This window comes from Trachypithecus francoisi, unplaced genomic scaffold (genome assembly GCF_009764315.1).
Source record: "Trachypithecus francoisi isolate TF-2019V2 unplaced genomic scaffold, Tfra_2.0 Lachesis_group3, whole genome shotgun sequence".
Lineage (NCBI taxonomy): Eukaryota > Metazoa > Chordata > Mammalia > Primates > Cercopithecidae > Trachypithecus > Trachypithecus francoisi.
The window spans coordinates 121,466,024-121,877,550 of record NW_022681468.1 but is presented as its reverse complement, the minus strand read 5'-3'; the positions used below and the strand labels follow the sequence as shown (position 1 = coordinate 121,877,550).

The 411,527-nt window shown below is 41.8% G+C and overlaps 3 protein-coding genes, 2 long non-coding RNA genes, 1 other non-coding gene and 1 pseudogene across 27 annotated transcripts; 4 read left to right on the top strand and 3 right to left on the bottom strand.

Moving 5' to 3' along the window:
• Nucleotides 1-20,586: 20,586 nt before the first annotated feature.
• Nucleotides 20,587-26,071, top strand: CUNH15orf61 (chromosome unknown C15orf61 homolog). Of its 2 annotated transcripts, none has more exons than XM_033189639.1 (2): nt 20,587-21,108; nt 25,898-26,071. In XM_033189639.1, exons 1-2 carry the CDS (start codon nt 20,763-20,765, stop codon nt 26,023-26,025), a joined length of 474 nt encoding a protein of 157 aa, XP_033045530.1. In that variant the 5' UTR covers nt 20,587-20,762; the 3' UTR covers nt 26,026-26,071. The 2 variants fall into 2 exon arrangements, with proteins under 2 accessions (XP_033045530.1, XP_033045531.1); XM_033189640.1 differs by lacking the exon at nt 25,898-26,071 and adding an exon at nt 21,478-22,688.
• A 3,359-nt stretch (nt 26,072-29,430) lies between these two features.
• LOC117070461 lies at nt 29,431-41,859 on the bottom strand. Of its 2 annotated transcripts, none has more exons than XR_004431934.1 (3): nt 41,800-41,859; nt 32,471-32,611; nt 29,431-29,487 (listed from the first exon to the last, which is right to left on the bottom strand). It is a non-coding gene; the product is annotated as an uncharacterized LOC117070461 (long non-coding RNA). The 2 variants fall into 2 exon arrangements; XR_004431933.1 differs by lacking the exon at nt 41,800-41,859 and adding an exon at nt 34,694-35,076.
• A 781-nt stretch (nt 41,860-42,640) lies between these two features.
• On the top strand, nt 42,641-310,982 carry MAP2K5 (mitogen-activated protein kinase kinase 5). 20 transcript variants are annotated; one of them, XM_033189623.1, is made up of 23 exons: nt 42,641-43,499; nt 50,686-50,734; nt 64,295-64,362; nt 82,965-83,034; nt 87,974-88,014; nt 88,934-89,001; nt 95,353-95,401; nt 101,665-101,729; nt 130,438-130,477; nt 145,687-145,755; nt 145,845-145,926; nt 159,074-159,135; nt 165,095-165,143; nt 191,658-191,731; nt 192,698-192,748; nt 201,584-201,655; nt 230,144-230,173; nt 251,554-251,580; nt 251,892-251,924; nt 272,957-273,018; nt 276,009-276,054; nt 280,809-280,831; nt 310,513-310,643. In XM_033189623.1, exons 1-22 carry the CDS (start codon nt 43,365-43,367, stop codon nt 280,827-280,829), a joined length of 1,263 nt encoding a protein of 420 aa, XP_033045514.1. In that variant the 5' UTR covers nt 42,641-43,364; the 3' UTR covers nt 280,830-280,831; nt 310,513-310,643. The 20 variants fall into 20 exon arrangements, with proteins under 20 accessions (XP_033045514.1, XP_033045508.1, XP_033045512.1 ...); XM_033189617.1 differs by lacking the exon at nt 280,809-280,831 and having other exon boundaries at nt 310,513-310,982; XM_033189633.1 differs by lacking the exon at nt 280,809-280,831 and having other exon boundaries at nt 42,706-43,196; nt 310,513-310,982.
• On the top strand, nt 126,035-128,545 carry LOC117070460 (annotated as a pseudogene).
• Nucleotides 310,983-326,222: 15,240 nt separating the features above from the next.
• SKOR1 (SKI family transcriptional corepressor 1) lies at nt 326,223-337,553 on the top strand. Its single transcript, XM_033189616.1, has 9 exons — nt 326,223-326,691; nt 328,931-331,136; nt 332,171-332,261; nt 333,189-333,296; nt 333,808-333,879; nt 335,266-335,340; nt 335,605-335,679; nt 336,190-336,255; nt 336,735-337,553. Exons 2-9 carry the CDS (start codon nt 328,941-328,943, stop codon nt 336,827-336,829), a joined length of 2,778 nt encoding a protein of 925 aa, XP_033045507.1. The 5' UTR covers nt 326,223-326,691; nt 328,931-328,940; the 3' UTR covers nt 336,830-337,553.
• LOC117070457 lies at nt 337,299-342,115 on the bottom strand. The gene is made up of 3 exons (XR_004431932.1): nt 341,944-342,115; nt 340,102-340,440; nt 337,299-338,770 (listed from the first exon to the last, which is right to left on the bottom strand). It is a non-coding gene; the product is annotated as an uncharacterized LOC117070457 (long non-coding RNA).
• Nucleotides 342,116-343,159: 1,044 nt separating this feature from the next.
• On the bottom strand, nt 343,160-343,266 carry LOC117071621. The gene has a single exon (XR_004432389.1). It is a non-coding gene; the product is annotated as a U6 spliceosomal RNA (small nuclear RNA).
• Nucleotides 343,267-411,527: the final 68,261 nt, after the last annotated feature.

The window sequence follows — 411,527 nt, the reverse complement described above, 5'->3', positions numbered from 1 at the left end:
TTTACTGAAGGGGGAAATAAAAGCAAATTACAACACCAAAACTACGTATTGTTTTAAATAATGACCTTTATAAATATTTTAGTGTATTGGGAAAAGGAGGAGGATTTTTGCCTATGGAATTTCAATAATTTGTTAACTGTGCTTCAGCCACAGGCTAAGAGTTTCTGTAATAAAATTAACATTTCTCTGTGTGATCTTTTGTTTTGCTATAGTTGGAAATACATTAATTAGCCAGGTTTCCTGCCTGTGCTAGGTACAACACTGACCTCTTTTTCTTGCCAGATCTCTCTCATCCATTCGAGGGGCCCATTGTCCAGACACTTGACAGATAGGAAGTACTACATGCCCATTAGAGTCGCGCCTCCATTGAAGCCAGAGCAACATAAGGTCCAAGAGACTCATTAGTTCACTGGCACAATCGTGTCCTGAGAGTAAATGAAACCCTCTGTCTCCTTATGGCTCTCATCTGCTCTGGACTTTAAAAGAAAACTGTCTCCGTTTTGTTCGGCACAGTAGTGGATCATTCACATGGCGAGAACCCCTGCTTAACAGTACAAAACTGTTAAATCTATCGGGAAGTTTTGCATGTGAATTTTGATTAGCACTCCCGAGGCTCAAGCTGCTGGCAATAGCGAAACGAGTTCGCCATTCTACACCATTGTTTTAGCCACTTGATTGGTTTCTCAGACAATGCCACTTTCCTCCTTTGCAGCTATCATTTGCATACACCACAGAATTCAGACCTGTGAAAGTGATTGGGAGCAAAGTTCTCTAACTAAACATCTACAGCTTCAAAATTAAAGGAGAAAAATTGGTATAATAAAACAATCACTTCAAGTAATTAAGTGGAAGAAGCCAGAGGATCAGATTAAATTAGTGACATGTTTTAATTACAGAACATTTGAAAAGAAGCAATAGTCCATTATCTTTTAACACATACATGTTACATAGATACTGTGCTCTTGGTAAACTAAGGCATGTTTGAAAAAAGAATCATTTATATGTGTACAATATCTAAAGTATCCTAAATATAATTTAGTCACGATGGGCCAGGCGCGGTGGCTCACACCTGTAATCCCAGCACTTTGAGATGCCGAGGCAGGTGGATCACGAGGTCAAGAGATCGAGACCATCCTGGCCAGCATCGTGAAACCCCGTCTCTACTAAAAATACAAAAATTTAGCCGGGCATGGTTGCGGGCGCCTGTAGTCCCAGCTACTCGGGAGGCGGAGGCAGGAGAATCGCTTGAACCTGGGAGGCGGAGGTTGCAGTGAGCCGTGATTGTACCACTGCACTCCAGCCTGGCGACAGAGTGAGACTCGATCTCAAAAAAAAAAAAAATTAGTCACAATGAATTAATTACTGAGCTTTTGCTCTTCTAAATAGGAAACTGAAATATTTGGTGTTAAGAGGATTTTGGGGAAATGATATACCATTTTCCAGGAAGTTTTTGGGAGAAGCATACATTAAACAATGGAGGTGTCTTTGTATGAGAAATGACCCATTATTTAACGTTGAATGTTCGCAGTGGTTGGAGAGCATTATTGGATATAAGTATATCCCTTAATATATTACCTATTTTATATTGACTTTAAAGAAACCAGAGAGATTATAATATTAAATGTGCTACTGCCTACCTGTGCTGCCTACCTATTTAGTGACCTTTCCATAAGCTACTTACAGTTACTTATAGAACAAACTGGGGGCTAGGGGTGTACTGTGCTAAAAGATTCATATACTTTTTTTTTTTTTTTTTTTGAGACCGAGTCTCGCTCTGTTGCCCGGGCTGGAGTGCAGTGGCTGGATCTCGGCTCACTGCAAGCTCCGCCCCCCGGGTTTACGCCATTCTCCTGCCTCAGCCTCCAGAGTAGCTGGGACCACAGGCGCCCGCCACCTCGCCCGGCTCGTTTTTTGTAATTTTTTTTTTTTAGTAGAGACGGGGTTTCACCGTGTTAGCCAGGATGGTCTCAATCTCCTGACCTCGTGATCCGCCCGTCTCGGCCTCCCAGAGTGCTTGGATTACAGGCTTGAGCCACCGCGCCCAGCCTATATACATTATTTTATTGCATCTTTCCAAAAACTCCATGCGTGTAGGTAGTATGACTGTTCTCATTTTACATATGAGGAAATGAGATTTAGTGAGAGTGTCTCAACCCGTGTCTCAGGCTAAACGAAAAGAAATTTGGGATTTGCTCTCTTTTACCACAAATTCCAGCAGGTTGTACAAAGTAGAGGGTTTAGTCTCACTTGTCCCAGATCATCCAAGGAATTTGCACATTTTTAGAATAACACATTCTAGTGTGTTGTTTAAAATATAGAAAAAAAGCAGGTTAACTTACGCATACTTCCTGCTAATAAAATGAGCTTGTACAACTGACAGCATGGCAAGGCATTGCAATTATGTGATCAAAGTCAGAAGAAAAAAATGGTGTCAGTGGAATTCTCCTATGGTGATGGATCTGTAAGACTGGTGAAGAATGATGTTGGAAAGGCATAGAATGTGAAAGCTGGGAAGTCATGCCCTGAAGTTTTGAGAGATGAGTATAAGGTTAAGAAATCGTAGAAGCATTGGGAAAGGCTTCCAACAAAATGTAGAATAGCCTGGAAGGAGTTTGGGGAGCATTATTTCAGCTGTGTCATCTTAAGAATTGTAAGCATCCTATTTTTTAAGTATAAAAATACATATTTTATCACAAGTAATATATTAGTAACCATCTGATAGCTTTAACAATTAATAATCATTTGTATTCATTTGGCACCTTTCTTCTAAAGAGCTCAAAGCACTTTACATTTGTTATCTCATTAATTCCCAACACTGTCCCTGTGGGGAAGGTAATAAGTATTTTAACATTTAAATGTTTATCTTTCAGAATTTCTCAAGCATACATTAATTATATTTCCAAAAATGTAAATATTCATTAGTTTTATTTTACTGTTCCTCTGGCTTTAATGTGCATAACAAATTTGTGCAACTCTTTAAATGTACTAATCATGGTAAATCGCATCTGGAAAACTGTAAATGAAGTTGCCAAGATAATGTGAGGGTGGCAGCTGGGGGAGTGGGGAGGCATTCGACTTCACTTTTCTCACTGGAAGAAGTTTGGATCAACCCATCGCGATGGGCTCTTCTGTATCTTCTCCACATATCATTCCTTTCAAGAGGTGTGCCACAGGAAGGTCAGGACTGCATCTAAGAGCTCAAAGCCGATAGAGCTACTATTTATACCATTGTTTTATTAATGACCTCATCAATGGGGAAGAGAAACTTGAGGCATGCTGTTAGGAATTACATCCCAAAGAGTCACAGAATAATAAGGGCCAGGAACTGGCTTCCCCAGCCCTCCCTCGCTCGGGCCTGGTCTTACCTTCCTCAATTTTCTAACTAGAAAAATGGCAGAGCATAGCACCTGCTCCTCAGGGAAGCAGTCGAGATGAATTGGCCAATGTTGGGAGAGTGTTTCAAAGATGAAGCGTTCTATATAAATGTTTAAGTATTATTATTACATGGCTACTTCAAATGGAAGTTCTAACTTTGAAATGTGATTATACACTTTCCAAAAACAAACCCCTTCATAACCACATATATAGGTTTATTTTTCACTCTAACAGTCTAACTCATGGTTGTGAAACTTTATTGCACTTGATGGAGGGCCTTGGCTTTTATTAGTTTTAAACTGCTGGTTTCTGGGGTATTTATGTAAATGAGGGAAAGACACCAAAACAGTAAATAATAAGCATGTCCCTGCTGTTTAAAAATCTGTTGGTGAAAACAACTTTTGTTATAAGAAGACCCTAAACATAGCACAGAAAAATATAGCTTTGCCATTAACATTTTGTTTCAGTTTTACAATTGCCACCCTACACATGTGTGTCACCACACACACACACACACACAGAGGCAGAAAGGAGAGAGAGAGAGAGGAGAGAGAAGTGAGCAAAATGCTACATTTTAAGATGTTTTTATTTAACAAACTGTTATAAAGTATGCCAGATGGCTAATTATAGCTCCCAGAAACAAAAGGCCACACCCAAGTTTACTGCAATAGCCTCATAAGGAATGTTATGATGAAATCATCGTCCCATAAACTCGACAGCAAAACAGCAGACCTTCCATTGGTTGCAAAATAAACTCCAAATTAAAATTAAAATTTTGATTCATTTAAAGATTCATGCCAATTTGCTTCCCAGGAAAGGACACAAAATACTTTGCGATCGTTGAAAAACTCAAAATTATTTAGGAACATGCTCTTTGTTTGCAGATTCCCTTTCCATGGCTTTTCATTTTCTCAGGCTTTATTTTTTCAAGTTGAATATGTATAAACACATTGCTAAGCCAAAAATTTAGATCACTTGTAACAACAGTGAAGAATCTAAAGGTCTAAATGTTCAATAATAGGGTATTGTTTTAAAAATATGAAATCTCTACATTAAAGACTTCTATACAGTCATTCAAAAATCATGTTTCTACACCAACCATACAATCCAGCCATTCCACTCCTAGGTATTTGCCCAAGAGAGAAGAAAGCATATGTCCATACAAAGACTTGCACAGGAATGATCAAAGCAGCTTGGTTTACAATACCCCAAGGCTGGAAACAACCCAAATGTCCATCAGCAGATGAATAAATTAAAAATAGTGGGATAATCCATAAAATGGAACACCACTGAGCAATGAAAAGAAACTATTAATAAATCAACAGCATAGAAGAATCTCTATGTTGAATGAAAAAATGAAGACAAAAAACGTACATACCTATTTAACATTCTAGAACATAAAAACTATAGTGAGTAGTAACCTGGGGATGGGAGAAAGGGTGGGAATAGGGTGAGAAGGAGAAGGAGGAAGAAGATGACAAAGAGGCAGAAGGAAAATGCTGGGTGATGGATATTTTCACTATACTGACATACAAATGATTTATTGGGTATATACAGATGTCAAAACTTATCTAATTGTACATGTTAAATATTGTCAAAGATAAATAAGGCCGGACACTAGTAAAAGTGGTAAGGAGAGATTTTAATCAGTAATACACTATTGCAATAGGGAAAAGGGTTCAGTGTAAACTGAATTCAACTTCGATTTGCACAGAGCTGACTGGGCATTGTAAGGGGAGAATGAGGAAACAGAAGAGGGGACAGTGGCTGCTCAGTAGAGTCAGGGAAGTGAAAAATAACAGAAACCAGGAAGCGGGGTTGGTTCATGTGAAACCCACTTGGTTTTGCTAACTGACACAGAAGTTAGGCTCCTACTCTCCCACAGAAACTGGGAGACAGGGGCCCTAATTTAGGATTGGCTACAAGAAAGTTTATTCTTTTGGCACCCTGGAGTTTTCTCAAGCAGGTATTTTAAGAGGGGGCTAGGGTCATCTTAGGGTTGCAGCCTTGAGCTATTAGAAACTATGTTAATGTTTGTTCAAGTCTTCATAGGCCAAGGTTAAGCCCTGGTCAAGAAGAGGGCCAGGAGGAGCCTGGCCGGAGTTTAGTCAAGGAGAGAATCTTTGTCAATATGTGCAGTTTATGAATGTCAATAATACCTCAAAAAGCTGTTTTTTAAAAATCATGTATTAGGAGAATATAAGTGAAATTATATTCATTAAAATGAAATGTTATTACTAAATATTTTTAAATGTTTTCAATAGCATGAAAACTATTGTTTTTATTCTAAGCTTAATGCCGTCTAAACACTCTAGAATTCACATCCAGACCATGTCTTTGTTGCCATACCTATTCAACTTTGTGCCACACCACAGAGAATGCATAAAAGGGCAAATGCCTCCACTCACCTGCAAATATTTGGAAGGGCAGAGTAGTGATTATGTGGCATCTATAGGTATTCTAAATGGGTATGGAATATGTATGACATCTACTTTAGATTTAAATGTCTTAACAGGTTTTAGTTTCAGCTCTTTCCTTAATAAACAAATAATTTCTCCTCTTTAGTTCTCAGGTTTCTGATACATAAAATAAGAAAGAGGAACTGATATTTAAGCTTCCTTCCAGCTCTGATGTTCTACAATTCTATGCCACCATCATCAATGTATATAAAAGGGACAAAATTGTTGTTGTTGTTGTTGTTGTTTAATTTCTTGTTTTTCTAAGATGGAGCCTCACTCTATCACCCAGGCTGGAGTGCAGTGGCGTGATCTCAGCTCACTGCAATCTCCGCCTCCTGGGTTCATGTGATTCTCCTGCCTCAGCTTCCTGAGTAGCTGGGATTACAGGCGCCCACCACCACACCCAGCTAATTTTTCTATTTTTAGTAGAGACAGGGTTTCACCATGTTGGCCAGGCTGGTCTCAAACTCCTGACCTCAGGTGATCCACCCGCCTCGGCCTCCCAAAGTGCTGGGATCACAGGCAGGAGTCACCTTGCCCAGCCAAAATTTTATATATCATGCAAGGAGATGGTCTCTTCTTCCAGCTTTCTTCCATGTATTGGAAACAATGGATGAAAATATTTTGAAAATACTTTGCCCCTTAAACACCCCCATCTACTATCCGAAAGGCCTACGATTTTAAATGGTTGCAAAATATTGCATCATTTTAAAGTAGTTATTTGCAACACATTTTTCTTATGGAAAGGAGCCATATGAAGCTAAATACAACACCTCCTTTAGACTGGGATCATGTCCTTCATTTTTTGGGTTTCAGTTTCGGCACTGAGCTCTCAGTTATTGTTAATCAACAAAACTAATGGAAACATCTTATTTTGAAAGCATTTTTATTTGAACCGATGTCATGTATACCTTCTGTACTAGAAGATCTTGATGGAAAAAGATGAAATAGAAATGAGAATAAGAGGCCGGGCACAGTGGCTTATGCCCGTAATCCCAGCACCTTGGGAGGCCAAGGCGGGTGGATCACGAAGTCAAGAGTTCGAGACCAGCCTAGCCAACATGGTGAAACCTAGTCTCTACTAAAAATTCAAAAATTAGCCAGGCATGGTGGCGGTCACCTGTAGCCCCAGCTACTCGGGAGGCTGTGGCAGGAGAATCGCTTGAACCCAGGAGGCGGAGGTTGCAGTGAGCCAAGATCGTGCCACTACACTCCAGCCTGGGTAACAGAGCAAGACTTCATCTCAAAAAATAAAAATAAATAAAAAAAGAAATGAGAATAAGAAACTTTACCTGGGCATTTCTGTCTTCGTACAAACCAGAGCATCTCTGGGTAGCTGCAGCGCTGTCTCTGAGCTTTAATATTTGCCTGTACTCAAAAAGAGATGGAAGATTCATTTCCTAATATTCTATCTTGCAATATAGTCCCTGGTGAACTACATACATGAGATATAATAAAATGGTGAATCTATTTCTACCTGACACCTTTAATCCCATCTTCTAAAGACATCCGAAAATGCCACTGTGTTTCCTGGGCACCATCAACCAGCGGGCAGGCACAGCCTTTTTAGTAAGTATTCTGACATTCATGCAGCAAGGCCTGGACAAGGAGCTGGAAGCAAGATGATTCTATATCCCTCTACAAAGATCACATTTGTTACTATGACCAAAACTTATGGGTAAAACACTTCTTTGAACTTCATCGCCAAGGCAGAAACCTCTCTGCTCCTTTTATTCCCACTACAGCTCATAGGCTCTTGGCACTAACACCATGAAAACAAAAACTTACCGATGACATGAGCTTTCAAAACTACTCATAAACATTCTTCTTAAGATGACTTTGTCTTTCAGGATGCCTGTAGAGTTTTTGATTTTTCTAATTATGGAAACGTACCCTCATTCCAGAAAACAAATAGTGTAACATAGCTTCTTCAGAAACACATTAAAAAAAAAAAAATAAAACTTGGTAAAACAGGAAAGCATAAGAAAAAAATTAAATCAATTTTTATTCTACCACCTGGAGATAACCACTGTCAAGGTTTTGGAGTGTATCTGCTATGATTCCTGCCTAGGTCCTCTGCATTTGCCATTCCCTCTCCCTGGGACACTCTTACCTCCACAGCTTGCCTGGCTCACTCACTTGCTGCATTCAGGTCTCTGCCCAACTCTCACCAGACCAGGGGGCCTCCCTGACCACTCTCCTAAAGTAGTACCACCATTACTCTCTATTCTCTTACTCTGCTTTATTTTTCTTCAAAGCCAATTAACAATGTGTGGTATTATGTAATATCACATAACAGATACATTACATAATTATCTGTCTCACTCAACAGATTGTAAATTTAATGATATATGTATGTTGGCCAGGTGCAGTGGCTCACGCCTGTAATCCCAGCACTTTGGGAGGCCGAGGTGGGCGGATCACCTGAGGACAGAAGTTCAAGACCAGCCTGGCCAACATGGTGAAACTCCATCTCTACTAAAAATACAAAATTAGCTGGCTGTGGTGGTGCATGCCTGTAATCCCAGCTACTAGGGAGGCTGAGGAAGGAGGATCACTTGAACCTGGGAGTTGCAGTGAGCCAAGATTCCACCACTGCACTCCAGCCTGGGAGACAGTGAGACTCCGTCTCAAAAGAAAAAAAAAAGTATGTATGTAAACAAATGTACATAAACACACATATATACATGTAAATATCTCCTAGAACATTCTCTCAGTAGTAACAGTTGCTTGCTTAATATACATTGCTTTTATTTTATCATTTTGAGTTTCTATTATGCAGATTCTTTTTTCTTTGCACATATAAATTTAGAAATAGGATCATCCCAGACATACTGTACAGACTGTGTTTTTTACTTAGCAGTAAAAAAATGTATCAAGATACATTGGAAACTCTTACCCAGTGAGATTTTAATAATGGCATAAAGGATGCTAAAAATTCCCTATTGTTAAACTGTTACATGGGCATTTTGATGCATCCATCAAATACATATCATGTTAGCATCAACCAGTTAAGAAAGTTATTAATATTAATAACATATTCATATGGTACTTTATAGTTTATAAAATATTTTCATATTTTGTTTGATCCTACAATAAACTCAAGTAAACAGAGCAGAAACTCAGGTTAAATAATTTCCCTAAAATAATGTAACTGGTGTTAGGGAGTCCAGACTCAAAGGTAGGTCTATCTGTGTCTTCACCGTACCTCTTTGTCCCTGGTTGAAGCCTTCATTTTATAGATGAGTGATCCATGCTTAGAAAACGGGCAAGGGATGTGCCCATAGTCACATGGGCTTCTTCAAGAAAGAACAGAGACAAGAACCCAAGACTCCTGACTCCCTGTCCATAGCTCTCGCAACTACTCTGTCTCTCCACTGCATGCTGGCTCAATAAATTAGAACAAAATTCGTAACTTGCTACACAGTTAAAATGGCGACCAACGCATGCTGTTGTCCTTCTCTGAAGATTACTCAGTATATTTGCTTGGTGCTGCAAAGTGCCAACCTGATGACACTTGCAATCCTGAGCTTATTTGATGTGGCTGGGAAGCAAATGAGATTCTAGTGCCCCTGTTGCGCATAGGTGCTCAATGAGCATTTCCTGCATGGTGGGGAAGTGCCCTATATTTACAGTATTTGATCCAGTTTAACAGCAAGATCCTGTGTTAAAATTAGCCTTGAAAAGTTTTCACCCTAGTTCACACAAAAACAAGATTCTGTGATTATGACTAGCAATTTTTCATGAGTTGATTTATCTGAAGAAAACCTAAAAGGTTTTGAACCATTAAGCATTCGATTTAAGAAAAAAAAAGTGTACAGAAGAATAAACTGAGAAATGAAACAGACTTGTTTCTTGTAATAATTATGAGCAATATCTCAAACTCAGCATCCTTAGACCATTGAGCTGTGTAGGATGAATGTGCTAATTAATCAATTACTACCCAACAATGTACCCTGTTTATTTACTGAAATGCACCAGAAACGTGCGCAGAACTGGTAATTATTAATCATCTTCAGTAACAAATATGACTCAAGTTCACCTTCATATAATTAATAGAGCATGTAGTTAGCTTTAACATCTTGCTTTATTAGGAATAGCAATGAGAAATAAATAAAAGAAGCTGAACCCCAAGTTGTGGTTCATGGAGATGCTGGCTTGGACTAATGTGCATATTATTCATAGCAGCAGCATTACTCATACCCACCCCAATTGCAGCCAGATGTTCTCTAAATTAAAACCTAACTTTAAAATACTAAACATTTTCGTTAGAATAAAATTTTAGGCTTATAGTAAAGTTGTAAAAATAGTCCAAAGAATCCGCATATACACTTTCCTCAGGTTCCCCAACTCAAACCTGAGTTTTAGAACTTGATAATTTGCTTACATTGGGGACCTTTGTTGGGGGTGTCCAAACTTATTAGCACATGGTTTTTCATTTTAAAGATATTCTAAAAGTACTTTTCAATATACATAGAAATAGTTGTTTTACATCAATTTTTAAAAGTAATCTAGTTTTGAAAGTCACTCTTTTGACCAGGTACAGTGGCTCACGCCTGTAATCCCAGTACTTTGGGAGCCCCAGGCAGGTGGATCACCTGAGGTCAGGAGTTTGAGACCACCCTGACCAACATGGTGAAACCCTATCTCTACTAAAAATACATCAATTAGCTGAGTGTGGTGGCACATGCCTGTAATCAGCTACTCCAGAGGCTGACACAGGAGAATTGCTTGAACCCAGGAGGTGGAGGTTACAGTGAGCCGAGATTGTGCCATTGCACTCCAGCCTGGACAAGAGCGAAACTCCATGTAAAAACAAAAGAAAAAGAAAGTCTTTTTTTTTTTTTTGGTGAGACGGAGGTTTACTCTCGTTGCCCAGGCTGGAGTGCAATGGCGCCATCTCGGTTCACCGCATCCTCCGCCTCCCAGGTTCAAGCAATTATCCTGCCTCAGCCTCCCGAGTAGCTGGGATTACAGGCATGTGTCACCACGCCCGGTTAATTTTGTATTTTCAGTAGAGACGGGGTTTCACCGTGTTGCTCAGGCTGATCTCAAACTCCTGACCTCAGGTAATCCGCCCCCTCAGCCTCCCAAAGTGCTGGGATTACAGGCGTGAGCCACTGCGCCAGGCCAAAGTCATTCTTTTTGAGTCATCATGCATGCCCCAAAATTTACTTTCAGCCAGATAGATTGCTGGTTAAGTGGATGGTATTTTGGGTCTAGAATGCTATTTCCTGAGTCTTTGTGTTCAAAGCATGCGTTTTTGAGTCCAGCTCTTACAGGTTCAAATCCCAGCTCCACCACCTGCCTGCGCTGTGACTGTGAATAACCACATTACCCTCTCTGACCTCTGACATTTCATTCCCTCAGCCTGAAAATGAAGAAAATGAAACCTTGCTCTGGAGTGTTGTTTAAATGAGACAGTAGGTGTAAAGCACCTAGAATAACATAAACACCCAGAAACTGGTAGATATCATTACATGGAGATTAATACCCTCTGAAGCCACTTTTTGCTTAAGAAACTGACATGTGCACACACAAAGTGGTATTTCACACAATGGAAGCTGCAAAGGCAGGTTAACATTTTTGAAAGTTTTCTCCTGAAAAAGATAGAGAAAGTCTAGTGCTATTGTGCAATAAATTAAAAACCTCCACCATCTGAAAATACCAGTGGAACTTCACTTCAAAAACCTAAACTGACAAATCGTAAATCAGCCGGTGGACAACTGTATTTCCATTATCACAGGATTCAAGGACTCCTTAAATGGAGGGTCCCCTTAGGGCATTTCAGTATTTGTTTATAGATCATTAACTACTTGTCAGTGAGATGGGGTGTGGGAGGGGGCAGAGACAGTTAAAGCTAAAGGGCTAAGAGCCACTGTCATTGAAGATCAGCAATGAAGCAAAAACGTCTTCAGGATTAGTTGTAAAAATATTATTCATGTTACCAAAATGTAACATGCTTTTCATGAATGTATCTGCTGATAAAACGAGGCTCACTTTATGAAGATGGAATCATAATTATGACCCATGTGACAAGGTGAATTTATCTGGCTATGTTTTCAAATACTTCCCCAAACATATGAGGATTTGTGATACTGGAAACATGCCTATAAAATGGACTGTTATCTATCAGCATATATCATTATCAGATTTTAAAAGTCACAAATATAGGCTGGGCAGCGTGGTCCATGCCTAAAATCTCAGCATCTTGGGAGTCAGGAGGATCACTTGAGCCCAGGAGTTCAAGGCCAGCATGGGCAACATAGGGAGATTCTATCTCTACAAAAAATAAAAAACTTAGCTAGGTGTGGTGGCATGTGCCTATAGTCCCAGCTACTCAGGAGGCTACGGAGGGAGGATCATCTGATTCTAGGAGGTTGAGGCTGCAGTGAGCTGAGATCACACCATTGAACTCCAGCCTGGGTGACAGAACAAGACCCTAACTCAAAAAAAAAAAAAAAAAAAAAGTCACGAATATGTCTCCTTCCCTCCGGATTCCAGAGTATCAGCATTCACAGCAGGAGTTGGGAGTGTAACCATAATTGTTCTATTGCCTGATGTGCACAGCAAGGTAACACACCAAGACACTGGGACTGGTGTATAGCAGGGAAAGAATGAGATGGGAGGAAATCTCAAATTTGTCTCACCTAGGAGTTTGGGGCTGGGCTGGGTTTTTAAGGATTTTAGGGCAGACCAAAGTGTGGAGAACGTTGATTGGTCAAAGAGTGCAAGGCGAAGCCATGAGACAGAGAGATGAAGAAAGTGGATTCTCATAGTGATTCCGTTCCTCTGTGGAGGTCTTCAAACTAGTTGGTGTCAGCTGTTTCACTGGAATTTGAGATCTGAAAAACATCTTAAGCAATTCTTAAAGAAAAGCCTTATGATTCTACAGTCAGAAATCCCATCTGTGGGAACAGTGGGGATGCAAGTGGTCAGTACGTAGTGCTGTGTGACTTTCAGTCACAAGGAAGTCGGCCAAAGTGCAGTCTGATTAATGCTTAATTGTAACCCTATTTCTGTCCAGAACTCTTGCTAAACCTAAGAGGACAGCTTCAGGAATAGAACTGTTTCCTAACGAAAAGCACACTGAAAGCCAGGAGGACGGGATTTTTAGTCTTGATTCTGATATATGACCTTGGATACCTTTCTTACCTATTCTGCAGTTTAATTTCTCCAACGATCAAAATTAAAATTTTAGTTAAAACCACTGACCCTACATATTGTAATTTCCTTTCTCCAACATCTTTCAAACATACTGATTGTATTCACTTCACCCACTTTCCCCCATAACCCTCATTTATTCAACAAGTAGAGTGCCTTCCATATGCCAAGTACTGTTTTAGGTGCTGGGATCACAAAAGTTAATAAAACAGACATAAATCCCTGGCCTTAGGAAGTCTACGTTCCAGTGAAGAGAAACACTGACAGTAGTTGAGACACAAGATGCTTTTGGATGAAATCTATACCCACTATGTTAACAGTAAAGTGCTTTACTACAGTAATTCTTCTTGCCACTCTGCAACAGCAGCCCGAGCTGCCAGCCTACTCCTTGGGGGCCTTCAGAACCTCAATCAGTTCAACAGAAGGACTCAAGAAGATCTAGATAAGAATATAGCAGTTCCTTCCTTTCCTAACGACTTCTGCCATAACTCAGTATTTCCGTGAGAATAATTTGCATAAAGCCAATGTATATTGTCCTTGCCAGGGCAACACAAGGATACAGGAACGGAGCAGGGAGCGGCATTTGCCACTGGCGGAAGGGGGGAGAATTAATGAACATTCATCCAGCTGCAGGGGTCTCTCAAGCCATCTCTCCTGGTGCTGAGCATGGCTTAGAGGGCACTGAGCCACCAAGCAGATTTGGGTTTCTAGAAAACCAATGTCTGTGGCTCCTGTGAGTATCTATTTTTAAGTTCTAAAGCATGCTGGAATATGAATGGGACAGCATCCTCTCCATGGTCCTTCTTTCCTGGAACCAAAGGCCCTTAGGCCTCAAAGTATAAATTTAAAATAAAATCCTAAATGTAAACATTTCTTTTTTTTTTTTTTTTTTTTTTTTTTTTTGAGACGGAGTCTTGCTCTGTCACCGGGCTGGAGTGCAGTGGCCGGATCTCAGCTCACTGCAAGCTCCGCCTCCCGAGCTTCTCTGCCATTCTCCTGCCTCAGCCTCCCGAGTAGCTGGGACTACAGGTGCCCGCCACCTCGCCCGGCTAGTTTTTTGTATTTTTTAGTAGAGACGGGGTTTCACCGTGTTAGCCAGGATGGTCTCGATCTCCTGACCTCGTGATCCGCCCATCTCGGCCTCCCACAGTGCTGGGATTACAAAATGTAAACATTTCTATCTCTTGTTCATAGTTCCTTTATCTTTTACCAACATGCTGACATAGGCACCCAGTAACTTTCCTACACTTCTCCCTCTGGGAATAGCAGTGAGTTGAATACTACATCCCTAATCTATTCTGTTTTAAATCACACTTAGAAATATATGAATAAATCAGGATCTCACAGTAAGATCAGAAAAGCAACATGAGAATAACTATTCTATACATGTACAGGATCAGATCTGGGTCAAGTCCACAGTGACATGTTCTCTGCAGATACTTAATGAATGATAACAACAGGATGTGTTAATACATAGTACTACCTGTAGAACTCATTTTCTGTTTCAAACTTTTTATTGAAGTGTAATATACATATAGAAAAGTATACATATCAGCTGGGCACTGCAACTCACACCTGTAATCCCAACACATTGGGAGGCCGAGGTAGGAGGATCGCTTGAGCCCAGGAGTTCAAGATCGGCCTGCAAAACAAAGTGAGATCATGTCTCTACAAAAAATACAAAATACAAAAAATTAGCTGGGCATAGTGGTTCAGGTCTGTAGTCCCAGCTACTTGGGAGGCTGAGCTGGGAGGATCTCTTGAGCCTGGGAGGTAGAGGCTGCAGTGAGCCATGATCATGCCATGGCACTTCAGCCTGGGCGACACAGCAAAATACCGCCTCGAAAGAGAAAAAGAGAAAAGAAAAAGAAAGGAGGAAAGAAAGAGAAAGATACACATATCAAATGTGTACAGTTAAAATAATTTTCACAAAGTGAATACACTCATTCAACCAGAATCCAGATCAAGAAAGAGAATAATTCTCAGAAGTCCACATGTTCCTTCTAGTCACAGGCTTCCCACTAGACCCACTCCGCTAAGGGTAACTAATCACTGTCTTGCCTTCTAACACTAACAGCATAGATGAGTTTTTGCCTGCTTTTACACCATATATAAATGAAACATAGTGAGACCCCATCTCTACAAAAAAAAAAAAAATAGCTGAGCATGGTGGTATGTGCCTGTAGTCCCAGCTTCTCAGGAGTCTGAGGTAGGAGAATTGCTTGTGCTCTGAAGTTCCAGGCTGCAGTGAGCTATGATGGTGCCACTGCACGCCAGGGCGAACAGAGTGAGACTCTGTCTCAAAACCATAAAACAAACAAACAAACAGGAAGAGACAGCAGAGCTTTCTCTCCACCATGCAAAGACACAGTGAGAATGCAGCCATGTATAAGCCAGGAAGAGAACCCTCATTAGGAACCCAATTGGCCAGCACCTTGATCTTGGACTTCCTAGCCTCTAGAACTATGAGAAATAAATTTCTGTGAAGCTACCCAATCTGTGGTATTTTGTTATGGCAGCCCAATACCAATACAGACCTAGGTGTGTTACACCTGGGTCATAAGGTATGCCTATATTCAGCTATTATATATATAGCACTATACTGTCAAAAATTTTTCCAAAATGGGGGCCAGCAATGTATAAGAGTTCCAATTACTCCAAATCCTAACCAACACTTAGTATTTTCTGTCTCTTCTACTTTAACCATTCTAGTAGGTGCGTAATGGTATTGCATTGAGGTTTTTAATTTCTATTTCTCAGATAATTATTGGAATCAAGCACTTTTCACCTGTTTATTGGACTACTGGTTATTCTTCTTTATAAAATGTCCATTAAAATATTTGTTCATTTTTCCACTGAATTGTCTTTTTCTTAATGATTTGTATGAGTGTGTTCTAGATACTCAAATGCTTTATCAGATATATGTATTGCAAATACTTCTTCCACTCTATGAATTACCTTTTTATTCTCTTAATATGCCTTTTCATGAACAGAAAATTTTAATTTTGCCGGGCGCGGTAGCTCAAGCCTGTAATCCCAGCACTTTGGGAGGCCGAGATGGGCGGATCACGAGGTCAGGAGATCGAGACCATCCTGGCAAACACGGTGAAACCCCGTCTCCACTAAAAAATACAAAAAACTAGCTGGGCGAGGTGGCGGGCGCCTGTAGTCCCAGCCACTCGGGAGGCTGAGGCAGGAGAATGGCGTGAACTCGGGAGGCGGAACTTGCAGTGAGCTGAGATCCGGCCACTGCACTCCAGCCTGGGCGACAGAGCGAGACTCCGTCTCAAAAAAAAGAAAAAAAGAAAGAAAATTTTAATTTTAAACTATCCCAATTTATCAATTTTATTAAATTCTTTTTTTTTTTTTTTTGAGATGGAGTTTCGCTCTTGTTGCCCAGGCTGGAGTGCAATGGTGCAATCTTGGCTCACCGCAACCTCCGTCTCCTGGGTTCAAGCAATTCTCCTGCCTCAGCCTCCCAAGTAGCTGGGATTACGGGCATGCGCCACCACACCTGGCTAATTTTGTATTTTTAGTAGAGATGGGGTTTTTCCATGTTTGTCAGGCTGGTCTCGAATTCCCAACCTCAGGTGATCCATCTGCCTCGGCCTCCCAAAGTACTGGGATTACAGGGAAGAGCCACCATACCCGGCCTAAAATTCATTTTTAATATGTTCTAGGCACCTACAATGTTCTACATGCCTTTAAAACAAAAACAGGAATGCAAAGTCCCTTCTAGGAGCAGCATGAAGTATGTGTGCACATGCTAAACGCTGTACACAGTATCGGTCTTTATAATCATTTTAAGGGGTTCCTTCTAAGAGATACGCCGTTTCTCTATGCTATGTGGAAAAATGTATTTATTTAATGCATTCTTAATTATAGGATACAATTTTTAAAAAAAACATCAACTTAGGCTTTTGAGTGCAACATCCCTAGGCCCCTGTTTCACAGCCATGAAGAATTGGAACTGAAAAGAAAATCAAGTATGTGATCTGAGTTGTGGGTTGGTTGCTGTTGTTTTGAGAAATTATCTTATTTCAATTATGGAAGTGGCACCAAATAATCTTAAAGTCAGAAGAGATGTTATATTTCCATTTCTGTATCTTTAGGTAAGGGAATGTTTCATTCAAACACTCTTAAATATGGGGTATGGACCACCATTTTTGTCTCTCTTTGAGGGAACTTTCTACCTTAGAATAGAAAAGAAAGGGAGATAGTGAAAGAGGCTCGGGTTAAGAGAAACCCTCACTGCTGACGAGGTTTAGCCAAGAAAGCTGTTACCAACAGAAGTCTTTCAGCTTGGTAGCCCTTTTTCCAAGCCTTCTTGATGCAAAAATGCAGTGAACATATGTAATATCTGATCCTCTTTGTCAGTGGTTTTCATCTCATAGGCCACAGAACGTAGGGTTTCTCAGACATACTTCAGGGATTCTGCACATGTTCAATTCAAATTTCATGTTTTTTTAAAAAAGATTTTTATATTGCCAAAAGATAGATAATGCCAAAATTTAACATATTGCAAACTGCCCACACATTAATTTGAGGTTAAGTCATTTCAGTGTAGATCTCATAATTAATCTCCTGCTGCCATTTTTGTAATTGAAGCACATGGCCGGATTTCAAGATGAATAATTTAAAAACCACTCTTACTTGTATCTACTTCTCTGAAGAAATCGGAATTTTCATGATAGTGTATAACCAAAACAGAAGATGCAGAAATAAACTGGATACTGAGTCTGCTGTAACTGCCACTATGTTGAAGTTAAAATATAGAGATTAATCTCTAAATTTAACACTTTTTTGGGGGAAAAAATTGCAATTTGGTATATACACACAGACCAGGTGGTCTTCAATATGTCCGAAGAGCGAAGAGAAGGTTGGAGCTTTTATAAAACAGAAAAATGTTACATGGTGCTCTTTGAGAAAGTTCATTGGCATTAGTCAGGTTCTGAGGAGCTGGCAAGCTTCAATAGGTAAGGCAGTGGGGAGAATTAATTCTAGAGTTGCAGCAAGTTATCTCAGCAGTTACAGATAAAACTGGTCTCAGGTCACAACAGGCAGTTTCAGCAGTGGGACTTGCAGAGAATTACATTTCTAAAGTAATGTCATGTGTCCTGAGTGCTTTCTCCCCCCTGGCTTTTCCATTGTTTTAGCTGGGGATAGGAACAACTCAATTCAAAGGATCCACTTCCACAACCACAACCCCCAGCTTCAACATTTTGCAAGCAATAGGATCAAGAGTCCAGTGGCAGTGCGGCCAGCAATGGCATGCTCGCCAGACTAGTTCCTGTTGGTCTTATCTATATCTTTGCTGTTCAGACTCTCCTGGTTCCTTCCCATTTTCTGAGACTAGTTCTCTAGACTTCTTGTTTACTATTTGGGTCACCTACTTTTCTTCCAATGAATCCCCTTTCTGCTCAAAACAAAAGAAAATCCAAGACAACAACACACTGAAGTTTCATTGTTTTGTTTTTTTACTTACCTAAAAAGTTAATATGAAAAATTTGAACTTATAGCTGGACATGGTGGTTCCTGTAATCCCAGTGACTCAAGAGGCTGAAGTGACAGATTGGCTTGAGTTCTAGACCAGCTTAAGCAACATAGTGAGAACTCACGCCTAAAAAATAAATAAGTAAAATAAAAAGTTAAAACAATTTTTGAACTTATGTTTAGTAATAAAGCATACTTTTTTTTTTTTTTTTAGACAGAGTCTCGCTCTGTCAGCCAGGCTGGAGTGCAATGGCACGATCTTGGCTCACTGCAAGCTCTGCCTCCTGAGTTCAAGCGATTCTCCTTCCTCAGCCTCCTGAGTAGCTGGGACTACAGGCATGTGCCACCACGCCCGGCTAATTTTTGTATTTTTAGTAGAGACAGGGTTTCGCCATGTTGGCCAGGCTGGTCTCGAACTCCTGACCTCAGATGATCCACCGGCCTTGGCCTCCCAGAGTGCTGGGATTACAGGCGTGAACCACCACGCCCATCCTAAAGCATAAGTTTTAACCAATTTTATATGTTGGGGATCTTCAACAGATTTTGTTTGAAAAAGGACTCCACTGTTTTTTAAAATTTAATTTGATCAGGTGCAGAGGCTCACATCTGTAATTCCACCACTTTGGGAGGCCGAGGCGGAGGGATCACTTGTGCCCAAGTGTTCACGACCAGCCTGGGCAACATCGCAAAATTCCACCTCTACAAAAAATACCAAAAAAGTGGCCGAGTGTAGGTGGCATACACCTGTAGTCCCAGCTACTTGGGAGGCTGAGAGTAGGAGGATCGCTTGAGCCCAAGAGGAGGAATTTGCAGTGAGCCGAAATCGAGCCACTGCACTTCAGCCTGGGTAACAGTGAGACCCTTTCAAAAAAAAAAAAAATTCTATAAAGTTCAAGTTCTATAAGGTAAAGTTCAAGATTTGGCATATGTTGGTGGGTGCTCAATCAATGTTCAATAAAAACTGGGGAATGGGCCAGGCGCAGTGGTTCACGCCTGTAATCCCAGCACTTTGGGAGGCTGAGGCGGGTGGCTCACGAGGTCAGGAGTTCGAGACCAGCCTGGCCAACATGGTGAAACTGCGTCTCTATTAAAAATACAAAAATTAGCAAGGCAGGGTGGTGAACGCCTGTAATCCCAGCTACTCAAGAGGCTGAGGCAGGAGAATCACTTGAACCTGGGAAGCAGAGGTTGTAGTGAGCCAAGATAGCGCCACTGCACTCCAGCCTGGGCAATAGAGTGAGACTCCGTCTCAAAAAAACAAAACAAAACAAAAAACTGGGAAATATAAAATTTCGCCATACTATCCTACATCCCCCTTGAGTTTTTAGCAACGATAGTAATTGTTATATGATGCTTCACGCGTAATTACTGTACCTCATTTACATAAGGTGGTTTCAGACACATCATCTTGTCTATGTGTGGCCTTTCCAAACAAAATGAGTTCAGGACAAAAGAGGAAATGCTTTTTTAAAAGTAGGTGTGTCTGTAAGTTATTGCCTCAAGAGGCCGCAAAGTTTGAGCAAAGGCTTTCCCAAAGTAATGGATTGATAATGGGTGACTGAGGACCACAAAGGTCGGTAAGACGCTACCGGTCCGTCTACCAGGTTCTTAGAGGGAGGTGGCCTTGTGTGTTCGGACGCTGCACCGAGACATGTGAGGTTTTTAAATAAACTTTTGATTTTGAAATCTCTGGGACTAATTTTAAACAATGAACCGGACATCGAGGACCTACACACAAAAGTGCTCCCGGCCTTACCAAACAACGCAGACCTGGGATCTCGGCTGTCTACTCACTTCCCTGAGGACGTCTCGTCGTGTTTCAACAACGACACCCAAGAGTTTCCCTGAAGCCCAGGGCGTGGGAGGGAGACCTGGGTTTGAGTTCTGCCCCTTGCGGAGGTGGTTAAGTTATTGAATTATTTTACTCCTAAATTTTCCTCAGACCCAAATTGATGGGACCTCCCCGAATCCCTCCTCCGCCCCAGAGTTACTAATGACGGCGCGAGGTCATACCAGGCCACTCAAAACCAGCGCCTTGACGCAGGTGTCCCTCCGCCTCCCGCAGGTCCCGCCTCGCGCAGGTCACGCCTCCCGTCCCCCGGACTCCACCCCCAGCGGGAGGCCTCGGGACCGCTGTGCGCACGCGCCGCCGCACCCCGGGGGCTTTCGGGCACCCGCGCGGCGCCCGTTGGCCTTGCAGCCGCTCGCTCGGGGGCGTGCTTGTGCGCCGGCGGCTGCGGACACCCGCCTGCGTCCCTGGCGCGGCGGGCCATGGAGGCCCTGCGGATGGCCCACGAGGTCGCGCTCCGCCTGCTGCTGTGCAGGCCGTGGGCCTCGCGCGCCGCCGCCCGCCCCAAGCCCAGCGCCTCTGAGGTGCTGACGCGGCACCTGCTGCAACGGCGCCTGCCGCACTGGACCTCCTTCTGCGTGCCCTACAGCGCCGTCCGCAACGACCAGTTCGGCCTCTCTCACTTCAACTGGCCGGTGCAGGGCGCCAACTACCACGTCCTGCGCACGGGCTGCTTCCCCTTCATCAAGTACCACTGCTCCAAGGCGCCCTGGCAGGACCTGGCCCGGCAGAACCGCTTCTTCACGGCGCTCAAGGTCGTCAACCTCGGTGAGTGGCGACTACCGCGCCCACGCGGTGAAGCCCGCTCCGCCGGGACGGCCCCGCAGCGGCCGAGCACTTGACGAACGCTCGCGGGCTGGTGGAGTCCCGCCGGGGTCGGCTCTGCCTCCCGGCGCTGGCTTCGTCCTTGGGTCCTTTATAGTCCTCGCCCAGGGTCCTCAGCTTGCCGAGCTCCTGGCTCCCGAAGCCGTTCACCTGCTGCGGGCGCTTCCTCGGGCCTAGGGAGGAGCGGGCCGCCCTCCTGTCCTGCCCAAGTTAACCAGGGACGACCCCTGTCTGGGCACTAAGCCAGGGGGCGTCAGGAAACGCCCCCTGGAAAGTGGCTCCGAAATTGACACCCGTCCTACTGCACGGCAGGACTCATTCCCGTGAACATCACTTTGCGGCTGCATTATGTTGCAAGAACTGGAAGTACTCTTTAAGTTTGTTTTCTTTATATGAATTCAAAGTTTGTTTTACTAAAAGCACCAAAGGTTTTCAGCAAACATAACGCTTCCTGAGGTACTAGGCCTAAAATATTTTTAAAGATCTTTAATATTTGTATGTTTTCATGGAGATGCCCTGAGGGTGTTTACTGTCACTAGGTGTATATTTTATTTTGCTTTAATGACAGAAGAGGTACGAACATGGAAATAGGTCAGGGGAAAACAGAAGGCCTCAGGATGTTTTGAACTTACTAATAGCTGTATAAAATCAGTCTAGATTTCAGTGATTCAAAATCTAGTCATGGAGCTGAATGAAACATGTTACCCAGCCAGGTTTTAAAAGCCAGAATTAAAGTATACTCTGCGCAGCCGTGCTAGTAATACTATTACATAATCTGATCGTCCATTAAGGTTAAAAATGGTCTGTGTATTTTTACTTATAATAACATATATGTCAGTCATGGACTTTTTGAGCCGTTACTCCACTGGACTGTCCTGTAAGGAGAAAATTATTTAGCAAAGTGTTATCCTTTAAAAATGCCTCTTATTATTTGACTGATGAGCATGCCCACTACTTTGGAGGCTGGTTGAAGTTGAAGGGTGAGGTGACTTAGGAAATTCAATTCGAAATTATTTGGAAAGATTGGAATGTTAACTAGATTCGAGAAGTATAAGTTTATTTTAGCTTTTCATAAGCAAGAAATCATTCTTCCCTAAAGAATAATAGGAAAAGCATAACGGGAGGGTTATAGGTAAACCATGAGCCAAATGCCTTTTTTTCCTTTAAAGTCACATTTTTAGTTTTAACATTTTGTTTAAGAGCGCCTTAATGATTAGGGGCCTCTCTTTTAGATATAGATATTAAGACATCCCAAAAAAGTGGATACTCAGAACTTTCGACACATAGAAAAGTAAAACCTTTTAAAGTTGAAAGAAACAACAGTTGTAGTGTGTTTTGTTTTGTTTTTTAATGTGAGAGTGATTTAATGGTATGTATGGTCTTTTGGACATTCTAAAAATCCTGGTAAAATGAGAGTAAGAGTTCTAAGTTAAGCAAAAAGGACAACTTTTTGCTCATGCATGCTTTAATACAAATTGGGATATACTGATAAAGGAAATTTAAAAATATTTTAAAGTGGTGAACATATCTGGTAACATTTATTTTTAATTTTTGTCTGAAGGTAGAGGGGATGTGAATTAGATAATAGAGTCCTCTCCTATTCTGTGATGTACAGTCGTCTCTCTGGATGATCAAGTACATATCCTATTAATATTATACTTAGGATTTTGTTCCTCTTCTTCCCTTCCAAATTAGTAATTACTAGAATAATTCATTTTTCCACTTTGTAAATAATAAAGATTTCTGTTTACCCATTTGCTCCTTTTCTCCTCCGTCTTCCCTTCATTGGAAGCTGACATTTTACTGATGGTTTACCAGTCTAGGTATCCTGCTGAGAGGTAGATTGAGATTTAAGAAAAGCAACTTACCATTGGAATGAATGGGATTTACTGAGGAATTCTAATTTTTTAAAGTACTTAATTTGACAGTGGTTTACCTACTGTTCAACTGACTCAAAGTGAATTATTATGCAAAGAACTGATTTTCAGGTTCTTTTGATGTTACATGTTTCAGATATAAATTTAATTTTTCAGAAAAAATTGAATTTTCCATAGAATCTTACAGACTTTAAACCATACAAAGAAGATTGTGCTACAAAGAAGATTTTGTAATATGTAAGTTATATAGGTGGCAAACCTTCCCATTTTGAGTATTAGTCTGACTGCATTAAATAGACAGCAAAGGGAAAAAATGCAGAATTTCTGACTCAGATCATAACTCCATCTCCTGTCAAACAGCATTACTGCTAATGGTTCCTGGTTATTTTTTTAATAAGATATAATATAGTTATTAAGCTAGTAATCTTAATAAAAATCAGCCCTTGATTTTAGCTGAAAAGATATTGACTGTTTTTTTCTCTATTTATGATTTTTCAAAAGTACGAATTTTTAAAATCAATGTTAACTGATAACTGTGATAAATACTGTAAAACAAAATTGTCAGTGTCACCAGGTATTCCTTAAATTTATATACTTAGCCTTGGTTTAAGAGGCCTATTTTATATATTTAGTCTCAGTAAGCTTAGAAAATTAGTAATTGCTTCTAGAGCCTATTTTTTTCTTCCTCATTCCATTGATTTTCAGCTTTTGAAGTTGTGATATTGCATTTTAAATTCATTTTTTATTTCAACTACCCCCTCTACTTCTCTCTCATTTCTGCCTAGCTTGTTCGTATTCTTTTTCCACCTCCCACCCCTGTGCCACTTGCCTTTTTTTTTTCTTTGTGGTTAAATGATTTGTAAGTAGCTTTATTATTCTAGTTTTTTGTGGATTTTTTGATGACATTCCCTTGAGGTATTTAGAGATTCTTTTGGACATTATCAGGGCAAAGAAGGTGATACACTATAAAAGGTTTCATAGGAGTTCCAGGGAACCCTGTGATGGTGACAAACTGTGACCCAGTATATTCCTAAAAATAGAGAGATGCTAGTCTGAATGGGCATTGTTTTCCTCTTCTCCTCCTTACCAGCTAGTGGTGTGATGCTTCTCCTGATTAATCTCTGGTATCACAGTGACTGGAATGCAGCTTCAGGGAGAAGCACAAAGTAGTTCAACAAACACACTCAAAAACAGCTTAACACAGCAAATATATTCTTGCAGAAAAATAAGACAAAAATTTAGCAATAAGATTAGTCCAAGGCATGTGTTGCTTTTTTTCTTTTTCTTTTTTTTTTTTGAGTCGAGTCTCTCTTTGTCGCCAGGCTGGAATGCAGTGGTGTGATCTCTGCTCACTGCAACCTCTGCCTCCCTGGTTCAAGCAATTCTCCTGCCTCAGCCTCCCGAGTAGCTGGGATTACAGGCATGCACCACTACGCCTGGCTAATTTTGTATTTTTAGTATAGACGAGGTTTCTCCATGTTGGTCAGGCTGGTCTCGAACTCCCAACCTCAGGTGATCTGCCTGCTTTGGCCTCCCAAAGTGCTAGGATTACAGGCATGAGCCACAGTGCCCGGCTGCTTTCTTTATTACTAGAAAGTGATTTTCCAAATGTACAGCTATCCTTTTAACGTATCACTTTCTGCCCATTTCCCTCATAAGAGCATAAAATTAATGCTTGTCCAGAGCATACTATTTGTTATTGATTCATGTGCCTATGGTTTTATTACATCTTTAATATGTTAGTAGTCATTGATTTTAAATAAGTACCTTTAAAAAGATAGGAATTGTGAAAGTTTGTTTTGTGTCCAACAGTCTCATATGCAAGTGAGTGCTTAATGCATATCTCTGGATAGTGTGTTTAGTTTTGTATATCACAAATGGCAACTAATCTCAAAGCAGCAAAATCTTATCAATTCCAAAGAAGAAACACATGTTGGAGTCTACTGTATATCGATTTCAAATTGGCTGAAACAAGGTTGTTTTCAGATCAACTGAAAAAATGCTAATAATAATTTTTTTCTCATGCCTGTTGTACTGAAATCTTACTTGGAGTTAGGTTTTGCCTTAGATTTTAAAGACAGCTCTTTGACCCAGCTTCTTTTAAGTTGCACAAAAATTACTTCAGCCATTAGTGTTACTACTAACTTAAAGAACAGTAATGTTGGCTGTGCACGGTGGCTTACACCTGTAATCCCAGCATTTTCAGAGGCCTAGGCAGGGGGATCACAAGGTCAAGATATCGAGACCATCCTGGCCAACATGGTGAAACCACATCTCTACTAAAAAAGTACAAAAATTATCTGAGCATGGTGGCGCATGCCTGTAGTCCCAGCTACTCCAGAGGCTGAGGCAGGAGAATCGCTTGAACCCAGGAGGTGGAGGTGGCAGTGAGCCGAGATAACACCACTGCACTCTAGCCTGGCAACAGAGTGAGACTCCATCTCAAAAAAAAAAAAAAAAAAACTCGGTAGTGTTAACCTAGTAATTTTAGCTCAAGGCTAATAATCAGGAGTATCTACAACTAAATTAATGAGTATTCTTCTCCATTTTCTTATTTATGAAAAGAATACAGAATTACTTCATGATTATTCAAGGGTAATGAATTTAGGAAGTACTTGAATTAACATTTATATCCGCCTTGTCTATAGTGTGAAAACCTCTGGACTCACGTAATTGCCATCGTGTTCCACGTTGATGAAATTGAGCCCTTAGATAATCATAGAGTCAATGTTGAGTAATATTTTTATATTTTACCACATTGTAATTTGTTAACATTGCTGAAGAGTGTTATATGTGATTAGTAACTTGCATGATTAATAAGCATTGATGTTTATACATATTCATTTATTTTCTAGGTATTCCAACTTTATTATACGGACTTGGCTCCTGGTTATTTGCCAGAGTCACAGAGACTGTACATACCAGTTATGGACCCATAACAGTTTATTTTCTCAATAAAGAAGATGAAGGTGCCATGTATTAAAAGTGTGCATCGAAGAACATAAATATCAGTGGATTTTCTCTGTGTATATGTGCAGTATTTATTGTTGATCCTTTAAAATAAAACTTTTGCAAATACTTTTTTCTTTCTACAGTATCTGCTTCTTTAAGATGAATCATTGCCCTCAAGAGGTGAAGCTTTTTGTACACTGTTATATATTACGTACTCTATTTAGCTGATGGGAACTACAAACACATGAAGCTTCACACCATTTTTTCCCTAGAACTAGGTTAACTTACAGATAAAAAATGATTACAATGTAATAGATTCTATAATTAGGTATTAACAATTTAAATCAACTCTGAAGAAAAAATAGAGATGCCCACACAAAAGAGGAGGGGGGAGAAATATTTTATGTAACAATGGAAAAAGAAGTAGAAGACATTAGGATGTATGATGGAAATATTATATCATTGGCAAATCCAAAATTGATGAGAATCTAATTGTAATCTCAAGACTAAGCCATTCAGCTGCCAGGATTGTAAATAGAAATGTTTTAAAGGCCTTGTGCCATTTACCTGGAGGGTTGGAGTGTAATGTTGAAACTTCTTGTTGCTTAAAGAGTCCAAAACCATATCGTTTTTAAAATGTAATAATAAGTGGTTAATATAAGTGTAGCAAGGTGAATTAAATTCAGACTTATTAAAAGTTAAAATAGCTTTCCTATAAAGCTGCCAGAACAATTAAGGTCTTCTAGAAAGATGCAGAAAAATAAATTTAGTAACTGTTTATAAAAGCAATTAACTGATATGGTATATATCCATAGACTTATTGGCAATAGGGAGTGGGCTGAAATTTTAAAGACCTAATGGCACTTTTGCATTTGAATTTTATTAACTTAATTGCATTTTTGAAAGCCAAGTCATTTAAAAAATTTATCCTTGGGGTAGTCACAAAATACCCAGATGAATGGTAAATTTCAGAAATTTGGAGTAATTTAGGGAGAACTAAGTAGAACTATTTAATTTCTAAACCAATGGGTGTTTAAGATTTATGATCTCTCCCATAATTACAAACATACATTATATATCATTTTATGTTAATGTGTTGCTGATACTCTGCAACACTTAACACATTTTTGTAGCAAAACATTTAATAAAATTCAACATTTGGATGCTTACTCCTGTCAAGTCAGTAGAGAAAGTGAGTGGAAGTGACTGAGGTGAAGGCACCAGAATAATGAAGTAATACAAACCAGCTCCGTTAAAGGTAGTCATTTTAAATGATCTATAGAGAGTGAACTGTTCTGCAAATATGTGTAGTGTTCACTTGTCTAAAAGCAATTCTGAGTAACAGTTTAATCAAAGAAGTACTTATGCCAATATATTTAGTCCAGAAGAATATACTTGACACTAGTTAAATGAATGGCTTACACAAAGGAGATAGTGTTACATTAAGCTTCATTAATAATAAAACAACTGACTATTAGCATTTTGCAGGGAAGGCTAGAACTGATTTCCTCTGTAATGGGCAAAGTTAAATAACTATAGCTCATAAGTTTTAAGTCAAATACTGCTCATTCATTGCTGCTGGTCTTGTCAATACTGGCTGTAAAGGTTTGGTCCCAACACAAGGCTGATAAAATGGTTTTTAATTACCAGACTATGAATACAGCTTTTCAGTAGAGTTGCACCTCTTTTCACACTGGCCTGTTTGATTTCTGATAATTTGTACTGCTGACTCTGCTTACCTGTTTTTCAATAGCTATAGTCAGTGTGACTTCTTGTCCATATGTGATAGGTAAGTCTCCTTGGAGAACATCTTTGACAAACTACCCTATTGATCTCTGTAATTCTCTGCTGCTTGCAGCATTAAATAGGGCCTTGATTTCTTGTCTAATGTGCTCACTATAACAATTAAGCAAATGTAATATTTTCTTGTATTACATGAAAATCAGTAGACCTCTTGCTCTTATGGAGTTGATCATGGTGAAGGATGAACTCAACAATGGGTAAAGGCGTGGTTTAAAAATTTAAATATCATTCATTGGACTTATTAAGTCTTGTAAACTTTTAGTCTGAAAACAGTACTTCCCACTGAACAGCAATGGTTTAAGTTTTTTCTTTAAAGCTGCATATTATACCAAAGTATTATGGCCTAAAAGGGAGAAAGTATAAACGTGTAAGTCAGGAGACTAAGTCTATTTTTAGTATCAGTGCTGTCTTTTTGACCTCAGGCTAATAGCTCTCCTCCTTTGTGTCTTCGTTTTTCCACTTGCAATCTGAGAAGAATGAAACAAGAGACTTTTCTACCCGAAAATGTGCATCAGTTTTACTTTTGTCTCTGCAAAAGCTCTGTTTTTATAATCCACATTCTTCTGCTCCGTATATTTACATTTATACTTAAAGGACTTCATTAATTAAAACATTTCAAAAACAAGGTGATGGAGAGAGAAGGAGAGGTGCGCTGAAGGCACATGCTCACTAACCCTGAAGTGGCATGTGGGGAGGTGAACAGGCCCTGCTCTTCTGCATATGAGTAGTTTCCTTAATTGGTGAAACCATTGATTTAGCTTTTCTGTCATATTTCTTTGATAGGATTTTTGTCTTTAATCCAACCAAAACTGTTTTAATAAAGGTGTACTTTTAGTACAAAACCTTGCATCTCTTCTATTGTTATTGAATGATCACGTATTGGAATAAATTTCTAGGCAAAATTCTCAGTTCCTGTGTAAGGTTTGAGCCACTACAAAGATTCAGTAACCTATTTGGGAGCATGAGAGAGGCTGCTAATACAAAAATCTCTATTTTCTTAGTGCTGATGTCCTAAAATGCCAAATTGTACAATCAGTTATAGTTTACCACACATTTTGGGGCATTAATATTTTTCTAACGTTGACTTCTGTAAAAATTGAAACTTTTTCTTTTTTTTTTTTTTTGAGACGGAGTCTCGCTGTGTCGCCCAGGCTGGAGTGCAGTGGCGCGATCTCCGCTCACTGCAAGCTCCGCCTCCCGGGTTCACGCCATTCTCCCGCCTCAGCCTCCGAGTAGCTGGGACTACAGGCGCCCGCCACCACGCCCGGCTAGTTTTTTGTATTTTTAGTAGAGACGGGGTTTCACCATGTTAGCCAGGAGGGTCTTGATCTCCTGACCTCGTGATCCACCCGCCTCGGCCTCCCAAAGTGCTGGGATTACAGGCTTGAGCCACCGCGCCTGGCAACTTTTCTTTTTGAGAGGAGTTTCAGTCTTGTCCAGGCTGGAGTGCAGTGGTGCGATCTTGGCTCATTGCAGCCTCCGCCTCCCAAGTCCAAGCAATTCTCCTGTTTCAGCCTCCTGAATAGCTGGGATTACAGGCATGCACCACCCCGCCTGTCTAATTTTGTATTTTCAGTACAGACCATTTCACCATGTTGGTCAGGCTGGTCTTGAACTCCTGATCTCAGGTGATCCGCCCGCCTCGGCCTCCCAAAGTGCTGGGATTACAGGCATGAACCACTGCGCCTGGCTGAAACATTTTTAAGTATTAAAAACCATATGTATTTTTTAAAGTACATTTTACTTCACGTCATTTATATTTATATATTCACCCAAAACTATAAGCACAGAACATCTATAGTTCTTCATGAAATATCTTTTAACTCTGTTAATGATGTTTGAATAAGTGGGATGACATAAAAGGCAAAGATCTTGGTTTCACTTCTCTGAAAAGCTGATGCAGACAACAGAAACCTTATCCTAAAGCTAGTGGATTAAGTATCTACCGTTTTTCAGCACTTACTATTCAGACAATAATGACATTTGGGGGCATCTTAACCTAACAAGTACTTAGCATTACATCTCACCTGGGTCAACAGTCTAGGGTATCAGAGTTAAACTCTGTTACTGTAAATTAATGGAAAATGTAACTGCACTTTGCTGAAAGATCAATGTCCAATAAAGGCTGCACAATCAAATCTTGTTGCAATGATTGAGGTCTTTAATTGCCTTTCAAAGATAAGGTGGTAATCAACACAGCTTTAACTGATCTTTTTTACTAGTTCAATTACATGCTAATGACTAGTGCCAAGTCAGAATCTTTAACTACTTATACTTATTAAATCTGTTAGTAATGAAAAATTACTTAAGCTACACAATCGATAGAACACAAATCTTAATTACTAGATTTCACTTTCATATCATTTTATGTGCTTGACAAATGTTTCACCAGGACTTTCCTAACAATAAGTGTTATTAGTATGACCACAGTCCACAGAGTAGTTTTTAAATATAAATTGGAGATCAGATGTGGAATTTTTTTTCTTTTAATGAAAATGTGGCTAAAACAGTTTCCACCAACACAAACTTGGCAATTAAAAAAAAAAAAGGTGGCCAGGTGCAGTGGCTCACGCCTGTAATCCCAGCACTTTGGGAGGCCGAGGTGGGTGGATCACAAGGTCAAGAGATAGAGCCATCCTGTCTAACATGGTGAAACCCTGTCTCTACCAAAAATACAAAAATTAGCCGGGTGTGGTGGCAGGCGCCTGTAGTCCCAGCTACTCAGGAGGCTGAGGCAGGAGAATGGCGTGAACCCAGAAGGCGTAGCTTGCAGTGAGCCGAGATCGCGCCATTGCACTCCAGCCTGGGCGACACAGCAAGACTCCGTCTCACCAAAAAAAAAAAAAAAAGGCAAACCCAAAACCACAATTACTTTTGCACCAACCTATAACATTTCGGAAAAGGATAAAGGCAGATGACAAAAGAAAAAATAGACAAATACAACCACGACTTCATCAAAATGTAAAATGTTTGTGCTTCAAAGGTCTCTATCAAGAAAATGAAAGACAACCCACAGAATGGGAGAAAATATGTACAAATCATATATCTGATAAGGGACTTATATCCAGAATACATAAATAACTTTTAAAGCTCACCAACCCAATTGAAAATTTGAACACACATTTATCCAAGAAGATACATAAATGGCTAACAAGCACATGAAAAGATGTTCAACTAATCATTAGGAAAATGCAAAACAGACCCACAACGAGATACCACTTCGTATCCACTAGGATGACTGTGATCAAAAAGACAAAAATAAGTGTGGATGAGAATGTGGAGAAATGAAAAACTCATGCATTGCTGGAGGAAATGTAAATTGGTGCAGCTGCTTTGGAAAAGTTTGGCAGTTGCTCAAAATACTAAACACGGAATTACTATATGACCCAGCAATTCTGCTCCTAGGTATATACCCTAGAGAACTGAAAACATATATCCACACAAAAACTTGTACACAATTGTTCATACCAGCATTATTCATACTAGCAAAAAAGTGGAAACAAAAATATTCATTAGTTGATGAACAGGTAACATGTAGCATAGTGACACAATGGAATATTACTCATTCAAAAAAGGGATGAAATACTGATACAAGCTATAGCAATGATGAAGCTTAAAAATATTACACTAAGTGAGGCCAAGCGCGGTGGCTCACGCCTGTAATCCCAGCACTTTGGGAGGCCGAGGTGGGCGGATCACAAGGTCAGGAGATCGAGACCATCCTGGCGAACACGGTGAAACCCCGTTTCTACTAAAAATACAAAAAATTAGCCGGGCGTGGTGGCAGACTACAGAGTCGCAGCTATTCGAGAGGCTGAAGCAGAAGAATGGTGTGAACCTGGAAGGCGGAGGTTGCAGTGAGCTGAGATCGCGCCACTACACTCCAGCCTAGGCGACAGAGCCAGACTTTGTCTCAAAAAAGAAAAAAAAAAAATTACACTAAGTGAAATCAGCCAGTTGTAAAAGATCTCATATAATTCCATTTATATGAAATGTTCCGAATAGGCAAATCTATAGAGAGGAAGGTAGATTAGTGGTTGCCTAGGGCTGAAGAGGTTGGGGAGAAATGGGGCACCACCAAGGGGCATGGGGTTTCTTTTGCTGCTGCTGAAACTGTTCTAAAATTGATTGGGTTTGGTTGCCCAATTCTGTGACTATATGCAAACCACTGAATTGTACACTTTAAATGAAAGAAGTGTATGGCATGGGAATTATATCTTAATAAGGCTCTTAAAATTATTAAAGAGAAGAGGACAGGCTGGATGCAGTTGCTCATGCCTGTAATCCCAACACTTTGTGAGGCCGAGGCAGGAGGATCACCCGAGGTCAGGAGTTCAAGACCAGTCTGGCTAACATGGTGAAGCCCCATTTTTACTAAAAATACAAAAAATTAGCCAAGCGTGGTGGCGCGTGCCTATAATCTCAGCTACTTGGGAGGCTGAGGCAGGAGAATGGCTTGAACCTGGGAAATGGAGGTTGCAGTGAGCCGAGATCATGCCATTGCACTCCAGCTTGGGTAACAAGAGTGAAACTCCATCTCAAAAAAAAAAAAAAAAAGAAGAGGACAATGCACAATTAGTGTTTAATGGGTACAGAGTTTGGGTTCTGCAATATGATAAACGTTCTGTAGATGGATGGTATTGATGGTTGTAGAATAACATCAATGTACTTACAACCATTGAATGGTACAGTTAATGGGAGGTTGAGGCAGGAGGATTACTTGTGCCCAACAGTTCGAAAGCTGCAGTGTGGCATGATTGTGCCTGTTAACATCCAATGCACTCCAGCCTGGGCAACACAGCAAGACCTTGTCTCTAAAAAGAAAAAAAAAAAAGGTTAAGATGGTAAATATTATATTATGTGTACTTTATTACAACTAAAAACAATTTTTAAAAATTAGTATTCAATGTTAGTATGATAAAATATGACTGCATGAGGTTAAAAAATGTTAGAGATTAAAATAGTTAAAGCATGTTGACATCATTTTGTATGTAGCAGTCTTAGAATTTAAAAATTTTTAATTATGAAACCTAGTTTTGATTAAGTAGATGAAATTTCATTTTGGATCATTTTTAGTAACATTATGAAAAGGATACATTTGTTTGGAGATTATTTAAGATAAGACCAACGTAAGGCATGTAAAGTGTTAGTAAATGAAAATATCCTTTCTTAGATCCTAGTTGCTGGATAAAGAATATCAGTTACTACTAGTAAGCGGTTTTATGTAGTATTGCTTATGGCTATTTTAGTTGCACTTATATCATTTTAAATACAGTTTATGAACATTGTACTATCCCATTATATTATTAATTTATCTTCGGTGATATTTATAGTATCAATTTAAAAGCTGTAAAACTTCATGAAAAGTAGCTTAAACAAGGATTTTGATAAACAAAAGCTTTCTATTTTAAAAGCAAATCATGGAAACTGAACTTCTTAAAGAAGATTTGAAGTTTTTTGTTGTTGTTGTTGATAGAATTATGAATCTTATAAACTCAGTATTTTTTAGTTAACCTAAATACATAAATCTATTTGAATTCATCTTATGAAAAGAGATATGTCATTAGATATATGATCATTATATGCTTTAGTGATTCATGGACCTTGTTACATACATGCTTTGTAATGTATGAATTATTTAGTAAGAAAAATCACAATAATTTTGTTGTTACTCAAAAATTTATGGGTTAGCAGAAACAATTATGCAGCCCCTGAAGCTGGTATGTTAAGGTAACATCATTAACACTACATAGTATAATTTTTTTAGTACTTATTTGACATAACCTTTACTGCTTCTGCGAGAATATATCAGTAATTTTATAACAATCTGTCTGTAAACAGAACATTGAATTTATTAACCACAAAGTGATTCATTTTACTCCATTTTCATATTAGTTCATAATTTAAAATCAGACTTAAAAAGTTGTCTACTCAAACCCTAAAGGAAGAATAAAAATATACAAAATAAAAAATTAATACTCTAGCAAATAGATATAAATGTAAAACTCCACTTAAAGTGGATATTTTTATTTCAGAAGACATAGATGTTCAAGAACTAGATGAAAATAGACACCTTTGTTACCTTTTTACACACTGTAACAACTCTTCCCATGAGATGACAACCAAAATTTTAGTTTCTTATTTTCAAATCTCTAAATTTATAAAATGAAGGAAGCAAGAATTTGAAAGTTTGAATAAAAATCTAAATAGTGTCACTTAATTTTAGATCACATTTCAAAATCAACATTTATTCATCCAAGAAATACTTTTGCCTTGATGGTGTTGAAGGCACTTGTCAATGTTGCCTTGACAGTGTTGAAATCCCAGTAACTTTCCCTGCCAACAAAATCTAGCAGTTCTAAATCTATTTATATAGTCCATTCAAGCCATACTGAAAACACTGCTGTCCACAACTGGGTGAGAACCATGTGTTATGAAATTTTCTTTCCAGCACTTATCATATAATAAAGGTTCAATGTTTAATAAATATGTGATGGTTCAAAATTAAAAAGAAAACTTGCCTTTGTTTTTAATAGCTTTTTAAAAAACAGTATACTTTAATTGGAGATCATATGGATTCTTTACAAGAACAGCAATAAGTTTTGAAATATTATCTCAGATGTAATGAATTAACTATGAATGCTAAAGATAGGAGATTGTAATCTTGTTGAATTTCCTTTTGAGGTATTTCAAATGGTGCCACTTGTTTTCTCATACAATAATTTTGCTATTTTAAAATCAAATTTAGAATGATGTGTAGAAGTGAATGAAGTGAAACATGAAACAGAAAGTCCTAGAATCAGTGAGACTTACTCTTTTAAAACAGAACTAGAAGTAATGTGTTAGTAACTAGGAGACACGAAGTGTTTTAATCCTCAGAAAATGGAATGGGTTACCTCCTGAGTCAGTCTTCTGTTGTTGGAGCTGTTCAGAGACTACACGTCAATTCCTTCCGGAGATGGGTAGGGGGCAGATAGAATCTTGAATGGGAAGGGGATTAGACTGGTGATTTTTTAAGTCCCCTTTAACTCTGAAATTTTATTGTCATTCCTGCATGTCTATGTCTGGTTCCCAACCATGCTATTTAGTTTGGTATTTACCACTTTTCCACTGTATGTGGAATACAAAGAACCCTGCTTTGAAGAGAAAAGATATGGTTTCAGTTCTTGCTCTACCACTGCTGGTTGGTAGAGTAACTTTGAGAAAAATTAGAGCTTTCTAAGTCTTTTTTTTTTTTTTTTTTGAGACGGAGTCTTGCTCTGTCACCCAGGCTGGAGTACAGTGGTACGATCTCGGCTCACTGCAAGCTCCATTCACGCCATTCTCCTGCCTCAGCCTCCTGAGTAGCTGGGACTACAGGCGCCCGCCACCACGCTTGACTGATTTTTTGTATTTTTAGTAGAGATGGGGTTTCACCGTGTTAGCCAGGATGGTCTCCATCTCCTGACCTCGTGATCCTCCCACCTCGGCCTCCCAAAGTGCTGGGATTACCGGCGTGAGCCACCGCGCCCGGCGAGCTTTCTAAGTCTTAATGTCTTCACGTATACAATAAGAAATGTATCTAACACTTACATAGCATTTACTTGTGCCAGGTCCTCATCTAAGGAGTTGGCACATATGAACTCACTTAATCCTCTCATAACAACCCCATGAATTAGTTACTGTTTTTATGTTTATTTTTCAGTTGTGGAAACCAAAGGGTCTTGCCCAAGGCCACACATGGTAAGTGTTCTTCCCATGTGTCTGGTACAGAGTCCACATTCTCAGCCTCTACTCTACACTTGTCGTAAGATGCACAAGATAATTTTGTCAGACAATGGATGTGGAAATGCTGTTATTATGATTACAACTACATATAAAGAAAGTAATATAGATAAGTTTAAACAATGAGAAGAGAGAAAAAATAAAGTTTAAATGATTTGTAGGAACACCAGTCTACTCTACTGAAAAATGTGTTATGTAGAAATTATGTCTAATAACATTTTAAATTAATAAGTTAGTTCATTTTAGATGTTTAAAATCCACAGTGCTTGGCATATAGTGGTGGTCCATGAATGACCTGTGGAACTGTAATTTCTGCCTCTGTGTGAGTGTATTGTTCGTTTCCATTCCTGCCGAAACAGAAGACCGCAACTCTCCTGTTACACTTTTGGGAGTTTGTGTTCATTTTTTGTCTGTCTCTTCATAGTCTTTAAAAAAAATTAAAAGAGCTGGGGGCAGTGGCTTACCTCTGTAATCCCAGCACTTTGAGAGGCCCAGGCAGGCGAATCACTTCAAGTCAGGAGTTCGAGACCAGCCTGGCCAATATGGTAAAAACCCATCTCTGCTAAAAATACAAAAATTAGCCGGACATGGTGGTGCATGCCTGTAATCCCAGCCACTCAGGAGGCTGAGGCACGAGAATCACTTGAATGTGGGAGCCGGAGATTGCAGTGAGCGGAGAGTGTGCCACTGCATTCCAGCTTGGGTGACAGAGTGAGACTCTGTCTCAAAATAATAGATATGAAGCAACATGAGAATAATTATGTTTATTGTTTTATTGTTGCTATTATACATTATTTTTTCAATCAAAATTTCAAAGACATTGCTGGTGTGCAGAAAGGCAATTTTTTTTTTTTTTTTTGAGACAGGGTGTCACTCTGTCACCCAGGCTGGAGTGCAATGGTGCAGTCACAGCTCACTATAACCTCAACCTCCCAGGCTCAGGCAGTCCTCCCACCTCAGCCTCCTGAGTAGCTGGGACTACAGGCGTGTGCCACCATGCCTTGCTAATTTTTGTATTTTTTGTAGAGACAGGGTTTCACCATGTTGCCCAGGCTGGTCTCGAACTTCTAGGCTTAAGCAATCAGTGCCTTGGCCTCCCAAAGTGCTGGGATTACAGGTGTGAGTCACTGCATCTGGACTGTATTCTTTTAAATCAAAATTAATCGACATATATTGGAGTGTTATCTGCAAGGGCCCATACTGGGTGCTGAAGGAGACAGGTGAATTTCTTTCTTTCTTTCTTTTTTTTTTTTTTTGAGATGGAGGCTCGCTCTGTTGCCCAGGCTGGAGTGCAGTGGCATGATCTTGGCTTACTGCAATGTCCGCCTCCCGGGTTCAAGTGATTCTCATGCTTCAGTCTCCTGAGTAGCTGGGACTATAGGCACATGCCACCACACCTGGCTAATTTTTTGTATTTTTAATAGAGACAGGGTTTTACCATGTTAGCCAGGATGGTTTCGATCTCCTGACCTTGTGATCCACCTGCCTTGCGTTCCCAAAGTGCTGGGATTACAGGTGTGAGCCACCATGACCGGCCAGGTGAATTTCTTAGTAGAGATGGGGTTTTACCATGTTAGCCAGGATGGTTTTGATCTCCTGACCTTGTGATCCACCTGCCTCGCCCTCCCAAAGCGCTGGGATTACAGGTGTGAGCCACCATGCCCGGCCAGGTGAATTTCTTAAACATAGGAGGCAATCATTATTTTAAATAAAATTTACTGTTTAATGGGAGTCTATAATTGTTATTGCCACAATCTTGGTGGTGGTGGTGGTGGTGGAAAGGCAAGGGGGAAAGTGATTGATGTTCAAGGCAGGCAGGGGATGCAAGGTGCAATGGAAGTTGCATTCCTATTATTCAACCTACTCTCCTTTCAAAACTCCCTGTTCAGTCAGCAAATATTATTAAAGTGCCCACTATGTTCCAGATACTCTTTAGGTACTAGGGATATGGAAGTGAATAAAATACACAATTTCATCCCTTCACGAAGTTACAGTCTAGGTGAGAAACAAATGAGTAAAACATGTGGTATGTTAAATAGTGATAAATGGGCAGGGTGTGGTGGTTCATGCCTGTAATCCCAGCACTTTGGGAGACATGCAGATCACTTGAGCCCAGGAATTCAAGACCAACTTGGCCAACATGGTGAAACCCTGTCTCTACTAAAAATACAAAAAAATAGCTGGGCATGGTGGTGCACGCCTGTGGTCACAGCTACTCAGGGGGCTGAGGTGGGAGGATCGCTTGAGCCCAGGTGGTGGAGGTTACATTGAGCTGAGATCACACCACTGCACTCCAGCCTGGGCGACAGAGCCAGACCCTGTCTCAAAAACAGAAAGAAAAAAAAAACGGTGATAAGTGCCAGGAGAAAAATAAACTAGGGAAGAGGATTAGGAATCATGCATGCCTTCATACTTGTATCTATGGGTTTGAGGATGGCCTGCAATCTCGATAATGTGCCAAGGGAGAGCCTCACTCAGCAAGAAGGTGACCTTTGAGTCAAGACCTACAGAATGTGAGGGAAGAGCCATGCAGATATCTAGGTTAAGAGCAATCCAAGCAGAGGAAATGGCAAATGCAAAAGCCCTGAGGTGGGATGCGGGACACTTCCAAGGCACAGTGAGGAGGAGGCTGGTACGAGTGAGGAAGAGTAGCAGGAAATGACATTTGAGAGTTTAGATGGGATGAGGGGCAGAATGTGTAGAGTTCTGTAGGCCAAGAAAAGGATTTTGGCTTTTTTTCCTGCACAAGATAGGAAGCTATCTGTAGAGTTTTAGTCAAACAAGTGACCTGATCTAACTGTGGCAACTGGGTAGATAATACTGCTGGTAGTAGGGGCAAGGGTGAAAACAGAAGATGAAAGAATAGTTTGGACTGGGGTAGTAGCAGTGAAGGTGGTGAGAAAGGCTCAGATTATGGGTTAAGGATTCGATATTGGGATCAAGGTAATAAGAGATGAAAGAAAACTTTTTTGAATTTATAACAGCAAAATGTAATTTTCCTCCTTAAAAAAATAAATCACAACAACAAAATAACCCTATTAAAATGGGCAAAAAAAAAGGCCAGGTGCGGTGGTTCACTCCTGTAATCCCAGCACTTTGGCAGGCTGAGGTGGGCGGATCGCCTGAGGTTCGGAGTTCGAGACCAGCCTGGCCAACATGATGAAACCTTGTCTTTACTAAAAATACAAAAATTAGCTGGGTGTGGTAGCGCACACCTGTAGTCCCAGCTACTTGAGAGGCTGAGCCAGGAGAATCCCTTGAACCTGGGAGGTGGATGCTGCAGTGAGCCGAGATCCCGCCACTGTACTCAAGCTTGGGAGACAGAGCAAGACTCTGTCTCAAAAATAAATAAATAAATAAATACATAAAACGGGCAAAAAACTTCAATAGGTGTTTCTCCAAAGAAGATATACAAATGAGCAACAAGACTAGGTAAAGATGTTCATCACTAATCATTAGAGAAATACAAATTAAAACCACAGTGAGATATCACATTATACCCAACAGGATAGCTACTATAAACAACTACAGAAAATAACAGAAATACAGAAATACAGAAAATAAGTGGTGGTGAAAACGTGGAGAAATTGGAACTCTTAATGCACTTTTGGTGAGAATGTAAAATGATACAGCCACTATGGAAAACCGCATGGTGATTCCTCAAAAAATTAAACATAGAAAATATGATCCAGCTATTCCACTTTTGAGTATACATCCCAAAAAGTCAAAAGCAGAGACAGGAATAGATATTTGTACCCCCATGTTCATATCAGCTTTATTCACAATAGCCAAAAGGTGGAAACAACTTAAATGTTCATTGATAGATGAATGAACACAATGTGTTATATACACACAACAGAATTTTGTTCAGCTTTAAAAAGGAATGAAATGGCCAGGGGTGGTGGCTCACGCCTGTAATCCCAGCACTTTGGGAGGCCAAGGCGGGTGGGTCACTTGAGGTCAGGAGTTCGAGACCAGTCTGGCCAACATGGCGAAATCCTGTCTCTACTAAAAATACGAAAAGAAAAAGGAAATGCTGACACATGTTACAACATGGATGGACCTTGAAGGCATTATACTAAGCGAAATAAGCCAGTCACAAGAAGGCAGATACTGTATGATTCTATTGATATGAGGTATCCAGAGTAGTCAAATTCATAGAAATAGAAAGTTGATTGGTAGTTGCCAGGGGCTGGAGGGAAGGGGAAGTGGGCAGTTGTTTAATGAATATAGAGCTTCAGTTTTGCAAGATGAAAATCTGGAGATTGGCCGCATAACAGGGTAAATGTATGTAACATTACTGATCTGTACACTTCAAAATGAGTATAACGGTAAATTTTATGTGTATCTTATCACAATTGAAAAAAATCACTAGACATCTACCTTTTCAGTAATGTGTCTATTTTCAGTTAAATTTGTCAGCTAACAGAAGCCAATATAGGCCAGTTTTCATATTCTTAAGTGTTATCACACTGGTGCACTCACTGTTTTACCATTTTCCCTTCTGATTTCATTTTTCTCTTAGCATTTACTACTATCTAACATATATTTTACTCATTTGACTGTGTTCCCCATCAGAATATAACTTCATGAGGGGAGGGATTTTCTATTACATTTAGTGAAAAGTAAATCCCTCAAGTAGGAACACTACAAGTAAGCACAGGTTTTTTTTTTTTACAGTAAGTTTGCTTAATGGCTAGTAAACTATCTCAGCCAGTACCTGAGTGACTATCTTGATTTGTATCATTTAAAAAGAAAAAAGGCTGGGTGCAGTGGCTCATGCCGGTAATCCTAGCACTTTAAGGGGCCGAGGGGGTGGATCACTTGAGGTTCAGGAGTTTGAGACCAGCCTGGCCAACGTGGTGAAACCTCGTCTCTACTAAAAGTACAACAATTAGCTGGGCATGGTGGCACGTGCCTATAGTCCCAGCTACTTGGGAGGCTGAGGCAGGAGAATTGCTTGAACCTGGGAGATGGAGGTTGCAGTGAGCCGAGATTGCGCAAGTGCACTCCAGTCTGGGTGACACAGTGAGACTCTGCCTCAAAAAAAAAAAAAATGTAAAAAGAGAAAAAGAAAAAAAGTACTAAATGCAAACGTCTTAAGATCACATACAACTTCCATGTCAAATACTAAATATTCCTTACATTTAGACAGTAGTTTATTCGATTTGGTAAAGATCAAAAAGTTATATTTTGTCATTTATGATACCAAATGGAATGGTCTTGTATTATCAGTGATTATGATGCTTCTCACAATGAGTTAGAACTTTCTGGAAAATCCTTGTTCAAATCAACAAAGTTAAGATTTCTTACTATATAAAGGCTATGAAGAGCTGACGTGTAATTATATTGGCTCTGCAAATATTGGGAAAGAAATATGAGTTTGCCATTATCGTAGGAAAAGCTTCAGAATATGTATGCAAATTTGGCAAATTGAGTTGGTTTTCCCCACGGTACTTCGAATAAAAGAGACATTTTAACAAATCACAGATTTATAGAAAATCTCTAGTTTCGTGGTCTATTTTCTAAAATAATAGGAAATGAACTTTTAATAAAAGTATATGAAGGCTTTTGATGAACAGTTTATTTTTCACAGAAGTGCAGGTGAAAAGGGGCAATTCCTAGAATATCTGAAGGATCTGACTAAATGAATTTCTACCTAAGATATTAATTTACAGTAACTTAAAAGGTGATAATTTATCTCCTACAATGGACTTTCCAATTAAATATAAAAGTAACTCAGAGTAAAGTATGCAGAAAAATTTTGGTATTGTAACTGAAAATGACCAACATTAATTTTTTTCTCACATTAATCAAGCACCTTACTGTTAGAAGGGAAACTGACACACCTCCTCAACCGAGTTTATACAAAATTCAACACCAAAAAGTAGAGCCAATTCGTGCACCTTCATAAGAAAGAGATAAAGGACGAACCTACACGTTACAATTTGTAAACAAACCTCTGTAGAGGCATCATCATTCTACAAGACTATGCACTTTAAAATCTGAGATAAGAAGGCATTTGAAGATAACCAAGGTTGGCCAGGCGCGGTGGCTCACACCTGTAATGTGGCTCACACCTGTAATCCCCCAGCACTTTGGGAGGCTGAGGTGGGCGGATCACGAGGTCAGGAGTTTGAGACCAGCCTGGCCAACAAAGTGAAACCCAGTCTCTACTGAAAATACAAAAATACAAAAATTAGCGGGCACGATGGCGCCCGCCTGTAGTCCCAGTTACCGGGGCGCGGGGGAGGGCAGGAGAATCGCTTGAATCAGGGAGGCGGAGGTTGTGGTGAGCCATTGCACTCCAGCCTGGGCGACGGAGCGAGACTCTCAAAAAAAAAAAAAAAAAAAAAAAAGATAACCAAGGTTTATTGCTACTTCCGTGATATCACCGACTGCGTAAGCAGTGCTATTTAGTTGCAAATACATGGGCTAGACCGAATATTTCTGCAACAGTTTAATAAGAGACGATGATGCGACTACTGCAGCTGTCCCCAGGCAATTAAACTCTTCAGTGAATTTCTTTACTCTTGCTTTTGAACAGGGAACTGTTTGCTATTTTAGGGCACTGGTGGGGTAAAGAACCTCACTGAAAAATGCAAATACGTTTTGCTAATGTGGGAGAAAGATGATGATCCTCTGAACCTGTGACTTGTAAGGGGGTATTAAAAAAAGACAATTATTTGAGTTCTTGCCTTGCTCTTGCTGATTCCATGCACACAACCCCACGAACATTCAGATGCATGGCTTGACAAAGTGGGGATAACCGGGAGCTGCAGCCCAGTCTTTGAAGCTTTTGTAAAGACAAACGGTCTGCAATGTTAAGCCTTAAATTGCCTTTTGGCGGACTCCAGCCCTAGATCACTTTCACCCTTCGTTTGGTAGATGTTTTCACTTCGCTGTCATTAAGCAGGGTCGGGAAACGAAAGGGCCGTAACCCGGTCGCCGCGGGCGCGGGTGAGGGGGGTCTCCTGAGCGAGCAGGACCAGTCTCTCCCCGACTCGCCGCGCGCCGCGCGCCGGTTCCTCAGCTCCCAGCGCCGAGGGTGAGTCCTCCCTGGAGCCGCTGCCCTTTTCCAACATGGCGCCGCGGGAGGCGGGTCCCGCTCGTTGGCTCCCGGGGTTCCGGCGCCGTGCGTTTTGGTTCCGGAGTAACAGTGTCGCCGCCGCCTTCCTCCTCCTCCTCTTGCCGCTACCGCTGTCGCCGCCGCCGCTGCCGCTGCCGCTGCCGCCGCCGGTCCGCGCGGCCTCGGGTGGCCAGAGCTCAGCCTGCGCGCGCCGCGCCCTGTGTCTCCGGGTGGGGCAGAAGACTCGCCCCTTGACCCTCCCGTGGGGACTCTACGTGGTGTGGCGGCCCTGGGGCTCTTTCTTAATAGCCCCGGACTGAGTCCCCTCCACTCCTAGTCCACTGACGAGCGGTGGACACCTGCCGCTGTATCTCCTCCAAACCGAGTCCTTGCCCTGTGGCCTCCTCACACCAACACGGCGGCAGAGAGCTTCACCATAGCGTTCGCTCAACTCCAGAACCTTCCGACCTCAGCTAGTTCCTGCGGGCCTCTGCCCGCTTCCCGGTGCACCCTCCCCGGGAGACACCTCAGACCCCCGACAGCCTGGGCAGGCTTGGTGCCTGTAGGTGCGGGCCTGATCACCCCTCCCCTCTTCCCACCCCTTCATCCGCCAGTCCCTTGTTTTCACCCTCTGTCCTCTGCCCCTCACTCCCCTTGTCACCTCTTGGAGCCCCTTCCCAACCAGCGGCCAGTGGGTATCCCCTACCCAAGGATGTGAGCCTCTTTAACCTGTAATGCTGTGGCTAGCCCTTGGCCCTTTTCCTGCCATGGAGAACCAGGTGCTGGTAATTCGCATCAAGATCCCAAATAGTGGCGCGGTGGACTGGACAGTGCACTCTGGGCCGCAGTTACTCTTCAGGGATGTACTGGTGAGTGGTAATCTCAGTGTCCAGATCCCAGCAAGGGGGACTCAGGGACTTGAGTAGTCAGCACCTTGACCACTGGTGACCTGAGCTAGTGGCAATGGCTACTGCTGGCTTCCTGTGGAGGCAGTTTTATTGCTTCAGGCACAGCATTGATAAATTGCAACCACTGAAACCTGGCAAATGTCTAGGACCCTGGGGAGATAGATCAAGCTGACTGAACCCCTGCCCTCAGAGAGCTCATGGCCCGGGCTGGGACACACATATGGATACAACCACGCAAATGGAAACAGCTGAATCTAGAAGAGAGGTTTTTTTTCCCCAAGTGTTTCAGGGAATGTCCCTGGACAGATTCCAGCCCTGTTTTTTTACTGAGTTCTCTGAACTTGGTGACCAGCTGAGAAAGGGAAAAAGGACAACTTTAACTTACTGTGTTTGAGCACACTGTTTAATTTATTTATTTTGAGACAGGGCCTCAGTCTGTTGCTCAGGCTGCAGTGCTGTGGCACGATCTCGGCTCACTGCAGCCTCTGCCTCCTGGGCTCAAGTGATTCTCCTACTTCAGCCTCCCAAGTAGCTGGCACATGCCACCACACCTGGATAATTTTTGTATCTTGTAGAGATGAGGTATTGCCATGTTGCCCAGGCTGGTCTCGAACTCCTGCGATTTGCTTGCCTCGGCCTTGCCAAAGTACTGAGATTACAGGTGTGAGTTACTGTGTCCAGCCTGAGCAAACTTAAAGCATTATTGGATGTAAGACATTTTATTTAGAAAAACATGCTGCCCATGACAGTATGACACATCATCTGTTATTAAAATCATCTCTTATTAAAATCAGTCCAGTTTCAGAGATAGTAAAATTGAGGGAAAATGTGCATCTTAGAATTGGTGATATTTTACTTTCAGATTATTCAGAATATATTTCAAATAAAATGATGGAATTTTAGAGCAGGGTGTAACACTGTAGGTGGCCTGTTCAGCTCATGTTTCTTTTTTGCAGATAGTTACTGAGGAGCTGTGAGGTGAAATGGCTTTTCCAAAGAACTACAATTGTGTTTCTCTGACTTAGCAGGTTTCTTTCCCTACATGTTGCAGCCACTTCTGATCTTTCTGGTATTCATTTGAGATAGACAGAGTGCCTTGTGGCCCATTCTACATGCTGAATAACTGAAGCATGGAAGACAGAAGCGGACATTCCGAAAAGCACATTGCTAGCAGCAGATCTGTAGTGGAACTTACCTGCAAGTTAAGAGTGGGCAAAGTGGCAGGATCTTGGGAAGAGGAAGATTTGTGATGTGATTTTTCATTGTCTTGGGTAACTCAGTCAAAATTTGATTTCTATAACTTCATTTTGAGTTCTGGATGTTACTGACTGCCCAGGCCATGCACATTTTTGGGTGCCTTGGCCGGGAGCTTTCCATATTGTGCATCAAATGCCATCCTTCTCTTTGTATCCAGAGTTCTCCACACAGTCACGCACACACAGATTTCCCCTCATGATAAGGCCCAGGCTCCTTCACATGGTCCTCTAAGCACATCTGGATTGGCCCCTGTCTGCCTGGCACCTGTGTCATCTCTCATCACAGGCCCATAAACTTCTGTGCCTCACTTCTATAGGCTGATTCTCAGTTCTCCCAAGTGTCCAGACTGTCTACAGTCTGCCCTTCACCGGCCAATTCCCACCTGTCCTTCCAAGCCAAGTTGTGCTTTTTCTCTGTCATTCTTGGTTATGTGCCCCACCTCTCTGTTGCCACAGCTTTGTGTGGGTCCCCCAGCAAAGCACATGTTTGATCATGATACTTTGTCTCCTCCACTAGATGGTAAACTTCTGGAGGAGATAAGTATGTTGGTTTTTGTTTCTTCATAGGACTCCAGAATACTTGTTTAAGACGGGAACTTAAAAGAGGATGCTGGCCGGGCGCGGTGGCTCAAGCCTGTAATCCCAGCACTTTGGGAGGCCGAGACGGGCGGATCACGAGGTCAGGAGATCGAGACCATCCTGGCTAACACGGTGAAACCCCGTCTCTACTAAAAAATACAAAAAATTAGCCGGGCGAGGTGGCAGGCGCCTGTAGTCCCAGCTACTCGGGAGGCTGAGGCAGGAGAACGGCGTAAACCCGGGAGGCGGAGCTTGCAGTGAGCTGAGATCCGGCCACTGCACTCCAGCCTGGGCGGCAGAGCGAGACTCCGTCTCAAAAAAAAAAAAAAAAAAAAAGAGGATGCGTGCAATTATGGTTCTGTGGACAGAACACAAGGTTTAGAGTCAAGGAATTTGGGTTTCATTGCAAGCTGTCCTGCTAACTAGGCAAGTCAGTCTACCTGTCTGAGCCTGTAGTTTCCTTATTTGTAAAACAGGGAAACTTGTACCTTCCTCAAAGACTTGGCAAGATTATGTGAGATTGTGACTGTGATGAGAAAGACGGGCTTTCTCTTACTCATTTAAAACAATGGGAAGGTTGATTATTATGTGATTATATTATTTGATTATGTGATTATTTCAAGAACAGCCCAGTGTTTAAGACCACAAACTCTGGAGCCAGATTGTTTAAATTGCAAGTTGTACTACTGGGGCAAGTATCTTCTGTATCTCAGTTTCTTTATTTGTGGAAAAAAAAGTTGGGGAGGGGTGAAAGTAATACCTACCTCCTAGAGTTCTGAGGACTCCTTGAGTTGATACATGTAAAGCTCTCAGAAAAACTTAGCACATAGTAAGTGCTCCATTAATGTTGTTATTATTGATGGGATTGTTATTGTAAGGGATTGGACTTGGGTCTTCTGTTTCTTGAGCATCTCTAAGTTGTACCTGCGTTGAGGCTGACTGGCCTAACAGGAAACACTACATAAGTGGCTCCACCACTAGAGCTCAGCATGCCAGGTGTCTGCACACTTTTGGCCAGGTAAGCCCAAGTGGAGCATGTTTTGTCAGGAAGGCCTGATGAAGGACCTGTGGCAGTGGGTGTTCAGTGCTATCTCCTAATGCTCCATTTTAGCAAATGTTCAAGCCCAGATCCTGGCAGACTCCTGTGATCTGTTCTCCAGGTTCATTTCATCTCTTCATCAAGAAAAGGCAAGAACCAACAGACACATCAGCATCTCTGGCTTAGAACCTTAAACTTTAAAGCCACGTGGAACCTGGAAGAATCGCCTCATCTAATTCAGACTCATTTCAAATGAAGAGGCATGAACCCCACAGGGGGAAAATACCTTGCTAAAGCCACACAGCTAATTTTTGGCAGAACCTGACACGGATGCCAGAAGCAGGTTGTAGTCACCTAGTCAGCCATAACTGAGTGTCTCGGACCTGAAGTCAGCAGTTGAGGGCTCCAGTCACTGTGCATCAAATAGCTGGGAGACCCTGGGCAAGTCACTCCATCTCTCTGGGCCTTGTCTTTTGTCTGAATCACCAGGGACTGGCTTAAGTATGGAGGCCGACCTGACCCTCAAAGGTAGAGACATTTGGGTCTTCGGTTTTGCAGCTTTCTGTGTTTCTCTTTTTCCCTGGAGACTGAGTTCCTAGTTTTGGGAAAACTGTACAAGAGGTTCGGTTAGTGTGTGATGAGAGAGAATGCTCAACCCTCTCCCCTCTTCTTTTTGTATCCTGTGGTCTTCAAGCTCAGATTTCCCCTCATCTATAAGACTTCTGGGCCAGGAGTGGTGGCTTAGGCCTGTAATGCTAACACTTTGGGAGGCTGAGGTGGGTGGATTGCTTGAACCCAGGAGTTCGGGACAGCCTGGGCAACATGGCGAAACCCCATCTCTACAAAAAATGCAAAAATTAGTAGGGCATGGTGGCATACACCTGTAGTACCAGCTGTTAGGGAGGCTGAGATGGGAAAATCTCTTGAACCCAGAGGTTGAGGCTATAGTGAGCCGTGATTGCACCACTATATTCCAGCTTGGGTCACACAGTGAGACCCTATCTCAAAAAAGAAGAAAACACATACACACACACACACACACACAAAGATTTCTGTCTAAATTGAGTATGATTTTTCCATTCTCCTGAGTTACCAAATACTATTTGCTATTTATGTCTTTTGTTTGGTGCTTATACTCTAAGTGTTTTATATTACTAGTCTTTCAGGTTTGTCTTTATCTCCGTAACCAGTTTATAATCTTCCTAAAGTCAAGGATCAAGTTTTATTCTCCTGTAGCCTACAGCTTTGTGATCTTTATGCCCCTGGCATGTTGTAGATACTCAATTATGTTTTGGATCTGTCAGATATTTGTCTGATTTTTTGAAAGGAAGAAGAAAAGCATCAAAAAATGGTCATCATCAAGATATGTAAACTTCAGTTTTCTTTTTCTTTCTTTCTTTTTTTTTTTTTTGAGACGGAGTCTCATGCTGTTGCCCAGGCTGGAATGCAGTGGTGTGATCTCGGCTCACTGCAACCTCTGCCTCCCAGGTTCAGGTGATTCTCCTGCTTTAGCCTCCTGAGCAGCTGGGATTACAGGTACACACCACATGTCCAGCTGATTTTTTTGTATTTTTAGTAGAGACAGGGTTTCACCATGTTGGCCAGGCTGGTCTCGAACTCCTGACCTCAAGTGATCCACCCACTTTGGCCCCCCGAAGTGCTGGGATTATAGGCGTGAGCCACTGTGCCCATCCTGGTTTTCCTTTGAAACCTTCTTTAGGTTAGGTACATGTTATATTGTTGAGAGTAGAAGTCACTTTAGCTGGAAAATGTATATAAAATCATCAAATGTACCCTGCTTTAAAATGACTAGTAGATATTACTGATGTTTAAACTTCTTACCTCTTTGTCATTATGATAGCCCCACTTTATTTGCTTTAAAGAACAAAATGGGCCAGGCGCGGTGGCTCAAGCCTGTAATCCCAGCACTTTGGGAGGCCGAGACGGGCGGATCACGAGGTCAGGAGTTTGAGACCATCCTGGCTAACATGGTGAAACCCCGTCTCTACTGAAAAATACAAAAAAAAGCTAGCCGGGCGAGGTGGCGGGCGCCTGTAGTCCCAGCTACTCGGGAGGCTGAGGCAGGAGAATGGCGTAAACCCGGGAGGTGGAGCTTGCAGTGAGCTGAGATCCGGCCACTGCACTCCAGCCCCGGCGACAGAGCAAGACTCCGTCTCAAAAAAAAAAAAAAAAAAAAAACAAAGTGGTTGTGTTCACATGATTCTCTCACTCAAGTTTGGTTTGTTCTTTCTCCCTTTTCCTCTATCAGATGAGAAGCATGTGTAGCGCCTCGTTTATGTCGATGGGCTAAGGCATGCTATTGCCACTGAGCAGGTTTTCAGGTGGTTGTTAGAACTCTGCAGTTTGATAGGGTCGCTATTCCGAAGTGGGAAGGAGCTTAAATTACTTTGCTAACACTATAGAGGCAGAGTTCACATCTCAAGATCAGAGTTTCCTGGAAATAACCAGTGATAACTTAGAGAGTTGGGGATGGAGCAGTTGTTTTCCCCTCATTTTTTAAAACCTACACTGGCTAGAATGGGTGTTCAATAAATACTGCTGAAGGATGAAGTCAGTGAGTGAATCACCATCCTCCACTGATTGTTGGGTGATGGAATTTCAAAGTTTTATTATGAGGTAAGCTCTGTAATATTCCAGTCATAAGTCTTTTATTTATTTACCAGACACTAGTAGGGCGCTTGCCATGTGCTAGACACTCTTCTGAGCACTTTACAAATACTAACTCATTTGGTAGGTACAGCTAAGATCTGATATTACACATGAGGAAACTGAGGCACAGATTTCGTGGACTCAGTTGTGCGAGAGAGCTAGCGTCCAGCCGTAGCTGTTTGGCTGCAATTTCGTGTTTTCAGGCTTTCCACTGGATTGCCTGTGTGCTTTATTCTGTACTCCCTTTACCGTTTCCTGTCAATAAATACTTTCTAACTATGAGAGTGTAGAAAGAATTTTTTAACACTAAAATCTTTTATAGATACTTCCTCAAAAAGTTGATGTTTCATTTGTGAAGACTAGAGTCAGAAAAAAAATAATCTCCTTTGGCTGTAATGAGCAAGGGCTGCCTAAGATAGTTCTCTTTGATCAGTTTTATATTCACAGATTTATTTTTGAAAAAAAAAACACTATAGAGACAAGACATTATGCAAATTGCCACTGCAGCAAAAGCTTCTAAAGAATTGCCTTTAGAAGGAAGTTGCAGCCGCCACTCTGCTAAGTGCCCTGCTTGGAAAGGCTGTGAGCTCCCTGCTGAGAAATACTGCAAGCGGCTTTGTCAGCGGCTGCCTGGTGCCAGTTCTGGTACAGCCTGGGAGGGACATTGTGGCAGAGCTCCCGGAGAGAAATGAGGTTTGCAGGCCATTGGAGTTGGACTGGACGTGATGGAGGGTCACTTTCCCCAGAGTTTAGGTGTTCTGTGCTTATTCAATTAAGCTGTCTCAGTATACTAATTTTCATGTGTTTTCAACTTTAGAGATTTATTTAAACATTGATGTCAGATTATATACACTTTTTAGATTTTTGTAGGCTAGATTAACCTTATTTCGGTGTCATTAAGTATGTTTTCTGTTGCTTAAGAGTAAAGGTTGATAAGAACCGTTTGTGTTAAATGTAGCATAATGGGTTTATATCATCACGGAAACTTGTGTGTTGAACTACCATTATGAGTGCGAGGCACAGCGTTGCTTGTTGTATATCAGGAACTACATTTGTTGAATGTCTTCAATGCGCTAGGTCTAAGCTTATGTTTATTAGATTAATTTTTACACTATCTCTGTAAGTATTACTAGACCCATTTTGGAGGGTAATCAAATTGAGACTCAGAGAGGTTAGGTGATTTTTTTTTCCAAGTCATTCGTTTAATGATAAGTGCAGAGCAGAGATTCAGACCTACGTCAGTCTGACTCTCAAAACCCCTTTCTCTTTCAACTGTACTGTATTCCACAGCCTCCCATAGAAGAAACCAAGTTTTTGTAAATACACAACAGTGTATTTGTATTTACACTGTTGAATTGAGAATAAAATATTGTGTTATTAATAAAATGTGGAAAAGGTTTCTTAAAGATTTTTCTTCCTGGAATAGAGATTTAAACTCTGGGTTTATGTTGCTGGGCTAAGTGTGATTATGAGCTAATGTTTTTATTGTTTATGCTAACGTTTCAAAAATCTTTCCCAGGTTCTCATATTTCCTCTAGGATTTGCCACATGTTAGCAATAAAGAAGATGGCTAATTGTGTTTCTTTATTCTTTCTTTGTTTAGGATGTGATAGGTCAGGTTCTGCCTGAAGCAACAACTACAGCATTTGAATGTAAGTCTGGCTTATATACTTTCTTGACTATTCCTTTCTGCAGTCATTTTTTAAAGGGTTTATGGGTTGTATTACTTTAGAAACTGACAAAAACAGATTATTTATGACCATCATATGGTACATTTAAATATTTATAAATTAATACAAGTTTAATGATGATACTGAACTGAGTAATATTTTCTTATTTAATCATATCTTGGGTGAGCATATTTCTACAATATAGCTTTAATTACCAGCATGACCTTTATCTGCTCTTGCTCCTGATTGTAATAATATTGTGGGACAAAATGAAACGTGTAAACTACCTGTAGGCCAGTGATTATTGATTAAGAGATTTTAATCCATTGCTGCTTTAAAACATGGAAACAAAGTAGAGCTTTTACCATGAGCATTACATGGAATAATTCTGTTTTAGTGGGGCTTGGCAGGGATGCTAGATGGTGACAGGAACACTTCAGGTCTTTAGTGCTTCCTTTCTCCCCACAGTTGGCCTGGGGACAGGGCCAGGGTGACTTGGGGACTAGAAAACTGTTTTGACATGAACCAGGTCATTGCAGAGGACATCATGGAATGAGTCATGCTAAGATGAGATAGTCAGTAGCATAGGGGCTCAGATGCTGAGAGGGATGAAGTAAGGATTTAGAACTGTAGTTTTTTTTTTTTGTTTTTTTTTTAAGATGAGGGCTACTTTTTTTTTTGCCACAAAGTCTCGCTATGTTGCCCAGGCTGGAGGGCAGTGGTGCAATCTCAGCTCACTGCAACCTCTGCCACCTGAGTTCAAGCAGTTCTCATACCTCAGCCTCCTGAGTAGCTGAGATTACACGTATGTGCCACCATGCCCGATTAATTTTTGTATTTTTAGTAGAGACAGGGTTTTGCCATGTTGGCCAGGCTGGTCTTGAACACCTGACCTCAAGTGATCCACTCACTTCAGCCTCCCAAAGTGCTGGGATTACAAGTATGAGCCACCGCACCTGGCCAGAGGGCCACTTCTTAATGTCGAAAAATTTCAGTTTCTCTGCATGATAGGATACTTTTTTGTTTCTGTTTTTTATGAAGATGGTTACTTACAGAGAATACAATGGGTACTTCCTCTAAAAAGGATAATTTGGCATTTCTTATCAACATATAAAATGTGCAAAACCTTTGACTTAGCAGATCCACTTTTAGGAAGCTGTTCAACAGAAATAGCTACACATGTGTTGAATGCCCTTCAAACAAGGTGTTCATTGTGAGATGATGATGATTATTATTACTGTTTTTAGAGACAGGATCTTGCCTTGGTGCCACACCTGGAATGCTGTGGCACGATGGCTCACTGTAACCTCGAACTCCTGGCTTAAACAATCCTCCCACCTCAGCCTCCCAAGTAGCTGGGACTACAGGCATACACCACTATGCTTGGCCAATTTTTAAATTTTATGTGGAGATGGGGTCTTGCTATGTTGTCCGGGCTAGTCTTGAACTCCTTGCCTCAAGCGAGCCTCCTGCCTTGACCTCCCTAAGTGTTGGGATTATAGATGTAAGCCACTGTGCCTGGACCATTGTGGGATTATTTATTTTGGAGATAGGATCTTACTCTTTTGCCCAAGCTGGAGTGCAGTAGTGAGATCACAGCTTGCTGTAGCCTTGACCTCCTGGCTCAGGCTTGTGGGATTATTTTCAATAGCAAAAAATTAGAGGTAAACTAAAAGCCTAGTATAATGGATTAATAAATTACAATTTATCTATAATTCAACTAAACAGTAACTAAAAAGTAACTAAACATTAAACAGTAACTAAAAAGAATGAGTTAGGATTTTTTACATTGATATGGAAAGGTATCTGTGAAATATTGTTGAATAAACCAATAATGCATATAGTATTATCCCATTTTGTAAAAAATCCAACCCCGCTTCCCCAACTTTATGTGTGTATTGAAAGATAGGATCTGAAGAGTGCCTACTACAGTACTTTCCAGTGACTTACCCTGGAAAATGGACTTGGGGCCTGAGGCTTGGATTAGCAGGGTGGATGAATGAGCACACTTTTTACTTTATATATTTCTCTATTGTTTGAACATTTTTCAAAAATCATTACCTGTTTTTAAAAGCTATAATGAGTAGAACTCTTTTTTTTTTTTTTTTTTTTGAGACAGAGTCTTGCTCTGTCGCCCAGGCTGGAATGCAATGGCCGGATCTCAGCTCACTGCAAGCTCCGCCTCCCGGGTTTACGCCATTCTCCTGCCTCAGCCTCCGGGTAGCTGGGACTACAGGCGCCCGCCACCGCGCCCGGCTAGTTTTTTGTATTTTTTTAGTAGAGACGGGGTTTCACCGTGTTAGCCAGGATGGTCTCGATCTCCTGACCTCGTGATCCGCCCGTCTCGGCCTCCCAAAGTGCTGGGATTACAGGCTTGAGCCACCGCGCCCGGCCATGAGTAGAACTCTTAATGTAATTAGCATTTTGTTAGTCACATTGAACTCTGTGCTATTGAAAAATAGTACATCTGTCTGAAATACATACACTAGTGTTGCAAGCTTTATTCAGACTCTTTGCAGTAACTCCTTGTGGGTGCCACGGGTTTCATGGACAGTCTGATAGTTACCATTCGGAGTACTTAGTACTGATAGATGCTTTGCTAAGAGCATTCCACGGGTTATCTTACTTCTTTTAACCATCACAAGATCCCCACAAAGTACTTGTTATTTTTTTGAGACAGAGTATTGCTCTGTTGCCCAGGCTGGAGTGCAGTGACATGATCATAGCTCACTGCAGCCTGAAACTCCTGGGCTCAAGTGATCTTCCTGCCTCAGCCTCTCGAGTAGCTGGGACTACAGGCACCCACCTCCACGCCTGGCTAATTAAATTTTTTTTATGTAGAAATGGGGTCTTGCTGTGTTGCTTAGGCTGGTCTTGAACTCATGACCTCAGGTGATCCTCCCATCTTGGCCTTTCAAAGTACTGGGATTATAGGTGTGAGCCACTGTACCCACTAAGTACTTAAGAGGACTGTTATTAGCTCTGTTTTGGTTGAGGAAAGGAAATCTTCTTTAAGCAACTTGCTCAAAGTCTTGCAGCTGTTAAGTCGTAAAGTGGAATTTCTGGAGTAGTTTCCAAAGTGTATATTCTCAACCACTGTACTGGACTTGTTTTGAGAGTTGTCATAATTATTGAAGTCACATATTCTGGTTGTTCTTATGCATGGTAAAAAGAAGTTTACTTTGTACTTTGTACTTTGTGCTTTTCGGGTCCCCAAAGTGGCTTGATGTGCCTGTGCCTGCCTCATTGGCTTCCAGGTAGGGTTCATAATAATAATAATACTGATTATTTTAACTATCATTCATTGATAGCTTGCTCTGTGCCAGGCAGTGTACTAGATGATTTGCCTAAGTTGTCAGTAATCTTTATACTGACTCTGTGAAATAGGGAAATTATACCTCTGAGGAAACAAGCTCAAGAGGCCTGAAATGATTGCTGAATGTGATTGCTTGGAAGAGTGAAGCCCAGGTTCAAACACACATTTTTTTGACTATGAAACTTGCACTCTTTATCCCCAAGTGTGTCAAAAACCTGTTAAGTGTAAATATAGATAAACCTCTACTACTACAGGTTTAGGTTCTGTGATATCGTGCTGTATCTTTTGCTCCATCAGTGGCAGCAACTCTGTGCCCATCTGCATGTGGGCCAGTTTTAGATGAAAAACAGTAAATACAAAACACACCCACAGACAAAATAATGACAGTTCTTAGTTTTTTTGTGTGTGTTTGGATTATCATTACTTTCAACTATAGACTTGAAATCCTAGGCAGGCTTTTTTCATGATTATTTTGTGGTGACTTTTTTTCTTAACCAAAAATCCGAACCAATAAGTGGAATCTATGTTTAAGAAATAATTGAGAAGATATAGCTTATAAGCTAATTTACTGGAATTTTGGAAATATTTCAGTGGCTTATGGGTATAATGGAACAACCCTTAAATAAATACAACTTTAATAAAAGAAATACTTATAGTAATACATTTTTGGTTTTTTTGAAATGGTCTGGCTCTGTCACCCAGGCTGGAGAGTGCAGTGGTGCGATCTCAGCTCACTGTAACCTCTGCCTCCCAGACTCAAGCAATCTTCCCACCTCAGCCTCCTGAGTAACTGGGACTATAGGTGCATGCCACCACACTGGCTAACTTTTGTATATTTTGTAGAGACAGGCTTTGACCATGTTGCCCAACCTGGTCTGGAACTCTTGGGCTCAAGCAATCCACCCTCCTCAGCCTCTCAAAGTGTTGGGATTACAGGTGTGAGCCACTGCACCAGGCCTTATAGTAATACATTTAATACTGAAAATATACCTAACACTAATTGATATCTTATACAAAAGAAATGGTGTTATAGTTAGTGATATGAATTAAGCAACAAGAGAGAGGGTAGCTGTCAAATGTACCTGTTTTGTATAAATGTAGAGAAAAAGAGTTGAGTGAGTGGAAAAGAGGGGAAAGGTCAGATAATGTTACAGATTCTCCAGTTCTGAGAAATGGCGTCTCTTCGGTGAAACCTCTGGTGATTCCAGATGGCATTAATCTCTCTGCACCTTTACTAGAGCAGGGAACCCCTTCAGCCTGCCTTCTGGTCGGTATGTGCATGTTACCTTCCCTCACTCCATTTTGAGTCACTTGGTGTTATGTACCATGTTTTATTCCACTCTTTCTCTCTTCTTAGTAATGAGCTTGCTACCTAAGAGGAACACACTTGTTGAATGAGTGGAATGTTATGTGAGTCCACATTCAAATGAAAATTATAAAATGCACATGTCTAAATCTAAATGAGTAATTTGCTTTTTTGGATTATTTGTGTTATAGCCTGAGCATGGGATATAATTGGTTGGTGGTGGACAATTCAGGCCTCCAAATTCAAATTCCCACATTTGACTGACCCAAGGGGGTCAAACCCAAGGGACTATATTCTTTCTGATTTCTTTTTCTGGGCATGGTGTTTCCAAGGGGAGTTAGGGCTGGATGAGGAGAGGGACATCTGTCTGCTGAACTCACCTTTTGGCTGATAGTCCTAAACCTTGTTTTCTTATTAAAAGGACCTCTTTTAGGTCATTATTCTCCCTTACATCTAGAGCTCACAGTTCTACAGGCTGTACAAGCATGGCACTAGCATCTGCTTGCCTTCTGCTGAGGAAGCTTTTACTTATGGTGGAAGGGGAATGGGCAGCAGGCGTGTCACGTGGCAAGAGAGAGCAGAGGAGGTGCCAGGCTCCTTCAACCAACCAGTTTCTCACATGAACCGACAGCGTGAGAACTCACTGCCATGGAAGGGGCACTGAGTCATTCATGGGGTATCCACCCCCAAGACCAAAACACCTCCTGCCAGGCCCCACCTGCAACACTGGGGATCACTTTTCAATATGAGATTTGGAGGGGACAAATGTTCAAACCATATCATTGTGGAAATAAATTTGTAAGATAAATTCTTAGAGTTGGAACTGCTGAGGCAGAGAGTACCCATATTTAAATTTCAATATCTGTTACTGCGTTTGCTCACCAAAAGGCAGAACCAATCTACACTCTCATCAACAGTGTATGAGAAGGCCCATTTCCCTGTCCAATCCCATCACCTCTGGACATTAGCAAACCTTTTAGTCAATGTCAGTTTGATAGGTGAAAAAGATTACTATATTACTGTTTTATTTTATATTTTTTAAATTGTAAATGAGCTTGAATATCTTCTCATTTGTATTTGGCTATTTGTATTTTTTGTATTTACTTTCTTTTTTTTTTTTTTTTGAGACAGAGTCTCACTCTGTTGCCTAGGCTGGAGTGCAGTGGCCTGATCTCAGCTCACTGCAACCTCCGCCTCAGGGGTTCAAGTGATTCTCCTGCCTCAGCCTCCCAAGTAGCTGGTACTACAGGCATGCACTACCACACCTGGCTAATTGTTTTGTAGCTTTAGTAGATACGGGGGTTTCACCATGTTGACCAGACTGGTCTCGAACTCCTGACCTCAGGTGATCTGCCCATCTCAGCCCCCCAAAATGCTGGGATTACAGGTGTGAGCCACCGCCCCTGGCCAGCTATTTGTATTTAATTTCTATAAACTATTTGTCACCTTTGCCTGTTTTTCTATTTGGTTATTTATCTTTTTCTAATTGATTTAAGGGTTTTCCAATATTAAGGCTGGCCCTTTGTCTTGTGTGTTACAAATGTTTTTGCTCTTTTCAGTTTGTTCTGGTCTTTTTATTCTCTCTTCTTTTTTCCATAGAGAAGTTTAAAGTTTTTACATGGTCAAACTTACTTATTTTCCTTTGTAACTTCTGGGTTTATGTCCTGCTTAGGAAGGTCTTCTACAGTCCAGGATATTGAAGAAGCATTCATTCATATTCTTTTTTCCTTCTACTTTAATGAGGTTAGATACACACACAGTTATGTATATAAATTTGTATGTTTGTATGTGTCATATTGTGGGTTTTTATAAAATGCATGTATTTTTAATACAAAGTTCAGAATTTCTTTCTTTTTCTTTTCTTTTCTTTTTTGAGATGGAGTCTTGCTCTGTTGCCCAGGCTGGAGTGCAATGGCAAGATCTCAGCTCACTGCAACCTCCGCCTCCCGGATTCAAGCGATTCTCCTGCCTCAGCTTCCCTAGTAGCTGAGATTACAGGTGCCCACCACCATGCCTGGCTAATTTTTGTATTTTTTAGTAGAGACGGAGTTTCACCATGTTGGTCAGGCTGGTCTCGAACTCCTGACCTCAGGTGATCCACCCGCGTCAGCCTCCCAAAGTGCTGGCATTACAGGTGTGAGGCACTGCTCCCAGCCCTTATTTTTCTTAATTCTTGCACCATCTTCAGTTTATTTTGGTGAAATAAATCAGGTGGGCATCCAACTTTATTTTTCAAGCAGATAACTGATTCCACACCAGTTGTTGAATAGTTTTTCTTTTCCCAGATGTGAGAACGTTTTTGAGATGAAGCTAAATTCCATAACCATAAAAAATCGTGTGTGTTTGCATTTCTGGGTTCTACATATGCTGTAAGAGCTTGACATTCATATAGGCCCAGAGACCCCTGCTGATTTTCACAGTTTCATTAGCAGATTAATGAGTACACCAACACATGAGGTGATAAAAATCAACCGTGCCCACTAGTGCATTTCCTGTGCATATCTGTTACTTGCGTTCCTCTGCCAGCATTTTCTCTAGAGAAATAACTGCTGTAAAATGACTGTTGGATTGGTGTTCCTGGACAGTAAAATCTCACTGGTGACTTGAAACATGCGTTTTAAGTCCATGTAGACAAATGCTGTCTTAAACCTATAAAAACCATGTGGTTTCACTTTTCCATGACACTCACGTATTCTGATCTGTAGCTCTCACAAGTGTCTTCACATTTGTCAAACCGTGCATCTGAGTTTGGTTCAGAAAACATGGTTATAGGATAAATATTTATTGAATTTGTGCCTTCCTTCAACCTTGACTATTTTATAGTCTCTTCTCATTGCACAGAGTCATTTTTAGCTGTTTTATGAACTGCTGTAAGATTATTTTGTACTTAGAGTGGAAATCTTTAAACCAACACGTCACATCTCATTTTAAATTTGGCATAGTATGACCATTTAAGGCAAAATTGCAATTCTGGAAGTTGTAAATTCTTAGAGTGTAGGAAACAACTATAGCTGATAACTGGAGTGACACCTGTAGGAGATACTCTTACGTTCACATAGCCATGACAATCTTGTTAAGAATAGTTGGGTGGGAGCCTCTTTTTGCTTCAGAGAAGAGTCTGAATCATAAAATATTTGGAAGAAATGAAGTTTCATTTCCTTAAACTATTGTATGTGTAAAAAGATAAAGGGTCGTTTTTAAGTAAAACTAGGTAAGTTAGTGAAAAATTGTCACAATAAAACTACACTGAGCCTGAAAATTATTTAACATTTAAGAGTTAATTATGCATCCTAGAGTTTGAGGCAAATAAGAGAGCTTTAATTTGTTGAAATTTTGGCTTTAAATATTACTGATGCAAAAAGTCCAAATCCCTTTTAGTCTTATGAGAGTAGTCATTTATTGTTAATAGTCTTGCTGATTTGTATGAAAATTAAGAAGTCTGAGTCCTTTACTCAAGCACCAGACTAGTTGTTCCTTAAGGTCAGTAGACAGTGCAGCTTATTTTTGAATCTCTACCATAGTACCTGGCACATAAGAGACACTCTGTATGTGTTTCTGGAATGCATGGATGGTTGAATAGTGAAGTAATAAGGATAAACTTTCTATATCCCATTCATCAGCAAGTCCTGTTGGCTCTATCTTCAAATTTATCCAGCATGTGATGACTTCTCAAAACCTCAGCTTGGTTGAGGCCACCATCATTTCTCACCAGGATTAGAACAGTGGCCTCCTAACTGGTCTCCCCGTTCTACTTTTGCCTCTATACAGCCTCTTTTCCACATGGCAGCCAGAGTGATTCTTTTAGAAGTCAGGTGACACCACCACGCTTACAACCCTCCAGTGATTTCCGTCTCATTCCAAAGTAAAAGACCAAGTCCTTAAAATGCCCTGCAAGGCTCTGCATTTTCACATGTGGCCTCAACCTGTCCCACCACTGTTTCTCTGAACCCGTGAATTTCTCCCCCCACCTCTCATTCTGTTGTAGCCATTCTGGCTTTCTTTTTGTCTGTCAAACATGCTAGGCATTCCTCTGACCCAGGGCCTTTGTATTAGCTGCTCCCTCTGCCTGGAACAGTCTTTCCCCAGATATCAGCATGGCCCACTCCCTCACCTCCTTCAGTCTCTTTCTACTAGAGTGTAAGTTCCATGAGAGCAGGATTTTGTTTGTTTTTTCCTTTTTCACTGTTACTGTCCCAGTGCCCAGAACAGTGCCTGCCACCTAGTGGGTACTTTTATTTGCTGGAAGGAGGAAGAAAGCAAAGAAGTAAGGAAGGAATCAGGAAGAGGGAAGCAGGAAGATAAATTAAAACTCATGGATATGAAGATGTGGCCATGGAAAGTACGGCCTCTAGTCCTGCCCAAGTCATTAACTCCATGCCTGAGAAGGGCTTTAAACTTGACATCTTTTCTGTTAGTTTCCTGTTGATGTCTTTCTAACTTCTACAATTATGTTTTCATTTCTTTTCTCTTACCTGGGAAAACTGCCTTTGCAGTAGTTCCAATTGCCACCTGGCACAGAAGGAGTGTGACAAATGACATATAATATATTGCCTTAACTTTCTGTAGCTCTTTGTAGAAGCTAGATTGTTTCTCTTGAAAGCTTTCTTGAGCCCCTGTCACCGCAGTGGGTGCTGTTTGTCTGAGAGCTCCCTGAGTCTGCTGTTTGTCTGCTGTTTACTCAGTAGGCCATTCTGACCGCCCCTTACCTGAGGCTGCCTCCTCTCTGTTGGGCCTTTATGTTTCTCTTCTTGGTTTTTCTTTTGGATTGCATGTTGCTTCAAATAAAATTGCTAACAACATATGGCCTGTTATGATTCTCTTTTCCCAAACTCTGCCATTTTGTATATTTGTGACACACTGCAGATTTTGTGAAGATTGCTTCATAATATTTGTTTACCATCTGCTGCACTCTATTTGGCATCTTGCTAGGATTTTTTCCTCCATTTTAAGTGACATTAACAAAATCTAGCCAGTACATAGGCTTTCTAGTTCTACTTTTGCTTCCCTAATGTGCTGGAAAATCATATTACTATGCTCCAGGCAACTAGAGAATCCTGGAATTCTCATTGTGAACCAGTGTATCAGATCTGTCTGCTCCCCCACCCCCACCCCCTTTTCTTGGTCATATCCGGTAATGCGTTTTTGGTCAGATGGCAAAGAACCTCCATGTATAAGATAGAAAAAGCTCAAATTATTTTTTTACTTCTTACTACTTAGTACCACTACTTTCTAGTGTTGTTCTCTAACATATTTATACCTCTGAAACTTCGTGCCAGTTTAGTAAGTTTTTATGATTTATGGTTCCAGCTAGTGTAATTTTTATAGCTTATCCAGTTTGATAGACAGCTAGCCTGAGTCTTGGCTAGATGGGCTGTATATATCCAAGTTTTTGTTCAGAAAAGTATTTTAGGCTACTGTCATAGTAATTTGCTTAGTATGTGTTTCTGCTTTCTTTCCCTTCACTAACTTTTTGTAGTTGTCAATTCACCGTCTTTAGAAGGAAGTGCGTTTTTGCTTTACAGGTTAAGGTGAATGGTTTGCTCTTGGGCTGCCATCAAGGGGTCGGAGATAGCTTAGCTTTTGCCTTTTGACTGGAGCCACCAGTCTTCTCATGGGTGTGGTTATTTTCCAACTCAATTTCCTCTTGGACAAAAACAAGGAGTCTTTAATAAAACAACTAAGCATAGATACTAAAGAGCAAATCAGACAGTCTCCCAAAGAGCAGTTTGTAAAGAAAACCAATACCTACATAAAACTAGGTATCCTATTAACCCATAACAATGATTAATCAGTACGTCATATAAGCCTGATTTTATCTCCAGCCTTTCTTAGAATGCCTTTTTCAACTTATCTGAGATCTGCTTTTGGAGTCAGAACCCCTAAGTGGATAGTTCCAACATTTTATCACTGGGTTGATGTCAAAAGCTATTCTAGCCTTTTGGCTTCAGTTTTCTGTCCACTTAAACAAATGCTCTTGTAATGTTTCTTAGCTCTTTTTTTTTTTTTTTTTTTTTGAGAGGGAGTCTCGCTCTGTTGCCCAGGCTGGAGTGCAGTGGCGCGATCTCGGCTCACTGCAAGCTCCACTTCTTGGATTCACGCCATTTTCCTGCCTCAGCCTCCCGAGTAGCGGGGACTATAGGTGCCCGCCACCATGCCCAGTGGTGGCGTGTATTTTTTGTATTTTTAGTAGAGACAGAGTTTCACCATTCACAGGATGGTCTCAATTTCCTGATCTCGTGATCTGCCCGCCTCAGCCTCCCAAAGTGCTGGGATTACAGGCGTGAGCCACCGCACCTGGCCTCATAGCTACTTTTTATGCAACTTCTCTACAGTAAATTATTCTGGTAGCTGACTTCTTTCACAGATCTCTTTCTTCTGAAATAATCCCTCAAGAGATTTCTTAGAAATGTAGAATTCCAGAATATTTTGGCTTAAGTAGCCTTAAAGGTTCAGGCTCTAGCTTTGAGAAGTTGAAGAACTCTCCTTTTGTTCTTGTAATTTAAATGATCTTTCTGTAATCGGTGCCCCCTCCTTTTTAAAATAAATTATAAGAAGGGTTTTCACTCGTTTTACCAAAATATAAGCACCTGCCCATCCTATGTGAGCAATACCTTATTCAGGTCTTGTGCATATTGAAATTCGGTATAAGCAGTCTCTTTTTAACCACCATCTCTATAGCTAGCTTAGTTGCAGAAATGAGATTTATTTAAAAAAACTACTGTATTCAGGCTGGAAATTGTTTTTATGCCAAGTTCAGGACTTCGTAAAGAACAAATCAGTTTAGTGTACATTTAAAGAGAATTTGACCTGGTTTTAAAGCAAAAATGTAAAGTGCTTTCATGTGTGGTGATATCATTTGTACTCTGTTTTTTCCTGTCTCCTGCATTTTTAAGAAAACTTTCACCTTAACCTTGAAAATATTAGTTTCTAGAACCTATATATAGAGAGACTCCTTTCTTCTCTTTCTACAGCTAGAATGGCATTTCTCCCCCAATTTGGCCCTAGAGATTCTGTATCTAAAGTGAACAAATGAAAGAAAAGGTGCTAGATTCTTATAAAGTTCTTTATATGTGTAACATCTCTCAGGACTGTGCCTTCTTCATTACTGAAAGTGACCAGTGTATGCCTTTTACTCTGAAAAGAGGCAACTCTTAATAGCAGAATACTGGTAATGACTCTCCTAGATTTAGACACTGTGATCTTGATGATGCCAACTCACATTGAGTTGGGGAACTCTGCAGCAGTGAACCAGGATCCAGAAACAAATGTTTGGAAAGAAAACCTGAATGAGAGCTGTGAGTCACTGAACAGGACTGGTCCAAGTGCTGGTTTCTATCATGCTATCAGATTGCTGTTGGCCACTGAAGAGATAAAGAGAGAAAGTATTTTGCTTGAAAATAGGTTAATTGTGAAAGAACACAAGCTTCCTCCTAGGGTCCCCATAACCTTGTCACCAAGCAGGGGGATATCCTTGGAACTACAGCCAGACAGGAGAGAAGACCCACTGACCTGTGGTAGGGGAAGATCCCTGTGTTGAACTTAACTCCCTCTGTACTTTCAGTAAGTGTCCCCTGAGCATGTTGTGCAAGCTTATTCTCTTCATGATGAGAGATTTGTCTGAGGTTCTTCAGGCTTGGGATCAGAACAGTCTGTCTGTGTGATCAAATCAGCAATTATATGCCCAAGAGTGAACAAAAATAATAATAATTGAGTGTTAACAAGCACACCAGAACTGAGGCATCCTACTGAGAGCCTGCCCCTTCCAAGTTGTCCCCTTGGGAGGCTGTGTACATTGCTTAGGATGTTTTTGGCATTTCTTTCAACTGTGCATTTACAGTCTACTACATAGGCTGTCCTCACTGTTCACAAATCTTTATAGAAGGATGAATAGTTAACTATATATTTAGAAATAGCCATAAGTCATTCTTAGACATTCTTGGCAGGTTCTTAGACATGCTTGGCAGATCAGGCCAACAATTCCATTTTGGGTTAAAAATGAGATTTAATATTCTCACATAGTCTATCTTCAGGTTTTTAAAGCAGTTTTGAAAAGATATTTCAAAAACTACTTTGAATAAGAGAAGTATCATGAAATAAGTACATTATTTCTAGATGTGACCTCTGATGATACTTATTCAAATGTACACATTCTGGTTATATAGTTTGTGAAGTCTTATCCTCCAGCCTTAAGACTTAAATTATTTCAAAATAGCATGAATAGCATTTGAAGCTTACTATGGCTGGAGAGTATGAAAAACAAGTGAAACTGTTCAGAAAAAGAGCTGCTAAATAGAATGGGACAGAGAGACCTGTATTAGAGCTGCTTGACAAGTTAACCTTGCACTAGGCCTAGGTTTTTCTGTGGAAAGAGAATAATAATAATGATGTTCATGTCGTAGGTTTGTTATGAGGTTTTCAAGGAGGTATTGCATATGAAGCATAGATCACAGTGCCTCATATATAGTAGTGTTCAATAAGTGTTAGCCATTTTTATCATGCTGCTGTGACATGATAGATTGCCTGGGAGAGAGGAAGAATGGAGAAATCGGAGTATGGTGCCGTTTGGGAGATTTAAAAAGTACGGATAGTAGAACAAGACTGGCCTCTCTTTGGTTTTTAGTTCCCCTAACCAAACCTGTTTTGTCATACTCCAGTTATATTTACTTTAACCTAGATATATGTTGTGAATGACATGAGCAATATGTTAATTTTCTGCTATCCCTAAAAGAAAGTTTTATATTGAGATTCTGATCGTACTCCAAATGGAAAACAAAACAACAAACTAATAATGTCAACATCCCCCCAAAATGTGGTGTTGAGGGTTAGCATATCACGTTGTAATAAACTGTTTGTATTATGTTCCCTTTGTGCATTAAACAAATGCACACCTTATCATTTGCATTATGTTGCTTTTAAACAGATGAAGATGAAGATGGTGATCGAATTACAGTGAGAAGTGATGAGGAAATGAAGGCAATGCTGTCTTATGTAAGTGTACTACAAATGAGGACTATTTTTTAAAATGTTAATGTGATTGAGGATGCTGTTTCTTGGGTATAGTGAAGACGTAAATAAATCACAGTTGTCATACATTTTTCTGTATAATAGGTAAAGGTTTCAAGGATTTCCGTATGTGAAAGTTAAGGGCATTATTTTCAAAAGACACTTACTGATCATATCATAAACATTAAGAATAATGCATCTTAATGACTTTTGCATTAGGTATCGTGCAGACTAAATGGACTATCAATTTCCTGTATTTTTTATGCAGTACTTAAAGTAACGGCTCATTAAAAATGAACCCCTGGGCTCTAAAAAATTTTTCAAAATCTACTTTCAACTGGAGATCTCTCTCACCCTTCCAGACTATAGTTACAGTGTAGCTGCAGGCTTAATATGGATACACGATTTAAAGATGTACTCTTGGTTATTTATGCGCTACCCATAGTACTCCCACTGAAAATGAACTACAGGGTTACTTACTGAATCAAAGTGATCTGAATATATTCTGAAATGACTTTTCTTTTTTTTTTTTGAGACGGAGTCTCGCTCTGTCGCTCAGGCTGGAGTGCAGTGGCCAGATCTCAGCTCACTGCAAGCTCCACCCCCCGGGTTTATGCCATTCTCCTGCCTCAGCCTCCCGAGTAGCTGGGACTACAGGCGCCTGCCACCTCGCCTGGCTAGTTTTTGTATTTTTAGTAGAGACGGGGTTTCACCGTGTTAGCCAGGATGGTCTCGATCTCCTGACCTCGTGATCCGCCCGTCTCGGCCTCCCAAAGTGCTGGGATTACAGGCTTGAGCCACTGTGCCCGGCCGAAATGACTTTTCTTTTGTGTTTAAAATTTTACTGAAAATCTGTGTTAACAGTTGTCTGATACTGAAGTAAACAAGAGAAAAGGGCATATTTCTAAAGCTTCAATACTAAGCTTGAAAAATTCAGCTATCATGAGGAGACATAGGTTACCTGAGTCTTGATTTGAGCCTTCCTCTCAAGTGTTGTTTTATTATATCTGAGTCTGTAATCTGTTTACAAAACCTTTTCCAGTGGTCTGGTAGAAAGAGCATTGTACTGGAAGCCAGGAGACTTTAGCTCTTCTGTGGTTTCTTGGCCCTAGGCAAATCACTTAACCTTTCAGTGCTGTAGTTGCCTCATCTGTCAATTGTGGATAATAATACTTGTCCTTTATACTACACAGGGCCATTGTAATGATCAAATGGGAGCATAGATGTGAAAGCCCTTTGAAAAGTTAAAAGTTCTATACAAATGCAAATGATGGAATCATTTGGAATCATGTGGAAATGATGGAATCAGGGCTCTTGCTTTTCATTGAGACCCTAATCTTAGTCAACAGTTAGGTTGTAGGTTTTTGATAGACTTCAACTTCAGCCACGATATTGTTTCATTGTAATGAAAACTGTGAACTATCTGCATGGGTTTCCGCCAATAGTTTTAATTTAGGGTAGGAGGATAGAGAACAAGAAGGATAGGTTGATTAACAGAGCATTGCATTCGAACCAGCACAAAATAGGAAAAGTCAATTTCCCATTGACTTCCCATTAACTTATGTGAGAGTCTTTGTGTACTGAGAATTTAGAGCTGGGCTCATCAGTACCTTGAAAGGCAGAGTAGGATTGTCTGCTGAAAAGGTCTAGCACTAGTATTGATAGATTGGCTAACTCTCCTGAGAATGTGACATGCTTATATTTAGAAGACACACACACACACAGATGGGTTCTAATTTTCTCACATATGTGCATTGCAGAGAACTGACATCAGTATACTTTCATTATGTATTCAACTTAACCACATGCAAAAGATATGTACTTTTGGGTATGATCTTACAAACTGTGCTTTTTGAAAATGTTAGTGTGTGTGATCATAGTGATAATAATAATGATTATTTCCATTTCTGAGTTACTGCTGTATACAAAATGCTTGGGGTATTTAATTTTTTTAGTTTTAATAATCACTCTGAAAGACATATATTATCATTCTTATTTTTAGATGAGGAAGCTGTGGTTAAGAGATAAGCCCAAGGTCTTAGAGTTAGTATGAATGTGAATATGGAATTTAAGTTCAGTTTCTTTTAATGCCCAAGCTGTTGCTCATTTATTGTTTTACACTGTCTCTTCCCCCACCTTCCTCTTTGCACATTTGTAGCAGGATCTTTTTATCATTGTTTTTTTTTTTTTCTCCGAGATGGAGTCTTGCTCTGTCACCCAGGCTGGAGTGCAGTGGTGCCACCTTGGTTCACTGCAACCTCTGTCTCCTGGGTTAGAGCAATTCTGCCTCAGCCTCCTGAGTAGCTGGGATTACAGGCACCTGCCACCGTGCCTGGCTAATTTTTATATTTTTAGTGGAGACGGGGTTTCATCATGTTGGCCAGGCTGATCTCGAACTCCTGACCCCGTGATCCACCTGCCTCGGCCCCCCAAAGTGCTGGGATTATAGGTGTGAGCCACTGTGCCCTATCATCATCATTATTACATTCTGAATAATTTGGGTTTATATAAAACCTTAGTTGTGATTTCTGTACCATATATTCCTTACAGCATATGCTTATTTTCTCAAATGCAGTGTTTAATTATTTTTGTGTTGTAGGAAAATATGATTACATAATCTTACATTACATATCCTTAGTTTAAAAATTTCTGAGATCTCTTGGGAGCCACTTTTTTTGTCTGAATAGAAGTCATCTATCTCATTGATGAGCTAATTTTTAAAAAATTTTTGGGCTGGGCGCGGTGGCTCAAGCCTGTAACCCCAGCACTTTGGGAGGCCAAGACGGGCGGATCACGAGGTCAGGAGATCGAGACCATCCTGGCTAACACGGTGAAACCCCGTCTCTACTAAAAATACAAAAACTAGCTGGGCGAGGTGGCGGGCGCCTGTAGTCCCAGCTACTCGGGAGGCTGAGGCAGGAGAATGGCGTAAACCCGGGAGGCAGAGCTTGCAGTGAGCTGAGATCTGGCCACTGCACTCCAGTCCGGGCGACAGAGCGAGACTCCGCCTCAAAAAAAAAAAAAAAAAAAAATTTTGTAGGGATGGGGTCTTGCTTTGTTGCCCAGGTTGGCCTCAAACTCCTGGTCTCAAGTGGTCCTCCTGCCTCAGCCTCCCGAAGTGCTGGAATTACAAGTGTGAGCCAAGGTGCCTGGCCAGGTTGGCTGTCATTTTGATCTGTCTTGGTTCTCATGATTGAAATTTAAGGAGAACCATTTGGACCTAACCTCACAGTAGGTTTTGGTTGGTAGTCCTCATAATTACCAGCATGTTCCTACAGATTTGCATTGGTCTTTATTTTGTAGACATTGTAAAATGTTGCCTTTTTAATTGAAAACTTATCAGTTATTTAAATTTGGCTCTGAAGTTTGAGTCAGGATTTTGTGTAAAGACACAGGGAAGATACTGACAGATTACCACATTTTTATTGTTTTTTACAAAAAGCTTTTTTTTTTTTGGTTTTGTTTTGTTTATGAGATGAAGTCTTACTCTGTCGCCTAGGCTGCAATGCAGTAGCCTGATCTCGGCTGGGTTCAAGTGATTCTCATGCCTCAGCCTCCCGGGTGGCTGGGATTACAGTCACCCGCCGCCACGCCCGGCTAATTTTTGTATTTTTTGGTAGAGATGGGATTTCGCCGTGTTGGCCAGGCTGGTCCCGAATTCCTGATCTCAAGTGATCTGCTCACCTTAGCCTTTCAAAGTGCTGGGATTATAGGCATGAGCCACCGCACCCAGCCAAAAGAGCTTAGTTTTTCATATAGAATTCAGTAAATCTGTGGTCACCTTAGTATTTCTTTAAAAGCCATATGTGGGAAAGCAAAAATAGAGGCACTTTTACCTTTAGTCCTTTAATCATTCTTTTTCGCTGATTACAAAGGTTAAGTAAATAAACGGCCTATATCTCTGCATAAGAATAAAAACAAATTTGCCATCTCTGAGTTGAAACTTGAAGAATTATTTTTTTCCCCCTTGGATGCAAGCATTTTCTGGCTTTGGGCCAGTACAAGTGTACATTTTTATCAGTAATTTAAATAGATTTTTGTATTAGACCTGAAAATGTTGCCTTTTTAATTGAAAACTTATCAATTATTTAAATTGCTAGCAGCCTGAGGCTGTTAATTTTATGAGTGCCATAATAATGGCATACAGTGGTTTTTGATACATGTGACACATGGAATATTGTATTATGGTAAGGATTTGTCATGACAATAGGTTGTTGTGTGCTGTTAAATAATAACCAACATATTAAACCAAAGTCTGTTGTCACACATTAGTACCATTTTATATAAGTTATTTAGAAGTTGTATTCTTTTCTTCATTAGATATATTTTTAAGAGATAATGAGAAGAAAACAAAGCTATAATAAATTGTCTTTTAAGAAAATGTAAAGTAATTTGGTCTCCAAGGAGATATTTAATGTATTGAAAGATTTCAGCAGCCAAGTGTTATTACAGCACCATTGTGATAGCTGCTCTGCGTTTTGTTATGAGTTTGTGTTAATCAACAATCTGTTTTTATAGCATAGTTTCTTGTAAGTTATGTTGTTAGAATATTCCACTTCTGGGATCATGGCTTTTCCTCTGACACTATTGTATCTTTTTAATTCCTCCATAAAGTATTTTTTTAATTAGAATTTGAAATGCTTTATTAGAAAAAAAATACAACCTACATATTCTGAAAACTAAATACCTGATCATTGCTAATTAAATATTCCCTTAATGTAGTTTAAATTATTTTGTTGTTGTTCTCGTTTCCTCCTCTCGTTTTCTAGAAATACTGAAAATAGCGTGCTGCTTTTTTCCTTCCATTTTTTTGTGTTTGTTGTCTGGTGGTTCTATGGAGCCCCAGTTCTAGGAGGGGATTGTTTTACTGTTAACCTCTTCTTTTGGGTGACCTTTCATGGAGAAATTCAGCCAATACATCTTGCTTTTGTAAATAGATTTATATTTGTTTCTGCTAAATCCTATGTCTAGGAATTTATTACACCTGATTCTCTTAATATTGAGAGACTTGTGTGAGTGGAACACAGTATTAACAAAAATAATTTTCATCGTTTTGTCTATTCTCACTCTTTATATCATTTTTTCCCACATTGCCAGAAGAGTATGGCATACATTTTACTGTAATGCCTCCCATTATGAGACCTTGTATTATATTCAGTACAGGAATCCTTGTATTTAAGGGAAGTGTAAGTATTCCCTTTGGTGTATTTGACCGCAGTGTACCTTGTTAGACATTGAGTACTATGAGGGAAAAATATTTTTTCACCCGTGGAGCACCTTGTAAATTGGGACATGATTGGCTTTATTCTAATATACATAACTTGGACATTGCCTCTAAAATCATGCAGTTACTTAAGTAGAGTCGGAAGGTAACCACAGAGGTTTTGTTTAACTCTTTCATTTTATAAATAAGGACATTGAGGCCCACAGAGAATAGAAGATTCAGAAATCAGTTGGAAGTCACATGGCTAATTAAAAGGAAGGCCTGGATACAGACTCTCAATCTCTTTGCTCCTGGTTGTTTTAAATAAGGTTTTTGTTTTGGTATCTATTATAGTCCCACTCAGCTTTGCAAATACTACTTTTTCCTGAGTGTGAAAAATAATGCTTATTACCAGAATGTCACTGTACTTGAGTTTGTAGAGAAATGTAAAAAATACTCTGTTGGCTGGGCGTGGTGGCTCACTCCTGTAATCCCAGCACTTTGGGAGGCTAAGGTGGGCGGATCACAAGGTCAGGAGATCGTGACCACCCTGACTAACACTGTGAAACCCCATCTTTACTAAAAATACAAAAAATTAGCCAGGCGTGGTGGCATCTTTACTAAAAATACAACAAATTGGGAGGCTGAGGCGGGAGAATTGCTTGAACCTGGGAGGCGGAGGTTGCAGTGAGCCGAGATTGCACCACTGCACTCCAGCCTGGGCGACAGAGTGAGACTCCATCTCAAAAAACAACAACAACAAAAAAATCTGTGGGCATCTGAAGGTTTAAAGGTTTTGTCCTTACCTACAAGGCTGTGTTTTACCTTGTTTACCAAATTTGTTGTCCATTTAGAAGTTGAATATTTAATAACATCAGGGCCTTATTAGGAAGTTTTCTTTAAAGAGCAAAGAGGTTAGGAAGCTCATTTTCCATATGGTGCTTTCAAACATGCCACATATTAAATAGGTTCAACTTTGAACTTAACTTTGCAGGTGCAAAATCAGTTCAGCTTTCAATGAGTGGTTAGTCTCCTAATTCAATGCAATTTATCCAAACAACTGATCACATAGTATATTCTTCAGGCAAGGTGGAGAAATGGTGAAAAAAATGAGAAAGAGAAACTGAAGGAAATAAATTGTTTTGGAAATTTATTTTCTCGAATAATGACATGCTCCAAGCTGTAAGTAAAGTTTTTGTTTTGTTTTTCTTATCCTAGTCATAAAAGAAAACTTTTTTTCAGAGGCAGATTATTTTAATTCACTTCTCTGTGTTGTTTGGAACATTTGGATGCCCTTGAAATAGTGATAAAAGTGTAGTGACCCCTTCTAGCCCCTGTTGTGATCTATCTTGGAGTCTGTTTGGAAGCAAGGAGCAGAAGCATATTCAAGTTTGCATCAGAACGAGGTATTTATTATGTGGCTCTTGGAAGCAAAGGAGAAGATAAGCGTGAGCAGGCCTCGGTCTTGGTGGCACGGGGCACTCTGGGGACCGCTGAAATAGGAGGTTTGGACCACCAACGTTTTGTCATTTATATGGCTCTACTCCCAGTTCAGTTCCATCTCTGTGGAGGGTTCCGCTTACCCTATTTATAACAAAATGTCTCATTTGGCTTGCTGTCTGCATAGTCCTGTTTTATTTAAGTGTCAGGTTCCCTGAAGCTACTGTTAAAACTTCTGCTTTAAGAGGAATAGCAGAATTGCTACAGTCTAAAAATCAGGTGAAAGGTCAGTGTGGACACTACCCCAAGCTAACCAACGCAATAACTCTGAAAGTTTCAGCTGAGAGGATCCCATAAATTTTGGGCCTGTTGGTGAATACAAATTTAAACTCCTTCTGCCAACACATATTACCTTAAACTTAGCCAATTTGAATTTCATCTGCTATTGGCTGCCCAAACTTCTATTAAGACTATCTGGAACTCCTTAAAGTCCTCTATGGTTTTATCCAAATGGTGTTATCATTAAACTTGGCCAACTTGCTGTCATTTTCACTTTCAAGTCATTAATAAATACCTCCATCCAATAACATGAGCCTATAAATAGGGCCCAGAGTTGGTCCCTGTGACCTTCACATTGTGATTTTCTTTCTTATCATCTAATCAATCTGTGACCATGTGTGGACCCTCGGTCGAGTCTTCTGAGGAAGAGCTTGTATACATTGTAGTCTCCTCATGACAGGAACAAAGAGTTATTAGGGAGTCAGAGCCTGAAGCCAGGTAAGTAAATGTAGCTATTAATTTGATATTCAGAATAGATTGGCTTCATATGTTATTTTTGACCACTGGGGCAGTTGTGTGCTTTGTGAGAGGTCAGCATCATAAAGGAAACGCCTCTTAATGTAAAGTATGAGAAATAATTGAAAGAAGGTGTAACTACTGACACATCTGAGTAGGGTTATAATTGAATTTGTAGCCATTTGATAGAGTTAAGATTGTTGGGTTCTTCACTGGGAAAACTAATAAATTAACTATGGACTGCAAATAGTTGGTTAGTTTATTGATTATTGCTGTAATTACTGACTGAGCTACATATAATAGGATATGCTTGCAGTATTGACAACAGGAATCTGAAAATGTTATCATTAGTGTGAAAAAGACAGCATGAGTCTTCCTTATAAGTGAAATACTGTACCAATTATGTTGTCTGTTAGGCATGCTAAGGAGAGATTTGAGAAACCGTCCTGTTATAAATGTATGGAAGAATAATAAATAGGCCTGGTATTTCCTCTGTACGTGAGACTTGCTGCTGAATAAATTAGAAGGTATGACCAATGAGAGTCATTACTATGTCTATATCAGTTCCTCTCTGGATTCTTCCTGTAAACATTTGTGCAGTGTCTATAATGTGCTAGGCATTATATGGCAGTGATTTCTCAAGTTTTTGAAGGCATAGTCCTTTTTGAAGATCTGTGGGAAGCTGTTTATTTTTTTACCCCAGAAAATTCACATAATGCAGTGTTTCACCAGCTTCAAGGATCTCCTAAAGCCCATATAGATCCCAGGTTAATACCTCTGGCATAAGAGGAAATAAAATATACAAGGTATGGTCCCTGCCCTTGTTGCATTTCCAAAAGAGAAACAGTGTTCCCCACAATACCCATTTACTTTATTATTTATACTACTGCACTAATTGAGGGGAAGGGAGGGGATACTGACTCAATCTCCATAAACCAGTTAGTTAAATTCTACCACTGTACTTTGTCCAGATATCTCAGTGGCCTTGTTTTGTGGTTTCTGTGTCACCCTATTGTTATGAACGTTTTTATTCTATGTACTCTTACTTGGAAATGAGAGATTCAAGGCACCATTTCCTATTTCAAGATTTTTTTTCAAGTACTTTTTAAGAAGGTTTCCCATATACCAGCTCCTTTAATTTTGATCTTCTTAACATCTTTATAAGGCGAGCAAGGCAGGTTTTTTCCCCCATTTTTACAGCAGAGGATACAGAGGCGTAAACAATTGTGTGCCTTTCTTGAGGTCACACAGCCAGTCCATAGAGAGCTGGGGCCTGAGGTCACTCACTTGCTGGTTTGTTTCCTCATTCATCCAATCAGTTTTTTCATTCAGCAAATGTTTATTGGATAGCAGTTCTCTGGCCAAGCGCTGTGCAAGGTGGTAGGGGTGCAGTGAGCATTCAGTTCATGCCCTCTAGGAGCTCGTGGTCCAGTCAGGGAGATTAATAAAAAAGGAAACAGAATTCAGTGGGGGAAGACAAGGAAGCTCATAATTACCAAGCAGAGTGATAAATGATATAATACACCTAAGCATTAGGTGCTCCATGAGCACAAGAAGTGTCTAATCTAGCTTTGGGGACCAAGAAGGCTTTGTGAAGAGGGCGGTGTCCGGGTGGAGTAAGTTAGGACAAGGGGACTAGGAAGGGTGTTTGGGGCAGAAAGAACAGTGTATTTAAAGAATGCCTGGTGAATCAGGAGGAGCTGCCTGTGATTCAGTCTGTACGGACAGTGACGGGGGAGAGGGTGGGAGATGAGGCTGGGAGGAAGGTGGGTTAGACCATGGAGGGCCTTAGCTTGAGGGAACAGGGAAGTGACATGATCATATCTCGTATTGTCAGAGGCATTTGAGCCATAGCAACTCTGTATTAGTCTGTTTTCATACTGTTACCAGAAAGGGGTTCCAATCCAGACCCAAAAAGAGGGTTCTTGGATCTTGTGTGTGAAAGAATTCAGGGTGAGTCCACAGTGCAAAGTGAAAGCAAGTTTATTAAGAAAGGAAAGTGGTGAAAGAATAGCTACTCACTCCATAGACAGAGTGGGACATTCCTGAAAGTAGGAGGATGAATGTGCCCACCCTAGGTATGATGTTTGTTTATGTATAGGATAAAAAAGGATCATGGGGAGATGTGCTCTGCTACAAAGGTTTGTGATAAAGGATTCATTTTCTTAATTACTATATTTTGCAAAAATTGATATTATCTTTTTGTTTGTTTGTTTGTTTTTTGAGACAGAGTCTTGCTCTGTTGCCTAGGCTGGAGTGTAGTGGTGCGATCTCGGCTCACTGCAAACTCACCTTCCAAGTTCAAGCGATTCTCTTGCCTCAACCTCCTGAGTACCTGAGACTACAGGCACCTGCCATCATGCCCAACTAAATTTTGTTTTTTTAGTAGAGACAGGGTTTCACCATATTGGCCAGGCTGGTCTTGATCTCCTGACCTTGTAATCCGCCTGCCTCGGCCTGCCAAAGTGCTGGGATTACAGGTGTGAGCCACTGCGCCTGGTCTGATATTATTATGTTTAAAGCAAAATTAGGAATGCTTCTGTTCTCAAGATATTAAGATATCAGGACATTCCTGAATCTGGGCGTGTTTAGTAAACGTTATCAATCTGTTCCCTTCATCATAAACATCTAGAGCCTCGGAATACCTAATTTCCTGGGAATGTAGCCCAGCAAGTCCCAGCCTTATTTTTCCTAGCCCTCACTCAAGATGTAGTTGCTCTGATTCGAATGCCTCTGACAACATTACTATAAAGAGCTATTTGAGACTGGGTAATTTATAAAGAAAAGAGATTTAATTGACACAGTTCTGCATGGCTGGGGAGGCCTCAGGAAACTTACAATCATGGCAGAAGACAAAGGGGAAGCAAGTACCTTCTTCACAGGGTGGCAGGAGAGACAGTTGGGTAGCGGGTGGGTGAGTTGCCACACACTTTTAAACCATCAGATCTCGTGAGAATTCACTCACTATCATGAGAACAACAAGGGAGAAATCCACCTCCATAATCCAGTAATCTCTCACTGGACCCCTGCTCCAATTCAACATGAGATTTGTGGGCAGGGACATAAATCCAAACCATATCAGACTCCATTTTGAATGGAAGCTGGGTAAAATGAGGCTGAGACCTGCTGGAAGTTAGGCATTCTTAGTTACAGGATGTTTAGAGTTAAGGGAACAGGTTAATAGCATTTGCCAAGCAGACTCAGGACTTAACAGACCCAGGAAATGTCCTGATGTCCTGACATCTTAAGAACAAAAGCATTCTAAGTTTTGCTTTAAAGATTATGTCTTTAAAAAATAATATCTTCTTGTGGAAGACAGTAGTTACACAAAGATGAACAATCCTATGTCACCAGCCCTTGTAGTGCAGCGCATCTTCTCCATATGGTTTTTTGCTTTGTTATCTTACATATAAACAAGCATTGTCCCTAAGTTGGATGTGTTCCTCCTCTTACTTTTGAGAACACCCAGCTCTGATTGGATTTATTGGTGGAGCCATTCTTTTATTCCTTTACTTTCTTAATAAACTTGCTTTCACTTTACTTTGTAGAATCACCCCAAATTCTTTCTTGCATGACATCCAAGAACCATCTCTTGGGATATGGATAAGGATCCCTTTCTGATAACAGTATTTCTCAAGAGTGGCTTGGGGTAGAGAAATTATGAAGCATGGAAGCCACTTAGGGGGCTGTTCCCTGTGAAAGACAATGGTGGTCACAGGACTGATGAGAAGTTAACAGATTTGAGAAGTAGGGAGGATGTCAAGTTAATAAAATTTAGTAGGCCCAGCATGGTGGTACACGCCTGTAATCCCAGCACTTTGGGAGGCCAAGGTGGGTGGATCACGTGAGGTCAGGAGTTTGAGACCAGCTTGGCCAACATGGTGCAACCCCATCTCTACTAAAAATACAAAAATTAGCTGGGCATGGTGGGGGCACCTGTAGTATCAGCTACTCGGGAGGCTGAGGCAGGAAAATCACTTGAACCCAGGAGGCGGAAGTTGTATTGAGCCAGGATTGCACCATTGCACTCCAGCCTGGGTGATAGAGCAAGACTCTGTCTCAAAAAAACAAAATAAGGCCCGGTGCGGTGGCTCACATCTGTAATCCCAGCACTTTGGGAGGCCAAGGCAAGTGAATCACGAGGTCAAGAGATCGAGACCATCCTGGCCAACATGGGGAAATCCCATCTCTACTAAAAATACAAAAATTAGCTGGGCGTGGTGGTGGGCACCTGTAGTCCCAGCTACTCAGGGAGCTGAGGCAGGAGAATCATTTGAACCTGGGAGGTGGAGGTTGCAGTGAGCTGAGATCGCGCCACTGGACTCCAGCCTAGGTGACAGAGTGAGACTCCATCTCAAAAAAATAAATAAATAAATAAAATAAAATTTAGTGATTGAATATGGGGGAGAAGAGAAGAGAGATGCTTTGGGAAACAGGGTCATAGTGATGGTATTTCCTGAGACCATAAACCCAGGCAGCAGAAGACAGGTCTAGGGTCTGAGAGGGGATAGGAGAAGAAATCAATTTGGGACCTGTTGAATTGGAGGAGACTCTGCACAACCAACTGGGTATGTTTCAGAACTTGGGAGAGAAATCTGGGCTGGAAATAAAGATTTGTGATTCATCAGCTCATAGTTAGTCTCAGTGACTCCTCTGGTAGTTGAAACCTTTGAAGTGGCTGAAGTAACTCAAGGAGAGTATAAAATGAGAAGGTTAATGAAAAACAGGAAGGGAAATCCTGCATTTAAAGGAGAAACGGGGTAATAACCACTTACAGGAAACCGAGTGGAGTAGTAGGAGAGGTAGGAAAACCTGTGGAGGGGGTGGCGGGAGGGGAGTTGCCAAAGAAAGAGCCAGAGGTCACCCATCAGCACAGATGTCCTCACACTGCTTCGCCAGACTCTGAAAGATCGGGGGACATAACATAACCTGCACAGGGTGTGAGCGAAGCCACAGCTCTTCACCAGCTCAGCAGTCTACCAGGTAACCCTGCCTATTTAGGTAAATGTTTTGAGGTATGAGAAATATGAGATAACCTGCCTCTTAACTTGTAAGCAATAAATATACATTTTATGCCTCGAGTGCATGGCATGGCCTAGAATGAAAGGAGTACTTTTTTTGTTTGTTTTTTTGTTTACTGATAAACCATTTGCTTCATCTGTTAAATAAAGGTGATGATACTTACAGAATGGGATAGGATTGTAAGAAACTAAGTGAATAAACATAGATATGTAGTACTGAGCCTAACACACATAGGTATCCAATGAGTGAGGGTTAGTTCTCTCCCTGTGTCTCTATCTCTGTCTCTGTTTTCTCTTCTTTTTTTCTTTCTTTCTCTCTCTCTTTTTTTTTTTTTTTAGATGGAGTCTTGCCTTGTCGCCCAGGCTGGAGTGCAGTGGCACGATCTTGGCTCACTGCAACCTCCGCCTCCTGGGTTCAAACAATTCTCCTGTCTCAGCCTCCTGAGTAGCTAGGATTACAGGTGTACACCACCACGCCCAGGTAATTTTTGTATTTTTAGTAGAGACAAGGTTTCACCATGTTGGTCAGTCTGGTCTCGAACTCCTGACCTCAGGTGATCTGCCTGCCTTGGCCTTCCAAAGTGCTGGGATTACAGGCATGAGCCACTGAGCCCACCCTTCTTTCTTAATAGAAAATATGTGCCTCATAAACTTAAACTGTGCTATTTTAGAACTCAAGTTTTTAAAAAAATGTGGCAGATTTCCATGAAGAAAAAAATGTAATTATTGATTGAATTGTGCCATTAGCATTAGAATTAGGTTTATAACAAATATGAACACTGTAGTAAACTTGCAAACAAAACAAAGCAAAAAATTGTACTTGTTATCCCCTTGTTGAATCTGGCCCTCTGTTTCAAATTAATTAGATTTTTGGTAACTACACTAAACTTTGTCACATCCTTATTAAAATGGCTTAAGAATTTTGAAGAACAGCTCAGAAGGACTCTGAAACTAATCTGAGTCTAGTACTGGAGATTCCATTAGCAATTGCAAAACTGATTAATCTTTTACCCAGTTAACTTATTGATTATCGCTACAGTTACTGCATGTAACAGATTATGCAAGGGATAACAGGAGAAAACACTTTTTTTTTTTTATTATACTTTAAGTTCTAGGGTACATGTGCATAACGTGCAGGTTTGTTACATATGTATACTTGTGCCATGTTGGTGTGCTGCACCCATCAACTCATCAGCACCCATCAATTCGTCATTTATATCAGGTATAACTCCCAATGCAATCCCTCCCTCCTCCCCCCTCCCCATGATAGGCCCCGATGTGTGATGTTCCCCTTCCCGAGTCCAAGTGATCTCATTGTTCAGTTCCCACCTATGAGTGAGAACATGCGGTGTTTGGTTTTCTGTTCGTGTGATAGTTTGCTAAGAATGATGGTTTCCAGCTGCATCCATGTCCCTACAAAGGACGCAAACTCGTCCTTTTTATGGCTGCATATATTCCATGGTGTATATGTGCCACATTTTCTTAATCCAGTCTGTCACAGATGGACATTTGGGTTGATTCCAAGTCTTTGCTATTGTGAATAGTGCCGCAATAAACATACGTGTGCATGTGTCTTTATAGCAGCATGATTTCTAATCCTTTGGGTATATACCCAGTAGTGGGATGGCTGGGTCATATGGTACATCTAGTTCTAGATCCTTGAGGAATTGCCATACTGTTTTCCATAATGGTTGAACTAGTTTACAATCCCACCAACAGTGTAAAAGTGCTCCTATTTCTCCACATCCTCTCCAGCACCTGTTGTTTCCTGACTTTTTAATGATTGCCATTCTAACTGGTGTGAGATGGTATCTCATTGTGGTTTTGATTTGCATCTCTCTGATGGCCAGTGATGATAAGCATTTTTTCATGTGTCTGTTGGCTGTATGAATGTCTTCTTTTGAGAAATGTCTGTTCATATCCTTTGCCCACTTTTTGATGGAGTTGTTTGTTTTTTTCTTGTAAATTTGTTTGAGTTCTTTGTAGATTCTGGATATCAGCCCTTTGTCAGATGAGTAGATTGCAAAAATTTTCTCCCATTCTGTAGGTTGCCTGTTCACTCTGATGGTAGTTTCTTTTGCTGTGCAGAAGCTCTTTAGTTTAATTAGATCCCATTTGTCAATTTTGGCTTTTGCTGCCATTGCTTTTGGTGTTTTAGACATGAAGTCCTTGCCCATGCCTATGTCCTGAATGGTACTACCTAGGTTTTCTTCTAGGGTTTTTATGGTATTAGGTCTAACATTTAAGTCTCTAATCCATCTTGAATTAATTTTCGTATAAGGAGTAAGGAAAGGATCCAGTTTCAGCTTTCTACTTATGGCTAGCCAATTTTCCCAGCACCATTTATTAAATAGGGAATCCTTTCCCCGAAAACACTTTTTATAACTGCTGCTGATGTATTCAGTTTGAAAACAATATTTCTTACTCTATATAATTATTTCTGCACTTTTAAGTGCTGGAACACTTCTAAGATAGAAAGTGTGCTTAATATTGTTTCAATATGAGGAGGTGTACTTTTAAATTTCTTAACTAGTAATGCATTATGGTTTACCAAGTGCCTTCACTAATTTTATTGCTGCAGTTTAATTTTTGAGCCTCACCGTAACCCTATATATTAGGGTAAATATTAGGAAACTAATGTTTAATAAAGTTCAATGTCTTCCTGAAGGCTACACAAGTTAATGAGTGGCAGACTCAGAATTCAACCCCATTTCAATCAGTAAATATTTATTAAACACCTACTATGTGCAGAGTTTTGTGTTAGGGCTAATAAATGCCAGGATAAGATTATAGACGTGAAGATGAAGTTATTTGGATAACTTCAAGTAATATTATGAAGGTTACTTTGTTACATTTCTATCCAAGCTATTATGTTCAGTATCTTGGTGTACAAGGTTTAGGAGTGTTTTTTTGGTCGTTGCTGTTTGTTTCTTTGTTTTTTTCTTTTCTTTTGGTTTTGGTCGTTACTGCTTATTTTATCACTATTTAGAACAAAATTGGAGACAATCCCTTTAAAGGAAGAGTATATAGAAATGACACTAATAGATCCAGATCTAAAAACAATTTGCTGTCCGTGTGTGGTGGCTCACGCGTGTAATCCCAGCACTTTGGGAGGCCAAGGCAGGTGGATCACCTGAGGTCAGGAGTTTGAGACCAACCTGGCAAACAGTAAAACTCCATCCCTACTAAAAATACAAAAATTAGCTGGGCATGGTGGCGGGCACCTGTAATCCCAACTACTTGGGAGGCTGAGGCAGGAGAATAGCTTGAACCTGGGAGGTGTAGGTTGCAGTGAGCCAAGACTGTGCCACTGTACTCCAGCCTGGGTGACAGAGCAAGACTCTGTCTCAAAAAAAAAAAAAAAAAGAAAGAACACCCCAATTTCTTTTGCAGTTTATTAGTTGCTGTCTTTGTTTTTCCACGTGAGCCTCACAGCTATCCTCTGGGTAGATCTGTCTTGATTTTATAAATGAGTAACATGAGGCACAGTGAGCATTTCGTCATGGAGGTCACATGCTTGGAGACGACAGTTAGTGATGAAGCTCCTGAGTTTGAGCCCTCTGATTCCTTCATGTGCCTTGCTCATCTCACTGAGTAGCATGGACCTAGTGGCCGGTCAGGACTGCTCTGTGCCAAGAGGTACCATGCATGGCCCTGCATTTTATCCTTACCTCATGGAGAATGCTCTATAGGCGGTAGGCTGAGTTTCTAGGCCTAGTGCCTTGTTGGTGGCTGTTCCTCAAGGATCAGTTGTGTAGGGCCCGCACTATGGGTTTGATTACCTCCCTTTACAGCATGTCCTTGATGGTGAATTACTTTGCTATGTAGAACATAAGCTTCTCTATTAATACAGATACAGATTAAATGGAGTAGTACAGCAGGAGAAAATACACTTGGATTTAGAGGAAATATAAAAAACAAAAAATACAACCTAACTACTCGCTATAGAGAAACTGTTAAGTGGCATACTCAACATCATTGCTGTGACTATGTTAATCGTGGTACAGAGAGATGTTTATAGATGAGTTAAAAATTCTCACAATGATTATAAAAGTGTATATAGTTTGCCAGTTGATTTGGAACAGACTTAAAATGAAAGGAAAACCATTTTTATTTATTTATTTATTCTGTGAGGTAAATAAATAAAGCTGGAAAGCAGGTCAATTTCATGCATGCAAGGTTTTATAGTAGGAAAAAAATGCATTGCACCTGTTCTGACCCTTTACATTTGAGGTTATTTGTTTTCAAACTTGACCCCAAGCACCAGTTTTAGACATCTCTATAATTAACTTGTTAGATAAAGCATAAGGATATTTTATTTGTCTTGATTTCTAGGACAATGGCAAAGTAGTAACTGAAATTACTAGCCTATTGTACATAGCAGTTAATTAAAGAAAAGCATTAACTATAGGAGAACACAACCACTGCTGTTGTCTTGTATCAGTACAAAAAGGCAGTAATTTTTTTGACAGCCACTGATTGGAAAGTTGCTTGCAGCCTTCCAGAAGCAAGGGGGTACATGCTGTGGATCAATAACCGGCAAATTTCCCATTAAAAAGAATACCTGAGCAATGTTCCAAATAGCCACTGGCATCTTAATTTTCCATGGAAACCTCAAATACTTGTGTGCCGAGGACAAGTCATTTTCGGACAATTTTTCCAGACTACTTGTTAACAGTTATTGCTGTCCCAAAAGGTTGACAGCCTACATGATTGATATTTCATTTACTTGTCATCACTGAGTAATGGCGAGTGCTGTATTTCTGTGGTTTTAAGGAACAGAATCTCCTGAAAGACGTTTGCCTTAGTGTATATTCCAGAGCATATGTTTCATATGTTTATGCTGTATGTATATAAGTTTTTATGTCCGTAGAAGGAGAGAATCACTTCCTTTACAGTTTGAAACCCTTTGGAGAGCTGGGTACACAGTCCATAGCTATCCAACATCCACCTTCACTTTATTTGTTATTAGTGCAAACAGCCTTAGATGTATTAACTTGTGATTCCCAAAATGATGTGGAATTTTATAGCTCCCCTTTATTTTCAAGAGGAAAAAAAAAAAAAACCTTGCTCTTGTAATAATTTTAATGTACATAAAAGCAATAGGAAGAAACGTGATGTCTGCTAAAAAAAGAAAGTTTTAAAGAATGTCAGGAAACAATGATAATCAAGGAAAGATTTCCTAAACATATAGTATTTAAATAATATGGACATGTTTTTAATATAGAAACAGCGAGGATGAAAAGGGTGTTCTGCTCTTTGACAGCTCCTCAAAACATAAAATCAGCAGTTTTCATTGTGGATATTTTTCCACCAAGAGCGTCACTTGTTATTTGTCAAGCATTATAAGATGTGAGAGCACAGAAGCCATCTCCAAGTTAGGTGGACATATGCTCACAAATTAGCGAATTGAAAGAAGTGGTAATCAAACCACAGTACAACCTACTGAATAATTTGTGTTTACTAAGGAATGTGAAAGCTTTTTCACTTAGAACTTTATTTTTTGTGTGCAGAATTTTACAGTGCAATTTGGTCTGTACTAAAGTGTTTATAAGGCTAAAGCATAAGGGTATGTTTGCTTGAAACTAGGCTACCTTTTTATCCTGTTAATCCTGTCATCTTTGGATGGGTCATATTTTGTTTGCTGTTTCCACAGTCTCTGTAATTTAGATTTCCATTATCTGTGCATTTCATACACAAATGTGAATAATGTTTGATTAACTGGCGTGTAGGTCCAAGCCCAATGTGAAGTTTCTTCATTTTGCTTTGCAAAATCCAGGGAAAAAGAGCAAGAGGCAATTTGGGAAATTCCACTAAAATGCTTTATGTGTTGTTTAAATATATATAATTTTCAAATATTTTATATTATTTAATTTACATTAAATACTAATATAAAGTCTTAATCAACACTTTTAAAGATAAATGCCAGGGTGAAGGCTAACATACTGGACTTTCAATCCTAAATATTCACTATAGTCATTTTGATGTGCCGGTAGGGGAAAAGTATTCTCAAGGCTGATATGTTTATACCAGCAATTTACAAAAGTACTGTGAATTAAACAACCACTAAGTGTCTGTTCCAGTATTCATACATTACTGAGTAATCTCTTTCTATAATCTCTTTGCAGTATTATTCCACAGTAATGGAACAGCAAGTAAATGGACAGTTAATAGAGCCTCTGCAGATATTTCCAAGAGGTAATGTTGAGCAAATTCTAATCAACAATGATTATTTCAGTAAACTGTTTCATCAACAGTTATGTTTTCCAAAGGTTTAAATGCACATAACATGATGTTTAGCTCTTAATTTGAAAAACAAAAGAAGTATTCATTATCATGGGGATTGCAGGCCATATTATAGTTATGGCAGATAAAATATCTAATTTACTAGAGTAAATTAAACTAACTAGATTGTTTTTTGTTTTTGAAGTACATGCTTACATTAGCTTAAAGAACTCTTTGGGGGTCCGCATGGTTTCTAAACCAAGGCAAATGAATGACTTTAATCCTGGATATTTACAAACTGTGGCTCATGATGGTGGCCAGAGCTGCGATTGAGGAGAAAGCTTTTAGCTAGCGCAGAAGCTAAGATTTACTGAGGTGTTAGGAGAGAAATTTTGGCGGAATGTTTGGTGTCTGTTTTTTTGAGGAGGTATTTTCTAAATAGTTGAAATTCTTCATAAATGGAAATTTGATTATCTCCAAAAATAAGAGCTGATGAGAGTAAGTTTCAGTGAATCACTTGGTCAGATAATTTTCTTTTTCCCTTTTAGGTTTGGCAGTACTATCCTTGTATCAGATATGATTGTTCAACCGCGTATAAATGTTCCCTCAAAATTTGAATAATGGTGAAAAAGAACAGTTTAATTATATAAACCATTAAGTCTTTCACCCATTATACATTGCCCCACTTGGAATCCATGTTTTCTAACTAATGGAACAGATAAGGAAATTCTCTAAGTAACCCTTCTAGAAATAACTTAATTGAAATAATTAAAAGTTAAACTTACCTTCGTTAACTGATACTGTACAAATAATCATGGTATGAGTTTTCCAATTAAACATTCTAGACTTTCATTACCTGTAACTCTCTGAAGTTTGAATGGCTCAATTAACCAGTAGGCTCCTATTTGCACTGATAAAGTCTCCAAAGGCAGCTGGCTTGGCCAACCCTCAAGAAGATCTGGGTTCAAGAATAATATTGCTCTTTTAGCATATGTGTGGGCAGCAGAATCGGGAGTGCTTAGTATATTACTAATAACTTATTAAATGCTAAGTAAGTACAGTTGGGCTATTTAAGGCCAGTAATAGTTCAAAATAAGGATTGTGATTAATCCACTTCTGTTGTACTTGAAGAATAACCACCAAAACAGAAAAAAAGAAAGAAATGTTGCTATTTCCGTTTATTAGGCCAATGATTAGGATGTAAATTATTTCTTTTTTTTGTTTGTTTGAGACAGAGTCTTGCTCTGCCACCAGGCTGGAGTGCAGTGGTGCAATCTCGGCTCACTGCAACCTCTGACTCCCTGGTTCAAGCGATTCTCCTGCCTCAGCCTCCTGAGTAGCTGGGATTACAGGCTCATGCCACCACACCCAGCTAATTTTTGTATTTTTAGTAGAGACACGGTTTCACCATGTTGGCCAGGATGGTCTTGATATTCTGACCTCGTGATCCGCTCCCTTGGCCTCCCAAAGTGCTGGGATTACAGGTATGAGCCATCGCGCCTGGCCAGGAGATAGATTATATCTTAATGTTTGTAGTGACTGGAGAATTTGGGCAAGTTTCAAAATTCTTTCTTCACGAGGAATACTATTTTACAAACTGAAAATTTCTATTAATTTCTCTACTGACATTATAGCTCTGCCATAGAAAACCCTAGTTGCAGTATCCTGGAGAGATATACTTCCAGGCAGGGCACAGTGGTTCATGCCTGTAATCTCAGCATTTTGGGAAGCTAAGGCAGGCGGATTGCTTGAGCTCAAGAGTTTGAGACCAGCCCGGGCAACATGTCAAAACCCTGTCTGTGCCAAAAAAAATACAAAAATTAGCCAGGTGTAGTGGCATACTCCTGTTGTCCCAGCTACTTGGTGGGCTGAGGTGAGAGGATGGCTTGAGCCCAAGAGGTTGAGGCTACAGTGAGCCATGTTTGTGCCGCTGTACTCCAGCCTGAGTGACACAGCAATGCCCTGTCTCAAAAAAAAAAAAAGAAAGAAAGAAACATACTTCCAATGTTGTGGGTTGTTTGTTTTCTTTCATTTTGTGAGCAGTCCTGTCATTCTCACTGTTCATCCCATTATGCTTCTTCCCATGATAATCACAACCATTTTTAGATGTCTGCTCTGTTAAGGCATTGATATTGCTTTACGCGTCATCATCTGTAATCTTCCTGATAGTTCTGCCTATTAGGTATTATTGTTTCCAATTTATGGATGAGAATATTGAGGTTCAGAGAGGTTAAGTAACTTCAGAGTCACACAGCTTATAAGTGCTTACTATGCCCTTTGAGTAAGAATTTCATTTAAATTATAATGTGATTAAAATGGAAAGGCATATATATTAAAATATAATTAGAGTGTGCATGGGAGTAGTTTGGAGGGCTTGTTTTGGAGTGGAGACAAGAGTATAGTATGGGGAGAGGATTCTTAAAGAAGGAAAATATATGAGATGTCATTGTCACATGTAGTCTTATCATAAAACCCACTAGGTTGCAATAAATTGTTAAACATAGTCTTTCTAAGCCAAATTTAAATATTTCAGAATATGAGACTGTCTTTTTATTTCTGTAGTTTTTAAATATGCTATGGTATAATTGTTTCTAGTTTTTGGTAGTCTTTTGCTTTTTGCTACCTATCTACATCGAATGTACATTTTATCATATGTAGATAAGTGAAATTATGCAAATTTACATAATCAACATGTAGACATACTGGGTATATTTCCTATGTCTACCTAGTTGGTTAGAGGCCCTCAGACCTTAAAAAGAATCTTTAGACTGAACAAGTAGGAAGGATAGGAGAAAATAATTGTTTCCGTTTTGGTTTTTTTTTTTGGAGACAGAGTCTCACTCTATCACCCAGGCTGGCGTGCAGTGCATGCTCACTGCAACCTTTATCTTCCCAGGCTAAGCATTTCTCCTGCCTCAGCTCCTGAGTAGCTGGGACTATAGGCATGTGCTACCATGCTGGGCAAAGTTTTTTTATTTTTCAATAGAGACAGAGTATTACAATGTTGCCCAGGCTGGTGTCAAACTCCTGAGGTCAAGCAGTCCTCCCACTGCCACCTCTCCAAGTGCTGGGATTAAAGGCATGAACCACCATGCCTGGCCATAATTCTGATCTAATAACATGTTCTCCTCATTCCAAGTAGCACAGTTGGCTTGGATAGTAACTCCCAGGTCATGGCTGAGTCCTCTCTATTGTTAAAAGATATGTTAAATATTAATAAGTGCGAACATTGACTAGCTTTACAGTAATTCCTGACCCGATAACTTTAGGAAATAGGAGGTTACTGGGTTTTTTGACTGCTGTTTACATCTACAGTTATAAAAGTTTGAGAAGTCAATTGAGGAGTGAGGCAGATATTAAGGTTAGAGATAAGAGTTGACGTTTGTCTCTGATTCCTTGGCTAGCGACTTTGTTTAAAGGAAATTTATGAATGCACTGCTTACTTCAGTGGAAATATTTTGAAGTGTTGTCTTAGGAAGTATTGATGGTCCCTCAAGGACCAGGCATCAAATGCATGTGACTGTAGTTCAAAAGGTTAATTTCCATTTTAAGGAAAGAAGATTTTGTGTCTTAATTTTAGTGCATTTTAGAAAGGCAAGTAAAAACATTTTGTTATGGTTTAGATATATTTTCTAGGAAAAATAACATAATAAATTTGCATATATTTGAAATATACAAAATGAAAGCAACTGAAGTGTTTTGTAATTATTACCCATATCTTCTCCTTTTTTTTTTTTTTTTTTTTTTTGAGACAGAATCTCACTCTGTCACCAGGCTGGAGTGCAGTGGTGCGATCTCAGCTCACTGCAACCTCCGCCTTCCGGGTTCAAACGATTCTCTTGCCTCAGCCTCCCAAGTAGCTGGGATTACAGGCACCCGCCACCACGCCCAGCTAATTTTTGTATTTTAGGTAGAGACGGGGTTTAACCATATTGACCAGGATGGTCTTGATCTCTTGACCTCATGATCGGCCCACCTCAGCCTCCCAAAGTGCTGGGATTACAGGCATGAGCCATTGCGCCCAGTCATTACCCACATCTTCTTGTTATTAAACGGCTCTATTTCTTGTAGTCAGAAACAGGAAAAAGACATGTACATCTGAGAGAGGGACAAAAGAAAAAAACATCAAATTAATCCATCCCCAAACAATCAATCAAAATTGACGGCCCCTTAAAATACAATTTGTAGGGAACTATAGTTTTCATATCTATAACATGGGCAGGAGGCTTTTGTATTTTTAACACATTTGTTGAAGCAGCATTTGCTGAATTAGAAAAGTACTAACCTGTAACTCAAGATGGTGTCAGGAAATTAATATTCTTTTTTCCTGGTACTACCTTATCTCTAGGACTAAATCTTAGCACATGTCAAGATTTGTAAGAAATGTAATAAAATTAGTTATATGTCTGTATTTTAATACATTTGACTGCTTATGGCTGTGCAAAGTAGTATTCAAACTAGAATGTTCCATCATAGAATCTCTAGCAATCTTTTTGGCATTAAAAGATCCTTTTCTCACCCCCTCCCCTGCAAAAGAATCCCTTAGCTCTTTTCAAAGTAGTTTTAAGTGCTAGCAGATATACAATGTAATAGAATGAGGACAGATTGCAGAAATTTGAATTATGAAAGGAATCTAATCATTTTAGCTCAGTTAACTTGGTTTTTATATGTTTTAAGCAGAAATTGGAATTTATATGAGGTGGTGTCAGAAAGCTCTTTGCATTTATAAATGCTCACTCCTGCAAGTTAAAACCCTGGTTCATAATTCCCACTTTGGGTCTTGGGAGCCACTTTTCAATCATTTCTCTCTGCTAATTTTGGTGTCACCCTCATTTCTTTTTAAACGATTCATTTTGAGCAAATTTGTAAATGGCCCTGATGTGTTCTACAATTTAGTCAATTACTGTTTCAGCCTGCAAGCCTCCTGGGGAACGGAACATACATGGCCTGAAGGTACGAATTTCAATAATTGTTTCAGTAAAGTTAGATGGATTTGTAATGCTGTGTTCCACTTATTGAAATGTCAAATAAAACTGCACTTTCTCAAGCTCTGACAAGCGATCTTTTTATTTTTTTTTTTAAATGGGAGGTGGAGGGGGATTCATCTGTAGTATTTGCTCAGTATGTGTATATATTTGCATACTGGGGGTTTAGTACTGTATTTTCAATTATTTGGAATTGTTTTGTTGGTCAGTGTCTTCAGGATAATCCTAGATGCTGGTATCTACAAAGATTTTAGTAAGAATATAGACTTCATTTCAGTGATTAATTAAGCACATAAGCATATTGCACATGGAATACCCTCCTTTTGACATATTTATGCTAGAAACATATATCTAGCACATATCTTTTCATTCTGTCTATTTTGAATTCTGGATTTCTGTTTAGGGCTTCACATCTGAAAGAAAAGCTGGCTTTTGTATTAGGCTCAAATATTTAATAATTAATTATTTGGACCTAATTTTTTAGTGAATAAGAAACATTCTACATACAGTGTTCTGCTTGGTTGCAGAGCTAGAAGGATGTAACTTGAGGTTCACTACTAACCCCTGAGTATATTCTTAATGTACTTTTTGAACATACTGTTTTTATATGTATTCTAGACAGTGAGTTGGATTTTCACACTGTTTATCTCTCCTTTTTCATCACTGTTTAAATATTTAATGGAATAATGACAGGAATAGAATATTATGTAATGTATGGGTTATACGGTTTTGTAACCTATATACTGAATAGACTCCAACCGTGGGTCTGTCTAGCAACAAGCTAATTAACCTTCATAGTGAAATGAGAAATTTGTGGCAAATTATAGGTTAATTAGAACTGTGTCCTCAGAACACAAGACTGATCAAGATTCTTTCTTTACTTTTAGGTGAATACTCGGGCTGGACCCTCTCAACACAGCAGCCCAGCAGTCTCAGATTCACTTCCAAGCAATAGGTGAGAGCAATCTAGTGAAGTGTGCCCTTGATGTGATTTATCTACAGAGTTGGGGTGAGGTGGGAAAGAAGCTAGAAAGAAATTTGACCAGTGAGATAACCTAGCTACATATTGACCAAAGAGAAAGGACCTCATATGGAAAGGTGAATGTTTAGATTTAGACTGGGTGCTCAGAGAAGGCTGCCTGGGGAGAGTGATGTTTCTGTTTTGACCTGAAGGATGAGAAGTACGTCAAGAAGCAGAGAAGGGTGTTTCACACAGAGGGAAGAGGGTAGGTGAAGGCCCTGAGGTGGAGAAGAAGCTCAGCATGTTTGTGAATAGGCCAGTTTGGCTGGAGCACAGGGAGAGGTGCTGGGTTGGGGAAGGGATTTGGAGAGAGGAGATGAGAGAGCAATAGGAGTGATAGGAGCTAAGGAGGTAGACAGGACTCATCACACGGGGCCTCGTAGGCCCTGTCATGTTTGAATTTTCCTCTCAGTTGCACTGGCGAGCAGTTAGAGGGCTTTTAGTAGGACAGGGATGTGGCCAGCCCTATGTTTTTAAAAGATTTTCTGCCTGTGGTGTGGCGAATGAGCAGAAGCTCCCATCTAATCCTGCCCTCTTTTGATGTTTGACTCCCTACTCCTTGCCAAATGGTCTTCAAACCTCTTCCTGAACATCCCTGTTGGAGGAATGCACTTTATCAGCCAAGGCAGCTCCTTCCCTTTTTTATTCGGCTGTATCTCAGAAGGCTCTTTTTGTGAGCTGGGATTTGTCTTTCTATAGCACCCACTCATAACATTTTAGTTAAGCCCTCAGAACGTGGTTGTTCCCTCTTCCAGGGGAACAGCTCTTCCAATGGTCTTCCCTCCAAACACAGTTCTAGATTTTCTGTCTGAGTACATTCTCCCATATCCAGTCTATTGCTAACTCCAGATAACCTGTCAGTCCTCCTTCACTGCTTCCTAGGCCTCCCTCAGTGCCACACCCTGTCAGTCCCCACACTTGTGGGTTCTACCTTCTGAGTAGCTCTGAGTCTTTCTACTCACCAGCATCCCTGCTGCTGTGTGGGTGGTTCTGGCTCTCCACATCGCTGCCACAGCCTCCTGAGAGTCTGCTCCCTCCGTTCTTGCCCCATTGAGCCCCTCCTCCACCCTGCAGCTGGAGCCACCTTGCCAGTGCACAGTCCTGAGCTGCAGTCATTCCCTACTTTAAAACTTCACTGTTCTTCATGCTTTCAAGATGAAGTGTAACCTCCACAGCAGATGAGCAGTGGCCCTTCACATATGGGTGTTCTGTGTACTCCAGCTTGTTGACCTGCCTCTCCGCGGCATCCCACCTGACATTCCAGCTTTGCTGTGAACACGTAGTGCCCTGAATGGACCACTTTCTTCTCTCTACTGGGCCTGCACATTTTCCTGTTTCTTTTCATCCTCACCTTGACCTTCAGTCTGGCTAACCTTGGTTATCTTTGAAGGCTAAATTATCTTCTTCTGAAAACTGTCCCTGATTACTACCCATCTCCCAGTGCACCCCAGGGACCTCTGTAGGAATTCCTATGATATCCCCACGCTTCCTTGTATTGTGGCAGTGAGCACATTGTATTATAATCACCTCTGTCTTCCAGTAGATTCTGTACTCCTTGAGGGCAGTGACTGTAGCATATTCATTGACAAAGTTCCAGTTCCCAGCATGATGCTTGCCATATAGGTTATAGTCAATCATGTTTGAATGAATGAATGTATGTGTGAATATACTTGCATTTCTTTTACATCTTGCCTCTGGACTAAATTCTCCCAGCTCTTTCATCTTTTCTGATATGACATTACTTCTAGTCCCCTCATCCTTTTACTCTTCTTTGAATATCTCAGTGTCTCTCTTCAGGTGTCATACTCAAGTTACAGTCGTAACACATTTAAATTTTAAAATGTTTTTATTTTATTTTACTACTTTTTTAGAGATGGGGTCTTGCTCTCTTGTCCAGTTAGAGTGCAGTGGTGCAATCACAGCTTGCTGCAACCTTGACCTCCTGGGCTCAAGTGGTCCTTCCACCTCAGCCTCCCAAGTAGCTGGGACTATGGGCCTGCACCACAATGCCTGGCTAGGCATTTTTTAAAAATTTTTTTATTTCTTTTGTAGAGATGGGTTCTCACTGTGTTGCCTAGGCTAGTCTCAAACTCCTGGCTCAAGCAGTTTTCTCACTTTGACCTTCCAAAGTGTTGTAATTACAGTCATGAGCCACCACAGCTGGCCTTAAAATGTTTTTAAGAGTGATTTTTGGATAGCTTAGGTCACCATGAACATGCGGATGAATGAAATATTGAGTAAAATGACTCACAAAGAAATTGCCAGGATACAATTTTTTCTTTTTTGTTTTTCTTTTTTTTTTTTTAACCAAAGTTGATAGCCAGATACTAGCGTAATGAATGAAACAGTATTTTCCTCTATTGCTCTCAAAGCATGGGTTGTTTTTTCTTTTGCCTTAGGTGATTGACTGTTTATTAAACTGAGTTTACTAATCCACTTGGTGTTCCTAGGCCATAATTACTGAATTCAAGTCCCGCTGCCAAGGCAAGGCCTTTCCTAAACTACTTAGCTTTATCCTTCTGTAAATTAGGATGATTAAACTTTCCATCTATCTACCACTGGTGTTAGAAAGATTGATGAAGCTGTATTAGGAATCACGTTTTATTTCTTGGATGAAAGGCATTTTATAAATACAATGAATCAAAATGTTATTAATTCAAGTTTATAACATAATGCAATATCTATGTAGAAACCTTGCCTGGACTTTGTTTGGTTATTTGTGTCTTTACAATAATTGGAACTATCAAATTGGGAGTCATTTGTGGGAAAACTAGAATCTGAATGTTTCCCAGAAAAAAATATGTGTGTGTTTGTGTGTGTATAGGAGATACACAGACTTTGAGCAAGGTATGTACCTTAGAGGTCTGTATTTTAGTATCCTTTATAAATTAGGGATAATAACTATACCTAGAGTATAGTTATTATAAGGATTAAATTAGGATAATAAGCATTTAGCACAGTGCCTAGCAATGATCGTCACTTGATAAATAGCAGCTATTATTATGTTAACTGGACTGATTTTAGGCAGCTGTGCATTTTTTTCCATATATGTTTCAGCTTTCATCCTATTCTACAAAATTGTTAATTGCCATTTTAGTGCATGGATTCTTAGACGTCGTAGGACATTAAAGTCAAGATCCCTTGGATGAGGACATACTTTATAAAATCTGGGAAAATAGGGACTTAGGCTCCATAGTTTACATTTGACCATAGCAAAAGTTTAAGATATATGTAGAAAGAAGAGTAATTATAACTTGAAGTGGTAAAGTGTGATCAAACTTGAAGTCTGAGATTCTCTCAAACGTAACCTGTTAAAGGTACCAAATGGAATATGTGTATTTCATGTTAGGTCTTGAGTCCTTTCTCTTTTTTTCTTTTTCTTTTCTTCCTTCCTTTCTCCTTCCTTCCTCTCTCCCTCTCTCTCTCTTTCTTTTTCTCTCTCTCTCTTTTTCTCACTCTCCTTCCTTCCTTCCTTCCTTCCTTCCTTCCTTCCTTCCTTTCTTCTTTCTGAGACAGGGTCTCATTGCTGTCACCCCCCATTCTGGAGTGCAGTGGCACAATTACGGGTCACCACAGCCTCGACCTCCTGGCCTCAGGTGACCTGAGTAGCTAGGATTACAGACAGGTGCCACCATGCCTGGCTAAGTTTTTAATTTTTTTTTTTTGTTGTTGTTTTTTTTTGAGGCGGAGTCTCGCTCTGTCGCCCGGACTGGAGTGCAGTGGTCGGATCTCAGCTCACTGCAAGCTTCGCCTCCCGGGTTTACACCATTCTCCTGCCTCAGCCTCCCGAGTAGCTGGGACTACAGGCGCCCGCCACCTCGCCCGGCTAGTTTTTTTTGTATTTTTAGTAGAGACGGGGTTTCACTGTGTTAGCCAGGATGGTCTCGATCTCCTGACCTCGTGATCCGCCCGTCTCGGCCTCCCAAAGTGCTGGGATTACAGGCTTGAGCCACCGCGCCCGGCCTAATTTTTTTTTTAGAGATGGGACCTTACTATGTTGCCCAGGCTTGTTCTTGAACTCCTGGGCTCAAGCGATCCTCTTTCCTGGGCATCCCAAAGTGCTGGGATTACAGGCTTGAGACACTGTGCTTGGCCCCTTTTGCTTTCTGACGTATTTATGATCTTAATGTCTTACTGCATTACTACTGCTGCTACCACTGTATAATAATAACCAGAGCAGTGACCACCATTTATGGAACCCTTAGCATATGCCAAGTCATTGGGCTATATTTAAGGGTGAGAAGGGAGTGGAGTATATAGAATACGTAAGATGTGTCTGTGTTCTCAGGGAGCTCCCAGACTCTCCCCTATTGGGCGAGGGTATGGTAGGAAGAAAGACATCTATACTAACACCTAGCATGGGTAGGTAGGTAAAGGGCTAAAATGGGCAGGTTAAGAATAGAGTTGGCCAGGCGCGGTGGCTCACACCTGTAATCCCAGTACTTTGGGAGGCCGAGGTGGGTGGATCACGAGGTCAGGAGTTTGAGACCAGCCTGGCCAACATGGTGAAACCCTGTCTCTACTGAAAATACAAAAATTAGCTGGACGTGGTGGGATGCGCCTGTAGTCCCAGCTACTCGGGAGGCTGAGGCCGAAGAATCGCTTGAACCCAGGAGTTGGAGGTTGCAGTGAGCTGAGCTCACGCCATTGCACTCCAGCCTTGGCAACAAAGTGAGACTCCGTCTCAAAAAAAAAAGAAAAAGAATAGAGTTAACAGGTTTTATTTTTATTATTATTACTGTTTTTGAGACAGAGTCTCGCTGTGTTGCCCAGGCTAGAGTGCAGTGGCACGATCTTGGCTCACTGCAAGCTCTGCCTCCTGGGTTCATGCCATTCTTCTGCATCAGCCTCCCGAGTAGCTGAGACTGTAGGCACCAGCCACCACGCCTGGCTAATTTTTTGTATTTTTAGTAGTGACGGGGTTTCACTGTGTTAGCCAGGATAGTGTCGATCTCTTGACCTCGTGATCCACCTGCCCCGGCCTCCCAAAGTGCTGGGTTTACAGGCATGAGCCACTGTGCCCGGCCTCTTAACAGGCTTTAAATCTCAAATAGAATATTGTTGGGAGAAGGTGCTATTTTATATGCTACCCTACTAGCCAGGTAGATATTCACAGGTATAACTCATTGTAAAGCTAGAAGACTTCAGAGCTCCCCTTGACTACCATTCTTTATTCAAGAAGGACTTTCACGCCGGGGTAGTGGCTCCTGCCTGTAATCCCAGCACTTTGGGAGGCCGAGGCAGGTAGACCACCTGAGGTTGGAGTTCGAGACCAGCCTGACCAACATGGAGAAACCCCCGTCTCTACTAAAAATACAGGCGTGGTGGCGCATGCCTGTAATCCCAGCTACTCGGGAGGCTGAGGCAGGAGAATCACTTGAACCAGGGAGGTGGAGGTTGTGGTGAGCCGAGATCGTGCCGTTGTACTTTGCACTCCAGTCTGGGCAACAAGAGCGAAACTCTGTATCAAAAAAAAAAAGAAAGAAAGAAAAAAAAGGACTTTCACTAAGTTCATCCATATGAGTGTTAACATAGTCATATATGTTCAGAAAACGCTTTAATATTTCCTAAATAACTCTGGGAGCTGAGTCTCATACCCATAGGAAAGGAAAAAAAAGCCAGCTAAAATTTATTAATTTTGTTTGTAAAAACACACCTACTATGGACAAGACACAGCACTAGATTTTTTGTAGTATTTAATTTTCCTGGTTACCCTGTGAAATTGGTATTTTCCCCATTTTACAGAAAGAGGAAATTGAGGTTCAGCGAGGTAACTTGTCCCAGATCACACAGCTAGTGAGTACCAGGATTTATTTGTACTACATATTTGCTTCCCAGGAAACTCAATTATAACTTTTAACTGTGTGAGAGACCAGGACTTAAATTATCTGTTTTTTCTTTTGAAGTTCTATAATCTTTATTTGCTGTGAATATTAGTGCTTAGCAGCTGACATTGTCCACATGAAATTGCCTCTGAAAGGCTATCTAAAGGCAGTAGAACTAATGACCATAAAAAAGTCACTGAAGTAGTTCGTAAAATATTGCAGCTCATTTTGACTGTAGGCTTCTTTATTGCTTTAGATTACTAATAGAGTTTTAGTGTCTTTATTTGATACCTTTTGCATTTGGCCAGTTACTTTTGAAAAAAAATTATATTGGGAGAAGGATATGAAGAGTGTGCTCAATCCCTATACCTAAAAGCAAAGGTGTATTTCAGTCTGGAATTTTCAGTGGTGTTCAGAGGTGTTGATGATCTTGCCACTAAAAAGTATCTTTCCTTTTTAGCTTAAAGAAGTCTTCTGCTGAACTGAAAAAAATATTAGCCAATGGCCAGGTAGGTATTATTATATATTAAGATTTGCACATAGTAATAACATATTACTGTCCATTTTTTGTATCCATAAGCTTATTAAACAGATAAAGAGTCTGTGAGTTTCCTGTCATAAATGAATAACATGGCTTAATTTGATTGGCAGAACAATTTGCAGCCCGTTTTTCAAACTGTGCTAATGGGTTTCACTCCCAGCAGATTGAAGTACCATGCACACACCCTGCTGCCATCTCAGTTTTTAAAAAGTTAATCAGTTCTGAACAAGTGTGTCAACTCGTGGGCTGTTGAAATGGCCCTGCATTCTGAGGTGACTGTTTCTTTCATTATCTTTGGGGAGAAAAGGAAAAACCATTACTTTTTCACCTTTGCTCCTTCTTTTGTCTTGAAACTAACACTGGCTTTTTAGGGAAGCAGAGTGACAGCAGACCTTTGGCGTATAAAATTCCTGGCCTTCAGGAGACCTTGGTTTGCCTTGTAGACTGGCCATCTTATGCTGAATGACCTAACCCAGCCAGTGAGGGGCAAACGAGCCTTCAGGCCAGTTATTTCTTACTAATTTTGATTCAAGTAAATGGACACATCTGAAATAGTATAGTGCTTTTAAACATACACTGGTAAATTAAGCTACCTACAGGGTCCTCGATTCTTCAATAGCAACATAAATGCGCTTTAATGTTTGTTATAGTGGAAGCCCTTTGATAGCCTTGGAGGCAGGCGCCTGTCCATTGCGATCAAGCCTGCCTATTAGGCTCTATTGACTGAGACATCTGTGTCACTGCAAATAAAAGACTCTTATTGATTTTCTTAACTGCTGTTCACTTCCCGTCCATGTTTCGAAGGCTGAAATCTTAATTATCTCAGATGCTTATTCAGTGCCTTCACACGCTGACCTCTCCAAGCCTCATTGGCATTTCATGAATCAAGTACTTGTAGTGGAGCATGTCAAAGACAAAGCCAGGTCCTCATGCCTGTCCTTTAATATCACCTGTAACATTGTGGCCTAATACATGTGCATGCCTTAAAACAGTGCTGTATGGTAGTGCTTCTGGAGGCCTTGCTTATTTAGCACACAATTCCTTGAATACAGTTAGAACAAATTAAGTTGATCTGCTTCTGACATCTGATTGCCATCCAGAGTATGTGAATTCCAGTCCTCAAATATCCTATATACAGCCAAGGAGAATCTAGTGGTGTATGTATAATCTTTGTACTCTCAACATTTTAGATAATGTTTATTGAATACCTTTAACTTTCAGCAGCCAAAGGTTTGTTTAGATTGAGATCCACATCTGTATCACCTCAGTGCCTTATATTTTGTTAGAACCAGTATATATAAACAAAATCTGACTAAAAGCAAAGATATTGAGCCTAGGATATTTGTGTATCTTCAACATGCTTGCATTCTAGTTACTAATTGTAATTTATGTATCAGTCACTGTGTTCCTCAGCTGGAAAATATATTTCAAAATTGACATAAATTAAGAAGCTTTAACTACATTTATTCAGCCCAGGCAATGGAAAATAACCTATCATAGACTCTTCTTCCAAAAATGAAAAACAGTTTTTTCCACTGCAAAAAATAGGCATTCTGAAATGCTCATAATGTTTTGACAGTAAACCTAGTACCATAGATATCTTAATGGCTTCAGTTATGAGGTTCTCTATGGTGGGAGGTTGTCATGGCAAGGATTTTTGACACTTAAAGATTGCTTATTGCTTTCCCTTGGCAATATGATAACCTCATATTAAACAATACAGCTTTTTTTTTTTCTTTATAAGGATTAGCCTTTCTTACATTTACTTGCACTCAAAAAATTCCCTCAAAAACCAAAAAAACCCACCTTTGGAAGCTTTCAAAATGTCTCCTTCTACTAATTCCTTAATTCTTTGGTGGTATAGGGTAACTAAACAGTGAATGAAATTGCACTGCAGTGAGGTACTGTGCACAGTTGTAGGCATCAATACATTTCTGGGCTGAACACTGACACCACTTGATATGGAAGATGTAAGTCACATTTAATGATACTTTAACACTTGAGCATAGTTTTTTATTTTAGTGGTTTATGCTCTCAAGCATTAATAATGATTTGCCTTTCCACTAGCCTCCACTTAGATTTAATAAGGAATTCATATTAATCATTAAAAGAAAGGGACATGATTCTTCAAGATAATCAAATATTGACAAGTTAGAAATAGCTTTCTGCCTGGGTTCATTGATATAGGTTATGTGATATAAATATTTATTTCTTTTCTGTCACTCAGAGTAAATGCCACCAATTGATTCAGCATTGATATAGTGTCAACAGTTCATAAGAAACATTTGACTGGCCTGTGTTTTCCGATTAGTCTCTGCTCTATAAAGTGGGATTTACTAAATCTCTCCAATTGTCTGCTCATAGAGTGTGACTGCTTTCTGAAACCATTATTGCTTCGATTTGTGAAGCAAAGGTCTAGTGATGGGACTAGTTTCTGTCAGACCTTTACATATAAAATAAGGATTAATTGAGCATTTTTATTTTAATGATTTATAAGCGATAGGTACTGATTCTTCTTAACACAGACAGACAATAAACAAAGAATATTTTCTGCCCTGATCCATAATTGAATTCCATTTCATTTTTTCCATTAATTTCATTAATATATTAAATCAAGCACTTTAAAAAAAGTTTAATATTTAGTCTTTGAAACGGAGACATTGTTTTCCTGTTATTACTTTATGTTGGAGTAATTCTATTTTTCCAGCTTAAAAAAATAAATCAGAAGGTATTTTTGGCATGTTTTATTGAGAGCTATAAAGCAGTCTCACTGATGTGTTTTCTGGATGTGTTTTTCCTGCTTCAGTTCTAGTGTGGCATCATCTGTTTAACATTGGCCCTTGATTTGAAACTGATTAGAAATAGCCCAAAGGGTCAATTTGAAGAATTTAAAAAGTGCACAGTTACTCCAAAGATATGTGACTTTGGCCTTTGCATCTCTAAAGTTATTTTTTCTTTTTCTGTTTTTTAAAAAGATTTTATAGGAGAGGGTGGCAGTATTTTCCTATTCCTGATAAATCAAGTATAAATCTACTCAAATCAGATCTAGAACTAATTCTGGTCCAGCTGCATCTTTTGGCTGTTATTTCGATAACTTCAAAAAGCCTTTAGAAAAACTTTTTGTACTTGGCTGGGCGCGGTGGCTCATGCCTATAATCCCAGCACTTTAGAAGGCCCACTTGAGGCCAGGAGTTTGAGACCAGCCTGGCCAACACGGTGAAACCCCTTCTCTACTAAAAATACAAAAAACTAACTGGGTATGGCGGCCCATGCCCAGGAGGTGGAGGTTGCAGTGAGCCAAGACTGTGCCACTGCACTCCAGCCTGGGCGACAGAGCAAGACTCTGTCTCAAAAAAAACCCAACAACAACAGGAAAACCTTTTTGTATTTAGGAAAAAAAAGAGGGGGGGAATAGGTATCTACTGTAAAATTAGGTTTAAAAACTGTATCATTACTAGTATATATAACTCTTAGATTCTTACAGTTCATCTTGGATTGTAGAGGAAGACTGAAACATAAATGAGACTGTGTATGTAAGCCCAAACTACACAACAACCCTCTTTTACCCACACAAACCCAACCTGACTCTGCCCATGGGTTGTTGCTGTCTCTGTTTCTTTTATGGCTCCTGCCTCTCTTTCAGCAGGAACAGAGCTCAGTGCCAGTCATTTCTCTAAGGTCATTTGCTATACTCCAGCCTGGGTGACAGAGTGAGACTTCGTCTCCAGAAAAAAAAAAAAAAAAAAAAAAACAAACTAAAAAACTATCAATCAGTTCACAGGCCAAAGGTTTGCATAACTTTAAAACATTGTAGAAACACATTATAGGAACACGTTGCTCACTTTTTATGGATACTAAGTGACATGGTTCTAGAAATTGCTCTTCAAAACCATTTTTATCTTTATGAGACTCTTGAAATCCTCCTGGTTATCTGAAGGATTCCATATTTGTCTTGATATTTTCCATTCTTGAATTTGCTTAGACAGTGATTAATGCACATGCACAAACACTTGCAATAAACATTCTCCCTCTCCCCTTCTCCTTCCTGCACTTCTTTCCCACCTGTGCCCGGACAGTGTTGGATGCTTACCACTCCTTGTTAGGTTGGAGTGCTGGGAATGTGGATTGGGTAGCTTCTTCCCTTCTCTTTTCCCTGTAGTGGATATTAGTGGTAAAAAGACTAAGAAGTCAGAATTACACCATTTGAACATGCTCAGAGACATGCCATATCTACCCCTTTGCCTATGAAGTGGTGGAGGGGATATGATTGCAGACTGTGGCCCCTCCAGAGCATAGACCCTATCTACTACATAGCAACTTCCTGCTTACCCTTAAACCTTAGTGCCACAAATTCAGAATTTGTGTACTTGAGTGAGTGAAATATCTCTCCTAGAAATTTATGTCAAGCCTTGATGAGAGTGTAGCTTATTAGTTAATAGTACAAATCAGGTTGTTACAGATGTGTTTAGATTACCTAGAGAAATGTTCTAAGGGAATTAGCCCAGTGGCCTATTTGTGCCCACCAATGGATACTGCTATTTACATATCCTTCATTTATCAAAGTAAACCAAACAGCAGTTCTGCTAGTTTAGCATCTCGTCACTTTATGTGTTACTTTTCTTCATGCTGCTTTAAAATTTATCATTCCGTCCAGAATAATGAGATTTTATTTTGTTTATGCCACACCTTTTATACAGCTTAAAATGTTTTTTTTTTCTGTATTAGTAATATAAAGGTAGTAATGAACAGAATTTCCCTCAAATAGGAAAATAGTTGCCAATTGTTCTGGCATGTTTTTCATTACTTCACAGACCCTGAATATAATAATTAGCTGATTGTAAAGGGCATCAATCTGGTTGTACTACAATTAAATTGGGTGCTGAATTGGCCTTTGCACATTAATCTGTCAGTATTCTTTCAGGGATTGGTAAAATGGCTTGGAAAGGAAGCTGTTTCTGTTACCTGCATTGTACTCCTAATTATCACAGCTCTCTGAAGCTTCAACTTCAGAAATGTGTAGAAGGAAAATATTTCCCTTGGTGAATGAACCCTTGCTTTATTCAACTGGTAGAAGTTTAGAGTAGAGCAAAATATTTAAAGCTTTACTATACTGGTCTGAGAGCAAACTATTTTTTTTCCAAGTGATATTGAATTAAAAACTCCATCCATTTTCTGCCCATGCAAGGCAGTGCAATTCCCTGGAAATTGATTTTTTTTTTTTCAGGGCTTACAGTGGCTTTCCCCAAGCTTTAGCTATATGGAAAAGAACACCTTTATTAAATCCACTTAGTGAATAAAGTTGGCAGTTAATTTTTAAGCATCTGGACCAGTGTGTAGAAAATTACTGAATGCATCAAAGTCTGACTAGTCTTCAAGTCATTTGATAAATAATTATATAGGGAGCTCGCTAAACTCTAAAACATTATTTTATGGGCACTAACACAATTCACCTACTATTCATGATACAAATGAGAGTAGTTATTTGTGGTATAATAGGTTTTATAGAACCTTGAAAAACATGCAAACTTTTATATATTAAGTTACGAAAATGACTTTAATAAAAATTACATGCCTATGTATTTTTCCTTTATAATATCCGACTATATGTGCATCTTAAGTGCATTGATTTGGTACTTTTCCATCTTCATAATACGATTTCTGCCTAATTATTGCTGTATACTAGTTTGTTACTTGCAAAGAAAAGCTATATGTACTCTAGGAAAATCATAAACATTATTTAGTTTGTTAAATGTTAATTATGGGGAACATCTGAGGAGTTTTCTAGGGCTGATTTATTTACAGATCATGCGTTAGATTACTGAGTGTGTGTGTGTGTGTGTGTGTGTGTGTGTGTGTTGTCTTCCTAAGTTTGACTTTGGTTATGTGCAGTGCTCTTTGGCATTGGTTATATGCAGTACTGGAGACTGTTTTCTTATCAGTATCTCTGACCTGACCCTTTTGAGCTATGTTATATCATTCCATTTTGACACCTTTTATCAAACTTTAATGAAATGACCCAGGCAAACAAATTGTCATTAAACTTTCCATCACTTTGTCCCTTGGTATTGTCTTTTATAAATTGGACAGCAAATGTTGTATTGATCTTCTCGTTCTTGCAGCTGAACTTGAAATGACCCAGACTGCTTGTTGTTTATGGCCCAGAGTTGCTTTTCCTTGACATTTCCATCCACAGCATGACACCCTTTTTGTTTTTCTTTCTTTCTTGTGGAGATGAATGAACAAGACATACGGTATCGGGACACTCTTGGTCATGGCAACGGAGGCACAGTCTACAAGTGAGTAGTCAATTTTGTTTAAACTTTCTATCCGCTTTTCCAAATACTGAGTATCCAAGTTCTCTGTGGCAAAGATTTTTAAATGACTACTAACACTTAGATTTTATTTCCATATTTGACTCCAAAATTCTGCAAGACATCTATTTTCTCAAGAATTGCCTGGAAAGTGCATTTATATTGCCTTTTTAATATTTCCGAGTCTGCAACTCTCCTGGGTGTGTAGTTAATAGTCCACCATTAGTAAGTGTACCTTTAACTGGCCTGAAGTTTAATGCATTTTTTTCCTTTGCTTTTTAACACTATTATTATTATTTTTTAACTTGCTAGCATCCTACACTAGTCCCCTGCCTGTTTACAGTTATGCCCAGTGGAAGCCAGACCTTATAAATACCATTGCTTTGCCCTGTGTCAACACTGTAAGTTATTAAAAAGCCTTCTTCCTGTTGTATTTTCTTTTCTCCTCACCCTATTCCCCTGAGAGAATTTCTACACATTGATGAATATGTTAAGTTATAAAGTTCTCCCAAATTCCAGTTGCAGTGATCTTACCCCAAAGGAATGTTCATTTTCATATTAAAAAATGCTAGCCATAAAAAATAGTTCTCCAACAGGGAAGTCTTCTCATGCAGGTAGTGCAAAGTTTAAACTATATAATGTAATATCTGGTACTTAATAGTCTGCAATGGTGTATGAAAAATATTCCACTAGGAATTAAAAAATCCATACTCCGTAAGAAAGCCCTGAGGGAATAATAAAACTTTCCTCCAGAGAGCTGTTTTCCACGTATACACTAATCCTGCATCACATTATGGTTGTGATATTAGGTCACAACCACAGATACTTTAACATTGGTATTAATATGTATTTCCAGAGTTGTAAAATAATAACTTATTTTCTAATTGATTACCCATATTCTTAGAATTTTAAGTTCTGACTAACCACATGAATACAGATAAAAATTGCCCTATTCTATGACCATGAAGGTTCACATCCTAAAATTCCAGAACATCCCCTACTCATTGATGCAGCCTTGGTGTGGAATTTGATTTCTCAGGCTTAGAAGCTCTTTTGAAGTCATCTGATTCAGCCACCCATTCAGGGCTTCAGTGCCCTTTGCAGATACAGCCAAGATGTAAGTCCTTTCTCCTGAATATAGTCCTTTAAGAACTTATGTTCACGTTTGGATTGTTTTTTCCTGCAGATGACTGAGTATTGTGAACAGTTGGTCTGAAAGTGAAGTCCTTCCACTATGATAATTCAGAGAAATAAATAATAACATGTTTCTTACATGTTCCTTTGGCCTTGGGCCTGGCCCTTAAAATTGGGGTCCAATGTGTCTAATGATTTTTGCAGCTGCTATTCTGCTTCCCTGGATCGTACTAGTGGTCTTCCCACGCAACCTCCAGTATAAATGGCATCTTTTCATCTTAGTCTTCTCTTCCTTACTATCTGATTTAGATTTTTACTGTGTTCTGAAGGTTCTTGAGTTCAGGTGCCCATAGAAAGGAAAGAGGAAGAAGGAACATGTACAATCTGATTTGCTTCTATTGAGTTCACTTTTCAAAGCTTGAACCTTTCTTCTTAATGCCTTTATGCTGATAGCCAAATATAATAAAACAAGAAAGATTCTGGCAACTCTTTGTATTCATTTTATTGGCTTCAAATTGAATTCAAAAATGTTTCCTTAGACTCCTAACCTACCTATCTGTGTTATTTCACCAAACCTTTAGTTTTATATTAATTGAAGGTCTATTGTGAATTTATTGTCCTATCTTATTTCTAGAAGGGAAGAAGCATAAGACCATGAAACCCCAGCAGAATTTTTACGAGACATAATATTCTAGATGTTGACATTTTAATCCTTTATTTTAAAACATAGGTTTGTTTGTTTATTTGTTTGTTTGTTTGTTTTGAGATAGAGTCTCGCTCTGTTGCCCAGGCTGGAGTGCAGTGGCACAATCTCAGCTCACTGCAACCTCTGCCTCCCGGGATTCTCCTGCCTCAGCCTCCCAAGCAGCTGGGACTACAGGCACCCACCACCATGCCCAGCTAATTTTCGTATTTTTAGTAGAGATGGGGTTTCACCATATTGGCCAGACTGGTCTCGAGCTCTCAACCTCGTGATTCACCCACCTTGGCCTTCTAAAGTACTGGGATTACAGGCATGAGCCACTGGACCTGGCCAGGTTTATTTTTTAAAAGGGGGAGTATACAGAGAAGTGGAAAAAACATGCCCATCCACCAAGGGAAAATCACAGCATGAAATTATGTTAATGTTGTTTTTAAAATTGTTATTTTAAATTGTGGTGAAATACACATAACACAAGTTACCATTTTAACCTTTTTAAGTGTATAGTTCAGTGGCATTAAGTACATTCACACTGTTGTGTAACTGTCAACACCGTTCATCCACAGAACTCTTCATCTTACATAATTGAAACTCTGCACCCATTAAACAGTAACTCCCCCTTCACTCTGTTAACATTGTTTTTAGCTAAGAAGCATGGCTGGAACTTCTTTCATTAGGGCTACTATGTCAAAGGGACCATTCTTCTATATGTCCTTGTCACAAGTTTTTTAATTTGCTAAAATGCTGTGTGTGATGTTAGGAACTTATCCTAAGAGCTCATTTAGCTACCATTGCTAATACTCACTGTAAGTGTTGTAAGATGTAATGTTTTTGACATGATTGCATATGGGTGGTGAATGACAATATCCTGATAATTTTAGTGTGTATATAGTAGATTTATTATAAAGAGAAACTTCATTTACCTTATTGCCTGTGTGATTCTTAAGAGGGGAGGTGAAGATACCAAATTGCATAACCACTTGTCATTGATCGTTCGGTATCATTTTTGCTCGGGCTTCAGCTTGTATTATTGTTCTTATATCCCTGGCTTTTAGTACAGCACAAAAAAATGATATAATCATTGAAAAATGAGGATCCACTTTACTAAAGTCTCTATAAAACTAAGTGTTTGATGTGTTATGATTGACTTTCTTCTACACTAAGTTCACCTTAATGGTGTCGGTGATAAAAAAATGTGGTTTTTCAAACAGCGTGATTACATTATAGGCTATGCTACATAAACTAGATGAAGAAAATATTGGAAAATACACTCACTGGTAACAGAACTGCCTAATGGGCTTGTTCCACTTTTTTCTTTAAAGTGTAATAAAGCTAATAAGTGCAAAGCAAAAGTTTAATAATGCAGTCTTATTCACTTCACTTGATGGAATGTTGGGAATTTTAAGGGATATTGTAATCGTGTAATTACAATGTATATGACTTAACAGTTGATACATTTTCCTCCTTTAAGTGTAGATGGCCTTCACAGTTGTACAATATGAAATTCTGGCCCCAGACATTTAAACCAAATGGTAATGTGAATTCTGTGTGCTGTGTCCTGATGAGCTGTGCTCTATATTATGAGAGTGACTTAGGCAGTTAATTTTAAGTTGGTATTTCTTGGATTACTAATTTGGGCTACAGAACATAAAGGAAATACCTTAAAGTATGGCCCAAGCCTAGGAAGAAGAAAAGTTTAGGAAAAGGTAATGAATGTATTTTCCTTGTTGCCCCATTTCCTAAAGTGCTACAGGTTGCTCCAAAAAAATAAATTCAGGAAAGGCATGTGTTCTATTTCCCTCTGAGAGATTCACAATGAATTTCAAAAACGTTGAGAAAGTAGAGAATGGTATGTGTTGTGATTAAGTGTGAGGGCTCTTAGTCTGAATCCTGCCTCTGTCACTAATTAGCTACGTAACCTTTGGCAAGTTATATAATGTCTTATGCCTCAGTTTTCCCATCTGTAAGATGGGGATAATAATAGTATCTAGGTTGGGCGGGGCACGGTGGCTCACACCTGTAATCCCAGCACTTTGGGAGGCCGAGGTAGGCAGATCACGAGGTCAAGAGATTGAGACCATCCTGGCCAACATAGTGAAACCCCGACTCTACTAAAAATATAAAAATTAGCTGGGCGTGGTGGTAGGTGCCTGTAGTCCCAGCTACTCAGGAGGTTTGGGCAGGAGAATTGCTTGAACCCAGCAGGTGGAGGTTGCAGTGAGCCGAGATTGTGCCACTGCACTCCAGCCTGGTGACAGAGTGAGACTCCGTCTCAAAAAAAAAAAAAAGAAAAAAGAAAAAGAAAATAATAGTATCTAGGTTGTTGTGAGGTTAAATGAGATGATCTGTAAAAGGCTTAGCACTGTAACTGACACTTATTAAATGTTAACTACTGGTAATGGTAGTGCTAATAATAGACAAAATGTTTACATTCTGTACTTCCTACCCTGACTTGGCCATGGGACTCTTTATTTTTTTTATTTTTATTTTTATTTTTTTTGAGACAGAGTCTCGCTCTGTTGCCAGGCTAGAGTGCAGTGGCAAGATCTCGGCTCACTGCAACCTCCGCCTCCCAGGTTCAAGTGATTCTCCTGCCTCAGCCTCCTGAGTGGCTGGGACTACAGGCATGTACCGCCATGCCTGGCTAATTTTTTGTATTTTAGTAAGGATGGGGTTTAATTTCTGACGTCATGATCCACCTGCCTTGGCCTCCCAAAGTGCTGGAATTATAGGCATGAATCACCGCCCCCAGCCAGCCATGGGACTCTTTTTGAGGAACATCTATAAACATCTCACAGAATTATAGTTGTGTTGAACTAACTGAGAAATTCTGCCTTTACGTTATACACATTATACTTCTATATTTTCTTCTATTCTGTAGTTGCTTGATGAATAATGATATCTTACATATTATCTTAAATACAATGATTTTTTAAGTTTCAAAGTATTTTTTAATCCTAATTTATTTTCGGATTGCTATAGGACAGCTGGTATATGTTAAGCCCATGTTACCATTGAAAAAACTAGGGCTTATCATGTGGCCATTCAGCAGCAAAGCCAGATCTCTATACAGCATTTCTTTTCTTTTTGCTTGGTGTTCTTCCCCCAGGCGATGTTGTCTCAAGGTCAAGCCAAGTCCATTTTGTTTTCTTGTGTTTTCTCATGTACCAGCACAGTTTTAAGGATAAAATAGATCCTTTGTACGTCTTGGCTGAAATGAGAATGAGGCAAGTGGAGGTTTTAGTGGGGCTCTTTAATTGGATCTTCCTCATATCTAGCTACTTTGAGAGGCTATACAATTGCCATAGAACATTCACCTAGAAGAGTAAGAATACCCAAACTAAGGAGATTGATATTCGAATGACTTAACTTTCTTTAAAATGTTAAAACTTTCAGTACTTAGTATCTGTTGACTCACTAGTCACTGTCTCTTTTTCTTGGATAATATGTCATATGGAAATGAAAGAAATTAACAGGCATAGTTACTTTGGAAACATTGATTCTAAAGTCAGTCTCTCAGACTCTGCTTCCTTGGTATATCATTTGATGGAGTCACTCAAACTTTGGGTCAGAAATGAAGTAATATTTAACTTTGAGGATGAAATCATGGTAAGTCAGTTAGCCAGCAATCACTGAAGGATTTATTTTATTTTTTCCTTAATGCCAGTTAGTCAAGCCAAGACTCATATTTTCAGCGTCGGGGCCAGATAATCTAGTCTCAAGATGTTTGAAAACTAATTTTTCTACCTCCAACTCCTTCCCACAGGATAGAGTAAGAGTCTGATCTGGAATTTTCTCAGTGATATAATGGGTAGTATATATACTGCCTTCATGGTGTTTTGAAGGTTGAATGTATACCATTACATAGGAATTACTTTGAACCTATCTAGAGACAATAAGAGGAGGGAAGGAATTATAATTCTCAAAGATGTTGATCTGTCCTCCTTTCTGTTGCCTTATCTAAAGAGAGATATTTGCTGGGCAGTGGGCTGGGGATGGTCCTTGGAGGTGGTAACCACGATACTGTGGTCTATTAGGTTGTGTTTTTTGCACTTGTGATTTGACTGTAGAGGCCAACTAAAACGTTAAATTAGTGTTTGGGAGCTGGAATCATATTAACTCATTATAGTAATATGATTTATTTAATGAAAATTAGAAGGACTGATGGTCATTTATATAAAATGAGAAAATACATAATTGTCTAGTTAAATGCTGTTTAGTAAACAGAATATTTCAAAACATGGAATTCCTTATAGGAAACAGAATGAAAAGAGTCCTTGATGGTGAAAATATTGGGAACCACATAGTACCCAGAAAACCTTGACTTTCCTCTTTGACCAGCCAACCTGAAGGTGTGAAACTTAAAAAGAGAGCAAGAGGTCTGGACCCCAGCTTCGCTTGTGGCTGTGCCAGTGGCCCTAGTCTTTTATATATTTTTCCATGATGTGTATCTTGTAAATTAAGAGTAGTTTTTAAAGGGTTTTAAAATTGACCTGAGAGCTAGAATGATGGTTTGATTTATTTGGACTTTAAATTTTTAATCACATAAGGAATCTTCCTTGCAGCCAAGATCATATTTTAGACAAGCAAACAAGACATCATCCTAATGTAAAATTAAATATTTGTATATGGCTGGATTGCATTATAGTATCATGTGACAAGCAAGGATATTAATGTTTTCAGAAAATCAATGAATATTTGTCAAATAAAATTAATTATGTATGTTTCCTTCTCTCCTTCTCTCAGCATTCACTGTTATAGGTTTGTTTCATACAATAATATGTATTGTATCGATTTGAATCTAAGGAATGAACCTGAGCTCATGGTTCTCTGTACCTTTCCCACCTTTGCTTTTCCCCACCTCTCCATGTTCCTATAACTTCATACATGCTCATATCCATTATGGCTATGATGTATTATTGGCATCCATCCAACATGACAGGATGTCACAGGTCGCTGAGAAGAGATTTTCAGACTCTGTTTCCACCCGAATTAACTATTATTTAAATAGTTTATTGAGATTGAAGTATTGATCATTTTCTGCTAACCTTGGCTTAAGGGAAGGAAGAAGAGGCAGTAGTGTTTTTGAAAGACACTAAATTTCATTTTTTAAAATCTCATTTATTTAGCCTTTTTTTCTTTCTGTTTTATAGTCTTTGTTGTTTTATTGCTTGGAAAAGGGTATCTTGGTTTTATTTTTTATGACAGTATAATTATACTTTAGAAATGCACTTGATTACTATGGGTAACAAAATTGTTCTAGTATATTGGTTTGGCCAATATTGCTATACAAACAACTTTTCAGTCAATTGAGTCTGGTAAAAATCAATACATTATGGTAATATTTCAAGTAAGAATTTGCTGAATCTAAGTGTTTCAACTTCATCTCCTTTCAGGGAAAAAAATAATTTTGAAGTGGCAAGACTTCTTTCTAATATTTTAATAACAAATTTTTATTTATAAAGACGTTTAAAGTCCCCAGTAAAAGTGGTTGTGATCGGGTAAACATTACATTAGCACACTTCTGTATTATAGGGTGCAAGATATCTAGTTTCCATTTGAAATCTATTCCCTGCCACACCAAGAAGACATAACATCAGGAACTGACATAGTGTCTGTCACTTTTGGATTCTGGATTCCTGTATGTAGTTCTGGGTGCTGAGTTTACAGACATGTGGACAGTTCAGAGAGCACCCAGAGGAGCAATGGAGAGAATAATGAGGGATTGGGGAATTGTGCCTGTTCAGTCTTCCTTCATTCGTCTGTCAGGCAGCCAAGTTCTGAGCACGTGCTATGTGGAGAGCTCTGTGTCAGATGTTGGGGACAGCCTAGCCTCAAAACTTGTGTCCGGATAGATGCATAAGTTCTGTCCTCAGGTACGCATGGGACCTCACAGTCTGGGCCACCTGTCTGTGTGTATGGTGCACAGATCTGGGGGCTGAAGAAGGAGTGATGGCTTTTAGCTTATTCCTCAGGAAGGATCAGGAAAGGCCTCATGGAGGAACTGACATTTGAGAAGTGTTTGAAAGGAATTGGCTAACTTTTCTCTGAGGAAGAGAAGATTAAAGGACTCCATGACAGCTGACTTAAAGTCTGAAGGGCACTTCTGTAGATGAGGAGCAGGTTTGCTTTGTGTTCTTCTGAAGACTAGACACAAATGGCCTGTCTTGAATGTCTCTGTGACAGTCGGCCTTTGGTTAGAGTGATTAATGTACTCTTTCTACTCTTCTTCCCACTGGGTTGTGTTCCCTGGAGGAGAGTTATGTCTAGGTTATCTTGGTGGGAGTCCTTACAGGGCCCAGCACGGTGCCTTACCTACTGTAGGCACTTAGTGAGTGTTTCAGGAATTTACCTGCAGAGGCAAATTCTTCATAGCCTAAGGATGGACACAATGTGTTGTTCATTGCTGGGTAACTCTGGGAAGTGGTGAACTCCTCTACCTTAAGCAGAATGATGTGGCTGTTGTTCCCAACGGCTGAGAAAAGAATTCACACTTTGACCTAGACATGAGATGACTGCACAGATTTCTCCCAAGCCTACAGTCCCAGAACTAAATTCAGCATTCAGTTACCATAAAAATCTTATGTCAGGTGTTGCTTGGTTTTGTTTAGTCTATATTAATTTTTCGCTGAACATCCTGTCACTGTGCCAAGGACTATTCCAAGCATGTGCAGTCCAGTTGTGAACAAGATAGGCAAGGTCAGATAGGCAACGTCCAGAGCTCACACTAGTGGGGCAAACAATAATCAAGACAATAAACACTGAAGTAAGATTATATAGACTTTGCGTGTTCTATTAAAAAATGTAGAAGAGGTGCTCAGGAAGACCTATCTGAGGAGGTGCTGTTTGAGCTGAGACCTAAAGACAGGATGGAATCAGTTTGGGAAAATCTGGGAGAAGAACCTTACAGGCAGAAGTAACCACTCAGACAGAAACCCTAAGATTAAGGTAGGCATGAACTTGTGTAATTGGAGTAGAATAAGCTCTGGGGAAGGTGGAGAGATGGACAGGGCTTGATCACCCTGGGTCTTTTAGTCCTTGCTAAATCCTTGCTAAGAAGGTATGTTACCCTCTTTTTACTTGTGAGAAAGATAAAGCTTGGAAGGGCTAAGTGGCATGCCCAAGATCAAGTCAAGAATAAAACTTAGGTCTTCTGACCCCTGCTTCCCAAGCCAAGGTTTTTCTGTTTGCCATTCACTCTCTGAGTTTCCTAACTTTTAACCCAAATTAGTTTTGGATGTAAGATATAAAATCAGTGTATAGATTTGAAAATCAATGATGTATCATCTCTAGGTGTTAATTTTAGAGGCTTTTTAGTAAATGTTAAAACATCCATTTCTTGGCTGACAGTCATGACAACGTAACTTGTTATTTCGTCTACCCTTTGGGTCTCCTTATTTACCAAAAACTTATAATTTAATAATTGAATCCCTGGATTAATTATATGGCTGTGCTAGTGGAGTCTTGATTTATAAGACACGTTATGTTTTTTATAGCTATTTTACAGTATTTGATGTGTTAGAAAATCGTAGCCTCTCGGTTGGCATATTGCACAAGCAAATATTTGTGTACCACAGCATCTAGGGTATTTACTTAAATTGCTTTTTTGGAAAATAATTCACTGGAAAGTCCAAAAGACATTTACTGTGTATAACTTTCTGCCACAGTTTTTTTTTTTTTTTCTTTGCTCTGTCATTGGTTACTTTGATGTAGGAGACCATGCTTCTGTTAAATTGGTGCCTTACTAGAGCGAAATACGTTTAGGTTCTGATTTGTACCCTAGCGTTGAATTGGAGGAGCAGTTTGTAAAATTTGAGAAGGAAATAGCAATAGAAATTTAGGTTGTGGGTATTAAGCATTAATTTAAAAAAAACCCATTAATTTGCTTTTTAAATGTGACTTTATATCATGTTGTCTTCTTGACCCTAAAATTTCCTTATTTTTCCTTGTCAGTATGGCAGAAAGAAAGAAAAAGAGAGTACAGTGCTATTGCTGAAAGCAGTTAATGGTTTTGTCTTGTGAATTAAAATAATAAAATGAAAAATGTTCACACAAAATTAGAACTTGCTTTAGGACACAATCAATATAGCATTTTAACAAGCTTAATGTATTCAGAAGATATGTATTGTGTGAGGTTCTCAAACATACTGATTCTATTACGACGGTTAACTGTAGCAGCAAAATATAACAATATACTTAGCCAATAAACATAAAACTTATTAAATCATAATTAAATTTTCAGAAAAGGTATCTAAAAATTATGAATAAAATATATTTTACATGGCCTCAGCAACAAAATGTATAGCCAATGAAACTTTATAAGTGGTGAAGAAAACCATATATGGGATAAAATTATAGAATGCATTTTTACCACAGACACATGTACCAAGTTAACTTTGTGTACATCATTTATTTCTTCTCTCTTTTAACTTCTTTTGGAGGTAATTCTTAGTGAGTATTTGCAGAGCACAACAGCTGGGGTAACTGACTGAAGGGGCAAATGAGAAGTTTCCCTGCTCCTTTGGAGTCTCAAGTGAAATGTTTCAAGGCCCTACCTGCCCCCATACATGGAAGATGCAAGAGGTACTAGGATTCACCGTGGTTGCGTTTACATTTCCACAGTGGGCCCCAATCACAAGCTTCATGTTATGGTCCCAGCTGTGTGGGAATGTAGCTGAGTACAGTAGGTGTCGTCATCTTCATTTGATTTATGAAGAAACGGAAACCCAGATAAATGAATGGATTTCCCTGAGGATTCGGACCAAGTCAAGGGTAGGACCACCACTGAAACCCAGGCTTTCTTAATTCTTAGTCCTTTCCCAATGCCATTCCTGGTAAATAATTACATTTTGACTCCATGAGGGACTAGAATAAGCAGAATATATGCAAACCTAAGAATTTCTGCCAGCAATCTTTAGCAGATATACTTCAGCTGTACTTTGAATTTTTATTTTGTACACGAGGCACAGGCACATGTATGTTATAGATGACCAATATGAACAAACAGCTGTCTCCCTTCCTGCTTCCTTCCTTGGAACTTGTAATCTTTGAATAACTGATTAGCCCAGTGTCAGAAATGTTTATGCTGATCTCTGAACCTCAGTCAGTTCAACAGATGACTCCCTGGAAATTTTATCTTTGGTTTTCTTTTTTTTTTTCATTGCCATGATTTTGTGAGTTAGTTTATGAGTGTATTTAAATCATTTCTGGAATCTAAATATTTTGGGCTTGCTGGTCTTTATAAGGAAGTTAGTTTCCCTTCTCTCATATAGACCTCTTTCTGCTTTCTCCTGCTGTCTGTCATATTTTAAAAGTATATGGGACACTGTTAAGTTTTAATCTTCTAAATGGATTGGAGAATAGCACTTTCCCTTGACTAACCTCAAAGGATTTTTAAAAACAGAATGTTGCCCAATTTTTGAGGGAGAGTGTTCTAACATAGTTTATATATTTTTGTAACTCCACAAAGGTATCTCATAAAGAACATTGGTGGAATTGGTTTTAAAGTCCAAATACTTTCCTTCTGTTGTGCAGAACATAGCTCCTCAACCTAGAGGCACAGTGTCATATGCAGGGAAGTCACTCAGATTCCTTCTTATTATTGGTTTAAAGATCACTGTCCCTGGATGGTATAAGATATGATGGTAGTTTGTACTGTTCAGTTTTTACGTTAAAGGAAAAGTCTCTCCTGGTTTCTTTTGACCCTAGTCATGATATGCCCATTTCATGAAGTCTATTTTATGCACAAAAGTGCACAAAATGAAGATAAAGTGCCTCTCTCCAGCCTGACAAAAGCCATTTCTTTGCAGAATGGTAGCTGCAGCGAAAGTGAATAAATGAATGGACAGCAATCACAGCCTAGTTGATGAAACTGTTCAATTAAAGCACAGGCATTTACATGGTGTAATTTCCCTAAATTGCCAATGAGCCCCTTTAGACACAACCAGTGTTCAAATTGATTTCAGCATTGATTTTGGCTGAAGCTGATAAATTTCTGCTTGTTAGTTAAAGTAATTTTGCAGAAGACTTTGTACTGCAGTATTGAAGTGTTCATTTAGCTGATGGTTAAAAGAGGAGTTATTTACAGAGGCCTCTACTGTTGTTCTGAGATGGGACAATTCCCTAATCATCTTTTACTTTTAATTTTTTAGGCTTCAGTATACCAATCAATAGGTGATTGAAACTGATTAAAACTTATCCAACCAGCTGCCTATGGCAGTTTAATTAGAAGCTGGATGATTCTTAAATTAAAGTTGTCTTATTTTCATTGCAAAGCCATCTTCCAGAAGAGTAAGGCACAAACAGTGCAGAAAACTTAAAAGACTGGATTTGCTAAGGTATCTTGCAAATGTTAAATCACTCAATAGCTATTCCTAAGACAATTCAAAAATGTATCAGAGAGTTTGCTTTTATGGAGATTAGAAGTAATAACATGCTTACTTGCCAGCCAAGGAATGTTTGTTTCATTCAGAGAGATTACCTACTGTATAATGATATATGTGAAAGACCAGCTGTTTGGGATATATCTATTATTTCATAAGCAAGATGAATGCTTGAGCTTATTTTTAAACACTGTAATGTAGGATGAAACTAGCCATCATGATATCCTCTGCATCTGCCCCCTGGAAACCATCAGCTTTGAATTTATATTTTTATTCTGTTTTGAGGTCTTGATTAAAATAAATCTCCATTGAATGAAAAACAGATATTTTTTATGTAAGTTCATGTTGACTTGTCAACAGTATTGTGGGCAGGATTATAGAAGAGAGATTTTTGCTCCTCCTCTGCTCCCTAGGGAAGCTTCTCCATACTCATTTTATCTAGTGTGGGACAATTTCTTGAGTTTTTAATGGAAACGGGTTAATATTTTTGTCATAGGGGACATATTACATCTGATATTACGGGGAAGAAGGGAAGAAATGGCTCACTTTTCAGAGGTGCATTTACTCTTTGACCCACTAGGGTACTATTTAGTGTTCTAGAAGAGGTAATTTAGTAAATTGTACCCCAGTGGCCTGAAAAAGTTAATGCAACTCTGAAAAGTGAGCCATTCAATCGATTTTCCCTATTGCTTTTAAAAAATCAACACTGACCATATCCAGAGAATGTTGAAGACAACTGAAATTAGAGGATCTAGAAGCAACCAGTTTATTTTTACGCAAAGCTTGTTGGGACATGCACTGGATTTGGCTTCAGAGGACCCAAATCTACTTCCCACTCCGGTACTTACAGATAGGAATCGTGAAGCAGTCAGTAACATCACCAAGCCTTGGTTTCCTTATCTTAAAGTGGTGATAATAATAATATTTACCTCACAAATTTTTGTGGAAATCAAATAGCTTTACTGTATGTAAAATGTTTTATAAACTATGAAGCACAATAGAATATTAATTATTAGAATAAGGAGGTTTTCTGAAGTAGCCGTTTATGTATCTGATTTTGGAAAGTAATTTATTATTAGTTTTCCCAGAAACTGTGAGCAAAGATTAGATGGCTATCAAGTTGTTTCAGGAGAGAGTTTCCCAGCTAGTTAATCCTCAGGGCTAGTTAATCCTCAGGGCATTTCTATTTCCCCCCACATATATTTTCTAACAATTCCAGTTATTTCATTCCTTCTCATCATTAGGCTTTATATCTCTTGCTTCTCTGTTTGCCCACTACATTCTTTCAGAATCCTTGATCAAGAGATCAGTATGACTGTAGCTTCCTTAATCTCAAAGGTATTTAGACCATATATTAAAAGACATTACTCTAGTTGATGTGGAGAGTGTTAAAGGCTTCAACCAGGCCACATCAACTTGGGGAAGAAATACTGAGGTAGTGATGACTACATTAACTCTGAGGCAGATATGGGAGTAAAAAGGGGTATATAGCCAGAGTAAACAAAAAGAAGAAATGGCAAATGTAGAGTTACAGTAGCTTTCTCTTATCGAAAATCTTTCTAATCTAGCCAAGTTCCCTATATCATCCATTTGGTTGATTTATGAGCCCTATGTACAATCAGTTATCTTGAAATTAATATCTGTGACCTAACAACATATTTGACTTGAGACCTAAACAGTATGAGGGGCTCTGTTTTTTTGTTTCTTGGTTTTCCTTTCTTTCTGAGACAGAGTTTTGCTCTTGTTGCCCAGGCTGGAGCGCAATGGTGCGATCTTGGGTCACTGTAACCTCCGCCTGCCGGATTCAAGTGATTCTCCTGCCTCCGCCTCCCAAGTAGCTGGGATTACAGGCATGTGCCACCACGCCCTGCTAATTATTGTATTTTTAGTAGAGACGGGGTTTCGCCATGTTGGCCAGGCTAGTCTCGAACTCCTGACCTCAGGTGATCTGCCCGCATGGGCCTCCCAAAGTGCTGGAATTACAGGCATGAGCCACTGTGCCTGGCCTGTTTCTTAACCACAAATTATTTTGCAATCAGTAGTCAAGCATCTGTAATGGGTTTTTAGGCAGAAGGAAGGTTGGCAAAGACCGCTATTTGAACTAGTACAGTTTACATAAAAGCTTCTTTTTACAACTGCTGTTTACTTTGGATTTCCTATTTTAACAGCTAGAGCCTGGCTAATGTGTTTATCTATTATGGAAGGCAACAACCGTCAGCGTTGATTTCCCTGAAACTATTTGAAGTATTTCTGTGGATGGCTACTTTAGTATGTGACAGAAGGTTGAAATTTTGAAGCTTGGCCATTAGTCTTAAACGTGTTAATAAAATCTACCTTCAAATAAACCTACCAAGTGAACAATTTCTAAAAAGGCCAAGCAATTAGAGGATTAAATTTTAATTTAAAAATTTAAATTTATTAAATTTAAAGTTTAAAAATTATATTTTTTATTAGCTGAACCACAGCTAGTTTACATTTAGTTACTGAAACCATATCATTGCATTAAAAGGTGACATCTAGAGGGTTTTAAAATTAATCTCGCAAGATACTAAAAGATTTTTGTTTTGTTTGTGTCAGTATTTGTGTACTCATGTGCTTTATACAGCAGAGAAACGTTCTGCTTGTTTTTTATTAGCTTCAGAGTTGTTCAGCCTTTTAATCTTTTGGGAAAATATAATACAATCAACTCTCAGATTCCTTGTTTTAAGTAGGAGATTCATAGTCTCATGGGGGTATCTCCTAATAGTTTAACCCCCTCGATTTCTACCATCTTCCTTCTTTTTGTTTTAGTTTTCCTTTATGCCAACGCTATGAAGTCTTTGAAATGGAAACTTCTAAGTTGAAGAAAGACTTGTATCTTGTTATTCTGAATTTACATAAAAGCAGAGGCTTTTTTGGTTAATAAATAAAATGTCACACAAAGAGCAAAGAAGCATCATCTCTGTAAGTATAGAAACTGATGATCCTATAGTATATTAGCTTTAACCAATGCCATGTTTTAATAAGGAAGTAGATTTAATAACTGAACCTGAGTGTGACCAACTCTTAACTTTCTGTGCCAATGAGGAGAATTAAGAATTGCATTTTAGATAATGATTTATTTGTCTTGTCTTCATCAAACTTTTTCATAATGAATCAGATCTCAGAGAGCTTTCTTTTCCTTTGTCTTTTTACCTCTGCCATGTCTCTGATGGACATCCTATAAATCCCTAGGGCATTCAGAGAATAGAGAATCAGGGAATATAGGATATCTTGCAAGCTGTGAAATCTCTGCATGAAAAGCAAAGAACTGATGTTATTATTTGAGAGAGTGAGCTAGCTCTGCAATGAGCTAATAACAACAAATACATTTGTAACTTTTATTTATTTTAAAATAGCCTTTGCTCACCGTTTTTCTTGTCTTCTGCCTGTTCTCTAAGAGACACAGGGAACAAAATAACCATCACTTTCTTTCTTGCTTACCTAGAATGAGACCATCTCTTTTTAATTACTGGTTATTTCTTGAGCCAAATCCTAACCATTGCTTTCACTGTTTTAGTGGCTGGATTATTTTCTTAGGTTTCCTATCCATTTGGAGAACCTTTCAACAATTGATAACACTCTATAAATAATTCACAAAGTAATTGTGTCCCTCTTTTCACTAACCTTCTTTGAAGTATGTTATGTGAGAAGTAGAATTTAAGTCAGTGGCATTTAGTTCATGTGGTTAATGAAGGAAGTGCCCTGTGACCTTCATAGAACAGTGGCAATACTGTCATTTCAGTGTTCCTGTTTTGCCATTGTGATTAAAAGTCATTATACATGCAATTACGCTCCAGGTCTTTTCTCCAAGAGGCAAAAAACGGGTATTTCTGTATTTATTTTGATAACTATTTTGCTAATAAATTGACATTTATGACATAGGATATTGTCAGTTATGCTGAAATCTGAAATATTTATAGTCAGATTATAGGCCAGCCTCCCCCATTCTTTCTTTAATTATATCCTACCTCACAATCACTAGGAAAGCACATATGCTCCCTATTATAAATTCTTTCTGCTCATAATTTAAAATAATTTGATTGGAATATGTTTAGAAATTAATATGCAGAATAGTACCATAGAAAATAGATGCCTACTTTAATTGTATGAGATTGTACCAGCTTTATCAGAAAATATATGATCAGCTCTAGGTTATTTATTTTGTGAACAAGAGTCAGCTGGGACGATTCATATTTTTTGGTTCTCCTAGAATTTGAAATTCTAGGCATAAAGAATTTTAGTAAACATGGTAAAATCCAGATGCAGTTGATCTTATGCATGGCATAAATTTGTGTGGGAGTCCAGATGTTGGAATTTGAACACAGGTTGTTTCCCCCTTCTGTCCTGTGTGGACTTTTTAACATGTTATTTTCACATACTTATTTTCCTTACTTTTATTTATTTTTTGATATAGGGCCTCACTCCGTCACCTAGGCTGGAGTGCAGTGGTACGATCATGGCTTGCCGTAGCCTCAACCTCCCAGGCTCAGGTGATCCTCTCACCTCACTTCCCAAGTAGCTGGGACCACAGGCATGTGCCCCCATGCCAAGCTAATTTTTTAAAATTTTTTGTTAAGATGAGGTATAATTTATGTTGCCCAGGCTGGTCTTGAACTCTTGGACTCAAGCAATCCTCCCACCTCAGCCTCCCAAAGTGTTGGAATTACAGATGTGAGCCACTGTGCCCTGCCTATTTTCCTTACCTTTAAAGATTATTCTAAAAATTCAGTTTACTCTTTGTAACGATGTATCTTTTAATAAATTCTCATTAACAGTTTAGATGAAGGTGAGCACACCTCTAACCTTTTATGTATTATACTAGACTCATCTTTCACATTTCAAAGAGTAGATAATATAGTCAGTTGGATTTGTCCCTAAGTATTGCTTTTGAAATCAGTCACATGTTTTTTGAACACTTTGTGCAAAGTACTTCACTTGGCAGTGGGGGAGATAGAACATCAACTTTCATGACCTCAGGGACCCCGTTCTTTGGGGTCTGTTGTTAGCTTACTGTTTGTACCTTCTCATCTCCTTTACTGTTTTCTTCTCATCTTTCTGACCTTTGAATTTAGAGAGCCTCAGTTCCAGTCCTTACACCTCTTCTGTGTTTAATTCACTTCCTAAGTGAGTGTGTGTAATTCCATGGCTTTACATATATCATTTGCATGCTGAGGAAGTCCAAATGTATGTCTGTAGCCCTGGCCTATGTCCTCAACTTCAGACTCATATCTGATTACCAGTTGGATGTCCTCTAGGCATTTCAAAATTATCTAAAACTGAATTCTTGATTTCTTTGGAAACCTGCTTCGTTTACTGCTTTTCGCATCTCAGTAACTGGAAACTCTATTCTACAAGTTGCTAAGGACAAAAACTTTGCAGTCTTTCTTCATCCTTCTTTTTATCTCAGATTATATATACCTTTACCCACAAATCTTGTGGGTTCTTCCTCAAAAATATTTCAAGAAGCTGACCACCTTTCATCACTCTTTTCTTGCTACCCTATTCAAAACCACTATTACTGCTTGCTAGGATTTTATTGCAAAAGCCTCCCAGTTTCTATCCTTGCTTTCCTGCAATGTGTTTTCTCCACTCAGCAGCCAAAGTGATCTTTCTAAAATATTAGGTCTCCCCCTCTGCTCATGACCTCTTATATCACTTGGAATAAAAGTCAGAGTCCTCACCATGGCCTAAATGGTGCTACACAGTCTGTTTTCCTTACCTCTCTGACCTTATCTCCTCCAGCTAGCCCTCTTGCTTATTCTGCTTCTGCATACATGTCAAGCACATATTTCCACCTTGGGCTTTTGAACTTGCACTTTCCTCTACCTGGACTCCCCTTCCCCTAGATGTCCGAATGGTGTGCTCTTATACTGTTCACATGTAACCTGAAGAGAGAGGCATTTCCTGACTTCCTCTCCAACCCTAATATCAAATAGCATGTCGTTAATGTTGATCAGTCTCTGTATCCTTACCTTTATTTTTTTCAATGCACTTACCCCCACCTCACATATTGTATATTTATTTGATTATTGTCAGTCATCCCCTATCAGAAGGTAAACATCACCAGAGCAGGGACTTGGTCTCATTTGTTCTCTGCTGTATCCACACTGCCTCGCTTATTCCTGGCAATCAGAGACATGCATTAAGTATTAAATATAAAAAAAGGATCTAGGAAGAGAATGTATCATATACTGTGGAAGAGGTTGAGCATATAGTAATGAACAAAATGGACCTTGACCTTCCCCTTGAAACTTACAACAGAGACCCTATATTAAGAATTTACAGCATAGTTAGGTAATTAGAGTTTACAATATAGTTAAATAAAGTGAACACCGTACCTGTAATCCCAGCACTTTGGGAGGCCAAGGCTGGAGGATTGCTTGAGGCCAGGAGTTCCAAGACCAGCCTGGGCAACATTTTTGTAGAACCCTTGTTCTACAAAAAGTAAAAATAAAAATTAGTCAGCCATGGTGGTACTCTCCTGTAGTCTCAACGACTCAGGAGGCTGAGGCAGGAGGGTCGCTTGATGCCAGGAATTCAAGACCAGCCTGGGCAACATAGTGAGACCCCCTCATTCTGCAAAAAATAAAAATAAAATTTAGCCAGGCATGGTGGTTCACTCTGTAGACTCAACTACTCAGGAGGCTGAAGCAGGAGGATCACTTGAGCCCAAAAGTTCAAGGCGGCAGTGAGCTATGATTGTGACACTGTACTCCAGCCTGGGTGATGGAGTAAGACCCTGTTGCTTAAAAAAAAAATACTAGGCCGGGCGCAGTGGCTAATGCCTGTAATCCCAACACTTTGGGAGGCCGAGGCAGGCAGATCACGAGGTCAGGAGATCGAGACCATCCTGGCTAACATGGTGAAACCCTGTCTCTACTAAAAATACAAAAAATTAGCCTGACGTGGTGGCGGGCGCCTGTAGTTCCAGCTACTTGGGAGGCTGAGGCAGGAGAATGGCGTGAACCCGGAAGGTGGAGCTTACAGTGAGCGGAGATTGTGCCACTGCACTCCAGCCTGGACGATAGAGCAAAACTCCATCTCAAAAAAAAAAAAAAAAAAAAAAAAAAATTAGCCAGGTGTGATGGTGGGCACCTGTAGTCCCAGCTATTTGGGAGGCTGAGGCAGGAGAATTGCTTGAACCTGGGAGGCTGAGGTTTTGGTGAGCCGAGATTGCACCACTGCACTCCAGCCTGGGTGACAGAGCAAGACTCTGTCTCAAAACAAAAACAGAAACAACGACTACTGATAAGTTAAAGTACATACCTGTGCATTTAAATAACTGTTGAAGAGAAATAATAATTTATAACCAGAACATATAAGGCAATAGAGTAGTTGATACCAATAGATAAATGAAACCACAGGGTAGGAAATCTAGTAGGTAGGGAAGTAAGTAGAAATAAAAGAATGGCATCCAGTTGAATTCAGAAAGGAATAAAATGAAAGAAGGAATGGTGACCATTTAAGTAAATCTGACTGTATAAGATAACGATAGTAATAATTCAAAATGAAGTCAAACAAAAAAACTGGACAAAATAATATGTTAAGATGAGAAGTGCTTGATTGAAGTTAAAATGTTCTAGGATTTTTATATTGTTTGGGAGAAGGATATAGGTGGCAATTTTATTTTGTTAAGTCAGGTATGATTGTTAAAAGTTATATGGGTAACTAAAACACAGTGAATAGAATGCATAACTTCAAAACAGATGGAATAAAGGGAGTATAATTCTGTATAATAGAGGAAGAGAGAAGGTGATAGGTGTAAATTAAATGAATTAGGTGGTAGAAATAAATCCAAATATATCAGTAATTACAAAAAAAATATGTAGAGTAATATTAGCAGCTAATAGATTAGGTTGCATTTTTAAAAATACAGCTATGTGCTATTTTAGACTGTATTGGGAGAAATTTCTAAAATACCAAGACACAGCAAAATTGAAAGGAAAAGAGTAGGGGAAAATACCTGGCAAAAACTAATCAAAAGAATACTCCTGTTGTGGTTATATTAACATAAGACAAAATAGACTTTAAGGCAAAAGGTATTACTAGAGAAATGTTATGAAAATACAAATATTTACAACTGAACCACAAATACCATGTATTAATATGAAAACTCCTGACATGCATCAAAGTAACTCTTAAAGGATAGGTTTATATACATATCTTCATAAAGAATAACTGGGTATTATATGCTTAGCATCTAACTCAAGAAAATCAAGAAGGTGGGACAGGGAGTAAACCCAAAGAAAATGGAAGGAAATAAATACTACAGAACAAAAGTTAAAAAAAAAAAAAAGAAGAACAAAAGTTAATTAAGTGAAAATTCAAGAAACAATTCAACAAAACCAAAAGCTGGTTCCTTGGAAAAGCTTATCAAATATAACAGCGAGAAGCAGAAATAACAAAATTAGGAATGAAAAGGGAACGTAATTCAAGACATAACAATGATTTTAAAAATAATAGGATCCAATGAATAACTTTATGACAATAAATTTGAAAACACAAAATGGGCAGTTTCTTAGGAAAACTTAATGAAATTGCCTTAAAAATAAAAACCAAAATAGACCTAGAGCACTTTTAAAAAATTTATTCATTCAGATATTTAATGATTATTTGTAAAATGTGCCTGATGTAGTTTTAGGCACTGGAAATAATAGCAGTGAACAAAAAAAAAAAAAAAATGAAAGTCTATGTTTTCATGGAGCTTCATTTGTTGTGGAGGGAAACATAATAAATAAATAAATTTTATCAGGTGTTGCTAACTCTGTGAAGAATAAAGAAAGTGGCCAGGTGCAGTGACTTACGCCTGTAATCCCAACATTTTGGGAGGCCAAGGTGGGTGGATCACCTGAGATCAGGAGTTCGAGACCAGCCTGGACAACATGGTGAAACGTCGTCTCTACTAAAAATACAAAAATTAGCCGGGCGTGGTGGCACACGCCTATAATCCCAGCTACTCAGGAGGCTGAGACAGGATAATCGCTTGAACCCAGGAGGTGGAGGTTGTAGTGAGCCGAGATCATGCCACTGCACTTCAGCCTGGGCAACAGAGTGGGGCTCCATCTCAAAAAAAAAAGAAAAAAAAGAAGATGAAGGCAGAGTGTGCTGTTTTATGTAGGAAAGACAAAGGAACAATATAGGACTGAAGGAAGCAATGGAGCAAGCCAGGTATGTATTAGAGAAAGCGGCCCAGCCCTCAGGAGTAGGTGTAGAGGCCCTGAGGGAGGAGCACGTCTGGTGGAACAGTTGAGTATTGTACATAAGGGAGACTGGTGGAAGCAGAGATCAGTGAGGTAACCAGAGGCCAGATGATGAAATCCTTGTTTAAGAAGTGGCAGAGCTGGGATTCGAGCTGTCAGTGACTTCAGAGCCCACCCCCTTTGCTCCTGTGCCTCCCAGGATAGATTGGCAGTGATTGTAGAATGCTTCCTTACCTGGAGCAATTTGGATATAATGGTCCTTTGCCTGATTGAAATAGGTCAGTACCTTTGTAAATTTTGGATTATGTGTTTCCCTGCCCTAGAATACAGGTAAAAAAATTAAACATCACCATCTGTTGTGTATGTGTGTGTGTGTGTGTGTGTGTGTGTGTGTGTGTGTCAGAATTTCGCTCTTATTGCCCAGGCTGGAGTACAGTGGTGCAATCTCGGCTCGCTGCACCCTCTGCTTCCTGGGTTCAAGCGATTCTCCTGCCTCAGCCTCTCGAGTAGCTGGGATTACAGGTATCCGCCACCAGGCCCAGCTAATTTTTTGTATTTTTAGTAGAGACGGGGTTTCACTATGTTGGCCAGGCTGGTCTCAAACTCCTGACCTCAGGTGATCCACCTGCCTCAGCCTCCCAAAGTGCTGGGATTACAGGCATGAGCCACTGTGCCCAGCCAAACATCACTGTCTGTTTCCTTTAGGCCCTAAAATATGCATATTCTGTTGTGTCTCCAGTCTTGGCTTTGCCACTGGCTGTGTGAGCTTGGATAAGTTATATAACCTGGCTTTTGGGTGGGGTACTTCTGCTATGAAAGAAGGGGATTAGGTTACATAATTTTCTGTATTTTCTACTAGCTCAATAAATTATCTAATTCTATACCAAGTTTAAAAGTTAAGACCAACTTCTTTGTCTGGCAGCATCTAGAACCTATTGTTACAAATGAAATAAGAGAGTATGGGGCCGGGCGCGGTGGCTCACGTCTGTAATCCCAGCACTTTGGGAGGCCGAGGAGGGTGGATCATGAGGTCAGGAGTTCAAGACCACTCTGGCCAGGACGGTGAAATCCCCTCTCTACTAAAAATACAAAACTTAGCTGGGCGTGGTGGCGGCTCCCAACTACTTGGTAGGCGGAGGCAGAGAATTGCTTGAACCCGGGAGGCGGAGGTTGCAGTGAGCTGAGATCGCTCCATGGTACTCCAGCCTGGGCGACAGAGTAAGACTCTGTCTCAAAAAATAAAATAAAATAAAAATAAAAATAAAAATAAAATAAAATAAAATAGTATGGATAGTAAGTATTCTCTTGTACTGGGCTCTTTGTTATTTTAAATATATGAAAAACTTACACCAGGCTACTAACTTTTGCCATGGCAAAGTGTATGTGTGTGTGCTCAATTTTAAGAGCTGGGACTGTTCCAAGAAGGCCTGTGCTGGTCGCAAACAAAATGGAACACTGAAGGACCAAGCACTAAAAATATCTCATAAAAATGCTTCCTCCATGCAGTCATTGGAACAGGTAATTACTGTGGCAACAACAAACTAATTTGAAGTGTTAGCTGTTAATTAAAACATTGCAGAGGTGTATAGTTGTCTTTTGGTGTAACCAGAGCCTCCGTTCAAACTTCATTAATCACTTTACAATTAATTTGTTGAGGAAGGTCAAGACAATTGAGATGCAGTATCTGTTGAAAGTAAACAAATTCCTTTTCTCTAAGTAAATACCATTTGCAAAGTTAAGGGACACACTCGACTCATGCCTGGCATTGCCTTTTGTCATCCACTTCTCCTTGATGATTAAATGTTAAATTGGTACTGTCACTGTACTGTAAACCAAACCACATAGCATCTTTATTGCTCGAAATCGAACCCAAACTTCCACGGATGAATTAGCGTGCATCATAATTAAATTATCAAGCCTCTCCTTTTAATTCACTTGGAAATAGGAGACCTTTCTTTTAGAAAAGAGATCGGCTTTCTTGACAAGCTAATTAAGTTGCCAAACTGTCCAGTATGGTATGTATATCAGACTATCTGCTAATCATTTTTTTATTGCTGTTGCTGGTCTCAAACATCCAGGTGTTGCTTATTCAAAGTAACAACACTGATCTTTTTACAACTTTTGAATCCTTGTGTATATATTTAATTCTTTGTCTTTATATTTCAATTCTTGGTTAGTGATTCTAATATACAATATTTTTAAAAGTTGGAATTGGAAGAATCTGTGATGTAGAAGGGGAAAAATAATATATCACAAATTCTTACATATTATATTACTTGTATTTACATGGAATAAACTTACTAATTTCCTTTAAATCACATTTCAGGCCAGGTGTGGTTGCTCACCCCTGTTAGTAATCTCAGCACTTTGGGAGGCTGGTAGATCACCTGAGGTCAGAAGTTTGAGACCAGCCTGGCCAACGTGGTGAAACCCTGTCTCTATTAAAAATACAAAAAAATTACTCAGGCATGGTGGTGGGCGCCTTAATTCCAGCTCCTTGAGAGGCTGAGGTAGGAGAATTGTTTGAACCTGGGAGACGGAGGATGCAGTGAGCCGAGACTGCACCACTGTACTCTAGTCTGGGCGACAGAGCAAGGCTCCATCTTAAACAAGTAAACAAACAAAAAACATAATATAAGGGATAGGGTTCCACTTATAAAATGTGTATCATTTTGTACAAAGTATAAAAAATTATTTTGCTGGGCACAGTGTCTCACACCTGTAATCCCAGTGCTTTGGGAGGTCAAGGTGGGAGGATCGCTTAAGGCTTGGAGTTTGAGACCAACTTGGGCAATATAGCAAGACTTCATCTCTTAAAAAACTTAAAAAAAAAATTAGCCAGGCATGGTGGTATACTCCTGTAGTACCAGCAGTTTGGGAGGCTGAGGTGGGAGGATCACTTGAGCCCAGGAGTTCAAGGTCACAATGAACTAATAAGATCGCAGCAGTGCAGTCCAGCCTGCGAGACAGAATAAGACCCTGTCTCTGAAGAAAGTAATAATTGATTAAGTTTTATTGTTATTTTCTATATCTTTGAGACAGAGTCTCACTCTGTCACCCAGGCTGTAGTGGAGTGGTGAGATCATAGCTCACTGAAGCCTGACCTCCTGGGCTCAAGCAACCCTCCTACCTGAGCCCCTGTAGTCCCTACAGGGGGACTATAGAGGACTACAGGCACACACCACGATGCCAGCTAATTATTATTATTTTTTTTAAAGACAGGGTCTCCCTACATTGCCCAGACTGGTCTTGATCTCCTGGGTTCAAGTGATCCTCCTGCTTTGGCTTCCCAAAGTGCTGAGATTACAGGCATGAGCCACTGCGCCCAGCCTGATTAAAGTTTTATAAGTAGTATTTAGAAATACCAATGAGGTTGTTATTTGAGAATGTCTTTAGACATTTTCAAAGGTTAAATAATTCTTTGGTAAAGTAAACAATCATCACCTGATTTTTGTAATCTTGCTTTTCCTTTAAATGAGATATACTTGAATTTCTTTTTAATTAACTGATATAATAAAAGTTAAGTTTACCTTCCATAACTGGCTTGACCTTTGTCCACTCAAGTAGGAAAAGCAAAATGAGTAAGTTCTTATAACAATCATATATTTGGATGAGTATATACATATGCTTTATATATGTAGTTTCCTAGTCTTGCCTGAATTTGTAACTTTTTACATGTAAACGATATTATAAATACCTATAGGCTCTTAATAACTAAATTATTTCTATAAGTCAGTCACCTTCAGAAACTCTTGTCAGTGATGGTTCAACTCTATAAATTTACGAAAAAGTATTGAATGTACCCTTAAAACAAGTGAATGTTATCATATGTAAATTATATCTCAATAAAGCTGTTAAAAAATTTTGTCAGTCCTTTCTGCCTGTGGACACTGCAGAGGAAACATCCTTAAAGTCTGTCTTCTCCCTGCCGTCATGTCTAAGTCAGAGTCTCCTAAAGAGCCTGAACAACTGAGGAAGCCCTTCATTGGAGGCTGAACTTTGAAACAACCGATGAGAGCCTGAGGAGCCATTTTGAGCAATGGGGAACACTCACGGACTGTGTGATCATGAGAGATCCAAGCAGCAAGCGCTCCAGGGGCTTTGGGTTTGTCACATATGCCACTGTGGAGGAGGTGGATGTATCCGCGAATGCAAGGCCACCCAAGGTGGATGGAAGAGCTGTGGAAGCAAAGAGAGCTGTCTCAAGAGGAGATTCTCAAAGACCCGGTGCCCACTTAACTGTGAAAAAGATATTTGTTGGTTAAAGAAGACACTGAAGGCCGGGCGCGGTGGCCCACACCTGTAATCCCAGCACTTTGGGAGGCTGAGATGGGTGGATCACGAGGTCAGGGGTTCAAGACCAGCCTGGCCAACATGGTGAAACCCTGTCTCTACTAAAAGTACAAAAATTAACTGGGTGTGGTAGCGGGCACCTGTAATCCCAGCTACTTGGGAGGCTGAGGCAGGAGCATTGCTTGAACCTGGGAGGTGGAGGTTGTGGTGAGCCAAGATCATGCCATTGCACTCCAGCCTGGGCAACAGAGTGAGACTGTCTAAAAAACAAACAAACAAACAAAAACACTGAAGACTATCACCTAAGAGATTATTTTGAATAATATGGAAAAATTGAAGTGATTGAAATTATGACCGACCGAGGCAGTGGCAAGAAAAGGGGCTTTGCCTTTATAACCTTTGATGACCATGACTCCGTGGATAAGACTGTCATTCAGAAATACCATACTGTGAATGGCCACAGCAGTGAAGTTAGGAAAGCCCTGTCACACCAAGAGATGGCTAGTGCTTCAGCCAGCCACAGAGGTCAAAGTGGCTCTGGAAACTTTGGTGGTGGTTGTGGAGGTGGTTTTAGTGGGAATGACAACTTTGGTCATGGAGGAAACTTAAGTGGCTTTAATGGCAGCTGTGGTGGTGCTGGTGGTGAATATGGTGGCAGTGGGGAAGGCTATAATGGATTTAGTAATGATGGAAGCAATTTTGGAGGTGGTGGAAACTACAATGATTTTGGCAGTTTCAACAATCAGTCTTCAAATTTCGGACCCATGAAGGGGGGAAGCTTTGGAGGCAGAAGCTCTGGCCCCTATGGTGATGGAGGCCAATACGTTGCCTGACCACAAAACCAAGGTGGCTATGGCGGTTCCAGTAGCAGCAGTAGCTATGGCAGTGGCAGAAGATTTTAATTACCGCCAGGAAACAAAGCTTAGCAAAAGAGGAGAGCCAGAGAAGTGACAGGGAAGCTACAGGTTACAACAGATTTGTGAACTCAGCCAAGCACAGTGGTGGCAGGGCCTAGCTGCTACAAAGAAGACATGTTTTAGACAGATACTCATGTGGATGGGCAAAAAACTCAAGGACTGTATTTTTCTTTTTTTTTTTTTTTTTGTTGAGACGGAGTCTGGCTCTGTCGCCCAGGCTGGAGTGCAGTGGCCGGATCTCAGCTCACTGCAAGCTCCGCCTCCCGGGTTTATGCCATTCTCTCGCCTCAGCCTCCCGAGTAGCTGGGACTACAGGCGCCCGCCATCTCGCCTGGCTAATTTTTTGTACTTTTTTTAGTAGAGACGGGGTTTCACCGTGTTAGCCAGGATGGTCTCGATCTCCTGACCTCGTGATCCGCCCGTCTCGGCCTCCCAAAGTGCTGGGATTACAGGCTTGAGCCACCGCGCCCGGCCAGGACTGTATTTTTCTAATTGTATAACAGGTTAGTTTAGTTCCTGTTCTGTGGAAAGTTTAAAGCATTCCAACAAAGTGTTTTAATGTAGATTTTTTTTTGCAATTGCTAAATGTAATAGTCTGATCATGATGCTGAATAAATGTCTTAAAAAAATTGTCAGAGCAACCAATATTTCTGCAGAACAGCAGAAAATGACGTTTCCATGTTGGCAGTAGTGGATTATGTAAATTTTGGTTTTATTTTTGTTTTAAGAAAGGGGAAGTTTGGGGGCTCATTAAATATGTTTTACAACTGGGCAGGTGAAGGTGAGGAATTCCTGAGGCACTAACTTCTGTTCCCGATTTTCCCTATGCCATTCCCATCTTAACACCAGATGAGAGGAAGAGCCGTTTGATCTTAGCTAGTGTATAAAATCCTCTACAGGGCAAGATTTTTAGTTCTTCGAAACTAACTTGCTTCCTTATATTAATATTTTCATGGGCTTACAATAACAATACTTGTTTATGTTATGTGGTTTATTTTGAAATTTTTGTTGTATAAAAATGTGTTGCAGATGGTTTCTAAATAATGTTCAGAATATCTAGTCCCCACAGTATATGTGTAAAGGCCACATTTCATTTAAACATAAAAGGTATGGTGGCTCACTCCTGTAATCCTAGCACTTGGGGAGACTGAGGTGGGAGCATCACTTGAGGTCGGCAGTTCTAGGCCAGCCTGGGCAACATCCAGAGACTCTGTCTCTACAAAAAAAATTAAAAAGTAGCTGGTCATGGTGGCACGTGCCTATAGTCCTAGCTACTCAGGAGGCTGAAGTGAGAGGATCGCTTGAGCTGAGGAGTTTGAGGCTGCAGTGATCTGTGATTACGCCACTGCGTTCCAGCCTGGGTGTCAGAGAGAGCCCCTGTCTGAATCAGTCAGTCACTCAATCAGATAAACACAAAAGGTCTTGATGGATAGTAATGGTATTTTATTTCTGTAAACCCTATTCTCGTTCTTTTTCATAAATGAATACACTTATATTTCTTGATTTCAGTTGTAGTTATTTCACTGTATCTGTTCCTTTGAGCTTGTTTTGATGAACTGTTAAGATATAGTTTATCTGCATGTGTAACTGAAAAAAATAGGCAAAAAGACAAGCAAAAAAATTGAAAAAAAAAAGAAAGCAAAATGGGTCTGTATACTGCTTAACATAGAGAACCTACACACACAGTGACAGTCATAAGGGATCTGGAGCCAAAAGACCTAGGTTTGAGGTCTCATTCTGCCACTAGTTACTTTGTGCCATTGGGCAAACTGTTTAACTTCTCTGTGCTTCAGAATTCTCATCTATAAAAGGAGGATTATAATGTATCAGCATTACCTCAGAGAGTTATTTTAAGGTAATGTGTAGTAAATCACTTTGTAAACCATTAAGCTCCATATAAATGTAAATTACTACTGTTGTTAGTGTTCTTTGAAAGTACCATGCATCCCATTGCTGCAGAAATGTTTGGATTTACATTTATGTCCTTAACCATTTTGTAGGTTGTTTAGTGATCCCAAATGATTTTGGTTTTTTTTCTTCCCATAGAGCATATCATGTCCCAAGTGGGAAAATATTAGCTGTAAAGGTAAGTACTGGATACATTTTATGAAATTCTTGATGTTCACCTCTTTCCTTTCCTCTGTTAGCTTGAGTCACAGATATTGTCAAAGAGGAGATGAAATGGTTTAAAGTTTAGATGGTGGGTAGGGGAAGCTGTGGCCCTCTGGTGACATTCAGGCACCTGAAGATCTTTTAAGTATGCCTTAAAATAGTCAGTTGTAAACTCCGTGTATTGTGATTCTTCTTGCCAAGAAGAGAAGACTTCTTTCTGTGTCCCCTGCTAAGTGGCATCACCATCTTCCTTGTCATGCAGCTCAAAACCTTACTAGTAATGTATTCCTTTTCCTTCTTTAAATATGCTACATCCTGTGAATTGCTGTATCCTGTTAGAATTTTTCCCTGAAATATATCCATTTGCTACTTTCTTTCTATTCGCATCCTCATTACCATGGTCTTGGATCGGGCTCACATTACCTCCTGCCTGGACTTTTGAAATAACTTCCTCACTGTACTTTCGGTCTTTTCTTTTCCTATGCACCTTTTACTCTGCCATAGATTTGAGAAGTTAAATCACAGATCTGACCGTGTCTTGCTAACTGCGTTCCTCAATCATGTACAACATAAAGCCTAAGATGTCTGCTTTGCTTCTGACTCCTTCAGCATACTGAAATACCCAAGCACCACACCTGCCAATAGAGTCAGGCTACATACAATTCAGGGACGTTCCAGGCAGTTACCTAGGAAGCTCCTCACTTGTTCCCATGCAGTTCGTAATTCACACTTCATCTCTGCCAAACTTCAGCATCCCAGTCCTGCCATGCCACTTTGGATTTAATCTCTGCCACTGCTGGTGCTTGATCTTCCCATTATTTTAAATCTCAGATTTCCTTAATAGACTCTGTCTTGAATTGCACTTACGACTGAAGCCTTTGCTAATGAAGTCCTAACCCCACAGAACCCCATTTCCAATTCTGGGCTGTTAGCTAACAAACTGGTCAGGCCTGCCTTGCGCCCGACCTTCCCCACAAATTGTTCAGGCCCTCTACATATTGGCACCCACCTACCTTTATAAACATGCCCTCTGCTTTACCGATCTGTTACTTCCTGTCATGCCCTTTATCTCCAGTCTCCAGGCCTTTGGTAATTAAAGTTTTTATTTTTTGAGTATTATGCTAGATTTTTAAATTATTTATTTATTTATTTATTTTTGACTGAGACAGGGTCTTGCTCTGTCATCCAGGGTGGAGTGCAGTGGCATGATCTAGGCTCATTACACCCTCCACCTCCCACATCCAAGAGATCCTCCTACCTCAGTCCCTTGAGCAGTTGGACCACAGGTGTGCATCACCATGTCTGGCTAATTTTCTTTATATTTTGTAGAGATGGGATCTCACTATGTTTCCCAGGCTGGTCGCGAACTCCTGGGCTTAAGTGATCCTCCTGTCTCAGCCTCCTGAAGTCCTGGGATTATAGGCATGAGCCACCACACCCAGCTATGCTAGATGTTTTATAACTATTATATTTAAATCCTTTAAATTACATAGTAAGCCTGTCTATTTTAGATTAGGAGACTGAAACTTAGACAGCTGAATTGTCAAAGATCACAGAGTTGGAAGGGATAAGGCCAGGTTGTAAAATGTTCATCTGCCTCCAAAGCCCATCTCTGTTACACCATGCAGCTTTTATACAACTTACTAACATTGCTCATCCCTCTGATGTCCATCTATCTTTTCATGGTTTGTCTCCAAGACACCTTTTTAGCTATCCACAGTGAGAAATTGGTCTCTTTCTCTAACAGTTGCATAGCATATATTTCTGCATCTTTTTTCTCATCTAGGAAACTAAGAATCAGAGCAATTACATTAGAATTGCTTATACCTTTTAGTAAGTTGAAACCGAAACTAAGACTCAGAGCCTCTGACTGCTGATGAAATCCAGAGTTCTTCTTCCATGTCACATCTAGTACAGCACCTAGAATGTGTTATGTGGCCTTATCAAGTTTAGTTTTAATAAGTTAAATAACTTGTGAGGGGGTACAACAGAGCTTCCTCTGAGATATTTTCTTTGACAATTCAGCCATATAGGTCCATAGAATTGTAGAACTGGAAGAGACCTTGGAGATCACAGGTTACAGCCCCCACATTTTACAAAGGCGCTCAGGTCACTGAATGCAGCTCTGTCATACTACCTCGGTGCTCACTGAACGCGGCCCTGTCGTACTACCTCGGCGCTCACTGAGTGTGGCTCGGTCGTACCACCTTGGTGCTCACTGAGTGTGTAGCTCTGTTGTGTGCCTTGGCATTGGATTAACTTTTCTGTACCTCCTGAGCTCCCTTTTCACTAAGAGAATACTTTCACTAAAACTTGAGCACTATTTTCCCATCCGTTGAGTTACTTTTTTGTTCCTTTTTTGTCAGAAGTCTTAGATTGTTGCTGATGATATATTTAAAGATAGTCAACTCTAGGTTATTTAATCCAGGAGAGGGGAACAGTGTTTGTTATAAATCATCCAGAAATCTGTCATTATTTGGCCTTGCCGAGTACATTATACATTTTTCATAATTTGATACATTTTGAATTATGTTTATATAGACTAATATTAAAATTATTATGCATTAGTTGGGTGTGGCAAGGGGCCAACAGCTTTTTCTGAAAGGATTAAAAGCAATTTTAAAGAAAGGACATATTTACAGAATAGCTGTTAGGAAAGTAGAGACTGTCAGTAAATGAAAATAGTTGAGATTGACAAACGTACTGTTCACTAGACCTGACCATTAAACTGGGCTTTACGACAAGAACTGTACTGTATTCACTTTGTATCTCTAGATTCTATAAAATATATATAGTAGATACTCACACTGAGTTGAATGAATGGATGATTTAAGAGCAGATAGGATTATTGTGATTAAACGCTTGTGTAGCCCTGAGCTTGTTGGTCGTTTAGGCAAAAACTATGTAACTTGTATAATAAGTCATAATCTAAGAAAAAGAAATTTACCATTTCTTCAAAACAGGCAGAATTTTTAATTCTTAGAAGTGTGTTATTTTGTTTCCAAATATTTGGAGATGTTCCATCTTTCTATTACTGATTTCTAATTTAATTCCATTGTGGTTACAGAGCACCCTTCCTATGACTTGAATTATGTTAAATTTGTTGAGACTTATGGCTCAGAATATGATCTATTTTGGTAAACAGTCCTTGTAAACATGAAAAGAATGTATAATCTGCTTGTGCCTATAATCCCAGCACTTTGGGAGGCTGAGGTAGGTAGATGACTTGAACTCAGGAGTATGAGACCAGCCTGGGCAACATGGCAAAACCCTATCTCTACAAAAAACAAAAAATAAAAAATAAAAAGTAAATTAGCTGGGCATGGTGGTGTGTGCCTGTAGTCCCAGCTACTTAGGAGGCTAAGGTGGGAGGATTGCTGAGCCAAGGAAGTTGAGACTGCAGTGAGCCATGATTGCACCACTGCATTCTAGTCTGAGTGACAGAGTAAGACCTCATCTCAAAAAAAGAAAAAAAGAATGTATCATCCACTGTATAGGGTATTGTATAATGTCAATTAGATCAAGTTAACTGATAGTGTTATTCAACTCTTCTATATCTTTGCTGATTTTTATCTAGTTGTTCTATCAGTTATTGAAAGAGGGGTATTGAAATACTCAACAATAATTATGGCCTACAGTTCTGTTTTTACTTAATGTTTTTGAAGATATATTCTTAGGTTCATTTATGGTTGTTAGGTCCTCTTGATGAATTGGCCTCACTGACATTATGAAGTAACTTTTGAAGAATATGTCCATGATCATATTCTTTGCTCTGAAATTTATAGTCTGATATTAAATTATAGGCTTTATTTTGACTAGTGTTAGCATGATTTTTTTTTTTACTTTTAACCTATTGTGTCATTATTTTTGAAATGTATTTCATGTAGGCAGCATATAGTTGGGTCTTATTTTTTTTTTTTTTTTTTTTTTTTTGAGACGGAGTCTCGCTCTGCCGCCCAGGCTGGAGTGCAGTGGCCGGATCTCAGCTCACTGCAAGCTCCGCCTCCCGGGTTCACGCCATTCTCCTGCCTCAGCCTCCCGAGTAGCTGGGACTACAGGTGCCCGCCACCTCGCCCGGCTAGTTTTTTGTATTTTTAGTAGAGACGGAGTTTCACCGTGTTCGCCAGGATGGTCTCGATCTCCTGACCTCGTGATCCGCCCGCCTCGGCCTCCCAAAGTGCTGGGATTACAGGCTTGAGCCACCGCGCCCGGCCGGGTCTTATTTTTTAATCCAGTTGGATGATCTTTGCTTTTTAAGTGAGTGGATTGTGACTATTTACATTTCATATGATTATTGATATGGTTGGATTCAAATCTGTCACTTTGCTCTTTGTTTTCTATTTGTTCTGCCTGTATGCCCCCCTTTTTAAGTGATGGCTTTAGAATTCATAACTTAACATAGTCTCCCTATGTAAATAGTATTGTACCACTTTATAGTTTAGAAATCTTACAATGGTGTATTTTCATTTCCCTCATTCCAGCCTTTGTTTTATTGTCATGCATTTTACATCATCATATGCTGTAAACCCCAAAATACATTGTCACTGCTTTTGCTTTAGATATTTATCTTTTAAAGACATTTAAAAAGTAAGAAAAATAGTATTTTATTTTTATTCATGTATTTACCAATTCCAGTGCTCTTCATTCATTTGTGTGGTTCAGATTTCCATGTATATTATTTTCCTTCTGTCTGAATGATTTCTTCCTTTACATTTCATATAGTGTAGGTCTTTTGGTATTCTTTCAGCTTTTGTATGTCTCAAAATCTATATTTCACTTTCATTTTTGGAAGGTATTTTAATTTTTGCTGGATGCAGAATTCTAGGTTGACTGTTGTTTTCTTTCAGTTTTTTACAGATTTCGTTTCACTGTTTTCTTTCTTTCCAGTGAGAAGTTTACTGCCATTTTAAATATTTGTTTCTCTGTACATTAGAATTGGCTTTATTTCTGGCTGCTTTCAAGATTTTTTCTTTATCACTGGTGTTAAGCTGGTGTTTACATCTTTAATGTCTCTGCTTAACATGTTCAAAATTTCTTCTGCTTTCTTTTTTTTATTTTTATAAATAAAGATGGGGTTTTGCCACGTTGCCCGGACTTGTCTCGAATTCATGGGCTCAAGCAATCCACCGGCCTCCACCTGTCAAAGTTCTGGGATTACAGGTGTGAGCCAGGGCACCTGGCCTCCTCTGCTTTCTTATCTACTTATTCCATCATATGTGTCATATCTGGATCAGTTTTGACTGATTCCTTTTCTCCTCACTTTGGGTTGTATTTTTTGCTTTTTTTTTTCATACCTTATAATTTTTTTTAAGTGAAAGTAAGTTTATTAAGAAAGTAAAGGCATAAAAGAATGGGCTACTCTGCTTAGGCAGAGCAGTCATGCCTTATAATTTTTTTATTGGATACCAGACATGTGGCATGGGTGCTGGATATTTTTGCTCTGCTTTAAATATTTTTGAACTTTATTCTGAGATTGTGATGGTTAATATTGAGTGTTAACTTGATTGGATTGAAGGATGCAAAGTATTGTTTCTGGGTGTGTCTGTGAAGGTGTTAACATTCACAGAGATTAACATTTGAGTTAATGTTAACATAAGAGATTAACATTTGAGTCAGTGGGCTGGGAGAGGCAGACCTACCTACAATCTGGGTGGGCACCATCTAATCAGCTGCCAGTGTGGCTAGGATAAAAGCAGGCAGAAGTTGGAAGGACTTGACTTGCTGAGTCTTCTTGCCTTCATCTTTTTCCATGCTGGATACTTCCTGCCCTCAAACATCAGACTCCCAAGTTCTTCAGCTTTTGCACTCCTGGACCCACACCAGTGATTTGCCAGGGGCTCTCAGGCCTTCAGCCATAGACTGAAGTTGGCTTCCCTACTTTTGAGGTTTTGAGACTTGGACTGGCTTCCTTGCTCCTCAGCTTGCAGATGGCCTATTATGGGACTTTACCTTGTGTTCCTGTGAGTCAATACTCCTTAATAAATTCCCCTTCATATATACATCTATCCTATTAGTTCTGTCCCTCTAGAGAACCCTAATACAGAGGTATTATTTAGTGACTTTTAAATAATTTGGTTCTTTCAAGGCTTGCTTTTAAGTTTTATTAGACAGTACCAGCGCAGTGGTTAGTCTAGAACTAATTTTCCCTGTGCAACTGAGGTAGTACTCTTCTGAGTACTCTACCCAGTGCCTTGGGAATTGCAAGGTTTTCCACACTGACTGGTGGGAATACAAACTTTTCTTGCCCAGTATTAATCTGAAGATTGCTTCTTCTGAGCCTTTCTCGTGGTTCTCTCCCTGGCCTCAGGTGATCTTCTGACATCTATGTACAGATCATTCATTACTCAGCTGAAGACTCCAGGACCCGCTCGGCAGATCTCTGGAGCGCTCTCCCTCAAGCCCTCTGCCAGCTCTCTGCCCTCTGCTTCTCTAGCTTCCTTGGCCTCCTCAGACTCTCAGTTTTGTCTTCTCACCTTAGGGAGATGGCTTATCTCTGCCTGGGTTCCCCTCCCTGCACTGGGGCCTGGAAACTCTCTGATCAGCAAGCTGGGCAATCATAGGGTTCGTCTCATTTGTTTTCATCTTTCAGGGATCGCTGCCCCATTCTGGCTAATGTCCAATGTCTGGAAGCCTGTTGATTTGTGTGTGTGTGTGTGTACGCATGTGTGTGCGTGTGCGTGTGTGTGTGTTTTAGTACCTCTTCCTTTCTTTTTTTTTAATTTAACTTTTAAGTTCTGGAGTACATGTGTAGGTTTGTTATATAAGTATACTTGTGCCATGGGGGTTTGTTGTACAGATTATTTTGTCACCCAGGTATTAAGCCTAGTACCTATTATTCTTCCTGATCCTCTCCCTGCCTCACCCTCCACCCTCTGATAGGCCACAGTGTGTGGTGTTTCCCCCTGTGTGTCCACGTGTTCTTGTAATTTAGCTCCCACTTATAAATGAGAACATGCAGTATTTGGTGTCCTGTTCTTGTGTTAGTTTGCTAAAGATAATGACCTCCAGCTCCATCCATGTTCTTGCAGATGACATTATCTCATTGTTTTTTATGACTGCATAGCATTTCATGGTGTGTATGTACCACATTTTCTTTATCCAGTCTACCAGTGATGGGCATTTAGGTTGATTCCATGTCTTTGCTATTGTGAATAGTGCTGCAATGACCATTTGCATGCATGTGTCTTTATAATAGAATGCTTTATATTCCTTTGGGTATATACCCAGTAATGGGATTGCTGGTTCAAATGGTATTTCTGGGCCGGGCGCGGTGGCTCAAGCCTGTAATCCCAGCACTTTGGGAGGCCGAGACGGGCGGATCACAAGGTCAGGAGATCGAGACCATCCTGGCTAACACGGTGAAACCCCGTCTCTACTAAAAAATACAAAAAACTAGCTGGGTGAGGTGGTGGGCGCCTGTAGTCCCAGCTACTCGGGAGGCTGAGGCAGGAGAATGGCGTAAACCCGGGAGGTGGAGCTTGCAGTGAGCTGAGATCCGGCCACTGCACTCTAGCCTGGGCGACAGAGCGAGACTCCGTCTCAAAAAAAAAAAAAAAAAAAAAACAAATGGTATTTCTGTTTTTAGGTCTTTGAGGAATCAATGCACTGTCTTCCACAATGGTTGAACTAATTTACACTCCCTCCAACAGTGTGGAAGCATTCGTTTTTCTCCACAACCTTGCCAGCATCTGTTATTTTTTGACTTTTTAGTAATAGCCATTCTGACTGATGTGAGATAGTATCTTATTGTGATTTTGATTTGCATCTCTCAAATGATCAGTGATGTTGAGCGTTTTTCCATGTGATTGTTGGCCTCGTGTATATCTTCTTTTGAAAAGTGTCTGTTTATGCCTTTTGCCCACTTTTTAATGGGGTTGTTTTTTTCTTACAAATTTCTATAGACCCCTTCCTTATACCCCTTGATTACAAAAATTAACTCAAAATGAATTAAAGACTTAAATGTAAAACCCAAAGTACAAAAACCCTGGAAGACAACTTAGGAAATACCATTCCAGACATAGGAATGGGATAAAGATTTCATGATGAAGACACCAAAAGCAATTGCAACAAAGGCAAAAATTGACAAATGGGATCTAATTAAACTAAAGAGCTGCACAGCAAAGGAAATTATAAACAGGGTGAACAGACAGCCTACAGAATGGGAGAAAATTTTTGGAAACTATGCGTCTGATAAAGATCTAATATCCCTTTCCTTTCCTTACACCACTCTAATCCAGATGCTTGGCTTTTTTCTTGTCAGACATGTACACCAGATTTTGAATTGTTCTCAGTAAACAGAAGCTACCATTTGTTGATGATTTATGCAATGCTAAGCATTTTGCATGCATTTTTAAAATTAATACTCACAACAACCTTTTGTAACTCTTATTGATTCCCATTTTACAAAAGCTGAGGCACAAAGAAGTTAAATAACTTGCCCAAGGTCCCACATCTGATAAGTAGTAGAGCCAGGATTTAAACCTGGGTAGTCTTGTCCTAAGTGCCTGTGACCCCCTGCCGGTGCTGCTCACTGCTCTCAGATTTGCCTTGCCAAGGATCATCCTGGTCACATTTCTTTCCCTCTCAAAAGTCTTCAGTGGCTTCACGTCACTTCCCAGATAAACTAAAGACTTTAGAGGATGGAATTCAAGATCCTCCACTATATGTCATCAATCAGCTTTTATAGCATTATCTTACATGTTTCAATCCTGTGTGTCTTTTAAGTTGAACTCATTGCCTTATCTGAACTCAGGTACTTTCTCACTTCAATACTTTGATTCACGTATTCCTCTCTAATTAGAATGCTTTCACCCATATCTCCACCTATCAAAATCTTTAACACCCTTCAAGGATCAGCTGAAAAGCCTGCTCCTCCATTGAACTTTTCTGGATAAGCCCTGTCGCATATGGTCTATCTCTCACTCACTCATTTTCTTCTTTGAATCTTTCTAGAATTCCCTGTATATGCCTTTTAAGGGTGTTATCACCAACTGCCTTGTATTTTGCTATTAGTATACCTGTACATTTCCCCTATTGTATTGAAATCTTTTTGTAAGTGGGAAACAAATCTTATTTATCTTCTTGCCTTACTCCGTGATTCCTGCAGATCCTTGCGTACAGGGTATAGTACAAAGTATTACACATAACGAGTAAGTGTTCAACACATAATTTGTTGAATGACTGAATGAATAAATTTTTGTTCTTCTGTTTGTTCTTTAGTTCATTCATCTTTTAAAGTAACATCTTAAAAGCAGGTTCAGCTCACATACAAAATATCTCATAGCATTCTTTATATGGACCATTGCTCTCACCCAGAATATTTTGTAGCTTTTTTTTATATTAAAGGGTGAAATGGAAGGTTAAGAGTTAGAAGCGTATTTGATCTTTTCCTGACCCTCTCCTGACTTTTGTGTGACTTCAAGCATGTCACTTGAACCTCCCAGTGACCTCAGCTGTGAAACGGGGCTGCCTGGTGTCACAGAGGGATTGCGAAGAGCAGCACATCACAGTCCTTGTCCAAACAGAGTCTTCTGCAGGGTCTGACGCCTGCATGGAATGATGAGGGAAATTTAATTTTCCAAGTAAAGTAGTCAGTTTGACCCACAGTTTGAATGTCTGTGGGCACAATTAGATGAGTCCTTGAAAATCTGTTACTTTTCCTACTCAAAATGTTTCTCATGTTATGCTTGTAAATGTTCTTATTTTTTAGACAAAAAAGCATATTGTAAATATTTCCCTTTTTAGACTTCTGAGGTAGGAATATATCACAAGATATTTTTAAAAGAAGTTGAATTTTGGAAAGAATAATGTACCATGAATTTCTATTTTACACTATTGAATTTAGAAAATGTTCTGCCTCAAAGAGAACATTTTGAAAATGATGCTAATCACATTTTAAAGATAACTATTTCATAATGACCATATGTAATTCATGAAACGTGTTTTTACCTTTTTGTGTGTTTGTTTGGTGTAGGTAGTCAAGACAATTGCAGATAAGTAGAGCAGAAAACAAAAATACTGTTAGCCATCTTGTAAACAGAACCTTTTTATACCATTAATGTATTCTATAAAATCTTTCAAGTAGTAATGCTTGGAGGATTTAATATATTTCCCAGTATTGTTTGTTTTCTAAGTGGGAAAAATCCATCTAACAGGAAATTTCTTAGCATTGTATATTGCATGTGCTGATTATCATTCTTTGACTGCTTTGGGTTTCTGCTGCTTTTAAACTAGCATTTAAATGGACCATTTGATTAATCATTTGTATACTGGCTATAATCCTCCCAAATTTCCTTTCTGAGTTGTACATACTGTAAAAGACAATTATGTTGCCACAGATTAAATAAGTGAATTAAAACAGAATAGCAGCTTAATTTGACCTGTGATTTTGCTCTCTTTCCCTTTAGTGAAGTGTGTGCCACTCCAGCAAATAAATGAAGTCATCCATGACAGCTTGTGATGAATTGCCGTATTTATACTGTATATTTTAATAGCCTCACACTAATTTAAATTGAGCACAGAGTAAATTATAATTCAGTCACTTGACTGCTTATATTTAACTTGACAACTCATCCTTATTTGTCCTGGAGGTGTAGTGAAGAGCAGTGGAAATGCACTACGGTATTTCAGTTTTCTCACTTAACCCTTTCTCCATGGAATGCTTCATATTCAAATTCTCTCCAGTTTGAAACATTTAGCACTTCCTAAGGAGAAAAAAAATAATGAAGACTCAGGAAGTCCGTACTTTTCTTGGACTTCAAAAAGAAAATTAGTCTTTGCCATGCTTTCGCCATTGCCTTCAAATAAGGAATTGGATTTGTTTATTTTTAGCAGTTTTAAAGCTCACTCACAAGAATACCCAGGGGAAGGAGAATTAACCTTCCACCCAGAGTGCCAAGTCTCCCAGAAAATAGAGAGCATTTGAGTAGAGTTATTTTAAGGAGGGTTTTACTATTCCTCTCAAGTTCCCAGAAATTACTTTATTCGTTTTTTTTGTCATTTTCGAATCTCCACTCTTCTAGACTAAAGCAAATACCAACAATGATCAAAACAAATTAGAGTACAGTAGATTAGCTCCACAAATACAGTATTCCTTGCTACATTTTAGGTCAGTGTGGCATTTTTATTTATTTGGTGGTGTATGTTTTTCATTTTAAATTCAGTTGTAGAAATCAAGCAATCTATTTCTTCTGTCTAGAAACAGCTTCTTATAAAGAGGATTATAGTTGTAAAGACTTTAGTTAAATCCCACATCACTTACTAGGCACTACTGTGAGTTAGACCCTGTATGGATTGCTGAGCAGGAGATAGAAAAATGTACAAGACTCAGCCCTTGCCCTTGAGAAGCTCATAGCCACTCTAATCTTGAGACTTCTGTTTTTAGGAGATGAGGGATGCATGCAGAATGTACATATTGAAGGCCAGAGCTAGACATTAATTTTGATGGAGGGCTTTGAGGTGAGCTTCATGGAGGCAGTGGTGGCATTCAAGCTGGGTCTAAAAGATAGAACAGGATTTTTTCAGTCAGTGCCTGGAGTGGAGAGAGGAAGCACACCCCAAGTAGAGGGAACAGCAGGAGCAAATGATGGAAGTAGGGAAAACACAGGATATGTGTGTACACCAGGAAATGTCATCTGATTTCACATGAAGGGTGGGTTTGTGGTGGGAGTAGTGGGAAGAGGAGTTAGAATAAGTTGTCTGTATTATGGAAGAATTCCTTGAATGTCATGCTAGAGTTTTAACTTTATTGTAGGCGATGGGAACACAATTAAGGTTCTTGATTAAGGGAATGATATATTCACAGCCATTAGTTTGGGGTTAATTCCAGGATGTTGGCTAGCAATGTGGAATCATGTCATTTCTAGGTTGGTGGTGGCCTGGAGATGCAATATATCTTAATAGTCATGTATCTTAGCACTGAATAAATGGCATTTTTGAAACCTTAAATAAGTGGTTCTCAAGCTTACTTTGGGTTAGGAATTACCTGGGGAGCTTTACAAAATAACAAAGATGTGGGCCCAACCCCAGGGATTCTCATTCTGTTGTTTTGGGGTAAAGCCTACACCTTGGAATTTTTTTTTTAAGTGCCCTAGGTATTATGATTTGAGGCCAGGGTTGAGAACCATTGATTTAAGGTCAATAATAACTTCACTCCTTTTAGCAGAGCTTTTTAGAGTGAGAGATCCCTGGTACTTGTCATCATAGTAGGAATAGCCATAATATTTTATGCCGTAGGATTGAACTGACGCTAGATGAATTAATTTTGTTGGTAAGTTTTACACAAGAACAAAAATGAAAGTGAATATTGTTGGCAAATGACTATTGATCAGGAGAAGTGTTTAAATGTTTCTTGGCAGTTTTGTATTACACTTACAGTCTAGTTTCCTGAGAGCTTTTATAAATAACCCCAAAGCAAACTTTTTTCATTTTTATTTTTTGAGGCAGAGGCTCGCTGTGTCGCCCAGGCTGGTGTGCAGTGGCATGATCTCAGCTCACTGCAAGCTCCGCCTCCCGGGTTCATGCCATTCTTCTGCCTCAGCCACCCAAGTAGCTGAGACTACAGGCACCCACCACCATGCCTGACTAATTTTTTTGTATTTTTAGTAGAAACAAGGTACACGGTGTTAGCCAGGATGGTCTCAATCTCCTGACCTCATGATCCTCCCGCCTCAGCCTTCCAAAGTGCTGGGATTACAGGGGTGAGCCACCACGCCTGGCTGCAAACTCTGGATAGAAACCACCTTTGCCTTTTTTCCCCCCACCTTCCCCTACCCCAAATCAACACCTGGCCAATGTTAGGTCTATAAAATGTACTTTAGAATTGTCCTTTTCTTTCCTTGCTCTATCAGCAGTTTACAATGCATCATTTGTGGTTTTTTTCTTTAGTATGATTATATATATGTTCTTCAGTTGTAATACAAAATGTAATTCAAAGTCCAATGGCATATAACTACACTATCATAATAATTCTGAATGTTAAGTTTTTGTCTAGAAATGTCTAGAGTCTGCCACAAATCATAAAAATTGTTTTCCACCTGTTTTATTCTCCTCACTGCCTTTTTAAAGTAAAAACAAGCTGGGCATGGTGGCTCACGCTTGTAATCCCAGCACTTTGGGAGGCTGAGGCAGGTGGATCACCCGAGGTCAGGAGTTCAAGACCAGCCTGGCCAACATGGTGAAACCCTGTCTGCACTAAAAATACAAAAATCAGCCAGGTGTGGTGACATGTGCCTGTAATCCCAACTACTCGGGAGGCTGAGGCAGGAGAATGGCTTGAACCTAGGAGGTGGAGGTTGCAGTGAGCCAAGATTGTGCCACTACACTCCAGCCTGGGCAACAGAGAGCAGGATTCTGTCTCTAAATAAATAAATAAATAAATAAATAAAACAATTACTCTTGAATTATTTTCACTGACGTGCTGAGTAGAATTTGAACAGTATAGTCTTCTTTCTTTAAAAAATATGTGTTTGAAATAAACTAGAATTTATTCTATATAAGTTTATAAATGTTTTACATTTATGGGTTATAAATCACTATGGGTAATATCACTCAGTGATTGATATTTTAAATAAACCACAAAGTACTGAAAAGCCCATGAGACTGAGTCCAGAGGAGGGGGTCCTACCATTCCTAGGCTCTGTGGCTCCTGGGAAGGAAACCTGGTTTCCTCCTCACTCAAAAGAAGGGAGTTAATGAAGTAAGATTTCTTTAAGCTTTAACTTTCTATAACAGTATCAGCAAAGAACATTACCTGACTGGGGGGGGGAAAGATGATATATTTTAAAAACTCCTTATTTGTCTCATAACTAAAAACCCCACTTAAAATGTCATTTTTGGCTGGGCATGGTGGCTTACGCTTGTAATCCCAGCATTTTGGGAGGCTGAGGTGAGCGGATCATTGAGGTCAGGAATTCAAGACCAGCCTGGCCAACATGGTGAAACCCCATCTCTACTAAAAATACAAAAATTAGCTGGGTGTGGTGGCAGGCACCTGTAATCCCAGCTACTCGGGAGGCTGAGGCAGGAGAATCACTTGAGTCCAGGAAACAGGTTGCTTGAACCCAGGAGACAGAGGTTTCAGTGAGCAGAGATCGTGGCACCGCATTCCAGCCTGGGTAACAGAGCAAGACTCTGTCTCAAGAAAAAAAAAGTCATTTTTTGGCCAGGTGTGGTGGTTCACGCCAGTGCTTTGGGAGGCTCAGGTGGGCAGATTACTTGAGCTCAGGAGTTTGAGACCAGCCTGAGCAACATAATGAAACCCCTATCTCTACCAAAAATGCAAAAAAATTAGCTGGGCATGGTGGCACGCCTGTGGTCCCAGCTACTCGGTGGCTGAGGTTGGGAGGTTTGTTTAAGCCTGGGAGGCAGAGGTTGCAGTGAACCAAGATCGCCCCACTGCACTCCAGCCTGGGTGACAGCATGAGACTGTGTCTCTAAATAAATAAAATGTCATTTTTATTCATCATCCTCCCTGCTTATTGCCTAGTGTCTGATCACAAATCACAATATAGTTCTTTTTTTTTAAAAGACAGGATTTTGCTCTGTCACCCAGGTGAGAGTGCAGTGGTGCAATCATGGCTCACTTCAGCCTCAAATTCCTGGGTTCAAGTGATCCTCCCACTTCAGCCTCCCAAGTAGGTTGGGACCACCTGATCATACTATACCCAGGTAATTTTTTTTTTTTTCTGTAGAGATGGGATCTTGCTGTGGTGCTTAGGCTGGCCATATACCCCTGGCCTTCAGGTACCTTCCCACCTCAGCCTCCCTCTCAAAGTGCCGGGATTACAGGCATGTGCCACTGCACGCGGCCAAGACAATTCTTTTATATTGGTTTGAGGGTCATTCCTATGTTCCTCTTTTGAAAATAGCCAGTGTGGCCAAAATAGAGTGCATAAATTAAGAGTGTTATAACTTAACTGACTTTTAAAGCCATTACTGTTGACCTTTGAGACCTGGCTTTTTTCTTTGGTCCCATCAATCACTTCTGTACCACCTCCCCCAGTTCAGAAGGACAAAAGGTTAGACAGATGCGGATACAGTTTGTATTACTGGGAATTATAGTGATAAGAAGAAGGAAGTGGGGAAGAATAAAGGAACTACCATTTTTTTAGTTCTTATATTTCATAGTGATTATAGCTAATATAATTAGAAGGTGAATAAATATTAATACCTTTCTATATTTAGGTCATACTACTAGATATTACACTGGAACTTCAGAAGCAAATTATGTCTGAATTGGAAATTCTTTATAAGGTAATTGTTTTCATAATTTTTATTTGTAAAGCATGCCCATGTTATTGACTTGCAGGTTTATAACTACTTTTGTCTTATTTTTGTTACAGTGTGATTCATCATATATCATTGGATTTTATGGAGCATTTTTTGTAGAAAATAGGATTTCAATATGTACAGAATTCATGGATGGTGAGTTTTCCCTTTTATAATACTTTTAAAATGATTTTTAGAGTATATAGTGCTTTACAACTTGGTTTTGATATAGATATCAAGTAGAATTAAAAATAATTAAAATAGCCGGGCGCGGTGGCTCAAGCCTGTAATCCCAGCACTTTGGGAGGCCGAGACGGGCGGATCACGAGGTCAGGAGATCGAGACCATCCTGGCTAATACGGTGAAACCCCGTCTCTACTAAAAATACAAAAACTAGCCGGGCGAGGTGGCGGGCGCCTGTAGTCCCAGCTACTTGGGAGGCTGAGGCAGGAGAATGGCGGAAACCCAGGAGGCGGAGCTTGCAGTGAGCTGAGATCTGGCCACTGCACTCCAGTCCGGGCGACAGAGCGAGACTCCGCCTCAAAAAAAAAAAAAAAAAAAAAATTAAAATATGCTAATAATTACCTCATTTATACTCTAAGATTATTTTAGTGTTAAGTGTTCCTGGGGTTAAATATTTTTAGCTGAACTATAATTTCAAGAATTGAACTTCACTTTTATTGAAAATTTAAATAGAACAGATTAAATGCTAGTCTAATCGGTGGTTTGATATTTGATTCTTTTGCACAATCTGTCTTTACTTGCAAAACAGATGTTCTGTTCTTTTAATGTTTCAATAGCCAAAACAGATTTTCTTTTAAAGAAATCTATTAACCCAACGTCCTGTGTCTTTCAGAAAGAAATCGGTTCTTAATTGCAAGATAAGAAATTGTTTTTCAACACAGCTGTTTAGCCAAGATGTGTTTAATTTTCTTTGGACTTTAGCCCTTTCCTTCCCTCTCAATGTTTTTATTCATTTCTATTTTGTTAGTTCTTTCTTGACCTGAATATTATGGCAAAATACAGATTTCTAGGGACATATCAGTGAAATGATGTAATCATTATTATTGTTTACCAATTTTAAATCTAAGCAGTCTTTAAATTTTACATATTCAGTTTTCCATAATCTAGTCCATTAAAACACAACTTTAGAAAATATAGTAAGTTCCTTGTGGAGATTCTCAGTACATTACCAAAGCAATTAGTCTGTGCCCTGCAAAACTTTAATGAGCCAACGTTGATACCTTGATACTATAATAAGGTGTATAACGTATTCTAAATTACTTATAGTAGAATGCCAAGAATTAAATATCTTACAGCCATATAGGTAGTATGATAACTGTGGAGACTGACTAGAAAAAGTGGATTCATTGAGCCAATACATGTCACTGTGTTGTAACTTTTATCATTCTTTCTTTGAAGTCTTCAATTTTTCAGTTCTACTCAAACATTTTTGTTGAGACCAGGCATGGTGGTTCACACATGTAATCCCAGCACTTTGGGAGACTAAGGTGAGAAGATTGCTTGAGCCCAGGAGTTTGAGACCAGCCTGGGCAATATAGTGAGATCTCATCTTTACAAAAATAATTTTAAAAATATGGCTGGGCGTGGTGGCTCACGCCTGTAATCCCAGCACTTTGGGAGGCCGAGGCAGGTGGATCACTTGAGGTCAGGAGTTCAAGACCAGCCTGACCAACATGGCGAAAACCCGTCTCTACTGAAAATACAAAAATTAGCCCGGCGTGATAGTGCATGCCTGAAATCCCAGCTACTTGGGAGGCTGAGACTGAGAATTGCTTGAACCGGGGAGGTGGAGGTTGCAGTGAACCGAGATCGCGCCACTGCACTCCGGCCTGGGTGACAAAGTGAGACTCTGTCTCAAAAAAAGAAAAAAAAAAAAGGAAATTAGTCAAGCATGGTGGTTCATGCCTGTAGTCCCAGGTTACTCTGGGGGCTGAGGTGGGAGGATTTCTTGAGCCCAGGAGGTTAAGGCTGTAGTGAGCTGTGACTGTGCCACTGCACTCCACTCTAGGCAACAGAGTGAGACCCTGTATCAAAAAACAAATAAATTAAAATTTTTTATTGAACTATAACTCAGATACCATAAAATTCACCTTTTAAAAGTGTACAATTCCATGGTTTTTAATATACTCACAAGGTTGTGCAATCATCACCACTGTATAATTCTAAAACATTTTTTTACCACCCCCAGAAAGAGACTTCCTACCTATTAGTACTCACTCTCTACTTTATCTTTCCTCTAGTCCTTGGCAACCACTGATTTATCTTCTGTCTCTATGGATTTACCTATTCTGGACATTCCATATAAATGGAATCTGATAATATATGGCCTTTGTGTCTGGCTTCCTTTATTTAGCATAATGTTTTCAGTGTTCATCCATACTGTTGCATATATGAGAACTTCATTCCTTTTTATTGCTGAATAACATTTTATTGTATGGCTATACTACATTTTGTTTACTCTTTCATTAGTTGATGGACATTTGGGATAGTTCTACTTTATGCATAATTATGAATAATGCTACTCTATATATTTTTGTACAAGTTTTTGTGTAGACATATGTTTTCTTTTTTTTTTTTGAGACAGAGTCTTACTCTGTCGCCCAGACTGGAGTGCAGTGGCGCAATCTCGGCTCCCTGTAACCTCTGCCTCCTAGGTTCAAGCAATTCTCCTGCCTCAGCCTCCCGAGTAGCTGGGACTACAGGCGCGTGCCACCATGCCTGGCTAAGTTTTTGTATTTTCAGTAGAGGTGGGGTTTCACTATGTTAGCCAGGATGGTCTTGATCTCCTGACCTCGTGATCTGCCTGCCTTTGCTTCCCAAGGTGCTGGGATTACAGGTGTAAGCCACCGTGCCCAGCCAATGTTTTCAGTTCTTTTAGGTATATACCTAGGAGTGGAGTTGCTAGGTCATATGGTAGCTTTATGTTTAACTTTTTAATGAACTACCAGACTGTTCCAATTGATTTTACACCACTTTGCATTCATACCAGCACTGTATAAGGGTTCCGTTTTCTTCATATTTTTGCCAATACTTGTCATTATGTGTCTTTTTAAAATTGTGGCCTCATAGTGTGACATGGTATCCCATTTTAGTGTTGATTTAGATTTCTCTAATGATTAATGATGTTGAGCATCTTTTCATGTGCTTATTGGCCATTCATGTATCTTCTTTTGAGAAATATGTTTTCATATCCTTTGTCTATTTTTTAAATGAGTTATTGGGCTTTTATTGTTGAGTTGTAAGAGTTCTTTATGTATTCTAATACTTGGCTCTTATCAGATGTAGGATTTCCAAATATTTTCATTCATTGTTTATCTTATCACTTTCTTTTTTCTTTTCTTTTCTGTCTTTTTTTTTTCTTTTTTTTTTTTTTTTGAGCTGTGGTATCATATTGCCCAGGCTAGTTTTGAACTCCTGGGCTCACGTAATCCTCCCACCTCAGCCTCAAGTTTTATGGTTTTAGCTCTTATATAAGCCTTTGATTTATTTTTGAGTTAATTTTTATATATGGTATGAGATAGGGGTCCAAATTTATTCGTTTGCATGTATATATCCATTTGTTCCAGTACCATTTGTTAAACACTATTTTTCCCATTGAATTTTCTTGTTATACTTGTTGAAAATTGACCATAAAATGTATTTCTATACTTTTAGATCAATGCATATACATCTTGCATTGATTTAGTTGTCTATCTTTGTACTAGTACCATACCGTATTTGATTACTCGTACTTGATAACTCTAGATTATTATAGTTTTTAAGTTCCGAATTGAGAAGTGTAAGTGCTCCAACTTTGTTCTTTGTTTTGGCCGTTTTGAATACCTAGCATTTTTATTTGAATTTTAGAACCAGCTTGGCAATATCTCCAAAAAATCCAGCTGGGATTTTGATAAGAATTGAATTGAATTTTTAGATCAACTTGGGGAATATTGCTGTCTTTAACATTATTTAATCTTCAACTCCAAGAACACAGATGGCTTTCAACTTACTTAGGTCTTCTTTAATTGTTTTTCAATGATTTTAAAATAATTTTTAGGGTATGAGTGGTAACTATTTGTTAAATTTACTTCTGAGTATTTTTAATGCTGTTTTTCTTAATTTCATTTTTGGATTGTTCATTGCCAGTGTACAGAACTGTAATTGATTTTTATATATTGATCTTGTATTCTGCAACCTTGCTGAACTTGTTTACTAACGTTAATAGCTTTTTGTGGATTCCTTAGGGTTCTCTATATACAAGATAATACCACCTGCAAACAGGTAGTTTTAGTGCTTTCTTTTCAATTCTGGATGTCTTTTATTTCCTTTTCTTGCTTAATTACCCTGGCTAGAACCTTCAGTACAATGTTGAATAGACTGATGAGAACAGACATCCTTCTCTTGTTCCTGACCTTAGAGGGAGAGCTTTTAGTCTTTCACCATTAAATATGATGTTAGCCATGGGTTTAGAGTAGTTGTCCTTTGTCAGGCTGAAGAAATTCCCTTCTATTTTTAGTTTGTTGAGTATTTTTTTTTAATCATGAAAGGGTATTAAATTTTGTCAAATGCCTGTTTTATGTCTATTGAAATAATTGTGCATATTTCGTCCTTTATTCTGTTAATATATGGTATACTGTATTAATTTATTTTTGCAAAATGAACCATTCTTGCAGTGTTGGAATTATTTCACTTAGTCATGATGTGTAATTCTTTTTATATGTTCCTGGGTTCAGTTTGCTAGTATTTTCTTGATGATTTTTGTATTCATATTTATGAGGGACATTGGATTAGTTTTCTTTTTTTGTGATGTCAGTGTCTGATTTTGGTGTCAGAATAGTTCTGGCCTTATAGAATGAGTTCAGAAGTGTTGCCACCTCTTCTGTTTTTTTAAAGAGTTTATGAAGGATTCATGTTAATTCTTTTTTAAAAAAATTTTATGGGCTGGGCGGGGTGGCTCATGCCTATAATCTCAGCATTTTGGGAAGCCAGGGCAGGTGGATCACTTGAGGTCAGGAGTTCGAGACCAGCCTGGCCAACATGGTGAAAGCCCATCTCTACTAAAAGTACCAAAAAAAATTAGCTGGGCCTGGTGGCGTATGCCTGTAATCCCAGCTACTTGGGAGACTGAGGCAGGAGAATCGCTTGAACCCAGGAGGTGGAGGTTGCAGTGAGCCAAGATCATGCCACTGCACTCCAGCCTGGGTGACAGAGACTCTGTCTCAAAATAAATAAATAAATAAATAAATAAATAAATAAAAATTTTTATGGAGACATATTTTATGTATTTATGGAGTACGTATATAATAATATTTTGATACAAGCATACAATGTGTAGTAATCAACTCAGAGTAATGGAGATATGCATGACCACAAACATTTATCATTTGTTTGTGTTAGGAGCATTGCAATTCCACTTGGGTAGTTATTTTGAAATATACAATAAATTATTAATTGTGGTCACCCTGTTGTGGTACCAAACACTGGATCTTATTCTTTCTATCTGACTATACTTTTTTACCCGTTAACCAACCCCTCTTTGTCCTACCTTTCTCACTACCCTTCTCAGTCTCTGGTAATCATCATTCTACTATGTCTCCATGATCATTTGTTTTTGGCTCCCACATATCAGTGAGAGAACGTGTATGTCTTTCTGTGTCTGGATTATTTCATTTAAAATAATACCCATGTTCTTGCAAATAACAGGATTTCATTCTTTTTATGACTGAATAATATTTCATTGTGTTTATGTACCACATTTTCTTTATCTTTATTTTTTCTTTGATGGACACTTAGATTGATTTCATATCTTGGCTATTGTGAATAGTGCTGCAGTAAACATTAGAGTGCACATATCTCTTCAATTTACTGATTTCCTTTCTTTTGGATATATACCCAATGGTGAAATTACTGGATCATAATAAGGTAGTTATACTTTTAGTTTTCTGGGGAATTTCCATATTGTTTTCCATGGTAGCTATAGTAGTTTACATTCCCATCAGTAGTGTATGAAGGTTCCCCTTTCTCCATATCCTTGCCAGCATCTGTTATTCCCTGTCTTTTTGATAAAAGCCATTTTAGCTGGAGTGAGAGGATATCTCATTGTGGTTTTGATTTGTATTTCCCTGATGATTAGTGATGTTGAACATTTTTTCAAATGCCTGATGTTAATTCTTCTTTAAACAATTGATAGAATTCACCAGTGAAATCATCTGGTTCTGGTGTTTTTGGGGTGTGTCATTAGTGTGGCTTGTTTTTTTTTTAATTATGGTATAATACTCATACAAAAATTTAAACCTTACTAGCCATTTTATTAGTCCATCTTGTGTTGCTATAAAGGAATACCTGAGACTGGGTAATTTATAAAGAAAAGGGGTTTATTTGGCTCATGATTTTGCAGGCTGTACAAGAAACATGGTGCCCAGCATCTGTTTCTGGTCTGGGCCTCAGGAAGCTTCCATTCATGGAGCAAGAGAGAGAGGAGGGAGGTTCCAGACCCTTCTTAACAACCAAATCTTGCAGGAACTTAGAGTAAGAACTCACTCAATTTTGTGAGAATGGCACCAAGTCATTCATGAGGGATCCACCCCTTTGATCCAAACACCTCTCACTAGGCCCCATCTTCATCATTGGGAATGAGATTTCTTTTTTTTTTTTTTTTGAGATGGAGTCTGGCGCTGTTGCCCAGGCTGGAGTGCAGTGGCGGGATCTCAGCTCACTGCAAGCTCGGCCTTCCGGGTTTACACCATTCTTCTGCCTCTGCCTCCCAGTAGCTGGGACTACAGGCACCGGCCACCTCGCCCTGCTAGTTCTTTTGTATTTTTTAGTAGAGACGGGGGTTTCACCGTGTTAGCCAGGATGGTCTCGATCTCCTGACCTCGTGATCCGCCCGTCTCGGCCTCCCAAAGTGCTGGGATTACAGGCTTGAGCCACCGCGCCCGGCGGGAATGAGATTTCAACATGAGTTTCCAAGGGGACAAATATTCAAACTATGTCAGCCATTTTAAGTGTGTAATTCAGCAGCGTGAAGTACGTTAACATGGTTGTGCAACTGTTACCACCATCCATCTCCAGAACTCTTTTTATCTTGCAAAACTGAAACTCTATACCTATTAAATAAAAACTCCTCATTCACCCCTGCTCCCAGCCCCTGGCAAACAGCATTATACTCTGTCTCTATTTGACTACTCTAGGTACCTCATATAATTGGAATCACATAGTATTTGTCTTATTGTGTCTGGCTTATTTAATTTTGCATTGTGTCCTTAAGGTTCATCCATGTTGTAGTATGTATCAGAGTTTTTCTTCCTTTTAAAAGCTGAATAGTATTTGTGGTTAGTTTTTTTTTTGTTACCAACTCAATCACTTTATATACAAGTTTAGTCAGATTTTTTATTTTTATTTTTTTTGAGTCAGTTTTGGTAGTTTGTGTTTTTCTCAGAATTAATCTGTTTCATCTAGGTTTTCTAATTTATTGATACACAGTTGTTCTGAAAATTCTCTTATAATCCTTTTTATTTCTGCAGAGTTGGTAGTAATGTTCCCTCTTCCACTCCAGATTTTAGTTTCTTGAGTCTCCTCACTTATTTTCTTGGTCAGTGTAGCTAAAAGTTTGTCAGTTTCTCTGTTTTAAAAAAAAAAAAAATTTTTTTTTTTGAGACGTGGTTTCGCTCTTGTTTCCCACGCTGGAGTGCAATGGTACAATCTCGGCTCAGCGCAACATCTGCCTCCCGGGTTCAAGCCATTCTCTTGCCTCAGCCTCCGGAGTAGCTGAGATTACAGGCATGCGCCACCACGCCTAGCTAATTTTGTATTTTTAGTAGAGACAGAGTTTCTCCACATTGGTCAAGCTAGTCTTGAACTCCCGACCTCAGGTGATCTGCCTGCCTCGGCCTCTCAAAGGGCTGGGATTACAGGCGTGAGCCACCATGCCCGGCCAAAAAAATTTTTTTCATTTAAAATGAAACTGACTTTTGGTTTCATTGATTGTCTCTATTGTTTTTTTTCTATTCTCTGTGTTGTTTATTTCTGCTTTAATTTTATTATTTTCTTTTTTTCTGCTTTCTTTGAATTTAGTTTTAGCTTGATGTTCTCCTTCTGCTTAAGGTAGAAAGTTAGGAAATTGATTTGACATCTTTCTTATTTAATGTAGGTTATAAATTTTCCTCTAAGCACGGCTTTAGTTGCATCCTAGAAGTTTTGGTATGTTGTGTTATTTTCATTAATCTCAAAGTATTTTCCATTTTTCTATGACAGAAATCTCTTGTGATTTCTTTCTGACCCATTTTTATTTAGGTATGTGCTGTTTAATTTCCACATATATGCACTTGAGAAGAATGTATTCTCCTGTGGTTAAGTGAAGTATCCTTTTCATGTCAGTTAATTCTGATTGGTTTATAATACTGTTCAGTATTTTCTTATTAATCTTCTGTGTAGTTTTGTCCTTTTCTGAAAGTGAGATATTGAAGTCTGAAAAACTAATATTTTTGAGTTGGAGTTGTCTGTTTCTCCTTTCAGTTCTTTCAGTTTATGTTTCATATATTTTGGCATGCATGCTAGGTGCATACGTGTTTATAATTGTTATATCTTCTTGGTTGGTTGATCCTTTTATCATTAGAAAATGTCTTTGTCGGCCGGGCGCGGTGGCTCAAGCCTGTAATCCCAGCACTGTGGGAGGCCGAGACGGGCGAATCACGAGGTCAGGAGATCGAAACCATCCTGGCTAACACGGTGAAAACCCCGTCTCTACTAAAAAATACAAAAAACTAGCCGGGCGAGGTGGCGGGCGCCTGTAGTCCCAGCTACTCGGGAGGCTGAGGCAGGAGAATGGCGGAGAAGCTCGGGAGGCGGAGCTTGCAGTGAGCTGAGATCCGGCCACTGCACTCCAGCCTGGGCGACAGAGCAAGACTCCGTCTCAAAAAAAAAAAAAGAAAATGTCTTTGTCTCTAGTAACAATATTTAATAATAGTTATCTAAAAGACTATTTTTTCCACTAGTATAGTCACTCCAGCTCCCTGTTGGTTACTATTTGAATAGTATATCTTTTTTCATCATTTTTCAACCTGTTTGTGTCTTTAAATGTAAAATACCTCTATTGTAGACAGCATATAGTTGGATCATTTTTTAAAAAATTAATTCTGCCAATCTCTTATTTAATTAGTGCTTAAACCTTTTACATTTAATTTAATTTTACTAACAAGGTGAGATGTATCTCGCCCATTCTATTTGTTTTCTATACATCATGCCTTTCATGTTCTGTTACTGCTTTTTTTATGTCAGATAGATATTTTCAAATGTACCATTTAAATTTCCCATGGTTTCTTTTGCTCTATTTTTTTTGGTTATATTGTTAATGTTGCCCTAGGGATTACAATTAACTTCTTCACTTATAACAATGTACTTCAGATTAATACTAACTTTATTTTAATAGTATACAAAAGGCCAGGCATGGTGGCTCATGCCTGTAATCCCAGCACTTTGGGAGGCCGAGGTGGGCAGATCACCTGAGATCAGGAGTTCGAGATTAGCCTGGCTGATTTGGTGAAACCCCATCTCTACTAAAAAAAAAAAAATACAAAAATTAGCCAGACGCAGTGGTGCATGCCTGTAATCACAGCTACTCGGGAGGCTGAAGCTGGAGAATAGCTTGAACCCAGAAAGTGGAGGTTGCAGTGAGTCGAGATCACGCCACTGCACTCCAGACCAGGCGACAGAGTGAGACTCCATCTCAAAAAAAATAATAATAATAATATACAAAAACTTTGCTTCTGTATCGCTCAATTTCTTCTCATCTCTTTTATGCTGTTATTGTCATATAAGTTACGTTCTTATACATCGTGTGTCCAAAACAAATTTAAAATTATGCTGTTGTCTCTTAAGTCATATAGGAGAACAAAAGAGATACAAGCAAAACATACATTTATCCTGTCTTATATATTTACCTATGCAGTTACCTTTACCAGTGTTCTTTATTTCTTCATGTGGATCTGAGTTACTGTCTTTTAACTTCAATCTAAATTTCCTTCAGTCTGAAAGACTGTATTTTATTTCTTGTAGGGCAGGTCAACTAATGATTAATTCTAAGTATTCTGAGATAAATTTTCCAGTTTATTTGACAGTATCTTAATTTCTCCTTCAGTTTTGTAAAGTAGTTTTTGCTGGATATAGAATTTTTGGTTTACAATCTTTTTCTTTCAGCTGTTCAAATATGTCATTCCCCTGCCTCTGACCTCTGTGGTTTCTGATGAGTAATCAGCTCTTGATCTTTTTGAGGATTATTTGTAATTGAAATGTCACTTCTCTTGCTGCTTTCAAGATTTTCTTTATGTGTTTGGCTATGGATAGTTTGATAATAATGTGTATAGGTATAGATCTCTTTTGAGTTTATCCTATGTGAAGTATACTGAGCTTCTTGGATGTATAAATTCACTTTTTAAAATCAAATTTAGGAAGTTTAGGGTCATTGTTTTCTCAAATATTCTTTCCGTTCCTTCCTTTTCTCCTCCCTTTCGAATCTCCCGTTATGCATATGTTTGTATGCTGGATGGTGTTCTCCAGGTCTCTGAGAATGTGTTCATTTTTATTCATTTTCTTTTCTTTTCATCATTAGACTGGATAATCTCCATTGACCTATCTTTACCCCCTTTGATTCTTTCTTCTGCTTTCTCAGATATGCTGTTGTTCCGCTCTAATAAATTTTCATTTCAGTTATTATACTTTTCTACTTCAGAATTCTATTTGGTTACATATGACTTCAGGGAACAAAGAAAAGTGACAGATCACAGAGAACAAACCAGTAACTTTGGAATCACGAGCAAAAAGTTCACACCTACCGAGCCACAGATGAATGAGTTTCTAAATGCCTTGAATACCACCATCTCAGCTAAAATTAAGTTCTGTCAGTTTGCATCATAGTAGTATCACATTGCATGAGACTTTTTAAACTGCAGAAAGTTCACATGTGATTCTCAAGCTATGTCACATCATGGGGAAACCTTTTAATTTTTTTTTTTTTTTTGAGACAGGGTCTCGCTCTGTCACCCAGGATGGAGTGCAGTAGTGCAATCTCTGCTCACTGCAACCTTCACCTCCCAGGTTCAAGCGATTCTCCTGCCTCAGCCTTCTGAGTAGCTGGGACTACAGAGTAGTGTACACCACCTTGCCCAGCTCATTTTTATTTTTTTGGTAGAGATGGGGTTTCACCATGTCTCCTAGGCTGGTCTCAAACTCCTGACCTCAAGTGATCCTCCCACCTTGGCCTCCCAAAGTGCTGGAATTACAGGTGTGAGCCACTGTGCCTGGCTACCTTTTAAATCTTTAACTTCTGAAACTTCAAAGGTTCAGGTCTTCTCTGAGCTCTGCCATCAGCTGACTCTTGGCTTTAACTAGAACATTCACATCGCTGGGATTATTTTCCCCACCTGTCAAGTAAGGTCGCTGGACTGATCTTTAATGTCCTTTTCTGCACAAATGTTTGGTAGGTCTAAGAGTTACCATTTTTGATAGATCTGTAGGATAGAAATGATAATAAAACAGAGAAGAATTAAACCAACCCCCTCTGCCATTTTTAACCTGATAAGAATTACTGAATTGCAGAAAAAGGACTCATCAAACTTAACAGGAACTCTTAATCCTGAGTGGATCTGCCACATCGTTTTTTCACCGATGAAACTTTTCTCTAATGGACGTGAAAAGGACAAGATGAATCAGTGATGGCACAGAGCCAGCTGTGTAACGATTTAGCCATATGGCTAGTTAAGGAAAGCGGGTCTAACTGAGGTTAAAAACCAGTAAACTACCTCAAAATTAGATTCCTTTTTTGCTTCTTCTACTGATGATGGTGGTAAGGTAATCTTTGTTTTTTGGGTTTAGCTTGTTGAAACCATTGTCCATATAGTTAATTAAGCCCTGATTTATATCCTTTGTAAAAGTGAATTCTCTTAGAAGTTGTTACTGGTACATCTGGATGGATTTTCACCTCCTAGTTTGAAGCCATTCAGGTCATTCACTTCATAAGGGATTGGTCCAATAAGCTGCATTTGTCAGTCTTGCAAATACCAGCATGTAAAGCTTGATCTTTTTTTATTCTGTTTATCCTTCATACTGCCAATTTATCTGAAAGATCGATGAGAACATAAAATGTTTTTCTGCTGTATTCTCACTTTTACTACATCTGTAATAAAAATGTCATTTTAGTAAATAAGGATGGTTCAGTTCATATCAGATTTTTTTTCATTATCTTCCCAGTAGCACCCAGAGCCAAAGTGTAATGTTTAGTTACACTTGGGTTTCCCAGTTTCTTGTTCAAATGTGCAAACTGCAAGCAAAGGTTAACTAAGAGTGATCACTTTTCTGTATCTGCTTTAAATGGGATAAATATAAAGCCAGTAGCCATATATATAATATATGCATGTGTCTATATGCATATAAAAATATTTGTCGGCCGGGCGCGGTGGCTCAAGCCTGTAATCCCAGCACTTTGGGAGGCCGAGACGGGTGGATCACGAGGTCAGGAGATCGAGACCATCCTGGTCTACACGGTGGAACCCCGTCTCTACTAAAAAATAAAAAAAACTAGCCGGGCGAGATGGCGGGCGCCTGTAGTCCCAGCTACTCGGGAGGCTTAGGCAGGAGAATGGCGTAAACCCGGGAGGCGGAGCTTGCAGTGAGCCGAGATCACGCCACTGCACTCCAGCCTGGGCGACAGAGCTAGACTCCGTCTCAAAAAAAAAAAAATATTTGTCAAATACTCTGAAATAATTTTTTTGTAGAACTGAAAGACTGTATACCTCAATTTGACTCTTAAAGAAAGATGATTACATATTATTAAAATAGATCTCATAATCATATCATTAATGAGCAAAGTAGTGGTTCTCTGCATATATTCCAGCTTTTGTTGGATTAATGTGAAAATTCTAAGATATTACCCTGATTTACATTTGAGAAAAACTGTTACAAAAGGCAGGCACCTAAATGTAATTGTCATATTGATCTTTATAATTTTGTGTATGTATTTAAGTTTACATAAAGTATAGTTTCTTAGCTTGCCTTTGACTAGTTTCTTTCAGTTTGTCATGTATGCAACTATACACTTCAGAATAAAATGAAAATATCTAGTTATACTTCATCGGGAAGTATGATTATGTTATAGAAAACATTGGACTAAAAACAAGTTTTATACTACACATCCAATGTGTGGTGTAGGAAGTGTAAAAACATAGTCTCACAGTGAATACACAGGAGGAGCCCAGTGCATTGTTCTGGTAGTTTCATTTGTAGTAATATAGCATGTTTTTCTCTACAGGGGGATCTTTGGATGTATATAGGAAAATGCCAGAACACGTCCTTGGAAGAATTGCAGTAGCAGTAAGTATATGGCTTCAGTTTTAGGAAATTTGAGTGATTTAATCCTTCTAATCAAGCTCACTCTTATATTCTCAATGTCTTTTCTTGTTCTTCAATCCCAGTTGGCTCCCAAGACCTTCTTGACTTTCTCCTGTTTTGTTCTTTCTTCTTTTCATAGACCAGCCCACCCACCGTCACAACATAGTCACACACTTATGTATTCCAACCTGTTCTAGTTTCATGTGTTTGCAGGGACCTTGCTGTTCTTGTTGACTCGTAAAATTTCCAGGTTGTTCTTAAAAAAAAAAAAACTGCTTTTTTGTTTTGTTTTTACATTTTGTAGTTATGATTAGCATATGTTTCGCAAATACTTAGAAAGTCTGAGTTATTAAAGCAGTCTACAAGAAAACACTAATTTGTTAAGAACAAAGTAGTATTAGTAAAGATTTTTTGCAGTCTTTTTATGTTCTTGGTTTTTAATTTTTTCATCAACTATATCTAGAAATTTATTCCCTTTGTGATTTAAAACAGTTTTTCCATATTCATGTATTTTCTATATACACTAATATACTGATGAAATTAAACTAATATTACTATAATGGTCTCATAAGTTCCGTATTTCACATTTATAATAATATAGGTTAAACAGTGTCTGAGAGAAGTCATGGGGTGGCGTAATAGTAAACAATTGCTAAACTAAAGGCACTATGATAACTTCAGTGGTTTATTGCAGAACAAAGTGATTGTACCATGTACCATATAATTAAATGGCTGATTTTCACATTCATTATGCATCAAACTGACAACTCAAATTCTTTAATCCAACATGGACATTTATTTAGTCTTAGTTCATTGTAATTCACAGCTTTCCTTTTTTCTTTCTAATTATTAGTGTGAACTGCCTTGGGTAATGAGAACTTTCTTTTCTGATGCTATTGCTGCTAAGTAGCTTCTCATCTACATGTGTAGGTAGATTAGTATGAAATTTGAGTATTTAAATCACTATTTTAGATGAAAATAAAAATGTTTCATTTCCTGTTCTAATCCCAGGAGAGAGTGAATGCTTTGTGGCTTTTGGCAGTTCTTGGCTGTAAAGTTTAATAACATGTATAATAAAGGGCAAAAAAAGGCAAGGATACCAATTGAAAAAGAAAAAAGTATACAAGTTCTATATACTCAATTATCTATGGAACTTGGCAAAAATAGAAATCTCCCATCTTCAGTAGAGAAGCATGTTCTTCCTGAACTTCATAAATCTTACTTCCCTCTTGTTTAGGGCATCCACACAAGGCCACCAATCTTTTCAATTCTAGGAGTAGGAAGACTGTTGAAGTGAATAGAGTCAGCAGAAAAAATAATTCAGCGTCAAATACAGGGTTTGCCTATTAAGTGAATGAAAATATGACACAAATTATTTTAGTGAAAGGCATTAAAGTAAGTGCTACTCCAAAGGATTGTTTATATTTGCCCTTACATTTTTTTTTTATTAGGGGTTTTTCCCCCTAAATATGTGTCCAATTTCTCCAGCTTTTATGACTCATCAGGTCATAGTAATGAAAACTACTTACAGCTGGAGTAGAAGAAATGCTTTTAATAATTTTGCTTTTTGTCTGCCACTTTTTATAAATTCTGCAGGAGCCTGGGTTTGTGTAATGCCTCCAAAGTGTTTTTTTTTTTTTTTTTTTTAATGTATCCTGAATAGGCTACAAATTTGGATTATCATTTGTTGCAGCTGACGAACACCAGATTGGCCCATGGCTAATACCTGACACTAGGAGGGTTGTACTAGTCAAAATAAGACTAGCAAATTGATGGGCTGTGGGTTATGGTGTGTAAACTAAATATTCCCACAGTCTCATTGTGTTCCCAGTATCCTTGGTCATCTCTCCAAAAGTGTATTGAAGATGGCATCAACATCTTTCCCTTGAGTTCCCTCATTGAGGCCAAGAAAGCACAAGGGTGCTATTGCCAAGTGAAAAGCAACAGAATCAGAGAGAGAGAGAGTGGGAAAATCGGTGTATATTGAGTACTTCCTGTGCTAATCACTAATGCATGCTGTCTATACAAATATTATGTCATTTAGCCTTTACAGCCACCATGTAAAGTGTGGATTATCAAACATACTCTGTGCACATGCAAGATGAGGTTTGGAAAAGTTAACCAGCTTGCCCAGAGTTATCATCTAATTAGTCAGTACAAATTTGAACACAGGGCTGTCTGACACCAGACCCCTTGCTTTCTCAGTGTGTTCTCCTAACAGAATGAGAAAAAAAAAAAAAAAATAGAGGCAAGAGTGAAAGAAAGAGCTAGGCTAAAAAATAAAAAAAGAGACTTATGAATGAGAAAATAATGGAGCAACACAATTGCTTCAGATTCTTTTCATGTCTTTAGGTATCTCTCTTTTCCCAAATTAACTTTATTTTCCAGGGTCTAATAATCTGGCATGCAAGGCAGATTCATAGGTCCAAGGTTCATTACAGCATAGACCTCTGTCGACCTCTGTGATATGTTATTCAAATTTTCTCCTATAAAATGTATGGCGAGAGAGTTCCCCCCCACCAAAGGAATTTATACATACCTGGTTTCAGCCTTCCAACTTGCTCAGTGACTCAGTGGTTTTTCTCTACTATCCATTTGAATATGGTCTCCTATAAAGAGGAATGAATGCCTTTCTGCCTTTCCCTGCCACCTAACACATTCTGTTTTTCTTCTCATTTCTGAAGCAGTGACATTGTGTACTGTATTTTGAGTGCTAATGTTGACTGAAGTTGTCCCTGAAAGGAGGTGCACTTGACATGTCAAGGAGCGAGTGATTGACAACAGATACAAGTACTTTTAGTGTCAAGGCTTTGTCAAGTCATTTTTGTGAAACCCAGCCTACTGAATACCAATAATATCCTTTAGATTTTTCAGTTCACAGATTTCTAGCTCCTTTTTCACCAGAATTTACATGTTTCTAAAGGAAAATGTAGTGTATTTTGACAAAGAATAAGAATATTTTCTTTTTGAATCTCTAACAGAGTGAATAATTTTAGCAAATATTATAAAATCAGTATTTGTTTTACTTTTTCTACCTGATAATCAGAATATATTGGATTGCCTTCCCTTACATGTTTTCTGAAAATTCATTTTGTATGGAACCAATTTTTAGTGGTGAGCTATCTTTAATGGATAGTTTTTATAACATGCAGCTAAGCTTCTAAGTTGAAAATTTTAACCCTACTTCCTCAGAACGGAGAAGGTGATCACCTCCATGCTAAATAAGATGACCTCCTCCTATTACTCAGAGAGAAAATTGTTGTCATTATGGATGTTACTTTTTATAAACATTTAAAGAAATATTTTTGTTATGTTTCCTTCTGTGATAAAATTATCATTATTAATATTTTGATATTTTCTTGCTGTATTGTCTTCCTCTCCAGAATACATGTGTTTTATTGTAATGCCAGTTATTTCCAAACTCTGGAAGAAGTCATTTGCTATAAAAATGTATACTGTTCTCTTAGAATAGACAAACATATACCGGAATTGATGAATCTATGTAAGCAAATCTTTCAGGAGCACATTGCACCCTTTGAGAACAATTAAAATATGTTAACCTCTGCTCAGTATTAATTGATATAGATTTTGTCTTCTAGATCTTTTGGAAATTGGCTTTCTCCCATTGCATTTCTTATTTTACAGTTGCTCTTAGACTTCCTTGATCAACTCGAATCCTTGCATATTTAGCCCCTAACACTCTTCTTACCACTTTCAAGATATGTAAACTACTCAGTTACTTCTCATGATAGTGGTAGGTTTTCTTGTTCTTACAGTCCTGACTTACCCAGAATTCTCTATAATGATGAATACTTTTAAATCTTACAGTAAATTTTGACTAGTAGTGATTTGTTCAGTGTATCTGGTGTCAAATTATGAATAGTCAACCTTGAAACTGGTAAGTTCACACTCATGTGCATATAGAGTCAATGGTTATGAATAAAACGTGCATTTCCTTTTACAGCAATTTATATGTAAAGATTTTTTAAGTTTTTAATGGTGACCACTGATTAAATTTTCCACATAGAAGGGAGTACTTGTAACCCATATACTTAGGGTCATGAAAACAGCTTTTTTTCAGTATCTCATTCAACTAATTACTCTTAACTCACGCTATGAAAGTGAAAACTGCAAATCTAATTCAGATGTTTGTATTTTCTCATTTTATTTCCTTGACCTGCCTTTTTAATACCTTGCCTTGTCAACATATATGCTTTGCACAAGCCAGACTGGCTTGTGAGGACCATCTTGATATACTTCGTTCTTTCCTACTCCAATATACTTTATAAATTTGGGGGGACCTTTTTGTTTTGAGATTATTTTAAACTTATAGAAAAGTTGTGAGACTACTACAAAAAATTCCCACAGATGCTTCACCTATATTCCCTAGTTGTTAACAGTTTACCGTATTTGGTTAAAAATCTGTAAACTTATTTTTTCCTGAAACATTTGAGAATAAGTTACAGATACCACGGCCTTTATCCCAAAATATGTTAGGTATCTATTTCCTAAGAACAAACACTTTATCTTACGTAATCACTGATTAAAATCAGGAAACTAGTATCGATACAATATTATTATCTACTCAACAGCCCTTATTTGAATTTCACCAATTGTCAAATAATACCCTGTATAGACCAAAGAAAAAAAATTCTGGTTCTGGAAGTCTAGGCTTATTCTTTGCATTTGGTTGTCATATCTCTCTAATGCCTCAGTGTTTGTCTTTCATGACTTTGATATTTTGGAAGAGTATATTGCCCCAATACTTTGATTATATATTTTTACCTTGACCTAAACACTTCCTTCTCTTTTTTTCATTTAAGTTAAATCCGTTACTCAAGACACAACACCTTAGTAAGCCTTTCTGACTCCTGATGAGAAAAGCAGTTTCTGTTCTACCCACTGCCTTATTTCATCAGTTGACTTTTTTTAAATGTCTCTCCAGGCCAGGCATGGTGACTCCCACCTGTAGTCCCAGGGATTTGGGAGGCCAAGACAGGAGGATCCCTTGAGGCCAGGAGTTCAAGACCAGCCTGGACAACAAAACAAGATCACATCTCTACAAAAAATATTTTAAAATTAGCAGGGTGTGGTGGTGTGCACCTGTAGTCCCATCTACTCAGGAGGCTGAGATGGGAGGATTGTTTGATCCCAGGAGTTTGAGGTTACAGTGTGCTATGATTGCACCACTGCACTCCAGCCTGGGCAACAGAGTGAGATCCTGTCTCAGAAGAAGAGTTTCTCCTTGGTCATAAGTGTCCTGACTTCAGAAAAAGTTTTACACAGAGAAGTGTAGAAAATTAAGAAAGCCATTGTCTCTTTTTCCTGTCTGTCTCCTTGCCTGGCTTAGCATCATTATGAATTCAACACAGGTACTTCCAGATTATTTTATATACACATGCACTTATTTCTTTCATTTGGAGTACCTTATCTTCAGAAGATTATAAGCTCATTAAAGGTAGGAACTGTGGCGTTTGCATTTGGTTTTCCCGCAAAGCCTCACACAGAAATGGGAGATGTTCAGTAAATACTTATTGATTGACAGAGTTTTAAAGGAAGAGTTAGGCCAGGCGTGGTGGCTTACGCCTGTAATCCCAGCACTTTGGGAGGCTGAGGCAGGAGGATCACTTAAGCCTAGGAGTTCAAGACCAGCTTAGGCAACATTAGTGAGATCCCTGTTTCTACCGAAAAAAAAAAATAGCCAGGCGTGGTGGTACACACATGTGGTCCCAGCTACTCAGGCAGCTGAAGGGGGAGGATTGCCTGAGACCAGGAGGTCAAGGCTACAGTGAGCAGTGATTGTACCCCACAGCACTTCAGCCTAGGTGACAGGGTGATACCCTGTCTCAAAAAAAAAAAACTGTTGATATATTTAAATATGGAAAGTTCCTTATAAAAACCATAAATGATAATTGTACTGTTTTCTTTTTCCTAAATTTAGGTTGTTAAAGGCCTTACTTATTTGTGGAGTTTAAAGATTTTACATAGAGGTATGTTCTGGGCTTATAAGCTTGGGCTTAATTGGGTGGGGTTGGGTCTCTCCAGATACCTTGATTTTTAAAGTGAGTAAGTGTTCTGACATTTAAGCCAGCTGATACATCTGGTACTCAAAAAGATGGCTGCTTTATAAATGTTATTTTTCTTGTTTTCTCCATCAACTGCTCTCATTTAGATTATAAACTTGGTAGTGTGTTTTTGTGAATCACCTTTGTCAAACTTGTAAAAAGATATTTCATAGTATTTGAAAATAACAGGATCTTGTTTGTCTTACTTAACTCTTGTTAATGCAAAACCTTTGCTTTCTGTACAGTTACATCCTTCCTTCTATTAACGTTTCAAATAGTATCACACACTGTTCCTTAAGAGATTGCTTCACATACCTGGAAAGAAAAACTTTATTTTTAATTTTTTTTAAAGATGGGATCTTGCTATGTTGGCCAGGCTGGTGTTAAACCCCTGGCCTCAAGCAATCCTCTTACCTTGGCCTCCCAGAGTGCTAGGATTCAGATGTGAGCCATCGCGCCTGGCCGAAAGTAAAACTTTAAATAAGATATTGGGGAAAGCATCAGGAATAGTCCCCTTGTCCTGTAACAGAACACATGAGAGAATAATCAGATAACTGTTGAATATTGCAAAAGGAATCTCCTTTTGTTTTTTTTATGTTCCCAAAATATCTTAATTCATTTGGAGCAAATTATTAAGTGAGAAAGAGACTATATAACAAAGCAACTTCAAGACCTAGTGTTACTAACAGTGCTGTTTAATTTTACACATCTGCTCATCTTAGCTTTATGTGCATTTGGGGAATGGAACAGCATACACATTAGATATGATTAAAGGAAAGTTTTTTTTTAAGAGTGTAAACTGTGAGATGGAGAAAACAACTGATATTTTCAACTGTGATGTCGTATCTGTCACTACGGGTTGTTTTCTTTTGCGGTGGTTTTAATATCCTAGTGATTCCACATCTCTTCTGAAATCCTCCTCCTTCTTTTTAATGAGGGTGTCTAGATTTTGACAAATAAAATATTCAGGTTTTTGAAGGTATTTATTCTGACTAAATGAAATCATAAACTAGATTTCTTTTTAAAGCCAGTCCACTCCATTTCTAGAGTATAGTTGGTGCGAAAGTTAAGTGTAGGGAGATTGAGTTTTGTTAGTATTACTTTCTCTGGGTATAAATAAGTGTGTAAACACATTTGGTGGATGAAAGAAAAATTGAGCATTTTTGACTACCAAGAGTAAGAGATAACAATATTTAACATTATATAACTTATATTGTTTCTATTCCCTGTACTTTTACCTCCCCACACCCAGCAACCCATAAAGTGGTGATAGCCATTTTAATAAGAATTAACCCAATGGTCAGTTCTCAAAATTTTATTGATTTTTTTACAATGGACATCTGCCATCCATTTGACAAAAGTACTAAAGGGAAAACATCCATTCTTAATAGCAAAGCTTTCTTTAAACGGACAGTGCCATGGAAATTCGAGTGTTATTAGAAAGTGAGTGTTAGGATCATCATGTACTCTGGGCATACAGGTTAATTCTGGCTTATAATGAAATCCCTCTCTAGCTATAACTTTGTGCAAGGAATCTTAGTAGCACAAAGAACTATGGTGGATAGGGAAATACGTTTTAGTTATTCTGCCATTATCTTGATTTCTCTTCTTTAAAATTAGAAATCATGCTGATAAGTTGATGTACCTTTTGTATTCCTATATCTAAATTTTTTTAATTTTAATTTTTACTCTGGGTTTGGGGGAAATAACTACAATTTTCATTTGAAATGGGATCTTGATAGACATGTTTCAAATGGATTTGTCTGGATCTAAAAATAATGTCGAGGATCAGATTCTCAGTATAATCACTTTATGATCACTGTGACCAAACTTAGTTGACCAGAGCCTGTCAGAAGCCAGTAGGTCGGCTAAGAAAGGGCTCTTTTGTTAATGATGGACAAGAGCTGCAGTGGTTTGACTGATGGAGAGCATAGAGGTTTCAAAAGGGAATCCTGGGCCTGTACTTATTTTTTCAGTTGGTGCCAGCCAGCCCAATTCCTACAGAGAATAGCCTGCTATAAAATGCCACTTGTTGTGAGAAGATATCTGTTGGGGACAGATTAGGAGCAGTGCTAGAGGGCTGACAAGTCCTCTCAAGGAATTTCAGTGAATGAGTGTGCACCTACATCTGTCTTGATGGAAAGACTAACGAATTGCAGTGCAGATGAACAGTTATGTCCCAGTAGTTATGGCCACTCAACTACAGAAAAAAATATGCTGTGGTAATACACCTCATTAAATATATTCATATTTAGCTTTTGAGTTTCCCAGCTATTCATGGAAACTTTTACTTTCTAGACTTAAAAGCATGTGTTTTTATTGAAGAGTCAAAGAAGCCAGATGTCCCTGAAGACTTTTGTAAAGCATTGTAATGAGAAATTTACCCTAGATTGAGTAGTTGTTAACTTAATATTTTAGAGGTTTTGTCCATATTTAATAACTTGGATTCCATAAAAATAAGATTAAAGATGCCTTTTTATTTACCAAAAAGCTATTTAATTTTCTTCTTGATTAAAAAATTGTAGCCTTTTAGATCAGTTCAATCAGGCAATTAAAGATCAGAGCTTTTAAGTTCAGCTAAGGCAATTAAATAGGTAACATACTTGTTTATGCACTTTTGCTATATAAGCTCATTGCTGTTCCTTCTTAAAAGCACATGTACTCATTTTTGCTTTCTCTAAATGAATGATGATGGGAATTCTAGCTGAACATGTGTCACATTGTCAAATCAAAGACAGGGGTCCTTCTGCAGCGGCTGGGGAGCCCGGTTTAGGCATTGTGAGAGGATAGTGAAAAGAAGATGGTGAAAGAGAAATACTAATGAGTGATCTTTACCTCTTCCTCCTTTGTCTTGGTCTCAGTACCTGTGTTCTTCTCTAATCATCATTTTCTAATGCTGTTCTTAAAAAGTAGAGTAGAAAAAAAAAAAGAAATTGCTTTGTACTTACGGGCACAAATTTCAAAAGATTAAGAAATGGAGACGTGTTCAGTATCTAATGAGAAAAGAGAACAAACTATTTCTCACATTTATATGGCCTCCTTGGAATACAGTGGTTCTGGATTTTAGCTATAGAAAGTGGATATATAAATAGTATATTACAGAATTTATTAAAGGTAGTTAATGGCTTCCAAACAAACTCTTGAAAACCTGGAGTCTCTCCCATAGTATATATCCAGTGAGGACTGTAGAGTAGAATGAAATCTGAGCAATAAGCAGTGGCATACCTACCACCCATCCCGTGAGGCTTGTTAGTCTGGTAAAAGTTAGTTTATTTGATAGTATATTATGTTAATTGGAAATTGTTTTGGAAATTGAAGCACAGCAGTTGCTATTCATAATGGATCATCAGATGTTATATTCAATCAGGTGTTACTGTTGTTTATTTTGCTCTTTTTAAGATTTGGTTGAGATATATGTGCAGGGACTTCATAAACTATTGAATGCTAAGAATGTGGCATGTTTTTATTATAACCGTGAATTAATCACTTTATTCAGTTAATAAGAATACACCACTCCAAAACCAAGCCAGGGAGAGAGTTTATTATACTTTATATTACTGAGTCAAAAATTATGAAAATCTTTTCTCCAGAATAAACCAAATGTGATAATTCCATATGAGGACATAATTATTAAAAATGTTTGAAATGCCCACCAAATTAACCACTGTGGAAAAGTTGTCTTTATTAAAAGGCATATGTGAGAGCACTATAAGCATAGCATGTGCTGACTGTGGGTAAAAACAAAGAAAATGAACAGTGAGAAAATCTGTTAGGCCAGATCCGACATTACAGGAAACATCGCAGCTTCACTTCAAAACATACTTCGCCACTAATGAGGTGAGAGCCCTGCATATTAATAAACCTACAGCTCCAGTCATAGCCATCATTACCCACATCAAACATAAATACAAGATTAACACCTATGCCATTTCTTTGGAAGATGTGAGAATGCCCTAGGAGCAACTGCTCTGTCTTTCCCTGAGGATAAAAAATAGAAATGCAAGGGTAAGGAGAATAGAACTTAGATTAAGAAAATAAAATTGGCAATCATTCTGGAACCATCTTACACAGATGCAGAAGTTTATAGAAGAAAAAAAAAAACCTGTATAGTTGGTATGCCAGGAGTTTTTTTGTATATATGAACCTGGTTAGTTTCATTTACTTTCTCCAATAGGAGAACTTTTTAAAAATACATTTTTGCAGAAATTCTGTAAGCAAACACTGCCCAAATAGATTTGTGTTTAAAGAAACTAAGCCTTGTAGTTTCAGTGTACGTGTTACAAATTTTATTTTCTACCCTTGGCTTTTCTCTTTTATAAATCTGGCCTCACACAGACTTTCCAATTAGTGCTACCTTAGATACCAAAGCCAGTGTTAGTTTGGTCATTCAGCAATGATTTATTTTATACCTACTACGTTCTAGGCACTGTTCACAGTACTTGGAACACATCAAGACGTGAAACAAAAGATTTATATGATCCTAGAACTCATGTTCTAGCAGTGATAGAGTGGGTTGGGAAACATTCCTTAAACAATAATATACACAATAAATAAGTAAAATACAGAGTGTGTTAAAGGGTTGTTAGTAATAGAAAAGAAAAAGTAGATTGAACTTAGGGGAGGCAAAGAGTAGGTTGTGTATTAATCAGGAAACCTCACAGGGAAGATGAGTTTGGAAGGAAGGCTTGAAAGGGGGAGGAAGTAGTCAAGTAGATATATGGGGAAGAGTTAGAGTAGACACCACAGGATGTGCCTGGAGTATTAGTGGAACAGCAAAGAGGCCAATGTGTCTGTATCTGAGTGTGGGGGACAAAGGTAGAATCAGCTGTTAGGAAAATGTTTTGGTAATTCAGGTAAGTTTCAGGGGCCCAGATCAGGGAGACAGTTATAAAGATGGGGAGAAGTGGTGATTCTGGATATATTTTAAGTGTAGAGTCGATAGAATTTCCTGATGGATTGCTTGTGACTTTTAAGAGAAAGAGAGGAGTCAAGGTTGCTTAAATTGTTAACAGTTTAGTATACTAAAAATACTTCTTGCTACTTTCTTTCCCTGAAAAGAGATAACAACAAGAAACCTGATAATATGAAGTGCTGCCAAGAATACAGAGCAATTAGAATTCTCATACATTGCTGGTAGAAATATAAAATGGTACAGCTGCTTTGAAAAATAGTTCGGCAATTTCTTGCAACATGATTCAGCAGTCCCCTTCCTAGATATTTACCCAAGATAAATGAAAACATATGTCCACACAAAAACTTTAGGCAACTCTTTATAGTGACTTTATTCATAATATCTCCAAACTGGAAACAACCCAAATGTCTTTCAGCTGGTAAATGGAAAAACAGACTGTAATAGATTCACAGAGTGGGATATTACTCAGCAATGAAACGAGCTACTGATACATGTAACAACATAGGTGAATATCAGATACTTCATGTTAAATGAAGGAGGCTGACTCAAAGGGTTACCAGCTGTGTGATTCCACTTATATAACATTCTGGAAAAGGCAAAATACATATATGGAAAAAGCAAAATACAATCTTCCGTCCTACAGGATGGAACATCAACATCACTGGTTGACAAACAGTGGAGGAGGAGTTGATTGTAAAGGCATGAAGGAACATTTTGGTATGTTGGAAATGTTCTGTATCTTGATTTTGGTGGTAGTTACATGATTATATGTGTTTTTTAGCAAACAAAGACCTGTGCATCTGAAAAGGGTGAGTGAATTTTACTGTGTATAAATTATGCCTCAGTAAACCAAATTTTAAAATTAAAAAGTAAACCAGACTTAGAGAGAAAAGCTCTTCTTACGTCTTAGCAGTGCAGCAGACACTCTGGAAAGAAGTCTCCCCTGCCAAAAGGACAAAGCATTCTTTCGAAGGGTCTTGGTGATTCTGTCATTATTTCTGTATCTTCATGGCTCCTGACAAATCCTACCTAGGTTTGATCTAGTAACTCAGTAGCTTAAAAAACAGCCAGCCAACACCCCCACCCCAAGAAAAAAACCAACCCTCGTGGTTTAAAGGATATCTACAATGCCAGAAGGAGAGAGACAGGGTCAGAGAAGGGAGGATAGTGCGGAGAGAAACAGAAACTTAGAAGTTGCTGTTATCATTGGCACAATTTGAAACATCTGGAAATTGAACAGTTCTTTCCATTATAAGCCAATTTTTTCACCAGAGATATTACCAAGAACTGCGTATGTGCAGAGCTGACTTAACCTGTTGGACAATTTTAAAAGCTCAGTTTCTAAGAAGGAATAAGGATTTATTCGACATTCCCAATTCAGTCCTACTGACTGACTGCCTCACTGGGTGACCCCAGAAAGGCAGATCACTCCTGTTCTCTTTGCCTCTGTTCCCTCATATATACTATGAAAGAGTAGCTGAGTGATCACTCAGATTCCTTCAAGAGCTAAGGTTCTGGGTTCTGTGATTTCATGGCTGAAGGAAGTGTGACATGTTGATAAGGTGGGGAACAAAGCAAAGCAGAGAGACATAAAGGAAAAGAAAGAGAAAAGGGGAGAATTTCCAAGAGTAGATTTTGTGATGAAAATAATAACAATAATGACTATTTATTAAGTATGTACTCTATACCAGGCACTGTTCTAGGTGCTTAATGTAGCTAAATTATTTAAGGTATTCCTTCAAAGGGGGAAATTCTAGGAAATATGAAATGTTTTAAAACTGAAGATAAGAAATTAAAGTATAAAATAAATAATTGAGAATTAAAGCCATGTACCTTAGCTAAGAAAATGCTGCTTTCTAAACCAGACTGATGTAATCAAATTAAAAGGCGTCTTTAAGGGTAACTGTTTTTAAAGTATCAGGGACACTGAAAATGAAGTATTATAATTAATAAGGAATTATAATAAGGATGTGTAAAGTCAGAACTTGGATGGAAAGCGAGAACACCTTTTTTTTTTTTTTAATCTTTTTATTGTGAAATAATTGTAGATTCACAGGAAGTTGCAAAAAAATGCACAAGACAGTCCCATCTAAGGGCATCCTTTTTAAGGAATGAATTTTGAAGAAAATTGGAAGGTGAGAGGTTAACAGTTCAAAAGAGTTTAGGCAGATAAATGTTATATATTTGATATTGTCCTTTAAGCGAAATCAGTATAAATTTTAAGATTAAAAATGTTATAAGAATATTTGTATTATATTCCAAAATTATTTTGTTATATTTATTAAATGGGAAAAGAGAAATGGTTTGGTAGAGGTGAGACTCTGAATTCCTTAGGAAAGAAATTTCGATGTCAAGGTGGTAGTTAAAATAATATGTTAGTGCGTGTGAGAGTTGGGATTTGTGGCAAAAATAAATTAGGGAATGATTATTTTCTGGATAAAATGATTCTTAAACAAAAGAATTCTTGGAAAGCATTGCTATCAATAGAAAACTAACCTGATTAATTTTTAATGATTTATTAAAAGATATAATTTGCATAAAGCTCTGTAACAGTCTTTTTTGCAGAGATCTACATAATTTGTGCTTAACTATACATTATAGTGAATTTTGAAATAACCTATGACATATTTTTGCTTTCTGGAGGATCAAACAGTTTTTGTTTGTTTTTTTTTTTTGAGACAGAGTCTCACTCTGCGGCCCAGGTTGGAGGGCAATGGCACAATCTTGGCTCACTGGAAGCTCTGCCTCCCAGGTTCAAATGATTCTCCTGCTCCAGCCTCCCAAGTAGCAGGGACTACATGCACGTGCCTCCACGCCCAGCTAATTTTTTGTATTTTTAGTAGAGATGGGGTTTCGCCGTGTTAGCCAGGCTAGTCTCGATCTCCTGACCTCGTGATCCATCCGTCTTGGCCTCCCAAAGTGCTGGGATTACAGACGTGAGCCACCGTGCCCGGCCCCCAAACAGTTTTTTTTTTTTTTTTTTTTTTTTGAGACGGAGTCTCGCTCTGTCACCCAGGCTGGAGTGCAGTGGCCGGATCTCAGCTCACTGCAAGCTCCGCCTCCCGGGTTCACGCCATTCTCCTGCCTCAGCCTCCCGAGTAGCTGGGACTACAGGCGCCCGCCACCTCGCCCGGCTAGTTTTTTGTATTTTTTAGTAGAGACGGGGTTTCACCGTGTTAGCCAGGATGGTCTCGATCTCCTGACCTCGTGATCCGCCCGCCTCGGCCTCCCAAAGTGCTGGGATTACAGGCTTGAGCCACCGCGCCCGGCCCCCAAACAGTTTTTTAAAAGAACTGGTTAGTGTTTGAGTAACCTAAGTCAATTTAAAAGGAGTCATTCCCGGCTAGGTGCGGTGGCTCGTGCCTGTAATCCCAGCAGTTTGGGAGGCCGAGGCGGGCGGATCACGAGGTCAGGAGATTGAGACCATCCTGGCTAACACTGTGAAACCCCATCTCTACTGAAAATACAAAAAATTAGTCGGGCGTAGTGGTGGGCACTTGTAGTCCCAGCTACTCAGGAGGCTGAGGCAGGAGAATGATGTGAACCTGGGAGGCGGAGCTTGCAGTAAGCCGAGAGTGTGCCACTGCACTCCAGCCTGGGCAACAGAGTGAGACTCTGTCTCAAAAAACAAAAAAAAAAGGAGTTATTCCCAGTAGGTTTTATGTTGCCATATGTAATGATGAGAGAGCTAGTATGTGCGTACTTCCTTCCCTGAGCTCTGAGCCTGTTTAATCAGATGGGTCTGGAAGGAGGCATTTATGTTATGCAAGTGCTAGTGTTGACAGCACCTTGTCTCCTGTGTAAAAATCATTTCCATGTTGTCCTTTAAATATAATAAATATTAATCACATTCAGCGCTATAGTAGATTATAACTTGTGAATGTTTATGTTTTTGAAAAGAAAAAAAGACTTAGCCCATTAACAGGGTAAACAAACTATGACTCTAGGTTGTTGATTTTTCTCCAGCTCTGACACTACCCACACAAATGAACATCTCGAGAAATTAAGCCTCTTTCCCCATATTGTTCATTCATTCTATTCACCTTGGGTGATCACGGGGTATTTCCGTCTTTGTAGTACGTTGTGATTTTCAAGAAACAAGAAACGCTACATGTCTTAAAAGTATTCTTTTAAAAGAATATGTGCCTAGAATATATAAAGAACTCTCAAAACTCAATGGTAGAAAAACAAACAATCCAATTAGAAAATGGGCAAAGACACGAAGAAACATTCCACTGAAGAGTATACACAGATGGCAAATAAGCACATGAAAAAGATGTTCAATATCATTAGCCTTTAGGGAAATGCAAATTAAAACCACCATGAGATATTACTACATACCTATCAGAATAGCTAAAATAAAAGATAGTAACAACAGCAAATGAGGATGCAGAAAAATTAGATCACTAATACATTGCTGGTAGGAATGTAAAATGATACACCTCCACTGCTGACATTTAAAAAAAAAAAAAAAAAAGGCTAGACATGCCACTACCATATGACCCCAGCAATTGTATCCGTGGGCATTTATCCCAGATAAATGAAGACTTCTGTTCACACAAAAACCTGTACACAAGTGTTTATTGCAGCTCTATTCATCATAGCCAAAAACTGGAAACAACTCAGATGTCCTTCAACAGGTGAATGGTTAAACAAGCTGTGGGCATTTATACCATGGATTACTGCTCAGCAATAGAAAGGAGTGAACTCTAGATGCACACAACCTGGATGAATCTCCAGGTCATTATGCTGAGTGAAAAAGCCAGTCACGAAAGTTACATAGTGTATGATTCCATTTGTATAATATTCTTGAGATGACAAAATTATAGAAATGGAGAGAGCACGTTAGTGGTTACCAGGGGCTAATGAGTGGATGGGAAACAGAGGGAATGTTTAAAATGGAGCAAGACGAGGAATCCTCATGGTGATGGAAATGTTCTCCATCTTGACCCATCAGTGTCAATACCCTGGTTGTGATACTATACTATAGTTTTATAAGATGTTACCATTAGGGGAAACTGGGTGGAGGGTACACAGGAGGTCTCTGGGTTGTTTCTTACCATTGTAAATGTCAATTTTGAGATAACTATGTAAATCTCTAGTTATCTCAAAATTAAAAGCTTAATGTAAACAACAAAAGAGAATATATCATCTTTTTATAGTTGCTTGTATTCAGACTCTGGACAGCTTAATCAGAGAGGGTTGTCCTGGACTTAGTTTTTCTCTCTCCCATGCTTCTGTGGTAGGATTTGATCATAAGCAGAGTCATCCCTTTTAGGAAATCAGTAAGAGGAAAATTACCCTCTTCCATTCTGGAAATGAGTATCAATCCCTTTCTCCTTAGAGGAGAAAGAAGGAAAGACGTCCTGTGTCATTCAAGGAACAAATGCAAATGGAAGAGGGTAGTTATTTCCCCAGTCCCCATCTCTGAAAGCTTTCTGCCTTGCAAGGGATTGGGATTTGAAGCAGATTGTGTGATCGTTGTGTTTTGGCTCACCAGTCTTTATAGTATCCATTAGGGAAGCTTCTGTCCACCCACCCAGCAGGATGCCCCCAGAGTGTGGATGAATGTTTGATTCACCAAGCCCCACAGATAGCTCTGATCATTGCTTTGTCTCTGACACAAGCCTGAAGTCTAGGAGCTTATCAGAGGGAGAGAGAGAGCACCTGTGTGATGAATGATAGGGTCATTTCTGTTGGTAGAGGAATTTATGGCATTGATTGTATGCCAGTGGATATTTGTTGGATGAATACATTGAATCATAATTTTCTGAGGACAATGTTTTTCTCCTGAAACTTTTTGTAATGTGGCTAAATTAGAGTCATCTTTTGTTCCCCTTTCTCGTATTAAAGTAAGAGATTTATCCTTGGGACATTTTGCCAAGCAGAATGGACAGACAGCTTTAGCAGTTGGAAGAGCTCTCCATGTCTCTTCCTTTCTCTAAAGGCATGGTTGAAGGTGATCAGCACCATGGAAATCCAATCTACTATTTTCCTGGTGGAAGATTAAGTTCCTTCTGGATTGGGTACAATCATAACGATAACAATATTAATCATTTTACTAATATTTTCATTTATTGAGTACCTTGTATGTGCTACTGTGTTAGCTCTATTGTATGTATAATTTTATTTGTTATAATAACCTTTTGAGGAGGTATCATTGTATCCCCATTCTTAGGTGAAGAAATCAAGGCTCAAGCAGCCTAAAAAACTTGCTTAGTTATAGGAAATATCATAGGAAAAAGTCACAGGAAAGTGGTTGGTGGCCTAATGGAAAAGCTCTAGTTTTAGGGTCAGACCCATGTTTAAGTTCTGGTTCTTCCTCTTAATTCATCTTAGCTGTGTGACCTTGGGTCAGCTTCTTAACTTCTTTGAGGTCATAGCATCGTACCTGGCATATAACAGCTGTTATTATATCAAATAATTATTTCTCAAGAAAAGAAGCAAGAGGTTAAGTGAGAGGGAATAGTTAGAACATTCCTCAAACTTTCCTGTTACATCTCCTTTTCTTAGAAAATTAGCCTGTGAGTATAAAGAACTTAAAACATCTGGGCTATTTTCTTTGTGAAATTCCCAAGATCACCCAACTATTCACTGCCAAAGCTGGGATAATCCATCCTATTGGTTTCAGTAAGATTTAGCTCATAAATATAATGCAGTTTGTTAAGGCTTAAGAGCTTAACTAGTCGAAGCCTCTGGTTTTGTGTCCTTGGGCAAGTAATTTCATTAATTTGAACCTCAATTTCCTCCTCTGTAAAATGGGGTTAATAATAGTACCTATCTCAAGGGTTACAATGAGAATTAAATGAGGTAATGCATATGATAATAATGTATTTAGCCCAGTTCCTGGTATATATTAAGTGCCAAGTAAGTGTTATCTACCATAATTTTTTGTTATTTCTTTAAAACAAATTACCAGGATTAGTCTTCTGGACACAGCACTCCAAGTCAACTCTGCTGTCTTACATCTTATTTATGCGTATAATGTGGTATTCCTTTGTTTTCTTTCCTTTTTCCCCAAAAAGCTTTTATAGTCAAGAGGAATCTTAACAGTCAGTGGTATCTTAGACTTGGGGAAGTAGGTTGTGCAGGTACACATTCCTCTAGACCTGGCTTTTCCTAAACACTGACCAGAATATGTACATATCACAGGTAGGAATCTAAGATTCAGCACTTTAGAAGGAAGTCTCTTTTACTTACTACGAAAGGATTAAGAGAGGGAGAATTGAGAAGCTCAGGCCTTTTTGCCCGTGTTATTAATCTCGTAACTGCCCCAGGCCCCCTGCCTTTATTGAAGAAGGAAAGCCACGTTTGTTGCCTCCATTCTGAACCGAATCATGAGACTCTAGGCAATAACTGCCATTGAGGATGGCTAATTATGTTGTTTAATTTTATTTAAGGCTTTGCAAGAATATTTGGATGACCTACCCTTTATTATGTGATGGAGTCATTAGGATAACTTTTATATTGCATTGTGGTTTTCTCTTAAGTATGTTCCTGTTGTGCGCAGATGAATTTGTAATGCAGAATGTCAGCATAGTCTATATTTAATTGTACCTGCTGTTCTCATTCATTAGAACACAGTCCCCAAGAAATAACTAGATAGATATATTGGTTTTTTTTTCTTTTCATAAGACAATTAAACATAATGAAAGAGCATTGCTGAAGATCCCAGGCACAGTGCTAGGAGAGGTTACTAGGAGTGGAGACCTGCTAATGCGCCCTCTGGCTCCTGGTAAACTGAGAGTGGCTTCCTGGTATTCACACAGTGTAACTGCTTTATAGGGGGAAAAAGTTGAAGAGAAGTTTATTTCTCCTTCCATTATCATCCCACAACAGCCACATGCCACATTTAAAAATGTTTCTGTAAGAATTGTACCATGTCTGTTTCTAAGAGCATTCAGTGAGACATGTAAAAGTTCAGAGCAAATTAAGTGTTTTAAGTATGAAACAAAACAAAGACCAAACAGAAGTAGAAGTTGGCGATACCAACAGCACCTGATGTGAATAGGTCACAGCAAAAAGGGAATCCTCAGTTGGTATGGTTTTTCTTTTCTGACAGAAGAAAGCATATAGCTGATACAAAATCACAATTTTCTTTAGAACTGATCTTACCAGACACCGGGCGCAGCGGCTCACGCCTATAATCTCAATGCTTTGGGAAGTCGAGGTGATCAGATCATGAGATTAGGAGTTTGAGACCAGCCTGGCCAATATGGAGAAACCTCATCTTTACTAAAAATACAAAAATTAGTGGGGCGTGGTGGCAGGCACCTGTAGTCCCAGCTACTCAGGAGGTTGAGGCAGGAGAATCACTTGCACCTGGGAGTTGGAGGTTGCAGTGAGGTGAGATCGTGCCACTGCACTCGAGCCTGGCGACCCAGTGAGACTCCATCTCAAAAAAAAAAAAAAAAGGAATCTTTCCGGGAAATTACCATTTGGGTCCCTATACAAAGCACATTAAGTAACTTCAGCTGTAGTTTTGTGAAGGCGCTTTTATTTGTTTTGAACAGCCCCCTTGGCACCCAGCCAGATCCTAGCCAAGGGTAACCTCCCACCCTGACCCCTGATTGTGCTGGGGGCAGGGGCTGGGCAGTGGGCGGAGGAGCCCTTTTGTGAAGACTTCAGGAAAGCACATGCTCTTGAGGCTCTGGCCTTTGTTAGCAAGCTTCTGCTTGATGCTGTTTCTGTGGATTGTTTAATGGCTAATTGGTGCAGAATGTGTAAAAATACAGTTTCCTGCATGAAGCAGTTATGGGTGGCAACATGGGTTGTCTCAACATGATACCAATTTCCACAGACGATTTGGTCAATTCAGTGGAGGGGGGGAAAAATCAGTCAGTCCAGCCTGAAAATCAGAGCAGTTACTTACGGTTATTGAGGCAACTATGGTTGGTGGATCAAATTTTTCATGTTTGAATCAGTTGTTTTTACATTTTATAGACATAGCCTTAGTCATTTTTGTAAATAATCTTAAATACACAAAAGTAACATTTTAAAATTAGTATCTTTGTTTAAATATTTGTAATCACAGTTTATCACGCCTAGTGCATATCAGTTCTAGGAGGAAATAACCATTTTACCATTAATATATAGTATATTATATGTAATTAACTGATCTTTCATACTTTGTTGTAGAGTAGGAGAGTGACCACAGTGACCACAAAAGCATCTGCAGAAACTATGGATTATCTATTTATTTATTAGTAATTAATTAGTAATGGTAATGAGAAATCAAGTTGTGTTTTGAGGTTGATTTTTTAAAACATCTTTTTTTTTTTTTTTTTTTTGAGACGGAGTCTCGCTCTGCTGCCCAGGCTGGAGTGCAGTGGCCGGATCTCAGCTCACTGCAAGCTCCGCCTCCTGGGTTTACGCCATTCTCCTGCCTCAGCCTCCCGAGTAGCTGGGACTACAGGCGCCCGCCACCTCACCCGGCTAGTTTTTTGTATTTTTTAGTAGAGACGGGGTTTCACCCTGTTAGCCAGGATGGTCTCGATCTCCTGACCTCGTGATCCGCCTGTCTCGGCCTCCCAAAGTGCTGGGATTACAGGCTTGAGCCACCGCACCCGGCCCATCTTTCTTGATATATAATTTGCATGCCATAAAATTCACCTACTCAATTCAGTGATTTCTACTAAGTTTATGAAGTTGTGCAACCATAACCATATTCCAGTTTTAGAACATTGTCATCACCCCAAAAAGTATCCTCATGCTCATTTGCAGTCAATCCCTGCTCCTGTCCTCAGCCCCAGGGAACCACTTATTTACTTTCTGACTCTTAGAAAAGATTTGCCTTTTCTGGACATTTTGTATAAGCAGAATCATACCACATCAAATCTTTGTGCCTGACTTCTTTCACTTAGCATGATGTTTTTGAGATGAGTCTGTGTTATAGCATGTGTCTGCAGTTCATTCCTTTTTATTGTTGAATAGTATTCCATTGTATGGGTATATCACATTTTGTCTGCTTATTTACTAGTAGAGGGACATTTGGCATTGTATCCACTTTGGGACGATTATGAATAATACTACTTTTCATACACAAGTCTTTTTGTGATTCTGTATTTTTATTTCTCTTGAGTAAATACCTAGGAGTGGAATTGGTATATTTCTTTAAATATTTGTAAATCATAGTTTATCAGGCCATCTAGCACATATCAGATTTGAGAAGAAATAATTATTTTACCGTTGGTATATAGTGTATGATTAGTGTAATGAACCAATGTTTCATGCTTTGTTAAAGATAGAGTAGGAAAATGACCACATAGTGACTACAAAGGTTATATGATAGGTTTATGCTTAATTTTTAAGGACACTTTGAGGCTGATTTTTATTTACCTAAAACCACCTACGGTTATCCTTAGCATGACTGAAGGCCCTTTTAATAAACTCTTCCAGTATTTCTGCTCCCTGATATTTTTCTAATAATCATCTAAGCACTTCAAGTTATTGGATGGAACTGCATCATAACCACCTATTATCTACTTGGGCTGTCACTGCTGCAACTCAAAGATTTATTGCATCATCGTTAAAAAGCCCAGGTTGCTGTGAAATCTCACTGAAGGAGTGGGACAGTAATGTGACAGGAGACACATGTTGTGATTGTATAATGTTAACTCTTCTGTGATCCCAGCTGAACACACTTGCGATCCTAGAAGAAGCCTGCCTTCAGGTGGAGCTGGTATAATGAAAGTTAACCTCATTTAGCTTTTGGATATGAGCCAGTATATTAAATGATCCACATCCTGATTTCCTAGAGTGGAAGTCATCATTACCGATTCTACAAAGCAGTAGCTTCATAGTATATTTGGTACAATCAAGTTTACAAAATATTTTTCCCATTCATTTGATTCATTCAACATTTCACTGACCTCTAGCTCTGTGCCAGCAGTGCTAAGCACACGGGCTCACTTCATTCTCTTAACATCCTTGTCAATGTAGGAAGATCAGATATCAAGATATCAGATATCAGTATATCATATACAGGATATGATGTACAAGATCAGGGATGATATCTTCCGACACTGGCAAGGTTGTCAGTGAGAATTCAGGATTGTTATGGGAATTAAGTGAAATTGTGTACTCAACACTGAGCATGTGAGTGTTGTGAGTACACACACCCACATGTACATGTATGCTCAGAGAGGTTTAAATGATTCGTCCAGTCTCACAGTCCATATGCAGGGGCACTTTCCAGGGCATCTTTCCAGGGCACATTCCCTTAAGGGAATCTGACCCACAGGAATCTATTTTGATGCCTATAAAAGCCTACTGCATAAAATGACTAAATCTTTTAAAATGAAAAAGATAAGGAGTATTGGATATTAAAAATGAGTCACTTTGCATTGTACCTTTATCTTACTATTTCCAAAATGATATTCATCTCTTGGCCAAGATAGCTTAAACCTAAACCTTAAATTAGGAAACACCTAAACATGGTATTTCATTTTTAATGCAAAAGGAGAATAAGTTAGTTTGCTTTTTCACTAAAGGTTTATGTGTTGCGGTAGAAGAAACTTATTTCTCTTTAGTGCTATGAAAAGGACCTATAATTCCAGGCTTCAACACACCTCATTTATATTTTCTTTGAGAAAATGTCTCAGTTAAAATCAATGCCCTAGTATTCATTTGAGCTCCCTTGCCTTCAATAAAACTAATTGATAAACCCTAATAATTAATGGCCTGATTAAACCAAAATGACTTACATCTGCCCTGATGATTGCCATTTGTAATCAGTCACTTTAATGACTCATCTTTTCTGTGTTTTGCTTACAGAAGAAAGGCTGTGATGTTTTTAAGTGAACTGAATAAAAAGCTGTATGCCTTCAATTGCTGTTTGTTTTCCATAACTTGATACTGCATTAAAATAAGCATAAATATAACTACTTCCTTAAAAGTAATCTTTCCGCCTAATCTGTTGTGCTATTGTCTATGGCTTCGAGTGAAGCTGAAAACAAACAAGAAAAAAAATCAAATCATTTCAGTGTTCCTGGAGCTATTTTTTTTTTTTTTTTAAGATAGAGTCTTGTTCTGTCCCCATGCTGGAGTGCAGTGGTGCAATCTCAGCTCACTGCAACCTCTGCCTCCCTGGTTTAGGCGATTCTCCTACCTCAGCCCTCAGCCTCCCAGGTAGCTGGGACTATAGGCACATGCCACCACGCCCAGCTAATTTTTTGTATTTTTAGCGAAGACAGGATTTCGCCATGTTGGCGAGGCTGGTCTCGATCTCCTGACCTCATGATCCACCCACCTTGGCCTTCCAAAGTGCTGGGATTACAGGTACAAGCCACTGCACCTGGCCCCTGGAGTTATTCTTAAGAGTTGTAGGTTGGCCGGGTGTGGTGGCTCATGCCTATAATCCCAGCACTTTGGGAGGCCAAGGCAGGTGGATTACCTGAGGTCAGGAGTTTGAGACCAGCCTGGCCAACATGGCGAAACCCCGTCTCTACTAAAAGTAGAAAAATTAACTGGGCCTGTTGGTGGGTTCCTGTAATCCTGGCTACTTGGGAGGCTGAGGCAGGAGAAGCTTGAACCCCGGCATTGGAGGTTGCAGTAAGCCGAGATCGCATCATTGCACTTTAGCCTGGGTTTCAAGAGCAAGGCTCCATCTCAAAAAAAAAAAAAAAAAAAACAGATACTTCTACTTCTGCCCATGGAATCACTGCTATGGGATTTGCCTTCCACCAAAAATAATTAGGAAACTGGACAAAATAGTGAAACATTTATCTTCAAACTTTAGACAACAGGCAATGTGAGACTGTTATCCCTGAGAGAATAGAAACAAATGAAGTGAGTCCTATAATCACCCAAGCTTTCTGCACAGAAACCCAAACAAAGCTCAAAGGTCTTACTGAGCTGAAGAGACAGAATTTGGAGTTCAAGGAGACCAAAAATGGCTAGAATTTACAGAGCAGAGTCCTAGAAAGGCAGGAACATGCAGAGAAAGAACTCTAGAATTTGCATAGGCATTTCCTTGTGTCTGGCCTAATATCAGCCTCTGCATTTATAGAGTGAAATCCTACAAAGCTAGACAGCAACTACTGTTTAGAAAATAAAATTTCTGGGGAACTGTAAGCTGAACAATTCCCAAAACTTATACAAGGTTGGGAATCTTTTAAATTCCAATAATCCAGTGTAGAGAGGCCTCATTAAACACATTGAAGAACTCAAGAAAGACATTAGAAGGATTATGCTTTAGCAGTGGGGCTAAACTAGCCCTGTAATAGAGGTTACTCTCAACTCTCCTAAAATAAAAGCTCTAAAATCAGCCTCAAAATGATTCAGCTGTCAGTATTCAGCAGCTATACTACTTGCCAGTATCAAGTCCAACACACTGGATTACAATAAAATCCAGCACTTGACAACACAAGATCCACAACATTGAACATCCACATAAAAAGTAGACAAACAAAGACTTTTTCTTCTGATTATGGATGAAAAACTATAACCGGGAAAAAAATCAGTCAATAGAAATAGATGCTCCCCTCCCACATACACACCAGAAATAATGGACTTTGCAGACAGGACTTTAGAATAGTTTTTATAAAAACTATATATGCTCAAGGAATTCATAGGAAACAGCATAATGAGAGAAATGGAAGACAAAGAAACAAGTTGAACATTTATTTTTCAATTACGAAAGATATCTGAAATTAAAATTTCATTGATGGAATTAACTGGATTAGACACTACAGAAGAAATTATTGTGATCTTGAAGTTAAAGATCTAGAAATTATCCAAAATTACTACAAAATTACTCATTCCTACTACTAGAAAAAATATTTTTTTAAATGAGTACAATCTTAATGATCTTTGAGACACTATCAAGAAGTCTAAGATGTATGTGTAAGTGGAGTCTCAAAAGGAGAGGAAAGAGAAAAGGAAACAAAAAATAATTTGAAGAAATAATAGCTGAAAACTTTCCAAATTTGGTGAAGCCTGTAAGTCCACAGATCTAAGAACTCAAGAACTCTAACCAGCATGAACACAGAACCACACCAAAGCACATCAAAATCAAAATATTGATAACCAGTGACTAAAAAGAAAATCTTAAAAATATTCACAGAAAACAGCACATTAAGTAGAGAAACAAAGATAAGAATGACAGCCGACTTCTTGTCACAAGCTATGCAAGCCAGAAGATAATGGAAGGACATCTTTAAAATGTTGAAAGAAAAAAGTTATTCCAGAATTCTGTGCCCAGCAAATACATTTTCCAAAAATAAACAGCTAAATAAAGACTTTTTCAGACGAATATAAGAGAATTTATTGCCAGTAGACCAGCATTACAAAAAAAATGTTAAAGGAAGTTATTTAGGATGAAGGAAACTGATGATGGATGGTTAGAGCTACACAAAAGAATAAATAGTTTCACAAATCATGGATAAATAAAAAGATTTTTTCTAATTTTTAAATGTCTTTAAAATATAATTATGTAAAGGGAAAATAAAGACATAATATGGAGCTCACAGTGTACATAGAGGAAAGATATATGAAAATAAAAGATGAGAAGAAGAAAGTGGAAATATATTATTGTAAGGTTTGTACATTATAAATGAAATACCCTAATATTACTTGAAGGTAGACTGTAAGAAGTTAAAGCGGCATATTGTAAATGTTAGAACAGCCATAAATAAATAAAGCTTCAAACAGGCTGGCAAAATTCAACCCATGGGCAAAAATTGGGCCTTTGCCTGTTTTTAACACAATGGCATTGGAACATAGTCATGGCCATTCATTTCCATGTGGCCTATGGTTGCATTTGCACTACATCAGCAGAATTTGAGAAGTTACCACAAAAAGCTTGTAGCTCTTAAAGCCTGAGATATCTACTTTATGACTCTTTACAGCAAAAGTTTGCCAACCTCTGGCTTAGAAGCAAATAGTAGAGATTAGTAGAATGCTAAGAACTAGCCCAGCTAACCCAAAAGAAAGCAGGAAAAGAAGAAAAAAAGGAACAAAGGACAGATGGGGCAAATAGAATTGAGCCCAGCCATATCAATACTTACGTTAAGTGTGAATGATCTTAACAGTCCAATCAAAAGCACAAATGTCAAACTGTTTAAAAGAGCAAGACACAACTGTACAGTGTTTCAAGACACCTATTTCAATTATAATGGCAGATATATCATCCAACAATCATCATCAGATTGTGAAAGAAAAATAATAACATAGCCAGGCACGATGGCTCACACCTGTAATCCCAGCACTTTGGGAGGCCAAGGCAAGCAGATCACTTGAGGTCAGGAGTTTGAGACCAGCCTGGGCAACATGGTGAAACCCCTATCTCACTAAAAATGCAAAAATTAGCTGGAGGTGGTGGCAGGTACCTGTAATCCTAGCTACTCAGGGGGCTGAAGAGAATCACTTGAACCTGGGAGGCAGAGGTTGCAGTGAGCCAAGATCACACCACTGCACTCCAGCCTAGGCAACAGAGTGAGACTGTGTCTCAAAAAAGAAATAATAATAATAACATGTTGTGGGGTTTATAATTTATGAGAAGAGGCAAAACTAATGTATAATAACAAAACCACTCAGTGATTCACCAAAGGCTGGGGGTCAGGGTGCAATTGACTGTAAAGTTTTTAAACTTTTACACAGCAAATTTTTGAGGTAAGTTTACAAACTTTTTGAGGTGAGCTTAAAAACTAAAAGTTTCTAAACCTGAGGGTAGGAGGGAGATGATGAAAACAGAATGAACAAAGGTTTCATGATTTTTTTTGAGACAGTGATTAAAACAGTCCAGTTGGAATGCAAAGATTGGTTTGAGGATGACTGAATGTCTAGTACTTTAAACTTTTTAAACTTTAAACACAGCAAACTTTTGAGGTGATGGAAATGTTCTATGTCTTGATTCTGGTGTAGTTGCATGGATGTAGACATTCGTCAGACTCATCAAACTACATTCAAAATGACTGCAGGAAAATTGACTTTTGTAATGAGATTTATTTCAAAAAGTAAAGTGAAACAAGAAATTTCTCTTCAGACATTCTGAACTTTGTAGAAGTTAAATCAGAGGGAAATACAGTAAGTTATGTTGGTCTTTTAAATGCTGGCGTGAAGACCAGGCTATATTGGATTGGTTTCTGATTCAATAAGTTTGGAGTGGAACACAAAAAGCTTTATTTTTTAAATGTGCACAGCCAAGCTTAGGAGCTATTTATTTGCATAACTTTCGTTGTCTTTATTAAAAGAAACATCCCTATTGTTCAGAAAGAAAACCCCACTTAGAATATACATAGACAACATTGTTATCCTAAAATCTCATGAGCAGTATTTTTGTTCAAAGAATATACCAAACTGCTTCTTTGTCTACATGCTCCTGGGGGCCAGAGATGGAGTCTTACTCATGTTTCTCTCCACAGCACCTAGTACCATATCTGGCATTTGGTAAGGTATCAGTAAATATTTGTGAGTGAGTACTTTTAAGTGACTATGGATTCTTCTCAGAATTAAGTGTCATTTTGAAATGTATTCATTCTGAAGTGTAGTCCATTAAATGGGAAAAGATGGAACTCCTTCTCAGGCCAAATTCATGCTTTTATGGATCAGCATGTTAGTTCACCTGTTTAATAGAGATAGCATTTATTCACCATTTGCTCAATAGTTTCCTGTATGTACCAGACACCATTCTAGATGTGGTAGTGAACAAAACAGACCAAGTATGCATTCATGGAGCTTCCCTTTAAGAGGGGAGTACTGAGAATTAACAGATCTATATGTAGAAATACAGCATGTTGATGGTGCTAAATGTTAAGAACACTGAAGCAGAAGAAAAGGGAAAGGAAGTATCTTAGCTGGGAGGTTATTGCTACTGCATACCAGGTGGTTTGGAAAGGCTTCCCTTAAAAAGGTAAGAATCTAAAGCAAAGGAGAAAAATTCAGGCAAAAATCTAAAGCAAAGGTATAGAATTTGTGGAAGCATAATATTTCACGGACACAGAACCACAAAGCAAGAGCATACCTGGCAGGTAGGCCAGTGAGCTGAAGCAGAGTGGGCATGGAAAAGAGTGGCAAGGTGAGAGTATGGGACGGCTCACAAGGGCCTTGGGGACCTCTGGGAGGACTTTCCATTTTTGCACAGAGTTGGAAAGGCTTTGGAGGTTTTAGGCAAAGAAGTGACGTGTCTGACTTAGGTTTTAAAGGGATCACTTTAGCTGCTGTGTTGAACACAAACTATAATAGGGCAAGTGTAAAACTAGGGAAACCATCTCAGTAGCATTGTTGAGGAAAGGGTGCATATAGTCTGGCAAAAATGTTTCCTCATAAACATCACATTGGTTTTACAGTCCTGCTTACTGGGCTTTGGAAATTATTTTATTTGAGCTAGTATTTTACTCAAATACAGCTTAAATTGCCACTGTAGCAATAGAAGTTATTTTCTAAATAGAATGAAATATACAACTTTTTCTAGCTTGGTTAATTACCAGTTGATAATAATAATACACTTATAGAATGTTGGACAGTTTAAAAAGCAATTTTACATTCATCATCTCATCTAATCCTCACAGTTCTCAAATATTGACATGGTAACTGTTATCTCCCTACAGAGTTGGAAACTAAAACATCACATGCCAAGGCCAGTCATGTGTCAAATTTGTGACAGCATCAAAAAGACTAAAACCCAGGTTATCTGTCTCCTAGCCCAGATTCATTGACTTTGTTAAAGGGGGCTGTTAGGTTCAAATTATCTCAAGGTTGCTGGTAAAGGGGACATTTATATTAGCAAATTTAATATATCATTTAAAAAGCTATCAACCAGTGAGCGAGATACTGTGCTCAGAAGGGATACATTTGAAGATGTATAAATTAAACTCCTACCCTGTGAACCTAATTCTTTGAGTGATGATACTGATAACAGCAAATACATTAAGTAACTCTTAGTATACAATGTCATAAAAGCCAAGTGTGGTGGCAAACACCTGTAGTCCCATTGACTCGGGAGGCTGAGGCAGAAGGATCACTTGAGCCCAAAAGTTTGAGGTCAGCCTGGGCAACATAGCAAGACCCTGTCTCTGAAATACATACATACATACATTACATACATAAATCATATGCTTTGTCCCAAATGGTACAGACAGTAGACACTACAGCAACTCGAAGAAGATAGTGACTGATGGCCTGAGATGAAGGATGGGCAGGATTCAGATAAATGGAAAATATGGAGGAAAAGTTTCTAAACCTGGGAGTGGGAGGGAGATGATGAAAACAGAATGAACAAAACCTTAATGAGGGTTTTTTTTTCTTTTGAAACAATGATTAAAACAGTCTCATTGGAATGCAAAGATTGATTTGAGGATGACTGGATGTCTACTACTTTCACACATAAAGTACTTCTGAAAACCAGGTTGAGGGGAGAATGTGCGAAGTCATACAGTAGGCTTACATGTATGTTAAAAAAATGTTGGAAAGCTGGAAAAATACAGTCAGGTTCTTATTTACACCTTGTCTTTTGGAATATAGTTTAGCAGTTTTGTTGTTTTATTATTTTCTCTTTCCATTGATCCACTTAAGTCAGATGTATCTGATTGAAACTAAAGATTTGCTGCTTTTAGCATAGCTCTTAATTTCCAGGCAGCACCTTCTTCCAGGAGCTCAAAATATTTGTTCATTAACTGTCTCCACCTGATGTGGTGGCTTAAGAATAGTTTAGGGCAAACTTGTCCAACTCATGCTCCGCAGGGCCACAGGAGCCACAGGATAGCTTTGAGTAGTGCAGCCCAGCGTAAATTTGTAAACTTTGTTAAAACAATATGGGATTTTTTTGTGTGTGCCATTTTTTTCTATCTCATCAACTATCATTAGTGTATTTTATATGTGGCGCAAGACAGTTCTTCCAATGTGGCCCAGGGAAGCCAAAAGATTGTACACCCCTAGTTTAAGTTTAGGATGTCAATATATAAAGGAACAAATTGTCCAAAAGAAAAATATTTAAAACTCAGGGCCCATGATAAGAACTAGATTTGAAAAATAAGACCAAACTATGTAGAATCTAACATTTGTTTCAGTTCAGCAAACATTTAAGTGTCTACTGCGGCTGTCTATGATGTGTTGTGCTAACTGCTGGGGCACACTTTTTTTTTTTTTTTTTTGAGACGGAGTCTTGCTCTTTCGCCCAGGCTGGAGTGCAGTGGCCGGATCTCAGCTCACTGCAAGCTCCGCCTCCCGGGTTCACGCCATTCTCCTGCCTCAGCCTCCCGAGTAGCTGGGACTACAGGCGCCCGCCACCACGCCCGGCTAGTTTTTTGTATTTTTTAGTAGAGACAGGGTTTCACCGTGTTAGCCAGGATGGTCTCGATCTCCTGACCTCATGATCCACCTGTCTCGGCCTCCCAAAGTGCTGGGATTACAGGCTTGAGCCACTGCGCCCGGCCTGGGGCACACTTGAAAGCACAACCCTATTCTTAAGGAATTCATGTTCTGGTTGGTGGCGGGCATGTCAGAGAATACTTAACCTCCTCCTTAAGGAGAGAAATGATTTAGTGAAAGTGGTATATTTAAGGTTTAATATGATGGTGGTATAAGAATTATGTTGAAAAATTAGAGAAAACTAGACACCAAGAGACCGGGGACTTGCTGGTAAAGGGGACATTTGTCTTAGCAATTTTTTTTTTTTTTGAGACGAGTCTTGCTCTGATCCCCAAACTACAGTGCAGTGGCACCATCTCAGCTCACTGCAACCTCCGTTTCCCAGGTTGAAGCAATTCTCCCTCAGCCTCCCGAGTAGCTGAGATTACAGATCACCGCCACCATGCCTGGCTAATTTTTGTGTTTTTAGTAGAGATTTCGCCATGTTGGCCAGGCTAGTCCCGAACTCCTGACCCCAAGTGATCTGCCTGCCTCAGCCTCCCAAAGTGTTGGGATTACAGGTGTAAGCTACTGCTCCCGGCCATGTATTAGTAAATTTAATTTATCATTTAAAAAGCCATCCATCACTGAACAAGATACTGTGCTTGGAAGGGATACATTTTAAGAGGTATAAAGTATACTCCTACCCTGTGAACTTATTTCTTGGGGTGATGATACCAATAAAAAGAGCTTACACCTGCCTGTGCATACCAACTTGAATTCCTAGAGCCTCCCAATAGAGGTTATAGTGTGTGGTATCTGAAGGGCTTGCTACAGAGACAGGCTCTACAGTTCACCCCTCATCACTGAAACAGAATCCTCAACCACAACATGTACTTGTGGTCTCCATTCTTTATTCTTTCATCCATTCAACAAATGTTTATTGAGCACTTGAAATATATCTGTCACTCTTTCAGGGGCTGGGAGTACAGTAGTCAAGAAAAGAGACAAAGTCCCTGCCTTCATGGAATTTACATTCAAATGTCAGTTATCAGGCTAACTGAGGCTAATAACATTTATCAGGCTAAATGAACTAATGTATAAGAAAATGCCTAGCACATTGCCTGTCACATAAGTATGATACAGTAATAGTTGCTCTATTTGAACTTGAAATTTGAATTAAGTATCTACTCTTGGCTAAATACTTTGTTGTGGTACCCTTTTGCCAGATGGAAGGTCAGGAGAAGATTAACCCATTTACAATTTTGTTTAAAAAGTTACACCAAAAAATTGTCTCCTGTTCAGTGTCAGTGTAGTTGAGATTATATGCTGTTTTAAATATAACCAGTTGTCTCTGCTAGACCACTTTTGCCATAAAAGATGCATTGAAGCAGATGCTGCTCTATACCATCAAAAGTGGTATGCTCTTGTCCTCCTTGGATGGCTTTTTTGGGCTCCCTGAATTCCTGAGAAGGCTCATTGTTGTCACTGACGATGCTTCACAGAAATCCTTTGTTTCATTACTTAGCGACTGACTGCTTTGGTGAAATCTATTCAATTCTTTTGTTAACTGTAACAGCAGTCAAAAATAATGTAAGGGAGGAGAAGGATAAATGAAATAAAGACTAATAAGCACATGCATGTAGACACATATGCACATCTTTTAGATAAATTTCTAAGTATTATCTGAAGTAACATTTGCCTTGTAAAACATGGGAAATAGCAGTGCTACATTCATTTCCTCATCAGTTTCATTCAGATACGACCTGTTACCCGTAGCATAAGAATGACTTTTCCCTGTTGGCCTCCCGTTGGCCTTACTATTACTTAGATGGGAGGATTAGCCTGATAATTACACATATAGAGCAAAACTCATCCTTTTTGTGCAAATTCTTTGCGGGAAGATTACCTTTTCTTATCTACCTCCTTTTCCTGAAAAACTACGGATAGGATGATGGGTGTATTTACTGTTGTTGTAAGCCAAAGTTTGATTTCACTTTCACTTGAAATAAACTCTGGCTTCTGTAGAAACCGGAAATTGTTGAAACTGGAGGAGTTGAGACCTTACATTTTACCTTCAGTTAAAAAAAAATGCTTTTCATTAAATTTGTGATTTGAATTTCGGATTGAGTAGATGATGTCATTTCTGCAACTTGGTGTGGTGTGCGTGTGTGCTTTTAAAGAACAAACGCTGTAGATATATGGAATTAGTTAAATGGCCTTTTCTGGTCCCTTTTTAGATGTGAAGCCCTCCAATATGCTAGTAAACACAAGAGGACAGGTCAAGCTGTGTGATTTTGGAGTTAGCACTCAGGTATGTCCCTTTTCCTCCCAGTGTACTCTTTTTCTCTGCAACAACCTCTTTATATTTTCATTCTGTTCTCTGGATTGAAAAATCACCTAGCTGCCAGACAAACAGAAACCCTGCATCTTTTCCTCAGCTGGGAGTGTGTTATTCATTTTTAATCTCTGAGCGAGTTTCCTTCATCAGAATATGATTGTTCATTGTTTAATGACAGTAAAAACTGCTGATATTGTAATTACTACTTACGAATAGCAAACTTCATTGATATGCAGCTTTGATATGAAAGCGTTTTGGCCAGACAAAAGGGAGGGCAGAGTGGGAGCTGTGCCTGGGGAACCCAACTGGCCCACAATAAAAATTAATATTGGGAGCAACAATGGTGGAGGGCCATTACAATGTGCAGCACAAATTTTAATTAATTTCCATTTTGGGCCTCCCCTGAGAAACCCAGTGATAGTGACCCGTGAGCGTGCTGTGATGTTGATTTGAATTGCAGCCACCTTTACTCTCAGCCAAACACGAAGACCAAAGCGAAGGTCATCGTTGTATTATGAGTTGTCAAAGTCTGTTATCCCTCCAGCGTATTTAGTGTTCGTTTCATTCTGGTAATGCATAGGGCTTCATTCACATCTTGAGCCATCTGACTAAAAATTGAGTGTGTTCAAATTCTGCTTTAAATTGACTTTTTATATCAGGCGGGTTTGGGGTACTAAAGCGATAAGCATCCTGCTTAAGTGAATTGTTTAAGGTTATCTGCTATAAACTATAATGCTGTGCTTGTTTAAATTGGAAATCACATTCAAAAGAAAAGAGAGATTTAATCATTTTTAATGCCTTTGTAGATAAATTTGTTCCCTTTTACATAATTTTTAGTTGATTTATACGAATGATGATTGTAGGTTAAATGAGGAATAATTGCCCATTTTATTTCCACATTATCTTTATATTGTTCTAACAGACTGTTTTGTCTCATAGCTGGTGAATTCTATAGCCAAGACGTATGTTGGAACAAATGCTTATATGGCGGTAAGTAAACTTATGCAAAAATAACATTTAAAACCAACATCTTTATCTTTATGTACTTGGTAATGTATAATTCTTGAATTAATTCCACAGCTTTAGCCTAGCATATCATAAATTATGAAGTCAATCTACTCATGGTCTGATTTTTAAATCTTTCTAAAAGACATTAGGGTTTTTACAGGAGCTATCAACTTATCTGACTTTATTGACTTAACTGGTTGGTTCAAGTGTGAAATCGCTGAGTTTTGAAGTTTAATCCTACAGAAAAATTGCACCTTGTAGCATACTGGCCACTTTTCCACATTTCTTATTTAATTAACCCTCAAATATACCCAAATGTCAGTCAATAAAATTGGTTGTTTTTTCTTGGAATATGAACATGCTTTGTCACCAGATCAAAATTAAATTACTGATGTAGCCAAATTATATTTATGGATCTCTGAATGTAAGGGTTTAGGGGGCAGTTCTCTATAGAACTTATACCTCTATATTTTGTTTAGTTGTTATTCATGCCTATTGTAAGATTATTTAGTTGCACTGAAATAAACTTACCAACAATGACAAGTAGAAGCATAAGTCTGTTTCAAAGACCAATGTAGACTTGGCTTTTGAGTAAGGGAAGTTATTTGTTTTCATAAATATACTTTAGTTTATGCGTTTTCATAGTCACCTTGAGAGTCAGAGGGAAAAAAAAATTAAACAGGAAACTTATCTAGTATTATTTTTGGAGCAAAGTTTTGTCTTCCTGTAACAACTGAAAGATAATTTTTTATAATGAAAGCTCTAAATTTATTTAGGTAGTCGCTTTCATCTCTAATAGTCTTCATTAATATATCATGAAATTAAATGATGTTAGTATGGATAAAATTGTGGGTCTTATTCTCAGTATTCTGTGTTTATATATTATCTTGATTAAAGATTTAGGGATGGAACCTTGTTCTAAACCTAATTCTAAACCTAAACCTTATTCCCAGAACAATACAAAACTTTGTTTTTTCATTCAGATACCAGAATAGCTCATTTTTTCTTGCATGGTTTTTAAAGAAAGTTCATACTTTCTTGTTTAAGTATAATAATAGGAAAAACAAAAAATTAACCTCTGAAGTCATCATATCTGTTTTTATAAAATGTAATCACTTTACTTCCTCTACCAAGTTAGATGAGATTGGTGAACCACCTTTATAGACTTACTGAATGCTAAGGTTTAAGTCTTTGAAAGATAATGAAACACTGTAATTTTTAAAAAGTGGGGGGACATGACTATAAATGAAACAATTGCTCAACTAACCAGCATGTTCTTAGTAGCTTTAAATTCCTCTGATAATTAAATTGCATTATATTTTAATGTACAAATCCAGATTACAGTTGTCTTTCCCAGGTGTACATTAAAGAAATTAGTTTTTTATTTTTGTTTATGGGTGAATGTGATGCATCCATCTGTTAACTGAAAATATGAGGATTAAAATTATGTAACGTTAGCTCAGATTGACAAAACTAAAATTGCTTTGCTTCTTAGGTGAGTGAATTCTAGTCGTCAGCTTTGTAGTTCAAGCTATAAAAAGCATAAGATAACTAGAAAAGGAGCAATGATAGCTGGAGAGTGAACGCTTTGCTCAGTTCAGTAGGAGGCTCTTATTGGCCAAGGCCAGGTACTTACCTACGTGGTGTGAGGTTAGAGATGGGGGGGAGGTGGAAATAACCTATATTATTATAGGACATGTATTAATCCCTACCTTTTATCTGTTGAGAGTCTCTTGAGAGAAAAGAGCTGAGCTTTTTTTTTTTTTTTTACCACAACTGGTTCTCGTTTTAGCTGGTATATTTTATAATTTTGAGTTCTACATGAGTCCTATGCCAAATATCCATGAACTACAGTTCTCAGGCCAAATTCAATTTACTGGAACAATGTACTAATCACTCTTCTAAGCTCTTACTGCCTATTTTTGTAAATAAAGTTTTATTGGAACATGTCCACACCCATTTGCTTGTATATTATGCATGGCCACTTTAGCACTGCAGTGGCAGAGTTGAGTAGTTGTGACAGTTACATCAGAAAGTATATGACTCATAACATGAAAAATATTTACTAGCTGACCCTTTACTGAAAAAGTTTGCCAGCCCCGATCTATGCCAGTGAAAGCTGTATCTGAAACTGAGCACCTTCAATAATCAACCAGCATTTACTGAGCATCTTCTGTGCTGTCAGTCAGGTACAGTGGAACCATTGTATAATCTAGATAAGACTTGGATGAAACAGGAAACATATTATATGTAGCAGCATTATGTGTAACATAATAAAGACTTAAGTTGTACCAAACATACATTTAGAAAATAAGACAGCCTGGGCACAATGGCTCATGCCTGTAATCCCAACACTTTGGGAGGCCAAGGCGAGTGGATCACCTGAGGTCAGGAGTTTGAGACCAGCCTGACCAACATGGAGAAACCCCGTCTCTACTAAAAATACAAAAAATTAGCTGGGTGTGGTGGTGCATGTCTGTAATCCCAGCTACTGGGGAGGCTGAGGCAGGAGAATCACTTGAACCTGGGAGGCGGAGGTTGTGGTGAGCTGAGGTCGCGCCATTGCACTCCAGCCGGGGCAACAAGAGTGAAACTCCGTCTCAAAAATAAAAAAGAAAAGAAAATGAGATGTACAGTGTACGAATTTGATGATTCAAACAGTATGTGAAAAGGGTGCTTGCACAAGAGAAAGATCACTGTGAATGGATGAGCAAAGACTCAGAAGGCATGGGGCAGGGTGAAGAAGTGGGGAAGAGGACAAATAAAAAATTGCAGGAATATGTAATTAGAAGTCACTTGATACCCTCATTTTACGTATTTCCCTCACTTTATATTCATGCATACTTCTGTACAGTGATAATAACATCAGTAATAATAATAGCTTACATTTAAGTAGCTTTATGTGCCAATCACTCTTCTTACATATATTAACTTTTAAATGCTCACGACACTATGACATAGGTACCTCACACAGTGCCAGACGAGTGAATAGTTCATGAAAGCTGCATTCCAAAAGTGTCTTGTTCACTAATATAAGCACAACATTTAACTTTTCATATTACGAATATATTTAACTTTTCATATTACTAATCTTGCTTGTGTTTCAAGGTATAGACAGGCCAAAATTACTTAAATACAGCCAGCTAGGCTACTCAAATATTAAAAAGAAAATATATCAGAATGAAATAGCCCTGCATATGTGAATAATCTCACTTTATTCTGTAATCGGAAGTATAAGATATAGGAAAGATAATTAGGACAAGGACAAGGAAGCTTTTGTAACATCATTAGTCGTTTAGAAAAACCAAGTATGGGCACATTAAGCAATGTGCTTATAGGAGACTTGAAAAGTCATCTTGATCCAACCTCCCCATTGACCAGTGAGGAGACTGACCTGGAAAAGTGAATTGTCATGCTCAAGGACATACTGTTTTTTTAGGGCCAGATAATTAATAGGTTCAATAGATACCTTCATCCGAAACATGAAAGATTTTCAACCACATTTTAAAAGGATTTTATCCATAAGGTTTATAAAAGGGGTCTAGAAGCTTGGAGCTTATATTAAATTAACCATTTTTCAGAAATTCCTTATTTATTTATTTTTTTCTTGAGATGGAGTCTTACTCTGTCCCCCAGGCTGGAGTGCAGTGGCATGATCGCAGCTCACCACAACCTCTGTCTCCTGGGTTGTCTCCTCAGCCTCCTGAGTAGCTGGGATTACAGGCGTGCAGCACCACGCCTGGCTAATTTTTGTATTTTTAGTAGAGATGGGGTTTCACCATGTTGGCCAGACTGGTCTCAAACTCCAGGCCTCAAGTGATCCACCCGCCTTGGCTTCCCAAAGTGCTGGGCTTACAGGTGTGAGTCACCACACTCGGCCCAGCAATTCTAATTACTAAAAATTTTATTATGTTTTTAAGATAGAAATTCCTAAAACTTTATTCAGTCTTTCTGGCTTACTATCATTTTAAAAATCAAATATAAAATTTGACACTATTGCTATCATTAACTGAAGTTTTAAAATGAAAAAATCTTACTCAGATACTTGGCCCTTGGGATCAGAAAGTCAATCTAAATAACCATTCCTATCTCCAGAATGTTTTTTTCTGCCCAAGCTATTCCAATTCTTGGAAATTGTCTTTACTTGGAATAAAACCCATACACATTGCATGATCCAACTCAGTGGCTATGCTTATGCGGTGGTAGTAATGGTAGTGGTGGTGACTGGAAGGATACTTCGAATAACACCCATACACATTGCATGACCCAACTCAATGGCTATGCTCATGCAGTGGTAGTAATGGTAGTGGTGGTGACTGGGAGGAGGCTAGCATTAACTGGGCATTCCCATGTGGTGTGTACTGAAGCACATTACAGGATTCATTCAGTCTTCACACAACCCCAGGAGGTGTACGTATTACTGCTATTATTTATTATTACTGTCTTCATTTTACAGATGAGGAAAACAAAGGTCAAAATATCTGTAACCCACGGTCTCAGAGTTGGCACATAGTAAAAGGCAATTTAATTAGGACATCAGCTTCTAGTTTCTGCTAATAGCAGACTAAGTTATTTAGATCAACTCTTCTGTTAAATGTGCTAGCTAAGTTTTTTTTTTTTTTTTTTTAAACCATCTCAAATGCACTGAAGAGCTGAAAAGACAGTGGGCTACTCCCAGCACAATTTTTGAATGAAATCCTACTACAGAGAGGAAAGTAGAATGGGATCCCCATCACTGCTTATTCCTGAGGGCATTTGCCTGAATTATAGTTAGGCAAGAGGGTCAGCAGCCAAGCTTCAGAGCCCACCTAAGTCAGAAGGTCTCAGAGAAGATCTTCTCTGTTCCCTGCTAGAAGCCTAAATGGGTAACCTCAGTGTAAGGGTAAACTAGATCTAAAACTGCTCCTCTTCCCCCAGTCCCAGGAAACTGAAGAGGAGGCATCTGGATCTAAGCAGAGAAGCAGAAGAAACAGGAAAAGTGGAACAAGCTGTGACTATAGCCTAGCCCTGGTATAGATTTGCACCCTGGGTATATGCATACATGTCCTAGGTTGGACAAGGCACTTCACACTGAGAAGTGGTTTGAGGTGGTCTCCACCTTAGGCCTCAGTGAACCTCTCCGAAGTTTTTCTTTCAACATGAAAAACTAGCAAGCAAAGAGAACCGGGCACACAAGACAGCAAAGCCACCTGAGAAAGATCAGCAGGAATAGCAGGCAGCAGAAACAGATGCATACAGACTTAAGATCACACATTTTTAAAGTGACATAGCAGATTTTTAAAGTTCTAAACAAAACTTCTAGATTAAAATTTAAAACTCACTGTATTTGACAACATATTGGACACAGCAGAAGAGAGAATTGGTGAACTGGAAGATAGATCTGAATTCAAGCAGTCTAACTTCAGAGTCCTGTTTAACCAGTGTTCTGTCTGCCTACACAAGGATCTTGCCAATGTTAAAAAAAAAAAAAAAAGAAAAAGGAAAAAAAATCCTTAACACTTGTGATACATATTCTAACTATACGCTAGCCTGAAGTTTTCATGCCTACTTTGTTAATTTTCTACGTAGTCTGAGTCTGAACAGAAATTCCTTTTTTGGAAGAGATAAGGGATATACCTTGGTATCGTCCTGCTTTTGACAAATCTTGTTGTAAACAGACAGTTCTGGAATTAGTTAACTAAATGTGAATTCTTGTCAAGGCTGAGTCACAGAGGGCATCTGGAGGGAGTATAGTGTGGGTGCCAGAAGGACTGCCCTTTAAGATCCTCTATAAATTCTACTTACTAGATCATCACTACTCTTTACTGGTCTTATTAAGAACAGGTCGGGTTTTTTTGTTTCATTTTGTTTGCTTGTCACTTAAACCTCACTGCAAAGATATTTTAGACAAGAGTCATGTTTTTCCTATTATTTAGCTTTTCACACTGATGACAGCTGTCATGTGAGAGAGTAACCTCAGTTTTAGCTTTTTAACTGCTAAATATCCATCACCGATATTCTGTCAACAACATGGTACCTGGTAGTTGGTTTTGTTTTGTTTTGTTTTTCAGGGGAGAGGACAGGGCAGGCCACCTTGGCTTCAAGTGTGAGAACAGCTTTGAATTGTGCAGCCTCGGGCCATCAAATCCTGGCTCCATAAATTCAGAATGTTTTGGTGCTCATCTTGTGTCTAAATCACTTCCAGGGGCCTGGGCACATTTTCCAGTCCCTGTCCACCTTAAGAGTTGTTTAGGATAGACACGTGGAGCTTGCTGTTGGCTTTTGCTGAACATTTTTGCTCAAACACTGCATCACAGCAGTAATCTTGTTTCATTAGCTTATTGAAAGAATAATTTCCCCAACAAGAGGTCATCAGATTCTGACCCTTAAAAGAGTTCTCTTATTTGCCATCTAGTATCTGTGAACATTATCACTTTTTCTATTTTTTCTTTTTAAATTTAATTTAATTTTTCTGTGCTTTATTATCGGCTTACAGTTTGCATTTGTTTTGATAGTTCAGTGGGCAAATGTAATGAGCGTGTTTAACCTCCTTGTTGATCCTGCCCAAATATTTTGTATGTGGGTTCCACTTTTGTGTGTGTGTGTGTTTTTTCTGTATTCTGGATGAAATGCTTGGTACCTGTCAATCAGTAGAATGAAGAAATGGAGAGAGGAAGGAAAAAAGGTCAGGGCAACATTTAGTTATTTCTTTAATAATTCTAGAGGATTTTAGGATTTTCATGTTTGTTAGAAGTTCTTGACAGACATGAATAGCAATGTATGAGGAAGTTATATTAGAACTCTCTAAGGAACTTGTTTGTTCATGCAGTAAACATGTATTACATCCCTTCAGTCAGCATGCGTTGACTGCATATCTGTTATGTGTCCAGCAGGGTACTAGGTATGTCTGCCTGGTACACTCTTTGCCTCTTAGGAAAAACGAACTAGAAAACAGATGATTTTATAACACAGTGTGATAAATAATAAGATATGAACAACATTTTAATGAAGTACAGAAGCAGGACTTTATAATTCTGCTGTAGGAGTAGAGAAAGGTTTCACCCTCAAACAGGATCTGTGTGAGACATGGTCATTAAGCAGAGAAGAGGAAAGCAGGGAGATCTGAAAGGTCATTGTCTCTCTAGGGAACATGGAAGTATTTAGTGACTGGAGCTAAGTGTACCAAAGAATCACCCAGAGAAATTATTTTTTTAAGTGAGGATCTCTAGCCCCATCCCCAGAGATTCTGATTCTGGAGGTTCATTTGTATTAATAGTAAGCACCTCAGGCAGTTCTGTGATGGCTGCTCCAAAGACTGCACATTGAGAAATACTGACCAACTCAAGGCGGTGCTTGGCTCTTCTGACTTCTAGTTGTGGGGTCATTTTGACTCACTGGAAAGAACTCTAATTTTGCAGTCAGACAAACTGGCTTTGAATCCTGGCTCCGCTCCTGGATTGTACATTTAATGCTAACCCATAGCTCTAGACTTGAACATGTCACTAACTAAGCCTCAGTTTTTTACATTTGTAAATTGAGGGCAATAATACTTTTGCAGAATCATTATGAAGTAGAAGACCCAAAGGACCTAGCCCAGTGTCTGATACTAGTGAGTGGTCATTAAATGATAACTATTACTATCCTTCTTGTATAGTGGATGCAGCACTCATAATGGTTAGTAAAGTAAACTAAACTTCTCTGTGCCTCATTTTCCTCATTTGTTAATTGGGGATGATAAAATAGTGCCAATGCTACATGGATGTTTGTGAATCTGAAATGAGATATGCATGAAAAACACTAAAACAAGGTCTAGTATACAGAAATTCTTTAATAAATGCACACATAATTTTGTTGTTGATGATAGTAATGATGGTGACAATAATGTTATTCCTGTAGCTGGCTAGCCAGTTCCGTATGAATACATCCTGGTATCTATTTAATTGGATATTGGGGTGTAAGTTATGATCTCAGCCTTGCCATGATTAGCCTGTAACCTTTAGCAATCATTCCACCTTTGTGAAACCTCAGTTTCTCTTATTCATTTGTTCATGTGTTCATTCCAAAGCCTTCTATGAAGTACTGTACTGAATGCCAAATCCTAGAGGGATAGATAGCTCAGGAAGCATCCACTCAGTATGAAATTATTCCTTTTGAAGTAGAGTGTTTATGTAGCCTTTTTTAGACCAGGTATTTGCTATATACATCTTGCGTGGAGGACCCAGAGTCCCAAATGGACCTTTCAAACTGTTCCTTGGTTCATATACAAAGAAACTCTGATCAGTGGAATGAAATGTTGAACAGTAGATGAATCTGGGTAAAGGAAATAGGAATGTGCTTTGCTCTCATCTCGTTTTTTCAAGTTTCCTGTAAGTTTAAAGTTATTTCCAAATAAAAAATTAAAAGAAACCCTACTGTTCCAGACCCATGTATCAAAATGCAAATAAGTAGTAATATCATATAATGTTGTATAATTTGTTACTCCACAATGAGGATCACTGGGTTTGGAGGGAGAGGATCTGGATTCAAATCTCAGCTCATTCACTACTTAGGACCTTGCCTAAATTACCTCACTACTCTGAGCCTCCATTTTCTTCATTTGTGAAATGGCTTCCAAAGTCTTCCTCAGAGGGACTTGGAGAGGATTCAATAAGAATATATCTATATATAATTTCTATAGATTTTATACTATATACACAAATACTTATATACACACATGTAAAATTGTTTTGTCATCCGTAAAATGCTATGCAGATGTTGGTGGCTCTGAGCTCATTTTGGTGTATGTGTTTTCCTGAGTAGCATCCATCAACTTACAAGCTCCCTTCTGATTCCTTGCAGCCTGAAAGGATTTCAGGGGAGCAGTATGGAATTCATTCTGATGTCTGGAGCTTAGGAATCTCTTTTATGGAGGTATGTTGTTTGCACATAGATGCTTCCTTGCATATCTGTACTAATATATTCAATCAGGAAAAGTGAAGATTTTGAAAGAATAAGCTAAAATATAGATGTACACACAGAGTTTGACCATAAAGTCTTTGATTCCTTGTGTGGCTTGTGAACTGACTCTGGAGGTTATTTTAAAGCACTATTTATTACAGATCACCTGTGTAAGACCTGCCTGGAGTCCTTGTTAAAAATACAGATTCTTGGCCGGGCGCGGTGGCTCAAGCCTGTAATCCCAGCACTTTGGGAGGCCGAGACGGGCGGATCATGAGGTCAGGAGATCGAGACCATCCTGGCTAACACGGTGAAACCCCGTCTCTACTAAAAAAAATACAAAAAACTAGCCGGGCGAGGTGGCGGGCGCCTGTAGTCCCAGCTACTCGGGAGGCTGAGGCAGGAGAATGGCGGAAACCCGGGAGGCGGAGCTTGCAGTGAGCTGAGATCCGGCCACTGCACTCCAGCCTGGGCAACAGAGCGAGACTCCATCTCAAAAAAAAAAAAAAAACAGATTCTTCAACCCCATTCAAGACCAATTAAATCCAAACCTCTAAGAATCTGCATGGTTAATCTGTTCCCTGGGTGATTTTTATACACACTAAATCTGGAGAACCTGTGTTCTAAAAGAGGGATTCCAGAAAAATTCGGTGTCCTGTTGGAATGCATATGTAACTTCCAAAGGTGATTAGTTTAAAAGGTACAGCCCTACTCATTTAGATATGTAAGTTATATATGTTTGTTTTAAAAGAAAAAAAAATCACCTCATTCCAGTATAGTCATATCAGATCTGTATGTGGGTTAAGGGGTGGTATGATATGATGGACAGGGAGAGAGAAAGAGGATGTATGTATTTAGGACAATTGCAATATCTACTCTTTATAGCTGTATTTAGAATGGACTTTATGTTAGTGTTCTAGATGTAGCTCCATTAGAACTCTATGCTATGATTTTTTAATAAAATGACCATTGATCTACAAGAAAATGCATATAACTTAAAAGGACATGTGGATCAGTTTGAATTATGGTGGTATAGAACCTGTGTACTGACCAGTGCTTCAAAAATTCTCATTTAAATTGATTCAGATAAAGAAGGACTCTTCTTTTCTTTTATTATACTTTATGTTCTAGGGTACATGTGCACAACATGCAGGTTTGTTACATATGTATACATGTGCCGTGTTGGTGTGCTGCACCCATTAACTCGTCATTTACATTAGGTGTATCCCCTAATGCTATCCCTCTCCCCTCCCCCAACCCCACAACAGGCCGCGGTGTGTGATGTTCCCCATCCTGTGTCCAGGTGTTCTCATTGTTCAATTCCTACCTATGAATGAGAACATGCAGTGTTTGGTTTCCTGTTCTTGTGATAGTTTGCTGAGAATGATGGTTTCCAGCTGCATCCATGTCCCTACCAAGGACATGAACTCATCCTTTTTTATGGCTGCATAATATTCCATGGTGTATATGTGCCACATTTTCTTAATCCAGTCTATCATTGATGGACATTTGGGTTGGTTCCAAGTCTTTGCTATTGTGAATAGTGCCACAATAAACATATATGTGCATGTGTCTTTAAAGCAGCATCATTTATAATCCTTTGGGTATATACCCAGTAATGGGATGGCTGGGTCAAATGATATTTCTAGTTCTAGATCCTTGAGGAATCACCACACTGTTTTTCCACAATGGTTGAACTAGTTTACAGTCCCACCAACAGTGTAAAAGTGTTCCTGTTTCTCCACATCCTCTCCAGCACCTGTTGTTTCCTGACTTTTTAATGATCACCATTCTAACTGGTGTGAGATGGTATCTCATTGTGCTTTTGATTTGCATTTCTCTGATGGCTAGTGATGATGAGCATTTTTTCATGTGTCTGTTGGCTGCACAAATGTCTTCTTTTGAGAAGTGTCTGTTCATATCCTTTGCCCACTTTTTGATGGGATTGTTTGTTTTTTTTCCTTGTAAATTTGTTTGAGTTCTTTGTAGGTTGTGGATATTAGCCCTTTGTCAGATGGGTAGATTGCAAAAATTTTCTCCCATTCTGTAGGTTGCCTGTTCACTCTGATGGTAGTTTCTTTTGCTGTGCAAAAGCTCTTTAGTTAATTAGATCCCATTTGTTAATTTTGGCTTTTGTTACCATTGATTGCTTTTGGTGTTTTAGACATGAAGTCCTTGCCCATGCCTATGTCCTGAATGGTATTGCATAGGTTTTCTTCTAGGGTTTTTATGGTTTTAGGTGTAACATTTAGGTCTCTAATCCATCTTGAATTAATTTTTGTATAAGGTGTAAGGAAGGGATCTAGTTTCAGCTTTCTACTTATGGCTAGCCAGTTTTCCCAGCCCCATTTATTAAATAGGGAATCTTTTCCCCGTTTCTTGTTTTTGTCAGGTTTGTCAAAGATCAGATGGTTGTACATGTGTGGTATTATTTCTGAGGGCTCTGTTCTGTTCCATTGGTCTATATCTCTGTTTTGGTACCAGTACCATGCTGTTTTGGTTACTGTAGCCTTGTAGTATAGTTTGAAGTCAGGTAGCGTTGATGCCTCCAGCTTTGTTCTTTTGGCTTAGGATTGTCTTGGCAATGCAGGGTCTTTTTTGGTTCCATATGAACTTTAAAGCAGTTTTTTTCCAATTCTGTGAAGAAAGTCATTGGTAGATTAATGGGGATGGCATTGAATCTATAAATTACTTTGGGCAGTACGGCCATTTTCACGATATTGATTCTTCCTATCCATGAGCATGGAACGTTCTTCCATTTGTTTGTGTCCTCTTTTATTTCATTGAGCAGTGGTTTGTAGTTCTCCTTGAAGAGGTCCTTCACATCCCTTGTAAGTTAGATTCCTAGGTATTTTATTCTCTTTGAAGCAATTGTGAATGGGAGTTCACGCATGATTTGGCTCTGTTTGTCTGTTATTGATGTATAAGAATGCTTGTGATTTTTGCACATTGATTTTGTATCCTGAGACTTTGCTGAAGTTGCTTATCAGCTTAGGGAGATTTTGGGCTGAGATGATGGGGTTTTCTAAATATACAATCATGTCATCTGCAAACAGGGACAATTTGACTTCCTCTTTTTCTAATTGAATATCCTTTATTTCTTTCTCTTACCTGATTGCCCTAGCCAAAACTTCCAACACTATGTTGAATAGGAGTGGTGAGAGAGGGCATCCCTGTCTTGTGCCAGTTTTCAAGGGGAATGCTTCCAGTTTTTGCCCATTCAGTATGATATTGGCTGTGGGTTTGTCATAAATAGCTCTTATTATTTTGAGATATGTTCCATCAATACCGAATTTATTGGGAGTTTTTAGCATGAAGGGCTGTTGAATTTTGTCAAAGGCCTTTTCTGCATCTGTTGAGATAATCGTGGTTTTTGTCTTTGGTTCTGTTTATATGGTGGATTACGTTTATTGATTTGCGTATATTAAACCAGCCATGCATCCCAGGGATGAAGCCCACTTGATCATGGTGGATAAGCTTTTTGATGTGCTGCTGGATTCGGTTTACCAGTATTTTATTGAGGATTTTTGCATCAGTGTTCTTCAGGGATATTGGTCTAAAATTCTCTTTTTTTGTTGTGTCTCTGCCAGGCTTTGGTATCAGGAAGATGTTGGCCTCAAAATGAGTTAGGGAGGATTCCCTCTTTTTCTATTGATTGGAATAGTTTCAGAAGGAATGGTACCAGCTCCTTCTTGTACCTCTGGTAGAGTTCGGCTGTGAATCCATCTGGTCCTGGACTTTTCTTGGTTGGTAGGCTATTAATTATTGCCTCAATTTCAGTCCCTGGTATTGGTCTATTTGGGGATTCAACTTCTTCCTGGTTTAGTCTTGGGAGAGTGTATGTGTCCAAGAATTTATCCATTTCTTCTAGGTTTTTTAGTTTATTTGCATAGGGGTGTTTATAGTATTCTCTGATGGTAGTTTGTATTTCTGTGGAGTCGGTAGTAATATCCCCTTTATCATTTTTTATTGCATCTATTTGATTCTTCTCTCTTTTCTTCTTTACAAGTCTTGCTAGCGGTCTATCAATTTTGTTGATCTTTTCAAAAAACCAACTCCTGGATTCGCTGATTTTTTTGAAGGGTTTTTTGTGTCTCTATCTCCTTCAGTTCTTCTTTGATCTTAGTTATTTCTTGCCTTCTGCTAGCTTTTGAATGTGTTTGCTCTTGCTTCTCTAGTTCTTTTAATTATGATGTTAGGGTGTCGATTTTAGATCTTTTCAGCTTTCTCTTGTGGGCATTTGGTGCTATAAATTTCCCTCTATGCACTGCTTTAAATGTATCCCAGAGATTCTGGTATGTTGTATCTTTGTTCTCATTGGTTTCAAAGAACATCTTTATTTCTGCCTTCATTTCGTTATGTACCCAGTAGTTATTCAGGAGCAGGTTGTTTAGTTTCCATGTAGTTGAGCGGTTTTGAGTGAGTTTCTTAATCCTGAGTTCTAGTTTGATTGCACTGTGGTCTGAGAGACAGTTTGTTATAATTTCTGTTCTTTTACATTTGCTGAGGAGTGCTTTACTTCCAACTGTGTGGTCAATTTTGGAATAAGTGCAATGTAGTACTGAGAAGAATGTATATTCTGTTGATTTGGGGTAGAGTCTTTTTTTTTCTTAGTAGAGATAGGGTCTTGCCATATTGCCCAGGCTGGTCTTGAACTCTTGGGCTCAAGTTCTTCCTGCCTTGATTTCCCAAAGTGCTGGGATTACAGGCGGGAACCACTGTGCCCAGCCAGGACTTTTTCTAATAGAAAAGTAGAAAGGACTCTTTAAATAATATCATAGATAGAGTTGCAATCATGATTTTATAACCTTTTTTTTTTTAGTCAAATACTTTTTCTGTGAGTTTTGTAATGCATGAATGCAATTGTATTTGTAAGGAAATAATCTTCAAACTCAATTCACCTGCACAGTAGAAAGAAAGCAAAAATAAAGTGTGGAACGTTTATTAAATCATATTCTTCTGCTTCTTTTTAAAAGGGAATCTAAGAGGAAATACAATATGTATGCATCCGCTGAGAAGTTAGCGATAATGGTGGTCAGATCTCAGAGCTGAGTCTCCCAACAGAATCCTCAAGGGCTTATTCTATTATCCTGTTTTAGGGAAAACTAGTGTTTTTGATTTGTGGAACTCAGGATTGCTGTTATACAATTTCCTTTTGCATATTTTAAATTGTTATCATTTATTTTATAAATGACTGGATATAGTGTAAGACAGTTGAGAAGTGACATGGTGTAGAGATAAAAATCCTAGATTGGGAATGAAAGACCTGGGTTACAGTTCCAGATTTGCTACTAGTTTTTTAGGTGACCCTATGGAAGCCACTGTTCTTCACTGGGCCTCAGTTTCTTTATTTGTAAAATATTGATCTCTAAGCCCCTTTCCAGACTAACATTCTATGACTGTGCTACTGCTCATTGTGTTGTTTTCTTTCCTTAGCTTTCACACACCAACTCTAGAGTTGTGTGACTGAGACAGTGATAAAATGGCATAAAATGCAGAGGCATGGCACTACTATAAGAGCACACAACTATTAGATTTAAGATTTAAAGCACATATAAATGTTCACCATTCATCCTTTCTACATTCATTTATGCATTCATGTGTTGAGCTCCTGCTGTGCCTGCTGTATAAGCAGTGGGGATAGAATAAGGAAAAGACACTGAAGTCTTGCCTGTCATAGAGTACCATTTGGGGAGAGCTGGGGCATGAGGGAAAGGACAGAAAACAAAGGGATAACTATGTAGTTTGTCAGGTGGGAATAAGTCCTATGGAGAAAAAGAAAGCAGACTAGGCCGGGCTCAGTGGCTCACACCTGTAATCCCAACACTTTGGGAGGCTGAGGTGGGTAGATCACCTGAAGTCAGGAGTTTGAGACCAGCCTGACCAACATGGAGAAACTCTGTCTCTACTAAAAATACAAAAAATTAGCTGGGCATGGTGGTGCATGCCTGTAATCCCATCTACTCGGGAGGCTGAGGCAGGAGAATCACTTGAACCCGGGAGGCGGAGGTTGCAGTGAGCCGAGATCACGTCATTGTGCTCCAGCCTGGGCAACAAGAGCGAAACTCCATCTCAAAAAAAAAGAAAAGAAAAGAAAGCAGACTAGTCCTCTCTGGTAAAGTACCACTTGAGCAGATACTTGAATGCTATGAGAGAAGGGAGCCACCTGATAGCAAACTCAAAGGCACCAAGATAGAGTACACTCTCAGCATTTTTAAGGAAGGGAGAGACAAGTGTGACTTGAGTGGAGTTAGCAAGGGAAAAATAGGAAAAAATAAATTTAGAGAGGTAGCCAGGGGCCAGGGCAAATATATCCTTGTGGGTCATGCTAAGGACTTTATGTATTACTCTTAGAAGAAATGATCTGACTTAAATTTTCACAGTATCATTGAGTGCTCTGTGGAGCATGACTATAGAGAGGCAGGTGTGGAAACAGGGAGATCAGTTTAAGTAGGTAGGAAGACGGGTGCTCAATAAATATATTTATGTTGCATATTGAAATATGTGTCTGTCTGCCAGTATTTTGCTGGGTACTGTGGTGCAAAGATTAATAAAAAGAGACTTTTTGTAGTGTAAGGAAGGAGATTGCCATTGATATATTTGGGTTTTGTTGATGATATTCATTTATCCTGGAGATAAACTATTGAATATTCTCTGGAAGACTGAAAAAAACAGACTCATTGAATTTTCAGGATCGAAGAGGATTAGGTACAGAGAACTGTGTGAAAAAGTGTCAGCATTGAGGGTGGGACACCTGAATGCCGGAAGGACTGTGTTGGCTCATGTGGTACAGAGCAGATAACCAGATGGTCAGAAGTGAGGGCCAGGAAGAGCTAGGCCTTTTGATGCTCCTTGTAGTTTAAAATGGATGGTAAGGAGCCAGGTGTTACAGCAGGAGGAAGAGATGTTGTTGGAGGTTGTAAAGAGAAATCAGATTATGAACATCAGAGAGAGTTGTTGAGCACCTCTGTACATGATGCTTAACTAAATGCCTTCAGAAGGAACTATGGGATTATAGCCCCTGACCTCTAGGGGCTTATTACCCCCATACAACATGGTACTGACACAAGTAATAGACCAGTAAGTCATTAGAGAATAGTGTAAGGCCCCTGGCGTGTTTTTTATACCTAATCTATTTGGGGTCCAAGATAAGGAAAAACGTGATAGGGAAGAGAAGTAGGAGGTTTTGAGTCCATACATGAGAAATTGTGGGGATTCAGTAGTGAAGATTACAAGAGAAACCCAAGATTCTTGTTTTTTCTTTTTGAGACGGAGTCTTGCTCTGTCACCCAGGCTGGAATGCAGTGGCACAGTCTCGGCTCACTGCAACCTTCACCTCCCAGGTTCAAGCGATTCTCCTGCCCACAGCCTCCCAAGTAGCTGGGACTACAAGTGCGTGCCACCACGCTCAGATAATTTTTTCTATTTTTAGTACAGACGGGGTTTCACCATGTTAGCCAGGATGGTCTCGATCTCCTGACCTTGTGATCCACCCGTCTCGGCCTCCCAAAGTGCTGGGATTACAGGCGTGAGCCACCATGTCTGGCCAGTTCTTGTTTTTCTTTAAGGGCCAATATGATGAGAACATTACCTGAAGGGATTAGGAAGTTTGTGCAAAAGAAGTACTTGAAGGCCAAGATTCTTCTTTGTTTTTACCATAGTATGCTAGGAATAGATGTAGCAAATCCAATTTAAAATCACTATAGACAGAAGTATGAATCTCAATAGCATTTTAGAATCTGAGGAACAAACTGCATTCTGTAACATAGTCAACACTTTCTAAGAATTGCTCCTCTTCTGTTTTTTTAGAAACAAAATTCTCTTTCTAGTAGAAACTTTCCTTTCTTCAATAATTCTTACTTAAGTACTTGCCCTGTGCCAGGCCCTGGAGAGTGGGACACACAGAGCTGAGGAGAGCCCACCTCTGGTAGGAAAGAAAGATACCTAAAGCCCAGAATAGTGTGATGAGTCTTCAGTAGAAATGTTTATGAAGGACTCTGAGCCACAAGAGGAAGGGGCTGGGGTTTCACACAAAGGAGTTGACATGTAAGGGAGATTGGTCTTGAACAGAGTTTGCCACTAGGAGAAAGAGGGGAAAGATAGAGGATCCCTTCCCCATTTCCCAGCACACTCTAAGGTATGGATCCTTGTAAACACTTAAGGAGAGATCAAATGTCAAAGTATGCAAGGTCTCCCCTAGTGTAGTTTCACTACCTGTTTGTGTGCATGCCTTCTTCAAAGTGTTTTAAGTTAACCAGTTTATTCTCCTAGGGTACCTGTGGTAAAGAAAAAAAAATGATAAAAATATGGGAAACCGAGCAAAGGAATTTCCCTGAAATTACACAGGAATCAAATACAGGCCAGGCCTAGTGGCTCGTTCCTATAATCCCAGCACTTGGAGAGGCTGAGGCAGGAGGATTACTTGATGCCAGGAGTTCAACACTAGTCTGGGCAACATAGCAAGACCCCATCTCTAAAAAAAACAATTTTTTTTTTTCATTTAGCAGGGAATGGTGATGTGTGCCTGTAGTCCTTGCTGCGTGGCAGGCTGAGGCAGGAAGATTGCTAGAGCCTAGGAGTTTGAAGCTGCAGTGGGCTATGATTGTACCACCACACTCCAGCCTAGCCAACAGAGCAAGATGCTGTCTTTAAAAAAAAAAAAAAAAAAAGGGCTGGGCGCGGTGGCTCAAGCCTGTAATCCCAGCACTTTGGAGGCTGAGACGGGCGGATCACGAGGTCAGAAGATCGAGACCATCCTGGCTAACACGGTGAAGCCCCATCTCTACTAAAAAATACAAAAAACTAGCCGGACGAGGTGGCGGGCGCCTGTAGTCCCAGCTACTCGTGAGGCTGAGGCAGGAGAATGGCGTAAACCCGGGAGGCGGAGCTTGCAGTGAGCTGAGATCGCGCCACTGCACTCCAGCCTGGGCAACAGAGCGAGACTCCGTCTCAAAAAAAAAAAGAATCAGAGACAAAATGGGCGTGAGAGTTTTCTATCTCTTCTATGTTTCCCTAGCACCCTTTCCCCCAGTTCCATAAACCCTCATCTCTGAGGTTTGGTGATGCCAGAAGCAGAAAGTTCAATCTATAGCTGTCAGACTTGAGGGCTGCCCCCTGCCTCCCACTTTTTTTTTTCTAGAGACGTGCTCTTGCTATGTTGCCCAGTGTTGCCTCAAATTCCTGGAGTCAAGTAATCCTCCTGCCTCAGCCTCTTGAGTAGCTAGGACTGTAGGTGCACCACTGCACCTGGCTGAATGCCTTCATAGTTTTAAACCCCTGAAATGACAGGGTTCCTCTTTGCCTGCCTTCTTCCTACTGCCCGTTGCCTTGTTAATATGCTGTCACAGCCCCCATGGGGAGTCATAACAAGGCCTCTTGCCACACTCTTTCATAAAAGATGATGCTACATGCCGCTAACATGTGCCATTAAAAAAAAAAAAAAAACTCACAGGTACATTTATGCCTTAAGCAAAGAAACTTTAATATCAGACTATCTTTTATCCAGGGACAGAACTGCTTCTCTCTCCTTTCAGTAGAGCATCTCTCTTTTGGGGGGATAAAGGTCATCTCTTCCAGGTTTTTGTCACCTGCATGTAATATTTGGAGTTGGCAGATGTAACAAAAAGATGGAAGTTATCCTTAGGAAGGGAAAAAAAGATTATTCACCTTGACTGATGTATGGCAGTTTGACTTGATGGGAAGAATTTGGGCCATTTCTCCATTGTTTGTTTGTGGTGTTTAACTCAGATCTTTAAATGTGTTGTAGTTCCCCTCCTGTGGATTAGTTATGGAATCATTAAAGGTCATTGCCACATGTGGGGTTTGTGTGGGCTCACACTGTATTGGGGAAGAGAACCCGTGTGGAACTGTAGTTCTTTTCCTTGAAACTTCATTAGCAAGAATCAATGTGAAAATGCAAAAAGAAAATAAAAAAGAAGTGAGACCCACTAACAAGGATGTAAAATTCCTGAACTAGGACAAACTAGGAGGGTAATCCTGCCCTGGAATATTTGTTTACCTCTTCTAGAAAGCTCATATTGAATCAGTTGCCTACGAGAATTTTAGGATTATTAACCTTATAGTCTCTATTGAAGACTTCAGGGCTAAACTTTAAAATGAAAATGAGTTTGGTATATAATAAGGGCTTTACCAAGTTTAATAGTTTTATTAGGGGTGGCTAAAACATTTTAGGGCATAATTTCTGAATTTCACAGGCAGTTCAGTGCTTATCTCTTCTAAAGAATGGCTTAAGGAGAAAGTCTCACTCTCATTTTTTACTAAGTAATTATTCCATTTATATTCTTGTGTCATTTGATTTCACAACATAAATCTGTAGTTGGGAAGTAAACAGTCATATCTGCAAAAGTGAACTTTAAGTGGGTCCTTCTTGAGTCAAAAAATAAGTCAACATACATTCTCTGCTAGCCTTGCAAATTGTAGTATTTAAGATGGTATATCTACATTAAAAAGGCACCAAGGCAGTCCTGTAATATTCTTATTTTCACTGAATATGCTGTACAAATACATGTTCTGGTTTGGGATTCTGTGTGGTGGGTTATTATAAACTTTATTAAGGTTGATGGTGAATAATCTGACAGACATTTCTATAGGAGTCAGACCTAAAGCCTGCTCCCCACCCTTTTTTAGAGGCAGAGTCTTGCTAGGTTGCCCAGGTTTGCCTTGAATTCCTGGGCTCTAGCAATCCTCCCTCCTCAGCCTCCTGAGAGTATCTAGGACTACAGCTGCACCACCGCACCCATCTGAAAGCCCCATCTTTAGCCTATGCATGCCTATGCATAACATATGCATTTTGCTCTTTTCACTTGGATCCTCATTCTTTCTGCCTGTTTGCCACCCTTCTAACCAGTCTCCTGAGTCTGAGGCATAGAACAGCCTGGCTCAATGTGCTTGGTTAATTGGTGCGTCATCTAGTCCTCTGAGACCCCTCTTCATCATGACCAGTGTTTTATTGAAGTGGTTTGAATGATGTGCTAAATGATGAAAGCAAGGACCATGACTTAGAAAAATGTCTCAACATAGGTGAAGAACATAGAGAACAACACAAGGCCATTGTCATTGTCATCCAAGTAACATCATCTTCTGAAGATTTTTTTTTTTTTTTGAGATAGAGTCTCTCACTCTGTCGCCCAGGCTGGAGTGAAGTGGCGCAGTCTCAGCTCATTGCAACCTCCGCCTCCCAGGTTCAAGCGATTCTCCTGTCTCAACCTCCCAAGTAGCTGGAATCACAGGCATGCGCTACCATGCCTGGCTGATTTTTGTATTTTCAGTAGAGACAGGGTTTCACCATGTTGGCCAGGCTGGTCTTGAACTCCTGGCCTCCGGTGATCCACCCACCTTGGCCTCCCAAAATGCTGGGATTACAGGCATAAGCCACAGCACCTGGCCATCTTCTGAAGATTTTTTGGGCTCTATTATTTTGACAAAAAGAACTGTGAGTTTTAGAATTACCTTTACCAAGTTAAAAATAAACCCATGGAATAATATGCTGTTCTCTGTAGATGTAATATCATTTTTCTTCATCTCTCCAAGATACAGTTTAAATAACCAACCTTCATGATGCCAACTCTCGTATTTCCAGCTGAAGGTAATATCTTCCTCTTCTGACTTTCATCTGCATCTTCCTTGTGGCATGTAAATTGTCCACTTTGTATTACAGTAATTTATAGGTATGTCATAGTTCCTTATGACAGGATTCAAATCTGATTCTCTCATAATCTTTTCTGTTTAGTACAATTCCATTGCCCTAGTGGGCACTCAAGAAATCTTTTTGACTCAACTTTTTCCTACTTTTGTAGTGGTTTTTTTAAAGCAGTTTCAGAAAATAAAGATCACAGTTTAAAGTGTGATGGAGTCTTTAATATAAATGTCCATCAGTGTTTGGAGAATAAATCACAGTGTTTTGCTTGTGAAGAAGAGCTTTCAGTTTACCAGAGTATCAGATCCAAATCTGAATTCCACTTCAGCCAGCCTAAGCTATAGAACCTTAGGTAAATCACTTAATTTCTCTGAGCCTCAGTTTCCTCCTCTTTAGATGGGAGATCTACTTAAGAGATTTTGGACAAAGTTTGCAAGGGAAAAAAGCCATTATCCCCTCTCTTTAAAAGGAATTACCCTTTGAGATGTTTACATTTGAATCGGAAAGACTGCTAATTCGGTTAAATATGGTGCAAGCTTTAACTTACAGTTTCACCTCAAGCTCCACTAAAAATAGCCATAACGTGATTTACACACACACACACACATGCACACACACGCACATACATGCAAAAGGATACCATAAAGAAAAAGGGAAAAAAAAAAAAAGAAAAAGGGAAAGGAGACAACAGCACTCAAGCTTTGAATATGAGACAACAGTAAACAACTGACCAGGGCTGAGAATACAAGCAAGCAGGCAATCTGATATACTGTAAACACCCAAAGGCTCAGGAATTGGTGGGGCCAGATATGTTTCACCAGGAGTCAAGGTGGGACCAAGAGAGGAGAATTGCTTTAAAGTCAGTTTGACAATTATGATAAGACTAGTTAATCTTTTCATTTATTACAAACTAATATGAATTGCTCATGAAAACCCAATAGAAAACAATTGTTAATGTACTTCAGTAAACACCGTGGGTGGACACTCAATCTAACAAAACTGAGTGGGAGGGTTTTTTGGAGCAAATAAAATGAGTGATACCTGGCACCATAGAAGTCTGTGTCCCATTACTGCGTTCAGAGGCATTAAGTGAAAGTTTAGATTCTGAATGTTGAGACCTCCCACCCTGTTCCTAGGACACTCGTAATTACTTTACACTCAAAGATTTCTTTTCAGGCAGATTAGCAGAGACTTTGTCTAGGGAAATCTGACTAGGAAGACTTAAAGATCCAGACATTGGGAGTTCCCCAAGGAAAGAGCCTAGCTAAATCATGCTCCCAGGAGAGCCCTTAGTCTACAAGCCCCATCCGTGAGCACAGAGTATCCAGTGAGATTTTCAGTGCCTTACTCTTACAGAGACATTTGAGAAAGGCCTTTAGGGTGAGAACAGAGGCCTACAACAACTAAAAAGAAAAGCAACTTGGATGGCCAAAAAACTGTGCAGAGGATAAAAAGTTCAAATAAACTACCACTAGTATCCTCAGAAGACTAAAGAGAAAATAGTGCACTCAGAAGATAAGAATAGGCTGCTATAGCAAAAGGAACTTTCAGAGAACAGCAAGAAATAGGAGAGAAATGAAAATTAAAGAACCAAGTCAAGAAGTTCATGATAACTTCTCAAAGAACCAAATCAAGAAGTAACGTGAAAAATAGAAGTTCCAGGAAGAAAAAACAGAGAAAACAAAGGGGAAGAAATCATCGAAGAAAAAATTTAAATTTTAATGTTACAACATGGGAAAAATATATGTTGTACAAGATTGCCCTTCTCTTAGTATTTCCTATAGAAAAAAAAAATCGGCCGGGCGCGGTGGCTCAAGCCTGTAATCCCAGCACTTTGGGAGGCCGAGACGGGCGGATCACGAGGTCAGAAGATCGAGACCATCCTGGCTAACACGGTGAAACCCCGTCTCTACTAAAAAAATACAAAAAACTAGCCGGGCGAGGTGGTGGGCGCCTGTAGTCCCAGCTACTCGGGAGGCTGAGGCAGGAGAATGGCGTAAACCCGGGAGGCGGAGCTTGCAGTGAGCTGAGATCCGGCCACTGCACTCCAGCCCGGGAGACAGAGCAAGACTGCGTCTCAAAAAATAAAAATAAAAAAATAAAAGAAAAAAAAAATCATTTTTTCCCCAAATGACATATGGCAGTCATTTCTCAGAAAAAGTGAGTTTTTGTTAAGGATTAGTAATAGAAATTATCCCTAGGAAAATTTACTATAAAAAATACAAATAGTTGGATATAACTACCTTTTGTCTCGTTGGAATGTAAAAACTTAACACATCTAATTTTTACATATACATGTTGTTTAATGGATGCCAGATAAGACTCATTAGATACTAAGAAAATGAATTGTGATCTTCTATATGTATAAGTAAACACATAAACCATGTAGAGCTGTGTAAATGTAAATAAAAGTATTTAAAAAGTGGCAGGGTCTGGGCGTGGTGGCTCACACCTGTAATTCCAGCACTTTGGGAGACTGAGGCGGGTTGATCTCCTGAGGTCAGAAGTTTGAGACCAGCCTGGCCAACATGGCAAAACCCTGTCTCTACTAAAAATACAAAAGTTAGCCGGGCATGGTGGCAGACGCCTGTAACCAGTTACTTGGGAGACTGAAGCAGGAAAATCGCTTGAACCCGGGAGGCAGAGGTTTCAGTGAGCCGAGATCGCACCCCTGCACTCCAGCCTGGGTGACACAGCGAGACTCCATCTCAAAAAAAAGAAAAAGTGGCATGAATCACCCAGCCCAGTACCCTTGACAGAAGCTTCTGGAGAAGTTTGATGGCGAGTTTGTCATTTTGTCATTTTCTTTCCAATATCATTTTTAGATTCAAGTGCTGTTATCCTAATTCTTGAACTATTAAAGGGCTTAGACTGGATTAACCAGAATTCAGTTCACATATTGGCACCAACACTTATAATCAGTGTGATCTTAGCCAGTTCCGTTTGTCACTCCAAGTGTCAGTTTCTTATGTGTAAGTTGAAGGTAACATTGGAATTCATTCATTCCTTGAATATTTGCTGAACACCTTTTACATGTCAAACACGTAATTAAGTGCCGGGGATACACTGGCAAACAAAATAGGCATATTCCCTTTCCTTGTTGAGCCTACAATGTAATAAGGGAGGCAGAAGATAAACAATAATAAACACTTATACTTTCTGAAAGCAAGATTAGAATATATTCAATATTCTAGGCTTTTTCATGAACACTTTTATTTAACATTAACAACCACATAAAGTTACTTGAAGTAAGCCTTTTGAAATAGCGTCTTGTATGTATTGAGTACTTACCAAGTAATGAGAATTATGAAACATTATCTAGACTTGGCTCTTGCCTCTCAATATACATAACTCATTTTCCCCCTCCCCTACTCAGCTGCCAAAAAAAACAAAAAAAAACAAAAAAACCACCCAGACACACAGCTGTTTCTAGTGGGTGTGTGGTTGTGCCTTTGTTTGCTTTTCTAGCCCTTGGTGATTATGAACTGGTCTGAGGGGTGACGGATGGCTCTGGATGCTCCGTAAGCAGCTGCTGTCAACTTTCTATACCATAAAAACTTGCCATTTGGTGTTTCACTCAAATACTGATATTTTCTCTTCTTCTTTTTAAAATTAATTTCAAGAATGTGAGTGAAATCTTACCACATGTTGAATATTCCTAACCTGAAAGTCCAAAATATGAAATACCCCCAAATTAGAAATTTTTTGAGCACTAACATGACCCTGAAAGGTCACACGCATTGGAGCATTTAGGATTTCAGGTTTTTGGATTGGGGATGCTGGTAAGTATAATGCAAATATTTCAAAATCCAAAAAAGGCCAATATCTGAAATATTTCTGGTCCCAGGTAGTTCAGATAAAGTATACACTAAACGTGGAGTCTCCTGATCCAACTAGTGAAACATTTTACCTGTTAACCAAAGTTTCTGCTGAGAACCATCAAAAGGTGAAAGGATCTGAAGGGCCTAAAGACAAAGGAAATTTCCATGGAAGATTTTATAGGAAAGTGGGGAGGATGTGATTCTGGAATCCTTGTCGTGGGTCCTCCCCTCCCATTGAAGGATGCTGAGGAAAAGAACATGTAACAGTTTCTGTCACTCATTCCCCTGCTCTTAACTCCTTTTTCTGTAATTCTGTCTTGATTTTTTTCCATTATCTTTTTTTGGGGGGGAGTCTAAAATTGTGTGTAACTTAGTGCAAAAGGAGTTGTTAAGATGACCTTTGGCAGATGATGGATTGACTAGTTCAGTCCTTTGCAAGATTTGTGAAGGGATCCAGCTGTCTCAGATTGCCATGCCTAAATGTGCATTTTCCAAGGTTGTCAGTGATTGTAGTGAATTTGAAACTGGCAGACAAAGTGAAGTGTTTCCCACTGAATAAGGCATTGTTGAGTTTGCTTTGTGTTCAGAGCTGTCGGGAACAACGATGAGATTGACAAAACAAGATGTAACAGGTGCTAGCAGTCCCAGCTAAGCATTTTGTTATTTTGATGGATTTCAGACTGATTTTAAAGTTTTTCCAGTAGCACATGCTCATATCATGTATACACACAAATACACAGAATTTGAAATTTTAAGAAACACAAAGTCTTGATATGAAGAATAAATAAAAGATAAAGCAGGCATTTGACAACCCATTTTCAGATGTTTGAAGGATTGTCAGTGGAGAAGCAGCAAGTTGATCTTCTATGACAAGAAGGCTGAATCTTCTGAAGCTAAAACAAAAGCCAAAAAAAGAAATAAAAGTCCCATGACTTTCTATTCAGTATAAAGAAGGATTTTCTAATGGATAGAACTCTACACTTTCCTCCTCAACAGTGAAATCATTTGCCTTTAGAGGTAAAAATGTCCCATCCCTGGGTACACTTAAGTAGGGACTGAATGGCTATTTGTCTCAGATTTTTTAAAAGAATTTTTCTGTAGAAGAGACAGATACAAGGTTAGACAAGATGCAGTCATGTATTCATTAGGTCACTGAGAAAATATTTTTTGAGTGCCTAGTATGTGGCAGGCCCTGTGCTAGTCACTGGGGACACTGCTGAGAACAAAACTGACAAAATCCCTGCTTTCATGAAGCCTACATTTTAAAAAAGAATACTTGATCCTTGTACCTTTTTAGACAAATAAGCAAGTTAAGCTGCACGTGGTGATGCACACCAATAGTCCCAGCTACTCCGGAGACTGAGGCAGGAGAATCCCTTGAGCCCAGGAGTTTGAGGCTGCAGTGAGTTACGATCATACCATTGCACTCCAGTGACCGAGCAAGACCCTGACTCTAAAAGTAAAAAAGAAAATAAATAAACAAACAAGATGATATGCTAGGAGTAACTGAGTGGTATGGGATTACTTTTCAGTTGAGATCTGAAAGATAAGGAACCAGTCTTCTAGTGACATGTCTCAACACTAAAATTCTGAGTCTATGATAATTTTGGGAACCATGTCTGCCAACTTTGTGATATCCAGTGGTAAAAACCACTGCTCCTAGAAAATTCTCTTATATGCCTTATGTTGTACTTAGAGACTAGAATTTTTTTTAACCTAAAGAGAGACTTTAGAACTTGTTAAATCAGACCGCTCCTCTTAGCAGAGAGGAAGCTGGTCTCCAGGGAACTGTGCAGAAGAGGACTGGAATCTGGGTCTTCTGATGTGAAATGTAGTGCTCTTTCCTCTCTTCCAAGCTCTTGACATCCTCTTGCTCAGTGTCATTCTAACAAGAAGGGTGACAACATCACACTTTTTTTAATGTAACACTTAACAAAGCTATTTGGTATTCATTATCTCTTTCAAGCTTCTCCCAACTCTGAAAAATCAGCAGCTTGAGGCATCAAATATTGTTTCATCTTATGAGCATCAAAGTTCCCATTTTGCAAATGAGGAAACTTAGATCCAGATAAGTTAAAGGACTTTTCTAGAAAGGTTAAGTGAATAGATCAGGTAGCAGCAGTCAGGTATTCTGACTCACGGATTAAAATCTGCTTCTTCCATTATGCTACAGAAAAGTAAATCAAGTAGTTTGGAAAAAGAGATGAATGGTAAATGGAACTGAGCAGGAAATCAGATAAAGGAAAAGACAGGTTTGTTGTGACTCTGCTGGTCAGTTAAGACTGCTTTTCATAGGATTATACCTTACACTATCCCTGTAGCTGGTTTAGTTTCACCATATTTCAAAATGTGCTAGTTATTTTTCAGAAACTAAGGCCTAGTTTATTTATTAAAAAGAAACACAAATATTAACCTAATCTCCAGTATGTCTACTGTAATAGGAAGTAGGTAGGTAAGGATCCTATCTAATTAGTAAATATTTATCCAGTGCTACCCAGTGTTGGCAGTAAGGGTATAAACTTTGCCCTCAGGGACTCCTTGACTAACAGGAAGAAAGAAAAGTAAAAGTGCAAAGGAAACACGTAGAACTGGGCACAGGAGAGTGTGGGCTGACATCAGTGTCAGAGAAAGCATGTCAGTTATTGATTACTGTTTAATAAACTACCCAAAATTAGTGACTTAAAATAACCATTTATTTACTCAGGATTCTGTGGGTCAGGAATCCTAGCAAGGCTCAGCCATTCTGTGTGGCATCAAAAGCCTCTCACGACATTGCAGTTGGGTAGTGGTTAAGGATGGAAGATCCAAGATGACTTCATCTGCGTGTATGATGCTTTGGTCGTGATGGCCAGGAGTGTCTGGGACCCATCTCCCTGCTTTCACTCCTCTCCCATCTCCCCTTCATGGCTAGTTTAGACTTCCTTTGTGGTACCTGGTGTTCTAAGCTGTGGCTGCAAAAGCTACAGATCCCTTAAGGCCCAACCTCAGAAATTACACAGGATTGTTGCTGCCACATTTTGTTGATCACAATGTAGGTTCTTGATGATGAAGCAACAAGGTCACATTGCAAAAGAGCATCTTGGGCTGTAGATTGTGTTAAGGCCATCACTGGAAGCACAGTACATTTCAGAAAGCTTCCTAGAAGTGCTGGTATCTAAGCTAAGTTTTGATGAATGGGTTAAATTTGGAGGACAGTGTTCCAACAGGAGCAGCAGCATGTACAGAGGCCAGAAGTATGAGAATATCAACTGTTTATGACTCCCTTGACTTTCAGATGTCTAGAAATAGAAATTTGAGTGAAGTTGAGCTCAATAGACTAGACCCCAGCACTGTTGTTTTCTCAAATACCCACAGCTGCGTGACTTCAGAGAATGGTTTAGAACTGGAAGTTGCCAAAGCTAGGTCTCTAAGAGACCATTGTCATGATTAGGGCTGCCTGCTGTCAGAGGACACAGGTCAACATTACACAAACTTTTTAAGAGGGTGTCATTTCTTAATTCTTATTATGAGGATTCAAATGACTGTTGAAGTAAACACATGAGATGGGGTTTGGGGCAGTTAACTCTAATCATTTTTTTAAAATTTTTATGGGGGCTGGGTGCAGTGTCTCACGCCTGTAATCCCAGCACTTTGGGAGGCTGAGGTGGGTGGATCACTTGAGGTCAAGAGTTTGAGACCAGCCTGGCCAACATGATGAATCCCCAACTCTACTAAAAATACAAAAATTAGCCAGGCATGGTGGTAAGCACCTGTAATCCGAGCTACTTGGGAGGCTGAGGCAGGAGAATCACTTGAACCTGAGAGGTGGAGGTTGCAGTAAGCCAAGATTGTGCCACTGCACTCCAGCTTGAGCGACAGAGCGAGACTCTGTCTCAAAAAAAAAAGTTTTATGGGTACATAGTAGGTGTCCATATGTATGGGGTACATGAGATATTTTGATACAGGCATGCAATGTGTAATAATCACATCAGGATAAATAGGGTATTCACCTCAAGCATTTGTCATTTCTTTTTGTTACAAACATTCCAATTATACTTTTAGTTATTTTTAAATGTATAGTAAATTTTTGACTGTAATCACCTGTTGTGCCATGAGATACTATAATTTTATTCATTCTAACCTTATTTTTGTACCCGTTAATCATCCCCACTCTTCTCCCCGCCAGCTACCCTTCCCAGCCTCTGGTAACCATCATTCTACTCTCTATCTCCATGAATTCAATTCATTTAACTCTAGCCTTTTTCCTCCTTGGCAACCTTTTAATCTTTAATAAGAAATAAGTCCTTTAAATTCATCATAATGGTTAAATATGTGAAAATGGTAGCTACTGATCCGTCTAAGCAGTGATATGTAAGAGGGCCTTGTCAGTTAAGACCGTCAGTTCCTAATACTAAAGAGTTTCTGTACCGTGTTCATTAAGGTACTGTGGCATAGAAACAAGCAAACCAGGCACCTCCAGGCTGACCAGACTCCAGGAGAGATCAGCATCAGGGGATATATCATAATCAACAAATGCTTATTGTCAACCTACTGCAAAATGCTATTTCTGGTGTCATGGAGAACATAAAAGTTTATGATTTATACTTTGCCCTTAAACAAGTTAAAATGTGTAAGGCACTAGAAACACAGGAAGATGTAGAACACTGGGAACTGTCACCGGGGAGGGTGTGATGCACACTGCCCAGTGAAGGGTATGGACAGAGAGTGGTATGAAGTTTGTCCACAAAACTGTGGGTAGAATCTTCTGGGATTAACTCCTGACAGAAGAGGAGAAAAGGAGGAACAATTTGAACCAAGTCCTGAAAGAATAGGTCGGCTAGAAATCTATCTACTTATCTGTTGCACCATCTCAGATTCCAGATAGGAAAACTACCCTCAGTGTTGCATTTTGAGCTATGCAAACATTTGAAGAACTTTCATTTTTCAGTTAGGGAAGTAAAATGGTTGCTTTCATTAATCATGGCTAAACTTTATGTCTCTTTGACTCCGAGTCTCTCACGAATTTCCCCTTAGTGCACAGAATACCATGGAAAAATACCTTTGCCATTGTTTTTAACTGACTTTTAGAGATTTAGTTATGTACCCAGATATTTTCATTAGTATTGCTGTGAGTAGAGCTATTGATGGAAATCAACGTGGAACAGTTAAAGTGCCTGGAAAGCTACAAAAGTGGGTATTTTTAAATTGAGGGGTTTTTCCCCTTTTTTATTTATCAGTTAGCTGCCTTATACTTACTATGGCCTAGATGAAATTGTATATTCCATTTAAACATAGTATCTAACCAAAAAGTTACTCAGCTAGGGTTTTTGGTCTAATGTAGTATAGACAGATTGATATACACATACACAAACATAAACACACACATATATACACACATATGCTTATATATACATAAGTATACACATATACACACATACTTATACATACATAAGTATGTACATATATTTATATATATATATACACACACACATACAAGGGAAAAAAGAAAATGATGCAAGTGAAATAGCATATGGGAGAGGAAGGAGAATTATGTGTTTTGGGACAGCAGGGTTACAAAGACCAAGGAACATTTAAAAATTCAAACAATAGCATTTAGCCCGAAATCTACTTTTTATCATCTTTACCCAGCCATCAGAATGAAGAAAGACAGTGTCCAGCTGTAGCAGTAGTTTGGTAGCAGGAGAATTAGACGTAAAGGTACCAGTGCCTGAGGGGTGGGTCATGAATTAATAATTGCTATGTGGCGGATGAGCCCCGTCAGAAGAGCTGAAAATGAGGAAGTTGCCTTGCAGAGCGCTATCAATCACTCAGTGACCATAACTTCCAGTAATTAGTGTATTTTATGGGCCTTTGCTTCAGTGGCTCGAAAGCACATATGCTCCAGTCACAGCTAAACTTTGCCGGAGTAATATTCCAGGATGATTTATCCTCCTGCTGCACTGGGATATAACCCTATATTAGGTGAAGATTGTGAACTAAGCTGCAATAAAGTGTAAGTTTAGGTACAGTTTGCCCAGGTTGAGACCTCAATGTATCACGCTTTTCAGCATTCACGGTTAGGCTATAGCAGGCAATCATTTTTAACAGTGAAACAAATAAAGCAATTAAAGGAATAGCATTAGGATATTGTACTTGTGAATTACTGTTGCCCTGTCCCTGTTTAAGTGTCTACTATAATAAGCTCATTTCTTTTTTTTTTTTTTAACATACTCTATTAGAAACATTTATTTGTTTTTTGTTTTTTTTAAGTTTCAGGGTACATGTGCAGGATGTGCAGGTTTGTTAATAAATATTTGTCTGTAATGCTGTCTTTTCTCCCTTATTATTAATAATCTGGGACAGAATGTAGGACGGTCTGAATGGTAGATAAGTGCTTGATTGATTTGTTTGTGCTACTGTTTGGGCTCCTTAAGTAAGTTTATATCAGTGGACTTTGGTGAGGACAAGTAGTTGTTTTTTGTTTTGTTTTTAATATTGGCACCTGTTAAGGAGCACTCCTGATGGGACCCTCACATTTAGGCTCTTTCTACACAAAGAAAAAGACATTACTTACAGGCTCTCAGAGTACTTGGCACTTTTGGTATAGGCATAGTGAGTTATTTGCTGTGGCTCACCCACTGCACTAGAAGTCTATGAGGTCTTTGCAGACAGGATCCTTTACCATTGCCAAAGCATTTGCAGAGCCCAGTGTTCCGAGGCTCTTAATAAGCTTTGCCACCAACTTACAGTATGATCTTCAGCAAATTAATTAAGCTGCCGGTGCCTCCATTGGGCCATAAATCTGTTTGCGTTGAAGAAATCCTTAGAGTTGATAGGAAAGAGTTTGTGAAAATAAGTATAAATTGAATAAGGAAAAAAATATATGTGATTTCACTGTATTCTCCTGAGAGTAAAGTATTTCTTCATCACTTTTAATGATGGTGTCTTTGTATTTCCTTAAATAGACACCAGTGATAAGCTAATTTCACAAGTGTAGATGGAAGGGTGTACACAGTTTGATGCTTTTGTTACATTTATTATCCCGTCTTTAATTTGCAATGTATTATAATATGCAAGTTAAGCAATAATAATAAAACAAACTAATTGTCTTTAATTAAAGTGAATTAGATTTTGATCTTAATATATTTGGTATAGTGAGTACTGATAATGTGGAGGGTCCCAAAGGTTATTAGGGCATGTTTCTCTTAGGCCTGATGGTGTTAGTAATAATCCTCTTCCTCATAGTTCTAGACATGAACAAATATGTCACTTCATCAGTCTCTGTTACTCGCACTTATGCCCCTCCACAGGGGTTGCAGATTCCACAAGTTATCAGCTAATGGCGTTATACATTAAAAATTGAAGCTTTCCTCACTCTGAGGCCTTTCAAGGCTTTGTTCTTAAGCCCCAGACACTTTGGAGTGCAGCTGCAAACTATAGGCAGAAGATTAAATTAATTTGTAACTCTTTTTTTTTTTTTTTTTTTGGTCCTGCATTACTAAATCCTCCACATTTAATTGAAACCCTACTTCAAGACACTTTGTGTTTCTATGTTCTTTGTTGTCAGTTTAACCTGCAAAGCACTTTAACACTGGTAAATTGCTGTTATATCCTTTGGATTGTTTTTAAACCATTCAGTAAGAAAACAGTGAAATTGATACATAGGGTGAAAAAGTAAAATCTTAGAGTAGATTTTGAAGTATTTCATATTTATTATGGTTCTTTACCAGCATAGTTTCAGATGATTTAAACTCTCTCTCTAGGACTGTGTAAATTGGTCTTGGGATGAAATCTCACCTAGGGAATTTTATGTAATCCAGTAGTTAAGTCTGATTTTTTAAAGTTTCCCTGGGTCTGAGTGTTCCAAAGTGACTGCTGCATTTCTATAAAATGAAGGTTTAACTGCAGCGCACAATCTAAATGCAAAATCCTTAGATGGAAATTTAATTGTGTAAAATATGCACAACGTAATTAAGAACAAATTTTAGAACATTTCAGACTATAAAGTTGTCCTTTAGCTAGAACACTGGTTATATTGAAAATGCTTATTTTCAATTTGTAGTTATGCCGAGAAACATAGAATATGTCTAAATTAAGAATAAAAAAATCCAGTGCTCATCAGTAGAACTGTAAATTTAAAACTACTTCCACAACGTAATTGATATTCTGAGTAGGAGACTTGATTACTAAAAACATGTCTTGAATTTGTGTCCTGCACTTGTTTTCTGGCTACAATGTTTGTTTTCTCTTTACTATTTATGATTCTATGACAATAATTATTTTTATTATCAACAAAAGCCATTCTGTTGCTTTATCAATAAATAACTTCTTTTTGTTAAAATACAAAGGTTTTTATCATGTTATATATTTGGCAATTGTTATGACCTCTCTTTCACACACAGACACACATACAAATATATTTGTTATTTAAATTATAAAATCCAACATATTCAAATGCTGCTAACTGAAGAGCATTTTATAGACTGTGGTTGGACAAGTCAAAGGTCAATAAGATGACACTAAGGAACAGTCCTATTTTTAGAGTGAGATGTTAGTTGTTTACTGCTATTTAAGTATATCCCCAACTGGTAAACACTGCAGACCACTCTTTTTCAGCCTTTTACGTAATAAACGTCCCACAACAAACAGAGTCTTCAGCAGTTTGCTAAATCTTAAGTATTTGGAATTAAAGTGTACTTTTTAATTTAACGTTAAATAGAATCCCTTATCTCTACCTCCACCCCCTGGCCCCAAATAAATAAAGCTTTTTCAAATCTTTTACAATGTGAGCTGCTCCCCTCCTGGGAATGAAAAGGATATGAGACTCATTTGATGAAGTGCTGGCACTTATGTGTGTCTACATTTTTCAGTACACTTTTTTTTAAAAAAAACTAGACTTAAGCTGCCTATATTACATGCTTCTTTTGTAAAGATGATAAAGAGAGCAGAGATTTCTATTGGCTTAACCCTAATCTATTTGCTTTGTTGTGATTCTTTTTTTTTTTCTTTCCTTTAACTGTTAACCTATTTATAAATCTAAATCTACATACAAAGGTCATTGGTTGGCTGAACTTAAACCATTTTACTCAGTAAATTTAATTAAGAAAATACAGTGCAACTCATAAGCAAATGAGTTTCTTCCTAGTTTTAAACCAAACCACCCTCTTGAGTGCTGATTGCCTTGCCCGACCCCTGGTGATACAGAAACAGGCAAAATTAAAAAGGACATTAAAGCTTCATTAAATCTGAGACACATTTAGTACAGTGACATATCTGCAGGCCATTTCAGAGAAGATTACATACTCTCTGTTGTAAGTTTCCTAATTTATAATACCTTGACAATAAAAACTGGGGAAATGCAAGTAGATTAATAGACCAGTAGGAGTAAAAGATACAGAATGGCCCCAGGTCTGCCTGTGTGTGAAATATTCACTTGGAGCATATGTGCTCCTTCTTCCCTATAAGGGTCCCATGTTTATTTTGACTTTTGACAGCCTCATGGAGAACTCGTTCTTTTTTTTTTTTTTCTTTTTTTTGAGTTAGGGTCTCACTCTTGCTCAGTCTGAAATGCAATGGCATGGTCAAGGCTCACTGCAGTCTCTACCTCCCCGGGCTGAGGTGATCCTCCCACCCTAGCCTCCCAAGTAGCTGGGACTCCAGACACGTGCCACCACACCCCTCTCATTTTTGTAGAGAACTCGTTTTTCATGCAGCCATATCTACTAAGAAACCGTTTAATTTTTTACCTCCTCCCAATAGAACATGATAAAAAGAGTTCTAGAGCCTGGCTATATGTTTCCTTGTACTTTTCTGTAAGACAAATAGTGTGGAACATAAACACTGTAGCTGCATTAGACCTAGAAGGATAGAGGCATACATAGAAGGCAGGGGTCCTCTCCTGGGGCCTTAAAATGACTGCTTTTAGTGCCAGCCTAATAGTGCTCTTGCCTGTTTTCACTGGCATGGATTCCCAAGTCTTTCAGCAGCCCAGTGATGACACTCTGTAAGAGAGGAAGTGATTGTCACCATGCTGCAATTGCAACAGTACCTACTAGTTAAGGTCAAAGAACCATTCTCTGTCTTCTAACTCTAAAGAGGTCAGACCTGCAAGATGTCTTACAAGCAGTCCTCCCAGGAATGTAGTTAAAAGGTAGGACTGAGGTTCCACGAGATGTCAGGAAATAACACTGAAAGCAAAGCCAGACCCATGAATGATGAGTTCACCAATTCAAGCACTGGCATGTGTTCCCAAGCAGACTGGTACAGAGAGGCTCCCAGCTGACCAAAGTGCACTAAATTTTCTCTGTTGTCTTGCATGGCATTGTCTTACAGAGCAAACAAATCACATCAGCCGTCCTTTTTTATGTGGTACAGTCATGACAGAGAGGGCCAAGTAGATGAACGCACATTCCCAAGTTGGCTGGAGCCTGGCCTCTCTGTAGAACCATGACCACTTGCAACTGGAAGCTCTATGTCAAATCAGGAAGAATTCACATTTTTTGGTGTATCCCACTCCCACATAAGATGTCCGTTTACCATTGCTTAATTCTTTAAATTGCAAGAACCAATGGTCAGTGTTGACACCTGCCAGCTAGTTTAGAACTTGACTGTATGTGTGTTTGGCAAGTTTCCTCTGTCTTTAAGCCATGTGAACAGTATTCTTCCATGGTCCCTAATGACATGCTGAGCATATACCCAGGTGAATGGCACAATGCCTGTGGAAGGTCTTGAGCCAGAGTGTTCTAAGTGTTTTGTAGTAGTTATGTGAGACTCTTCTCTTGCTGGTTTTCTAACTCCAAGTGGAAGAATATGCAAAACTCATAATCTACAGATCACTGCGATACCTATACCTGATAAGTCACTGCAGACTGTTGCAAATGCCTCGTTCACCCACCACAGTAGACCATAGTGATTCCTCCTGAATCAATGTGCACACTCTGATTGGCCAGAAACAAACTGTTTTCAAAATGTAGGGCAAACCTACAAACCTGTATTGCGAGGAGGTGGGGTGGGGACAGAGGACAGGAGAGCTGAGTCCCTCCTCTTTCCCTCCCCGTACATGGACAACAAACATAATCACACAAAACTTAGAAAGGGAGTTTGGCAAACATCTAAATTTTCTTTCACCCCACCTTGTGATGTTTTTGTTATGTACAGTGGAAGAGATTAATGATATCCATCAAATGAAATGATGATAGTATACCTATATCTTGAAAATCCATACACATATCAGTGTATATTTTGTGGACAAGACATGAGTACAAGGTAATGAAACTAGGTATTCTAAAACATACATATATACACATACACACACAAGCATATGTGCAAATGAGTGTTGACCTTTTCAAAGTAGTCACCTTATAAGGTCATAATGTTTATTCCTGTTACATGGCTGTTGTTTTAGAACTTTGATAACTTCAGCATCTTCATGTCTAAGCAACAAAATATTTAGTTTTTGTAGGTTGCTTTGGGTTTTGGTAATATCCATAGGCTATTCAAACCTTAGTCTACAAATAATTTACATGATGAACAAGCTGAGGGGTATAATTTTAAATCCAAGATAAGATGCATACAAATAAAATAAAACAGATATTCTGTTAATTGAAATAATTCTAAAACAATTACAAAAGGAGAATTCAGAAATGTTTGAGCAGGATCAGTGTCTTTGAAATAAGTACAGAACTTCTCAAGATTTAGAAAGGCGGTGTAATATGCGGGAAGGAACACTAGATTAAGTTGCAAATCTTAGGGTCAGCTCCTAGGCTTCCACTTATTAACTATTTGGGAGCTACTTCAGTGGGACTCTGGGTTTTAACCTTTGAAGTGGGTTGATGCCCTCTTAGATCCATTAGTGTTAAAATCCCTGGTGTTGTGATTCTGCTTTGAAAGTAGTTACAAATACATGTAAATTATGTCAGGACTGAGGATGGGCCACATTATAAAATTGCAAAGTTTTGCCACTATTTTCTTTAAATAGGTTTTGGTATGTTTGTTAAATTTTATCTTTTTGGCCAGGTGCAATGACTTAACCCTGTAGTCCCAGCACTTTGGGAGGCCAAGGCAGGCGGATCACTTGAGATCAGGAGCTCAACACCAGCCTGGCCAACATGGTGAAACCCCATCTCTACTAAAAATACAAAAATTAGCTGGGCATGGTGGTGCGCGCCTGTAATCCCAGCTACCTTGGGAGGCTGAGGCAGGAGAATCACTTGAACCCAGGAGGTGGAGGTTGCAGTAAGCCAAGATCACGCCACTGCACTCCAGTCTGGGTGACAGAGCAAGACTCTGGCTCAAAAAAACAGTTTGTATCTTTTTGCTTTATATCAAACCAATTCCTGGTTGGATCATTTTGTTTTTACAGGCGAGGATTCAAGGATCAAAATTAAGTGACTGGCTCAGAAACAGAACAAGTTTACAAATCAAGCTAGATTGGAAGCTTTTAGACTTAGACCTACAGTTCTGACTTCACAACCTTGAAATGGCCATTTTTCCTACTAGTGGGTAGAAAATGGATGAAAAAACTTTAACAAATGGATGAAAATAATGGCGCAATTTTCAATTTTATAATAATGTCCATTCCCCATTTCCTACGACCCTTCATTTATACTTGTAACTGAAAATTTTGTGGGTTAATAACAATTAGATGTTCCCATTTTACAAGACAAAAAGCAAAGAGTTTTTACATCTCTGTCTAGAAGAAACTGTCGCACATATGTAAATGTGAATAATACCCATACAACTGAGAATATTACTAAGGGAAACCACATAAGGATAATGTTTTGTTATTAAAATTAAAATATCAGGGATGCAACATAGTCCATTGAAAATGTCCATTCTAAATACAGCTCTTAATGTAATTACAGCAATAATTTAGTTTGTACATTTGAGGTTGTGAACTTCTTTATATTTGCTGGATGCATTTCTGAAATTTAGTACTTGTCTGTCTTAAGGAGATCTGCCCTGCATGCAAATCTATAACTAGACAAATATTATTTCCTTTCCCAGCTTGCTCTTGGGAGGTTTCCATATCCTCAGGTAAGATTGTTCATTACTGCCGTTTGCCACTGTGACATTCATTCCTATGTATGAAGGTGCAGGGAGCAATTGTGAACATTTGAGCCACATATAAATAAATCTGTCCTGTTAAATTGAAAAGTGATATCTTAAGGAGTCATTTAGAAATCTCTATTGATTTTTGATTTTTTAAACTCCTGGATTTTTTCTTCTTTGTTAAAGGTTGAGAGTGATCATTGTGCTTTTCCTTTGTGTGACATTCGGGATTATTTCTTTTCCTGGTCCAATACCATGTACTCATTTTGAGGATGGAGGAGAGAGCCAGCCTTTTCTTGATACACCTTTTAAGCTCTTAAACTCACTTAAAATTTTTTGAGTTAGAAGATTAAGACAAAGGGTGAAAGCATCTAATCTAGGTCATTATTTTTGCTAGATAAATAGATGGGCCCCCAATTTTATGAGTATAATTTTGAACATATTATTTAAAAGTATTTTGCTCCTTCCTGTCTACATTTACAAGAAAACAAAACAGTCCATTATACTAGCATTGCTGACTCTAATCTTCATTAAAATTTCTTTAAGATTTTTATTATAGAAGGGTACTAGCACTAAAATATAAAGCTATTTTGTGGTTTGAAAATGATTCCCCAGTGTGTGGGGGAAATAAGTGAAATGTCTAGAGGGATGAAAAATGAATGGTTTGACTGTTTTCCTCTGGTTGATGTTCACTGTTTTTCTGGCATCTTGGTCTGTACAGGCCAAAGTGCCTGGAGGCATGTCTGATTTAAAGGTGGTGTTGGTCTCTGCTCTTTAAGCATCTATTAACTTGCTATTATTATGCAAATAAGTGTTGTATTACACATACTAATTTATGCATGGTTAGATTATGCAGATGCATCACAAACATGGTTATTGAATAATAGGATGGGGCTCCTTCTCTCTACCATCTTTATAAGCAGTTTTAAGCAAATTCTCCTGGTACCAATGTGGACGTTTAAAGACCCTTTACTCAATGAAATGTCTCTTTCGTATTCTTTTGCTTTCACAGTTAAAGCCATCAGATAAGTGGAAGAGAAATTGTCCAAGTTGTTAGGTTCAAGACTGTTAGTCTCACTTTTCAAATTCATAGACTTTTTTGTGTAAATGTAATCTTTTCCTTATAGAGAAAATCTAAAATGCAGTTGCTTGGCATGAATGCTGGCATTTAGTGAGATTTTAGTGTATATAGCCTTGCTGCTTAGCTCTAGGTAGCCCATCAAATTAAAATCACATTTTCAGGATTTATAGCTCATTAGAATATTTATCTTGGTAAGCTTCTTGTTCTGTCAGTAATTTCTAAACAATTCAGTTTGGCCAATTTGTGAAATCCCCTAAAATTTTGAAAATGAACATGCAAACCCTATACAATATATTTCTCAAACAAATCTTAGTAGAAAACTTATAAGCCATCCAGTACAAATTCCAAACGTTGAGAATGTAGCAATATTCTTGAGATTCCTAATGTCTAGAGTAATTAATCAGTGAGATTTGATGGGTGATGAGTCTAAGAAATGAATTGCCATCACATTTGACTATTGAAGCACATGAAGGCTGTGGTCGAAGTTGAGAAGAGGCTATTTACCTTTGCAGTATGGTTTTCCTGAATATCTAAATATACCTTTATCAGTCAAGTGGAAGTTGGAAAATTCTAATTCTATGCTGAACTCCCTAGTTAGCAACAACCTTTATGCCAGAGTGGGGGTGGGAAACAACTGTATTCCTTGAATCATGATAGAATGTTGTCACCAAATTGATACTTCTCTCTGAAATAATAGAAGCAGCTTTGATGCCATTAGGCCTATTTCCCAAGTCTTTCAACAGAAGTTTGGGTGTGTCGTTGCTAGAACCACTAATGACTTGGTGGAGTTGGCATTTATTTTAAAGGCATTGTACTATAAGCTGAAGATTGGGAAAGGATACTTTATAAATGCCTTTCCTACCCCTCTCTTAGGTCCTCAAAAAAAAACACATAAAGAAAAATGTATATTTTTATAGTGTCATAGAGGATGAGTTATGGAATAACACCTTCTCTTTGGCCCACATTATGTTATTTGAACTCCTACCACTCTGTGAAATAGCCTCCCCTCATAAATTGGACAAACAGAATGGCTGATTTGCTCACTGTTAAAACTATGGCTGGTTTGGTTTCTTTGAATCCCAAGTGGAGTAGGCAGGAGTGAATCATAGACTCTTAGAGTTGGAAGGGATCTTAGACATCATTAAATCAAACTTCTGTACAGTGTCTCTGAAAAGCAGACATCCACACTGCTTGAACACTTCCAGTGACAAGAAACTCACTATCTTACAAAGCATCCACAGGGTCAAAGCAATGTTCTATTTATCAAGCTGAGAACTATCTCATCCTAAGTGTCACTCACTAGTCTTGTCCTAGAACACATGAAAGCCTTTCATATATCCTTAAGATCACATTGATTTGATTGTTCCTAGGACTAGGGACAGTGCCAGGGAATCGCTGCTGTGAACCCAAAGTCTAATCAGGGCACCAGACCTGAGCTGTCTTCACTAGTGGCAAATTGAGAGGAGTGGCCTATTGGAAGGAGCCCTGGACCACAAGTCAGAAGATTAGAATTAGAATTAGGTGCTACCAGTCTCACCGCAAGTCTTAATTGTTGCTTTGTAACTCTGAGGTGTCAGTTTCCTCGTCTCTAAAAGGAGGATTCTGCCTACCTCTCCTATCAGATTAAAGGAGGTAGGTTGATCAAATGAAACTACGGATATGAAACCACTCTGAAAAGTACAAAGGGCCACCCGTCTGGATCAAATGTTGGGCTGCAGCACAAAACAATTTCCCATCTATCAACCATAGGTTGTAAAAGGATGTTCTTAGCAACATGCCAGTCACAATTGGAGCAGAGTATAAAATGAGCAGAGGGTAAAGCGGGGAGGAGGGGCTGGCTTCAAGACTCGTCTTTCCCCCAGCTCAGCATCAGTGCTGCTGACAGCGTCATTAGCAGCCCATCGTCCTGCTGGTGACACAGTGTGTACCCAGTGAGGGTGCAGAGGGAGGAGTGTTGGGAAGAGTCTAGGGACAGTCAGTGCCCTGAGAGCAACATAAAGGTTAAAGGGCCAGGTTTTTGTTGAGATAGCCATTCTATATGAGTTTCATTGTTTTGTGGGTCAGGTGTTTGTTATTTGAAAGCACTATTTTAGTTTTCTTTAGGCCTTAGGATTGCATAACTTCATTGGCAGGCGGTTTAGGGTTCTAAAGAAAAAAAAGATAAGGAGCACAGTCTTACTACTACTGCCTATAACAGGAAAACCAATGGTGTCTTGGCTTCATCTAGCACCTTTCCCACATAGAGTTCCAGTCTCAGGCTGTTACCTGACTCAGGCTGTACATTCTACCTGCAGGGACTTATTTCCAGCCTCTAGGTGAGCCAACTCAGGCTCAGAGAGGCAAAGTACCTTGCCTTAGGCAGGAATGGGTACAGTTAGGTCTAGGACTTGCAGACAAATAAGGCAACTCACTGGCTCTTTAACTTCTTAATTCATTTGGCTATTCATACCCTTCTGTTCTCTTTTCCACTCTGCCCTACAACCCTTCTAGTTTGCCCTCTCTGCCCTAGGGAGGCCTCTTGTATAGATGAGAAATGCAGAGCACTGGAAGGTTGTGCCATTGTGCATGGTGACAAGACCTTTCCCCAGATCCCTCTTGCTTTTCTTACCATGTATTTAGCAGAATAATGGGAGATCCAGAGGGCCCCAGAGCCCTCACTGACCCCAGTGCCATTAAATTATGGGTGTTTGTGAAGCATATTCTGCAATAGGATAATGAAAAATTGCATTTTAAAATATCTTGGCCGGGCGCGGTGGCTCAAGCCTGTAATCCCAGCACTTTGGGAGGCCGAGACGGGCGGATCACGAGGGCAGGAGATCGAGACCATCCTGGCTAACACGGTGAAACCCCGTCTCTACTAAAAATACAAAAAAAAACTAGCCGGGCGAGGTGGCGGCGCCTGTAGTCCCAGCTACTCGGGAGGCTGAGGCAGGAGAATGGCGTGAACCCGGGAGGCGGAGCTTGCAGTGAGCTAAGATCCGGCCACTGCACTCCAGCCTGGGCGAAAGAGCAAGACTCCGTCTCAAAAAAAAAAAAAAAAAAAATATCTTGCAGTTTCTCAATTTCTGGAACAATTTAGCTTTGATAGTAATCTGGAAAGATGTGAAGGTCTAGACAAGGACTGGAGCTGCCTATAGTTAATCATGTAGATCCAAATTCAGTTGACTTAAAAAACATAATGGTGGGCAATGGTTTGTTTAATGACACCATAATTTAGGAGAAATGAAAAGGATTGCCTGCTAAAAATTGTCATCCTTCATTCAAACTTTACAACAGTGCCCTGCATTAGGATGATAGCAAATCCATTAAGGAGACTTCTCAGGGGATGCATCAGCTCTGGCATTGGGAAATTTTGGCAAGCAAGATGCTACAGGAAAGTGAAGATAATACAGACACAGATGTATTTAAAGTACTTTTGCATGTATAAAAATACTGTTCTTCTTTTGGCTGCAATTCCTGATCTTGGTTAATAAATTACATCAAAATGACCTGAAGTTAAAAAAAGGGAAAAAATCTGAGCAAATAGTGCCCCTGGTATTGTAAAGCTTTGAATGTTTTCACACCCCATTAATTTATTACTTCTCTTTCTTCATCTTTAAATTTCATTTTTTTTTTCAAAAATTCTGACTCCCCGCTGCTGCAGTGATTTTCATCTTGTTGTTAATTTTCCCTGCTCCATATGGAGCTCCAGACATTTCACCTGGAGGCTGTACTAGATTTTGCTGTAGTGATCGTACTTCCGGAGGCCAAAACTGTCATTTAGGGTTCCTGGTGCATCTGTCTGCGCCAGGCTTTTCACTGGCATGGGAGAGTGTGAATAACAAATTGGATGCACCTGAGATTCGGATGATTAGTGTGTTTTGTGAATCTCCACGACTTGTAAGCAGATAGCTCTGCGGGGAGGAGGGCGCTCAACAGCGACTGTGGGTGAATCTGTACTCACACCTTACATTTGGGGCTTTGCAAGGGAAGTGCAAACATCCTAGGCAGTCTGAGTGCAGAGAGAGTAACAAATATTTCATCCTGCCTTGTCATTGATTAGAAAAGAGCCTTTAATTTCATTTCACCCCATGTTGTGATTAATTTGCATTCTTTGTCAGAAGTTAATGGAGTTTTTTATGGTTCACTCTGAAATCCTTGAAGACATCAGACTTGATCTGATGTTTATACAACCGCCAGCGGAATTTTTTCATTTGATTGATGGCAAGCTTGATGTTATTCCAAACGGCTTTTTAAGCTGTTTTTAAGAATTATTTGAATAAAATGCAAGCAAGATATTCTTGTAACGATCAAGTTTATCTGTTAAAAATCTGTTTCAAATAAGATGATAAGTAGTAAAAAAGGATCAAAAAGATAAGAGAAATAGTGAATAGTGATGTTATTTGTTAAAAACACGTAAGAATGACATTCAAATAAATTATTGCAGTATGCGGAGAAGATCACTTTTATTGGAAAAAAAATACTATCATGTGGCCAAAGAGAATAATTAGGACTAGGATCAAAGGAAAGTCTGAATCTTTGGGATCAGAAACTTTTACTACCAATTGGCTAATTCTCATTTATTCTGCCAGCTTTTGCCACCAGTGTACAAAATAGAGATTTACTTTTCTTAACTCAAGGAGACAGGGCTGTCAGGCCTGTTAGCTGAACAAAATGATGACATATTGCTTGTCTCAAAGAGGCATTCTTAAATCCCAATACTAGGTAAACATAGGTAGATAATAAGTGAAAGATATGCATTCTTAATGATATAACAACTGGCACCTTCTACAGGATAGTTCAGAAATGAAAATACCCTGTTGTTAAAACCAAGATACTTCTGTCATTCTTGGGTAAGAGAAATGTGTGTTCAACCCGTATACACTACATATCAAAGTATGAGAGGAGCTGTAGGTGGCATTTGCTACAGAACCTCCTGCTATTAACCAAGGAAATATGTTTTGCAAATGCTTTTTGATTACCAATAACATGTTTGATTTGGGAGCTTTGCCTTGCTTCAGCAGATTCTTGCTTTGCTGTGACTGCTGCTAGTGAGACTTACTCATAGGTCAAAAAGCTACCTATCTGAGCACTTTCATTTAAAACTGATTAATTTATTTGCTGCACTGAAAGTTTGCTAAATAATTGGGTAGTTTTAATTGAAGTTACTGCTTTCTGATCCTTGTATTAACATGATCTAAGGTCCTTTTTATTATATGCAATCCATATTATTGACCAGATTTGCCTTGTTTTCATTTAAATGTAAGCAGCTTGTCAAGGAGAAAATATTTTGTTTAACTTGGCTTGGAAATGTGCTATTTTAATGTGTTTTGTTTTTTTCAATTGACAGACTGTCTTTTAAACATTCATTTATTTTGCAGTAATAAATTCTGCTCTGGATAGAGTATGTGTTTCAGAATAGAGTAGAAAGCGTATGTTCTTAAAACTATTTAAAAACATTAAACACTTTTCAAATGCTAATGTTGAAGTACTAGAGTTTTTACACTTAATTTTATTTGTGTTTTAAAAGCCTTTGACTAATATATTGTTACTAATTCTAATGTTGATTGTTTACTAATGTCTTGTATTCAATGTTAAATTTAGACCACAGATATCATTTTCTTATTTATGTTTGCTGATCACGCCTGGAATTGCAAAATACCTAAAAAGTGTGCACTCTTTGAAAAGAGGTATTAGAATCTATCCTATGTTGCATAAACTTTTTGAAGTTTGGAACATCAAAGATTTAAGTAAATTTTTAAACATACAGTTTTTTTGTGTGTGAGGTCTTTAATCAAGGAAAAAATAGCAATGAGTAATCACCCCAAACTTCAAGTACTCAGCTTTAATTTGCAAGAATTTAAAGGGGCAATATGCATGCAATTTTTTTTCTAAACAGATATCTAGTCTATATGCTTTAATTTATTTTACTTTTGTTCTCACTATTTAGGATACAGACATTTAAAATATCCTGATATTTCAAGCATAAAATCAGATTTATATTCCATAAAATACAGAGACGAAATTTGAGTGACATGAAGATGTTCACTTACACACATTTGCTTCTTCCTAGGAATTTTTGAATTGCTAGTGTCAAATTATTCTCCATATCTATTGCATACTTATCAAGAAGTCTCATTATTTTATTTGCTTAGCCTATGCCAGAAACAGGAGGTGGGTTCCTAGTATATCCTTAAAATAGAGCAGAAATGGAAGAGAAATCATCCCCAAAGTGTGGGTAGCTTAGAAATGTGAAATTCTTCATTAAAGATAAATTACTTGTTAATACTTCAATTGAGATATCTGTATTTGGCCAGATAGGTTTGTGATTCCTGTGTTGTTTGAAAGCACTAACCTCATGTTGGTTTGATTCTGTAGTACCTTCTAAACTATTGTATGACATACGTCTCAATTCAACATTATTTATCATTGAGCACCTACTCTGTGCCTAAGTACTAGGAGCACAAAAATGAAACAGATGCGGCCTCTGCTCTCAGAAGAATCCAGTCCAGTTGAAAGAAAAACATAAAACCAATGGCAGTTGATATAAAAGGAATCCTCCAGGAGATGGGATGCTCTGACCTCAAGAGGAAAGGGGAGTGTTCAGCTCACTTCAGGAAACCAAGAAGGTTTTACAGAGTGGATAGCTGATGCTTGAGCCAAGGCTCTGAGGCAAGAAGGACAGTACCATGGTTCCTTTATAATTTTTAAATAATCAGTTTAGCTCAGAAATAGAATAGAAGGTTAAAGTAATGAACTTGGACACCAAGTCATAATAATGAATTTGGTGTCCAGTCTGGCTTTCATGTGGCAGCTTTGCTATTATCTCTCCCTCTTAGGCTCTATGGTCCAGGAAGCCTTCCATTTCTCTCCCTTTGCAAGAAGCATGGGAAAGGATGTGCTAGGTACTCAAGTCCAAAGGAGGTTCATCTAGTGAAAGATAAAGGTCTAAAGCAGCATATGTCCTTCTAGTACTTTAACAGTACTACTGTTGTTACTTTCATTTCCCTAACAGTTTAACAATTCTCCTAGGTAACTTTTAAAGTAACTGTGGGAAGGAAGTAAGAAAAGAGGGGAGCATGGTAGAGGAGGGGGGTTATGTGTCAGGATGGAGATGGCAAGTGTAGCAGGGACCAGATAAAGAAATTGGGTTTGAGAATTTTGTGAGTCCCCTTGACATGACTGAGGCTAATCTGAGGTTGGAAGTGATTGCATTTTAAGGTCTCTGCCCCTGAAGATAGTTGGCACATGCCCCAGAGAGGTTCCCTGCCACCCTCTATGAATTTGGCTTGGTATGTCACAGGGCATTTTCTAGACTGCTGGGGAGAAATTGTCATAATCAAATGGACTAATGCCTAAGGGAGCACTTTGAAAAATATAAAGTGGTAAACAAGAGCTAGGTAATATTAGTATTATTTATATTTCCAGAAAGTTCTTTAGGGATTTACCTATGTAACTCTGAAAATATATGACCATGTCTCACACCAGGTAGGACTAAAATGAATTATTTTTCTGATCCCACAAGAGCCTTTCTTTACAGTCTTTCTTTTTTGAGTTATAATTTATCATTCACAATCACCATCATAATATATAGAATTATATACAGAATCTCCTCATTTTTAGTTCAGTTACTGGGGACCGTGATTCCCTTACAATTTTTAAATGATCAGTTTAGCCCCCAGAAATAGAATTGAAAGTTAAAGTAATGAACTTGGTGTTCAGTCCGGCTTTCACGTGGCAGGTTTGCCATTATCTCTCCCTCTTAAGCTCTGCGGTCCACTAGGCCTTCCACTTCTTTCCCTTTGCTTTTATTGATGCAGTCTACTATTTTTTGGAATCATAGGATTTCAGCATGTGAAGAGATCTTACAACAATCTAGTCCAACTCTTAGATTACAGACAAGGAAATAGGAGTTCACAGCCATTAAATGACTCACTCGTGATTACGAGGTATTCAGCAACAGGGCCAGAATGTCTCCCACTCACAGTGCAGTGGTCTTTTTACTCTTGAGGGATGGTGGGGGAGAAAGTAAGATAAGACATCCAGAGATTGTGAGCCTAAATGGCCATCCTTATTTCACACACACATCCACTCAAGTACTGCCTCCAACTGGTGTGTCTGCAGATATGAAAATTACTGTCCCAGGATGCTCTGTGCCTGCCAGGTAATTGCCGACTGGCTGTGGATTCCTGGGGGGAGAATGGTCCTCAACAGCAGTAGTAGCAGCAGCACCAGACAAAGACATCAACCTTTATTATACTCTAGTATTTTACTTATCACCATTCAGTATGGAAAACTTAGGTAGATTTGGGGATAGGGGCTCATTGACTTCCAAGTTAAAAAGGGGACAGACCTGGCCAAGCTTTGTTTGAGCACAGATTACTTTTTAGATGTTTAACAGTTACGGATTAATGCCTGGGAGGTTTGGGATTTCTTCCTCAACTAAAATGTTAATGATGCTAAGAACCCAACCCTCTTCAGTGCCAATAAAATAGACAGCTAAGTTCATTGAAAAATCAATGAGTTGCCTAAAAGGAGCAAAGAGCTGATTCGATTTAGGACTGGAGATTGCCAGGACACACCAGGTGGAAAGAGGGTCCCAGAGACCACTAGGAGCCAGGAAAGGAGGCAGTTGTCTGTTTATGCACAGAACCAAGGTGTCATCTCCAAGGAATTTTGGGTAACCAAGGCAGCCAATTGGAACCAAGTATGGACTGTTAGGATGCACACATCAAGGTCTGCAGATGGTGACCACGACTCGGAAAAGGAAAGAACAGCTTGGAGAATAGAATAGTCTTTTTTTTTTTGAGACAGAGTCTCACTGTGTCACCCAGGCTGGAGTGGAGTAGCATGATCTCGGCTCACTGCAACCTCTGCCTCCCAGGTTCAGGTGATTCTCCTGCCTCAGCCTTCCAAGTAGCTGGGATTATAGGATTGCACCACCATACTCAGCTAATTTTTGTATTTTTAATAGAGATGAGATTTCGCCATGTTGGCCAGGCTGGTCTCGAACTCCTGACCTCAGGTGACCTGCCTGCCTCAGCCTCCCAAAGTACTGGGATTACAGGGGTGAGCCACCGCACTCAGCCTGGAGTAGTCTTATGAGAGAAGAAGCTATTTGGCCTACAGGTTCAGAGGAGGAGAGACCGAAGGGGTAATGAAGCTTGTGTTGTTTTATTTTCTGTTCAGAAACAAGTTGCAGAAAGCACTCTTCTGGGCATAAGGTATGAGGAGACCTGGACTCTAGGCCTAGTTGGTAAAATCCTTTAAACAAAAAAAAGTTCCAGGCCCTGCTCTTTGGATAGCCCTATGCCTTCTTGGTAGGGCCTTCAGGCAGCTGGAAACACTCAGTGATTCAGGGTAGAGGGCATAGGAGGCAGCAGATGACACACCCAACAAGTGACAAATTAAGTCACTAACAGTATATGATTTCCACCCAAACACATGGACAGAGCTAACCTGAGTTCTGGTCTTCGCTTTTCTTATTAATTGCTTGACCTTCTTTCTTTTTGGACTTCAGCCTCCTCACCTGGAAAATAATGGAAATGCCCTAGGTTAGTGATTTGCAGAATTGTGGGTAGACAATACATAGAGGGGATGGGGTCCACCCACACACACGTATACACAACCACACGAGCAGCTCTGCTTCTGTCTGGTAATTTTTAAACGCTTCTAAGTAATATCTTATTTGAACTAACTTATTTGGTAAATAGAGTCTGAAAAATGCTGAACAGGATACTTTTGTGGTCTGCTTTCACCTTGGATGAGCAGCTTCCTCCTTTTGTCCACAGCTTCAGCCCTCTTGCTCATCACCATCTCCCCTCAATTACTTCCTTTGAGTTTACTGAAATCTGATTGTACCTATATCAAAATATGGGAGTTTTGAAGTAAAACTCTGAATCAAATATCAAACATTGGAGCCAGGTGTGCTGGCTCACACTTGTAATCCTAGCACTTTGGGAACCCAAGACAGGAGAATCACTTGAGCCCAGGAGTTTAAGACCAGCTTGGGCAACACAGGGAGACCATGTCTTTACAAAAAATTTAAAAATCAGCTAGGTGTGGTGGCACATGCCTATAGTCCCAGCTACTCAGGAGGCTGACGAGGGAGGATCATTTGTGCCCAGGAGGTCCAGGCTATAATAAGCCATGATCGTGCCACTGCGTTCCAGCCTGGGCAACAGAGTGAGACCCTATCTCAAAACAAACAAACAAAAAAGAGATGAAAGAAAGTCAAACTTTATCCAGTTCATTCTTGATCCATGACTTATTTTGTTTAAATCTATTTTGAATTTCATTTACAGTCAAGCCAGTAAGACACATGTTAATTCACAAGATTATGTGTGACTATATATATATACATTTTTTTTTTTTTTTTTTGCGGTGGAGTCTCACTCTGTCACCCAGGCTGGAGTGCAGTGGCGCAATCTCGGCTCACTGCAACCTCCTCCTCCCAGGTTCAAGCAATTCTCCTGCTTCAGCCTCCCTAGTAGCTGGGATTACAGGCACGTGCCACCACACCTGGCTAATTTTTGTATTTTTAGTAGAGATGGGGTTTCGCCATGTTGGCCAGGCTGATCTCAAACTCCTGACCTCAGGTGATCCACCCACCTTGGCCACCCAAAGCACTGGGATTACAGGGGTGAGCCACTGCACCTGGCCAGTTTTAAGATTCTTTCCCTCCTTATCCTGTGTGAACCATATAATGTTATGCTGCAATTATAGCTGATCTCAAAATCTCAGTCGGCCACATCCAAATGTATCATGGTAAAAAAAAAAAATCGATATGTGGAACCGAAACTAATGCAGCAACCTTTCTTACAATGCCTAGAAACATCACCATGTAGTAGGGAGCTTTAGGGGTTGGAAGGATGTGGAGAAGCTGTCTTTGAAATCTATAGAGCCCTGAGGGAAGAAAGCAAAACTCCAGAGAGTTGTATTTTGTCCAAATACTGAGTGATTTTTAGAGGAGAGTGCAAGACCTGTGCTTAAATCTTAACCCTGCTACTAGGTTTCAGGAACCTTTACTGAGTCACTCCTTTCTGTGGGCCAGCAATTGTATTCTATCCATCTTTTGGGTCCTGGAGTCTACTGCAGTGCCTGGCATAGCATAAGGACTTAATAAACATATATGAAATCGATAAAGTAATCATGTAGCCCAAGTTTACTTTTTACATATTGGCAAAGCAAGTTTTGCAATCACAGGGAACCAAGAACACAAATCCTGAGGCTCTGAATCAATTGTTTTGGCCCCTTTCTTTTCTTCCATGTCCCATCCTCCCACTGTACCCTGCCAGCATGAATACCTGAGCGTAACACCTTCTGAGGAGATGTGACAACTTGTCTTCAGACTTTGAAGGTTCTCATGTCAGAGAAAATGTAGATTTGTACTGTCAGAGGGGTAGAAGTGGGGCAAGGGATAGAAAGGTCAGTCAGAAGACAGTAAGCTTCCCTTTACCAGATGAATTCAGACAGAAGCCCCATCAGCAGGGGTGCAATGAAGGAGGGATTTAAGGATTAGATAGGGATGAGGAGCCAGGTTAGATTTTAAAATCTTTAAGGTTTTTTTCAGACCCCAGGAGTCTATAATTCTACTTCAGCATTAGGCAGGCCTCTCCTTAGCCAAACAAATAAAAGGGGAGAAATAACAAATAGAAGCATCTTCAGACTGTCCAGATTCTGTAATTGCTTTTATCATTCACTCATTTTGACTCTCAAACACTCTGTCAGTATGAAACACATCAGAAGTAGAAGAGTATAGGGCCTGCTGCAGTGGCTCACACCTGTAATCCTAACACTTTGTGAGGCTGAGGTGGGTGAATCACTTGAGGTCAGGAGTTCGAGACCAGCCTGGGCAACATGGTAAAACCCCGTCTCTAAAAAACATACACACAAAACAAATAGCCAGGAGTGGTGGGCACACACCTGTAGTCCTAGCTACTCAGGAGGCGGAGGTGGGAGGATCACTTTAGTCCAGGGAGGTCAAGGCTGCAGTGAGCTATGATTGCACCACTGCATTCCATCTTGAGCAATAGAGTGAGACCTTGTCTCCAAAAAAAAAAAAAAAGTGTTTCCTTTTCAGTATCTGATTTCTTTTTCAGTATATAAATCTGTAAGTTGTATATACTTCTCTGCTTTCTCTCATTTGAGCCAACTGTGTGATAGGGCTATCAGAAATGTGAATGCATGGCCTGGCATGGTGGCTCACGCCTATAATCCCAGCACTTTGGGAGGCTGAGACAGGTGGATCGCTTGAGGCCAAGAGTTCAAGACCAGCCTGGCCAACATGGCGAAACCCCATCTCTACTAAAAATAAAAAAATTAGCCAGATATGGTGGCATGCGCCTGTAATCTTAGGTACTCAGGAGGCTGAGGTAGGAGAATTGCTTGAACCTGGGAGGTGGAGGTTACAGTGAACTAAGATCACGCCACTGCCCTCCAGCCTGGGTGACAAAGTGAGACTCCGTCTCAAAAAAAAAAAGTGAATGCACTTTTAACCTCCTTGAGTCTCTGCTGTCTGGTGTATCGGGCCCAAAACATGGTGATCTAAGCCCGTCAATCCGAGGTCTGTGCTCAGGTGTGGGTGTCATACTTTATGAGTAACATACACATATTGAAACGAATTCAGACGAAGGTGACTGTGGTGGTGGAGAATGGGAAATCATGCCTGGGTTCTTCAGGCAACTTTCAGGTTCAGGTAACAGAAAACTCAACTCAAAGGAGCCCTAACCACAAGGGGAAATTACTGGACTGCATGACTGAAAAGCCTAGTCTTGCTTGTTGGATTTAGCTGGGACTTGACTCAGCAAGTCACATTCGGTTCTCTCCTTAGTAGGCTTCTTCCTTCACAGACCAAGAATAGTTATTGGGGTTCCTGGAGCAACCTACTTCCTGTCTGAGAGGGGAACAGCAGATCTCTTTTCCTCAGAGGCAACCAAAGGCCTTAAGCTGCAGTTTGATTGGACCAGTTCAACTCCCTGTGCTCAGGGGATTTAGATGTTGCTGACTAATTTAGGCCTGAACCACCTACCATACCCTAGAGCTGGGGACAAAGTCATCTTCCCATGGAACACATGGGCTTCTTGGGGGTGGGGGAGTGTTGTTGGAGTATCCTTAGTAATAAAGGGGAGAAGGATAGAGGGCAACCAAGATACCAACTGATCATAAGGAAGAAAACAGGGATGTTTATTCAAGAAAGACAACATTGTGGAGACATGACCGCTATCTTCAAATATGTGGAAAGCTGTCTTTAAACTTATATGCCATAGCTCCAGATCATGGGCACATATTCCAGAAAGACATACTTCTTGGATTCAAAATAAGAAAGAACTCCTTTTTTTGTTTGTTTGTTTGAGACAGAGTCTCACTCTGTCACCCAGGCTGGAGGGCAGTGGCATCATCTCAGCTCACTGCAACCTCCTCCCGGGTTCAAGCAGAGTTCTCCTGCCTCAACCCCCTGAGTAGCTGGGACTACACGCACATGCCACCCCACCCAGCTAATTTTTGTATTTTTAGTAAAGATAGGGTTTCACCATGTTGGCCAGGCTTGTCTTGAACTCCTGACCTCAGGTGATCTGCCCGCCTCGGCTTCCCAAAGTGCTAGGATTACAGACGTGAGTCACCACCCCCAGCCCAAAAAGAACTTTTTTTTTTTTTTCTTGAGAGGGAGTCTCGCTCTGTCGCCCAGGCTGGAGTGGAGTGGCGCAATCGCGGCTCACTGCAAGCTCCGCCTGCCGTGTTCATGCCATTCTCCTGCCTCAGGCCTCCCGAGTAGCTGCGACTACAGGTGCCTGCCACCATGCCCGGCTAATTTTTTGTATCTTTAGTAGAGACGGGGTTTTACCGTGTTAGCCGGGATGGTCTTGATCTGACCTTATGATCCGCCCGCCTCAGCCTCCCAAAGTGCTGGGATTACAGGCGTGAGCCACCGCACCCGGCCAAGAAAGAACTTTGTTGACAGTTTCATCTGCCCAAAAGAGAATCATTAGAATCTCATCATTGGAAGTCTTTTAGCAAAGACAGAATACCTATATATTTGGAATATTATAAAGTGAATTTCTACATTAGGCAAAGAATTGTACTAGGTGACTTCCAACATCATGTAGAGGATTTAAGCTAACAGAGGTGCAAACTAAATGAAAGCTCCAGAAAAACTGTCTCAGACATTTTGAAACATTCAAATGTTGCTGTAGCAGATTTACTTCACCATAAAGAGTAGAGTAGTCTAAAGGACCTTTCTCAGAAACAGCAACACCTCCTTCCCCCAGTTGCCCCTTTCCCCCGTCTCCACACACAGTTAATATTCTTAAACTGGATTCTGAAATAAGGCCACCCTTCTTTTGGGACAAAGAAAGGACAAAAGTTTGATGCGGCAAATGTCTAAAATCTTCTTCAACAGTTAGGTACTTAACGGACTCTGTGGCCAGACCTCGTACCATCAGGAAAAAGATTTTATAATTCACATCAATCAATTTAAATTACAATTCTAAGCCCCTGCTTTCCTTGCAAAATTCAAGTTTAAACATTAAAATGTGCAGTTACCAAGAGGAAGATTTACTATGGCTCTTATACACCTGTGTGGGGTGGGACATGCGCTATGTCAATTTTAAATACACAAAGGATAAAACAGTATGAACTGGCAGCCAGGTCCTTTTTTTTCCTGCTCACTGACTGGCAGACCCAGCGAATGAATAATGTTTCGCTGTACCTCAATGCTCCAGCTGTTGTATTTTGTGTGAAAATGCATTGTCCTTGATACTCAGGAAGCAGTGAGAGCCAAGTAAACTAAATTATGGCTGTGATGATTTTCTGTCTGGTCCCATCAGAGCTGTGCCCTCCTGTAGGCATCTTAAAGCCTTCCTACCTAGCTGCTTGCTAAATTCAGGGATATGCAGTTTTTGCTTTTCAAAACTGGTCACTCCTGTATACCGCACCCCAGCTGGAGTCTGAGATTTGGGCCAGAAAGAAGATGCCAGTGAGTAGATCTTAGAATGTGAGAATCATTGGTTCCTTCTTATAACCTATGGAGTCGCTGCCTGCTAAATCCTCTTGTGACTTTTTTAGGTCCTGTGAAAATATACTAATAGACCTACAGACATGATAAGAACTTGAGCAAGGACAGAGGCTGATGAACAGGGGAGATAGGATTGCAAAGTGAATTATATGTGTTCAACTGAAATTATTGGAAGTAGTATATATTATCCATTTATTTTGTCTCTTAATGCATTTAGTATCTTCACATATCAGTTTACCAAAAGTCCCATTTGTAGTTAGCCATAGTAAATTTTGTTCTCTTCCTTTATTTAAAAGTCATTTGTTTGGGAACTCTTTAAGGTAGTGGTACTAGGCAATGTATATAAAGCTTATCATGTAGCAGTGGTTTTGTTTTTCTCATTGAAGGCTTTTTGAGATATAGACACTTTGTTTTTGCAAGTTGTACTGGATTGGAAGTGGTATTTCCCTAAGTTTTAATACCCACACAGTGCCAGATAAAATTAGATTGATTGCTGGTACCATTTCTTTCTTGGGGTAGGAAAAATAAACATGGCTCCTGAATAGGAAGCTTTGGCTTCAAGGAATCTTTGGGCTTCTCTAGCTCATTCCTTCACTTTGTAGACAAGAGCTCTAAGCCCCACTGAAGGGAGGGGGCTTCTGGGGACCATGGGCATCTGAGTAGAATCACAGGGGTCTTTCTCACTCCAAAGTTCATGCATTTTTCTCACAGTGGACAGCCTCCTAACCCAGCTGTCAAGGTCCGGCCAGGCACTATCTATGACTTTGGGCGCTGCTCCCCTTTGAGCCTCAGCTTCCTTAAAGCAAAGTGAGTAGATTGAACTAAATCATCTCTGGGGTTCCTTCCCTTCATAAATACTTTAGATCATAATTCTTCATTTAGAAAATGAATGTCTCAGTTTTCCATAATCCCTGTTTATATTTAGCCAGGGTTATAACTTCATGCATCTGATTTGAAAAGAGAGTCCTTGCAAAATAGCCACAGCTCCTAAAATTTGAAGTTTAAAAAAAAAGAATAAAGAACTCAACATTGAAAGCTAGAATGTAGGCCGGGCACGGTGGCTCATGCCTGTAATCCCAGCACTATGGGAGGCCGAGGCGAGTGGATCACGAGGTCAGGAGATTGAGACCATCCTGGCTAACACGGTGAAATCCCGTCTCTACTAAAAATACAAAAATTAGCTGGGCGTGGTGGTGGGCACCTGTAGTCCCAGCTACTCAGGAGGCTGAGACAGGAGAATGGTGTGAACCCGGGAGGTGGAGCTTGCAGTGAGCCAAGCTTGCGCCACTGCACTCTAGCCTGGGCAACAGAGTGAGACTCTGTCTCAAAAAAAAAAAAAAGAGAAAAAAGAAAGCTAGAATGTGATGCCAGTAGCACAACAAATGAAAATGCTATTCTTTAAAAATTCCAACCATATGATTTAATTTTATATTTCTTCTTTCTATTTAAGAGAAAATAATATAAGCCTGAAAAGCAGTAAATATGTAAAGAGAAAATTTGTCAGCTGATATCGGAAGATCTGACCTAGGTCATACATAAATCTTACAGACAAGAGCTGCAGGGCAAGCCATAATTTCAGAGAGTAAAAGAGAAAATGAAAGCTATAGCTGGTGTCTTCTCTAAGTTACATAGGTAGATTCATTTTAGTTTTCTGATTGTGCCTCTGAATATAATGTAAAAGGGGCTGGTAGCAAGGTCTGTTTTACCACTTATGTAAAAAGCTCCTCTACAGAGAGCGAAGCATAAAGTGAGACTTCCAAAATTGCTGTTTATCACCAGAGCCATTGGCTAAATAGTTGAGGCCCCACAAGCAAACTTTTACATTGGCAATTTCCTTTCTAGCATCATTTTTCACAGTCATAAGTCATGTTATAAGAGTTTTCTAATTGCTAACTGGATAGTCTTTGTAAGGAAATATATGATAAATGTTACTGTAATAATACCAAGACCTAACTGGTACTTGTGGCTGCCTTTTATGAAGTCATTCTTCCCCCATTTAAACACATAAGAGTCTGTCTTACATCAGAATGAGACATAACTATCCCCTGTTAGTGTGGTTTTAAATCTTGAATCTAACAGCTAATGAAAGAAAAGAAATCTATGTCCAGAAAAGGGAAGAGGTTCATTTAATTAGTCTATCAAAATGCTACTAGTTCTAGAAACTGATTAACAAAGTGTGTGACTGGAACAATTATTGTTCTCTCATTGTCCCAAAGTACTAGTTAGACATAGAAAACACTCAATACACGCAAAATGTATAAGCAGGAATGAGGGCTTGGACAAGTTAGTTATAAACAGCATTTCATATGTTGTGAGGTGCAGGCAGTACATCAGCCCTAACAATATTATTGTGTTCCTCTGAACTCTGCTCTCACAGCTATGCGTTTCGAAGGCAGACCCAGAATAAAGATAGGCATTCACAAAGCCAACATTTTATATTGAGGACCTTTGGTTCCACTTTTAATGTGCTATAAAACTAGGGGCTTCACTTTTTCATGAACTGTGTGCAAAAGCAGAGGCAATGACTGGAGGTTGACTGTTTGGGTCTGTTTTATGGTTGCTTTGCCTATACAGTAATGTGATCTTGAAAAAGGTAAACAACAAAGAGTTTAGCAGTGAAAAATATGCCTAATATAAATACAGCCGAGTACATGGCAGTTCAGAATTTTAAAAATATGACTGTGGCATTAAATTATCTGGTGGAATTAACAGAGGAACAGAATACAGCCTTTACGGCAATATATCTGAGACAGAAAAAGGAGATAATACATCTAACTCTATGGTCTATGTGGCATTCATATAAAGAAAAGCGCAGTAGCTTTATTTAATTGAGAGAATGAATCAATTACAATGATGTTACATCATCAAATTCTTGTGAAATAGAAGATATAAGTCACTGCATTGTGTAACTGTTAAAAAGTAATTGAGTATCTTAAGCCTTTTGAATCAATTTCAGGTACTGGCGCTGCTACCTTAATACAAAATGTATGAAGATGATTTCATATAATATGTTGCTATCAAAACTGTATAATAAAACCTGATAACATATCTCTTTAAAAACCTGGGCAAAACAGTATAGTTACAAGATTATTTTAAAAAAAGACTTTGATATTGCTGTTTTTCTCTTTCTTTTAGTAAAGAGCAAGCATAAATAGTACAATTTTAAATTGTCTTAGACTAAGCTTTTATCCTGCAAAATAGGGCAAACTAGAGGCTTTCTTTAAGACCTCAGTTCATGAGGAAGTTTCCTCCCCTCAGTTAATCTGAGTCACACAACTCGTATGTTACTGGGGACAGTGTTTCCCCCATTTCTGAATTCATTTCAAAACCTCTCACTTAGAATGTTTGCTGCATGTTCTCCTCAGAGAATGTTGTCATCCCCCTGACTCTTGGAAATTTGTGAAGCTCATTCTCTTTGACGTCAGAAATGGATTTCTGATTCTTTGTTCATTACAAATAACTCTGCTGTTGAAGTAGATATATCTTACTAGGAATGTAGGGGTAGGAGGAGTATGCTTGAAAAAAATATATAAAAGCAAACTCCATAGGTATCTCATGTCATAGGAGAGGTTGTCCAGGCTTTTCAGTACTTTTTTAAAGGTGGTGTAGCTTGTTACTGAAATTCTTAACTGCTTCGGGGTGGTGGTTACAGCTCCGCCTTCCCTTGTAGTATAAATCTTTACCTGCAGAATCTTGTCTGGAAGTACTCATGGACTGGAGGAACCAGAATAAGCAGGAATTCAGTACAACATTAAGCAGGGACTATCAACATAGACTAAGCCAGTCAACCTGGGACAGAGGTTTCCCAAAGTAGTGATTGGGGAGGAAATGATGAAAAGCCAATAAGAGCAATGAGTGGGTACCATGTTCATTTGACAAATATATGGGAAAACACTTTAAAACACTCAGGCAGTAGGAGGAAGGGTGTGCTGATCAGCCACATGGATGCAAAAGAAATGCATAAACGTAGCTGCAGCTCTTGAGAAACTCACAGTCTAGGTGAGAGGAACCAACATGTCAAAATGGATAATTTATCAACAATACCATACCAAGTATAAATGTATATAAATCCAGTTGTTTTCAAATAACTCTATGACCGTAGGCAGGTGTAATACAGATGCTGGAAGGAAAGGAGCTCTGGAGGAGCCCCAGCACCACCACACCCTGGCCCTGAGGCCTCAGGCCTGGACCCTGTCCTCTGGCAGGCCCAGCTTTTCCACCGTAGAATAAAGATGATCATCCCCACCAACCTCAGGGTGGTTGTGCAGATCAAATGAGTTAGTATATGGGAAAGAATTTTTGTAAACACCTATAAAAACATATAAGGGATTATTACTAGTTTCCGTGTATTTTACCAGCTGGTTGGAGCTCAGTTATCTCAGAAAACAGTTGACCCATCAGTATTTGGTTCCTGAAAAGTTCTCTGTTAGAAAATGTAGTACCTGGAGTTTCATTTTCACTAAGTTTATAATAACTGTAGGCTTTTTTTTTCCTGGATGGGGAGGCATTGAAGTGTTTAGTACTTTAATGACTAAGTGGATGTTTTGTTAATTTTTGTGTCACGTTTTAGTAGCTTTCTAAGAAATGCAGTTTATCAGTGTTAAATGTGTGAGCAACCTGCCTTCAGAGTGTTGATCAGAAACACACTCTTACTGGACTCTGCTTTTATTCCCTAAAAATTAGTGTAAAACTTGCATGAATTTTATTTTCCCAGAGAGCATTGCTGCCCTGGAAACAGGCAGAAGGAACTTTGGAAAAGGTGGAGTCGTTACCTCACTCCTAAGTTAGGGGCAAATACTTCAACCACATAATTAAAGTTTTCTTCACAAAATAGGGAATTGTGAGCAGACACTGGCAGGAATCCAAAATTCTAATTTCTGACTATGATTTAATTTCAATTTTAAATAAATCGGTTTTTAATTTAAAAAGAGTGAGCTTCATAACATTAGCAATGATTGCAACATTAAGCCCAGTGTTCACAATCTAGCAATATAAAACATTATTTATATCTGAATCGTAAACAGCCTTTTGAAATGGATTATGGTTTTTCTCCCTATTCTAATACAACCTGGAGGGTACTAAAAAGTGTTGTGTGAAATTAACATTCTGCTGACTTTCGCCTATAAATGAGAAGCGAGCTATTAACATTTGTGTATTTTCATTATGTAAATTGTGTTAACACATGCCCACAAATTGCCACCAGCAATGCAATAATTTTCTCTCAGTGATCATAATGTGTCCAAGTGAGTCATTTTGATTATGACATGCTAATTACATATTGCCTTTTTTCAGATTCAGAAAAACCAGGGATCTTTAATGGTAAGCTTTATGAGTTCAGAAAAAAATTCACTTTTCTTTTTCCTGATGGCTGCTTCCTTTGCATGCTTGAATGCCTTGTTTTAAACTTAGCAAATTGCATTTTGAAGAAAATGCAAACCTTTAACTGCCTGTATTAGATTAGGTACCATTAGAAATAATAGAACATCCTGAGCATCAATGTTTTTATAAGAGTTTGCTGTTGTTGATTAATCTTGCTATATTTTATTGCATTAATGATTTTTTCTTTCCACTCCACTGTAAAGATATTGCATAGAGGCTAATACTTTTTCCTCTCTTCTTTTCCATTGCAGCCTCTCCAGCTTCTGCAGTGCATTGTTGATGAGGTGAGGCATCGTCTTATGTGCTTTCACTCCTAAAGTCATTCCTAATGGTGTGGAAAGCTTATATTTTGTTTCCTAATGAAGCACAATGCCCAACATCCTTGGAGCAAGTTGTGTTGTATGGCTCTGAGCTGTGTTACGTGAACTGGCCTTGTCCTGAATCCCACTCTTCTGATTCTGGCCAAGAAACCCTGCAAAAACAGACTGTCCCGCAGGCTGGTCCTCAGGGGTATCAGATGCCCTAAAGACAAAACACAATAATATTAATTGACCCTTTCCCTGGCCAGATGGGGATGGAGCTGGAAATTAAAATGGTATCATTTTTTTCTGCAACAGTTATTTAAAGTCATTCAGTAGGCAAGGGTCAGAGTTGAAGAGCAAGCATAAGCTGGGTGAAATTTGCCTGCTTTGAGTTATTTACCCAAAGCATATCAGAGCGATAAAAGGGCTCAAAAACTCTAGGTCAACAGTTCAGCTTTAATTTCCTAGTTAGGCATTTTTCTCAGAATATACCCCTAACATCTTGTGTATTCTAGTAGCTGGAAACCTGTATTCTCACATTTTAATTGAGCTTACTTCTGATCATCCTGCTGCATTGAGTTCCACTGTTCCTTTGCCTTCATGAGGCTAATCTACATACTTTTCTCTCTCAACCAACTTTGTCTACTTCTTATTCTGACTTTAAATTCCTTTTCTGTAAATCATCAATCTTATAATACACAAGGCTTTCAAGAAACATTAACATTTTCTTTAGAAAGTGAGCTTTTTTGGGCTTGGGTTTGCCTACTAGCAATGTTTATTTTTTTAAACTTTAATTTTATAATATTTAAAACACTTGTGATTAGAGAGGAAAGGCAATAAATGATTCAGATAGGAAAGTTTGAAAGAAAAAAAATTGTAATTCATAATTATTCCTCTCAATTAAACATCTGCATAACCAGTTATGAGATTTGGGAGAAAAAATAAAGATCCTCCTAGGAAAAAAACAAACATACACACATATCACAATAATAGTAAGTGTGGGGCTCTAACATCCTTAATGGTTGCATCAGTCAGTCCATATATCCCCTGCAAGCCATAAACCATGTTGATGTAAAAATGAAGGCATCGTCCTGAAACAAATGGAGGCTCCATTATCTCAAATATCAGACAGACCTCCTGGATCTAACAGCTCATCAATATCCTCTGTCATCTTATATTCCAAAAGCATACTATCCCCATCAGAATCCTCCCAATTTAACTGGTTTTCCTGAGGTCCTCCTCCAGTTTTGCTTGGGGAAGTGCCTGGGGAAACTTGCCTACTCAGTTTTGTGCACAGCCTCCTGTGTTTCCTGGGCTCTCCCGTTGGTCTGCCAGGCTCCTAGGCATCAGAACATCCAGGTAAAGGCATTCCTTGCCAATACTATATGTGTTTCTGGACAGCTCATTTAAAGGTTTTCTCCATCAAATAGATATTTTCATTCCTTATTTAAAGTAGCAGTTATTGCTATTCAATTTAAAATATCTTGTTTAATTTGGGCAAAATCATGAGACTTTTGAAATTACCATAGGGAGATGTTCTATTTAAGGGATGAAGATTGATGAAGAATGATCATGTGTAACTTAAATGGTATATTTTTCTTCATAGCATTTCTTTGTCAAGAGAAAAATGTAACTTAGACATCTATTCCTATGTACTCTAAAACCATCCTCCTTGTGGAAACTTGGGAAATGAACATTGCCTTTACTAAAACCAGGTTGATCTTGGAACTGAGCTGATATTCTGCAATAAAAGTATTAGGAAAGGATTGGCCAGATGACCTGCCTTAGACAAGATGAATCATAGCATCTCGGGGAGGAAGAATTGGTGGGGTCCTGTACTTACTGCGCTTGTCCTGTGTGTCTGTCAGAGTTCTCATTGCTGTGATGCAGTGTTCCTCATAGGGTGGCCCAAGGACTGATGGCCTCAGAATTACCTAAGACTTTTGTTATAATGCAAATTCCTGGCCCCAGATCACTGAATTAGACTTTCTAGGGGTCGTGCCTAGAATCTACTAGTTTCCCAGGTAACTCTCTGCACATTAAAGTTTGAGAGCCACTTCTCAAACTTCTCTTACTGCTTGCCAGGGCTAAGTCTTCCCCTTTAGTTCCCACAGGGCGGTTAGCTAGCTAGCTTCATTTGCATCTGACTTTTAGGCCTTTTATTTGTGAATGAATATGCCCAGTTGGGATTTGAGCTGTTTTACTGCTTGGGAGTAGGATTTACCCCATTGTGAAATGGGTATCTGATGCTAGTATGTACTATTTCCTGTTAGTGAAAAGTCAGATCAAAAATTACTTCCCCTGAGGGAGCCTAATTCAGACAAGATGGGTATATTTGGCGTCACATACAAAATAGCTATCACAAAACCCAGTGTGACATATTATTGTGTGGATTCAACTTGACCTCCTGTTACGGCCTGGCAAAGAGTGAAGATGTAGTAAAACACCACTAAGGTGGGCAAGAGCCAGTCCTGAAGTGGCCAAAGATGAATGTTAGAGCCAATCTGGGAGTCAGGAGGTGGAATCATGGAACAAAGCCAGGGTTAGCTACCAGATGTCCAAACAGAAGACACCAAAAACTAAACAGGAGTAAGAATCATGACTTTGAAACTCAGACCAGAGATCAGGAATTGGGAGGGTAGCCAAGGTAACAGGAGAATTGAGCTCCAATCAGAAATCTGGGTGGTCCAAGTAAATGTTGATGGGTAGTGGTTTTCTGAATTGGCGCTGGCTAGCTGAGGTGTAAGTGATAGCTTAAAGACATCATCTGGTGCCTCAGAGTTGCTTCTCAATAGAACTTTTTACTTTAAGGTCCTTATGTAATCAGGTCTTTCCTATGTCCCTGAATACCTGCGTTGTAAAGTGCTTTGGTTCTTTATAAGTGATGTGTGTCTGTGTACCTGAAGCCTTAGCCATCTGATATCTTTGGGGAATAAGTCAGCCCCTATTGTCTAGATAACTGAAATTTATGACTGTAAGCTCTGACAGCTATGAGAAATTTGCATTTTTAGAAAGAAATGTTTCTAAAATCTATTTGTTCTTAGCAGCCTGTTGACGGAGTGTGGTGAATATCATTTAACCTTTTCTCAGGGACTTAGTCCCTTGTTCTGAACATGGTACTGAATGTAAACTTTGATGTATTGATGCCCTCCAGGGCTGTAAAATTGTGTGGGGTTTACCTTATTCTTTCACTGAATTTTGCCAACCATTTTGCCAGAGTGTTTGGTGTTGACATTGATATTCTCGGGCCTCTTGAAGTGTATAGAGCCCTTTGCCCCCAGGCTAACGTGCCTTACATGGCTGTACTGTTCTGCATAGTACTTTTCCTGTGCCCTCTTGTGATTGCCCCTGTTCTCTATGGGTACTCCTCATTCTTGTCGATGGCTACCTTTTGTCCCAACAACCCGACCATCTGTCTTCGGTTTTTTTCTTTGTTTGTTTTGTTTTGTGTTTGAGATGGAGTTTTGCTCTTGTTGCCCTGGCTGGAGTTCTGTGGCACAACCTCCACTCACTGCAACCTCCGCCTTCTGGGTTCAAGCGATTCTCCTGTCCTAACCTCCCGAGTAGCTGGGACTACAGACACACGCCACCACACCTGACCAATTTTTTGTATTATTAGTAGAGACGGGGTTTCACCATGTTGGCCAGGCTGGTCTCGAACTCCTGACCTCAAGTGATCCGCCTGCCTTGGCCTCCCAAGGTCCTGATTTCATATGGTACTTTTTAGTTTTGCTAAGGTCATTATCAGGAGTGCAAAGACCGAAGACAGGCCGAGCACGGTGGCTCACGCCTGTAATCCCAACACTTTGGGAGGCTGAGGCAGGCAGATCATGTGAGGTCAGGAGTTCAAGACCAACCTGGCCAACCTGGCGAAACCCCGTCTCTACTAAAAATACAAAAATTAGCTGGGCAGTGTGGCAGGCACCTGTAATCCCCGCTACTCGGGGGGCTGAGGCAGGAGAATCACTTGAACCCAGGAGGTGGAGGTTGCGGTGAGCCGAGATAACTGCACTCCAGCCTGGGTGACAGAGCGAGACACCCTCTCAAAAAACAAAAAAAGCAAAAAAAAGGAAAAAGGAGAGGAGAGGAGAGGAATCTCATGTTCATGAAGTGGGAGGCTTAATATTGTTACAATGGAAATACTCTCAAAATTGATCTACAGATTCAGTGTAATCGTATTAAAATCCCAGTAGGCTTTCTTGCAGAAACGGATAAACTAATCCTAAAATTCCCATGGAAATGCAAGGGACTCAGAATAGCCAAAACAATCACTGAAAAAAAAAAAAGAAAACAACGTTGCAAGATTTCTACTTTCTGGTTTCAAAACTTACTACAAAATTACACTGATCAAGATAGTATGGTAGTGGTAGAGGATAGACATATGGAATAGAATTCAAAGTCCAGAAATATATATGCACGGTCAATTGTTTTCTGATGAGGATGCCAAGACCATTCTGTAGCAAAAGAATAGTCTTTTCAACAAATGATGCTGAGACTACTAGATACCCATATGTAAGAGAATAAATTTGGACCCCTACCTTACATCTTACACAAAAATTAACTCAAAAAATGGATCAAAGACTTAACTGTAAGAGTAAAAACTATGACACTCTCAAAAGGAAACATAGATGTAAATCTCCATGACCTTAGGTTAGCAATGGTTTCTTAGCTATGACACCAAGAGCATAAGCAAACAAAAACAAAAGGAGGGCTTTATCAAAATTAAAAACTTGTATGTGTCAGAGGACACTATCAAGACAGTGAAAAGACAACCCACAAAATGGGAAAAAAATTTGCAAATCATATATCTGATAAAGGCCTGCTATTCGGAATATATAAAGAGCTCTTACAACTCAGTGATAAATAAAAAGACAAATAGCCCAATTTAAAAATGGGGAGAGGATTTAAATAGATGTTTCTGTGAAGAAGATAAACAAATGGTCAATAAGCACATGAAAATATGCTCAACAATTAATTAAGGGAATGCAAATCAAAACCACAATGAGACACTACTTCATGCCCACTAGGATGGCTATAATTAAAAAAAAAAGAAAGAAAGAAAAACAGAAAATGACAAGTGGTGACAAGAATGTAGGGAAATTGGAACCCACGTAAATTATTAGTGGGAATGTAAAATGGTCCCGTGGTTGCTGTGGAATACAGCTTGACCATTCATCAAAAAGCTAAACATAGAACAATTATATGACCGAGCAGTTCCACCTCTAGGTAACTATTCAAGAGAATGGAAAACATATGTCCGCATAAAAACTTATACATGAATGTTCATAGCAGCATTATTCATAATAGCCCAAATGTAGAAAGAATCCAGAAGTTCACATTGGACCATAAGTAGGAATGAAGTACTGATAAATGCTACAATATGAATGTACCTTGAAAACATGCTAAATGAAAGAAACCAGACACAAAAAGCCACATATTCTATGAAATGTCCACAATAGGGAAGTCCATAGAGACAGGAAGTCAATGAATTAGTGATTGCCAGGGACTGGAGGGGAGAAGGGAATTGAGAATGACTATCATAGGTACAAGGTTTCTTTTTGGGGTGGTAGAAATGTTTTGGAACTGAGTTGTTACTTTAAAAGGGTGAATTTTATTTTTTGTGAATTATCTCTAAATTTTCAATGCCAAAGAGAAAAATAGAAAGCAGAGAGTTTCTCTGTAATGGCCTGTGTTTAGTTGCTTGGCTGGATAGGATGGACTTCAGCAGAAGAAAAGAGAAGACACTCTTAAACCACATTCCATTTCGTAGAAGACTACCACAGCTAGAAAAATGTGTATTTTTTTTACTTCAAGAGACATTTATTGAGCTCCTGCTTGGGTCATGATCTCTACCAGGTGCAGGGATAAATCCCTGCGCTGGATGACTTCATGATCTGGTGGAAGACAAACTCATGAAATAGATTTGATTCATTATGTTAAAAACTATAATAAAGCCATATAAACAGTGCTGTGCAAGGTTGGAAGATGTGGGAAGCTAGCAAAGCATCAGAGAGGAGATGATATTTGAGCTGGGCTTTAAAAATATCTTGATATTCACAAAATGAAAGTGGGGAGAAGATTGTCCCAGCAGAGGGAGGGACACAACCATAGGTGTCTAAGTGTGAGGCAGCTTTGAAGACGAATAGTTGGCCCAAAGTGAAGCTAGAAAAAATACAGGGAGCATCTCAAATGCTGTACCAGAAAACGTAATTGTTGCCCTGTAGCCAAGGGAGATGATTAGGAGGTCTGACATGTTGAGATCTGTATTTTTTTCTAAGATAGTTCTATTGAGGTGGGTAGTAGGAGAAATGAGACTGAAGGAGAATCTTAGAAGCTAGCTATTAAATATTGATTGATTGATTGATTGATTGAGATGGAGTCTTGCTCTGTTTGCCCAGGCTAGAGTGTGCAGTGGCACAATCTTGGCTCACTGCAACCTCCGCCTCCTGGGTTCATGCAATCCTCCCATCTCAGCCTCCCAAGTAACTAGGATTACAGGTGTACACCACCACGCCCAGCTAATTTTTTTTGTATTTTTAGTAGAGATGGTGTTTCACCATGTTGGCCAGGCTGGTCTCAAACTCCTGACCTCAAGTGATCACCTGCCTCAGCCTCCCAAAGTGCTAAGATTACAGTTGTGAGCCACCACACCCGGCCTTTAGAGGCTTTTTAGTAATATTGTTATAAAGGAGGCTCTTCCCTCATTTTTCTCCTGCCTTTCCCAGTCCTCCATTTTCTCATCCCACTTTGTTCAGTGTCACTCTCTTCTAGAACAGAAATGTTAGCTGCCCCTTAGTCGGCCTGACTCACGTATCTAGCCATGTGATTAACTTCCATCCTCTTCACTGAGCATCCAGGCTGGGCTGGCATCAAACAGTACCTCCTTCCGCCACTGGTCATCTTCACTAGCATTTCTGGAAAGCACCAGGGGAGCCACGTCCAAGTGGAGCGTCCATGTGAGGCCTCTTGTGAGTCCAGGTGTTTGGTAGGGTAGATGACTGTCTCTATTCATAATGATTCTTTTTAGCACCACCATAATGATGTGCATATGCCAGCCAGGCAGATAAGTAAATAGTAGAGGCTCTCTTATGTCTTCATTACGTTTTATGGTTAGAGTCATAAGAACTTGCAGAAGACATACACTTTTATAAGTGGGATTTTGTAATGATGAGGTGTTGAATTCAGGGGGTTTTGCCAAGAAAGTCTGTTTCCATCTTAAGCAAATCCACTTTAGTCCTTCTCAAATCTAATGGAGAAAGCCAGCATCTCTCCCCCACACTAGGGCACAAAGTCCTCTTCCTAGAGCTGTGGCTTGCCACAGTGCTACCTCTCTAGTGGCCCAGAACCCTGGCATTATTACAGTGCTCCTACAAGGGACACTGTGTTTTGAGTATCATATGCATTCCAAATAAACTCTAGGATAAACCACCTGTTCCTGATTGAAGGAGACTGCCCCTATGTGGCAACATTTTCTCTCTCTCACCCTCTTCTTATGCTGCTTTCTTTGATCAAGAACAAGAAGAAAGTAATAAGAGACAAAGTAAAGATACACGTAAGTTTTGAATACAGTTGTGCCTTGTGGAATGTGAAAGTTATATTTTTCCCCAGCTTTATTGAGGTACAGTTAGCAAATAGTGTATGTATTTAAGGTGTACAATGTGATGTTTTGATAAACGTATACATTGTGAAAGGATTGCCACAATCAAGCTAATATATCCAACCCCACACACAGTTACTGTGTGTGTCTGTGTGTGTGTGGTGATAACACCTAACAATCTACTCCCTTGGCAAATTTTAAATATATAATACAGGATTATTAACTATAATCACCATGCTATATTTATCTTATAAAAGTAAGTTTGTACCCTTTGACAAACACCTCCTCATTTCCCCCACCCTCCAAGCCCCTGGTAACCACTCTTCTACTTTGCTACTGTGAGTTCAACTATTTTAGATTCCACATATTAAGTAAGATCATGCAGTTGTTGTGTTTCTGTGTCTGACTTACTTAGCATGTTCATCTGTCTGAACCTTCAGGTTCATATGCTATTGCAAATGACAGGATTTCCTTTTTCAAGGCTGAGTAAGATTCCATTTTGGCGTGTGTATCCATACCACATTTACTTTATTCATCTATTGACTGATCCTTGGGTTGTGTTCATATCTTGATTATTGTGAATAATGCTGCAGTGAACATGGCAGTGCAGATGTCTCTTCAGGATAGTGATTTATTTCCTTTAGATATATACCCAGAAGTTGGATTGCTGAATGATAGTGTAGTTCTATTTTTAGTTTTTTGAGGAACCTCCTGCATGCCGTTTTTCCATAATGGCTGTACCAATTTACATTCCCATGAACAGTGTATAAGGGTTCCCTTTTCTCCACATCCTCACCATCCCTAGTTACCTTTTGACTTTTTTATGATAGCCATCCTAACAAAATGTGAGTTGACATTTCATTGTGGTTTTTATTTGCATAAAAAATAGTATTTCTAAAAGACATTTGCAAATCAGATTATATCTTCCCATTGGTACAGTAGTTCATTTTCACACATTTCTAAAAGCGCTTGACCCCTTTATGTTGCTCAAAAACCCAACCTATAAAATAGATGAACATGAAGCTATTTTGATTTGGCCAGAGGATGGGAGATTTAGATCTCCACCCCCTTTCCCACACACCTGCATTAAAGAACTGAGAGTTCCATAGATTATAGTTTGAAAACCACTGATGATAGCCCAAAAGTCATTCTGTAAACCTGTGTTAATCCCAGAGCTAGGTACTGGGAATGGAGAATGAATAAGATGCTCTTGCCACCATTCAAGAGCCGCTACTCTATTAGGGAGGCAGACAAGTAAACAGTCGTATATGCAGATCACTAAACTGCAGGTAGTGTAAGTGGTATGAGACTTGATGGCCTGGGCTCTCAGAGGACCACAGTGACTGTCATTTCAACCACTCACATAAATGGGTATTTACGATATGGTATTTAACGATGTTTGTAGCCATATAAATTCTGTAATTAAAGTGCGGCCAAGGTGCTGGGGAAACAGGAGACAACTCAGTGGAGGAGACAGGGACTACCAGGGAAGCTCTGTAGAAGAGATGAGACTGAAGGATAGCCAATAAGAGTTAGCCTTGGAGAGATCTGAGGCAGGGGGTTCAGTATGGCTGGGGTGTTTGGGCAAGTATTATGAGATGAACCAAGGGCCACATTTTGAAGGATCTTTATACTCCATGCTGAGAGATATTTGTAGCGGAGGGAGGATGGGGAGACTGAAAGAGTTTTAAGCAGGAGATCAACATAGCCAGATTTGTGTTTTAGAAAAATCACTGTGGCAGAGCTGTGAAAGATGGATTGGAAAGGAGATCGGAAGCTGTAGTTCCGATCAGAAATTGGAGGGGTTTAATCAGGACAGTTTTAGCATGTTTGTAGGGTATTTAGGAGATGGAACTAACTGCATTTGGTAAGTAACTGGTTATAAAGAAGGGTAGAGAGGTGGGTTCAGGGATGAATCACAGGACTTGGGCAGTCAGGTGCATGGTGGTACCCTCCTGAGATGGGGCACACGGAAAGAGGCATGTTTAAGGGATGAGATGATTAGCATTCTGTTCTTGAGAGATCATCGAGCACCTCATTCAAAACCATATTCGTTCCTGCTCCAGATTCAATTATGAGTTTAACAACTAGACTCTAAGTTCCTAGACATTTTATTTCTATCTTCCTAGTACCGCACCTAACATCCTGTAGGCTCTTGTAAATATTCATCAAATGACATTTATGCATAAATCTCAACACCTGTTTTTTCAAGACCTCAGAAATACAAATCCAAAAAGTGACAGAGAATATATGATGCCTTAACTTTTTTTTTTTTTTCTTTTTTTTGAGACAGAGTCTCACTCTGCCACCCAGGCTGGAGTGCAGTGGCGCAATCTCAACTCACTGCAAGCTCTGCCTCCGGGGTTCACGCCATTCTCCTGCCTCAGCCTCCCGAGTAGCTGGGACTACAGGCACCCGCCACCATGTCCGGCTAATTTTTTGGGTTTTTTTAGTAGAGACGGGGTTTCACCTTGTTAGCCAGGATGGTCTCAATCTCCTGACCTTGTGATTCGCCCGCCTCGGCCTCCCAAAGTACCGGGATTACAGGCATGAGCCACCGCGCCCGGCCACCTTAACCTTTATGGTCTACACAGTGTTTCCCCATGTCACATTCTTTCCCCACACACTCTATTTTACAGACAAGGAAACTGAGTGACAATCAAAGGGTAAGGCTCCTTACATTATACTATCATTGATTTGAAGAAAGTAAAAAGTGACCACTGAACATTTTGGCATCAAAGGAAGAGGTTTTTTATAAAGCTATGAAAGAAGACAACTTCGCACTGCAGACATGCTCAAAGGACATAGGTATTTTGCAACTCAGTTCAGTTTTGCTGTTCATATGAATGACCCCACATCTTTCAGTTAATTGAATTCTATTCTGCATACTCTATTTAATTTGGCATGGAGGAACGTGAATCCTTTTAGAAAGATTTCTATTGAAATACAGTAAGTTTGGCTCTTAAATGTGTTATCTTAAAAAATTCATTCATGTAGAATCACTCATTCCTAGGCAGGGTGCCTGAGAAGCCACTGGGCTATGAAAATAGCAGGTGCTGGGGGGTGGGGGATGCTGATGGCAAGAATGATTGCCTAATAATACCTCCCAGAAATTCAAAAGCGAGGTTAGGCCAGGCGTGGTGGCCCATGCCTGTAATCCTAGCACTTTGGGAGACCAAGGCAGGCAGATCACTTGAGCTCAGGAGTTCAAGACCAGGGTGGGCAACATGGTAAGACCCCATCTCTACAAAAAAGTACAAAAATTAGCCAAGCATGATAGCACATGCCTGTAGTCCCAGCTACTTGGGAGGCTGAGGTGGGAGAATCTCTTGAACCTGGAAGGTAGAGGTTCCCGTGAGCCAAGATCACGCTACTGTACTCCAGTCTGGATGACAGAGTGAGACTATGTCTCAAAAAAAAAAAAAAAGAAAAAAATGGGATTAACCAACTTCAGAGGAACTAATATCCACTCATCTTTTACCTGAGAGACTTTACCATGATTCTAGCTTCTGAAGTTAGCAAGAAGGGATGCCCTCCTATTCCCAGCATCCCAAGGATGACCTGTTCCTGTCACAGCACATAACTGCAGGTGGTTAAAGGGAGACAGGACCTGCAGACCCACAGTGTCCGACCACAGTGTCTAGCTCTAACCACTCCCACAAACAGGTTTTTGTGATGTGGGATTTCATGGTACGTGCAGCTTGTGTTAGTTAATGACTGAGGCATTAGAAACTCAGTAAGCTAATACAACCATATGCACACAATGGTCCTGTCCTTTCAGCGGTATTGTCAGCTAGACCTGTGTTTCAAATTGTTGGGAATATATTGTTGGGATCCTGAAAACTGATATTCCTCTTTTATGTAAGGCAATCTTTAGAAATCTAATACCTTCTTTGAAAAGTCCAGTGTGTTTAAATTAATTCAGTTTGGCTGGTTTGAAAACTGGAAATAGGTTAGCATTAAGGCCAGGATTCCTTTAGTAATTACTTTTTCTATTGGTAATAACTGTTTCTTTAGAAATGACATTAACATTCTACCAAAACACAGCAGTAATCCAAAAGTTAATGTTCTGTTCATTTATAATTATATTTAATTCATATTTATGAGTTGTCAGAAGGGAGGAGTAAGAAAGAAGTGAGTACAAAATGTTACAGAAGAAACAAGTTATAAGAAAATTTTTTCTTCATAGTCTGAAGGATGTACAAAGTCACTTGAAGCAAAAAAAATTTTTTTTAAACACACAATTATATAAAATTAGATTTTATTAACTATTGCTGAAAAAAATATGTATTTTTATTATTTCCAAGTGGCACTGAGTGAATGCAGCCAATAGACCTCATCCATTTCTTCTTTTTTACTAACCAAAATATTATCATAAACATCCCCATAATTTTGATTTAGTAAGTCAATTAGATTTGTGGGGATTTTTTAACCAGAAAAAATTCTGCATCTTTAGGCAGTCATTGAACAAGTAGCTTTGTGTTCGTTTGAATCGTCCATGAAGCCTGATGTATTATTAATGAATTAATTTCTTGGTGGTGGAGGCCTATGAATAGCGGTCTGTGAATGGGCAGTTGCCTGGTGGGGCCAGTTTTGGCTGCTGTCATTTAACATGTGTTGCTCTATTGTGAAGTCTTACCCAGCCATAGGACAATGCTCATTTAATCCACCATGATGGGACCTCCACACCCTGAGCCCAAGTTGGATGCCAGGGTCAGTTACGCAGCAGCTTGGGCTGGGGGCACTGCTCTGCTTCACTGCCGAGTTGCTGTAATCGTTTTGCCGGCTGTTAATTTTCTCTAAACCAGGGAAAATGTGTATGTGAGCAGTACAAATGTTCTCAAAAGAGATTCCAAACTGGTCGGCTGGGGTGTTGCCTCCATTCCAGAATGGAGGCAGCATTCCAGGGAGTGTAAGCTCCTTCCTTCCTCCTGGAAATGGAAACGTCTGGGCCCACGAGATCCCTGATGTTTTGAGGTCCAGAGTAGCAGATGGCATTATGATTTTCCAAATCCTGATGAACATTCTAACTGAACTTGTTCATTTCACAGTATGTAGTTCTATTTTTTTTCATTTCCTCTTCTTCCCTCCCTCCCTCTTTCCCTTTGTTCCCCTCATAGTAACTAATTTTAAACTGTTGTAGTGTCTCCTTAAACCAGCTTTAAATTCCCTTCTGTCTGTCTATTGTATGCACAGTTTCATGTATAATTCTCAGCCTTTGAATTGAAGCTGAAGCAGCCTTTGAATTTGTTTAAAAATGTGTAGGCAAATACAGCCAACACTCATACACACAGCCACTGGTAGTTCTGTTTCCCCCCTTATCTGTAGCTGGCAGTGCAGGTGGCAAATGGCAGTAATTATTTTAACTAACAGTCGAGTGAACATTCAGGAGGACATACAGTATGGTGATGTGGACTTTGGATTTACAGTGAGTTCTCAGAGGCTGACTTGATAGTGTTATGGCTTGCTGGTTTTTCGGGACACGGACCTGCCAGGTTCTTGTACTTCAACAGTGTGTGTGGATGTGGTTCAGATGTTTCAATCTTAACTCTTTATCTATGAAAAGATCAATTTATTTTTTTTCATTTGGGCACCTATTAAGGGTTTTTTTTCTCTCCTAGATTTTTCTCTTTTGTTTTTAATATAGTTTATGATCTGCCTTTTAGACTGCTTTTAATCAGCACTTCTGTAGAACCAGGTGAAATGCCAGTGTGTATGTTAACATTCTAATTTAGGTACTGAATCAAACATGTATAGCTGAATTTTTCTTGAGGAAAAAAGTTGACCTGACCAGTGCATGAAATTCAAACACTATACAGGAACAAGGTAAAAGCACAGGTAGGAATTGCTGAATAATTACCTTTAGACCAGCCTGAGCAGGAGACTTCCCACGAGGGTGAGCTCATTTAATGGTTCCTAAAACTCAAATCTTGTGGATGTCAGTGGTCATGCTTGATTATTTGCAGCAGTGTTTTATGAAAAGCAGTAGAAATGCATTGGGAGGCTGCAGAGAAAGAGGACAATAACAGGTTTTACTTTTGTAAATGAAATCCCTTCGGTATGAGACAAGTATGTTTTTTGCTGCTCTGACTAAACCACTGAAAAGGGAGATATATGTGGATGCTAGTGTGTGAGTATGTGTGTACTGTTCATGTAGGCACCTCTAAAAAATGCTGTGCACTATGGCTGATGACCAAAAAGAGACCTAAAATAAAAGGAGAAAAAAGATGTTCATTGGCCTTGGAAAGGAAGCAATTATAAATACAGTTTAAAAGATTAATCTGTTTTCCGTTTCTCCACTCACCTATTTTCAAGAAATGTTATAAAACACTAAGATCTTTACCATATGTTTACAACATTTCTAAGTAAATATAAATCTTTTAAATGACCAAAAAAAACAAGCAGACTAAATGAAGAGTCCATTTTGACAAATAATGACAAAGATCATTTCTCTTCTCTTTTATCCCAATACTGAAGAACTTCCAAAACACATTAAGGAGAAAAAGAAAATAGGAAAAAAATCTCTATAATCTCAAATTTCAGTTACCCAGAGACAGATTCCTTTAGACCTGTTCATTTATATTTTGTTTTTTATAAGCCATCTGGTAGTGACGTTCACTTGGCTAACAGCTGGTTCTCCTTGATTGTAGGGTTTATGGGTAGGATGGGCCTTTCAGTGGCAAAAATTCAGGCCTTTACCCCGTGGTTCCAGGCCCATCTGAGACAAGTTAAATGAGCTGCTACTGTCAGCCCAGACCCAGTGGACAGAGCTTCACACCAAAATGCCCACATATGTAATTTGTCACGCCTGGCAGCCCAGAGCATGGGGTGACCCGGTGTGGAAACTGAATCATCTTTCACTTTCTCTGCTCAAGACTTGATGTGGAGTGGGATGAGTAAAAGGCGGGCTTTCTGTTCTCCAGCTGAGCAGGGTTGGAGGCTTTCTTCTCTGGTATGTCATCTGCCAGCCTTCCTAAGTTCAAAGCCTCGCTTTCACCCTGATGTTTTCCCTCATAACACCCCGAGAAGTAGGTCAGTTCTATCTGCATCATGAAATCAAAAATACACTTAGAATCAAAATGCTGATTGTTCCTTCATGGAGTGGCCACATTTTAAAACAAACTCAATGTTTTAACAAGCATTGATTGAATTCGTACAATCTGCTATGTAGTTATGGCTACTCACTCTAAACGAGACTCATTCTCAGACCAGGAGCACCTATTCATCTCTTTCCCACCTTTCTCCTTCTGATAACATGTGACTGCTTTTTTCTCCCCCCGTCTACATTCTGTTACAGCAGGTATGTACAGATATGAACATTGAGGACCTTTAAAATATGAAAATGTAGCTGATTTCCCAGAATCTCACATTAGTTTACACCTTGGACAGGCCATTTTTGGTTTGAAGATTAGCTTCTACGGAGATCCTTAGAGGTGAGGGTCCAGTTTTTTTCATTTTTTTGTTTTTTAGATTTTTTCTTTTTTTAAAACAAACTCGGTTTTCTCCCCAGGCAAGTACAGATTTGCCCTATGTCTCATCTGCCAGTTGTCTCATAAAGATGCTACTCTAAGGCAGTGAACAGTGGAGGATCAGAAACCAATTTGGGGTCTGACAGGCAAAACACTATCCTGCCGGGCATGAAGCCCCTAGAATTACAAATGACCTTTGATCCCAGCACTGAGGATAGAATGCAGTGATCCAATAGAGCTTTGCCAATTAATATGAATCCCAGTGCCTAAGAGTAGACATTGTTGGGCCAGGCCAAAGGAACGTCAGACATGAATTAAAAGATTTAAAATATAGAGCATGACTCTCAATATTGGTCAGACTACAGATGGTTTTCTGATGTTGAACACCTGTTGGCTTGGTGGCTTGACACCATAAGTCTAGAAGTGGGCTATTAAAAAAAGTTAGAGGGCTGGCCATGTTTCATTTAATTTGTCATGCTGGTTTAATCCAACCACAGTACAACTGACCTCAGAATTCACCAGTGGAGCCAATGCCTTGCGATTTTTGAGAAGTTGTCCTATCTTCCTTTGCTTTACTGCCAGTATGCATAAGGTTTGACGGAATGTCTGTTTTGTATAAGGAGAAGGGAACAGGACCCAGACTACAACATTCAAGGTCCCTCCCACCCTCAGGTACTGTCTGGGAGAGAGGAAAGAAGAAAGTAGGGGAGCAAATAAAGTATCTCACATGCTGCAGACTCTTTTACTTTACTCCCCATGACCCTGGTTTGTGAACTCACTTCTACCAGCCAAACTGAACCAAAACCTCAATGCCCCCCTGTTCATCCTGAGTGCCCAGCTTTGGCACTCTTACGTGGCCACTTCCTCCATCCTGCAGGGCTGGTTATTAGGGGTGCATGTCTTATCCCTCAGAACAATACACAGATTCTTTGAGGATATGGATTAAGTATCAGCCATTCCACAATGCCAGGCTCATTGCGTTCCACATGGTAGATGCCCACAAAAGCTGTTGAATGAATGAATGAATAATGAATGATTGTGTCATTTTTACACAGTATTTTATGTCATGCCTTATCAGTGTCTGAATTAACCACCACATTATTGTCATGTCCCACTGTCACCTTTAATTATGAATTACAGGCAAAAATATAGTCCTCAGGAATATTTTTTTAAGCAAAGGGCCCTTAACTTTTTTCCAGTTGAGTATTTATGCTAGCGTTCTCCCTTATACAAAGCAGAGTTCTACTAAGAATCTAGGCCTCATCTAATTGTTTAAAAATAGTCCCTGTCCCTTACCTTTTCTTTTTAAACTTTCTATTTTGACATAATTTTTAGATTTACATGCAGTTGTAAGAAATAATACTGAGAGATCCTGTGTACCTTTCACCCAGTTTGCCTCAACAGTAACATCTCATAAGTGTAGTACAGTATCGACCGGGCGTTGTGGCTCACGCCTGTAACCCCAGCGCTTTGGGAGGCCGAGGCCAGTGGATCACGAGGTCAAGAGATGGAGATCATTCTGACCAACATGGTGAAATCCTGTTTCTACTGAAAATACAAAAATTAGCTGGGCGTGGTGGTGCATGTCTGTAGTCCCAGCTACTCAGGAGCCTAAGGCAGGAGAATCGCTTGAACCCAGGAGGCAGAGGTTGCAGTGAGCCGAGATCGCGCCACTGCACTCCAGCCTGGTGACAGAGCGAGACTCCATCTGAAAAAAAAAAAGTATAGTACAGTATCTATACTGTAGATAGAAAATTGTCATAGATACAAGACGCAAACCACTGATCTTATTTAGATTTTACCAGTTTTACATGCACTTGTATGGGGGTGGGAAGTTGCAGGGTGAAGGGTAGATTAATAACACAGATTATTCTGAAGCCAAGATACATTATAGTTTAAAAAAGAATATTCCTTGAATATTGAAAGCATTTTTCTCATTGATGATTTCTGTGTTTGGAATATCCAGCTTATCTGCCTGCTTTCAAGGTCACTAAATATACTTATTAGCACACTTACTCTGTAAGTGAACTAGCAGCAGCTGTGGTTGGAATTGGACCTCTTCCTGCCTTGTCTCCTCCACCAGCTCTTTGAGTGTGCAGGTACACACACACACAGATTTTCTGCTACTTGCCTTTTTTTATGCCTGAGTACCTTGCTGACAAGTGCTAATAACAAAATACCCAGAGAGAGTCCAGTTGAAGTTAACATACATTAAGCATTCTGAACTTGTCCTTTTGCTCATAGATTGTGCATAATTAATAATTAAACAGTTTCAGTTGTAATGGGTTGACCTTCTTGAACTGTTCATTATTCACAAGGCAAAGGCATCACTCAAACTTTTTCCTATTGTCCTTCGCTGTTCTCTAGCGTGCTGCATGCTTGTGTTCCAGTTGTTTAGCAGAAGGGGCTGACCAGGTAGTTACTGAAACCTCTGAGGCTTGGAAACTGTCCTCCTTGATGACCAGAATTGCTTACTAAAATGGTTTATGGCAGCTGTTTTTATGTAACAGTTGCCGGCTTGATAACAAGAACCAGCTTGTGTCACTTCAGCAGAACTCTAAAGTTGATTTGAGACTAGACTCTCAGATTGAGGCTTTTGGTTAAGGTTGTGTCCACTGCTTCGTTCTATACCTCTGTGCTTAGAAGTTCAATGGAAAAGCATCTGAAAAAAAAGCCCTTAAGGTGAAGTATGGCACCCAAGGTCTTAAAGAGAGTGACTTTCATTAACAATTTAGAGTCAGTGTCAACCAGTACTGAGAATTCAGTGTAACTGCTTCTTCAACCCACATTTAAATTTTTGAAATATATTTCTCCATCTTGCCAGAACCCGTATTTCATAAAGGGCATTTTTGGGATGTAGCAGCAACTGCTTTACTAGAGTCTCTGAACCACTCCGATGACTAGATACTTTCCCTTCCTGTGAGCTACAGTGAAACTGGAGCGCAAATTTACTGTATGCCTCCCTCCTCACGTATGTGAATTAGATAACAACATAGACAGGTTCTTGGAGATCTTTCACATCCTGATCAAAACTAACTTTGTAATTTTATTTGCTTTAAAAAGAGAAAAGTATACTGTCAAGTCCTGCAGTGCAGAGAACTCTCTCAGGCATATTCATTTGCTTTCCTTTGGAGTGTTAACAGCCTTCATACTTGTATGGAGTTGGAGACTCTCAGAAAATGCCTTTGCCCAGTGTTTATGTGTGGCATTCTCACCATCCCCCTACCAGTCAGTCTTCTGCATCTCAGAAGATTCTCCCTTGAGGGATGCAGGAGACATGGATTTTAAAACAAAAATAAGTATCTGGCATTGTGCATGGAGATTAGAATTTCCCCCACATCTTTAATGAGTGATTCTTTCCAGGCACCACTGAGATGAGAATCCACTCGCTGTGGTTCTGCAAAGTCGACTTGGGCTGGCATTTTAGGAAGTGAAATAAATTATTCATGGGTACCACCCAGTGTTCCTCAGTTTTATCATAGGAGGAACTTAACAGGCTACAATATCAGGTCTTAAATAAAATTAACTACCCATGCACAATGTCACATTTCCTCATTTTGTTTCTCATCCGTTTTTACATGACTTCATTATCATATTGCTAGTCTATAATTCATTAATTTACTTTTGGTATCATACTTTGAGAAGTGGCCCATGTTAGCATCATGTTTTATACCGGGTCTTTATAGAAAGCCAGTCCAGAATTTTAACCATCTTGGTAAATATTGAACCACATTAAGATAGCAGGCTTTTATTTTCCTAAATATTGCATTTTAGAGCAACTACTACTCAGATACTTTCAGTACTACACCCTCAAAAAAAAATCCATGAAGCGATGACTTAGAGAAGCTTCCTCACTGATCAGAGTCCATAATTTTTACACCTCAGACTTTGAACTATCTTTTTACTAATGGTTTTTGAGACAGTAAAATGTCATTTCTTGAACTGGGCCTTGTAGAATCTTACAGGCTTGGTGATATATATGGCTTTCCTAAAACAGGCTGCAGCTGAAATTGATAACATGTTTTATTTTTGCTCTTCAAACCGATGGGACTTCTGTGGCCATTTTATATACCTTTATTGAGGACTTGTCATGCTATTTCGTGTCTTGTTTCTTTTGAGTGGACTGTTTCATCAGCCACACATCCACCCCCGTTTTTCGTGTCCTCTCTATGTAATGCCTGCATGTAATCCTTTGAACTTGGCAAGATTTTATTTCACTCCCATTTTTCCTTTGTTTTCCTCTTAACCTTTCTCTACTGATGAGAATTTTAATTTTAGAATTACTAACCATCCCTTCTTCTGGATGAATAGATGAAATTCAAAGAGGACAGATATGCAAAAACAAGAAACATTTTGTTCGTGTTTCTTTTCTTGTAGCCTCTTTGGGTTTTTTTGTTGTTTGTTTTTTGTTTTGTTTTGTTTTTTGGCTGCCTTGACCCCCTTAGTTCCTTTTGATTTAATTGTATTATCCAGCAGTTTCCAATTGTTTGAATTGGAAACAAAGCCTTAATAAGAGTTCTAGTTAATTTTCTGTCTTGTAATTACCGATCTCATTTTTCTGATAATTGGCCACAGCAATTATATGTATATTTACTAATCACATAGGAGGCTGTGCAATTGTATCTATCTGCCACCATTGATAATGACACGCATATTGCAGAGGTGCTTTTATCATCTTCTTTTTTCCACTACATCAAAGCTATTTCCTCTCGTTCTCAATAATGAATACATGCATGCATTTGACACAGTTGTGTGCTAGAGAAATTGTTTGGCTCCCACCAAATGCTGCATGCTCTGAGTTTCTTGCCTGCAGCGCTGGAAGGTTGTATGTAATGATATATTGCTCATCCAAATGGCCAAAGCACTCCAAAGCACAGTGAGATTAAAATAAGTCATTCCTTTGTTAATTTAAATAGGTGCATGTATCATACTTTGCAGGGCACTTTGTGTAGGGATGTCAGGGAGGAAAAAAGCCGCCGAAAGGTATTTTTAATAGCAAATGAGAATAGATGAGAATAGAGTCATTTGCAGCTGCCTACTTTATGTGGCTCTCTTGTTCCAACTGTAGGTCTAATGAGATGACTGTTAAAGTACTCTGCAGTGTAATTTCATTACATCCTGAGCTGTTACACTATAAACACAGTGGCGCTCTCTGTCATTCTTGGAAAAACTCCTAAATTCTTAAAGCCTTCCTTTGCTAACGGTAATGAGGTTTGCTCTCTGTGTTGCGTGATGGTGGTGGTTTGTTGCTGTGTAGTTTTCTGCTTTTTTGACTGACTCCCACCTCCATCCCAGTTTTGGTTGGTGGTCAAGTTGGGAGTTTTTCATTGTATCCTTAATTCACTGGCTTTCTCATATGAGGAGTCTGCCTAGACTGGCAAATAGGCTGAAATTCCTTTTCAGGAAACAGCTTTTCCTATAAAAGCCTTTCTATTCAAGTTAAAAAAAAAAAAAAAGAAAGAAATCTGATCCAAATTATTCTATTAGGGGCAAACAGTAAAGAGCAGTTGAATATACAAATAAATGTAAGTAAAAAGGAAAGTGTAAATAAATAGCAAATCCGGTAAAAGAAACAAAGGTCAACACAAGAATAATTTCACAGCTCTTTGTTAATTACAAGACCATTTGTGTGTTACTTAAATAATCATTAATTTCTCATTTACACTTTCCCTACCTTCTCTCCTACCCTGTGGCTATCATTGTCCTTTTTTCACCTCCCCTCTCTCTCAGCTCTCATGTTTCTCACCATTGTAAAATATGTGTGGGTTAAAATTTGGCATTTTTACCTAAATGTGTGGAATAGGATAAAGACAGTCTTTTTAATTGGATGAGGCCTTATTTTCATTGTATTCATCTTTACACTGCTCCTTCACATGGGTGGATGGGGAATATAAAGAAAGAGAAGGAACTGTTGTGACTTTTGGTGACATGTTTTTCCTCCATCCCAGGATTCGCCCGTCCTTCCAGTTGGAGAGTTCTCGGAGCCGTTTGTACATTTCATCACTCAGTGGTGAGCCCGTTTACAAACATGCCATGCCCTCAATGTAAATGATACATGCCATTAACTCGGCAGCTCCGTGAGACCTTATGGCTCTCCCTGCTTCCTTTTGGAGACAGGAGGGACTTTGGGGCCTTGGGCAGATGGGGCGGCAAAGCTGAAGAAATTGTTTAAATTATGTAAACGTTATTTACACAAAGGGTCATAAGCATACTTCAGAGCCTTTTTCCTGATTTAATAAACAGCTGAAAGTCAAGATACTTCTTTAAGCACAGATACTGTTGCCATCCTTTTTTAAAAAAAAGAAATACACAATTTTATAGCCCCTATTGAACAGACGTACGAAGCTTATTTTTATTAATGTAACCTCAAGTTACCCATAAAACTGTCTGTCACTTAGTGGAAACAGCATAGTTTATTAATTCATCGGATTTTCAGTAAATAACTTTTATCTTTGGTTGTATTTTAAATACAATACTGGGGTCCCATTTCATGAAATTTGACATTTGGAAGACTATGAAAACAGTTCAGCCCACTTTAACCCTTAAAGAACTGAGAAGAGCCACGGGGCCCTCAGAGCCTCTAGGCAACTCCTTGTCATTTTATACCTGAAGAAACAAGCATTTTACTGCCAAGGAGGTTCTTTGCCAGCCTTCTGCCTTTTTCCTCCTAGCAGACCACATCTTTCTTTTATTACCCCTTCACCATCATTTCCCTCTTCCCTCGTCCTGCAGGACTGATATGACCTTGGGAGGCCAAGGTATTCCCCTGCCCTCTCCCTCACTCCAGCACAGAGAAATTACCCAGGAGAGAGGAGGAATTCAGGAACATAGGAATCATTGTCCTCAAAGCAGGAGACAAAACCAACCGCAACTCCTTCTTAACTACCTTGGTCTCCTTTCCCTCCTTCACCAAAGTCCTCATTCTCCCAGAGTCATGTCCACTGCTGGAAAATGAATGGGCAGACCCCACCGAAAGAAACCCTTGTTTCTGGCAAAGTAATGCTATCAGGATTCTTGCTAACCAAAATCATTGTGCGCCATCCCCTTCCCCTCCCACCGTGATCCGTCTGATGATTACACTAAAGGGAAACCAAGAAATATTCCTTAATATAAATGTCAAGCTTTATCACCTTTTTGACTAAGTGTAACATGTTACCTCTTAATAAAAATGTCTCATACAGTTTATATTCCATAGAAAATATATGTGGGGAAGAAATTTTTCTCCCCAATTAAAAAAATTTTATTAACACTGTTTCTATTTATTTAAAATACTTATATAATATAGTGTAGCTTTTAAAAACTATTTTTACTCTGAAAACATTTTATTTCCAAAGCATGCCATGTTGAAAAAAAGTGTACATATTGATTAAACACTGGAATCCTGAGCTGTTTTGAAGCTCCTTAATGATGTTAGAACCATTACCCAGAAATATATATCCCTCTTAATTTCCTTTACATGGAATTCCTAAAACACATGGTAATGTGTACCGTGTGTTTTACACATGGTAATGCCTCATTTTGAAATGCAAAAATTGAAACACAAACCATGCGATTCCTCTACTGCCTGGAGCGCCTGGTTTGGGCATCACCCTCTCTGCTCTGGAGGAGATGTTGGATTTGTGACAGGATCGCAGCGCTAATCTTATCTCGCTGTGTGGTCTGAGATCAACGTGGGGGTGGGGCTGGTCTGAGCAGCAGGGAGAAAAGTGGATAAGGCTTCACCTCCCTCCTATCCAAAAAATTAATCAGCTATTATTTAAAAGTTTTTATGGAGACAGAGGGAGGGATAACCTGTATTCAAATTTCCACAGATGTCAAGCCGAAACAGAAATGATAGTGGGTAATAGCCTTGTTTTCCCAAGAGATACAGCTACTTTGGAATGTCAGATTAGGACTGTTACCAACTCCACTGGTGAGACAGCTTGAATTAGTTGCTAATGGATGCAGTATTTGAGAGGTGCATATGGTTATTTATAGGGAAGGCAAATGTCCTCGATGTTATTAATGGTTCATAACTCCAATTCTTGTTTACCAAATGATCATTAAATCTGTTTTTAAAAAAGTATTGTCAGCAAATGCAGAGATTATATGAAGAGTTTTCTTCTTGCTTATTAGAAGAATGCCTTATATAAAGAAAAAAGCATCCATGTGATTTTTCCAAGTGATAGAAGCAGCAATCTCTTTTCATGACTTTATCCCATGGACACTCTGAGTTTAGAACAAATACAGCCATCAAGTAGGCAGCTGCCCACAGTCACCTCCATCCCATGTGTGAGTGCTTCATCACATAGCTAAGTACATGTTACAGCTACTAATTATATCTAATGCATGGAAGACAAATATTTTGCATGAAGAACGTGATTCTTTAAGCAGCTTAAACAAATTTAGCTGTCCCACAGCGGTTTAATGAATTATCAGCTTGCCTTGTTGCCAAAACAAATGCAAGTCAAGATAATTTACAGCAAGCCACTTGTAATTTTGTAGCATTATCTAGATTCCTGACCTGTTTTATATACTTCTTGTCATTTGGAGTAATAGTGAAAGAATGAGATGTATTCTCATTTGACTCTACAGTCATGTTTCTTTCCTTACTGTCTTATCCCAGTTACAAAAAAAAAAGATATTCTGTAAATTTAAGTTTGAAATAAATTGATAATTGAGTCAATAAGAGAATATTGCTGCTTTTTTCAACTTAACTTCAAAAGTAGAATTAGGATACATTTAGTTTAAATACATTCTTTACTGTGTTGCAAAATATTTTTTAAATGAAAAAGTAAGAAAAAAACTTTTTGTTTCTTACTCATAATGTCCCCCAGAAATGTGATTAAGTAAAGACCAAAATAAAAGAAAGGGAATATATGCTAATACTTTGGCCGAGAATTGAACATGATGAATTTTGAAAACATTCAAATTCCAGTACAAATAGCCATGGGTAGAAATTACAGCAAAAATATACAAATGACACAGATAATATGAGCAGTTTTTTTCTCTCCACTATAGTATGCGAAAACAGCCAAAAGAAAGGCCAGCACCTGAAGAATTGATGGTAAGTGTATTTTTTTAGTTACATTAGAATTCTCAGTTATATATTTATGTTTAACATTCTGTTTAAAAGTCCAGAATGGAATTTAAAACAGCCATAGGCTCTGAAAAGGCAACATTATTTACTTCATTTGGGTAGATGTTTTTGAAGCTCATATCCTCAGATAATAGTTTTTACTTTTTAAAAACCCACCACCTTTTTGAAAGTTAATGCAGAACTCTTTTCATTTGCCTCATCAAGGGTCACAAACTTAATGTAGGTTACTCTTTATCCTCATTTGCTATTAAACCTTTTAGAATTCAGAGGATTGTTAACAGAAGATCATCAGTGCAATAAGTTTTTAGTGCAATTCTGCAAAAAATTTCTGAATGTGGCATGGAGTCCTCTTAGATTCATGTAGAATGAAATCAAACTGGCTGCAAAAGATCAAGTTAATATGAATCTTTGGTCTTTCCTCAGAAAGAGACAGCTACAAGGCTGCGAGTGCTGTGTTCTCAGCTCCAAGGCAGCTTTCTTTGATTGCAAATGACAGTTTTTAGTCAAGCAGGGAGAGGAACAGAGATGCTCCTAACAATTCCCAAATGGTCATTTATTTAGTGCAGATTGTTGATTTGACAATGCACAAGCTGTTAGAATAACGTTAGGATCGAGCATTAGTAAATAATAATTATAGGCTGTTCTGTCTAATGTTTTGCATACCATTCCCTGCCTTTAGATTTCTACAGTCAGAGCAAATTCCTACCAATTTTCTTTCATCTTCTTTAAACAATACACATTTTACAGATACCAGTTCAGAGGTTTTCATCCTTTGTATTCCAACCTAATAAACAGTTTCAGTGCCCCAACTTCTGTATAATATGGATTTCATCCTTGAATATAAAATAACAGTACATTTCCTTTTTGCATCATGACTGCTTTTCAGGAAGGTACTTTCCTCCTTCATGTTCCCTAGAGCAAAATCTCAGTTTTCAGGGTAGTTTCAAGTTAAAGATCACCCCTAAAAACCTCTGCAATTTATAACTCTGCAGGTTTCATGTCTAGAATAAACTGGTCTCTTTTTTTGGTCTCTTTGATGGTTGGAAAATTCTTCCAGTTAGTCACATTTGAGAAAACTTGGAACAGGTTCTAGAGATGGAGACCCATTTACCTTGTGTATTATTATGCTATGGCTGGATGGCTCAGCTATTAAAACAAAGGAATAACATTTCATAAAACAGATATTTGTTTGTAAATGCATGTTTCAATGCTACAATGAGTTGGCCGCTTATAAATAAAACATCTGCAGATCACACATACACCCATAAATGTATATGGATGTATATATTGCTAAGGAACACCACTCCAGGGTGGCACATCATAAAGACAAGGCTAAAGGGTGAGTACTTTCAGTGCCTTGAAAGCGAGTGATATGTGTGTGTGTATGTGTGTGTGTGTGTGTGTGAGAGAGAGAGAGAGAGAACATAGGTATTTAGAGATATCTCTTTACAACTCTACACCCTGTTGTGTGCTGTCCCACATTTTTAATTAATAAATATCAATAAATCAATAAAATGCAATGAAAAATGTAGTCACAGGAAGCACCATTCCATACTTAATTTAACATTATTTCTAGTACTGCTCACTGTTTGATTTTAAATGAATGCATTCCCAGAGGTATAGCAGTGGTGAGGCACCACTGTTTTGACAGGGCTCAGTGAGGAGTCAGGGAACAATAGACTATATGTGAAGCTGCTGTGGTCAGAGAGTGAGCCCTGCCTGGACTTCGGGCAAAAACTGGGCCCAATAGGGGATGGGAAAGAAAGTGGGTTTTCTTTTGTCTTAAGGAACCTGAGCCACATCCTAGGGGCCCAATCTTAAGGAACCAGCCTCTTTATTCCTTCCAGCATATTAATGGCATTAATTTTTCCTTTTCTCTCCCCGCCTACAACCTATTTGATGGTGCTCCCATCCGGAAGCCGAGAGCCTCCTCTGGAATGCATGAACTGTAGAGCCCATTTGTCACTCTGGGTGGGGGCCTGTGCCTTTCACCAAAAGAGCAGTTTATCTCCCAAGCACGGTTACTCCGGCCAGCAGGGTACCAGCATGGGCTGCATGGGCCGCTTCAGATGTGAGGTCTGCAGCATTGTCAGGGTTTCCCTGTAGGCCTCCATTTCCAAATCAAAGAAAGAAAATAAGAGATGGGCAGCTGGAAATACTGGAAGTTATAAATTCACTATTTGGGAACTCTTATATGAACTCCAGATGTGACCTTGACCAGCGAACACAGCAAATCCCAACCTAAGTAAATTAGAATATAGGACTGGTGGGCCAGATCACCCTTACTCCTGGGTCTGGGCAATGCAGTGTGGGCACTTAGGTGATAGGGTCACTGTTTATACCAGAATACCCCTTATTGAGTCATAAAATCATCATCTTGGCAGTTTTTGACCATGTCAGTCTTAAAGATGAGTGTAAAACTCAAGGTTAGAATTTGGAGACCATTTAAATCTCAGTGTTAGAACTCATTTAGTTGTTTAGTTATTTGATGTCCTCCACTTTGTGTGGTGGTTCTTACGATGGTTTTCGGTTTTTATGTCCTAAGTGGAAGTATTTTAAAGTTGGACTAAGAAATTCATTTAATGCTCACGTTTTGGGGAGGCCAGGATACATTTGAGCTGCCGTGGTTTTCTGGCATGTAGCCATTAAGTTACCTCAGAAGTTCTCTCAAAAGTTTTATCATCAGCATCTACATCATCCTAAGAGATCTCAGAACCCAGTAAATAATTGAATTTGGTAGTTGATAGACCACTGTGCACAGTCTTGTTCTAGATTCAGCAGAAGATATAAAGTAGAGGAAGCCACACAGATAGTCTTTTTGGGCTATAGTAAGTATACAGATAACTAGAATGAAGTAACTATTATAAAAGAACTGCAGAGTTCTGTGGAGATCCATTTGGGGAAATGAGGAAAAACTGGGTAGAGAAGGTAACATTTAAAAGGGGCCTTTGGAGGATGAAGTGAATTTTAATAGAGAGCTTTGAAGGGGCCATTCCAGGCAAAGAAAACAGGATGGGCAAAGCATAAGTATATCTCAGTCTCAGACATTTTCAGAGCAATGTGAAGCCTCTAGTGCCTGCTGGAACAGAAACCTCTTCGACATTAACCTGGTGGAGTTCAAATAGGCAACATATTCACCACCAGCTGGGCAATCTCTTAAGACATTCCACTTCTGTAGAAGGAACCCTGGAAACAGCACACCTATCCACATGGATCTTTTTTCTTGAGTCAATTACCTTGAATGGACTCCCATTCATGTATAGGGAGGTCCCTCATCCTTGAAAAGTTGTGACTTTCAACTCTTTAAGAGCCAATTGCAGAAATCAGAAGTCAGCTTTAAACCCTGCTTTAAAGGTAAAGTAAGCATGTAGGCAGCCAAGAACATTCAGCATGCCGACACCAGACAGGTAGAACCCCACCCCCACCTCCACCTCCACCTCCAATTCTTTTCCTGTGATAATGATTCCATTATTAAAGAATCTGCTTTTAAATCACACTGCCGCAACTCACAGGAAAGACCTGTGTCAGTGCTGCCCCAGCTCTGTGAACTGGGACCAATAAACTTGGGAACAAATTTTCAGACAGTGGAGACCCTGAGGAGGTAGCAGACAGAATGCTCAGCAGGCTTCAGACAATGCAGAGATTCCATGGCTTACGTGGGAAAAAGCCAGCCCCTTGCCAGTCGGAAAGGATTGGCAGGACTGCAGCAAGAAGGGAGACAGCAATAATGCAAAGATGGTAGAGAAATTTTCCCTTAATTGTCAATAATCAAAATGAAGGATCCTAAAACATAAAAATCAGACCCTTAAACTCAGGAACAAAGACAGCTTAAGATGAGAGAGTTAAGATGGGGGTTCAGGTTGGTTTTACTATTCAACTTCTGTGTTTAAATATTTTGAAATAAAAGGGATATGTGAGACATTACTGTATACACCATTTGCTTCTCTAAACCACAAGGAATTCCTTCTGAGGAATTAATCTTCCTTCAGAGTTATTTGGTAGCTAAAGTCAGGATGTGACTTGGCAGGGAGAACCTCCACCACGCTGCTTCACTGTATAACCTCAGCCAGCTCCCCATCCCCTCTCCACTTCAGTTTATCTGCAAAACCGAGGGGGCAGCCCCTGACCAATGGTCTGTGACTTTAGGAAGTCACAGCCCCAGAAATTACATCCAAAGTTATCTATGCATGTGGAGATGTGCCTTTTCATCCAAAAACAGGAATTCATGACTGTTTCATTTTTCAAAGGGGACCCTGACCCTCAGTGATTGTTAAGCTCCCTTGCTTCTGCCCTTTAGAGTTACTTGGCCAGGAGCTGACTGTAGGGAGGGAGGTGTTCACTCCGCAGGAAACTGCCTGCTTGGGGGTGGGGGTGGGGTGGTTTCTGTGGGGTTCAGCAGGGCTTTGCACCAGCTGTCAGGCAGCCCTTTAACCTCCCTGCCTAGCCTGACTGTGGGCCTTAACTTGAGCAGGGAAAGTGTGGGCTGTGGGCACCCACACAGTTACAATTTGGGCTCAGAGTACGGTAGATCTTTCTATGCATTTAGAGTGTTTCCAGAAGCTTTCCATGTCTAAGCTCTATTTAATGGAATCTATGCATAGTAAGTAATCAGGTCAGAAGAAGCGGCATCCCGGTTTGAGATCAATCGCTGGCTAATACTTTATCTAGGCCACTTTATTATCTCATGCTGATCTGATTCCCATTCTCCCCCTCCTTTGTAGCATGCACTTCGGCTGTGGTAAAAGTACGTATCACATACATATTAAAAACATATACCCATTCTATCTGTATGTAAATGTGTGAGGCACAGCTGGATATTGCAGAGGAGTTTGATTTACTAATAGTTATTATCTGTTCTAGCTGTTCAGTGGCAGAGAGAATTTCAGAGAAACAAGCTGGCGAAGAAATTGTCTTTATGCTATTACTATACTGCTTTAGTAATTGTTTAAAAACATGGGTTTTCTCCTTAGGTTCTAGTAATGCCTGTTATTTTGTGCATTTCCTTGCACATTCCAGAGTAGGGCATCCTTTAAAGGCGTTTAGCATTTCCTCAGGTTTGGTTTTCAATCCAGGCACCTAAAAAGAAACACAGGATGCAGTTTGCAATTGAAATTTGACATTTTGCTTAGAAAGCAAGTAAATAGTGGCATTGGAAATACACCAAGCTGGCGTGGGTCCAGAAGGCGGGGTATCAGTTAAAATCAGAATAGTACTTTTGGATTTTTTTCCTTCATGTCATCCTAGCAGCTGCAAACTTGAAGGCATCTCATTTCTCAGCTAAGCCTTTATGTGTAAGAGGTGGTAATGTTTGGGGGCTAATAAACACCAAACTGCTCTAGAAAAATCTGTTTAAACATTTAATTACTTGCTAAGAGATGTTAACTTAACTCCTCTAAATTAAATTGTCACTGGTAGCTTTTCTGCTTTTCCAAACCTGATTGTAATTACATTTTCAGATAGTATGGATGGTTGTTGTCTCAATTAATCAAGGTATATGATAAATTGCACATCTGCATGATCCTTTTAAAAATCTGGGTAACCATGATGTTAGATTTTTGTGTGTCCAGCACTCAAGTTCCAGTGTGACTTTGGGCTTCACACCACATGGCTTTGTTTCTTTATTAGACCCAAATCTTCTGACCGCTATAAAAGACAAAATGCACTGGACAATTAAGAAGGTGATTTTATTTAGGCTATTGAAGTAGGGAGAGTGTTTATTACTGAGGAATGGCTCAAAGAAAAGGGAGGGTTCTGAGGTCTTATGAAGGCAGGTAAACAAGGGGGTCACCAGCAAGTCTTAGGGCAGTCACGAGGAAAGATGGAAAAGGATCTTACCTCTGTGAGAGCAGCATGATCCTTTGTGGTTAGCAGAAGGATAGGGGGATTTCTTACCTGTTACTGCTTACTAGAAACATTGGGCTCAGATCAATTCGAAATGATCACCACATTCTACTAAACGTGCCAAAGATAAGTTTTGGTTTATTTTGGTCCGGGGCTGACCTGTGCCCTGAGCACAAATGTGAAGAAAGGTGCATTTCCATAGCCCCCTTAGAAAGTGCTCATCCACCCTGTGCTTGCAAAAATCTAAGCTTTTTAAAATATTAATGATGGTTAATAAATTGTGAACTTGAATGTAGTTCACTACAGATAGCTATTACCTGTGTCATATGGAGTGTGTTTTAAAATGAACCTTTAGGGCCAGACTTCTAATGTGTCTGGCCACTCATTCTTGTAAACATCATTTTGTTTTCAGTTGTTCATTTGGAGGTAGCTCATTAGCTATGCCACCCAGAATTTGCAGTGAGAAATACTGGCTGGGATTGTAACTTCAACTGAATATTTCCATCATGCACAAAAGTCATCACAACAGCAAGGGGGCCCCACATAGGGTCCAGCTGATAACCATGGGTTTTTTTTTTTTAAGTTCTGAAGACCATTAAAATAATCTGTTTGTGTCTGCTTATAAAGAGGAACCCACTAGTAAAGAAGTCGATTTTACCTTTTTAATTGCACATAATTACAACGGCAGAATCACTGTCTGGATACTTGAGATCGCACTAAATCAGACAGCTTTAATTTGAATTTTTGATGACACATTAGCACTTCAGCAAGAACAGAGAGATTATAACCCTAAGAAAACAGGCTTTGTTTTTCCATAGATGTGACCACTTAATCTTTTCACAAGACTTTAGCAGATAAATATGTGTGTGTATGTATATGTCTTTATATACATGCACATAGCAAGCGAGATATAGATAAAGTCTGTCATTCCTTGATCATGGTGATCTGACAGTTTTAATTTCCCAGTGAAGCATAACTTTTTTCCTCCATCAGTCAAGTCAGATCTCTTAGTATAGTGATGAGTTGCCTGTTTAAGATTGTAGTTATTTGAACTCATGTCTGTAATGCCTCTTCCGTGTTTTATTGGACTGTCATCTTCCCAGTACCTTGTTTCAAGGCACAGTGAAGCTGTGTAGCATTCATTGAACACAGGAAGAGTTTGGTTATCTTGGATGAGTAAAGTGGATCAGTCGGGCTGCTCTTCAGTGCCATGCCAGATTCGCAGCAGCTCGCGGCAGTGGGGAGGCTAAGGTGGGTCTTTAAAGTACGTTACACATTAGTTCCTCATTGGCCATGACTCAGCTCATTAAAAGTTTCTGTTATTTGAGTGGTGCCCTCAGCCTAAAAGAACCTCCTCTCCCCTCCCTTGGAAGGTCTTGGTCCTCCTCCCTGCGGCTTTTCCCTACTCTTCGCCTTCACAGTTGTGTGCTCCCTTCTCTGAAGCCCTTCAGCATGTATTGTGTCTAGGTTGGAGCAGCATCTAATTGTATCTTCATCTTATGGCCACAAGTTAGTCCATGTAGTACAGCGGCTCTCAACCCTAGCAGCTCATCAAAGTCACCTCAGAGGTTTAAAAGGCAAAACAAAAAAATGCCTGGATCCCAACCTGGATCAAAGAAGCTCTGGCCAGGGAGCAGGTAATTTTTTTTTTTTTTTTAACCTTTAAAGCTCTCTAGATGATTACAAGGACAGCCAGAGGGGAAACTCACTGGTTTAATACCTTTTTTCTTCCACTAGATTGTAAGTTCCTTGAAGGAGGATCATGATCTTATAATTCAGTGCCTATCCTAGTCTGCTGTCATTTAGGCAAAACAGTGTTGGTTGCACATGCTATTCTCTCTAATCCAATCCAGTAAAACACTGTACAGATAAAGTAAACACTGAACAGATAAAGACAAACAAGACATATATCTGGTTCTCCAGGAACTCAGAGTAAAGCTGAAGAAACTAATCCAAGAACAAGCAATTCCTGGACATTACAGTATGCAGTGTAAATTAGGGTGGCCACACTAGAGTATGTGGCCAGATAAAAAAGGTTTTTGTTTGACTTCCTGCTAGGAGAGATCATCTGGGTTAGAAAATTTGGTGCCAAAATAATAAAATTTCTAGGATATTGCAATATTTGAATATTGAATATTTGAATACAGGGATAATATTCAAAACATTTAACAACCAGTATAGCATGAGGATTACCAATCAGAACCAGCTCCAGGGTTTAGCCATCCCACTCTGGATGTATGGGCAGAGCTAGGAGGTGCTAACCAAGTGGTGATAGGCAGCACGTATGATCCTTGGCATGCATTCTGACCACTTGAGAATTTACCTCAAGCAAGTAACTCTGCATCCAGAGGTTATTAGAGAGCCAAAACCTAGAGGAGACCTCCTGGCTAGCACCATCTTTGCCTGTTAGATTGATGACAGGGGACCCAAAGGTTTTTATCTGTCTGCACATCAGATGCATGCCACCCACTCCCCAGCTCTTGGGAATAACGGATTCAGTTGAAAAAGACCAGAGACATTCAGCCGTTTGTGGGAGAAATATAAAAGGATCCTAAAGCTAGTCCCTGGGATTTGGAAATTGTTGTTGAAGGTAGCAAAGTTGTTTTCCTTTGAGTACACACCGATAAATGGATGCAGTTCTTATCAATTATTAACCAATCTAACCAGGAATTTTAAGAGCTGGGGAAAATATTAGAAAGCTCCTATTTACAGTTGTACCAGCTGGATTTGTTTAATGGGTTGTTTGCTTTTTAATTTGTAGCAGTTTTGAGAGAGACCTTTGGGGATTATGAGTCTTGTGGTTTCAGATACAGAGTTATTTGAGGGGCAAAATCTGCCTGCAGATAATTTGAGGTTCACTTGGCCATTTAGAGACTACAGAAAGGCAGTGGAGACATTTGGGCCTACCGTCCTCTATTTAATTTTCAAGATTAGAATTAAACATTAGGCCTTGGTCTACCGAGAGACATTTGCTGGAGCGTGGACTAGTTTCTTTCCAGTATCCTGGTTTACCGTTTCTCTGTTCTCTTCATATAAATGGTCACTGATTCTGAAGTAGGAGAATAGGTACCATTCATTTATTTGTGCAAAGGTTCCCTTGACACAAATGAAAATGGAATTTTCAAATGTAACCCGATTAACTCTTAATTGTTAGCCTGTGTGTGTCTTAGCTTCCTCAGAAGGCTTCTGAATGGCCTGCATCTCTTTCTAAATTTGAGGGGGAGGGGGATTCAATTAATAGCAGGACTTTCTAACTGTGGGATTGGTGTGGCGTTGACAAAAATTTGTATAAATAGGGTACATTTTTTCCACTTAAGAGGGCTGTGCTGAAACATTTTTAATTGGATTTTCATGGTGATTGACAGCATTTGATTATGACAGTAACTTTATTTGGCTGGACTGCTTTAGCCTCTTGTTCAGATTTTTCCATCAAAGCTCTTTTTTCTCCTCTGAATCCCCAGTGGAGCAGCAGTCATTGTGGAAGAGCCTTTTAGCACCTTTGTTGTCGCCATCCCTGGTGATGATTGGGCCCAGCTGGTAGTAGATAAGAAAATGTTCCTTTCACAAAGAGGCAGTGTCTCCCGCCTCTGCAGTTTCAATAATTTTAAGAGCCCCCCAAACCTGTTGAGGATTAGAAGTAGCTTTAGATGTGAAATGAGTGTTAAGTATTAGTAATCGGGAGATTAGGGCCCCAGGGACAATGAGAGATAAACAACTGCAATTAAGGCAAATCTGCCGATGTAAACAAAATTTAGCAGAAACAGATGCCCTAACCATTTTGGGGGATTGATTTGAGGGCACCGAGGAATCGATTTTTGTCTTGTTTACACTTTCAAACCCCTGTGATATACTGGAAGGCTAAATATTTCATACAGCCTGATTTTAGTTAATTTTTTTTTTCAGCGCCTCACAGTAGGTGCCTCTCTTCTCACAGTGACCAGGCCTGAGTTTATTCAGCATTCACAGGGAGCAGCTAATTGTCTATGAAGGGCCCCCGTGTTTAAATGGGCTTGACAGGAATTTAAATTTTGTTTCAATCAACCCCTGTGCTCACAGCCTGCTCCAGTTTCTAATTTTTAAATTAAACATGACTTTTTTTTTAAGCCACAGCTTTGCCTCTGGAATACTCTTGCTCTAACTCTGGGGAAGGCAGATTGGCAACCCTGGAATGCTGGTTTATGCAGGGCCTGTGGCACCAGCTCTGCATTGGAAAGTCCTTTCTCCAAAACAAGACTTCCTCCCCGCTGTCAGGGAGGTCAGCAGAGCTTCGGCTGGGCGCTGTCTCCTTCCTGCCTTCAGAAATGGCCCCCTTTTCAGCTCTCCTGCGCAGGCAGCAGTGCTGCATCATCTGGAAAGTGGGTTAAGCACCAAAGGAAGGTGTAAGGATGGCTTTTAGGGGACCGGCTGAATTATAACCCCCTGCACGTCTGGTGCAGATTTGTATTTCAGAAGCCTTTTCTACTGTTGTGAGACAGGGAGAGAAGCCAATGTGGGAATCACAGAGGTGCATTTCAGTCTGCACTCGCCATTTTTATGTCTTAGCATCCACTCTGTGCCCAGTATCCTGCCTGACGCCGAGGAGGCAGCATGTCAGCCCCAAGTCCCACCCCCCAGCCAGCTCACAGTCCAGTGAGGAAGGTGAGGGTGGACACAACCAAGCACAGGATAGAATGTGAGAATCGCCAGAGACCCTCCCTCACCTTCTCCTCCCACCTTCGCCTACCCATTCACCTCAGGCCACTCCTGTGGAGTCCTGTGCTCCAAACTCTGGCAGTCCCCAGACGCGTGAGGCATCCTCACACAGTCATGTCTTTGCTTGTGCTGTTTCCTCACCGCCAGATGGTGAACTTCTACTCCACCTCCGAGACCCAACTGGCACAACCTCTGTGAAGTTTTCCTAAGCGTGCTTCAGTTGGGTTGAGGACTTCCTTTTGCATGTCACCCTTCACCCTAATACTTCTATTAGTGCACTCCTCGCACTTGTGGCAGCAACTTGTGGTAACAGTCAATAAAGGAGACCACAACCCCTCGAGGAAGAGATCATGTCTTATCTTTGTATCCTTGTATCCTTAGCGTCTAGCATCAGTCTCCAGCCTGAGTAGAATGCTCAAATAAATGGTCATTAAATTAAAATGATATGAATTTAACAGGTGAAATGAATTTCCATTGGGGTGTCTGGGGAGGCTTTGAGAATGGAGTGACAGGTGAGCTGGGACCCACGGACATTTGGGTATTTATGTGAGAATATTTTCTGCACAGACGTGTGAAAGGCAGCTTGTATCATAAGGAAAAGTACCAGAGCCTCTAATAGCCACACTAGCCAGTATTCATACTACAATTTATTTTCTCTAAACAAACTTGAAGAGATTGAACTAACAATTGCACCTAACTTGGGGCTGAAGATGAATCCAGAAAGGATCCTGTTTTATAATCTTTAGAAAATGGATTTATTATATAAGAGAAAACATTTTAAACAAGTTAGGGCATTCTTTCATCTAAGTTATCTCATTTGACCTTCACATGAACACTATAAGGATTATTCTTACTCCCATTTTATTGATACATAAACTGGGGCTCAGAGAGGTTAATTTCCTTGCCTAGAGTCACACAGCCAGGAAGAACACAGGACTGTCCTACTACACAACATCAGAGCTATACCCATTGTTGCATAGTAGGCAGAGGATTGTTATTGTGGTTTAGAGAATTTCCGCTAACTCAAACTATTTCTTGCAGTTAGAAAAACAAAGCTAAATACAGATACAGGACCATGCAGAGAAACTTGTAGGATTTCAGCAGAGTGTGCTTGTGAAGCCAGAGCCCCGGTAGGATGCTTTGCTCAACTCCCTCCCTATGGTCCCTTCCACCTTGATGCCACTGGCTGCATCTGCAGGGCCATGGTCGAGGCAGAGAGCAGATGACTGCACACACTCTCCACCCATCCCCAGGCAGCGGGGGGCCTGGTTGAAGCCGGAACCTCAGTAGAGACAAAACACAAAAGAGAAAGTAATTACCAACAGTTTGCCCTGGTCTGTTAGTTGGTTATCTGAGGGGAAGCCGTGAGAATTTATGTAATCATTGTTGTTTTGGTTTTGGCAAAAACTGAGGGCAGAGTGTGTCCTGACAGCTGTCTGGTCACAAACCTTTCCACCTTTCCACTTCTGCCATCATGGGTATAGAAATGGGCAACTTCCAAGAGATGATGTTCCTCGAGTTTGGGAGAAATTACCTTTAACTCAACAAACTTTTTACTGAGCACATTGTATGTGCAGAGGTGTTAGAGTTTAGCTGAACTCGGAGTATGGGCTGTGCACCTATGGTAGTTTGTTTGTTTGTTTGTTGTTTTTTCCCTGAGACAGGGTCTTACTGTGTCACCTAGGCTGGAGTGCAGTGACACGATCTTGGCTCACCGCAGCCTCAATCTCCCAGGCTCAGGTGATCCTCCTAACTCAGCACCTGCCCTTCCTGGACTACACATGAACAACACTATGTCTGGCTAATTTTTGTATTTTCAGTAGAGACGGGGTTTCCCCATGTTGCCTGGGCTGGTCTCAAACTCCTGACCTCAAGTGATCCGCCTGCCTGGGCCTGTCACAGTGCTGGGATTACAGGTGTGAGCCACCGCACCCGGCCCCAAACTGTTTCTTAAACACAGGAAGATAAGGAATTTGTGGCAGGATATAAATCAAGCCAGTCTGAAAACATTCTGTTTAGTTCAGCTGACATTTTTTTTGGAGCAAAACTTTGTGAACGAAGGAAGCTGCATGCGGTTCACATTGCAGCAAGGCTACTTGTCTCATTGCAGGCCAGCAGCAAGCAGTTCACAGGACAACTACTTAAGTGGCACAGCTATAGGGAATACAGAGGGCTATCAGACACTAATCCAGCAAACACAAATCCATCATACATACAAAGTAGTCAGGTCACACAAACAGGAAGCCAAACAATCAGGGTCCATCATGAAGGGAGAGGGGAAACAGCGAGGAGAAGACAACCCACAGATGTCCACACCCCAACACAGGTGCTGAAGGCGTGGGGGCAACAGGGGCCCTGGCATGGAGCCATGACCTCGCTCATCCTATGACCTTGATGGAAGGAGTGGAAAGGTAGAAGGGTTTGTGATCTGACAACTGACAGGACGTGTTGTGTGTAAAGCTGGAGAGGCTAAGGATGGTCTTTCAAAGCTTGAAAATCCGTCTATCGTGTGAATGTGAGCCAAGAAGCAACCTGGGAAACCGGAAAGAGATTGAATTGGATATCAGAAAATATAGCTTCAAGTGCAGGCACTACCTCTAGGAAACTGGGCAAGCAGCAGCTGTTTACCTAGCCCATCTGAGCCTGAGCTGCTTCATCTGTAAAATGGGGTAATGATACCAACCTCACACGGGGCTTTTAGTTGTTGGGTTTTTTTTTTTTTTTTTAACTTATAGAAGATAGAGTTTATGAAAGTGTTTGTAAACTATGAAGTGCGAGACATACGTGGGACATGAGGTCATTCAGCCTCTTTGGGTCATGATTTCCTCATCTGTCTGATGTTCCTGGGTATTTCCAGCTTGTTGCCTCTTGGAAGATACATGTGTTTAGGGAAGCTTAATGTGACTTAGAATAAATTATATGTATGTCGAATGTTTGCAGTTGGCGTACACTGAATTGGTAGTCTCTTGGAGTGGTCTCTGTGGTTTAAAATCCAAACAAGATGAAGCACATTCCTTCCCACTCACTGGAAGCTGTAACTTTTCATGTCTGCCCGTTATTATCGGTAAAACGTAATGAGCATCTTGTTGGAGAGAATTATTGTAAACCAGTTAATCAACAAGTATTTGTTGTCCAGGTCTGTGAGGTGCCTTGATGGGTTCAGAAAGAATATAAGAAACATATGGCCGGGTGCGGTGGCTCAAGCCTGTAATCCCAGCACTTTGGGAGGTCGAGACGGGCGGATCACGGGGTCAGGAGATCGAGACCATCCTGGCTAACACGGTGAAACCCCATCTCTACTAAAAAAAAATACAAAAAACTAGCCGGGTGAGGTGGCGGGCGCCTGTAGTCCCAGCTACTCGGGAGGCTGAGGCAGGAGAATGGCGTGAACCCGGGAGGCGGAGCTTGCAGTGAGCTGAGATCCGGCCACTGCATTCCAGCCCGGGCGACAGAGTGAGACTCCGTCTCAAAAAAAAAAAGAAACATCTATGCCCTCAGGAGCAGACTAGACATGCCTATTGGCAGCATTTAGAGAAGGAAGGATGAGTGCCAAGCTGCTGGCTTGGGTGGTGCGGGAGCTCAGGGAACAGTGGCCGAGGGTCCGTAGTAGTCAGTGAGGATGCCTGGCTCCAGCCAGAGTACAGAATTTGGAAAGTCGTGGTACAACAGAAAGCCAACTTCTCCCCTCCCTCTCCCTTCCTCTCCTAGCTGTCCATCCTGCAGCGTGTTACTGAACGCTCCCCACCTCTGGGTTCCTTACCTACAAAAATAGAGTATCGCAAAGCGTGAAATTCAAGTGAGATAAAAATGTTAGACACTTAGCACAGTGTCTGGCATAAAATAAGTGTTCAGTAAATGGTAACCATTTTTATCGTCATTGTCATTATCATCATCACTGCTAATAACAAGAGGGAAGACATTCCAGGGAGAGAAAATGGCACAGGCTGAGACCGGAGGGAACGAGGACAGTGAAGAACCCACCCTGGCCAAAGCAAAAAAGACCCTTGGAAATGATGGGGTAAAGTTAGCTGCATGGGGCCAGTGTGATCTGTAACGGCTGTCCACACCAGAGAGTAGTGGGGCAATTGGAAGCTCTTGTTGGTTCTTAAGCAGGGAAGTGGCTGGTCCATAATAGACAGGCAGGCAGGACAGACAACAGGACGGATTCCGCCTGCCCCAGGTGGGCCAGACCCTCTGGCTGAAGCTGATTCGTGCATAGGAATGTCCTAACCCTTTGGCTGTTTCTCAGATTTTGCGAAGGTCTCTAGCCAAAAGAATGGGAAACCGAGTTCAGCGCTTGTAGCTGCTTGGCAGCATGTCACTTGTCTCTCTTTCTGCATCTTCTTTTCTGTGTCCTTTCTGTCACTATCAGGGAAAATCATTAGTATGCTAATCTAGCTAGCCATCATTTTAACACTGACCTTTGCTAACCTGCCTTTGCAATTTCAGGAACTATGTTTGACTTCTCTAAAAGTAACCTTAAATTGTAGTCTTGTAAGAATTCCAGTGCTGTATCCTTCACTCCTTCTTCTAATGAGGTTATGACCAAATGCTCATTATAATTGCTTTAGACTCCTTTTAATTTTCAAGCTTATTAATCATAAGAAGAGTTATTTAAAATTGCATAAATTAATCTTAGATTAAAAGCCCATCAAAGCCTCGAAACAATTAAGAATAAGTAGGATTTCCCTGGGGCAGCAAGTTTTATTTTAATATTGTAGTCAGGTGGATATCAGAACCTTGAAGTATGGTAGTGATTAATGTATGCAAAATTTAAATGAGATTTTTTAAATGGCAAATCTAAATCACATATTGACCTAACTGTAGGCCTTAACTGCATTGTCTGTCATATAGTTAAACTGTTTACTAATCAACATTTTAATTACAGCATGTGCTGGCGGACCCTAGGACAAATAAAATCTAGCATTTAAAAATGTTACTGCAGTCTATTATCCAAAAATAATAAGGCGCTTAATAAAATTGGGGAAAATGGAGGAATGAGAAGACAGTAAACTTACTTGGCACAGCACCGTCCTAAGGTGTGGAGACTGTTCTGGATATTTCTCAGCCCCTGCTCTCACCTTGAAATTCTGCTGATCTCAGACAGCTTCCCCTTCATGGAACTGCAAGTGTGTTGCCTTTGATATTAATTTATATTTAATTAGGGAGCTACTTGCTTTATATATTTGAGTCCCTGGTTGCAAGCATTATTTACTTAAACAATGTATAGCTCTGGGGTCCCCAGGACTTCTCCCCGTTTTTTTTTTTTTTTTTTTTTTGAGACGGAGTCTTGCTCTGTCCCCCCAGGCTGGAGTGCAGTGGCCAGATCTCAGCTCACGGCAAGCTCCGCCTCCCGGGTTCACGCCATTCTCCTGCCTCAGCCTCCCAAGTGGCTGGGACTACAGGCGCCCGCCACCTCGCCCGGCTAGTTTTTTGTATTTTTAGTAGAGACGGGGTTTCACCGTGTTAGGCAGGATGGTCTCGATCTCCTGACCTCGTGATCCGCCCGTCTCGGCCTCCCAAAGGGCTGGGATTACAGGCTTGAGCCACCGCGCCCGGCCTTCTCCCCGTTTTTTATATGGAGATAAGATGTTTCCAGAAATTTGATTTGGCCTCAGCCAGTCAGCAGCCTTTTGTCCTGCCTTCCCCTCACCTCCTTGAATCGTTGCCAGGTTATGCAGGCTGTCCCCAGGAAGGTGGCCTCAGGCTGTCTTAAGTTTGCAAAGTATTTCTCTATTTTGTAAATACTCTGCTTCATTATTGAAGGTAGATGGGTAAGAGAGTCACCTTGAGCAAGTTACTTCACCCCTGGAAACTTTAGTACCACATGGAAAGGGGGATAATAGTGACCAATTTACTGTTTCTGTTTTTGAGAAAAGGCAAATAAGGTGAAGCACATAAGCACTTAACATAGTAGTTGAAAAATAATAGGTTCATAAGCAATGTTTATTCCTGCCACCATCATCATTTATTTGCTAAAACTAGTTTTTAAATTATGATTAAAAATTTGGCCAGACATGGTGGAACATGCTTATAATTCTAGCTCTTGGAGGACTGAGGCAGGAGAATCACTTTATCCCAGGAGTTCAAGACCCACCTGGGCAACATAGTGAGACCCTGTCTCTACAAAGATTTAAAAATTAGTTGGGCATGGTGGCACTGCCTGTAGTCCCAGCTTCTCAGTATGCTGACATGAGAGGATCACTTGAGCCCATGAGATCGAGGATGCAGTGAGCCATGATCATACCACTGCACTCCAGCATGGGTGACAAAGGGAGACCCTGTCTCAAAAAAAAAAAAAAAAAAAACACACACACACACAGTACAGAAGGATATACAGTAAGAAGTTAGTCTCCTTCCAATCCTCCATATCCTCCAGCCCCAATCTCTAGAGATAAGTATTGTTAATAGTAGCTTGTGTATCCTTCTAGAATTTTTAATTCTTTTTATTCTGCACCTTGCTTTTTTTACTTAGTATGTCATTGAGGTCTTTCCATATAATACAAAGATCAACCTCATTCTTAATGGCTGCATAGTATTCCATACTATGTATGTATCATATTTATTTATCCAGGACCCTGTCATAGAATATTTTGACCATTTCCAGATTTTTTTTTTATTAAGACAGTGCCCGTGTCTCTATGTATACATCTTTGTATACTGGATATGGGAATGTTAACTCTTCTTCATTTCTTCTGATACGAAATTATCAGATTTTAATCCTTGCCAACCCAATCAGTGGCAAAATGGTATCTAGTTGGCCAGGCATGGTGGCTCATGCCTGTAATCCCAGCACTTTGGGAGGCTGGGCAGATCACCTGAAGTCAGGAGTTCAAGACCAGCCTGGCCAACATGGTGAAACCCCATTTCTACTAAAAATACAAAAATTAGCCGGGTGTGGTGGGGGCACCCTGTAATCCCAGCTACTCTGGAGGCCGAGGCAGGAGAATCGCTTAAACCTGGGAGGCAGAGGTTGCAGTCAGCCGAGATCGCGCCATTGCACTCCAGCCTGGGCAACAAGAGTGAAACTCTGCTTCAAAAAAAAAAAAAAGAACTAGTAGTTGTTTTAATTTACATTTATTTTATTAAGTATGAGGATTAATACTTCTTTCATATGTTTATTGGCCACGTGTATTTTTTTCACATTCTTTGCCTGTTTTTCTGTTGAATGTGTTGTCTCTTCCTTCATCTTATTGAAGACTGATTTTTCCATCTAGACAGTGAAGGGGGTGGACACACAATTTCCAAGGCCCCTTCCCACTTCTGCAGTCTGTGGTCCAGGCCTGAGTGTCCTTTGGGCAGCTTTTATACTACCAAGGTGCTGTTTGCTCATGACCTTGTCGAGCAACATTGAGGTTGAATAGTATGAGGTTGAATAGTACCCCCCAGTAGCTAGGGGTAAACTACAAGAGAGTCGTTTTCTTTTCCCTTTGTTTAGTTGTGTATCTTTCTTCCAGTCTTAAAAAAGCAGGCTTGGAAATTGCAAGGCAGAGCTGGATTGAACTTCCTTTAAAGCAGCCTGTAGACATCAGGAATATTTATTTTTTCTATTTGTTTTAAGCCTGGGAAGACTGTGTGGTTTTCTCAACACTGTCCTGATGGAGCCCTGACCAGCAAGCGTGCAATGCCCCTAGCCCTAATGTGCCATTAATGATAGGTTAATGTACAGTATAATGTTTTTGGGACTACGGGTTCATTACACTTCTGAGTGTGAGGTCTTTCCACAGAGCGCCCAAGGTCCCATTGCATTATATCATGCAATAAAAATACCCTTTTCATATCACACACTAATAAACTGTATTTGAAATGCTGTCTGAGGGCACTGCCGTCTTGTCTATAGGCTGTGCACAAGTGCAACAGTTGGGATTCCTTTTTCCTCTTTTGTGGTTTAGTTACATGGAATTCTAAACCCAGAAGTCTGGTCATTCTTGTTTTAAATGGGGAGCAAGTTGGGTGTTTAGGGCTGAGGGTCAGAGGAGGGGCTGCTTACTGAGTGGTGAGGGTCCTTAAGATGTGGAAAGCAGGGCCTTTAATTCTCTACTGCAGCTGTCAGGAGAGCCAGTCACATTAAAAAAAAAAAAAAAAAAAAAACGAAAAAAACCTATGTCCTAATGTCTGCCACACTTAGTGCTGAACATGTGTTAGGTGTTATAAAAATTTCCTTAGAAAAGGAGTATGAAAAGTACTGCAAAATTTAGGCCATTGGTAGTCATGACTGTGGAACTGCCTCTGGGCTAGGAATTTCACACACACTGTCCTCCTGTGAGGTTGATGCTGTTCTCCATATTTTGCAGAAGACAGAGTCAGAGCTAGGGGGAATAAGCTGTGTTGTAGAGAATGAAATCCACAGGACTCCTGGAAACCACAGGTAAATTATTACCTGTCTACTCAGACAGAGCCCTGCCATGAATAGTCCACCTGTGAGACATCTGAGCTACAGCTGGGCAGGAGCCAAGCATCTTCTTTTCAAATGCACGTGGCCCTAGTGCCCTTCTTAAGTTATTCATACTTTCCTGTGAATTGGCTTAATGTCAGCAGTTAGCTGGCATCAGATGATTTTGAAGCTTTGGAAGAGGAGACTCTTCTGCATTAAACAGGAAAAGGGGCATTGGAGTTGAGGGATGAGGCAAAGACTGAAGGATTAAAGGGCTTCAAATCACCTGTTTCATATTTTCTCTAGGGCAGACTCTGTGACTTTGTTATGCAGGGGCTTGTATTGACCACTTGTGGAGTGGAGTGCTGGGAAAGACTGACCTGTGAAGGCCAAGAACCTCGAGAAACTTGGGCTCGGGCGTCATTAACACCTTAGAGTGCAGTGTCCTTGTTTATAAAATAGGTTATCATTTACTTTCTGATAGGGCTTTTGGAGATCACGTGAACTAATGTAAATGAAAGCACCTAATGAGCACCTGGCACAGGGTAGGTGCTCACAACTAGCTGCTATTATATTGCACATCATCACAAAAGGCACAGGTTTGGGAGCTGACATCCAGTGCAAATCCCAACTCTACCTTGGCAAAATCCACAAATTGAAGGAAGTAACAGTAATGCCATCCAGCTACTTCATGGGGTTGTTGTGACACTGAAATAAGATAATGAGCTTGAAAGCCAGTTGGAGAATCAAAACCCCTACTCAAATGCTGGTATCAGTAAATATAAGTATTTCTGTCTCCAAATCAACATATTCAAACTGGGTTGTCTTTAAATAAATATCCTTACAGCAAAGGCAATAGGGGGAGCTATTAGGAAGATTCACTGATCTGTTCCCCTCACCACCAGGGAGAATGTCATAGCTGCAACAAAGACTTACAATAGCACAAAGCATATAAAAGTCAGGGCAGTTCTTACCTCCTACCTCTTCATAACGACAAAGCACCAGGCAGAGGAGGGGCAGGGCCAGGTCTCTGCTCACCTGCATTGGTGAGAAGAGAGCCAGTACCTGCTCAATGTGGACAGTATTGCTTAGAACAGTGGTTGGAGGTCATGTTTGCAAAAGGAGGTTGAGATCAAAGGAATGGTGTTGAAGGGTTGAGTTGGTCTGGTGGAAAAAACTAGGACGTTGCTAAGACCCTCCTGGCAAAGGACTGGACCTTTTGGCTGTAGGCAAAGTTCCCTTAATTGTTATGAGAAGAGTATTTAAATTTCAAGGATAATTAGTTTTTCTTTCAAGGAGTATAGGGTTAGACTAAACCTTTTGTTTTCAGATGTGAGGACTTTGAAACACTTGGATACACCTCTCAGGGGTTAAATCTGTCTTTCGGGCTACCAGGACTTGAAAAATGTTGCTCTGTATCAAGAAAACCAGAAGTGACAAGTTCATTTAAAAAGCCTGGTTTGTCATTGTTTATCTAATTTTCGGGGTTGACACAGAAAATTAAACCAGCTGACACTCACTCTCTGACTGTCTCTCTGGCTCATTTCCCTGGTCCTTTCCTACCTGACCTTGCAACTACAAAATGCTCCAGACCCTAAAATATAAAACTTCCCACTGAGTTTCTGAGTCACCCTGCAGTCATTCCAAGATTATGTCATAGGATGTCATCCCTAATGGTATTAAAAATCAAGATGAAGTTATAAATCTGCTCTGTGAGGTATTTCTTTTTTCCCCCCGCTTTGACCATAAATCTTAAAAGTAATCAAACTCTCTGCAAAGAAGCCAAGGTAAACTTGGGCCCAAAGCGGCCCCATATGTCTTGACTGAATTCAGAGGATCGGCAGGCTTGCCTGTCGCTGTGACATAGCATGCTGCTTCATGGCAGACTTACAGAAAAGTGGGCAAAGTGAGAGCCTTCATTTTGTTTAATGTGGATTTTCTAAATCTCACATGGCAACATCCTAGGTGGATGAGCTGCTCCATGTAAGAAAATTATTCAGATAACTGTAGTGTATTCTTTATAAAATCAAACTTTAAACAATCACAAGCCAGAGGTCTTAAATGTATTATAACACTTCTCTATCCTCTTAAACAACTTACGTGCATCAGGATTTAATCTTTTTTTTAAATTAAATTTACTTCCAGCTACTCGGGAAACTGAAACAGGATCGTTTGAGCCCAGGAGTTCAAGGGTGTAGTGTGCAATGATTGTGCTTGTGAATAGCCACCGTGCTCCAGTCAGGGCAACACTGTGAGACCTCATCTCTAAAAAAACCAAAAAATTCTTAAACTCATTATTATGGTCATTGTCTATTTGCCATGTTCTATACCAGTATCTCCTGATATTGACACGAGTAGGGCCATTTGTCCCTAGGCTGGTTGACCCCAAGCTGGTTTTTTGTTTGTATTGTATAGTTTTGCTAGTAGATGTCATTTCTTGCTGCTGTTCTTGTTCCTCCCTTTAACAGACCTTCCTCTTCCCCTTCTGTTTGGCTGTTTCTCTTGTGCTTTCAGTTGGGAAATCAGTTACTAGGCTTGTTAGAATCAAGTCTAAAATACAAGAAAATTGGCTTAAGGAAAAGCTTGAGGGACTACCTGAAATTAAAATGTTCAAGTTCTAGTTTAACTTCCAGATTCTTAGTCTAAGACAAGGGTGTTAAAGTATAGTGGCCTATAGATAGTCAAGTGCCCCTAAGTTTGGAAACTGGCCATTTCACTGCATAGAAAATATACTCTTTGATCATGTTGTATACAAATGTCCAAGTTTGAAGCAATATGATTATTTTCATCTTGAATCAGTAATTAAGGTGGACTTCAAACTACTGAGGTTTTATTTTCTGAGAGGACCAAAGAGTCATGAATGTGCCAAGGAAAAGTCCTTAGGTTCTAAAACCAGGCTTAGATCTAGGCACATAGAAGCTGCTCCGCCCGTCCATAGTGAATCTTATTGAATTAAAGACCCTCGATAAAATAGACACAGCTACCATTAGAAGGAAGCTTGCAACTAAATAACTTTCTTAACAATGAAAATAGACTTTGGTTTCATGAGGCTCGGCAGTGAAGGTGGCCAGCTTATTTGTAACCAACGTGTGCTCCCTCAGTCTTTCATTCTGCCCATGACCAGCGACACCACCTTGGAAAACACGGGTCACACCACTCACCACCATGGAAAACGCATTTCAGCCTTCTGTACATTTAATTTTCTTCAGCGTTACCTTGCAAACCACAGTAAATCAATAACAGAATAGTTAAATACCACAGGTTCTTTGTGTTTTGTTTTAGAAAATATTGCTCAAGGCTAAGAGTGAGTTCTGTTGATGGTTTTTATTTGCTGCTGGGATGCAAAATGATCAGAATTTTCTAACAGTTTGCTTCCTTTTTGTGCATTTCCTTTTTTATAAAAGGGTGTGGTCTGTTTCAGATGGAAAACATTAGTTACTAATAGTAGAAACTTGAGAATAATTGGTAATTTTCAGTCCTGTAGAAAACTAGACTAGGTCTGATGACTTTGACCTTTGTTATGCTCTTCTTCCAAATTTTCCCCAGCCAGCTCCCTGCACTCCTGACCCTCAGCAGCCCATTCCACTGAACTGAGTGAGGGTCAGATAACGCTGGAACATCACAGCTGAAAATAGTTTAAAAAAAAAAATTTAAAAAAAAAAAAAAGGTACTTCATTTAAGGTTATTTACCCGAAGTTTTGATGTCCAATGTCTTTAGCAATTTTTTCCTCTTTATTGTTTGTTGATTTGATAGCAGCAAAAATTTTCCACTTTGGCTCAGTCTTTGTGTAAATGGTTTGTTTCTCTGTTAAGGAACTAGAAAAGCTGTTACTAAGATTTTAAGGAGGTAGCAGCCTTTACTTAATTGACTGCTTCTTGAAATAAGATGAGACAATGGATATGAAGTGCTTTGAAAAGTTAAAACTATGATCCTAGGACTCTGGAACCTCTGACTCCCCTGCGGGGGGTGATGTTTTGTCTCAGCACTCATTGGCACCTTGCCAGCCACCGCCATTATCACTTCTCCACTTATCATCTCACACTCCCTTTCTGCTGTTGAGTTGTCATTCAGCATTTTTCAAATGTTGGCTTCATATCATTCATACGGTAGGCCCTTATTCTTTTTCAATTTTGACTGGATTTGTGGTTATGTGTCTTTTTTCCCTTCTTGATATTTACTTGTTTTCCCTTTACCAATTTTGATCATCTTCATGACATCTTTCTATTTAATTCCTTCATGTTCTTTATTACTTGCCATCTTATTACTTCTTTAGGCATACTTTTTGTTCTTTTTATAATGTATTAAACACTAAGCTCATAAATTTTCAATATTTTTTCCTAACATATGCCTATAAAGCTATGAAGTTGCCTGCTGATATTGCTTTAGCTGCATTCAACAAGTATTTACATGCAGTGTTTTCATTGTCATTCAATTCTAAGTAATTTTCAATTTCAATTAGGATTTTTTTACACCAGATTATTTAGAAGTATTTTTTATCTCCAAATAGTGAAAGATGTTTGTTATCTTGTGGTTATTATCTAATTTTAATCCACTGTGGCCAAAGAGCATGCTATGTATAACATCAGATCTTTGTTATTTGTTTAGACTCCCTTAGAACATGGTCATTTGGTTTGTCCCCCCAGTGTTCTCTCTGCTTGAAAAGAGTATATGTTCTCGGCCGGGCGCAGTGGCTGATGCCTGTAATCCCAGCACTTTGGGAGGCTGAGGCGGGCAGATCACGAGGTCAGGAGATCAAGACCATCCTGGCTAACACGGTGAAACCCCAGCTCTACTAAAAAAGTACAAAAAATTAGCCGGGCGTGGTGGTGGGCACCTGTAGTCCCAGCTAACCAGGAGGCTGAGGCAGGGGAATGGTGTGAACCCGGGAGGCAGAGCTTGCAGTGAGCCAAGATCACACCACTGAACTCCAGCCTGGGCGACAGAGTGAGACTGCATCTCAAAAAAAAAAAAGAGTATATATTCTCTAATTGTTAAACGCAATGTCCTATGGATGTCCTTTAGATCAATTTTATTGTGTTTCTCAAATATTTTGTGACTGTACTGATTTCCTACCTGCATTATATCTATCAATTTCTAGGAGAGGTATGCTACAATCTCCTACTACTACTGTGGCTTTGTCTGTTTCTCCTTGCATTCCTGTCCTTTTTTGCTTTATATGTTTTAAGGCAGTAATGTTAAGTTGCATATGTCAAAATATTGTGTCTTCATTTCAAAGTATGTTTTTGTCTTTATGAGGTGATTCTATCTGTAATATATTTTCCTTCAAATTTTGTTTTTGGTTGTTATTAATAGAGCTATGCCATCTTCTTTTAGCAAATACTTCTTTTGGTTAGTATTTGCTATGTTTGATTATCCTTTACTTCTGTGTTCTTTTACATGAATCTCTGCATTTCGTTGTTGATGTTTTAAATTTTAACTAAGGCTCTATTAATTGATTAATCATTTATATTTATTGTTTATTAATATACTTGAGGTTTTTTTTCCTACAGTCCTATTTTGTACTTTCTCTCTACTTTTTTGATTTCTTTTTTCTTCTTTGTCCATTCTATTGGAGTAAGGTTTCTTTAGGCCATTCTTGCATTAATACAAAGAAACCTGAGACCGAGTAACCTGAAAAGCAGTTTAGTTGGCTCACAGTTCTGCAGGCTGTACAGGAAGCATGGCTCCAGGCATCTGTTCAGCTTCTGATAAGGCCTCAGGAAGTTTACAATCATGGCAGAAGGCAACGGGGGAGCTGGCACATCACATGGCAAAAACATGGGCAAGAGAGACAGTGGGTAGTGGAGAGGTGCCACACACTTTTAAAGGACCAGATCTCGTGAGAACTCATTCCATTCTTAAGAACTCCACCCCGTGATCCAGTCACCTCTCACCAGGCCCCATCCCCAACACTGGAGATTATATTTCAACATGAGATTTGAGTGAGGTCAAATATCCAAACTATTTAATATATCCGGTTTTTCCCTTCACATTTCGTTTTACGTTGGTTTGGAAATCATACTCTGTTTCTGGCCCCTAATTGCTTATCCCTAAGTTAGCTTCAATTGTATATAATAAAAAACAAATAGCAGCTTAAACAAGACAGGAGGGTGTTTCTTACTCATGTAAAAGCAGACAGGAAGTAGGGTGCCTAGACTGATCTGGCAGCTCCTTAAGGGACATTCAAGCTCCAGCCAGCAGGACAGGAGGAAAGGGTGTAGAAATGCTTGCCCCTTCTTTTAAGGACAGAATTTCTAGGAACTGGTACACAGTTTATCTGTTCACATGGCGTTGGCCAAAACTGACCCGCAGGGAGGCTGGGAGTGCTATTGCTCTGCAGGTGAGTGTTTCCTGCCCAAATCAGAACTCTTACCACAGTGAAGAAAGGGAGAATGGGTACCAGGGGCAACTGGCAGTCCTTACCACAGCCCCTTTTGCCCCCGACTTCGGGGTTTTACAGTTTCTCATCACTCCCTTCTTACATGTTATCACAGTCCAGAATTTCATTTCCCCTTGTTTTTAGATCTTCAAAATCATTACTGCGGTTGTGGCTTTATGTCGTTACTGCTTGTTCACATTTATCCACATGCTTGCCAGTGATTCCTCATTGTGATCGCATTCCTTCGGAGGTTTCTTTTCCTTTCTGAAGTACATCAAGAGTTCTGTCAGTATGGTCTGTGAGTGGTAAAACAGTCTGAGGTTTTGTTCTAGGATTGGCTTCCCTTTGCCCTAATTCTTGATTGTTAGTTTAATGGGGTTTAGAAGCTTAGGTGGATCATTTCTCCCGAGTACCTTGGAGATACTCTGTTGTCCTCTAACTTCTACTGTTGGTGGTAAGAATCTACTGACTGCCAAACTGCTACCCTTTCTAGGCAATATGTGTTTCTCTTTGGTGCTTTCATTTTCGCTAGAGTTTTTCTAGGTATAGATTTTATATTTATTTTACTTGGAAATCACTGTGTTTTTTTTAATCTGAGAATTCACATCTTTCATTGTTTTTTTGTTTGTTTTTGTGTTTTTTTTTTTTTTTTGAGACAGAGTCTCGCCGTATGGCCCAGGCTAGAATGCAGTGGCATAATGTCGGCTCACTGCAACCTCCGCCTCCCAGGTTCAAGCAGTTCTCCTGCCTCAGCCTCTGGAGTAGCTAGGATTATAGGCCACCACACCTGGCTAATTTTTGTATTTTTAGTACAGATGGGGTTTCACCATATTGGGCAAGCTGGTCTCGAACTCCTGACCTCAGGTGATCTACTCACCTCTGCCTCCCAAAGTGCTGGGATTACAAGCATGAGCCACCATGCCCGGCCTAAAATGTTTTCTTACTCAAGGGGTAAGGAAAGGAGAGGACAAGGGAGAATCTATCCTTCTGAGCATTGTGTCTTTAAACCTCCATCACCACACAGCCATCACCCCGAGAGACAAACCTTGAACATCTAGACACTTGTCACTGGCCCCATATTCAAGACGTGCACATGCTGCAGACTCCGCCTTTCAGGGGTGAGTCCTTAGTATCATCTGGAGCAGGATGCCCACTCTCCTCTGGCATCCTCCCTCCTGATTCCTCTGGGCATCTGCATGGCCCAAAACTGCCGGAGGCAGCCAGCATGTCCCCCACTGTACAACCTGCCCAGTCCTTTCCAAGGCCCCTGCCAGAGCAGCCACCACAGCCCCCTTTAAACAGGCCAGTGGCATCTTCCTGCCATTCACAAGGATCAGCTTCCTCAGACAGACTCATGAGTGGCGGTACCCCAAGTGTCTACCCACCTCACCCTGGCTCACTGGAGTCGTCCTGTGCCCCACCCAACACCGTGCGACACTGGTCCTGCAGCTGCTCTGTAAGGACAGGCCCTAGAAGGACTCACGGATACCTCTGGAACCATTTTGTTCTCCCAGTGGGCCGTTTCTGGTGTGTTACTCTGTGTAGGAACACAGATCTGCTCAGATGAAAAGTGGAGAGCTTCTTGACCCCCTTAGATGCCTGTGTACTGTCTAGGATGGCTAGAGGTACGCAATTTGCTGCTAATAATGGAATATTTGGGGGAAAACATCTATTTCTGTAGCAATTATGAAGGATAAACTCAGGAAGGTTGATTGAAACAACATGTCACAGCTGCACACCACTTCCCAGGTCTTTAAAGGAAATGAAAGGCTAGCAAGGAACCCAAACCCCCAACCATGGAAAAGCTTTAGAAATCAGAGGCCGAGAAAGCACGTTCTCAGAACAAATGCCTTGTGTGGGAAGCTCTGCATTCGTGGCATGTGCCCAGGTATGCTTGCTGGGTGGACAGGAAGACTCCACATCTTTGGTGCAAGCACCTCCTCTCACCACTGTGCCCCCAAGTGCAGGACCTGTGCTCTGTGTGGAGGAATAACCATCATGTGCCCAGAGTATATCTGTGAAGCACCGCCTCAGGGTCAGGTGATTTCATTTGGTCCTTAGAACCCACTCCGGGAGGAAGAGAGAGCAGGTGGTATTCGGTGTGGGTAAGGAAGCTGCAGACAGCTGCCTTGTGTTCAAAACCAGCTGACAGATGAGACCCAGAAATGATGGAGATAAAGTATCAGCTTTACTTCTATACAAATCTGGATTGGAGGATGGATTTACAAGTGTGGCCCCAGTGGCCTCGCTAAGCAGAGGTGAACAACTGCAGGCCTCCTGCAGGCTTAGAGCCTGCCTGGAGGCTCGGCATGAGATGACAGGCCAGCCAGACCCACCCGGTGGGCCCACCCGCCCAGTGTTGCCACTCCCTCCCTGGGGACAGGGCTCAGGAGTGTTACAACAGCAGCAGTCCTTCCACATAGAATGAAGCCAGGGGAAGGGAGGCCCCCTCCACTCTAGTATTACCTCTTTTATAGGCGAGGCCTTAGTGGGATGGCGAGGGGAGAGCTGACTGACTCTTAGCCAGGAGCCCTTGCAGTCACCCCACACAGGGTACGGGGCGGTGGGGAGATTGTTATTGTGATGCTTTGGCTTCCTCTTGTGGAGTCACTTATCAGGGACCCTCCTTCCCTGACCACTCCTGTTGATTAGCCTGGCCACGCCCAGCCTGGAAGGAAGAGTTGGCCCCAGGGATAGTTATGATTTATTATCACATGTAATTAATATGATCAAGCTGCCAACTGTCCTGCCACTTGTCAGCAATTCAGCAGACATTGGAAATCTGTACATCCTTCCATAAATTATTAAACTTCTCTAATCTGAAGTTCTCTGTGGGGTAAGTAGAGATCAGATTGGTAGCTTTAAATCTTTAACAGTGGAACATGTTTTATTATGTAAAATTAATGCAAGACTTCAAAATTAATGTAGAAGTGGGGGGAGTCTAGCATGAATGTATTAGTATCCATTGTAGACACTTCTTTTTAAAGTCATCCATGAGACTTAAAGGACACAAATTCTGAGAGCCAGGGTCACGGGGGCTAGTAGCAATCTCATATCTACACTCAGCTTATTTCTGTATATTGTCTCAGTAGCACAGTGTCAAGGAAATCTTCACTCACCCAGTTGCCTTCCCAACTTAGGCATCCATCAAACCAATGTAGATGCTTAAGAGAGGAATAGCAGAAACGTTTTGTTTTACAGTTAGTCACTGACAGCAATGACCAGCTGTTCATATGAATTGCTTATGGTAAATATATTGGTCAGACAAATGGTACTCAAAACTTTTGGGAACTGACACCATCAGAAACTCAGAGCCATGGACCACACTGCATCCCCCACCGCGATGTACGTGATGGGGCTCAGTGTACCTGGGCTGTGGTGCACTCACACAGCTTTACACATGCATGCGTACGTCCTGAGTGGACATCTTTTTTCAAATGACCAGTGTGCCACAGCAGCCCTCTTAGCCCATGCTTGCCATATAAGAAGTTGAATAATATGCACAGATCTAAGTGGACTCGAAGAGCTGCAAAAAGTAACACCACAGTATGAGGTAACAGTATTCAGTGTAACTCTTTGACCATAGTTGAGTGTATGTTATTTTTTTAATCAGTTTTTAAAACTGTAGCTAAAAAAATTCTTAACAGAATTTGAAACAGCTGCAGAGCCCCCAAAACACATCACACCACACCCTGTGGCTCCGCTGGACTGAGATCCCATCTCGTCCTAACACTCCATTAGTGTGAGAAGGGGCAGAAGGGTTACCACAGCCAAGCAGGCTGGGATCCCAAAGGGAGGTGCACAGAGCCTTTAAGCAAGGTTCACAGGTCCGGCAAGGAGAGACAAAGGGATGGGCAGTAGGTTGGCATTTGGAGGTCCCTTCGGCCTCTCAGATCACCATTTACAGGGCAGTCACCTGATCACAGGGCTGCCCTGTCCAACGGCAGTTTGTTGGACTCTTTACTAGGCCAGGCTTACTGCTTCAACAGGTTCCTGGGTCCTTGGCCTCCTATCCCATGCAGCATCCTTGGTGGGAGAGGAGGTGCTTGGTGCTCACCCTGAAGGAGAAGTCCTGTGGCCCAGAGAGCCACCAAATGTCTAGAGCAGCCACAGCTTATGGAGGCATCTCCCCAGAGAGACACCACCAGTAGGCAGGCAGCGTGGTGTCTTCCATGGTAGAAGAGTGTCCTGGGTTAAAACTCGAACTCTGCTACTTTCTCCATGACCTTGCCCCATATCATCAAGTTTTCCTAGAGCTGTAGTTTCCTTTATAAAATGGGGGTGCCAGGAGGATTCAAGAGAGCTGTGTGCAGATGTAAGGCATTCAGCCAGTGCCTGTACACAGCAAGTGCTCAGTGAGTAGATGTATACGTACAGAATATGTAAGTCACCTTTTCATGAGGGCCTACCACATGCAGGCATTGCACCAGGCCCTGCAGCCACACCAGCAAGTTACTAATTCTTCAAATGCATGATATTCTCTAGAAGAAAGTTATAGAAAGAGATGAAAGTATGGGGACCCCAAATAGTTACATTCCTATTTCGGAAGAAGCTCAAAGCCCAACTAATGGCAGACAGAGAGGTGTCACTAAATGAACACTGGACTGGAAGTCCAGCCCCACAAGCCTCAGGCAGCACTCACACACCACGGCAGGCTCGGAGCCTCCATTCTTGTCCACACAACCAGCACACCATGCCCTGCCCCCCTGCCTCCACGTGGGAGGGGCCCGGGAGTGTCCTGCTGTCAGTCCATCAGGAAGGCATCTCACCACAGGGGATTAGGGACGTTAGTACAGAGGCAAAGAGTCAAACTAGTGACACACTGACGAATGCCCAGGTGGAAGAGGGAGTGGTGAGCAACTACAATTCATCTTCATGACTGTGATGTTTTCACCAGTGTCCCTCATTGTGCTTCTCAACCCCTTTGGTGAGGGTGTCTGCCCAGGCGATGCCGGCACCTCCCCGACTCCCCCCTGTGTCCCACTTCTGGAGTCGTCCTGCCTCTGGCAGCCCTCTTCTTTTCCCTTCATTGTGTCTCCATCTTTTGTGGCAAAGTCTGTGGACCATAATAACTTCAACCCTCGTCAGTTTAATTGTCACAATTGGCCCTGAGAGAATCCAGGGAATGAGAGTGGCTCTCACTGCCTGGTGATGAGGCAGCAAGATCTTTCAGCCTTTCCAGCCAGGCACTGCCAGGCTCCACAGACATGACTGTGCAGGAATGGTGCTAACATGCTTTCTGCGTGTAGGACAGAGGGGTAGATGCCTGGGGCGGTCACCGTGGGTGGAAGATGCTCTTGACAAGCGTGTGTATTGGTGCCTGTGCTTCCATTGTTCCTTGTAGCCTGATGGGACTGCAAGAGCTTGCCTGCACCTGGATTCCTCTGCCTGGGAGGGATGTACGTTTCACCCAAGCCCAGAGGAGGGACCAGGCGCAGGGGCTGGAGACTCTGCAAGAAGCTTCGAGGTTGGCTCTCTGATTGCAGGCACAGGAGAGCAAGGCATTTGGAGTCAGGAGACCCGTGTTCTGGTTCTAGCCCAACTGCCTAGTTGGTTGCCCTTGGGCAATTTCTACACACTGAGTGTCAGTTTAGTCTTTGGCGCAATGGAGATACATAGCTGTGTGTGGGCCACAGTGAGCATGGGAACCAGTGGGCACATCAGGACAAACCCTTGGCAGGTGCCCAGCACGCAGCACTCCTTGCCCAAGTCAGTCTCTTGCAGGGTGGTGTAAAGCATCACGGATACAATGTGCCTCATCAGTAATATGAAGGAGGTAGAGTCGCCTCTCAGCTGGATTTGGTATTATTTGGTCTGCTATCTCCATCCATCTCTAGGAGTCTGGCCTTGCCAGGATGCCTAGAGCATCTGGCTGTGTGGAACTCGGGCACCTCTGGGTGGCCAAGTGAGTTTCGTGCTTCCTCCCAAATTCTCCATCAGATTTTGTTTGCTTGCTAAACTCATGAGGAATGCCTGCGTTGTGCATGTCACAGGGTTAAGGGCGTCAGTTACAGTCTAGGAGGAAGGAGAGAACCACACCGGCCAGAGTCCCAGGGGAGCCAGGCCAGCCCCGAGAATACTCCAGAATAGAAACCAGGAGACACGAGCTCAGTGCCAGCTCCTAACCCCCCTCTTCCCTCCCTGGGCCTCAGTGTCCTCTCCTCTAAAATGGGGGTCATGGTGTATTTTCCCTGAATCCCATGCAGGGCTGATGGGAGGAGGGGGAGTCATTGACTCTCCCAGTATGTCCAAGGGACAGTGCTGATAGAGGTCAAGACCTGGGATGGTCTAGGCTTGCAGCCTGCACCCCTGATGGTACCTCTGGCTAGGCAGGCTTGAGTCGCCAAGGTAAAAACAAGATGAGGGAGAATTGCAATCTGAATACTGATTCTCCCTCCTCTATCCAGGAAGAGCCCAGGGCAGCGGGTTTGGGTTACAGACTTGTGGTTCAGTCCCACGCCTGGGAGCTCAGGCAGGTCAGCTGTGACCCTGCAGCCTCCATCAGTAAAGTGGAGGCGATTGTGCCCACCTATGTGAGTTAACACTTCTTAGGCTGCAAATAACAGAAACCAGCCCCAGCCTGTGAGGTGCCTCACAGGATCCTGTGACCGTGTGGACCCTGCAGGCAGAGTCGCTGCCAGGCTCTGGGTATAATGACCCCAGGGTCTCCAGTGCCGTCAGGACCCCCTCCTGCCTGCCTCTGGACAGCATCTCCTGCTCTTGGGCCCTGCACACTGGCTTTTTCTATGTGTCCAGTCAAATGGTGGTGAATGTCTGCCAGCAGCTACCAGGTCCACAGGCCACACAGCCTAGGACGCTGGGTCCCCTCCATGTCTGTCTGCCCCCTGTGATTCTCTCTCAGGCAACCACCCTAAACCAATCAACAGTGGCTGGGGACAAAACCATTGGGTCCAGGTCGCTTCCCTTGCAGGTGGGGTAAAGTGTCAGGGATACAACATGCCTCAGCAGCAGCAGGAGACGAGTCACCTCCCAGCCGAGGAGGGCAGGAGAGGCTGGCGTCTCCACCAGAGCCGAGGATGGGGCAGCCAAGCAGCCCTCTCCCCTCGCCTACCGGGGCACTTGGGCAAACTGTCTCCCTGCAGTGCGGCCATCCGCCCTTCTGTAACGTGCAGGAATGCCTCCACTCCCCCTCCTGCTGTTCCGCTCTGCTTGTTCCAGAACAGATGATAACAGAGATGGACCATATGGGCCCCAAAGTCACCCGTCATTCTGGGAAAGTGACACTGTGTTACCCCGGGCTTGGGGGGAGGGGCCTGTCACTCCTGAGCACAGCTTCTCCCTTTGTTCTTTAGAAGGGCACGAGGTCGCCCCTCCGGAGCCTCCTGAGAGGAAGTGTGCATGCTTGGACTTTGGGAAGGATTTCCTCTGTCTAGGCAGCAATTTGGGGAAGCAGCCATGGGGTGGGCATATATATGGGGAGGAGAACATGTGGAAGCCAAAATCCAGTCCTTCCTGGGCCTCTCCTGCCTCAGGCCCCAGGCCAAGCCTCTGCCACCCACAGGGCCACACCCAGCCTGGCCTCCATGGCCCCTGCGCCCTTAGGGGTCCCACAGATGTGTCAGGAGCCTCCAAGAGTGCTCTGAGCAGATTATGGGAAGTGCCCAGCTGGGCTCCAGGCCTAGCTCCACCCCAGCCTCAGCAGGTCCCTGCCTGGGGTTGGGTGCTTTGGCACCTTCGAAGCCAAGTTTCCTCCTCCTCCTCACAGCTCTGACTGCTCTGTGTGCCTCTGAGCTAGACTCACACAGGGTGTCCCCAGGGCAGGTTTCCCAACCTCGATTGGGAAGGTTGGGGGCAGGCACTGCATCAGCCTAGGGTGAGGCGGCCTGGGCATTCTTCTCCTGTCCCCCACAGGTCTGACCTGTGGTCCAGAGGGGCCATGCAGACACTGAGGTTGGGACAGCCAGGGTCCACATCCCTCCTGGCTTTGTGATGAGCTCATGGCGAGGCTGTGTGGCTCTTTAAGCAGCCTCTCCAGGGCTACTGTCAAGGCTGGGGTGTGTTGGGAAAGCAACCCTGAAAGCCCAGCCCACCCTGTGCAGGCGGAGGACAGGCCCAAGAGGGGCTGAGAAAGCTGGAGGGAGAAGAGCTGGAGGGATCAAGGAGGAAGCGGCCACTAGACGGGGAGGGAGAAGAGCTAGGGGGAGACACAGAGCGCCCTCATCTTCCCAGTTCTCTCTCCTCACTGTGGCTCCCCGAGTCTCACCATGCAAGCTGCACAGTTTTGGGTGGGAGAGGAAGCCACCAGGTGTAAGTTCCTAGGCAAGAAGCCGCTTGGTGAAGAGGAGAAAAGAGAAGGCTTTTCACTTTTCCTTTCACCTCTGACGTGTGGCCTGGCGACCTGGGGTTGTCCCTGCTTTTTTCTGACCTTCCCTGGGAATTCCCAGGAGGCCCTAAGATTGTGGATGTAAAGCTTTGTGCTTCAGGACAGCAGAGAAGAGAACTGGCTAAATAGAACCTGGCCTGCCTGTGTGATAAGTGGGTTAGAACCAGAGGCAGGCCACAGGGCAACAGGGCCGGCCCCTCCAGAGTCCAGCCCCCACTGGAACTTCTCACCAGGAACCCAGTGATCCTGTGCACAGCCCAGCACATTCCTCCCCATCCCCCTTCCCCTGACATGTTTGCCTTCCCTCCAATTACAGGTAGTGACTTCTTTATAGGAGAGCTGTAGACAAAGGAGAAAGCTAAAAGGGATTGACATAGCCTCTGACGAGATGATTCTTTGGTCTCTGGGCAGCAACTGAACCAGAAAGCTGGCAACAGTGCCAGGCCTTGGCCAACGGGCCATGCGAGTGATGCTGGGCAGAGGAAGGGCCAGGCAGAGTGTGCAGTGAAGACAGGCTCTCCCCCTTAAGCACCTTCCAGGCTAGTGCAAGCCTCAGGAAGAGGTGGCAGAGTCTGAGATGTGCCAGCCAGTGCTCCAGACGGTTGGTACTGACTAGTATGTCACTGCCCGTCCCTGGGCCTCAGTTATCTAGGCCGTGAAATGGAGCTGATAGCCTCCCTCGTTACCTTACAGGGTTACTGGGGAAAGATCAGATCCAGGCTGAGGGCCCTGGAACGTGCAGTGAGCGCTGGAGTCCAAGGACTGCTTGTCACAGCCTCCTCTCTTCCCCGCAGGGCCACCCGTTCATCGTGCAGTTCAATGACGGAAACGCCGCCGTGGTGTCCATGTGGGTGTGCCGGGCGCTGGAGGAGAGGCGGAGCCAGCAGGGGCCCCGTGAGGCTGCCGCAGGGCGCTGAAAGCCCCGGACCGGTCACCAAGGAGAACAACCCACCTGTCGCCCCTCTCCGTTCGCTGCCTGCGCCAGAAGAGCTTTGCTGGGCCCTGGCTTCCCTGCCTTCGCCTTCACCCCTGCCAGCAGGTGGCCTTGCCTGGGGAGCCCCACGTGTGGCCCGCCCCACCAGGCCATCCCCATATCTTCTGGTCTGAAGGGGCTGACGCTGGCAAGGGAAGTAAAGGGTGGGGCATCGAGAATGGAGGTTCCTAGGGTCCCTGCCCACTTCTGTTTTCCTAATGTTTTTCTCTGTAAAGGGTCAGGCCCATCAGCATCACTGATGGGAATAAAAGTATTACTGCTTTGTGACAACCTCTGCCATAAGAGTTGTGTTGCCCAGTGGGTCTGTCACCCCCCAGGGTCATAGCAGAGACATCTAGCCATAGAAGGTTGACACTGTCTCCATAGGGTGCCGCATTGCTAGGGAGCCGCTGCCCAGCTGGGCTTCTATCTCATGGGTGGGATTAGTGCTATTACAAAGGGTGAGTTTGGGGCCAGGCACAACGGCTCTCGCCTGTAACCCCAACACATTGGGAGGTCGAGGCAGGAGGATTGCTTCAGCCCAGGAGTTCAAGACCAGCCTGAGCCAACATAGTGAGACCCTGTCTCTACCAAAACTTAAAAAATTAGCAGGGCGTGGTGGTGCATGCCTGTGGTCCCAGCTACTTGAGAGGCTGAGGTGGGAGGATCCCTTGAGCTCAGGAGATCGAGGCTAAATGAGCCGTGATGGCACCACTGCACTCCAGACTGGGTGACAGTGAGACCCTGTCTCAAAAATAAATAAATAAAAATAGCGACCTGGGAGTCAATTATTTTGATAGGGGTTTTATATGTTACTAGCAGCTAGTATTATGCCAACTAATGTAGGCCTTTGCATTTGGTGCCTGGAGCACACTTCCCCCGTGCATCCACATGGCTCACCTCTACACCCTTCAGGTCTCAGCTCAAATGGCATCTCAGTGAAACCTACCTAACCACTCTAAAATTGCAACCCTCCTGCACCTGCCCTGGGCCAGCATGTGCCCCTCACTTGCACCATTTTCCTCTGCTGCATTCAGAACTGTGTGACACATCACTAATTTTACTTATTTTCTCTTTTGTCTCCTTCTTCCCCTGCCCTCCATTAGAATGCGGTCTCCACAAGGGCAGAGATTCTGATCTTTTTCACACTGTATCCCCAGTGCAAAGAGCAGGGCCTTGGCTGTGCACAATAAATGTGTGTGGGTCAAATGGCCAAAATGGTGGAGCTGTGACTTCCAGTCCATGCGCAGTCCAGTGCCCCATGGAAGGGCACCCTATGTGAGGCATCACATGCTTCCCAGGGCAGAGTGGGCTCGTCATCATCTTAGGAACGCTTTTCAAGGCACAGGCCCCCAGCTTTCTCTGAGCACCTGCCATTTCCCCGGGGTTAGGAAGGTCACAGAATTGGATGGGGCCCCTGGCAGGAAGACCCTGGCCCAGTACTCAGGGCAGGGAGAACTGCAGGCAGTGTGCATGATGGACTTTCTCAGGAAGAGGCGCTCAGAGAGTGGAGAAAGCTCAGTGGCTCCCACACGGGGCTGACTACCCTGGAAAGTGAATCAGCCACCACCCAGACTAACGTGCATCCTCATTTTGAGAAGATCCATCCAGCAAGCCTGTCAGCCTCAAATCCAAAGTCAGGGGCAGTAGGAAAAGTGAGCAGGTACCTTGCTGGGCAGTGTGCTTAGGGCTTACTGTATCAACTCATTTAATCCCCACCATGATCCCAGGAGGTAGATAGTGATACAATTATTCTGCCCATTTTACAGATGAAGAAACTGAAACAGAGAGACCAGGTGACCTACCCAAGGTCACCCAACAAGTAGCAAAGCACTGTTGGGATCCAGAGCCCCACTCTTAGCCACGGCTCTGATAGTCAACTCCACACACACAGAACACATACGTGCACACGTACACACACACACATGCCCTGTCCTCTAACACAGAGGCTCCCAAAGTGTGGTTTGCCAAGATAATGTTGGTACCTTTGGGAAGGTACAGGTGCACAGCTCCCCAGGGATACAGGTGCGGAGCGCCACAGCACTGAGAAACACTGCTCCAGACGTATGCTTTGGCCTGGAGGCCAACTTTCAGGATGATCTTGAACAAAGCACGTCTCCTGTCTGAGTCTGTTTCCTCATCTGTCAGTGCAGGGGTTGATCTCACTGTGTCCTGGAGCTCCTACAGCCCTGATGTCCCAGAGCAGAGTTCTCACCATCTGGGTTCATCCTGTGAACATTCTTGCCCCCAAATTGCGTTACCTACATACATGCACGCTCAGAATTTTGTTCACAGCTTTAGGGTTTGTGGAGACCCTGGAGCCCTCTCACTCATGACCCACTGTCAGGGGCCCCTGCTTTGGGGCAGCCCCCAACTATAAATTCCCCTCTGGCTTGAAGTCAAGAAGATGGGGAGCTGAGTGACCCCTGAGGGGTTCTCCTGCTAAGACCCCTCTGGCCAGAGGCAGGTCCCTCTTTGGCCTGTTGAAGTGATTCCTCCAGTCACCCTTGGGGGCCAGAGGCAAAGTTGCCCCTGCCCTCAGAGGTCACGGGAGGGCTAAGACCTAGAACACTGCAGTGCTGGAGACTGGGCTAGGCAGCACGAGCCCTTCCCCTGCTGGAAAGCCACCCCAGCCCACCCTCACCCCATCCATGTAGCTAATTCCTATTCTTCCTTTCAAGCCCGTCTCAAACGGCACCTCTTTGCTGCCTTTTTTTTTTTTTTTTTTTTGGAGATGGAGTTTCGCTCTTGTTGTCCAGGCTGGAGTGCAATGGTACACTCTCGGCTCATCACAACCTCCGCCTGCCAGGTTCAAGCGATTCTCCCCACTCAGCCTCCCGAGTAGCTGGGATTACAGACATGCACCACCACGCCCAGCTAATTTATGTATTTTTAGTAGAGACGGGGTTTCACCGTGTTGGTCAGGCTGGTCTCGAACGCCTGACCTCAAGTGATCCGCCCTCCTCAGCCTCCCAAAGTGCTGGGATTATACTCGTGAGCTACTGTGCCCAGCTGGCAGCTTCTTTATTTCCTTCTCTGAATATAGACTGTGAGCCCCTTGAGGGCAGGGTTGAGGCTGACTCACGTCTATCCCAGAACCTGGCCCAGGGCCTGCACAGGGAGGGTGCCTGTGGTGTGGGAGGGTAGGAGGGAGGGAACGTAGGGTGCAGGGATGGGGACCCTCAGACTTGAGACCCTTGGGGCCTGTCACTGTCCTGCTTGAATCTCTTGCTCCAATCCTCAATATCGCCCACTCACTTTCTAACTGGAGCCTCTGAAAGACCAGACCCTCACTGGAGGCAGCCTCAGGCCTCTCAGACCTTCAGGGGAGCCTAGAAGGAAGTGTTTCCAGGACAGGAGGATCCTGGAGGGGCCCCAGCTCACAATGACGGGGAGGTGCCTCCTCTGCTTCTAGGGCCCTGGCTTGAAGGCCAAGAGGCCCCTCACACTCAGCCCATTGTCCCTGCTTCTGTCTTTGGTTTTCCCATGTGGGGAATGCAGGATACAGAATCCCAGGGCTTTGGAGATGTTCTAAGAAGTCCATTGGGGCAGAGGGAGGAGAAGTGCAACCCTCTTCTCCAGATGTGGTGGGGGCCTTGTGGTCCAAAGCAGTGTGACCCAGAGCCCCTACCCAAGGCCCAGCCCAGTGAGGGGGGTAGTCAGGCCAGTGTGAGGTGTATGGCCTCACTGAGGGAAGCTGTGGGTGCCCTGCCTGAACAGACCCACATCTTTGGGGAGGCGTATACTTCCAGGTGTCTGCACACTCAGGCCAGGGTGGAACCTCCAGGTGAAGCCTCGGGATGATGCTGGGTCTGCAGGCTGGCAGTCCCCGGGCCCCCATCACACAGGGTGGTTCAGAAGGGACCGGACAGCTGCTTCCACATGGGATGGAGCCCAGAGAGGGCCACAAAGCCACCTCAAAGACGCCTTCCGTCCCCGACTCTGCCCAAACTTCCCCTTGGAGCTTCAACCTTTAGCTAAGTCTGGCCCCTATTAGAACGGGAGCCTGGCCGAGCGCGGTGGCTCTCGCCTGTAATCCCAGCACTTTGGGAGGGCGGGGCAGGCAGATCATTTGAGCTCAGGAGTTTGAGACCAGCCTCGGCAACATGACGAAACCCTGTCTCTACAAAAATTAGCCAGACGTGGTGGCACATGCCTGTAGTCCCAGCTACTCAGGAGGCTGGGGTGGGAGGCCCACCTGAGCCTGGGAGGGGGAGGTTGCAGTGAGCTGTGATCGCGCCACTGCAATGCAGCATGAACGACAGAGTGAGACCCTGTCTCAAAAAAAAAAAAAAAAAAAAAAGGAAAAACAGAATGGGAGCTTGTGTTCTCAGTCACAGAAATGTCCATGAGAAAGAGGGTCATGGAGGGAGGATGGAGGGAGGGAAAGACAGCCCCAAGTCCCAGGGTGAGGGAGGGAGGTAGTGCCCAGCAGGTGGACAGAAGGGCGTGGAGAGGGGAGCTGCACCGATGGTTCACAGCAGCCCAACTCCATTCCTGGGGCCAGGTGGGCCCCCAGGACTGCATCTCGACCGGGTCCCAGCTTCTACTTTGGGGGATCGGGTGTTTTCACTTCATGAGGCCAGAGGAAGCAGTTAAATCCAAGCACAGGCGAGAGGCACAAAGCAGGAGGCTGAGGCTGGCATCAGCTCCAAGGTGCTGTGGCAAAGGCAATAGGCGTGGCGATGTGGGGTCAGGAATGGGGAGGAGCAAAGAGGTCTGCGGGGGAACCAGGCCAGGGGAAGCAGTAAACAGCTCAGGATGTCTGCCCTGAGTCTGGTCCTTGGTGGGTGCTGGCTGTTCATATAGGATGTGGGACGAGGTCAGTGGCCTCCATGGCAGAGCAAGGCTGCCGTGGCACTTGCCGGCTTTGTCATCATGACTCCTTTCCGCCTTGGCAGAAATCACATCCCCAACCCAGCAGACATGCTCTTCAACTAGTAGGTAGGCAGGGCGGGCTGTGGCTGGCAGTGCATGGAGCCCCTGAGACAGCCTGGGCTGGCATGAGCCACAGGAGTGGATTATTATGTGGGGCAGGGGAGGCAGCAGAGCCCAGACCTCATAATGACAAATTTTCTGCTGAACGACCACAAATATTCGCTGTGACTTTGGACAGAGTCTGAAAAAGACTTTGTTTCCTCCCTTGGCGGTATCATTTGTCTTGTTTTGAAGCCACGAGATTGCAGGCACGAACTTATAGACTCAAGTTTGTCTTAATTGCTGTGGTGTCACCACCTCTCTGGCAGATAACAGCACAATGAACGAGTCGATGGGGCTGAGCCCTCCAGGTCCTTCTTCTAAAGTGAGACAAATGTCCCTCCTTTGAGCCCAACAGTCCATCGGCAGCTCTGTCATTTATTTATCTCCCTAACAGTTTGCATTAACTTGCAAGGGATAAAAAGTCTCTCCTGCCTGCAGACTTAGTTAAAAGCATCCAGTCAAACTGTACTGCTGGTCCTTCCTAGGAATTTGCTCTTTTTATCTTTCTTCCTGCTTTGGGGAAGAGGGGTTGTAGGGAGAGCAACAGGGCACACACTGGGAGCAATAATGAGGGCAGAAGCATGAGAATAAAGTTTTGAGATAGAAAAGAAATCCTATTTGTCTTGTAATATGAGTTGCATGTGGCAAACTGCCTTCACACTGGTCTCATTGGTCTTCCAGTGTCCCTGCAAGGGCAGCAGGCAGCAGGGTCGTCCCCACCTCTCTGTCTTCCACTCTATGTTCCCATCACAGGGGGTGATGCTCTGCTCCCTGAATGTCCAGAGCCCTCTCTGCCTCTGAGTCAGCCTGGGACACCTTCCTCCCATCTCTGCCTCCTGCCTAATTTCTGTTCTTCCTCCAAGATTCAGCTGAAATGTAGTTCCTGTGGGGAGGTCTTTCCCAATACCCAACCTGACCTGGCCCACCTGTGGGTATAGGATCCCAGCCCACAGGCTACCGTCACCCTGGAGCTCCTCTGTCACTGCCTGACCTCTCTATATTGTCCTGTGTTTCCTTACATCATCTCTCTGCCTCACCTCTGTGAGAGCCCCAGGAAGACAGGAGCTGGCTCAGGGCCTGGCATTCAGGAGATGCTCGAGAAACAATGGTTAAATAAATGAAGGGGAAGACGGGGTGGGAGGGGCTTCGGGAAACTTCAGTGATCTGCCTCCAGCCATCTGGGAACAAGTTATTTACTTATTTATTTGAGATGGGGCCTCACTCTGTCACCCATGCTGGAGTGCAGTGGCGCAATCTCGGCTCACTGCAGCCTCAGTCTCCTGAGCTCAAGTGATCCTCTCCCTTCAGCCTCCCAAGTAGCTGGGACTACAGGCATGCACCACCATGCACAGCTTGTTTTTAAAGTTTATATAGAGATGAGGGCTCACTGTGTTGTCCAGGCTGGTCTTGAACCCCTGGCCTCAAGCAATCTTCTCACTTCAGCCTCTCAAAGTGCTGGAATTACAGGCGTGAGCCATTGCACCCAGCTGGGAGGGAGACATTTATGGAAGCATCTGATGGGATTGTGGCTGCTATTTCACTTTCTCTCTATTACTCTGCATTTTTCAAATGTAACTCAATAAAAATGTATTATTTTGTAATAATAATAATTTGTTTTAGAAAATGTTAAATCTCTTGGTCAGAGTCCCAGCAAGGCAGTGGGGGAGGCGGGATTCAATGCAAGTCTCCTGATACCCAAATCGAACCCTTCTTTTCTACCCCATGGCCTCCTGGGTCTTTTTTGGCAATCCTGTGGGGGAGGCAGATGAATCTAGCTATGAAGGCCGGGCGCAGTGGCTCATGCTTGTAATCTCAGCACTTTGGGAGGCCGAGGCAGGTGGATCACCTGAGGTCGGGAGTTCGAGACCAGGCTGACCAACATGGAGAAACCCCATCTCTACTAAAAATACAAAATTAGCCAGGCTTGGTGGCTCATGCCTGTAATCGCAGCTGCTTGGGAGGCTGAAGCAGGAGAATCACTTGAACCTGGGAGGCAGAGGTTGCGGTGAACCAAGATCATGCCATTGCACTCCAGGCTGGGCAACAAGAACAGAACTCCGTCTCAGAAAAAAAAAAAGAATGTAGCTATGAAGGGCATGGGCTTGGAGTCACACAGACCTGGGTTCAAGTCTTGGGTCCTCCACTGACTCACTGTGTGACCCTAGGCAAGATGCCTAACCTCTCTGAACCTCAGTTTCCTCAATGGCAGAGTGGGTAATTACAGTAGTGGATATTGTTGATGTCATTGTTAAATCATCCCTGCTACAGGCCATGATAAGCACAAAACACTTCTAAAGGGCTGATTTCTGGCCCCTTCCTCCCACCAGGCACCACTGCCCCACATACACACAGACCCACATACAGCCACTGAAGTCCTGGTGACTCCCCACTTCTGAAATATTCCTTCCCCAGGAGAAATAGGGCCTCCTTCCTCTGTGATGCAGTGGCAGCTCACGGTGACGCTCAGGGACCATCATTCTCCAGCAAATATTGTTGAGGCTTTTCCCCTTCCTCCTCCCCCACCCAATGGTGATTCACTTCACCCTCTGCATTTCGATGCAAGAGATGCATGGGGCATGAGCCGCTGCTGCACACTAGCCTGGGTGGAGTGACTGCGAGGAGGTGTTCTGTCCCCCTTACTGGAGTGAGAGTCCTGGGAGAACACAGCCTGCATCATACAGGGAGGCAGCTGTTGCTGAAGAAACAGCTTTCACTTCAGACAGGTCTGGGTTTGAGTCTTATGGCTACTACTTCCCAGCTGTGTGGCTTTGGGCAAATCACTTCACCTCTCTGAACCTCAGCTTCCTCAGCTGTGAAATGGGTATGCTGGCATCATAAGATTCTTAGGAAAACAAAATGAGATGAGAGATGCCAAGAGTGTGGCACAGTGTCTGGTGCACAGTGGGGACCCAACTTCCTTAGCTGGCATCAATAGAAATAGAAAAGCGACCCACCTCCTACAACACTGCCACCACCAGCCCTAATCCTGTCCCTCTCTAACCCCTTACCCTGCTTTACTTCTTTTTCACAGCAATTGTCACCACTTGGAATTACAGTAATCTTTCTTGTCCATCTCCCTGCTGGAGTGTAAACTCTAGAGAGCAGCGACTAGGTTGCCTTAATCCCCCACTGTGTCCTCAGCTCCTGACACACAGGAGGTACTGAGTAAGTGTTTGATGAATTCATGGTGTCTCTAGCACCTATGCTGGGCCTTGCTGAGGTTTCAGAGAAGTCCTGGGGAGTCTCCCTGCCCCAGTGGGGGTTGCCTGCTTGTTCACTAAAAATCCCAGCAAAGCTGGTACCATCTCTCCTGGGGGAGGGAGGATACTCATTTCTCCAGACCAGAAAAGCCAGCAAGGGGTCAAGGCAATTTAAAGGAGAGAGAATAATCTTTCAGCACATAGTGCTGAGGCAACTGGATATCCACATGCAAAAGAATGAATTTGGATCCCTACCTCACATCATACACAAATGTTAACTCCAAATAGATGGGTTAATCATAGACTAAAAATAAAGAGCTAAAGCTATAAAAATTCTTAGAGGAAAATATAGAAGTAAATCTCACAGAACAGCCTTCTTAGATATGAGGCCAAAGCACAAGCAGCCAAAAAAAAAAAAAAAAAAAAAAAAAAAAAACAATAAATTGGATGCCACGAAAATAAAAATGTGTGTGCTTCAAAGGACACCATAAGAAAATACTATGAGTAAAAAGAAAACTCATAGAATGGGAGAAGTTACTTTCAAATCATGCATTTGATAAGGGACTTATATCTAGAATATATAAAGAACTCTTACAACTCAATAATAAAAGTACAAATAACCCAGTTGAAAAAATAGGGAAATTATATAAATAGACGTTTCTTAGCAAATGACTAATAAGCACATAAAAGATGTTTAACGTCATTTTATCAGGGAAATGCAAATCAAAACCACAATAATGTACTATTTCATACCCAGCAGGATGACTAATAAAAAAGACAAATAATAACAAGTGTTTTTGAGGATGTAGGAAGATCAGAACCCTCATCCATTGCTGATGTGAATGTAAAATGGTGCCATTCTTTGGAAAAGTAATCTGGCATTTCTTTACAAGGTTAACTATAGAGTTATGGTATCACCCACCAATTCCACACTTGGATATATACCCAAGATAAATTCAAGTATGCAACCACACAAAAATGTGTGCATGAATGCTTATAGCAGCATCATTCATACTCGCCAAAAAGGGGGAACAACCCAAATATCTATTGATGGATGAATGGATAAACAATGTGGTATATCCATATGATGGAATAGTATTTGGCAATAAAAAGGAATGAAGTGCCAATACATGCTACAACATGGGTGAACCTTGAAAACATTACGCCAAGTGAAAGAAGCCAGTCACAAAAGACCAATGTTACATTATTCCATTTATAGGAAATGTCCAGAAGAAGCAAATCTGTAGAACAGAAAGTAGACTGGTAGCTGCCTCGGGCGGGGGAGGGGAGAGTAGGGACATGAGGGATGATAACTAGTAAGTAAAGAGTTTCTCTTTGGGGTGCTGGAAATATTCGAGCATTGATAGGGTGATGATTGCACAACTCTGTGAATTACAAAAGAAAATCATTGAGTTGTAGACTTTAAGTGGATGGAGTATATGGTATGTGCATGATATCTCAATTCAGGTTCCCTTGGAGTCAGTGGAGTCGGGGAGACTGTGGGGAACTGTATGACATGCCTGGAATTCAAGTCCTTCCTCTGATTGATGTGGCATCCTATGGTTTTCCCACACCCCAGAACCTGGGCTCAGAGATGCCTCAAACTGTCCCAGCATGCAGACCGGAGTCCACCAATGTTTAGGCAGCCATCTTGAAGTGATTGGAGGCTGTCAGGGAAGGAGGAGCTCACATGTGCTGAGCGCCTACTCTGCCATGTGATTTGTGCAGGACTGGGACTAGAGGGAGGACTTTCAGGACCCCCGAGACTGAGTGACTTCTTAAATTTTTCACCCAAGGCACCTTACTCTAGTCCCATTCTTGACTGTGTTCCATATTCCCAGCACCTTAGTTCATCATTGTGACATCAGGCCAGGTGCTGTGGCTCATGCCTGTAATCCCAGCACTTTGAGAGGCCGAGTTGGGTGGATTGCTTGAAGCCAGGAGTTCAAGACCAGCCTGGCCAACATGATGAAACTCTGTCTCCACTAAAAATACAAAAATCAGCTGAGTGTGGTGGAGGGCGCCTGTAATCCCAGATACTTGGAAGGCTGAGACAGGAAAATCCCTTGAACACGGGAGACAGAGGTTGCAGTGAGCCAGGATCATACCACTGCACTCCAGCCTGGGTGACAGATTGAGCGAGATTCCATTTCAAAAAAATACATATATATGACATCCCTGTGAAGCCCACACGAGTACGTTACAGTTGCGGGTTTAGAGACTCAAACAGAGCAAGTCTTGCAGGCTCCAGAGCCTGTTTTCTTTCCAGCCCTTTATCCATGATGCTGATGGAAGAACCCCTGGGGAAGCCCCTTGCAACCAGGGAAAGCTTGGCAAGCCTGCCAGCAGCTCCCCACCTCCCAAGAACAAGTGTTTTGGAAGTCTCTGCCTGGATAGCTTTGAGTCTGTGTGGAGGGTGGGAATCCCAAGACCTCCTAAACATCACTAGGGAGCAGAAAACCTTCTCTTGAAGAACCACATTGGCCACTAGACCCCAATAGGATCAATAACTGTGGCCAGCAAGTCAAGTGGGACCTGGGCTGGAGCTTACAACCCTCATTCTCAAATGCTCATTTCATCCACCCAACAGGCCGAGTACCTACTAAGTGCCAGGTCCTGGGTATGCAACTACAAACACAACATTCCAGTAGGAGAGAGAGAAACACAAAAAAGTGACCAGAAAATATTAACCCACGAACAATCCAGTGATGAAAATAAAACAGCCATGGACAGAGGGGGATGAGGGCCGGCACGAAGGCAGGCTTAGAGGAGGCTCAGGAGAGGTGGATGCAGGGAGGGAGAAGGTAAGGCAGCCTGCTCTGCGGGGTGGAAGCCTCCGGTGACACTGAGTTTTCTCAATGTGTTTTCACGGGTTCATTGGAAACTTCTAAGTGTCCACACAGTCTCCCCATGCTGAAAGGACCTTGGAAAAAGGCTGTGGCTAAGCTGGAGCTGATAGGAGGGGAGCCTCTCACCTCTGGGACCAGCCAGGATGCAGGCAGGGATCCAAGCTAGAGATTCGGGAGAGGATACTCATGGGAAAACCTGGGGCCAGCTGGAGCTGCTCAGCCACCCTCTTTTCCTTTAAGAGATGTTTTGTTTTGTTTTGTTTAACAGACAGGGTCTCCTTCTGTTGCCCAGGCTGGAGTGCAGTGGTGCAATCATAGCTCACTGCAGCCTCCCTCTCCTGGGCTCAAGTGATACTCCCGCCTCAGTCTCCCAAGTAGCTGGGCCACAGCTGAGCACCACCATGCCCCAGCGCTCTCTCTCTCTCCCCCCCCCCCATGTATACATATATATATATATATATATTTTTTTTTTTTTTTTGGAGAGATGGGATCTATGTTGCCCCAGCTCTTCTTTTTCTAACACCTGTGCTCAGGCCTGGGAGGCTTCTCTGTCTTGTTCGGGCAAAGAAGGCTGGTCCAGGATTCCCTCCTTAGTCTCTGCCAGCCTAACTTGCATACCCAGGTGAGAGAGCCTCAGGAGGGCAGAGCCGGGCCCCAAGACCTTCAAACCATTCCCGAGGCCTCCTGGCTCTCCCTCTCCCCAGAAGCTTAAGCGTCCTACACCTAAGTAGGGCCACCAAGCTCCACCCATCTGCAGGGCTCTAGAAGAGAGGTGTTCATGAGCCCCAGGACTCTGGATCAATCCTTCACTCCCCTTCACTCCTGCAAAGTGGGGATCCATGTGCCCATCATACAGATGCAGATATGCAGGCCCAGGCAAAGTCCAGGGCCCTTCCTGGAGTCAGCAGCGGAATCGGGTCTGGGCCCACCAGGACCGCGGTTGTTCTCCCTCCTTTAGATGTTCCCGAGAACAGGAAGTACCCTGCCGTGAGGAGCGCTGGTCTCACCTATGATCCCAAAGAGCCTGGTCCAGGCAGCGGAAATCCAGAGGGTGCGGCCTCGCGCCAAGTCTGGGCCCTCTTCAGTCTCAGTCTCTGGTCCGAAACCGGAGTGAGGTGGGCCCGGAGCTCTGAGCACCTTCTCACGGGCTCCGAGGCCCCCGCCTTCTCCTCACTTTTGCTCTCGGGTTGGTGCCCGGCAGGCCCCGCCCAGCCTCTTTCACTTGCTTGGGCAAGGGCAGCCGCCGCGCCGGGCTCTGCCCTATGTGGCCGTCGGATTAATATCCAGATATTAAGCAAACAATAAATTAGCAAAACTACAAGAAAATTTTACAGCCCTTTGCATTTGGCAATCATTGAGTGTTAATTAGAAATTCATTACAATTAAAACCCTGCCTAAACAGGGCCTGCGCGCCTTAATTACATCTGATTTTTAATTCAGAATACGTGTTTACACAGTAAGCGCTACGTACCCCGTGATTATCCCCAATCCTCTTTATACTGTACTAATTATGTAAATTAAACCTAATTAACTGACGAAAACTGCCGTTAATTCAACTAGTAAAAGATATGTGCTTGCGGAGGAAGCGCATCCGCCCAGCCCCAGCCCAAGCCGGAGCCCAAATGGACGCCACACCCGGGACGCGGAGGCAGCGCGGACCCCACCAGTGGGAGGAGAAGTGCGCAAGGCGCAGCTCGCATCCAGAGTCCGGCTCTTTGACCCCTGGTGCCACCCGGCAGCGGATAAAAGAGAGAGAATCTTCAATAATGGGGGTCAGGAAGGCCAAGGGCAGCGACGCCTGCGGGCTCTGGACAAGGCCGCAGGACCCAGAGCCCCCACTGAGGAAGAGGGGTCCCGCCCATCCCGTCGGAGCCTGGGTTGCGGTCCCAGCTCTGCCGCTCACTGCCTGCCTGAACCTGAGCAAGTGCCCTGGCTGTGCCAGGCCTTATTCCTCTGCATCATGTAGTGAGGGAGATACTGAAACGCAGCGCTGCGCCCTCCTTACGGTCTCTCCTTCAAACTAGGCCCTTTCTGCAGCATGCCAGGCACCACTTTTTGAGTCTAGAGATCAGCCTGCGTCCCTTATGGGCTGAGGGCCTTGGCTGGGGAGAAGGTCAGGGTTGGCTTCTACTGCTGGATCCTCAGTTTCCTCCTGTAAAATGGGAATAAGTGGTTCCTATCTATTCCCAGGGCCCCTGTAAGAACCAGCTCTTCAATCAGTAAAGTGCGATCCGCGGTGATATTAACCCGCCGGACGCCGGCCCATAGTAGAGCCCCAGCTCCTACCCCCATGACCTGCTCCCCGGTGCCCAGCCCCGAGCAGCGGGGCTTCCCCAGCCTCTGTCCATGCGCCTTCAGTCTTTCTCCAACTCAGATCAGGGACGGGAGCTGGGTGGGTCTCCTGGCATTGGCCAGAGCGCGGGGAGCTGTCCGTAGCTTGGTGCTGAACGGAGACGCACAGTCGACGCCGCACACCCCCTAGTGCGGGGCGGTACCCTTTGTCTAAGAGGTCCCGGGCCCCCCCCGCGGCCGGGCTGCTGGAAACGGAGGCGTCTTTGGCCCTCGCTGTACAACAGAGGCAGGACAGGCAGGCCCTGCTCAGGGGGACCCGGCCCATCCTCTGTTCACTCCCACCCCCCAGCACCCTGGGGGCGTCCTGGCTCCAGGATCCTTGTCACGACCACGCCGAATTCTGAGATGCCTTTTAAAAAATCATTAGGAGGCTAAGAATAATTACCGAACGGGATTGTAATTATGGGGTGGGGGAGCCTGGGCCGAGGGAGGGAGAATAAGCTGGCGGGGACTTGGGGGCAGCTCTCGGACTGGGACGGAAAATAGGTTCCTATGTTCTCCCTAGGGAAGGTGTGGGAGGAAAGACAGCGGGGAGTTGGAGCGGGACAGAGGCACAGCCTGGGAAAGACGCCCGAATGGAGGGGCCAGAGGCAGAAAGAAAGGGGCTGAGCAGGTTCCAGGACTCCTCTGGGAGAAGAGGGAAAGGCAGGAAGATGCGAGACAGAAAGACTGGAACTGAGGAGGGGGAAGAGGGCAAGAACCCGATCTAAAAGAGACCCTCAGAGGAGACAGAGCCCACAAACTTGGGAGAGGTTTTCGGGGCCTAGGAGAACGGTACCCTACGTCAGCCAGCGTAGCCGGGAAGAAGGCAAAGGAGTCCGTGGGCTGCGCCTGCCCCCTCCTCAGTTCCTGCTCCAGGCCTGAGCGATCGGTTCGCGCTTCCAGAGCCCCTTCCCAGGATCTCTGAGAGCCAAGAGGGAAAAGAAGAGAGGGGAGAAGTGGAGGAAAAGGGGAGACACGCCCCAGAGGAGTTGGGACGCAGGAGAGAAGGGGGCCCATACCCGGTAGCCCGAGGGAAAAACGAGGCGAGCGGGGCGAGGGCGACCCCGCGCCGCTACCCGCGGAAGATTTATGGCACCTCCCGGGTTCCAAGGACAGGCTGCGTTCGTCGCTGCTGCCACTGCCGGTAGTCGCCGTGGCCGCTGCGCCCCCTGCCCAGGCGGCCTGCGGAGCCCCAGGCCATCCCTGCCATTATTAACTTCTGTTTGATTAGGGTAATTGTTCAAACTTGGGCCGGACAGTATGATTAATTACAGTTTAATTAACGTGTCCATTAAGGACACTTAATGCCAGGGGGGCAGGGACGGGGGTGGTGGAAGCGGCCGACAGGGCGCCCGGGTGCGGGCAAAGAGGGGCGGGGTGCAACTGGTAACGCAAACGAAGAAGTAGAGACAAATTGAGACAGGAAGAGAAGGGGACCCAATGGGGCATTAGGGGAAAGAATGGTGAAGACGGACAGACCGATTGAGAGAGATAGGAGAGGGGTGGAGAGAAACGGAGCTTTGAGGAGAGAGAGGAGGTACCCAGGGGCGTCCATAGCATCAGGGGACTGCACCTACCCCATGGGGAAACTGGGTTAGCAGCGTTGAGAGAGTAGTTGACCTCAGATCACGCCCAGCGATGACTTGGCTCCTGCCCTGGGCCTGCTGGTGACGGCGAGGCGAGGCATTCAAGTCCAAGGGCTCCCCAAACCTAGTTCCCAAGTCGCCTGCTCAGGGACGGAAACAGGAGAACGCCCCTCCTCAGGTTAGAGCTCTCCTGATACCTCCCACCTAAGTCAGGAGCATGGGAGAGGCAGATCTGCTCCTTCCCGGCTGCCATCCTCTCTGCCTGGCACCCAGGTCCTTGTCCTGGACTCTGGTGACCCTACTGGTTCCCCAGGGCCACTCTAGGCTTCACCACTCCGGCCCTTGCCTGTGGCCGGAAAGTGAAGTACTCCTCCCTGCGCCCGTTCCTCTTGAGTCCCCCTTAGCCCCTTCAGCCGGTCCTGGCCCAGACCAAAACTGGCTCGTTGGCCAGGAGCACTGGGCCTTCCCCACTTCATTCTTGGGGACAAACTTTTTGGCCCCAGGGCCTTTCCTCCTTCTTGGCCTCTCCAGCTAGAGCGGGACGCAGGTGCAGGCCGCTGGACGCAGGTGTGCGGCCGCTTACCTGGGGCGTGCAGGCCCTGGGGCTGCGGAGAGGCGGCGGGCGCCGCGCGTGGCCCGCGGGCGGGCGGACCCGGGGAGGTCGCTAGCGACTGCGCGGGCGGTGGGTGTGGCGCCTGGGCTCGCAGCTGTCAGGCGCGCCTGCCCCGCCACTCGGGCTGTGACCGCGCCGTCCCCGCCGCCGCGCCATGCGCTCCAGGCTTCGGCCTCTTCTTCCGGCCAGTCCCCCACCTCGGGGTCAACGGTTCAGGGTTCGCATCTCAGAGCCCGGGGCCCCGGCGCCTCGCGCCCGCTGAGAGCGGGAGGGGCCGCGGGTGGGAGCGCGGAGAACCAGGGAGCGCGGCTGTGCGCGCGCGCGGGGAGGGGCCGCGCCGTCACCCGGAGAGCCCGGTGGATCCCGGACTCCCGCCTGCCGCTCCTCCCGCCGCGCACCTCCGCGCACCGCTCGCCCGGCTCCAGCCGCCGCCGCACTGTGAGTACCCACGTCCGATAGCCCGTCGCCCCCGTGCTCTGCCCCTGCAGCTTTTTTTTCGTTTAGTTCTGATTTGGGCTCCTGTGGCTGTTGTTTTTATGATTATACCTAACCTCGCTCCCACCATTGCCAGTCTCTCGCTTCGCTGCCCTCCCCAAGCTCGTCCCTCAAGCTCCGGGAGCCGACGAGTGTTCCCCAAGCTGCTCTGGCTGCTGCTCCTTGTCGCTGCATATGGCCCTTCGCCTGTGCTTTCCGCTTTGGCCCCCGAAATTCCGTTCCTTTCCTAGGGATCCCCTTCTTCTGACTCCGGGCCCGGACCCCCTCCTCTCATTCAGGGAAAACCGCGCAGGGACCCAGGACCCTCAGCTGGGGTACGCTCTCGGCTTGGGCGCTCTCTTCACTGTATGCGGGCCAGGCACAGTTGCCGATTTCGAGAAACCGAGAAGCTGTCATTTCCCAGCCCTGCGCGCCCTCCAGCCACCTCCAGGAGGGCGCGGGGCTTGTCAGCCCGGGAGTCAGGACAGCGTTTTTGCCTCCTAAAATGATATAAAGGACTTCAACGCGAAATGAGGGTCAACTTATTTTAGTTCGATCCTCGGAGATAAAGATGAAAGAGAAAGATAACACATAAATAGCTTGATACTTGAAGAAGGTACAAAACAGATTAAAGAAAGAGGAGCGAGCTGGCAGAGACAGCTAAGGGAGAGATAAGATCGACAAATGAGGGGCTCCTAGACAAATAGAGAAGAAGGGAGAGAGACAGATAAACAGAAGATTCCAGTCTCCTTGCTGAAGGCTTTTGAACTGGGATCCCTTGTCTGTTTGGAGTTGCCCCTCTGAAAATGGATTTACCTTCAGGGCCGACTGCAGGGGAGGAGCCCTCAGGGTTGAGCCGCCCTGGCCGCAGGCTGCAGGCGCTCCGATGGGAGCCTGGCTTGTCTGAGGACATGTGGCTGGGTCAGGCGACCTAGAGGGCCCCAAACATCAGTCCCCAAGTATCCCCGCTGCTGAGGTCTGCCTGCACAGCTCCCTCCCTGCCTCAGCCAGAGAGCAAAGTGCAGGACCAGCAGCAACTTTTGTGCCTGGAGCCTTGCAATGGCTAGAAGATGGCCGAGATTCCTTCCAGCCCATATGAGCCAGGACAGCGAGGCATGAAGGATACTCAGAGAGGTGATGCCCCTCAAAGAGGAAGCCCAGAGCCCCGGAGCCTGCAGTTGGCCCGAGTGGGAAAGGCATATCTGAAGGAGGAAAGCTCAGGGAGTGGACGACTGGAAGCTAAGAAGTGGATCCCAACAAAGTTCCTTGAGAATCTCTCTGTCCCACGCGTTGACCTCGGTGGAAATCAGCTTTGGTCTGGAATACAGCTAAAAATGCAGAAAATGTGGTGAGAATTGCAGGATCCTGGTCTCACTAATAGCTGGAAAGAAAAAGGTTTATATATCCAGCCTAAATCTTTCTGCTCAACGAACGTGGGAGCCAGGCGTGAGAGGAGAAGCTCGGGTTTGTGGAAACTGGCAATGCTGTCCCCGGAAGCCGGCTCGGCACCGAGCTGGGTGCGGTGGGGGCCGCGCTAGGTCCGGGCGCGCATGGAGCGCTTCGGAGAGGGTCGGGTTCAGCACCGCGAACAGCGGTAGCCTCCGCCTCTCTCCTTCCCAGGCAGACCCGGTTCCCCCCTCCTTCTCCCCACCCCCCTCTACCCCCTGCTGTCTGGAGATGGGCAGTGACCGCCCCTCCCCCGCCTCCCCATCCCTCCTCGCACTGCCCCCGCCCGCCCGCGTGCATGCGCGACTGAGCAGAGGGGCGGCCGGTCCCCGAAGTCCGGGCTTCAGGACCCGGGCCGGCAGCACCGGCTGCGAGGGTTGCCGAAGGCGCACAGATTTGGGCGCTGAAAAAGCCTGGATTTGGAAATGGCTTTGCTGTGTGGCCTTGGGCAAGTCACTCTGCGTATCTGGGTTTCACTTCCTTCCCAATCCGAAAACGGGATTGGGTTCCTTGCAGCCCGGGCATTCCTGAGGTCTCCATTATCCCTTCTCCTCCCCCAAACCCCGGGGGCTTTTGTTAACGCGCCAACATGGGTCTGAATAACAAAAGACGCCTGTCCAGGGGGTGAATGAGTTTGGATTCCCCACTGCCAAGTATCCCCCGCGCGCCCAACTCGGCGCGCCCCACTGGGCGGGCCCGAGCCTCGGCTACAGAGCTGAAAATGGCTCATCTGCTCTCTGCTTTCTCTATTTCGCAGGAGCGGCGGCATGGAAGCTCTCACCACTCAGCTGGGGCCGGGGCGCGAGGGCAATTCCTCGCCCAACTCCAAGCAGGAGCTGCAGCCGTACTCGGGCTCCAGCGCTCTCAAACCCAACCAGGTGGGCGAGACGTCGCTGTACGGGGTGCCCATTGTGTCGCTGGTCATCGACGGCCAGGAGCGCCTGTGCCTGGCGCAGATCTCCAACACCCTCCTCAAGAACTACAGCTACAATGAGATCCACAACCGCCGCGTGGCCCTGGGCATCACGTGCGTGCAGTGCACGCCGGTACAGCTGGAGATTCTGCGTCGGGCCGGGGCCATGCCCATCTCGTCGCGCCGCTGCGGCATGATCACCAAGCGAGAGGCCGAACGCCTGTGCAAGTCGTTCCTGGGCGAGCACAAACCACCCAAACTGCCCGAGAACTTCGCCTTCGATGTGGTGCACGAGTGTGCGTGGGGCTCGCGTGGTAGTTTCATCCCTGCGCGTTACAACAGCTCTCGTGCCAAGTGCATCAAGTGCGGCTACTGCAGCATGTACTTCTCGCCCAACAAGTTCATCTTCCACTCGCACCGCACACCCGACGCCAAGTATACGCAGCCAGATGCTGCCAACTTCAACTCCTGGCGTCGTCACCTCAAACTCAGTGACAAGTCGGCCACAGACGAACTGAGCCATGCTTGGGAGGACGTCAAGGCCATGTTTAATGGCGGCACGCGCAAGCGGACCTTCTCCCTACAAGGAGGCGGCGGAGGCGGTGCTAATGGCGGGTCGGGTGGGCAGGGGAAGGGTGGTGCTGGCGGCGGTGGAGGCGGCGGCCCAGGGTGCGGTGCGGAGATGGCCCCAGGCCCGCCGCCCCACAAAAGCCTGCGATGTGGCGAAGATGAGGCAGCCGGTCCTCCGGGGCCACCTCCACCCCACCCGCAGCGCGGACTTGGCCTGGCGACTGGAGCTAGTGGCCCGGCGGGCCCAGGAGGGCCCGGTGGCGGCGCAGGCGTACGAAGCTACCCGGTGATCCCGGTGCCCAGCAAAGGCTTCGGGCTCCTGCAAAAGCTGCCCCCACCACTTTTTCCCCATCCTTACGGCTTCCCTACGGCCTTCGGCCTATGCCCCAAAAAGGACGACCCGGTTTTAGGCCCGGGCGAGCCAAAGGGCGGTCCTGGCACTGGGAGCGGCGGCGGCGGTGCGGGGACTGGCGGGGGTGCGGGGGGCCCGGGAGCCAGCCACTTGCCCCCGGGGGCAGGAGCGGGCCCGGGCAGTGGCGCCATGTTCTGGGGGCATCAACCCTCCGGGGCAACCAAGGACGCAGCGGCAGTGGCTGCAGCGGCCGCCGCCGCCACTGTGTACCCGACGTTTCCCATGTTCTGGCCAGCAGCAGGTAGCCTCCCGGTACCGTCCTACCCCGCTGCTCAGAGCCAAGCCAAGGCCGTGGCGGCAGCCGTGGCGGCGGCAGCGGCGGCGGCGGCAGCAGCTGCTGGCAGCGGTGCCCCAGAGCCCCTGGACGGTGCCGAGCCAGCCAAAGAGGGCGGCCTCGGCGCGGAGGAGCGCTGCCCGAGCGCTCTGTCCCGCGGGCCCCTGGACGAAGACGGCGCGGACGAGGCACTGCCACTGCCCCTGGCCCCACTGCCCCCGCCGCCCCCGCCGCCCGCACGCAAAGGATCCTATGTGTCGGCCTTCCGGCCGGTGGTCAAAGACACCGAGAGCATCGCTAAGCTCTACGGGAGCGCCCGGGAGGCATATGGCGCGGGGCCTGCTCGCGGGCCTGGACCCGGCGCTGGGAGCGGCGGCTACGTGAGCCCGGACTTTCTGAGCGAGGGCAGCTCCAGCTACCATTCCGCTTCGCCCGACGTGGACACTGCGGACGAACCCGAGGTGGACGTGGAATCCAACCGCTTCCCCGACGACGAGGGCGCACAGGACGAGACCGAGCCCAGCGCACCCAGCGCAGGGGGTGGCCCAGACGGCGAACAGCCCACTGGACCCCCTTCCGCCACCTCCTCTGGAGCGGACGGTCCCGCAGACTCTCCCGACGGCGGCAGCCCCCGCCACCGGCGCCGCCTCGGGCCACCCCCAGCTGGCCGGCCCGCATTTGGGGACTTGGCGGCCGACGACGTGGTGCGGAGACCTGAGAGGAGCCCACCAAGCGGCGGCGGCTACGAGCTGCGAGAGCCTTGCGGGACCCTAGGAGGCCCCGCGCCGGCCAAGGTGAGCCCCGCGCCCGTCCCGCAGGTGGCGCCTCCCCACTTACCCTGTGCCCGGCGGGGCTGCGGGGCCGGGCGGAGGACCGGAATTTTGTTCCGCGCAGGCGTGGGAGCAGCAGGCCCAGGCCACTCTCCGCAGGCCCAGCCTCTGGCGCGCTGCGAAACTGGGCCCACCCGCACCCTCCAGTGAGGGTTTCGAAGGGAACGGAAGCTGGGGGCGGGGGGAGGACTGGGGAACGTGTGTGCTTTGTTTTTGTTGATGGGAATGGGGAGGAGACCGGCAGAGACTGCCAGACACAGAGACAGAAAAGGGGTGTGGAGGAAGAAAGAGGAGGTAAGAAAGAAACTCAGAGCCAGAGAAAAGCGCTCTCCCGGGTGGGCCTCAGAGCCCCAAGGAAGAGGAGAAGAGAGGACAGTGTGGCCTTTCCCTGAGTCCGGCCCCAGCAGTACCGGGTCCCTGGAATCTCCCACCACCCCAACTCGCAGTTTTCCGAGTCTCTTCGCACTCCCGCCCTGGGAACCACAGGGTTCGTTGCTGGGAAGCTACCTCCGGACCGCGTGCGGGGCGAGAGGGGGGCTCTCAAGTTGGCAGGGCCGGGGCTTGAGGGGCAGGCTGCAGCCAGGCTGGAGTCGTTGGCCATTTTGAAAGTGAGTGCGCATACCTGTACATTCGGTTCATTAAAACATGAATCATTAACCGGATGCGAAAGGCGTCATTTGTGCCGGGGACGGGGTACCGGCGGGAGAGAAAGTGCCTAAAAGAAGCCGGGTGCAGAGGGCGGAGGACACTTTGAACGGCCCTTGGCTTGGGACCCGCTTTGTGTTTAGAGTAATTTTCCCGCGGGGGCTAATAATTATCCTGAATCCACAAGGGCGCAAGGGTGTGCCGCGTGCGTCGCTGTGCCCGCTCAAGTCCTGCGGACGCACCAACCTCTGCCACCCCCTCGGCTTTCCCTCTTGGCCGCGGAGTAGAGCTGGGCGTCTTCGGGCCGCCGCAGGGCGCCCCCCTAATCGCCTGTCATTTCTCGGCCGCCGCAGGTGTACGCGCCCGAGAGAGATGAGCACGTGAAGAGCGCGGCGGTGGCGCTGGGGCCCGCGGCCTCCTACCTCTGCACCCCCGAGGCCCACGGTAACGCCTGTCGCGGCCGCTGGCCACTGTAATGGGGGAACCGCAGACAGAGGGCCGGGGTCAAGGAAAGCCTGTGAAGAAAGACAAGGAGAGAGACGCAGAGAAAAAGGGAGAGGGAAAGAAAAATAATGAAAACAAGGAAGCTAAGCTAATACTCCCAACAACTTTCAACCTTTGGTTACTTAAAAACAACAATGACAACACGCCCTCTCCACCACACGCACACACATGCTGCAGTACACCCAGACACGGAGTTAAACCCGTAACAAAATCACGCCCGACACCGCCTGCAAGGCCTCTCATTTATTCAGCAAGTGTGTTTAGCCGCGGGGTCCCCTTTGGCTAGGTCGGATCCGGGCGGAGGATGGGGGCACATGGCCGCGCGCTTGGGTACCCCAGAAGCGCCAGGGTAGCTGAGGCCCAACGCTGGGTGGTGGGGGCCGCCCTGCACTTGCGCGCCTTACCAGGTTCCTCGCAGAGGAGGGGTTGGGGGCCGCGGAAATTCGGGCAGGTCGAGGCAGCCGAACCCCGGACGATGTCCCCCTACCCACCCCGAAGGTCGCAGCCTGGGTCGCGTTCTCGGCAAGAGTCGCGCGGACAGACCGGGCGGCCACGCGCGCTCGCGGTGCCCCAGTATCTGCGCACGATGTAGGTCGCTGGTCCCTGGTGGGCTCGGCTGCTCATCTTGCTCTTTTCCAAGGGGCTGGGGCGGGGGCGTGAAGCCGGGAGATGAGCAGACCACGCGCGGGGGTGGGGAGGGGTGCCCGGCCCAAAGCCTCAGGGCGCGTGCCTGGGCACACAGCCGGGAAACAGAGGCGGCCACGACGCTTTTAATTAGGGCTTGGGTGCCCCGACCGCGGCAGCTCCGGCAGTATCGGGGTCACGGTTTCTTTGCCTCTCCTTGAAACTCGGTTTATTGCCTTCAAGAGCCAGATAAAGAAGACAATCACTCGCCCGCCGATGATGTGGAAACGAGGAAATCCTATCCAGACCAAAGGAGTATCTCCCAGCCAAGTCCTGCAAATACAGACAGAGGTGAGCCAGCTTTTGAACCCATCGCTCCCCACCGCACCCGGGAGCTGGGACCCAGGTCGCCCACAATCCCAGAGGCTTGCGAGAAAGGCTTTTAATCAAGTGTAAGCGGCTGCCAGTTTTCTTCCTTGGCGAGCAGATAAATATTTAATGCGAGCAGGGTGCAGGCCAGGTTTTCTGCCTCCTTGATGAATTTGAGGTTCTTTCAGGTAAGGGCAGAGGATGTACTGAAAGGAAATGGAGGGACGTCCTCACCCACATAAAATAGGTCAAAGGGCACTTCCTACCCTTAGACGGCCCATCTTGCCTGGGCGAGCTCCTCCAGGGGTCACTCTTCTACTCCCTACCGTGATGCCTTAGACGATGGGTAGTACCGGATGCCTGTAACTGTCTCCTCTAAAGGCAGAGGGTCTAGGGAAGGTCCCTGACTCGATGTGGTTCCTGAGAAGCCCACCCCTCCCCTCTCAAGGGCTCTCCCAGGAGAGAACCCCTCTTACCTGCCCTTGTATCCCAGGCGAAGATGGGCTTACCTTGGATGTCACAGGAACTCAGCTGGTGGAGAAAGATATCGAGAACCTGGCCAGAGGTGAGGCTACATTTGTGAAAAAGGTGTACACTGTGCCTGAGGGTGATGGGTCATTCCTGTAGAGGGGTGTTATCCGTGTAGGGCGTGAGTGTGGAAAGACATGGCCTTGGGGGGATCAGTTTTCCTTTGGGTGGAAAGTATGATCCTCTGGACACATTACCCTGGCACAGAGGTACGTATGTGTGGGTGGAGCATGGGAGTAAAACAAACCCCCAGAAGTTTATTGGAAGTTTGGTTCCCAAGGCCCAGATCTGTCTGAATAGCCTTGCAAGAAAGAGAAATGAATAAGGATGATGAGAACTTTTGATGCCTGTGGACAATCAGACAGGACAATCTGGGTCCCCTAAACTCAATGGAAAACAGGACTTCAATGCAAGATTGCAGAGAAGCATTTATTTTAGGAATGTGAGAGGTGTTTTTCTTTCTCCTGGAATTGAGGTATAACCACTTCCACCTTACCCTAAATGGAGTGAGGATGGAGCTTATTTGCAGAATGGGGATCCCTGGGGGTTACTGCTCAGCTTGTAAGGAGAAGACTATGGTTTGAGGTGCAGAGTAGGGGAGTCTCTAGCCCCACTTTGCCTTTCTACCTTCCGTTCTTGCATTTCAAAGGAGCCTCTTCTGGTGGAGGGCCCAGATACCAATGACCTCATGGTCAGGGCAGGTGCCACATCTATCCCTCTGGAGTTGGTTCTGAGGGCACAAACAGAGGCCTCTACACCTATCTCCCTGCCCCTCAACTAGCCCATAGATGGTCTTGGGAATTGGTGGCAGGAGGAAGACAAGCACTGGTGGTCTTCCATTCTTCCTAGTTACAGATTTACAGGAAATGCCATTACCTTCAAAATCATTGGTGCTTTATAGTGAGGGTTCTTAGCATGGATGTGGCAGTCTTCAGACCTCCTGAAATTGTAGGCAAACTGTTGTATGTGTATTTTTCTGGGAAAGGTGTCCAAGGCTCTGACCAAAGCTTCCCTGATTTATATTGAAAGGGTGGGGAGTGGGGGGTGGGGGTGGGGGTGGGGGAGGGTCTGTCACTTGAAGCGGGAAATCAAGTTTCTGTGGGCCAGCTTCTTAGATTAGGGAGTTAGGAACAAGTTAAAGCAGTTGCCCAGCTGCATAGTTCCTGGAGCCAGGGCTTAGATTCCACCATCCTGAATTTATTCTCCTGGGCATCCTATCCCACAGCCCAGTTTCTTCACCCAAATCCTTTGAATGCAGTTGGTAAAGCCAGAGAGTGGAGGGCCTCCACCTACTGGTCATCCTCCTCAACTCTCCTCTCAGGGTTGTTGGCCAAGGCAGAACCTGGGTGCTTTCTAGGTCCCCTGAGCTCCAAATAACCCTGCTTTACCTCCCACTTTACCTCCCACTTTTCCCCTTTCTCAGACGAATTGCAAAAACTGCTCCTGGAACAAATGGAGCTCCGCAAGAAGCTGGAACGGGAATTTCAGAGTCTCAAAGGTACCCACTGCCATCCTGCCTCATCCCACCTCATCACCCAGCCTTCCACCAGGGTGCCCCGACCTACTCCGAAAGCCAGGTGCCAGGCAACTGGCACTAGGCGCCCTGCAGGAGCCAAGAAACTGTCCTTTTCCAGGGTTGCCAGAGAATGGCTGGGTGGGAGTGGGGGTAGGGGTGAAAGGGGGGGAGGGGGACAGGGAGTGAGGAAGTGGAGCTGGGGGAGGGGGCTGTGCGTAACAACTCTCACTTAATCAATTTGCACAGATAATTTTCAGGATCAAATGAAGAGGGAATTGGCTTATCGAGAAGAAATGGTGCAACAGCTGCAAATTGTCAGAGGTAAGACGGGAGTCAGGTGAGCGCCTGCACGGGCCGTAACTGCCTCTCGTCTGGCAGGAGCCGCAATGTTGGCTCAGTCATTTGGATTTAAATTGAAGGTAATTTAACAATTTTTTTTTTATTTAATATCCTTTGTATACTCTGATTAGCCTCAGAATGGCAAGCGAGCCCAGCAAACGGCTTGCAGGCATCATTACATGGAGTGATTGAACTTCTTATCGCGGCAATTTCCATGGTTTCTAAATTAAAAATCGAGGCGTAAAATTACCTGGGAAGTAATGCCTAAGTTTGCTTTAATTTTGGTTAGATCCGTCTGCCTTTAAGCGCCATCCCAGGCCATTTCCTTCCTCCGCCAGTCTGCAGTTAGGAGCTCCGGTACCCCCTCCCCCGTCCCTGGAGTTGTGTCTGCGCGGAGCTGCGCCCTGGGGAGAGGAGGAAGCCCGGGCTGTGACCCCGGCCTTTCGGAGGGTGGTCTGCGTTTCCTCACTGGCCCCTCCTCTTGTCTTCCAGATACCCTGTGTAACGAACTCGACCAGGAGCGCAAGGCGCGCTACGCCATCCAGCAGAAATTGAAAGGTGCAGAAGCCAGGAAACAAAGATAGGAGGGGTGCTGGGTGCCGGCCGTGCTGTCCAGTGAATGAATGAATAGTGAGACTAGTGAGGAAGGCCACGATCCACATGGATCAGAATCTGAGAGGGAGAAAAGTGGAAACTGATTTTAACGGGAAGATTATTCTAGGATGGTGGGGTAAAGAGAGCCACTTGGACTTTGGGCGCCAGAAAATCTGCCTTCTAGTACCAATTCTGGCTTTGAGCAGGTTGACCCCTCTCTTACTGTGCCTCAGTTTCCTCTTCTGTAAAATGGGGCTACCGAACCAGAGCAGTGGTTCTAAATCACCAGCCTTTGTCCTACCCTCCTGCCTCCTCCTGATCCGCTGCGTTGAGATTCCCTGACCCCAAAGGGTTGGGTAAGGTCGGGGAGGGGAAAGGGTGAACTGCGCGGTGAGGTGAGCCAGGAGAGGCGCCCAAAGTGACCCTCGCGACTCTCTCCCCAGAAGCCCACGACGCCCTGCACCACTTCTCCTGCAAGATGCTGACGCCCCGCCACTGCACTGGCAACTGCTCCTTCAAGCCCCCGCTGTTGCCCTAGGGCCGGCCTGGCCGCACCCCTGCGCCCTCAAGCCATGCTGCTCCTTGTAAATACCCGCTGCCGCGGCGGCCCTGAGCGAGGAACAAGCCATTCGGACCCGACCGACGTAAATACAGACGCCTGTCCGCCCGCCTTCCTCCCGGGCTCCCCGACCTTGCCCGCCCCCTCCCGGGCGTCCCAGTCCAGGGCGCCGGCTTGGTTTCCAAGTGTAAATACTGCCTCGCACCTCAAATCCCCCTACCCCGTTTGAATTCTAGGGCATCGGACCTCAAGGGGTTAACTGGACAGACGGGGGCGGGAGGGGAGAGAGCCCCTCCCTTTGTATAGCCTTGAACCGGATTGTGAATACAATGTAGCAACTTCGCTGGCGCCTGCCCCGCACTCCCCGTCCCGTCCACTTCTGAAACTCCTGTTCCTAATGACAAAGTGGCTATGTGCAATGGATATAAATGTACTGTGAGTCTCTTGGTTCAGTATTAGGTTCACTTTAATTTATTTATGCTGTAAGTTATTTTTGCTTCCTTCTCCTGGACCCACTTCCAGTCCCGTTTTGCATTCCCCTATGGATTTTGCTTTGTCTATTTTTTTGTTGTAACCTCTTGATGTAACAGCACTTTAAAAGGGCAACAGCTGACTCACGAGATGGCAACCACCTGGAGCCTGTTTGGGGAGACCACCCTATACCCTTGACTTTCGTTTTTAATAATTATAATAATAAAAAAAAGATGTCACTTCTGGGGCTATGGAGGTGGGAATGCATCGGCGGAGGGGGGCGGGCGGAGCACTGTGCAACAGGTGGGGGTGGGAACAGCCCCGCGGATTCCGGGGCGCCCGGGGTCAGAATCGGGCCTCCTCAGGTGGACAGCAGCGAGCACTCAACCTCTCCACTGTCCCCTCCAGACACACTCAATTTTCCCCCACAGAGCACTCGCTCGCCGCGTTTAGGACCCTCCCTTGGGCCCGGGATGGAGGAGGGGCATTATGTCATGGTCCTTAGAGCAGAGGTCCCCGGCCCTTTCTTCAAGCGCTCGAAGGCGCCGAAGGTTCATCCATGCCCATTTCCACGCCTGCCACATAGGGGAAGTTACCTCCGGGGCGCTCACAGACAGGGGTCCCTGCCGGGAATCCTAGGTTCAATCAGAATTGTCCCTTTAAATGGCGCGGGCACGACCAGCCTGGCCTGGGGGCACTGGGGCGGGGTGGAGGTCGCAGCGCGTAAGGTGGGTCTACGCCCGGCAGGCCTGGAAAGGAAGGCGGGACTTGGAGAGCTCGGTCACAGGCGGCCTCCCGTCTGCCCTGCCGCTACCCGAAAGGAGGGACCCCGGTCCGCATTTTCTGTTGGGTCCATTTTAGTACGAGAAGGGCTAAGGACTCTCCAGGCCTCCGCTGGGGCGTCCGACATCCGGGTCGCGGTTGGCAAGGCCTCCCAGCGGCCTCAGTTTCCACAGCGCACCTCCCGCTTGGGCTAGAGAAGATGTTGCAAACTGCAGAACACTCTTTTTGCGGGGAGGAGAGTGTGGATGGAGTGGGAGAGAGCGCACGGCACTGGGAATCATTCAGCCTTGGCTTCCATTTCTCGCCCTCGGCTGGCTAGTGGGGGTCCCAGGCTGTGCCCTTCTTTTATCTTTCCTGGGTCTCTGTTTCGGCCTCTATGAAATAACACGCAGGCCTCCGTCTATGCGGCTCGTAGAAGGCAGACGGCAGGCCCCGCGCCACCCGCCAGCGGCTCGGGACCCGGAGCCCTGGGCTGCGGGGACGTGGAAGTTTCGTGGCGGGTTGTCTTGGTGGGCCTCGGACGGAGCCGGCGAGTAGGGGCGCGCTCTGGGCCTCTCTGAAGCTGTGCAGACGGGGAGTCCCGCTGCGCGGTACAGCCGGGAAGCCAATCCCTAGAGTCCTTTCCGCTGGGGGTCAGAGCCTTGGCGTCCCAGGATGTTCCAAGGGCTAAGCCCAGAGCTGACACGAAGAAGGTAACAATGTTGAGGGCGCCCGGCACACCGCGAGGCAACGCCTCCGGACATATCATCTCTGGGCAGAGCCCCTCTAGGGAGCGGGAACGTTTCATATGCCTGGGACCCATCAGATCCGTTCTCCGCTGGACCCATGGCGAAACTGAGGTCCAGAGGGGAAGAGACTGGAGACCCCAGGGCGCGCCAGGGCCCGTGGAACTGCGACGGGGCGGGACAGCGCGGGTGTGGGAGTTTGCAGACGCCTTTCCCCACCGCGGATTGCACCTTTGGAAGCCGCAACTTTTCTTCTCTGTAAAATGGGCATAACCATTACCACCATGTCAGGAAGTTCCGTGGCTGCGGCCCGACAGAGGAGCCTGGCAAATGCTCCTTCCCACCCTTCCTTCCCAATTCCCCCCAAAGTGGAAAAACTCCTAGGCGGCTGGGGCCTTCCGGAAGGGACGCCCCATTTGGGCCGGAATCTCTGCGGACTGGAGTCATAGGCGGATCCTACCCAGAAAGCTCAGTCGCAAAAACCCTCCCGGGCTTCGCGTCCCTTTAGAAGTGGTTTGTTCCCCCCAAAATGTTAATAACCAAACGATTGGTATGGATGTAATTATCAATAATTATGCGAATTATTGCTGATAGCGGGTCTCGTAGCTACTTTAATTAGTTTACCAGATTCTAATTAAGTTAAATGAAACATTAATAGGGAAAATATGCTTTGAAAAAAAACCCCAGGATTTAAGTCTATTTCTCGCCACAATGTTGCCACCTTGCGACAAATTTTAGGCATTACAGCCAACGCCCGAATGCCCAGACTAGGGTGCCTGGGCTCCCAAGGAGAACAAGTGGGGCCTGGAAGTTGGGAGGAGGCAGTTGAGCACAGAATGTCCTCCGGGCTGTTCTCCTGGGGTGTTTGGTTTGGCCTGGTCCCCAGCAGTGCCTACAGGAGGTCTGGCTCTGGAGTCCTAGGTCTGGGATAAGGGACTAGAGCCCACGGAAGCCGGGAGCCCTCTTATTCAGAGGAAACCGGGACCCCTCTTGGACGCCGCAGTGGGACAGATTATCTCTATCCCCACCTGTCCTGGCAAATCCAGAGTGAGAGACTGAGTAAAGTTGGAGACGCCTTTGGAGACAGCATCAAGTGGTTTTATTTTTCACCCCCATGGGAGAAAGCAGTAAGTCCCTGCCCATCTCCATTTCCTCTGCAAATCAGGGTAACCTGTGTGCAAAAGCACCACTTATTAGACCCTTCAACTCCTGGAACACAGGTGACTCCGTGTTCTAGTGGCACTGGGTTCATGAGGCTAGAAGGGCACTCACCTCCCTTTGTTATTCTTGGTTGTAAGTGTCTGTTGCTCTAAGAAAGTAAGTTGACAGCAGGGGTCACACCTTGCTCTTCCTTGCAATCTACACTGCAGGGCCCAGGGCTCCACAGGCACGCCAACACATGTCTAGATGAATGGCTTCCAACTTTGTGGTTCATCTAGGTGCTGAAGATGTCTAACGGAAGGAATCCCTAGGTGCTTCTGGACAACAGCCACTGAGAAGCAATTAAGTTCATTTGCATAAGTTTAATTAAACAGGTTTACTGCTCAGAAAGAAGATCCTTCATCAATAGGATTAGTTTTGGGAGCAGGTGTCAGGTAAGTGATTGTCAACCTAGAAAAGGAAAACTTTGTTCCTGTTCCAGCTGTGTCCTAAAGAGGGTACTCCTTCACTCCGTCATATTTTTCCAGGTCACTGGCACACAGGTCCACCCATTCCTAGCTACCCTGCTCTAAAGCCTTGATCCGTTGCAAACATGTGACTCCTGCCTTGAATTCAGAACACCAACAAAAGCAGAACTGGATCTGTGTGCCCTTCCCATGAATTCCAAACGACCTCATCTCCTCTCTCCATCCTCAGATGTTTGGCTAAGAGTACAAACTCTGGGGCCAGATTTACTGAAGTCTCATTGCTGCCCTGCCATTGATGAATGACACTGGGCAAGTTGTTGAATCTCTCTGTGCCTCAGCTTCCTCATCTATAACATAGGGAGATGAACAGTACCTACTTCATAGAACTGTTTTCTGTTAATATGTGTAAAGCACCGAGAACAGCTCCTGGCATACAAGAAGTGCTATTGTATCGGTGTTTGCTAAGATTACAATTCCCTCTGAGTTCACTTTCCTGAGACTCAAGACAGGAGTGCTTTTAAAGAGTCCCAAAATGGACCCCAGGCCGTCACCTTCCTCTCCTCCAGGGGCCCAGAAAGGAGGACAAACCAGTGCTTCTTCAAGCCTGGACTATTGAGCTTTCTGGAGACACGTTCATAAGAATCTGCAAGCACGCAGGTTGGAAAGGCATCCTGCAATGCCAATGCATTGACTCTATGTTTCCAAAGAGGCTAAGACTTGCCCAGGTTCCCTCAGCAGGTGAGTGCAGAGTGAATGCAGAGGAAAGGAAGTCAGCCAGGTCTCTGGATTTTCTGGGACTAGGAACTGCCTGTGTCTTTCAGAATTTCTGTTATGAGACAAGTTTCTTTTCTTTCTTTTTTTTTTCCAGTAGAGACGGGGCTTCACCTTGTTGGTCAGGCGGGTCTCAAACCCCTGACTTCGGGATCCTTCCACCTCAGCCTCCCAAAGTGCTAGGATTACAGGCGTGAGCCACCGTGTCCGAACAGTTTGGTTTTTTTGTTTTGTTTTGTTTTGTTTTGTTTTGTTTTTGAGACGGAGTCTCGCTCTGTCGCCCAGGCTGGAGTGCAGTGGCCGGATCTCAGCTCACTGCAAGCTCCGCCTTCCGGGTTTACGCCATTCTCCTGCCTCAGCCTCCCGAGTAGCTGGGACTACAGGCGCCCGCCACCACGCCCGGCTAGTTTTTTGCATTTTTTAAAGTAGAGATGGGGTTTCACCGTGTTAGCCAGGATGGTCTCGATCTCCTGACCTCGTGATCCGCCCGTCTCGGCCTCCCAAAGTGCTGGGATTAGAACAAAGTGAACAGTCCTTTTTGGGCCAAGTCCTTCACTCTTGGATTCTATTTTACTCCCCATAACACCCCCTTCCACATACATAGACAAATAATATTCCAGTCTGATGGATTGTCTGTGCTGAAGGAGAGGGAGTCACACCGACATTTGTCGTTTTCTTATTTGGCATCCCTAGGGAGACATTTAAAACAACTCACCCAATTGCCCAAGTGGCCTCCAAAGAACGAGGTATCTCTAGGGGAAGAACAAAAATCCAGCCACCAAAGATTGTCCTCTAACGCCTTACATCGAAGGCCCTGAGAGCCAAGGAAGAGGCGGAGATGTCCCGCGGTCCCCTATTCTCGGCTGTTACCTGGAAAGGATCATTTCACCTCCACTGAAGAGAAAAGGAATGGGTTCTGAATGGAACGCTGCCCGACAGCTCCCAGCGCCCGCTGGTAGAGTACCCGCCGCTGTCCCTGGGTGGCTCCGGGGCTTCGCGCCTGACCGTCCTCTTGCGGCGCGCCTGGAGGCTGGGAGCTGTGCGACCGCTTGAGGCAGATCGACTGAGGTCCCAGTGGCCGCAGGGCCCACGAGATGGACTACGTGCATGCTCAAGCACTAGCAAAGCAGATGCACCATTTCTCTGCACATTTCAGAAAACATTCACTAAGTCGTCGAAGGAAATCTGAACGTGGTTGGACTTTGTTTCCTTCTTATCTTACCACTTAGGACTGTGTTTTTGCAATTCAATTACCTGAGGACTGGGTCCCGATTTTTTCAGGGTCTGTGCCTCTGTAAGTCTTATCAGGCTTTACCTCTCAGTGACTAGGGTAAAATGATGACAGTAAAACAGTAAAACCCACAGGGTCGGGCTGTCTGGAATTTTTTAAAGATTGTTTTATTTTTCTGCCGCCTCCCCCCTCTTTTCTTTTTTCTTTTCTTTTATTATTTATTTGGTCAGGAATATTTCAATGAAATATTGGTGAAGCCCTTGACAAATGGTAGATACTCATTAAGTGGTGGCTTTTTTTTTTTTTTTTCCAAAGGATTCGGTCACTCTTCTCTTGTTACAAGTTCCTCATACTTTTGTCGTTGCACTAGGTCCTGTTATGTTTCGGAGCTGAAATGGATCAACTTTGGCAAGACGAAATTTCCTTAAGTGTAAGGTACTGCAATACTCAGGATTGTGCAGAGGGAAGCAGAGGCAAGATAGGAAAGATTGCAAACTGGGGCCCGAGAGCCAGATGCAAAATGCACCGCAGAGATGACTCTGCCTAGGCCCACCTCCTATTCCGTCTCCTAGGACTACTGCATTTTATTTGTGTTAAACAAAAGATATAGCCTGTAGATGAAAGATGTTTTCAGTGGTAAACCGTGCACCGGCGTATAAACGTGGTGTAAACCAACCAAACAAACAAAAAAAGCTGGGGCGAAAATATGGAACGCTTCACGAATTTGCGTGTCATCCTTGCGCAGGGGCCATGCTAATCTTCTCTGTATCGTTCCAATTTTAGTATATGTGCTGCCGAAGCGAGCACGGTCCTAATGCTTTGCCAAAAGTTATATAAAGACAAGAAATCGAAATACTTCTAACTTACGGTAAGTATGTGATAGTTAATTTTAAAACATAATTTAAAAGTTATAAACTACCCAAGAAATTCTTACTTTCTGCATCAATATTTCGTACTAATATCTTTGTGTTTACAGCCAAATAAATTCTAATTTTCTCTCTAACATTTTTGCATGGTATATGCAAATATGAAGGACTCATGGGAAATAGGCCCTCTTCCCGCCCGACCTTTGCGCGCGCCCGGCGGACGGTCACGCTCCGTCACGTGGTGCGTGCTGCCTGCGCGTCTTTCTGCGGGGGCGGAGGAGGCGCGGAGGGATCAGAACCCGGTTTTTAGTCGAACGCTGCGCGGGGGTGGTGCAGCGCCGACCCTCGAAACTACCGAGCCGCGTCTGCGCTGCGCGAATGCATTTTTGGAGCGAGGGGCCATGGTGCCCATGGGGTCTCCACGGGTGTTGGGGACCCCATGGGCACCATGTTGTTGTTCGACTCGGGACCCCGAAGAGGTTGCGAGTCGCTGGTTGGACTCTTCCCTGCGCCGGGACCCGAGAGGCGTGACCCTAGCGAGGCCTGGGGCCACCCACCGTGGGCCGGAAGGGGCCGACAGGGGCTGCGGCGGGAGTTGGTGGGGAGGGTGGGCCAGGGCACGCCTTCATTTTTCCCTGGGCTTCTCGAGACTCGCTCCCTGCATTCGGAGCCAAGGGGATGAGGGTGTCTGCTTTGGGACCCAAACTTCCAGTAGTGATGGAAGTCTGGGAAGGGTCACCACCGTTTGAGCCAACATTTAGAAAGAGCCAGGCACTTAACCTAATTGGTGTCATTTCCTCCATTTTGCAGTTTAGCAAACAGGCTCTGGGAGGTTAAACCATCTGCCCCAATGATCCTGCCACTGGTTAAAGTAGTTGGGATTTGGATGCGAGTCTGCTTTCAAAGACTGATTTTTTTTTTTTTTTTTTTTAAACACAGAGTTTGGAAAAGATTTGAGACAAGTGCAGCCTCCACTTTCCATGTGAGACTTACTCCAGAAGCCCTGAGCAGCTCAGACTTGCCTTCCTACTTCCATTCCTTCAACAAATCAATTGAACACCTTTGGTGTCAGCACCGGGGTTTCAGGGGTGCGTGAGTGGTTAGGTTTGCTGTGATCATGGAGCTCGGTTCCAGCAAGGGAGCCAGGCAGACATGAAAGAGCTTTCTGGATGCTGAGACGTGCTATGAAAGTGTGGCATAGAAAGGGCCCGGAGCATGATGGCCACTTCATTGGGGGACAAGAGAGAAGGTGACATTGGAGCTGTCATTGATGATAACTGCAGCAGCGCTGGGAGGACGGGGACCGAGATCCAGGGAGAGGACCTTGCAGCCACCTGAGTTAGTGTCACCCATCTAGGCCAGCCCTTCAAGGGAGACCACTGTGGTGGTAGTTGCTGCTCCCAGCAGTGCTGTGGCTCCTGGGGGCCGCCGCCAGGGAGTTCGGCCTTTGAGGCCTTGAGTTCTCACCACTCGCTACCCCTCTTCAGTGAAATGGAAGTCATTTGACTAGCTTCTCATCTGACCTTATTAAATAAGAAGTAGGCAAACGCAAACCTCAGAATGCTAATATGGCGTTTATTAGCATACAATGGCGTTTATTAGCATACAATGATGTTTCCCCCAGATTTACAAAAAGGAATTGCAAATAACCAAAAAGCATATTAACATTGATGGCAGATGATGCTAATCTTCTTCAATTAGCATGCACTTTTTTTTTTTTTTTTTTTTTTGAGGCAGAGTCTCGCTCTGTCGCCCAAACTGGAGTGCAGTGGCGCAATCTCGGCTCACTGCAAGCTCCACCTCCCGAGTTCACGCCATTCTCCTGCCTCAGCCTCCCGAGTAGCTGGGACTACAGGTGCCCGCCACCTCACCCGGCTAGTTTTTTGTATTTTTAGTAGAGACGGGGTTTCACCATGTTAGCCAGGATGGTCTTGATCTCCTGACCTCGTGATCCACCCGTCTCGGCCTCCCAAAGTGCTGGGATTACAGGCTTGAGCCACCGTGCCCGGCCAGCATCCACATTTTTATTCATTTATTTAGAACAGGTAGGGCTGGTGGTTTCATAAATGCCTTGTTGTGGAAACTAGCATGAGATAGACCTAGTTATTGGTTCAGCATTTCTGGCTACATGAGCATGTGTTACTTTGAGCCAGAGGTAGATTTTTTTTGTTGTTGTTTGTTTTTTTGAGATGGAGTCACCCAGGCTGGAGTGCAGCCTTAGTAGAGATGGGGTTTCACCATGTTAGCCAGGCTGGTCTTGAACTCCTGACCTCAGGTGATCCACCTGCCTTGGCTTCCCAAAGTGCTGGGATTACAGGCGTGAGCCACCATGCCTGGACTTTTTTTTTTTTTTTTTTTTTTGAGGAGAAGAGACCGCAGCTTCCTTTAAGAAGCCAGAGAAAGCAACCCACTCTTTTTTTTTTTTTTTTTTTTTTTTGAGACGGAGTCTCGCTCTGTCGCCTGGGCTGGAGTGCAGTGGCCAGATCTCAGCTCACTGCAAACTCCACTTCCCGGGTTCACGCCATTCTCCTGCCTCAGCCTCCCGAGTAGCTGGGACTACAGGCGCCAGCCACCTCACCCGGCTAGCTTTTTGTATTTTTTAGTAGAGACGGGGTTTCACCGTGTTAGCCAGGATGGTCTCGAACTCCTGACTTCGTGATCCGCCCCTCTCGGCCTCCCAACGTGCTGGGATTACAGGCTTGAGCCACCGCGCCTGGCCGACTTTTTTTTTTTTTTTTTTTAAGATAGAGTCTCACACTGTCACCCAAGCTGGAGTGCAGTGGTGCGATCTTGGCTCACTGCAACTTCTGCCTCCTGAGTTCAAGAGATTCTCCTGCCTCAGCCTCCCAAGTAGCTGGGACTACAGGCTCACCTGTTAAAATTAGACCATGCTGGGTAAATTTTTATTTTTATTTATGTTATTTATTTATTTATTTTTGAGACTGAGTCTCAGTCTCTTCCCCAGGCTGGAGTGCAGTGGCATCATCTTGGCTCACTGCAAACCCCTCCCCCCGGGTTCAAGCAATTCCCCTCCTCAGCCTCCTGAGTAGCTGGAACTACAGGCGTGTGCCATTGCCCACAGCTAATGTCTGTATTTTCAGTAGAGACAGAGTTTTGCCATGTTGGCTAGGCTGGTCTGAAACTCCTGACCTCAAGTGATCTGCGTGCCTCAGCCTTCCAAAGTGCTGGGATTAAAGGCGTGAGCCACAGCGCCCTGCCAATTTTTTGTTTGTCTGTTTTTTCTTGTCGAGCAATTTTGCAGAGGAGAAAGATCTGAGTTCTAGTTCTCATTCCACCTGAAACTGTTTGTGACCTTGGCCTGCTCCCTGTACCTCTCTGTTTCTGGTTCTGTTTTATCTTCTGCAAAGTGAGGAAACTACCCTAGAGATGATCCTTGACATTTTTCAGCATTGAAATGCTGTCATTCTTGCAACTGGATAACTGAAGGACGTTTTTGGGTAATTATAATTTTCTGATATTCTGCATTCTCCAAGTACCATGAAAAAAATAATAATTAGCAAGATGTAAAAATTCAAGAGGGTTTGTGTTTTCTCTTTTAGAAGGATGAAGCAAGCTGGTCATCCTGGAGCCATGGAGGGCCCCAGGAACAGACCACAGGAGCGGCTGTGGATCTAGGGCCTAGGACCTGCTGAATCGTATCACAACAGGCTTCTAAGCTCCAAAGGCCAGTGCAGAGGAAGCAGGAGGCGGGTGAAGGGGAGGGGATACATTGGCTTAGCATGGAGGTGGAGAGGAGGCAGCACGAGGGGCTTAGGGAGGGGAGAGCCGAGTGCACCATGACTTCGTGGGAAGTCCCAGGCCCCCCACAGACCTTGAGGGAATAGGCATTGCAGGCAAGGAGAGTGTGGGTGCCAGAGAGGACTGGACTGGTGGGTAGGCTTGGAGTTGCAGTGGGAGCCGGCTTCTGCCGCCTTCAGAGTTGCTGGCTTCACTCTGCAGGCCTGAAAAGAACTGAGTCCTGGCAATCTTCCCTGAATGTTCTGGACTACAGAACCCCAAGAGATGAGGAGTGGTCCCCCTACCCTGTCTGAGGTGGTGCTTCCCACTGCCTTGAGTAGGAGAGGGCAGAGCCAAGTTTATTTTGAATAATTAAGAAATGGCTGTTTCATATGGAAAAAATGTCAGTGAAGACATGGACTTTAGGATTCTCTAAAATTATGTAGTGTTTCCTTTACAGACATAGAGCATTGCGTGTTTTCTTGTATCATTTTATTTGAAGCAGGAAGGGCTGGGGACTCCCATCAGCCCCACCAGAGGGAGAGAGGAAGGAACGGGGATGTGGAGAGAGGCCCCTGTGGCTTTGTTTATGTGCAGGCCTGGGAGGAATGGCATTAGTGGTTTCAGGAGGTGTTGCCCTGGGATTGTAGCACAGGGACAATGTGCTGTTCACATGCCTGACCCTGAAGCTCCAAAGGCCCCAGACACAGAGCATGGCCAGAGCGGAGTTGGAGGGGGCCTGAGTGTGGGGGAGGACCCACTCCCCCAGGCTGCCAGAAATTCCTTTGAGCTGCTCGTGCTCTGAGTCAAGCCTTGTTCTTATAATATCTCTTTTGAAGTGCACTCTGCCACCTAATTCACCTCAATGGGAATGAGTTTTTCCAAAGTTAGGCTGAAGGGGGGTGGAGTAGGCAAATTGGTTTGTGTGCCCACAGCTCAGAGGGTGGCCTGGAGGAAGAGGCAGGGTGAGCTGCGGCCAGCTGACCTCTCAGAGGGAGTTTCTTTCAAGCCTTCTAAGCCTGGTGTGCCCAGAGCTCTTGCTCTGCTGGTGTGGCCCCTGGTGTGTTGAAATCAGTTCTAATCCATCCCAGATGCTGGGCCTCAGTGGCGCCCTCTGGTCCCGCCTGTCCCCCTGCACAGCCCAGGCTGTCCCTTTTACTCTCCCCCAGATCTCGTATTTGTGCCCAGAATGTCTTAAAAGATGTTTCCTCACCTGTGGGATGGTGATTGTGCTGCCTGCTTTGCGGGGTCATTTGAAGGTTAAATGCAGGATTGGGTGTGAAAGGCCCTAGCACGTTGGATGAGCTGATTGATGCCAAGTGTTTACAATAGTCCTGGGCTATTCTAATGCTCAATACATAACCACTTCCTTGCCCTTCTTCTTTCCTTCATCTTGCAACTATCTGCATGAAATAAACTTTCTTTAAGGTAAAAGTCGCAGGGTAGAGAGGAGTCCCTAAGTTTTGCTCCTTTTAGCCACGACGGGGAGTATTTTCACCCAGATGTCTTTAAAATCCTTTAGATTTGAGTTACCAAAGGCCCTGGTTAAGATGCAGTTATGCTTTGAGACGGGACACTACATAGACTCAGTAATACCTGTTTACTTAGTACGATTCCTTGCCCTTTAAGACCAGCAGAGAGTCTTCTGGCGTCCTATTTCATGTGAGTATCTCTGAGACATAAGCATGGGGGTGCGGGGGTGGTGCTGGTTATTATTCCTCTTTTACTGATAGGGAAAGCCTAGGCCTAGAGAGGTTAGGTGACCTATCTAAGGACACAGCTAGTTAGTGACAGTCCTGGAATTTGCTCTCCGATCGCTCTGACTCCAAGGGCTCACTTTACACGGAGATGTAATATGGGAGTACAGTTTGAGGGGTTCTGGGGTGCTCTCTCCAAATAATCTCTTACTCTTGCCTTAAATCCTGCCACTGATGCATCATTATTTTGAGCTGTTGCTCTATCGAGAGTTCACTGTGATTTATTTCATCAAGACTTTTTTCTCTGGCAGTCCCAGGATGGCCTAAGGGCATAAGGTTCTTAGGTTTAGGGTGTGGAGGACGTGCTCAGAAAGAAGGTTCAGAAAGAGGAATTGCCAAGTCTGAGCACAGGATCTGCCAGCTTCTCTCTAGCTTTCAGTTTCCCTATGTGGGTTTGCAAGGATGGAAGGAAAAGTGTCACACCTCCTCCAAATCCTGGCTGCCCTGGAGTCCAGACATCGCTCCCTGCCAAGGCTGCAGTGACCATAGCAGTGGTACAGGGGAAAACTGCAATGACTTTCAGCCAAGAAGGTCCGTATTTATGTCTCATCAACTGTGACTAGTTGGGTCACCAGTCTCTTCCAGTTGCTGATTCTGTTTTCTCATCTCTAAAATGGAAGTGATGATTTTTCTACTTACCACACAGGGTTGTGAGGCTTCATGAGCAATGCCACTGTCAATTGCTATACAACAGAAGACAGGAATATCTAGTATTGTCAGACACCCAATGGAGCCTCAGGCGGCTCAGCGTTCCCCTTACCTGGTGAGTGAGGCGTTTGTGCCTTAGAAACAGACCTACAAAATCAGAACACCAAGATGAACCATCACATTGTATTAATATTTTCACACCACTTAGCTCTCATTAAAATGTACTTTGCTGAATTTAATATGTGATTTCAAATGACACAACATATTAAGTGCTTAATATACTAGAAATTATGAAACTATTATAGTCGATGCCATATGAAATAATTACACTGAATTAAACTTTAGCAGCCAAGTGAAGGAAAGACTTCAACTCACAATGTCTTAAAGAAGCTTAAGCCGCCACTGTAATCCCCAAAATAAATGTCCAGAAATAAGGATCTTTAAATAAAAACTGGAACTTAATCTGTACTTACACTGGGAAGCTCTTCTGGGCTTTGGTGATGTGGAGCATTGCTCCCTTGGGGAGGTGAGGGGCCCTGGGACCCAGCGAAGGCCAGGGTGTTGGAGTCGGGGCTTCAGCGGGCTCGCTCCATGGGCCTGGTTGGGGGTTGGCTCAAATAGTCTGGAGTAAAGCCTTCTGCTGAAGTGACAGATCAGTCTTTGCTCCAGATTAGCCTACTGACAAGTTAAAAACAAACCCACCTTATGGAACATCTATTGAGTGCTTCCTTTGTGCTAGCCATTTTATATGCATTTCCTCATTTAATCCTCACAATACATCTGTTTTAAGAGCCACTGTTTTTCAGATGAGGAAACAGGCTCAGAAAGATTAAGTGAATCATCCAGGGCCTTAAATCAGAATCCATAGTGTTCGCCCCTGCATCACCTTGCCTTCCTCTAAACTCTTCAGCCTCCTCATTAGTGTGTGTGTATGTGTGTGTGTGTGTATGCACGCATGTATGTACTACTTCCTATTTTAGTAATGATTCAGTGACTGATATGATTCGGCTGTGTCTGCACCCAAAATCTCATCTTGAATTGTAATCCCCATAATCCTCATGTGGCAAGAGAGAGACCAGGTGGAGGTAATTGAATCATGGGGGCAGTTTCCCCCATGCTGTTCTTGTGATAGTGAGCTCTCATGAGATCTGATGGTTTTATAAATGTTTAGTAGTTTCTCCTGCATTCATTCTCCTTCCTGCCGCCTTGGGAAGAAGGTGCTTACTTCCTCTTTGCCTTCCGCCATGATCCTAAGTTTCCTGAGGCCTGGCAGCCATGCAGAACTGTGAGTCAATTAAATCTCTTTATGAATTACCCAATCTCAGGCAGTTCTTTGTAGCAATGTGAAAATGGACTAACACAGTGACCAAACACATTAGCCTGCTATATGACAGTGACGTGACCTATATCTTTATCACATTCCAGTCATGGAGACTAGGCACCATGGCTTGAGAATTTCACCTTGAACTCTCTTGATACACTCAGCCTGACTAACTTACACAGGAAGTGCTCTGTGGATACTTGCTGTTAATTCAATTCAAGAAGAACGAATTCATCACCTCCTCAGTATCCTGACATATACCTTTGTGTGCTTGCTTAAACAAGATATCTTCTTATAAAGAGCAAGGATGCTTTCTCTCATAAGGGATACCAGTGTCTTAGCTACTTAAGGTGCTATGTCTCAATTACTTATATCACATGAAAATACCCAATGGGCTGTTTGAAAAATATAAATTTTAGTGTGGACATTTAAATGTATTATTTACTGACCAGCAAAAATGATTTTCATGGAGACAGGAAAATTTGGCTCAACCAAACACATGTTTGTAATAAACTGAAAACATCTGTTTCTCATAACTATCAGAGGATTAGGCTGTCTTGTATCATAGAAAAGCAAATAACAGTGGTTTTAAGATGATGGAGGTTTATTTCTCTTTCACATAAAACAAGTTGTCTTTTAAGGACTTGTCTGGTGGTTCCATTGTGGCAGACAGCTGGGCTTTTTTACCCTTTAGGGCCACAATTCATGGTCCAAGATGCTTGCTGGAGCTCCAAGTTCCAGGCAGGAAAGGCAAGGGAGGCCGTTACTGCCCCGAGTGAAATCCACAACTCAGCCTACACCTAGCACTCAGGAGCACTCAGTACATGGTACTCTTGGCTGTTGCCCGTCTTCCATTCCATACAGCAACAAGAAGGGGGAAGGGAAGTCATATTTACTAATACCATACAGGGTTCTCAGGACCGTGCTGGACATTTACACATGATTGCATTCAGTTTTCATAATTCAATGAGGGTGGTGTAGCAGCAGGTTAAGTAGGAAGTGAGGCTCTATCCACATGTGGGAGGTAGGAAATTGGAGGGAAAGAGTGGAATGTTTCCGTAAGAAGTCTAAGGGCTTTCAAGAAGGAAGTGATGAAGCCTCCAACACTTGATCTCTGAGATTCAAGCTAATCCACATTTCCAGTGTGGATCAAATGGTTCTAAGGTGCAGTGGCAGGAAAGTGTTAATTATGCCCTTAAAATAAAATTGCCGTGAGCATAGAAAGTGAAGAGATTAAAAAATTTTAATAAGACATTAGAAAAGCTAGCAAAAGACATGAACAGGTATGTCACAAATTAGGAGCTCCAAATGGTGAATGTGAAAGTGTTCTCAACATCTTTAATCATCAGGGAAATCCGAAACTACCTCACAATTAACACTGCGAAGTTTGATAATGCTGTTAACTAAAAACTCAATATATAAATTTGGAAAGGAGAGCTTTGTTTCTTATAAAGGGTTATAGCCAGCCAAGTGGCCATTCTGACAGGCTGGGAAGTGTTAGCCTTGGTGGAAGCCCAGAAAACACAGACTTCGAGGGAGAGAGGGAAGGGTAAGACAGGAATTTAAGCTGAATGGTTGGTCAAGCATAGGTCTTCAACAGGATACAGGAGGAGCTATGAATATTCATGTAGGTGGTCCTAATACTTGCATACTTGAATAAATATGCACATTACATATGACTCATGTTCTCTTTGCAGTGGAGATTTTGTAACGTTTAAATGTAGTACAGTTAGGCTTTATCTGTCAAAAGGTCTTTTCAGGACACACAGGCACTCAAGTGTGCAGCCTCTGTAAACCAGCCAGACGAGTCCATGGTTGCTGGTCTTCTCATCAGGAGAAAGTGAACTGAAATAACTCTTGTCCAATCAGAGCTGTAGTTATGCAGCTTGTGGAACAGGGGGTCAGTTAGGTAGCATCTGGTGGTGGATTGAGTTGCAGCTTATTTTAATATTGTTTATTTCAAGGACAGTGCTTGTTTAGCTGCTAGAGAAAAAGAAAAACCTTGTGGCAGTTAGAACAGAGTTTATTTTTTAAGTGTAGGGGAGCGTAGTGACTGAACCCTAGCATTGCATGGCCTTAGGTGTTGTATATAGTTTGATATAAAGAGTCCATTCTTTCAGTCTTATAATCTCTATTTTAACATTAAAAGCTGATCAGTTGGGCCAGATGCAGTGGCTCACACCTGTAATCCCAGCACTTTGAGAGGCGGAGGTGAGAGGATTGCTTGAGCCCAGGACTTGGAGACTGCAGGGAGTTATGGTCATGCAACTTCACTCCAGCCTGGGTGACAGAGCAAGACACTGTTTCTAATAAATAAATAAATAAATACAATGCTGCTCAGTTGTTGTGTCCAAATTGCGATCTGACCTCCTGTCTCGTCAAGGCCAGGAACTCAGTTTTTAAGTACTGTTGGCCAAGAGTAGGGGGTCCATTCAGTCAGTTGCAGAGCTTAGAATTTTATTTTTAGTTTACAATGCCAAGTGCTGAGGAGGAAGTAGAGCAACCAAGATATGAGAATATATGGCTGGGGCGTGGGGAAATTGGTGCAGCCACTTTGGAAAATTGCATAGCTCCTAAAATTGAAGATAAGTATACCTTATGACTCAGTTGTTCCTTTCCAGTTACATACCCTAGAGAAACTCGTGCACATGAGCAGAAGTTACAGGTAAAAGAATGTTCAAGGTAGTATTGTCTGTAATGGTCCCAAACTGGAAACAACTCAAGTGCCCATCAACAGGAAAATGGATAACTACACTGTGGTATATTCATGAAATAGAATATTATGCAGTCATGAAAATGAATCAACTACAATTATTAGGTTGGTGCAAAAGAAACTGTGTTTTTTGCCATTGAAAGTAATGGCAAAAACCGCAATTACTTTTGCACCAACCAATACCTCCAGTGTTAGGGGCTGAATTATATCCCCCACTCCTACCTCCAAATTTGTATGTTGAAATCCCAGCCCCTAGTACTGCAAAGTGTGACCGTATTTGGAGATTGGGTCTTTAAAGGGGTAATTAAATTAACATGAGGTTATTGGATGGACCCTAATCCAATATGGCTGATGTCCTTATTAGAAGAGGAAATCTGGACACAGATATGCACGGAGAAAAGACCATGTAAAGATACAGAGAAAGGGTAGCTGTCGCCAAGCCAAGGAGAGGACCTGAGAGGAAACCAACCCTGCCAACATCTTGATCTTGGGCTTCTAGCTTCCAGAACTGTGAGATAATTAATTTCTGCTGTTTAAGCCACCCAGTCTGTCGGACTTGGTTAGGCCTCGCCAACCCTCCAGCAGACTAACACACCAGCAATGTGGACGGGTCTTGTAAACATGATACTGAGTGGAAGAAGAAAGGCACTAATAATAGATACGGAAATATACCATTTATTTAAAGTTCAAAATTAGGCAAGACCAAACTATTGTTTAAGGAAGTGTATACAAATGGTAAAACGATGAAATCAAGGAAGCTACCAAAAATAAGAAAATGGGAGGTAACACATAAAGGCTTCTGGGAGTGGTGGCAATATCCTATTTCTTCACTTGGGTGCTGGTTACTCGGGTGTTCTCCCTAGAGTTGTGCACTGAAGTGAACCTTTATGTGTTGTAGATGTTGCAGTATTTATAATAAAATGCTTTAAAAGGAAGACAGAAGCAGGTAGGGGAAGAGGAGAAGCAGAGAGAGAAGGAACGAGGAGGGGGAAAAGGAGGGAAAGGAGGAAGGACAAGAAAGGGGAGGGGAAGAAATAAAGAAATCAGTGGGCTGGCCCCATACCAAGTGGGGTGGTCTAAGAGCTGTGAGACCATAGCTGTCAGTTAAAGGTGGGTCCAAAGCTCAGGTGCTGCCTCTGAGTGTGAACGTAAGCCAAGAATCTCTCCCCTAGAAAAGGGCTTAGATACTTTGTAACCTTGGGAAATCCAGAGTGTTTTTCTGAGATTTGTTTCTTCATCTTTAGACTGGGGAAGGCAAACGCGTCTCAATTAATGTTGTAAGGTTCTTCCTTTTACTAATTCAGGTCTCTGCTCTGATGTCACCTCCTCCGGGAAGCCTTCTCTAACGATCTTTTGAAAATAGCACCTCTTGGCTGAGTGAAGTGGGCATGCACCTGTGGTCCCAGCTACTTGGGAGGCTGAGGCAGGAGAATCTCCTGAGCCCAGGAGGCTGGGGCTGCTATGAGTCATGATTGCACCACTGCATTCCAGCCTTGGCAGCAGAGCAAAACCCTGTCAAAAAAAAAAAGGGAAAAGTAGCACCTTGATGTGGTTTGGCTCTGTGTCCTCACCCAAATCTCATCTCAAATTGTAATCCCCACATGTTGTGGGAGGGGCCTGATGGGAGGTGATTGGATCATGGACGGACATCCCCCTTGTTATTCTCCTAATAGTGAGTCAGGTCTCATGAGATCTGGTTGTTTGAAAGTGTGTGGCACTTCCCCCTTTGCTCTCGCTCTCGCTGCTGCTCTGCCATGGTCAGATGTGCTTGCTTCCGCTTCGCCTTCCAGGATTGTAAGTTTCCTGAGGCCTTCCAGTCATGCTTTCTGTTAAGCCTGCAGAACTGTGAGTCAGTAAAACTTTTTTCTTCATAAATTACCCAGTTTCAGATAGTGTTTTTGTTTTTGTTTTGTTTTGTTTTGTTTTTTGAGATAGAGTTTCCCTCTGTCACCCAAGCTGGAATGCAGTGGTGCAATCTTGGCTCACTGCAACCTCTGCCTCCTGGATTCAAGTGATTCTTCTGCCTCAGCCTCCTGAGTAGCTAGGATTACAGGTGCCCACCACCATGCCTGGCTAATTTTTGTATTTTTAGTAGAGACGGCATTTCACCATGTTGGCCAGGCTGGTCTTGATCTCCTGACCTCAAGTGATCCACCCACCTCAGCCTCCCAAAGTGCTAAGATTACAGGCATTAGTCACCATGTCTGGCCTCAGGTAGTTCTTTTTTTTTTTTTTGAGGCGGAGTCTCGCTCTGTCGCCCAGGCTGGAGTGCCGTGGCCGGATCTCAGCTCACTGCAAGCTCTGCCTCCGGGCCCCCGCCATTCTCCTGCCTCAGCCTCCCAAGTAGCTGGGACTACAGGCGCCCGCCACCTCGCCCGGCTAGTTTTTTTTTTGTATTTTTAGTAGAGACGGGGTTTCACTGTGTTCGCCAGGATGGTTTCGATCTCCTGACCTTGTGATCCGCCCGTCTCGGCCTCCCAAAGTGCTGGGATTACAGGCTTGAGCCACCGCGCCCAGCCAGGTAGTTCTTTATAGCATTGTGAAATGGACTAATGTACCTCCTTTCATTCTTTTTCCATTTATTTTTCTTTACAGTACTTAATAATGTTGATAAGTATTTATCTCTGAAATTATGTCAAATATTTGTTTGTGCATGAGGAGCAGGATTTTTGTTTTGCTCCCCACTGTATTCCTACTGCCTGAAACAGTATCTGACACATAGTAGATGCTCAATAAATATTTGCAGTTAGTTTGGGTGCGGTGGCTCACATCTGTAATCCTAGCACTTTGGGAAGCCAAGGCAGGAGGATAACTTGAGGTCAGAAGTTCGAGACCAGCATGGCCAACATGGCAAAACCCTGTCTCTACTAAAATATAAAAATTAGCCAGTGTAATGCTGCACACCTGTAATCCCAGCTACTCCAGAGGCTGAGGCATGAGAATTATCTGAACCCGGGAGACAGAGGCTGCAGTGAGCCAAGATTGCGCCACTGCACTCCAGCCTGGGGGATAAGAGCAAGACTTTATCTCAAAAAGAAAAAAAAAAGAAAAGAAAAAGTTTGCAGTTACAAACATTAGATAATGCTTCTGTGATGCCAGGCACTTGAGGCACTCAATCAGTGCTGGTTCTCTCCTCCCCTTTTAGCTGAGACCCCCACCCTCATTTCCTGAGGCTGGTGGCCTCTTATCTTTTTCCTGCCCCCCTCCAACCTGGCACTGAGAAAGTGCCCACAACTCACACCTCTGATCAGTAGCAACACTTCAACCCCTGGGGCCAATCTAATCTGTCATCTGTCCCCTCCCCATGCCCTTGCCAAGGGTCATAGTCTCCCTTCCTCCCTGAGGGTCCCTTTCCCTCAGAGGGGTCAAGCTACCCCTGGGTGACCCAGGCTCCAAGTGCTTACAGCACTTTGGGTGCATGGGCTGTTGCCTCCATTGATAGTTCACTGTTTTGGACTAAGAGTGAGGCCCTGAAAACCCTCCATAAAGGCTTCTCTCATTCCTTCACCCTCATTAGTTGCTCCCTCCTCCCTGTTCTTCCCACCCAGATGCCTATATTTAGTGCTGATTTTCTTCTGCCTTGTGTTAGAGTTGTTTACTTGTTTGCTTCCCCTACCCCCTCCCAGACCATGAGCCCAGCTGTGACAGGCCAGACTTGATTCATTGCTGTACTCCCAGTGAAGTGGCATCATTCATCTGGGGTGATACCCGAGGTTCATTGTCTCATGCTAGGGAAATCAAGGACGTGGACACACAAGGAGTGAGGTTAAGAGCGGAGGTTTAATAGAAAAAGGAGGCCCAGCATGGTAGCTCACGCCTGTAATCCTAGCACTTTGGGAAGCCGAGGTGGGGGAATCATGAGGTCAAGAGATCGAGACCATCCTGGCCAACATGGTGAAATCCCGTCTCTACTAAAAATACAAAAATTAGCTGGGCATGGTGGCACGCACCTGTAATGCCAGCTACTTGGGAGGCTGAGGCAGGAGAATTGCTTAAACCCGGGAGGCGGAGGGTGCAGTGAGCTGAGATTGTGCCACTCATTGCACTCCAGTCTGGTGACAAAGCAAGATTCCGTCTCAAAAAAAAAAAACAAAAAACAAAAAACAAAAAAAATTGGCAAAGGAAAGAGAAAAGCTTTCTCCTACAGAGAGGGGTCCTGAAAGGGTTTCCAGCCCATGGTGAAATTCAGGGGTTTTATAAATGAGCTTGAGAACATAGTGTCTGATTTACATAGGGCATGAAAGATTGGTTGGACCAGGTGTGCAATTTGCAGAAGGCATGAAAAAGTGGTTAGGACTAGGTATGCTATTTGCATAGTGTGCAAAAATCCGGCCACCCCCACCCTAATCTTTTATTATGCAGATGAACTTTCTACCTGGCTGGCACCATGTTGTCTGTTCCTTTACTGTACACATGGTGACAGAAGGGAAGTTGACGCCGCTATGTTGAACATACCTGGCCCTCAGGTAGCCCTTTTCTATTGGCACAGCTGCTGGCATTCACCTGTGCAAGCTTCCAGCTTGCTTACCTGTTTGCAGCTCGATTTTTCAGGCTGCTCTTTGTTAGAAAAGCAATGATTTGGGGGCTGCTTTTTGTTAAAAGGGAATTTCTGCTGAGGACTCTTACCCTCACTATCTGCCTAAATAATTTCCTTCTATCTCCTGTGTCACCAGCACCTAGCACAGCACCTGATTTTTACATCTTATTTATTTATTTATAGAGACAGGTTCTTGCTCTGTCGCCTAGGTTGGAGTGCAGTGGTGTGATCATACCTCACTATAACATCAACCTCCTGGCCTCAAGTGATCCTCCCACCTAGGCCTCCCAACGTGTTGAGATTACAGGTGTGAGCCACCACACCTGGCCTTAATAGACACATTTTTTTTTTTTTTAAAGCTTCTGTTACAAAGGACAGATAGTAGGACTTCAAGAGTTAAGATGAGCACAGACCAAACTTCCTAGATGTGCCATCTTCCAACTTAAATTCGAAAGTTCCTTGAGACACAGAGAAGGACAAAAACTGAGAACCATTCAGAAAACTTAGTGGTAAATTGTTGGCCAGAGTCCAAGATGGAATTTTCCCTAATGACCTGCCAGTGGGGCTGGATGAAGTCACATGGTAGGAGGCCTGTGCATACCTCGCCCTCTAAAGTGGCCGAGAACCTGCAGGCAGGAAGCTTGCAGGGAGAAACTTAGGCCCTCATCCACTGTACAGGGCTGCACTCACCAGCAAATGGGGAGCACACTCCTAACACTCAGGTATCGTTTTCTGAGGCAGTCACTTCTGTCCACCCTTGACCCTTCCATTAGACTGTCTCTGCCTGTGTCTGTGGGGACGCTGTGGCACTCAGTACCTATGAGCAGGGAGGGAGCAGGGCGGGATTGATGAGGAGGTGGCCTAGAAGCCACACTCTCCTAATGCAGGGACCCTACAGATGGAAAGCGTGAAGGTTTATTTCGCAATATCTGATACACAGTAATATAAATACACTGTAGTAATTAAATTGTATTAACCCAGTTTGAGGGTCTCTGGCTTTTAGTATCGTGCATTTATTTTTATTCTGGTGTGTTTGGTCTTATTTCTTTTATTTCGGTTTATGCCTTCTCTTTTCCATGTTTGTTTTCGTTTTTGCCTTCTGTGATAGGCAAGATTGCATGATGATGGATTTCTTAGAGTCATGGTCTCACTATATTGCCAGGCTGGATTTGAACTCCTGGTCTCAAATGATTCTCCGATCTCAGCTTCCTGAGTAGCTAGCAGTACAGGTGCACCACTGTGCCTGGCTGATGATTTGTTTTTATCTTCTGTAATCTGGAAAGTATATAGCCTGTTGTTTTAATTCTGCCAACACCTTGAAGATTTTTTAAAACTTTCTTGAACCCATGTAATATAGTTTGGACTTCCCCTGCAAATCTCATGTTGAGATGTAATCCCCAGTGTCGGAGGTGGGGTCTGGTGGGAGGTGTTTGCGGTCATGGGGGCAAATCCCTCCTGGCTTGATGCTTTCCCAGAGATAGTGAGTTCTCGTGAGATCTGGGTGTTGTAAAGTGTGACGCCGCTCCACACTCTCTCTTGCTCGTGCTCTGCCATGTGAAACCCCAGCTCTCCCTTTGCCATCTACCATGAGTAAAAGCTTCCTGAGACCTTCCGAGAAGTCAAACAGATGCCTAGCACCAGGCTTCCTGTACAGCCTATAGAACCACGAGCCATTTAAACCACTTTTCTTTATAAATTACCCAGTCTCAGGTGCTTATCTGTGCAATGCAAGAAAAGCCTAACACACCACATTTCTCTATCAGACTGAAACTAAATCTACCATGTTTGCCTCCCTTCCAATAGAAAGTGAGAAGTTTCTCAGGCCCTCCTTCCATATCTCTTCATTAGCGGCCTAGGTGATCACACCTCTCTTTTTAAAAATGATATAGGTCTTCTTTTTGCAAAAATTGGTTTTAAATTTGGGATCCAAATTTTGGCCTTTTTTTTTTTTGAGACAGAGTCTTGCTCTGTCACCCAGGCTGGAGTGCAGTGGCACGAACTCGGCTCACTGCAAACTCCACCTCCTGTTTCACTCCATTCTCCTGCCTCAGCCTCTGGAGTAGCTGGGACTACAGGCGCCCGCCATCATGCCTGAGTAATTTTTTGTGTGTTTTTTAGTAGAGACAGGGTTTCACTGTTAGCCAGGATGGTCCCGATCTCCTGACCTCATGATCCACCCACCTTGGCCTCCCAAAGTGCTGAGATTACAGAGTGGGCCACTGCGCCCAGCCAGTCATGTTTATAATTATTTATTTGATTCTCTGTATTTACATGGTTTCCACATTTCCTGCAGGCTCCACTTACTATGGCTGCACAACAAATTATCCCCAAACAGTGGCCGGGTACAATGGCTCATGCCTGTAATCCCAGCACTTTAGCAAAGGCCGAGGCAGGCCAAGCACTTGAGGCCAGGAGTTCGAGACCAGCCTGGCCAACATGGCGAAACCCTGTCTCTACTAAAAACACAAAAATTATCCAGGCAAGGTGGTGTGTGCCTGTAGTCCCAGCTGCTTGGGAGACTGAGGCAGGAGAATTGCTTGAACCCAGAAAGCAGAGGTTGCAATGAGCCAAGATTGCGCCACTGGGTGACAGAGTGAGACTGTCTCAAAAAATAAAATAGACCAGGTTCAGCAGCTCACGCCTGTAATCCCAGCACTTTGGCAGGTCGAGGTGGGCGGATCACCTGAGATCAGGAGTTCAAGACCAGCCTGGCCAACATGGTGAAACCCTGCCTCTACTAAAAATACAAAAATTAGCTGGGCATGGTGGCACATGCCTGTAATCCCAGCTACTCGGGAGGCTGAAACAGGAGAATTACTTGAATGCGGGAGGCAGAGGTTGCAGTGAACCGAGACCACACTACTGCACTCCAGCCTGGGTGACATAGTGAGACTCTGTCTCAAAAAACATAAATAAAATAAAATAAATAAAATAAAAATAAATGATCTCAAAGCTTAATGCTTAAAACTAATCATTTGTTACCTCTTGCTCTTTCTGTGAGTTACAGTTTAGACAAGGTATAACAGGGATGGCTTATCTCTCCTCCAAAGGAGACGTGAAATGTCTGAGGCCTCAGCAGTAAAACTCCAAAGTTGAGCCTCCAGCTTAGCTAGAATCATCTGAAGGCTTGCTTACCTGAAGGTGGTGCTGGCTGTCACTCAGCGGGAGGCCTGGCTGGGGCTATTGACCAGAACACCCACACATGGCCCCTGGTGTGTCTGGCCTCCCTCACAACATAGTAACTGAGTTCCAAGGGCAAGCATCCAGAGAGAGCGAGCCAGGTGGAAGCCATTGCCTTTTATGACCTAGCCTCAGAAATCATTCAGTGTCACTTCTGCTGCATCCTGTTGGTTGGGACAGTTACAAAGTTCTGCCCAAGTTCCATGGAAGTGTGTCAAGATCACTTTGTAAGACAATAAGGAGGTGCCCACATATGTACACATGTGTGTGCATGTATACACATGTACATACATACATATGTATATGCTGATATGGTCGTCTCTGAAAAAAGACCATCAGCCATACTGTATTTCCTTAAATTCTTGCTTTACAACTTATGTTTTAGGCAGTTGCAGAGTGTATTTGAGTAACTCTTTCAGGAAGATTGCCTGAGTAGACACCTGAAAGTGTCTATGAGTCTCAATGTGCAGTAAGTAAAACGGCCGTCTTCTTTCTTATTTTAAAATTCATAGCCAGGTGTGGTAGCTCACCCCTGTAATCCCAGCACTTTGGGAGGCCGAGGCCGGTGGATCACCCGAGGTCAGTCTCTACTAAAAATATAAAAATTAGCTGGGGGGTTGGAGGGGTGTAGGAATGGCACACGCCTGTAGTCCCAGCTACTGGGGAGGCTGAGGCAGGAGAATTGCTTGAACCCAGCAGGTGGAGGTTGCAGTGAGCCGAGATCACATCACTGCACTCTAGCCTGGGCAACAGAGTGAGACTCTGTCTCAAAAAAAAAAAAAAAAAAAAATCATAAGGCCAGGCATGATGGTTCATGCCTGTAATCTCAGCACTTTGGGAAGGCAAGGTGAGAGGATCACTTGAAGCCAGTGGATGCTCAATGCACTGGCCTTCCCCACTGTGGAAGACGCCAGTTTTGTCTCCATTTGCATATGCATTTCAGTCTTGCCTACCTATACGTGTGTCTGTTCTTTGCTTCTCTTTAGAACTGGTTGTAGGTGCCTACTGGGCCCCTCATTAATAATGCGTTAAATGAAATCCAGAACACATGTACATTTTAGATCTGCATGAGAATCATCATCTTTTTTGAAATTATCCTTTAACATTCCTTTCCTGAAAAGTTGAAATGATGTATTCAACACTATCTGTAAAAGTGTAACAGCCATGATTTAATGATACTGATGGACAGTAGAATGCACATATGCAGATAGAGTGTGGTTAGAACTACATTTAATATTAATAAGAAAAAAACTCAAAAATATATAACAAAATGTGTTGAACTGTTTAATATTTTTCTTCATTATATTTTCCAAAAATTTAAAAATATAGGCTGATGCAACTTGGTAGAGAAATCCAGTGAAGCTAAACTCTAAGCCTCTGTTTTATTGAGGGATTAGTAATTGTTTTATGGTTCTTGAAGGGCTGGGAGGGGCTTCCTGGTCTCTGTATGTCACTGGGGTCAGTGGGAGTGCTGCTGGAAAGTGAGGGAACATATGATGATTAATATAATAATAATAAATCAGTACTTGTAGTGTCTCAGGAATTGTGTCAAGCAGTATCTCATTTAACCCTTACAACAGCTCTTTGAAGTAGATAGTGGTAGATGGTATTCCCAGTGGCTAGGTGCGGTGGCTCACGACTGTAACCCCAGCACTTTGGGAGGCCGGGGTGGGAGGATTGCTTGAGACCAGCCTGGCAACATGGTGAGACCTCGTCTCTACAAAAAATAAAAAAAATTAGCCGGACATGGTGGCGTGCACTCCTATAATCGCAGCTGCTGGGGAGGCTGAGGCAGGAGGATCCTTTGAGCCCAGGAGGTCGAGTTTGATGTGAGCTGTGATCACACCACTGCACTCCAGGCTGGGTGACAGAGTGAGACTCTGTCTCAAAAAAAAAAAAAAAAAAAAAAAATAGTATGCCCATTTTATAGATTAGGAAACTTAGGTTAAGTGACTTGCCCAACTAGTATGTGGTAGAACAGAGACTGAGACATGGGCTTTTAACCCCTCTGCTACTGTGTGTCATGTGAGAAATGTTGGAGAGGAAGTCCTGAGGATCTCCTCCTGAAGAATTGTCCCCACTACTGGATCCAAGCCCTCAGAATCAATTCGTGGGTGAAACATTCACTGAGCCTCCTCTGTATTCCAGGCCCTGAGGATAAAATGTGGTCTGAGTCTTCAAGTAACTCAGGAGCCAGGGTGAGCAGCCAGGGATGGGAGTTGGCCAAAGGAGGGGCCCTGGCTGGGGTGGGGAGGGTGAGGAGGTGCTTCCAGAAGGAGGTGGAAGGCAACTTGAGTCTTAAAAGACAGGAAGAGCCAGCCTGGTAAAGGGGTGAGGGTTGGGAAAGGGCATTGAGGGCAGAAGACGGGCTTGAGCAGAGAGGGGAAAGAAATCCCCGAGAAGCAGCATCAGCACGCTCACTCCAGCTCTGCGGTTCACCTGCCTCCACTGTCCCCTTCTGCTGCTGCCCTGGTTACCAGAAGCCGTTTTGTTGGGTGGGAAGGTGGGTGGGCACAGTGCATTGCTAGGGGTGGGTACCTGAACATGCCAACAGAGCCTCTTTTTTCCAGGATGTTTGAACATGGGTCAGATGGTCTCTCCCCAGGGCCTGACGGTGAGAGGTGCAGCCTGCAGAAGGCCTTGGCAGTGGGTGTGCAGAGGGCACAGCAAGAGTGGGCAGACCAGGCTGTCTGAGTAAGGACTCAACACACCTCTGAGGTCCTGCTGCATGCTCAGCATGAGTTCCAGGACACATGCCAAGGCCTTCTTAACACATTTCTTGTTTCCTTTAGATTGTCCAAATTGGGTTTCTGTCACCTGCAACCAAAGATCCCTGCTGACACAGCCCCTGAGTTCCTCAGACTCAGGAGAGGGACCTTTAAACTAAGAGAGGCTAACCTATAGATCAGGAAGTCAACCGACTCATTTCCTGTGAGAAATGTCACTGCTCATTGGGTGAGCCTTTCACATCATTACTGCCGGTGTCTCCTTTCCCTGGAGAAAAGCCACCCGCATTGACACCTGGCCTCTTGGAGCAGGCCACAGGCCCAGCGAGGATCTATAGCTAGAGGCGTCAAGCAAGGACTGCCCAAGGGTCAAACAAACTGTTTCTGTTAAGGTCCAGACAGTAAATACTGTAGACTTTGCAGTCTCTGTTGAAACCATTCAACTCTACTACTGCAGTGTGAAAACAGCGAAAGACAGCACATAAATACATGAGCATAGCTGTGTTCCAATAAAACTTTACTTATAAACATTGAAATTTGAATTTCATACAATTTTCATGTGTCCTGACATATTACTCTTGTTTTTTTTTTTGAGACAGGAGTCTTGCTGTGTTGCCCAGGCTGGAGTGCAGTGGCGTCATCTTGGCTCACTGCAACCTCTGCCTCCTGAGTTCAAGTGATTCTCCTGCCTCAGCCTCCTGAATAGCTGGGATTACAGGCACACAACACCATGCCCAGCTAATTTTTGTATTCTTAGTAGAGACAGGGTTTCATCATGTTGGCCAGGCTGGTCTGGAACTACTGACCTCAGGTGATCCGCCAGCCTTGGCCTCCCAAAGTGCTGGAATTACAGGTGTGAGCCACCATGCCTGGCCAATATATTACTCTTCTTTCAACTTTTTCCAATTGTTTAAGAATATAAAAGCCGTTCTTAGCTCTCAGACCAAGCAGAAACCAGTGGTGAGGGACCAGATTTAGCTTTGCAGCCTGCAGTCTGCCTACTGTTGGCCTAGGGCATGAACACTTATGCCGAGAAAGAAGATGGTTGACAAGGAGGCTGGACAACTGGGTCCATGGGCCAGGCCAGGGACACTGCTGAGGCTGCTATCCAGGCTTGTCACTCTAGCTGCTGCTTCTCTAGCCATTCAGACCACCCTCTTCAGTCTATACCTTCCTGAAGAAGAAGCTCAGGACCCATGAGTGGGCTTAAGTGCTTGGTGATGATGACATGTCTAGTCTTGCCTCCCAAAATTTAGCCGTGGACCACTTTGATGCAGCCGCTCCTGACACTTCTATGGGCAGTTGTCCTGCCCCCATCCCCTGTGAGAAGCAGATTATGAAAGCCCACTCATCCCACCCCACACAACCCAGGACCCAGAGGCCAGGAGGGACTAGGCTGGCTGTAGCCGCTGACTCGTGCCCTGGCGTGAAGGCATGAACTCTTTTGAGAGGGATCTTAAAAGACACAGTGGGAAGCTGCAGTTGCAAGCTGGCTCTGTGGCTGGGCGCAGTAGTTCACACCTGTAATCCCAGCACTTTGGGAGGCTGAGGCAGGTGGATCACTTGAGGTCAGGAGTTCAAGACCAGTCTGGCCAATATGGTGAAAACCCATCTTTACTAAAAATACAAAAATTGGGCCGGGCGCGGTGGCTCAAGCCTGTAATCCCAGCACTTTGGGAGGCCGAGACGGGCGGATCACAAGGTCAGGAGATCGAGACCATCCTGGCTAACACGGTGAAACCCCGTCTCTACTAAAAATACAAAAACTAGCCGGGCGAGGTGGCGGGCGCCTGTAGTCCCAGCTACTCGGGAGGCTGAGGCAGGAGAATGGCGGAAACCCGGGAGGCGGAGCTTGCAGTGAGCTGAAATCTGGCCACTGCACTCCAGCCTGGGCGACAGAGCTAGACTCTGTCTCAAAAAAAAAAAAAAAAATTGGCGAGGCATGGAGGCATGTGCCTATAGTCCCAGCTACTTGGGAGACTGAGGCAGGAGAATTGGTTGAACCCGGGAGGTGGAGGTTGTAGTGAGCCGAGACTGTGCCACTACACTCCGGCCTGGGGAACAGAGTGAGACTCTACCTAAAATAAAAAAAAAACAAAAAAAAAAAAAACAAAGTGGGCTCTGTGCTGGAAGATTGAGTAGACTCAGGGACCAAGGTGGTTGTAGGAGGCCAGATGTCAGTTGAAGTTGGGGGAATGGAGATTGGTGGAAGAGATAACAGTGGGTATCCTGGAGACAGAGATAGATCGACTGACTGGCTGAAAGATAGACAGCAGGTGAGTCCCAGACCTGTCCCGTTTCTGGCCCTTCCTGAGGCTTGACTAGGGGGTCTTCACTGTAACTTCATAGCCCCCTTACCCTATACCTGGGGTAATCTGGGTAATTTCAAAGCTTCTCTGATACATTCTATCAAACCAGAAGCTGTAGAGCAGGTAATTTCTTTTTATTTATTTATTTTTAAATTTGTATAAATTTATGGGATACAAGCGTAATTTTGTTACATGCACAGAATTCATAGTGGTGATGTCAGGCTTTTAGGGTATCCATCACCCAAATAACATACGTTGTACCCTAACCGAATTCTCATCATCCATCCCCCCATCCCCTTCTCTGCGTCCACTATCATTCCATACTCACACCCATGTGTATACATTATTCAGTTCCCACTTGTAAGTGAGAACATGAGTATTTGTCTTTCTGTGTCTGACTTGTTTCACCTAAGATAATGACGTCCAGTTCCATCCATATTGCTGCAGAAGACACGATTTCATTCATTTTTGTGTCTGAACACGATTCCACTGGGTATACAGACCATATTTTATTTATCTGATCGTCTGTTGATGGAGACCTAGGTTGATTCCATGTCTTGGAGGAGGTCATTTCCGCTGTTGGCCGAGCTCATCCTGAGTTTCTGATCTTACTCTCCAAGGGAACTCGGCACTTCACGTTGGGGACTTTTTGCTGTCTTCGTGTCTGCAGGTTGGAATCTTGCTTCAGCAACAAAAATTCACAGTTGGGTGGTCTGGGTCTCACTTCCCTCACCTCTTAAATGACTGTCCTGCATCAGGCACTGTTTACTATGACAATGTTGAACTTTATCTGAGCCCTGTGCCGCCAGAAGGCAGCGACAGTAAAGTTCTCCAACCTCTTTAAGCTCCGAGGAAAGAGCCACAAAGGACCACCTTAAGCTAGCATCCCGAGGAAAGACGGATCCTCACCCTTTCTTACTATTCCCTAAGACTCGCTGATGACGCCTTTGTTTACCTGCCTCTCTAAAACCCCAGTCCCCTTTGAGATGCTCCTCATTGATGAACGTTCTCCCTATTGCAATGACCTGAATGAAATCTTAACTGTCTGGGGCCTTTTGCGTTCACAATGACCATAATTGTGTTGTTGTAAGCGTCAATCGGGGGCGCAGCCGGAGTCCCAGGTCCCAGTCCTGGCTCCCCCATGTCAGGCTTCCCCTTTGGGCCGGCTTCAGGTCTCAGTTGGGAGCTCCCTAAGGGCCCCTGGCTTCGAATATGTGTGAGTGGCAACCCAATCCCTCAACCCCTGAGCTGGGAGCCCGGGCAGAGAGAGCTGCTGTAACTTTTGCACGCTGCCACCAGAGGGCGGCGGCTCCGCGGAGGAGGGCCCCAGCCTCTGCGCCCGCTCGCGCCCACAGTGCCTTTAAAATAGTGCGTTGGAAGTGGACGCCACGCAGCCTGCTTTCCAGAGCCCCGGCGGTTCCCTTCTTCCTCCGCTGCACTCCAGGCGCCTCCCTTACGTGCCCGCACGCGGCGAGTCCTTCCACTCCGCAGGGCGCGCCTCAGGACTCTTGAGTGGGCGGGAGGGCTGGAAAGCCAGGCTGGAGCTTCGGATCTCTAGCGGTGTGCAGGGCACAAGGTCCCTGCCCCTCTCACGGCCGCTGGCCTCTCTACTTACGAAGGATTTCTGAGGCAGTGGGAAATGGGGAGGAGGGACGAGAGTCCCAAGACGACTGTCTTGGGTGCGCAATTTAACCAGTCACACCCATCAGCCCCTTAGAACGTCACAGCGTTTCCTTAAAGTGGGCAGGACAGGAACTGTTGCCCCTTCTGAAAGATGGGCAAAGGGGCTCCCAAAGAAAAAAGTTGATTAGCGGAGCTAGGAAATGGCAGAATTAGGGCAGGAACTCAGTTCTCCTAGGCCCAGACCCGGAGCTCTTAGGGTGGGGCGGCACAGAGATGCCTCTCTGCCTGGCCTAAGTAAACTGGTCGCTCCAGCAGAAAGGGGCACCGCACATCCTCTCCCGCAGGACGGCCACCCCGGACATCAAAGTGCAGCCGCTTTTGGACTCAAATTGTAGAGTTCTTTGCGTTGTTGTTTGTTGTTTATTTATTTATTGAGACAGAGTCTAGCTCTGTCACCTAGACTGGAGAGCTATGGCACGATCTCGGCTCATTGCAACCTCCGCCTTCCGGGTTCAAGCGATTCTCTCGCTTAAGCATCCCAATTAGCTGGTATTACAGGCGCCCGCCACCACGCCCGGCTAATTTTTGTATTTTTAGTAGAGATGGGATTTCACCTTGTTGATCAGGCTGGTCTTGATCTCCTGACCTTGTGATCTGCCCGCCTTGGCCTCCCACAGTGCTGGGATTACAGGCATGAGCCACCGCGCCCGGCATGTTTGCTTTTTAAAGTGCATATGTCTACGTACACATTTTAGAGGAAAATAGAAATACTAAAGCCAAACTGTCCACAGTGGCCTTCTGTGGCAGTTGAAGTAGCAGTAATGGAAATTGCATTTTATCTGTATGGTTCAAAATATTCACTACTAGCATATATAAATCAGAAAGAGGAGTAATGATTCAGGACTTCTGTTTGACAAAATGATAATAATACTTCCTCTTTAAATAATTGGAAAATACAGGCTGGGTGCGGTGCCTCATGCCTGTAATCCTAGCACTTTGGGAGGCAGAGGTGGGAGGATCCCTTGAGCCCAGGAATTTGAGACCAGCCTGGGCAACATGTCAAAACCCCATCTCTACAAAATAAAAAATTAAAATGTAAAAATTGGAAAATAAAGAGAATGAAGAAAATAAAATTCATCAGTACCTCCTCCCAGATATTGGTATTTTTCTTTCTGGTTGGTTTCTTTCTCTACAAAATGTGAATAACAGTATTAACTGTACAGGAATGTTGTGAGGATTGAGCGAGAGAACGTATGTAATAGTTAACATTCCAGAAGTGTTAGCTATTTTTATATGTAACAAAATCAGCACCAGACTGTATCTACCATTTCTGTGCTGCTGTCTTCACATCCAGCATTGCTTCATGAACAGTTTCCCATTCAATTCTTCTTTTAAAATTGTATTTTTAGTGATGGTACAGTATTTTATTACATGTAAGTACAATTTATTTAAGTTATCCCCTATTGTTAATCCTTTAGAATGTTTCCAATTTTTGCTATTAAAATAACAGAGATTAACATCTTTAAACATCTACCTTTGTCAGCATTTCTGATTATTTCCTTAGATGAATTTTTAGAGGTAGGATTACTGGGACAAAGGGTGCAGATATTTTTCAGGCTTTTGACTCAGGTTACCAAATTGCTTCCCAGAAAGATCTTGCCAATTTACACTCCCACCTGCAGTGCGTGAGAATGTCTGCCCCACAGCACACAAAGGAGTGATTTTTTGGGGGGGGTGGGTGAGATTTGGGTCTGTTGCTGAACCGAGGAAAAGGAGCCCCCCAAGCCCCATAGCGAGGTAGAGTTTAAACTTCGGGGCAGAGAAGGGATGTCAAAACAGGCAAAGTCCATGGGAGAAAGGGAAGGGATTTGGAGCAGGTTTATAGAGATTGTCTTGGGTTTAAGAAGGGATACCTCATGTTTGGAGACTGGTGGAAAGAGGTGTGATTGGGTGTGGACCGAGTCATTGTAAGGAGGTAGGTGGATTCAAGAGGCTAGTCCCTAGGGGCCACCTTTTCTCAGTTAAGTGGGAGGCTGGGTCATCTATCCCAAAGGTCATAGGTGAGCCTGAGAAGGGGACTTGAGGAGAGAGGTGCAACTCTTTAACTTGAGGACAATAAAAGAGTTGACTGTCCAGTTGAGGGTGATGACTTTGAGTTGTCATGGCACCGTTCATGGCACCATTCTGCAGGGCTGTGGGTACTTTCTCTACAGCATGCAGTTACTTGGGGAAAGAAACACTGTATATATTAATTTAAACCAAATCTTTCAAAATGTGGTAAACAGTAGAAAACTATTTTTGGGGAGCTGGAGGGATTCATGGTAATGAAAAGCTTGTAGGTTTCTGGAGTTGTACCAAACTTTCAAGGAACAGTTAATTTCTATCTTATATAAGTTGTTACAGAAATTGCCCAGATCATTTGATGAAACCAGTATAATCTTGATTCCAAAATCGGTGAGGACAAAGCAATAAATAAATATATTAAGTTCATTTCAGCTGTGAATGCATGTATAAAAATCCTGACTAATCCCAGCACTTTGGGAGGCTGAGGCAGGCAGATCACTTGAGGTCGGGAGTTCAAGACCAGCCTGGCCAACATGGTGAAACCCTGTCTCTACTAAAAATACAAAAAATTAGCTGGGCATGGTGGCATGCACCTGTAATACCAGCTACTTGGGAGGCTGAGGCAGGAGAAATGCTTGAGCCCAGGAGGCAGAGGTTGCAGTGAGCCAAGATTGCTCCACTGCACTCCAGCCTGGGCAACAGAGTGAGACTCTGTTACAAAAAAAAAAAAAAAAAAACTTAAATAAAATATCAACTAATCTAGTTAAATGTTTTTTGAAAGTAGGTTTATCCCAGGAATTCCAGTTCAACATTGAAAATCACCTCACTTTAATAAAGGACAAAAACCACATGAAAAAATCACATGAGTATCTCAAATGGTGAAGAAAAAGCAGCATATTGATACAGTTTTTCACCTATTTTTTATTTGTGAATAACTCAGCATATGACTTCTTTGGACTTATGAAAATAAAATAAAAAAAAAAAACACTTAGCAAACTGGAAATAGGAAAGATGTCTTTAATTTGGTAAAGGTTATGTAGGGCCAGGTGCAGTGGCTCACACCTGTAGCCCCAGCACTGTGGGAGGCCAAGGCAGGAGGATTACTTGAGCCCAGGAGTTTGAGACTAGCTTGGGCAACATAATGAGACCCCATTTCTATCAAAAATACAAAAATTAGCCAGGGGTGGTGGCACATGCCTATAGTCCTAACTACTTGGGAGGCTGAGGTGGGAGGATGGATTGAGCCTTGGAGGTCGAGGTTGCAGTGAGCCATTATTGCACCACTTCACTCCAGCGGGGGAGACACAGCAAGACCCTGTCTCAAAAAAAACCAGTTATATAGCAAAAACTTAAAGCAAACACTACACTTAATGAGCATTCACTTTGAGATCTGGAACAAAATAAGTCATCCAACTGTACGGATATGAACTATATAATAATAGAAGTTCTAGACAAAGCTATGAGTGAAGAAAAATATAAGACATACAAGATGAGAAAAGAGAAAATTGTCACTATCTGAAGATATTTTCATTTCTCTTGAAAAGCAAAGAGAATCAGCATAGACTTTTAAAATTAAGATAATTCAGTAATTTAGTAGATAGAAGATTGACCAAAAATAAATCCTTAACATTTGTCTTCACCCCAAACAACCAACATCTAGTCACAATAGCAGCAACAAAGTATAAAAAAAAAATCTAGTAATGAACTTAATTAAAAATATCTATGGAGAAAACATTAAAACTCTAAAAAGGATGTAGAAAATAACCTGACTAAATGGAGATAAATTTTAGGTTCTTGGATGAAGTGATTGAATATTATATAGAAATCAGATCTTTATGAATTAATCTATACATTCAATGAAATCCCAATAAAAATTCCAGCTCTATTTTCCAGGAACTTGATAAACTCACTCTCAAATTTGTGTTGACAAACAGGACTAAGTCAACCTCAAAAAAATAAAAAGCTGGAATTTATCTACCAGATATTAAGCACACTACAAAGCTATGTCAAACCAAACCAAACCAAACAACATTGTTTTGGCACCAAAACAGACCAATAGACCATGGAATGGAATAGAAAACTGAAAGTCAGACCATTAGTATACAGGTCGGGGGCATCACAAATCAATGAAGAAAGCAGATTAAACTCGTTCACTATATAGGGGAAAAAATTCAGAATCCCTGCCTTACACCAAAGGGAAAGGAATACACTGTGTGGTGTTCTGATATATATATTGGTTTTCATCCATATATTGGCTCCTAACTCCCATAGCCCTTGTTACAGTCTTGGCTGCTAACTCCCATAGCCCTTGTTACAGTCTTGGCTCCTAACTCCCATAGCCCTTGTTACAGTCTTGTTATAATGTTCAGTGTGTGAGGCCTCAGGAAACAGAATCTGTCTTCTGCCCTCCTTTCACCTGCCCCAAGGCAGACATCTAATCTACCCCCACCTTTCTGATTGTGGGTCTTAAGATCCTCCCTGAGACGATTCCACCTCATACCCTGAAGGGCAAGAATGCTTCCATAAAAATCCAAGAGGACTGGGTTCAGAGAGATCCAGATAGCTGAACACATGCAGGCTGACAGGAGGAACTCATTCACGGGCCTGGAGGGTGGTGTACCCCAACTCCATGGGGACAGAAGCTCCTGTGCTGGAGACCCTTCTAGAACTCGCTAGAATTCTCTTTATCTGGCTGTTTATTTGTATCCTTTAAAATATCCTCCTTAGTAAACTGGTAAATGTGTTTCCCTGAGTTCTGTGAGCTGCTCTAGCAAATTAATGAAGCGTAAAGAGACAGACATGGGAACCCCAACTTGAAGTTGGTTGGTCTGAAGTTCTGAGGCCTGGAGTTGTGGCTGCAGGGAAGGAAGGAGAAGTTTTAGGGACTGAGCCCTCAACCTGTGGGATCTGACACTATCTCCAGGTAGATGTATCAGAAATGAATTGGAAGACACCAGCTAGGTGTCTGCTGCTTGGTGGTGGGGGAAACCCACACACATTTGGTCACAGGAGGTTCTTCTGTGTTGATGATTGTTGCTGTATGATGTAAAACACTAAGTGATGTAAAACTTTAAGGTGAGAAATAAAACCAAAGTTGATAGAAGAAAATGTAAGAGACTATCTTTGAAACTTGGGTTGGGAGAGGGACTCATTAAACAAAACTTCAAAGCACAAACCAAAAGGCAAAAAATGCATTAGTTTGATGACATCCAAATTAAGTATTTCTGTACAAAAGAGGATACTATGGACAATAGGTGACAGAATAGGTGAAGATATCTGTAAATCTAAAAATGATAAGGGATTAATAGATAGAATATGCAAGTACCATTGACACAGGCTTTTATTCTCAGTCTCTTTGCAAGCCAGGAACCTCCAGCCAGCAATGCCACACCCAGGCCTCGCTTGACCACGCTACCTGTTGCAGGAGATGGCCTGCCCACTTGGCCCACCCAAGCTGAGTATGGCTTGAGCACCTGTTCCTGAGTTCTTGTCCTATGCCCAAGAAGAATGAGGATGCACTGACAATCAAAGAATGAGCAAGGCAGGGAGTTTTATTGAGTGATGAAACAGCTTTCAGTGGAGAGGGTATGCAGGGGTTGTCCCCATACCTGAAGGCTGGAAAGTCCCCATAATATGGCTGAGTCCAGGGCTTTTTATAAGCTCAGAATGGGGGAGGGGCAGGCCACAGGTAGTATTGGAGAAAGCAACATTCTATTGGTTAATAGGCATTCAGAAAGAATCAGTTGGGAAAGGGAAGCAAAAAGAACAGAAGTTCTCACTCTGGGTTGTGGTTTCATCCAGGACCAGCAGTCTGGTCTTTCAGCCTTCAAGCTGTTTTTGGCTTGAAGGTGGGGTTTTGCTGGGGACCTGCCCCTATTTGCCTAGGCTGCCCCCTGTTGCTGTCACTCTCATCCCTCCATATCCATTGGGGATAGGTTCTAGGCTCCCCCTTGGATACCAAAATCCAAGACTGCTCAAGTCCCTTATTAAAAATGGCATAGTATTTACACAAAACTTGTGCACAAGTCCTGGATACTTTAAATCATCTCTAGATTGCTTGTAGTATCTAATACAATGTAAATGCTATGTAAATAGTTGTTATACTGTGTTTTTAAAAAATCATTGTATTGTTGTTGAGACAAGGTCTCACTCTGTTGCCTGGGCCTAAGTGCAGTGGTGCAATCACAGCTCACTGTAGCCTCCACCTCCTGGGGTCGATCGATCTTCCCACATTAGCTTATTGAGTAGCCAGGTCTACAGGCACACACCCCGATGCCAAACTCATTTTTTAAATTTTTTGTAGAGACAAGGCCTCACCGTGTTGCCAAGGCTGGTTTCAGACTTCTGTTCTCAAGCGATCCTCCTGCCTCAGACTTCCAAAGTGTGGGGATTATAGATGTGAGCCACTGTGTCTGGCCTAAATGTTGTATTGCTATTTTCTTCATTTTTACTTATTAAAAAATATTTTCAATCCATGGTTGGTTGAATCTGAGGATCTGGGACCTGTGGATATGGATGGCCAACTGTAACTCGTGCAAACCAATAAGCAAAAGGGGTATTCCTGGTTTCCCATCCAGCAAGTAAGAAGCTTAGAAGTCATCACTCTGTCCTAACAATTAAAAAGCTGAACAAACGAAAATCAACAACTCTTCTTAGATCCATCAGAGAATTAGGTCATGGAAAAATCATTACCTTCCAAGTTGAAGGCAGATGGATACTCCCAACTTACTGGAACAGAAAATCATGAGCGGAAACCTCCCTGGGAACCAGTACTAGGATAAGAAAACCTGACCTGTAATGATGAATTGCTGGAGGCCTCGTTGTGGACAAATCTGACAGTTGAAAGCTTCAGCAGGATCCCAATCTTAGCAGAGACCCACACTTTTGTGATTGTAACCCCCAGAGCTCTATCAGGTTCTCACAGTGAATATCGGAGAAAAATCTTCAGCTTCTGGCAAGGGGGAGAGGAAATGTAACCATCTGAAATAGCCAGAGGGTTCTGATCTTCTTGACAAGGCCTTCCCTCAGGAGAAATTATTTCACCAGAGCCTGACCAACCAAGATAAGGACAATACCCAAATCCAGTTCCCTTTAGCCTTCCTGTCCTACCTAAGGAGTGAAACAACCCCAAAACACAAGAAAGACAAAACACAGAAAACACAAGACAAAACAATGGAACAGGATATCCAAGAACCATGGGACAACTAAAAATGATATAACATACATGTAATGGGAGTATCAGAAGAAGAAGAAGGAAGAGAAATATTTGAAGCAATAATGACTGAGAATTTCTTCTAATTCATGTCAGATACTAACATACAGATCCAGGAAGCTCAGAGAACACCAAGCTGAATAAATGTCAAAAACCTATACTAGGCATATCATATTCAAACTGCAGAAAATCATAGATTAAGAAAAAAATTGAAAGAGACCAGAGCGAAATAACAGCTTACATATAGAGAAGCATAGACAAAAATTACATCTGGGCCAGACATGGTGGCTCATACTTGTAATCCTTCGGGAGGCTGAGGGTGGGCAGGTTGCTTGAGCTCAGGAGTTTGAGAGCAACCTAGGAAACACGGTAAACCCTGTCTCTACAAAAAATTTAAAAATTATCTGGGGCTGGGTGTGGTGGTTCATGCCTGTAATCCCAGCACATTGGTAGGCTGAGATGAGTGAATCATTTGAGATCAGGAGTTTGAGACCAGCCTGACCAACATGGTGAAACCCCATTTCTACTAAAAATACAAAAAATTAACCAGGCGTAGTGGTGGGTGCCTGTAATCCCAGGGACTCAGAGGGTGAGGTACGAGAATTGCTTGAGCCTGGGAGGTAGAGGTTACAGTGATCTGAGATCATGTCACTGCACTCTAGCCTGGTTGACAGAGTGAGACTCTGTCTCAAAAAAGTAAATAAAAATCAGATGGGCATGGTGGTGGGTGCCTGTAGATACAACTATTTGAGTGGCTGAGATGGGAGGATTTCTTGAGCCTAGGAGGTCAGGGCTGCAGTGAACTGTGATTGAGCCACTGCACCCTAGCACTCTAGCCTGGGTGACAGAGCAAGACTCTATCTCAAAAAAAAAAAAAAAAAAAGACTCAAGTATATTGTTGTCTACAATATACCCACTTTAAATATAAAGATCCATATAGACTAAAAGTAAATAGATGGAGAAGGATAAGAAAGATATACTATGCTAACACTAATCAAAGAAAGCTGGAGTACCTATATTCAGACAGAGCAGACTTCAGAGCAAGCAAATTAAACAGGGATAAGACGGGCATTACATCATGACAAAGGGGTTGATTCTCCAGGAAGACATAATCTTTAATGTGTATGTCCCTAATAACAGAGCATTAAAATACATGAGGCAAAAACAGATAGAACTGCAAGGAGAAATAGATGAATTCACTATTTTAGTTGGAGATTTCAAAACCCTTTTGTTGAAAATGGACTGATCCAGCAGTCAGAAAATCAGTAAGGATTTGATGAACTCAACAGCACCATCAATCAACAGGATATAATTGACATCTATAGACTACTTCATTCAAAACAGCATAATCTGGCCGGGCGCGGTGGCTCAAGCCTGTAATCCCAGCACATTGGTAGGCCGAGACGGGCGGATCACAAGGTCAGGAGATCAAGACCATCCTGGCTAACACGGTGAAACCCCGTCTCTACTAAAAATACAAAAAACTAGCCGGGCGAGGTGGTGGGCGCCTGTAGTCCCAGCTACTCGGGAGGCTGAGGCAGGAGAATGGCGTGAACCCGGGAGGTGGAGCTTGCAGTGAGCTGAGATCCGGCCACTGCACTCTAGCCTGGGCGACAGAGCGAGACTCCGTCTCAAAAAAAAAAAAAAAAAAAAAAAAAACAGCATAATACATATTCCTCACATGCACCATTCAGCAAGGTAGACCACATTCTGGGCCACAACCTGCACCCTAACTAATTTAAAAGAACAGAAACATTACAATGTATGCTCTCAGACTACAATGGAATTAAACAGAAAGATAGCTGGAAAATCCTCCAAATACTTGGAGACTAAACAACATACTTCCAAGTAACATATGGGCTGAAAAAGAAATCTCAAGAGAAACCAAAAAATATTTGCAACTAAATGAAAATGAAAACTCAAATTTTCAAAATTTGAGGGATGCAGTAAAAGTGCTTAGAGGGATATTTATGACATTGAATGCATATATTAGAAAAAAAATCTAAAATTATAACTCAAGCTTTCACCTTAGATAAAGAACAGCAAATTAAATGCAAGGCAAGGAAAAGGTAGCAGATCCCATAGAAGAATGGACAGTTTATCAAGAGAAAACTTAAACTTATAAAAGTGGTAACCCAAACAGGCAAGTTAAGAGAATTATTAAAAATTAAAATCATTAGTAATCAAAGAAGTTCAATTTTAAACAACAATGAAACATCAACCTTACACCTAGCAGACTGGCAAACATTGGAAAGCTGGCTGGAAATTGCCAAGTGTTAGCAGGTAAGTGGAGATATAGGTTCCTTCACATGCTGCTAGTGGGAATGCAGATTGTCAACCATTGTGGAGAGCAGTCTGACACATTAGATATATTAGATAAATTAAATATATGCACAGCCTGGGACCCAGCAAATCTACTCCTGGGTGTGTATACACTCAGGATACATAATCATACAGGTCCATCAGGGAATACAGATTAGAACGTTGGCTGCTGTGTCAGTTCTGCTAGTAGGCAATTGGAGACACGCAGTTGTCCATCTGGAGAGGAATACATGGGTAAAATGTGTATGATGCATGTAGTAGAGTGCTTTAGTCTGTTTTATGCTGCTGTAACAGATACCACAGATTGGATAATTTGCAATGAACCAAGATTTATTTCTTACATTTCTGGAGATGGGAAGTCCAAGATCATGGTGCCAGCATTTGGCAAGTGCCTTCTTGCTGCTGTGTCATAAGATGGCAGAAAGCATCGGATGGCAGTAGAGCAAAGAGAGGGTTAGAGAGGGCCAAATTCACTCTTTATCGTTCATTTTTGTTTTTTTGAGGCAAGGTTTTGCTCTGCCACCCAGGCTACAGCACAGTGGCATGATAATAGCTGACTACAGCCTTGAACTCCTAGGCTCAAAGGATCCTCCCACCTCAGCCTCCCGAGTAGCTAGGACTACAGGCATACACCACCATACCCAGCTAATTTTTTTCTTTTTCTTCTTTCTTTTTATTTTTAAGGAAGGGGTCTCACAATGTTCCTCAAGCTGGTTTTGAACTCTTGGGCTCAAGCAATTCTCTCACCTCAGCCTCCCAGAGTGTTGAGATTACAGGCATGAGCCACTGTGCCTAGCCCTTAAAGTCACTCTTTTATAACAGCACCAATCCCACTCATGAGAAGGAAGCTGTCAAGTTCTTAAAGGTTCCACCTCTGAATACTGCTACAGTAGCAATTACATTTCAACATGAGTTTTGGAGGGGACAAACATTCAAACCATAGCAGATGTATACATAGCAACATGAATGAATCTTAAAAACAGCACACAGTGACAAAGGTAAGAAGCATAATGAGATAACTTGATACTATTCATAAATTAAAGTAGATGCACGTATTTTTGTAATTTATTGTATATGTTACCAATTTAAAAAATGCATACACACAACATTTGAAATAGATCATAAGCCTAAATCTGGAAGGTGAAACTGTAAAACTTCAAGGAGAAAACATGGGAAAATCTTATGATTTGAGGTTAGGCAAAGATTTTAGGATTAAAAAAGCATGAATGAAAAAAGAAAAATGGATGAATTGGCATCATCAAAATTAAAAGCATCTGCTTTTCGAAAGGCACCTTGAGAAAATGAAAAAGACAAGCTGCAGCTTGAGAAAAAATATTTGCAAAACACACAAATGATAAAGGATTTTGTGACAGTCATCAACTTATTGCTTCTTGGCTCCAAATTCACCCTTCTTTACCTGCTCTGTGATAATGGAGGTGGGTTAAATAAATATTCTTCTTTGATATTTGATGTTAAGCCAGTAGTAGACATGGGAGGAGGAAGAAATTTTCTCTTACTGTTTCCCTTTTCCTGAGGAGGGCAGCTTCTTCAGCTCCCAGTTCTGGCAGTGCATGGTAACCTTCAGTGCCCAGCTGACAGAAGCTTCCCTCAGCATCTTCTGTAAGTGGTGTGCCACTGGCAAGGCACCTGACCATGAGTGGCTTCCCCCAGCACCCTATCACCTGAAGAATTTGCAGCAAGTTTCAAGGTATGGCACTTCTCTGTGGACAACATCCCCTAGTACCCTAAAGGGAAGATTCCAGTATTGCACTGTGAGCCACTTCAGTGTCTTCTCCACCATCCAGGATGTCACGCTGTGCTCTCCCCAGCAGGGTCTGGAGTTCCTCCTTGGGCACTCTATCCTGCTGGCAGTGGCTGTTCCCTGTATTTGCCATTCTTGCATTCATCAGAGCTCTCTGTAACTCTTATGAGTCGATTTCCCATTACTCAAATCTCCTGTTATTTCTTTATGTTAAACTTTACCTGTTTTCTATTTCCTAATTGGACAGTGATACCAAATTCTGTCCAGAATATATACAGAAACCTCCCAACTCAATAATAAATAAAACAACACTGACTTCAAATTGAACAAAAGATTTAAAGCTATTCACCAAATAAGATATAAAACAAACACTGACTTAAAAATAAGATTTAAAACAAAAGATTTAAAGCTACTTTGCCAAATAAGATATAAGCACATAAAAAGATTCTCAACATAATTAATCAATAGAGAATTGCATATTAAAACCACAATGAGATAACATCACAAAATGTTCAAATTTTAAAATCTTGACAATACAAGCTGAGGATGTAGAGCAACTGGAACTCTTATTTCTTTTTCTTTTTACTTTTCCTTTTTTCTTCCCTGGGATGGATCCTGAGCAACTAGAACACTTATATATTGCTGATGGAAATGCAAAATGGGACATCAGTTTGGCAATTTCTGATAAAGTTAAATATATACTGATGTATATATCTCATTGTTTTAATATGCAATTCCTTAATGACAATGTTGAGCATTTTGTTGTTGTTGTTGTTTGACAGTCTTGCTCTGCTGCCCAGGTTAGTGTGCACTGCTGCAATCACAGCTCACTGCAGCCTCGACCTCCCAGGCTCAAGTGATCCTCCTGCCTCAGCCTCCCAAGTAGCTGGGACTACAAGAGTGTGCTACCACACCAGCTAATTTTTAAATTTTTTGTAGAGATGGGGACTCACTCTATTGCCCAGGCCAGTCTCAAACTCCTGGGTCAAGTGATTCTCCTTGGCCTCCCAAAGTGCTAGGATTACAGGCATGAGCCAACCCACCCAGACATTTTTAAATGCTTATTTGCCATCCGTTTATCTTATTGTTGAGATATCTGTTCAGATGGTTTGTCCATTTTAAAGTTGGATTCTTTGTTTTTGTTGAGTTTTAAAAGCTCATTGTATATTTTGGATACAAGTACTTTATCAGATACATGAGTTATAAATAATTTCTCTGGTCTGTGGCTTTTTCATTCTCTTAACAGTGTCTTGTGCAGAGCAGAAGCTATTAATTTTAATAAAGTTTGACATCAATTTTTTCTTTCATGAATCATGCTTTTGGTGTTGTATCTAAAAATTCATAGCCAAATCCAAAGTCATCTAGTCTTTCTCCTGTTTTCTTCTAGAAGTTTTATAGCTCTGCATTTTACATTTAGGCCTATGACCCATTTTGAATTAATTTTTGTGAAAAGTCTAAAGTTTGTTTCTCAATCCTTTTTTTTTTTTTGCATATGAGCACCAGAAAAATTTGTTGAAAAGATTAACCTTTTCCTATTGAATTGCCTTTGCTCCTTTGTCAAAGATAGATTGGCTATTACTGAATGTAAATTATACCTCAATAAATTACCATAAGAAGTACATATTTTCCAAAAATACAAACAAAAACATTTACTGTAAACATAGTAAAGTGGTTGTCAAGGTATATGGGAGGGTGTGTAATATGAATACAAAAGAGAATGGGCTGGGCTAACACCTGTAATCCCAGTACTTTGGGAGGCTGAGGCGTTGAATTACCTGAGGTCAGGAGTTTGAGACCATCCTGGCCAACATGGTGAAACGCTGTCTCTACTAAAAATACAAAAATTAGCCGGGCATGGTGGTACATGCCTGTAGTCCCAGCTACTTGGGAGGCTGAGGCAGGAGAATCGCTTGAACCCAGGAGGCAGAGGTTGCAGAGAACTGAGATCACACCACTTCTCTCCAGCCTGGGTGACAGAGTAAGACTCCATCTCAAAAAAAAAAAAAAAATGAATGAATACAGGGATGGAAACAAGTGAGGGGCCTTGCACGCAACGAAAAAAAAATTTTTTTTTTTTTGACATGGAGTCTCGCTCTGTCATCCAGGCTGGAACGCAGTGGCACAATCTTGGCTCACTGCAAGCTCCACCTCCCAGGTTCACACCATTCTCCTGCCTCAGCCTCCCGAGTAGCTGGTACTACAGGCACCCACCACCACACCAGGCTAATTTGTTTTGTATTTTTAGTGGAGATGGGGTTTCACTGTGTTAGCCAGGATGATCTTGATCTCCTGACCTCATGATCCTCTAGCCTCGGCCTCCCAAAGTGCTGGGATTACAGACCTGAGCCACCACACCTAGCCGCAATAATTTTTACAGATTGACAGTTGCCACTAAACTGTTCTGTCCTTCCTAAGCACTGGATAACCTAGCTAGAAACTACATTTCCCAGTCCCCCTTGGTACTTGGTGTGACTGTATGTCTAAGTTCTTACCAGTGAGATGTGAGCAGAAGTGGTTGTGCTATTTCCATGTTATTTTTGAAAGAGATTTGGTCTGTACTCTGTCCCCCTTGCCTTCCTGCTCATCAGAAATAGTCACAACTGGAGCAGCCTTAAAAACCATCTGTTGGGTGGCTTGTGGTGGCTCATGCCTATAATCCTAGCACTTAGGGAGTCCAAGATCAGAGGATCGCTTGAGCTCAGGAGTTTGAGACCAGCCCAGTCAACGTAGTGAGACTCCATCTCTATAAAAAAAATTTAAAAGTAGCTGGGTGTGGTGGTGTGTGCCTGTGGTCTCAGCTACTCAGGAGGCTGAGGTGGGAGGATCCCTGAGCCCAGGTGTTTGAGGCTGCAGTGAGCTATGATCACACCACTGCACTCCAGCCTGGGTGAGACAGTGAGACTCTGTCTTGAAAACAAAACAAAATAAAAACACCATACGTTGAGGATAACAGAACTGCCTTGCTTGTCTGGGCTCTGCCTAACTTTGAGGAGCAGAGCATAACATTAAGGAAGTGAGACCATTTTTTCTTGAATAGTCTGTGGTAATTGCCAAAGAGGGGACAGAATAGGGCTGAGTGAGATAAAGAATTTTTCTGCCTGGGGCCAGGAGAGGTGGCTCACACCTGTAATCTCAGCACTTTGGGAGGCTGAGGCAGGGGGATCACTTGAGGTCAGGAGTTCAAGATGAGCCTGGCCAACCTGGTTGTGATGGTTAATACTGAGTGTTAATTTGATTGGATTGAAGGATACAAAGTATTGATCCTGGGTGTGTCTTAGGGTGTTGCCAAAGGAGATTAACATTTGAGTTAGTGCACTGGGAAAGGCAGAGTCACCCTTCATCTGGGTTGGCACAATTTAATCAGCTGTCAGCATGGCTAGAATATAAGCAGGCAGAAAAATGTGAAAAGAGAGACTGGCCTAGCCTCCCAGCCTATGTCTTTCTCCCAGGCTGGATGCTTCCTGCCCTGGAACACTGGACTCCAAGTTCTTCAGTTTTGGAACTCAGACTGGCTCTCCTTGCTCCTCAGCCTGCAGATGGCCTATTGTAGGACCTTGTGATCATGTAAATTAATAAACTCATATATATATATTTCTTTAGTTCTGTTCCTCTAGAGAACCCTGACTAATACAGATTTTGGTACCAGGAATGGTTCTAGAGGAACATAATATTCAGGATGGAGTTATTTCGTTGGTTTTGAGGTTTCTGGAATTGGCTGCTTAATATGATTAGACTCCAAAATGCTAAGGACTCTACTTCAAATAGTATAGAGGACACTGATAGTCCTTGGTGTGAAATGCTTAGAGAGTTATACAAAATAAATGCATTTGACACTTCTGATTCATCACTCATGAGAGGCAAGGAGTTTAGTGACTCTATACATAATACCTTTGACCATATGTGGGGAACCAAGGAACATAGTGAAGCTGGTTACTTGCTCCTAAGTTCAGCAGACAAAGTGATGAAAGAAAATGATGAACTCAGGGATTCTATCTCCCAGCTTCAGAAGCAGACACTGAGCCTCAAATCTGCTAAGATTGCCCTGAGTGAGAGTCTTATCTCCTGTAGGGAAAAAGCTGAAATTGTGGAAAAACAGATACAAGCTCTTATCGTGTGAGTGGCTGACCTGCAATGAAAGATGCATGCACAGCCTCACCAGGTGTCCGTTATTAAAGTGAGGGCATTGACTGGAAAAGAATGAGATCCTGCAACTTGAAATGGGGATGTGTGGGAGGACACTGATGAAGATGGGGACACTGAGTTTGTAAACTCTGATGAACCTTTTTTTTGCCAGAAGAAATATCTTTCCCATCCTGAGTAGTGGCAACATCCCTTCCCTGACCCATGCTGCCATCAGCCTTTCCACCTTTGTCTGAGGAGATAAACTCTGTGCTGCCTGAGGCAGCAGTGATGGCCTCCCCTGAGGCAGTTGCTAGGCAAGACAATGTTGATTCTCCTCAGGAGGCACCCTCAACACCCTTTTTTGCTTCTAGACTTATAACTAGACTAAAGTCCTGGTAGGCCCCTAGAGGTGAGGTTGGGAGTGTGACCCATGAGGAGGTACACTACACTCAAAAAGAACTGCTTGGGGCCGGGAGCAATGGCTCACACCTGTAATTTCAGCACTTTGGGAGGCCAAAGTGGGTGGCTCACTTGAGATCAGGAGTTCAAGCCCAGCCTGGTCTACATGGTGAAATCCTGTCTCTACTGAAAATACAAACATTAGTTGGGCATGGTGGTGCACACCTGTAATCCCAGCTACTTGGGAGGCCAAGGCAAGAGAATCACTTGAACCCGGGAGACAGAGGTTGCAGTGTGCTGAGATCATGCCACTGCACTCCAGCCTAGACAACAGAGTGAGACTCCATCTCAAAAAAAAAGAACTTCTAATTTATATAAACAGAAATCTGGGGAACAGGCATGGGAATGGATATTAAGGGTGTGGATTAATGGTGGACGGAACATAGAGTTGGATCAGGCTGAATTTATTGATTTGGGCAACAAGAGTGAAAACTCTGTCTCAAAACAAAAAAAAAAGGTTCTAACAGTTTTTAGCTGAAATATGGATTAAAAACTGGTCCACTGTGAGCAAGTTGGAAATGCCTGATCTCCTTGGTTTAATGTAGAGGAAGGGATCCAAAGGCTTAGGGAGATTAGGGTGGTAAAGTGGATTAGTCACGTTAGACCTACTCATTCCACTGGGAGGGTCCAGAAAATATTCCCGTGACCAATGCCTTGCAAAATAGATTTGTGAGGGCAGCATGTACACCTTTGAAGAGCCCCATAATTGCTTTTCTTTGTATGTCAGATTTCACAGTGGGAACCGCAGTCACTCAACTACAAAATTTAAATATAATGGGAATAATTGGATCCCTAGGTGGCAGGGGCCAAGTGGCAGCACTCAATTGTCAAAGGCAAGGTTGGCGTAGCTACCATAATGAACAACAGAGACAAGCAGCAATCAGAATAGTCTAATTTGTGTAGAGCTCTCACATTGGCTAATTAATCACAGTGTTCCTAGAAGTGAAATGGATAGGAAGCCTACTGCATTCCTACTTAATTTATATAAGCAGAAAACTTCTAGGTCGAATGGACAAAAGACTAATTTGAATTATAAAGTTATAAAAACAGAGAATCACAGCCCCTCAATCAATTTCCAGACTTGAGCCAGTTTATAGACCCAGAACCCCTTGAATGAAGGGGGATGCTGAGTCCCCTTGAGGAAAGACCCCACTACATTACTGACAATGTATGCAGTGAATCTTTCTCCCATCCTTCCCCAAAGATACCTACCGCCTTTTACTAGGATAACTGTGCATTGGGGAAAGGGAAATGATCAGACATTTAAGGGACTACTAGACACTGGCTCTGAGCTGACATTGATTCCAGGGGACCTAAAACATCATTGCGGTCCTCCAGTTAAAGTAGGGACTTGTGGAGGTCAGGTAATTAATGGAGTTTTAGCTCAGGTCTGACTTAGAGTGGGTTTGGTCCCCGCACTCCGACTTACAATGGATTGGGTCCCTGGACTCATCCTGTGGTCATTTCACCAGTGCCAGAATGCATAATTGGCATAGACATACTTAGCAGCTAGCAGAACCCCCACATTGGCTCCTGACTGGTAGGGTGAGGGCTATTAGGGTGGGAAAGGCCAAATAGAAGCCATTAGAGCTGCCTCTACCTAGAAAAATAGTATATCAAAACCAATATCACATCCCTGGAGGAATAGCGGAGATTAGTGCCACCATCAAGGATTTGAAACATGCAGGGGAGGTGATTCCCACCACATCCCCACTCAACTCTCCCATTTGGCCTGTGCAAAAGACAGATGGATCTTGGAGAATGATAGTGGATTATCATAAGCTTAAACAAGTGGTGACTCCAATTGCAGCTGTTGTGCCAGATGTGGTTTCATTGCTTGGGCAAATTAACACATCTCCTGGTACCTGGTATGCAACCATTGACTTGGCAAATGCCTTTTTCCCCATTCCTGTTCATAAGGCCCACCAGAAGCAACTTGCCTTCAGCTGGCAAGGCCAGAAATACACCTTTACTGTCCTGTCTCAGGGGTATATCAGCTCTCCGGCTTTGGGTCATAATCTTATTCAGAGAGAACTTGATTGCTTTTTGCTTTGCAAGATATCACCCTGGTCCATTACATTGATGAAAGTATGCCGATTGGATCCAGTGAGCAAGAAGCAGCAAACACACTGGACTTATTGGTGAGACATTTTTGTGCCAGAGGATAGGAAATAAATCTGAGTAAAATTCAGGGACCTTCTTCAGTACAATTTCTAGGAGTCCAGTGGTATGCGGCCTGCCAAGATATTCCTTCTAAGGTGAAGGATAAGTTGTTGCATTTGGCCCCCACTAAGAAAGAGGCACAAAGGCTAGTGGACCTATTTGGATTTGAGCCAACACATTCCTCATTTGGGTGTGATACTCTGGCCCATTTATTGACTGACCCGAAAAGCTGCCAGTTTTGAGAGGGATCTAGAACAGGGGAAGGCTCTGCAACAGGTCCAGGATGCTGTGCAAGCTACTCTTCCACTTGGGCCATATGACCCAGCAGGTCCAATGGTGCTTGAGGTGTCAGTGGCACATAGGGATGCTGTTTGGAGCCTCTGGCAGGCCCCATAGGCGAATCACAGCAGAGGCTTCTAAGATTGTGGAGCAAGGGCCTGCCATCTGCATCTTCTACTCTCCTTTTGAGAGACAGCTCTCGGCCTGTTACTGGGCTTTGGTGGAAACTGAACTTTTGACTATGGGTCATCAAGTCACCATGTGACCTGAACTGCCTATCATGAACTGGGTGCTTTCTGGCTCATCTAGCCATAAAGTGGGTTGTGCACAAGAGCATTCCATCATTAAATGGAAGTGGTATATATGTGACTCTGCACGAGCAGGGCCTGAAGGCACAAGTAAGTTACATGAGGAAGTGGCTCAAATGCCCATGGTCTGCACTCTTGCCACCCTGCCTTCTGTCCCCCAGCCTGCACTGATGGCCTCATGGGGAGTTCTCTATCATCAGCTGTCAAAGGAAGAAAAGACTAGGGCCTGGTTCACAGATGGTTCTGCATGATATGCAGGCACCACCCAAAAGTGGACAGCTGCAACACCACAGCCCCTTTCTAGGACGTTCCTAAAGGACAGCGGTGAAGGGAAATATTCCCAGTGGGCAGAACTTTGAGAAATGCATCTGGTTGTGCACTTCACATGGAAGGAGAAATGGCCAGATGTGTGATTATATACCGATTCATGGGCTATAGCCAATGGTTTGGCTGGATGGTCAGGCACTTGGAAGAAGCATGATTGGAAATTTGATGACAAAGAAATATGGGGAAGAGGTATGTGGATGAACCTCTCTGAGTGGTCAAAAAGTGTGAAGATATTTGTATCTCATGTGAGTGCTCACCAATGGGTTACCTCAGCAGAGGAGGATTTTAATAATCAAGTGGATAGGATGGCCCGTTCTGTGGACACCACTCAGCCTGTTTCCCCAGCCACCCTTGTGTCATTGCGCAATGTGCCCATGAACAGACTGGCCATGGTGGCAGGGAGGAGGTTATGCATGGGCTCAGCAACATGGACTTCCACTCACCATGGCCACTGCTGAATGCCCAATTTGTCAGCAGCGGAGACCAACACTGAGCCCTCGATATGGCACCTTTCCAAAGGGTGATCAGCCAGCTACCTGGTGGCAGGTTGATTATATTGGACCTCTTCAATCATAGAAAGGGCAGAGGTTGTACTTACTGGAATAGACACTTACTCCAGTTATGGGTTTGCCTATCCTGCATGCAATGCTCCTGCCAAGACTACCATCTGTGGACTCACGTAATGCCTCACCCACCATCATGGTATTTCACACAGCACTGCCTCTGACCAAGGTACTCACTTTATGGCTAAAGAAATGTGGCAGTGGGCTCATGCTCATGGAATTCACTGGTCTTACCATGTTCCCCATCACCCTGAAGCAGCTGGATTGATAGAACAGTTGAATGGCCTTTTGAAGTCATAATTACAATGCCAACTAGGTGACAATTCTTTGCAGGGCTGGGGCAAAGCTTTCCAGGAGGCCGTGTATACTCTGAATCAATGTCCAGTATATGGTACTGTTTCTTTCATAGCCAGGATTCACGGGTCCGGGAATCAAAGTGTGTAATTGGAAGTGGCACCACTCACCATCACCCCTAGTGATCTACTTCTTGAAAAATTTTTGCTTACTGTTCCCATGACGTTATGTTTTGCTGGCCTAGGGGCCTTAGTTCCAGAGGGAGGAATGCTGCCACCAGGAAACACAACAATGATTCCATTATACTGGAAGTTAAGATTGCCACCTGTACACTTTGGGATCCTCCTACCTTTAAGTCAACAGGCTAAGAAGGGGGAGTTACAGTGTTGGCTGGGGTGATTGACCCGGACTATCAAGATGAAATCAGTCTACTACTCCACAAAGGAGGTAAGGAAGAGTACACATGGAATACAGGAGATCCATTAGGGCATCTCTTAGTATTACTCTGCCAATGGGAAACTACAACAGCCCAGTCCAGGAAGGACTACAAATGGCCCAGACCCTTCAGGAATGAAGGTTTAGGTCACTCCACTAGGAAAAAAACCATGACCTGCTGAGGTGCTTGCTGAAGGCAAAGGGAATACAGAATGAGTAGTAGAAGAAGGTAATCATTAATACCAGCTACGACCACGTGACCAGTTGCACAAACGAGGACTGTAATTGCCATAAGTATTTCCTCCTTCTTTTGTGAAAAACGTTTGTGCACGTATACCCTTGTATGAAGAAAATATCTTCATTTTAATTCCTTTCTCCTTTATCATATGACATAAGATTTATTGACTTCACATGAGCATTTAAGTGTTACTAACTTTATGTAATAGTATTTGGGTTGGGGATCGGTGCGTTTCCAGTTGTACAAAGCATAGTTGTATTATGTTAGGTGTAATTATGACCTTATTATTGTCTTTATTTGAAGATTATGATTTCAGGTGATGTGTATGAGTTCAAGTTGACAAGGGGTGGACTTGTGATGGTTAATACTGAGTGTCAACTTGACTGGATTGAAGGATGCAAAGTATTGATCCTGGGTGTGTCTGTGAGGGCGTTGCCAAAGGAGATTCACATTTGAGTCAGTGGGCTGGGGAAGGCAGACCCACCTTTAATCTGGGTGGGCACCATCTAATCAGCTGCCAGTGCAACTAGAGTATAAGCAGGCAGAAAAATGTGAAAAGAGACTGACCTAGCCTCCCAGCCTACATCTTTCTCCCATGTTGGATGTTTCCTGCCCTTGGACATCAGGCTCCAAGTTCTTCAGTTTTGGAACTCGGACTGGCTCTCCTTCTCCTCAGCCTGCAGACAGCCTATTGTGGGACCTTGTGATCGTGTGAGTTAATACTTAATAAACTCTCCTTTATATACATATCTATTCCATTAGTTCTGTCCATCTAGATAACGCTAATACAATGGTGAAACCCTGTCTCTACTAAAAGTACAAAAAATTAGCTGGGCATGGTGGCAGGTGCCTGTAATCCCAGCTATTCAGGAGGCTGAGGCAGGAGAATCTCTTGAACCCAAGAGGCGAAGTTTGCAGTGAGCTCTCAGGGACTTCAGGCTGAGCAACCAAGCAAGACTCTGTCTCAAAAAAAAAAAAAAAAAAAAAAAAAAAAAGAATTGTTCTGCCCTGAAAAACTGTCCGTCCCACCTAATCCTTCCGTGATCTTCACTCTTAATGGCTATGACAATAGTTCTCTTCCTGATGTCCCACCAATCTATTCTAGAACAGTCTGCATTGGCACCTGTGGCCTTCTCTGGGCAAATATGTTTCCAAGTACTGGTTGTGGTGCAAAAGACAAAGGTGATTGGCACCCTCCCACACGCCCCCTTCACCATCCACCTGCACACGCAACACAAACACTGGACTTCTGGGCGTGTAAAGGAGGGGAGGGCAGTGTTAAAGGAGTGAGAGGATTAGCCTGAACGTTTTGCTAATACAGACAGGTCCGTACTTAATCATTGTATTCTGGCATGTTATTAGAAGTTATTTATACCCCACCACCCCAAACAGAAAAGTAACTACCACAGTTACATTTATAATTCACATGAAGTTAGGGTTAATATTTTGTGTTTTGTGTTCTTTTGGGTGCGTCTCTCATAAAAGGCATTAAAAACATCAATATGATTGTTTATGATTCTATTTACTTGCTGATGTGGCTTGACTGCATTCCCACCCAAATCTCATCTTGAATTATACTTCCCATGATCCCCAGGTGTCATGGGAGGGACCCAGTGGCAGGTAATTGAATCATGGGGCCGGTTACCGCCATGCTATTCTTGTGATAGTGAGTGAGTTCTCACTAGATCTGATGGTTTTATAAGGGGTTTTTCCCCCTTTGCTTGGCACTCATTCTCTTTCTTGCTGCCCTATGAAGAGGTGCCTTGCACCGTGATTATGAATTTCCTGGGGCCTCCCCAGCCATGCGGAACTGTGAGTCAATTAAACCTCTTTCTTTTATAAATTACCCAGTTTTGGGCATTTCTTCATAGCAGGGTGAGAACGGACTACCACAGTTGCTATTTCCTTTTTTCCTGTGTTTTGTCATGCAGACTTTAGTTTGCTTTTATTTTGCTATGATTTTGGAGATAGTTATCCTATTTTAAAAATTCTACTAGGATTTATGAAGTTAAAAATTCTTTTATTTCAATAAGATCCACATGTCTTTATTCTTAATCTAATCAGGCAATATGTAACCTCACAAAAATATCAGTGTTCCTCTAAGATACATATTTCTTTGTATTTGTACCTTAGCAAGTCACCTCCATGTGGGATAGTATAAATTTTTTGTTTCTTTGCTTGTTTTGCTTGGGAGCAGTATGGTAAAGATCTTGGACTTGATGTAGAATGAATATGTAATTCATCACATATACTGTTACTCAGAAGTCCAGCTTAGGTCTTCTTTAGTGTCCAGTTTGAACTGTAGCTGATTCTATTACCAGTTTTATTAGAATTTATTGATGATGTGCTGATTTTCTTTTGTTTATCAGCTCTTTTCACCCCAGCAACTTACATGATTAACAACATTCACACACAAGGCACATTCTCCTGACCATAACCATTTTTCGTGGAATATTAAACATTTTATGGAGAAGTAAGGTGAATAGCCCCTCAGACTTTTTGTGGCATGAGATTTATTAAAGCATTTTATAAACATATTAGTGGTGTAAAACCAGCCCTTTAAAGAACTTTTAAAAGCTCTGTCATTTTATAAGAAAAAGTACATAAATGTAACCAATCTAATTTTTTAAAACATAAAGCTTTATTTAAATTAAAATTTCTCTTAACAAGTTTAATATTTTTCCATGTCTTCCTAATACGATAGATAACATCAGGAAAGGAACAAGTATGCACTGTTGCAGAATAAACATGAATTAATCTTATTTTACTATTTAAAACTATAACAGGATTTATGTATATATATCAATATGACTATGATTATGAGAAACAGCACCTAACCACCAGTTTCTCTCCTTTTGATTTGGTAATCATTGCCGTTGTGTGGTTTATAACAGAAATTATCCCTGGGTCACGCTTCCTCCTGTGTCTCCTAGATGTGGGTGTGTTCTTTGTGTCTGATTTGTCTCCCCTGCCTCCTTCCGTATTAAGAATTCATCTATGGGTACGATTAAGAAGAAAATTAAAGTAAGTATAAAAATCGTGCTGGGCACAGTTCCTCACACCTGTAATCCCAGCACTTTGGGAGACCAAGGCAAAAGGATTAGGATTGCTTGAGTTCAGGAGTTTGAGACTAGCCTGGGCAACATAGTGAGACCCAGTCTCTACGAAAAAAAAAAAAAAAATCAAAAATTTGCTGGGCATGGTGGCACATGTATTTTTCAGTCCCAGCTAGTCAGGAGGCTGAAGTGAGAGGATGGCTTGAACCCAGGAGATCGAGGCTGCAGTGAGCTGTGATTGTGCCACTGCACTCCAGCCTGGGTGACAGAGCAAAAATATTGTCTCAAAAAAAAATACATAAATTAAAAACCATAAAAATCATGACTCCCAGGCAGCAAGTTTTTAAATTTATTTGTGGTACAGCTGTCAGGGGTACTAGCCACTAGCTGAAGCAGAGATAAGCTGTGGGTCAGGTGAAAGTCTGGGTAGCTCATTGTACCAGCCGTATCTCTGCTTCTCAAGAAAGCAGACTGTAATTCAAAGGAGTGAGAGCGCCTTACTATATTTTAATGCACTCTAATTTTTCACAGTTAGTGATATGGTTTAGGTCTATGTCCCTGCCCAAATCTCATGTCCAGTTGTAATCTCCAAAGTTGGAGATGGGGCCTGGTAGGAGGTGATTGGATCATGAGGGTGGATTTATTCTTTGGTGCTGTTCTCATGATATTGAGTAAGTTATTGTGAGAGCTGATTTTTTTGTTTGTTTGTTTTTTGAGATGGAATCTCACTCTGTCACCCAGGCTGGAGTGCAGTGGTGCAATCTCAGTTCACTGCAACCTCTGCCTCCTGGGTTCAAGTGATTCTCTTGCCTCAGCCTCCTGAGTAGCTGGGATTACAGGTGTGTGCCACCATGCCTGGCTAGTTTTTTTGTATTTTTAGTAGAGACATGGTTTCACTATGTTGGTCAGGCTGGTTTTGAACTTTTGACCTCGTGATCTGCCTGCCTCGGCCTCCCAAAGTGCTGGGATTACAGGTGTGAGCCACCACTCCCAGCCGATCTGATTGTTTAAAAGTATGTGGCACCTTCCCTTTTCTTCCTCCTGCTATGGCCACTTAAGATGTGACTGCTTCCCCTTTGCCATTGTAAATTTCCTGAGGCCTCCCCAGCCATGCTTCCTGTACAATCTGCAGAACTGTGAGCCAATTGAACCTCTTTAATTTATAAATTACCCAGTGTTAGGTATTTATAGCAGTGTGAGAAGGGACTAATATAGTTAATTAATTTCAAATTAGGAAATAGTTTGGGCAATCAACAAAGCAGTATACTCACCTAGCTTAAGAGATAAAACACTAGGCCAGGTGCAGTGGCTCATGCCTATAATCCCAGCATGTTGGGAGGTCGAGGTGGGCAGATTGCTTGAGCTTAGGCACTCAGGAGACCAGCCTGGGCAACATGGAAAAACCCTGTCTCTACCAAAAATACAAAAAATTAGCCAGCCATAGTGGAACATGCCTGTGGTCCCAGCTACTTAGGAGGCTGAGGCAGGAGGATCACCTGAGCTGGAGAAGTCAAGGCTGCAGTAAGCTGAGATCATGCCACTGCACTCCAGCCTGAGTGACAGTGTGAGACCCCAACTCAAAAAAAAAAAAAAAAAACCAGAAAAACTCATTAGAGATACAACAAAACTTTCCTTAAAACACATTCCCAACTCCATTATTGAGGTATCGCATAGATGGTTAATTTATTTTTAACAAATACTGTTCAAAATTCAGTTACTGAAGCATGATTTATGATTTATTTCTTGAGACAACTTTGGCTTTGATGATGAGATAACAAGGTGTTGTAACAGCAGGACTGTTGGAAAATGTATTTCTCGAACCATCAAATTCATGAAGGAAACAGTCTCTTCTGAGTTTCCCATTGAAATGTAACTTCACCAGACCAATCTGGTTCAACTTTTCTGTAACAAAGGTTAAGTAACCTGAGCACGCCTAGCATGCCTGAACCAAGCGTGCAATCACCGGGGGAACCTAAGTGCTCAAACCCAAGGAGCAGGAAGTGAATTAAGAAGTGGACACCACATGGCAGGATCCAGGATCCAATCAGATCAGTCCCTGCTGTCACCTCATGGCAGGATCCAGTCAGATCATGCCTTCCAGCATCACTTCATTGCAAGATCCAATCAGATAACACCTATTACCCTACATTTATAAAACCCAGCCCAGCCCCCCAGCTGGGGGGAGACAGATTTGAGCATTTTTCCATCTCCTTGCCAGTTGACTCAATAAACGTTTCTTGCTGCAAAAGCTCAGTCCTTTAGTGTTTGCCTTTCCATTGTATGAGGGCAAACGGACCTGGTTTGGTGATGTAATACGTCATTTCCACACTTTTTTTTGTTGAATATATAAATGTAATTCAGTATTCAAAAATATAGAAGACTACAAATGAAAAGCAAGTCTCTTGTCCAGTGCTGTCCTTAAATCGCTCATAATTTGTCCTCCCAGGAGGCCGCTAAGACTACGGTTTCTTGTGTGTACTTCCAGAGATATTCTATGTATTCAACGAGTTTTCACAGTATAAGTATCTCTCATAGCCGGTCGCGGTGGCTCAAGCCTGTAATCCCAGCACTTTGGGAGGCCGAGACGGGCGGATCACGAGGTCAGGAGATCGAGACCATCCTGGCTAACACGGTGAAACCCCGTCTCTACTAAAAATACAAAAACTAGCCGGGCGAAGTGGCGGGCGCCTGTAGTCCCAGCTACTCGGGAGGCTGAGGCAGGAGAATGGCGTAAACCCAGGAGGCGGAGCTTGCAGTGAGCTGAGATCCGGCCACTGCACTCCAGCCCTGGTGACAGAGTGAGACTCTGCCTCAAAAAAAAAAAAAAAAGTATCTCTCATAAAACAGAAACACAACTATCCTGACTTACCCAAGCAGGAGTTTAGATTTCTCACTAACGAGAGGTTTGGCATGGGTGGAGCATCTCCACTGTATCATCAATGTCCCGGCTTCTTTCCTTCTTTCTATTCAGTTACTCTTAATATACCTGAGTGGTTACATTATCTCACTTATGAAGCCTTATGGTCAAGAGTTGACTGCTCCACCTTCACTCTCATATCTGCATTTCAGAAATCAAGAAGTAGGAGGGAAGAGGGAAAGGTGGTTCCTGTATTAAAGCAGAAATGTCCTCAGATCTCCAGCTGTCTCCCATTTATGTCTCTGTGGCCACAGTGGTGTCACATAGCCACTTGGAGGGAGCCTGGGGAGTGAACTATTTTATCTAGGCCCATTCCACTCTCAACAAAATTTCTCTTAGTAAAGAATGACAGCAAATAATTGCATACTGTATATTAATCCTACCTTGCTTTTTTCACTTACCTACTGTATGTGACTCAGCATATGTGTCCTTCTCAGAAAACAATGTCATTTATTTATTTATTTCAATGCCATTTATTTATTTATTTGAGACATGGTCTCACTCTATCACCCAGGCTGGAGTGCAGTGACATGATCATGGTTCACGGCAACCTCGACCTCCTGGGCTGAAGCAGTCCTACCACCTCAGCCTCCCAAGTAGCTGAGATGACAGGCACATGCCACTAAGCCCAGCTAAGTTCTGTATTTTTTGTACAGACGGAGTTTTGTCATGTTGCCCACGCTGGTCTCAAACTCCTGGGCTCAAGTGATCCACCTGCCTTGGCCTCCTAAAGTGTTGGGATTATAGGTGTGAGCCATCACGTCCGGCCCCATTTATTTATTCATTCATTTAACATAAGAATCTGTTGCTAATTTATGTAGTGGAGAGTAACTGCCTTATATCTGTTTCTGCTGGGGGTTTTTTGTTTTAAGACAAGGTCTCGCTCTGTTGTCCAGGCTAGAGTGCAGTCATGTAATCATGGCTCACTACAACCTTAACTTCTCATGCTCAAGTGATCTTCCTGCCTCAGCCTCTGGAGTAGCTAGCGCTACAGGCATGCATCACCATTCTGAGCTAATTTTTTTTTTTTTTTTAATCAAGACAGGGTCTCATTATGTTGCCCAGGCTGGTCTCAAACTCTGGAGCTCAAGTGATCCTCCCACCTTGGCCTCCCAAAGTATTGAGATTACAGGCATGAGCCACCATGCCCAGCCTGTTTCTGCTGTTTTTAGAACCACAGATTTTTAGCTGGACACAGGCACCCAGAATAAGACTAAATTTCCAAGCATGCTTCTGACTAGATGTGGCCATGTGACTAAGTTCAGAACAGAAGTAAAATGTGCCTTTGAAGAGGATGTGTGCCTTCCCCTTCCTCTTTTTTCCCTTCCTGCTGACTGCATTGTGCACTTGGCATTGCTCCATCATGCAGATGAGAGGTTGTATGTAATAGCAGCTAAATCTACATCCTGCCTAATACCTCCGTTAATGGGCCAGACACTGCACTGGGGGCTCAGGATAAAAAAAAAAAAAAAAAAAACAATTAAATTTCTACATTCCAGGAGCTCAAAATCTTGGGTGGAAGACCAAAGGGTAAGCAAACACTTTTGAAGTCAGTGCTGTGGCAGCCCCAGGGCCCCTGGAGCCTGGCATAACCAATCACCTACCATGTCTATCTATCAATTTGTGCATCTCTTTAGCCATCTGTGCATTTCTTACTTTACCCACCTACCCATAGATCAGTTCCTCTGTCGTCCATCTGTTCATGCTTGCATTCATTCATCCATCTCTCCCACATATCTCATGAGGATCCTGCAGGGTTTTTTTGTTGGTTGTTGTTTTATGAGACAAGGTCTCTGTCGCCTAGACTGGAATGCAGTGGTGTGATCACGGCTCTCTGCAGCCTTGACTTTCTGGGTTCAAGTGATCCTCTCATCTCAGCCCCCTGAGTAGCTGGGACCACAGGTGCATGCCACTGCACGGGCCTAATTTTTAAAATTTTTTTTGTAGAGACCAGGACTTACCAGGTTGCTCAGGCTGATCTTGAACTCCTGGGCTCAAGTAATCCTTCTGCCTCAGCTTCCCAAAGTGCTGAGATTACAGGCGTGAGCCACCTTACCAAGCCTCTGCAGTTATTTTTGTTGAGAATTATATAGAGCCCATTCAATTGTATTCTTCTCAAATTCAAGCCAATCAAAATGGCACCTTTCGCCTCAATTTTAACAGATACGAGGCACTAAGATCACCACACACATGCAATATAATGATGAAATTTCATGTCCAAATCACATAACTAAATGCTGATTTGTGAAGAGTTTTAGATTTTCCTAGGTAATAAAAATGATACAGTAATTTGTTTTTTTCAAGGACTGCCTCCCACTTCTCCTGAGTTGGATGTGCCACCAGCCCACCTTACAGCCAGCCCTGGGGAAATGCAGAGGGAGACAGAGGGCAAATTCGGTGTTTATTATAATCATTTGTGATGCTATTTAAGAGCTATCCTTAGCTGTGTACCTCCCTTATTCTTGAGGAAAAGAGTAAGGTGGGGTGACCACCACATGAAGCCAACAGGCTTCATTCGCCTCCAAGGAATGAGACTCCTTATCTCCCTCTCTTTCTTACTTTGGCCACTGAAATTTCTCCAAAACTCTTCTTAGGAATAAGGAAAAAATCAAGGGTGCAGATTATGGCAAGAACATAGTTAAGGTATGTAGTTTTGTTTCATTTAATGAGAAAATATAATGGTTGTGTTAAGAAATTAAATGGCTCACACATTGATCCCCATTAATATATATTGAATATTATTTATCAAAAACACTGTGAATTTATTTGGTTTAAAACAAACATCAAACTTCAAATCAAACTTAAGTAGTAAGTCTAATATTAATGGAGATGAACTAGGAGTAGAACTGAGCAAGGTGGGGAAAGGGATGAAGGAGGGAGGAATGTTTTCTTTTTAAAATATAAGGAGTCCTGGAACTTATAGAAATTCAGCCCTGTTTTTGGTACTAGGGAGATACAAAGATCAGATCTCTTCTGCCCCTGCCTGTAAGGCAGGAAATTTTCTATCTCCTCAAGTAGATGAGACACACATCTGCAAAGTCATACAGCAGAACAGGAGGCTACTGTCAAGAGCTGTTACAAAGGGGTGGGGGAAAGTAGGGAGTTGAGGTGGCGGGTAAGGATATGCCAAGTGTCGAGTAGATAGTGCAGGAAAGAAATGCACAGAATGGGAGAAAATTTTTGCAATCTACTCATCTGACAAAGGGCTAATATCCAGAACCTACAAAGAACTCAAATTTACGAGAAAAAAACAAACAACCCCATCAAAAAGTGGGCAATGGATATGAATAGACATTTCTCAAAAAAAGACATTCATACAGCCAACAGGCACATGAAAAAATGCTCGTCATCACTGGCCATCAGAGAAATGCAAATCAAAACCACAATGAGATACCATCTCACACCAGTTAGAATGGCAATCATTAAAAAGTCAGGAAACAACAGGTGCTGGAGAGGATGTGGAGAAATAGGAACACTTACACTGTTGGTGGGATTGTAAACTGGTTCAACCATTGTGGAAAACAGTATGGAGATTCCTCAAGGATCTAGAACTAGAAATACCATATGACCCAGCCATCCCATTACTGGGTATATACCCAAAGGATTGTAAATCATGCTGCTATAAAGACACATGCACACGTATGTTCACTGCGGCACTATTCACAATAGCAAAGACTTGGAATCAACCCAAATGTCCATCAGTGACAGACTAGATTAAGAAAATGTGGCACATATACACCATGGAATACTATGCAGCCATAAAAAAGGATGAGTTCGTGTCCTTTGTAGGGACATGGATGCAGCTGGAAACCATCATTCTCAGCAAACTATCGCAAGAACAGAAAACCAAACACCGCATGTTCTCACTCATAGGTGGGAACTGAACAGTGAGATCACTTGGACTCTGGAAGGGGAACATCACACACCAGGGCCTATTATGGGGAGGAGGGAGGGATGGCATTGGGAGTTATTACCTGATGTAAATGATGAGTTGATGGGTGCTGACGAGTTGATGGGTGCAGCACACCAACATGGCACAAGTATACATATTTAACAAACATTGCGCACATGTACCCTAGAACTTACAGTATAATAAAGAAAAAAAAAAAAAAAGAAATGCACATTTCTCCAAGGGGGTAATATCCACAATGGGTTGGAATGGCCAGGGAAGCTATTCTCTCCCTTTCCCTTCCTTTCTCCCAGTTCTAGACATTGGGGGATACAGTGGTGAAGAAAACAGAAAGAAATCCTGCCCTCCTGGAATTTACATCCCAATGGGGGCAAGACAGACAACAAACAAAATAAATACAAATAACAGTGTGTAGGATAGTGATACATGCTATGGAAAAAATAAAACAGGGAAAAGGAATCAGGACTATTGGGAGAGTGTAATTTAAATATAGTGATCAGGGAAGGCCCCACAGAAAAGGCGACTTGAGTAAAAACTAAAGGAGAAGAGGGAGAGAACCATGTCAGTATCCAGAGGAAGAACATTCGGAACAGAGGGAGCAAATATGCAAAGTACTTATTCGGCACCTACTGCATGCCCACGTGACAGCAATAGGAATATGTGGCTATTTGCCAAACTGTCTTCATTTGTGAAACATTTAAGCTTACTACAGAAAATGAGAGTTTTTTTCTTTCCCATGAGGCTGAGAATATATGGAGGATGGGTTGCACAGAAGCAGCAGCAGTAAGGATATCATCTGAGACTCCTTACACCCTCGCAGCTTAGAAGCTCCTCAGATTACCAGGCAAAGTTGGTTTTGACAACGTCTGGGGAAGGAAAGGCTGCGCTTCCTGGCTGACCGGCATAATCAGACTCTAGAGGAGTAGGCTTGCCTATCAAAGGAGGTGAGAGCTAAGTTGTTGCTGCGTTTCCGCTTCAGGATGAATGGATTCCACCCCATTGAACTGGAGGGACCTGGTGCCTGAATTCTTTCATCTCTAAAATGGGAAAAATAATTGTTGCACATATAGGGTGTTGAAATTATAGCCCTCAATTGGTGATAATTATCATTGCTTAGTATTAATAATTATTATTTGTAAAACGTCTCCCAGCGTTGTTGCATGGATTGCAATATCCGAATAAGCATATAATGGGCTTCCAGACACTAGCAGTAAGGACGCAGTTTCTGTAGAGGTTGAGTGGCGGCTCTTCACCGCCTAACTGGGTTTGCGTCCCCCGCCTTTTTGTTTCCCTTTTTTAAAATATATTTTTTAAATATCAGGGAGTGTCGCTATGTTGCCAAGGTTAGTGTCGAACTCCGGAGCTCAAGGGATCCTCCCACTTTGGCTTCCCAAAGTGCTGGGTTTGCATCCTGGATGGCCACTTAGGAGCTGTGTGCCCGTGGGCAAGTTGCTTAACCTTCTTGAGCTCCTGTGTCCCTATCTTTAAAGTAAAAATAATAATAGCACGTTTTACTACTTGGAAGGAGGCTAGACCAGGTTTTCTACAGCCAGAGCATCTATGCTTTCCAAAGGGCCTGGGCAGCAAGTATGTATTAGTCTACTAAGAGTGTAATTATGTTATATTAACAGCGCCTACCTCCAAGGGTTGCTGCGAGCAGAGAGCACCTCACAGTGCTTTCCAGCAGTGCCCGGCTAGAACTATGCTTGCATTGTTATTAATGTGATTAGCCTCATTTTGCAGATGAGGAAATACAGGCCCAAGGAGGTTAAGAGACCCCACGCAGGGACCTGCAGCTAGTCGGTGGCAGGGATGGCCCTGGAATCCGGGGGTTCCGTCCAGCACCCCACAGCGGCCCATGCTGAAAACCAGACAACGCCCGCCCCCGCCAGAAGGCACCCTGGGAACGGAAAGCTGGCCGCCTTCCAAGTGCCAGGCCGCCCTGGGGCCCTGCCCCCGCTCCACCCTCCCCCATCCCTGGAACAAAGTACACTTCTGCCGCAGGAACATTCCAGCAAACTGAAGGCATCGCGGGCGCGGCCGCCGCCCCCGCCTCCCCACAGCTGCACGGAGCGTCCACGGCCCCAGGCCGAGCCCCACTGTGCCCCCTGGCGACCCCGCCCGCCCTGCCGGCTCCCCGTCGCCCGCCGCGTGTGCAGACGCAATTACACCGGAGGAATTCTCTGGTCTCTTTGCTAACCTCAGGACCCACAGTTGCAAAGGCTGAGGGGCGGGGTGGGCGGAGCAGATGCCGAGGACTGCGGTGCCCTTAGGGGCACTGAGTGGCTTGGCAGCAACCGCTCCTGGGCCCGCTGGGTCGTGGTCCCAGGCAGCCCCGACTGCCCCACTTTACTCCTTTACAGGATAAACGCGTGCTGTTGTTAAGAAAATAAAACAAGTAGAACTAGGAGAAAGATCTCTATTAATCCCACCAGGCTGAGGCAACTGCTGTTAATTCTGGTTATGTCCTTCCTGACTTTTTGTATACACAAAAAACACAGATGTACATTAACACGAAATGTCCTACGATGATACTGTTTGTTTCTAAATTAACGAACTTTAGTTGTTAGAGCAGTTTTCAGTTGACAGAAAATTGGGAAGCTAGTCCAGCATTCCCATATAACCTTCCACCGCTCCCTCAGTTTCCCCTATTGTTAATATCTTGCATTTGTCACAATTGATAAACCAGTATTGATATATTAGTATTCACTACATTTCATGGCTTACATTAAGGCTCACTCTTTGTGGTGTAAAGTTCTTTGCATTTTGACAAATGCATAATGTCGCATATCCACCACTACAGTATCATACAGAACAATCTGACTGCCCAAAAAATCCCCTGTGATCCCCTTGTTCTCTCTCACCCTCTAATCCCACGCAGTCACTGATCTTTTTACTGTTTCTATGGTTTGGACTTTTCCAGAATGTCATATAGTTGGAATCATATAGTCTGTTGCCTTTTCAGACTGGTTTCCTTCACAAAACAATATGCCTTTTAAGGTTACTTCATGTCTTTTTGTGGCTTGATGGCTCATTTCTTATTTATAGCTGAATAATATTCCATAGCACGGATGTAACACAATTTGTTTATCCATTCACCTTGTGAATTGCCTCCAATTTTTGGCAATTATGCAAAAGATGCTATAAACATTTGTGTGCAGGTTAATTTTACTGCTTTCTGGCTTGCTTTTAAAAATTATTTCAGTCCAGGTGAGGTATGGAGTAAAGAAACAAACAAACAAGTCATGAATGTCATTCAATATAAATATAGATCTATATCATCATTTTAATGGTTACATAAGATACTATCATAGTTTATTTAACCAGTCCCAATTGTACAACATAGATTGCTGCCTTCTTTGATTCTGACCTCATAAACCTGTAACAACTTGGTCTACACTCAATAATATCTTGTAGTTGTTAAGGCTTAGTTGCTTGTGTCCTGTGTTCAAATCCCAGCTACTCCACTTAATTACTTGGTGTCCGTGGATAAAGTATTTAATTCCTTATGAGTCAGTTTCCTGTTTGTGAAGTGGGAATAATAATGGTACCTATTGTGAGGATTACATGAGCTGATACATGTAAGATGTTTAGAACAGTTTAGAACCTGGAGCAATACAAACTCATAATAAAATTTAGCTCTTTTTATTATTTATTTAGTTTTTTAGAGACAGGATCTCACTCTTTTGCCCAGGCTGCAGTGCAGTGGGGCGATCATGGCTCACTGTAACCTTCACCTCAAGCAATCATCCTGCCTCAGCATCCCACATACAGGTGCGCACCACCACGCCTGGGGGTTTAGCCATGTTCCCCAGGCTGGTCTTGAACTCCTGAGCTTAACAAAGTGATCCACCCACCTCAGCCTCCCAAAGTGCTGGAATTACAGGTATGAGCCACTGTGCCCAGCTAAATTTTTATTTTTATTTATTTTATTTTTTTTTGAGATGGAGTTTTGCTCTTGTCGCCCAGGCTGGAGTGCGGTGGCGCAATCTCGGCTCACTGCAACCTCCGCCTCCCAGGTTTAAGCAATTCTCCTACCTCAGCCTCCTGAGTAACTGGGACAACAGGCGTGTGCCACCATGCCTCGCTAATTTTTGTATTTTTTGTAGAGATGGGGTTGCATCGTGTTAGCCAAGATGTTCTCAATCTCCTCACTTTGTGATCCACCCGGCTTGGCCTCCCAAAGTGCTGGGATTACAGGCATGAGCCACCGTGCCCAGCCTGTTTTTATTTTATTTATTTTACTTACTGTTTTTGGAGACAGAATTTCGCTCTGTTGCCCAGACTGTAGTGCAGTGGTGCAATCTTGGCTCACTACAACCTCCGACTCCTGGGTTCAAGTGGTTCTCGTGCCTCAGCCTCTTGGAGTAGCTGGGATTACAGGTGTGTGCCATCACACCCAGCTCATTTTTTGTATTTTTAGTAGAGACGGGGTTTTGCCATGTTGCCCATGCTGGTCTCGAACTCCTGAGCTCAGGCAATCTGCTGGCCTCGGTCTCCCAAAGTGCTAGGATTACAGGTGTGAGCCACAATGCCCTTATTGCCTAGGCTGATCTTGAACTCCTGGGCTCAAGGGATCCTCCTTGGCCTCCCAAAGTGCTAGGATTACAGGCATGAGCCACTGCACTCAGCGCTCTTATTTATTGTCTATTGAGCATCTACGTTGTGTCCTGAGCTAGGCTTGGGGAAGTTATCAAATACTAAATCCTATGTGTAGTTTTTTTAAATTAAAAAAATATTAATTTATAGAGACAAGGTCTCAGTATGTTGCCCAGGTTGGTCTTGAACTCCTGAGCTCAAGCAAACCTCTTGCCTTGGCCTCCTAAAGTGCTAGGATTACAAGCGTGAGCCACCGTTCCTGGTCACATGTGTAATGTTACCCTCAAAACACTTTAGTTTGGCTCCTGCTGGGGGATAATGCAAAGCACAGTAGTACTAACTCTTTATGTTGTTTTATCTGCACCAGGCACTGTTCTGGACTCTGGGAGTAGCAGGGTTGGAATTTGAACACAGGGTTCTGGTTCTAACCACCCTGCCTCTCTGTACAAGTAATCCCAGTACAAAAGACAAAGCAAGATGTGTTCTAATAAAGGGGAGATGAAGAACTGTGAGAATTCAGAGGACCCAGTGATGGCTTCCAGCTGCGCATAGGAGGGAATGCTCTTTGTTAAACTTCATTTAGTGAACACCTATGGAGCTTTTATAGACAAGACACAGCCCTAAGCACTGGGGGAATAAAGAAGCAAATAAAACCAACGGGAAGCATATAATTTGGTGAGAGAGACAGAAAACAGACTCAACAAGCAAATGTCAAATGGCAGGTTGTGACACAAGCTACAAAGGAAACACAGGCTTCCTTGACGATAATACTCGGGGTGTGGTGGGGGTTGGCACCTTGGTCAGGACGGCCTTGGAGGAGGCAGCTCTGAAACACTGAACACTGTGAGACAAGGAGCCAGCCATGGGAGAAATGTGCGGGATAGTCTAGGTGCCAGAATGAGCAAAAGTCTGGAGGCAGAAGGTGTCTTGGTATTATATGTTTTAAATACCATCAGAAGCCGATATGGAAGGGACACAGGAGGCAAGGGGCAAGTGGCTAAAGATGAAGTTGCAGAGTAGATATGGGCCAGTTTCTAAGAACTTTCTAACCTAAAAGAACTTCCTGAAAGTGACTGAATAGCCTGGAGGTAAGGACAAGAACATCCACTCCACGTGCATTTATGATGGACCAGGCTCTATACATGCTCTTCACACAGCGTTGTATTCAACCTTGCCAACGACTTACTTGGCAACGTAGGGAGCTAAGGCTTGGGTTTTATTCCCAGTGTGTAGGGAAGCCACTGAAGGGTTTTAAGCAAGGAAGTAGCATGGCTAGATTGATATTGCAGAAAGTTCCTGTGGGCTGCTTGGTGGGGAATGGGGTGGATGTTTGCAAGGGAGAAATGGGGGTACCAATTACGAGACTACTGCAGTCACGTGGGCAAGAGAGAGAATGGAGATTTGGCTAGAATGATGGCAGCAGACAGGAAGAGAGATGGATTTGAATTATATTTCAGAGGTGAGGCTGAGAGAAGATGTTGATGGATTAGATTAGGGTGGAGTAGGGAGAGGAAGGAAATGGACATATGTTCATTTTAAGTGACCCAAACAATTCAGAAAAGTATAATGAAGAAACCATTTAAAATCCTCTGAAATCCACTCACCCAGAGAGTACTATTAACCTGGTGGAGACACCCTGCCAGACAGCCTTCTATGCCCAAACATAGGGAATAAATGGGCTCCTTCAGTTGAAAACCACAGAGATCCACTCAAGCTGACTTATATACCAGATACTTTGTTTTGAGGACTCACGGGTGTCTCCTGGAATTGCAGACCAGTCAGCTTCATGAAGAGCTGGAAGCAATGCAGAAAGCCGGGAACACAGGAGCCTCTCTTTTCTCTCTGGGGCTCACCATCTGCTTCTTCCTGCCTCTTCTAGTCTTCTCTTTTTTGGCCGACTGACCTTGGTGTGCACACTCCATGTGGCTGCCCTCACTTGTTTTGTATCACTCCCCAACTCCAGCTTCTAACAAGATGAGCTGATGGCCTTGAGAAATGGGATCCAGCACACTGACGATGAAGTGGTCCATTCTTTGTGTATTGGTCTGTTTTCACGTTGCTATAAAAAACTACCTGAAACTAAGTAATTTGTAAAGGAAAGAGGTTTAATTGACTCACAGTTCTGCATGGCAGAGGAGGCCTCAGGAAACTTACAGTCATGGTGGAAGGCAAAAGAGAAGCAAGGTACGTCTTACATGGTGGCAGGAGAGAGAAAATGAGCAGGAAACTGCCAAACACTTTTAAACCATCAGATCCAGATCTCCTGAGAACTCACTCACTATCATGAGAACAGTATGAGGGAAAGCACCCTCATGATCCAATCACCTCCCACCAGGTTCCTCCCCTGACACACAGGGATTACAATTTGACGTCAGATTTGGGTGGTGACACAGAGTCAAATCATATCACTTTCCAGGATGGAAAAAGGTCACTGGTACAGACGCAGGTAGGCTGTTTCCTTTGGTGGTGGGAAGATGAGGTGGCTCTCCTGGTTGCTTCTTTTATTTCGAAGGAATGGGTGAGGTTGTCAGGTGAGAAGCTGAGAGTGGATTGGGGATGGGATGGGATGTTTTCTAAAAAACAAGAATATATGAAATAATTTGTGTTTGAGAGTAGAGACGCCGGGCGCGGTGGCTCAAGCCTGTAATCCCAGCACTTTGGGAGGCCGAGATGGGCGGATCACGAGGTCAGGAGATCGAGACCATCCTGGCTAACATGGTGAAACCCCGTCTCTACTAAAAAATACGAAAAACTAGCCGGGCGACGAGGCGGGCGCCTGTAGTCCCAGCTCTCGGGAGGCTGAGACAGGAGAATGGCGTGAACCCGGGAGGCGGAGCTTGCAGTGAGCTGAGATCCGGCCACTGCACTCCAGCCTGGGCGGCAGAGCAAGACTCCGTCTCAAAAAAAAAAAAAAAAAAGAGAGAGTAGAGACAAGAATGAGTGCCGATGGCCCACTTGAGGTTTGTGGTCATAAATGTAAAGAGAGATTAGTGGACAGAGTTGTTTTCTTCCAGCCACATCTAGCTGCTCAGGTGAAGAGAATTTGCTCTGACCATTTTTCAGGACAATAGAATGAGGAAGAGAGAGGCCAGGAGTGGTTATTGTGTTAGAATCTAAAGGGATAATTAAGAAAGTGACAATATAAGTTGGTGAAAATGTTAGGAACTCTGGCTGGGGTTGAAGAGTTATTGAGTCAGGATACTAGAGTGAGAGAGCTGGAAATATTGGAAGAGTTGGCCAAAGAGTAGGGTGGGGTGCTAAAAATGATTTTAAGGTGAAGCAATCATTGCTGGCAGTCCAGGGCCTGACCATGGGAGCAGGAGACTGAGGCCATAATGAGTACAAGACAGCTGGAGGGGAGGAGATCAAGAGTCCGGGCAGCCAGCCTCCAACCTGGACCTAGTGGTTCTCATGAGGTGTATTCACTCCCCTTGACTAGTCCCTCCTGCATTCATTGGGGCTGGCATGTGTAATAACGACTGTGTGTCTTCCGAGGCTGTGTTCTAAAATCGTTGCAACTTCTGTCTTTGCTCTCTTGGATTGTCTCAGGGAAGCCAGCCACCATGCCATGAAGACACTCAAGCAGCCCTGTGGAGAGACCTACCTAGTTGACCAACCAGCATGAATTTGTCAGGCATGTGAGGGAGCCACGTTGGAAGCTAATCCCCCAGCCCCAGTCAAGCCTTCAGATGATTGTGGCAGCCCCAGGAGATAGGCTACAGCAGCATCAGAGACTCTCAGCCAGAATCAACTGTCTCTGGCTCTCCAAAGCCTGCCCATAGAAACTGTATGAGATCATAAGTGCTTATTGAGTTGTTTTGTTAATTTGGTTTTTGTTTGTTGTTGTTGTTGTTGAAACAGACTCTTGCTCTGTTGTTAAGGCTGGAGTGCAGTGGCGCGACCTTGGCTTACTGCAACCTCCATCTCCTGGGTTCAAGCAATTCCCCTGCCTAAGCCTCCCTGCCTCAGCTGGGATTACAGGTATGCACCACCACACCCAACTAATTTTTGTACTTTTTTTTTTTTTTCTTTTTTTAGTACAGACAGGGTTTCACCATGTTGGCCAGGCTGGTCTTGTACTCCTAACCTCAAGTGATCCATTTGTCTTGGCCTCCCAAAGTGCTGGGATTATAGGTGTGAGCCACTGTGCCTGGCCTATTTTGTTAATTTGTAATTTGTTACACAATAGATAAGTAATACAGAACCTGAAAATCTAGGGTGTCAGATGGGTTTTTGATATCAGTGTTGGTTGAAATCACAAAGTGGTGAGTACTTCTGATGGTGAGAGAGGCTAAGAGGCCAGGGTCTAAAATCTTCAGGGAGTAAGGGAGAGTATCCAGGAGGCTTCAATGAGAACAGTGAGTGGTATAGCCTAAGGACACAAACTTCAAGGGAACAGAATTTTGTAGAGAAAAGGAAGGATCATTAGTCTACAAAAGGCAATGAAGAGCTGGGAGGGTACCTACCCCTCCTCCAGGTCTGTAGTATATGGGGTATAGGAGAAAAACCAGCCCCTGCTTTAAAGGGCTACAAAAAAGCAACGTCCTTAGGCACAACCAGATTTTAATGAAAGCAGGAAGGGGAAATGAATGTTTGGAGAAGAGGTTGAGGATTTAGGACATTTTCCTGAGGGTGGACCATGAGTTTCAGGGTCACAGTGGAAGAATGGAGGAAGTAGGGAAGGGTGGGAAACTGATTAGATTAAGGGATATGATAAGAGTCTGGGTGATGATGGATTACCTGAGAGTCTTGGATATGGGGCGGATATTGAGATAAATAGGGATGTGAGGCATATGGGTGAGTCTGGAGGGTCTCAGAGAGGAAAATGGGTAATTAGTTTCTTCTCAGGGTTCATGCTTTATACAGTTTCCAATGGTGAATACACTAAAGATCTCTTTTTTTTAATAGGGTCTGACTGTTGCCCAGGCTGGAGTCCAGTGGCATAATCTTGGCTCACTGCAGTCTCGACCTTCTGGGCTCAAGCTACCTTCCCATTTCAGCCTCCCAAGTAGCTGAGACTCCAGGCATGTGCCACCATGCCTGGAGCCTTTAGCAGGCATGTCCTGCTAAAATTTTGGTTATATTTTGTAGAGACGTGGTTCCACTGTGTTTCCCAGTGTAGGTCTTGAACCTCTGAGCTCAAGCAATCCTGCTGCCTTGGCCTCCAAAGTACTGGGATTAAAGGTGTGAGCCACCAAGCCCAGCCAAAGACCTCTTATAAATACTGTTATAGGTAATGTAGGGGGTCATGAAAATAGTTTTGCAAAAAGAAAAATTGTTCATATTTGGGAAGAAGCTCTTTGTCTTTTTTTTTTTTTTGAGACAAGAGTCTTGCTCTGTTGCCCAGGCTGGAATGCAGTGGCGTGATCTTAGCTCACTGCAACCTCCACCTCCCAGGTTCAAGCAATTCTCATGTCTCAGCCTCCTGAGTAGCTGGGATTACAGACTGCACCACCACACCCAGCTAATTTTTGTATTTTTAGTAGAGACGGGGTTTCACCATGTTGGCCAGGCTGGTCTCCAACTCCTGACCTCAAGTGATCTGCCTGCCTTGGCCTCCCAAAGTGCTGGGATTACAGGCCTGAGCCAATGCGCCTGGCCTGTTGGATCCTTTTATCTTTTTCTTACTGCTTTATAAATGATTTATATATTCTGGCTACAAGCCCTTTGTCAGTTCTATGTGTTGCAAATAGCTTCTCCCATTTCATGACTTGCATTTTCTCTATCTTAATGCTGTCTTGAAAAACAGAAGCTCCAATTTACCAATCTTTTCCTTTATAATTAGTGCTTTTGTATATCTTGACCAAGAAATTGTTCTTTACTCCAAAGTCTGAAAAACGTTCTGCTATATTTTCGTATAAGTTTTATTGGTTTGCCTTTCATATTTAGACTTGTAATATATCTGAAATTTATTATTTTGGGTAGCATGAAATAAAGATAATTTTCCTTTTTCCTGTATAAATATCTAGTTGACCTAGTACCATGTACTGAAAAGACTTTCCTTTCCCTATTGCAGTACAGTGCCACCTTTGTGGTAAATCATATGACAGCAAGTTCATGTGTCTGATTCTGGGCTTTCCAATCTGTTCTGTGGTCTATTTGTTTATTCTTGTTCCAATACTACACTGTTTTAATTACCATGGCTTCATGATACTTGTTAATTGTTTGTAACTCTTCCCACTTTGTTTGCCTTCTTTAATAATGTCTTGGCTATTTTATGCTCTGTTTTATTAAATGCATTTTCAGATACATTTTAGAATCAATTTGAAAATCTTGGCTTGGCTTGGAGGCTCATGCCTGTAATCCCAGCACATTGGGAGGGTGAGGCAGGAAGATTGCTTGAACCCAGGAGATTGAGACCAGCATGGGCAACATAGGGACACCCCATCTCTACAAAAAATATAACAATTAGCCTGGTGTGGTGGCACATGCCTGTGGTCCCAGCTACTCAGGAGGCTGAGGTGGGAGGATTACATGAGCCCAGAAAGTCAAGGTTGCAGTGAGCTGTGATTGGGCCACTGCACTGCAGCCTGGGTGACAGGGCAAGACCCTGTCTCAAAAAATAAAAAATAAAAAAATAAAATCTCCACAATAACAGCTTATTAGGATTGGCACTGGGGTTGCATTGGCCCTGTAAATTGACTGGGGGAGAATTGACCTCTTTATGATATTCAGTAGCCAATCCATGACTATCCAGTCTATAAACATCCTACATCTTTTTGTGTAGAAATGTAAGTGATGTTTGTAAATTGATTTTATACCTAGCATCCTTGCTAAGTTCACTTATTCTAATAATGACAGTTTTGTTTCTTTCTATCCAGCCCTCATTTCTCTCATGGTTTTTTGTTTTTGTTTTGTTTTGTTTTTTTCACAGGTAAGATTGATATTTGGAAGCCGGGGATTGCCTATAGTCTCAGCTACTTGTAGCTACTTGGGAGGCTGAGATGGGAGGATTGCTTGGGCCCAGGAAGCAAAGGTTGCAGTGAGCCAAGATTGCCCCACTGCACTCCAGCCTGGGGGACACAGCGAGACAAAACAAAAAAAATAATTTGCTGACATTTTTACTTCCTGAGGTATATGCTTAGGTAATTGATTTTCAGCGTTTCTTGTTTTGGGATATATGTGTTTATAAGTCTATACATTTCTCTCTAAGCACAGGAAGTTCTGATATGTCATACTTTTGTTATCATTCATCTCAAAATATTTTCTGATTTCCACCATTACTTGTTCTTTAACCATTCTGGTTCAATTAAGAATCATTCTTAGGCCATGCATAGTGGCTCATGCCTATAATCCCAGCACTTTGGGAGGCCAAGGCAGGCGAATCATTTGAAGTCAGGAGTTTGAGACCAGTCTGGTCAACATGGCGAAACCCTGTCTCCACTAAAAATACAAAAATTAGCTGGATGTGGTGGCACAGCCTGTAATCCCAGCTACTCGGGAGGCTGAGGAACGAGGATCGTTTGAACCTGGAAGGCAGAGGTTGCAGTGAGCCAGGATTGCACCATTGTACTCTAGCCTGGGCCACAGAGCGAGACTGTGTTTCAAAAAAAAAAGAGAGAAGCATTCTTAATTTCCAGATATATGGGAATATTCCAATTTCCTTTTTGTTATTCGTTTCTAGCTTAATTGAACTGTAGTCAAATTTACTGCTTATGATTTCAATGTTTTGATTGTTAAGACTTACTTTATTGCTCAGCATATAGTAAGTTGTAGTAAATGTTCTTTGTATTCAATTATATGATTCCATCTTGTTTATTGGGTACAGTGTTCTACAAGTTGTCAATTAGGTCAAGTTTGCTAATCATGTTCAAATTTTCTGTACTCTTCTAACTTTTAACAGCTTGTTCTATCACTTAAGGAGAGAAGTGTTTTGAAGTAGCCTGTGTGAATAGGTCTTTTCTCCTTTTTGTTTCTATTTTTGCTTTATGTATTTTGAGGCTAAATATTGAGTATAAATAAAGTTAGATGTATTTTATCTTTCTAGAATCAAGTTTTTTATCATTATGGAATGTTCCTTTTTATTTAGTAATGCTTTTTTGCTTTGGAGACAATTTTGTCAGTTTTAACTTTCAAGCTTTCTGTATTCTTATATCTTACAGTTGTTTCTTATAAACATACAGTAGGGCTTTGTTGTTTTTTATATAACCTGGCAATCTTTGTCATTTAATTGGGGCATTTAGTCCATTTACTTTTAATATAATATAAATGGTCATTGATTTTCAACATTTCTTGTTACTTATTATTTTTATTTAATTCTAACATTTATTATTTGCTTGCAACTTGTTTCTGTTTTATGTTATTTTCCCCCCTCCTTATTCTGTTCCATTGAAGTGGCTTTTAAAACTGTTAATAGAACTGTAATGTATGTACAGAAAAAGGCCTAAATCTTAAGTGCATACCTTGAGGAACTTCATCAAGAGAGCTTCATAAACTGAGCAGACATAAAAGACCACATAAACTGAGCACATGTGTATAACTGAGGCAGGAGAATAGGGAATTAAGGTAGTCAAGGATTGGGGCATAAGCAAAGCAATTAGGGTAGCCGAGGGTTGGCGCAGAAGCAAAGGAATAGCAGGTGCAGCCAGTTTAACAGAAGCAAGAGAACAGCAGGTGCAGC

Coding starts and splice junctions, on each gene's coding strand:
- CUNH15orf61 (XM_033189639.1), top strand. CDS start 20,763: ATGGAGGCCCTGCGGATGGCCCACGAGGTCGCGCTCCGCCTGCTGCTG. Junction 21,109..25,897: donor GCTCAAGGTCGTCAACCTCG/GTGAGTGGCGAC, acceptor TTTATTTTCTAG/GTATTCCAACTTTATTATAC.
- MAP2K5 (XM_033189617.1), top strand. CDS start 43,365: ATGCTGTGGCTAGCCCTTGGCCCTTTTCCTGCCATGGAGAACCAGGTG. Junction 192,749..201,583: donor GAACAAATGCTTATATGGCG/GTAAGTAAACTT, acceptor GATTCCTTGCAG/CCTGAAAGGATTTCAGGGGA. Junction 201,656..230,143: donor TAGGAATCTCTTTTATGGAG/GTATGTTGTTTG, acceptor TTCCTTTCCCAG/CTTGCTCTTGGGAGGTTTCC.
- SKOR1 (XM_033189616.1), top strand. CDS start 328,941: ATGGAAGCTCTCACCACTCAGCTGGGGCCGGGGCGCGAGGGCAATTCC. Junction 331,137..332,170: donor GAGGCCCCGCGCCGGCCAAG/GTGAGCCCCGCG, acceptor CGGCCGCCGCAG/GTGTACGCGCCCGAGAGAGA. Junction 335,341..335,604: donor GGAATTTCAGAGTCTCAAAG/GTACCCACTGCC, acceptor CAATTTGCACAG/ATAATTTTCAGGATCAAATG.